Raw genomic sequence first — 576,716 nt, 5'->3', positions numbered from 1 at the left:
TTTCATCTTTTGTGGGGCAGACTTTCTTTTCTTTGGTTGCCATTCACTGCTCTGGGTCCTAGGCAAGTGTAGTAGTTATGCGGTCCCTTTTTGTGTCAATTGGTGGGAGTTACAAAAGAATAGAGATGTCTGAGAAGGCAGAGGTTAAAGGAACATTGAGAATGGTCTAGGGAGACTCAAGATCTGTACAAAGAGTTTAAGTTCCAAGGGTAAGGAGGTGAGATGGGAGGAAGGGCTCCTACAGGGATTAAGAGTAAATCTGGAGGTACTGGAATAGAAGAAAAGAAGGACAATTAACATCATCTATTAGAGTTCCAGCATAATTTGGTTGTTGTGGGTCCTTGGCAGTTTAATTATCTTCCATTGTCAAGAAATACACTACTCTGGTAAAGACACCTACAAGCTTAGAATGAAAGGATGATCACCCTTAAAGGAATAGGAGCTATAAAGGAGGATAGCTATTCTGATATATGATAAAATAGAGATCAAAAACAAAATTAATCAAAAATGATAAAATAACCACATATCAGTATAAAAAATGATTTATTGAGATGTAACAATTATAGATATTTTTCTTCTAAATGTTAGCACCCCCAACTTTACAAAACAAATACTAATAGGCTTTAAAGGATTAGATAAATATAATACAATAATAGAAATAGATGTCTAGTCTCATTTTTAGAAAGATTATACAAACCAAAGATCACAGAGAAACTTTATAATTAAACTATATAGATAATTCTATCAAACACAAATGTAAGTTTCTTCTCTACATAGACTCCATTGTAGACCATGGAACAAGTTATAACATACACAAAAGGCTTGAAATAATTTTTTGTACTTCATCAGATAACAGCAAAATAAAACTAGAAATCAATAGCAAAAGAAATCACAGAAACTACATAAAAACATGGATAATTATCTTGTATGACAAGTTTGTCATTGGAGCGCTCAGAAAAGATACTCTTCATTTTTGGAACCAAGTGGAAATGAAAGCACACATTAACAGTACCTTTGGGGTGTAGTTAATGTATGTCTAAGAAGAAAGTTTAAAGCTTTAAGCACTCACATTTTAAAAAAAAAAATCAGAGAAATTCCTAACAAAGAAACTAAGGACAAGTATTCTGGGGTGAATGTTGAGTTTCTGAACTGAAAAGATGGCCTAAGCATAAAGAGTTAAGAGCCCATACTGCTCTTGCAGGGAACCCAAGTTCTCTTCCTAACACCCACAACAGACAGCTCACAATTGCCTGCAACTCAAGTTTCAAAGGATCCGATGTTTTGGGCCTCCTTAGGCACCCATCAACATATGTATACCTACCCCCAAACATATCTTTTTTGAAGACAGTTTTTAAAACTCTTGATTGTCAGCATCACTTGATCTGTGACTACCTAAAAGGCAAACTGCTAGGAAAACACTGTTGGGGAGTGTTTTCTAAAGCCCAGTTGATATATGGACTGTGCAGACCCTATACAGAAAGCTCAGGGAGCATCAGGGAGAGGAGGGAAAAAGACTGTAAGAGCCAGAAGCCAAGGAATCATGATATACGCAATTTCTATGTACGATAGAAGGCTGTACCCATGAAATCTTACCAATATAGTCTCCTATAAGACCTGTACAAAGACACCAGTTGACACAACAACATGGATGGAGGAAATCTCACAAGGTCTCACTCCTAGATAAACAGATTTAGGTAATTAAAATAATGGCCACTAAGGGAAGGAGAGTTAGTTTTCTCCTGGGATAAGTCCCCTGGTATATAACATTAAAACAATATTATATTTGTATGAATATCTATATTTGTATATATATATATAATGTACATATAATATGTATTTAATTGTACATATGTATATAGTGTATATTATAAAGGAAGAGGTCAGGAATTTGAGAAGCTGTCTTCATAGGAAGAGAGCAGGTGTAGAGAGTAGGGTAGACATGGTATAAAAACAATACTCATGCATGACATTCTCAAAACATATGTTACAAAAGAACACATTAAGGAGACCATACAAAATGATTTACTTGATTTACTTGATGGATGAAAAGTTTTTTCAAAATCCTAAAGTCAATAAATATAACAGCATACAAATAGTCTTAAGAGCAGAAATCATATGACTGCCTTAATAAGTGCAGAAGAAGCTTTTGACCTCATTGAACATCCCTTTAGGATGAACAACCCAGAGAAACTAAGAATATGCTGAATACAACACTATTTAATAAAGGGCATATACAATAAGCCTACACCTACTATTTTTGTAGGATGGGTGATTTGAGACAGGGTTTCTCTGCATAGTTCTAGTTTTCTTGGAGCTCAAAAATCTGCCTGCCTCTATCTCCCAAGTGCTTGGATTAAAGGCATGTGCCACCACCACGCAGCATTATTTTTTCACACCTAACATTTTTCTACAGAAAAGACTGAAAGAATTGCTTCTAAACCAGAGACAAGCTCTCTCCCCCGCCCTCTCTCACTTGTTCCCACTCTTGCTCTCATTCTCTCTGTCTGTCTCTCACCCTCCTGCTTCTTCTTCACTATTGTGCTTGAAATTTTAGCTTGAGTAATAAACCAAGAGAAAGTCCTAAAAGACAGATGAATAAGAAAGGAGGAGGTTGAATTATCTCTGTCTTCAGAGAATAGCATCGCACACTGAACCCTACCTGAAAACCCTACAGAAAACTGAGATTGATAAGCACTTTCTAGAAGAAAACATAAAAAATTAACATTAAAAATCCAGTAGCTTTTCTGTGACTACAAATAATAAGCAAACAACAAATAAAGTTCTGTTTACACCACCTTTAAGTTCTTTTAAGAACATTTACACTTCTTTCTTTAAGTTCTTAAGATTCTGTTCATATCAGCTTTAGGTCCACAACCCCAGGAAGCCAGGAAACAAGGAAGACCCTAAGAGAGATATACATGGATCAGCCTGGGAAAGAGAAACAGACAGGATCTCTTGAGTGAATTGAGGAGAGCATGGAGGGATTCATCAGGAGAACATGGCATTGAGAAGGTCGAGTTTGGGGAAGGACTGAAAGAGATATCTAGATAGAGGAAGCAAAATAGAAGATATTTTGATAGGAGAAAGGAAAGAGATATCTTGATAGAGGAAGCCATTGTAGGACTAGCTAGAAACCTGGCACTTGGGAAATTCCCAGGAATCCACAGGATGACATTAAGAATCTAAGCGAGTGAGGAGTTTGGGTCCCAACTGGTCTTGTCCTGTAGCCAGATTGATGAATATCTTAAATGTCACCATAGAACCTTCATCCAGCAACTGATGGGAGCAGATTCAGAGATCCACAGTGGAGTACTGGGCTGAGGTCTCAAGATCCAGTTGAAGAGTGGGAAGAGTAAGAAAATGAACAAAGAGGCCAAGGCCATGTCGGGCACACCCACTAAAACAGTTTACCTGAGCTAATGGGAGCTCACCAACTCTAGTCGGACAGGGAAGAAACAAGCATAGGACCAAACTAGACCCTCTGATTGTGGGTGACAGTTGTATGGCTGGGGCATACTGCAGGGCTACTGGCAGTGCCACCAGGATTTATTCCTACTGCTTATACTGTTTTTTTTGGGAACCCATTCACTCTGGATGGATACCTTTCTCAGCCTAGAAACAGTAGGGAGGGCCTTAGACCTTCCCCAAAGCAATGTGTCTTACCCTTTCTGAGAAGTAGATGGGGGAGTGGGATTTGAGGAAACAGGAGGAGGGGAGTGAGTGTGAACTGGGACTAGTATGCAGAATGAGAAAAAAGTTGTTTTCTTTTTTAAAAAAGTAAAAGAAAAAAAAAGGAATCTAAGCAATAGTGGAGAGGGTGCCTTAACTGTCCTTGCCATGTAAGCAGATTGATGACTACCCTAGTTGTCATCATAAAACCTTCATCCAGTAACTGATAGAAGAAGATGCAGAGACCCCCAGCTAAGCAGGAGGCTGAGTTCCCAGAGCTCAGTCGAAAAGAGGGATGAGTGAGAATATGAGCAAAGGGGTCAAGACCGTAACGGGGACACCCACAGAAATAGTTGACCAGAGCAAGTGGGAGCTCACTGACTCCAGACTGATATCTGGAGAACTTCCATAGGACTGAACTAGACCCTTTAACTATGGGTGACAGTTGTGTGAGTGGCTTGAGAGTTTGTTGGGCCACTGGCAGTGGAACCAGTACTTACTCCTAGTGCAAGAACTGGCTCTTTGGAGTCCATTTTCTATGGAGGGATGCCTTATCCAGACTAGATAAAGGGAGGAGGGACTTGGTTTTGCCTCAAGTGACTCTCTGTGGGAGGCCTCACCCTCTCTGAAAAGGACATGGGGGGGATGGGAAGGAAGGTAGAAGGGTAGGAGGGGGACCAGGGAGGGGGAGAAAGAGGGAACTGGAATTGATGTGCAAAGCAGAAAAGGTTGTTTAAAACGGAATAAAAACAAATAACTAGAAAGGAAAGAATTAAGTAAAGAAGTCAAAGACTCTTACAATGCAAACCTTAAGATGTTGAAAGAAAGAGATTAAGAAGTCACTGGGGGATGGGAAGATTCCAAAGCTCCCCTGAGCATCAGACATGAGAAGATCACCAGAAATAATATTGTGAAAATAGTTTTATTACTAACGGTAATTTGCAGATTCAACACAATTTCAATCAATTTTCCAAGGACAATAGCCACAGAAGTTCAATTCTAAAATTCATATGGAAACACACACATACACACAAAGATAAGAATATCCAAAAATGTCTAAGAAAAAAAGGCCACTGCTGGAGGTATCACAACACTTGTTCTCCAATTATACTTTAGAACCTAGGTAATGAAAGAAAACTTCATGAACTGACACAATCACAGACAAGCAGATCAATAGAATAGAAGAAAGTGTCCAGAAATATACTATTCCAGGATCCTGAGTTCTTACAGAAATGTCAGAAACACCCAGTGGGAAAATGACAGCCTCTATAATGAGTCGAAGGGCAACTGGATGTCACAAAATAGAAGAATGAAACTAAATCCATATTTCTTGCCATGCAAAATGTTCAGTTCAGAATGTATTAGTGATTTTACTTTAAGACTTGAAACTTTGAAGCTACTGTGTAACATGAAGGGCCGGCTTATTAGGGTATTTATTTATTTATTCATTTATTAAAAATTTCTGCCTCCTCCCCACCTCCCATTTCCCTCCCCTCCTCCCTCCCCCTTCCCCTCCCTCTCCAGTCCTAAGAGCAGTCAGGGTCCCCTGCCCAGTTGGAAGTTCAAGGTATTCCCAGTCCAGTGGACCTTGGTGAGCTCCCATTAGATGAGTTCCACCATCTCAGTGGGTGGAAGCACCCCTCACAGTCCTGACTTCCTTGCCCATGTTCTCCCTCCTTCTCCTCCTCATTTGGACCTTGGGAGCTCAGTCCAGTGCTCCAATGTGGGTCTCTGTCTCCATCCATCATTGGATGAAGGTTCCGTCTGGATGGATGGAACTCTCAGTACCACTTGTTGGGGTTTCTGTCCTGACTGATACCCCACAACCTGCAAGCCCTAAAGAAAATCACACAGAGATCTCCATAAGTTATAAAACTGATTGGCCCATTAGCTCAGGCTTCTTGTTAACTCTTGTAGCTTATATTAACCCATTATTCTTATCTATTTTAGCCACAGGGCTCGGTACCTTTCACAGAAGGGAAGCTTACACCTTGCCTCTTGAGTGCTCTGAGCAGAACTGGGAGAAAGCTTCCTGCTTCCCAAAATACTCCCATTCTCTTTGCTCCACCTCTACTTTCTGTCTGGTTTTCCTACCTATACTTTTCTGCCTTGCCAATCAGCATTTATTTAAATTATGATTGACAGAATACAGACAATTCTCCCACACCACTTCTGCCTCAGTAGGGTGTGGTGGTACACACCTTTAATCCCAATGCCTGGGAGGCAGAGGTAGATTGACCTCTGTGACTTCAAGTGGCAGAGGTAGATTTACCTCTGTGAGTTCAAGGTGTGGTAGCACACACCTTTAATTCCAAAACTTGGGAGGCAGAGGCAGACAGACCTCTGTGAATTCAAGGTGTGGTAGCAGATACCTTTAATCCCAGCACTTGAGAAACAGAGACAAGTGGATCTCTGTGAGTTCAAGGACAGCCTGGTCTTCAGGGTTATTCCAGGACAAAGATATACAGAGAACCTGTCTCAAAAAGTTAAAAGTAAAAATAAAAGGAATAGAGTTTAAAATAAAGTCACATAAAGATGGAAAACACACAGAGAATCTTGATAATATATGTCATTATGTTCTCTTTGAATTGTTTGAATGCTGAGGAAGAAGCAACAGCTGCTAAAAGATATTTGCTTATAAATGCTGCTGAACTAATCCAAGATAGGTATTTTGAAAAGACCTTGACTTTAAAATTGAAGTCAAAAGGTATGTTACTTTGGAGAAGAGATTTTGCTTTTGTTTCCACAGAAAATGAGACGCTGTGGATTCATTCTGAGATAAGAAAAATCCAGTTTGATCAAGGAAGAACATCTGAGAAATCTCTGGTAGGAACAGATGGCCTGGATATCTAAGTTCTACATCCAGAACAGATTCAAGACTGTTGCCTGAGATGATTAAGACTTACAGGATACTCCAGTCAGGACTTGATTATAACTCTAAATTTTCGTTAGGTCCCCATAAGATTATCAACGTCCCCAATCAGCAGGAAGTAGCCTGGAATACTACGCCCACAATCCCAAAAAATGGACTATGGATATTTTCCTTTTTTAAAAAAAAAAAAGAGGGGGAAGTGGTGCAGGAGAATTGTCTGTATTCTGTCAATCATATTTTAAATAAATGCTGATTGGCCAGGCAGGAAGTATAGGCAGGAAAAACAGACAGGAAGTAGAGGTGGAGCAAAGAGAATGGGAGTATTCTGGGAAACAGGAAGCTTCCTCCCAGTTCTGCCCAGACCACTGAAGAGGCAAGGTGTAAGCTTCTCTGCTGTGAAAGGTACCGAGCCATGTGACTAACATAGATAAGAATAATGGGTTAACAGAAGTTATAAGAGTTAATAGGTAGCCTGAGCTAATGGGCCAATCAGTTTATAATCTTATGGAGTCCTCTGTGTGATCTTTCTTATGGCTTGCCAGCTGTGGGCTACCAGTCATGACAGATATCCCAACAAGCCAGCCCTTCATGTCACACTACTGGAGGAAAACACGGGTACAAATTTTAGAATAAAAGCAAAAGCAAGTTATTTTTTTTTTATAAAAGATCTCATTGCACAGGATATAACCCTAACAACAAGAAGTTTGAATTGCATGCAAGCAGAATTTTCCGCACGATCATACAGTGAGGAAACAGTATGTAGATTGGAGAAAAAAATTATCTATCTATTGTGAGATGTCTAAAAGATTAAATTGTTTAAATGCAGGACTACTAAGCTCAAACTATTTGATTAAATCACATTACTATACATTTGATTAAAACACTAATAAAACTACTTAATTAGAATCACATCATCCAATTAACAAATGATCTGATGATCTGAACAGATAGTTCTCAGAGAAGAAATACAAATGGCTAAGGATTCTAAAATCTTCAACTTTCTTAGCCAGCAGAAAGAATGCAGATTAAAACTGATTTAAGATTTCTCTCATCCCAGGAAAAATGTCTTGTCATAAGAAAACAAATAGTAACAACTACTGGTGAGGTGTGGGGAACAACAGAGTTATATACTGCAAGCAGTAGATCATTCAGTAAATCAATGCCACTACTCTAGAAGCTGCTATGACAATTTCTCAGAACTTAAAGCAGAACTTCCATATGACCCACCTATACCACTTCTCTGTACATTACCCAAAGGATCATAAGTCAGTATTTCACAGAAATACTGTCCACTCATGCTTATGCTGAATGACTCACGATAGTCACATTGGATAACCACCCTGATGTCTACACAGTGGTAAATGAGTAAAGAAAATGAGGGGTACATACAAAGTGGAGTTTCATTCAGCCACGAAGAAAGATAAACTGATGACATTTATAGGAGAATAAACAGAACTCGATATGATTATGCTAAAACAAATAAGCCAGACTCTGAAAGTCAATTACCGTGTGTTTTCTCCTATATGTGAAGAGTATGTGTGTGCCTGTGTTTACAGTAGGAAAACAAAAATGCAGCTGTGAGAGGGAGAGAGGAAGATATCTTAAGGAAGAGATAGGAGAGAAAATGAGAGCATACAAGACTAGGGATGACACCACCCACAATGACCTGACTCCCTCTCCCCATCAATTATCAAATTAGAAAATACTCCACTGGCTTGCCGACAGCCCATCTTATTGAGGCATTTTCTCAATTGAGGCTCCCTTTTCACAGATGAATGTAGTTTGTGTCAAATCCACATGAAATTAGCAACGATTTGGAGAATTTTGAGGAAATATAAGTAACTGTAGAACTGTGCCAAGTTTGCAGAATGGACAATTTAGGTAATATAAAGTTTCTTTGAGTCAATATAGAAACTCAGGACATTGGCAATAAACCAGAAGCATATCTGAGTGAGCAAGATAATAAGTGTGGCTCAGACACAAACCAGAAAGTAGGGGAGAAGCCTGTCCACTCTGGTACCTTCTAGAGGGATTTCAGGAATACTCCTTCACTTTATGGGAAACAGAGGCTATCAGATCTTTCATCCAGTGGATTTCCTGAAGATTAAATACATGAACTAGAATAAAATATAAATACAGATCTTATTGTACTTTAGATATGAGCACACAATATAGATGTTTAAATGGACTTTTTGGCATTGCACTATACACTATAATATCAGCTATTCAGGAGGCTAAGGAAGGGAGATTGCTTATGGTCCTCACCTTTCAGAAATGTGAGGCTACCCAGAGCAAGATACAGAGACCTTATCTCGAAAGGAGACTTTTCTCTGAAGCAGGCTGAACTTATGTGCAGAGTTGTACATTTCTGAGAGAATTAACATCAATTGGACTCTGCAACAAAAGGTAGAAATTGAAGTTGTTACTCTACAAAACACGTATCGCTGAGAAAAGTTACATTCTTCTGGAAAGCGACAGGACATAGGGGTTTTGTGAAGGAAGAATTACCACATCCAGCATAGATGAGTTCCAGAAAGAAATGGTGCCTTCAGAAGGGCAGCACTGCTCACACACTTCAAGTCAGTGACAAGAAACAAGCTTAGGACAAGCCTGCTCTGCAGTGTCTGGGATCTAAACCATTTTTAAACAGTGAGTTTCTTCCTAGAACTCCCTGGCTTGCAGAACGGCCAGTGTGTTTGCATGGTGCTTGCTTATTGCTGTCCCTGTCACTCCTCCTCATCACCATGACCTTACACCCCAGCTGACTCTGAACCTGGGCAAAAGGCTACCACTCCTGTCTACTTGTCAGCCCCAGTGGCACTGTATAACCCTTGGTGTGGCTTGAAGCAGGTTGCAGACATTGCTTTCTACACAGGCAGGGGATGCATTAAGATATGGTACAGGTATGTGTGACTTGAAGGACTGAGGGGGTTAGCTGGGTTTATTGTGGGAATTGCTACCCCGAGTTATATTTTTCCTGCTCCTGGAGTTGGATGAGGAAGTTTGAGTGCACGTGATTATTCCTTGATCCCCTGCTGGGGTCAGGTGACAGTCCCTACTGGGGACAGGTGAAGGTTGAGTGCACATGATCAGTCCTTGACCCCTACAGGGGTCAGGTGAGAGTCCCTCCTTGGGTCAGGTGACAGTCCCGTCGCAGCCCCCTCCCCATTTGGTGCCATGGTATAAAAGCTAGCCCCAGCAGAACAATAAACGAGCTGCTGTTTCACCTCAACCTCGTGCTCTGTGGATTTCATTCAACCTGGACACCCTCCGCCGAGACTCGTGGTTCCAGACCGTGCAGGCGCGGTATATTGTTTCAAGTGTTACTAAGAAGCTGAAAGCTCTTCTCGTCTATGACACTGTTCTGAAAATGAAGCCCTGTGAATAATTTCTTTTATCAGAGACAGCTCCTTTTCAAAAATGTATTTCATCTGAATTCCAAATGAGCCTCATTGGGCAACAGGATTGGTCATTGATATTACTTACAATACCATTTTATCAAAAGGAAGCAGAGACCTGAATTTTCCATGCCAGTGATCACACTCACATTATTATTAGATGGCAGAAAGGTTGTTCCTACATTCTGATTTCAAGTCCAAGATGCTATGTGTAACTAGTACCGGCCTGTAAAGACACTTCCAGGCAACTACATTCAGTTTCACACACACACACACACACACACACACACACACACACACATACACACACACACAGAGAGAGAGAGAGAGAGAGAGAGAGAGAGAGAGAGAGAGAGAGGGAGAAGGACGAGGAGGAGGGAGGGAGGGAGGGAGAGAGAGTATTTTCAGACACCCAGCACTAGTTCTGGTATATTTGTTGACACAGAGATTTTGAAAGTAGACCTTCTCTTTATAGTAATGTTGGATGCTCAAAAAACAGACCTTGGGTGTTTATCTTGCTCTTCAGTTTTATTAGTTTTCCTCACAGCGGCCTTGTCAGTAGGCTGACCACTTGTCTCTAGGCTGTGTCAATACCCTACAACATACATGCTGAATTGAGAAAAGGCCCCCAGTTAATCCAGTCCCAGACACTCTTGCAGTGGTTATTAGCATGCTTTCAGGAAGTAGTAATATGGATGCAAGTGTGTGTGCTCACAATTGGGCTATATTACCTTATACTGAAGTGACTTCAATCCTTCTGCAGGAAATTTCTAAGAGTAAACAGGTATTTTCTATATTTATAACTACTGCTGCCATCCCTAGAGTATAAACAATGCTTAATTAATATTGCCTGAATGGAGAAGTAGAAAAGTGGAAATGAAATGGAAAGAGCATCTGTCTTAGAGATGAAGACAGTGGAAATCTAGGACCTTCCTGGAACACATCCTAATGCAGCACAGGAGAGAGTCTCAGGCACAGAACTCTCATTGCTGAAGAGGAAATTGCAAAGTCATCCTATGAACTGGAGCAGGACACTGGACGTCTAAGGGAACCTCAAACACTAGCATTTTCCACATTACATTTGTTGGGTTCTCAGTTGATTTGATAAAACACTTCTAAGTAGGGAAGTGAAATCTTAGAATGCTCCTTTGTGCTTAGAAAGCACATTGAGCCTGCCCTGGTATCTGAAAATTTTCAACCATAAGTGAAGGTTTGATGGAGAAATTTGGGAGACATATATATGTGTATATATGTTTATATAGCATATATTACAACATATTTTATAATATTATATATTATATAAATACTACATATAAATGTGTGTAAACACATATGTTTGGGATATATATGTTTCAAATTTATATATGTTTGTATATATGTGCACGTGTGCCCATATGTTATATGTTTGTTTAACACATTATTCTTTTATTCTGAAAATTTAAATCTCAGTGTCATATAAGGGATTGGTTTCATCATGACACATCTATTAAATTCAAAGTGTGATTAAATGAAGACATTCTGGGTCTGGAGCAATAAGATAGCTGATTACATACTGTGTATATGAGCTCTAATGAACGTAGAACAAGATAAAACAAAATAAACAAATATCCTACCCACAGCAAATAGCAAAATTAAAAACAAGGATGTAGAATACAAGGGTACGTGTGGTTTCTTTGTAAAGAAGTCAACTGGCATCTAATTATTCAGGATGGGCTGTGTTCTGCCAAGAAAATGTGTTCAAGGGAAGGGGTGCCCTGAAGTCAAAGAGATATAGTCCAGATTTCTTGAAACCCAAACTGGGACCTCTGTTCAGCCTGCCCATGGAGGGAAATGGAGTACAGCAGCCTTTGGACACAACATTAGAGGAGGGTTTGGGAGTTTGAATCTGTGAGATTCACAGCCCCTTTCCTTCCCTTCTTCTACTCTGCCATTGTCTGAATGAGCTTCAAGTAGTCAGAATCAGCAAGTATGTGGTAGGTGTTGGAGCAGCATTCTGACAGGGGCAATCATGTCCCCAAATAATGTCATGAGCGGAAGAGCAGCAACACCGTCTTAGAGGTTTATGAAGTGGAAAGGCTTGCAACGACCCCACCTCCCCAATGAGATGTACAAAACTGAGGAAAGTGCCCTTACAAGCAGATGTGGTGTCCCAATGTCCTAAAATGGCAAACACAGGTGGACAGGCACACTTATTTAACTTGTTTAAATTACTGAACCTAGCATCTCTCATCTATAAAATAGTGAGATAAGAAGAGAAAAGGACTCCATCTTTCTAACCCAGAAGAAATACTGACTGAAGGCAGAGTATATATCATTTCAGCACTCTTGCGAACATTTCTTGAGAATTCCATGCACGTGTATAATGAAATATAATCTTTATAATCTTATCCATCTGGTTTCACCCCTTCAGCTTTCCCTAGATCTCTCCCACAACACATTCCCCTTCCCAACTTCATTTTCTCTTGAAAACAACAACAACAAAATAAAACATACTAACAAAAAACCCCACTAAGTCCAATTAGTACCAATTAGGATTGCACATAAGTAAATGGCTACAGGGCCACCTAGTGGGGCATGGGCAACCCACCAATGACCACATCCCCAAAGATGTTTATACCTATAGACTACACTCCCTCCTCCAGCATGTATCAATTGCCAATAATTCCTTAGTTAGGGATATACCTTACTGAGCTGTTCCCCATCCATGCTGGAATTTTGGCTGGCTTGATCTTGTACCAGTCTTGTGCAGGTAGCCACAACTGCTATGAGTTCATAAGGATAATGGACGTATTGTATCTTGAAGACAGCATGTCACAGCATGCCTCACCATCCTATGACTCTTTTCTGCACCCTCTTCTCTGAGCCTTGGTGGACAAGCATATCTCATTTAGAGGCAAGCACTCACCTCCACTTGTTTTTATAACTCTGACAATTTAGGAGTCTCTGTATTGACTACCACTCACTAAAAATAGAAACTTCTCTAAGGTTAAGAATAACTCAGTTCTATAGGTATTAACATAAATTCTTAGAAGATAGTTTGACAAAATAACAGTTGTTAGTTCCATTTTGGGGTCAATGATGACCTCAGCTATGGCTTTTAAATAGGTTCACAAGACCATCTATGAATTTCCTCCTGTAGATCAGGCCTCAAGTTTAATTACTTAAATCATATTATGGATCAATTGGATTTAACAATTGTACAGAATAAGCCATCCAACAAATGATGGATATACATTATTTCCAGTAGCCTATAAAACCTCTCCAAAATCAATCACATGATAGGCCATAAACCAAGCCTTAATACTCACATAAAAAAATCAAAGCAATTCTTTATATCTAGCAGAGTCTACTGGAATAAAACCAGAAGTTAGCAGCAAGAGAGCCCATGGGACCTCACAAATACTTGGAGACTGAATTTTTGCATGAAGAGTGTGTCATTGAAAATTCTAGGAAGAAATAATGAAATTGGTAGAATCAAATGAAAACGATAGAACAATCTTCTAGTACTTCTGAGATAACAGCTAAAGTGGTTCTGACAGGAAAATGCATAGCTATTACTGCGTACATTTAAAAATCAGAGAGATCTCAAATAAATAATCTAATAATATACTTCAGAGTACTAGAAAAGAAGAAGACAAGCCTATATACAATAGAAGACAAGGAATACATATAAAAGCAGAAGCTTATAAAATGGTGGCTAAAGGAGCAGTACAGACAGTAAATGCTACCAATAGCTGGCTCTCTGGAAAGATAAATAAGATTGACCACCTCTTTGCAAAGATTGAGATAATCCAAAATAATACAATTAAAAATTAACAAGCTTTTATAAGAAATGATGATGAAATATGCAGGACTGTTTGAGAAGAGTTTGTGAATTTTTGTTCTGCAAGATAGAAAATCTACTAGAAATGAAGAAATTCTGAAATATTAGCATTTACTAAATTAAGAAGGGTAAATAACCGTGTTGTAATGTTATGACTACTTAATAACATTTAGCTAAATATAATGGGGAATGTGTCTGCTAAACCTGTTGACACATTGTGCTAAGTGGGGCAGAGGAGAGAGTGTTTCCCCTACAATCTAGAATGAGACAAGGATCACAACTCTCTTTGCTCTTATCCAACACAGTACTCAGAAGCCTTAACGAAAGCAGTCAGACAAGGAAGAAAAACAGAAGAGCCACAAGTCAGCATGAAGTTGCATCATCCTTGTCTGCATATTAATAGCATCCTGTACACAAAGGATCCTGCAGACCCAGACAGAAAATTAACAAACAAAATTAAGTAGCTTTTCTGTAAACCAAACAAAATTAAGTAGTTTTTCTGTATACCAATGATGAAGTGACTGAGAAAGAAATCAGGGGGATGGAAAATATTATATCTACAGGTATTACTTTTGAAATAATGCTAGGGATATACCTTACTTCTGGGTGGGACTGTACTTGTGGACAGCCACTGTGGAAATCAGTATGGAGGTGGGTAGCAAGGAGGGGAAGTAATAGAATACATAACACAGAAGTGGAAGGGGATCTGGTGGTGAAAGGGATCAACAAAAAGACCAGGGCAATGAAAGAAGGGAACAGGAAAAATATCAACAACACAAAGTCCAAATGAAGCTCCCATATTAAAATTTTTGAGAATTATTGCTAATTACTAAATCTAAAAAAAGAAATGCTAAAAAATAACTAGAAACCAAAAGTCATATTTTACATAATAAATCATCGTCTAATATAAAACAAGTGATACTTTTAGTTCAAGGCACCAGTAAGTGAATTATAAATATATTATATTCAAGACATTTACAGGAGAAAAAAAGCACAAACTAAAATAATAAAACTTTACCTGGTATACTTTAGGCAAGGGGCTAATAGAATTTACCAAGAATGGAAAAAATTAAATATTAAAAAATAAAACTGCCAATCAACACAAAGGTTAACGATTCAAAGAGACAATTCATCAAAAGGGATACAAATTCTAGTAACTATTTTTTAAAGTGTTCAACATCCTTGTCTTCAGGACAAACAAGCTCCTTGGAGAAGCTGCCTCACCCTAATCAGGATGGCTATCATCAGGAAATGTGACAACAGTTGTTGAGAAGGATGAAAAAAAAGAGGAAACTTATTCACTGATGTTGGGGCTGAAAATTAATAGAGAAATTATGAAAATAAGCTAGAGGTTTCTGGGCATATACCCTTCCTAGTGATATTTGTACATCCATGTTGACTGTTGTTTTATTCAGCAAGACAAGCAAATGGAAACCAAGCTATATTCCCAATGACAGATGAATGAATAATAAAAATCTGGTACCTATAAAAATGTAATATTAGTTAGAATTGAGTTCTAAGAAAAATTGAATCACAAAATTGATGGACCTAAAGGTATATTATTTAGGTCACCCGATACTTGAAAGAAAAACAAAATCATGTTCTCCTTCACTCAGATCCTTGTCTATAATATATACATGCAATGTAAACAAATCCTCATCTGGACACAGTATAACACATAGAAAGGGGACCAACGAAAGGGGTTTTGATGATGAGAAAGGACTGAACATAAGTGAAAGATATGTGAGTCATGAAAGGGGGCATTTTTCTAGTTTTGACTCTATAATGTTTTTTCTTTCTTTTTGTGGTGGATAAGTGTATAAAGACACAATTGATAGTCTAAGTTTAAATTCCAACTGAAGCACCATGGCTTCGGCTGGGCATTTGAACTGGGTAGTTCACTGAGACGCATAGAGTTTGGAACATGGCAAGTATTTGTTGGAATGACTAGCTTAGTTGATTTATGCAGTATTTTCATGAGTTTGTGGATTCATGATAATAAAGTGATTTTATATTATAAGAGAAATAAAAAGTAAGAGTTTATTCCTTCAAACATGTATCATGGAATAAATATTGCATATGTTATATAACCAAGAAATAAAATAGAATATATAGGTACAGAGGGTTTTAAGAAAAAAATAATCTCAAACAGTGTTACATAAATGAACTTTGAAACCTTTACATAAACGGTATTTTAAAATATATTTACAGAACTGATCAATGGAGGGAAAAATTTTATACAACTCCTAAAAACAATTCAAAAGATTGTTTTATTTTCATTTATTTATTTGCAATTTTAAAAAGTAGTGTTCAAGAGTTGTCTACTTATTTCCGTTTTCTATGCCTTTTTTTACATTGACTAGAAATGATGAAGATTTGTAATCTCAATGTTTTAAACAAAAAGAATTTCTTAATGCATACTCCATTTAAGCACTAATAATGGACCACTCACACATACACAATCTTTACAGGTCAAACATTTTAACAAGGTGTTGCTTGGTAAATAACATACCCTCTTACCCTATTTCTACATTTGAGTTCTCAGTGCCTTTGGAGGTATTACTTACCACAGGAAAAGCCGTTTAGATATATAGGTAAATTAAGGAGTTTCAGGTAAGAAATTTGGCCTGGGCCACCTTAAATAATTCCTAGAAAATAGCAGATATCCTTTCATGGCTAAGAGGGGCCTGGGAAGGTGGAGTGATAGAAGTGTTAAGGGCAGTCTTGGGGTAGTCATACCTCAGTATACATATGCTAATGGGGAAATTGAGGCATAATTTCAGGGTTCTTAGTCTGCTTTGTAAAATAATTTAAGAGCTGACACAAGAGCATAGTCAAGGCCAATTTTTGTTAGAGTTAAAAAAAAAAAAAAGAAGAAGGGCAATGAGAGTAACACCTTCGCAGTGCCCAGTGGAGAGATGAGGACAAGGGAGAAAGAAAACCACACTGTTTTTAAGCAACGCTATGGATTGAGGAGGGCAGAGATCATTTCATGGAAAGGGAGTGAGAAATCTCAGAGGGATAGGAACACATGCCGAGCCCCTGGCAAATATCTGACAGAGGGAACACGAGAATAGAAGAAAAGGAGAAGGTGTCTTTTTCTGAGTAAATCAGAAATGCATGCGGGCTAAACCCAGCCTTATGGTTACATAGGAGACAGCCTAGAGAGATGGGCAATGTGTATTTTCACACTCTAAGGGATTAATCATTTTTCCCATCCTCTTAGCATGGCTTAAGGTAAATCAGCTTTCCTGAAAGGCGGTGCCTTGATCAGGTGACTGAACAATCTAACGTAATTACTTTTCTGTTTTGGATAGTGTGGTCTCCACACTGGCCAGAAGTTCTGTTCTCATAGGAAGGAAGAAATAGTATTCCTTTAAAGGACTTCAACAAATCTCTGGTCTTCAATGCCATTGTAACATAAAGAGAAAGGGGGCATAAACCCAGGAAGGTACCTAGAACAGTCATCAAAACCAGTTCTCACGTGGATCCTTCAGAAGAACATTTAGAACTCTGGCTTCCAGAACCGGAAGGATACACAATTATGCTCTTTAAAGCAGCTCAGTTATTGTAATTTGTTGAGGCAGCAATGAGAAGTAAAAGCAAGGGTTAATTCTGACATTTAGGGGGCTGGAGAGATGGCTCAGTGGTTAAGAGCACTGACTGCTCTTCCAGAGGTCCTGAGTTCAATTCCCAGCAACCACATGGTGGCTCACAACCATCTATAATGAGATCTGGCGCCCTCTTCTGGCGTGCTGACATACATGGAGGCAGAATGTTGTATACGTAATAAATAAATAAACCTTTTAAAAAAAATTCTGACATTTAGCACCTGCAGATTAACTTGTGTAGCATGTTGTTTTCAGCAGCTCCTACCAACACTTAGAAGACAAGGATTTCTAGATAGCAATGTCACATGGGATTTGCTCTCAGGAAATAAGGGGAAAAAAAAACCTTGAAGGACAAAGCTACACAGGAAGGTGTGAAGGATTCCCAGACTGTCATCCCAGGTAAGGAAGTAAATGACAGCTTCTGGAGGGCTGAATGACTGGCTATGGCTGCTGCTGTGAACACAGAGTTCAAGACCCTTCCAGTTCTCTGGGTCTGAGAGAAAGGGCTGCACTAGGTTCCAGTAGACCAAGTACTCTAGATAATAAGGCAGAGGTGACTCAGAACGACACATACTTAAGAAAGGGCTGAGGAGTGGAACGATGTTGGGGACAGTGAACAGAATCTGCAGGATTCACACACAATGCTGCTGTGCTTTGCGGGTGTTGTGTGTTGAGCATCAAGGCAAGCTTCAGGAAACCACCAATGTATCACACTGTGCCATTTACTCCAGTCTGATAAGGCCAAAAGAAAGAAGCTACACTGGTTCACTGTGTTGCATAGTCACACATTCACCCCTCTTGGCGTTTCTTTTTTTTTTTTTAAGAAGATTTATAATTTTATTTTATTTTTTATTAATTTTTAAAATTTATTTTACATACCAACCACAGTTTCCCCTTCCTCCTTTCTTCCTGTTCCTTTCCCCCACTTCCTTCCTACCCCCACCCCCGATCCCCATGTATTCCTCAGGAAGAGTAAGTCCTCACGTGGGAGTCAACAAAGCATGGCCTATCAAGTCAATATGCCCTCTTGAAATTGCTTAACTCAGCCCATCTGTTTCAAACTCATGTTCTGCTAATTCTGTAAACCTTTATGGATCTCCTTTTCCTTGTGGGGGTGGGGGTCATTGGCCACTGGCTCTCAAGGCTGAAGGGAACAGGTCATGTGTATGATGGAAAGAGCTTCTGGGAGTCAGCTTCAGAGAAACGGTTCATTTCATTATTCTAGGGGTAATGTATACAAGGGTTCTTAGTATTGCCTGCAGGAAGGGCTGATTGATCATAACACAGCACCTAATTATCGTATGGGCGGGAGGAAATAGAGAGACTTATGTGCTGAGTCATGCAATATTTGCAGGGAGCTCTGTGCAGGGTCATCCTCCAAATAAGGTCAGGAATCTGAGCTTAGGGACACTCTCCAATTGAGGTTAGACAAAGAGGAAGTCCCAGTGAGAAACAGCATCCTCTATTCTGCACTGAGCTCACCAAGCTGTTGGGACATGACAGACTGGGGCCTTAACAGCAGAGTTCTCCCACATACCTTTCCTAGAGTCTTCTCTGCCCAGATGAACTGTACATGTATATGTCTTTCTGTAGCTATGCACCTTTAGCAGAGGAATGAGATAGGTGCCCCAAAGGAGAGGGAAGAAAATGGTAGTAGAAATGTCTTGAATATTCAGTATGATTTTTACCATGAAATAAGTGCCAGGAAGTGTTTTAGGAAATGAAGTATTAGCCAATATGATTCATAGTACACTAACAGCATTATTACACACTATTTTTAAAAAGAAAAATAAATATCCATAGTATAACATGTGTGTTGAAAAGAATGGTGGTGTAGGAGTTCCTACTGTTTATGTGTTGCTTTCATTGGTTAATGAATAAAAAAAAACTATGTTGGCCTAGTTGATAGGGTGGAACTTAGGTAGGCTGAGAAAACAGAACTAAGTGCTTGGAGGAAGAAGGACAGAGGAAGAGAAGCCATGGATCCTCCCCTAGAGCTGGACATTGTTTAGAATCTCTGGTAAGCCACTGTCACGTGACAATACACAGAATAGTGGAGATGGGTTAAACTAATGTGTAAGAGCTAGCCAATAAGAAGCTAGAGCTAATGGCCAAGCAGTGTGTTAATTAATACAGTTTCTGTGTGGTTATTTCGGGTGTAAGCTAGCTGAGAGGCCGAGACAAACAAGGGGCCCCACTCCTTACAACAGAATGTTGCTTGCAAAGGCAGAATGTCTAAGTTCAACATTCTCTTTATATGTCACAGTTGCACAATATTATCAAAGTTAAATTTCCTGGGCCTCAGTTTTTTTTATTGGCAAAATCATGTTGTAGTTTTGTTTTGTTTTTTCTTTGTAAGATGCTATATTATTGGGTGCTTCTCCAAAACAAGACCCGAAAACAAACAAAAGGGTCCTTGAAGTTGTGACCTGTGAATGATCTTGGATATTCTTGAAGGATAGACATCAATCTTTCACAAGACAGTTATTGCTGGCCCATTTGTTATGTTTTTCCTTTTCAGTGTTGAAACTTCCAATTCTGGCTTGTGAAAGAAGTAGCCAGGACTGAGTTCAGACACTACCATTGTGCTGATGGTTGACACTGCTGGATCACAAATCAGACGACTGTGCATGCAGGTGTGTGGAGGGGTGGAGGACAATCAAAGACACAACACTGGAAAAGCTATCTTGGGAGAGATCTTGAGAGCTGTGCTATACTGTTGAACACAAATAAACAAGAGTGGAAACACACAATTTCAGTTCTCTATCATGTGAAGTAATTTAGGGCAGCAATATTTCTTCCAAAAGGGGATTGTGAAAGACTCTCCATTGTATTGGAAATATTAGAGAAACATCCTTCAAAAAAAGCAACTCGGTTTGTGTCATGCCTCAATGGAGTCTTTTATTTACTCTATAAGTACCTAGACCTGATCTGAAGGGTTATCTTTCATCAGTGTATGCAAGCTTCAGAGAGCTTGAGTGATGGGCTGGTCCCCAGGGCTTTCTCTAGGCCTCTTCTCTTGCCTGCAATATTACTAAACTTTAAAACTAGAGCCTCTCAATTGATTTAGAGGCAGCAACTCTCAGCTGAACATTCAATAGAAAATAATTTTGTGGTTGTCTTTCAAAATGATTTTACTACATAGACCTTAGAAAACAGAACAAAATCCAAACCAAACCAAACAAACAAAACAAAAAAACCTAACAAGAACACCACTTTGACCTGAAGACAGGCAAAGCTGCCTGAAAACTTGGTGGTTGGGCTTGTTTCTTAAGCAAGAGGGTTTAGGGACAGGGAAGGTGAAGTGTCCTCCTGAAGAGTTTCCATGTCCTTCACATGACTACCTGAAGGATTGAAACGTTCATTTCAGAGCAGGGAATGGAAGGTTAAGAGCTTATGCTCTCTGCATTCCCCCCTTATTCTCAGGTAACAGTTTACTGCGTATCTCAAATGTCCCTCTGAAAAATACCAGAGATTCTGAACCCTAGGTCATTAAATAACACCTCCATGATAGCTTTCAGATACATGGATCTTAAGCTTTAGATCCCCAACATTAATAATAAATTCACAATTCATAATTTAAATTCAATGAGCTGAGTCAGGGAGCATGGAAACTTAAGATACCCCTTGTAACAAACAACCCTTTGTTATCCTCTGTAAGGAACAACCTCTCAGAGGCACACTACACCCCTTTCAGACTTATACATGCATTATTCAAATGATAATCTATTGACCATGTAGAAACCGTGGCCTTCACCATACTGCTTGCAGGTCACAACTCACTGGGAACCCTTTAAACTTTAGTGGGTTCATGTGTAAGAGACAATTTTTCCACAGAAAAGCAAAGCACCTCTATACTATAAATTGTTTTGCTCTCTATGCCTAGCTTCCCGCTATTGTTTCATTCACCAATCATTGGCAAAAGGCATTTAACTGCATACCTGCACTTAACAGAAGAGCTTGGTGGTGCAATGTAAGACTTTTTGTTTGATATTTACAATCTCTTCTCCTACCAAGGAAACTTGAATAAATAAAATGTGTGTACATATGGTGCTGGGCATACTGATCCTGAGCTCTTGGATCACAGGCTTGGAGCTACCTTTAATAACAGGCCGTCATACCCACTGGTAGAGCTAAGAAAGAGTTCAATGGCCGTCCTTTGGAAAAATTGCTTATATATGTCAAAAGGTAAATAATATACAAGGAGCTCAGTGCAGCCAGGATTCAATGACTCCCCCCAAGATTCCATATGTACCCACTCTACATAAGCAATCTCCTTACTTGAAATGTATGTGTCACTTGAGCATAGATCACGTTTGCATCAAAAGCAAAGTTTTTTCAAATATAATTAAAGCCCCAAATCAGTTGTTAATGAATCTATCAAGTCAAGAACCATCCGACTTGTATCTTGTGATCATATGAAAGGCCCTTAGAATAGCTGGAAACTCCCTGAAGTGAGGGGGTTATGTTGACTACCTCTCATAGCCTATAGATCAGAATGAGAATTAGACGATGGCATATGCCAAGGAGAAAAGTACAAAGAATACGGATAAATTGTTAAAAGTCTGAAGAACCAATGTGGGCCTAACACTGGGGATGCTTATGAATGTTGACGTGGTTAACTTTATTAACATAGTTCTAAAGACTCAGGACTTAACGTACTGTGTTTTGTATGATTATTGATGTCTTATATATTGATGAAATAGAGAAGGAAGAAGTGCTCATCACCCGTTTCCCTCTTCTCCCTTCTCGCTGTGAAGTCAGTGCTGGCTTTTGTAACTCTTTACCTATGCATTACACAGTCCCTTTACCCCTGCACCACACCAACTAATTATAGTTTCTTGCTGAATGGGTCACTTGGTCCCTCATCTTTGCAGGATCTGGATAATCAGCAACCCTGCTGAGGATGTGCTGTCTTTTACTGACATAATGACTGAACACTGTAGTGGTATTTCATTTGTATTTTAATAAATAAAGCTTCCTGAAAAACAGGAAATGTGCAAAATGGCGGCACTAGTCAGGCACACAGGAAAGGCAGTGGTGACACACACCTTTAATCCCAGCACTAGAGAGGCCTATAAGGTGGATGGGACAGAAACTCATTCTCTTTCAGTCTGAACATTTCATAGAGGTAAGAGCGCTCTAGTGGATTGATTGCTTTACTTTTACTTTTCTTTTACTCTTTTACTTTAGCTTTTACTTTTTTTTATTGAGCCCCAAAAGCAGTTTCTGGGTTTTTATTATTCATGCAATGTTCGGCATTCAATGTCTGAGGTATGAATTTATGAAAAAGCCACTTACCTGTGACTTTTAAACACAGTCACAGGCTGATGATGCACATGGAGCTCCTGCTGGAGATGCATGTGTGGCTCCAACCCTACCTGGATAGGTTTTTTCTTTTCTTTTTTTCCCCCAGGCCTCTGAGAGAGTTTGGAATTTTCTGAAACAGTCTTCATCTTTCACTCAAACTCCAGAAACACCTGGACTCCAAGTTCCGCAGGACTCATCTGACTGATTCTGCCTTCAGGCAGCCCTATTGCCCTCATGCTTCCTCTCCCACCAACAACCCATTGTGTGTGTTTTCAGACAACAGGCTTTTTTCCCCCACATTAAAAAATGGGAAAAATCATTACGATGAAGGGTTATCAATCTCTGTATGATAACATGCTAAACAGTTTGAAAATGGAATGATTAAATGAGAAGATACCTGATTTAGATGGGTTTTATGTAGTGTCAACTGTAAACATTATCAGCTTTATCATGTTTGTTTTATCACTAAAAAAAGTTGGTTAATCTGAGCATTAAGATACGGGCCCTAGAAAAACTTAATAAAACAGATCACAGATCAACTCCAAACACAAGAATTTAGTGGAGAGCCAATTTCAGCATTGCATTACAAGAAATGAGAGGATGAGCCTCAGGTTTTTAAACAACCAACCTTAAAATATCCGGTAACCTTCCAGGAACTGCCAGATGACAGAGGCTCTGTTACCACTAACTGGACTCCTCTGCTGGTGTTAGATTTAAGGAGATTCAAGGGAGCAATAGTCTCCCATGACAAGCCTTTATCTTTTGTAAATCAAAAATTAAACTTTGCCAGTTTGTAATAGAATTATTGCTAATGATTAGATAGAGTTGGTTAAAAGTATTTTAGAGCCTGGTCTACAACTACAATGGAGTACGTAGTTCAGAGAGGAAGCTAAGATTATTGAACAATGGAGTAAAGCTAGAAGTAGGAAAATCTCCCAAGATCAAATTCTTGGAGAAGGAGACTCTGCTAATACAGAAAGACAAGCTATATATGATGACCACATCCTGGATTTATGCCATGCAGCAGCTTTGAATGACTGGAACAGAACTGGAGAAATAGGAAAGAAAATTGGATCATTTACTGAAGGGCCTGAAAGGCCCAAAGGAAGCCTTTACAGATTTCTTACAAAGATTGACTTCAGCAGTAAATAGAATGATACAAAATTCAGAAGCCAGACAAATAATAACAGAAGTTCTGGCTTTTGAAATTCAAATTCTCTATGCAAAAGGATAATTAGAATATTAAAGGCAAGATCAGCACCTTTGGAGAATGGATTTGAGATACAATTAACATTGAATGTCATGAGCATGGTGATGCATGGACAGAAGGAGTTATTTCAAGAGGTTTAAGGAAAAACTAAAATGTCAAAACTTATAATTGTGGCCAATAAGGTCACCTTAAAGAGACTGTAGACAGGGCATTCCTGTAAATAAAGCTTTTTCTAAGAATAACCCATTCAAAATGCCCCTTCATTCTGTATTACACAGATGACGTGGCAAAGGCAAAAATTGGACTAATGAATGTAGGTCAATGAGGAATGTTCAATAAAATCTTTTGCCATTGGGAAGCTCCATGAGAGGCCTCTGGAGGGCCCTATACCAAATTTGGTTGAGTCATTTCCTGCCAACATAGAGGAAACTCCTTCCCAGAACAACTAAAAACCTAGTGCCTACTGTAAGAAACCATACTGCCCTGGAATAAAAAGACAGAGAGGGCTATTAAAACCATGTGTGGTTAGCATAGTAATGACTTTGTGGGAATGTAATTTGTTACAGCAATAGAATACTCAAATTAACATTCCTCCAATTTCAAAATCAAGACATAAATTAATGTATGTTACTGGAAAAAATATTACAAGTTTTTGATTTAAAAGACTGTTTCTTCACTATACCTTTACAAGAAAAGTTTAGAAAAAAATTAGTCTTCACAGTGCCTACTCAATAATTCTCAGCCTGCTAAGAGCTATCAATGAAAGATTCGCCCACTGGGAATGTTAAATAACCCCATTCAGTGCCAGTGTTTTTTAAGTCAGCCATTGAAAATGATACATAAGCAATTCCTGAATCAATAGTTTACCATTACATGGACAACATTTTATTATCTGATTCAAACATAGATACTTAAGAAAGAAAAAAAATTGTTGGGATTACAAATTATCCTGAAAAAAATACAAAGAAAAGAGTCTATTAATTACTTTGGTTATAAAATATGTTTACAAAAAATTAGAACACAAAATGTGCAAATTAGGAGCGATTGATTGCAGACTCTTAATGACTTCCAAACATTTCTAGAAGACATTTCTGATCAAGGGCATACATTGGCATAGGTCCTGATGACTTGATTAATTTAAACAGAACTTTAGATGATGACAAGGACTGAAATAGTCCTAGAGAATTATCAGCTGAACTTGAGAGAAAATTGACTTTTATTGAAGAGAAATTATAGAAGGCACGTCTGGACTGTGTGGATCCAAATCTTAACTAGATTCTGGTCATATTACTCTCCAAACATTCCCCTACAGGAATTTTAATGCAAAGGGAAGATATTATTGTAGAATGGATCTTTATACCACATTAACCAAGTAAAAAATTAAAAACTTATGTGGAAATGATCTCTGAGTTAGTTTTCAAAGGAAAATTGAGACTTCATCAATAGCAGGAATAGACACAGCATAAATTATAGTACCTTTAAATAATGGTGAAATTGACCAATTATGGGAAGAAACTAAACCCTGGCAAAGAGCATATACTAATTTTTTGGAGAAATTAACAATAAATATTCCAAAAGCAAGAGAATTCAACTTATAAATGAACTAAATGGATATGTCCTTGCATTGTATGGGACACACCAATAGCTGAAGCCCCTACATTCTGTACCAATGCAAACAAATCTGGAAAGGTAGGTTACCAACCAGAAAATTTTAAGTAAAGCAGATTAAGCCCTTATGATTCTTTCCAAAAGTTAGAATTAAATGCTATTTTCATGGTACTAAGGGATTTTAAAGAACCTCTCAATATATGTACTGATTTGCAATATATAGAAAGAGTTGTTTTGCATATTGAAACCTCTGAATTTATGCAAGATGATACAGAATTGACTTTTCTTTTTATTCAGTTATAAGGTACAATCAGGAAAAAATCATCCCATATATATAACACACATCTGATCCCAAACATGTCTGCCAGGTTCTCTAGAACAAGATAATGCAGAAATAGATCAATTATTGATTGGAAATGTACTGAAGGCCTCAGAATTTCTTTAAAAAATATCATGTCAATAGTAAAGGTTTAAAAAAGACTTTTTCATCACATGGCAACAAGCCAAGGAGATTATAAGGAAATGTCCTACTTGCTCTTTACACAAACAAACACTACTCTGTACAGAAAATAAACCAAAATGTACTCAAATAAATGGTATCTGGCAAATGGAGGTGTTCTATTCTGTAGATTTTGGCAAACTAAAATATATACACCACACCATTGATACCTATTCAGGTTTTCAATGGGCAACTGCTTTGAGTTTGAAAAGACTAATTTGGTAATCACACATTTGCTAGAAGTTGTGGCCATAATGGGTATTCCTGTTACAAATAAAGACAGACAATGCTCCAACATATGTCTCTAAGAAAATGAAACAGTTTTTTACTTATTATAATATAAAACATACTACAGATATCCCACATAATTCTACAGGACAGGCAGTTACAGAAAGATCAAGTAGAATTCTAAAGCATATGTTAAGTAAATGGAAAGGGATGATAAAGACCCCCAGAAATAGATTGCATAATGTTTTATTAACTTTTCATTTTCTAAATGCTAACGAGAAAGAAATAGCAGCAGCAGAGAGAAAATGGAAAGTAGAAAATTTGCGCAATTAAATTAGCTAGTATATTTTAAACATGTATTGTTCTCAGAACAGAAATCAGGACATGTGTTACATGTTTTGCTTTTGTTTCTACAGGAGAAGAAAATTTATAGATAACATCAAAATTGATAAAGATTCAATTTGAATAAAAGACACATCTTAATTAGGGATAATAGTATATTAAGCATTATGGCCACTTAATCTAAATTAACCTATGAAACTAACCCTTGCTTTTCATTTGATCAGATTAATTTGCCAAAAGAAAATCTCTCCAAATTAGAGTTGGGGAAGGGTTTTGTTTCTGTCTTTTCAGGAGAATAAAAGTATCCAGGCAAGGAACCTGAAGAGCACCGAACAAGTGAGGCATCTGGAGAAAATGATAAATCAATCAGGAAAATATGTCTAAAGAAAAAGAGTAAATTGGCCTATTGATATATTACATTTCCAACAGGATAAAAATTAATTTTCCAAAATATTAGTTTTTGTTATTCTCTACAAACATATATTATAAATAGTCTTTATGTATTCCCAATCTAATTAAAAATTAAAGCTACGTTTGGAGTTAGAGTGTTACTCTCTCTTTCTCTAAACTCAAGCATGCTTATTAAAGTGAAAATAAAATCTCTGTCTCATGTTAGAAACACCTGGTATAGGACAGAAGAAAAACAAAATTTAAAGACTACTTTGTTGCCACTAATATAACAATCTTTTGATTTTAACAGCTTTTATTTAAATTTATAAGACATATATATATAAAATCTTATAAGTTTATATATATATATAATCTTATAAATATATATATTAAACTTTTGTCATGATATCAACAGCTATATAAAGTATTAACTAATCCTAGAAAAAGGTTTCATCTACCTTTCTGTACATGATTTTGGGTTTGATTCTCTATCATTTTTCTGCAGTGAACCAGGAACTTGCCTAACAGAAACCTGTAGAATCTCCATGAAGAGGATGGGGCATCACAACGATGATTCTTCCAGTAATATGATAACACCACTAAACTGAAAAGCATCACCTAAAGACTGGCTTTGCACTACAAACTTCTCAGAACAATTTTGAGGTGGTTAACTGAGATGATCCAGCCTAACAGACAAGTATAGCCAGGACTTGAGATAAGCCCTGTACTTTCCCATTACACAGGAAATGAACAACAAATGATACAACCACTTCTCCCAGGACAACTAGCCCAAAATTTTCTTTTCAGGATCCCCTAAAGATGCTGTAACTCCCAGACAGCAGGAAGTAAATTTAAGAAAATATTGCCCACATTCCCTAGAGTTTGGATGGTGGATTTTTGTCTTTCATTTGGTTATAGATATTTATTTATGTTTAGGAGGATTGGTTACAAGTTGTTATTGTTGATGGTCAAGACAAAAGCTAAACAAAGGAAACTGAATTCAAGGTTCTTGCTTTGAAGAGAAAAGGGGGGTTATAGATATCATTGGATAAAAGGGTAGACTATTGAATCTACTCTGAAAAAAGAAGGATGTAGATATGATAAGATAAAAATGTAGATTGTTGAATCTACTTTTCAAAATCAATTACTAGCTTCAAATGTTTTGCATTGGATGGGGCATCTGTATATTATATTCAAATTTTGTATATTGATACAAATTTGAGATTAATTTTGTTAGGACATACTGCACATATATTTCTACTTTTGTCCAGGGTATTGTACCTGTACAACTCATTTAACAATGTAATGCAAATATTGAGTCCTTGAAAGCTACTATTATCAACTCTTTAGGATAGTAAGGAAATGCAGTTTAACAATTAGTCACCTATTATAATGAAACTTTTAGTCACATTAGATATGTTTTCAAGTTCAAACAGAGTTATATTTTATATAGACAGATCATATTCAAACAGTTCAGAGATCTACAGAATATGGCATTTAAGATGTTTTAATAACTTAGGTTCTTTTTTATGATAATGAGACATGTCTACTTCTGGCAGCACCAATCTACTTCAGAGAAGATAATGGGCATTAGAGAAACTCCACATGGAGTTTACTTTCTTTGTGACAAAAGTAAACCGCTGGGCAAGAAAATGTCTTAGCCTTGGCTGTTTGTCTTTATGCTATCCTAATTGGACAAGCAGGACACAAAAGAAAATGACTTCCAAACATTGTCAAAACAAGGAGAAGAAACCCTTCAGAATATCCTGCGTCACAGAAGTCTGTTAGATATGCTAGGCTGTAGGCTTAAGATGGATGCTCCAACATTTCAGAGGAACTTTGGGTGATTGTGCAGGCAACCAGCAGTATCTGTTATCTCTCACATTTTTTGAAAGTCATTTGCTTGCACTTCCTACTTACTCAGTTCATATTATTTTCTCATTGGATCTCTGAGGAAGCTGAAGAATAGATAGTTATAGTTCTCCTTGTTTATCTGATGCAGAAAACAAGTTATGATAGAAAGCAAATTAGGTGCAAAACTTTAAACTCACTGATAAAATAGATGTGAAGCATTTTCTCTGAATTTATGAAATGCAAATGGACTAGACATTGTTGATTTATATATTGCCTGTATATACTATATATAGTTACTTATTATATACAGTTTTTTATTATATTAGTTATAGCCATCTTTTTTATTTTAGACAAAGAAATAGGAAATGTAGTATACCAGAACATAAAACAACCATATTAGTCAGCCATACAGGCCAGGTGGTACACACCTCTAATTCTAGCAGCCACATTAGTTAGCCAAAGAGTCCAGATGTTGCTGATGCATGTCTTTAACCCCAGCACTAGAAAGGAATATATGACAGGATGATATCACTCACCTTTAGTCTAAAGCTTTCATAGAGGTAATGAAAAGGTAAAGCTGCCTTGCTTTTCTGATCTTCAGGTTGAACACCAATATCTATCCCTGGGTTTTTATTATTCATGCTATAGAGCATACTATGCTAATAGCATTTCAAACACTCTCTTTCTTGCCCAAACTATATAGAAACAACCCAACAAACACCAATTAGCCCATCAGACACAGTACCTATTTCCCTGTCATCCAATCACATGTGTTAGAAGGTGCCTAAGTTTCATGGACATTGCAGGTTTCAGGTTAAGTATCTGTTTTACCTGCACACTGAATGAAATCATTGTGTCTCCTGGTGGAATCATGCCTTCCCTTGACACTTAAACTGTTTCAGTAAGTCTTTTCAGTTCAATGTTGCCAGTATCTAGGCTATGATAGGTCCCCTAGCAGGAAATACAACTGAATTATGAGGCAATGTGGAAGAGTTGATCTATTCCCCAATAGAACAGTAGGGCATATTTTCTGTCATATCCAGCTAGAAATAAAATTGCTTTTTATGGTCTTGATAAAAAAAATTACAAAGGAAAAAAATGCCACAGGATCAATAGGAAGGTGCCAAGTAGGAAGGACTGTATAAATTGTCTAAGAAAACAAAAATGCATCTGAAATAGCTGTTATTGGAGCCACCATTTCATTAATTCAATCTCCAAAAGCCATCTGCAATTTAAGTGAGAATGTGGGAGAATACCCATTGCGAGCTTTCAAGATTTTTGGTTATATACTGTTGTTAAATATTATTTTAACTAGCCCAAGATGTGTTACATTTGTTTATGCTGCAGCGTATTACTTTAACTATGTGAATGTTTGTTACTTATTTTATGCTGTGTTTGTTTAATTAGTACAGCTGTGTAGCATTTCTTTCAGCTTACCTAACTAAGTCACCTGATTAGTCTAATAAATTGCTAAATTAAGAATAGCTAGGCAGGATAAAGGATAGGGGGACTGGAGGGTAGAGACAATAAATAGTAGAAGAATTCTAGAAAGAAATAAGAAAGTATGAGAGAAGGAAGAGAGAAAAAGGGACACACCCGATGCAAGAAGCCAGGCAAAAGGCAGTCAGGCAGACATAGAGAAGCGTTGAAAATAAGATATACAGAAGTAAGCAAGGTAATGAGCCCCAAGACAAAAGGTAGATAAAGAGAACCAGGTTAATTTAAGTTAAATGTGTTAACCAGTAACATGCCTAAACTAGGTTGGGCACTCAAACTAATAATAAGTCTGTATTCTGTATTATGATTTGGGAGCTGGTTCATGGCCCAAAAGAAAAGGCATGATATAATATCTTTTGTTGTTATTAATTTAATTTGTTGACTGTTGTGGTATATTTCACTGTGTGAAAATGTATTGCTGTGATTGGTGTAATAAAAAGCTGAATAATTAATATCTAGGCAGGACTTCCAGGCAGAAAGATGACTCTGGGAAAAAAAAGGCAGAGTCATCAGTCAAATACAGAGGAAACAGAATGGGCAATACCGAGATGAGATAATGAGCCTTGTAGAAGAATGTAGATTAAAAATATGGATTAATTTAAGTTATAGAAAACTACTTTGAACCAGAGCGTTGGCCCTGACTGCACCTGGAGAGGTTAGTGTCTGGGTTCCTGGCTGCAGGGCCCTGCTCTCTAGGCCCTAGCCCCCAGAGGTCCATCCTCTGCCCCACCCACACACAAGGAAACCCCAGAGAACAGGGACCAGCCTTCCCACACCCCCAAACATCTCTCACTGCAGCTGTGACCACTGAAACCTTGGCCCCACCTAAAACTGGAGGAGTGACCACCAGGACCTTGGCCCCGCCCACCTGGAGAAGCTTCAGAGTCCCATGAGTGACCACCAGAGACACAGCCTGCCTGCACCTGGAGGAAGAACATCCATCTAAGCCAGAGCCCACACTTGTACTAATTAGAAGAAGAGGGATCCCCTGAAGCACAGACCCAAGCTGCGCCCTTTGACAGAAGAGATGTGTAGACAACAGTGTAAGGATATATTCAACAGAAACTAGAGCGATGGCTCAGGGGTTAAGAGCACTGACTACTCTTCCAGAGGACCAGGGTTCAATTCCCAGCACCCACATGGCAGCTCACAACTGTCTGTAACTCCAAGATCTGAAACTCTCACACAGATGCCTGTATATATAGGCAAAATGCCAGTGCACATAACATAAAAATAAATAAATTAAAAAAAAGAATATATTCAACAACATAAAGAGTAATATGGCAATGTCAGAAAATAGTGGTTCTACAACAGTAAGACCTAAACATCCTAAAGCAGATGAAGGAGAATAAAATGACCTTTAAAATAATTTTATGAAGATAATATAGGCCCTTAAAGAGGAAATGAAAAATTCTCTTACAGGAATGAATAAAAAGACAAACAAAAAAATTGAAGAAATCAATAAATTGCTTAAGGAAATCCATGAAAATCAAGGAAAAACAATAAAACAGGTAAAGAAAATGTTTCAAATAGTTTAAGACTTTAAAACTGAAATGGAGGCAATAAAGAAAACACAAACAAAGGGAATTCTGCAAATGTGAAATTTGGGTAAACAATCAGGAACTACAGATGCAACATAACCAACAGAATACAAGACATGAAAGAATCTCAGGCATTGAAGAAATGATCGAGGAAATAGAAGTAGTCATCAAAAGTCTCCAAACCAAAAGAAGCCCAGGGACAGATGGTTTCAGCACAGAATTCTATCAGAATTTCAAAAAAGAACTAATACCAATACTAAAATTGTCCGACACTACAATTACCCTGATACCTAAACCACACAAAGGCACAACTAAGAAAGAGTATTACATATCAATCTCCCTCATGAACACTGATGTACAAATAGTCAATAAAATACTGGCAAACTGAATCCAAGAACACATCAGAAAAATCATCCACCATGATCAAGTAGGTTTTATTCCAGAGGTGCAGGAATAGTTTAACATATAAAAATCTGTTAATGTACTCTACCATATAAACAAAGTGAAATAAAAAAACCCCACATGATCGATTATCTCTTTAGTGACTGAAAATTTCTTCAACAAAATCCACTTCATGATAAAATTCCTGTAGAGAGCAGGGATACAAAATACATATCTAAACATAATAAAGGCAATATACAGCAAGCCAACAGCCAGTATCAAACTAAATGGAGAGAAACTCAAAGTGATTCCACTAAAATCAGGAACAAAATAAGGCTGTCCACTCTTTCCATATCTAGACAATATAGTACTCAAAGTTATAGCTAGATCAATAAGACAACACAGGAGATGAGGGGGAAAATTAGAAAAGAAGTTAAACATTTGTTATTTATAGATGATATGGTGGTACACATAAGTGACTCCAAAAATTCTACCAAGGAACTACAAAGCTGATGCAACTTCATTAATGTGGCAGGATACAAAATTAACTAAAAACAAAAAATCAGTAGCCCTCCTATATATGGATGATAAATAAATCAGAAAAACATAACCCTTCAAAGTAGCCACAAACAACATTTAATGTCTTGGGGTAACTCTATCTAAACAAGTGAAAGTTCTGTATGACAAGAACTTGAAGTCTTTGAAGAAAGAAATTGAAGAAGATATCAGAAAATGTCAAGATCTCTCATATTCTTGTATAGGTAGGATAACATAATAAAAATTGGAATCTTACCAAAAGCAATCTACAGATTCAATGCAATACCCATCAAAATCCCATAAAAAGTCTTCCTAGACCTTGAAAGAACAACACTCAACTTTATAAGGAAAAACAAAAAGCTCAGGAAAGCTGTACAATAAAGTAACTTCTGGAGGTATCATCCACCCTGACTTCAAACTCTACTATACAGCTTTAGTAATGAAAACAGCTTGGTATTGGCACAAAAACAGACAGGGGGAACAATGTGGCAGAATAAATGATCCTGATATTAATCTACACACCTATGAACACCTGATTTTTGAAAAGAAGCTAAAATTGTATGATGGAATAAGAAAGTATTTTTAGCAAATGGTGCTGGCATAACTGGATATCAACATGTGGAAGGATGCAAATAGATCCATGTCTATTTCCATGCACAAAACTCAAGTCCAAATGAATCAAAGAGCTCAACATAAATCCAGTCACATTGACCCTCGTAGACAAGAAAGTAGAACGTGCTCTTGAATGCGCTAGCACACAAGATCACTTCCTAAATATTCAGCCAGTAACACAGACACTGAGATCAACAATTCATAAATGGGACCTACTGAAACTGAGAAGCTTCTCTAAAACAAAGGACACAGTCAACAAGATGAATGGAAGCCTACAGAATGGTATAAGATCACCAACCTCCCATCTGACAGTAAACTGATCTACAAAAACAAACAAACAAACAAACAAAAAACTCAAGAAACTAGGCATCAAAACACCAAATACGGAGGAATCTCAAATGGCTGAAAGGCACTTATGGAATTACTCAACATTCTTAGCCATAAAAGAAATCCAAATAAAAACAACTCTGAGATACCATCTTACACCTATCAAAATGGCTAAACAAAAACACTAATAACAGCTTGTGCTGGAAAGGACGTGGAGTAAGGGGAAAATTCTTTCATTGGGAGTGGGTGTGCAAATTTACACAGCCATTTTGAAAATTAGCATGGCAGTTTTTCAGAAAATTGGGAATCAATCCACCTCAAGACCCAGCAATAACAATCTTGGGTTTATATACCCAAAGGATGAATGATGTGGGATTCCCCTCTGTATGCTGTGAATAACATTGGTTAATAAAAAAATCTGCCTTGGCCTGTGATAGGGTAGAGTAGAACTAGGTAGGGAAAACTATACTGAATGCTGGGAGAAAGAAGGCAGAGTCAGGAGAAGCCACATAGCCTCTCAGGAGACAGACACTGGAACTTTACCAAGTAAGTCACAGCCTCGTGGCAATACATAGATTAACCGAAATGGGTTAATTTAAGATATGAGTTAGCCAGAAATATACTTAAGCTATTAGACAAACAGTATTTCAAATAACATAGTTTCTGTGTGATTATTTTGAGGTTGAGCAGCCAGGAACAAGCAAGTGGCTCTCCTATAAGAGATACATTCTCACACCACAAGGCCTTTTGCTTAACAATGTTCACGGTAGCATTATTTGTAATACATAGTACCTGGAAACAACCTAGACGTCCCTCAACTAAAGAATGGATAAAGAAAATATGGCATATTTATGCAATGGAGTACTACTCAGTGTTGAAAAACAATGACATCTTAAAATTTGTAGGCAAACGGATGGAACTAGAAAAAAGTCTTTCTAAGTGAGGTAACCCAGATCCAAAGCAAAGGACACTGCATGTACTGGCTTTGTGAGAGCCTGGTTTGTTTGGATGCTCACCTTCCTAGACCTGGATGGAGGGGGGAGGACCTTGGACTTCCCATGGGGCAGGGAACCCTGACTGCTCTTAGGACCGGAGAGGGAGGGGGAGGGAAACCGGGGGGAGTGGGAGGGAAATGGGAAGTGGGGAGGAGGTGGAAATTTTTAATAAATAAATAAAAAAGACAAAGATGATATGTACTCACTCATTAGTGAATATTAGACATAAAGCACAGGATAACCAGCCTACACTCCACAATCCAACAGAAGCCAGGAAACAAGGAGGACCCTAAGAGAAATACACATGAATTCCCCTGGGAAAGTGAAATAGACACGATCTCCTGAGTAAATCGGGAGAACTGGGGAAGGCTGGAGTGTGAAAGTGCAGTGGGGAGGGAAGAAAGGCGGTGGGGAGGAGAGCATAAGGGATCAGGAAGCTTGAGTCGGGGTAAGGACAGAGACGGGGAGCAAGGAAAGAGGTGTCTTGATAGAGGGCATCATTATGGGGTTAGTTAGAAATGTGGCACTAGGGAAATTCTCAGGAATCTATAAGGATAATACCAGTAAGAATCTAAGTAATAGTGAAGAGGGTGCCTTACTGCCCTTCCACGATAATCAGATTGATGACTACCTTAATTATCATCGTAGAATCCTAATCCAGTAACTGATGGAAGCAGATGCAAAGATCCACAGCTAAGCACTGGGCCAAGCTCCCAGAATCCAGCCAAAGAGAGGGAGGAACAATAATATGAGCAAAGGGGTAAACACCATGAAGGGGATACTCACAGAAACAGATGGCATGACCTAGAAGGAGCTCACTGACTCCACCCTGACAGCTGGGGAGCCTGGAGAGGACTGAACGAGGCCTTCTGAGTGTGGGTGACAGTTGTGTGGTTTGGGCAGTTTATAGGACTGCTAGCAGTAGAACCAATTTTGTCCCTAGTGCATGAACTGGCTTTTTGGAGCCCATTCCCTATGGAGTAATACCTTGTTCAGCCTAGATACAGGATGAGGGCCTTGGTCCTTCTCAAGTGCCCAGACTTTGATGACTCCCCAGGGGAGGCCTCACCCTTTCTGAGGAGTGATTGGGGTGGAATGGGAGGAGGACGGGGAAAGCAGGAGGAGGGGAGGGGAGGGAAAGGAAAAGGAACTGGGATTGGTATGTAAAATTTAAAAAGATTGATTTAAAGCAAAATAAACTTACAAAATAAAATAAAATTATGTTGGGGGGTAGGGAAGAACTACTTTGGAACAAGCCTAAACTAAGACTTAACTTTCATGAGTAATAATAAATATTTCTGTTATTATTTTCAGGCTGGCAGTACCAATGATAGAATACTACTATAGTTGATAATTGTACACAGGGTTATAATGGATACTAATTAGTTTCAACTTTCACCCTCTTTGGCCTGGTTAGCCAGGTTTGGGTTTGTTTCTCTGTTTGTTTGTTTTTTTTTTTTTTTTTCCTAGGGGCAACTTGATCCATGGTAGATTTATCTGGGAAGAAGAAACCTCAGTTGAAAAAATTGCTGCCAATAAATCTAATTGGTGTAAGTCTGTAGTCTTTTCTTTATTGATTGATGTGAGAGGGACCAGCTCACTGTGTGTAGTACCATACCCGGGCAGGTGGTGCTGGGTTATGAGGGAAAGAAGGCAAAGAAAACCATGGGGAGCAAACCAGTAAGCAGCTTCCTTCAAGATCTCTTTTTCAGTTCCTGCCTCAAGGACAACTGTCTTGAGTTTCTGCCCCACCGTCCCTTAATAGTGAGCTATAAGCTGTAATATAAAATAAACCTTCTCCTCTGCAAGTTGCTTTTGGCAATGATCTTTATCACACCAATATAAAGCAAACTAAGATACTTTCTATCTTCATTGCCAATCCTGTTTCCTCACCCAAACACATGCACACACACACACACACACACACACACACACACACACACACACATGTTTTCTTCTACAAATATTTTTCATTCCTGTTTATTTTGTTTTGTGATTCATTGTGTTTAGGTAGACTTGTCTGGGTGACAATGGTTTGGAGAACTCAGCAGTGAGTTCACAAAGATAGTGACACACTGTCTCCCAAAATTTACCAAGAGACAATAGTTCACAAATAATTTATGTATAAAATATGGGACTGAACAAACCCTTCCCTCATGACTAATTGTTAACAGCTTAAGCAAACCCAGTACAAGAAATGAGAGCTTGTGTGAACTCATGATTGTGAATATTGTGGTATGCCTTAAGGATGATATTTTGCAGATTTCCTCATGTTAATACTTGATAACACTTCCTTTTCCCAATGAACATTATAACTGTGACTGTATGGAATCATATCTGGGTCTGCTATTTCATTGACCCATTCTTCAGTTGGTTTAATAATGTGAGGTTTAATTACTATGAGTTGTATCATTCCTGCTGATAACTTGCTTTGTTCCTTTTTTTGTCAGATAGAACATATGTTATTTTGATTTTCCAATATTTCCATCCTAATATGTGTCCAGTTTTGAAAAAATGCTGTGTAGACTGTTGAGAATTCCTTAAAATTTGTGTGGGATGTTCTGTGGATGTCTGATAGGTACATTTGATATACAGTATTATTTAACATCAGTATTTCTTGTTTATACTTCATCCTGAGGATCTATTTATTAGGGATAGTGAGATATTTAAATTGCTGAGTATTATTGTTGTGTTGGAGTTAATTGTAGTTTTAGACATCATAGTATGCCTTTTATACGTTTGAACATGTCTGAGTTTGCTGCATATATTTAGAATTATAATATCCTCTTTGGAAACTGTTCCTTTAATAAGTATAATGTAGCCTTCCTGATCTTTTCTCATTAGTTTTGGTTTGAATCTATTTTGTCAGATATTAAAATAGCTATGCTTGTTTGGTTCTTAGTCTTATTTGCTTAGAATATCTTTCCCATCCTTTTGTTCTATTGTGATGTCTATTGGAGGCATTAATTTCTAATTTCCAGTCTGCTACTCTAAGTATTTTTACTGGGAATTGTAACGCTGACTTGGGCAAAGGGCGGGGGTTAGCTGCCAGTCAGCACCAGGATATATAAGAACATAAGAACATCGATGAATGCAGCGATAGCTTAGGACAAGTTCTTATCTGTCTAAAGGTTAGATTTTTCTATCTCAGGGGAAAATAAGGAAACACATGCGTCCTGCTGGTAACCTAAGAAACTAGGAACAAGCACACACTTTCCTGATGGTAACTTCTCTTTTACTCCAACTTAAATCATTCCTCTTTCTTGACAATCTCTCTACGTCGTTACATCTACACATCTTTCTTTTACAAACATTCCTCTTCTACATCTCTTTCTGTACCACTTCATCTTCCTTGGCTCCACACAGTTACAAGTCTCCACACAGCTGCAGTTATACCCCTCCTTTACCCAGCTCTCTCACCAGATAGCCCTTTACACAGCTCCGAGGCACAGCTCTTCTATGCAGTAGCAGCTCCTTTGCACAGCTTCCTCTCTCACACTCACACACACTTCTTCTACATCATTCATGCACTCTTTACTCAATCACTCTTTCACCCCCTCACTTCCTCACACTTCTCTCATGCTGCTACCTCATCTCTCATTCAGCTCACACATGCGCATGCACGCACGGCAACACACACACACACACACACACACACACTTCACTCCTGTTCTCCACTAACTCTCACACAGCCCTACACAGCTGCCTCTCTGCACACTGCCGCTGTTCTCTCACAGCCAAACTCCAGAAAATTAAAAGTTACAATTTCAGGGCCCTACACATTCTCATTGCACAAGATAAGTCATGCAGTTGCTGTTAGGGCAGCAATGTCACAATGACCCATGCATGGAGCTCTAAGTTGGTAAGGGTTCCCAGACAGAAAATGACATTGAATCCAAGATTTAATAATGACAATTAATTAGCTGGATCTTCGGTGGTAGGAAGTATGTGCAGACTCAAGCGACTTCAAGCTCTGACCTCGAATCAACAACAAACAACATCTGGGAAAATGACCTTGTGCATTTGTCTCTAGGAGCAACCAGATATTCACCTCCAGGGGCAACCAGCCTGCCTGAAATTTGTTCTGAAGTCTAAAGTCAGCTGTTTATGTAAAAGGCTGTCTTTGTGACTGAGAATCCCGTGTCAGTCTGAGTGCTATAAAATATAGGCAGAAATCATTGTTCTGACCATCACAGCTATATGTGTGCCCGACAAGTGTAAAATATATCACCAAAGGGCTGTGGAACCCCACAACTTGTCCTATTAGGGAGGCATAAAAGTGGCACCCAAGAAGTTATGGACAGAAAACAACAGGACATTTACAGTAATTTACCCCATGGCCTTGCCAGGTGGGGCTCTCCCATCAGGAATCACACATCTGGTGGGTTGACTTGTTAAACATCAGTTATCACTGTTGTACATTCCCACAACTCCCCTCACCGCAAAATTGAATTATTAATGGAGCTATTATTGAAAGATTTATATTGATTCCTATCATTTTTTTTGCTTTTCATGGTTCTTTTTTAGACCTCTTTTTCTTTTCTTTTTGATATTATGTATAATAATATCGTTTCTCCCATTCCCTTTCTGTTCCAAGCCCTCCTGCTCTTGTTCACATTCATGGCCTATTTTTCTCATTAATTGTTGTTACATGAATGTATGTGTATGTATAGACACATACATCCCCAAATATAACTTACTAAGTCTATATAAAGTTACTTGTAAGTATGATTTCAAGGCTGATAATTTGGTATTGCAGTTCTTTGTGTAGGCTTGAAATCTCCTGAATGTTCCCCCATCCTCTTTGGCATATTTATTGTTTTTATCTTTGCTTAGCTCATGTTTAGGCAGCCATGTTGGGAGACTTTATGGATGTAGCTTCTGACATTCCTAGGAGAGTCACTGTCAAAGCAAACAGCCTCCTCCTCGAGCTCTTGCATCTTTCTGGCCCCTCGATTTGTTGATGTTTCTGTGATTACTTGTTCTGGTCTTTTTGATTTCTTCCCTGTTACCTCTGGAGTGTGTTTATCTTTATCTTCAGATTGATGAATTCTTTCCAATATTCTCTACAGAGCTAGCTTAATAATCTTAAATTTCTCTTAAAAATAACTTTATCAGGAATACAAAGAATTTTAACCATTTTGTTGGGTATAATATTCCGGACTGAGAGTTGTTTTTTCAGTTTGGAAATATAGCCTTTCAGGCCTTTCTGTCTTTACAAGTTTCTGTAGAATAATCAGGTGTTCTTTTGGTGAGCTTGCCTTTTAAACTGACTTTACCTTTTTCTTTTCCAGCATTGCACACTTTTCTTTATTCTCTTTCTAATGTTTAGAACTGAGCTATCTCATGATGGGGTGTTCCTGTAATGAGTATGATGAGATTTTCTTTATCCCTTAGGAAGAGTCTGACTTGAAGTGCCTTTTATTTTGAGATACCAGAGAAGCTGTTTCCCTCTTTCTTGTTCCACCTGCTTAAAATATCTTTTTCCATCCTTTTAGCCTGAGTCAATGTCAAAATGTCATAGTAATACATGTATATTGGATACGGCAAAAAGATGGATCCTTCTTTGTAATCCAATCTGCCACTCAAAAAATTGGGTTATAGATTTGAGTTCATTAATATAAAGTTTATTGTGGGAACATATGTGATCATTCCTGTTACATTGATGGCTATTTGGTTTTGGTTTTGGAACTCTTATGATTAAGAGTCCTGGTATTTCTTCCCACTGTGACTCCTTTGAATGTGTTGATCCTTCTCCTTGGTCCAAAGTATTCCTTCTACTATCTTCTTGAGAGTTGACTTTTAATCCAGTTTTGTCTCTTTCTTTTGAAGTTTTATTTCTCCTTAATTTTTAATAGTTTTGCTAGGTGTTACAGTCTGAGTTGACAATTTTGATCTTTCAGAAATTGGAATATATTTTTGTCAAGCCTTCTGCCTTTGAAAATTTCCATCAAATAATCAGTTTTTTATCCTGAAGGGCCTGCACTTATATATGATTTTGCTTTTCTTCTTGTACTTTTTAATACATTTTTTAGTATTTCCCCTTCCCTTTTTAATCTGCACTTTCATATTTTAACTATGTGTTCTGGGGAGTTTAGTTTCTGTTCCTTCCTATCTGATGTTCTGCAGGCCGCTAACAAGTCTGTATTGATGGCCCGAGTGACCACATGCAGCAGCTAGTAAATGTGAGCCCTGGGGCAGGAGAGGCCGAAGCCAAACTGAGCTAGTGTTCTAAAGCAGAGACCAGGTAACTTACCAGTGTCTTAGGCAAGACTGCAACACCTACAAGAAGCAGAAGGATCTCTGACAGTATGTGAGGCAGAAAGGACCCCAAAGCACTTGGTTCTGGTATAATCTCTGCTCTCCCTCCAAGGATAAAGTATTGACCTTGATTGACTGTTTTCATAGGTAGAAGCCTGTAAAGGTCATTAGACACAACCCCCTCTAAAAAAAACGACAACGTTGTCTAGTGATAAGCATTGTTGGAAAACAAACCAATTATGTGGAGGAAGAAAACACTTTACTCATTGATTAATGGAAGCTGATGACTTAATATAAAGATTTTAAACATTATTTTAACTACAGATTTAATAGCTGCTGTTCATCTGCATGCCTTTGGAACTATATTGTCACTTTTATGCACTCAGATCATAATGACAGCTAAATATTTTCTCAATTTCTAAATTTCTCTAAAGGAAGCTTTCTGGTCTTTAGAGCTTGTCTTAGTTCCATTTGGTTAGACAGTCCGCAGTCCCATCCCAAACAAGAACAATGGCTCTTTTGTAGAGTTGTCTCTGAGATCTCACTCCTTTTCCAGGCTCTGCTATAGTGGGCAGGAATTTGCAAAATCTGTCTGTCACATATTTACATATCTGACTTCTATTGAAGATAATTGAAACCTTGTGGTGGAGTAGAGGATAGTTTCATTTTAGTTGATGCTGATCTGCAGGGAAATCCATAATAATAATAATAATAATAATAATAATAATAGTAGTAGTAGTAATAATAATATGGTCTGCCTAGCTGCACTGTCTTAACCACTTGCTGCAAGTGAAAATCTTGTATAGCTTACTTTAGGGTCTCTGGCTTAATTATGCCATGTCTAGACAAGGACAGACAGCAATAGGTAACTTAGGGAGGGTTGTTAGGAGATGGCTAAATAAACACATGAAACGTCCTTCAGATAATGTCAGTATAAATTAGTCCTAAGAGAGAATTGTTCTCATATAATTGAGAACTACTTTCTAGGGTGGAATTTAAGCACTTTAAGGTTCTATGAACTCATCTCTCCTCTCAAATGCTTCTGTGTTCTAGTCATAGCACATAGAAGCTTCTAGAGAAATCATTTCTGTTAGCATTAGAGTTTCAGCTCAGGTCCTGACTCTGAGGAAAGAGGGTGGTAAGTCTTCACGCATTTTAATGGGATTCAAATAATCTAAATATGAAGAGAACAAAGGCATTCAAGCCTCAACCCCAAACTTAAGAGCTCCACTACCAGCAATAATGGAGTATGTGCTACTTGGTAAATCTGTCCAGTCACCCTGATGAACATACAGTACCCAGATTGTCAGTATAGGTGCACAAATTATTGTTTGAAAGCATCAGAAGGGACTAAGAAAAACTGAAATAAGATCTGTAATATTTTCCTCTTTTTTGAGGGGGGATCTTATCATCCAGCCCCCAAATATATCACTCACGGAGGCTTATCCTTTGTTATGAATGCTCAGCCTGCGCGTAGCTTGTTTCTTGCCAGCATTTCTTAAATTGTCGCACATACCTTTTGCCTCTGTGCTTTTTTTCTCTTTCTTACTTCTTTATACCTTACTTTCACTCTGACTCCATGGCTGTAACACTGAGTGGCTGTGCCCTAGCATCCTCCTCTCCTTCTTCTCTCCCTCTTTTGCCCTCATTTCTTCTTCTATTTATTCTCTCTGCCTGCCAGTCCCGCCTAGCCTTTCTCCTGCCTCGCGATTGGCCATTCAGCTCTTTATGAGAGCAGCAGGGGATTTGGACAGGCACAGTAACACAGCTTCACAGAGGTAAACAAATGCAACATAAACAAAAAGTAACGCCTTAAAATAATATCCCCAACTGAAATAAAAGGCCTGCAGTGCCTGCGGCAAGGAATAGCGCTGCAGAAGCTTTCTCTGAAGCTTTCCCCCCATGCCTTTGGAGACTTCTAGACTCCAGTAGAAGCTGAGCACATAACAGTGGGCCATGGCTCTTGATAGTCTCTTTTGTCTGAAGACATCTACAGTGTGACTGAAAGAAGCCAAAATATCTAATACTTAAGTGCTTGAGATTCAAAAGAAGGGGAGTTTGAACAGAAGGAAGGTGACCATTTGTATACTGCTCCTCTCTATACCAAATCCCAATCTCTACACCCATAGGATAAGAGTCTTCAAACGCAAGCTTCAGTGGGCTTCTAGGAGATCCTAATGATAAGTAGAGACTTCCAAGTTTGTTAAGTCATGAAAGGCAAAAATGTCAATTCAGTACTTGCCAAAAGTGAAAAACTTTTTACTTGACACGTCAGAAAGGCTGCACGCAAAGATGACACATGGAATGTTGATTGACTTTGATTTAATTGAGGTACTCTGATTATATTTGATATGATTATCAAGGGGAAAAGGGGTGCTCAACTTTAATTTTCTTTATTTTCTGTGAAACAAAGATATTTCGTCTAGAATTTCCTCAAAAATGTCTTTTACTAAAACCAGCTTTCAGCAAAACACTTACCAAGCATGCCAGGAAATAGAAATTGCAGATTGACCATGCGCTTACAGTCAAAGGAAAGGTATCCTGTTGACTGGCCTGGAGTCTGCACATGTGAGTACATAAATTGCTATAATTAACATCTTTCTCTTAAACAAACAGGGATGAAATGTCTCCATATTTATACTCTGAAATAAAAATTCCTCTATTGTAGACACAATATAGACCAAAGTAAAGGTTTAACACAAAGCAGTTCAGGATAGACAAGTTAGCAAACATGAACCCAAAAAAAGACACTATCAGAGGACTAGATGAGTGAATAGAAACATCCACGCTAAGTAAAGGAACGGGAGATGGAAAAGAAGGTAAGAAACAATGGGAGTGGAGAGAGAACGTATAGATTGTATAGTGAGGAAAGAAGCAGGATGGGGAAGAACGGAGCACTTGAAGCAATTCTTGGCAAGGAATTTTCTACAAAAATACTAAAAGAATATATAATGAAAATATTGTTCTAGAAATCTCAAACAAAAAAAAACACAAAGAAATGCCATAGCAACATCCATCATAGATACTAGGCACTAGACACAAAGGCAGACCCTTCCAAGTAATCATATAGCAATATAGACAAAAGCTTCAAAAACTGACAGTAGACCAGCAACTCACATTCAACAGACACAATGGAAAAAGAAGGCAATGTTATGACTTTCCTAAAGTGATGAAATAGCTGGCCGGCTGGAAAATCTTTATGTACGGAAAATGTGCTCCAAAAATGAAGGGAAGATAAAGTCTTCTTGAGGCAATCACCGAGAGAATTCATCATGAGAAAAATAGCACTAAATACAACTACTCTTGGGAACTCCATAGAAAGGATGGCTCAGTGATGGCTCCAGAAGCAAGGAAAAAATGACGACAGTCCGTGCAGATTGGCTGCTTCAAACATTAATATTGTCTGGTATATTTTTAAAATATGTATAATTAATATATTTTGCCAAAGTGGTAAGGGAGGAAAGCTATCTTAGTGGAATAAAAGGGTTTCAAAGTCCTTGAATCGTACACGGGTTATCAAAGACCAATTTAGAATACAATATATGATAATACTTGCTATTAGAAATTACATAAATAATTTTAAAATAAACTAACTTCAATAATGTATTTTACTTCAAAATATTGTCTCAGTATATAATAAGTGTATAAGTTAACAATGAATATCTGGAACTATTTTATTAGTCCTAAAACTTTTAAATCCATGTAACAATTTAATCATTGTTAAAATATCTGAATATACATACTCATTGAAGCCTGAGATTTTCAGTTTTAAGGAACACCATTCAACTATATACTACTTAATAGAAATCTGTTTAAATTCAACCATTACTGTAAATTGAAAGTAAAGCAAAGTACAAAAATATACTTTGAAAAAGTAAAAAAAAAATGCTTTAATTGGAAATTTTAACTCTCAAACTCCATTACAGTAATTATAACTTAAACATATTCTAAGTGATCAATACAATGTAGTTTATAGTAATTGTAGTTGTTTGCTTTTAAGTCAAATACTTCTATTTTTGTCTTCCTTAAAGGGAAAGTTTGTATAGCCCTTAACTTACCTGTCTTTGATGTGTTGGAAGCCTCTCCTAAATCAGTCATTTGATCACAGAAAAGAAGTCATCCTGAAATGCAGTGGCCAGAATCAAGGGTCCTCATGGTCCCACAGTTGCAGTGATGTGTGACTCGTACAGGTGAGATACCATCTGTTTGGTACGCTTTCCTCTGCCTCAAGGGTTGTCAGGAATCCTAGGCTCCCATCTGCCCGTCTGAAAGTAGTGTGTCCACTTCATCTAGCTTCTGGAGTGTGCTAGCAGTTTAGTGAATTGCCCACAGAGTCAGAACTGAACTCATGGTAGGTGATTTGTCCAGAGTGACCACACAGAGTCCAAACAACAGCGGAAGCACAACTACACTGCGGTGCCAGCCCACTTTTTAAGACAGGACTTGAGCTTGTTAGGTTTCTCGTTTGTTTGTTTGTTGCTATTGTTTTCTCAACTTGCCATAAAACAGAAAAACCAGGGATGAGGGAACCTTGATTTCAGAACTGCTTCCATTTAATTGGACTATGTGTATGTCCTAGGTCCATTTTCTTGATTATTGATTGGGATAGGAGGGCATAGACTACTGTGGTCAGTGCCAATTGCTTCCATTCCCGTCTCAGGTTCCTCCCCTGTGCTGATTTCCCTCAGGGATCGATTGGGATCTGAAAGTACAAGATGAAATAAAGCCATCTTCTCCTAAGCTGCTTTTAGTCATGAAGTCCATTGCAGTGACAGAAAGAAAACCAGAAAATTCCTCGTCATTGTTGTCAGGAAAGTGTCATTCATATCTAAATGTGATATTATTACCTAGCCACTTTAAAGGATGACATTTATTTCAAATAACAGTAGCATGTGTAGAGAATTGAACATTCGTGTGATGCCTGTAGGACCATGTGTTTACATATTCTCCATGCAGAATTAATAACTCCGTGTCAATCTGTACCTTGCGAGATCACTGCTCTACACAAAGTAACTGTATTCATCTAATATCCAGAACTTTCTAGAAAATAGGGATGGAAGCACCATGTACAATGAATAGTAAATTTTTAGAAACTAGTTTAGAAGCAGTTGAAGAGAGGGATCAATCTGGAGTGTTTTGACACAGATTTCCATCTGGTAACAACAATAAAACAACATTGTTTTATACAACAATATGAGCAATATCATCATCACAGCAGTGAGGGAAAAAAGGTGAAGATAAGGGAAACCCAGACACAAAGCAATGTCTACTCTCATTCTGCTTATGATAAAACATCTTAACATAGAAAACAAACTTTGGGAAATGCTGCCACTGGAATGAACTTAATGTTAACATGTTGGATGCTTATCTTCAGTGCAACAGTGTGGTGGTGAGGCCTAAGGCATGGTAATAAATGTCATTATCACAGGAGTGGTAACCCATCCAGGAAGGGCTATTATAAAAGCCAGTTACTTCCCCTGTCAAAAGAGACTGTTCGTTCATTTCCCCACCATCCAGACCCAAAATAATTGCATAGAAACTATATTCATTACAACACTGTTTGGCCAAATGACTCAAGCATATTCCTAGCTAGCTCTTATATCTTCCATTAACTCACTTCTATTAATCAGTGTATTGGCACAATGCTGTGACTTACCAGGTAAAGTTCTGGGCTTCTATTTCCTTCAGCAGCTACATGGTGTCTCCATTACTCCACTCTCTATATCTCTTCCAGCCTGGCTATATTCTGCCCTGGTATAGGCTAAAATATCTTTTTTATTAACCAATGATAATAAAACATATTCATAGCATATGGAGAGGAATTCCACATTATTTTCCCCAACTATCCTTTCGTTCCTCTGCATTTCTCCCGTTAGCCCTCACCAACGAATGGTCCCTGCTCTTGGTTGCCCTGCCACCTCCATCCCAGGCTCCAGCCCACAAGTGAAGTTCATTTCTGCTTACTATGAATTGCTCAGTCTATGGTACTCTCTTGCTGGAAAACAAAGCAAGCTAACTCTCTGGTTTGTCGACATGGGTAGATATTTATATACCAAAAATATATTTAAATCATTTACGTGAGAGTCAATTTTAGTGAGTCATCTTTTACTTTTAATTGCTAAATGTAAAGAATCTTATTAAAACAATTTTTGTCAACATTGACACTAACTAGTTGACTTTGCATTGATGATGCTTTGCTGTGGGGTTTGTCTTATATACAACAGAATGATTATCAGCACATATGATCTAGACCCAATAACATCTTACGCCCACACTGTGGTGGGCATAACCACAAGTTTGCAACCAAACTTGCCTACAAATGTTGCCAAATGGACTTTTGGTATAGAGGAAAAGAAAATCTTCCAATAGAGAACTACTGGGTTAGGCTGAACTATAGTAGGATATGCTTCTCTGATGTTACCCATTAAAAAGTCACACAAGGATCAGGTGGCACCAGCAGTGAAATGTGTGCCAACAGAGAGTACTATTTAGAAATTGGCTTGTAGACTTAGGGAAGTCGTAAGGAATTTGTTTGCCAAAGACTAATCTGTGTAACTAGAGCACAATTCAAAGGCATATGATCATACTTTGGATAGCTGACTGAATGCAAGATTCCTTAATAAAGATAATGGATGATCTCAAATAACCTTCTAGATTAGATCCTAGCTCACAGTGGCATGGCAATAATATGCACTCTGAGTGCATAGAACCATAATACTCTTCCAAGCACACTAGGAAGTTAAAATTTTCTTCTGCTTGTGGTTTCACACATATGAAGAGCAAGACAGAGTCTCTCTTGTCTAGCAGCAGCCAGGCAGCCCTCTGGCTACACTTTTGGTTTCAGTTGATCTTCATCGGGCTCCCAGGAGCTTGGGAATCCATAATACCCAGTGTGTGTCGTATAAAGTAGACACTGGATACTTGCATTTACCGCAGAGTATCACTTTGATTCTGTTGTGTGATATGGCACAGATGTGGACGCTTCCTAGTGTTCTCTCCCAAAACACTATTTTCTATGTCCATGGCTCTGGGCCGTTTTCTTTACAGCACTCTGCACTTCCCTTCCTATTTTTTATAATAGAAGTTACTTCCTGCTGGATTAAGAGATTGAATTAAGAAGGTAAATAAGACTTTGTCTTGGTGCTCTACGGTGTGGTTTGGGCTTTTCCTTTTGGCCACATCTTAGTTGCAGAATTTTAACTGTAGCCTTCTGCCACACAGATTAGAGTACAATTCTCTCTATGCAGTTTTGACTGTCTTCTGGCTACACAATGGTCAGAAAAAAAATCTTTTATTGTGATGAAAAGACTCCCATATGCCAAGGTTAAAATAATAATAACATAACAATAATAATAATAGCTTGCCAGAGATCCTGGTTCTCAGTGTTAGAAGCCAGCTGTTGGGCAGCTTTCCCACTAGAGAGGACCCAATACTGGCCCAGTGAACCCACAAGACTATTTCCACATCTTCATCTAGACAGGGGGACCCTAAATAGGGAGGTTCACCAGATGCTGAAGTTCAGCCAACTGGCAGAGCAGGTTAGTTCCCTATCCACAACTGGCTTTTCCTTGATTTCCATGCCTAATTTGGCCTCAGTGAAGTAGGCACTCTTGTCACTAATGCTACTTTATTCATAGTTTAAGGCTCAGGAAGTGCCTGTCTGCCAAGAGCAGCCACCAGGGATCCTCTGTAAGCAGCTTCACTTTGCAAGTTAAGCCCTTGAGGACCTTTCGACCAAGAAGGCTGCTCAATCCTGAGCTTCTGTTGCAAACTCACTCATACACGCCAATCCATAGAAAACCTGGCTATGAGTTCATCTCTTCTCAGCTTCAGTTGGAACTCAACGCCACTCATCATCTGTCCCATTCTTTCATTGTATTCTTTTCAACATAAACAAATGCGGGATTAGAGCGCCATTTAAACCTACGGCGAAGCTTCCTGTTTTGGCTCATCCTGGGACCCTCCCCTCAACCTCTTAGGGTAATTTAGTCTTATATGATGGAAGCATCTGCTTTATACAGAAAACATGCGATTTCAACATCTGAAAGAGGCAGCTTGATTAGGCCCAGAAAACAAGCCACCGCTTGGCAGCTTGCTTCAGCAAGCTTCGAAGCTCCGCTTGCAAATGGGGAAAGAAGTGCTCCACGCAGATGTTCTCTGAATAGCACTTATGACAAGAATTGTGGCTCGAACAGAGCACATTTGCTAAGGCTAATGAAAGTCTTGGGGGAAATGAATAACTCAACTCTTAAAATTAGAAGGGGAAAGAGCTATTTATTGAATTTTTCAAAAATCTGTTTTTCATGCATTTCTTTTTAAATTATTCTGTGCATTTGTAACTTGTTTGCTATCCCAAGTTGTTCCCTTTGCCTTGAAGCCTTCTGTTATATTACACACCTTAAAAAGCCCAAATCACTGTTTTCCAAATGGGATAGGCACCCACCAAAGGGGACTGTGAGATTCTCCTCCATCCTTGGGCTCTCAAATGTGTCCACCTGCATGTGTCTCCCTGGTCACTACAGCAATGACTAGTGCTGGCCAGAAATTGGGCTTCCGAGCCTTTGCTATGCACCGGACACTCTCACATAGTCAACTGAGGCACGAAGCAATGGGATGAAACCTGTGGTAGAGCTGAGTGTTGTCTTCTTGCCTTAGCTATTCTAGGCCTGGATGGCAACAAGGGTTAGCATGCTTCTTGGTGGAACTTTATGGTTCTCCCCACCAAAAGACATCTGAGTGTGGTGCACAGATTCAATTCCCTAGTTTACTATGGTTACCTGTGTGTTTATTTTTCGCCAAGTTAGAGAATAGACTAGGTCCTGGTCCAGAATTTAATGAACAAAACTTACCTGACTTCTTACCTTAAAGAGTTTATAGTTTTTAAACAAAATGAGCTATGAACATTTTTTTAGGATACCTAAAGCATTACTTTAGGTGTTCAACACACATGGTGTTATAATCACGTTCTTTCTTATGTGAACTTACAACTGGTCATATTTATTAATGACACATACCCAATTATACTTAATTTCTTGCCAACTCCCTCTATTTGTTCTTCTAACTGTCTGTTTTCACCACTGATCCCCAAGAACCTCTTCAAAGTCAAAGATATTATCTGTGCTCAGTTGGTTCATCATCACTCTGACCTAAAACTGTATCACAACAATTTACTTACATAAGATAGATAGGTAGACAGATAACTAAATGACAGATTATTGTTAGATGATGGATTGTGATAATCAACAGAATGATGTATAGAAGATACATAGTATGACAATAGACAGACAGACAGACAGACTGATTCAAGCCTGTGTTCTCTTTTTTACCTCTCAAGTACTTTCCAGGTTCTCATTAATGGATACCTTCTGCGACCTTCATCAGGAGACCAACAATGACTTGAAAGTTTTTCACTCAGTTAATCACATTAGTGTACAATAATTAGTATATATGAAAAAATTGTGCTTCTTACATGCACATTAGAAACAATAATTTAAAAATGAGAACCTAGCACCCACATAAAAGCTAAACTATGAAAAGAAGTTCTAATTGTTAATTGGATGTCCCCTTCTTTTATCACCACCTCCTATCTTGAATTTTATAACTTCATATTTTATTATACAGAGTAGCATCTTTCTTTTGTTTTATCTCTCTCTGTCTCTCTCTGTGTGTCTCTCTCTGTGTCTCTCTATCTATCTCTATCTATATATTATGCATATCTCTCCACACACACACACATACATATATATTTTACTTTTGCTCTGTTCGAGATTTATGAGAATTATTTCACTCTGTAAAACACTATAGCACATGCAAGAACATATGAAAAAATAAACTGATTAGATTCCAGGGCCTGGCTAACAGCACAGTATCAGCCCTGGTATTCTGGACAGGAGCTGTGACAGTCGTATAAAATATTATCACTGTCTCTAAAGAGGATTTAAAGCTAAATGGACACGTTCTCTAATATTGCCTGTTCATCATTATTTTCCTTTATGCTATATCAGACCTCCTAAATATTTATTGGATCCATTAACTTTAATTTTCCTATTAATATTTAACTCTCCTAACCCTTGCTGTATTATTGTCTCTTGCTTCATTATTTTTATTATCATAATGATAATTTTATTTCCCTACTATTTTATAATATAATTGCTTAGCTCAACTGTCAGCTTCTTTTCTGATTTTTTTCTACTTGCAGCATTCTCTCTGTTAGGTGCCACTTCAAGACTTGCCCAAAACAGAAAATGATTTAGAAAAAAAATAATTTGTTTGTATTTGTTTTTAAAAATCCCCTTTTTATTTTCATTAGCATATCTTTTTGCACAGAATTATGAGTTCTTTTATGGCATTCTCTTTGGAACATCATCTATTTGCTGATATCTTTTCCCAGTGCACTGTCATGCTTTCCTTCACTTGTCCCTTTTTCTGATCCCCTTCCCCTTTCTCAGCTCCTTCCTTGTACATTCACATCTTATCTATCTACCTATCGACCTTTCTTTATTTCTTTCATTTTTTCTTTTATCTACCTACCTACCTACCTACCTACCTATCTATCTATCATCTATGAATATAAACTGCATATATCAAAGAAAATAAGATATTTGTCCATATCTTTCTCATTTCATGTGCTACGATGGTCTCCACTTGTATACATTTTCCTACAAATAACAATTTTATTCTCATATACAATTCAATGAAACTGCTTTGAACACATGCACTACACTGTCTTTATCCATTCATCTGCTGACAGACAGATAACTCAATTCCATTATTGTCATTGTGTATAGTGTTACAGGGATTATGTATGTGCAAGGATTGCTATACTGTGCTGATTTAGATTCCTCCTGGGATACTGGCAGTGGTATGGCTGAGTCCTATGGTTGTTCTGTGTTTAGATATTTCTTCTCTAACCCTCCACACTCATTTCCATAGAGATTGCAAATGTTCCATTCCACAGCAATGGATGGGGACCCTTCATTCTTTCTATTCTAACTAACATTTGTTTTCTTGATTATACCCATTCTGATTAAGGTTGGACACAATCTTTTTTTTAAATTTAGTCTTCTCTCATATATTTCATCCCTGTTATGTTTTCCCCTTCCTCCTCTACTCCTAGTCTCTCCAACTTATCCCCTCTCCCCCAGATTCACTACTCCCTTTTCCTGAAGAAAAGGGCAGGCCTCCCAGGGACATCAACCAAGCATGGCATATAAAGTTACAATAAAACTAGGTACATCCATTCACCCTATGGTTAGACGAGGCAACCCAGTAGTTGGAAAAGGGTCCCCAAAGCAGACTAGAGTCAGATACAGCCCCCACTCCCATTGTTAGAAGTGCCACAGGAACATTAAGCTACACAATCATAATAAATTTTTAGAGGACGTGGGTCAGACCCATACAGGCTTCCTGATTGCCGGGTGAGTCTCTTTGAGTCCCTATGAATTCTGGTTAGTTGATTCTGTGGATGGTTTTCTTGTGGTGTCCTGAACCCTCAAACCTCAGCTAGATCAATTCCAAATTTTCTTTAGAATCACCATATTAATTTCCATAGTGGCTATACAAGTTTTCACTCCCACCAGCAATAGAGGAGTGTTCCCTTGCTTCACATCCTGGTCAGCATGAGTGGTCATCTTTTTGAACTTAGCCATTCTGAAAGATGTAAAATGGAATCTCAAAGTCATTTTTATTTGAATTTCCCTAATAGCAAAGACACTGACCATTTCTTTAAATGTTTCTTGGACATTTTAGATTCCTTTGTTGAGAATTCTGTGTTCAAATTTGTATCCTATTTTTTTATTGGATTATTTGGTTTTTTGGTGTCTAACTTCTTGAGTTCTTTTTATATTTTGGATATTAGTTCTCTGTCAGATATGGTGTTGGTAAAAATCTTTTCCAATTCTGTAGGCTGCTGGTTTGTACTGTTGACATTTTTAACATGGTGACATGATGGTCTTTGTCTTACAGAAGCTTTTCTGTTTCATGAGGTCCCACTTATTAATTCAGAATCTTACTGTGGTTTTGATCTGAATTTCCAAAATCTTTAAAAATTTGAATGTTTTTTTCCACTGGCTATATAATGGTTATCTGTGCCTCTGCTTTTAAGAAATGAGTGTTTACCTAATTTACCCATTTATTGATTGGATAATTTTTGTGCCTATTATTTTGAGTTTTCCATATAGTCTAGATATTAATTCTCTATTAGACTGGCAAAGATTTTTATCTCATTTTAATGCTCTCTTTTTAATCATCATTTTCTTTCCTTTACCACTCAAAGGCCTTCATCTTTTATATCTTTGATAAATGTTCTTCTATGTTATTCTATAACTACATATCTTGAATTTATTTCTAGGCATAAGTTTTCCATTGCTTCTGAGCTCTATTACTTATAGCTTTCATTTTAAAAAATAAAATTTTATTTTAAATACATATTTGATGTAGTTCTCTTTGACATTTTTCTAAAAATATGTTTTGTTACATTTTTATACACAATATATTTTTATCATATTCTTTTCCCTATATCAACTCCTTTAAGAAAATCTCCTTCTCCCCATCCAAGTTCATGTTCTCTTTCTCTCTCTCTCTTTCTTTCGTTTTCTCTTTTAAAACCAAACAATAAACAAAATATCAAAGATCTCTTCAAACAGAAACCATTATTATTATAATTTAACTATATCCCTAGTTTTGAAATAGCAAAGTAAATGTATATATTGATAGGAAAGTAGTTATAGAAAATACTACTGTTATATTTTTCAAGAGATTTAACATTAGTTACATTTTTTTTTCTCTACATGCCTAAAAGTACTTTTATTATTCAGCTCTATACCCTCTAAATGTATTTCAGCATTTTGGTAAGTATTTTCTATATATAATCCTCAACCTTCAGCTGTCTTGTATATGTATATGTTATATTTAATCATAACTGGGTGTTTGAAGTAAGGATTGCATTAGTTTTTATTTTAAATGGTATTATTTATTTTAATGGCATTATTGATAGATGTACATAATTCTTTCTCCCCCATATATTCTGCTTTTACTGTTCTTGTTTTATTCACCCATGTCTTGTCTTATTTTTTAAAAGGGGTTGTATAAATGCATTTGACTTGTCTCTCTTCATGTTTCCTGATACATGTGTTGCATTTAAATTCTTTCATGACTTATTCCTGCACTATGTTCTTTGCTTATTTCAAGTCTAGAGTTAATGTCTGCCCATTTCCTGGAGACCCTGGAGTCCTACTTTTGTGTTCATACTCAGTATCCTTAGTCTCCAGTGGCCTGTCCTCCCTTGTTTTGTTCTAAAATTTTTGAGAAAAAAAAATTTCATAGCAAACTTCTATGGAGAAGGTAAGCAGAAAAGTAGACATCTGAAAAAAATCTTAAAATAAAAACTTTTTAATTAAAATCTTTAAGAACATACAGGTTATATAGGAACAAAATGCCAACAAGAAGTATATCTGGGCAGCAATGTGATACTAAAGGAGTGGCATGCCCCAAAGGGAAGGAAATTTCTGTGAAGATGGATTAGACTGTACAGCCCTCTAAATCATGTAGTAAAATTAGATAAGATGGATTCTAGATTTTGAGTTGAGTGTTCCCATTTTCAAACTGACTTAAGTCTATTTTATTTTATATGTATAAAGCATTTTTCCAGGATTTTTCCATCCAACCCACCATATATCTTGGAACTCCAGTTATGGGGATGAGAAAACAACATGGACAAGAGTAGTAGAGAATGATTTGTGGACACTGAAAACTGTGTGGAGTGGGAAGGAAGAACCGAGCGAACAGAGTTAGGGAAGCAGATTGTGCACCACACTGCAAACATCCCGATGACTGAGACAGGATTGATGGGAAAGACAAGTCACCAGGCAGAACTTGACTAGAGAAATAGCTGAGCACCAGATACAAAAAGTAGAACTCATCTGGGAGAAGATTAGCTAAATAAATAGTTTAGCTCTCTGCCAGAGGCATCAAGACACAGATAGCTGGAGACAGCTAAGGGGTCTGTATATCTGTATATAGTACTGAATTTGACAAGTCCGCAGACAAAGATATTATCAGATGCAATAAAAAGTGTTCTTTGGTACTCAAGAAATTGGACACCAAAAGATCACATAATCCAATAAAAATGGAGTACAGACCTAAACAGAGAACTCTCAATAGAGGAATCTAAAATGGCTGAAAGACACTTACGGAAATGTTCAACATCCTTAGTTATCAGAGAAATGCAAATCAAAACAACTCTGAGAGTCCATCTTACAACTGTAAGAATGGCCAAGATCAAAAACACTGATGACAACTTATGCTGGAGAGGTTGTGGGGTAAAGGGAACATTTCAGTATTGCTGATGGGAATGCAACCTGGTACAACCCCTTTGGGTTTTCTCAGAAAATTAGAAAACAACCCTCCTCAAGACCCAGTAATACCACTTTTGGTTATATATCCAAAGGTTGCTTAATCGTGCCACAAAGACATATGCTCAACTATGTTCATAGCAGCTTTGTCTGTCATAGCCAGAATCTGGAAACAACCTAAATGCCCCGTGACTGAAAAATCGATAAAGAAAATGTGGTACATTTACACAATGGAGTATACACGGCAGAAAAAAATAATGACAGCTTGAATTTTGCAGGAAAATGAATGGAACTAGAAAACATTATTTTGAGTGGGGTAACCCAGATACAGAAAGACAATTATCACATGTACTCACTCATAGGTGGTTTTTAAGCATAAAGCTATGAAAGCCAGCCTACAAACCACAATCCCAGAGAATTTAGACAACGAGGACACTAATAGAGACATACATGGATCTAATCTACATGGGAAGTAGAAAGTAGAAAAAGACAAGATCTCCTGAGTAAACTGGGAGCATGGGGACCTGGGAAAGGGTTGAAGGGGGGAACAAAGAGGCAGGGAGGGGAGCAGAGAAAAATGTAGAGCTCAATAAATAACAATTTTTTTTAAAAAGTGGTCTTTGGTAAAGTACTTTCCTAAGAAGAATCAGGAGGGTTGAGGATTTTTTTTTTAATGAAATATAAGATCTGTATGGTTTAGATAACTGTCTCTCAGAGAACCATTGTAACAGGTACTTGGGGATAGGGTGGAGTTTGTAAGATGCTGACACTGTTGGGAGGAAGTTAGTCGCAAGGGGGTGCTCTTATAAAGGATATGAAGACCTTAAACCCTCCCTGGGTTTCTCTGCGAGATCCAGATGTCAGGAGTAGAGCAGATCCTATAGCTCTTATTCCCCTGTTTGCTCTTTCTCTCCAAAGACCACCAAGAGTGACCTAGACATGAACTGCAGCCTCTAAAACAAGCCAGACAAACCTGTGTTCCCTTGTTTATTTCCACTACACAATTACCACGCAGGAAAAGAATACAGGAATCAGTGAAAAGAGAAAATGTTTTGCCTAGAAAAGTAGAAAAAAAGCTGCAGCAATTTGTCACATGAACAGCAGAGAATTTGACGGTAAAGCAAATGGCTTCACACTACTCTACCCACCATCTTCAGAGGCTCAGCTCTTTACCAGGTCTATGAAGAGACAGATGACCATTGTCATGTCTTCAGAGTTGGGAAGAACAGGACAGGGGGAAGTTAACTCTGCTCTAGCCTCAAAAGAGTGCTATGCAACCACAACCAGCCACCAGTGTAGGCCATGTCTATGAAGGGCTCATGAAGCATCCTTATAGAACTGTCTGAAACAAGTCAGATGTACATCTGCCTCCTAATGCTGCCCTTTGTGAAAACAAACAAACAACAGTGTTAGGTTGTCTTTGTTTCAACTCTGTAACTCTAAGGTAAAATCTTTGCTCAAGGCTACTGATATGTATCACAGGAAGATCACTTTATTAGCAGGTACCAGGTCTTCGGTTTGATCCTCCTCAGCAAAGAGAAGACCCTCAAGTTCTTGCATGTCACATATACTGTGACCCAAAAGCACTATTTTCCTCCTCCTCCCCCTCGTCCATCCGTGTGTGTGTGTGTGTGTGTGTGTGTGTGTGTGTTATGTGTTCATGTGAAAGCATGGTTGTATACATGCAGTAGCACAGATGTGGAGGTCAGACAACAACCTCAGGTGTCAGTTCTTATCTGCTACCTGTTGCCGCTTCCTGCTGAGTATACCAGGATAGCTGCCAAGATCATTCTGTCTTCCTGACTGAAAGAATACTATGATTACAGGTATATGCCTGTTTCAAACTCATGCTGGTCTTGCAAGCAAGTTATCCACTGAACCATCTCCCCAGCCCTTAATCAAAAGGGTTATCAAATAAAAATGATTGTATTAAAATACAAAATATTTATATGTCTAACACCCTTTCTCTGTTGAAAACAAAATTACTTTAAAATACTCAGCACATTTATCATACGGTCTACTGCACAGTTCATTTTATCTGTTTAATATTTTCATTCAAACACAATTAAAAATAATGTATATCCAACACATGTCCACAAATAATCTGAGGCATGAAATACACAATGCCAAACACAGCTAAGAAGAATAAGGCACACAAGTACACAAAGGAGATTGATAATTAATCATTAATGCTTGCCACTGTGCCATAAGACCCGTTCGGTTGCTACGCTTGGAACATTGATACAAGCTGGCTTTTTTTTTTTTTTTTTACAGCCACAAGACAAAAGGGAAAGTGTCTCCAACAGTGTTCACACTGGAGCCAGATCACCAGCATGCAGATCCCATTGTTGCCAAAGCCTAATGCCGTTTTCTCAAAACACACAGTGCAGTATCTTCTTTTTAATTTCCTGTCTTGCCTCTTCAGTACCCAAGACTGCTATTTTAGGTTCAAAGTAAATAAATTTTAAAAAAAAAGATAAATTCTTTCTTCTCTGCCTTAACAACGAGACAGTCCAGCATCTCAGGCTATGATCGAGAATACTAGGGTCAGAGCTCGTCTCTACAAGTGTCGCCTTCCTTTCCACAGCCCAACTGAACACCTCAATTACTCCAGCTTTAAATTACAATCAGTAAGAAGTTCTGGCAAAAAAAGAAAGTGCATTTTTGTGGGAACTTCTAGGCAAAGCAGAGTGGTGCCTTTTATTAAAGGGAAGTCTCTCAGGCCATCACACCCAGTTAGCTTCTGGGCATCCGTACTGTTCCATCACTACGGGGACGTGAAGCATGTTTCCTTGTTGACTGTACAGGACATGCAATGGTGCAGTGAGGAGCGTATGAATAATACAGTACCTGCAATCCTGTGTATGAACTTCCAGCAGGACAAGATACTGGAATTGGTTCACAAAGAGATAGGGGTCTCTTCCAACTGTAGACTTTCTGATCATTGTTTAACAGGATCATGCAGTATGAGCCTTTTGGAGGACACCGGACAAGAAAAGGAGGAAAAACAAAGACCCTTTCATGTCATGTAAGAAAGAAACACATCTCACAGAAATCATATTTTGGGGGTAAAAATTCCTGCAATCAATGTTTCTGCATTTTTTTCCTTTCATGAGGTTTATTAATATCCAGATCAGATCTTCATTCTAAGAGATATTTGTGAGGAAAATGACTAGTCATTGATTTTTAAAGTGTTTATTAAAATGATATATATATACATATATTTAAATTTTAAATCTTTGTACTATATTTACATTACCCCCTTCTTCTCTTCCTTCCAACTATCCCTACCAACTCCCTCTCAAATTCATGGCTGCTTTCTTCTTATTATTGTTACATATATACACACAAATTACTCTATAAATACCTCCTGTTGGATCCTTTTAGCTTAATCACGTGTATGTGTCTGATGTTGACTAGATGGCATCAGATAACCTATCAGGCTGCTCATCCTAAGGAGGACTGATTCTCCCTCTCTCAGCCCTCATTAGTCGCCTATTGGTCCTCATCTTGGCAGGTATTCCTTTCTGTAGTCACCAGAAAGCATTTTGCTATGACTGATAGTGGAATATATCTTCAGGCACTGGATTTGCCATGTTTGAAGCCCTCATATTTCATCTCCATGCTTTCAGGAGAGTGTAGGGAGAGAGTTAAAAGGCCTATATGTCTGTGGAGCTTCTCTTGGGGCTTTGCCTTATCCTGAGTTATTCTGACAAATCTGGACAAGTGAGGCAGGTGCTTAGCACAATCGTTATATCCCAGCACTCTAGTGGTTAAAGATGGCAAGTCACATTCCAAACCACACTGACATACTGAGACCTGTTTTCAAAACAAAGGAACAGACAAGCAAATACATTAGTTTGACTAACTCATTCAGTACGGCCAGTATTACCAGAGAATCTTTGTCTATAAAGTAAAAACAGTAAAATCCATCAAAATCAAATGCTTTAAATAACATTTTGTTCCCAGGAAATTTCTGTATTATTTTATTCATTCATTCATTCATTCATTCATTCATCCAGTGTGTGGTACTGAGATTAATCCTAGGGCACATAAGCTAGGCAAGCAATTTTTCAGGATGCTGCACAAATCTGGTGGGATATTGTTAGCATTTAGTTTTGCTTTGTTCTTTGACCAGAATATGTGATGAATGGTTAGGACCTCAGAGGTGGCTTAGCGGTGAAGAGCATTTAAAGCTATTGCAGAGGACCTGGACTCAGGTCCCAGCACCCATAGCGTGAGTTATAACCCTCAGTAACTCCAGTTCCAGGGGGTCCAATGACAACTCTTGACATTCATGGACATCAAACACCCACAGGGTACATAGGCATACATGCAAGTAAGACACTTAGGCATGTATTGTTTTAAATAAAAATGTTAACATAAAAACAAATTTTAAAACATTATTGTTGTACTAAATTTGTAGTGACAATTTGTAAACCTCAGCAAAATATTCTCTTTATATGGCACACTTCCACTAAATGCCATAGACATTCAAGTCAGAACAAGTATCTTTGCGTAGCTCAATGGCACTCAGAAAGCATGAAGGTGGAAGATAATGATTCACAGTGATACCTGCTTACAAGCACGTGCATCATTCCCCAAATTCAAAACAAGTGAAGAACAAAAGGAAAAGGGGTCCAGTGGCCATATTCAAGCCATAACAGCTTCTGAGAGCAATAGATAGACAGTTGTCAAAGTGCTATTCTAATTTCGGGACAAGGGAAAGTGCACTATGAAGTTTTTCAGCAAAACATGATCTACTCATCTTAACATTTTGGCAAGAGTTGCATTAATATGTGATTCTTCAAATTTTTTAGTGGGTGGAAGAAATATCAGGAAGCAGTGGGTAATAAAAAGCAGAAAGCTGTCTGTTATCCATACATCTCCCCGTTACATTTAATAGAAAGTCTAAGTCTGAAGATCAGCCTCAATTTCTTCTCCTGTCAAAACCTCAGAAAAATATTTGTCTTTCCAGACAGATGGGATTAAATCAGAAAGCTCTCACATCCCAGCCTGGCACGGGTGTCTGCTGCAGGTGGCTACAAGCATTCAGCAGAACTAAGCCGATGAAACACAGTGTTAAACAAACATCCTGCAAAGTTCTCTCCCGCTGCTCTCTCACAAAAGGATGAGCAAGACCGGCAGAAAGCGAACTTGCTAGTGATCTTATTGTGCAGCATCAAAACGCATTCTGCAGAAAGTCTGTACGTGAACACACAAGCGTACTGACCCCTGTCTCAGAATGACTCGAAACTGAGCAAGCACGGATGACCCGTTCAGAGCAATGGAGCAAAAGACAGTGCAGAAAGGCTCCAGAATCCCATATTCCCTGGCAGCTGGTTCTCAAGGCCCTCTGTGGGAAATCTGGAGAGCAGAGTGAAGCTGGTACTTTACAAGGCTTTCCCCAAACCTCTCTAGTCATGTGGGACTTGGTAGCTGCTTTGGGGTTGGGCTTGAACCTTTGTGGAATTCTAACCCACTCAGAAAGTCTGGACCCTTCTCTAGAGTCTACCATTTAACTCCTCTGTCTGAGAAAAATTTCCTATGGATTAATACACAGGTGTGTGTGTGTGTGTGTGTTCCCTTTAGCAATTTGATCCAGATGATGTACCACCAGTGAGAGTTAGGCAGTTATTTCAGTGAGGAAATGTGGCTTTGACGCTACAAGACTTTCAGGAAACAAAAGTGCCCAAACCACCATCCACCATCCACAGACCTTGCTGATGGTGACGTGACACATTCGCTAATGTTACTGATTTATTCCATTGTTTATGCCCTTCGCACACAATGTTTATCTCTTAAAATTCTTTCATTCCTTGGGGAAGATTTATAACCTCATAATCTAATTAAAGTCATGTGTTAAAATTTGACACGTATTTCCTATTAATTTTATAATTCAGTGTTTTTAAACTATAATTATATTTGAGATCATTAAAGGAAGAATCACAGGTCTGTCTTTTTTTCCCCCTCAACCAAACAAGTGCTCTTAGCTAAACAGAATTACAAGTGACTTCATGGCAGAGGTATCAACTCGCTCTTTTATTATTCAATCAATTTGGAAGTCAATTCAATACATTACAAAATTATCCAGCATAAAAAAATATAAAACTAGCAATCCTGTTGCTTTGTTTAATGTGATTAAAGAATCAGAGTATCTAAAATTTAGAAGGATCATAAACTTTAATTAGATGTCTATACTTGGACATCTTCAATATAATTGAAGATTGTCAAATCAAGAGGCTATTGGCATACAAAGATATGTTGTCGATAGTGATATGTCCACATTTCTTTGTACAGACAGAATAGACAACTACTGAAAATGTCAAGGTTTACACAGCAGGTTGAAGTATCAGTTGTAGTATGGAGAGGAGGTTCAGCGGCGATGGTTGTTCCTTCAAAGAAATGGGATTTGATTCTCAGTAACTACATGTTAGCTCACAACCATCAATAACTTCGGTTCCAAGGGACAGAATGCCCTCTTCTGGCCTCCATAGGTACGAGGCACACATATGGTGCATAGACATGCATGTAGGCAAAGCACCCATGCCCAAAAAATAAAGTTTGAAAAAAAAAGTCACGTATTTATTTTATTTAAATATTGCTACAGCTTGGTCAGTTAGTGAGGTTGAGTTAGATAGTCACTGTGTTCAGCTAAATTAACCCTTCCTGGAAAAATGGCTATTTTCTCTTTTCAGATGCTCTCAAGGAATATCCAGTAAGATGAGAAGGTCTTCACATGTCGTCACTCTCCACAGATACATAGACATGGGGAACTCATGGCTCTTAGATGAGAAAGGAATCAAAATGCAAAAGAGCTTCCAGGTGTCTGAATCAAGTTTGTCAAATTGCCTTGACCACAGCAAATTAAATGCTCATGCCCATATCCAAAAGCATACAGTGTATATGAATAAGCTGGGCCGTTTCTTCAAGGAACAGCTGAAGATAGAAGGTCCCATAGACAATGACAGATGTGTATAAGGAGCCTGAAGTGTAAGTACTGCAAGGCATCCATACATAGCTCAGCCAGCACTTACTACATACAAATGACAATGGTGTAAATAAATCAAGATTTATGTCAGCCTAGAGCTTCAAATTTTATCTTAATTGAAAATGACCATCACAGTTGTAATTAGTTAACATAAGAACATTTGCCATGCCTGTGAGACCTCAGCTGAATGACTGATAGATACACAGGAAGAATACCCAAACAGGAAATGCTGTATGACAACAGTCACAGAGGTGGGCACAATGCAGTTGCAGGCCAAGGAATACCAGGATTTCTAGGAAGGAAGAAGAGAGGTCTTTACTCAAGGGCCTTCTCAAAGAGCATGCTGCTCCCACACCTTCATTTCAGGGTCTGTCTTCCAGAACCCCGCGAGAATAAATGATCACTGGTTTCAGCTTGTGGAAAGATGCTACTAGCCAAGTTGCCCTATTTAAAAGCAGAAATTCCACCACAGAACAAAGCACTTGCAGTCATGTGATCTGTCTCCTAGTTGAGTAGGACAAAAATCAACCAAATAAAGAGACCATTTTAGATAAATAATATGTTCTAATACAATCTATAGACTCCATGGAAAATAAGACCAGAAAGGATGGTGCTGAATATTTCTGAAGTGAAATGGTCACATTTTTATGTCATGTGATTATGGAAGAGTTCTCTGTGGTGGGTTTCCTGGTCACAAAGTCTTGTGGCAGGGAAGAGTAGGAGCTGGGAGGATGTCTAGAGAAAGAATCCCAGAGCACAGAAAGAACGATGAATAGGAGATGCAGGTGTGCTGGAGTGTCCAAGGAGACCCATGTGACCTGGAGAGATGAGTCCTGGGATCCAGGTTATCAAAGAGGGCCAGGTTATGAATGGGCTGACCAATGGGTGTTTGAGGGGTATGTCCAAATGGACACATTGGAGCAAGGCCACACAGGGAATATTTTATATAGAGAGATATGGGGCAGAAACTAGGAAGAATTTACCTTTTTTATTTTTTTTGACAAGAATTTCAAAAGTAGTAATTTAGGAAATAAATCTTAAAAGGATAGAACTGTCCATTGTAATGCAGAGAAAGAATAACTGCAGAATCAAGCTGACTTTGGTTGGAACTGCAAACTCACTATTTCTTTAGTAGGTCTACTGTTTCCCCTATATAATGGGCATGCTGCCTTCTAGGCAGAGCTGTTGAGAGGAACACATGAGTTCAGTGCAAATGTCCAGCACAGAGAGTGTTTGCAAAGCACGCATCTTTATCCTGACAAGTAAAACAGGGTTAATTGTCATCTCTTCAGGTGGTCTGTGAAGGTCAGATTCACATCTGACATCTTCAGCATTATTTCCTTATAGTTCCTGGCTATTTATCTAGTACATAGTATCATATCAATAATATTAGTCAATGATTAAAGAAAGAAATGATCCAGCCTGCTATCCCTCTGTTTGCCCATCTTCTGGAGAGGCAGCTTCTGTCTCTCTCTGTTCTCTTCCCTCTGCCCACTCCTGTCTGCCTCCTTTTCCCTTCCCCCTCCAAAACCCACTAAGTAAATTCTACACCCCCTCAAAAAGAAAGGAATGAATTAATGGATACTCTGAAGACTGTCCCCTATTTCCATCTGAACGCAGTGCTTTGGCACTGTGCTTTTGTGCAGCTTTTATACAGTCCCATGACAAGCTGCCTCTCTTGTCCATCAGGTTATGAGCACTCAAGTCCCTCTTTGCTGTCCTCTGTACTTGGCAGTACTGATGGACAAGGCCAGAGACCTAGGGGTCACATTGGAGCTCTGCTGCACATCTTTAACCTGAACCACATGAAATCTTTCTACCTCAGTCCATGAGATTTTATAATATTGTTAAATATAGTACCTTTAAGTTGTTAAAAGTTGTGACTGGCAAGATGGTTCAGTGAGGAAGCACTTGCGGCTATTGAAGAGATTCAGCTTTATTCCTAGCACCCAACTGCTTTTAATTCCCGTTCCAAGGGATCTTATGCCCTCTTCTAGTCTCTTTGGGCACTGCACATACCCACATTCAGATAGACAAACAGATCATTCAAAATAAAATCTTTAAGAGTTGCTAAATATGATAAAGAAAAGGGGGCTGGAGTTATCACAGTAGAAACTGGGAGTTTCTTAAATGTAGTCGAGTAAATAATTGAAATTCAATTGGATGGTCTAATCCATATACATGTAAAACAGTTTGGATTGTTTCATTGTTTAAAATCAGTGTGCAAGGATGAGGATATGGAAAATTCCACCTGTACAAGGCTCTTCTGAGAAAGTTGCTACAAATTACAGTTTAACTCTTTTTAGCCTGCACATATGCCACAAAAATACTTACATACTGTGTATTTCAAATTGATAAGAGTGCACTATATCTGCCTTCTACCAATAAACCGTGATTCTGAACCAGAATGATTCACCTTGACTGAGGAAATATAGACATCTCAGTGTTCAAAGTAACTTGCATTGAATTTCCTAAAGTATTCAAGAAAATCATGGTGTAGCTTGCTAATCACCTTTATAACAATATGATTACCAGGTGAGGATGATTATTGATTCAGAAACACAAGTGGAATTCAAAAGAAGAAAATGAACAGAATTGCCAACAGTCCATCTCCCTCCCTAAATATTAAAAATTCCTAAGCCAAGTCAAATTGGTTTTAGTTATTTGAGTGTATCCCTTGATTCTAATTTTGGCTTGACTCAAATACTTGCCTGTTCTTTTTATATGATCACATCTGTTTCCGAGATGGCCCGTGAATATTTTGTGCTGCGTCCTAACTTATTTCAGGAAAGTCCTCATGGCTTGTCTTTTTTTTTTTCTATCAAAGATATAGGTAAGTGTGGACTTTTGTTAGAATCAGATAAAATCACAAGAGCCCGGTGTGTCTCCCTTCCTTAACAGCCAAAGGACAGAATAATGTATGAGATAGTGTTTTCAGATACTGAAAATCCCTGAGATTGGAAAAATCAAATGTTAAGTAAGAGCCCATAGCCACTCTGGTTTCCTGCCTGTAGAGAAATTTGGGGTCTCAGCATAGAGAGGACTGAAAAAAGACAGAGACTGATGCCTGCCCTGGAGCCAGGAGATAATAGAGAACAAAATAGCAACTCTAGGACCGAGCACTGCAGGAGGGGGCCACACCGGGAGTGTGCTGTGGGCATGCCGGTTCATCATGTGCTCCTTGATCACTGAACACGGTGCTCCCTGGTGCAGTGAGAAGGATGTGCACAGGGCAGTAAAGCTATGTAGCAATGGGTGGAGAGTCTTCAGTAGTAACGGGGCTGTTCCCATCACACAAATAAATGGAAACATTGGAACTTGCATAGGGTGTGGGGAATAGGAAATCTAAGGATTTGGCTTCAAAAATAGAGGGAAACTAAAACCTACACTAAGTACGAGTTTTCTCCAATCTAGCCCTCCTTTCAGCCAAACCTCAGAAGCACCAGCCTTGTTCAAAGTCATTCAACTAAATGAAAAGCAGGGATTAGTTCAAAACAAAAGGCAATCCTGTGCACAAGAAGGTAAATATCACAACACTGGGCATCAGACACAAAGAGGATGTAAGAAGAACAATTAATCTCTTGAAATTAACTCAGAAATAGTTCAGAAATTAGTATACAAGAATGATTGTATGGTTTTTATAATTTTCTTTCACATACTTAAAAGTATAGTCCAACAAAATTGTAAGAAGATATAAAAACAAAACCAAAGTCAAACTCCTAGAAATGAAGCCTGGGACGGGGAAGGTGAAAGGTAACTGGACCCAATCGAGAAGTTCAACACAGCAGAGGAGTGGACTGTAAAGGTGAATAGACAGCCTCCAGGACATCAGGAACAAAAGCCAGAAAAATCAGGTGAGCATTAGTGGGCTGTGTGGCGAATGTCAACTGGACTATATGTGTATGATCGAAAATCACTGAAAAGGAAAATGGGAAGAGAGAAATCATTTAAGGAACTAATATCTAGTTTCTCTTTTTAGAATTTTATTCTTTTCTCATCTATTACATTCCGACTGCACATACCCCTCCCTCCCCATCCCCCAGGCTCCCCACCACCTCCTTCCTTCTGCCCCAGGTACACTCCCCACTCCACTCCTGCCTCTGCTCAGACGAGAGCATGCCTCCCAAAGACATCAACCAAAGACAGCATGGAAAGCTAGTTTTCAATAAGACCAGGTCTACACCATCACATCAAGCCTTGAGGAGGCAACCCGGTAGGAGGAAAAGGGTCCCACGAGCAGGCAAAAGAGTCATAGTCTGTTAGGGATGCCACAAGAACCCCAAACTACTCAACCATAGCATATGTGCACAGGACCCAGGTCAGATCCCTACAGGTTCCCTGATCTCTGTGAGTCCCCATGAGTCCCAGTCAGTTGATCCTATAGGCTATGTTCTTGTGCTGTTTCTTTAATATCAAGAAACCAAAAATACCTAGTTTCTTTAATATAAGTTAGTGGACATTCAAAAGCACACGTGATGTTTATTAACTACTCCATCAAACAACAAAAGAAATCCTTTTTAACTTATGCAAATGTTTTTCAAAATGGAAAATATCCTGGGTTATCAAAATCTCTGGATTGATTTGAAAGGATTCAAGCCATGAATGATGTTTCCTAACCAAAGAGATACCAGTTTAAGCCACCGTTGGACAGGTGGCCTTAGGTTATACAAGAGAGCACACTGAGCAAGCCATGGGGAGTCCAGCGAATAAACTGTGTTTCCTCATGGTCTCCACTTCCATTCTTGCCACGAGGCTTCTGCCCCGACTTCCTGCACCATGTACTACAAGCTGAAAGAGGAAATGAACACTTTCATCCCCGTGTTGCTTTGGGTCATGGGGTTTTATCAAACAGCAGGAAAAACAGCTATGACAGGAACCAGTATAAAAAAATACAGTAAGAAATGCATGGAAAAACTTTATTGTGATTCCAGAATATTCTTTAAGTCTAACATTAAAAATTAAAGTGATTTTTGAACATTATACATATGAATGTAATGGCAATTAATGAAAAAAAAGAGGCCATGCACTTGAAAAAGAACAAAGATGGATTTATAGGAGCAGTATTTAGGAAGATTTGATGTAGTGGCATTTCAGTTATATTTTGATAGAGGTTATCTGGAGACCTAAGAGGAAAACAGCCACACTGGTCAGCTTTATGACCATGTTATGGTAATACACACCCAGTAGCCATGCTGGTTGCCATAGAAACTGGGCAGTTCATAACTTTCATCACAGTGCTGCACACCTTTTATCCCAGTGCTAGAGAGGATTATAAACTGGGAGGAAACAGTTCTGAACACAGTATCATTCTGAGACTCCTTGAGGCAGGACCACCATTTTGGTCTGAGGTCAAAGTAGGAGTCAGTGAGTGGTCGCTTTGTTTTTCGGGTCTTCAGGTTGAACTCCAGTTTTAGTCTCTGAATTTTCATTAATTGTGCTTCAATTTGGAGGGAGGAAAGGGAAGGGAAAACCGATATAATTATATTATAATCTCAAAAATTAAAAAAAAAGAAAAAGAAAAAAGAAAGCTATAAGCTTTACACAAGAAATAACTGTAAATGATAAAACTAGAGGCATGTAACTTGTGGGCATGTCTATAAAATATATAAAAATGATTTTGATAAAAATATGAGAGCATCAAACAATAGAAATTTCTTAAAGTAGTCACAAATTTAAGAAAGAAAATACACAACATACAAATGTGAAAGTACACAAGCACACACACACACACACACACACACACACCATCATAATTAGTCCTGTGAGAAGTAAAAATTAAACACAATAGGGTATTATTATTTTATAGGTGTTATATCCCTATAAAATTGCTAAACTGATTTTCAACAAGGTAAAAGTGCAAAGTCACAGAAACCCCACCTATTGTTGACAGAGTGTAAGATGACGTAAGCCCTTCACAAAACACGTATGCAATTCATTTTGAAGGCAACAATACTGTATGTTCCAACACACCTCATTCTCCAGCTTTAAAAAACATATTTAAAAGGAATATGTATTCACTTACAAATAATATTAATAGGTGAACAAAAGTTAACAAACACCAAAGCATTGTTATCTTATAAAATGGGTCACAGTGGCATATGGATACGGTAGGAGACAATGAGCATTGGAGGCGATCAGTCATTGACACAAGCATCAAGGATGGGGCCAAGAACATTATACCCTGTTATACCCAGAAAAAGATGCTAAATTTGGGGTATACAGCCTGGTGTTGGTGGCATACGCTTTTAATCCCAGCACTCATAGGCAGAGGCAGGAAGACCTTTGAGTTTGAGGCCAGCTTGGTCTGTAGAACAAGTTCCAGGACAACAGGTTCCAAAGCTACACAGAAAAACCCTGGCTCGAAAAACTCAAACAAACAAACAAACAGAAAATTCAAAGTATATACAACACTGATTCCATGTGTATAACATCCTACAAAAGGTGGGACTATGGGTACTGGAGATAGGCCACTAACTTCAGGGCCTGAGGCCAGGAAGATTGCGGAAAAAGCAACACATTGGCTCTTTGGTATTCTGGTGACTGGAATGACATCTTGACGGTGTTAGTTCATGAAAAATGTGTACTTTTGTTTAAAGTTGAAAAACAGTTGTGTTTTTTATTATTGTTGTTGTAAATTATTCTGCAATACACAATATCTACAGCAGCACGCAAGGTATGGATCTGTTCCCTAATCCACTGTGGGAAAAGGATGAACAAGTTGAACTTAGGTGTTAGACATCTCAAGATTTGCCCATCAGGCAGGAGAGGCCCATCAGCGCTGAGCACTGAATGTGCCCTCTGTCAGCTGCAGAACTGTTGAGACTACTCTATGCCAGGAACATAGAGTCAGAATTTATTGAACTGAAGAGAATGTATAAAGTACAGTCGTTTCGTTGGCAACCGTTGCCTGATTTCCTCGATAGTGCTGACCGAAGGGATCAGAGGTTTTTTTCATTCTGATCTTAATTAAGATATTTGTTCTCAGGTCACACATCACACAGCACATAGGAATACATAATATATAATTCTATACCTTATATATATCACATAGATATCAGTAATATATAAGTATATATTAGCAATATATGTACAAGTTTATTTCATAATCACATACATCTATAAAACCTCCAAACACACACATATATATATGGCCTCCAAACACACATGCATGCACACACACACACGTGTGTTTGAAGGTCATATATATACGTGCGTGCATGTTTGTGTGTGTGTGTTACAGATGGGTTACAAATTATTAAAACGCCACAGTAAGTCTATGCAGGCATGAAAGAGGAAACAACTGGGGTAGAGGTTACAAGGGAGGATCAGGTGAAGAGGAACAAGAGAATCTACCAAAACACACTTTTTCAAAAAAAAAAATAAGGCCACAATGACAAGTAAAACCTTGTGTGCTGATTATCAAAAGAGGTGAGTTAGTTTAAAAAGAGGTTTCAGAGGTCAGAGAGATGGGGAAGTTGATAAATATGCAAGCAGAGTCTTTCTGAGAATAAGATACAGAACCAGCTGAGGGAACCAGCTACTACTGCCGTGGAGAGGAAACAGAGGGCCAGAGTCCCTCTTAGCTGTAGCACTGAAGTATGCTGGAGGCTGTAGAAGCAAAGGAAATGGAGGGAATCGGCTTGCACAGGTCCAGTCCAGTGAAAGAGAGAATGGGCAGACAACAATTTAGTAGACTGTATTAACAATCGTGAAATAGTTGAGTTGAACCCCTGGGGCAGTCTGGACTTCTCTGCCTGTTGATCAGTCATTGGATACACACATGGGGTGGTCAGACAACAGACAGATGGGGTCATTGCCATCATGTTGTTAGATGTCATCATTTTTATTGGGGTCCAGTTGAGGGAGCCACACCCATCCCGTGGTTTCCTGTGTCCAGAAGTTCTCAGCTGTGGCTTTCCTGCTATGATTTTAATACTCCATGCATTCCTATAGTTCCAATCCACTATGAAGACTGTATAGAGTGGTCCCTTTTCTACTTCCAGGAGTAAGTCATTTATCACTGTGTGTTGCATGGGTGGCATCTATCAGCAGATTATCACTTTATTCTTTGTGTATTTATAGTTTCTTTGACCTGCATGCTGTCCCTCGAAGCTCTGGCACAAACCACTTGACCTCCAAGCCCAAACTCTTGGGTAAACCAAACCAAGGACTACTCTTTAAGGCTGTCTCCCCACAAATGTAGGTGCTCTAGTTAGCTTTAATTGTCAATTTGACACAGCCTATAGTCACCTGAGAAGAATTACGTGAACCAAATTGACATGTGGGCATTTCTACGCAGGGTTGTCTTATTATTAGTTGATGCCTACTGTGAGCAGCATCGTCCTTAGGCACGTGGTTCTGGGTTCTATAAGAGACCCAGGTGGTCATGAGCTGGCCAGCAAAAAGTGTTCCTCCAAGCTTCCTGCCTTGAGTTCCCACCCTGTCTTCCTTCAATGATGCATTGTGATCTGGAAGCCTAAGCCAAGAAATCCCATGCCTCTCCAGGCAGCTTTAGGTCAGAGTGTTTCATTACAGCCAAAGAAATCAACCTCGGCTTCCCGTCTCAAGCAATTGCACTAAGGAACCCAGGATCTACAGCCTGGCATTATTTTGGAGGGTTTTGTTTGTCCATGTTTTGTTGTTTCTTGAAGTGAATGGGCAGAGGACAACCTTTTTGATTTGAGCACATTCCTGAAGAAGTCAGAGTCAGGAATTGTAGACAACATATAAATAAGAAGAAAAATAAAAATAAAATATATGCTTCTTCTTGGGAGTGGGAACAAGACACTGACTTGGGATATGTCTTTTGGGGTTCATTTCTCTTATTTCTCACTATAGGATACTCATAATGTTGCCCACTGTGTCTTTACAATAAATCTGTTCTTTTTTTTAAGATACTCAAGGGTAAATATCTGTTCCTTCAACCAAGTAGATCGTGAGTAAAATGATCTAGAAATACATAACATGGGGATTACTTAATGAGGTAGTAAAATGAGTGTTCATCTTTATGTTTGACTTTCTAGTATTTCAGAAGATGATTACCAAGGAAAATTGTCCCTATAGCAATAAAATAAGTACATAAAAATTGGAAGGACACATCGGCCAACATCCTCACTTTATGCATGAGATCCATGAAGAGGAAATGCAATGCCCCAGGTAACTTGGGTTGTTTCCAGCCTGGAACATGTCATTTGAGCAAGTCCGTTAAGAAGTAAGTAACTGAATGAACTGGCAATGTCACCACAACATGCAAATGACTCCAATTTCAGGCAACATTAATTGTGAAAAAGTTGTTCCCAATATTAACTAGGAATCCACATACCTTCTTCCCACTGTAAGATTGCTATCTACAGTCACATAAAATAAGTCTGATGTCAACGCCACATGAATTTGTTTCTTCTATCATCCTTTCAACAACCTTCCTTGTAGTTTTTAATGAGGCAGTTACTTTGATGTCATGAATATCAAAATGCAAATAAATCCTTGTAGTAGAGAAGCCCTGCATATGTAATTATAAAATCCCATGCAAAAACAAAGAGAAATTATTTCCTTTTATAGACTGCTTTCAGCATAGGGGTGTGAATGTGAGGCAAATGCACATGTGTTCAAATGTGTGTAAGCACACATGTGTAAGAGTATTTGTGCACAAATACACACATGCATGTATGTGTAGGTCTGAATTTGACATTTGGCTTCTTCCTCAATCATTCCCCCATTATCATATGTACTAAGGCAGAGTCTCACTGAATTTAGGTCTTTCCTTATTGCCTAGTCTGGCTTGTCTACTTGCTAATCTCTGCCTCTATGCACTGGGATCAAATGAGAGTTGCTATGGGCACCCAGATTTTAAGAGGGTTCTGAGGATCGAAACTCTGCTCCTCACATTTGCAGGGAAAGAGAAATATCTGCTGAGCCATCACCAAGAACCCCAAAATCCTTTTCTAAGCAGGGGAAGAATGTCTAAAAACAGCCACATATTTACACAGTGTTACAAACTAAATTTTGTATCTCCTCAAAGCTCCAGGTAATAAAACCTTAACTCCCCAGTGTGACTGTGTTTAGACATTATTTTACAGAGCACTTAAGGCTAAAATAGAGTGTATGGCAGGTTCCTAACCTGATGTGATTAAGGTCCCTGCAAAGAGAGACAGAAGAGAGCACCTTCTGTCTCCTTGACATCCACAGAGAAGAGGCCATTGAGAATACTGCAAAATGAAGCAGGCTGCAAGTCTAAAGGGGACTTAGGCTGGAATCAACCATTTTAGACTCTTTAATCAGGGACCTAAAGAAATTTTATTGTGAAAGTCATCCAGTCTATGGTATTTTGTTACAATAGACTGACTGATGTATCTAGTAACAAAAGCTGGTGACATGCAGAGTTCACTGCAGGATGTTGTGTGCACCTCCTCATCAAATCTCACATCCCCATTGCCAACCTGGTATTCTACTCTCTAAAGCACAGACCAGCATGCAACTCTGAATACTCTGTCCAAAGTCAAATGTTCTCTGGGCTCACTTGTTCTCCCCTTAAGATTGATGAACTTTACACCAAACAAACATAATGTCAAGCACTGCTACCCCTCACATACATTTATTTGTTTGCCTGGAAATGTTGGAAATTTTACAAAAGAAAGGTTGTGAACTGCAGATAAAACTCGGGTCTGCATGTTTTCTTCCTCAGTAAGTTTCATGCGTCAAGTTGGAATTATACTGGAAATTCTTGCAAACAGAGAGAGAGGATGATGGTTTTTTCTTTGTCTTGTGTTAATTATAATTCTAATGGAGTAAACAGCGGTCTACTTTACTATCTGAACACCTCTGACTTGCTTGCACATTAATAAGTGCTAGGTAATGTGATTCCCTATTTACTCTCTCATCAGGTGCCCTCCATCCCTCCTCTGTCTTGGTATTTTTTTTTTTATGATGTTGCTGTTTGCAAACTGTCTCATCCAAATTCCATTGGCAACTGGCTTCTGCTTTGGCCATGCTAGTGCGCAGACCTGACAAGGGCCACAGGGTAGGGACTGAAAAATATCAAGGCATTTCTTTGCCTCTTATCTGTTTGGAGATGAAACACGCATCTGTGCTGTTAAACCCTACTCAGATTGTTGGCCACTGTTCTCAAAAACAACTCCATTCATGTCCAGTCCTTAGGCGCTGCAAGTCATCCTGCAATTTTGCTGCTGTTGTCACTCATCTCTGAGTGCCCATTCGCTTATACAAGGCCTTTGTCTCTTTATTAAAGCCCTTCTACTTGAACTCTATAAAATGAATGCTCTTTTCTTTAGACTCCAAAGGGTAGAATCAAAAACAGAGCATTGTTTTCACCCAGTACTACCAACCAAAATAAATCTTAACTCCATCCATTGTTTGTTTGATGGACAAGTGACTTAGATATTTATTTTGTTACTTATACTGTTTTACAAGAATTAAATATATTCATGTGTAATAAGATAAACATATATAATTACTATGTACATATATGCATTGACATGTATATACAATAATCAGATAATCTTAGATTAAAATTACAGATACATATTCTGACAGCAGTTTCATCCCAAACATTGATGGGCACTCATTCTCCTGTCACAGACCCTTGTTAGATTTAACTGCCCCCATCTAGTTCCTGCTTCCAGAAGTTAGCCCCATTACAGTAAGCTTGCAATCTTAGAAGGTACATCAGCATGGACAAATTACAGCTAGCAGGAACATCTGGACACATGCTTTTTGATATATTATCAAGACCATTTGTCTAAAGAATCATCAAAACAGTTACTCTGCTTCTTCCTGTTTGTGTCTTGAGTGCTTATGACACTGCAGCAGTTAGTATTTGCTAAATATTTAATCAAAGAATTTTCACTGAAAAATTAATTGCATGTCAAAGTTTATGCTTAGAAATAAAGGCTTCTGCAGAACAGAATGTTAAATTTATAGTCTAATCCCTGTTTCGTGCATTATGTCATATGCATGCAATTGAATCCTATAGCATCACATTTTCTAATCCTTTTCTCTTTATTTTTTATTGCCGAGTCAATCCTGTCAGTGGTGATTGGGAGTTTTTTTTTTTCTAAATGGAAGATCACTGCTGAATACTTGCAATTTAAATAGAGAACATTTAAAGCCTTCTCTAAGGCAGCTGCCGACAAGCTCAAGACTAATGAGAAAAGCAGCTGAGGAGATTCTCCCAGATGAGGCCGTGTCCCTAAGTGATGGATTTTTCAGTGGGGCAATGTTCCAGTGTGGTAATGGGCAGTGAGTTCCCAGGGGGCCCTCCCATACTCCTGGAATACATCAGCAGCAGGACATATTCTTTACAGAATGTTGAGTCACTGGTGGGCGAACCTCCAGAGAACCCTGCGATATCTTGATTTATTTGCTAGCTTTCTCCCTAAGAAACAGGGATGATAAAAACAAATATACAAGGAGTGGATTTCTATGGTCTGCTGATCACACAACTGTAATTCTGTGATGTTCCCAGGGATCTGGGCAAATAGAGAGAAGGAAAGTTGTAGATTTGAGGAAATCGCTTTGAGAACATTTCAGCATCATCCAGAGGAAATAGGAAGTAATCTGCTGGTGTGCAGATAGATTTAGAGGAGAAAATACAAAGATATTTGTTCAGAAAAAGACATGGTAGGGAGTATAAAATGAGTATGTCTTTCTGCATGCACTGGGCTCTCAAAGTAAGGACCACCATTGTCATTTGGAAAAGAGAGAAAGAAACCTTGCCAAAGTGGAAGGGAACAAGCTTTTTAACATGCATTTCGAAACATGTATCATCCAAGGATTCAGCGCTTAGAGCACATAACAACGCTTTATTCTCCTGAAGGTGAATTTTTTCCCCTTACTGTGGTGCCCACCGGTGAACTGCTAATGAACCTTTTCTTATAGCTCCAACCTCTCCGTGTTCCAAAATGTAAACCACCTCCAGGGATCCAGGCTGATAACCCCTCCTTCAATAATAGCATCTCCCCAATCTCTACTACTACTCTTACTTCCTGAATTCAGAGGCCTCATCTCAACCATTATTATCAATGAAATTTCTGCTATACCCAACTTCCCTTTCACCTAATTACATGAGGACCAGGCTACCACTAATGGAAGGAATTGGAACAAACAACTGCCGAGCACACAATCCAAATCAGTATGCAGAGAAACCCATAGTGAAAACGGAGCTAAGTGACAAGGCTGAGAAATGGGTCATTAAGCCAGAAACACAGGGAACTCAGATAAGCAAATGTCAGATTTCAAAGTAGAAGGCATGAAGGAAGAGCAGAGGGGTCTGGGGAGGAGACCTTGTTGGTCTACTCAAGGCCGCCTTCCCAGTGTGGTTTCTTGGTGCTGCAACCAAGAATCGTGGTCAGGAAGTCTGCAAGTGGGCAGACATCTGGAAACTGAATAAGAATTTTGTGTTTTACCTGTTTGAAGATAATTCTGAAATGTTTTGGAACACCCTAGAATATTAGAATATTCTTATTTCATCCGAGTCTATTTACACAGTTCCATTATTATTATTATTATTATTATTATTATTATTATTGTTGTTGTTGTTGTTGTTGTTGTTGCTACAGTGTCAACTGTAGCAATCAATATCTTGACATTTACAAGTGCCTAGTTCTGATCACCAAAATCCTGCTCAAACCACAAATGTGAACAAAGACATATTGCAGACCATCACAGAAAGCACGTCACTCGCCCTAGTTTTACAGCAAGATCACTGGGTGGTAGAGATAGTAGTGAGAAACCTGTAACTTAGGAAGACATCAGACGCAAGAAAACGTGTTTTCTTTTGAAATAAGTAATAAATGACCATAAACAAATTTAACCCTGGGGGGAGGGGCCAGTTATCTATTGTTCAATTAATAGGATCAATGGAGCTGTTCTGCTAAGAATGATCAGACAGGCACTCTCAATCTAGCGATGCTGAACCCACAGGGGCAAGAATAGTCAGTTATTTATACCCACAAGTCAAAGAAATAGCCCCACTGTTGTATATGGTTTAGGGGCTATGGATGTGTAGAATTTTCATAAAATATCTTGAAGTATGTTTATGAAAAGGCTGCAGATCTCTAATGAAGGGACTGCCGCTGCATTTGATGTGAAACTGAAGAAGGGAAGGAGCATGTTAGTCTATTTTTAAGAGCAAATGTATTGCGGATGATATACCAGTTTCACACAGCCCTGAAAGTCTCAAGCTAGAATTAACTGCTTTGTATTTCATGAGATTTCAAGCCACGTGCACAAATGCATTATGTATTTCAATTAAAAAGCAGTGTTTGACAAATGTCACACATTATTATAGAACTTAAATATTTTATTGAATTAATATCACAAAACTATACTATCCTATCTTGTTCAAAGTAGCCACTGTTTGGGGAGAAAGTGCACCAGGTCCCTGAGTATCCCCAGTTCGTTTTAGTTATTTGTCGTCAGAATCCAGTCCTCTTTCTCAAGATTGTGTTGCAGTAAGCTACAGTGAGTTCACCTCATATTCTTACCCTCTCACAGACAGAGCAGGCTTGCTCACTGATGATACCTGAAGTAGGTTCCTCAGCTTTGCATCCTCCTGCCATCCAGCTACACCCACACATGAGGTCTCCTCTAGTTGGCATGTAAAGCATGGGGAACCTCTGAAAGCAAACAAACCAATGTGAAGCTCATGCCACTCACTTTGCCCTGATGAGTAAAGTCCTCTGTCTATGATTATACTGTGCCATTCACCAGTGCCCATTAAAGAATAACCATCCGAGGGTCTTGGTTTAATTAGGATAAGAATCCAGGATCTTCCATAAGTCCACTAGTTATTTGGAAATTTTAAACACAGGTACATCCATTTTGGTTTGTTCTTCTCACTGGGATCTGAAAATCATTATGAACGAGAAGAACTTACTTCAAGTCCCAAGACTGTGTTTTTTTTTTCTCTCTCTCTGCATTCCATTTGGATGTGGCAATCCTGAGCATAAGACATGTTGGTGTTGAGTGAGGATGACACACCACCATCCTGGCAGAAACATGTTCTAGTCTTCACATCTCAAATTTTTGGAGGCAATTCCGGAGTTTAGGCAAGGTAGACATGAGGCTAACTCACCTTCTCCCACTCACTGAGGCTTTACCAATATGAAAATAACTTGCCTGTTAAACACTGGTCCTGCTCTGTGACGGACAGCTGAACCGAGTGCTGAGAACAAAGATAATCAACCGCACATTGCATCTCCTCTTCAGAGAACATTGCCGGATCAGCAGATGCAGCAGGCTTACAAAGACTGTAGAGAGGGTGAGTAATTTGGATATGGACTCCATTATCCATTCTCGGCCAGGCTTGTGAGCCCTTTATTGCTGTGCTCCACCTGTGCGAGCCCTAGTCTCTGCAAGTGTGGGGAAATTCTTCTGCCTGCCACCATCAAGACACTCCCAGCACATCCAAGAGAGGCTAGTCTAGATACTTAACAACATAAGGAACAACCCATGCAGACCCAATCACATGGCATTAAAGTTCATTTTCTGTCATATCATGAAATCTAGAAGTTTCTGGGATCTGGCTTCACTCTTCCATGGCAAGGTGTAGAGCTGGTTCCACAGGTCCCTAACAGGCTGGCCTAAGCAGTTCACTGGACAGTTAAATGGGTCACTCCATGTAGTTCTGAATTGTTTCCATTTTCCACATAATGGCTTGTACAAAACCCATTGAACAAGGAATGTGTGTTCTCATGCCTCAGGCTTTTATTTGTAGCAGATACAGATTGTCATTAAAGATGTCTATCCAACGGATCTTAGAGGGGTGCCATGGGTAAGGACATATAGGTCATGGGTAGGAACTCAGATAACAAGGCTAGGGAGCAACATACAGAAGAGGACAAGTCTGTAGTTGGAACCCAAAGTGTCAACCCAAGTTCCTGGAAATGGTGGTGGGAAGGACCCTTGGGCTTTGGAGAAACCATGCTCCCTTATTTGAACCCAGTGGCCCAAACATTCTCTATGAACTCACTCCTTCTGTTTCCTTTGGTTCTTCATTCCCTTCATTTCTCAGTTCCTTATTTTGTTCACTTGACTCTGACTTTCATCCACACATCGCCAGCTCTCTCTTTTCCCTCCACCTACTGTCTATGTCCACCTCTTCATAGTTTGGATGTCATTGTCCGTATTTTTCACAACTCATCTCCCAGTCCAGATTACTCTAATGAGAAATGTATACAAAAGTTCCCTCACTTTGCTTTGCCTTTCAAACCTTTCCCCACTTTTCACTGGAGGCTGAGGTCTGCCCTATGGTCCTGCCACTCGTTGCTTCCTTTCCAAATGAAGCCTGGTGGGGCCCAGAGCCATCACTCCAAAACACAGTTGTAATGGCTTTATTAACAGCCCTTCTCAATTGTTACTTTTGGGCAATGGAGAGTTTTAAACAGTGTAGTATCCCACATGTCCTGAGGCAGATTATATAAGGCAACACTGTATGGGAACCATTGAGAAAGACCACAACTAGGGTCTCCATATAAATCACCATTTAAATTCAAGCCTGAATGCATGGCCTTGGGGGGCTTTCATGGCTATGCCTCGCTAGTCTTTCCAGCTCCAAGTTTAGTGCTATCAAGTAATTTTTATCCCAGAAATTAATTACCGTATTCTCAGTGTTTGTCTGCCAGATGTTACAGCTACTTTATCAAACTCATCCTGATGCTACCTATAGGCCTGATAGATCTTCCTCAGGGTGGAAGAAAGGGCCCTGCTCTTCTAGGATGCTCCCCTGTATTTCCTAAAGGAAGGATGTCCCTCCTTCACCCATGGCTTCTTTCCCAGCTCTCACCTGTCAAATTAGCAGGCATTGGTTGGATTCCATTCTTAAGCCTCTACACCAGTTCAAAAATAAAATCTATGCATCGCAGAGCTCTCACGTGATTGACAGTAAATCAGTATTTGGGCATGAATAGAACAAAACAAAGAAGAGCAAAGAATAAGCTCAACTCAGTTGTTATAGAACAAAAACATAAATGAATACCAAGATGAATAGTGAATGCATTTGTACAATAGCTTCTAACTTGTACTCCACTTAGGGAACTTGCTCTATGATAGCAGCAAATGACCAGAATATTTGTAAAAGGGTGGTTGTGTTTCTCTAGGAATAATGCTTTTAGCAGCTTGAGCAGTCTAGGTCAAACCTATAATAGTTCCTTTCATCTCCACTGAAGGTTTGCCCCTACAGCAGCCCCTGTGGATGCTGAGAATGGGCCTCCCTGGCCTCATCTGTGTAATGTGGCCACATTGGTCTGAGATCAGCAGCTTAAACACCTGAGCAAGCCTCTTAAGGACAATACTGGCAATCTGCCGGGTGACAGATTTGCCGTTGTTCTCTGCGCTCTGCGCTTGACAAGCTAAAGTGGAAACACTCTGCTGCTGCCTTACCTAGTCTTCATCAATAAAGGAACAGTCAGAACTCCAGGCAACGCTACAGCGTACGAGCACCCCCATACTTCACTGTCCACATCCCACTCAATCCCAGCAATGGACAGCAAGAAGTGCAGGGGACCACAAACTTTCTACATGGCCATTTAGAGTCATGTAGAGAAAGACTGAGAATACTTATGTTTTTCCTCCTAAAATGCGCTTAAAATTGATTCCAAGGAACTAATTTAAGCTTGATATAGAGGCAAACACCTGTAATCTAAATACTCAAGAGAGAATTCCAGACCAACTTAGGCTACATAGGAAGACCTTGACACACACACACACACACACACACACACACACACACACAAGTTTACATGTGATAACAGTCACACACACACACTCTCAGGCATGAAAGCACACACAATCACACATGTGTGCACGAATGCAGTCATGTACACAAGCACACATGCACACTTAAAAAGTACAACAACAAAAAGTAATGAGGAAGGAGATCGGGACCGCAAGGGGTGTGATCACCCACTGATACAAGGGGACTGATCTAATGAGAATTCACCAAGGCCAGTTGTCTGGGACTGAGCGAGCACGTAATCCAGCCAGATTCTCTGATTGAGGTCGGATTCTCTGAATGTGGCTGGCCCAGAGTCTTTCTGGAAAGCCATTGACAATGACACTGGGACTTGTTTCCTCTGCATATACTGGATTTTTGGGATCCAGTCTGTTTGGATGCTCACCTTCCTGGACCTGGAGGAAGGGGGAAGGAGCTTGGACTGCCCACAGGGCGGGAGACCCTGACTGCTATTGGGGATGGAAAGGGAGGAGGGGAGGGAGTGGGGGGAGTGGGAGGATGTTGGGAGGAGGGGCAGAAATGGAGACTTTTGTATTTTAATAAACTTTGAGGAAAAATAAATAAATAAATAAATAAAAAATTAAAAAAAGAGAAAAAAAGTAAGATCTATCAGTAAAGTATATAGTGGGTCTATATCGGACTATTAAACAGTTTATAACATGCTGCTCACAGATCTCATTTAAATGCTCTGTAGCTGGACCTCCTGAAAAAGTCAGAGCCATTTGCGCTGGTGAACCAACTGCCATTTTGTTTGTTTGTTTTCTGGATTTTATTGAGCTATACAGGCCATTTTTGAAACCGTGTTTTCTTTGCTTTGCCTTTTGCTACTGCTGAATCAGGAAGACCTCTCTGAAAAGAGTTGTAGCACACCTCCAGCCAGCAGAGCCCATCTGGGAAAAAATTAGCTAAACTTTGACTTTTAGTGTCTAGAATTCCTTTCCAAGCCCTCTCAGGTTTTACGTGAATTTAGTTAGCACACATTGGTGTGCTAATTTGTTGTAGAATGGTTAGGTTCAAGGTCTCTGGATTTTAGTACTCTGTCAATACTGGACCTTCACAAAAAGTCCTCTTAGACATCCTGCTGTTGCTCTAAGCCATGAAGACCCTGCAGCTATGATTTCCCATAATGCTGTGGAATTCCCTCTGTATGCTGTGGATATCATTGGTTAATAAAGTCTTGAGCCCTGATAGAATAGAACAGAGCTAAGTGGGGAAAACTAAACTTAATGCTGGAAGGAAAAAGGTGGAATCAGAGAGAGATGCCATGTAGCCCTGCCGGAGATAGAAGCTTGAACGTTAGCTGGGAAGGCACGGCCATATAGCAATACACAGATTAATAGGAATGGGTTAAATTAATATGTAAGAGTTAGCCAATAAGAAGCTAGAGCTAATAAGCCAAGCAGTGATTTTATTGATACAGATTCTGTGTGATTATTTTGGGCCTAAGTGGTTGGGAACCAAAAAGTGGCCTTACTCCCTCCAACACCATAACCAGTCCCTTCACACAGTCCAGCAAAACATAGGTTCTCATGAACTACAACCATACTTATTGGTGGCAGTTGGGATTTAGTTTAGCAAGTTCGACATTACCAAACTGAATGTTTTAAATAAAAATTTGTTGAGAAGGACAAGCTACACAGAATAAGAAAACATATCATGATTCTAAACTGAGCCAAGCTGACCTCTCAGAGAATATCACCAGACTAGATTGATTGACTTGGGGTCCACTCTGTTGTATCTCTAAGACATTCAGTAAGAAACAGGAGCCCATTTGATTTTTCCAAGGCCCATTCATGGAGTGGGAGGGAAAGGTTTGCATTATACCCTGATGCTAATAAGGATTGCTACCTGTTAGTCTCCATTTCCAAGTGTTGACCCACATGCTCAGATCTCAAATCATGTTCTTCTGGTCATAGGTGATGGGGCAGCAGCCCTGCCTTGGCCTCTGCATTCGCACCATCCAAGGCACTACTCTGGCCCACCGAGTGTTACCTTCTTTCTGTGGCAGACCTATTATTTTCTGAAGAAACATGACGAGCAGGTCCTCATGCTTCAGCTGAATTCTCTCCTCAGCCCAAACACCTACAAGTTAGGTTTAGTGGGTCTTTGTGGGCCAGCCTCTCTGAATAAGGGAAATTTCACAATAGGCCCGATTGCTGGTTTTATTGTATAGAGAAACCATCTACCATATCCTTGTCACATAGAAAAGACAATGATGATTTCAGGTAAAAAAAAAAATTCAAAATAATCTTTTTGTTTTGAGAGACAATTTCTTCCTAGGCTTGCTTGAAACCCCACTCCCCCACACCAAGTACCAGTATTAAAGGTGAATGTCACTATGCTTGTCTTAAAATAACATATTTTCAAAGCAAGAATTGAGCTTTGAAACTTTCCTTTACATTTCCAGATTGTTTCTATTCTGTCTGTAAACTGAACTGGGGAAGGTGAATTAAAGATACTCATCTTAGCTCTTATTCCCAATTGTCTAAAAATTCATTTTGTTCTATTTGGGTTTTCCTGTATCAGTTTGTTTTCCCGAGACACAAAAGTCTAAAGCAAGGGGTCGTGAGTGCACAGATTCAGATTCTAAGTGAACATTTTGGGACACTGTGAGGCTGGAGAGCTGGCTTAGTGGTTGAGAGCCCTGGCTGTTTTTAAGGAAGGTCCAGGTTTCAATTTCCAGCATCCACACAGGAACTGACAATCATCTATTACCCAAGTTCCAAAGGATCTAACACCCTCTTCTAGTCTCTGCCCTGAGCACCAGGGTGTACATACGTACATTCAGGTATATATTAGCATACACACACACACACACACACACACACACACACACACGGTAAAAAATAATTAAATGGGATGCGATAAAATAAATCTTTTCTTCTTCTTTTTTTTTTAACACTAATACCCTTTTTCCGTGTACCCACTTCTCAATGCCTTCCATTCCTCTAAGTGTTCTGACACATAAGGGTTGAGAACTGGTTGAGATACATCTCCTAACTTTGGAAGTAATGATGCAAGTTACCTGATTATTATAGATTGATAGCAACACCACTGGTATAGAACAATATTTATGCAGTCAAATATGGCACAAAACTGAAAATGAACTCAACACCCAGACAGCCATGCAGACTTCTGAAGATGGCACCATGGGTTTTGTGCACAACGTCTTCCCCACAGTCATTCTCTGTGCTAGAGTTGAGTGGGGGGAAGTGGTCATGTGTAGAAAGAGGAAGAAGGAGAAAAAACATTATTGCCAAAAGTATAAAGGAAGATACTTCAGATTAGGTAGTAAAAGAGATGCAAATTAAAGAATAAGAATAAAAAAGTATTGATGATTATATGGACAAAAAGGGGAAAAGTGTGATACGGAGAAAGCAGTCTAAAGAAGCGAGGATGGCAGCAGGATGTATCCTCTGAGGACGAGATAGGATATGAGCAAATGTCTTACAGTGGGAAGAAATACTGTGACACTCGGGAGGTGGAAGATCAAGGTGCCAAGAGCAGAAGGTGGTGTGTGATGATCCCAGAAGCCCAGGGTGAATGTGTGCTGGCTGACATGGCACAACCTTATTGAAGACCTCAGTGCCCCAGATTCATGGAACTTTCAAAGCCTCTTCTGAGGCTCAGCCAGATGACAAAGCCTTCCTTTGGTCCAAGTGCAAATACTGACAGTTTATGCAAATACAAGTATTTAGGAGTAACTGACCAGTGTGTGCAAATCTAACAACTTCAGCTTGCTCCTCCTGAAAGAATAAACCTGAGCCTGCTCTCCTCCAGACATGTCCTTGGAGACCAGCTAACTCCTCCCCCTGCGCTGTAATAAGACACGCACTGAGGCTGTGGGCTATTGCTTAGTGGGTGCTGCTCCAGCATGGAACATGACCTGCCTGATCCCAGCTTTTCAGTACATGTACTCATCACTTGGTTGACGTCTGGGGTCTTGGCACAGCAAGAACAGGAGCACTGGCCTGGAGGAGAAATTGTGCCTGAGAAAGAGGGAACAGCAGCTGGCACGGGGGAGCCTGGCCTACCCTATGGTAGTGGCCAGGGCATGGTCTCAAGGATCAGGCAGGACTTACCACTTCAGCAGCAGGTAAGAGAGAAGTGTCATGGTGTAAGAGAGACTTGCACTGCTTGCTTAAGGGCCTGGCAGGGAGGATGTCCATGTCTTCACTGCAGTGTTCTGAAGGTACTACAAGGGACTGTGAGACATAACTCTGTCTAATTTGAGTCTCAGAAATGACATCAAACTGACTATTACAAACATACTGTAAGAGGGCAAATCAACGGGGCTATAGTTTCTCATCTCAGCTGTCGCAAGTTAATATACCACTGATCAGGCGGCCACTTCATAGTCTGAAATGAATGCTTTTCCTTGTCTTGAATCGAGATCTTGTTGGGACTGCACTCCTCTTTTTGATTCAAGACATGAACAGGTTCCCTTGTACTCTCCATCTACTGAAGTTACCAGTACTTCTTAGCACCTTACCTCCCCCTACCTATCAAATGTGCATACATCATCTAATCTCCGCATCCATCCTCTAACCCCCCGATCCGTCCTCTAACCTCCGCACCTGTCCGCTAACCCCTGCATTTGTCCTCTAACCCCTGCACCCGTCCTCTAACCCCTGCATCCGTTCTCTAACCTCTGCACCCGTCCTCTAACCCCTGCATCCGTTCTCTAACCTCCGCACCCGTCCTCTAACCTCCGCACCCGTCCTCTAACCTCCGCACCCGTCCTCTAACCTCTGCATCCGTCCTCTAACCCCTGCACCCGTTCTCTAACCTCCGCACCCGTCCTCTAACCTCCGCACCCGTCCTCTAACCTCCGCACCCGTCCTCTAACCTCCGCACCCGTCCTCTAACCTCCGCATCCGTCCTCTAACCTCTGCATCCGTCCTCTAACCTCTGCATCCGTCCTCTAACCTCTGCATCCGTCCTCTAACCTCTGCATCCGTCCTCTAACCCCTGCACCCGTCCTCTAACCTCTGCACTCGTCCTCTAACTTCTGTATGCATCCTTTAATCTCTGCATACATCGTCTAATCTCTGCACCCAACATCTGGTCTTCTCTCTGCATCTTTCTGCGATAAACATTCAGGTTATGGTTTCACATACCTATTCCTACTTTCTCACAAACCTGGGTATCTTTGTGAATATCTTCTTGCAAATGCATGGCTGTTCCTTTCTCCTGCAGTCACACGGAGAGCACATAATCACTACCATGCCAGCCATAATGGTGTTTTTAGTTTACTTCTGATGTGAAAATATTTCCTCTCCAGAGATGCCAAGTTTCTATTACAATCTTGTTACTGACTTGCTTGGAGGCAGTAGAAATTGAGCGGGTGTGAGGAGAACAAGTCCTAATGATCCCATTAACTACCCTTGGGCTCCTGGGACCTGGGCTATTGGCATTTTCTTATCCTTACAGAGAGTAAATATACAGCAGTTGCGGCTTTGAACAAACTGCAGCAAATATACACACTTTTCACACATCTAAAATGTTCCTCTCTGGAAGCACAAAATGAGTGGTTTCCAAGAAAAGTAGAAGGTTAATAACTCAAGTGGCCCTTCTAATGCTGAAGGATGGGGCTCCAGTCTACAGGTGTCTGTGGACTTTAAACTGAGCTCTTCACAATCAGGGGACTTCTCCAGCGCCCAGGCTGGAGGCACTCATGCTGACAGCCAATCAGCACCTGCTGCAACTGTTGTGAGTGGTACTGTTGAGACCTAATGAGAAATTAAGGAGGCTTTTTCTTTGAATAAATTATATCTTATTTTTGTCCTAAAAGATTCTGCGCTATCTGAGATTGCTGGAGTTCCTGTCACACGCCACCCACAGTGCTCTCATTTGTTCCTGAGCAACCTTTATATGAACATTCACACCAAATTCAGCTCTGTGCTCTGGGAGTAGGAGGATGCATGTGATTCTGGAATTATGTCTGTAAGTCCATCACATACAGAGAAAGAAATATGAGAACCATTGTGTCTTTAACAACAGCACCAAAAAAAAAAAAAAAACCCCAGCGTATATAAGGACTGAGTGGAAAAAATGAGGCACTCAGAAGAGGACACCTCTCTGTGCGAGGGAAGAGGTCAAAGTGAAAGAGGAAACAGCATTTTTTTCTATAAAAACAGCTTCTGGGAGGCCAAAGAAGAATATTCACAGGCATTGGAAACATACAGTGCTGCAAGAAATATGGGGTTGTAGTTTGCTGGCCTTCAAGCTCCATTGCAGGACAATGGAGCTGAGGTTGCTTTGCAAGCAGCTGGTATATATACATTGAAGTCAACGGTGATTGATACATGGGCCTTTCGTGCTAGAGTTGGATTGAAGGAAGCCAGACTGGTAAAACACGGAGGGCAAGAGAAGAGGCAATGCTGCTAACTGTAAGTCCAATCAGGGGTCCAAGTCTGTGAGAAAGCAGGAGATGCTGAGGGTGGTGGCAGGACAAGCTATCTCCTAGGTTACAGAGCTGAGCTATGCCCTGTTCTGGCCATCTCTGTCTGTTCCGGAGGGACAGAGGGCAAGCAAGATGATACCTATCCCTTATTTGACTATAACCCCCATCCACGGTAGGTCCTTACCTCCAAGCCAATATTTAGCCAAAGAAACTTATTTGCAGATACTCAAGCAATGAATTCTTTCACCCTTCTGTGTACTTTCAGGACTAAGTCCTCTGATAGAACATGGCTGTATTCTGTAATCAGCCCCCACAGCAGCTCAACTGATGCTGTGTGCTGCTGCTTCAGCCTCCCTGATAGGCATCACCATGGAGGACCAAAGAAATCTGGGTTTTTCGGAGAAGAAAATCAATAGCCAGCCACTCATCAATCACTGGTTGTTTTCAACAAAATTCTGGTAAACACTTTGTCAATGCCAGTCAGTAGAAATAAAATTCAAGAGGGAAAATATACTCAAATACAATTACCACTTACACACACACACATACACACACACACACACACACACACACACACACACAGAGAGAGAGAGAGAGAGAGAGAGAGAGAGAGAGAGAGAGAGAGCGCATTGTCACTAGCCAGAAGAAACTTGCCACCATGTGGAGGATAAACATTTTAAAAAACAATTTACAAAACATTTTATAAATTTTAAAAAGAACAGTAAAACCAAAATTTGTGTTACCATAACTATGTTCTTTACACTCATACAAAGAATGAAATAGGAGGAATTGATTGCAGAAAGGAGTGTGAAGAGTACTAAAGAGAGTGCTCCAGAAGAGCAACCCTTAGACTGCCATATGAACTTGAGAAGTGAGTCAGACAACTATCCTCTGTTAGAACAAAGGCTGAGATAGCCAGCTTATAAACAGAAAAAAATCAGACTGATTTACACCTTTAGATGTTTCGGTCATAACTGGATTCACTGTTGCTTTCGGTCCGTGGAAGCACATCATGGTGGAAGCAGTCAGTAGAGAAAATTGCTCATCTCATAGCTGGGAAGCGGGAGAGATGAAGTGAATAGAGAGGTCTGGGGTTTCTTAAGACCCTTCTGGAGTATAGCCATGATGACCTGAAGACAACCCAGTACTTCCTACTTTTTGAAGTTTCCACGGCTTCTTAATACTTAAGCCCTCATCAAGTGGAGCTTCAGGGATGTGCCAACTAAACAATAATGAGAAGTTAATTTTATCAATTAGAGGGAGAGGAGAGGGTGCACAGCACAGGGAGACGCAGGTGCATACACATTCGCATTTCAGTTTATTTAAGTACATTAGGGGAGCTCAAAGAGCTGAAGAAAAGGAATAAATCAGAGATGTCAAACCATGGTTAAAAGAAATCACTTATCTAGTCCCAAAACTTTGGTAAGGCATTGAGGTTTCACCAAGAGTGGAAATCTTGTGTTCACAGTTGAAGAAGAAAGGTGTCCCATCGCCCATTAGAACAAAAGAGGTAGAATCTGATGAAGAGAACTCTAGGGCACTAGCACTGTGGTAATGCTACAGAGCCATGTGGGGAGGCCTTGACGGCTGGTCAGAGGGTGCATTCTATCATGGTCTGGCAGCTTCTTCTAAATATTGGCAACGTGGAGACTCTATCCCTCCCCAACAAAATTTCCTGCTCTCTACCTGCCCTTATCTGGAGAATGTCCCTGGGCCTGGAGGACTGAGAATTATTCCAAAGCTGTCTCTAAGCCAGATGTCTGGTTTGTCTTTAGCTTGCCCCTTGGCACAGATTTCCTGCTAGAAGACTTGTGCTAGGGGCTGTGCTATAGCACCCTACTGCCACATAGGAATCCTTGTGACGGGAGAATGCCAATTAATAAAAATTAGTGTTTGTCCCCAGGCTCTCTACGCCTATATATTCCTATGCTCTGGAATAAAGCTGAGCTGATTCACCGAAGTCTGTCTCCCAGAGGACTATCTCCATTGTAACCACAGCCCTCTGAAGTCTATTCCCTGCTTCTGATTCCTCCACTCTCTTGGACATCTGATGATCCCAAGGAAGAAGCACAGCCATAATGCCAGAGAGAAGTAATTGAAACTTTTGCTATGATCGTGAAAGAAGAGACAAAAAGAACAACCAGCAAGACATGCCATAGAAAATTTCCAGGACTCTATACAGAAGGGATTCTGGGACAAGCAGCAAGCAGTGGATGTTAAGGGACCCTGCAAGGACAGCTCCTGTTACCAGAAGGTAGGAGGAATCACTGGTTCATACGAATGATTTTGATGAGACGTGAGTGGGGAGCCAGATGGGTGCTAAGGTTCCTCTACAGCTCAGCTGGGAGGGATGCTTTGGGGAAACGAATCATTTTTCTTAAAACAGTTTTATATGTAAAAAAGAAAGTCAGACGAGCCCACTTATAAAATAGTGGAATGCGTCTTTTAAAAATACATTCATTGCACATAGTTCAAAAAGCCTGCTTTTTCAAGTATATCATGAACAATAGCCTTTTACTTCCCATGCCTTCCCCCTTTTCTACAACTTCACCACCACCCTCTAGGCTCCTTCTTTTCTGCACTTTTCGCTTTCATTCATACATAAACATGTTTGTATATATACATGTGTGTGCATGTGTGTATGTTTGTATATATTTATGTATATTTGCATATATGTGTATGTGTATTTATATATGTTTATATATGTATATAGAATCTAGGATCACAAGTGAGTGAAAACCCGTCTTTCTGAGGTTAGCTTATTCTATTTAATATGATGATCTCAGATTTCATGAATTTTCCTACAAATACCAGATAATTTTTTTGGAAAATAAAATTCCATTTTGCAGTTATATCACATTTTCGTTTTTCCATGCAATCATCCATAGACAGCTGGGCTGATTCCACAACCCGGCTACTGCGAGTAGTGCCGCCGTAAACACGGCTGTGCTGTCTGTCTTCTGTGGAAACAAACAAGAGCGAATGATTGAGGAAAACTCCTCTGCTTTCAGCCTCTGGAAGGCCTCCCCAACAGGAGCCATTATCCAGGAGAGATCTCCATAGGAATTCTCACTGTGAGAAAATGGCAGGGCTGTGTATTCAGTCCAAATGGAAATCTCTATCCCCATAAAATATTCTCCTTATCTACTGCACTAATTTGACAATCATGCCTGCAAACAAAAGCGGCTTCTGCTCTATAGATCTGAACAGCTCAACCCTGAAAATACACATGTAACTTTGACAGTGTTACTGAACAAGTCCAAATGCAACTTATTCTGTTCCCATGCAAAATTACCATGAGGTCTCCATCTTTGTTCCTGTGGAAGACATAGCTGGCTATTTATATAATACTCATTAGTTTTTTTTAATGTAGAATTAGAACCCCATTTCACCCTGATCAGATGCCTGGCTGACAAATGTCCTACCCAAACATCCTTGCAGCTAGTTCTAGGCACATGAAGATTTCTGAATGACGTAAAGGGGTTAGACTGACAGCAGTGCCCTGTATTCAACCTCTCTCCCCACTTCCCTCTTTCACGTTTGCCTCTCCTTTCTCCCATTCCACTCCCTCCCCATAGTCCTTTTCTCCCTGCCCCTCCAACACTGAAATGACAAGAGTTCTAGCAGCCACCTTGGAATGTAATAAAGTTCTATAGATACACATTCTCACTATAGTAGAGTCTCCCAAAGCCACAGGCAAACAGCCATTGGCCATTAAATGGTTTGGGTTTGCACTCATACTCGTAACTGTAAATGCCATTTCCCCCACTCTCCATCTCAAAGGCCTAGTGAGAAGCACAGTCTGTGCTCAGATTCCCAGACTGGATCACGTATCCTGCGACCTCACCTCTTCATCTCCTTCTGCTTGCATACTCAAGGACAGAGCCATGACCTCTTCATCTCTTTTTCTGCTGGCCCCATGTTTGCTGCACAGTACCTCCATCTGTGTATGTACAGAGGATTTGGGGGGATTTTTGTTTGTTTTGTTTTGCTTTTGTCTGGTAAACATTATTTAAAGGAACTAGAAAAAATGCATATAATTGTGTGAACTTGTGAATGTATGAAGGAGCTCTGAGTTTTTCAAGTATAAAACGAAGATAAACTAAAAGAGCTATATAATCAAATCAGTTGGAAAATGTAAAGTGTCATTCTCTCTGGTATGGGTGGGCAAATAATATTTAACAAACGACTCAAACTATGACCGTAAGTCATTAAGCACTAGTACGCATTTCACTGAAGGCATACTATTTTCTGTATGTGCATTTTAATGAAGCAGGTATGAGGAAAGCTAAGGTGTGCAGGAAGGGATACATTACTAGGACTGGAACTACTGGGGTTATCTCTGCCCTATAAAGTATCTCCTTGGGATGATTTCCAGAGAAGAGAGTTTGTTTAAAAGTCTCAGTTGTGTGACCTTCAGCTCAAAAGTCTTAAGACAAGTGTTTAACTGCAAAGGCATAAAATATCGGCATGACTTCTAAAGGTAATGGCATTTTCAACATTAGCATAAGATTTGACCTTTGTGTCCAGTCTTCTGGGATGTGCCACTTTAGCATGTTGGGTTTCTTTTTCTTCCTGCTCCCTGTTAAAAGGCATACCTTGAAGCATCAACTTCAAGAATACAGCAGTTCAAAGACAGCAAAGAACCCCTAAGAGGAGGACATCGCAGAGCAAAACTCAATTAAATTTTAACCTTTCAAACTGTAAAAGATGTAAAGTTGTTCCATTTCCTCCTTACCCAAATTAAATTGGATCCCCAAAGACACAAATAAAGATGCAAGGAATACATTGGCACAAACACAATGACTTTCAAGAGCCAGGTTAAATTACGGCACATCTCATTTATTCACTTCAGTATAAATATATTCATGTTCCACAAATTGGTACTTATTGATTCAACAACAGAAAAGGCTATGTGCTTCATTTTCACAATGGAATATGTCAGAATAGGAGGAAAGGAAAATCATCAAGTACTAAATTTCAATTTCCTTATCAAAAAGCATAATTTATGAGATTGACACATACAAATCAAAACCAATGACATCGAAACTGTCCGTGATGGGATTAATCCTTACTATTAAAATATCTCAGATAAAAATTATATCCAGAAAAGACAGATTTAATGAAGTCCTGGTATAGAAAATAAATGGCAGAATGAAGTGCTTCTGTACAGCGCAGCTATTATTACCCAATGCTAACGTTGGCTAAAGCCAGATTCTACAACGAATTTAATGTGCTTCATCATTGAGGTTCAGAAAAATGTTGTTAGAAAATGTTCAACAGTGTCTGAATGGAAATCCATTCGGTAGTAGATACATTGATTTTACACATTTTATTAACTGTAAGATGTCATTTATTATTTCAATAGAACCTATGGGAGCCCTATCTTTGAGGGCAGCATTTCTGAGAGTGACATTTTTTAGAGAACTTTTGAAAAGTACTGAGAGCTACGTGTTCTGTTACTGTGTGCGGTGTATGATCCTTCTAGGGAAAAATTTTGCCTGGTGTCACTGGCTGTCAACCTGAATTGTACATGTTTAGATCAGAGTGTTTGGTCATAGCCCAGAGATTTGAGATGCTCTCTCCCACAGAGATGGGGCCTAAGAATATGAGTTTCTACCAAGCTCCAGGTGAGGCTAAGCTATCAACATGGAACCTTCCATACCTCAAAACAGCAGGCTTAGAATTTTAAGACAACAATTAGTTATCCAAATCAAGCATACAATCCACTTTTATTTCCTTCCATAAACACAAAATAAGTCTGTGAGATTCTGCTGCAAAGCATGTTATAGATGAAAAATGTCTTGAATTTTGCTGATGAATCGGCATACAGCAGGAAAGTATATGGTAATTTCTTCATGTCACACCATATCGTCATTTAGTTTTTGGAAAAGTTTGTATTTAAACTACCAGGTGCTTCTTTAAAATGTGAAAATGTAAAAGAAAAAATACTTCGTGATAATTTTTTCCTACTCAAATTAGTTAGGGACTCATTCTATTTTAAAGGAAGATGTAGCACGTGGCTTGGGTGGTCTAGGGTGGCCCTCTTGGCTCCTGAACCTCTTTGTTTGGACTCCTGTCACCGCATTGCTGTGTTTGTCACAGAGAAGATGGTACCCACCTAACTTGGCAATCAGAGGAAAAGATCTCTAGGAGTGAGGCTACATTGGAGAATGACCTTTAAGATTATTGGTTATTAATATGCAAAGGGTTTCAAATTAGAAATTTAAAGAGAGAATGCTTGATTGTCTGAGCATTTCTTCCAGATCCTCAGCTGTAGCCATGTCTGGTCTTCAGTGAACTCTCATGAAAGACAGGCTTACTCCTCTAGAGCCTAGATATGTGAGTAATACAGATGGTGACCGTCAGTGGATGGTGCATCAGCAGGAAAGTGTGGAATTTACAGTTGTTCGGTGGCAAAATTAACAAAAACCTGAAAGAATTAATAAAAATAGTTACTAACTCATAAGCATATTGGACCTTTTAGTATTGGTTGTTATAAAGGGAGTCATTGTCTCAGAAATTGTTCAACTGTCAAAAAAAAAAGCCAGAGGTTCAAGGACTCTGCGGAGGGACTATGTATTCTAGATATGGAAGGGAACTTACGTCCACGCAAACAATACAGCAGGCCTAAATAATGACAACCCTGGCTGACATGCCAACACAGACGGGGGAAATCCCACATGGCCCCACCCTAGATGAAGAACTACAGGCAATTAATGCCTGCTAAGAGAGGGAGAATCAGTCGTCCCCAGATGGGAGACCCCTAATTGGATACTGGTTATCAAGTATTCAACTCTAAAGCCATATACATGCAAATAAAGCTAAAGGGACTGAACAGAATGAACTTATATATTTACACATATGCATACATCATCATCATCATAATAATAATAATAATGCATTTGAGAGAAAGCAGGAAGAGGGACATGGGAGTGGTTGGAGAAAGAAAATGAAGGAAGGAAGAAAGATATAATTATATTTTAATTATTAATAAAATAATATTTTAAAAGAGCAGACACCATACCTTTATCCCACCCAAATCCATTGAGCTGTCAGCTCCCCAAATGAGGCCAAATAAGTCAGCTGGAAAGTATCAATATCTCTTGGTTTTAATAACTTTACATTTCTAATGCCCTTAGTACAGCAAGCACTTACTTTCCTCAGAGTAAGCTATCACCCTACTGCAGAATTGAATCCATCATTTGGGATCAAATAAGGCAGAAAAAGGAAGTTTAGTAGAGGAGGGCTGTCCAGAGCCTCCAAGAGCAAATGATCACTCTGTAACCTGGATGAAATTCATCTGAGAGACAAGCCCTCTAACTTTTGCCATCCTCCCTAGACTTTGGGGAAACTGAGTAAGGGTTAGTAAAAGAGCTGGTGTGCTGAAGAAGCCATCTAGCTAATTTTAAAGTCTGCTGGCTGAGGTCCAGTTGTTGTACTCAAAAGAGGGGATCTGTACTCTGGGAGGTTGCATACCTGTTCTAGCATGGTCTGGCTGTTGGAGGTTGCATACCTGTTCTAGTGTGGTCTGGCTGTTGGAAGTTGCATACCTCTTCTAGCGTGGTCTGGCTGATGGAAGTTGCATACCTGTTCTAGAGTGGTCTGGCTGTCGGAGGTTGTGTACCTGTTCTAGAGTGGTCTGGCTGTTGGAGGTTGTGTACCTGTTCTAGAGTGGTCTGGCTGATGGAGGTGGCATACCTGTTCTAGAGTGGTCTGGTTGATGGAGTAGTGCTTGATATTCAGGAGGCTCTTGTTGTTCTCCAGAACTTTGAACAAATCAGCCAAACACTCCCAACTTTTCTGTACATGATATTCCAATAAATTCAGATGCTGTCCCTAAAAGTCAGAAAATCAGAGTCAAGAACAGAAATCACTGAACAAACTTGATTACACTACATCTCATTGTAAATAAATTCAAATGTGTTTTTACGGTCACACATGTGAAAATCAGTGACGTGCGTAGGTTAATGTTGGGAGTCACTGATGAACACTTATGGCTGACTGTTCACCCTGAGACACACTAACAAGTGGTGTTCACTTGGATTGAGATTACGTCTTGTCCCTCTCTGCCCAGCTGTGTCATAAGCACTAGGAGAGGCTTAAATGGCCAGAGGCTACCTATAGATGCTCCAGAAAGCAGGTGAATACAACATAATAGAAACACGTGAGGGTTCCCTGAACTTCACAAGCATCATGGGATTCTTAGGTCCCAGTTTTCTTCTCCATTAGCTGAGCTTTTGGTCAGAAATTTCCTCACTCTGATTTTTAGTTTTCTGCTTTCCCACAGAGATAATGACAGTTGTATTTTACTGGGTCTTTAGGGCAGTCTTTTAGGGTAGAACACAATGATAGTGTCTCACAGGTTATTTGTCAAAATCAACAAAGAATGGCTTCTTAATGCCTATTATGTGTTAGAAGCTATGATACATAAGAATAACAGCCGTCGCTGGGTGGTGCTGGTGCATGTCTTTAATCCCAGCACTCAGGAGGCAGAGGCAGGTAGATCTCTGTGAGTTTGAGGGTAGCCTGGCCTACAGAGAAACCTTGTCTCAAAAAACCAAAAAAAAAGAATAACAGCTGTCTAAAAAATTTACAGACCAGGTTGGAGAGACAGCTCAGTGGTTAAGGGCACTGACTGCTTCTCTACAGGATCTGAGTTCAATTTCTAGCAGCCACATGGGAGCTAACAACAGCCTGTAACTCCAGTTCCAAGGGATCCAATTCCCTCTTGTGGAAATAGGAAGACTGTAGGCACCTGCTGCACAGACCTTTACACAGGCAAAACACATAAAATATAAATAAAAAACCTTGAAAAAATAATTATAAGCCACTGTAGTGGCCCACACCTGTAAGTCCATGCTTAGAAGGCTGAGGGAGGAGGTCTAGTCCACATTCAAGTCTAACCTTCGCTGGATAGTGAGCTTCTGGCTAGTTGGGCTACATAACAATATTACATAAAAAATGCAACCAATAATCAAATAAGAAAGACAGAAAAGAAAGGGAAGAACTACTAAGTGTTTTCAAAACTTCAACGTGCAGAACAACCTCATTACCTTGTCAAAATGTCAATTCAGTTTCAGTGAGTTGGAGACACTACTGGCCCATGCACCATGTTTGGTCCATCAACCTCAAAGTTTATAGTTCCAAGCATGATTTAACAAATGTGGAAATTTCCAAGGTTATATAATGTGAAAATTACCAAGCTTATAAACTCCATAGCAAATACATAGAAGAAATTGATTTCTGTAACCCTCCAACCAAATGAAAGGAGCTACATGATGGAGCTGTGTATAGTGTAGGAGAGGAGCATGCACAATTACAGTCTTCTCTGGGCTGTCCACCAAGTGACCAAGGAGCCAGCTCTGCCATCATCAGAGTGACTGAGCTATGTCCACCATCCAAGATAATTTTGGTTGAAACATAGCCAATAATGAGAGAGAGAGAGAGAGAGAGAGAGAGAGAGAGAGAGAGAGAGAGAGAGAGAGAGTGAGCAGGTAGTACAGAATAAAACAGAAAAATGACTTAGGATCTCCTCTCCATGTAACTGATTTATCCCACTTGAACCAGCCCCTCCTAGAGGGAGGATAAACTCCTAAGACAGGAAACTTAGGTAACTCACAAGGCTCAGAAAACAGAAAGTTACAAAATTCATGAAGGCCTCCCCAAAGTTATAAAATCAGAAAACAATAACAGGATGGAGGAGACTCTCTTTGAAGTGGTGCAGAAAACACCTGGGTTACAGTTTGGGTGATTCCTCACTCATCCTGGAGGTGCTGTTATTCAGTGATACCACTGCCCTCGAGTAACTCACACTCCTGTAAGTAATCCCAATAAATTCACTAGTTCACGAGGCTAGACCTAAGGGGCCATCTCTCCTTTAGCTGGCCATCAGTGGGTAAATGAGCATCCATTCTTGAATCCCATGGAAAAGCCACACTATGTACCTTAAACTGGATTCCTGGGAAATGGACCTTCAAGCAGTCGGAAACGGCACTAGGTTGGCTTCCTTCCTTGTGGAGCCAAACTTTGACTGTATAACCATCACCGAACCTGAGTCAAATAAAGATATATGTAGCATTACACATTTGGTACATACTGATTTACAGCGAAGGTATTAGAAGGCAATTTATGCAAACCTAGAGGATGTTGGTGACTACTTTAAACTGTTGGGGTATTTGAATTCTCAAATGTAGTATATGGAGAAGTCAACTTTAAGCCTGTTGTACAGTGGCTGTCACTTGTTTACACTGACAGAGACATCAGTTCAACTTTAAAAACAAATCAGTAAGTCCAGAAATCAGCACATAGTTGATCAAAGAGCTAAGGTGAAAATGCAAATGGTGAAGGCAGAGTGCCGAGCAAGAGGAAGTCAGAGGTTGCCCTGGAGACCAGCCGGGAAACACATTTCTGCTTTTGCTGCTTCAAGGCCTGCAATAATTAAAATGTGCATAGAAGAAGATGAAAAGGAATACATAAGCAACTTACGGACTTTTTTGTCTATTACGTGAAAACATTTTCCAGGTTTAAGTAAGCCTCAGTGGAGAATCTTTAAAAACCCATTAAATCCAATTAATGTTGCCAATAGACTCCTAGGTGTGAGGCCAGCAACTGGAGTTTGGCCTGAAAGAAACTGGCATCCCCTCCTCTAGAAGCCATCATCTGTCCATGAATTCTCCTTCAGGGATGGACACTCAAAGACTCATTTCCCCTCCCTAATAAAATGTTGACTGACTTGGTCTTGTCCAGGTCTTGTGAAGGCCATCGCAGCTGCTGTGAGCACTTGTATGCAGTTGTCTGGTCATGTTCAGAATGCTGTTTCACTGCAGGCTTTCCCCTTTTATGATGGCTCCTAGGCTCTGGGGAAGTGGACAGAGATGCCTCATCTGTGGTCGCGTACTCCACTGACACATATTCTTGTTACATTAGTGAGCTGTGATTTTCTTCACTAACCACTCTCCACTGTACAAAGAATTCTCTCTGGTCCACTGGCAGAGTTAGAAGGCAGTTTGATACTACACCATTTAGTAGAATACCCGTAGTTGGTTGGTTTGATACTACGCCATTTAGGAGAAAACTAATACTCAGTGGCTCCCAGAGCCTATGAACCCTCTAGTCGTGGTCTCTTAGAAGATATAGTACCAGACACCCTTTTTTTCCCCCTTGTGATGCAGACTTTAAATCCAACAAGAAAGTAATTGTTTGGCCCTCCTAATATTCATACCATTATTTGCGCCCATGGGCATACCTTGCTTTGGTGCTCATTATTATTCTTCACAGGGTGCACAGCTGGGTGAGTCTGTTGATGACCTTTGATCCTCAGAAGCCTGGACAGAACTTTAAAATCTAGTGCTATAAAATCTAGCCAGCAGGGAGGAAGCTTCCTGGTCAGTACCAACCATATTGTTCCATAACACATAACCGATGTGTATGTGTAGGTTCTTAGCATAAAATTCTGGTGCCCAAGCAAAAGCAGAGACTATAGCCTATGTTGTTGGAGGGAGGGAACTATGTGTTTTATTCTATAGCTTAATCACAGGTATTGCAAATACAACAGCATCTCAGAAGATTTCTGATCAGTAAAATTCAATAAATCTAAATGGACCATGACTAGTCAAAGTACTGCTTGATAAGATTTTTGTTATTATTTTACTGCTACTACTACTACTACTACTACTACTACTACTACTACTACTACTACTACTATTTTGGAGGTGAGTGGCATATGCAAATGGTATATAGTTCATATGTAGAGATCAGAGGTCAACTTCGTGAAGTAACGTCTGTCCTTCCACTTTTAGGCGGGTTCCAGGAACAAAATTCAAATTGGCAGATTTGCACAGCAAACACCCTTACCCAATCTTGAACGCCTGATTATTGAAATTCCTATCTGTTTGGGTACTGGTATATCAATTAAAAGTACAGAATATGGTATCCAGCACTATCTAGAATATTACCTCAAGCTGAACAAAGCTAGTTTAAGGAATGAAAAAAAATTGTAATTTTGTTTTTATTTTTGAGATTCTCTGTAGCTTTGGAGCCTGTCTTGGAACTTTCTCTGTAGAACAGGCTGGCCTCAAACTCACAGAAATTGCCTGTACCAGTTTCCTAAGTGCTGGGATTATGTGCAATTCTTATGGTCATCATCTACTTACAAAGCATCACTAGAGGAAAATAAACACAAGTACATTTCCTTAGTAAGCCTGACCACAATATTTTCATTCCTTGAGTTTATGTGATAAGGACAAGTGGCTTAAGATTACAAGGACTTGTTAGAGGGACACAGGTAAGCCTTGTGAGCATCCTCTGAGACCTGAGTCCAGGGTTCCATTGTCCTATCTGCTGCCTTGGCTTCAGATATACATTGTGAAAATGATATGGTATATTTGAGACCACTTGAGTTCTTGCCTGCCTTCCCTCCAAGAATAGAGCAGGTAGACATCAAACAATGCAAATTGGAGAGGTACTTTGCTGTCAGTTCAACATTTATAATCTTTAAGGAAAAAATAGATTATTCTGTGAGGTTAAAATGAAACCAATTTGAACACTTGGTAGCAGCAGAACTATAACCTCAAGCTATTACAACCAATGCAGTTGTGAAAATAAGTGCAGAATTTTGGTGGCTAAGACAGGAGTAATTCTCTCTGCCTGTAATCAATGAGAGGCTGACTCCAGTGAACTCCCTGACAGAGCAGAAGCCTCTGTAGCAGGGAACTAAGGAATTCTCTTTAGGTATCCAAGGAATATTATGAAAGTAGCTTCAGGGAATAGTCAAAGCTGTTGAGGACCATCTGGACCCTTAATCTCTGAATCTCTAACCACATACAGCATATAAAGTTTTATCAAAAAGTTTTCATTGGTTCTGACAGCTATAGTGGTCTTTGCAGGCTACTGTGCTTGGGGCTCTGGCTGTCAAAAGTGGGTCATTTGTACAGAGTTTTGTTTCTTTAGTGGCTGTTATTGCTGTATTGACAGCAATCTGCTCTTTTTTCTTAGGGCTTGAGCTCACCCATGAGAGAGCTCTGCAATGAGTGGGAAGCTTTGCATCTGGAACTCCTCCCACCTCTATTGACCATAGTCTCCATCCTTCCTGGCTGATGGCTTCTCACTTACACATGGCTAAGATGCCAGAGGACACTGATAAAAACACACATGGATCTATACAAAGACGAATTACCTACCACTCCTATTCAGCCAGCTCTAGAAATCAAACACTAATCCACTAGTTCCATAAGAGGATCCAGATCAGTGGCCATCCTACTCCATAGAAGGGGAGCAAGAGGCTGAGCAGCAAATTAATACTGGCCACAGGTACTGTCTTCACCAAGACTCCAGAGTGGGTGAACATTTCCATGCTTCAAGCAAGAAAGGCATAAGCCTAAATGGTTGAAGGAACTTCCCAAGGTCAAGAGATTATTCATTGGAGCCTTGAAGCATCTCCACCGAGTAGGAGAGCTCTGACAAGGCACACCACTGAGTCCTGGTGCAGGGACAGTGAATGGCAAAATGTTCCTAGTCACTCTATCATTTTGAAGAACTTGTAACAAAGATGCTGGATCCTCACAGCCTGCGTTGCTCCTATAAAATGCCTGACCCTGGAAAGCTGGGAGAAATTTCCAAGCTCAGCTGTCACATCTAGAGATGAGGCTAAGAAGAGACGTTGCCTAATAAGGTTGTTGGAGGACAGAATGAATTTATCCTTGTGAGTTATTTGGAGCAGTTTTGGCACTGTGTAAATAAGTAAATAAATAAAGAGTGTAATTTCAGCTCTGTGCAGGATTTCGCCAGAATAAAGCATCATTCTGTTTGATATTGAGAATCCCACAGTTAATTTGGGAAAGTTCCATTAATGCAGACAAGACAATGTGAGCACAGATTGTAAGCTGGTGTGTGTAGGGGACAATGAGTAGAAAGGGAACCACATGTCCACTTTCCGTGCTTATATAGATTGCAGCCTTCATGGGCATATTTTGTTAATGTATTCTGAAAACTTCAGGCTAAATTTCAAAAATCATCTGATAAATTCTCTATAAGCACATGTGCATATTAATATTTTCAATTCTTTCAAAGTTAAACTGCATTTGAAGTAGCACCCTTCTAACTTTATTAGAGAGAAACAAAACAAACATTTAGTTCTTAAAAAATGCTTTCAAGAGAATATATACATATATATATTTAGTAGGTAAGTAATATTCATGAATGTCTCTAGATTAGTCAGAAATACTTTGTAGTCATAAAATTATAAAAGCATACATATTTTACACTTAAGAAAATCTTTATAAATCAATAAATTAATTTATGACATATTTAATTTAGATTTAATAGGTATTTAATTTAGGTTTACTTTCTCAAATCTGCTCAGTATACCAATGATCTAAATTCCCAGAGTATTTATTTGATTACCAAACTTTTACAAAGACTAAAAGGTTGCAGCATACCCAGTGAGTCACGGGTTGATATATACACTTACTGACCCAACACTTCAAGACTATCCAGTGTTCACCATCATTAGGGCAGCAGAAAGCATAGAAAGATAAGTGAACAGAAATATCGGCAGGCGATGTTATGTGTAAAAATACTTTGTGATACATTTCTTATTCACTGTAATATGTGTAAAAATACTGGCCACAGATACTGTCTTCACCAAGACTCCAGGGTGAGTGGACATTTCCATGTTTCAAGAAAAAAAAAGGCATAAGCCCGAATGGTTGAAGGGACTTCCCAAGGTTAAGAGATTGGTCACTGGGGCTTTGAAGCAACTCCACCGAGTAGGCTCCCAGCTCTGACTGGGCACATCAGTGAGTCCTGGTGCAGGGACACTGAGTGGCAAATGTTCCTAGTTACTCTGCTATTATTATGTAGAACTTGTAACAAAGATGCTGGATCCTCACAGCCTGCATTCCTCCTACAGATGCCCGACCCTGGAAAGTTGAAGCATGAGTAGCGCAGAACAGAATGGAGCATCAAGTGCCTACACTAAAGAGTGAGCGAGCAGGGACTGAAGCCGATAGCACAGAACAGAATGGAGCATCAAGTGCCTACACTAAAGAGCACTGTGAGTGAGCAGGGACTGAAGCCAAAACAAGCCCTCAAGTTACAACCGAAGCCCTGCTCTTCTGCTGTTCTTAGTTCCAGACTCCATTTCTAAAAATACTTTACCCCAAATGAAAATTAAATGGTTCATGAAAATATGTTAATTTTATTCTTGGCCATTGAAATATATATCCTCAAAGAATTATGTAAAAATACCTATTATTATATGAAATGGAAAATTATAGGTTCAATAGAATATCGATTGTCTAAACATATTTATAATGAATTTCTAATAAAATACTAGAATCCCATTTGAACATTCTATGACTGTTAGTTATTTCTCTATCTACATCTGAACACTAAAATGAAGAGATAATACCACCATCATAATTATAAAGACACTTTTAAAATCATGGTTTCTAAAAATACCAAGGAAGTATTCTGTTGTGCCAAGTTCTGCAAGTGCATTGCTAGTCTGGCTTTCAAGTATGCCATCTAAGATTTACAGGCATAAAACTTCTAGGCATAGAAACCAATATTTGAGTTAAAATAATAAATATTATAAAAGTGTACTATTCTTTTAACATTCTTTTAAATGTCTCTTTATATAATTGAATTCTATCATCTGATTCATAATGAATCTAAACACACACATACACGTACACATATCCACTTATATGTTCTTCTCAATAAACAAATGGAATATGAAATATCTTTTTAAAATGATGTTTTCCTATTCATGATGGAATGAAAACACATCGAGCAGGGGTCATATGATCCTGGGTTCTTACATGAGCTCAAACAAGCCTGTACATCAAAGTATTCCCAGGAGATACATATGCACTGATGCTTCAGACCATGTCATCTGATTTCCCACTCTTTGGTCTCACTACACTACATCCTACTTGTTCGTGTCTATGCAATATGCCAACTTCCAGTCATCTCCCTTCCATAACTGATTTGCAGTTGTTTATCTTTAGGATCCATAGAGCAAGGACAGAAGAAGACAGAGAAGAGATTGAATGTAAGAAAACGTGGTAGAACGCTGGGTAGGTAACAGATATGTAGGTGGCTAAGTGAAATGAGGAAAACTTATCTGTACTGAAATTCCCTCAACGCTATATCAGCCCTGTGTGACTCTTTGTGGTAGTCTGCAGGAAAATGGCCCCATGGACTCATATATTTAAATGTTTGATCCCTGGTTGGTGGAACATTTTGGGAAGGATTATGAGATGTGGCCTTGTTGGAGGAATTGTGTCACTTGGTTTCAAAAGTCCATGGTAAGGCCAGTTTCTCTCTCTCTCTCTCCTCTCTCTCTCTCTCTCTCTCTCTCTCTCTCTCTCCCCCTTCTGCTTATGGATGACATGTTAGCTTTCAGATACCGCTTCAGCACCATGCTCGCCTGTCTTAATGAACCCTGCCATGATGGTCATTGATTCACCTTTTGAAACTGTAAGCAAGCCCACAGATTAAATATTTTCTATTTTAAGTCGCCTCGGCCATGATGTCTCTTAATGGCAATAGAATAATACCTACGACAATCTTCTTCTAGAGAGACAAGGAACCATTAGAGAAGACAGAGGATAGTTCTGTCTTCATCTATCCTGAGCGAAGTACCAAGCACACATTATTCCATTTAATACCCTGGGATTTTATATACCATTGTCTCTAGCTCTGCAATACAAACACGGAATTAGAATCACATTGGGTACTCAAGAATTGATTTATCTCACACAGCTCAAAGGGACTAGAAAGGCTCACAATTCCAACATCTATAAATTCAACTAAAAACCACAGCTTACAGTGGGATGTCTTCTAATGGCTATCACAGCTCTGTTCTTTAAATGACCACTGTGACAACAGTGTGTTCAATTCACTCCTCAGAGCCACCTGTGCACTGTGGCCCACAGATGGAATATTTTCTTCCTAAACTGAGCAGTTCTGAGGTCATTCCTTTTGTCACTCATCTTTTTTTCTGCCCTCCTGGGACAGATTAGGATGCATCCCATAAGCACAACTTAACTGGACTTAACTTCCTAGGTTCAAATGAGAAGCAGAAGGAGGGAGAATGTGAGCAAGGAAGTCAGAATCAGAGGGAAACTTCATCCGAAGATGGATGGAGATTGAGACAGAGATTCACACTGGAGCACTGGACTGCGCCCCCAAGGTCCAAATGAGGAGCAGAAGGAGGGAGAACATGAACAAGGAAGTCAGGACCATGAGGGAACCTTCATCTGGCGAAGGATGGAGATAGAGACAGAGTCCCACATTGGAGCACTGGATTGAGCTCCAAAGGTCCAAATGAAGACCAGAAGGAGGGAGAACATGAGCAAGGAAATCAGGACCACGAGGAGTGAGTCCACCCACTGAGACAGTGGGACTGATCTAATGGAAGCTCACCAAGGCCAGATGGACTGGGACTGAAGGAGCATGTGATCAAACTGGACTCTCTGAATGTGGCTGACAATGAGGCTGACTGAGAAGCCTTGGACAATGGCACTAGGTTTTGATTCTGCTGCATGTACTGGCTTTCTGGGAGCCTAGTCTGTTTGGATGCTCACCTTCTTAGACCTGGATGGAGGGGGGAGGACCTTGGACTTCCCACAGGGCAGGGAACCCTGACTTCTCTTTGGACTGGAAAGGGAGGGATGGGGAGGGGGGAGAGTGGGAGGGAAATGGGAGGAGGGGAGGAGGTGGAAATTTTTAAGAAAGAAAGAAAGAAAGAAAGAAAGAAAGGAAGGAAGGAAGGAAGGAAGGAAGGAAGGAAGGAAGGAAGAAAAATGTCAACAGAACCATAGTTGTTGTACTCAGGAGACCATGCTAGCTAGGTTCAAGATAGAAAGCTTTTGACTCAAAATTCAAGCACCATTTACAAATAAGCAACAACTTTGTTATTGGACTTAAGACATTCCACAAGATGAAACCCATACCATGGACTATTACTGGGGCAGGAATCTATGACTAGACAGGCCATAGAGCCTAGGGGAGAACCCACTACTATTAATCTACTAAATGGAGGTAGTATTAAACTGACTCCTACAGATTTATCACTGTACCCATAGATTAATGCATTTCTCTGTCTTACTTATAGAAACTTCTATTTGCCATGGTTAGTAATTAACACAGAGACCTATAGCTAGCCAAGATACAAAGAATAAGAAACTTCAGAATGTTCTACCCTAAACAGAACACATAGCCTATACTCACTCCTCCATAGACTCAGGGACCATGGCAGAAGAGAAAGCAAAGAGAGTGTAAGAGCTAGAAGCAGTGGCCATCTACAAGGACACAATGTCTTTCGGACAGACAAGAACAGCTGCACATAGGAAAACACAGTGGTTGTAACAGCATGCACAAAACTTGTGCAACGCACCAGAATAAATTCTGTGTGGAGATAGGATTTGGGTGCACAGTTTCACCACTAACCACAGAGTTATTGGCAACTGTTACCTGCTAGGGGACAGAGGGTTTTCTCTAGAGTGTAGTTATGGGTAAATCAACCATGACTCAGTGGGAGACCACACATCCAAGAATATTGAGCAGTACAAATTAGTCTTGATTGGTTATAAAACCAAAAGAAAAAAAACACAAAGTGGAGGGGGAGGAAAAGTAGAGTGGATTTGGGAGGAGCTGGGTATTGAAGGAACACACGATGAAAAACACTTTGCACAAAATTCTCAAAAAGAAAACTAACAAAAATCTTTAAATAAGAATATTTTGTAAAAAGAAGTAGAAGACAAGAAGAAAGAGGAGGAGGAGGAGGAGGAGGAGGAGGAAGAAGAAGAAGAAGAGGAGGAGGAGGAGGAGGAGGAGGAGGAGGAAGAGGAAGAGGAAGAGGAAGAGGAAGAGGAAGAAGAAGAAGAAGAAGAAGAAGAAGAAGAAGAAGAAGAAGAAGAAGAAGAAGAAGAAGAAGAAGAAGAAGAAGAAGAAGAAGAAAACAAAATTTAAAAAGGAAACTTGGGTTAGGAGTATATCTCAGTACTAGAGCATTTGCCTAGTGCATACACATCATCAGCGTGATCAGTAGTATAACAAGCCCGTGCCTCTGTTCCCCCAAGGATGGCTGCTGCCTTCTTCTGACTTCTCACCCCAGTGCCCTTCCTGCTGCTCTCAGTAGATTCTTTCCCTCCACCCTTCCAGTCTGATCTCTTAGTTCTGACTGCAACAAACCTTACCTTGGACTCAGAATGCAGATGTCATTGCCATGTGTGAGCCAGAACCATGGGCTCTCCTGCCATTGCCCCTAACATCCCTGCAGGTGCCTTCCAATCTGATAAAGCACAGAATGCAGGGGATCCATGTTTTAGAATTCAGTATAGTCTAATGGAAACAGTATTTTCTTCTTCATTAAACAGCCAAATGCAATTCCTTTTTTCTTTTTCTTTCTCTCCTTCAGAGTAATCAAAGGAGATCATTTGAAAACTTGGCATCACAGCCTGGTCAGCAGGACAGAAACAGAAGTGGCCTCATCTCCAGTATCATTCAGCTTTTGTCCACCTCATGACCTCCCTGGCCATTTGGCTTTTATAGCAGTGAGGTGACAACCTAAAAACCCTGCCTTCTTGTGACTTCTGGTGTTTTGTGTTCATGGTGGTCCTTGATCCGTTTCCTTCATTTTAGAGACACCTCAGAATCCTGATATTGAAAAGGTATCTTTAGAGTTGGCAATATTAAGAATGAGTTTTCATTTTTCTTGACAATGAAAAGAAAACAATGTCTTTTACTTTAAAACAGAACGTTGGCATGTAACCCAGCGATTATGCATGAAGCTGAAATTCTGACATCATGATGTCTCTCTTAGCAACAGTTGATGACTAGCAGAATTCATGTCACTAAAACACTATTCTAGTAACTAGGCTAGTACTGTTTAACAGAAAACTTCACAATGATATGAAAACTAGAAAGCAAACAACCAAACATGATCTTAGCATTCTTCAGAGATCTTTCATATCCCCACTGACCTTTGGAAGGACACCACAGGCCCGTGGGTCAAGAGAAACCTAGCAGCTCATTTTCTTAAAGCAAAGGAACCCAAACCCTGGCAGTCAAACCACAAACTCCTGTGCTCTGAGTCCTGAGAATGGGGTGGGGTTAAGTAAGTTATATCAAGTTGTTTCCGACAACAGAAATCAAAAGTGGTCACCAAGGAGTTCTCTCCTCTATCTCAACAGAGGCAACGGAACTCAAAGCAATCATTGCCTTTCACCCCCATATCCCATAGCCTGTGAATGTGGTTAATAATACACCCCACAGGAAAGTGATAGTGATCTCAATTCTGACTTGGTGAGTGATGTCCATCGAGACTCCCAGAGCTTTTAGTGGGTAAGACCTAAGAAGAAAATGTTATCATTGAGGGGGGGGTGCCTTATAGTCAGCATATGTACCTGCACAGCTACTGTGCAGAGATGGATGTTGGAGGTTACTTCTGCCATCTCATGCAGAAGAAAATATTCTTCAGTATTTTGGGGAGCAAGGTATTTTATTTTGCTTTTCTGTGGTCATAAGCTTGTAGTAATACATGATCTTTTTAAGATATTGGTTTGGGACACTTTTTGAGCAGTTTCAGAGATTTTATTACTAACTTTTATAACATGAGTTTCATCTAAAAATGGTACAAAGGAATAAATGAATACTTGTTGGTGCAGGAGAATTGTCTGTATTCTGTCAATCATGTTTTAAATAAACGCTGATTGGCCAGGCAGGAGGTGTAGGTGGGAAAACATGACAGGAAGTGGAAATGATGCAAGGAGAACAGGAGAATTCTGGGGAGGAGGAAGTTGATTCCTCCCACTCCTGCCCAGATCACCGAAGCAGCAGGATGTGAGCTGCCCCACTGAAAAAGGTACTGAGCCACATGGCTAACATAGATCAGAAAAATGGGTTAATCAAGATGTGAAAGTTAGCCAGTAAGAAGCCTGACCTAACGGGCCAATCAACATTGTAGCTTATAGAGATTTCTGTGTGATTTTTCTCTGGGACTAAACAGCTGTGGAGTACTGGGCGGGGCAGAAACCCTCAACAAACAAACAGGTCCCCTCATGTTACAACTCGTCTAAGCAGGCAGGCAGGAATTGCTTTTTGGTTTTGGTTTTAGTTTTGGTTTTGGTTTTCTGAGACAAGGTTACTCTGTAACTCTGGAGTCTGTCCTGGAACTAGCTCTTGTAGACCAGGCTGGTCTCATATTCACAGAGACCCACCTGCCTCTGCCTCCCAAGTACTGGGATTAAAGGCATGTGCCACTACTGCCCAGCCCATCATGAATTTCCTTAAGGAGTAACCTGTGCCTGGTGCTGAAGAAATGATCTGATAGGACAGACTCTGGCAAGCCTCTGACTCACGTATGGTGGTAATTTTCCAGGTAGGCATAAAGATAAGGATGCTCTATCATAAGTCAGTCACCAAGACAGAAAGGAATCACATTTGTTGGGGCCTGATGGATGGAAATTCCAGAGCTCTCCAATCACTTCATCCTTCCATATCACATTAAAAAAAACCAGCAGCAAAGGGGGCTGGAGAGATGGCTTAGCAGTTAAAAGCACTGGCTGCTCTTTCAAAGGACCTGGGACAGCATCTATATGACTGTTCACAATTGTCTGTAATTCCAGTTCTAGGGGATCTGGCATCCTCACACAGCCATACAGGCGAAACCCCAATGTGCATTAAAAAAATTAGCAGCAAATTACCAAGTTCACCCAGCTTCTCAGCAGGGAGCACACACAAAGCAAGCCTTGCAGGTAAAAAAAGACAGAGCAGGACATGCTGACCACCCACCTGGAATACAGACCCCTTGAGAAGAGAATCCTCACATCCAGTCACAGATTTCCAGAATCTCCCATGGGAAAGATGGGCACTAGTGGTAGCTGAAGTATGGGAATGAATTATGAAGAGAGCAAATTTTTCTAACATTACTCAGGATACCACTAAACACCAAATAAAAGATATGGGCTACATATAACAAAGAAAATCAGTTTCTGACTTTGTGGTATGGGAATTTATATTAGACATGAGCTGTTCCTTGCTGTCCACACAAACATTTGGTTTGGAGTGATTCCTAGAATAAGACTTGATGTACATTTAATAAATGTTCCTGTGCTTATGTAATGCCGCTCGGGCATGCAACTATACCTTTCTAAAGAATAAAATGCTATAAACAGGTTATTCAGGAGAAAGCAGGATCAAATGGTATCCATCAAAAACACAGTGTAGTAATTGGATGAGCATAGTCTCTTGGGGTGCGGGTATGATATCAGCATAAAACGGGTGAAGGGAAACATTTTGGCATAGAGATAAACAGATTTTTAGTAGGAAAGTGTGAATAGTCTGGGATCCAGGAAACTGGTGCAAATTTGTTTCAAAGGTAACCATTAAAAAGGTGTAGAAATGGTCTTTCTACACAAAGAAAGATAAATAAAATAGCATTTCAAAACATCTGCAACAAAACAGTGGTCAGCAGGAGTCCACCACATTTGAAACATGATCAATCATTTCCTTCACACATCCCATCTCAGGGAAAGAAATCCTACTTCACATTAGTACATCCAAGAACTTGGGTTCTTCCAAGTTCTCTCCTTCATACAATAGAGTCTGAATTAGACAAGAGATGTTGACAATAAATAGAATACCACTGTCCTTACTGCAACTCAATGTGTGGATTGAAAAATACTCTGAAAAGCAACCTGAGAAAGTATGAACTAACATAACTCCATCTCCAATCAACATAAAACTTCTAAAGTGGGATGTCACTCCAAGAGAATCATGACATCACCCCCATTCCTCCTTTAAGAGACATAGCTTAGATAGTTTGCCCTGAAGGAAAGACAGGCCACAAAAGAGATAGCTGTTAATCTTCCTCAAAGAGCAGATTTCATTTCACAGTGTATATAGAAGTTCAGAGTAGGGCGAGCTTAATAACAGTGGGAGTTATGGTGAAAGGCAAGTGGGAGATTAATAGATCCATTGGGAAAACAGGCAAACTATAGGCCACATAGTTTTCCAGATTGAATCCAAAGATGTTCTCTTGGAAAAACTAAGAAGAACCATCCTATGATCAGGATCAGACACAAAGACTTATTTCAGGAACTGGCCCACTAAAGAAGCTTCAATTTGATGGGTTTCATCTTTAAAGTAATTTATATCCACAGTATTGTTAAAATTATAGAGAAATTATGGGGCAATTGGTGACTTCTAACAGCGGTATATAAATAGAAAAAATAAGCAGATAAATTTAAAGTAGTTTGAGATGAATTTCCAGCAATGGCATTAAACTGTTCAAATCCTGCCTGTAATTCCAGCTCCAGAGATCTGCTGCCTTCTTCTCTCTCCTGCAGGTATCTGCACTCAAGTACACACACACACACACACACACACACACACACACACACACATACACACACACACACACACACACACACATTCACATATTAAAAAATAAAGTTAAAATCTTTTTCAAAGATGATATTTAAATGCCAACGTGTATGTAAAATTTCTTAGGAAAATCAGGCATGAGAGAAAGCAATTCAGATCAGATTCCACTCCACCTCCACTAGGATAGATAAAATCTTAAATAATCAGAACACAGCAAGTCACAATGAGGACAGAGAGGAGTCAACACCTCCAGTAGCAACTGGAATTCAAAATGGCGCAGCCCAAATGGAGAACACCTTGGCTTCATGAATACACATGCAGCCAAGAAATCGCCTCTAGATACATACTGAACACAACAAAAACCCGCCCCCACAAAAACTCCCAAAAGAATGCTTATAGGAAAATTATTCCTAAGGGTCATATGCCAGTGAATGTGTGTATTATTCAACCATGAAATGGAGCAAATTAATTCCACATGCTATGTCATGGATGAACCCTAATACATGCTACATGAAAAAAAAAATCCTTGTATTTATCACACATATATGATTCCAAATTTATACCCAGTTTTGTGAAGCCAATTCCTCATAACCAAAACCTTACTTCATGGAGGAAGGATGAAGGTTCGTAATATTTGGGAAGCTAAGGGAAGTCAGAGAGCTTGTTCATGGTTATACATGCAGTCAAACTTTGGGGGATGGAAGAGAGTCTTGGGCCAGCTAAGCTGCTTGCAAGCCACACGGGTGAGCTTTGGGACCACAGCTTCTGTGTGTTGTCATTGTGCACAATTAATAAACACTGAGAGAGAGAGAGAGAGAGAGAGAGAGAGAGAGAGAGAGAGAGAGAGAGAAATTGGGGTTCAATCTGAAGATCAGAAAAGCAAAACAGCCAACCGCAGGCTCTTACTTCTACCTCAGTCCAAAATGACGATCCTGCCTCCAAGAATCTCAGAATGAGGCTGAGACAGAGCTGTCTCCTCTCATTTCATAATCCTCTCTAGGGTTTGTATTAAAGGCATACACCACTAGGATTAAAGGCATGCACCACCCAGTTTCTATGGCAATTAGTGTGGTTACTAGGATTAAAGGTGTGTGTCACCACTGCCTGGTCTGTAAAGCTGACCAGTGGGACTGTTTTACTCTCTGATCTTCAGGCAAGCTTTATTTATTAAAATACAAATGAAATGTCACTACACCCATGCTCTTGTAAGTTAATGGCTCACCTATACTCCCATAAGAAGCCATAAGAAACTCATTGGTTCATCCACTTAGACTCGGGAGGGATCTCTTACTAGTTATGCCATCAGGACCCCCTAGGGCACAAATATGCATTTGTTCACTACTATCAGAAAATGTCATAGAAATATCAAGAAATGAAATATTCTGGATGCTCTGCCCACTCACCTACTGGACAAGTGATAGATCTCTGTGATTCCTAAGCCCACTATATACTTCTGCAGCACAGTTCCCAGCAAGGTCTGATAGTTAGCGGTCCTAGGACTTTCTTCCCCCCACGCACACATCTGTCTTACTTTATGCTCAGCTCAGGCGCAACAGGTTAGAGGTATTGGGGTTCTACACTCTTACCATGCACTTTCTTCCATTCGCCATGCCCAAACCAACTGCACCAATTATAATTCTCAGGACCTCCTCCATTTACTGCATACATTTGCTGTTGTATATCCACATCTCATCTAGGCAAGGTAGAGACTTTGGAGACCCCTACTCCCACAACACAGTCTTGAGGCAATCGTCCCCAACATAGTTTAATAGATGAGAGGTCTTACAAACTCTTCCCTCAGGTGCCTACTGCTCCACTCACTCCTCAGGCATAGATCAGAGGTCTTGGGAGCCCCTGTCCCTGCTATGCTTCACCACTGTCCTATATCTAACCTGTCCTGATAGGTTAGAGGTCTTAGGACCTCCCACTTCCCTTGCACAGTCCCTTGCTCCATGTTTTCATATCAATTGGACAAATTCAGGGATTTGAAGAACTGAAAACCCCACAAGCACCTTGTGTCCCCAGTCCCAAACTGTCCAGACAGTATTCAGATTATATTGTGTAAGAAAAGAATCTAAGTTTAATAAAAGGGGCAAAATTAAAAGTATTTTCTATACCTCTGGTGTGGATTTATTTTCTTTCTATGCCCTTAATTTTACAATGTCTCGCAGGTCTCGTGTTTTACACACACACACACACACACACACACACACACACACACACACACACACAATTCATCATTGACCTTAACTGAATGATCCATTTTCTTAGCTTAACTTCAAATCCTGGTATTCTATGCTTTATGTGATCAATTATACTGATTGAGAGGTTTTCATTTGACTTACTGCACATTTTGTTTCCATTATTATTCCAGTTTCTTTTACCTCCTATGTTTCTAGCTCTTCCAGAATAAGATCTGCATAACAGACATTGATTTCCTATTCGTTTCTGTTCTCTTGGATTTTGTTCAGACACTTACTCATATTATTTTCAAATTCACCCATGCCATTGTTTGTGTCCTGTCTGGATTTGATTTTAATTACTTTTGAATTATTTGTCTGGGATTTCATCTGAATCACTCTCATTGGTAGCCATGACTCTGAGATCTGATCATGCTTGGAAGACATCTTTTGTCTCAGCTTTCTACTTTACTCATAGTTAGCTGGTGATCAAGAGTCCAGTTGTTGGTTGAGTACTTCCGGTGGTCCTGGGTTGAGTTTTAGTTTGGTTCTTTGTACTCCTTCTGTTTGGTGAGTTTTGGTCCATTGGTTATTATTTATTAATGGCTAATATACAGATGTAACTTGACACATACCACATTGATTTTTCCTGGTCTGGGCTACCTATTTTTTCTAGTTCCATTTGTCTCCAACTTTCATGATGTCATTTTTTTAACATAAATTAATACTCCTCATGTAAATGTACCACATTTTCTTTATCTGAGAATAAATATGATAAGAATATATCATATTTATATATAATATAATATATATCATATAGATTTTTTTCAAATTTTTGGTTATTATGAATAGAGCAACAATGAACATGGCTAAGAAAGTGTCCCAGGTCGGATAAACTCATAGATTGGTTTCTTATTCAGGTATCTTTAGAGAGGATTCTTCCTGCAACAGATGAGATCAGATACAAAGACCCACACTTGATATTAAGAAGAGAGATAGATAGATATAGATAGACCCTGGAACACACAGCTCTAAATGAGATCTCATCATCAAATCCAGCTCCTCAGAGCTCAGGGAACCCATGCAAGAGGAGGTAGAAGGAGTCTGGGAGGCAGAAGGCACAGAAGACAACAGGAGAATAAGACCTTCCAAAACAGATGATCAAAGCAGAGACTGAGGCAGCATTCATAGAATCAACATGGGTCTGCACATGTCATCTGCATATGTATTACAGCCTTGAGTTTAGTGCTTTTATGGAATGAGTGTATGAGTGGCAGCAACGGCTACCTGTACCTGTATAGGAATGGGTCCTTCAACAGCATTACATCACAGATATGGGAGGCATTATGAGGATCCCCCCCAGTTTGAACATGAGGGTTCCCCCACCTCGTTTGAAGAGTTCTTGACTATTATTGGTTGCTGAGGTATTGGGTGTTGTTTTCTTCAGTTGTTTAGCCTCTATGGAGGATGAGTTGGGAATAAGAAGGAATTGAGAAGTAAAGGAAAGGTGATAACAGGGAAAGGGAGGTGAATAAAATCAGCATATTACATATTTGTATAAAACTATCAAAAAATTTTAAAGAGACAAATATAGGGCTTAAAGCAAATTTGTGTTGGTGTAGGCCACAAGTGAGAGCACGGAAGGGTGACATCTGAAGAAATGGAAGTTATTTCTGAAATAGTGAAAGGTTTTACAATTAACACATGGAATGTGGTACACATATTTGCCAACCTACTGCAAGCTGTTCAGTTATACATTTTATATTGGTGAATTCTATGATATGGGAAATATTCTCAAGAAATCTTGAGATGCTTCAGTGGCTAAGAAAACTGGCCGCTCCTGCAGAAGGATCAACTTTAGTCTCAGTACCTTCGTGGAGATTTTTAACCATTCACAACTCCAGTTCCAGAGTATCTGATGGCCTCGTCTGGATTCCTCAGTCACTGTAATACACATCATACATACATACATACATACATGTATGTATGCATGCATGCATGCATAATACAGGCAAAAACCCTTACATGTAAAATAATAATAATAAATAAATCTCCTAAAAAAAGAAGATGGCTGCTAAGTCCCCTTCAAAAGCATTTGTTAAAAAGTCATGAAGGATAGACACAAGTTTATGAAATTGTTGGAAAATGTTTGAAGAATAGTAGATTATAAACAGGACCCTGGTTCTTTTATGTTATTTATGATCTTAGCAAGCAACTATGTGATATTCTTCCACTGTGGGAAGGATTCCATGATTGTCAGAGACCTAACCATATGGCCACATTTGGCCTAATGGACAGTGACAGGTGTGGTGTGACCAAACCTCTGCCCTTCTTGTACATATTGGCTGCCCCATTCTTGAGCCTCAATTTCTTTGATTCCAGAAGGATAAGGAGAGAGGTGGTTGGGACCACATCCCAGCTGTACCATGCCTAGCCAGCCATGTTCAAAAAGCTGCAGCATGTCTGTAACAAGGTTTAATTGTCCATATTTTTTATGCTTTTATTAAAGTGGAACTCAAAATCAACTTTAGGGAAATGGTTTTAAATTATGAAACAAGGAAAAGTTAAGGATTCATGCAGTTCCATACAAGTAAATGTGGGGTTGTGGCGTGGTTGGACCCAGAGTAAGTTCATCTCTCCAATCCCAATTGGATTTGCACTAAACCTGTTACATAGCTCTGGCATAAAAGAAATGCATTTTCTGGGCTAAGCTTCATTTTCTTGGGCTTTGACTATATTTCTAGTCAGGAATCACAATCACACAGGGTAGAACTTTTTGTGTCCCCTTTGATGTCTGCATTGCACATTAATTCACTGCAGGCCAGAATATATCTACACTGAATCTAGTGTTCCAGCTGAGAATGTGACAGACTATTGCCAAGTCTGTGGCAGCAATTAGGACTGAATCACACACCTGATAGTTCCTACTAATGGAGACACCAACTACAGACAGGTGTGGGCCTGCTTCTAAAAGCTGCAAGCAAGAGTAGCTCCCACAGTGCTTTGGGAGAAAGTGGGAAGCATCCTGTCTAGAGATAAAGGGAATCAAAGTGGAAGCATTTACTGAAGAGATTGATTGTTGTTATTTAATCCAGTGTCACTATACTAGACCAAGCCCATTGCTTTCAGGGCTGCCTCTGATTGATTCCTTGTTTAGCATTCAGTCACTGTGATATGGAAAGAAATTTCATTAAGCAAAAGATTGCCATATGCTGGGGACCATTCACTCATTCACTCATTCAGTCATGTCTTCTACAAATACTTGGAGTCTATGTGACCTATCATGTTCTACCCAAACATTGAAGAGGTTAAAAAAAAAAAAAGCAAAAGTCTACCCCACACAGTGTTATGGACACATGCTGAAAAAAACAGGTAACCAAATGAACACTATGTAATATGTAGTCTGTCTAGGTTCTTGTATGAGTGATAGATAACCTAAAATAGAAGGGATGTTTATAGATGGAGACTTCTCATTCATTTTCCAGCCACCCAGATCCGATTAATAACACAGAAATAATATTAATTACAACACTGCTTCGTCTATTAGCTCAGGCTTCTCGTTGACTAATTCTTACATCTTAAATTAACCCATTTCTACTTATCTGTATATAGGCACGTGGCTGTGACTTACTGGGAAGGGTCCAGCAGGTGTCTTTCTCCTTCAGCGGCTACATGGCATCTCTCTGATTCCATCTACCCTCTCTCAATATCTCTTCCAGCCTGGCTATATTCTGCCCTGCTAACCCGAAGCAGCTTCTTTATTAATCAATAGTAATGAAACATATATATATATAAAACATACAGAGGAAAATCCCACATCATTTCCTCTCTCTGTCTAAATAAAAAGCAAAGTTTTAACTTTAACAGAGTAAAATTACATATAACCAAAGAGGTATCAAGCAAGAATTACAGTTATAATATTTAGTCTATTTACATATGGCAAATAAGGAAAATACTCTATTATTTGCAGGCTTAATGTTTGGAATCTGGGGCTGTTTCATGTCTAATTAGCATACCTATATTTGAACCAGAAAAAAGGAAGGAAGAGACTAAAAATGTGTGGTCCTTTCAAGTAATATCTCTCCGTTAGGCCATAGGAAGCTACAGTACACCCTGGGATATGTAGTCTTTTTCTGGTAGCTGTTCTACTCCCAGATTGTCCTACTCTGCAAATGGGTGGAATGTGTTCCAGAAATTTCCCTGGAGAGGAGAGTGAAGTACTGAAGGAGTGCAACTCACATTTTTCTTGGGGATAAACTTTAGAGTAGAGAAGAAAAACCTCATTATCCCCAAACTGGGCATGGCAAATGTATTTCCCCCCATTTATTTTCAAAATGATATATAACGTATATTATAAAGTAAAAATAATCACTTTCCATGTAGTTTAACAGATTCAAATTTAAATACTTTCGATACAAAATTAATTACCGAATAAAAGATCTTACTGTGAATCTTTACTTCACTATATCATGCTATTGCCCAAAAGGAGTTACTCGAGAACAAATAAGCTGTTTTCTTAGGAAATGCAACAGAAAGAAAATACACAGAAGAATCTCCGCCTACCATCACATTTATGTCCATGGCATGTTTGAAGCAAGGCTCTGCTCTGCACAGTCCTTATACACACACACACACACACACACACTCACACACACACACAAACATACACACATGCAAGCATACACACACACATATAAATACATTTCACTGTGGGTAAAATCACTTAAGAATATGAAAGGGACATGGAAAGAAATTCACAATCAAGAGCCTGAGATTTGCTTCGTTTAATATCTGCTGTGTTTTGAGCCAATTGCTTTGCTCTTTTGGCCCTATTTTCACTATTACAATCATAATTGCCCGTATCATAAGGATGGGTCAAGCTAATACACATGAAACATTTAGTAACTAACCAATAGCACTGTAGGGGTGTGGCTCTGGTCTCACTTAACTGTAGAGCATGTTAACACTGGCTGAAAGCTCTGATGAGGTAAATAGAGGTACTAAGCACCCAGCCTGCACTGTTTTCCCTCCTGCTGTAAGAGAAAGCATCCATAAAGGAATCTCAATCCCCTTCTTCATTATGAATCATGCCAGTAACCCGCCAAAGCCTACCAATGAGCATGTCCAGTACCCAGAATCCCCCTCTCCACATGTTAATTTCTCTAGTGACATCAGTATCTTCCCATCTCTCAAATCGCCTTGTGTCACCTTTCCTTAATCCCCACCAGTCTGCTGTAATGCTGTCCTGTCTTCAATGTCTCTTACTCATCACCGTCTAGTCCGTACTTTGACAGCAGCAGCGACAGTTTGTTGTATTTAGTGTCCAACTAGAGAACGGAAATAGCTGTGACAGCTGCTTTCTCTTGCTCAGCCCTTTTCTCACCGCCTCCATTTGTTTCCCCATTCTATCCCCAGAATTATAGCTTCCCAAGTGGAGAATTGATCTAAACATTATCCTGGAGTGAGTGTCACACTAATCCACTCCTACTCCATTTATAGTCTGGCTGCTAAGAAAATGACCCGCGCTGTATTTTCTTATGCCTGTCTCTGATGTACATGTAATCTAGGCGCCTCCCTGCCCACAGAGTCAACTCTTACCAGCCCTTCCATCAGGCAGGCTATGTGCAATCCTCTTCTTCACTCTTAGTCCACATGCATAGAACCTTTCTAATGTTCATTGCTCTGTCCACTCCACATTCAACAGAGCTCATGCCTCATCTGCCACTCAGTCTCCAGCAAACTGCACAAATGTGCAATGGTATTTCCTGCTTTAAAGAGAGGTGCATCTCACAACATAATTCTTGCTGGTCTCTTAGACTCATGTCACAGGATAGCATGTATTCAGAGTCTTATGTCTGATGACACACCACAGACTTTGTTTATTTTAGCAGGCATCATATCATCATCTCTGATAAAAGAGACTAACAAGTGTCTGTTAATTCACAGGGACCACGGTGAGACTGAGTCCCCAGACAAAATGTCCATACCCCTAAGCTGTCACTGGCCTTCATGATTTCATTTTCCATCCTCGTTGTGACTGAAATGCAGTCTGTTTACAAAAACACTGAGAAATAAAAGCAGAATATTCCCTGCTGGTAAAGTGACAGCTCTGGGTGACATTTCTCATGATCTGAATTGCAAAGAACGGAGGTGTCCCATCAGACTATCCGACATAAGAAAGACATGAGGGTGTGAAGCTCTTCCCGGGTGATTAGGTTAGAACAACTTAATTTTGTTCATGCAGCCTGACACGGTGAGAACAAATGACATAAGGCCTGAGTCCGCTGCTGTGAAAACACATTGCGGACATGAAGCCATGTGTCTCTTCTTCAATAAAACTTTTCAGCTAAAGAGACTAAATTGGGGATCCGTTGTAGCAAATGAGCTATATGATGCTTTAAACCAAAGCGAAGCACTTGAGAAAGGCATTCCAGAGCGCATGAGGGCATAGTTCTGCATCCCAGCACAAGCCATTGCATGAGCTCATGTAGCAACTTCTGTCCCCGTCTGTGAAACTGCCATACGCATACTGAATGATCTGTCTCAGTTTTAAATGAGACAGTTTATTATTTGGCGATGGAGTCTTAATCGGAGCTTTTATGTTTATAGTAAGGTTTTATAGAAGCATTAAATCAAAGTCACCACAGTGGAGCATATGGTGTCACATAAGGTGATGTATTCATGTGCAGCTTCCCAGACAGGCAGAGCTTGTGAGCTCAAAGAGCAAAGCCATTCTTCTTAGGTTTGAAAAGAAAATCCACCAACCCCTTGCAGAAGATGATATTTCATGCTCATGATAAAAGACTAACAAATATATGTCGAGTAGTAGCAGTTCTCTAAGCTTCATGTTTGGCAGCTCAAGACAATGAAAACTTTCATATTCACAAGGACTTTCCTTACATTTTAAAAACCTTTGTTACAGCTTATAACTAAACAACCCTTATTTTCTATCTACCCCAGGTCAGGAATGACTTGTCCCAGTACACTTCAGATTACAAACTCCACAGTCAGAAGCATGCTGGCTTTCCATTCCTGGGGGGACTGTTTACAACAGTCAGGCTTAAGTCTTCTTAAATTGGTTCCAAGGCTAGAAAGGGAAGCAGGTGTAGCCTGCAGCTGTTGCCGGTTCCCTCAAGGTGCTTTATGAGTGCATTCAATGAAGGCAGCTACCAGGGCTGTTGGGACTTGTCAGGTTATACTACGAAGACGATTCGAGAATGAATCCCTAACTGCCTGGGACAAAATATCAGTCCACAAAGAGGTTGGCATGCACATATGTGCACATACCACACACACACACACACACACACACACACACACACACACACACACACACACGAGAGGCGGGGGGGAGGGAGACTGAGACAGAGAAACTGCCTCTGAGGAGCTCATTCATAAAGTTGTCTCCACAATACACAAAGCTATTCAGAATAATGAGACTGATCATAAATGGAAGCTCCAGGGTTCCTAGAATTTAAAAATGCTCAACCTAATAACCCACCTTCAAATGAGGAAGGTGGGCAAGTGGACCGTATTGTTGGGAACCATTCCAAAATTTATTTAGTTTTTGTTCTTTTTTACATCCACCTTAATAATAGAAATTCAATCTTAAGAGAAATGTGTGCATCTTCAAGTCTATATTTCTTAAGACTTCATTATCACCAAGAAATTAAAAGAAGCCAAGTACAGGTTTCTACATGGGATTAGTGGGGGGAATTGTAAGAGTGGACACACTGATTGCATGTTTTCCTAGGCCTTGTCTCCTCCTCTATCATCTGCCCCCTACATGTAGATGTGATAAGCTGAGCAAGAGCAGCTGTTTAGACTCCAACCCAACTATAGAGACAAGAGTCAGTAAACCAATGCCAATATCCAGCTATTAGAATTTCATCATACACAAAAGAAATATGGCCAAGTCAATGAACCTTCATATATCAGAGTGTGTGATGCTCTTTTACTTGAAAAAATATGGCTCACAGGTTACAGCAAAATGAATATTCAATTATATAGTGGAAAGGAGAAAGCTGCTAGAGGAAGGCCCTGAGAGGAAAGAGGTGGTTTTATTCTTTTTAATACCTTTTATTATCACAAAGGTAAAAAAAAAATGGGGGCTTAAGAAATGGTTCCGAGGTTCAGAGTGAGTATTGGTCCTGTAGAAGACCCAAACAGAGTTCACAGCACCCATGTCAGGCAGCTGACATCACCTCTATCTAGCTCCAGTTCTGTCTGAAAGACACTTGCACTCACATGTACAAACCTATGGACTGATACAAAAACACACATAATTAAAATGTAATAAAATACATATTTTGAAAATATGAAAGAAAGATGTAGAACATAAAGAAAAATTATTTTTCAAAGATGGGGAATGAATAAAAGGATGATGAATGTCTATAACATACAGACATTTCAAATAAGTAGCTTATAAATGATCTCTCTCTTCAAGAAATAAGAAATGAATAGAAGGATGAAGTCTTGATACTGTGGGACAAAGATCTTGTACCTTGTAAAGTTTTGTCACTTGTATTGATTTAATAAAATACTGATTGACCAATATCCAGGCAGGAAGTAAAGGCAGAGTGACCAGAACAGGTGAACTCTGGGAAGAGGAAATATTCAGTCTGCAGTTATCACCCAGATGCAGAAGAAGTAAAATGAGAATGCCACACTGATAAAAAGGTACCAAGCCACATGGCTAACACAGTCAAGAATTATGGGTTAATGCAAGATGTAAGACTTAGTTAATACACTGAGCTAAAAGGCCAACAAGTTTATAATTAATGTAGGTCACTGTATGTTTCTTTGGGATTGAATGGCTGGAGGACTAGGCAAGACAGAAACCTCGGTCAGCAAATGGAACTCAACATGGGGCGCCATTTTGTAAACAGAGACTGCTCTTTCCTTTCCTGGCTGCCCAGACTCAGATAATCACACAGAAACTATAGTAATCCCAACACTGCTTGGCCCATAATTTGGGCATATTTCTAGCTAGCTCTTACATCTTGAATTAACCCATTTCTATTAATCTGTGTATCACCATGAGGTGATAGCCTACCAGTAAGATTCTGGCATGTTCTTTTCCTTTGGCAGCTACATGGCATCTCTCTGACTCTGCCTACTATCACAAAGATGTAGAAATCCTATCAATATGAAGATCAGCAAGGGAGAGATTATAGTGTGCATGTAACTGAAGACTCGGCAACAAGAAGAGGTGCAAATCCACATCTGTATGGCTCTAGGGTGTGCTCAAGAAGTCGGGAAGACAGTGATTCAGCTGTGAGCTCAAGAGGCTGCATCTTAGCCCCAAATAGGCATGATACACATCTAAGTAAGGATCAAAACAGGCTATACATCAAACAATGGAGACAAACTGATGCAGCTAAAATTCCAGATCTTCTACTTATTACTGGTGGTACAACTCTTCTGTGACTCATTCTCTTTCTACACCTACAAAATGATAGTCACAATAAATAGTTACGAATGAAACAAACACATGGAAACTGAACAGTCAACTACTAAATCACCCCTGGGTCAAGGAAGAAATAAAGAAAGAAATTAAACTCTTCCTTGAATTTAATGAAAACAAAGACACAACATACTCAAACCTATGGGACACTATGAAAGCAGTGCTAAGAGGAAAGTTCATAGCACTAAGTGCCCAATTAAAGAAAGCGGAGAAAGCACACATTGGAGATTTAACAGCACACTTGAAAGATCTAGAAAAAAAAGAAGCTGATTCACCCAGGAGGTCTAGAAGACTGGAAATAATCAAACTGAGGGCTGAAATCAACAAAATAGAAACAGAGAAAACAATCCAAAGAATCAATGAATCAAAAAGCTGGTTCTTGGAGAAAATCAACAAGATTGACAAACCCCTATCCAAATTAATCAAACAGCAGAGAGAGAACATGCAAATTAATAAGATCAGAAATGAAAAGGGGGACATAACCACAGACACAGAGGAAATTCAGAGAATCATTAGATCTTACTATGAAAGTTTATATGCCACAAAGTTGGAAAATGTAAAAGAAATGGACATTTTTTTTTAGATAAGTGCCATATACCAAAATTTAACCAAGAACAGGTGAACAATCTAAATAGACCTGTTAGTCACGAAGAATTAGAAGCTGTTATCAAAAATCTCCCTACCAAAAAAAGCCCAGGACCAGATGGTTTCAATGCAGAATTCTACCAGAACTTCCAGGAAGAGCTAATACCTATACTCCTTAATGTATTCCACAATATAGAAACAGAAGAGTCATTGCCTAACTCCTTTTATGAAGCTACAGTTACCCTAATACCAAAACCACATAAAGACACCACCAAGAAAGAGAATTACAGGCCAATCTCACTCATGAACATCGATGCGAAAATTCTCAATAAAATACTGGCAAAACGAATCCAAGAGCACATTAGAAAAATTATCCATTATGATCAAGTTGGCTTCATTCCAGAGATGCAGGGCTGGTTCAACATATGCAAATCTATCAATGTAATCCATCATATAAACAAACTGAAAGAAAAAAAACCATATGATCATCTCACTAGATGCTGAAAAAGCATTTGACAAAATTCAACACCCATTTATGATAAAGGTGTTGGAGAGACTGGGGATACAAGGATCACACCTAAATATAATAAAAGCAATATACAGCAAGCCGACAGCTAACATCAAACTGAATGGAGAGAAACTCAAAGCCTTTCCACTAAAATCAGGAACGCGACAAGGCTGTCCACTCTCTCCATACCTCTTCAATATAGTGCTTGAAGTTCTAGCAATAGCAATAAGACAACATAAGGAGATCAAGGGGATTCGTATTGGAAAGGATGAAGTTAAACTTTCGTTATTTGCTGACGATATGATAGTTTACATAAGTGACCCCAAAAACTCTACCAAAGAACTCCTACAGCTGATAAACACCTTTAGTAACGTGGCAAGTTACAAGATCAACTCCAAAAAATCAGTGGCCCTCCTATACACAAAGGATAAAGAAGCAGAGAGGGAAATCAGAGAAACATCACCTTTCATGATAGCCACAAATAGCATAAAATATCTTGGGGTTACTCTAACCAAGGAAGTGAAAGACCTATTTGACAAGAACTTTAAGTCTTTGAAGAAAGAAATTGAGGAGGATACCAGAAAATGGAAAGACCTCCCCTGCTCTTGGATTGGGAGAATCAACATAGTAAAAATGGCAATTCTACCAAAAGCAATCTATAGATTCAATGCAATCCCCATCAAAATCCCATCAAACTTCTTCACAGACCTTGAGAAAACAATAATCAAGTTTATATGGCAAAACAAAAAACCCAGGATAGCCAAAACAATCTTATACAATAAAAGAACTTCTGGAGGCATTACCATCCCTGACTTCAAACTCTATTATAGAGCTACAGTATTGAAAACAGCTTGGTATTGGCATAAGAACAGAGAAGTTGACCTATGGAATCAAATAGAAGACCCAGATATTAACCCACAAACTTATGAACACCTAATTTTCGACAAGGGAGCTAAAGGTATACAATGGAAGAAGGACAGCATCTTTAACAAATGGTGCTGGCATAACTGGATGTCAACCTGTAAAAAAATGAAAGTAGATCCATATCTATCACCATGCACAAAAATCAAGTCCAAATGGATTAAAGACATCAACATTAATCCGTCCACTTTGAACCTGATAGAAGAGAAAGTGGGAAGTAGTCTACAAGATATAGGCACAGGAGGGCTCTTCCTAAGTAGGACCCCAGTAGCACAGACAATAAGAGAAACAATGAAAAAATGGGATCTACTGAAACTGAGAAGCTTCTGTAAAGCAAAGGACACTGTCAGTAGGACAAAAAGGCTGCCTTCTGACTGGGAGAAGATCTTCACCAACCCCTCATCAGACAAAGGTCTGATCTCCAAAATATACAAAGAACTCAAGAAACTAGACACTAAAACTCTAATTAACCCAATTAAAAAATGGGGTACTGAACTTAACAGAGAATTCACAACAGATGAACTTCGAATGGCCAGAAGACACTTAAGGTCATGCTCAACCTCCTTAGCGATCAGGGAAATGCAAATCAAAACCACTTTGAGATACCATCTTACACCTGTCAGAATAGATAAAGTCAAAAACACCAATGATAGCCTATGCTGGAGAGGATGTGGGGTGAGGGGAACACTCATCCATTGTTGGTGGGAATGCAAACTCGTGCAGCCACTGTGGAAATCAGTGTGGCGATTTCTCAGGAAACTGGGAGTCAACCTCCCTCAGGACCCAGCAATTCCACTCTTGGGAATATACCCTAAAGATTCCCTAACATACTACAAAAGCATTTGTTCTACTATGTTCATAGCAGCACTATTTGTAATAGCCAGAACCTGGAAACAGCCTAGGTGCCCCTCAATAGAAGAATGGTTAAAAAATGTGTGGAACATATACACATTAGAGTTTTACTCAGCGGTAAAAAACAATGACATCTTGAATTTTGCATGCAAATGGATGGAAATAGAAAACGCTTTACTGAGTGAGGTAAGCCAGACCCAAAAAGAGGAACACGGTATGTATTCACTCATAAGTGGATTCTAACCATAATTAAAGGTCTTTGAGCCTATTATTCGTGATCCTAGAGAAGCTAAATAAGAAGATGAACCTGATGAAGTTTATTTAGCTATCTGCCAGGAGGTAGGAAAGAGACAAGAGTCCCAGGTAACCTCGGGTGCATGGGGGGGTGGGAGGGTTGATGGAAGGGGAGAGGGTTAGAGAGAAGGTAGTAGGGGAGGAATGGGGAAAGCTCGGTGGCCTGGGATGGGGGGGAGGGAGGAAGGATGAATATGGGAACAGGGAAGAATATATTTCAACTAAGGGAGTCATTTTAGGGTTTACAGGAGACTTGATTATATATGGGATCCCAGGTCCAAGGAGAGATCCCCCAGATTGTTCTCTGGACAGAGGAGAGGGTGCCTGAATCAGCCGTGGCCCATAACCATACTGATGAATATTTTGCTTATCACCATAGATCCTTTATCTGGCGAAGGACAGCGATACAGTCGGAGACCCACATTGGAGCACCGGACTGAGCCCCCCAAGGTCCAAATGAGGAGCAGAAGGAGGAAGAACATGAAAAACAAGATCAGTACTGCGAGGGATGCTATCATCCACTGATACAAGGGAACGGATCTAATGAGAGTTTACCAAGGCCAGTTGGACTGGGACTGAACGAGGATGTGATCTAACCAGATTCTCGGAATTTGGTCGGATTCTCTGAATGTGGCTGGCCCGAAGTCTTTCTGAAAAGCCATTGACTATGATACTGGGACCTGTTTCCTCTGCATATACTGGATTTTGGGGATCCAGTCTGTTTGGATACTCACCTTCCTGGACCTGGAGGGAGGGGGGAGGAACTTGAACTTCCCACAGGGCAGGAAACCCTGACTGCCCTAAGGGACGAAGAGGGAGGAGGAGAGGGAGTGTGGGGAGTGGGAGGGTGTTGGGAAGAGGGGCGGAAATGGAAACTTTTATAATTTAATAAAATTTACTTTCAAAAAAAATAAATAGTTAAGAATGAGAGTGAGGAATAATTTTTTTCTATATATGTGATAATTTGAATGTAATTGGCCCCCATAATCTTATAGGAAATGACACCATTAGGAGTTGTGACTTTGTTGGAGTGGGTATAGTCTTGTAAGATGAAGTATGCCACTGCAAGGGTGAGCTTTGATGTTTCCTATGCCCAGAATACTACCAAGTGCTTCAGTTGACTTCCTATTGCCTGCAAGATGTAGGACTCTCAACTCTCCAGCACTACATTTGCCTGCATGCCGCCATGCTTCCTGCCACGATGATATTGAACTGAATTCATGAAACTGTAAGTGAGCCACCCCAATTAAATGTTTTCTTCGTGAGAGTTGTCATTGTCATGATATCTCTTTGCAGCAGTAAATACTAAGGCAATATATAAAGCACTACATCTGGCACACAGCAAACCAAATACTGTTAAGAATCCATCCATTGCTAATGCTTTCCCAGCATGCACAGTGTACTTTGCACAGTGCTTTCTACTCAGATGGATGCTAATGCACATCAACAAGATATGTGATAGAGATTGGACACCAGGAGAAAGGAGAGAGTACATCAACTAGGGAATAAAAAAATGAAAATATTTAAAAATGACACAAGAGATGACATCAGACCTGTGTGTTGCTCTTGAACTTTTACAAGATGAATTTTTCCTTTGTCTGTAAGTCAAGGGGGCATCTTCCAGGATCTCCTAAATCTGAGGAAGATCTTCCCATCACATTCTAACCTTTCTTTCTCCAGAAGAAAACAGAACAACTTTGTTTCAGGTGCTAAGTGGAAGCCAGCATCCTGGGAAGGAGAAGATAGATCAATAAAGAAAATACTCTCCAAAAACAGCCAAAGTCTGTGAAAACAGTGCTTTAACAATGGCCAAGAAGAGGAAGATAAAGGACACATCTGGGGAGGTCTTTGGGAAGACCTAACAAGTATGGCCATAGTCCTACAGTCTGGATTATGCATGGAGGGACTTCTTGACCAAAGATTACAGGGGTTGGGGAGACAGAAGGAACAGAGAGATCAAGGTCTGTGGGGTAGAAAAGCGTGTAGCTTTCTTTATGATCACTCACCCCTTAAACTGCATAAAGAGACCTGTCCATATCTCTGCAAGTCGTTACCTGTTTTGATGGATCTTCCCATTTCCACCACCTTCAGGACTGGGAGCAGTCAGTGCTAAGCAAAACCAGGAAGACTCAATAAATTCTTTAAAATGATTCCCACCATCATAGAGTATATTAGTTACCGTTCTGGTGGTGTGATCAAAAGCAACTTACAGAAGGAAGAGTTTATTTGGCATATTTTTCTAGAGGGATAAGAGTTCATCATGGCAGGCAGGTACAGCAACAAAAGGATGAAGCAGGGAGATGAGATATCACATGCCAACCATATAAGACAAGTAGAAAGAGGAACAGAACCTGAAATGTGGTACAACTATAAACCCTCAAGGTACCATCATCCTGCACGGTTACATACTTATCAGCAAGTTTCCATGACCTAAACTTTCCATAACCTCTCTAAATAGCACCATCAATGGGAGATAAGGTATTTTAATATATGAGGCTATGAGTGACATTTCTCATTCAAAATACCACAGAGATTTACCATATATTTTTTTTTATTTGGTTGAATCTCAGCTCTTAAATGTAGACAATATTTTTAAGACATCTTGGTTTTCCAACTTTCAGGGTCAAGTCATTTTTTTTATCTACCTACAAGTACAACAGGAGATACTTATAAAAGTATAACATGAAGGCTCTGAGGATGAAAATAAAGTACCACAGCAATATTTAGGAAATAAGGGATAGGTGATTTTTATGACTATTTAAGCCTGCTAAGAAACCAAAATTTAAACATCTTTGGACAATGTACGTTCATTCCTCTTGGAACAGCTCTTCTGTATATTCCTACGCCAAGGCCTCTAGCACAGGCTGTCACTGTCATCAAATAACACAGATGCTGAGCACAAAGTAATGCTGGGACAGATAAAAATCAAAGCCAGTGCTCTCCAGAAACAGGTAAGGAGCAAGTTCTAATGGGGCAGATTCAAGGTAATTAAACCCGGTCAAGTGGGTAAGATGGATGGGAGATGCAATCATATACCAAAGATAGAAAAAAGACTAACAGTGCAAGGAGAAGGCAAAGGCACCATGAAAGGGATGGGCATCAGCAAAGCCAGAAAAGTGGGGCAGGAAGAATGATCCTGGGCATCTGTGATAGAGCTACTGAATTGTCACTGGTGGGAGGTGGTCCATGAGACAGTGCAAGTCAGAACAGACTGAAGATGGATTTAGAAGAGCATGAGAAGACCCTTCAAGAGATCCTGACCAAAACAGAGTCCAAATCTATCAGTCCTTTGGCTTCAGGTAGTGTCCTTAAATCACACAGAGGGACCACACTGGTGCTGAGAGGAGAAATGGGTATGTGTCTCATGTGAAGCCTAGAGACAATGTAAAGCAAGGTCAATCCAAAGCCCAAAAGAGAAGCTTAAGAAAAAACACCCCCATCCTTGCTCCTTTCCCCTGATTTGATCCCTTGTCCTCTCAGTCAAAGAGCAAACTAAGGAAGATCAGGAACCATTGTACAACCCACTTCTGGAAAGTTAAGTTCTTTACCTCCCAACTCAGTACATCTAAATCTGGATATTTTCTGAGAACATGGAATAATGTACCAGCTGACACAGCCAAGGTCAGTCTATTTTAACCCCTCCCCCGTCCCCAGGATACATCTGTCAATGCTTTTCTTTGTTACAGTTGGGTAGGGCTGCTGTTGGGGCTGGGAAACCTGTTAAGAATTTTACGTGCCCAAAAGAGCTTCCAACAAAGAGCACAAACAGGCATTAGTTGACCTACAAGGAAAATAATGCCATTTGAAAAACCCTAGTCAAGGCCTCAAAGTCCAGAGCTGTTCCAGAAATGTTCTACACAGTCCTCTTCAGTTTATTCTGCTCGAGGTCTTCCTTTCATGGTCACTTGGAAATCTAATTTTTTTGCTGCTTGCTCTCCTATTAGAATTCTCCAGTCATGTTCTTAAAAAAAATGTGATCTAGTATTTAATCTTCCTTTTGACAAATTTTTCTTTACCTCAGAGTCTAAGAGACATCCACATTCTTCAAACTTAAACAAAACCACAGTGTTTTGTAGACACTCTAGGGTACATGTCTCATGAGCCCCTATGATATCACCTGCTACACACAGGTCTGGTTCTGTCAAATTGTGAGCAAAAAAAATGGACATAGTTAGTTGGGCAACTTCCAGACACTCTGCTGAGGAAATTATTAAATGTCAAAAGCAAAACAGCCTCAATTTTACTGAGAGCCCTCATGTTGATAACATTTCCTAAATTATAACTTGGGTAAAAACCAACCTCAGAGCGAAAATAAGAGCTTGCTTTCCACACACACACACACACACCCTCGGTTAGGGGGTTACCTACTGCAGTTTCTTCTGGGCCATTTGCCACAGGCAATGGTCATAATCACACAGAGTTCTGTTTGAGTGGCTCACGGTCCAGGACCATGTGCTAAAAAATCCATGACCTCTGAATGTTACAAATGAATGGTATTCAGAATGTGACTAAGCAGATAGTCACCATTGTCAGGAAGAGTAAACTCCACCAAAGGAGCGACAGCCCAGGACCTCGGCAAAGTCTGAGCAACCTACCATCTTCTGCACATGGTCCCCTGTGGCCCTCACAGGGCAGGTAGGATATGATGGTTCTACATCAATGGCCCCATGGCTCATCTCCAATGATCCTGAAACAAGTCACTGTGTTTATGTGATGTGTTCCAATGTTATGGTGACTGAGGGCCTTACTAGTTCTTGATGGGCTTTCCTTTCTAGGAGTGGCCAGCTTCTCAAGACAGCAAAGTATCTCATACAAATTCATTCACAAAAAGAAACCAGCTGGTGCGGTTCCTGTCTTTCCATCATCTTCCAACTGGGAGGTCATAACTGGGCTATCATTCATCTGCCCTTTAAACTAGAGCCACCACATACCATACGCCATGGTCTGCCAGTCCCATGCCTGACTGATCCATGTCACCTGTTTCTAATGGAAGCACAATAAAGGTCCTCGTGCACACTTTTATTAACTGTTTGTGGGGGAAGACTCTTGTATGTTTTTCCACCTGGCCTCTCTGTGTGATCCCTCTTTGTTTTGGGACCTTTGGGTAACACAGTATCTTTTCAGCTTTTTTTCTGGCCCATAGGACTTTTAAAGCAGTGAATTAAGGGGGAGGGTGGTCTGAGCAAGCAATAGGGTGAGACATAGTGTCTAGATGGCAACAGGAGAATGGGTATGTATTGTTAGGGGACCTTCTCTGATTATTAGGGATATGTGAGCTGTGGTAAGATCCTAGGGAAAGAGGTCATATATACAATCACAATAGCAACGGGACACTGTATATGGGGAATTTGACTCAAACTGCCAACAAAGGATGGTCAGAAATGTCAGTGCCATAAAGTGAAGCAGGGGAATACCCTGTTCCTAGGATCTGCCCGACAGAATCAGGGAGGTGGGCTAGGGATGAGAAGAATGAGCTCTTTGCTCCTGGCAGAGTGTTACTAATACCTACTTCCTTTTGCTTCCAAGGATGGGGAAGAGGAAGACGGATTCCTACATCAGTTTTACATAGTGTTCCTGACTCCTAGGTAGAGAAATCCAGGAATGATCCCTTATTTTTTTTTTAATCACAACAGGATTTGTATATGTTTATTTCTAGTACATTTGTTACAGGAGAACATAAACTGCATTCTTAAAACCTGTATTAACATTAGTATCCCAGTGGCTATACCACAAACCAGTTTTAGCTGAATAAACTCTATTATCTATATTCACCAACAATTCAGCATCAACCCACAACTCACATCAGGACAAAAATTTGAAACGGGTAGAAATTGTTGAGACTGCAGATGGTTTCAGCTAGCAGATGACTCCTCCTGTGGGATTCTTCAACTGACTTCTGTGGCCAATTTTAGCTAGAAGCAAAAGGCAGGCAGCCAGACTTGACTATAAATCACTTGACAATAAGGAACGGGCTATAGAGCTATACATAAGCATTCATAAAGGTTAGAGAGTGCGTAATGTTCTTTTCTTCTGAAGAAACTCAGTACAGGTAAACAGAGCACACAGCGGCGGAAGCCTCTAACAGGTTCATCGGGCAAATGGTTGATCAGAGGCGTGAGAAACAGCAAGGCCTTTTCCTCCACAGCACTGCCTCACTTGAAGCCGCTAGAAGCATGTCACCCACCCCACACGTGCTATTTCTATCTTGAGTGTTACGGTTTCCATAAAGTAAAAGTAGTTACACATTACATATTATCTGGAAATAGCAGGTGCATATAACTGCCAAGCATACATACATAGCAGGTACATATAACTATCAAGAATGATGCGTAATTCTAACCCAAAAAATACTAAAAGAAAGTGAAAAGATTTACCAACCTAAAAGACTATGCTATTCTGTAGACAGAAAAGGAGTGGATCCAGATGTAGGCTGGGAGAGGAAGTGAGAGGAATAGAAAGAGAGAAAACTATAATCAGGATATATTGTGTTATAAAAGAATGTATTTTCAAAGAAGGGAAAAATATATTTTCCTATAAAAATTATGATTAAACAGTGTAGAGGAAATTCGAAGATCACTGATGGAGCTGGAGAGATGGCTGAAACTTCAAGGTGCTAACTACTCTATCAGAATGCCAGAGTTTATAACTCAACACCACACTGGATGGGTCACCAAAATGTGTAATTCCAAGTCCAAGAGATCCAAAGTCCCCTGGAGCCTCTATAGGCTCCTCTACATGCATGTGCACACACCCTTGCATGCACACGCATACACAACTACACACACACACACACAAAAGGAAAAGGAAAATTATTCAAGATATTCTAAAATATATGAGCTATACCCAGTTATAAAGTGTTCAAAGACTCCCACAAGAAAATAAGCTTCCAAGAACTGAATGAAAGGAAGACACAGAGTAATGGTTAATGGGGAGAGAGCTAACAGATTCAAGAACAAAATGTCTTTGGTTCTTCATCAGTCATAACAAAAGGGAACCACAGTGACCCTCCTTTACCCTCTTATGTTGTCAGACACCTTTTCAAACAACATCTTGTGGGAAAGCGGGCACTCTGATGCACTTTGACTGTAGGAGAGACATATAGTGGCACCACCTTTGGACGAAGCACTCTGTGTGTAAGGTGATCATTTTTCCTCCAGACTTTATCTGGACCCTGCAATCATCTTCTCCTCATTCCCTTTGTCAGAACAAATGAGGGCACAGTGCCTCCTGGGAAAAAGGAAGCAAAATGTTTTAAAGAAACTGCCTGGGGATTGCTGTCTTTGACTTGATAATTATAGTTATCTTTACTGGCCCTAAGTTTCCCAGAATCCCCATCCACTACTAGATGTCAGGAGAAATTAATTGGAGCAAACAGTTTGGAAAGAGCCTTTGTTACAACAGACGTCATGCTGCTGGATTGGCAGAAATCATTGAAACAGACAAAGGAACTCAATACCTGTTCTTGATGTGCTGAGGGGGGCCGAGACACCTGAAGCTGCCGTCCACCATGATGGCTAGCCTGGTACACAGGGCCTCGCATTCTTCCATGCTGAGAGGAAATAAACGGGTAGAAATAAGCCATGCCATAAAGGTATGAGCCCTGTTCAAGCTTTAGAAAGAAAAAGGAGGCAAAAATACCACTGGTCCAAATTAAGTAACTTTTAATATAGAACACTCACGAAAATGAAATAACATGATTTGAATATGCCTAAGATTTTATTTAGACAGACAACTTAGTGAAGGTCATTAACTTATCTTTGTGTCTGGAAGAACAACTGACAATAAAATATACAGGAAAGAATCATTTAGCAATCATCAAAACTACAAAAATGGATGTACAGGGGATCTTAAATAATACATGAATTCTTTACAAAGAGAATGAACAAAACTTTACTGACAAGTGAAAAGTAAATAAATCTTGAATCAATGAAACAGGGGAAAGTATTTCAAAAATAGGAAACTGTTATAATATGGAAATGAATAGAAGATGAGTTCGCTATTGGTTATCCAGTACAAAGGGGTCAGCTGGAAACCATGTACACACAAGCAACAAAATGAATTCATTAGGTTGTATTTACATATCTGTGCAGACGTGGATAGAATATGTATGAATGTATCAATATTAAAGAAAAAGAGGTTATCAATTTGAGACTCAGGAGGTGACATGAGGGGGGCTGGAGAGAGACGACCTGCATTGGGTTGGAAGAAGGGAAAAAGAGGAGCAAAGTGACATAATTTAAAAGAATAACATTTCATTAAAGCAAAGACCTCACAATTTTAAAAAATATTTTATGTTTTAATAGCATGTAAAATATGAAATAAAATACTAGAGATAAACTTTTAACATGTAACTATGATTTAAAGTACATTATTTTAATATTCATATTCATAATGATTATAACTATGTTTCACAAATTATTATGTAAATGGACTATAATGCAAATCAACATGCAATCACCCCCATGACGATGCTGGAAATCTTAAAATTTAAAATTAGAGAAAGGAAAGTATAGAAAAAGTTGTGCAAGAAGACAGCACTAGAAGAGGTTGTTACAATGCTGGATTACAAAGAGGAAACACATTAACGTTATACCAGAAAACAGCATTAGAACAAAAAAGCCCCAAACACACCATAGATAGTACAAAGACAGAAATGAGTGAGTATGGGGCACACTTTCTAAACATAACAGTAGTGGAACACACTCTGGAGGGGATTCTGGATATACTTGACAATCCAAAATTCCAGAGTTCTAACAAAAGTGTCAAAACACAGTGGTAGCATTTAAAAGAGAATGCAGAATATCCATCCTTAAAGGGGATATTTACTTTACATCCTTCCTCCCAAGGTTTAGGGATCATTATGATGAGAGCCAGAGGCTGCAAGGAAAGAGTGTCTTCCAAACACAAGAAGACCGGTGCACATGGGAACTCATGGTGATTATGGGAGCATGCAGAAAATCCAGGAAGTCAAGGCCAGACAAAACCCCAGCATGGAAGGGGAAGGTGGGCATGAGGTTCTTCTCCTAGCTACTAGGTTTCCTTTAATGGTATGGCCCTGAGAAAGTCAACTATGTTCCAGTGGGTGGCCAGACTCTCACAAAACTACATAAATAGAACAAGTTGGGCTTTATGGACTGGAAAAAAAATACAAAAACAAAACAATGGCACAAAGTTGAATGGGTAAGGAAGACAAGGGGAGTCTTGGAGGAGCTGACATTGTCTGAAATTCTCAAAGAATTAATAAAAATCAAAGTCCAATTTAGTAAACTAAATATTTGCTAAACAATTAAAAAAAACATACCAACAAAGCAGACAGAACACGAGATGTTCGATCCTTAGTTCTGTGTTGAAACACAAATGTCTCGTCCCCTCTATTCCATTTCTAATGAAAACAGTGAATTGTCCAGTCAACAAATACCCAGATAGTTATAGACATTTTTTTAGAAACTCAAAATGGGTCATCTCATATGCAGACAGTGGAGTAAAAATGCCATAAATTTTGAAAAAGTATATTTCACAAAGATTTCTTTTCTAGGAACTTGGAAATGCAGTCAGTTGTATAACCACTTACTATACCAGTAACCTCGGAAGTCCCTGCCCTGTAGAGACCTCAACTCAGGTCTACTCTCTCCTGGACTACCTCACAGGAAAGAATTTCAAGTGACTCGGAAAGAAGGAAAATAGGAAGTCCATTAAGAAGCCCGAGAGTCACATTGGGGACTGGACCCATATGCCATGTGTTGGCCTGAAAGAACACAGTTAACAGTGCAAGTGGTTTTCTACGGGCTTTCTCTGTCTAGTTCTTTGCTTGTTCATAAACTTTTGTAGGACTGGGAACTAAATCCAGAGGCTTGCGCCTGCTAGGCAAGCACTGGACCACCAGAGAAAACCCTCGCTCCCTCTTTACTTTTCTTTTTTCTTGTTTTTATTGTGCTATACATTTTTCTCTGATCCCTTCCCTTCTTCTCCTCTCCCTTTCTATCCTCTACTGTAACCCCCATGCAACGAATTGATTCAGGAGATCTTGTCTTTTTCTCTTTCGTATTTAGGTCCATGTATATTTCCCGTAGGGTCCTCTCTATGTTGTCTAGGTTCTCTACGGTTGTGGATCGTAGGCTGGTTTTTCTTTGCTTTCTGTGTAAAAGCCACTTATAAGTGAGTACATATTTTATTTGTCTTTCTGGATAGTTCTCACTAAATTTCCCATGCTGGGTTTGAACTCACTATGTAGCCCACAAAGGCAGTTTAAATTAATTTCAACCCTTCAGCCTCCAGAGTCACTCTGATGGTATGTCAATGTCACCACGTCCAGCCTCTGTTTCCTTAACTAACTTAAACTTAACATGTCTTATCATGTTAATGACGCTGTTGTTGGAAGAACACAAAGTTATTTGTACACTAATATCTTAAATGTACTTTGAACAAATGGAGGGTTACATCACTGTTTGTGTGAGCTTCAAACTCAAAGTGAATGACGTGGCAGGTCTAAGTGTACTCTACCACATGTTCAGTGTCTGTGGGCACAACAAAATCTGAGCCAGAGCTCAGGGCAGAGAACTTACTTTGACTGTCTTTTATAAAAAGAAGAAAACACAAAGCCTACGACTGGCCAACAGTGAAGCCAACCATGGGTCATTTACTTAAACACAAAGGGATCATGGACGTTCTTCCCTGGGTAGTTATTCTGCATGGTATAGATAAGTGGTGAGGGGGTAGACTGGGACTTAAAGCCTGGTACTGGAACTTTGGCACCAGTACTGAAACGTAGGAGAAAGCCAAATGTCCTTTCCAGGATTGACAATTATCAGTCCCTCCCACTCATTTCCTGCCTTATGTTTGCCCAAGAATGTTGTGTGTTAAGGCATCCGCAGAGGAAAATATTGCATCAAAATCACAGAATCACACAGGCCTCCCTCATCTTCATTCCCACCGAGTCATTCACATCTTTATATTGGATGAATAGGAAGAAATCAATCTGTGTATATGCAAATGTAGAATACTGACATGGAAGCAAATGAATAGGAGGTTTTCAAAGAGAAACCTCAGTGGTAAGTGGTCTTTTTGAGGGAATAGTTTACAATAATTACATATATTATGAGAAATAAAAAGAAATTTCACCATTATACTACTCTACACATCTAAGGATCCATGGTTGGACATCAAATATCATGCCTGTGCCAGCAACAGATGCAAGCAGAGTCAGTTTATCTGTGTGCAACCACTAAAACTCCAGAGCAATGTGAACATCTATAGCAGAAACACATATACATTATTGTAAAGTCAAATAAGTATCAAATTAACTTGTTTCAGCAAAAAAAAAATGTTCCTTTGGAAAGCAAAACAGAATAGAAACAAAAACTCAGGTGAGGTCCTCCGGGATACATCTGAGTGAGAAAATTGTCCTCCGGGCTACATCTGAGTGAGAAAATTGTCAGATTATTGTCCCCAAAACCAACTAGAAATTTGGACATGACTAAAAATGAAACCATTTCACAACTCCAAGAATGGGCCAACGGTTATGTAGCATGTGACTCTGTAAAGATGATGACAAAAACCCCTGACAAAGTAAGAATATGTTCACCTGTGGCCTCCTGTGGGCCACTATCCCCCTGCATGGATTCAGCAACAGGCCACTGAGGGCAGGTGAAGATAGGCCTGGAGATGAGCTGAAAATCTCAATAGGAACCTACACCCACTTCCAAGGTGAGAGAGGAAAAACTCAGAAGACCTAGAGATCCGCAGAAACTATTCAATCTTGGAATAAATATCCAGAAGATAAAATAAAACAAAATGGGGAAATATTAAATTAAAATATGGCAATAGCTACAAACTTCTTTTCAGTGTCCAGAGATGCACTGTCATCTAACATGTTCACCCTTCAACAAAAAGGCTTTATGGGAAATAGACCATAATTCCTTTATTGACCCCTGCTATAGGCAATTTAAAGTCTTCTAATAAATTTTAAATGATAGAAATCAACCTTTCTTCAAGCCTACCAGGGTTAAATTTAAATGGTGCAACAGGAAGAACTAGGAAAATTTCCAAAAACGTTGAAAATTAAAGAACATTTCAAAATAAACTGTGTGTCAGGAATAAACCACAGGGGAGACTAGGAAATGTGTGTGAATGAATGAAAGGTTCAGTAATAGGAAAAAAAAAAAGATGGTGAAGTCACACAGCTTGTTGGCCATGTCTCAAAAAATGCCCTGTAATGGGGATAGTCCTGTGCACTGAGGGCATGAACAGGTCCCAACATGAAGAGGAAGACTGTCCATCACAGAGAATTGATTACCTGCAACACTTCCTCCATTAAACAATGGGGAATGAGTAGTTTTCCCACAAAAACAGTTCTTGAACAAATAGACAGACACATGCATAGCAGTGAGTTGAGATTCTTTCATTATAGTATATATAAATATAAACAGCTTTAAGTAGAGCAAAGATTATTAAGAGCTAGCAGTATTACCCTATCTAAGAACAAGTGTTCTCATGAATCGAACACCAAAAGTTCGTAGCTATAATTTCTAAGTACAAACCGCAAAAACAAAGAACAGTTAAATTTAATAGAAAAACCTTAAATATTAATATTCCCAAAGACAGTCATAGACTAAGAGAAAACATTTGAAAGCATACATTCAAGAAGAGATTTTACCACAGGATCTAACAAGACTCAGTATGTGTAAGCTCTTCCACCTAAATAATAAAATGTAAATACAAAGTCACAAAAATAGAAGAAGAAAATGATGATACTAGGGGTCTTGTGATAAAGGTTTATATTCCCAGTGACTTGGGGGTCTAACTAACATAGAGAGAACATAGCTTTAAGGCTATCCTGAACTAGGGAGGAAATTGAAGGCCACCCAGGGCAACTTTGAAACTTTGCCTCCAAATAAAAGATAAATGAGAGGTGGGAATGCGGCTCAGTGGTAAATCGTGTGCCTAGTGTGTGTCGGGCTCTAGGTTTAATTTGTATTGCTACCAAAAGAAAAGAGGGATTCTTGGCAAGTCAAACACGAGCTCATTGCACAGTCCAACAAATCTAGCTGCTTGGCATTTCCTCAAAAGGTCTGAAACACATCCACATAAAAACCTGCACATGGATGTTTATAACAGCTTTGCTCGTAATTACCCAAACTTGTCAGTAATCAAAGCATCTGTCAGTACGTGAGCAGATAAGTAAACTCCGGCACTGCCAGACAATAGAACAGTGCTCGCTGTTGAAAGGCAATGGGCTTATAAACAAGGAGAAAATGAGGGAAACAGGAAAAGAAGCCAGACGTGAAAGGCTTGTGTGGGATTCCAGATGTGTGACTTCTGGATAAGGCACAACTATACAGGCAGTAGAATGTCTGATTGCCAGAGGTCGGCAGAAGGAAGGGCGAACAGGGGAACAGGATGAACTTTTCAGACAATGTAGGAAGCTAAGGCTGTATCTTAGCATTGGGTATTTTTTCCAAAGCCATGGAAAGCCCGACACTATAAGCATGGATTCAGATGAAGATGATGTATGCCTCTGAGGGTTTACTCAGGGTAGCAAATGTCCCACTACAGACAGATACATGCTTTTTGGTTATTATTTCTCACGTATGTGTATGTGTGTGACTGTGGGCACACGCATGCTTTGACATGTTTATGGAGATTAGAAGACAGCTTTTAGGAGGTGTTTCTCTTGTTCAACTGTGGGTTTGGGCAAGCGAATTTGGGCCCCAATAAGTGCACAGCAAGTGAACTTAGCCACTGAGCCACAGTGCCATCCCTATTTCTTAAAGTATTAATCACGCACTATGCAGTAAAAATAAAGAAGGAACTATCGACATGTGCTGGATAAGCATTAAATGCTCTCTACATGAAAGTGGTCAGATCCAAATGTATTATATAATTCTATTACTATGAAATGCTCACAAATGTCAAGTTTCAGATCTTAACAGTTCCTGACACCTTATTCATAGCATACTTTAGTTAAACATGGAAGGAAAGTCAAGCCTAAACTTACAACCGGTTCTTCATTTCATCTTCAGAGTTGTCATTAACGAAACGCTATCACCCTCTAAGCAATGGCTTCATGAAATCTACATTTGTACTGCTGCATGGCACATAAGGGTTTTATTAGGGACTCTGGTAGGGAATTCTAACTACAAAATTAATTCTGTAATGAGATCCAGTAGCAGTTGGGAAGGCAGGCAGTTTAGATGATTTACAGGTGGCAATAGTGGGGTTCTGGGTAGAAAGGAGTTGGGGAATCCTTAAGAAAGGCAGACAGAGTCCAGCCCTTACCTGAACATCACAGTTTGAGTGGATATATAGTCACCGTTCATGGAAAGGCTCAGTACTAACCCTATTCCTCTATAGGCCTTGACCATCTGATATAACCCCTCTCTGTTTAGTCTCCCAGAGTGTTCCTGGAATTGCAGACTAATGAAGTGCCATTCTCTGGGTGACGTCATTGCTACCAAGCCTTGCTCGGGATCTGGCAGTCAGAGGGGACAGTTCACCTGTGAGAGGTCAGCACCGCAGCACAGCCATCCCGAACCTCCTGCGTTATGGTTTGCCACAGGTACCGCTTAGAGCAGGGGTCCATCCCAGAGCTGGGTTCATCCTGAGAGGAAGAAAACGCACAGTGGTGGTCATTTGGTGAGCGCAGACCGGAATGGACATCTACTATCACATGAATACAGAACCCGGCAGGGAGGAAGCCCTCACTGTAATACTAACAGGCAAATGGCCATTGGGTTCCCTTCCCTGCTATCCATGTAGGATGGAGCAGGAAGAGAAGTGACACATGTGACCCTGACTCCACTACTACTGCAGGGAGCCACACAAGAGGCCTTTGTTATTGTTATTAAACACAAGCCTACTCATTGTACCTTACCTAAGGTCTTTGGCATTCTGAAATATTTAGTAAGGCTAGAAGAAGCAAAAAGAGGCTAAAGACCAGACTTCATGGTGTGGGGTTCTCCACTGAACCCAGTATATAGGGGTCAGACTCTCTACATGCCTCAATTGCCCTTTGCCTTGGTAGGTGCCTGAGGGCACCCCTATAGAAACAAACACAGAAGCCCTCACAAACTGCTAGCATGTCTCAGTAGGAAGAGAACACACAAGAATGAATATATAGTAAATTACCCTGAGAAAACAAATAGAAATCTCTTAGCCTGAAGAATTTGCATACACCTGCCACAAGTGACCAACATTGTATGTGCACATATAGAGGGGAGGTCTGAATGTCCCCCAAATCATTTCACCTGACTGACTGGTGAACGTGCTCCTCCAAAAATCAGTTATCTAGATGGTCCTGTAGGATGACTGTTGCAGATCTGAGACAGCAATGTAAGATTTCATGCAACCATGATACCACCAAATGCACACAGCAACATCCCAGTAACAACCTTAGCGCACTGAACAATGGTGAGTTGAGTGACAGGATTGGAGATTGTCATCTTGGGAAAGTTCAGTGGGCTACAAGTGATTACAAGTAAGAAAGTCAAGAGAATCAAGAAAACAACATATGAACAAAACAGTGGCTTCCAAGGAGAGGAAAATCAGGTGTGAGGAACTGATGGTTCTGAAGCAAACTTCAGAGAGCAAAATGATAGGTGTAACGGAGATTTTACTGTAGACTTGATGCAGCCAATGAAGAAGTCATAAACAAAGACTATTTAAAATTACCCACTCAAAGAAGAAAGGGAGAAAGACTGGAAAATGGCGAGGCAAGCATTCACAGGGGAAAAGGCTAGCCTTATGCACTGCTGGAACAAAGGTAATTTAGAGTAGTCATTGCAGACTGACAAGAAAGGCAGCAACCGCATAATCCTACAACCCAGCAGGTCCACTCCTGTGCACTATAACCCAGCAGGTCCACTCCTGTGCACCACAACCCAGTAGATCCACTCCCATGCACTCAACCAGAGTGGATGAGATGAATGGCGGCATACAGATATACACTACCACATCTGCTGCGTCACTCCTTACATCAGCCAGTGTTGGGAAGTGCCCAACATCAGATGCATGGACCAAACATGAGAAATTCTAGAGAGGGGGACAGCAGGACACAGGTGCTTTGAAGGGAGTTGTGGATACAATGCAGCAGGGGCATGTGAACTAAGGATTGCAGTGCGAGAGGAAATGAAGGAAGGAAAGATAACATTGAGGATGTTTTAAAAAGATAAAGGAAAATATTATTTTATATAAATATGTGTGTGTTTGCATACATACACTGAAATGTCCATTTCAGTGGACATTTGCCAATGGAGTGATTATGTTATGCTAAGATCTACGAACTATTGCACAAAACCAGGCAACGGGAACCTTTCTCTCTTGCCTTCTAGAACTTGAAAGAAAGACCTTACTACTAAAATAGAAATGTTGGGCAGGACTTGAAGGAGCAGAAGGAGGGAGAACATGAGCAAGGAAGTCAGGACCATGAGGGGTGCGTTCACCCACTGAGACGGTGGGACAGATCTAATGGGAGATCACCAAGGCCAGTTGGAATGGGACTGATGGAGCATATGATCAAACCAAACTCTCTGAATATGGCTGACGGTGGAGGCTGATTGAGAATCCAAGGACAATGGTGCTGGTCTTTGATTCTACTGTATGGACGGGCTTTGTGGGAGCCTTGTCTGTTTGGATGCTCACCTTCCTGGACCTGGGGGGAGCGGGGAGGACCTTGAACTTCCCATAGGGTAGGTAACCCTGACTGCTCTTTGGCCTGGAGAAGGAGGGGGAGAGGGTGAGGGGAAGGAAGGGAGGAAAGTGGGAGAAGGGGAGGAGGTAGAAATTTTTAATAAAAAAATGAAAATAAAATAAAATAAAAAAGCAAAAAAAATAAGTATAGTTCTCATTTCTCACCAAAGAAGTTTCTTGTTGCAACAAATAGAGACTATTACAATGATCTATAACTGATCAAAATGCAGAGAATATGTGACCATGAGGTGCCTGGCTAGCCCCAGCTGATACAATACAACGTGCATATAAGGCCTGGAAACATAACAGAGAAGGATAGGAAAATTATAAAATCCAGAATATCTGTTGTCATATAGTGTCTTTTAGAAATATGATAGTTTCACCCATGTAATCTCAACAATGTGATAACCTAAACAAGACTTGCATAATGACCACAGCAATCTAGATATCAATGTGGATGGAGAAAATTCTGTAAAATCCCACCTTTCGATGAAGAACTACAAGTAATCGATTGCTGATGAGAGAGGGAGAATCAGCTTTCTTCAGGAACAAACTTCCTGATATCCAACCCCAAGTGGTCATCCCGAAAAAATACACATATGAGCAACAAGCATGGACTCAGCAGGGTGTGTGCTTATGTGTATGCACATGTGTGTGTGTACATGTGTATGTGCAAGTGTGTGTGCATGTCTGTCTGTCTGTCTCTCTCTCTCTCTCTCTCTCTCTCTCTCTCTCTCTCTCTCTGTGTGTGTGTGTGTGTGTGTGTGTGTGTGCATGTCACTGACAATTATAATTAAAGATTCCGTGGGGGTCAATACAAGGGGAGTGAGAGGAGGGAAATCACACCTGCACATCAACTCTAAAACTCAGAAAAACAAAAAGCAGAAGAGAAGTTTCTGGAGGTGGAACGTGGGAAACTGGGTAGACACTGGCCAAAGGACAGAACACTTCAGTTAGTTAACCAATCAGAATCAAGTCTGGATTGGGGATCTCTGTGGATGGAATGTTTTGTGCTCTCCAAATTGAGACATAGTCCCCACTGAAACTGGACCTGGAGGTGTCGCTTTGGGAAGTGATTGCTTTATAAGGATTCTACCCTCATGGGTGCCATTGGTTTACCTATTAAGGAAGGTATTAGACATCCTTTTTTTTGTATCTGTGACTTCTGCCACATGAAGACACAACATTTCTCCCCTCTAGAAGAGGCACGATTGAAGTCATCTTGAAAATGGATTATCATCACATACCTATACCCTAATCCAGGACCTCCAACCTCTAAGACTTCCAACCTCTAGAACAGTCAACAATGAGTCTCTGTTCTCTCAGTGACCAAACCTGTAATAACCTGATTGATAGTGGGAAAACTGAACTGACAGGGTCTGTAATCAACAGAACTGTGTTGAGTGGTTAGAATTTTATCCTCAGCAACTGACGTCACTATGTGGGGTAACCAGTAGGTCATTCAGCTTGGCTATGGTCATCATTACAAATGTAAGTTTATAGTAAAATATCACATTGTATATTTCATTTATTTAATTTATATTGCTCATATGTATCAATGATGCTTCAGTAAAACTGCAAGGAGGGGAGACATTTTTCCCACCAGCTTAGTTTCTCCTGGCGAACTGGTAAGGAAAGTCAAACGTGATGTTTTTAAAATGAAACCTCTACTTCCATAAACTTTCAGAATGACCTCCACCAGAAAGATATATGGTAGTAGAAAAGGCATCATTTATTGAAAAACAGCAAATAAATTGAAGTTTCTTGGAACCTGAAGCTTTCCTCTTCAATAAACTCTCAAGTACTTGTTGTCGCAGCCACTTTTAAGGGAAGTCTAGCCCAGCTAGTGTGATGCATGTCTGTGCTTTTTGCAGCTAGGGAACACTAAACATATATCTCTTAAGAGCTTCTGGCCATCAGCTTTCCCCAAAGAGGAAAGCAGAAGGGGAATGGGGGAGAAACACTGAACAGGAAAACATACACTTGGTCTTTTCTGCAAATCAAGTGATGTATATGTACTGATGAAAACGTAAGAAAATAAAAAGTAGAAGCTGGTATTGCTCAGACAGAAGGTTGAGTGGGTTATTTTAAATCTTTCTGGATTTTGCCCACTTCTTGCCTCTGTGGAGAATGTCAAAGGCATTACTTTAATCTGATGATTTGAATGTCACCATCATTGCAGTAACTTGCCAGGCACTGGGTGACATACTTAACATAGATTAATTTATTGCTTTCAACATCTCTAAAAGACAGACACAATTAAGAGTGCTGCTTTGTGACAAGGAGACAATAGGCACACATGTTCAAGGACACGCTGAGGAACTGTAGTAGCACATCTAAACCTGGTCACTTCGCCACTGTGCCAGAGTTCTGGACACTCAGAATGAGAGGGTTGAGGGTATGGGAAAGAAGAAAACCTTGAGTGTACAATGAGCCAAGGAAATGGCTCTGGAGTAGAGATCCTATGGAATGAGGAAACATGCCATGCCTACGTAAGTGTAAGACTGTTCAGTCAAAAGTGATGAATGCCAATGATCTCTACACTCAATACAACCTGCCTCATCTTGACAGGATAGTGTCATAGCAGAACGGGACAAGAGATGATGATGATAATGATGATGATGATGATGATGATGATGATGATGATGAAGATGAAGATAGACAGCTAGCTAGCTAGCTAGCTAGCTAGCTAGATAGATAGATAGATAGATAGAGACAGATTTCATTATGATAAATAAATAGCATTTATATTGGACCTTTTAGCAGCAAAGCAAGAACAAGCAGAGTTTCTAAGACCCACCCAGTAGATGACAAAATAATTCTTCTAGCCCAGTTCTTCTGAGTCTCCATTAACTTCCCCGGGGAAATGCTGTTTTCATGTGTGAACAGTATAAAAAGATCACTTTTACTTCCTAGACTTTGAATGCCCCTGGGACTGTCTTCCAAGGTGAAACTTTGAATGGACTGTGCTATTTAAATTCTTATCAATTGCATAGGAAGAACAGTCTTTACTTGGTTAAATGACTGGGCACATTTAGAGCAAATTTTAAATACACAATACAATGGCATAGGAAGAATACTCTTTACATGTTTAAATGATTGTACACATTATCAGTAATTTTTAAATACACAATAGTTGGCTCTATTTATTCACAATAAATCCTTTCCCTTAGGTAAGGCAACCTGAATTGGCCATTCCCAGCTAGAGGACAGACTACCTTGACATAAGTCCATGCTTTTGCTCTACCCTTGCTAGAACTCCTGCCTTCCTCTGTATCCATGCTGAATGGATATGTTAGACAGCTTTCTATCACTATAACAAATAACCGAGACAATCAATTTATAAAGAAGGACTGCTTTACGTGACTTGGTTTTAGAGGTTCAAACCAGGACCAGCCCTGTTGCTTTTCTACACGAAGACATGATAATATATCACAGGAGAGAGGTGTGCCTGAGCTTTCTGCTTCATGACCAGGAATTGGTAAAGAGAAAGAGGAATGAGCTAGAACCTTCCTGCCCACTTCAAACACTTTTACAGTGACCTAAAGACCTCTGCTAAGATCTCCTAGGAGCAGTGGTTTACAACTTGTGGATCTTGGCCCCAGCAGTGGTCTCAGATCAGATATCCTGCATATCAGATTTGTACATTATGATTTATAGTGGTAGCAAAGTTACAATAATGAAGTAGCAACAAAATAATGTTATGGTTAGGAGGTCACCGCAACGTGAGGAACTGCATTAAAGGGTCACAGCATTAGGAGGGTGGAGAGCACTGTCTTAGACATTCTACTACCTCTCATATCACTAAGAGCCAAAATAGAAGCTCTCTGCACATGCTTGAGAAGATGCTAAATTAAACACAACTCGCATGCCCATCCTCATGAATTGCCATGGACATATATCACTACAGCTACAATAAATATAAACCTGGGCTTTTCTGAGTTCTTCTCATCATCAGCGGGAAAGGGAAGTTCTAGGAACTATGGAGTACCATTGAAATATTTCTAAGGTGAGAAATAGTGCAGCAGGCTTGGTCAGGCCAGACGGCCTGGAGGAGCGAGAGCAGCAGCACAGCAGGCAGAGCCAGACCACAGGAGGAGCAGCAAGAGCGACAGTGCGGCAGGCTGCTATGACAGCAGTCAGTGGCCTCCAGCATTTATCTGACCACTGGAGCCTCAGCTTCAGTCCCGCCAAAACCAGGAGGAATGGCCACTTAAGCCTTGGGTCCTTAGGTACCCGGAGAAATGATCATCATAGGCTCTCCTTTGCCTGCACCTGAGGAAGAGATCAAAGAAGTCACAACCCCAACTACACAATTGCAGGAAAGGGACCCCCTGAAACATAGGCTCCACCTGCTCAGATTGGAGGAAGAGATGGGTAGATAACAGGGTGAGAATATTCTCAAAAACATAAAGAGGAATACAGCGCCACCAGAAACCAGTGGTTCTACAACAGCAAGATCTGAACATCTCAATGCAGATAAAACAGAAGCAGACGCCATTAAAAATAACTTTATGAAGATGATTGAGGCCCTTAAAGAAGAAATGAAAAATTCTCTCAAAGAAATGGAGAAAAAGACAACCAAAAATAAAATAAAATAAAATGAAATAAATAAACAAATCCCTTAAAGAAAACCAAGAAAAAGCAATCAAACAGGTGAAATAAATGGCTCAAGACTTGAAAACAAAATTAGAGGCAATAAAAAAAGACCCAAACTGAAGGCCATCTGGAAATAGTCTGGGTAAACAATCAGGAACTACAGATGCAAGCAAACACAACATAAGAGATGGAAGAGAGAATCTCAGGCATCAAAGATACGATAGAGGAAATAGATTCATCAACCAAAGAAAATGTTAAGTCTAACAAAAGCTTAGCATAAAATATCCAGGAAATATGGGACACCATGATAACACCAAACCTAAGAATAACAGGAATTGAAGAATGAGAAGAATAAGTCTCAATTATGAACATCTGTGCACCAAGTACAAGGGCACCCTCATTTGCAAAAGGAACATTCCTAAAGCTTAAATCACATATCAGGCCACACACTCTAATAGTGGGAGACTTCAACACGCCACTCTCACCACTAAACAGGTCTGCCAGACAGAAACTTAGTAGAGAAATAAAGGATCAAAAAGATGTTATGACACAAATGGGCTTAAGAGACATCTATAGAACATTTCACCCAAACACGAAAGAATATTCTTTCTTCTCAGCACCTCATAGATTACTCTCCAGAACTGACGACATACTCAATAACAAAGTAAATCACAACAGACACCAAAAAAAAAAATTGAAATAACCCCCTGTGTCTTATTGGGCCATCATGGTTTAAAGTTAAAATTCTACAACACCAAGTACAGAAAGCCCACAAACTAATGGAAACTGAACAGTTCTCAGCTGAATCACCACTCAGTCAAGAAAGAAATAAAAAATAAGAAATTAAAGACCTCCTAAAATTCAATAAAAATGGCTATACAGTATACCCAAATTATGGGACACTATTAAAGCAGTGCTTAGAGGAAAGTTCATAGCATCAAATGCCTACATAAAGAAGCTAGGAAAATCCCACACTAAAGACTTGACAGAAGACCTGAAAGCCCTAGAACAGAAAGAAGCAAACTCATCCAGAAAAACTAGATCACAGGAAGTAATCAAACTGAGAGTTGAAATCAACAAAACAGAAACAAAGAAAAAAATACAAAGAATTAATGAGACAAAGAGTTGGCTCTTTGAGAAAAATCAAAAACATATACAAACCTGTATCCAAGCTAAGCAAAAGACAAAGAAAGAATATTCAAACTAACAAAATCAGAATTTTAAAAGGGGGTCAAAACAACAGACAAGGAGGAAATTTAGAGAATCATCAGGTCATATTTCAAAAATCTGCATTAAAAACAGGCAGGAGGACCAATGATATTGGATCAAAGACCCAGATATAAACCCCCACACCTATGAATACCTGCTTTTAGACAAAGAAGCTAAATGTATAAAATGGAAAAGTGAAAGCTTTTTGGTGCTGGCATAACTGGACATTGACATGTAGAAGAATGCATAGATCTATATTTATTGCCGTGCACAAAACTCAAGTCCAAATGGATCAATGACCTCAACATAAACCAACTACACTGAACCTGATAGAAAAGAAAGTGGGAAGTAATCTTGAACACACTAACACAGGAGACCACTTCCTAAGTGTAACTCCAGTAGCACAGACACTGAGAAAAACAATTAATTAATGGTACTTCCTAAAATTCTGAAACTTCTGTAAAGCAAAAAATGTGTCCAACAAGACAAAATGGCTGCCTTCAGAATGGGAAAAGATCTTCACCAACCCCATATTAGACAGAGGACTGATCTTCAAAATATACAAGTAACTCATGAAACTTAAAATAAAAAGATAAATAATCCAATAAAAATGGTGTACAGACTTAGACAGTGAACTCTCATCAGAGGATTCTCAAATGTCTGAAAAACACTTAAGGAAATGCTCAATATCCTTAGTCATCAAAAAATAATGCAAATCAAAACAACTTTGAGATACCACCTTACACCTGTCAGAATGGCTAAGATCAAAAACACTGATTATTACCTATACTAGTGAAAATGTGGAATAAAGGGAACACTCCCCCATTGCTGTTGGGAGTGTAAACTTGTACAGTTGTTTTGTAAATCAATATTGCAATGTCTCAGAAAATGAGAAATAAATCTACTTCAAGACAAAGCAATAACCCTCTTGGGCATTTACCCCTAGCATACTCAATCATACCACAAGGACATGTGCTCAACTATGTTCATAGCAGCATTATTCATAATAACCTGCACCTGGAAACAACCTAAATTGCCCTCAACTGAAGAATGGATTAAGAAACTGTGGCACATTTACACAATGGAATACTACTCAGTGATAAAAAAATAATGACATCTTGAAATTTGCAGACAAATGTATGGAACTAGAAAAAGCATACTAAGTGAGTTAACACAGACCCAGAAAGACAAATATAATATGTTATTACTCATAAGTGACTTTTAGACATAAATCACAGAATAACCAGCCTACAGTCCAAAATCCCTGAGAACCTAGTCAACAAAGAACACACTAAAAGAGACATGCACTTAGGAAGGAGAAAAAGACAAGATCTCCTAAGTAAACTGGGACATGGGGGTGGGATGAGGGTGAAAATGGAGAGAGAAGGGAGGAAAGGTGTGGGGAAAATATATAGTTCAATTAAAAACAAAAAATAAAATAAAATTTAAAAAATATTTCTAATAAACAGACTAAGACTATTAATATTTCTAATAGGCAGACTAAGACTTCAAGGCAATTTGTCAGAAGAAATAAATAATCTTCACCAGGAAAGTACACACCAACTAGTTACCCAATATGAAGCTACCATTCCGAAGACATACAAAAGAATAATATCACACAGATTGATAAACTTCTATTTAAAATATGTATGTATATGCACACTGTGGGGTAATGCTTTTATACACTATAAAGATTTGTCACTCATATTGGTTTTATAAAAAACTGCCAGTAACCAAGCAGCAAGTTTAGGCGGGGAACCAGACTAAGAGAATTCTGGGAAGAAGAAAAGTGGACAGTCTGTCACCAGCCAGATGCCATGCAACTGCCCAAGAAGCAAGATATGAGGTAACAAACCATGAGCCTCGTTGTAAAATATAAAATAATAGAAGTAGGCTAGTTTAAGACATGAGAGCTAGCTAGGAATGGACCTGAGTCATTGGCCCAACAGTGTTGTAATTAATATAGTTTTTGTGTGATTATTCAGGTCTGGGTGGCTGGGAAATGAAAGCACAGTCTCTGTTTTAATATGCATATACATATTTGCATTGCAATAATAATTAATGAGAAGAGGCTATGAATTTGAAAGCAGGGGTATAGGGGAGGATTTGGAGGAAGAAAGGGGAAAGCAGAAATGTTCTAATTTTATTATATTCTCAAAAATAAAGAAATAAAAACTAAGACTGACTAAAAAAATGTTAAAGAAAAACATGTATTTGTTTTCAGATAATAGGTGGATGATAAAATTTAATATTCATTTAAAGTTAACATTTTTATGTGACTATACCATAAGAATGGATGATTTTTGCAAAATGGCTCTGGAATCTTATAATAGGTTGGAAAATATTCACTCTGGGAAGAGAGTCTATTAGTCCATAGAATTGGTTCTTGGAGAAATTCTGTAAGTTGAAACAATTTCCAACACATGTTTAGGACACCAACACAACCCTGATATTTCAACCACTCACCAATAAGAGAATATCAGGCTTCCCCACCAGGGCCAGGGCAGTGGAGAGCTTCCGTCTGGTACCCCCACTGTATGTGGCCACTGGTTTGTCCACATGAGATTCGAGGTGAAGGCGTCTTACCAGGTCTGCAGCTACCTGGAAGAGAAAAGCTATCCATGAACCTTCTTCCATGATGTCCACATGACCTGGGTTGCCTTCTGCCTCTTCCCACCATGCCTGCACTCCCCTCTCACACACAGAGGACCAGAAGACTTCCTCATCCCATATCTAATTATAAAAAAAAGAGCAAAAGGGAAAGAACAGGGGGAAGAGGGGTCCCATGTCTGTGGAAGGTTAGGATGGCCAAACGCAGATCAGAGAACTCTGAGTCAATGATGAGTCTGGATGAGTATCTACATTCAGGTGAGTAGAATAAAGGTGGCCCCAAGGAAGGCTGAGAAGGAGCTGAATAGGAAAGAAACAAAGAGAAACAGGCACCAAAACCTCAAGGGAAATGACACCGAATAAGGAATATAGACCATTGATAGCATTTATACATTCAGAGTTTATTTATTCAGTATCCAAGCTGAAGAAATATGGTACCAGTTTCTTCTTCATAGCTGCCAAGAAGTATCTGATCACTTCACAAGGGTGCTACTTCATTCATCAGAACATACACCCATCCTCAGCCACCAGGGTTACCTTTGAAGCCCTTATCCTCAGACTCATAGCCTCTCCTCTATCCACCACTCCACTCTGTATCTTACCACACACCCTGAGAGCCCATTTACCCTTAAATTTTAATTCAAATCTTCATCCTCCCCAATGCACATCAACCAAGTCTCTAAGGCCACACTTACGTTGATGTTCTCCAGAATAATTTGCCCTAAACTACTTTTTACCTATGTCTAGTTCTGTCTCTTATGTGGGACTCAAGTTAGGCATTTTGTTTGTTTGTTTCCAATTGTTTGTACAATTTAAAAAATACACACTTCGTATAATTCTTGTGTAGATAAAAATCTACATTAATCAAGGTGTTAATGCAGATATAAACGCAGATTTGTCTTTCAGATATGGTCATATAATCAAACTAGTGAAAAAGCAGACTTTAGTTCAAATGTAGAAGGACAAATTATATAAGATTATGACAACTAATAATTGTATATTTTAAAGCCCTAAATAAAACAGGGTTAAGATGATGCATATACTATTTCACAAACATATAAAACTTAGGGTTTTTTATTTACTATGTTTTTTATTAATTTATACAAATTTCCACTTCCTCCCCTCCTCCCAATACCCTCCCACTCCCCTTACTCCCTCTCCTCCCTCTCCAGTCCTAAGAGCATTCAGGGTTTCCTGCCCTGTGGGAAGTTCATGTTCCTCCCCCCTCCCTCCAGGTCTAGGAAGGTGAGCATCCAAACAGACCAGGATCCCAAAAAGCCAGTACATGCAGACGAAACAAGACCCAGTGCCATTATCAATGGCTTTTCAGTCAGCCCCCATGTCAGCCACATTCAGGCTCAGTCCAGTGCTCCAATGTGGGTCTCTGTCTCAATCTCCATCCATCGTCGTATGAAGGTTCCCTCTGGTCCTGACTTCCTTGCTCACGTTCTCCCTCCTTCTGCTTCCCATTTGGACCTAGGGAGTTAAGTCCAGTGTTCCAATGTGGGTCTCTGTCTCTATCTCCACAGTCCAAATGAGGAGCAGAAGGAGGGAGAACATGAACAAGGAAGTCAGGACCGCGAGGGGTGCATTCACCCACTGATACAAGGGGACTGATCTAATGAGAGCTCACCAAGGCCAGCTGGACTGGGACTGAATGAACATGTGATCAAACTTAGGGTTTTAATAAGACAATGATCATGATATGCCACAAACTTCAAAATATTTTGGATGACAACATCTTAAACCTAAATTATTCAATCTGTATTTGTGTAGCTTCAAAATAATTCAGAAAACAAACTAAAAGACACAAGTGCTGGTCCGTGCTCAAGCAGTGCGAGTCAAAGAAAGAGAAGTCAAGGCCCAAGAGGTAGGTAGGGGCTGAATCTTGAGTCTCCCACAGTTTCCGAGAAAGTCATCTCAAGGTCAATATTTTGTTCTCAATGAAAATATTCAAACCATTTTCTCCAGACTGTCTCATGGGAAGCACCCCTTCCCCTGTATTCATTTAGTCCAATTATGTCTATTAAAATAAATTGAATAAAAGCCTCTTTACACAAATAAAAAAACTTCAAAATATTTTATACAGAATTAGCAAACAAGCACAAATAGCTAATTGGGGAGCTGCAGTGAAAAGACTGAGACAGAAAGCCTATGCTGGGATGCTTAACGACAACCCATGGTGTCAATGGAATCACAAAGCTGAACTGTAAGCTTGCCTTGCATGATGCTCATAGGGAAGGCCAAGGGAGGCAGCAGGCTCCCTAGAAGAAGTCTTTGCTTCAGTGAGAGCAGCACTGTGGCCACACAGGCAGTCGACACTTTTGGGAAATTATGAACACAAAGAGCTGTGAGACTAGCAAAAACTAACAGAAATGGGAAAACTGAAAATTTGGGTTATCTTTTAAGAGTTAGGAAAACGTTCAAAATGTACATCTTTTTACAAGCGTTTATTGTGTTATACTGCATTCTGTTCAGAAGAAAGACAAAAAGAGGCTAATAAAGGGGAGAAACAAAGCAAGATAATGATGAACAGTTCTGGTTTTATAGCAACGAGCCTCAGAGTACATACATTCTTAATAAATTTGCCAAATGTTGTTGGTTATTTTTATGAAACCAAAGAGTGTTTGTCATATTTTTCTAATTTCACAAAAGGTTAAATAGTGCAGACTACAAGTTCCAGGGCCATTAATCACAGGGAAGATTCCAGAACGTGTGGGAATAAATGTCTGATCTAATGCTCTGTGAATGTCACTTTTGGAAAATAACTGAAAATGATCTAATAAGAAGCATTTTGTTGCCATCTTTTCTGCACTCAGCACCGCTATCAAAATAATGGCAAATGCAATGACCCAGAAATCGAGGCTGGCAAAATGCTACTTAGACCCCAAAATGTCATAAGCCACAAAAATCTCGCTGCTATTGTCCCAGAGTAACAAAATGTTGCAAGTTACAAGATCTTACACATGTCACTCTTTCAGAAAGCTCTACCAAGTGTACCACCTTTAGATCACAAGACTGGAATTCCTTATCTTTATGGCCCAGGCTATAACACATTCAGCATGTTAGAACTTTGGGGAATATCCTATAGTCAGAATATATTGTTCAAGAAAGCATATACACTCATCAGATTCCTGAGTAAAACTGTCCATGTGCAAGTGTGATGGCCATATCAAACCTGTTCTGTGAAATTCAAGGTGAAAATGAGACATTGATCAGGAAAAAGAAGCCAAGGATTTCCAAAGGAAAAGTGACCACGTGACCTTCCCTCTGCCAGTGATCCTTCTTCACTCCAAACTTAGCTCTTTTCAAAATCCACCATGAGTGGGAAAAAGAAATTTAAGATGTAAGCAATGTCTACAGTAATGTTGTTGAATGCACCACTCAGAAATATCCTGAGGGGTGGAGAGATGGTTCAGCAGTTAAGAGTGCTGGTGGCTCATCCAGAAATCTTGAGTTCAATTCCCAACAAACACACGGCAGCTCACAACCATCTATAGTGGGATCTGATGTCCTCTTCTGACATAAAGTAATGTGTCCAGACAAAGCAGTTAGAGCACTCAAATTCATAAAATAAACAAGAAAAGTTTTTTTAATAAGGAAGAAAGAGAGGGAGATAGGGAGGGAGGGAGAGGGAGGGAGGGAGGGAGGGAGGGAGAGAGAGAGAGAGAGAGAGAGAGAGAGAGAGAGAGAGAGAGAGAGAGAACGCCACGGGGAAAGCTGGCTCAGGGGTTAAGAGTCCAGAGGTCCTGCGTCCAATTTTCAGCACACATATACATGGTGGCTCACAGCCATCTATGGAACTTATGGCCTCTTCTGGCATAAAGTAATACATTCAGACAAGCATCCATACACATAAAACAAATGTTAAAAATGTAAAGATGTAGTCCAAGAACAATGTGCAGGAATTTACAAAGATAGGATCAGTAAGCTTCAATTCCTATCCCAGAGAAGATCAAAATGCAGATTTCACCAGGTTTCATCCCAATTAGAAGCTTTATTTGGATATATTAGCTAAAAAAAAATATCAGAATCTCCTCTTACATACTTACCTGTCTTCACAGATTGTAAGTGCATTCTAGAGGCATGCAGCTCTGACCCAATACTTAATGATTCGCCAACCTGGACAGTCGAATACAAGCTTAAAGCACACCCTCTGTTCGCAACTGTACAGTGTGAACAAGCTTGAAGTGTACTCTCTGCTCACAACTGTATGGTGTGAACAAGCTTGAAGTGTACTCTCTGCTCACAACTGTATGGTGTGAGCAAGCTTGAAGTGCACCCTCTGCTCACAACTGTACAGTGTGAACAATTGACTGGAAACTTGCTCGATCAGCAGAACCTGAATTCAAGTCAAACGAAGGGGTAACCTTTCCTTGTCTAAGTAAACATTTGAGGACTGCACCTGTAAAAGGCATCATTATAGACAGAACAGATCAGCAAACTTACCATAGGTGAATTGAATGCCTGGAGTTCAGGCAGAATGCAGTGCAAGGCTTAAGCTGGGGGGCATCAGAGGAAGAGGGGTGAGGGACTGGGAGGGTGATGCAGAAAGGGCTTTCAGCAAGCATAGGAGGTACCCTTGAATCAGAGGACACAGTGACTGTCTATCTTTCCACAGACAAGAGGGAGGTCTGTAGAAGAAAATTGATTTGAGTGACAGATATATTAGGTGGAAAATGCCTCTTTTATACCCACGGTTCGCGGCTTGCACAGGAGCGTTTTTCCGGGCCCGATTCACTGAAGTACAATGGAGAGTAAATAAGAAAACCTGCTAGGGAAGTCCCAGGAATCCACAAGGAAGACCCCAGCGGAAACCCTAAGTAATAGAGGAGAGGGTGTCTGAACTGGCCCTTCCCTGTAATCAGATTGATGACTACCCTAATTGTCATCATAGAACCTTCGTCCAGCAACTGAAGGAAGTAGATGGAGAGACCCACAGCTAAGCACTGGGCTGAGCTCTCAGAGTCCAGCTGAAGAGAGAGAGGAGTGATAATATGAGCAAAGGCGTCAAGGTCATGATGGGGAAACCCACAGAGACAGCTGACCTGAGCTAGTGGGAGCTCACTGACTCTGGACCGACAGCTGGGGAACCTGCATAGGACTGAACTAGGCCCTCTGAAAGTGTGTGACTGTTGTGTGGCTTGGGCAGTCTGTGGGGCCACTGGCAGTGGGATCAGGATTTATCCCTAATGCATGAATTGACTTTTTGGAGCCCATTCTTCATGGCAGGATACCTTGCTCAACTTTGATACAGGGGCAGGGGCTTGGTTCTGCCTCCAATAGATATGCCAGACTTTGTTGACTCCCCGTGGGAGGCTTTACCCTCCCTGAGGAGTGGATGGGGGTTGGGGTGAAGGGTGGTGTGGGGAAGTAAGGGGGGAGGGGGAACTGGGATTGGCATGTAAAATGAAAAAATTACTACTTTTAAATAAAAACTAAATTAATTTTTAAAATGAAAATAAGGAAAGAAACGCTCCAGGCTAGAGTGCATCTATAGTCGTTAAACACAGTTTCCGTTTCCTTGATCACACAAACAGCCTGAGATGTCAGAGATGGAAGATATTTTGTTCTAGTCTGCTAGCTAGCAACTGTCAGCGTGATGTCAATCAAAAGTCTGTACTCCCGAGCTGCTACTTGATCACTCTGTGTTTCACGTTCTCCGATTTAAAAATCAGGCAAACAGTTCCTATTTTCAGGTGGGGTATGAGACATACATGCAGAAGGACAATCACACATCACTTAAGGGCAGGATGCATTCTGAGGATTGCATCTTGAGACAGTTCATCATGCTGTGAACCTCAAAGAACTCTCTCCCAGTCCAACGTAGTAGCGGTCAATCACCGAGCATGGATATGACCTCTCAATACTATCAAGAGGTATGGCAAATACAAAGTGCATGAGGCTGTTGCCAGGACATAGGTTTTTTTGTAAGTAGAAGTAAACCAATGCAGAATAAAACATATTATAATGCAGCAAATATTTAAACCAGCAATAGTCAAGCATTACGTAGAGCAGTCATTGCTACAGCTGACGGCAGAGGTTTGTTAACACCACCATATTCACACACGGGATGTGTCATGATGCAATGTTAACGTAGGTGTACAGGTCATCAAGCTATTGGCAGCTTTCATTCCAATTTTGTACCCTCACCAGTATGGGATCCATGGTGAAAGAAACATTAAGATATGGTTCCTGACTACATTAATTGGATCATCATTTTATGTTGCTTAACACTAATATCTGTAATAAGCACCTCGGAACTCTATGCTTATTCTACATTTCAATTTGCTCACACAATTTACCGTAGTGAGAAATTGGCTGGGAAAGGCACTATGTCCTTTAGGAATATGTAGAAAATGTGCTGATCTATTAGAAACCGCTGAATGAGCAAGTCGCAATATCATCTGCATAATCCATGACAGCTTCGTGAAAGAAATAAGGCTAGTTCCTAATTGGGGAGCATTAAAGGAGCTTCTCAGTGGAGGAGTTCAAAACACGGACTGAAGGACAGTGGATTATCAGAAAGCAATTGCCTGGGTGACAGAGAGCACCAAGTCTTATTAAGGGAGACGTCATAAGTGCATTCATTCAGACAGAGGGGGCCAGATTATAGCCACAGACAACAATCTACCTCTTCAATCAAAAGCTAACAAGAGGGAGCTGACAGAGAAAATGCCTATTAAAGATAGAGCCAAATATTAGTATTGGATGTTAAGTTCTACTTCAGTTGGTGGATCTCCTGTAGGGTGGTCAATTAGCTTTGTTTATTAACATGGGAGGTAGGTCAAGTGTCCTGGGTCTGAACAATGAAGGGAAGGGTTTCTATTCTGGCTTTGGAGCAGTTATAAGTTATGGAACAGAAATAAAAAAGAAAGACAACACAGAGAATGAATTGTCATGGACCAGTAAGGGCTACTAGGTTTGTCTACTGTGAATCCTAGGATGTCCCACTCATACAGACTCTGATTGATAAGCTCCACCCCTTTTATTCTACTCCTTTTGCAGAACCAGAAATCTAGTCAGCACTTCACATACTACAAAGAGGTGTGTAAAGGGCAAAATGTGCTTTAAACACCTTCCATTCTGATGCATTCCTACTTTAAATGCCCTCTGAGCTGTCTGTCAAGGCTATGAGCTCCGATCTGACCGCAGCTTGCATCAGCAGAGGAGTCAAGTCTCCCCTGCCCACTGTTACCCTGCTCTCCATCACTCTCAGGCCTGAGAATTCTTGCCCTTCTAGGTGCTCCTTCATTCTCCCGAGACCACCCAGAAAGGCACTCCTCACAAAAAGCTTTCTGCCTTCTCCCATAATCCACTTTAGTAACTCTCAAGCTCCACAAACACTTTGTGTCTAATTTTGCAGTATTTGTTCCTGACCACAAACCACAGACCAGGAAATCTACAGACATTTACAGGAAAAAGAGAAAAAGTACAGATACAAAGTAACCGAACATATTTTTTGCTTATCTCCTTGCATAGAACTCTCTCACTGACACAGTTTTCTATATACAATATCAATAAAATTTTAATGTTGGAAAATGACTTCCTTGAACTCATCTGCCGACATGACTTCTTATCCTGGGGTGAGAGAACAGCCTTAGAGCCATAGTTGATGGACCAGCAGCCCTTAATGGATCCTTTTTCTTGGAAAACTGCAAGATTGCTTACCTCTGGAATGTACTGTTTTGGAATCCCACGGAGGCTGCAGTAGTATTGGAGATGCTCCCAGCCCGTCAGGAGCTCATCCAAGGCATCCTGCTGTGGACAGTAGCCAAAGAGAATTCCCACTTTGCCAGCAGAAGTCAGATCCACCATATCTCTGCACACATAAGTAGAACAGGCTGACAAGGCTTCATGAATACAAATCAGCCTATCCCTTAAATTTAACTCATCAATTTCCACCACTCTGTGTCTCCTATAGCTAACAATTTTGCATAAATATTTTCATCTAATGACAAAATGAAGGATACCAGAAAATGCCACACTAAAATATGTATCTTGGCACCAGGACTATTCAACTAACTTAAACCAACAAACTCTGAGGAACCTGTTTAACCTCCCCAGTCCCCTAATAAAGAGTTCACCAACTTCCCGTTTGTAAAGAACATGCTAACTTGCAAAGATATTTCTGCTTTGGCTACTTACAGAGACTACTCTGACCACCTACAAATACAAGCAGAGGAGACCAATTTTCTAGACACTTCTCCTCCCCAGAATGCCAAACCCATTTCCATTTGATAATACCTGTGTATAAGCCTCTTTCTTCAAACCCATCATTTGATCCTCCCTCTCTCCTGTCCTTCTGTGGTGGTTTGAAAGAAAATGGCTCCCAAAGAGAGGGGCACTATTAGGAGGTGTGACTTTGTTGGAGTAGGTGCAGTCTTTTTTAAAGAAGTGTGCCACTGTGGGGGTGGGTTTTGAGGTCTCTTCTGCACAAGCTTTGCTCAGACCATTTCTTGCTCCCTGCAAGATGTAGGACTCTCAGCTATTTCACCAGCACCATGTCTGCTTGCATGCCACCATGCTCTCTGTCATGATGATAATGGAACAAACCTCTGAAATTGTAAGCCGCCACCCCAATTAAATGTTTTCCTTATAAGAGTTGCCATGGTTATGGTGTCTTTTCACAGTAATAGAAACACTAAGAAACCTTCCTCTGTCTCTTCTCTCTCCATTTTTGTTTTTTTCCTATATTTCCCCTCTCTATATGTAATTATATATAATACATATTTTTTCTTTGTAAAACTTTTGTCTGTATATATGAAATTAAATATGCCTTTGTTAGTTTAATTTCTAGGGCCTTAACATAGAACCAAAGATGGTAGAGAACAAAACTGTTTCTTCCCTCCCAGTAACAACCCATGAGAACAGTACAAGAGTGTGTTTGAGCAAATGTGTGTATATGTGTCTGTATGTGTGTGTCTAACACTGAGCTTCACATTTGGCATATGATATGTTCTGAATAAAAGGCTATCTGTAATATTTCTACAAAGAAATTATTATAAATAATGTATAGATCCTTAAAATTACAGTTGAAAATTTCACAATTCAATTTAATTATAACAGTTGTACATAAACTTTCAATGAATATGTGAAAAGCAGTAAGAGTTAATGGGCCCAGGTGCAAAGGTCATCACCAGCTTCCATACCTTGCTGTGGTATTAAGAGATGTCACCTTCAAAAGGAGGATTGGGTCATAAACACAGGTATCTCAAAGAATGGGAGATTGTGATGCTTAATGAAAATTAATTTGACTTAATTAAGAATAATGCAAAAGGAGGTCATGAATTTGAAAATAAGCAATAAGGAGTATTTGTGATAGTCTGGGGGACAGAAATGCTGTCATTATATTATAACTCAAAAAACAAAGTAATAATAAAAAAATAAATGAGATATAGAAACATCAGGAAAATGTTACTTCCAAGTGCGTCTGTGAGAGTGTTTCTAGAAAATCCCTGACTCATGGAGGCACACTTACAGCAGGAGGCACCACCGCACCTGCTTGAGGGCCAGATGAAATAAAAAGGCAGAAGAAGGCAAATTCAACTTTGTCTCTCTCCCTCCCTTTCTCCTTACCTCCCTCTCCCCCCTCTTCTTCTTTCCTCCTTTCCCTTCCTCTTTTCTTCCCTCTTCCCCTCTCCTTGTCTTCTCCCCTCTCTCCTCCGATCCTTTCCTTCTGGAGCTGAAGCACCCTTTCCTTTTACCCCGGGCCTGAGAGCACTATGAGAACTCTGAACTTTGGTAGGCAGAAGTAGAACTAGTGGGCTTTCAGGAGAGAACCATAACACCCATTTCTACGGCTCCGGGTTTGAGGACTTGGAGTGAACCATGCCACTGGCACCTTTATGAATGGCAAATGGCTTCTTGTAGGATTTCTCAGGCTCCCTAATAACCTGAACAAATTCTCCGAATAGAATAAATCTCCTCTCTCTCTTCCTTCCCCTTTTCCCTTCTTCACCTTCCTTTCTTACCAAACTTTCAAGTATTCTGACTGGTTCATTATCCTTACAAAGGCCCCATGGGGGAATTAATAGTCCAGCTTTTCCTTCTACCATGGAAAAACTGCAATAAACCCTCATCTCTGAAGCAGGCAGTCTTCACCTGACTTATGTCTGGTAGGATCTTCTCCTTCTTCTAGTGTGCAATAATACTATGATTGTTACACAACCATTCTTATGACATGGATGTCCTTTACTCATTCTTGCATAGGAAATGAGACTGTCAAGGAAGATGTCCTCTTGAATTTGTAGCCTGGTAAACAATGAAAGCATTTTACATCACGGCTCACCATGTTTGTCGCATGCAAAAATGCAAAGATTAGATGAAAATACAAGTTTTAAGAATCCCTGTATATTCAGTAACTAACTCTGGAAAACTTAATAGGGAAATAACTCAATAGGATTATATACATATATACACACACACATATATATATAATTTGTGTGTATATGTATATATACATTTATGATCATGTTTGTGTATATTTTATCTGCAGCTGCAAACATGTTATTTTAAATTCATTATCAGAGTGTCAATCTGGGGTTTGATTTTTTTTAAAGTCTAAAAAGTTTTATAACCAAAAAGACATAAAACATTGAATTAAATCTACTCAGAATGCCTTGGCCCAGGAAACACTGATGACTGGATCCCCTGCAGGACACACCCAGGTAAAGCTTAGCAATGATGACAGGCATGCGTCCAAAGAACAGGAGAGTTCACGGTGATAGGCAACATGTGCTCTCATCTTCCTGAAGCAAAGGTCATTGGGACAGATAACAATGAGATGCATAAAGTGGCTCCTGAGACGCTGAGGGTTGATATTACTCTTTAGAGATAAAATAAGATGTGGGGCTACAGAGTCAGACGAAGACAGGTGAGCCCATACACAGGAGAAAATGCAGAGGATCTGTAACTCAGGCTTTTCTACCCGAGGACAGTGACGGGATGAACATAAGAAGAAAAGACCTGTCTGGTGTCCAGTCTCACCAAATGCAAAATTCCTCTTTGAAGTAGAATTACTAAGTATTGATGGAAATAGTGGTAAAGGCATCAGCCACAATGAAACCTTAGCCTTGAAGCTTATACAAGAAATTAGAGCTTGTTACTGGGGAACAGGAAGACTCAAATGGAAACTCCAGGGAGTTAAAACGTGTTTACTCGATCCCAACATTTGAAAAATGCAATGCCTTATAAGTTCCTTGCAGCCTCAAATATTTTACTATAACTACAGAAAATAGTAGGGATAATTATTTTTCCTTTTACCTAAAAGTCTCAGTAAAAATATATGAACTATCTTGGTCTGAAACAAACAAAAAAAGAGAAATAGGACAAAGTAAATCTAGATCATGAGACACAACAAAGCGAAGATTTAAAAAATAGATAAAATAGAAAAGGCTATAAAAATAATGAAAATCTTCAAAGTCACAAGTTAATTCTCTGGAAAAATAAAAACCTTTAGCTACGCTGGCTAAGAAAATCAAAACCAAAACAAATAACATTAACAAAAACAAAGATTCACATGATTAAAATTGCAAGAAGCATTTCTATTAAGATATAGAAACAGAGAGGCTTATGATGCAGTAGTACTAGCATCCTTATGGGGACAGATCCATAGGGGATGAGCAGGTACACCTAAGAATAAACAAGCAACTGGACTTTTGTCTGGATGAGGAAGAACAAACTCGAACAGATGCACATGAAGTAGGTTGAACAAGTACTTTTTAAAGTGTTCACAATTTAATCCTAGAACCAGATAATTTCAGTAGTGAGTTCTAATGAATGAAGACTAACATCAACCCTGCACAGTCTGTTTCAAACAACAAAGAGACAAGTATAACTCTGAGTTAATTTCCTAAGAATTGTAATGATAATGAAACCAAAGACATGAGAAGGAAAGAAACCTCTGCAATTTATTAGAACTACAGGCAGACGAAGTCTTATAAAATACACATTCTCATTAACTAATAATGGGGCATTGCCCCAGTAAACTCAATGTGAACTGAAAATATCATACATCAAAAAATGCTTTTACTACCATCTGTGTTTGCATATTTCTGCAATTCTAGCACTTCAGACGTAAAGGCAAGACAATCGTGAGCTCATGGTCAGCCTGGACTATTTATCAAGTTCCAGGCTATTGTAAAGAGATCCTGCTGGGGAGGAGGTGCATTACTACTTTTCAATTGCTCAATGAATGAACATTATAACTCAAACTGGTCTACCATATTCATTCTTAGGACTCAATGTAACCTATACTTGAGCACTTTGGAAGTATTTTACTGCATATTATTAGCCTTGGAAGAGATGAAAATTCAAAGTACATTTTCTAATTAATGCCTATTTCTTTCCTAATGGCAATGAGTTGAAAAACTATGTTTAGAATCCAATAGGTCAGGAACCATGTATATAAGAAAATCAAATCCAGTAATACATAGGGGAAATTAGATATAAGGAAGTAAGGTAAACCCAAGGAAGACAAAGTTAGTTCAGTATGCTAAAATTAGACATGATATACTGAATTAATGGTGAACAAATATCATATGCCATCCAAATAGGCAAAACACCACACTTGATAAAATTCAAAGTAGAAATAAAATAGGTTTATTATATGACACTACTTATAGGAACTTCTCCACTTATCTGATCCATATATATAGACAGACAGATCCTCAGAGGAAGAAGTAGATTCATGATAGCTGATGACTAGGGAAGGGAGTGTCCAAGGAGGAAAAACTAATACATGCAGAGTCTGTTTTGAAGGTGATAAAAATATTCTAGAGTTACATATTAAAAATTACCATGCAATTTTATGAATATAACCATTGCAATGCATGTCCTGGCTTTTTGGGATCCTAGTCTGTTTGGATGCTCACCTTCCTAGACCTGGAGGAAGAGGGGAGGAACTTGAACTTCCCACAGGGCAGGAAACCCTGACTGCTCTTAGGACTGGAGAGGGAGGAGGAGAGGGAGTGGGGGGGGGAGGAGGGGAGGGAGTGGGGGAGAGGAGGAGAGGGAGTGGGGGGGGAGGAGGAGAGGGAGTGGGGGGAATGGGAGGATATGGGGAGGAGGGGAGGAAGTGGAAATTTTATAAACAAATGAATAAATTAATTTAAAAAGATTATAAATTCTGAAGTACATGAACTGAATCTAAATTAACCGAAACAGTGTCAGTAAAAGATCAATATACAAAAGTTCTATGGAAGCTCTCATACCCCTTCATACCTGCACTACACAGATGCTTGTACCAATGATGTTCATTCTAATGCCTGCCAATATTAATGAAGGAAAAGAATCACATCATTCAACAATATGGGTACTAACCACTTCACCAATGTAGAATTATGGAAAAGAAGCTGCAGATAAAGAGACTTATTGACTAGCCAACCAATTGAATAGCCAACCAATGACTGGTTCGATTTGAGGCCAGCACAACAAAAGGGAGCCCATGACTGACACTTCCTGGAGGGTCAGTAACCTGATACTTGATAACCCAGACACCTAGGATAGAATCAAACATGAGTAGCAAAAAGAAAAGTTAAATAAAATGATTCCTAATGATATTCTGCTATACCCATAGATCAGTGCTCAGCCCAACTACCACCAGAGAGATTTTATTCAGAAACTTATGGGAGTAGATGCAGAGACCCACAGTCAAGCATTAGGTGGAACTCAAAGGAGCCCCACAGAAGAGGGGAAGAGGGGAAGGGAAGATTGTAGGATCCACAGGGATGGAGGACACCATGAAAACATGTTCCACAGAATTAACTATGCAGGGCTCAGATGGGCTCACAGAGACTGAAGCAGCAAACTCAGAGCCTTCATGCCTCTGAGCTAGGTCCCCTGAATGTCTATTATGGTTTTGTAGCTTGGTATTCCTGGCAGAATCCTAACAGTGGGGAAGGGGTATCTCAAACTCTTTTGCTTGCTCTTTGGACCCTTTTACTCCTACTGGGTTGCCTTGATATGAGGATATGTGCCTAGTCTTGTTGTAACTTGTTGCACCATGCTCATTTGACAACCCTGGAGGCCTGCTCTTTTCTGAAGGGAAAGGGAGGAGGAGTGCATCTGGAGGAGAGGGAATAAGTGGTGAGGGAGGGGTGGGAGGGGAAACTGTGAACAGTATATAATGTCTGGGAGAAGAATACGTTTTATAAAAAATAACATTCTAGTTTGAGATGTCTCCTGTTACTACAATGAACATGTTATTTTGATCACGATAGATGTGATTTATAAAGTTAAAAAGGAATCTGTGAAGAAAATTCATAGAAAAAAATAACAGTCAAATAAAGAATTGATTTCAAGAAAAAAAACTATTAAAAAGAATAAGAGTATACAGAGGGGAATATTAAAGATACAAAAATGAGCGACAGAACTTCTAGGACTGGACAGGATGGGGTGTAGAATAAAACAACTCATGGAATGGGAGTAATTAAAGGGTGCAGGTACAGGAAAAGGATCTGGACACAGAATAAAAAATATTCAGAAGAGTATGAAAACAGAAAGAACAAGGAAAGCCAATATCTATACAGTTGCCTGTGTGTAATCAGAGCATCGTGAAGAGAAGGGAACAAGAAAGGAAATGGATTTGAACAAATAATTTACACATTTGACGGCAACTAGGGTGCTCTAGTCATACCTAATAAAGCCCAGACAGGATAAACACAAAGAACCCAGATTAGAGCATTTATGAAAATGACCAAAAACTAGAAATAAAATCTTCTTTTTAAAATGGGAAAAAATGCCAGGCGGTGGTGGCACACACCTTTAATCCCAGCACTTGGCAGGCAGATCTCTGTAAATCTGAGGTCAGCCTGGTCTATAAAGCAAGTTCCAGGACAGGCTCCAATGCTACGAATATACACATATATTCAATTACATTCAATTAAAGTGAATATATACATATATATGTATGTAAGTATGTATATACTCACTTTAATTGAAAATATAAATAAAATAATCTCTGATAGTTAGTCAAGAGAATATTTGGTTAGAAGGAGAAAATGACAGAGTTCCTGAGGACCCTTCATTAACATATTTCCTGATGATGAAATACATAACATTATAAATGTTCACCAAATTATATAATTAATACATGAGGGGATTATGTGGTTTTAATTTTAAAGTTAAAGTTTTAAAAAGTGTTGCTAAGATCTTTGAAGTTAAGAAGGTTTTAACTAAGATTCGTCTACAATTGTCAATTTCAAAGCAGTCTTAGGCAATTAAAGACAGGAGGTTTCATTTCAATTCTCTGACCAGTTGGGAGATACGGAACACGTATATTCAATATGCTCATTGTTACTCACTTCAGATACTTACTGCCTCTGTCCTGAACTTGGTCAGTATGTACTCACCATATTTGATATCTTTGAACTCTAGACCATGGAAATAGCTTAGAACAGGTGAACCAGGGGCCCAGCAACAGGATGAGTCTATTTTCCTATCAACATAGGTAACACTGCCCAGTGCACTGATGGCTGCCTTATTTTTATTAGATACTTTAAAACTAAGATCATGATTTCACAATGAACTAAAACAGAGAGGGCTTTTCCCTATTCCCAGAGCAGGGCAAATTCCTTCTGATATACAGTTAAGATTGTTACATTTCCTTTGTAGTTAGTAGAAGCCCTTTATTGGATAATACTTTCTTACAGGAAACAGTTATATATTTTTTTTTTTGCTTTATCTTTTAGAAAAACTTCAGGTAAAACGCAGGGCCTCTAAATACTAGGCAAGTGCTTTACCATTGAGCTACACCCAAAGCCCCAAAGTGTGTAGCTGTTACTCTGAAATGATATCTACATTTGAGAACAGTTTGGTAGGTTGTGTCTACAGAAGATGCACAGTCTATTCAACTACAGTAGAGCCATCACTCCAGTCACACTAATGACATGCCAAGTCAAGCATACTGCATTTTTCCTACCTGCATTTCATTAGTTTAACTTTTGTTATTTATTTTTATTTTACATGTATAAACATTTTTGCCTAAATGTATGTCTATGCATGCAATGTCAACAGAGGCTAGAAAGGGGCATTGGATGCCCTGGAACTGCAATGACAGATGGTTGTGAGCTGCCATGTGGGCACTGGAGAAAGAAACCAGGCTTCTGAGAGAGCAGCCAGTGGTCATAAATGTTGAACAACCTCTCTGGGCCATCATTAGTTTAAATATCTGAGACTCTATAAAATTTTGCTTATCTGAATTTTGGGGAAAGTAAGAATTTTAGAAGAGCAACAGATGTAGTTCAAGTCTGGGGGATCAGAAGCATTTTCAGTAGTGTGGTGCGCCGGTCCAGGTGGAGACGCTACAGGTACAGCCTTCTGCAGATCTGCATACAAAAGGATGTGGTGGGGTAACGCGGCTTGAGCCAAGCAGGAGTTAATGGCCCATCCAGAGATCATCTTAACTGAATAAGAAGATGGGCTTATTTATTTAAGTCCTTTCATCTAACTCCAAGGGATGCTAACCACACACTTCTTAAATCAGAATCACTGCCAATCATATTTATGTTATTAGAAAATGTCCCCATTCATTTCATAGTTTCCACACGTTTGCACTTGGTTATCTCGGCCTAATAGAGAAGGTCATAACATTCTGTATGCTTTATGCTTCAGCACCACTTGGAAAGACAAGACATTTTTCAGTGTTGGATCTGACATAAAAATGAACTTCAAGTGGCTTTTATCATGATGCATTCCAACTGGCTTTCTTCTCTTTAATTAATGGCACAACAGTTAAAAAAAAAACATGGAAATTAAATACAAACACAGAGCAACACTCTGAGAGGCCTTTGCCAAGAACCTTCCCACTCCGGGCATTTCATTTCCTTTATATTATCAGCAGTCTGTAAACTGTCAAAGAGTTAATGAGAGCACAAGGCTGTTCAGTGGACCGGCAGGATTTGCTTTCCAGCACTTCAGCATCTGCACCTTGCTTGCTTTTCAAACACTGGCTTAGCCCCCTCCACTGCCCACATTTACCTACAGGTTTAACTCCAAATGTGCCACACACTGTATGCTCTGGTAAGCAGGTCCAGCTTGATGAAGTGTTTATGGGCATCTTCAGGGATACCACCAAGTAGCCAGAACTATATAACCAGGCATTTAGAAAGCTGCATCATCTATAGTAGTTTGATTTTGTTTCAAAGAGAATATGGCATATCCATGATGTTTTGCCTATTAGATATAGATCAAGAACATACAACTGAGGACTGGAATGCATTCATCTCCTAGGTTTAAGTTACAGATCACACCTACCCCACCTGTGTTCTCATCCAAGACAGGTGGGATTCTCCCAAGCTTTTAGATAGGTAATTAAATATGAATATCCATGCAACAAGAAAGTGCAGTCATTTTTATAGAAGGTATTTAAGCTTTAAATGCATTTAACTTCTGGGAATATGGCTAAGAGAAAATCTACTACACTAATAAATAATCCTTCTAAAATAGGGAAATCATAAACAATAACATTTTCATATTCTGATCAAGAGAATACTATAAATCTGGGGCAACAACACATCTCATTAAAGTAGGCATATGATTTTTTAATATCAGTTGCAAGTTTTCCCATGTGCATTAATTACTGTTCTATTGCTAAAACAAAACCAAATTACATAAGGAAGAGTTTGTTTTAGCTAATGGTTTGGGGTGGATAGTCTATAAAAGCAGAGAATTCACGGTAGTAGGTGAGAGCAGGAAGCTGAGAGATCAGATTTTAACCACACACAGGATGCAGAGAGCACAAACAGGAAGTGGAGTGAGGCTATAAACCCTCAAAGCCCGCTCCAGAGCCAGACTTCCTTCAATAAGGCTGCACCTTCTAAAGGTAACACTAATTGGAAACCAAGCATTTGAAAACATGAGATATAATTTTATACTGTCTAATATCTTATTCAAAGGAAAGACTAGGTTAATATCTCATAGACTTGTCTTTAAAGAAAAAAACTAAAGGTGGATATGCTTATCACCTTTTACCAGAATGCATGGTATGTGTCTGTGAGTCAAGATGTCATCACTAGTGACACATGTATGCTGACTTTTAGGAACTATTTAGAAGACATTAACTTAGTTCCAGGATATCAACACCCCTTAACCTAAAAGTACTCCCTCTTGAGGTCAAAGTTAGGGGTTATTCTAATTTATCAAATTTATCGTCACATTTAACAGTACCTAGATAATAAACATGAATGTCACTATTGATGCAATAGTTTTCAGAAATACATCACACACACACATATATGTAGCATATATATATATATATGTAGCATATATGTGTGTGTGTGTATGCTACCTGTTATATATTAGATATTGCCAAGACAGTTTATTTATTTATTTATTCATTTCTTTAATTATGTGTGTGTGTGTGTGTGTTTGATTATGTGTGTATTTTCACATGAGTCGTGTCTGTGGAGGCCAGAAAGGGGCATTAGGTCCTTTCTAGCTAGAGTTACAGGTGAAAAGAGCTGTCTGATAAGGGATTAGGAATTAAAGCGGGTTCCTCTGCAAGAGCAGTATGAGCTCTTGCTCACAGAAGCATCTCTCCAGCCAGCCCCAAGAAAGATTCTTAAATTTTAAATGCCTGATTTTCTATAGCATCAAATTTAAAATTAAAGAAAGAGTTTTTCATATAAAGAAACAAAGCTATCATTTATTAGAAACTGGGAGATTGGGGGGGAGGGAGAGTCAGTTCAACTGCTCTACACCTACTTAACACTTCAATGTTGAAACAGAGCCAGGGAAATCAAGATTCTTGTTTTCATTAAAATGGAATATATGAAGGAGTTGGAGATATGGCTCAGTGGCTAATAGTGTGTATTGCACTTTCAGAGAGTTCAGTTCCCGGGACCCACACTGGGCAGTTCACAGCCATATATAATTCCAGCTCTAGGGAAAATCCAAGGTGTCTGGCCTTTCTGAGCACCTGCACATATGTGCATACACCCACAAAAAGATGCAAACATATACACATACTTATAAAATTAACCCTTTAAGAAATTCTACATGAGAAGTATATATCAGTCAACTTTTGTTACTATAACAATATATCTACACCATCAATATAATAAAATGGAAGGTTATTTTGGCCCACGGCTTCGGAGCCATCAATCTGTGACAATTGACTCACTTTTCCGAACTTGGTGATGCATCATGATAGGAGAATATGACAAAATACAACCATTCACCTCATAACCAGAAAACCAGAAAGTAGAGGCCAGAGTCCCCCTGTCTCCTTCAAGGATACACCTCAAATAAGAGAAGACTTCTTACTTTGCCCACTTCTTAGGAGTCCCACTTTGTCTCAGACACACAAGCTGGAGACCAAACTTTCCCACCGAGTCTTCGGAGAATGGTGAGGATCAAAACACTAGCCTACAAATCACTCTGTATCAAAATCTCAGACTGACCATTTAAAAGGCAAGGTGAACATAAAGCTAGAGAACAATAGTCTTATCTTCTGTTTATAAACTAGAGGTGACTATAAGACAGAATATTAAAGTGCCTTGACTTTAAAGCATTCTTCAGCCCCCTCCCCCGCAAAGCTTTGCAGAGATTCTAATCCTTTTATGGTTTACAAAAAATCTAACCTGATGAATTTAAACTTGAATTTGTACTTTTCTGGATAGCTTGAAGTGTATGGATACCAAACGGAAAATATCAGAATGCTACAAGATGATCTAACTTACAGGACCAGCATGGTAAATGAAGTTTGTTATTTAGCTGAATGTCACAGGAAGCGTAGCTCTACATGTAAAATAATTGCAAACTATGAGATAATTACATCACTCTGAACAACCAAAATATTTTCATGTCATTACTAATGATGATACTAAATATTTTCTTTTAAAGCTAAATAAATTTGTCAACCACCTACTAAATTTTAGGATAGTACAACTGATAAAAAAAAAATTAAGCCAGGCAGTGGTGGTACACACCTTTAATCCCAGCACTCGGGAGGCAGAGGCAGGCAGATCTCTGTGAGTTCAAGGCCAGCCTGGTCTACAAGAGCTAGTTCCAGGACAGGCTCCAAAGTTACAGAGAAATGCTGTCTCAAAGGAAAAAAAAAAAGTTTTGTCGCCCATCAAAATCCCAGCAAAATTTTTCAAAGACCTTGAAAGAACGGTACTCAACATCATATGGAAAAGCAAAAAACCCATGATAGCCAAAACAATCCTGTACAATAAAAGAACTTCTGGAGGCATCACAATCCCTGACTACTTCCAACTCTACTATAGAGCTACAGTACTGAAAACAGCCTGGGATTGGCATAGGAACAGACAGAAGGACCAATGGAACCAAATAGAAGACTCAGATATCAATCCACACATCTTCGAACACCTGATCTTTAATAAAGAAGCAAAAAATATCAAATAGAAAAAAAGAAAGCATATTTAACAAGTGGTGCTGGCATAACTGGATATCAACATGTAAAAAAAAATGAAAATAGACCCATATCTATCACCATGCACAAAACTCAAGTCCAAATGGATCAAAGACCTCAACATAAAGCCATCCAGCCACACTGAACCTTATAGAAGAGAAAGTGGGAAGTACACTTGAATGCATTGGCACAGGGAAACACTTCCTAAATATAACCCCAGCAGCACAGACACTGAGAGAGACAATTAATAAATGGGACCTCCTGAAACTGAGAAGCTTCTGTAAAGCAAAGGACATGGTCAGCAAGACAAAACAACAGCCTACAGAATGGGAAAAGATCTTCACTAATCTCATATCAGACAGAGGTCTGAACTTTAAAACATACAAAGAATTCAAGAAATTGGACACCAAAAGAATACATAATCCAATTTTAAAAAAATGGAGTACAGACCTAAACAGAGAACTCTCAATAGAGGAATCTAAAATGGCCGAAAGACACTTACAGAAATGTTCAACATCCTTAGTCATCAGAGAAATGCAAATCAAAACAACTCTGAGAGTCCATCTTACACCTATAAGAATGGCCAAAATAAAAAACACTGATGACAACTTATGCTGGAGAGGTTGTGGGGAAAGAGGAACACTTCTGCATTGCTGGTGGAAATGCAAGCTGGTACAATCCCTTTGGATGTCAGTGTGGTGATTTCTCAGAAAATTAGGAAAAAACATTCCTCAAGACCCAGTAATACCACTTTTGGGTATTTATCCAAAGGATGCTCAATCGTGCCACAAGAACATGTGCTCAACTATTTTCATAGCAGCTTTGTTTGTTATAGCCAGAACCTGGAAACAACCTAAATGCCCCTCGACCGAAGAATGGATAAGGAAAATGTGGTACATTTACACAATGGAGTATACACAGCAGAAAAAAATAATGACATCTTAAATTTTGCAGGAAAATGGATGGAGCTAGAAAACATTATTTTGAGTGAGGTAACCCAGACACAGAAAGACAATTATCACATATTCTCACTCAGAGGTGGTTTTAAAACATAAAGCGAAGAAAGCCAGCCTACAAACCACAATCCCAGAGAACTTAGACAACAATGAGGACACTAAGAGAGACTCACATAGATCTAATCTACATGGGAAGTAGAAAGTAGAAAAAGACAAGAGCCTGAGTAAATTGGGGCATGGGGATCTTGGGGAAGAATTGACGGGGGAGGGAAGAGGCAGGGAGGGGAGCAGAGAAAAATGTAGAGCTCAATAAATATAAAAAAAACATAACTTTGTGTCTGTCAGTTTCAGAATGTATACACAAAGTTTACATTTCTGCCTAAGAAAACAAAAGAGAAAAAAGCACAAACTAAGATATACTTTTCCTTTAAAAATAAAAATACCACAGGAAATCATGACTAAATATAAAATGGAGTTTAAAAGTAAAAATTATCGCCTGTTCTTCTTCTCTTTTTTCATGCTCTCAGTGGCCAATTAACACTGAGTGCTTTGCAAACCCTGCCTCTGGAGTCTAGCCTCTGTCCACACCTCATTCTACACTCTCAAAGCCTGTGCGTGAAGCTCTAGAGCCAGCAGAGATGGTGTGTTCACTTCTACTTCTCTGGCTCCTCCATTTGTGAATTGTGCTTCATGTCTTTATTGTCCTCTGTCTACATATCTTGGAAGGAAAACCAGGCCTCTGGACATGGGCTGTCGCACTTGACTTAGTCAGATTGCTCCCCTCAAACTGGATCCACACTAAGAATAATATGTCTAATGTTTCCCTAAATCACCCAGGGAATAAAACAAAAATTAACCTCAAAAAAAGAAAGTAGTGTGATAGCTTGAGCAGGTGCAATAGTGTGGTGATGTATAAGTCTAAACCCAAGAGCATACTGTTACGATGGAAGAGGACAAGGGCGAAGTTGTCAGTCTCCAGACTCAGGTTTAGGGGAATAAAAATGTTTCCTTGCTGTTTCTTGTAAGTAAAATTTTTGGAAAGTTCAAACGAATATCACATGATCAACTTGGATTACCACGGCAATGCAAGGACGGCTTTTAATTTATATCATTGGATACTGAATTAAACAAGATTAAATATAAATTTTACTTTTGTCCCCTGAGTTATATCAAAATGATAATTCACCCTCCAGAGAGGCAGGTCAATGAGTCTGGCCCTATGCCTAAAGTTTGCTTTAAGTTTAAGTATTAAGTAGAAATGAATAATCACAGAATATTAGCTATTTGAAGGAAATAAGATAAATGGTAGTTTAAAAACTAAAAATTGGCAAAATCTGCTTTAATTCTCAGATTAAAATTTTTTTAGAACTAGTGATGAGGCTGTAGCTTTTCAGCAAAGTGTCTGCCCTGTATGTACAAGACCCTTGCTCAACGACAGGACTGTCAGTTTTTTCTGCAAAAGAAAAACCTTGGTAAAACATATTTATTTCAATTATAGTTTTTAAGAACAATTCTGGATATACCTGTAAAATTAATCAACAATATAATTTAAGTATATGTAAATATTAGAAATTAGAAAGTAGTACCATCACCTGCCTCAAAGGTGGAGATATTAAATTAAGAAAAGCCAAGGTGAAATAAAAAAAATTCATAAAATAGTTGGTCAAATTAAAAATAAATATTAGTTTCCATAAATAGGTCTTTTTAAATGTAACAGGAAAAAAGCCAGTCATTGCACTATGAATCGCCTAAGTAAGAACAGGTGGCCAGAAGAAACAATAGGGAGGAAAGCAACTATTGTAAATGGGAAGTCAGGCAGCATTCCTGAATGATGAAGCTCAGCTTTATATGGGGCCTGATTAGCATAGCATTATTCATGCATTTCACAACAAGGAAATGCAGATGACCTAAACGTAAAGACTTTGCTTGATGTTAAAACTCATTTTTAAACAGTCTATAAGAAGAGGGTAGACCTATAACCACAGAAATTCAAGTAAATTCAAAACTAAGACCTTATGAACACAATGAGTGTATATAAATACTATTTATTCTGTAGTAAATAAGTCATTTCACATCAGCAAAGACTGACTATTCCATCAATGTTATTGGACTTTATTGATAACTTTCTTAGAAGACTGAAACTCAAGTATTCTTTTGCTCTTTATATAATACAGATTTAATACGGATTTAGTCCAACAAAAACCAATAGAGCATCTGAACCTTGGGTAAATTCCATTGTTGAGGTAAGAAAGATTTCCTAAGCATTAGACTACAGTTATAAATAAAGCACACAAGCTAGAGATTAAAACCATTTGAATGACTGAAAAAGAAAACCTTACTGACGTCACTGCACCTCCATCATAAAAGGAAAGCCTCAGGATTAGACCTTCAGTAGCATAATTTTTCAGTGGCATAATTTGGTGTTAAATAACACACAGTGCACAGTTTATTTGCATTTGGTGGTTCTTTGAAGGGATTTATGATGATATTTTTTGTCTTTGTTCAAAAATGCAGTGCTTCTGAAAGCAGCCTAGAAATAGAACATGGCCACATTTACCTTTCACGTTGCCAATAGGTACAAACTTCTACATGGGGCAAGCACACACATCTTGGTATTTGAATAAAATAAGACTGAAAGAGAAAAGTCTACAATGGAAAGAACACAAGAATAGGAGGATATAATAAAGGAGAAGACAAAGAAGCTTTATTAGTCTTCTCTGTGTTGACTGTAAGTGGCTTCCCAGGATGCCAGTTAGTGCACACTGAGAGTGTAGTCCAGATAATGGCTACCCTGGCACATAGGTGATAGGCGTAGCTGTTCATGCTTGGACATAAAGATGTCTGATCACCCTAGGCAAGGGGACCAATAGACAAAAAAAAAAAAGAATTCCATCCAAGTCCAGACTGGTGAACCAATATATTTACTATCTGACAAGGGTCAGATGGGAGGCCACACACAGGAGTATGTGTGACTCAAAGCCCACTGCAACACTGAAAAGTCCCACCCCAGTACCAGGGGCAGCTTGTGAAGCTCACCAACAGAATACTCCCCCCCATACCCAGGCAATATTTCATTCATCTCCTGCACACTCGAACAAACTCCAATACTGCATGCAGCTGAGAAGTACAGGGGAACAATAGCTATGATCTCAGGTGAACGAGTGATGACACCCCGGTCTTCTACAAGGGACCATTAAGCATCTCAATATAATTACCATAGACCATTCCAGCAATGTTCCTTCGTGGTGGCTGGTGGTCATATGACCCATGAGGGACACAGCCTGTCCCTAGCAGCTGCAGCTCCTCCACTTTACGTAAATTGTAGGGCTCCAGATATGGAAAGCACTCTCATAATCCCATTCCTCCATAGATTAGTGACACTCTAAACTCATGAAGCCAGGCCATTCCTTCCTATTCACATGGCCCTGTTCATCGAGGTTAGAAAGCTCATAAAGCTCAACTCATCCGTGGAAATTAATAATTTTATTTTTAAGTGAAGAAAGAGCAAGATCAGAAGTCCAAAAATGCCTTGTGAAGATGTGCCTCCGTTGATCTCCTCGTTTCCCACTAACTCCCGCAGCCTGAAGAAGGTTGTACAAAAGGACAACAGAGCCACACCGAGCATAAAGCATCTTTGAGGATGCTCTACATCCACCTCACAGCACCAGGGCATATGAACATTACATGTGAGGGGTCTAAGCTCATCAGTATAAGTACATAAAACAGGAACTCCTCGGTAGAATAGGGCTCTTTAGTCAAAGGTGTTCAGGAAAACAGGCATGTTCTTAACAGCGTCATTAAAGAGACTCATCAACTCGATCACACTACACACTTGAATGTTACTATTGCCATAAATATTTTAAAAGGGAGTAGGAAGAACAATGGACAATGAGAAAACTAGTTGCCAATAATTCCAAACTCTGTGATTAAGTTCAGACTTGATGCCCTTCTTTACCATATTGTCTTCCCTTGTGAAATGAAGAAGACAAATAACTTTCTGATAAACTGGGGAGGCCCAAAGAGGCCAAAGGTTAGAGAGTTTGGGATTTTTTTTTTCTAGTTCATTTAAGGTTATAGTGTTTCTACCTCAAACAAAGGTCCCACTAGTTGCCAGACCTTGTGCTCCTGGAATAGAGAAGAAGTTTGTTCCTACAGATCCAACTAAGTTCCAGTTCCCTTTATGGAAATAACTTGGGATTCCACCCAGGGAGTGGTTTGCCTACAGAGTATTTGGTCTAGGGTATGAATCTAGGGCATGAGTGTGATGAATGTAGCCCATGACTTTCAATTGGTATGTTAATACAGCCTTTTTTTAAAAGATTTATTTATTATGTATACAGTATTCTTAGTATTCTGCATGTATGCCTGCAGGCCAGAAGAGGGCACCAGATCTCATTACAGATGGTTGTGAGCCACCATGTGGTTGCTGGGAATTGAACTCAGGACCTTTAAAAGAGCAAGCAGCACTCTTAACTACTGAGCCATCTCTCCAGCCCCTGTTAATACAGTCTTACTCCTACCTTTTGTGGTCAGGGGTATATTAAGCAGTTGGAAATTAAACATGGGAGAATTTTCAGTACACACTTAAAAATTCCCTCCCGATACTATCCTATATGTTTCTACATTTTATTATTTTCATTCACATCTTTGTATTCTTTACTATATTTCTAAATTCCCACACCTCTACTCTGGAGAAAGGTATTTTTGCCAAGGTTGGCCCCCGACAACAAACTAATATAATAAACACTTTCACATACACATGTATATGGAGTCAATCAGTTGTAGACCACAGACCTAGGTACGTGGCATGTATCTTGGATTGGGAAGACTGACAGGAAGGAACCTGAGTGTTTACAGGTATTGGTCTCCTTCAGCAACATGGAAACTACCTTCTGGATAAAAAAGGATGATAGTTCCCTAACATACATATACACACATACACAGACATACACACTCATTGGGGGGAATTTACAGAATAACAAAGACAATTATTAAAATCAAAATAGCATCCTATTTTGACAGAGATGTGGCCAATATTCAGTGTAAGGACAAACCTGAAAATAAAGTGCCTGTGTGTTTATAGAACCGACTATGCTTACCACCAATGCCCACAAGAGAAATAAGCAAGTGGGCAATACTGAAGTGTGCCAAGCAAGAAACTCAGAAATGCCATGCTTTGTTCCTCAGGATGGGAGCATCAGAAGATAAATTCACACCAAAAGTACTTCACATGAAGTGTCAAGCTTCTATCACTTATTAATACTTACTTGCAGATCAGACATCAACACTTATATGCCACAAGATACAATATAAAAACTCCCAGATAGCTTGTGGCATCAGAAAATGCATAGACAAAAAGTAAGGTGCCTCACGCTTGTGTTTTAATTGCCTCCCATGCTCGGGTGCTCATTCTGTCCATTAAAGAAAATGTAGCTGTATATTGGAAGAATATTAGATAATAGCAGCATATAGATCTTCAATAAACCAGGACCTCAGCTTAGATTTTATATTTAAAGTCTGGGAAAGGAAGCGATTTCTTGCAATATCCCTTTTTATTGCACATTAGCCCTCAATTAGCAAAATGCTTAGGAATAGTTCTCTGTCAAAAAACTTTCAGAATTTTCCTCATACTACTTTGTAATGAAGGAGATTACCCAAGATGATTTAATTATTCTGACATACCCCTGTAGGAATAGAGGAATTTATTTATTGGTGTAATACAGTGGCCTACTGAAAAGTAATACATTAGATGAAACACTCCTCCGAGATGTCACCAGAATGTTATATACAAAAGATATTTTCCATTAAAAGTCACACATCGACAATGTTTTATTAAAATTCACATATGCAATATTTATCACTAAAAATCAAACATACACACACACACACACATACATACACACACACACACACACACACACACACACACTAGTCCTATTGGTCCTGAAAAAGTACAATTGTTTTTGGAGACAAAAAAATAAGCACCATAATATAAATTATATGGTTAGTATAATCTGCCTGCACTTGTTGAGAACAGACTCTAAGAATAAGGGACCTCCCAAACTGCCCTTCTCCTGTAGTTAGATTGATGACTACCTTCATTGTCATCATAGAACCTTCATCCAGCGACAGCTGGAAGCAGATGCAGAAGCTAAACACTGAACTGAGCTCCCAGAGTTCAGTGGAAGAGAGGGAGAATGATAATATGAGCAAAGGGGTTAAGACCATGATAGGGATGCTCACAGAAACAGCTGACCTGAGCTAGTGGGAGCTCACTGACTCTGAATAGACAGCAGGGGAACCTGCATCAGACCTAACTAGGCCCTCTGAAAGTGTGTGGGTAGTTTGTGGAGCCACGGGCAGTGGGACCAGGATTTATCCCTAGTGAATGAACTGGCTTTTTTAGAGCCCATTCCCTATGGAGAGATACCTTGCTCAATCTAAATATAGGGCGGAGGGCCTTGATCCTGTCTCAAAGTGATGTGCCAGACTTTGTTGATTCCCTATGGGAAATCTTACCCTCTCTAAGGAGTGGATGTGGGGTGGGGTGGGGGGAAGATCAGAGGAGCAAAAGAAGGGGAGGGAGTGGGAACTGGGATTAGTATATAAAATAAGGAAAGATAGCTTAAAAGAAATGAAATATAATGAAAAAACAATAAGGGGCCACTGCTAGTTTTCAGACTCCACGCACGTTATCTCCAGGGCACACATATAGCACTCTTCCTGGGGCAAGGCGCTCCCTTGACACTGTGACACAACCTGAGGGTATAAAAAGTATTGCCCCTTGGAGAACAGTAGAAGGTCAATCATTTCCAACAGAGACTCCTATGCCTATAGTGGGAACGAGGGGCCTGAAACTCATCTATGGACGGGATAGAGAAGCTGCTCTCACCAGATACTCTCAATCATGAATTTCAGCATGACTGTTGAAGCAAGGCCACTTTTATGCTGGATTTTGTCAACACCCACTTTAATAATGTTTTATGCGCTCCCTCTCCCTCTCCCTCTCCCTCTCCCTCTCCCTCTCCCTCTCCCTCTCCTCCCTCCCTCCCTCACTCCCTCCCTCCCTCCCTCTCTCTCTCTCTCTCTCTTTCCTAGTTGTCTAATTGGAAAGTCCACTGGAGAGGAAACACTGTTTCGTCTTGGACTCATAATTAGTTCTTGACAGCTGCTGCCTCTGGGCATCCCCAGTCATTTCGGAGGGGCTGTTAGAAATACCCAATTTGATGATGCTATCAACTACCCGCTATATGTTCTTTTAGATTTTTTTCTACATGCTTAATAAGCTTATTCATTCCAAAACTGAAAATAGGAATATCAAGACTCTCAAAGATTGATTATTCTCTGAACAGAATACACACCTAATGCAATGTACCATAGAAACAAAGCAAATATGGACAAGAAGTATACACACATAACTAAGCATTTCAGTCAGAAACTAAGAACACATCTAAGCATGCCTGTTCTGGGTGATCCCCTGAAAACCTGGGCAGCCCCCATAGAGGGCAGTTAATGCACATTACACATTGGTGATCTGCCTTGTGCCCACTGAGGTCAGTGCTGACTGCTGAATGTAGGAGCCTTGTGCTAGTTTGCATTTTTGATCAAATAATCGCTGTAACAGCACAGGTAACATTTTTTTTTCTTTTCAAAGAGTAAGAGGTTTTCAGCTAATGGTACTCTGTTCTAGGAAAAAATAATTTACACAAGAATTTGATAATACAACAGACACATGACCAAGGATGTTGTGGCCTAGAATCCTTGTAGAATACAAACAGGCAGTAACATAAAGACTGCTCAGAAGTGTTCAGAGCCTGGCATGGTCAGTCAAGGAGTTAGGTAAAATGAATGCAGTGACCATCACTGGGATTATGCAACCAAGTTCACATACAGAAACTTGTACTGACACACCCTAACATGTACACACAGATATATAGAGCTTTTTCTCAAAACTGCGAACTAAAATCACATAAAATCACATAGGGTTTTCCCTTCACTAATTTCATTTTGACATTGTTAATCTTGTATCTACTTTAAAGGGGAAGAAAAACAACTTGCAAGCAGCTCCAATGTGGGGAGTTTATGACCACAAGGACTCTAATCTGATCTGCAAGTCAAAAGGAGGATTGGGCTTTTGCAAGCAATATGTGAGCTCTGTGTATTTTTATTTTGGTACTATACTTGTTTATGGGAAGCAGACTCATTTGTATATAAATTCAAAAGTGCTATGCCCATAACCCTGCGCATTTTGATGATGCTATAGTAGTTAATAGTTATTGCTCACATGAATTCTGTAATAGTGGTCATTTACGAAAGGAGGAAGCCACGGTCCAAACCTAACAGCTGCCCTAGTTGCATGCATTAAAAGGCAACAAGCTTCAGAAATGCCGATCTAAAGTCCCAAGCCAAAGTCATGGGTTTCAGAAGAGTTTCCGTGCTGTTTATTATTTAATTGCCTCATAATCTAGTACATACTAGTGGTGTAAGATTTGGGAAATAAAGCCTGGATAAGAAACAAATGTAAGCTGTCATTCCCCACCTCGATATCAAGGCTGCTGGTGCCCCAGTGCACTCTCAGCCATGACATTCTGGTGCTCTTCTCTGATTAATGTCTACCAGGCAAGGAGCTGTCCTGTGTTCTGAAATGTACTCTGTCACACTAATCCCTTCCCAGGCCATAACGGGAGCCTTCTGTGTGCATATGTGCCAGCACAAACAGAAGAAGCTGATGAGCTCTGGAGTTGTATCTGATGCCTCTAAGAAAATAATCTTGCTTTTCTTCAATTTACTTAAATGGTATTTTTAATACCAGAAGCAACTAGGAACCAATAGTTAGAAGACTGGATAAGGTTCCCCCTCCTTTGCTGCAATCTGTCTTTTCGTCTGCATTTTTAAAAGTTTGTCTTCATATTGGGGGTTTTGATTTCACCATATGATGTTATGAAAAGCATCTTATTTTTACTCAAGAGAAGTGTGTTTCCTTGGACTAAGGAGTCATTTGCTTTCTTAATGCTGGAAAACTTACAACCATTAGTTCATCAAATGTTGTACCTCTCTCACTGCCTCCTCTATTTTCAGTCTGAGAGATAATTAAATGCCTGCTGGACCGTATCTTTCTTCACTACTTATTCATTTATTAATTTTTTAGATAGGCCCAGGTTGGCTTTGTGTAAGAGGAAACCACTCATTTGTTCCCTGGCTGCCCAGACCAAATAATCACACAAAACTATATTAATTGCAACAATACTTGGCCAGTGACTTAGGTGTACTCCTAGCTAGCTCTTACATCTTAAATTAACCCAATTCTATTAATCTGTGTATCACCACGAGGCTGTGGCTTATCAGTAAGGTTATAGTGTCCTTCTCCTTTGGCAGTTAGTTTGACTCCACCAACTCTCTCTACATATCTCTGTTCAGATTTCCCACCTGACTTTACTCTGCTAAGCCATTGGCCAAAACAGCTTTATCATTAACCAATAAAAGCATCACATATACAGAAGGACATTCCACATCAAGGTGACAGATTTGTCTTGGCATGGTCTAAGGGATGCTGGGATTGTAAGTGTGAAACATGATACCTGGTTTGGACCTTCCCTTTCCTTCCATTTCAAATAACCACATTTTCATATTTTCCCATAAGCTGCACATAATTTTAACCCAATCATTATGTTTTTATTTTAAATCCAATAAACATCATTTTCAGTCACAGAAATTATACTATTTTCAAATATGTTATTTGTCCTGTTGCCATAATTTCCATATCTTCTCTATGATTGATTTTCTGGTACATTGCATTCTCTGACAATTCTCATTTTTGTTCAATTCTTAATTTATATCCACAAAAGGCAGGTGCTATGTGTGAACTGTGGTGTTTTATTTCATGTTCTCATTTAATAGTATTTTTAAAAATTAAATGAAAAACATTGATATTGGGGCTGTGTTTCAAAGAAGTCACATCTTTTCTTCTTGAATATCCCCAGTGTAGACAGACTGTGAAATGAATTTTTTAAAAAAACTTAAAATAAAAAAAACAATATTCCCATGGTGTATTAAATTGAAGTCAATTTTTGTCAAATAATTTAACTTTCAGCTTACAAATAAAAAAATACATGTCTCTGTAATGTACAAAATCACTGAAATGTGTGTACATCATGGAAAGACCTAGAACCTGTCTTTGTGTGATAGGCTCCCCTAGGAAATGTTCAGGTTCTGGAATCCAAACTCCAGAGCGTAAACCTGAAGCTCCAATGTCTAGAGATTTTTTTTCTTCCTAAATATGAACCCAGAGAGAAATTGTCAAGATTTTTCACCATCTTCCTATGCCACTGTGGGAATTTCCAGTACCTGCACTTTCTGGAAGGATGCAGCCCTTCAAAGACCTGGCTCATCCATTCCCTTGTGCAGAGCAGCAGTACAGCGCCCCAGTCCTAGAGCCTCCGTTCCAGTGCACAGCCTCACATCTGTTCCAGCCACAATGACATCAGCCCTGGCAGTTCTTCTGATCAATGAACATCTTCCTCCTACTTATGACCTCAGGAGAGCACTTGGGAAATAGTTGGATTAGTTTTTATAGCGGGCACATGTTCCCATTATTTTAATCTATCTTAACTTATTAAACATCACTTCACCTAGTTGGGCAATAATATTTTCAATTAATTCAATCACCAAATATATAGCAAGAGCACAGCATCTTCCTAATTTCCATTAATATGGATAAGACGAAATTGATCTTTTCATTCCTTCTTTTATTTAAATTTCCATTCTTTTTCAGAGCATAAATTCCTACAAGAGAAATTACTATTTCAAGTTTTTTTTATACATATCACCATGTATCATGACTATTTACTCTGTTTTATCATCTTCATGAAACTGCGGATTATTTTTTAAATTATCATGATGACAGATCTGTCCTCCCAATTTTAATATTAACAGTAGAAAACACTTTTAAATATTAACTAGTCATTTTTATATTGTGCCTTTTGTTTGTTTGTTTGTTTTGGTTTTTTTCTGTTTTTGTTTTTTGCCTACTACTCTACGCGGATCTATGGTGGATGGTGGGAGACTGTGTGTGCGGGTCATTCTGCAGGTCGCCGGGCGGCGCTGACTGACGGTATAAGGAACTACATGCGGTGCCTGGCCTGGGCGCTCTGCCCCCTGAGCCGTCTCTCTCCGGCTATTTTGTGCCATTTTTTAACTTAATTATGCATGTATGTCTGAATGTGCACATATGAGCGTAGGTATCTGGGGAGTCCAGGAACAGACACTGATGACCTGGAGCTGGAGGGACACTTGGTTGTGAGCTATCTGACATGGTGCTGGGAACTAAATTTGGGTCCTCTGCAAGCGCAGTACTCGCCTAACACCTGAGTCATCTCTCCAGCTCTTGCAGTGAATTCTCTTACCTTTACCCATTATATATGATTACTGTCTTTTCTCTTTAGATATTTTATAACGCTATAATATTCTATAATATCTTACACATGTCTTATCAATTTTGTCTTAGTTAATACTTGTGGTCTTGAAAATTAATGTTCTAGTGTATAATTATTTTAAATCTCCTATTTAAACATACCAACATAACAAAATTTATGTGATAAACTTTATATTAATTGTTTAGAAAAATGCCCTCAATGAGTAAAAGATGCTCAGTCTATTGTCTCTCTGATTCCATGGATTGAGGTATCCAACTGGAAAGACACTATTTATTAGAAAACCCACACAATGCATTAAAATACCACTTAATGTCTATTTTTCAAAAAGGCCATGGTTAAACTCCTCCCTTTGTCTACCTAAATTTGCATTAAGCCTCCTCTATCTTCTGTTAAATTAATTAAATCTACCATCAGTCTATACAACTCTGTGAGGAAGAAAAATATGAAGACTATTGTGTTTCCCCTGCCTCCATGATACATAGCGATATATGACTATGTAGTCAATCCTGCTCATTATTCTTAAAATGCTAGCTTGATATTCTGATTTAAACACCCACAGAGACTATGTTCCTGATTCATGTATACTCTATGTGTGCTATTGAATTTAAATATGTTCCTGCTGTTTCTACTAACTCAAATATATTGTAAAAGATACGGCAATATAATTACTCTTATTTTACAACTATGCTTTGTAACAGTGACATAAATTCCAGAAAACTGCTAAATAGTGATGTTAAGAGCCTATGCTCTATGGCTTGTTCTAGTGGGGTAAGTTCTGCCTTAGTAGTTTCTCTGGGAGTTCACAAACCAGCAAGGGGTGTTTTATTTAGGATCTCCGCATGAAATACAGCCTTGGTGTTTGTATTCACAATGATAATTTTCTCCATATATATTATATCTCTCTACCTCTGTGTACATTTTCCTCAAATTTTATTTAAGAGACGTTAATGTATCTATGTGTTCTATTTTGTTTTATTTTATTTTATAGTCACAGCCAAACTGGGACTCCCTTCACCTGGAATGCTGCAGTGAAAGTGTGTTAAATCTGCCATGTACGATTCATACTTTTTGAAATCAAGTTTCTGAGCATTTGAATTTTAAATACAACAGAACACTTATTGCAAAAATGTTTATTGTTCTGCTGTCTCTCAATTTCTTTTAAGACTATCTCATCCTGTTCCTTTTCCATATTTTATTTCATTCTCTTTGCTTTGAGTTTTCTCTAATAATGGGCACACTAGGTTAGGAAAGGTATAAGATTTAAAGTTGAAAAATTCATAGGTTTTACAGATGGATAAAACTATTGATTGCTTTTCTCCCTTGGTAACTTGCATCGCACACTCAGATATTATAAGAGCTAGTTCTCAAAAAATCAAACTGCCAGGTCAGTTCTAGTTCAATTCCTCCAAGTCTCATATCTAAAGTTGTGGTATCTTCAGCAACAGGGTCTTATCTTCATGTACTGGGAGACAACCAAGGGGAATGGCAATAACCTATATGGCTGTAGGAATCTCTTGGATCAGCTTGGCAACATATTCTCAGCGGTGTAATAGTGGTACTTGTATCTTGGAAGTAACTAAGAGGTGCCTAATTGAACTTAAGGCCCACTAACTGGAAGAGAGTTCATGCTTGGTACGAGAAACTAACCAACAAGTCATGTCTGGTGATGTCATAGATCCTAAAGGAGTGCCTAGTGCCATTTTCCCAAACCAACGGAGTTTATAATTATATTCTAAATATTTATCCTTATACCGTTAGATAAGTGCAGCCCTCATCCCTTATCAAAAAGGGTTTTTTTTCTGATTTAGAGAGAGGCTACTACAGAGATATACAACTTTTCAAAATGCTAAGAATAAATTAAAATAGAAAATCCATATATAAATAAATATGCATGTATGTATGTATGTGCCTCTAAATGTTACAATGATAATTAAAGAAGGGGCTACGAATTTGAGAGGAAGTGGTGGGATACAAGAAGAGTTAATGGGGTATGAAAATGATGTAATTATAGTACTCATAAGTGAAATTCTCAAAAATAAAACAATTACAAAAAATAAAGTTGAAAAAATTCAAACTCTACTATGGTTTTCTAGAGTTCAAGGTCTAGCAAATGAGCTGATATATTTGAAGTCAACTTCAAATCCATAAATGACATATATCCATGTCAGTCAACTTGAGTAACATATTCTTCCTAAAGCCATTATAACTATTAGGTGAGATCCAGAATTTAAAGACCCCTCCCCTCTTAATGCTTTGGCAAGTAATAGAGTCATGAGTCTTTTTATTAGTATTTTTTAATCCATGGCTGTAACTTTCAATAATAACAGGATTGAATACCTAATCTAAACACCTTCCTGTGTCAGAAAAGGTGACCTATGGCAGAGAGGAAGTTGGGATAACTTGGAACATATATGTTCTGTCCTAAGATAATCTAAGTCCCAAATAGTAGTCTTATACTGGGAACATAAAGTTGATATGGTTAGAGGCATAAAATCTCAGAATTTCAGGAGGTGGACAGGAAGATTAGAAATTCAAGGTTATCCTGAGCTACATAGAGAGTGGGAGACCTGCCTCAGCTATAGAAGATTCTGTTCCTGCATCACCATCAAAAAGCTAGTATGCAGTTCTTGCCAGACAGGCTAGCAACTTGTGATCACTGTCATTATATCAGGAGCTCATACTTCAAACCAGATCATAATTGTAGGTTTGAGAAGAGTTCTGTTCACACACACACACACACACACACACACACACACACACACACAGAGAGAGAGAGAGAGAGAGAGAGAGAGAGAATCTCAAATGTGAGATCATTTATTCACTTGTGGAAATTAATAAATCAAACACCAAAACAGGAAAAAGATTGTTCCTGATAATGTAACCACAGAAAGAAACAAGAAAATAAGCCCCAGTGCAGTGAACATCTAGGTCCCTCTGTTTCAGTTGTGCAGCAATCAGTGCCTGACTTCATGGGCAGGAAGGGGTACTCCAGCATTCTGGGTAGTTACAAATTCTATTGTGCTACTAATTACCTGCTTAATTCTTTGAATACCAATGTGCAATTAACATTACAAATAATCAAGGTTAAAAATATAATTAATGCAAGTGTGATTTAGTTATAATTAAACTAATTACACAGATATGTAGCATAATAAGAGACTTACAGACCATTATGTGAATGCAAATTTATTCTTCCTTTCAAGAGCAGTTATTTGAATTTCATTTTCCAATTATTTCACAAATGATGGAATGAAATAATAAAGAATGGAGTCAGTGTTCCAAGGATGAAAAAGTAAACCTTATATATTTTTTTTATTCCTTTTAAATTCTGGCTCTTTTGTCCATATAGTCTTGTAAACAGGCAAATTAGAGAGAATAAATAATAGGATTCCACCACAAACAACAACAACAAAAAGCTGCTTTACTTCTTAATTCTGTGGCCATAGGTAGGGAAATCAACACCCTAATCCTCAAGAGATTTTCAGTTTCATATAGGAAGGTCCCATTTTAGAATGATAAATGATATGTACAACCAGCCTGGCATACAGGAGTCTGAATAAATTTGATTTTCTGTTCTCAGATAGGTTTTATTAGAAATGTTGTTTTCATGTATTGGATCTGACTAGCAAAGCATAAATGCATACTCTGTCTTTAGACAGGAATGTTAGATTCTATAAATCTATTAACTAAATTTCAAATGTTTTAAGTATCAACATATTTTTCAAGCAATAATACTAAATATATTGAAATACTGCCATTAAATAAAAATATAAGGTGTTTTCATTGAAGACTCTTTTGGTGTGAAATATATCTATCAATCTGTAGAAGAGAAAAATACACTATTATTTAAAAACTTTAGTTCTTGGCATGACAATCTAGTGTGAAGTCAATCAAAATTCTTCTACAGAATTACAGACACAATGCTTTGACTTTCTTCCTCTAATCTAAAACATGTGATCAGTGAATTATTTTCCATATTCATTGCATCATAATTTTTATAATAAATAATCACATTCATTTAAGTGCCCCTGTGAATCAGAAATGAAGGAAATTCTAGAGGCGGTGCTAACGACCACTCATGGCTGCCTTCTACATTTGAATCCCATGAAAATAGCCACACATCTGGTCCCTCTGAGGAAGAAAAGACCCAAGAGTCCTTTATGGCTGTGGTAGAAGGGGAGAACAAATTCAAATACAAAATGAGAAAAACCTAGATCTTGGGTTAGGGCAAAGTATTACTCCTCATCAAAAGAAGCTTGGAATATCTCTTGGGATGAATAGCAAGGTGTGCATTTCCCTCACTGGACTGGCAGAAGAAAGACCAGCACCAAGTTCTACAAGGTTGTGAGTAGGAAAGTCTCTGTATGCCATAGGATAGGGAGCCTGGCTGGCACTGAAGGCCGGATTTGATGTTATACATACAGAGAGGGTTGAAGGTACAGAAACCATGCTAGACAGGAAGATGTTAAGGAAGATAGGAGAATGGGGATGAATAAATCCATATAACTTAGTTCTAGTGTAAGCTAGAGACGTGACAGTTCATGAGAAAATCAAATGAAAATGAAATGTACAAGCACAGAAGAGAAAAAAACGCCTCCTGTCGAGGACAAGTCACTTGGATCAATCACGTAAAAGATATCGCGAGGACTCCATCAGGAAAATTTCAAGAACGGAAGAACTGAAGTTTCTAAACTGGCTTGAATGAATGTCACTATACACCATAGTCTAAGATGATGATGACAAAGTAATACAAAAAAATTATTTTGCCTCAAAGTGCAGTAAAAGTTGATACAATTATCATCAAGATGTTGAGTTTGTATTAGAATATGAAGCAAAGAAGTCCCTAAAATATTGAAAATAATTTGAAGAAGGAACTCGGAAGGGCACTCTGGTAACAGTAGACAATCTGGTGGACCGCAGGCCAAAGCATACCAAACTAACATAGGTGTGTATATCGGTCACTTTAGTGGAAAGCTCCTAAGAGAAGGTGTCTGAAGAAAAGGACATCTGGTTTGCTATGTCTACGTTCATCAGCCACAGCTAGATAAAAAGGAAAGAAGGAAGAAAAGGAGGGAAGGACAAAGGGAGGGAGGGAGGGAGGGAGGGAGGAAAGAAATGAAATACCTTATATCACCAGAGACTGGACACTGGGACAGTCATGTGCTGACTAACAAAGCCCAAGCCTGCAACCCTTATCTTCCACTAGGCTTCACAAGCCCACATATCTCTCAGTGCCAAGTGTAGAGCATACTCTACTATGACAGAGATTCCTCTGTTCTGTCCTTTATTAATTTAACAATTAATTCATTATTTAACAAACTTTACGATTTTTGTTTAAAATGTATAAAATCATTCTATGTGTCATTTCTTCAGATTTTGTATTTTTCTGAAAATGTCCATATAAAAGAGCCAAACATAACTGACCAAAAATGATCAATAAAATGATTCTTAATTATATCTGCTATAATCATAGACTGGTGCCTTGTCTAGTCATCCTTAGAGAAGCTTCCTCTGGGTGTAGAGACCCCTATATTAGAGGTCTCCATCAGGTCGTTCCTCTTGGAGCTCTGGGTACCTCACAGAGGATGGGGAAGAATACTATAGGAATCTGAGGGATAGAAGACACCAGGGGAACACAGTCCACTGAATCACATAAGCAGGGCTCATACAGCCTCACAGAGACCGAAGCAGAAAGCAATGGGCCTACAGGGTCTGCACCAGGTCCTCTGGGCATATGCTATGGCTGTTATCTTTGTGTTTTGTGAACTTTTATGTTTTTGTGGGAGCATGCATGTTTCTGACTCTTTGGCCTGTTCAACTTGTCTAAACTAGATAGACAAGGTTTTGCCTTGTCTTATTGTATCTTGTTTTCTTAAGTTTGATAGATGTTTTTTGGAAGCCAGGATTTTTTTTAATGGAAATGGAAGGGGAGTAAATCTGAGGGAGAGAGGAGGTTGGAGGGAGCTTGGAGAAGTTGAGAGAGTGGAAACTGTAGTTGGATGTATTGTAGGAGAGAAGAATCTATTGTCACTTAAAACAAAAAATAAAAACTTCTATGATATTCTCTTACTGATCTGCCTGGTACTACTTTGGTTCCTAGACTCAGTCAAAGAGTCCACATAAAAACTGAGGGAGAAAGAAGAGGAAGAGCTACATTGAGAAGTTCCTTGAAACAATGCAGTTGAGGCCAAATACCCAGCACAAACAAGGACCCAGGATGATAGGAAAGGGGCTGCTGACTAGAAAGCAAAGAAATTTTGTTGAGAAAAGATTTGAGGTACTACTCAAACAGGAAATAAATTAATTAAATTGTATCTCAGCTATACAAAAGATTCCAATATAAATTAAATACATTAAAACAATGAATCCTTGGAAAGGAAAAGACAGGTGACAGCTTTATGACCTCAGAAAAGGAAGAGCTACTTATAAGGCCCGTGAAGTGTACTAGTTAATAGTCACCCCCACACAGACTACTTTAAAGGCTAAGCCCAACCCTTAGAGGTGCATGAGGTACCAGTGCCCCCCCCCCAGACTACTCTAACAGCCCTAACAGCAGCTTCCAGCTCCTCAAGATGCAGACCGCCAAGTTCTGACCTACAGAAACAAAGCCCAAGATCAGGCCACAAAAATCTCATCAATCCCTGAGCTTGCCCCAAAATCAGGCTACAAAATCCCACCAATCCCAGGCCGTCATAGAACCTCCCCCAACTCAAAAAAAAAAAAAAACCAACATAAAGCCTGCCTCTTGCTCAGATTTTTGCTGCTTCTCTCTGGAGCAGAGGCAGCCACCCTCTTGTGTCTTTCTCAATAAATTCTTGTGTGAGGTTTGTTGTGTAGTGTAACTTTGTGGTGTATGTCTTAGTTCCCAACTGCCGGGATACCTCTCCCTCCTCTCCCTTTAGAGCTGCAACACTTGCACTGGGGAAACCTTTTTTCTCAGAATTGCAACCCTTATATTACTCAAGGTTCAAAAAGCCACAAATAAGACAGGGGAACAAAATTAACTTCACTATAACAGAATATATATATATATGATTCATTACAGGAACATAATCAAGAATTTCTATATCAATGAATATCCAATAACATTAATATCATTTTTTAAAAGAAGAAAAGGTGTATCAGGCAAATAGTGTGTAAAGTACAAATAAAAATGAAATCACATGCCAATCAACTTGTAGCATTAATTGGGCCAAAAATCTGTGGCTAGCTAGGGCACAGACAGTAAGGGAGAACCTAGTTCTATTGTTCTGCTAAATGGACATTGGCTCATCTTTCTATACATATTGATTACAGCCAAAACTAGATGCAGACACACAAGAATGTCAGCATACTTAAATTAAAAATGGCAGGCATGATGCATATATTGACAACAGATTTTGAGATCAAGAAAAACACCTTATCCCCTTGGCTACAAGGGTTGAGCTCCGATCCCTGATACTGACACTGGGAGATTCAGTCACCCCTTTGGGCAAGTGGCAAACAGAAAATGAGACTGTAGGAAAATAGTGTTTCTAAGCTTATTTCTACATACTTGAGGGGATACTGGGGGTTCTCTGGACTTGATATCATCATAAGTGGCAAGAAAAATGATAAAATCCGAACCATACCCCTGAGGAGTTCTGACGACGGCATAGCCTGAACTTGGTGGAATTTCACCAGTCAGAATTTTGAATGTTGTGCTCTTCCCAGCGCCATTCACTCCGAGGAGCCCAAAGCACTAAGAATAAAATGTGAAGTTAGACACAAGTATGAAATGTAATCAACATTATATTACAAACGGCCTTTCCTTTGATGGTATACTGATGCTTCTGATGTGTGATGTTGGTACAGTGTGGAACCATGCTACTGTAAAAAGACACTTTATGCTTTGAATACTTTTGTGACAATTGTGCATGAAAACATCGCACTAATTTTAAAAAAGATAAATTTGGGTGTATAAAACTTAACAGAATGAATAGTAAGCAACAATAATCCAAATTATCCAGAGATAATCGTGGGTAGCATCTTTGGAAGGTCTGTCACTGCAGAAGTTGCTTTCCTTTTGGCTCCATTTTTGTATATTTTCTAAAACTAGTCTATTTTCTACTCTGAGTAACTTACACACACACACACAGATAGAGATAAAGATAGAGAGAGATGGAAATGGGTGGATAAATATGGTGGATAAAAAGTTAAATAAATAAATGATAGAAAAATTGATTGACAGATGGCAGAGAGATGACAATTGATAGATAATAGATGATAATTTTATAGAGAGACTGATTGAAGATGACAATGGATAGATAGATGACAACTAGGTAGATAATAGATCTTGTTGATAGCTAGATGCCTTCATTTTTCCACCAAAGAAGTTGTAAATCCAATTCATACTCAAAGCCTGAGAGAATCCTGGTAATAAATAAGGAAACAACCTCCAATTTCATACTTTGACAGTCAACCTGTTTCTTTCTTCAATTTTATCTTACATTCTTTATGAAAACGGCTTTCTAACCCCGTTCTCTAGACTGGGTACCTGTTTTGTACTTCTGGGTATGACGTACCTGAGACTCCTCCTTGGAACGCCAATCTGCCCAAGCACATTTTCTCATGTCTGAGTGCTAATATCACTGACTCCATCTAGCTCCTCCACACGCAGATCCTGCACAGTGATTGTTTCTGTGTTTTGTCTCCACGCCCACCTATCACTTATCTCCACTATGGGCCTCAGGACAATACCAACAACCTTAATCACCATGTGCCTCAGTCATATTTCTCCCCCATCATTGGGTCTCCTCCCCATTCATTATAAGGGACCATCTCATGCCAGACCTGCCTTGTGTCACTTCTATCAGGCCTACCACACCTGAGACTTAAGATGTCCTATCAGCCGTCCAAACCACATCTCTGCTTTAGAGCCCAGGATAACCCTGCCATTGTGGTAACAGTCTCCACACTCCTGCTGTTGTGCCTGCCTGACTGCCCTGCTGTACATCTCTGAAGCCTACGACTCCAGTTCTTTCTAAGCCTGTCTAGACACAGGCTAAGATATCTGCTTAGGGTTTTCTAGTTTCCAACCAGCTTGTTGATTCTTAGAGGACAGGGATGCACATCTCAGTCATCTCTGTTTTCTTCACAGGTTCTTACAAGGTACTGCCCATCTAGGCAACCAAACTGTGCTGTGTATAAAATCCTAGAAAGGAGATCACACTACAGTTTGGATCCTGAAAGTCCCTAAAGACTCATGGACTAAAGATGAGGTCTCCAGACTTGGAATTACACAGGAGCTGTGCCTAATTGCCATTTTTGATCAATGATATTAAGCTCTTGCAGGATATTGGAACCTGGTCCTTCCCTTCCTATCTTTTTTAGCATCTGCTCATGAGATGAGCAGCTTCTCTCAGGATGCCTTCCTATCTTCATGAGGTGGACCAACATGGGCCTGAAGCAACGGAAATTTTCGCAACTGATCTGAACTGAGATTTTCCTCTTCTTCAGTTGATTGTAACACTGACAACAAACATCCCAAAAGAAACTTCAAATATGAAAAACATCATGCCTACTTCCAAGGCTGGCTTGATTACTTGCTTCCTTCATTCTTTCCTTCCTTCCTTTCTTCCTTCTTTCCTTTCTTTCCTTCATTCTCTCTCTTTCTTCTCCTTGGCTTAAAACAGCCATGGATAGATAATAAGAAAATTAATATTGATTTAAATTGATTTAACTTTAATTTAAAATTCAATAATGTTAGATCACAGAGCTGGCAAAGTATCAGTAGAAACAGTAGCTAGGAAACAATCCTTAACATTTTGTCCAGTTGTCCTAGAAATCATGGTTGCAATCTTGGTCACTCCTAAATTGCTTTTCCTGGGTCTCTAGGCTTCTGTGTACCTCCAGAGTACTCATGTCTGGATTATCTGCTCAGCAGGAGAGCATGGCTGGCAATAAGAGAACCATATAACCACTGGGTTTCTCCAAGCATGCAAGATGCCTCTTTATTTCTAACAGCTAATTACAGATAATCATTTCCAGGATTGATTTCCCTTTGTGTACTGAGTCCAAATAAGAGTCAGTTTATACAGCTTCTGCCAGTTCTGATTGAAGATTTCTCCATGGCTGCTGTGGTATGTACAATCTTTAACCCTCTAGAATAGCATGCTTCTAGATCAGTGGTTCTCAACCTGTGGGTCTTGACCCGTTCTGAGTTGTATATCCTGTATATCAGATATTTACATTACAATTCATAACAGTTTTGAAGTATCAACATATCAATTTTATAGTTGGGGTCACCACAACATGAATAACTATATTAAAGGGTCACAGAATTAGGAAGGTTGAGAACCAGTGTCCTAGATGGACTTAACTGGGCACTCAAGGAAAACTGCAGGCTAAATAAACGGAAGACGTGGGTTTCTTCAACTGGATTTAAAAAAAAAAAAATCTGTACTTAATAAAGTCATACCAAAAGTCAAATGACACTTAAAAACCCTAGATACACAAAATTTAAAGAATCATGAAACAAATTAAAATTTGAGTCAGTCAGCAAATTTCCACTACACTAAGACCCTGTCTCCAACTTTACCTCTGTAACGTTGTGGGAATCTCTGGAATTCAGAGCCTGCTTTTTGTTGTGATTTCACATATTCTAAGACTACCCCAGACAGAACTACAGCCAGAGTTCACAGGTTCCCAAGAGAAAAGGGCAAACACTGCAGCTGATACCTCGCCTCGTGGTATGGCCAGACTAAGGTCATGCACGGCAGTGGTCTTCCGCCTGAAAACACTTCTGTAGCTTTTAGTGAGGTTGCACAACACAAGAATGTCCCCTCCGGTCCTTCCTTCAAGCACCCTCGTTTGCTCCTTTTCAACATCTATGTCCTTAACAGACTTGACAGTGTCCTGCGGGGCAGAGTGGACCCTGGGAAGATAAAGACAGAGTTAATTTCCTCTTGGGACAGTCCTGTGTTTATCCCCAAGTGACCCCTGTGGAGACAGAAGACAGAGCTCTCAGAGCATCCACCGTCAGGGCATCTTAGCCCTATCATCCTGATTACCAGGGAAAGTCAACTCCGTTCCACAATCAAATGACATACTCTTGTTACCAGAAAAACCTGTGAGATGTCAATGCTAGAGGAAGTTTTTAATTTGGGGAGATAATAAATTCATGCCAGGCCTCATGATAAGTGCCAAAAATATTGATCACATTACTATAAAATACTAACTTATATAGGTATTTTGGTAGTAAACAATTCATTTATTAAATATTTAGCAAAATAGATTATGTATATACCTTATATAGAAAATACCCAATAATTAAACTTAGAATATAAACTGGATTGCATAAAAGGGTTACATAGAAAGCTTTTTGCACATCTTGCATATAGCATTCAGCAGATATTTGCCAGTTGAGTACAACTCATCATTGCATCTAACTGGTTTGCTCTGAATCTGGGCTGGTAGGTCCTCTTTAGGATTTCCATCTGGGTGTTTTTAACTTTCAAGTAAATTTTCATTTCTTCAGCAAACCATAATGTGTCTGCATTTTCATGATTAGGTGCAAAGCAGTCACAGTGTTCATATTACACTCCCGTCAATTTCCTTGTTTTCAATGTGATATATTGTTATATAACTTATAATCATCTATTCAGAAAAAGAGGATCATTTTTAAAATATTTTTATAACTCTCAAATTATTTCAAAACAATGGGGTACTAGAGTTAACAGCACTAAAGGAATACAATAGTTATAGCTAAGAGACGCCATTCTCTGTCGGTCCGGGTGAGTCATGCCAAAGACTTAATCAGGGTTACTTTTCTACGTCTAAAATCATCATTTTACAAAAATATGTATAATTCATTGCACATATAATACAGGTGAGAAAAAGATGCTTAGATCCTCAAAAGGCTCTGATGTCACTTACATAATATTGGAAGACACATAAAATAAATCAAAAAAGAAAAAAATGCCAGTGACAGCTATCCAGAGGGTGGTTACTCAGGAGCAGAAAGTATGGTGGGCACAGAAAACATGGGAAGTATTCAACATAGCAATCAAAAAGGGGATTCATGAGCTAATTCATTTTATGAAACTCTATCATCATATACTTTTCTGCTTGACTAGAATTTCTCTTTATCAGATAAGGGTTCCCATCAAATTTAACCTTGTGCTGATAACTCAGAGGTCTGCATCAAAGATTCCTACCCTCTCCTCATGAGAACTACCTGGAAATTTTTATGTATATTCATTGATCATATCCCCCAAACTAAGCAACTTGGGGCTTCAAGGAGGGACCAATTAGCACATTCTTTAGCTCTTCTCACTCTGATGAGTGGAGGACAGACAAAAACTTGTTGGTTAACAGTCAAACAAACCAACTTCTGAATTCTTCCACCTCCGCTCAGCTGTCCTCCAATCACAGTGTAACAGAAGGACCCAGGTGGGCAGTAGACGCAGCAGGCCTGTCCCAGTAATTCATCACAGTTGCTTTCTGGACCATATGGCTGTTCTAACTCTGCCTGCTTAAGGATTAAGGGAGCACAGCCAAGTTCCATACTACAGCACAAAGAGGCAAGACGTCCCACAAACACACCTATGTGCGCTGGTATCAGGTCAGGGCTGTGTGCAAATGGAGAGTTGTCACCATGAGACAGCAGAGGTGCGCAGGTGGAAAACAATGCAGCTTAGAGAACAGCAGTAGAGTGGGTTTCACACCTAGTGCCCAGGATGTGCTGGTAACACTTCTATGGTGGAAAGAGTAGACTCTATCTGGTTCCCTTGAGGGGACAGGCTCCTCCCACTCTCCTCCACTTTTAGCTAAAACTGGTATAATTCTCCCTAAGAAGAACTTGCTGAGAAACTTGACTTTTCATATTCAGCACTAATTAATGACTGAGTTCTATTTGGATTTAAACAACAAATTGGAGCTCACAATCCTTGTGATACTGAGTCATAAGGGAGCAGAAGGGTAGACAGTGCCTCTGATGCCTGCCCTTTGCATCAACACAACACAAATGAATATTTGCTGTGGATATCAAAGACCTTGTTCTAAAGTAGAGCCCAACTAATGTCCTCTATGATGTAAAGGTAACACAAGGTCTTTTCACTGAAGAAAATTCCTTTGATACTGTAGAAGGATTGAGAATCCTGGAAGCTGCCAGAGGGATTCTCCATTGTGGGTTTTAAATGGACTGAAGTATTAAGGATTATCACAGGAGCAATTACATTTAAAAAGTGTTCCAAATTCTACACAAGAGTTAGTCAGCTATGGGAAATCAGTAAATTCCAGAATAATTGTCCAAATTCAGAAGAGTTTGGGGATTTATATTCAAAATGGTTCACTCCTTTAGCAGCCTCATGCTATTATGTAAAGAAATACATCATGAAATGATTGAAAAGAAAGCAATATATACAAAGGGATTGCCCACAAATGTTAGCAATGGAGCTTTATACTCTGTAATAAATTCTTTAGTGACACGGTGGTAACAGATTCTCCATAAAGAATTCCCCCATGAAGAGACTGTCTCAGAAAATCAAAAAGATAAAATTAGAGGGATGGGGGTTGGGAAGAAACCCTGTCTGAAGTAGGAACCAGAGGGCCAAAACCAGAGAAAGGATCAGCGCATCAAGTAGTGAAGGCAGAGAAGCAGAGACTCTGCACAAGAAAATACACTTCCGTGTAGCTTTCAAATGTATTTTAGAAATATGTATGTATTTATTGTATGTGTGTGAGCGTTTTGTGTGCATGTATAATCTGTACATCATGTTTGTGTTTGGTGTCCTTGGAAGCTAGAAGAGGGCATGAGATCCCCCAGACCTAGAGCTACAGATGATTGTGATCTGCCACGTGGGTAGTGGGATCGAACTGGGGTCGACTGGAAGAAGAGCGGTGCTCTTCACCACTAAGCTTTATCTGACAAAGTTACCTTAAACCGTGTGTGTGTGTGTGTGTGTGTGTGTGTGTGTGTGTGTGTGTGTATGTGTGTGTGTGTCTGTCTGTCTGTCTGTCTGTCTGTGTTTGCAAGCATCCTGGTATATCTACATTATCTACACACACCATTCTCTTCACTTAACAAAAACAAGGACAGAAGGAACTGCATTTGGCAAAGTCATGTGGTTTCTGCGCTGAAGTCCTACACCTTCCTGACTCTAAAATTAATGACATTAGCTATAAAAATGCATTACTTTATGGTATCAATCAAATTGACTTTTGGTGTTACAAAGTAACCAAAATGTCGAGCAATTTCAAAGTGGAATATAAATTGAGACAACCAAACAACTGAAAGAATTATTTAAAGGCTGGCACCTTATCTTTGGAAATTCTTTCCATTTAGTTGGTGAGTCATACTTACCCACTAAAGAAAGGAACATAAAACTTTTAACTTATTCAATCATTTATAATAATGCCAATAAGGCACACTCCTTTACCTTGCAAGCTCCAGATAGACTTTTCCTCATTCTTTATTCAAGAGTCAGAGGCATTAAGCATGAGCCCTTCAGGACATACCTTGGCCATCGTAGAAGGTCTTCATGTACCAGAATCCTCAAGAGGAGAAGAACTGTGCCCTGCAAGGTCAACTCCACGAAGATCCAGCCCAAGAAATTCATCTCAAAGGGGCTCACATAAGAATCAATGCCAAAGTTGTGAGTCAGGTCATACTTGATCTGATTATAGCAGAGTTCTATGAGCCCTTGACCCAGGCAGAATTGAGGAAAAATAGTAAAAACCCACTTGAGCACATTGTAGATTTTCTGCAAATTCTGCACGGTAAAAGGGAGAAAAAGATGAAATTAAAGGCTATTTCCTTTTTATGGCATATAGTAATAAGTTCCTATTGCCATTGGTTGAGGCTGTTGGTCCAGTCTGGTCTATCCCCATTATGCAGAAACACTCTCAAACAATCATGGAGCCAGATAGAATTACTCCTGAGATCCTGTACTGTATGTCTCACTAGGTTTTGTTTGATAGGACCTATTGTCCCTTTCTCCCTTTTGGACTAGGGATGTGTGTCCTATAACTGCCCCATATATTTGATTTACTGCCTCACAACTGGAGAGAAGTTGGGATGAAATATATTTTTGAGTCTCAGCCATATTTGAACCTGGTGAAGTTTATAGAGTAGAGAGAAGGTTTTATGTTTTAGAATTGGGGCCATAATAAATGAGCTATTTTGAAGCTACTGTGACAGAATGAGATTGTGATCCTGACCCGAGAAAGCCACAAGTCTTGGGAACCCAAGGGCAGAATATTATGAGTGGGATACCTCTACCACTCCCAAGATATGCATGTTGAATGTTTATCCTCAGTGTGAGAGCCTAGAAAGTTGGGCCTTTCAAAGGTAGTTATGGGTAGATGAGGACAGCGAGAGGAAAGCTATACAATGAAATTAGAGTCCTTTGTGGGAGGAGAATGAGCCACCGGCCATCTCTCCCACTTTTCACTAGGTGAATACTTTAAATGGCAACTGCCTTCAGGTCCATCACAGGTCTCTCAGCAAAAAAGTACATTTAAAATCCCATTGATCTGTGCCTGAGCCAATTAGTGTACTGCCTGAAAGAATTTCTGTTATCAGTGAGAGTCTGGGGTAGGCAGCTTTGAACCTGGGAACTGACAATTAATGAAAAGGTATGAAAATATCCACGCTTTTATGACGCATTTTAGGAACACACAGTGATTTTTACACAAGTATTAACAAAGACTATGCAATGTGTGAGTGCTGAATTAATAAAAAGAAGCACAGAGATTCATGGGTTGGCAAATCAATAGATTTGGGAATAGCAGCAATTGACACATATCAATATGTAAATAAATAAAAATTGTAGCCTTTAAGCTGTTAATATTTTCTTGCTTACAGCAAGAAGAAAGACATGCCTGATCTTGTCTAAGAACCCAAGACACATCATTCGTTAACAGTATTTTGGCAACAAGGAAAAAAATTGCATTGGCACTATAGTCGTATATGCAGTGGTTAGTACTGGTTATTCTGGCTATGGCCTGAGAGCACAGAGGCTGCTTTTGATATCTTTCACTACTTTTACAAGTTCATAATGCTTTTTAACATGAAATGAACATTTGATGTCAATTAGAATGAGTATTTTAATAATGCTAAATGGCTTCAGCAGACACTATCACATTAATGAGCAAAAGAAAGAGAAGGATCAAAGTAAATCCAGTCCAATCCCCTCCATTCCTAATTGCTGAGTGACTCAGACCATTTTTTTCCCCAGGAAACACCCACTGCCTGTTGATTCTTTCAGGTGAGCAGTGCTGTCTATAATTGCAGATCACAATGCCTTTTCATCCGCCATGCTAGTAGAGTCTCGTGGATGAAAACACCCCGGCTAGCCCCCTCTTTAGTTTAGGTGAATCCTCCAAATGATTGGCCTTTCTTTTCCTTTGAGAGGTCGCTTACCCCTCTTCTGCTATCAAGTTCTCCTAGAGCTTCCCTGGCTTTGGGTTGCTCCCAGTTTGATCAGTATTGGATCTGGTTTCCTTCCCACCACAATTTACAGCATCCTCAACAACCCGTGGCACATTAGAAATTGATAGGGTGGAGTAGAGCTTCTAAGCCTCCTCTGCTGACTTAAATATTCTCCTCAAGTTAAAGTCAATTAATTGTTCAGCAAGCCATCTATTTAAAGGCTCAGAATATTAATACAGATTAGTGCCAAACTGGATCTGAAAAAAAAATCACTGAGATAGATCATTGCCCTCATTGAATGCAAAATGGATATTTGCATACCCCACTGCTTTTACACAAACATGAGGCATAATAATAAGAGATAATGTTGGCCATCATTCGAGAGTCTATCAAGTCTGGATCCCAGTCACAAGGAGTGGACCTGCCCCAGTAAGGGCACGCCTCAGCCCCTCTCTCCCTGGAAATGGGAATAGCAGCATTTCCTTTCACTAGCAGCACTGCACCATTTCCTGATGAGTTTTACAAATTGTGACTCAAACACCTGGGAGCTACTGAGCCAGCAGAGAGTATGAGAGCAGCGTAGCAACTTAGGAGCATAATATGCTCAGAGGTGAGAATAAAAAGCAGAAAAAGAAAGGGCTGAACTATGAGAGCTAAGGAGAAGCCAGCATCTGCAGCCTGTTCCTACAAGTCACACTGGGATTGATGGTATAAAGCAGAAGCCAAGGGTAAGGACAGACTCGTTAAGGAGATAGGGTAGAGGAAAAATGGAAGGAATGAATGGGATGCATCCACAGAAGGGATTTCAGCTTGCCCATAATGCCTGGTAGACATTTCCCTTTGCATGGAAAACAACTCCCCAAAGAAGAGCTCATGTTCAGGGCAGTGTCTTTCTCTAATACATGGTAAGACACTAATAAATCCCATGAATCTTTGATAGTATTCTTCAGGAACTCTATCATGTGAGTATGAACAAGGCTGTGTTTCATATTATTTAAGATTTCAAAGCAGGACACAGTGACACTTTGACATACTTTATTGTACTCATTCCTCTGCCACCAATAAGTCAATATCTGAGAATCTCTAAGAATCCCAGAGCAGTGAATACCTAAGTGGTCCTGCATTGGCTATGGAATAGCTCCCATAACACAACAGAAGTTTTTGCAATCAATTATTGCTGTGAGAGAATGCTCTTGTACACTTAAAGATTTGTCACTCATATTGGTTTAATTAAATGCTAATTGGCCAGAATCCAGCCAGGAAGTATAGGCAGGGTGAGTAGAATATGAGAATTCTGGGAAGAGGAAAGGCAGAGACACCATCACCGGTCAGACGCAGACGAAGTAAGATGAGAGAATGCCTTACTGAGAAAAGGTATCAAGCCACGTGACTACACATAGATAAGAATTATGAGTTAATTTAAGTTGTAAGAGCTAGATAGTAATAAGCCTGAGCAATAGTCCAAATAGTTTATAATTGATTTAAGCCTCTATGTAAATAAATACTTAGAACTGAATGGCTGCAGGACCGGGCAGGACACAAACCTCTGCCAACAAATTATTCTTACTTCAAAGTCAGGTCACTCATATAATTTCTTGAATTCTCCTAGGAAATGCAACTCAACTGGGCTGAAGCTCAGTTGGGTTTTACTCAACAGGGTGACATCCTGAGCATTTGGCTCTCAGATGGTGGCACTATTTTGAAAGATTTTTGTAAACTTGAGCATGAAGTCACTGAATGCAGAACTCTAAAGGGGGTACCTAGTGCCCAGGCTCATCATTGCACTCCAGGAGGTGACCAGCTTCCTCCTACACATGTTCTTGCCAGGCTCTAAATTAACAGTGAAAGGCCTCTTAAACTGTGAGTCAAAACAAACCCTCCTTTCTTTAAGTACCGGGAGTCAGTCATTTTGCCACCACGGTAACAAAGAACAGAGCGGACATCCCCATTCTCCTGGCTATGGCACTTTGGAAATGAGCCTGTGCCAGTGACTCACCTGGGATTTGGAAATGATGGCCAAGAGCCGGGGCATGGCAGTCATCAGCATGGTGCACAAACCAAAGATGAAGTTCAAGGAGATGTAGGAGATGAAGGCAACGTCGGAACTGGGAAAGATTCTGGAGATCAGATACATCCATGGAATCATTGCGTATCTAAGAAGGAGAAGAGAAATCATGGTTATTTTCCTGAAACGTTTGTTTCTTATCGCAATGGAAGTACAGTATAGATGTGATGTTAGAACGGTTAGGTTTCCCTCACCTTGTGTAATATATGCAATAGTCTCCTATAGAAAAGACCCTCTCTGGAGCCTCCAAAGACCCTGCAAGGTGAAGGGAAAGTGTCTCGGGGGTCTGGGTTTTCCACTGGATTTTACTACTATCATATCTGTCACTTGGAGCCTTTTTGCCTTCCAAGCCTTCTGCAGTAATAATGTCCATCTTTCCAATGGAAAATGGAAGATTCCAGGAATATAGCAATACTCAGAGCTTTCTGTCACAAAGAACAGTCACGCTAGAGAACACCCCTGGGTTTCAAGGAAAAATTCTTCTACTTGAGAAAATGGAAGGGATCTGATGTACAAAGCCATATAGCATCTCAGGAGCCTCACTCAATAGACTCTGCCTCATCATTTGACCCCAAAGAACATTTTTGTGAAGCATAATTTGGAAACAAGTGCCTCAAAGCAATTTTCTAAAATATTTGTTCCATAAAATAATTAAGTGAAATCAAAATAACTGCCGAAGAGCTGAGCCATCGCTGGCTAACGCTGTATATTAGGACTATTCCTGTCTGAAGGAAAGCACTAACGGGAAGGTACAAATTTCACGTCCAAACCTACAGACACTTCCTACTACCCTTTCTAGGGAAAACGCCACTGCTATCCTTTGTCACGTGATTGCTTTCAGTAACTGGGAACCAGGCACAGTGACACACACCTGTAATTCCAGAGCTCAGGCTGCAAGATGGGAAGATAGACAGTTCAAGAGCAGCTAGATCTACGCAGAGGACAAAACAGACGCAAAGAATGAGAAGAAGGAGGAGGAAATAAATTATTCCTACAACTGAAATACATATAAACGATAGTAGACACTTATATGGCAAATTTTAGGGCTGCTTTAATATCTATCAAACTCTTAGAGTAAGCAAATGTATATGTATGTGTGTGTGTGTGTGTGTGTGTGTATCATATATATACTATTGATTGAAGCACAACATTATGGAACAATATAAGACAAACTGTTTTCATTCTATATAGACAGATTATTAACAGGTTGGGATAACTAGCCTAGTGTACCAGAACAGCAAAAAAGGTCAGCCTTTTTTTGTTCCCTGAAAATGTGGGAGCTAGAAAAATGGGGTGGGGTGCAGTATCTCATGGCATATCTGATGTGGTCGGTGAGCACCGCACAGAGCACAGTGAGATGGCCATCGGCTTGGATCAGCATCTCCATGTTCACAGGGTCGTCTCACAATGCCTTCCCCTCCCGCTGTCACTCCGGATACCCCGAGCTATCCTTGAGGAAGTAATTACCACCTCATCACTATCCTCCACTCCCCTGGAGACTGCATAGAATCTGGACTTTGCCACACTTTACATAAGGTCTTCATAGTGGGTTATGTCCTTCCAATGTTTGACAAGTGGATCAAAGCATTGTCTAAGAAAAAAAGACCCAGAGACAAAGACGTAGTCTTAAACGACAACCCTGGAGGTTTCCTTCCCTGAATTGCTGAGTGTTTGAGCTCATGTTCCACCATAGATCACTCGATGATTTCTTTAAACTACATTTTTATTGCTTTCTTTTCAAACACTTGGTTGAAATTAACATATTGGCAAATTCATCTCCCCCACTCCATCTTTTCTAATTTTTAAGGGAAAATTTAAATTGCCTTATAGAGCATAATTTATGTGAAACCTACTGTGGCCTTTTAAAGAATACTCTCTACTCTTTAATTAAAATATATCATCATTTTAATGATTGTATAATCCACTGGAGGTCGGTCTGCTGTTCACAGGTATTCTGGCATTTGTAAGAAGAGATCATGGCCTCCCTCTGACAAATGCTCCCTTCCTCCTGCTGTGTGAATTCCCCCGGGGAACAAACAGGAATCTGTGCTCTCATTTTCACAGCCCTTTAGCACGAAGCAGGCACCAGATATGTTCTTTACGTTTCTTACATAAGCTCTCTGTCTTTTACTTTGGGTATTTTAGTGTGACTTTCTTGAGTTATTTTAATTTAGGGTGAATTTTTAGAGAAAGCCTTAAAAGGTAGCCTCATCCTGGTCTTTCTGCCTGTGTTTTGAAGTTCTGAGTGTTCCTTTTAGGGGTACATGTTGCTGTAACCAACAAAACTCATTCATGTTCTCTCTCTATCTATCTATCTCCCCCCCTACACACACACACACACACACACACACACACACACACACACACAACTTGCTAGTCAGATGTGAGTTCTCAGATACTATCCCAGAAGTATGCTGCCTGTCTGTTGCCAGACTCCCTGCCCCTGATGATAGTGGACTAATCATCTAAAACTGTAAGAAGCCCTCAATTAAATGCTTTATCTATTTATTTTATTTATTAGTTTGGGTTTTTTCTTAGTTCCTGTTTGTTGTTATTTATTTTTGCTGTGTTTCGTTTTGGGGGATCTCTTTCTACAGAGCCCTGGCTTTCCTGGAACTCTCTATGTAGAGAATGTTGGCTTCAGACTCCCAGATATCTCCCTACCTCTGCCTCCCAAATTCTGGGATCAAAGGTATGTGCCACCATGCCTGACCTAGCTTTATTCATAAGTTGCCTTGGTCCTGGTGTCTCCTCACAGCAACCGGACAGCAACTAAGACGAGGAAGACCATGAGAATGTATCCATAGAGCTATGCTTCTCTAAAAATCCCAAAAGATGTTTAATTATGAACATAGAATTTTTTAGCTTGATGTAATCAAGTTGAGCGTTTTCTAAAAACATATTTCATAAGATTAAGTTTCGACCCATGTAACTTCATATAAATTTGTCATCATTTTTGAAGTCTGGGCCTCTAAAATTCAAACATAGTTTTATAGCAATGTCTATTTTACATATGCCACCATGAAATGCAACAACACTTAGTTAGCCAATGTGATTAATAAACTGAAATGAGGTAACAGGAACAGGGTACATACACGCACTGCCCTTTATATGTGAGCTCAGAACTTTCAAATTGGGTGTAACATCATGTTCCACAAGGATGTTTTTAGTGAGCACATGATTTCTCTAAAGCAAAAGATAATTCTAGGAAGAACAGTAATGGCTAAAATCAATTTAATGACTCTGTCAGTTGTCCCTGATGCTTACAGAGATTATCTCATTTGACTTTCAGCATCAAAATTGGCATTTTACAGGGAAGAACCTAAGGTTTAAAGGGGAATTAATTTTAGCAAGGCCACAGGGTAAGGGACATGAATATTCTTGAAAGAACAGGCTTCCTTGTCCCACTACAGATGCTCCCACTTCTCCGTCCTTCCATGAATTCATATCCATCGACCCATTCATCTCATGATGTGCACACACTTGTTTAGAGAAAACTCTGTCCCCTAGTTAGATACTTTGAATCATTCTGGATCACAGGGTTAAAAACAAAATATGCAAAATCCACTTTAGTTATAGTCTTTGGCATAAATCTGAGTGTGCTACTTTAAAAAAATAGTATATTAATAAATGTTCTCTGTCAGATAGGTAGCATTTGGGGAGCAGTCGCAGGCACCCAGTGTGTGGAGATGAAATTTTCTGCAGTGACTTTCTACTTTTGCTATTTTTTTCCTCCGAGGGAAAAGTGATAGAAGTCAGACAAAATACTTCCAAGCTACTAATATTCTTGGAGAGGGAAAAAATATGCCAGACAGCTTTACAGTAGAATCGCCACAAATGCAATTTCAGAGCTAACTGGATTATGTATTTGAGCCCACGATTAACGTCAAAGTGAGACTAACGGAGAATCCATTTCCCGCTGCACCGGTTTGTCAAGCAGCTTGAGGGCCTTTCTGAGACAGGACCGGCGCCATCTTCATTACGACCCTGTCACCCTTCCCCTCCTTCCAGGGCATTCATCCTCTTGCTCAAGCTTGTTTGCTCAGCAGCCCTTGTAGAAGCAACGTAATTGCTTCAGCAGACAGAAAATCATGAAGCAGACAGCAGGTTCAAAGCCATCCTGAGGGGTTTCTGTCTCAGAAAACAAACCATAATTCGGCAGCCGTGTTTCTCATCACATACCCGAAAAGTGCCAGCAGGAGGGCTGTGGCCACCAAGTTCTCCCGGAAAGTGAAAGCTGTTAACTGGAAGGCGGCTATAATGGCGACACACAGGCAGACGGAAACCAAGTAAAAGAGCTGGAAAGACAAAGAGGGACATGCTGCATTAGATGGGGACATGGATCATGCTCTATTTACTCTGTAGCTTCCATTCAAATTCTACATAAACCCAGCTCCTGCTTTGCATATTAGAATATTTTTCGGGTTCATCATGCTGAGTCATTGTTACAGGCTTGGTTGAGTTCCTCTAACATTGATGTGCTGAACACCTAGACTTCAGAATGTGACTGAGTTTGAAGCCAAGGTCTATGGTACTTCAGGAGAAAACAGACTCAACAACCTACCAGAGTACCTATGCCTTTCTCCCTTGGGAAGGGTCGAAGAACTCAGATACTATCCTAGAAACAAGGCCACACATGGGGGTAGGGGCAGGGGGGAAGTGGATATTCCTGCTCTGTTTTCTTCACAGCCTTTCCCTCAAAGCCTCTGCATGGGCAACAGGATTCCAGGGCTTCCTCGGACAAAAAAAAATGTAGCTATTTTTTTCTCTGGTGTGACTGATGGTAAAATGCTTCCTCAGAACCACCCATGCAGCTGAGTCCTTTTTCTCTTCAGATCTTTGCTGAAAACTCATTGATTACTATAACATCCTGGATTAAAGTTACCTTTACCCCACTACCCTCTTTCATTGTTGCAAAAGATTTAGTCATGAATCAGGTACATCTGGTATATTTGCTGTCTTCTTCTGATGAGACTGCGAACTCCACTGGGGTGAGATAAAACTCACTCATAGATTTAGTTCCAGCATTCAGTCCACTGAGTGAGTGAAGCCAAAACAGACTGGCTGGTTGGAATACAGACAATAGTGACCTGTTGTTCACAGCTCTGAAGGCTGAGAAAGCGAAGACCAATGTAGTAGCAGATTTAGCCTAGGGAGAGGAATTTAGACGTGGTGCATTTTCGTCATCTTTCCTCGTGGCATTAAGGGTGAGAAAGTTCTCTGAGGTCACTTTTCTAAAGGTCCTGATGCCTTCATGAAGGCTATAGCCTCTTGATCTAATAATTTCCCAAGATTCCACTTCTTAATACGGTCACACTGAGGTTTGATCGGTTTGAACTAAGTTTGCTGGGGGACACTAAAGTTCGGTCTTCAGCGATCTTGCACACACCCTATCAATTAAGGACCATAACAGGTCTTCAACAATTAATGCCTCAATTGAGGCATTGCAGAGAATAAATGTAAAATCATTGAGCAAAAGCAAAAGAAGTGCCAGCCAATGATCAAATATTCTTCCTGCCCTTAAACCCAAAGTCCATACATCACAAAGTGAAGAACTCATTCAGTGTGGAGGATAGAGAAATAAAGGAAGCACAGAGAAGAGGGAAAATCCCAGGGTCTTCAAGGTTTGGTTTCTCTGTGGTGTCATGGGTGTGTGACTCTTTGGGCTCCTACTCTGGTATGGGAGAATTGTCTGTATTCTGTCAATTGTGTATTTTAATAAAACGCTGATTGGCCAGGCAGGAAGTATAGGCAGGTCAACCAGACAGGAAGTAGAGGCGGGGTGAAGAGACTGGGAGTATTCTGGAAAGCAGGAAGCTCCCTCTGCAGTTCTGCCCAGACCACCGGAGAGGAAAGATGTAAGCTGCCCTGATGAGAAAGGTACTGAGCCATGTGGCTAACATAGATAATGATAGTGGATTAATATAAGTTACAAGGACTAATAAGAAGCCTGACCTAATGGGCCAATCAGTTTATAATCTTATGGATTCCTGTGTGTGATTTTTTTCTTGGGAGTTGCCGGCTGTGGGGTACCAGGCGGGACAGAAACCCCAACGTGGCTGGCCCTCATGTTACACTACTCATTGTTGGCACACCTTCACTTTCTCTGGGATCACTAGCTGGCAAATGTTGGGGAGCAGAGAATCTTGAGATTGTGGTACTAAAGACAGAATCGGGTAGGAGGTGCTGAAGTGTGGGTCTGTCCAAATAGAAGCAACACATTGGAGGAGCCACTGCATCCCCACGAAGAGGCATGGCTTAATGAAGATAAAGCCTTTGGGGACCAGCCCTTCTCAGACTTGAAATTTATGAATCCTCTCTAGTGCCAGATGAAAGCAAACTTGCAAGAGATCCTGAAATGCTAAGGTGTCTCAGGTATGACACAGAGACAAACTGTATGTTTTCAAACATCTAGATTACAGGATCAAAGGCAAATAAAACAGATGAGCTCGAAGCCCACTCGAAGGGGTAAACATTGCTTAAGAGCAACTTGCTAACACATCAGTCCTGTGTAAACCATAACACAGATGGTCAAAAGCTGACGAGTGGGAGGCTCTCAGTGAGTTTCAGGCCTGCCCTGCCTTCTGCTCGTGTAGGATTGGCTGCATCCCAGAATAAATCATATCTATGAGGGCATGCAGGCACATTTATTTCAACTGCTATCGCCACTACAAGAAGAGGAGACAGAGTCTAGGGATTTGCACACTGCACGAAACTCTGATACCTGCTACCACACCTGGGCGGCACTCACACTGAGTGCAAAGGTTAGGGATATGGATACAAGATTATTTCTAATATTTTTTTTTTGGTCTCACCTTTCAACCCTTTGAAAGAGAATTCTGAAGGCTGTTGCTGACTCATTCCCTCCCTAAAAGAGAAAGTGTATTTCTCGGAGGGCCCTTTATTTCAGAGATCTCCAGCCCCTGATTCCTGAGTCTTCCCTTCATGAAGCAATTCTGAATACCTGATAATGCCCCATAAAGGCAACCTGATGGAACGCTCTCAGTCAACAGAATGAGAGCTTCAGCTGTGGCCAGCTTCTTGCGGCATGGGCCCTTCCACCTCCATATTTATATAAGGACCATATATCCAAATCCTACCATGTCATACAGGAAGTTAATTAGCCAATATGTCCTGTAGCCAAGGCCACTTATATGTTGCAGTCTTTTAGCTCCCGTCACCCTGTCCCTCACGACAGAGCTACCAATGGATGCGGACAGGATGGAGAATCCCAGGACAATGCAGAGGGCGACACCACACTGGCGGATGCTCTCCAGGCTGTGAACAAAGGATCATATAACAACTCATCAGATTGTCACAGAAGTCAGACCTTCCTTCTATGAATAACACTTAGGGAGGAGGAGAGCCAGGCACACTGCCAAAAGTTTATAGTTCTCTCCCTCATGCAGTCCCCTCAGGTGCTTTTGAAGATGTGGGTTATTGCTCAGAGCTAACAGAACGCAGAACAGAGATCGGAATAGAGAAACATGAAGCTGGAGAGCATTGCAGTGTCTCCCGATCTCAGTCTACTCTCCTTCCTGGAGTCTGACTCTCAGCTAAATGGTCAACACACCCAGAGCAGCATCCAGGGGTGGGGGCCCTCCCCTACATTGCAACTCAGTTGCTTTCCCTACATTGCAACTCAGTTGCTTTGCAGCAGAACCCAAACGAAGGGACAATTGTAGGGCTACTCTCTTCGCTGGCGCATGTCAAAACTTAGGTGTTGAGAATCCCAGATGCTTTCAGCATGACCACATATCACCAGGGTGGCACTATGCACTCTCTCTCAGACAGGTGTGGAGCTGGCACTCTGAGATAACCTTGTGTCAAGTCAAGCCCTGCCACTGTTCATTCTGACCATCTGGGAACAGGTGGGCACAAGCCGTCCTTTAGGTGGCTGGCACAGTGGAAAGTCTGACCACACATTCCCCCACTAGACGATGCCTTCCTTCTATCATACATTGACTTATAGCAGTCGTCAGCCACCCTGTCCCAGCCCTGAGGTCAGGGGGCAAGAGACTGCCGCAGACAGGACTCTGGAAACAGTATAGGGAAGAGGGCAAACTGCAACCCGCCTTTACTGTCTCGTTGCTTCTTTAAGGACCGAGTCCCTCATCAAGATTTATGTTCTCCACTTGACAGGCCAGAAGTATAAATAATATTTTTATCATCAATTTTTAACTAAATGATTGTGAGCTCTGTGGAAAAGAAGGGGGATGGGGGAGAGAACGAGGACAGAAGCAGTGTCCTTAGGGGCAAGGTGTCGACACCAGACACTTCATTCTGTGCCCAACCACACCTGCGACAACACCGACCTCCACCTGCACTGCTTGTAGACTGTGAATTTTTTTTAAATCACGCATGAGAAATATTCAGGAAGGTTTTACATGATTGCCAATGTGAATGGCGTGTTTCGGTTATTAATTTGGATCGCCTTCCTGGAACGTGTGCTGCCCACCGGCTACAGGAACTCTTCATGAGACATTCTTTTTATGAAAAAATGCAGCCAAATAATATTCTCACCCATTTTCCGCCCAGCCATTGCACCTCCCCCTTTAAAGCTATCTGGGCCAGTATCTCTCCTGGAAAAACCTGCTGAAGAGGGATCAAAATCACTCCACGGAAACACAGAGGTTTTTTTCTACGCCCGCCCCCCCTCAGCACCCTGTCGACTCACATTTTGTCTTCATTCAGCAGGGCTCCTCCATACGGGTGGCTGTACAGGGTTATTCCTGTGAACAACAAATTGAGATGTGAGCTCCATGCGCTGTTCTCTGGGGCGACATCTCCCTGCCATCTTGAGATGTCTTCTGCTTGCTCTGCCCACCCCCAATTCATTATTAGTAACCAAGGGTAGATGTGGTCTTGACATCAAACTGGTGTGTGCTGGGCTCTGTGTTCTGATCGCCTTTGTCACACGTAACCATCATGTATTTCGCATGTGTCACGTCGCAGGCACCCTGCTCCTTTGTCCGGTGTTCTAAGCATCCTAGTGCCCTAAGCGATGGGGATCAGGCTAGACAACTATGTGCAGAGAGAACACTGGACAGAAACCAGGCCAAGTCCAGACAGACAGAAAACTAGACCATTTTTGCCAGCTAATTTTGTTCTGGGGTTTGGTGTGTGGACTTCGTTTGGCTTACTTTGTGAGGCTCGTTTAAGAGTGCGATGCCAGGAGTCAACGTGAAGAAATCACCACCATGTTATCAAACAATCAGATCTTATTATAAAGCTCTTTAGACTATCATACAGCAGAACCCTTTCCTTAACAAATGCCAACTGATGCTACATCCAAGAACCCAACATTTTTGCTACCAAATTGTGCTTCATCCTAAAGGCATTGTGAACGGTGAGTCATTAGGCTGTCTTCTTCACACTGGTCACTTTGACTATTCAGAACCGAATCTGGGGTTTACGTTTGGATCCCTTGATGGTTTGGTGGGATTTTAGTGCAGTCTCAAAGATAAATACAGAAACAGGTGGCAAGATAAATGTAAAATGCTTTTTATGTTGTGACTGTATTTTTCTTTTCCTTTTGATTCATTCATTTTACATGTACCTTGACGGCTCTCCGCTACCTGCACCACGCCCATCTGCTCCAATCTTTTATTTTATTCCACAGTGGGATCAGCCATACAACATGGTAAGCTCTGGTTCATAAACAAAAGAGTAACAGGAGTTATTTGTTCAGAACCGCCCCTGCACAGTCACGAAACAAGTTCTGCGGTTCTGAATTAATGTCCAGACATTCTTTTCCTGGCATCAACTGTGTGGGTCTGATGCCTGCTGTGTGGTTTCTCAATCCTGGACTTACACAGCCTTTTCCAACTGAATGGCTAGAGTTAGTTAATTGACTGTCAGGATTGGTAACACCTACAACTCTCTCTCCTGTTTGTCTTTCATGGTGTGATGCCCCACCTCCCTTTGCTGGGCTGCCTGCTTGAAGTGCCGACTCACCGGCAGGCAGAATTTCACGTAGTGGCTAGCCTCCTACTGGCTAGCCTCCTACTGGCCAGCCTCATACTGATTAGCTCTATCAGGCAGCCACACAGAAGTTAAGTGACCTCAGACCTTGTTTATGAAGAAAGACATCCTGTCAAGCATGCAAGTATTCCCAGGGCGCTGTACATGGGGACAATATATTTTATTGTTAAATACAATTCTACTTTCTACCTGGTGATGAGAACATTATAAATTAAAGAAAACCCAGAAAAGTAAGGTAACCTGAGTAAAGTTCAATTATAAAACTGAAGTAACATAGAAGAATACCGAAATTTCTAATCCTAAACGCCCCCCCCCACACACACACACCTTTAGGGCAAGAGGACAGATGCAAACGTCTTCAGGTGGCTAAAATAGCATCATATATCAGGGGAAACTGACTTAGTCTACTGCTGTGGGACAATGGTCTTTTATCCTGCCATTTGTATTAATTTTAATAAAATGCTGATTGTTCAGTAGCCAGGCAGGAAGAATAGGCGGGGTGATGGCAGCCAGGCAGGAAGTAGAGGCTGGGCAAAGAGAATTCTGGGAAGAGGAAAACTCAGTCTGCAGTTGTGACCCAGCCTCAGAGGAAGCAAGATGTGACTGCCTCACCAAAAAAAGGTACCAAGTCATGAGGCTAAATAAGACAAGAATTATGGGCTAATGTAAGTTATAATAATTAGTTAATAAGAAGCCTGAGCTAATGGGCCATTCAGATTTTAACTAATGTAGACCTCTGTGTGATTCTTTGGGACTTAACGACTGCAGGAACCGGGCAGGACAGGGATCAGTCGGGACAGAAAACCCCTGTCAACAAGTAAGATATAAGAATTAGTTAATAAGAAAAGCCTGAGCTACTAGGCCAACCAGTTTATAATTAATGTGGACCTCTGTGTATTCCTTTGGGACTGAATGACTGAAGGACGGGGTGGGAGAGAAACCCCGGCAACAGTCTACAATAGCTTGTAAAGAGAAGCTGCTTCACGGATACAAGTAAACAGGGAACACGGTTAGAGGTTGAGAACACTGGCTCTAATACAGTCTTTGGGGAAAAGACAAGGTTGGACAATAAATTTGGTTGCACAAATGGTGGCTTTCTTTAACCAGCTAAACTTCGGTAAAAACTCGAGACTGAACTCGAAACTGAAGCTTAGCCACTCTTCTGGTTGCTGAGCAGCTGGATGTCCTGCAAGGGACCGGAGGTAACCTGCCTGATTCCACAAGCGTCTTCCCAATCTCCCTCCCAGAATCTCTACTGGCTGGCTCTTGTAACAATCGAATCTAATAAGGTCACGACAACCCTTAAACCTCCTAGCCAGACTGCCACAGTGCCGAGGCCCCAAGGGCAGCTGTCAGCTGCATTTAAGTGTGATGCTGTTAAGGAACAGATGCCATGGGCTTAGTGTGACGTTGTTAAGGAACGTACCCTATGGGTTTATTGGATATAGCGGAAAGCAATCATTGGTGGCATGACTTATTTCAGCATCTAACTAGATCTCCTCTTTTCCTGGATCAAACTCAAAGTCCTAGTGTTCAATCCTGTCTTATTCTCGCTTGCCCTCCAGGATCAACTTTTCCTATCAGCCATTCTAGGCTTTGATTTGAGGAACCTGTGTTAATTCCAGTTATCCAGTGCCAGAGCGGAATACCAGCACTCCCAGCAGACTGATTGGTTTTTAATGGCAGCTTACACAAAGTAGAACTACCTGGGAAGAGCAAACCTCAGTTGAGGAATTATGTAGATCAAATTGTCCTGACTAGTAATTGATGTAGGGAGGCCTAGCCAACTGAATGTTGTATATCCCTAGAAGGATGGATCTGGGCTGAGCAAGAGAGTTAGATGAGTATGAGCCAGTGAGAGAGCCAGAAAGTCAGGAAGCACATTCCTCCATGGTTTCTGTTTAAGCTCCTGCCCTGGATTCCCTCAATGATAGGTTTTTATCTACAGGTATAAGATCAACTAAATTCTTTCCTCCCCTCACATTGTTTTTGTTTACCACAGCACCTGAAGGCAAACTGGAACCTCCAAGTAAATAGATGTTTCTCCAAGTCTGAACCCTCACATAGTTGAATATGTTCTGCACACACCCAGTTCCCTACAACCTACAGGTTTCTGATCCCCAAAACAAAGCCCATTATTAGTCCATGGGTGTCTTCCGTTCAGGATTCCCATTATCCCAGTCATTCAGGCTCAAAACTGGGTCCCATCCTCTTCACTTTCCTTTGCTACGTGCGTTCAAGTTTTCCAGTTCTGTTTCTTCCACTTTGCCCCCTCACACAGACTCACAGTGCTCATGTGCACTAGCACCTTGTCTTGGTGGCTCTGAACTCACTTTATCGCTAAACCTGCCTCTCCCCAAGCTCAGCATGTATGCCAGCTCCCACACACTAGAGAATACTTTTCTAAAAGAAGAAAGAAAGAGAGAGAGAGAGAGAGAGAGAGAGAGAGAGAGGAAAACAACAGACAGGCAAACAAGGAAGAGGAAGGGAGGAAGAAAAGAAAGAGAGAGCGGGAAAGAGAAAAAGGAAAAGAAAGGAAGGGAGGGAGGGAGAGAGGGAGGGAGGGAGGGAGGAAGGAAGAAAGGAAGGAAGGAGTATGAATGAAAGGGCAGAGAGTAGAGGGAGAAAAATGGAACAGTCATATCCTTCACCTCCACACAGACTCACTTTCTGATAAAATATAAAATTCTCCCATCAATTTTATTTGGAAAATGAAATTAGTATCATTTTCCTTGACCCCGATGCATTTTATCTTTTCCTTCGACTTCCTGGTCCAGGCCCCATCGACATCTCATTCCATCTCACTCCTATTCAGAAATTAATTTCATTTTTTGAAATCATTATTACATTGTCATGCTTTAGTCAAGCAAAACCATTGAATAAAAAAATGTACAAAGACTGTTCCTGTCTTACAGGGGTTTTACTTATGAATTCTCAACTCTACAGTAAGGCAGAAGTAAAATATACTTTGTAGAAATTGTGTTTCAGAATTGAATTTTAATCTTTTCCTGGCTACGGACATTTGGCACCATTCTCTGGTCATGCTGGGCAGCTAGTACACCGAGCAGCCGGTCCTAGCCACCCACAGTATCCATCCTCTATCACTTTGAATCACAGACTTGTGATCTTTTTGCTGTTTATTGTATTATATGAATTTCTCACTTATGGCATTTTCAACTTATTGTGAGTTTCTCAGTGTGTGAGTTTAAGAACGCTATCATTAAGCCAAGTTTAAGAACGCTATCATTAAGCCAAGTTTATGCTCCAAGTTTACAGATTCACTTCTAACATAAATACACAGTGAAATGATTAGATTACTAGACAGGCTAATTAACCTAACCAACATTTCTTTTTTTAATTTTTAATTTTTTTATTTTTACTGAGCTACATATTTTTCTCCACTCCCCTCCCTTCCTCTTGCCCTCCACCCTCTCCTATGGTCCCAATGCTCCCAATTTACTCAGGGGATCTTGTCTTTTTCTACCACCCAGGTAGCTCTCTTAGGGTCCTCATTGTTATCTAGGTTCTAGAGGATGCTAGCCAGCATTTCTTAAACACTGCTGATGAGAATGTAAATTAGTGAAACCATTATGAGACACAGTATAAAGGATATACTTCAAAAATTAAAATTAGAAATACTATAAGATGTTGCACCCCAGTGAAAGACTGATGGGGTCATAACTAAGGAATGGACTCATTATATTGATAACATGTCTGCACACCATGCTCAGCAAAGCCTCAGTGACCAAGAGAAATCTACAACCCAAGTGTTCAGCCAGATGAACAGATGCAGAAAAAGTGTGTGTGTAACATAGACATAGGCATTTACAAATACCTACGTAGTTTAAGATACAAGCTTTTTTTGGTTTTGGTTTTGGTTCTTTTGGTTTGGTTTTCCAAAGGACTTGTCTGCGTAACAGCCCTGGTTGTCCTAGAACTCTCTTTGTAGACCAGACTGGCCAACAACATAGATCCACCTGCTTCTGTCTCCCAAGTGTTGGAGTTAAAGGCATGCGCCACCACTGCCAGCATGATTCAACCAATTTCTTTTTAAAGAAATAGAAATCTTTCTTTTGGTAAAAGCACTCCTGAAATGAACACATAAATAAAATTAGCCAGAAGCAGAAAAATAAATAACCGCGTGATAGTGCTTAGATGTAAATTTTTAAAAGTGAAACAATAAAAGCTAAGTGTGGAAAGAGCAGGGTGAGGGAGATGTGACTGAAGGGATACAAGAGGAATTTTTCCTAGGGACAGACATATAAGCATGGTGATCGCAGATGATGCTCTGATTATCTTGGATGGGATAGATCTTAAGCGTTATTGTCACACATACACACGGAGAAATGAATAGACAGGACTGCACAGAAGAATAGGAGGGAAAAGTGACAGTCCTCAGATCCTGAGCTCTTATATACTTGGTACAGAGATGAGCCGCTGGTACCCAAACGTATACCACAGTCACTCTTCATCGATGTGTTACATACCCACAGCTGCAACCAACCCTGCACCAAGATGTTCAGGAAAAAAAAAAAACCTGCATCTGTACCGAGCAAGCATAGACATTTCCCTTTTCATTATTCCCTTGACAGTGTAGCACAAAAACTATCTGATAGCAGTTTCACTTTATTATGTATTTTCAGTCACCTAGAGAGTATGTAAATTGTGCGACAGAATAATTTTAAGTTACAGGCCTATGCTGCACCGATGCCGTTTCAAAGAAAATATTTGAGCATCTGTGGATTCAGGCATCTATCAAGGTTCCCGATACTAATCCGGTCAGATACTTAGGGATAACATAAGCTGTGGTCGGTGTGTCGTGTGCTTTGGGTATGTGCGTATGTATCTTTGAGTGAAGCTCTGTCACACCAATATCACTATGGCCATTTGAGAAGGGATACCTGAAACACAGGTATCTCAGGTGCCTCCTAGAGTCTGACAACTAGCTGGGACATGCTGGACTTCCAGCCAATAGATGCTGATATCACAACCCACTTTCTCACCAGCACACACTGCTGATCACCCAAAGACCATAATCATTCAGCAAGAAGGAGACAGGCTAGAGACCAAGAGTCTCTGCTCTGCACATCCTGCAGAAAAGCTGTAAAGGTCCCTGGGGATGGTGCAGTAATGAAATTTTAAACTACCAATGATGGATCCATGCTTGACCAACTTTCATAAACATCTATGCTTACCCTAAACCATCAGAGTTGCCGCCGAGAGTTTAAAAATGGTGCTCTAATGGTGGCATTCTGTTCCCTCATTTCTAAGTTATGAATGTATTGTCCTTCCTTGCGGCATATTTCCTGGACTGGTGTCATTTTTAGAGCTCTAATCTAGGAGGTGAGGGCAATCTGCTCTCCCATCTCACCGGTGAAATGATGGACTGCCTCTCTGGTTAGTAATCACCAGTGTGCTTGGCTGTATTCTGGATATTTGCATAATGCATCTTTCTGTAAGGCACTGTAATAATGAAGCTTCACATAAGGAAACCGATGAAAGACAAACATTTCTTTGTAAGGCAGTTTCTGGAATGGTGGATTCTTAGAGGAAATAGGAGCTTCAAAGAATGGGGTAGCCCGAACATACCAAGTTTTGATTGCCAAAAGGGTTTCCTGAGCACAAAACCTGCTCCTGATATCAGCAGAGCCCAGGTCAGCGATAACCTCAACCTGACTCCCACCAAGGTAAAATAACACTGAGAACTGGGCATCTATACAACCATCATGTAGACAGTAGAGTTCCTAGCAACATGGATAGACCATCAAACCCTCACCAGGAAGCAAACGAGAAGCTCATCTCTTTTTGTCTCTGTGTCTGTTTCTCTCTCTCTCTCTCTCTCTCTCTCTCTCTCTCTCTCTCTTTCTCTCTCTCTCTATATATAAATATATATATATAATATTTATATATCATATATGATTAATATAAATATATAATATTTATATATCATATATGATTAATATAAATATATAATATTTATATATCATATATGATTAATATAAATATATAATATTTATATATCATATATGATAAATATAAATATATAATATTTATATATTATACATGATAAATATAAATATATAATATTTATATATTATATATAATCAAATCTTCATAAGGCAGCAAAAGAAAAGCTGATATACACAGAGAGAGCTCCAGAAGAGCCCCCAACTGTCCACCCCCAGCAGGTGCCATCCTGTCCTTCCCTCCCTCCTTTGCATGAGGACATGAACCTTACTAGGTGTTGCCTCCACCTATACCTTAGAAGTATGTCTTTGGAGAGGTCATAGGTCACTGATGGGCTTGGGACTCTCCCTTTCAAGGAATCTCACTGAAATAACTCAGAGACACCATCATTCACTTGATAATTCTTTTAGAGTGCTACAATTTAAATATTTTACAGAGTTAAGTATTTCAGAGAAATAATATTCAAAAGTTCACATGTTTCATATGGCATACATGAGATCTTAATATCCCTGGGAAGTAGGACCTAGACTGCTCAGGGCGACAAGAGCAAGGTGCATTTGTAGTGCCCCTCACTACATGAAGGGCACAAGAAAATACTTGTACACACGAAGATTTATGAGGTGACACTTGCCATACCTGCTCTAATTACTACACCATATATACATGACACATAATGAAGCATTACGTGGTGCCCTATAAAGAGTATTATACACTTTCATGTATCCATCTTTTAAAGTAATTACATTTCAGCTTAATAAACAAGTGCAGGCTGTCATTTCCTGCTATCTCACTTCATAGTCATTCCTAGGCACTCACCACAGACCTAAGATTCTCTTGAGCTATCAAGACGCAGGAAAAAGCCATACAGTTTAAAGGTTTAGAACAGAAAACCTTGCTGTCAAAATGGTAGTTAAGCCCAGTGCTTGCTGCTAGCTTTTGAAAGACCACATCCAGCTAGGGTTAGGGTCACATGTTCTGCCAGTGTTCTGATTTGGATGTGGAAATCAGAGCACTAGGTACCAGGGTGATCCATCAAGGATCAAGCAAAGATTTGATCTGCTCAGTCTCGGGCCAGATAATTCACTCAGAGGTGCTGCTTCACCAGCTAACAGAAGCAGGGTGATGGGGCAGACAGATGGGCCGTTCCTGAGGACATTACCTCCCACCACAGGGAAGCCATTGTGATACTTTAGGACATTCCCAGAAGGTACCATGGAGCAGGATTGGAGTTCTGACAGCACTGGGGATGGTGGGTTATAATGGACATAAATATATATGCTTGAAACTTGTGCGGTGTCTGAGTCTGGAAACACACTTGGCTTACCACCACATTACCGGTTTTCAGAATTCTATTTGTTTTTGCAACTCTTCTACGAGGTTAAACATACTTTAAAATCAAACTAATATTACTTTAAATTGGATGTAAGAAGATTTTATGTGTATTTTGCAAAGACTGGAAAAGGTTTGGGGTTATTTAAATAAACGACATATGCATAGATTTTCTCAAAAAAATAAGAGAGTAATGAATAGGGAATGAACAAGAAAACATGGGGAAGATGACTGTCTCTCCAAAGAAGCTTTAAGCCTGTATCAATAAGGGGACACATCCCAACTGCACAGTGCATCTCACACACTATCTCAGGAAGTGAAAATTTAGACAGCAAAACCCTTTCTACAGACCCAAGGAAGGGGTTGATTATGACTGGTGTCTAGTACCACATACCACATATAAAGCAACCACTCCTATATTGGGACTTGCTGTGGAGAAACGGGCAGCCAAGGGGCTTGGGAGTGGAAGGCGAATTCAGAAAGGGAATGGAAGCAGAAGAAGGTTCTTCTGATTGATTCTGAGATCAGGCAGAATTCGTGTCAGAGTGAGAGGTACAGCTCCAATTTTCTGAGTCTCCATTTAATCCCTTTTCTGGGAGGCCAGAAATATCATTTACTGCCTTTGATGTCCTAGTGTGGAAGCGGCATTATGCCAAGGAACAATCCCTGTAATTGGGGTATTATTTTCTTTGTATCCTGTTATTCAGTATTCTACTTAGGTTACAATGGCACTATGAGAAAATCTTGGGCTGACAAGGCTGGTAACAAGGCCAAGAGTCTTAAAGCAAAGGGCCATGACTGCAGCATCACAATGCCCGTCACAATGGGCTCACATCTCTCGCCAACAGCACTTCAAAGGTTTTCAGAGGTGATGTTCGTATGCACATTTTTAAGGACACATAAAACATTTTTCTTTGATTATTCCTATCTCTTATATTCAAGTTTTTCCTTCTAGGAATTGGCCCCCAGCGATGTATAAATGTGTAAAATTAGGTTTCTCATTTAGTATTCTCATTATGGCTGCATCTGTTATGGTTTCTAGACTGTATATCTGTCATCTATAAAAATTCACATCTGTGCTTTCGTACCATATCCATTATAGTGGAGAGACACTTAACACATTGTGATTCAACTCATCACGTCAGGGCTCATTACTTTTATAAATGTATATCTTTGGCAGTATTAATGCCCAAATGTCTGTAACATAGACATCAAAAGGCTTTTCTCAGCTTCCACCTGCGTGGAAAAGTTTGTGCTTGTTAAATCGCTGTTCTTTTAACTATGGGCCACAACCCATGTGAGGTCATATAACTGAATGCAGGGTACTAGAATGTACACCAATAGTAAATAGATTTCCAAACATGCAAACAGGAAAGCTTTAATTAATTCAGAAAAAAATAATAACTGTGAGACCGCCATGGTATATCATATGAGTTTCGCTACTTGTTTCTGTGATAAATAATCTAGCAAAAATAATTTGGGAGAAAAAGGATTTATTTTATCTCACAGTTCCAGGTTCCCACCTATCACTGGAAATAATTTAAACCAGCTACACACATAATATATAGTCAATACCAGGGAACTGTGAATTAGTAAGTACAAGCTAGGACTCCACTTTCTCCACCGGATATAGTTCAGGGTCCCCTAACTAAGAAATGGTACCACACATGGTGAGGAGATCTTCCTAACTTAATTAACCTAATGAAGATAACCCTCCACAGACATGCTCAGAAGCCAACTTGATCTAGACAATCCTTGAGGTCCTCTTCCTGGGTGGGTCTAGATTCGGTCCAGGTGACAAGTGCAACTAATAATCACAGGTTTTACACACAGCTTACACCCTTTGTACTGTGAATGCTCCCACCACAAAACTCCAAAAGGCTGTCTGAAATGCCTTGGCTCAAATTTGTAAATACCGAATTATAGTGCCTTTACTATACATAGAAAATTTTATTTCTTATAGAAATATGAATATTGATTTATGAAAAACAAAGACTGTTCATACATTCTTACCATCATTCCTCACCTTGTAAGTATCAAACCAGTGTGTCTTCGCATTGTACTCTGTTAGAACGTTTGATTTTAAAATTGGTTGTTTGAGAGTTTCTGACTTGAGTTTCATTAGAAAATGCTAAGTGAATTTTGACTTGAAATTAGAACTGAATTTCTTCTTACAATTTCGGAAATGGTCCTCAACATTCTTTTGTCATTTTGTTCTACCTATTAATATGAAGTGTCACTCTCAATATTGACCATTATAAAATCTAAATACTGATAAACTATAAAGGAACTGCCTGCCCTGTAATATCAAATGTTCAACCAAGATTTAAATCTTTATGTAAAAAGTAATGGCACACAGATCTCATTAGCCTGTAAACTTCTCTCATGCTTAATAAATTGTAAATGTAAAATAAAGAACTGTGTTAAAAATCAGTTTTGTATTTTATTTTAAGTAAATGTTTGATTTTTATATTGTTTTAATATCTACATTGTATATTTAAATAACAATGCCATGTAAAAACTTTTCAGGCAATAAAGGTCGAAGAAACGCTTCCTTGAGTCTTCAGGAGTCACTAGGAATCTTGAGGGACAGTTAAAAGCATAACATAATCAGACACTACTAAGAGTGAGTACGGAAGTGGAGGGTGCTTCTACTAAGTGTCATTATGATGGATTTCACCTTCTCTTCCCACTCCTAAGGTCTTTGAGGGAAAATAAATTCTCAATATTAAAAATTATTACCACTACTAAGCACTGAAAAGCTCTTGAATTTAAAAGTAGGGTACAAATATACCCATACACACACTCACATGCAAACATAAACAAGCAAACAAAAGAAGGGCAAAAATTACATTAGATCCCAATCCAAAACCAATCAGGCGCATGTACTTTTCTCATTTTAGGAATTTCTCTTGACACACCCACTATTACTAAATTCTGTTTTATGTGTTGTATACCTTCAGTTTCATGGATCAACTCTGATGTTCCAAAAATATTTTTTGCTACATGTAAACGTGTATAATTGGTGTGCTATGCTGGAACCAATGCTGACCCAAGTAGTTTTCTTTCTTCTATAGTAGTGACTCTCAACCTCTAAATAATGACCTCTTGGGGGTCAAATGACCCTTTACAGGGATCACCTAAGACCACTGGAAAATGTGGATATTTACACTAAGACTCATAACAGTAGCAAAATTACAGTTATGAAGGAGCAAAGAATTTTATGATTGCGGGTCACCACAACATGAGGAACTGTATTAAAGGGTCAAAGCATAGGAAAGTTGAGAACCACGGTTCTATGGATTCAGTATCTCATCACCTTCCTTTGGCTAACAGTTTGAATACCTATGCTAACAATACATCTACAATGTAATCTTTGAGCCACTTTCTATGGGAGGATAATCCCATGGCCTGTTTAAAATATTGGCAACACCATCTCTCAAATAGAATTTGAGGTGAACTCTGCTCTCTCTATAGATAGATAGATAGATAGATAGATAGATAGATAGATAGATAGATAGATAGATAGAGATAGAGATAGAGATAGATATATATTCTATAAGCAATATTCTACTATGCACTGTCTTTTGAGATTATGGACAAAAATCTCAGGACCAAACTGTAGGTCCTCTAAGATGGAGAAGTCCTGTACCTTTTGGGTCCTCCCTTTCACAGCTAAAACCCCAAAGACACAACACAACAACCCTACAATGGGAACCTCAAAGGTACTAAGCAGTTGGTGGCCTTCAGTGGACCAGAAGACTTGAACAGAAGGTACTGAATCCCCAGCACATAGTTATCACTTCTGTGTATCTAGACAGAAGCCTCCAAATGAGCTGACAAGAGACAGGTACAACAGAGAATGGAGAAAGAGTCGCCTGATTGAAGGAGATCTTTCTAACAACTCCCGTCTCATTAAGTCAACGACTAGCAAGAGGATCCTCATCCATGAAAGTTGATCCTACACACCTACTTGACAAAGACAGGTACAAAAGTCACCTCACCTGGGTTAGAAATGGGCTGTCTCTGTCCTAGCACAGTGCCATTAAGTCATAATTCTTAAAGGAGTAGAGTTGGCAGACTCTGTTCACTGTGACCCTTTACTCCCAAGAAAGAGGACAGAGAAGCTTGTGAGTCACTGTATCTACCTGGTAGCATTCAGACTGAGCATGGCACTATGGGTCCAAATAACTCACTGCCTCCAGTGTCAGCCATCCCCAGCAGGACACGGACCATCCCTTAAATTGACTGTGTCTGAAATGAAGGTCACATTCGCAGGCACCAGTTCCCAGCACCCAATAACCACATCTGCCCAGTATCTTCCCACAGACAGTCTCCTGATCTCAGGCTCCTTCTCTCTCTCTGTGAACTGGGTGAGGAAGGTTATTCCTAGAGACTGCTTTTATTCATTGTTCCCTGGTTTCTTTCATCTCTGTCTCATTGCCTAGCATGCCATGTGTGTGGACCCATCTGTTTCCTTCCACCTCTAAACACATATAAACACATAGAATCCTATTAATGTGTAAATCAAGAGAATCCAGAAAGAAAGGCACTAATAGGAAAGAAGAAAGGAAAAAAATCATATGACATCATAATAAACCATTGAACAGAAAGGTAATCTTGAACAGAAAGACTAAGGCTAAAGAGACCATATCACTTGACTTCAAAGTACTTAAAATTAAAAATGACACATCTTTTATATTATAGAGTTTTCATTAAAAACAGACACAGACAAATGGAACAAGACAGAAAGTCCAGGTATAGAGCAGCCCATCTGTGGCTAACTGAATTTGTTATTGTTTTGGTTTTATTCAAAGATGCCAAGAACAAACTGTGCAGGCTGGTGAGCTGGCACATAGGGAAATTATCTTGCCACCAAGCCCAATGACCGGAGTTTGATTCACAGGACCCACAGGTAGAGGGGGAGAACTGACTCCTGTAAGCGGTTCTCTGACCTCCGCATGGGCATCATGGCATGTGCACCCATATTTAAAAAACACCCACAATCAACAGACAAAAAATAATGAATACAATAAAAGTAATAACAGAAAAAGATCACACTCTGGGGAAAAGGCACTTTTTAGGAGATGGTGCTATAGAAACTGTGTATCCATATGTAATGGAAAGAAACAAACTACTTCTCACTGTATACAAAGATCAATTCCATATCCATTTTTAAAAAAAACCACAAGACCTAAAGTCAGGCAAGTATTACAGGATAAAGGGAAAAGAGATGCTTCACCACATTGCACTGGACAAGGATTATCTTTAGATAAGACCCAAAATACATAGAAAACAAGCAGAACTAGACAAACAGGATGGCATCAAATGAAAACACTTCTACACAGCAAAAGAAATTATCAACTGGATGAAGACACAACCTACACCATGGATAAAAAATATTTCAAACCATATAGTCAATATGTGGTGCATAGCAAGGATGCACAAATAACTCAACAGCAAAAGTTGTCAATTTTAAAATTCAATATTTTTAAAAATTCAATATTTTTAAGAAAACATGAATTACCAATAGCACATGAAATAAAAAAAAACTAAACTATGATACCAGAACTTATCAGGGAAATACAAATGAAAACCATGGGGAGACAAGGCCTGACTCCAGAAAGCAGGACTCTAAGGCTATGTCAAAAAGACAAATGATGAGCTTAGGAGAGAATAATGAGAAAGGGGAGAGTAAGTTAAAGTAGCTATTTTGAAAAACGACATATATGCTCCTTAAAATTTAAAAGTAGATGTGGGTTTAGTGGGGTCCGATTTCCAAAATATACAAAAAACTCAAGAAATTGGTCATCAAAAGAACAAATAATCCAATAAAAAAATGGAGTACAGACCTAAACAGAGAACTCTCAACAGAGAAATTTAAAATGGATGAAAAACACTTAAGGAAATGTTCAACATCCTTAGCCATCAGAAAAATGCAAATCAAATAACTCTGAGATTCTATCTTATACCTGTAAGGATGGCCAAGATCAAAAACACGATGACAACTTATGCTGGAGAGGTTGTGGGGTAAAGGGAACAGTCCTCCATTGTTGGTGGGAGTGCAAACTGTCAGTCCCTTTGGATATCAGTATGGTTACTTCTCAGAAATTATGAAACAACCTTCCTCAAGACCCAGCAATATCACTTTTGGGTATATATCCAAAGGATGCTCAATCGTGCCACAAGGACATGTGCTCAACTATGTTCACAGCAGCTTTGTTTGTCATAGCTAGAACCTGGAAATGCTCCTCAACCAAAGAATGGATAAGGAAAATGTGGTACATTTACACAATGTAGTATTACACAGCAGAAAAAAATAATGACATCTTGAATTTTGCAGGAAAATGGATGGAGCTAGAAAACATTATTTTGAGTGAGGCAACCAGACACAGAAAGAAAATTATCACATGTACTCACTCATAAGTGGTTTTTAAACATAAAGCAAAGAAAACCAGCCTACAAATCACAACCCCAAAGAATTTAGACAACAATACGGACACTAAGAGAGACTTACATAGATATAATCTACATAGGAAGTAGAAAATAGAAAAAGAGAAGATCTCCTGAGTAAATTAAGAGTGTGGGGACCTTGACAGAGGGCTGAAGGGTGGGGGAGGGAGAGGGGGTAGGGGAGCAGAAAGAAAATGTAGAGCTCAATAAAAATCAGTTTAAAAAATTGAAAAGTAGAGCTGCCTGCAACCCAGAAATCCTTCTTTTGCTGTCTGTCAAAGGGTACCTGTGCTTTCATGTCCACTGTGGCACTACTCACAATAGGAAAGACGTGAAATTAACCTGCGTGCCCATCAACTGACAGACAGAGTAAGAAAATGTGGTATTTTTACACCAAGGGCTATTATTCAGACATGAAAAGATGAAATCCTGTCATTAACAACAAGAATACTATGATACGTGAAATAAGAATAGGTCCAGAAAGAAATACTACAAAATATCAGGTCCTGGAGCTACATAAACAAAAACAGATGATGGCAATCCACAGTCCTAACTGCTTCCAGGCCTTCCAGTAGTTACCCCATTGGTAACTACTACCTATGGGGGGCAAGAGATGAGCTATTCACTCATTCTGATAGGCGAAAGGCCTTCAGTGGAGCCTCGTCACACATGAACTAGACCTTGAGCATTGAGCAGAAATGTGCAACCTTCTGTTAAGATGCTGGACAGTGCGGGAAGAAACCTAGCTGAAGGTCCTCAGGGGCAGTAATCCACTAAGCATTGATGTAGGTGGGTCTTTCTATGTGTTACTTTCATTGGTTAATAAAGAGACTGCCTTGGCCTTTGATAGGACAGCAGCTTAGATAGGCGGAGTAGACAGAACAGAATGCTGGGAAGAAGGGAAGTGAGGCAGACGCCATGGAACTATCCACCAGGTCAGACATGCTGAATCTTTCCCAGTAAGCCACAACCTCGTGGTGGCATACAGATTATTAAATATGGGTTAATCAAGATGTGAGAGTTAGCCAATAAGAGGCTAGAACTAATAGGCCAGGCAGTGTCTAAAAATAATTACAGCTTCCATGTAATTTTTTCGGGGGTAAGCTAGCCACGACTGGTCCAGAACTCAGCCTGCTGCTCCTTCTACAAAGCATAAAAGCCCCGTGATGCCAAGCCATGTGAGAAGGCATGGAAAAGGATGAGATCTCAGGCTGGCAGCAGTAAGTGCCCAGCTATTTAGATGCATGGACTTTATCCTGAACATATACAAGAGGTGCTGAAAGTTCTAAGTATTGGGCAAGAACAATTTCAACATTTTAGAAATGCTTTTCCCAACAAAATGTCAGCATCTTGATTGCACTTTGATTGTTGAATCAATACAAATGGAATTCTGGGAAAAAATGATTTCAGAAAACAAAATCCAGGAGGCAAAAGCACTTAGGCACCTGGTACATGGTGGAAGGTGGGGTGACCTGAGAGACACACACAGGTTCGGAGAATTTCCTTGGTTTTTTTTTTTTTTTTTTTCTTTTTTAGTACTTGACCTACGTGTCGGATAAATGCCTAGGCATCACAGGAAGACCCTAAAAGACAGTAAGCAGCAGCTTATGAATATTTAATAGAGATACATTTTCATGCAAATAGGATTGTTATTTGATGTACACATTTGAGACCTGCGGTGTTATTGCTGAGCCTTTACCTGGGGCAGAACTTTCAATGGCAGAGTGCTGGACCAGACCAGAGATCGCTTGCTGATCATCTCCTGGCATTGTGGTATATGTCTAAAATCTCAGTCCTTAGAAGATGTAGGCAGAAGGATTAAGAGTTTGAGGATAGGTGCAAATACATAGTAGGTTGGAAGACCAACTTGGACCATGTAAGACCTTATTTCAAAATAAAAATAAATAAGACGAAATAATTTACAAGACGTAACAAGGGCCCCACATGACGCCATCTACAATCTCAGTACTTGTGAGACTGAGGCAGGGGGATGAGGAGTTCCAGCTGTATTTTATAGAAGGGCCCTATCTCAAAAGAGGGGCTATGGATTAAGTAGAATTCTGCGTCTAGAAAGCTGCTTTCCATGGGTGACCTCAGACATGCCCAGAGAGTCACCATGGTAGGCTGCCTAAGGTGGAAATATCCAGGAAAGCGCCCATGGCACCCAGGTCTAGGTGGGTAGTAATAAAAGAAGAAAAGACATGTGCTTGTGGGGTTACAGAGACAAAAATGGAGATTTGTTGAATGACTGTGTGCTATGCAGAAAAAGGCAGATTCCAGGTTTAGTCTCAACTGACTTGTAGGTTCCCTTAGGATTCTGGCAAATGCCTCTGATCACAAATGTTATTAAACTGCCAACATGAATATAAAAGAAGTAAGAAAGGAACAGAATTACCTTTCAACTCACAGTCCTGCCATCCTTGTTGAGCCCCAAATCTCCACACAACACTCCAAGTGACACCTAAAAGGCTGTACTTCTCATCACCCCAAAATATCCAGGTACCTGTTACATCAGAGCAGTTGAATCCCTACTGTGCTAAACAGACAGAAAGAGATGATCCTCCATCTTGGAAATTCACCTTGGAAACCAGAGCTGGTTTTCCTGGGCTAGAACCCACTTTCCAGGGCTTCACAAACTGGCTCTATGGAAATGGACTAGAAAATCCAAACTGGGTGGCACTGAGTTCCATGCTTCAAATATGGACTCAGGCAAGCTATGAGAACACTAGGATGAGGAAAGAGACCGAAAAACCAGCCTCCATATGAGTAGACAGAATGAGACTCATGCAGTTCCTTTACCTCTGGGGCAAAAATGCCCACAAACACCAACACAGCTATCAGAGGACTAACCAGGAAGGAATGCCCGGTATTGTATGTGAAGTTCGGAGACATGTGCTTCACCTTCTGTTGTCTGCAGGCTCCTGAGCCCTAGGCGATGGGGCTACTGGGGTCAAAGCTGAGGATAAGCCTTGGCCTCTGCTGTCAGCCTCCTCCCATGGCTAAGCTTCGCTTTTATTATAATATTAAGCTCATAGATCCAGCTCTGTCCAATTCCCACATGAATGGACAAGCAGAAAGAGATGTGATAGAATAATTTTGCTCAGAGCTTTGCTAGTGGGAGTTCTTAATCAATATTTTAATAACAACTCACAAAGCACCCTCCTGCGTTGTTGTCTTCTATGTTCCCAATTTACTGCACAGAACTTTTCTTCCCAGCGCCGAGCACATAAACAAGTCAAAAATTGAAACTCTGACACAAAGAAAACAAATGAAATATCTTTAGAGAAATTTCCAATAGCAGAGAATAAATGTGTTTTTGAAGTCTAAGCCAGCTTCTCAACAAACAAATGAGGAGCCCACTGCTGTAAGTAGATGCTTTTGAGATGGCCATCATCAGGATGTCTGGTTATCTGACCCGCAGTGCAGACACGATCGATGGGCAACTATGGTTCAGGCAGCAATGCTCTGGTACCCTCTACCCAGTTACCCCAAGTACCAGCCAGTAAGGTACAGAGCTGGCATAAAACAACCCTCATGGCACTCACTCCTCCAGAGAAATCCTGAATCTGCTTCCCAGGCCTCAACACTGTTCTCTGCAGAAGCATACCAGAGGCTCTTACCCACATTTCCTTTCTTTCTCTCTCTCTCTCTCTCTCTCTCTCTCTCTCTCTCTCTCTCTCTCTCTCTCTCTCTCTCTCTCTGTCTACCACAGGACCTCCCACAGGGTCTAGTGGGTGGCATGCGCCTTTTCTCAGAACCTGTGGGTATCATAACCCACCTTTCAAAGTCAGTTAACTCCCAATCTCTTGGCCTCACCATAACAGAATCATAATAAGAGCAATGCTTTGAGAAACCTTGTAAAACTTTTTGCTCAAAATTAAGCATTTGCAAAAATTTGTAAGGCATGGTAGCATAGGCCTCTAATCCCTCTAACTGACAGGAGAGGACAGAAGGATTGTGAATTTGAGGCCAGGCTGTGATTCATGGAAAAATTATTTCAAAGAAAGGGTCAGGCAAGAATCACATACATGTACACACACGCGTGTGCACACACACATACACACACACTCTGCATATTAGTTCTGTGGTATACAATCGCTTGGGGTAGATTCTTGTGGTCCCTGTTTCCTGAAAACAGTCTTTGTTCAATCTCCTCCATGCAAGACTGACTAGAAATATTTCATTTTCACCAAGAATCTCAGTACTGCTTCCTCTAGTGCCTTAGCTGTGATGTGAACTCTACAGCCTGCAGTTTTCGGCCCCTGGCATCTGCAAGTCTGCAGCCTGCCCTTATGACTTTATCGGGCCACACCCTTGCTTCCTGGCTTCTTCTGGTCTGACATTTGAACATCTTTTGTTATCAGAACCTCATGTACACAATACAGAGACCAACATGACACAGAGGTCATGACCAACATGCCTCAGGAAGTTTATAGGCAGCATAGAACACACAATTTAAAATTATGGGTGCTGTCTCCAGTTCACAGGAAGACTCTTGGACTGAGCTACCAGTTTTCTTAAACTACTGTAGGATATACCAAGGGTAGGTGGAACAGAACCAAATGAATGGCGCACACAGTTCCTTACTTTTTCTCGATTAGGTATTTATTTGGTCTCTGTCGCTCTTTGATTTCCATTGCTCTTAAAAAGATGTGTTAGCTCATTGCTAGTTTTTCCTGTAACATATCCTTGGGGGAACCATGGCCTCAAACCTTTTACTCTGGCATCTTGCTGATGACTGAAACCACTTTCTTTGCTATAAAACACTTCATTACTGTAGGAGCTGCAGTGGAAGAGAAGTTCCCACAGCCTAAACTATTTGCACCTATTTGTTTCCAATTAACCTGAGGTAGTGATGGTTTCTCTGTTCCTCCACCTGCCCCCAAGGGAGAAAGACAGGGGGGGGGGCGGTCAGCAGCAGCCTTAGCACAAGAGTCTAGAGGGGCAAAGAGATGCAGAAGAGGACCATGTATGCCACGGTAGGAAGCTACTGAGGGCTAGAAAAATACTATAGACATCGGAAGAAAGGAAGGGAGAGGACATGAAGTGGGAGGGACAACAGATAGTTGCCCTTCCGGACACTAGCCATTGAGTGTAGACAGCAGTTTGATATCCTGACCTGTTCACTGGCTGAATGCAAGCCAGTCCTGGGGTTGTTTACCTGATTTCCTTCACCAGTCACTTTTAAAGTAAGGCTGAGACCAAGGTTGCTTGTGGCTGCTCTGATCTCTCCTTTCCCGTGTTCGGGATCCTACTGCAAAGATTCATGTCCTCATGCAATATCTGCTCCCATGCAAAACACCCTGTGCCTTCTTTCGGACAGCCGCTTTCTCCTAACATTTCTCAAAGGGCTGCCAGGTCTGACGTCAGTCATTCAGCCTCAGCAGCACAAGTTTCTATTTGGGTCTTAAATCCTTTCTTGTTCCCCGTGCTCCAAACTTTTCTTCATCTGTCTGAACTCTAGTATGTTCTTTGTTCCGGATTCCTCTCAACACCTAAATACCTCTACACCTGAGAATAACCTTTCTGTGTTTCTCTTATTTTTTCTTATGTTTTAGTTTTACAGTACTATTGCTATCCTCAGGAAAGAATGCTCACTGACTAACTACAACGGCCCTTCCTTCATGCAGCATCAGTCAAGGTCAGGTGAGATTTGGCTTTTAAAACAATATAAACCTTTTCAGAGAGAACAATTGCTCTCCGTACTCACACTCAAGATGAGATCAAACTAGACAACCTGAAATCTGAAGCATGCCAGGACTGACTGGTAGTGCTGACCTCTGAATACCCAGTTGAGCTCAAACTACTATTCATCGCTCAAGGGCCACTATTATAATCCTTGATGGAGAATGTCCACAAAGAAAAGGACCATTCATTCGGACATGAGAGAAAAGTGACCCTTGCTACTAGTGAGAAAAGGATGCTACTATGCCTAAGAGCCAAACTGGCTCAACACCTAAGCTCCTAGATAATTATGTAGAACATAAAGTGTCTAACCAATAAGGTAGGTAAATAATTCCTATCTTATATTTTCATTTTATTTTTTTTCCAATTATAATTTAATTATAGCATTTCTCCCTTTCCTTCCCTCCCTCCAAGTCCTCCCATATACTCTCTCCTATCTCCTTCAAATTCATGGCCTCTCTTTTCATAAACTTTTTATTCCATACATATACACATACGCACATAGCCGGCTGCCCAGACCCATATACTAACACAGAAACTGTATTAATTATAACACTGTTTGGCCAAGAGCTTAGGTGTATTCCTAACTAGCTCTTATATCATAATTTAATCCATTTCTATTAATTTATGTATCATCACAAGGCTGTGGCCTACCAAAAAAGTCCCAATGTCTGTCTCCTTTTGCAGTTACATGGCATCTCTCTGGCTCTGCCTTCTTTCTCCCAACATTCAGTTTAGTTTTCCCACCTAGTTCTATTCTGCCCTGCCACAGGCCAAAGCAACTTCTTTTTAAGCAGTGGTAACAAAACATATTCACAGCATACAGAGGGCACATATTCCTAAAAATTTTTGGTTCACTCCATATAATAATACCTGTGTAAATGTTTTGGAAGCTGATCATTTGGCACTAGACTATCAACTGATTCACTCTTCCTGGGGAAGGCTACATCTTTTGTTCTCAGCTTTTCTCAGTTGCTGATAGTTATTTGTGAAGAACGGTGGAGACCTTGGCCTCATGGGCTTTTCCTCATCTAGGTGGGCACATTCACTAGTGTCCTCCTTGTTTAGTTAACATTTGGGCAGTTATGTTGGTGAGGCTTTAATGATGTCACTTCTGATATTAGTAAGAGACACAATCTGACAGGAAATTTTCTGAATATCTGGCTCTTGCAATCCTTCCCCTGCCTCTTCTATAATGTTCTCTTAACTGGAAAGAAACCGTGTCTGGTATTGGAAGCCTAGCCAAATACACAGTGAGACTGAAGTCAGGTGGTTGGAGGAGAATCAACAAGTACTGGTTTAATAAACCAACATAATTTCTAACAAAAATCTTTAAATATCTGTTCTTATGCCCACAGATAAGTATAGTCTTCACATTTTATCAAGGAAATTTCTCTTCCAAACAGATGGAGACCACTACAGAAAACCATAATAAATTAAATGTAGACTTTTGAATTCCAGTCTCATCTGATACAGCTACAAAACATTATCTTCCAAATTTTGATGTGAAAATTTAAAAGACATGCATAATGAATCCTACTGTAGTTCCTAATATTGTTTAGACACTTAATAAATATTATTCTTTCGTCCATACTCTGTATGATTCTATAACTCTTTTGTGCTTCTCTTAGCCATACACATTTTAATATTTCATTATCTACTATTATTAGATATTATCAGGGTGTTAAAAACTAGTTTATTTTATTTTGAATGGTTTCAGCAGGCTGGAGGTATAGGGAGAGGTAGAGTACTTGCCATAGGTGTGCATTAGGCAACGACAAAACCCAACACCACAACATAAAGTCAACCTGAAAAGGTAGGGGTGCTGGAGAGGTGGCTCAGTGGTTTACACTACTTGTTTCTCTTTCAGAAGACCTGAATTTGACTCCCAGTATAGACAGGATGACTGACAACCATCTGCAGCTCCAGTTTCAGAGAAGCCAATGACCTTTCTTGACCTTCTAGGGCACAAGGCATGCATATGGCACGTACATGCAGATGAAATGCCCATACATATAAATGAAAGAAACATAAAAGAAAACAGGTAGTAAATTGTGAAGCAAATATTAAAAGTGAGCAAAGGGAACCGATTCAGAGTGACGGCTCAGCACGGACCTGCATGAGCACTGAGGCTTCTGCACGTGTCCATGAAATAAACTACAACAGCTGGGGCCTGGTGTTGTTTATGCTTCCCAACTTTTTCCTTCTTTTCGCAATGACATTAAATTGACTTGATAAATTATTGCTTCTCCACTCATCTAAAGTTAGGAGATAGTCCTAAACCAAGAAATCATCTCTGGATACAAAAAAAATGGGCCTAAGCCAAATACCAAAATGAGAAAGCAGAGGTAATCAGTGGGCAGGTGGCACGTGGGACTGATGAGATGAGGGGCCAACATGGATCAAATTACAATGTTCACTCTACCAGCGGTCACACATTAGGGAAATCTTTGATTTTCTATTGCAGTATTTCATATAGTAGAGTCCTTAAAACTGAGTTTACTTTTGCTTCTATATGATATTAAACCACAGAAACATTTTTAAAATAAATCCTCAGAATACCTTTTGTTTCGTAGACAGGGTCACAGCTTCAAGAAAGCTGGATATTTAATGTGAGAGACAGAGAGAGAGCCCAGAACTTCGTGAGATGTTATGCACACAATGTCTGATGAGAAACTGCACATCATTCTTCATTGCCCTATTCTGTGCCTTTCAGTATTAAAAAAAAAAAACTGTTCTGTTGAAAGGAGTCAATGACAATGCACAAAAGATAACATTACCATATTGTCTCCAGTCTGGAGTATCCGGGGGTAAGTACTGCCATAAGATCAAGTTGTTGAGATGGTTTAGGTAGGAGGGGAGAGAGTGGAAACCCTTCTGGCTATACCACACCTGAAAAAGAAGGAGATGATGAATCCCATGAGAGTGGTTCTCAATTCTGTTCATATGTCACTAAGCATCAACAGCACCTGAACACAGGACTCGGAGCAGCGTTCCCTCATGGCTGACAGTGACAGCCAATTTCAGGCTGCTAATTTTATATTTATCTCAAGCATATAATTTACAGCTAAAAATAGATTAATTTTCCCCAGAACAAATGCAAATGTTGCTTTATAATTATAGTCTCACAGGATTTGGGACTGAAGCCATTATTTTTTTTTCTTTCTCAGTTGGTAAGCTAATGAAATTTGACCTGCAAATTAAAGGCGTGGAGGATGATCAGAAAAAAATGATTACTTTCAATTTAATAACTGCACGTGGAACATCATTTCTCAAAATATATTGAATTGAACATTTGTTGAGCATAGAGAATAAATCAATGTATCTCTTGAGATGAGAAAGGTAAGGAGAAAACAAAAAGACTATGTTTGTAAAGACCAGATACTAAATATCATTAAAAACACACTGAACCACTGCTTCCTATTCTTTGAAATATCATATCAAGATTTTAATGAAGAATAAGATATGTATGGTAAGTTTACAATGATAGTATCTTCAAGAAATAACGGCCTGTCAACTAGTAGATTTGGGTCTTAATTCATCTGTGGTAGAGCACATGGCTCTAGGGATGTTGTTTTGCAACAGATAATTTACTTGGAAAACAAGAGCTACCCCGCCGAAAGTTGGCCCTTGAGCAGCCTTCTCAAGTTTGCACACAAGTTTACACAAGTGAGAGCTAGACTTCAAGTCACTTTTCCTCCATCCTTATGTGTGCAAGTGTATTTTACGGGGTCTGCGGGAAAAACTAAGTAATAAAATGCCATAAATATCAAATAAAAGTCTACTATACAAACTAGTGTTTTCCAACTCTTTTATGTTAGTAGACAAGAATCCCCCTCTTTCACACAATTAACAGCTGTTTCCCACTGCTTATTTATGCTATAAAGTCATCCTTTAAACTGCAAGGAAAGGAAGACTCAAACCTACTGAACACAGAAGGCAAACATATTCTGTGAGTGTTGGCACTCTGCCTAAACACAGTAGCAGTGCATGGGCAAACCACACTCCCCATTGAAGAGCATTTTAGTGCTATGATCCTGCCGATCAGATTGAGGCCTGAGTGCTGACATGGAGTAAGCACTGAGCTAAAGGATTCTAGGTTACATCTCAGGAGTACACCTACGTCTTTAGCTTAACAGACATTTCCCTCAGAGTTCTATGTTCTCTCTCTCTCTCTCTCTCTCTCTCTCTCACACACACACACACACACACATACACATTTCCAATATTGATGTAAATGTAGGGTTGTGTTCAAATCAGTCGAAGGCTAATAGAGTTGAAAGCCTATCCATTTCATCTTATTTCCCAGTACCCATCTCCACAATCTCAGCCCCAATATGACAAGCTTCCCTTTAAAAAACCCAGGATAGCCAAAACAATCTTATACAATAAAGGAACTTCTGGAGGCATTACCATCCCTGACTTCAAACTCTAAACTCTATTACACAGCTACAGTGTTGAAAACAGCTTGGTATTGGCATAAGAACAGAGAAACTGACCTATGGAATCAAACAGAAGACCCGGATATTAACCCACAAACCCATGAACACCTGATTTTCGACAAGGGAGCTGAAGGTATACAACGGAAGAAGGAAAGCATCTTTAACAAATGGTGCTGGCATAACTGGATGTCAACCTGTAGAAGAATAAAAGTAGATCTATCACCACACACAAAACTCAAGTCCAAATGGATTAAAGACCTCAACATTAATCTGACCACTTTGAACCTGATAGAAGAGAAAGTGGGAAGTAGTCTACAAGACATAGGCACAGGAGACCACTTCCTAAATAGAACCCCAGTAGCACAGACAATAAGAGAATCAATGAATAAATAGGACCTACTGAAACTGAGAAGCTTCTGTAAAGCAAAGGGCACTGTCAGTAAGACAAAAAGGCTACCTTCAGACTGGGAAAAGATCTTCTCCAACCCCTCATCAGACAAAGGTCTGATCTCCAAAATATACAAAGAACTCAAGAAACTAGACACTAAAACTCTAATTAACCCAATTAAAAAAATGGGGTACTGAACTGAACAGAGAATTCACAACATATGAACTTCGAATGGCCAAAAGACACTTAAGGTCATGCTCAGGGAAATGCAAATCAAAACAACTCTGAGATACCATCTTACACCTGTCAGAATAGCTAAACTCAAAAACATCAATGAGAGCCTATGCTGGAGAGGATGTGGAGAGAGGGGAACACTCATCCATTGTTGGTGGGAATGCAAACTTGTGCAGCCACTGTGGAAATCAGTGTGGCGGTTCCTCAGGAAACTGGGAGTCAACCTACCTCAGGACCCAGCAATTCCACTCTTGGGAATATACCCAAGAGATGTCCTATCATACTACAAAAGCATTTGTTCAACTATGTTCATAGCAGCACTATTTGTCATAGCCAGAACCTGGAAACAACCTAGGTGTCCCTAAATAGAAGAATGGTTAAAGAAGGTGTGGAACATATACACATTAGAGTTTTACTCAGCGGTAAAAAACAATGACATCTTGAATTTTGCAAGCAAATGGATGGAAATAGAAAACGCTTTACTGAGTGAGGTAACCCAGACCCAAAAAGAGGAATATGGTATGTACTCAGTCATAACTGGATTCTAGCCTTAACTAAAGGTCTTTGAGCCTATAATTCGTGATCCTAGAGAAGTTAAATAAGAAGGTGAACCTGAAGAAAACCATATAGTTATCCTCCTTGATATTGGAATTAGACAAGATTGCCAGGCAAACTTGGGTGCATGGGGCATGGGGGGTGGAAGTAAGGGGAGATGGTTGGAGAGAAGGGAGAGGGGGAGAATTGGGGATGGCTTGGAGGAATGGGATGGGGGGAGGGAGGAAGGATGGATGTGGGAGCGGGGAGGTGTGTATCTCACCTAAGGGAGCCATTTTGGGGTTTGCAAGAGACTTGATTCTGAAGGGGTTCCCAGGCCCAAGGAGAGGTTCCCAGATTGTTCCCTAGGCAGCGGAGGAGAGGGTGCCTGAACTGGCCTTAGCCCATTACCATACTGATGAATATTTTGCATATCACCATAGAACCTTAATCTGGTGATGGATGGAGATAGAGACAGAGACACACATTGGAACACTGGACTTAACTCCCTAGGTCCAAATGAGAAGCAGATGGAGGGAGAGCGAGAACAAGGAAGGCAAGACCGCGAGGGGTGCGTTCACCCACTGATACAAGGGGACTGGTCTGGTGGGAGCTCACCAGGGCCAGCTGGACTGGGACTGAACGAGCGTGTGATCGGGCCGGATTCTCTAAATGTGGCTGACATGGGGGCTGACTGGGAGGCCATTGACAATGGCGCTGGGTCTTGTTTCATCTGCATGTGCTTACTTTCTGGGATCCTGGTCTGTTTGGATGCTCACCTTCCTGGACCTGGAGGGAGAGGGGAGGAACTTGGACTTCCCACAGGGCAGGCAGCCCTGACTGCTTTGGGGACTGGAGAGGGAGGAGGAGGGGGAGTGGAGAGAATGGGAGGGTATTGGGAGGAGGGGAGGAAGTGGAAACTTTTTTATAAATAAATGAATAAATAAGTAATAAAAAAGAAATATCAAAAAAAGAAAAAAAAGTTTAACAAATGAGAAATAAAAAGAGAAAGGGAGTGATCTCCACCCTGTTCCAGAAATTTTCAAATTTTAATTTTGATTTTTGCCTATTTGTTTTAACAGACTGATACATTTTAAAAATACAATATCTCAGAACAGTGATACCAACAGCCAAGTAGAGGTGTAAAGGGATAACAGAGCTGGGGAACTAGGAGCCTCTGTTTACTCCCTATGCCTCCTACCCCTGGGTTCTGTGTTTTCTGTTCTAGAACAGTTTATAGACCTCATTTCTCAACATCCCTGTTGTGTGGTCCTTTGCAATGAGACTGTGTCTGTGCTAGGCCACTTGTACTGAACCACAAAATAAGACAACAAGAGAGGTTTGAAAGGCACAGAGATGTATGCTGCATCCTTCCTGAGTCGCTGACATCACTGAGAAGACCGGGCTGGGCTGACATCCTGGATAGAGACATAGGGTAGAGCTGAGCTCAGACTTCACACATGCACACACTGCAGTACATCCTTAGCATTCTATGGGGCCTGAGTATCCCTCAGAAAGTCAGTTGGGTCTTTTCCTTCCAGAAAAAGGGCCCTGTCTGCAGTTCCTCATTTTTTTCATTGCTCCACAGTGGTTGATCTAAACATCTGCTTTGTATTGCTTCTGGTCACTGTCACTTCCATATAGAAGGAGTTGTGCAGAACCAGTCTGCTCAGCTCACCCCACTGACCCTTACACCAGACATATAGATGGTACAGATGTACCATAGTGACCACTCCTCAGTCACATGGCCTCCTATAGCCTGTGCCAGTCTCCTGAAATGCACCAGAGAAAACTCCCTGTAGTAAACCTCTTGGATTATATCCTATACATAACAGAGACACTGACCCATATGTATGGCTCTCTTGTCTCCCTAACCTCTCTTGCCCCTTGCTTCTGAGTATGTGGATTTGGGGCATGCAATGCATTTCTCAAGACCTGTAAGTAATAAAGTCAGTATTGTCACCTCACGTCACCCCACATTAGAAGGATGTTTTCCAACTTAAATGTCCTAAATTAAATCACCCATCTCCCTTCTAGCAAAAGCCAACAGTCAGTAAACTATAAACATGTTCACTCCTGTCCAAGGTGAACTCAGTCGGGATGACGGCAGCAGAACTTTGCAGACACTGAGCTAAATAAATGGCCACTGTAGAGGCCTCTGGGGTTTGGAAACCTTGGCTTTCAGCATTTGTATTCGTGAGGGAACAGATAACTGGACACAGCGATTAACACTGCCAGGAGGTGTGATTGTCACAGGAACTAAAAACACAGGGCACCACTTTAAGATTAGCACCTGGGTGACAAGAAACACTCCCAGGGGTTTGGGAATAGGAGGGGTAATGCGCAAAAGTGCTGGAGAAGGTGGCAAGGCAGTCTCTGTGGACCACTGATAAACATGGGCCCTCATTACGCAGCGGCACACATTTGTCAAAGTGTCACCGTGGTGTGTCTACCGACAAAGTGCAGAGGCTGTGGCCAACAGATCTGGGCTGGAGGTTTCTAAGAAAGATGCTCAAAGACAGGACTTGGCATTAAAGAACAAGAGCCGTGCTAAGTGGCCCTCTCAAAGGGACAGAAAGACCTTGCACTTCAAGGTGTGTGTGATCTGACATTTCCCAAGCCCCAGTAATTAAGCTGAAGAACTCACTAAGTGCTTGTCTCAACAAGAACCACGGGCACAGCTTGTGGTCCTTAATTACATAAACAAACAGCCTAGATGCTGTGCAGAGAGCTGCACTGGGGGAGTCAACATCAAACTGAACTGAATGCCCACTGCCAGAGTAAGCCACAGCCCAGCTTTCTGCAGGCCCGTTTCTACGCATCCTCTTCACATGGAACCATGAAGGAAAATAAGGAAATGGTTGTTGGAGAATAGAGTTGCAGACCACTGCCACTGCTGGTGTGGGGATCATTCCCAGGAGGCAGAACTGGGGTCCAGCTTAGAAACATCCTCATAGCTAGTGTACCAGGTGGCATTGCGAGGCACAGCCCCCAGCTGTCCACCCAGCAATCATGGAGCAAACGCTCCTGCACTGAAGAAGAAACTAAAGACTTGTAGTTATTTTTTTTATTTTTGTTTTTGATTGTGTTTTTGCAATGAAGCATTGAGTGAGTAAGCCTCCAGGAGTAGGATTTAAAGTGTTCTTGAGCTCCTTCCTCTCTCGGTTTTCTTATTAAGTGATCTCCATTTGAGAGGGCCCTTATTAATTTTTAAGTCGAGTGAATTTTAAGATGATCTTGAAATTTGTGTTAAGAATTTTGTAGCATTCAAATAAAAAGTTTTTTTTTCTATTTCTTCAGAAAAAATCTCTTCTAAAACTATACTGTGCTGTGGGCATAGTTCTGGGATCCCTTTCCCTGTTGGCCCAAAAGTCAGAAAGTGAGAGCGTTCAGTAAGGGAAGCAGGAAGTTAATCTTGTAGGCACAGGTTGTGCTACTGCCGGATCCTTGCTATCAGGAATCACAGGTAATGATTCCTCAGAAAAGTAACTATCTGAGTACAGGAAGAACAAAGTCAGTCTGGGTACAATCATAGACAGAAGGGAATGTTACACACATACATACGCATGGGTTCACACGTGCATATGCTCACATACACACACAGGTGTGTGAGCCATGTGTTTGGGCCTTTTGTGTGAAGGGCGAACAATGGAAAGTGAATTTGGATTAAATAGGATAAGAACACTCAAGGTGTGAGTGAGGCGGTCAGGGACAGGTCCCCGAGAGGCAGGTTATAGTCTTTGAATCATGGACTAGGCATCTTCACAATCAAATTTCCATTTTTCCTTCCAAAGGAAAATGGAAAATCACCATTTCTCTCTTAGGAATGCAGCAGGAAAGCTGGAGGAAAGGGCTGCTGGAAGGATGGTACAACCATTTGACAGGACACCAGCCACCTCTGGTTGACAGGACACCAACACCAAAGCCCGTCATTCCTCTCCACAATACTAGATAACTTGGCCTCCTAGAAAGAAGCCCACTCCCCAACGGGTCAGAGAGCGCTCATTCAAATACCTACAGAGGGTTAAACGCTCCAATGCAGAAGAGCCACAAGGACCAACAGGTACGCGAATCAGAAGAAAAGGAGTCACTCCGATCCTATCACTCTTCTCTAAATGTCCGAAAGCAAAGACACAGACAGCTGATTGCAACTAGGAGTGTCTGGACCTAGATAGAAATATCAAGGCTTTGCTACAGAAGATCAACAGGACCCTTCTGCAGATTGCTCATATTAACCATACCCACATAATACTCTTCAATATAAGCCAGTAGGTCCATTTAAACCATTTCCCTTTAAGTTATGGATGTTGGGATTTATAAATCTACGTGCACACTGATATTAAAAGACGAGATATTTGAAGAACCCTCAGCCGAGAGTGGGGTTTCTGTGCAGTTTGTACTTTGACTAGGGATTTTCTTCGGGGATTAGACTATAAAGTATAGCCGTTGAGACTGTCTCTGGGGATTACATGTGAAGTGTCTGCAGGGAGCTTTATCCCCAGAGTAAACACCGCTTGCACAAGCGCTTATGTGGATTAGCCTCTCCATTTCAAGGGAGGCACAAAGACTCCCGCTTCCTAGTGGGAAGTGTGATCCCAGGGAACATTAGGGTTGTAGCGGTTCTGTGGTGAGTTTCCGAGCAGATGAGATACCTATGCGCTAAAAAAAGAAATTATTTGACCATCCCTTCACTCACTTCTTCATATTGATTTAGCGTCTTCCCCTAATCTACTTTTTCCAATTTCTCCCTCAAATGTCATGCTCCTTTCCAACTCACAGCCACTGAGAACTTTGACCCTCTCATCTTCACCCATTTTAAATGTATGTTGACTGTTTTTGGGGAAAACAATCTGTTATTAATTACCATTTCTGAATTTCCATTGTGAATAGAAAAACAGTCTTCTATCCAATCTTCACTCTCTCTCAACTGAAGAAGCTCCTACCTTCTCCCTGTAATTCTAACAGGAATACGCCTAACTCATAGGGTATACTTGTTAGGACACAGAAATCCAGAGCCCGCAAGAATCAACCCGAGTAACTGATGTTTGTTTGTGCCAGGCTTGTGTGCACACAACCTTTTGGATGACGAGAAGTTTAACTCCACACATAGGAAAATTCCTTGTCAACCATGAACAGTGGCTGTGGGTTCCATTCATGACAACCACAGACATCTCGAAAAGTAGGCCAGCCTTTCATTTACTTTAGTCTAGTAGATGAAATTTCATCAACAAAAAAGTAGTAACCAGTTTGTTGTATTCCTATACTCTCTTAAAAAAATCAACTCATTTTTCTCTCTCAAGAGGATCTTCATAGCACAATCATTCTTGATGTTCAGTAACAATCACTGGAATTTGATCTGCCTACAGGAAGTCCATGCTCAAAACTTATTTGGGCTTTTGTTTGCCTAAATTCTTTCTAAAACATGAAGAAAGGAATTCCATTACCTTTGCCAAAGTCCTTTGTTCTGATGCGTTGGTCTTCACTTCTTTATCTTCATCGGGAATTTGTACTCCAAAAGACCAACCTCCAAGCCTGTTAGGAGTAAACAAAATGCTAACCCAACCAGGGTACCAGGACTTCCACTCAAAGGTTCATTTAGCATCAACATAATAGTTCCAGTTATCTTAAGACAGGAGGCTACTGAGCCTGTCTGACCTGCGCAGACTGAGACAGCTGCTGAGAAGAGTGGGCCGGCCTCATTCTAGCACTCAGAGAGAATATTGCTGATAGAGAAGGAATGGATGTGACTCTTACCATGCTCAAAACTCTACTTACTAAAATTTAGCAGGAAAGCAACACTGTAGGTGGAATGGGTTGTGACTCTTAGCACTCTGTTTTAGTTCGTAGCCATGCACCCCCACTCAAATCCACTGTTCAAGGTGATTGGCCCAGTGTAATCTTACACCCACCTGGATTGGCTGTCCTGTCCTGCACCTTCCTTTACCACTCACAGCTTGCCTTGCTCAAAAAAGGCATCTCAGAGCTACAGTCAGATGAGATGTTCTTTCTCTTTTGAATTAGCCTAATTCCTTACATGTCCATCCATTATATCAATCACCATGCTGAGTTTTGTAATCATTAACCTGCTGGTTTGTCTGTCATGCAATTAATGAGTTTTTCCTGGTGAGAATTATGTAACTCATCTCCATGGGCTGTATGATATCTTACACTTATTAAGCTCCCCATTATGGTTGAATTTAGAAATAAAGGTACACATTACTACTGACTTCTCAGTCTCTGGATGTAAACAGACTGAAGAACAGCCTTGGACCATAGCACCCTTACTGCCAAAAATAAGAAATAGAGCTGTGTTCTCATCTGGCTCAAGTGAAGTCTTTTATCCATTCAACAAGCATGGACTGGTACTTCGGATATGGCAGGTATTATTCTAAGTTCTGGGCACACAGCTTTTACCACATGACGGTTTGGAAGCAAAAGCAGAGGTTGTAGGATATATTTAAGGATGCCAGGAGGGAAGGAAGCAATAGAGATGTAGGCAAACCAGAGGGCAACGGCAACATACTTGCCTGGAAAAGAAAGAAAACAAATGCAAGGTGGTACAGCATCCTAGCCACATGGGTAGTCTGCGGAATGTCTGCACCTATGAAGCAATGTAGTGTATTTTAGGGACGTGGGAAGTTTGACAAGAGAGTTGTGGTGGTTTGAATAAAATTGGCCCCAAAAGGAGCACCACCATTAGGAGGTGTGACCTTGTTGGAGGAAGTGTGTTACTGTGGGGGCAGGTTTTGAGTTCTCTTTTGCTCACGCTTCCATCAGTGTGACTGTCAGTCAATTTCTGTTGCTGCAAGATACAGGAATCTCAGCCGAATAGAATCTCCAGCACCATGCCTGCCTGCACGTTGCCATGCTCCACAACATGATGATAATGGACTGAACCTCTGAAACTGTAAGGGAGTCACCCCAGTTAAATGCTTTCTTTATAAGAGTTGTAGTGATCGTGGTGCTTTTTGCCAGCAATAGAAAATAAAAAATCCTAAGACAAAGGTGAATGCCGCTGATATTTAAGGCAATGAGAAGCATGCATACCTATTTATCACATTTGTAGCTGCCTCCTTTGACCCCAAAAATTTCAACACAAGAATTTTCCAAAACCACAAAGAATTGCAAGACATGGTTTGTTGCCAGATTCCATTATTAGATGCTACATAGTAGAGAAATTTTAAAGAGAGATCACTATTTTATTATGCCATTAGCTTTTCTGCTCTATTCCTTGAAGTCGCAAAATTGCCCTGGCTCCCCTGCCACTGTCCCTGATGAGATCTCAATGGATATGATATCCCCCAATGCTTCAAAGCCTGAAAGACAGCAGGAAGAATCTGATTAAGGCCTGCAGCTTTAATTCATATGAGGCTTTGGAATTCATATGAACACCAAGGCATGTCTCAGACGTTTGAGCTTTAAAGCACATGAACATCTGGAACAATGGGTTTTTCCAAAGCGCAATTGACTCTCAAAGGCAATGAGTTCCACACATCTCTGGATTCAAACAACAACAGGTGGAAAATACTTCAGAAAGTAACTGTGATCACTTTCAATATATTCAAACTTTTTATTCATCGTTAATTTCACATAGCATTTGTACTGTGTCAGGTACCATAAATCAAGATATGACTACAGAATATAAGGACATAGGTGGAGTTCTACAGTAGTAATATAGCACCATTTTGTATAAGGAACTCAAGCTTATGTGGATTGGGCACCCTCTAGGTTTCTGGAATCAGTACCTGTGCCTGTGGAGAGACAGCTCTAATTAGAAAACAAGAGGAAAGATCCAGCAACAATTCTGTACACACCTTGGTTTTGCAGATGGCACCAGCAAGTACTCTTCCACATCATAGCCCGAAAGGTTGAGTAGTGTGTGTCCCAGGCAGTTGGTCAGATACGGAGCCCCGGCACTTTTATTTGGACACTTCTGTAATTGTTTTCAAAGACATAAAATAGAGACTTGTTCAGAAGCCACGATCAGCATACTGACATTATTTTAAACTAAATGTGGGTTTTCCTAGCTTTTAATTTTTAATAAATTTTCTTCAGCCTTTTATATACTCTGGTTTCTGGAATCTCTTTAAGAGCCCCCTGCAGTTGAGAGTTGCCAGAATTCCACTGTGACCTGCACCGCCAATTATATCTGAGAACTTCAAATCCTTTTCTGCTTGTAAGTTCTGGCAGCTCTGTAGGAACTAAAAAGGGAAGATGTTTTCACTAGCATGGTCTTTCATTTGAAGAAGCTGCACAAGTCAGAGGCAACTAGGAAAAGAAAGATAGGCAGGAGAATTCAAAGACCTGTGCTTCTTTCATACATGTTAGAGGCCAGACTCAAACAGTCCGCTGGGGCTTCACTCAAGTCTACATGATGAAATGGCCATCAAATGAGGAAGGAGGGAGTGGTCGACCCAATGGTCACCTTAGGGTTGGCATCCTGCTACGGAGTTCAGACTAAATGGGCTCTGCTTCTACTTCTGTGGGAGAGCAGGTTTGGAGGATATAATATGCAAAAATAGAAAAACCATCTCTGATTTTTTTTTTAATTCCAGCTTTGGAAGCTTTCTTTTCCTTCAAAACTGGAATCAAAGCACCCTGACCTAACATGTGGGTTTGTTGCTCAGTTCCTCTGCATGTGCAAGAACTATGGCAAGTCAAAAGGGTCAAGTAAGCTTAAAGTATGACCTTCAGAAAGGCATGGGTTAGATGCAAGAGCAGTAGTTGCCAGAAGTTAGGGATTAACCAAATTCTCACCATGTAAAGTTTAAAAACTCAAATCAGGGAAACAGAGAGTAAAACATTTGCTGTTAGAAACAGTGGCAAGGGTAGGGACATTAGAGAACTATTGGTCACAATACCAAACCTTCCGTTAAACAGAAGGGATAAATTCACAGGCACAGTGTGCATGCTCATTCTAGATCAAATACTTGTAATACATTAAATACTTGAAAACTGCTGAGGACATGCTGGTCCTTCTCAACACAGAAACGTGAAGATCAAGTTTACTGTGCAATGACTCAGCAAAGATAATTAATATGCTTATTCCTTCAGGAATAGCTTGCCTTCCACAACCTCTTTAATGAGCATGCTGACCATTACAAGTGCATACGACGTCCACTTAGCATTTAAAACAGATGGATAAATAATTTAACCAAATTCAAATAGCTTACTCACAGAGTCAAATGAGAACCTTTAAAGTTTCCCTGTCTCTGGTGTTTCTCTCTAATCCTCCTTATGACCGTGAATCAACATGTATCTTTCTAAAATACAATCTGGATTTTGATGAGTCCCTGGCTAAGAAATCAAAATTTTATAAGGAATTCAAGCCCCCTAGAAAATGTATTTACCCTCTTTTTTTTTAACTCTTGTGTGTTTCATTATCTACAAATGAACCTTCTGTAGTCAAATGTTCTACCCCTGAACTATATCCCTGTAGTAAGTCTAATGATGATTCCCTAAATATCATGTTCTTGTTTCTGGAATCTGTCAGTGTCTCCATATGTGGTAATGGGTATGAAGACATCATTGTTATAGGTCTCCATTGGAGGAGTCACCCTGGATGGTCAGGGTGGGCCGCATTAACATCATCTGTGTCTCTACAGGAAGGAAATAGGTGCAGAAGAGAGGACACCACATTGTCATACACTCGAGAAGTGTAGCCACAATCCAACAAATGCCAGAAGTCAGCTGATGCTATCAGAAGTAGGACACACGGACTCTCCCCTACAGCCTGCCCTGTAGTTCAGCTTCTCATCTCATGATTTCAGACCACACCACTGATTTCAGATTCGACTCCAGGACTTGTGGGGATAAAGTTACTTCTTTCAGCTACCCAGCATATGGCAATGTGTGGCGTCGGCCTGAGGAATGTAGTCTTCCTCTAGATTTTAAACAAGGCTGCATTCATCCCTGATGGTAGTAGCATGCTGTCCTTACTGCAGCCATTATTCACCTATGCTCAGAAGGAAAACTTCCCGTCCATTCTTCAGGACCTACAAGATTCCCATCACCTTTGGAGGTTTTGTAGTGGTGTCACTTCCAGATAGCAACTGGAACTAACCTCATGTTTCTGGACTTGGAAAGAGCCAGGATACAGTAAATATGTATATGAGGACATCAATGTGACCCAGGACTTCTGGATGGCAGAACTTATAGGGGTTAAATATTTTACCTTCTGTCAAACACAGTTAAGTGGGATCAGCATTATCAACAGAAGCTGGAGAACTAACTTTGGATGTATATCTGACCTTTGCATGACTTCCCATGTCACCTCAGAGGTACCCTGAGGAGCAATTCCTTGGGACATTTATGATTCATGCTTCAACTTGCTCCCCCGATGTCCTTGAATCTCTAATGTATGGACTGGTATTTCTTAAAGTGTATTACAGAGGACACTGAGGGACACACATACACACACAATAAATAAAAGAAGGAGAAGCCAAAGCAGCAAAATCCAGCAGTAGCAGAAGGGGTGAAGCGGAGGAGTAGGAATAAGAAGGGGATTCTTTAATCAAAGAATTATTGTACATTCTTCACCTGTTGCCTGTTTAAGCTGAAGTCTTCTGTAACAATTAATTTTTTTAAAAAAAATAGCAATTCCGTTTTAGCTACCATTCCTAAAGCGTGTTTGCCTATAGATAGTGCTCTCATCTGGCATCTTTCTTTTCTTGAATACATGTTATTGAAATCTTGAATGGAACTGGAGACCATAACACCATTCCGATAGTTATTCATCCTCCCTATCCCCTTGACACCCTATCTAATCCGAGTAGGCTTTAGATTTGTGGTGAGAAAGCCATTACTGTTAAAAAAAAAAAAATGATTAAATCCAAACTCAAGAGCCAGAGCTTAGAGCACAACATTAAAGGTTTCATGATAAAATGGAAGAACTGAGATGAAGAAAATTAAAAGAAAACAAAGACTTTCTAACACTGCAAAGAAGCAAGGCATGCGAGTGAGTTCTCTGACCACAATGGAAACGTGGAAACGTGGAAATGTGTACTACCCTTAAAGCCACCAGTCCTCGGAGTCCTCAATGTGCAGCTGCATTGCCTTTCTCTCTTTCCTGAGTTTTGTCTATGAGAAGAAAACAGATGAAACCCCCTAGAAGTCAATCAGGTTGCAGGAGAGAGTGGACTCCATGGGCCGTTAAATAAAAAGGTCCATGAATGTGTTCTCCATGTGTCATTCCTTTGCGGATGACCAGTGAAGATCTCTTTGTGTTCCTCCAGAGTCCTGGAATCGCAAGCAGGACCACCTTGCCTACTGTATGCAATCCTAACACCAAACCTAAAGGCTCTGTGTGTGTCAGGCTCCCACTCTGTCAGCTGAACTACACCATTAGACTTTTAAAAGGCAAATTCAGGTTAGCCACATTTGATGGCTGGATGTAGATAATAGATTTATGCCTTTCATTAATTACCTTCTGATATTTCCTCTGAGAATGAACTTCAATCAATCTTCCAAATAAACTTTAGCTTGTTCTCCTTTGTGGACAAGGTAGTTATGGCCTTTGCTCAAAAACAGAATATTGTCTTCCACATATTTTGTATATACCCATCATATTAGAAATCCTAAGTACTGTATTAGATTTTAATATCTAGTTCTCAGAACTTTGATAAAATTATGAAGAAAGTTTTGATGTCAACTTGTCATCAGATGTGAGGAGATTTCTTCCAAAGGAGAAGTCCAGCTTCTCATTTCTAACTGAAGAGGATTCAGCTGCTCATGTATCCCATTGGGGATGGTAATGATTATGAGAACTGAGCAGGGAATGAGCAGGCAGCAGAGTCGGTGGGAGAGTTACAGGTGTGAACAGAGAATGAGCAGGCAGCAGGGTTGGTGGAAGAGTTATAGGTGTGATCAGGGAATGAGCAGGCAGCAGAGTCGGTGGGAGAGTTACAGGTGTGAGCAGGGAATAAGCAAGCGTCAGAGTCAGTGGGAGAGTTACAGGTGTGAACAGGGAATGAGCAGGCAGCAGGGTTGGTGGAAGAGTTCTGGTGTGATCAGGGAATGAGCAGGCAACAGAGTCGGTGGGAGAGTTACAGGTGTGAGCAGGGAATAAGCAAGCGTCAGAGTCAGTGGGAGAGTTACAGGTGTGAACAGGGAATGAGCAGGCAGCAGGGTTGGTGGAAGAGTTCTGGTGTGAACAGGGAATGAGCAGGCAGCAGGGTTGGTGGAAGAGTTCTGGTGTGATCAGGGAATGAGCAGGCAGCAGAGTCGGTGGGAGAGTAATAGGTGTGAACAGAGAATGAGCAGGCAGCAGGGTTGGTGGAAGAGTTACAGGTGTGAACAGGGAATGAGCAGGCAGCAGGGTTGGTGGAAGAGTTCTGGTGTGATCAGGGAATGAGCAGGCAGCAGAGTCGGTGGGAGAGTAATAGGTGTGAACAGGGAATGAGCAGGCAGCAGAGTCTGTAAAATGGAATCATGTTCACTGTAAGGGATGAAAACTCTCCTATAAATATCCTCGTATGTAAATATAGACATTAAAAGATTTAAGCAAAATAAAAATGAGGATAAGGCAGGTAGAAGCAACTCATCTTTTTTAATTTGAGCTTTATACGTCAAATAATGAAGGGTGCTTCTGAAACATACCAGGCAGCCGCATGACTTCTGGAATTCTGGGCCAGAAAAAGAGTCCCTATGCCAGCTTGAAGAATTTTTCCTAAAGAACAAAAGGGAGAATTAAAAAGACGTTTTGATGAAAGCAAGCTCCAACATGTAGAACACAGGTCACAAGACGACCCCTCCTTGCTGCCCAGGCCGGACTCTGTCATTTGTTTTCACAGTGGGAGCAGCTAAGCTGATGACAATCTTTTGTGACCATGCCAGGATCCCATGATGTGACATGGGGATTAGCTGGCTGCTCACACTGAGCGTGCTCTGGGGCTCTGGGGCTTCCCAGCGCTGCGGCTGTTGGCGGTCTGCAAAACTCTCAGATCATAGCCAGATACCAAGAATCAACTAGTAATTGCTTATTAATTGCATTAAATTGACCTGTTCATTCGTTTCTGGCATATCATAGTAACTTAATCATTTATAGGGAAACAACAATGAAATTACCACAGACAGACAGATTGTGATAGCTAGCGAATAGCAATGCGGAAACAACTCTTGGACTGTTTCCCACATTTACTTATTTAAGTGTGTGTGTGTGTGTGTGTGTGCGGGTGTGCTATAATGCATGTGTGAAAGGCAGAGAACACTGTGGGAGTTAGCGCTAGACTTCCACCATGTGGGTCTCAGGGGACCAAGCTCAAGTCCTTCAGCTTGGCCACAAGCGCTTCTATCCACTGAGCCATCTAGCTGACTGGAGAAAAGCTTTCATGTTCTTTTTCTCTGAAGATTTTTATCTTTGAGATCCCCAGACATTAAGTTTTTTTTTTTTTACAATAATTTTAAGTCAAATTCTGCTTCAGTATAGATGGTCCGAACTACTCAAATACTGGGAGAGAAGGTGAAATTACCATTTCCTCACCCACAGGTGCCAGCTAGACTTTTTACCATATTCTCTCCTCGTCCCACTTTTCAGAACCTCAAGGCCAGGGTAGCAGCTTTAAGAGCATGCACCATTAGCTGGGGGGGGCGGTCCACATAGCAGAAGGGCTGGCCTGCTGAGCTGAACCCCAAGCCCAGCCTCTCTGTACAGGTGAATTGCTCCAATGGAAGGCAGAAAGGCTGATGACGCCATGTTGGAAAAGCCAATCCAATAGAAGAACTCTTGTCAGTTCTGTTAACCAGACTGGCAAATACAATTTCTATACAATTTCCTAAGTACTAAAAGTGATTATAGACTTCTTTATTATTATTTTTGTTTTATAATTGACTTCTTTATTATTATTTTTGTTTTATAATTAGCTCACGGAGATTCCAGTTTGGGATTCCCAGGTTAACATGAAAACAATGCCTAAGGGAGTTGCATTGCATTTTTTTTTAAACCAGATGCCTGTAATCTAATTACTTGTGCAAAAAAACCTGACTCTTTGCCTCTCCTGCCCAACAGGTGGGCCTTTTGCTTTAGTTGCTTATGATGACAGGTATTGAGGGCTGTGGTGTGGATGTGGCCTTGCCTCTCCTGCAGAACCCATGTGTGACAAAGCCTCTTCTCAGAGTAGTGGTGTTGATAAGGGCAGACCATTAGGGAAGGAAGTCCTAGTATAAGGTCATCGGTCACGGAGGGCCAAGAAGCCTTGGCAGGGACTCATATTGCTCCCATGGGAATCAGCCTGGGAGGGTGCAGGCTGTAAGTCGAGAGCACCTGGCGCTGCATCCCTGACTATCTCTCTTGCCATGTGTCTCCTTCACGTGCAGCCCACCGTTGTCAAATTAACCCTCAGGCTGCTCACCAGAGCCACACAGGTGCTCATACCATGTTCTGCCGAGACAAAACTCCGAACCGAGTAAACCTATTTTTCGAAAACAGTGTCTGGCCTCAAGTATTTTGCTATAGATTGACCAATATGACTCCATCTTAAGATTATAAGCCATCTTGTCAGAATAAATTCATTCCTGTTTTCTGTAAAATTTAAGTATGACCATGTCTTAACCCATTTTTTTTTTATTTTTTTTGGAATTTGACATGCTCCACACACTATACCCTGACCTCCACCCTGATAAAGTGATAAAGAAATTCTTCCAAATGATTTTGAGATGATCTGCCAAGTTAATATATAGTCAAACACCCTTGGAAACCTTTATCCTTGCAGTTTGAGGCCTATACAAAAAAGTCATTTGGGACTATTCTCTCAAATTCCCCTTTATGGAAAAAACCCTGTCAGACAGAAGATAAAGCTTGCTTAATTGAACACACACACACACACACACAAAAAAAAATAGGTCATGGCCTTTAGTTCGTTAGGATTACACTATAGCCACGGAAAGGGGAGTAATACAGTTTGTATAGTTTAATGAATTGTTTCTAAAGTCCACATTGCCCCTTCTTAATCTTCTCTTATTTCTGAGCTTCCTTTGATAGAGAGAGAAAAAACCCTGAGATTTGAATGCTAATCCAAGACAATCTTTAACAGATTGTTGTTTTTGAGCATCTCGGCCTCCTACAATTTTTGTATCCAACGATTTTCTGAAAATCTCTGTGAACATTCATAAGGGAGTCAGGCCGACGAAATTCCCTGTTCGGCATCAGACACACATGCCTTTATAAACTTCTCTCAAGATAATAGAAATTTAGACAGACTTTGAGTTCTCAGAGAACATCCCTAATGTGTTTTGCAGAACAAAATCACAACGACACTGTTTCTGAGTCAATGGGCTTTGAACATGGTCTGGAGGTTTTTAACATTCGCGTGGACCAGGTCTCTGCACTGCAGGAATGCCTGGAGTCTTTAATAGCACAGTGTACATCTTAAATCTCAAAGAGAGGGACAGGTGCCATGAGGACCTTCCTCCTCAAAAACAGCATTCTGAGACATGCACTTGTTTAAAGAGAAAGGAAGCTCCATGGGGATCGCCTCATTATTTGGAGTAACGGTTATTTCTGTGGAAGGGCAAGGACATGGATGTCAACGGAGGCAGACAGAGCTTGAGTAAGCTGTCCACATCACATAGTCAGTTTGGCTGAGATCTGATTGAGGCAGCCTGGTGTCCAGTGTGTTCTTCACCTGCACCTAGATGCCTCAAATGCTTTCTACCCTTGATCTTCATATTCATCTTCACAGATGAGCTTGGCCAGAAGTGGTGCCAGGCCTCAGGGACTACTCTTACCACCAAACCAGCCTGCTAGCTCCCTGAGCACCAGCTCTACATTGGGGAAGGGAGGTAGAGACTGAGTGGGGGCACTGGCATCACGCTCAAAAAGATGAGCTTGTGACCATGTTCTGCCACTCGTAAGCCATTGCTTTAACCTGGGTGCTCTCTTGTTGAGAGACTAGATAAAAAATTGCTCTATTTTTCTGCTAATCATTCTTTCCTTGATACAGCATTAGGCCATAGGTGTGCTCTCATTTCTGTTCCTCACTGGTATGTGAATTTTGCATCCTGTGTGTTTTTATTACAGAAGAGAAAATGAAAACCCTGCCACCGAACTCTTTACAGAATGAATCACTTTGTGTTCCAAGAGAGAACTAAAGTAGAACAACATAATTAATTTTCTCTTCATTCTTCCACACTGAGGCCATTAATGGTTATCCAGTCTCAGCTAATTACCAACATTGACTAATTGGCAAAATACGTCATCGTAAACTAGGAGAAATATTCTTAATGTCTTTGTCTGGGTCTCTACACGTATCACTGGAAAGACAGACATTTAACATCCAAGGCACTATCATGGCTTTTAACTCTAGCCTCATTTGCTCAATCTGTAATTACAAATTTCTTCGAATTGATTTTTTGCATTAATCTTGGTCCCTCTAATAATACTTGATTCTCAGTAGATCCTCAAGGAATAACAGTTAGGGGAAATAAAGCAAGGGAACCATTTATGAAGCAAGGCATGCCTTAGTAGGGCCCAGAGGCCAGTCATCCCTGTCAGTGTGACTAGCAGAGCCCAGAAAAGCCTTCTTCAAAGCAACCAGCACATATTGACATATTGGCTTCATCTTTAAATTTCAATGGGCATATACCTATGAGGTGCAGTGAAATAGTGTGTGCGTGTTTCTGTTCTTACATATGTTTTGAATGTATGTGAGTGTGCAAGTATGCACGGACCCTTGTATAAACACACAGAGGTCAGAGGAGGACATGGGCTATATTCTTCTTTGACTCTGTAGTTCCTTGAGACATGGTCTCTCCTTGAGTTGGTAACTCAATGTTTGCTACTTCGTATTTTGACTGGCCGATGAACTTTGAATACCTATCTTCTTTACTTCTAAATACTAGAGTTGCAGGCAAACACGCTCATGCCTAGCTCTTTCTTCCCCCATGGATCCTGGGAGGTATTCAAGTTCATGTCCTCATGCTTGCACAACAAGTACTCTTACCCACTGAGCTGCCTCCCCAGCCTAACATGTGATGTTGTAAATACATATGCATAATGTGTAGAGACCAAACTGGGAGTCTTACCCATCATCAGAAACACTTATTTCTTTGAATTGGAAAGAATAAAAATGCTTTAGAAACTGTTTTGGCTTAGTTGTCAACCATATCATTAGAAATTATGTTTGTCACCTAACCACATACCTAAGCTCTCTCCATTCTTCCTCTGACTACCCTTCCCAGGATCTAACAATCACTAATAGAGCGTCTAATTCCATAACATAGACTCTACTAGCTGCTGTTTAATAAGTGATTACAAATATATATGCATGTATGCATATATGTATATTACATATACATATATATGTGTAATATGTATAAAAAGCCCTACTGCTCACAGTTGAGCTGTTTTCTATTAATAAGTTGAAGGAAGGGGACTCACTGTCTTCAGTCACATACTTACTGGCAACTCTCACCAGTTTTCTACATAAAGGTCCAATCCAGAGGTCACACTGGTGGCCCTGGCTAAGCTAAATGGGTCAAAACCAAAAGTCGCAAATCTTGGAAAGAGACAGGCATGGAGGAGGAGGTTCAGTTGAGGAGGGGGAGGGATGAGATGAGAGTAGAGAAAAGAGTAACTAGAATGTATTTTGTAAATTATGAAATTGTCAAAAAACTAACAATAGAAATTGAGAATTTAAACATGCAAAATTGGGGGCTGGAGGGATAGTTCAGTCGTTAAGAACACAGGCTGCTCTCAAAGGACCTGGATTCAATTCCTGGCACCCACATAGTATTCACAACTGTCTGTATCTCTAGTTCCAGGGGACCTGACACCCATACATAGACATACATATAAGCAAAATCCCAATGCACATTAGATAGATAGGTAGATAGATAGATAGATAGATAGATAGATAGATAGATAGATAGATAGACAAATCTTCAAAAAATTAAAAATGCAAAACCTCAGTCATAGTCCTAATTTCATGGGCTCGAAAGGCTATATGAAGAAGGTGATGTCCTTAATTAGCTACAGCTAATTGGCTTGAGATTATTGCTTACATGCAATGTGAACATTTGCAAATCTGATCCCACATTTTAAACACAGATTTATGTTTTAACCTCATTAGGACTCACCAACCATGGCTACCCAAACATGAGCTGAACAATGACAAACCAAAGCAGATGGGGGAAATTCTACAAAGCCTCAACCCTCCTCAAAAAACTAATACAGCTAAGGAATACTGAGCGTGAGAGAAAGCCTTTCCCAGGAAAGAATGCATCAGTGGGCTATTCAATGCAAATGGTCAGCCCTGAAAACATACATACAAGTAACACTGTATAGACTGATTATGTAAAAGGATTTTTCTTTGGATTGCCAGCTCACGAAAAAAAAAAAAAGCAAACAAACAAACAAAAAAAAGCACGGAGACTCATTATTAATTATAAAAGCTTGGCTTTAGCTTAGGTTTGTTCCTAACTAGTTCTTGCAATTTATATTAAGCCATATCTTCTCATCTACATTCTTTTGTGTGGCTCATTTGCCTTTACTCTGTACTATCCTGCTTCCTCTGGATCTGGCTGAAGACTCTACCTGTCCCCTCCCCCAGCTCTCTCTGTCCAGAAGTCCCCGCTATACCTTCTGCCTAGCTATTAACCATCTAGGATTTTATTAAACCAATCACAGTGATATATCTTTATACAGTATAAACAAATATTTCATAACACTGAGCACATTATATTTAGGAAATATATATATATATATATATATATATATATATATATATATATAGTCATGAAAACAGAGGCTGTGAATTTGAAAGGGAAGAAGGAGGAGCTGAGAGGAAGGTATGAAGGGAGAAAATGGAAGGAATAAATTTAGTAATTATATAATAATCTCAATAATTTTTAAGTAAATTAAGAAAAAAACAAGTGACCATTTATCCATAAACATAAAACAGCAACACTACACTCCAGAAGATGCAATAAGGAAGATGGATGCAGAGATTGTTCAAGGTGTTGAGGTAATTGCAGATGGAACTGTTCCCACTTACTGCCTTGGACAAGTATAAACTTTTTCTAAAGTTCAGTTTCCTCATGTAAGAGAAGCTGTCTCCCATATATCTCAGGGTTTGGGTGGAATTTAAATAGACCAGCAGAAGCAAAGGCACTAGGGAAGCTGTGAATTTCAATATCATTCATGGTAACACCCTTCCAAGCATGGAGGCACACATCTTTGATCTCAGCACTGAGGAGGCTCAGGAGGTCAAGGTCAGACTCAGCTACACATCAAGTTTGAGGACAGCCTGTGATATTTGTGATGCCAAATCAGAAGTGAGATAACAATAATAATAATAATAATATATTAATATTAATAATTAATATCTGAACTTGTATGCATTTCCAGGTACCTTGACACACATTCCCAGCAAGCCTGTTATCATTCAATTTGCCCAAAATAAGTAAGCTAGATGAAGATTCCTACTACAATAGGAAACCAAAACCTTCTAAGCTTAAATGGCATGTCTGCGGTGACACAGAGGTCATGGCAGAGCTGTGGGTTAAGGCAGTGACTACTTTTTTATTTGATTACTACAGAAAAGCTGTTGTATTTGCAGTTCCTGATTTGTATCCCCTACTAAATGAATCATGCAATGTGTGGCGTGGAGACACAGTAGAATATTATCCAGCCATAAGGAATCAAATCATGTAACAATGTGAGTAGAACCACTTGTGAACAGGGAAACAAGCCAGACACAGAAAGAAAACTACCACATGTTCAGAATTTCTATGTGCGCGTGTGTTACCTTTAACTTTAAAATGATACCTTAATATGTATAAGCTTTCTCTACAAAGCAAATAATAGTTAACACATAATTCATGTTTAATAGCTATGCAAGTCCTTTAAGCCTTGAGTTCTCTCATGTCACATGAACACTACTATTTTTTACAGTCTTACAGAGCAAATGTCTATGAAGGTTAGAAAGGGATAATTAGGCAGTTTATTTCTGGCCATTCCATACAATGAGACCCATTAGAAAGACCCACTGGTATACCACCTATCAAGCTGACTTTCGCTTTATGTAGCCTAATTTGGAACATGGACTAACCCATCCTGAAGGGAAGCTCTCCTGTAATTCAGGTGTTGGGAATCTCTGCTGTGCAGAGGGTAGCAGATACTTACAGCTGACCATCAGCACAGAGAGGATCTTTATCTCCAAACTTGCGCAAAAGCACGTGGGCGAGGTCTACGCCATGGCTTCCACTGCTGTTGATAGAAAGGAGACAAAGTACCATTAGGAACTCCCAAGGAAAACAGTGAACACTTACCCTAGTCAAGCAGATTGGGAGAACACTTCCCAGAGCACCAAATAAAACTAATTTCCCAGTACTTTTGCAATCAAGGCCACAAGCAAGGATAGAACCAAGAAATGTTTTCAAAAACAGCTTTTGCCACCACACATATGTATTTGGTTGTGTTTCTAGTCAAAGCAAATTAATTTTTAGATATTTCCAATTAATTTTCTAAGCATTTCCACATATTTCCACGGGCTTAAAATTAAATTCTAAAGGCTTCCTAATATAATGTCGTATTATGTTAATTTATTAAAATCAATAAAAGTATTTTCTCCACACTGGAGCTGGAGCTTGGCACAAATATTCATCCTATTACACAGCAATACAAAAATGCAATTTATATTTATATCCTTTGTTTCCCACATGTCCTTGAATCACACTTCCATAGGAAGAAGAATTGAACCTGGTTTAAAGCCCACATTGAACGATGGTGTTTAGTTTGCTGGCCATAGGCCTCAAGTCTATTTATAATTTAAGATAAGTACAAGGTCAGCGATACTGTACTGTCTTGCCAAAGATAGAATCGGCAGTAATACATTCATGTCATATTGAGGGAAGATACAGAAACAAACATTAGAAAAAAAGCTGGTAAGTTTTTCACATCATCTGTAAGAAATGGTTGGAGTTGAAGAAATATGAAAGCAAGGATAGGTCAAACTTCTTAAAATTGTAGTAATTGGTAGTGGGATGCATTTCAATTGATTAAAGTTCAGAATTGGAAATTTTATAAAATATAGAAGACATGTAAGAAGGCAGATAATATACAGATACAGTTGGGTAGAATGTCAAGGGAATACAATGGAGAAAGTTAATAGCATTTATCCAAAGATCTCTAGTTTCAGTAGCAAGGGAAAGTGGCAACTTTTACAGAGCAGAATGGGATAAAAGTTCAAAGTCTACCTTGGAGTGATTAGCTGGTTTGTGGAGTTCTTTCCTCCCAAGGACAGAGAGGACAACAGCTGATTGTGACCAAGCCAAAGCTTAAGACAGAAGATCTCAGAAAAACTGTTCTGCACTTCCAATGACACACATTTTACATCACGGAACAGAGAGAAGGAGAAAAGGCTTGCACGCAGCAAGAGTGTCAGCAGGAGAGGAGGTATAGAAAACCCTTTCTTCTCACTCAACCAGAGTAGTGGGAGGATGCCAGTTTCAAATTTAATTTAATTTATAACATTTATTGTTTTGGGACTCTTATAAACCATGAGTCGACAATTTATGGGAATTGATTTTCTCCTTTCATGATGCGACTTCTGAAGACCAAACTCAAGTCATCTAGCTTGGTGGCAAGTATCTTTACCCACTGAGTTATCTTGCTGGCCCTGTGAGATTCCAGTCTTTAAAAGACTTCTGTTGTGGTAACTCAGTTGCTTGGCCACCCTAGACCTTCCTTGTCTAGTAGCACACTGTGGGAACCAGAGCAAACACAATAGGACTCCGCACTACAACCTGGACAACAGAGCACTCCTGAAGAGCAGGGGAGAAACAGATCAAGGTAGAAATCCAACTGAAGCCAGAGTCAAAGAAGGTACCAGACACTGAGAAGGCCCAGGGCTGGAACCAACATTTACAACCTGACCTGTGTAGGATCTCTCGCTAACAGAACCATGTATAGCACCACTCAGAGCTGTGACCATCATTTCAACTAATACAATCACACACACACACACACACACACACACACACACACACACACATATGCACGCACACACTCACACATATACAACGTGTGTATGACATCTGTACTACAACCTGTAAAAGAAGACACAAGATATAGCTGACACCTATGGGAAACAGAAGAGTCAAAACCAGATCCAGCAGCCAGGAGTGTAACTATTGACTCTGAGGCCTTAGACCTGTCTCATCCTTTCCCATTTTTCCTTTGTTTAATATCTGGTATCTATTTAGAGGGTCACCTGTGTTCTTCACTGTTTCTGTTCCCTTTATTTTTTCCCTGTTTGGCTTTTTTCCTCTCTTCCTTTCTTTCTCCCTTCCTTCCCTTTCTTCCTTCCTTTTTCTTCCTTTAATTTTTTTTTCCTTTTTTGATCCTTTTTGATAGGCTTTCCCAAAAGATAAAGTTTCTCTGGTTTGAGGGAAAAGGAGTCCCTCTACCTTACCTTCTTAAGAGCTGGGATGGTTGAGGTTGTCGCAGCCCTTCCCCTCTTTCTCTTCTCATTATACCTTCATCCTGAGACGCCTCATTTCCCTCACTGTCCTTACTGTAGTTTATGCCCTGTGGTTTTGCCCATCCTAACCACTTGTTTTACTCTGCTTTTCTTCTTTCCCACATATACCCGGGAACTAATCTAGTGGACACTCTACTACAGCTGTTCCTTTCTTTCGTAAAATGGTTCAGCTGAAGGGACAATTTCTCTTTAATTGACTTTTATTGTATTTTTACACAAAGGAGTACTGGGTACGAATCCTGGTGCCACAAGCATGTGGGTGGAGGATAGAGTAATTGAGATAGATCCTCAGCCCAAGGAAGAGAAACAATACATCAGGTATACTACAAATCATTTCCACAAGAACACTAAAGACATATCCAGGGGCTGGAGAGATGGCTCAGAGGTTAAGAGCACTGACTGCTCTTCTGGAGGTCCTGAGTTCAATTCCCAGCAACCACATGGCGGCTCACAACCATCTGTAATGAGATCTGGTGCCCTCTTCTGGCCTGCAGGCATGTATGGAGGCTGAACACTGTGTATATAATAAATAAATAAATTTTAAAAAAGACATATCCACTGAAAGAATAGGTTGATTTCTTTTATCTTACCAACAGCCTTTTCTCAGATGTATAGATACAAAGAAAAAACTAAGCACATGAATATTCATAGCATTTTTAGCATTATTATTCCTCAAAACATTATTGATCCCCCACAGTAATGTTGTCCAGTGGGGGGTGGGTTTGGTAAAATCCTAGATAAGGAATCCAAAAGATGATTATAAGTATGTTCAAAGAAATCTAGTAGAATACAAACACATAAAAGCATACAACAAGAACACAGGAATGAGATAAGGAAGTCAATATGAAAGTATATGAAAGTAAACTTCATGGGGGAAAGAAAGCAAACTTATTGAAAAAAATAAGCTGAAATGGAAATGTGAAGTTCAATAAGTCCAATGAAATTCCTGTGGAAAGCCTCACAGAGTGGACTGAGGAGAAGGCATGCTGTCACACATTGAAGACAATGTAGAAAAATGGAACATGCAGACAATTACAAAGATAATTCATAAGGTAGAAACAGAACATGAGATTTGAGGGCACAATAAAAAGATCCAACAAAAGAATCACAGGTGGGCTTAACACTCTGAAAGACAAAATATACAAACTTATATTACTATATTCAGCAAAGGTATCTGTAACAATCGAAGATTTAAAAAATATATTCCATAATAAATAGAAGCTAGACGAATCCATGGTCACTAAGGAAGTCCTACAAATGATCCTTGAAGAACTCCTTCATAGCAAAGGGAAAGATGGACACATTCATGAGGTCACAAGAATTTTGTTAACCATGAGGCTCCATCTATTTGCTATCTCCAAAACATGTAACTCAGCATCAAAGACCTCAAGATAAAAATAAAATAAAAGTGGAAAAGAAATTCTAAGGCCATAGAATAAAAAAGCAAACAAGGGTCACTGTTCATATGTGACAAAATAAAAATTAGTCATAAAGTAAGTTCAAACTGACTAAAGAAACAATCCAGCAAAAAGGTTATTTCAATTCTAAATGAATATGCAATGAACACACACAATTTCATAAAAAAAACACTGGATGTAAAGACACAGATTAATAAGCAACTCTAATATTCAATTCTCACCAACATGTGGTTCCCCTTATCTATAGAGAAAAATGAGCTAAGAGGCATCATAGATCAAGCAACTGAGCAGCCATTTATATAATATCTCATGCAAATGTTGAAAACGAACACCATAAGCAATAGATAGAATTTTCCCTGAAGTAGGTCATATAACTTAACACAAAGTAAGGCAGAATAAACATAAAAATCAAGAAACAAAAACAATTAGGTAAAACAACAACAACAGATAGGAAACCCACAGAAAATATACAAACTCATAGAATTGAACAGCACACTATTTAATAAATAATTTATTAGAGAAATCAAGAGGAAAACTAGTCCAATCATTGAATGAAACTGAAAATATAACATATCAAAAACTAAAATAAACTGAAAATAAAGCTTAGACCTACAGATGCATGCTATAAAAACAACAACAAAAAAAAAACGGAGGGGGAAAATAAAGGTGACCTCAGTTGCCAGCACCCATAGTCGAGCTCCAAAGAGTCTGAGAGACAGACAAATGGAGTTTCCAAAGGGCAACATGGGGGCAGAAAAGGAGTCTAAAGTGTCCTCAGTAGCTGTGGAACAGCTAAGAAGAAAAGTCAAGTTTTATAGAACGATGCTTTTAAAGACTGGACTCAATAAATTAGAAAGAAAGATGGCAGAACAGAGTCATACAGAGCAAATCTGTACTCTTCACTGTTGTGTCTCAGTTAGCAGGTTGTGAGCACAAAGATCATGCCCAGTGAGCCATGGGGCTGCCAGTGCCAACAACAGGTATTGTGCATTGTCCTAGAGCTCCCACAGAAACAGGTCAATACTGAATAGGACTGGTCCTAGGTCTGCCAGCCAGCTTCTAGCATCAAGTCACTGTACTGTGACCCGTGCTGCTTGTCCTGCTGGGAGACAGAAAGGGCAGGAAAGCTGCCCACACCCTACAAGCACAGCAGTCATGCCAGGCGAGCTGTGGTGAGAGCAGCACTGTAGACGGGGTAGTGTGCAGGGGCCCGGGCTCCTGCGGAAACTAACTGAATAAGGCTGGTCCTAGGACTACCGGCTGGCACGCAGCATGGAGTCACTGAGGCTGCAGCCCATGCTACTCGCTTGCTGGGAGACACTAAGTGCAGAGCAGTAGCCTGCAAGCACAAAGGTCAAGACCAGCAAGCCTCAGGGCAACAGACATTGAAGGCAGAGAGGTATGTAGCAGCTAGGAGCTCAGACAGAACCTTTTCAATGACTTGTTCCAATGAATATTTGCATGTAAAGCTGATTGGGCAAATATACATACATACATACATACCATATGGCACACTGAGTTTCCCAAGGCACTGCCATGAATGAATATGAGCTGGAGAGATGGGAAAGATATAAAGGAACTGAACAGTGAGTGCATGGTGAAAAGAGGCAGAAATAGAGACGTGATGGTGTCGGCATGGGCGAGAGCATGCTGTGGTGGACGGGGAGCATGTCCTTACTGAGCGGAGCCAATAGGATGGTGTGTATCAGCCTGAACCTTATGCAGACTGACCACGCTGCCCAGTCACAGGATCATGACTGCCAAGGTGAAGACAGGTTCTTCTGAACCGGATCTCACTGAAAGACCTCCATGGTCCATGCTGTCCCCAGAAGCCACTTTGGTGCCACAGGCTATGTTGAAGCTCAAGGTTCATGTGGACATCTGTGGTCCTACAGCAGTCAGGGGCCTTCTTGAAGTCTATGGCTTATGTTACCATTGAAAGTCATGCCAATGTCCCTGGTCTGTGCAGCCTCCTGAAGCAATTTTAATATTCATGGACTGTGGTGCCATAGGGAGCTATATTGATGTGCGTAACCTGCATTGCCACCAAAACCATGCTAAAATCCATGAACCATGCTGCCACTGAGAGCCACGTCTGGGTTTGTGGGCCATTGGAGCAGGGGGTGTGTTGATGTCTGTGGCCCAAAGGCCATGCAGATGTCAGTGATCTGTGCTTTAACCTCAGGCCATGTTGCTGTCTGTGGTCCATCTGCCACCTGACGCCACTGTGATGTTCTTGGCCCATGCTACTGTCAAGAACTATGATGGAGTTCATGGTCTTTATCGCTCCTGGCGACCACACTGAGGTCAGCGGCAGTGGCTGATACTGGAGACCATGTGTAAGTCCATAACCCATGTTCTTGCTGATGGCAAAGGGCAAGGAATCTACTTTTGCCACGGTATTGGTGTCTACAGACTGCCCGTCGAGAAATAAGAACATAGAAGGCCTAAATGACAACCCTTACCCCAACCCCACCCACCAAAAAAGCAACAGCCTAGTCAGAAAGTCATGCAAGAGGACTCTCGAAAATGGTGATAAGGATGCTGAAGTGTAGCTCTCCACAGCTGTTGACTTCCGGCTGGGGTCGGGAAAGACTCTGCTATCATTAAGAAGCTGACCACTGAGAATTCAACCATACTCCAGTGAGTAGAGGCTATATGTGATGAACCTACAGTGAATATTATACTAAACCGAGAAAACCCTGAAAGAATTTCAGCTAAGATTAGAAATATGAGAGGGGTGTCCATCTTCTCTACTATTATTTAATATAGTGCTTGAAGATTTAGCTAGAGTAGTCTGGAAAGAGGAGGAAATAAAAAAATAAAATTATGAAAGGAAGAAATCAAAGTAATCTTACTATGCAGATAATATGATTTGGTATAAAAGAGACCGTGAGGACTTACCCAGGAAACTCTTAGCGCTGATAATACTTTTGACAAGTTGTAGGCAGACTCAGAACTAGTATACAAAAATCAGTAGGCATTTTATATATCAATGGCAAACATACTAAGAAATAAATCATGAAATCAATGTCATTTACATTTCTCAAAAAACCAAAATAACAAGGGGGCTGGAGAGATGGCTCAGTGGTTAAGAGCATTGCCTGCTCTTCCAAAGGTCCTGAGTTCAATTCCCAGCAACCACACAGTGGCTCACAACCATCTGTAATGAGGTCTGGTGCCCTCTTCTGGCCTGCAGACATACACACAGACAGAATATTGTATACATAATAAATAAATAAATATTTTAAAAAAATAACAAAAAACTTGGATTTAAAACTAACCAAGGAAGTAAAAGACTTCTATAATGAGAAGAGTAAAACACTGAAGAAAAATACCTAAGAAGATACTAGAAGGAAGGAACTTTCACTCTCATGAATAAGAATTAATACTATTAATACTGGGGAAATGGTCATCCTATTAAAATAAATCTACAGATTCAATACAATCACCCTTGAAATTCTAATACCATTCACAGAAATAGAAAAAAGAGTAAATATGAGAATCATATAGAACCATAAAAAAAAATCACAGATAACCAAAGGGATCTTGCGGAAAAGAAGAAATTTAGAGTTCTCACCATCCCTAATGTCAAGTTATATTCCTGAGCCATAGGAACAAATTGATACCAAGATTGCCATTTTACCACAGTCAGAACGACAGTCATCAAGAAAACAAATGCTGGCCAGGTTTAAACACTGTTGGTAGGAATGTAAACTAGTCCAGCTGCCTTGGAAATCAGCATAGAGGTTACTCAAAAAGATTAAGAATGAGGGCTCAACCTTATACAAACAACTAAAGGTAACTGAAGAAAGTTGTGAGCAGAAAGGTGGCCTTCCCCAGGGACAAGCAGTGCCTGTCAGCCCTGAAAGTCCACATACAAGTAACATTAAATGGACTGTACAGGTTGTACTTAGGAATAGAGAGGTGTATACATACACACATATGCATGCAATAAAAATTAAAGAGTTCATGAATGTGAAGGAGAGCAGGGACCGTATATGAGAGAATTTGGAGGCAGGAAAGAGAAGGGAGAAATGGGATCATGGTCTCCAAAATAAAAAAAAATTAAACTATTGCAAAATAATAAAAAGAAGACACATGGAGCCAATTTACCCTATTTCCAGAGAAACTGCAGTGACTGTTTGTAAAACACAAAGCTGACTTATGTTTAAAATAAATGAAAACTCAATGGAAAAAAATAAAAGAATGGATCAGTCAGTTCGATCTTTTGGGGGTTTATTTGAAGATCTCCAACTTAAAATATCACAGAGCTGTTTGCACATCAATATTTATTGCAAACCGTTCACTGTAGCTAAAGTATGGCCTCAACTTCAGAGCCTAAGCAATTGAGAAGTGGAGAAAATACAGCATTTATAGAGTTGAGGTGCAGAGGCTTTTAGAAGGGGGTCCCAGTGGAAGGCCATAAGTTGATGTGGGTTCCCCCATGAGAGGTGACCCCTGGGCTCTGATTAATCCTTTAGAGAATGAAGTGTGACAAGGGAGTTAAAGATGACTCTAAAGAGAAAATAGACAAGCTGAGGTAAAGATAATGCACAATTTTCTGTCCTTCTGTTTCAACTACAAACTAGGCACCCTGAGAAAATTCTGTATAGATTAACAGATTCCTCCCAAAGTTTTACCAGTAAATCTGCCTGGCAGACCTGAAAATGCTGAGCCATTTTAGGGTTTGCAAGAAACTTGACTCTAGAGGGATCCCAGGTCCAAGGAGAGGTCCCCAGATTGTTCCCTGGGCAGCAGAGAAGAGGGTGCTTGAACTGGTCTTGTCCCATAGCCACACTGATGAATACCTTGCATATCACCATATAACCTTCATTGGGCGCTGGATGGAGATAGAGATAGAGACCTACATTGGAGCACTGGACTTAGCTCCCAATGTTAATGATTCTGATCCCATTCAGCTTGGGCAATGCAGTGTCTAGCTGAGAGGGATGTGCAATTGGGAGCACTTGTCGTGAAAAGAGCTGTGGAGGGCTTTGTATAATATACAACACACATACTTTCCTAAAATGCTAGACTATTGGGAATATACCTAGCCCTCTATTTCTTTCTAAGGGCCAGGCTGCTGGTGTGTGTCAGCCCCTTTGCCTCATGTCCTCTTTCACAGAGGATACTTGGCTGTTGTAAGGAGCCAACAAGTGACTGGGTCCAGGCCTGTCCATCAGTTACTGTAAGTCAGCCCTCAAAAGAACCTCTTATATTATTCTTGTGTATTCTGACCTCAGAAATAATATAAGTATTGATATTAGAGGGAGAGGGGCTAGGGACCAAAACCAGGAACTCGGCTAGGCAGGGCAAGTCCTCAGCTTGTGAGCTATCCCCCAAACTCCTTATATGAGAATTTTTATCTGGTGTTAGAAAAGAGAAGAAATTGATATCACTGCTATATGGCCTAATCAGCTCAGGATTCTATACCCACATAGCCATTAAAAAAAAAAAAAGTTGCTTCTAAACTACAGCAAGGAGTCTCTGGAGTCTCTTACCTGAAAAAGTAAGTTTCTTCAGTCTCATAATGCCCAGGCGTCAGTTTGAGAGGTGGGTACGTGATAGCCAGAGGCTGCACCATGAACAAGCCCATGGCCAAGGCCACAAAGAGCACCGGCAGTAGCAGGTGTGAGGTGGTGCTTTTCCAGGCTCGGAGCGTGTGCCGTAGCCGCTTCCTCAGGAGTGCCACCGCCTGTCCCAGAAGCAGCTGGAAACTCCCCATGGGCTCAGACAGGGCCCATACAGGTGGAGTCCTCACCGGAGAGGCACCTGTAGGGGAGGAAAGATTGACGGGGTGAGCGGGATGCAGATGGATGGGGCTCCTTGGTCCTACCTGGTTCTGGTGAATCTCCATTTAACCTGTAGGGACTCTGGACCACCTCTCAGGTGTCCTCAAACTACAGGATAGCTTCTCTTCTTGGATGCCTGTTCTGAAGACTATACTATGACTTGAGGCACTAAACACAGCAACCAAAGACTTCTGTGCTCCCTCCGACGTCACCTCTGAATGGGGGGCAGCGGGAAAGATCTCCTCCAGTGTACTTGGAAGTTGAAATGAAACCTGAAGCACGGTGAATTCTGAGGCATCAAAGACAGAAAAGGGGCAGGAGGTTCTGGGAGTCCAATCACACCCTCTTTAGCACCCATTCGCCACCCTCCACCTCTCCTATTTTCTTCTACCCTTAATTTGGGTCTTTCCTGGGAACGCTGAAGATTGTGTGCACATGTTGGGAATCAAAAAGAACCATGGCACCTGCTCTTTCTAACGTCACCAGCCATAATTCTTCCAGTGCTTTCCACCTTCACCTGCAGAGAAGAGAGGTGTTCTCCATCCCGAGGCAGCACCTCTGCTCCAAGGACAGATGCCAAACGTTCCATGCCCTTATTAATCCTGTCCCTCCATCCTTCCTCTGTGGACAGCCTCCAGGGCCATATAATAATTTGAAAGGATGTCTGGGATGTGAACCAGTACCATGCAGGTCATCTATAAACATCCCTCAATGGTGAGTGTCTGTAGTCATTATATCTCCACTGTATACCCACCCCGGAAGAGTAGACCTATTAGTCCAGACAGATAGTCCAAACAAAGCTGTCAGAGACCAAAGGTCAGGCAAATGCAGGGCAGAGGCTTCAAGCTGGTCCTGTGGGAAGGATGGGCCTGCTCAATCACCCCCAGGAGCAACTTTTCCCAAGGTCTAAGGTTCTCCAGCAAAACAAACCGAGTACAAAGCATTTTGCAGGAAAAGTAATGACATCAGAGAACAACTGTAGGAACTGATTGTCCTGTTCACAAGCGCCAGAGGAAAAGGCGGTTTGTAAAAGAACAGCAAATTAGCTCCACGATAAAAGAGAACAGGAGCCACTTTTGAAAGCTCAATTATTTGCAATAGTGTTAACATGGGAGCTGGAGCACAGTGGTGTTACAATGCATATCTGTATTACTCCTTTGTTTATCTAAGGCACTCAGTGATGACCCTGTTTATGGGAGGTATTGGGTACGTGATTTCTGTCCAAAAACACATAACAAGGGTTGGGAAGAACACATAAAGAAATAAAGCAGTTCAATGGAGCATGGTGCCGGGATTCCGATAGGAAAACCTTACAGGGTAGAAAGTAGAGAGTTCAGAGAGTTTGTAAGCAGAGAGCCAAAGCAGGAGATGCGGATCACCATGGTTTATGACATAAATCATTCTGCTGTAGCATGACACAGGGTACTCTCATAGCATGTGGCAGGAAGTGAACAGTGGTCAGAAAGGAAGGCTAGGACAGTCCTCTGCCCAGCTCTCAAGATGCCTCCATCACTCCCCTCGTTCGACCTGCATGCACATCATACTGTTCAGGCAGGCTGTAAGGAGTAGAAGATAAACATCAGATTTATCCGGAAACTTTAAAAATGCCAGCATCCTGGCACTATTTCAGAGAGTCATGTCTCAGACAAATAAATGTGCTCGTTCTGACCTCCCTGCTGCTGAGTCCGGCTGTGGTGATATTTGATGCATTGCCAATGGTGGCTCAGATGTGGCTGTCATAAAACACTCACCTCGGCCAATACAGGGACATTACTGCTAGGAAAGGGAACTAAGCATGATGCTGTCACTTCGGTGAGGCTGCAGAATACTTGCAGTCTGCCTGCAGCTGGACTAGGACAGCTACACCCATGAGCCAACTGGAGATCAAAGTCCTGGGTGGCTTGTTCTGCTTTGCTTCAAAGGGTACTGAAGGGCCCTGGGCAGGTCCTGTGATTTTTTTCATCTCTACCATAGTCCTACCCCACAAATGGACCTTTCTGTAGCATCTTTTGATACCATATCTGACCACCCATACTTACAAAGTAAGCACCTTCTCATGCATGTGTACAGAAGGAAAAAATGGTTAAGTGTTGTTTGTATAGGAGCAAAAAGCATGTCTACTCAGGAAGTTTTCCCTGGTGATGAAATGAGTATGGAAGTCGAGATGGAGAAATATGGGGAGATAGGGTGCAGGTTGCCAGTGCCCTCTGTTCTTAAAGAATATTGGGAGCAACATAGTATGGGGAGAGAAACTCAATCTTCACTAACCTATGTGGGAACCCACTGTTACCTACCTTCGTACTGTGTGACTTTTGAAAAACTACACAACCTCTCTGAATGTCATCTCCTCAATTATACAAGAGAGATTTAATATAATTTCCCTCCACATAATGAGGGTTATTAGGATATTTATGACACTATCAAAGCAGGTACCATGTTGACTTCCAATTACAGTGAGTATCCATCAGTGTCAGGAAGTCTGTGGAAGAAAGGTGTGTCTCCTATCAGGGAGAATACTCTACCGTTCCATACAAGTTAATGGGATGTAAATGAGAAAAATAAAAGGCTAAGATACTTTATAGTTATGAATCAACCACCATTCAAATATTCATGGCTAAACTTATAAAAGCATTCATATGAATAATTTAATAGACAAAATTAAAATGCTGGATCAAATTGTTATGAATTGTCTTGTTTGACTTATGAGTGCAATTATATACAAGGACTCCAGTTACATCTACAATTATGTATTCCTCATTTACTCAGACCATCAAACTGCTTATGGAAAATAGCCAAAGTTTTTTTTTTTCTTGAACAGTGATGAGATGACTGTAACTCTTCAAATGTTAGCACCTGGTAGAGCGCTGAGCTGAAAATGGGGACTTCACGTCTGATACTCACATCACCTATAACCCTGACATTCTGGAAGACTTAGGATGGATGTGTCACCCGTATAATGCTTTCATGTTAATAAAAGTGAGTGCTCAAAACAAAATACTCATAACATGTCTGATTATGCTGTTCAAGAAAAATTAGAAAAAAATTAGCTTAGCTATACTGTAAAGGGAGGCAGGAATTTTGGCTCCTCAACTCATCTAAGTGACAAAGATTGCAAATAATGTTAGCCTCTAACATTACTGAGTGTTCAAGGAAAGGGTCTGATAGCACATTCCTGGTGAGAGGACAGATCTGGAAAACCACTGATGTGACATAAACATTGGTCGTCTTGAATTTTCTCATTTCCAGTTCTAGAGCTGTGCTGATTCAAACCCGAAAACCCATCAAGTGTGTGAAATCAGGTGACCTGTTAGACCTTACCCAAATCAGTGCCAAGAAACTGGAAACAACTTAGTGTCTAACGCATGGGGACTAATTGACCAGTCACAATGTAGGTTGAGTGTCTACATTGTAAATGTTTCAAATTGGAAAGAAGCCTTTGAGGCTTCAGACGTTGTTCAGTTTGCAGATACTGATTTATGTAAAATGAGAATGGGTCCCCAAGTCCAAATACTAAACCCATTCACACTTCACGTTATTCTCATCTGCATCACCAGAAGATAATTCCACATGATCCTTTCAGTATGTCTTGGTTCTGTCTGAGGCTCCCTTATGAGACCAAGTGGAGAAATTTCCACTTGTGACCTCTGGTTGGTACTGCTGAGGGATAACGCTCTTGTACACTGTAAATAGTTTAATAAAACATTGATTGGCCAGTAGCCAGGCAGGAACAATAGGCGGAATGACAAGACTAAGAGAATTCTGGGAAAAGGAAAGGCAGAGAGTCAGTCACCAGCCAGATGCAGAGGAATCAAAATGAGAATGCCTTACTGAAAAAAAGTACCAAGCCATATGGCTAAATATAGACAAGAATTATAAATTAATTCTGCTGTAAGGTATAGCTAATAATAAGCCTGAGCTGGTTGGCCAAACAGTTTATAATTAACATAAGCCTCTGTTGTGTTTCTTTGGGACTGAATGCCTGGGAGACCAGGTGGAACATAAACTTCCATCTACACAGTACTCAGAGAATTCAGACTCTAGAGCAGTATGGATTTGGATCAGGATACTTAACATGTACAACAGTGGAACACATTACATACTAAATACTTAGTGTACAGAAGTTATTTTGTCAGGTCTATAAATGAATAAAGCAATATAAATGGAATTACATCATATTTTGAAAGAAAATGTTTTCACAGAGACCCGGAAGAGAGTTCCATTAAAAGGGTGCAAGGGGCTACAGCAGCACACATTACCCAAGACAAGAAGCATCAAGACTTGTGCTTATGGAAAAATTCATTCAACATAAAGTGTCACAAAATACCACATGTGGAATAAATGAAATCCTTTAAGTATGCCAATACTAAACAAGAAAAACTAAAATTTCAGTGTGGTTACTTTCAGTGAAAAGTTGTCTTCTAACAAATAATTATGTATTCTATGTACTCCTTGATGAAATACAGGTTTTTAATGTCTGAGCCCTTTTTAACCTACTAGCAAGCTACGATTTATGTGTCAAGACTGTGGCTACTTGCATTTTCTTCTTCACAATTTTCTGGATTATTTCAAAACTGAATATTCGTCTTATTACCCATAATCATTTCCTAAAAATGATATACATGTTCAGGAAGTGAAGTACACTTTCATGAGACATAAACAAGATAATTCTCTGTTCATTTAATTACAGCACATCAACTTGAGATGGATATTTAGTATCTCATAGTAAAAGCTGGATGTGGGGAGCAATGCCTATAAGCCAGGACACTGGAAGCTGAGTGAGAAGGATCATTAGTTTAAGGTCATTGAGAAAGACTTTGTCTCAAACCCCACTTGTAGTTTCCAAACCTTGGTTTCTTGTGTGCTCTGGACTAATCAGAAGGTCTAGGGAAGTAGGTCAGTAGTAGAGTACTTTTCCAGAATAGGAAAATCCATCGGTTCAGTTCTCAGCACCCCCAGAAAACCTCATGCCAGTCAATGTTTCCTATATTTATAATTGAATCTAATAGAGATGATACTATGAAATAAATCAAATTGAGAAATAAAATATAGTCTTTATTTCTGTTGTATTCTGTTATAGGACTTTGCATTAAGTATGTAAATAAAGTTCTCAAGAGACCTGGAGTCGAAGACACAAACGGAACAGCACAGCAGGGCACAGACTAGCAGGCACCTTCTCCACAGATGCAGCCAGTGCCAGGGCTGTTGGCTGACAGTCTCAGAAGGGTAAGAAGACTAGGAATACTGTTCCATAAGCTGAAAGACTCTTGTGACACAGATAGAATTGAACTAAGCTACTAAGGAAGGCCTGAGTGTTCTCTACTGCAAACCGGGCATGACCCTGGATTCCCACATCATAGACATGAAAAGACATAAATGACTAGATGCTCACCAACCGACCCAGTGTGATGAATCTAGTGAGCCTCGGGGGAAGCTTGGGCAGGTGTATGTTTCTCTGAGGAATATGTATTAATAAAATAACTAGATGTCCTTAGAATGGCTTTGGATTCCGTAAATGTCCCATAGAAGCACACGACCTAGCACCAGCTGTCAGCTTGCCTGACTTCCAGTGTGGCTCATCTGAACTCTCTGCACATTGGCGGCAGGTATTGTTCCCTCAGCTTCTTAATTTATAAAACAAAAGCCTAGATTAGCTCGTCTTCAGCCTTTGTTCTGCTTTAAAAATACTTTTAATAGTGTGACAGTTGCCCAAATCAAGACTAAATTGTCTTATACTCACTACTTATGTTTTCAGAAGAACTAAAACAACCAAACCAAGGGTCTTCTTCTTTGGGAAGAATAGAGGAAAAGAGAAGAAATAGGAATCCTAAAACAGAATGGAAATAAAAATCAAAAAAGGGACAATATTTTGTGGCCCTTACATAGCTATGAATCAGCATAAGTCTCAAATAGAACTATTTCATAAATATGAATATAGTAGTATGTATAACCTCGATCTATAACTTTGGTTAATTACCTTTTCAACACCTATTGATGATCTTTAATTCTTTGAAAGAGGATCTAAGAACAGACTGCATTTATGTAAATCATTTCATGGGTGATTTCACAACATGGTCTTATCAAACTTTTATGAAACTTTATCTGCTTATCTGTGCTAATTACCATATTGCGTTTACAATGCTATTTTCTTTAAAATGTCAGAAACCAGATCACTAGATAAGTTAGCGGTTTTCTTTGTCATATGTCACTGGTCCCCAGTTGCTGCATGGTGGCCACTTCACAAAGGAACTCTTTAGAAACTAGACTTGTCATAATAGCACACATGTGGGAAGTATTGGATCAGGATTTCACCATGGAACAAAGTCATCACTTACGCAAACCACACTTTTTATTCATTTAAAAGCTTCTAAATTCCCTCTGATAAAACCTGCTTGAACAGACAACTCATCCTTCACAAGACCAAAACTGCAATTCTAAAACCTGGTGGTCACAGAAACATCGAAGGACCCAACTTCCCTGCAACACATCAAAGATGGATTCTCCACCCCACAATGGCCCCACTTGTGGTTCCCAAGCCTGAGCTCCCTGTGTGGTTTGAACTAGTTGTTAGGGAAACGGCATTGCATGCCTTTTGCAGTATGCCAGTCATGGTTCCCATGCGGCTGTGTTGCAAGCCCCGATTCTGATCACGCAGAGAAAGCAGTGTATACTACAGATAGATGCAGGCATCCTGCTTCTTGTCCGCCAGCCTTAGCTTTCTCAGATCAGTGTCTTAAGTTAAAAAAAAAATTCCCTCTAATACAAATAGGACCTTTTGAGGAAGCATCTGAGACATAATGAGAGTCAATAAACATAGCTGGAAAGGAAAAAAACTGTCTGCTACTAAATTCTCTCTTCAGTCTGAGCTCTCTGCTTATCCCCTTGCTGTTCCCATCATGGCCAAGTGTCTTTGTCTGCATGGGCACTGGACACTCCACTCCAGTAAGATAGCAAACTCTGAAGAATGAGTGAACAAATGGACAGTCATCAAAGTGGGATCCAGGATCCTTACCCATCACCTTCCTGAGACAAGGCTTCCCTTTCTCCTAGACTCATTATTCTCCTACCTAGAAAACGTAACACCACCCGGGTATCTCTTCCAGTCCTTTAACCTCTTGATTCCTTCTCTGCGCTGGCAATCCTGCTCCCTGGGTCCACTCACAACATATCACCCTGTGACTGTTTGAAACTTTCATGTAAGCAATGCGCTATAAGAAGCAGGGCGCAAGGTTATTCAAGGGCCATGGTGTCAAGATGTGTTAAGGCTGGCCTACATAAATTTCATCTCTGTGTTAAAGATAGGCATTCTGAATTCAGGTGAGAACAGTGGAGAGTCTTGGGGACTTGAGTGAGGAGGAGGATAAAGAACACATCAATAGAAGATGCCTGCAAGTCATTGACTGGCGCACCATTTCAAGTGTGATTTTTATACAGCTGTGTATTTAACAAAGCAACATCATGCTTTTGTACTATGGTCTAAAGAGATAAATACAACTGCTTACAACATCCCTTGGCACTTCTGTTTACTAGGGAAGAGGTGACATTTCAGAAACTATGGAGAAGATGGAAAAAGGCACAAACCCCCAAGACCTATATTTCTCTCACACCCCAACTTGTATGTAACTACATGTGGAGAACTCTACACTATGAAATTTAAATTCACGCACAAATATATTCAAATTATTACATAAAATTTCTGCTGGGTTGTGCACATATGCACTGAAACATCAATTAATGTCATGTTTAGACTTGGGATCTCATTTCTGTGACTCCTCTTTATGTATATTTAAATCTTCTAAGAGATCTGAAATACTTCCATTCCCAAGTACTGCTCAAGAAGCCAGATCATGGTGCCCTGCTCACTGTGGTTCCAGTGAGGAAGTGAAAGTTCAAGAAGAATTGATAAAACCCTTTGGGACAGGTTCATCATCGCTTCCTGTGGAGAGAAAGATGCCAGGAAAGGTTGCCCCAAGCTACTCTCATCCTGAATTATCCAAGATGCCCCGCCATTACTTCGAGGCAATGGCTACACTTACGATGAGCGAAGCACACGCTTGTCACATATTTCACACCAAGATGATATTCCAGCTCAGAAAATGAAGATTGGAACTATTCATCACCAGCCCTGGGAGCTTTTTATGGCAGCTCTGATCTGCATGGTGACAAGAATTACAGCTTCACACTCTTCCTACTTCCCACTGCCCCTGATAGAAGTCGTTGCTTCCTGGCACCTGCCACCACCGATTATCCTGTCCAAGTCTATTTCAATTCCATTTGATTTTGGCAGCCTCCTCACTGCAGAGCACCCTGCTGTTAGCTCTCTGCTGGTTTTAACTAACGTGGAAAACAAACCTTCTTTGGCGTGTATAATTGGCAGCAGCAATGCCCCTCACCCCACCTTGCGTGCAGTGATTGAGAGTTTTGAAGTTCAAGGAAACGCGGACAAAGAGGAAAAGACAGCCCCGTGGATTTAACACCATGGTGAAGCTTGAGAGACACACATAGAATTTGGAGCAGCTCTTTGAGGAGGCAGTAGATTACAGCAGACTTCCCTGGGACAGGCTGTGCAAACAGGATTGTCTTAAAAAGCAAAGGAGAGGTTGCAGACCCTTCAAATTAATCACTGCCAAAATTGCTTTCCGTCCGTAGAAGCGGTAGCAATTAGGAAGGAAATACGGAGGATTACATCTTGGGAGGAAAAAAAAAAGAGAGAGAGAGAGGGATTTTATGTAAAATGCTACTGACAAGCCATTGAGCTCAAAATGTAAATGCGATCTCAGATCTCAATGAGGAGACGAGGCTCTGCGAAAATGACAGTAAAAAAGAAGAAAAGAGAAAAGCCACGGCAATGAACGCCTTCTATAGAAAAGGTAGCCGTTGGCCCCAGCTTCAGTCAGCATTAGCTCTGTGAAAGTTCACATCAGCTTGAGGCTTAAAGCGCACTATAGAGCTATTCGTGACACTGACCACAAGCCACTGAAACCAGAAGCAATGGGGGTGACTGTTAACACAATGCCACAAGGTGTGGTTGTACACACATCTCTAACCTTAGCACTCAGTCAGGAGGATGGAGAGTTTAAGGTCAACCTAGATTGCATAGTGAACAGAGTTGGGGCAGGGGCGGCTAAAGGGAGAGAATAGAAGGAGAAGGAGAAGGAGAAGGAGAAGGAGAAGGAGAAGGAGAAGGAGAAGGAGAAGGAGAAGGGGGAGGTAAGCTGGAGGGAAGATAAGTACCCAGAATCAAATTCTGTGAAAGTTACAAGGAAGAATATTCTATTCTAACAAGCACCCAGGTGATTTTTCAACCTCATTTAAAACAGTGTTTTGGAAGACAGTCGCCATAGTGGTGGCACATCTGTGGGGTTGACACCATGCATTCTGAAATCCTAATGTGAACAAGATAAGGCCATGTGGTCACAGCTGCCTGCACCTACCTATTCAAATAACACATCTGGTTCTAAGTCCCTCCCCCTAATCCCCACCATCTCACTCATCTGGCAAGTTAATCAAGAAGAATGCATTCCACAGAGCATACAGTACTGGGAACACAACAGCAAATGAGAAGGTACCAGGCCTTCAGTCTCATAGTCGCAATTTCTGAATGGGCAGTAGTGACACACATACAGTCTGTCACCATGCTGTGAGAGTCAGAGAGGACCACAGATCTTCTTAAAAACTTCTCTGGCTAGTCTAGCGAGCAGGAGATGATTTACAGAATGAACAATAAACTCACACAAAGATCAGTTCAGAGCAGGCACAGAAGAGCCTGCAGGACCAGGAGGGGAACAGGTCTGAAGACACTGAGCAGCAGGGGTAGCTTGACATGCCCAAGAACTGGGAATCCGTGTGTGAGAGAAGGGACTCTAGGGTGTGGTGAGTATCTTTGTAGGAGTGCATGGGCAGAATTTGAGCCCAAGGAGATAAAAGTTACCAATGGTTCTAATCAAGAATAATGAGATCAAACAATTTAAAGGAAGCCTGGCTGTGGTTGACAGACTGCTCCAATCAGGATCCAGGGAAAACTGGACATGGAGAATGAAAGAATAGTCAGTTCATGAACAGCTCAGACATTCTTGTTTGCCCACTGGCTTCAGAGATGGTATACTCCCATACCACTAACAAGAAGGGAGAGAATAATGTATGGGCATGGGCAGATAGTGTGAGTTTGGACATTCACTGGTGCGGGTACCTTGGAGATGTGTAGACGGAACTGTGTAGTGACCAGAGAAGCCTTCTGAGTGGCAGTGGTACAGGAGTGAGTGAAGTGGCCAAAGCTGAGCCAGCAGCCTGTGGGAAAGCTGGCAAGAGGGGAAAGTGAGTATTTAGGAATGGCTGAGATAGAACTGGATAGAAAATCCCCGATGAAGAAAGCAAACTGAGGAGGAATGATGTTCAGAGAGAAATTAAAATGTAAGATCTTAGAGTCCAAAGATAATTCTCCCACAAGAGAGAAAGGTCACTATTGCCATGAGAGGACAGGTGCTGCCCTAGGAGGCTGGTGACGTGGGGCACCAGTGAATGTAGAGCAGACCTTTCCAGTACAATGATGGGAATAACAGAGACCCCAGTAGGCACACGCAGGAGATGAGTTTGCCTAGGTTCATTAGGCAGCTTGGGTTCGGATAACACAGATATTTACTGTCTGCTCTAGAGGCAGGAAAGACAAGGTAATGCCCACAAAGCTGATGTTTTATGAGACCTCTCTCCTTGTCTCATAGATAGTATTTTGTTCCAGTGTCTTTGCCCTCTGTTTTTATTAAATTCCATTTGCATCTTTTTGCACATTTTGGCTTGACCATCTCCTGCATGGTGCCAGTTATACTGGATGAGCATCTACCTGAGTGACATCATTTAATTTTAACTATAATCAACTGAGTTCAGCATCTGGTATCCAGGACTAGGACTGGACACGGACATATGAATTGTGATGCAATTTAGCTGAGTTCACAATAGCATCACACTGCTGGAAAACAACATAGACTAGAAGCAGAATTTGTTGTTTCAAAAAGAACATGGAGAGCTCTGGAGGTGCGGTGTGTGGACAGAAAGCACCTCCTGGAAGCTCGTTACAAAGACACACTATGGGCACCTCCCAGACCTACCGACCTAATGATGTAAGGTGCAGCTTAGCAACCTGAGCTAACAAACAGCAGATCATCATTTTGAAAAGAGGCTACTGCTTTTTTTCTGAAAGCCAACAACTAGAACATGCATATATACGTATATTTCTATAATGTATTAGATATTATTAATGGATGTCTTCTACGGTCATTTGGATATTGCATTATGTGTGTAATATCATAATAAACCTTAGTTTAGTAGGCCTAGAAAAAGCCATTTCAAAACCCCATGGCAGGTGCAAGGACTGGAAAGAAGATTTTGGTGTTAGAAGCACCGAGGTTTTGTGCGAGTCGGATAGCCACTCTCAACTCAAGTTTGCCTGCAAATTAGCAATGCGGATCCAAGGAGAAAGCACAAGTACCTGGAAGGGCCCCACAATCAAGCCTAATGTGCTCGTGCGGTTTAAAAAAATGATGAATCCTTTTGCCAATGAGAAGTGACTTCTACCCCGCTGTGTAGACCCAGTAACACTGTGAAGTTCCAGGCACCCAGACATCCATCTTCAAAACCCATTTCCATCGAGCTGCTGGGTCCCTGTGATTTAAGGGCATATGTTTTATATTTGATTTCGCCAGCATCAATCTTTCTGAGCAGTGAGTTACTTGGGAGCTGGCCCTTCGATGATATACAGCTTGTGCAGAAGGAAGGGGCTCACACAGACGGGGGGAGCCTGCAGCAGTGGCCAACCATGAGTCACCCATCTGAGCACACAGAGAAGAGGAGGCCCTTGCCTAACAATTTCTCTAGGAACTGAATCTCTCTAGTCTAGCTCATACCAGAGGGGATGAGATGAACTACATCAGCATATTGATGGGATTATAGCATCTCTCTAGCAACTTGACTTAACATTCTTCGAAAGTTGTACCTACTGAGGAAAATTAGTTTGAGTCCTACTGAGTTTTATGTGAGGATTTTATTGACTACAATAAAAGCTGGCAAATGTCGGGGATCTCAAACCAAATTTGATTTAATGTGTCTTGAAGTCATTTCTTAATTAGCAATGAAAGACTTAAATACAGTTTTAAATTATATTCTGTCCAAAACTTTGTAATTTAAATAATGAAACTGTGTTTCTACAACATATTAATACTAGTAATGGAAGCGTTTCTGGTTACCGGACACTGCGCCTTTAAATTCAGACACAATTTTTCACACATCATGTGGCATTAGTTCTTATCACACATTTCATTTTCAATACATTTACACAGATTTTCCCCAATATTTCCCATGTTAAGAACATATCATTATCATTTATAAAAGGATGGGTTACCACAGTGAAATATATATAGGGGATGCATTTGTATTGTGTGTTACCTTGATAACAGTGTTTATGAGGGCCTCTTATCATCTTAGTATTAATTTGAGATACGTTATAATTCTATGATATACATAATCCTATTGGTAAACAAATTAAAATGCATAAAATATATATAAATGGAAATTTAAAACGGAAAAAATATTACTGCAAAAAAATATAGATAAGTCATTAATGACCAAAAAGGTGACTACAAAGTCCTAAGATACATAAAATAAGAACCAAAATGCACCTGTATTGAAATTATATTAAATATGAATGGATTGACACATATACCTAAAGATACAGGATAACAGCATCATTAAAAGACAGACTTCAGCTATATGCTGTCTAGACATCACACAGTTTAGACTTACAGGAGCATAGAGACAGATAGGAAGAATGGAAACATATTCTTTGATGCCAATAGTAAACAAAAGAAAATAAGGATGACTATATTCATATTAGACTCCAAAGAATGAAGAGAAGACAGCTAAAAGAGAAAAGGGACATTGTATTAAAATTTTTGTACTAAGAATTTAATCACAGTGAATGTAACAGCTACAAACACAAAAGAACCAAACATCAGATCCTTTAAATATATAAAGCAAAATCACTTCGAGAAACAAAGAGAATATAGACAGCTCTGTAGTAACAGAAATGTCAATATCCCACCTTCAGCAATTGAGCAAAAAACCCTTGTCAGACCAGTAATATCAAGAAGAATGGAAGTTAAAGGCAAATGTACATAAACTATGGAAGAGACATGACTGACATAAATAGGTGACTCCAATCAATACATCAGAGTATACATGAATTATAGTCATAAAACTATGAAGAATTCTTATAAGTCATAATAGCTTGAAAACACTTGAACATTATTTGAAAAAGGAGTAGCAGATTAAACAACCTTATGATTATGAAAATGACCTATAGAAACCCACTATTTGTCAGACAATTTAAAAGGATAATTTTAAAAAGGAATGGGGCAGTTTGAATGGCATTACTACATGGATGGGGAATGCTATTCCCAACAGACCTGGACTATCTAATAATGGAAATACCAGTGCCAAAACTGGATACCCTCTTCATGTTACTGTTCAAGAAAGGCCCTAGAATCCCTGTCAAAGAGCATGGTCTGCTGCTATTGTTCTTGGTTGTCCAGAATACCTAGATGATAAAATCCTATTGCTGATGATGACTCTTAGGTTGGAGGGCATGGTGAAATCAAGCTGGAATAAACTGGAAAATCCTCCTTTCTGACTATCATAGTGCCAGAAGGTGCTGTGTAGTTATGGGTGGAGAAAGGGTAGTAACACTTTTACCCAGCACTGGGCCTTGCGCACTACAATACTGACCTCAAGGAAGATGTGTCCATTAGTGCAGTAGTGACATTGCCACTATAAGAGTAATCAATCAATATTCTAGTATGGCTGGGAAGTGAGGCCTACAGTCTCACATCTAGTTAAAGAGATTTTGGAAAGTAATGGTTGCTGGGGAAAGAGGAGTCAGTGTACTTTGGGGATGTGGCCAATATTAAGTTGCCAATATTCAGTGCATTACCTCATACCAATAAGCATAAGGTCCATACAAATCTGATTCAGTGGGGTTTTTTCTTAACTTGTAGAGGGCATGTGATCGGGATGTGCTGGGGAACATAGTGGAGTGGGAGGAAGAATGCATGGTGAATATGACCAAGATGCATTGTATACTTGCATGAAATTATCAAAAAATAAATCAAATAGTAATGCAATTAATTGCAACAGTTGTTTCTTCAAAGATTTATTAAACAGTCAATAAGCACATGAAGAAATGCCCAGCATTACCAGTCAGTGTATTAGTAAGGACTGGGGGGAATTGGAAACTTCAAGTCTTTGGCAAAACTGTGAGGTATAGACAGATAACAGTCTTTCTCAAACCCTTAAGTATGTGACCCAGCAATTCTCTCGATAAGTATCTACTTAAAAACACACACTCTCCAAACACTAGGTTTAGGCACATATTCTAGTGCAAAATAAATGGAAACAACCGAAGTAAGTTTTCATCAACTGAGGAGTGGGCAGGAGAATTTGGCATGTGCAAAGCAATGGGGTTTTAAATGGCAAGCGAAGGAAATGTGATTGTAGAATCTGATCATAAGGACTCAGTGTATCAGCCATCCACACACCATGTTCACAACAGGCTAATCCAGAGAGCTAAGCTGTCTGCATCGAGTTTCTTCAGGCTAGAGGAATGGGAAGCCTACAGAGTGATGGATAAGTGACATAATGTTCTGTTTGAAGTATTAATAATCAGCACAATCCAAGATAGAGTATAGTCATGGTTGCACTCGAATAAAAAAATAAATTGCATATTCTAAATGGGTACGGTGTAGGTAATAAAAACCATATCTCAATAATATGTTATAAACAGCGGAGATGTTTGACATAACCATTAGGAAAATGTAAATTAAGACCATAGTTAGAAGCCAACTAAACATCAATTTGACAACCAGTGTACATGTCTTATACCTGATAATAGCAAGAGGAGGAGAGGAAAAGAGGTATTTGCAACATTCACAAAATGCTGCAGAGAACGCACTGGCAGACATCACATTACATTTTATTCTAGTGATTTATCCATGGTAGGGGGCATCTGTCCCTAAAGTTTGAAGTTTCTGAATAAGAGGTGCTACCTTTCATCTCTCCAGAGACAGGCACTACATATATTAGTGAGCTGCTGCTAACATGTGACAGGAAGTGCCCTGGATTAGAACCGCAATCTCTCCAGTGGAAACTAAGCCTTGATTATGTCCAACTGCTGAAACCTGCCCAAGGAAGTCTTCATGGAAAGGTTGGGACACAGGCTTATAAACACAAGGCTCATTTTCAGTGCTCTTTTAAGCCACATAAACCCATTATTAGAAGTATATGGCTATAACTCATAAACACGCACTGGCCTGTGTGCGATGAAGGCAAACTAAGATGAACCAGGTTCATTATGCTAATTGTACATCCTGAGACATTTGTAATAAGCAAATCATTCAGGAAGGATAATCTTATCCCTTTACAAGCCAATATATAAATCTAAGCTCTCCAACTCTGATGTAAATCTTCTCAGGTACCCTGACCACCCATGTCTGCCCCTCCCCAGGCTCTTGCTAGTCTGCCTTTTTAAAACAGATGTTAAATGAGGTTGGTTTGGTAGCCTTTGGCCTGGAACAGAAATACAAAAGGCTATGCTACTTACAGTGTTGAGGAGAGGGTCCAGCAGGTATCTCATTCAGAGGGTCCAACTTGGTTTCTGGAGTGATGTAAGACTTTTTGTTGGTATCTTGCAAAAGCATCAAAAACACCTTTTGAAAATTAAGAGAGGAGATGCACATATATTATGTCTTCACAAATTCACATATTTTCATTCATTTTGCCTCAGTCACCCATTAGGTCATAACACACACATCAAACACATCCTGTTTTATTGATCATTCCCTTAATTAGTGTAACTCTAAGACGGCATGGGACTCTCTAATTGATAGGCCTACCATAGGAGACAAATCTAACTGAAACGAGACTGCGAACCCACAGCAGTTACACAGGTGAGCAAGGCTGCTCAAATCCACTGCACGACCGGATGGGGGAAGGGCAGGAAACAGCAGCTGTGCTCAAGTCAACATGATTTTGTGACCTAACACGCCAGCATCTTAGAAACCTGAAACTTAGGAGTCACACATTTAAATATTGTGGTTTATTTAGGGTGGTTGCCAATACATCTATAAAAACCACTCATTAAATGTATGTGCTCCACCAGGAGTTATGATACGCCACGTCATTAAGACAGTTAAGTTTTGACTTATTGGTGCACTATTTAGTTAGAACTGGACAAAGTCTAAGCTTGTATTTAAACCCTGAGATGAGTCTCAATTCACCAAAAATATAATGAAGGGACATGAGTATAAGTCAAGACAATGGGACTGTGGTGGGCTAGGGACAAAGAAGCCTCTGACTGTCTTTGAAGACCCGGGGGACATTTAGGAAGAGCTGAACTAAGGGTCTCCAGCAGCTCTATAGGAAAGGACACAGGCTCTGATGCTGGCAGTGCTGGGTCAACTCTGGGACCACGGGGACAGGGCTCACAGCCCAGGCTACATGGATGCCTCATCTGTGAAACCAGAGTATATCACTTCAGCTCATGTTTGGTAGACACTGGCTGCAGAGGTTTTGTGCAAACCCTAGAGTATTGTTCACACCATCACTCCACTGTGCAAAAAAGTGACCTGGAATCTAGGACAAGGAGTGTGTGTGGAGAGATTAGTCATAGAGATTTTGGAGGACTGAGGAAGTCAGAGAGGGACAGGAAGAGAGAAGGAAAGGTAGAGGAGATTTCTGGGGCTTTTGGATCAGAAAAACATGGAGAATAGCATCAGCCAATCACTTCTCCACTGCTCCTTGGACTTATCAGGTTTTATCTCAGTTTCTGACTCCCAAGTTTGTATTAACACTAGAACGATTTGGGTAAACGCTATATTGGAGGCACACAGTATCTATGCTATCAATATGTCCGTAGCCAAGATTCATGGGTAAGAGGCACGGTGCACGAGCACTGTAGCCTTGATGATGTTGGTACACACACTTCCACCCCACCCCATCTCTACCCGCATCTGTCACAGACCACGGAGCTCCAGGTCCCTGGCCTGGCCCCACTTCCAAGGTCTTACTCTCGCTGCCTGTCCAGCATCTAGTTCACATTCAGCTCGTCTACTCTCTTCCTGAACTTCTGTAAACAGCATCCTGAGTCTGGTTTCTTTAAATAAGCAAAGAGTCGTGAATTTGTTGAAGCGTTCCTGGCCTGACCCCTTCCACAGGAGACAGACGACACATGGAGAGGGCCCCAGAGACAGAAGCAATGAGTGAGTGAGCCCACAGGGAGATGCATCTACTCTCTCTTCATGTGGTTAATTAGTTGGGACAGAATCCTACTGAGTAAAAGCTGTATCCTCAACACCAGTCAAGGTCAGGAGGTTCCATCAGATCTCAGGTAGCTCCCTCATCGGAAAGGTAACGCCTTTGCCGATTCTCAGCAGATCTCCAGGAAACACTGCAGCACTCACCCCGCTACACATAAACACAGCACTGACAAGAGAATGACACAGGCATACATGCCAATCAGGAAGCCCTGGGCATATTACTTCATCCCTGTGACTTGGCTTCTTGGTGGGCTACACGGTAATAACAAGGCCCATGTTACAGGACCACTGGGAGCAGTAATACATTTTAAGAGAGACTGATATGAGCCATGCTTGGCATGTAACAAGCTCACCGTGTCTCGTCTGGACTTGCCAGAGGACACTCCCACATGATATGCTTCATCGTGTAATCCTCAAATCAATCCAATAAGATCAGTACCGCTATCCAGTGGAGATGAAGGTTTGGAGGATTAGCATAGTAATTATTCACCCAGCAAATCCACCCAGAATGAAAACAGAGACAAGAGAGAGAGATGAGAATTACTCATTGAAGAAGACCTTGTGTCGGACTTTCATTCTAAAAGAAAATGTTGCTTGATGGTCACATGCCACTATATCATAAAGCATATTTTACTACAATAGGTGCATGTTGCCATCTTCACCCCCCCTTTTCAAATTCCCCATCTTTTCCTACCCCTATAAAAAGCCTATGTGGATGGATACGTATGTGTCTAAGTCTGCAAATGCCATGATGCATGTAAGCGTGTCATACCTACATACTGGAGAAAGAAGCAGAATAAGGACATGGAACAGGAATCTCAAAGGACAGTGAGACATGGCATCAGAAGAATTAGTACACTGCCCTTGTCTGAGTTCAAGGCACAGAGTGTTTCTTCAGCTCTTGGTCTGTGAGAGGCAAAGAGCAAAGCCAAGATCATAAGGATGTGACGACTGCCATCTAGTGTTGGCTCTCCCTAGCTGCAGGCACACTGACCAGGGATTTCAGGGACTAAAATGTTAAAGGAGCCCAAGGGACAGAACAGAAGGGTCACATTTTTCAAAAACAACTTGAAACTGAATGCTGTAGGCAAAGGTCTGGGCTCCTGGTGTGGACATGCCTTTGTAGTTGGCTCTGTAAGTCCTGTGCTAAATGGAAGCAGTCAGTCTGCTGTTGCAAGCCTCCCTTTTGGAACAGTCTCAGGGAACCCAAACATCCAGAACAGGATAGAAAAGGTCAGGCTTTAATGAAACAAAATATATGAAAAGGTTTCTAACATGCCACTAGGTTCAGGAACTATAAGTCTCCATTTTCAAGTTCAAAGTATTCCTTATCATTTGACATATATTTTCTACAAAAGATAATCAATTTTGCTTCATCTGTCCCTTTATGAAAAGACACAAATTACTGTAAAAAAAAATTCTCGTTATAGGTAAGGTTATGAAAAGCCTTATGTTACAAACACCATATAAAAAGGATATAAAGAAGGGATGAGCCCCCGAATAGGATATGACCTGATAGAGCTGAGTATCTATTATCCCATGTCTATGTTCTAGTCTAAGAAGTCCTTTGCTTGGAGTGGCACCATATGCATGTACCACATCTCCTTCTTTTGATGTTTTTTTTTTCTAGCACTTGCAGATGAAAGGAGACCAGAGGGCTCAAATGGACTGAATATTTCCCACACTTCTCTATCCTTACACAAAAGCATTAGATTCTCATCTCCAACTTCATCTAATAGTTCGTATCTCACTGGGATCACACCAAGCATCTCAATTAACCAGATCTTCACAACGCCTCACACGACTCTGACTTTTATGCAAACAAAATGAATGCATGTGGAATATACAATGGTGAGGTTAAATCTCAGACACCAACTAGCAAGAAAAAAAAATGAGCAAAAAGCAATATAGCTTTAAATGCAATGCTCAGGGATTTTTCTATTCGCGTGTGCGTGTGTGTGTGTGTGTGTGTGTGTATGTGTAGATTCTTCATTTGGGAACTTACGTCACCTTAATTAAGAGAAACTTCAGGGTATGAGCCTGTTACCACGGCCCGGTGTCATCTGAGCATTGATAGTGTTATCAATCCCTTGGGCTGGAGGGCAGTGGTTCAGCCACTGCACGATCCGTTTAAAGGGTACTGGCAAATAGTGTCCGACCCCAGGCACAATCCACTCTCAAACTGTCAGTGTGATGGACTATACCGCAAACATGGTCAGCACACCCTGCCTTTGGCTTAGGTGCTGCAGAAAATGATGAGACTGATCTGGCCTCTCATAACAACAGAATCGGGCTGAGTGATCACCTTAGCAGAAATGAGATTGTCAAGCTTCAACTAAAATACAGCATGGCCTGTGTTCTGTTTTTTAGTTTATCCTAAATGATATAATTTTGTCTTTCTTTTTGTCTTTTACAAACAAAAGACAGCACTGTGTAAAGAGCGCAGATAATAAGACATAAGCATAAGACATAAGAGTAACTAAGAATTTTCCCAAAATGCAAGGCTCTGGGAAAAGCCAGCCTCTACTGTACCACATAGTAACCTGCACATGACAACATTCTGTCACCCACCACATAGGAGCACCGCTGTCTGGGATGACTGTCACATCACAGCCAACACAGAACCACAATCCAGGAAGCACATACTTCCTGGTATGTCCTGCATGCTCCTTTTTCTGGCCACTGCTACATCATGAAGTCAGTGTTTCCCAGCAGAGCACTCTGTAACCCTCTAACACCCTCTATCTTCTTACAAAGGCCCACCCAGAAAATACAGGTGCACCTTCTCATCCACACAGGGGACATTTACCAGGTCCAGAAATTGGGACATGAACATTTGGGGGCTCACTGTTCATCCTATCACATCATCAGAACATCTTTGAAAGAAGAATGTAGACTGGCTACTTCCTTAGACACCCTGGAGATAGTAAAAGACAGAGAACAGAATAGAACATGCGTTCATCATCCAGCACACTCAAATGTTAACTCCTGATCGTTGGCAATTTAAGGCCTTTCTCTGCTTGTCCGTTCAGGGCAGGGGGTTGTGATTAAGTGAGATAAGGCACAACAAAACCCTAATTCTAGGTCAGACTCAGGACTTATGGTACCCCGAAATGGCTCTTTATAAACAAACATGGGCCCCGGGGGCTCCAATACAATAGACTGAAACCACAATGTTTAAAACACAGCAACAGTGCTTGACTTTGGGGATGTTTGAAATCAAAAAGACTTAAGTACAAAACTGAACAACCTCAAAATAGTAAATATGTTGTATTTTGATGAAATAGAACCAGTGAAAGGAAGGGGAAAGGAAGGAGGGAGAAAAGAAAGGATGAAGGGAGGGAAGGAAGAAAGGGAAGACATTTTCAAGAATCTAAAAGATACTCTTTCTCTGCCTTCCTCTCTTTCTTCTGCTGATGGAGGGAACATGTTAATGTTGGGGCCAGTATAAAGTGAAGCAAATGGGGAGCAGGATCACCCAAGAGGGCACTGTGGAAGTGACCTGGAAGTCAGGGAAAACAGGAAAGCACCACAGACAAGAATGAAGTTTATCACTAACAGACAAGACAGGAACAATCACAGAAGAAATGTTAATGAATCCTTACTATCAAGTGGAACTGAGCTCCTTATTCTCAATATTTAGATAGAAAAGGAAGCTTCAAAGATAGGATGCTTTGTCCAAGACAGAACTAAGGCCACCAACTACCTTCCTACCAATAAAGAGAGAAACCAGGACTTTGGGGGAAAATCAGCTGGTTCTAGGGGTTTGCTTGGCCACCATAATATGGTAGAAGACAGTTCCTCTTGCCAGATAGTAAAATACGTTCAAAGAAGGATGATTAGGAGATGTAGAAAACAATGTGAAAGACTTTCCACTGCCAAGACTAATATGGTTTAAACATCAAATTAAAAAATTAAAGAAATGAGTGAACAGGAATGGATGAATGGAGTGGAATTCATGAGTCACAATTGGTCTAAACAAGGAAATGCATCAAAGAGACCATTTTCTTCTAAGCATGTGAAAGTTGACAGAATTATGAAGATAACCCAGGGCAAACTCTCTGATAATGGCTAATTCAGATGGGGAACTTTAGAAGGTGCAAAAAATGGTGGCGGAGGAAAATGGAAGTCAGAGGATCCTAAAGTTTGTCCTCAAAAAATAAAGAAGGAAATTCCCTTTTGAATGAAAGCCAACAAAATGCTGCCCTTCACCCAGGTGATCAAATTTCTCCTTGCTGCTATGGACCAGATCAGCTTCACCAAGGACATAGCATCAGCCCTAGAATCTTCAAAACACCCTTCCCCGAAAAAGAATAGCCTAGTCTACTCGTAAGGAGACAGGGCGAACCCACACTGAGGTCACCGTGCCACATGCCTACGCTGTGGTGTTCTGATGTCCTGAGGTTGTGAATATTGAGAAGATAGGAATTCCTGCTGGGATGACGGACGAGGCATCCAATGGACTGCAGCTCATGGTCCTGATTGCTATTGTCATTATAAACAGCATGTGTGTGTGTATTGTTTGGCTGGGATGCACATTCATGAGTGTGTGATGAGCGTACCCAAGCATGAACAAGCAGAGCCCAAAACAGGACTTTAGGCTTATCCATCTGTCACTCACTATGTTATAGCCTTGAAACCATGTCCTTATTAAACCAGAGATTTGTAATTGGTCTAAACTGGCTGGCCAGGAAACTCTGAGGACCTGCTCATCTCTGTACCCAAAGCTGGAGTCAAGAGGTACTTGCAGCCATGACCGGTTCTTTACATGGGTGCTGGGTATTCAGACCTGGATTCCCACACTTATAGAGACATCACTCTTACTCACATCATCACCAGCCTTCTGGGTTGAATCTTTTTTTCTTCCAGATAGGGAGCTATGTCTCTTTGCAGTGGCTAAACTAGACAGGAGTTATCTATTCTTAGAAACTGACCTCCAAAAAGAAAGAAAATTTAAAAACAGATCAAACCCTACTTGATTTTTATCACATGCTCAGGCTCTGCCTCTGGATGCTGCTGCTTCATGTGGGGTTGACTGAATCATGCCCCACAGGAGTCCAAACCCACATCAGCAGAGGGACAAAATGGACTCATTTTCCAGGATTTGATAGGTTGGAGGAATCATCCGCCTTACCTTCCTACAATATTATTATATACAAATGAACAAAAAGTTTACCGTGGGCTACATCGTAAGGTCTTAGCCATGCTGGGCTATCATGTGAGTCCCTGCCTTGAAAAAGCAAAAATAAAACCACACAACAACAACGAAAACCACACAAGTAAGATTCAACACATTTGCCTTACACAAGAAATTGTGACTGGGCTTCAGAGCTGCTGAAAATGAACCTCATCTATACAGCCAAGCTCTCCTGCTATCCTTGGTCTTTGGTTCTCAACCCCACACGAAGTAAATCTGTCCTTTGGCAGCATCTTCCCTATGTTCAAGCAACAGTAGAAAATGCTTCTTTTGTTTACATTTATTTTAATTATTCACTACAGTGTGTTTGTGCACATATATGTATTCATATGACCTAGAGTGTGTGTGGAGGTCAGGGGACAGTTGCTGGAGCCAGATCTTTCCACCATGTGAGTCCTGGGAAACACGCCAGATGTCAGGCTTGGAATCTAGTGCCTTTACCTATTGAGTTAACCGTTTATTAGTGAAGCTAAGGAACCATGCAATTTTAAATGTCAACATCGTGACTTAGAGATAGAGACTATAATTTATTTTTTAAAAATGTGTTGTATTTTTTTTAAAGCAAAGCCTGCTTTCTAGCTACACAGAGGCATGAGAACTACTTAGCAGGTTTCTTCAACTCTAAGAAAGTCATCAGGCAAAATGCAGATAAACAGAGAGAAAGCACGCAGAGAAGCTACCCGACTAGGGGGTCGATAGCCACAGCGGTTGGTAGTCAATGCTCTTGTAAAGCGACATTGACAGACTACACCAAACAAAAGAAAATTCTTTAAAGGCACTTAATCATTTTGTAATTTAAAATAGCTTTCTCAAACCAATCCAAAGAGAGTGCTATATTGTGTTTCATTAAGTCTCGTGTTCATTTTATGTATTTTAACCCTTGTCTGTGCTTTCCCCTAAGAAGACTGACCTTTATAAAAACACGTGTGCCTCTATGAAAGAAGCAAAAAGAAATATTCAGGAGTTAATAAATCAATATCTATTTAAGACCTACGATGTAGACAAAAAAAGTACAGACAAAATGAGGAAGGAGAAAATCACTTCAAGCAGTTGAGCAAACGCATGCAACATCTCCAGAGCAATTGAGTTATTGTAGTTATTGTTAAGATGGCTAGAGAAGAGAGATCAATCTGGAAGAAGGCAAAATAATATACAGACATGAGTCACATGGGTACATTATCCCTTTAAGAAGGTAGTTGGAATTAAACAAAAAAAAAACCAGCTATGTTTTGAAGGTGATGAATCCAATGTTCTATGCAATCAATAAATTGATAGATTGGATTTTTACTGTATGTAAATAAATAAACACATACTTTTTAAAAAAAAAGTTCAAAGGGAAAGGGAAAGAGGATTGTGAAATTTCCAAAAGCAGAGAAACATATGTTGGTAAAGAACAAATACAAATATTGAAAAAAAGAAAAGTTAGTATGAATAGAGATATTTAAAATATAAGAAGAATTCTAAGTGGAAATCTAATGTAGCATTAGAAACAGGAAGGGTATTTTGGTGCAGCCTCAGCTTAGCTCTTTCCCAGCTGAGCCTCAGAGTCTTTCCATCTAACCCGCCTGAGTTCCCTATGTCAGTCACCAGCCCACAAGAACACTTCCCACCAGAACCCCACAGAGGTCACACAGGAACACAGAGCCCTAAATGGGATGTCTCCATCAGATCCTTCCTTAAAGGCTTAGGAAACCCTGTGGAATAGGAAGAGGAAACATTGTAAAAAGCCAAAGAGGGTGGAGAACAGCATGCAAACCAAACCCTGTGAATCAACAGGATCCACTCAGGCCTGAACACAAGAGCCTGACACAGCATGGCCTGCAAGGGTCTGCACCAGACGGGGCTCTAGAGATGAAAGGGAAATTATATGCTTGCCCTCACCACAGACCCAGAAGCTACCTCTAATTGGAAACTACTTGCACATAAAAACTCAGACATCTCCAAGTGTCACTGGGAAAACAAACTACTTTTGAGTGTAGGCTGCAAGCCCAGAGTAGATGGCTAACAAAAAAATGAACTCAACCACATCCTTGGAGACTGTTTATCTTACACTGTTACCGCAGGGCTTTTCCTTTACTTTTTTAAAAATTTTATCTTATATTTTATTTTTATTTTATTTATGTATTTTTTCTCTCTCATTTTACTTTATAGGTCTTTTTACATATATATTATGGCTTCCAGTCTAGTGCTTTTATGGGACTCCTGAGAGGCAAATAGAAGGGTCTCTACATGTATATCTGCCTTTTCTTGGGCGCTTTATTTCTGTTTGTCTTGTCCTATTCTGGTGTGTGAGTTTTTGTTCGCTCTTACTATATTTTAGTTCATTACTGTCCTTTAAACATCTGTTTGTGTTCTAATAAGAGACAGAAAGGAGGTGGATCTGGAACTGCGAGGAGTAGCGGGAAGGGTAACCATAATCAGGATGCGTGGCGTGAGGGGAAAAAATCTATTTTAAATAAAAGTGGGGGAGGGAATGGCATAATCCTGAAATGATACACTACGCATGGAGTTTTCTTTCCACTGAATTTCACATTGTGATTCTTTCCACAGTTGCTAGTTTCTCACGGAGGGCTGTGCCTGGGGCTATTGCTCCCCGTGAGACCATGAGTGAGTGATGATGAAGCAGGCCTCTTGTTCAACTGCTCTAAGTCCCGGGCTGGCACCTAGAGCCTTCCCTCTCAACCCTTCCCATCATTCCTGGTCAGGACAAACAGCATCAAGGTACCTCCGCCAGGATCTACCCAGGATGCATTCCCCCATGGGCATCAGGATCACCTCAGAGGTGGGACAAGAAAACACAGAACTCAGTTCTGACTTCTGTGTAAAATCTTCCAGAAACATGAAGCCCCAGATATAACAACAATGACAATAATGATGTAGTAATATAAAACTGACCAATATTTATGTCCTCACTGGTTTCAACAGACTGTAGCATTCTGTAGCCCGACATGGTGAATTATTCTATTTATCTTATTTCTCCCTAAAATACTTATAAGATAAAATGGCTCAGAAAAATTCTGCTTACATGAGCAACAAAAGCAAAGCAAGCATGCAGCCAGCAGGGCTGGCGCTCATAGCCTCTGCAGACTCTCCACTTTAATTTCCTGTGACTGCAAACCTAGCCAGACCTGAGAGTCTTGACAGCAAAGAGGGAAGGAGGAGCATATGTACCAAGGAGAGCATAGAATTATCTTATTAATAAACATTCCTCTCAGTGTAAATTATATCTATCAACCTTTCTCGGGCCTCTTCTTGCAATAGCATTGATAGATTGCACAAACCACAGTCATTAACCAAGTGTCTCCAAGCCAGGCATCCACCCGGAAGATGAAGACCTGCCTCACTGTTTTAAAGTGCTTAAGCTCACAAAACATCAAAGGCAAGCATCCCCAAAGATTCACTCTTCTTATTGATAAATATTAACAAAGATTCTTGAAGTCTCTTTTTTTTGATCAAATAAATGAAATGCTAATTACATGAAAGGGACGTGCACTCTTTCTGACATACAGGTGTAAGTAGGTGAGTATCTAAGTAGTGAGACAAATGTGTTCTTTCAATGATATCTGTCCTTCATCCAAAACAGTGATTTGTCCCCAACATACACAATGTCTCCTGCCCTAGGGTAAACACCTACTGAGCTTATGAACAAGTTCAGTTTCTCCGAACTAGACAAGGCAGAATGCAAATCTTCCAGAAACACAGATAGAGGCCGAGAACAGCCCTTCCTTCTACCCAAAAGACACAGGATATGAAGCACCTGTTGGAGGTGGCGGCACTTGATTTCTATAGGAAAACGGACATGTGCTGGCTCAAGTTCCCAGCTATTCAAACATTAGCCTTCTTATCCGGTATTTGGACGTGTTTTCCAAGCTCCCGAAACAGTGACCGCTGGTTTCTCAGTCACATTTCAGTATGCAGTTCAATGAGCCACAGTCCCTTAAACCTGCATTCAGGGAGGACAGCTGACCAATCCCAGCTGCCACAACAGGAGGAAAAGGAGGCCCAGACACTCCCTGGGCGTCTCCTCTAGCACAGAGAAGACAGTTAATCTATCAAAAGTCCCTGAAGATCAAGCGAACTTTTGAGCATGGCTATGATTTAATTCCACTGCCACTCCAAGGAGGTGACAGCTCCCCCCAGATGATAGGAGGCATTACCATATTGATTAGTTTGTCCAAGTCATGTCCCCATCACTTTTCATACTTAGAATATCGGTGAAACTGTTCTGTTTCTTGTATATGTGTGTGCTTGTTCGTTGATTTAGTGTTTATTAGCATATAACAATACAATTACAATAATTGTAATTGTATTCATTCATACTTGAATTCATCCTGCCTGACCTTCTTCTACCCTCCCTTGCTTGGTGTCCCCTCTTTTCTCAAATAATCACCCTTCTCCTTACAGGTCGATTTCTGAAGTCTAGATTCTGAGTATGAGAGGAAACACATAGTGTTCTTGCTCGGTATTAACTTGTTTCACTTAGCAAGATGAGCTCTCGCTGCACCCATTTCCCTACAAATCACATAATTTTACTATCTGAAAAAAACTACAGAATGAACATTTGCCAGATCTTTTAAACCATTCATCAACTGATGGGCATCTGGACAACCTCCTTAATTTGGCTGTTGAGGACAGTGCTTTGGTAAACATAGATATGCAGGGATCTTTCTGGTAGGCTGACTTGGAGTCCTTCTGGCATATACTCAGGAGCTGTTCAATGAAGTACATAGTAGTTATACTGGTAAATCTCCACACTAATTTCTATAGTGGTCCCAATAATGTACTTTCTTATCAGCCATATAAAAATGTTCCCTTCTCCACATCCCCTTCATCTTTTATTGTTTGAATGATAACATTAGGGGGTGATGGAATCCCAGTGTGGTTTTCATTTTTTCCATCTTAAACAATCAAAAAACACTTATGCTTATCAACACTGAGTGATTGATCCAAGGTCCAGGAACGCAGAGGAACAACTATCTGGACTTAGAACTGTCTGCATAAGGGGTGAAGTAATGGTTCTACTGGTAGGAGCACTTACAGCTCTTGTAGAGGACCCAGGTTTAGTTCCCAGCCTCCCCATGGTAGTTTGCAATTGCTTTTAATACCTGTTCTAGAGGATATGACATACTCTTCTGAACTTTGAGGGTCCATGCATGTGTGTGTTTCACATATATGCACTTGGGTACAGTCACATATATGTAACATGAAGTATCTAGAAACAGAACTGTCTGAGGTAAAATTGATGCTTTTTCTACTATAACTCATTTTAGAAGGTAGGCATGTCTTCCGAAGCATATACAATTATAGTTTCTATTTCTGTGGGTTCAAGCAATTATGAGTTGCAAATATCCAGAAAGGGCACCATGTTTGTACTGGAAGTGTGCAGACTTTTGCTTGCCCTTGTTCTTCTGAAAATTACCATGAGTCACTGGGTTAATACCAAACAGGCAAGCACTCACAGCACAGCCTACTTTCTAGGCTGCAGGTTTATATTGTGGCGGGGAAGTATAACACTCCCAAAGCTCCAACTCCTTGGGCAAGTCACAGAAGAAGCACAGAACTTATCGCGGTGGGCATCATGAAGAAAAGTCAGGGTGCAGTGAGGGGTCCGGGGGAAAGCACTGCATGTTGATGCAGAGTCAGAACTTGAAAGCTTTCCTCCCAGGTTGAACTCATACCAAGGCTTCTGGGACAACAGCAGGAAGCAACCAGCGTGACATAGGTGATGGTGACCACTGACCCCAGAGAGCAGCTCATAGACACCGCGAATACAATAAGCCGGTATTTTTTTTAATTGTTTCTTCATGCTCTACTTACTCTATCAAAAAGGATAGGGTGGAGATAGTGGGAACTGGTATTCTCTAGTTCTGTTGGACAATACAATAAAGAGCAGTGCCCAGACCAAAGACTATAATTCATTCCCAAAAATCTTCCTTCCACATGCAGATCCACCCTTTATGAACTGTGTGCTTGGAGTAAGGGAAGTAGCCTATCAAGGCTGAGATTCCTCACTTAGAAATTGGAATAATACCATCTGAGGGGAGCACAAGGCATTCTAAATATCAAAGTAAGGGCCTTGCAAGACTGAATCCTCTTGTTTTACTCTCACCTATGAACATAGACTTTTAACAAAATATATGTTGGCTGTTATCAGTTAGGGGCTTTGATGGCCCTCCCTCTCCCATGGAGTATGCATTCCAAGACCAGTAACTGTGCCTGAATTCTACAGACAAATAGTTGTCACTAAGTATTCATGGAGGGTGAGAAAATTCAGGATTGCCCAAGTTCTTTATATAAAATGATACGGTATTTATACCCAGCCCACTGACATTCTAAGTCATACAACTCATCTCTTGACTATGTATCATATCTGAACAAGGCAAATATTATAGACAAATAATTGTTAATTTCCAGAGGAATGATGATTATAAAGTCTTCTCATGTTCAATACACACGGCACTATTTCTGAATGCTTGCAACCTGTAATTACTTAAACCCACAGATGCAGAACCTGCAATTGTACTTCTGTTCCCTAATGCATGCGAAAGTAAAGTCTGATTCAGGAATTAGGCCAGTAAGAGATTAATAGAAACAACTAGTAATAAAAGCAAAGTAGAACAATTATTTATAATCTACTATAATAAAAATCAGGCAGGTACAATTTCTCCCTCCTGTCCCTCCCTCCCCCACCCCCTCACAATGTGTTCATTTGCTGGACTGTGTCTAATAGCCATAGCTTACTATAGGTACCAGAACAAGGACAAACATGACTACTGCCAAGGAAGGGACACATATGTGCACCTAAATTTCTCAAGGGTTGCCTTGCCTTCAGGACCACAAACCCAGCTTTGTGTCTTTTAGTCCTAAATTCATTCTAAGGTTCACTCTAACTTAAAAAATTAGCCATTTTAATTCCCATAGTTATCCAAAGTTTCTATATGTGGTTCAGATTGATAATGCCTACTAATAACAACAACAAAAATGATTGGTCACTAGTATTATTTCTGAAACCAGTAAATTAAATTAGAGGCTTATTTTAACTTTAATTTTCTGTCTTTCTTTTGAGTTTTAGTCTGCAGCACTTTCGATAGCTAAGAGCAAGATAAAATTAAAATTCACATGTAGGTCACATGTAGGTGTAATATCAGGAACTCACACAAAGATTTCTTCCAATTGGGTTTTGTCGCTCAGAATTTTCCTTCAAAGGAACTATAATCAAACTCTTGTCTGGCCACTATGATGGGATGGCATTGAGGAATGGATGTTCTCAGCTCAGTTCCAAAAGCTGACAGTACCAGGTGTCAGAGTAAAGAGGGAGCTTGGGACAGGGAGAAGACCTGCGTTCAGTACCACGTAGGTGGTAGACTATCTGTCGCTTGTCTATTTACCCAGTGTATAATAACAGCTCCCAAGCAGAAGTCCACAGAGGAGGCAGGCTCCTCCACTACTAAAAACTTACTAGTCATCAACAGATTCCAGTTCAAACCCATCTCAGGACTCACGTATAGGAATGCTATTTGCTTAAATAGTAGCCAGCAGTGGAACGTGTTAAATTCGGGTTTGGGCTTTGACTATACATGACTTTAGCAATTGATCTGAGGAGTCACCAAGATGAGATCTGCAATCACTAGGAAGATAAGCCTCTAGGGATGGCTATGGGGGCCTATCTCACTAGTTTACTGAATGTGGAGACCCGTCCTGAAATGAGCTGCTCTTTTCCTTGGATGTGGATCCTGGCTGGATAAAAAGGAGTAAACTAGCTGAGGACAAACATTCACTGCCCTGTGCGTCCTGACTGTGGATGCAGTGTGACCAGCTGCCTGGCTCTCCTGCCGACATGATATCCCTCTCATGATAGACTACATATCCTGGGACTGTAAATCAAAATAAACCTTATTTTCCCTGAGTTGCTTTGGTCGTGGACATTTGATCACAGTAACAGGAAAAGTAATTGATACAGTCAGGGCTTGAAGATAAATAATAAATAAACACACGCAACAGTCTCCATCGCTTCCCCATTCATCCATATCTCTCTAAATATGAAACTAGCCATGGAAATAGAAACCACATCAGCACGTACCTCTTCCAAGGTGGTGTCTGAGATGCCATACCCCGTCAGGTGTAGGTGCTGTAAGTTCTGATCCAGGGCCTGGCAAAGCCCCTTGAAGCAGGACTTGTCTGCATCCTTGGGGATGGTGTAGGTCAGCTCACCCCCACAGCTGTCTTTGAGGAATGCTTGGGGAATATAGACCTGTATCAAGGATGTAACACGAGATACATCCTTGGGCTCCTGGGTTTCTAGGACGGAGGGCTACCAGAAAGAGAAATGCGTAAGAAGGCAGTAAGGAAGATCAATCCAAATACTGAGTTCTTGAGTAATATACTCATATATGTGTTATTTCAGACTTCTATTTCAAAACAAGGGCAGATTCCTGCATTTAAGCAGGAGGGGGCCTTTTAAGGATTACACATTTTCTCTTCTTGTTAATGTATGTGTATGTGCACACAGGGACATGTGCACCAATGTTGAAGACAGAGGACAACTTGAAGGTTGTCCTCGGGAAAACTGTCTATCTCCTTTAAGGCAGGGTCTCTCGTGAACTTGGAGCTCATTAATTAGGCTAGTCTGGCTGGTCAGTTAGTACCAGGTATTTGTCTTGGCCTCTTAGCACTGGGATGACAGGTGTATATCATCAAACACAGGACTCCATAAGGTTATAAACTGATTGGCTCATTAGGTCAGGCTACTTATTAGCTCTTATAACTTATGTTACCCCATTATTCTTATCTACGTTAGCCACATGGGCTCATTACCTTTCTCAGTGTGACAGCTTACATGTTGCTTCTTCCGTGGTCTGCACAGGAATGGCAGAGGAACCTCTCTGCTTCCCAGAATTCTCCCAGTCTCTTTGCTCCACCCCTACTTCCTGTCTGGCTTTCCCGCCTATACTGCCTGCCTGACCAATCAGCGTTTTATTAAAATATGATTGACAGAATACAGATAATTCTCCTGCACCACTCCACCTCTTAGCAGCTCTGCTTCTACGACAGGCAAGGTTTGATCCTCCAGAAGGGGGTATCACTGTCAAAAGTACTTCTAGAACTTCTTGGCCATGGAGCTTCCTGACAGCTGTTCTTGGTATCTACCAGGTCATTCTGGCCCCTCTTATGTTTCTTTCTAGAAGATTAAATCAACCCTAGGGTTCACAGAGGCTAGCCATCACTGTTCAGGCCTGAAAGGAGTTCTTTGGACTCCTGAGACATCCTGCACAAAAGATTTCCAGTTGGACATTATTGTTGTACAAGCGTCCTGCTTTGTTTTGGGTGACATGTGTGGGACAAGGCTTCCCCAGTGAAATAAAAGAGCGTCACTTCTTACTTGTTTGGTAAGCGTCAGAGTGAGTCCTTGGCCATAGGTTTCCTTCAGTGCTGCAGGAGAAGCATAGCATTTGAGCTTCCCTTGCTGGAGCACAGCCACGTGGTCACTGAGCATCTCAGCTTCATCCAGGTGATGGGTTGTGAAGATGATTGTGCGACCTGTGTCCAAGCACAGGATGGATCAGAAATAGCATAACAAGGGTCCTTCCCTAAGAATGGAGGACTGGGACAGGACTCAAAGAGAGTAACAGTGCTTTAAAGAATGGGGACCGGAATGGTGCTATGTAAACACCTAACCAGGTCCACTTTGAGAATTAGAGATCCTGAGAAGTGTTTCTTATAGTTTCCCAAAAGGTCTTGACTGCTGTTTACACAAACGCCCTCCATGCTTTCCTCTATTAGGCTTGGGAGACACTGCCAGGTAAGAAGGGGAAAACGGCTATGCAATAAAGGCCCTGAGTTCAGCAGTTTTGTTTTCTAGGCCTAAGATGGAATAGCAGCAAAACATGTGCTGCATCCTAGAAATCACTTAAAGCCCTGAACCTCAAGAATGTGGGAGACAAGTGTGGGAGCTAGGGGTGGGGAATTAAGTCATGAGCCTTCCTAGGGGGAAAGGTGCTGAGTCCAGCACTGGGGCTTCCTTCTGCATGTTATACCCACATGTGTCTACAATGAATTGAGAATTCGTTACCGTTCCTTGTGAAGAAGAAAGACTCTGATTTACCTTAGAGCAGAAATCAGAGAAACTCGGGGTATTTGAGGAAAGATATTTCAATTAATATAAATGGATGCTGTTCTTGCTTTTAGCTATTCTTTCCCAATTGGGCCAAATTGAGCCTCATTTAGCTGGTCTAATAAATAGAAGAAACATATTCATTGATTCTGGTTTCTTTTTTTGTTTGTTTCTTTTTTTTCAAGACAAGGTTTCTCTGTAGCTTTGGTGCATGTCCTGGAACTAGCTCTTGTAGAACAGGCTGACCTCAAACTCATAAAGATCCACCTGCCTCTGCCTCCCAAGGGCTGGGATTAGAGGCGTGTGCCACCACTGCCCAGCTAAATAATGCAGGATGCCCCGTGTGAGGATCGAACTCATGACCATCAGATTATGAGACTGACGCGCTACCAAACTTGAATTTAATTCTATTTAATTTCATATTTTTCATAAAGGAGAAGGATTAAAAGGCCAAGAGTCTTATTCTTTTTGTTTTCTCCTTGATTTTATTACTTTTTGGGTTGATTTTATTTGATTGTTGAGGCTGCATCTCACTCTGTAGCCCAAGCTGGTCTAGAAATCAGTTAGCCCAGGCTAACTTCAAGTCCACAGCAATATTCCTGTCTCAGCCTTAGGACTGTTGGGAGGTGAGCCACAGTGTTTGCCATCCAGTTAATCATTTAGAATCCATCCAGAAAGAGCAATGAAAGAAAGTAGTACAGAACACAGCAGGGAGTGGAGCGCCCAGTGCCAATTCTCACTACAGAATGCATTACAAAGACCATGGGCAATACCTTTGTCTTTAGTTCCCAGATGATAAGAAAACATACTCATGCCTGACCTAGGACCATCGGAGGCAAATTAGTTATTTTGATTAGAGCTATCCCACAATTCAGATGCATGTCCCGATATAATACGATACTCTAAGAACAGACATCCACTCAGTAAAGATTCTTAAGGAAAATGAAAGGAAGAAGGGTGGGGTGAGGAGCTGAGAGAGTAGAAAGAGGAACAGAGAGATGCTGTCCAAATCACACAAAACTTCAGTTATGCAAGGTGGTAGAGTCTGGAGACCTGCTACATAGCACAATAGCTAGAGTTATTCATTGTGCATGTAAAAATTACTGAGAGATTAGCCCTTCAGTACTTCACACACACACACACACACACACACACACACACACACACACACACTGTTCATTTGTAAGGTGATAGGCATGCTAATTAGCTCTGTTTAATCTTTTCTCTCTGCAATACAAATATCAAAACATGTACAATTTTTACTTGTCAACTACACTTTACTAAAGCTGGAAGAGATAAGTAAGCAAATAATTCCCAACAAATTTAGATTACAGCCCCAGATATTTGATCCATGATGGCTCCCAGTGGATGCTACAGGAACCCACGATGCTGCTCTATCCTCAAAGTATATTCTAACAAGCCATTACCCTGCTCTTTCTTTCCGATTCTGGTGGTGCAGCCCACCCAATCCAGACGTTATTTCCAAAACTTGCAGTTCCTGAATGGACTTCTTGTGTAATTTTTAAATGATGATATCCTCTCATGTATGGAGAGTCCACACACCAGATATTGTACCACAGGCACTTTCTCAAGCAGCTCACTGACTCCATAGAGCAGTGGTTCTTAACCTTCCTAATGCTGAGACCCCTTAATACAGTTCCTCATGTTGTGGAGATCTCCAGCCATAGGATTATTCTGCTGATCCTTTATAATAGCAACTTTGCTACTGTTATGAATTATGCTGTAAATACCTGATATTCAGGATATCTAACATGAGACACTGTTGAAGTGGTCCTTCAGTGCCCAAAGAGTTGCAATCAACAGGCTGGGAACTGTTTCCTTGGAGAAATGATCCTATGGGACAGTATGATAGCCTCCTTTTGCAACAGAGAAAACTGCAGCCTGGAGGAGCGTGGCCATCTCTCCGACCTCACAAAGGAAATGGACAGACAGTCTGATATCTGTTCTAGGCATTTGCTTGTGATGTGCCACCTGGCTCTGGTGCCTCTGCCTCATTATTGATCTTTCCAGAGTAGACACTGAAATGCTGGCACCAGGGCTGATCAAAAGCTCACACTGTCTACCAAAGAACAACACACACACACACACACACACACACACAAGACCCCCAATAGACTGAGCGTCCAGTGCTCAGTGTTCTGATGGGAAAATAACTTTTCTCCTCAGCAGGTAACATTTGTTTCCACGCTGTCTTAAATCTTTCTCACAAAGCCTGGTCAGTTGCCAGTTGAGGGTGTTTACAGGAATGGGCTAAACATTTTTATTTTGAAGACATGTTTTCCTTTTACTACTGTCTAGCCAATCTTCTTACAGGTTACAAATTTTGCACTCCAACAGTTCCAAAGGAGTCTCCCAAAGATGAAAATAATCGTTATTAAACAACAAGGGAAGGAACAGCAGAGTTTACTGAAGACTACTTTTTTCTCAGACCTACACTGAAGTTGTCTATTCTGACTATTTAAACTCTAAATGTTCCATCAACTAACCACCCAAGAAAGGAAGAGCTGGAGGGTGGGGAAGAGAGCTGGGAAATGCCATCCTTTGGAATGACATGACTGCTGCAGTATGAACTCACAGCAGTGTGGTCACATGCACAAAACCAAGCCAAAAGTTGCTGGGGGTGGGGGAAGAACAATTATTTCTTGGGGATTCGACCACTGTTAGTTCTCCTATGCTCTGGCTCCACCCCGATGTATTTATGGGTAATTCTAACTGAAGTTCGAAGGGGGAATGTTGGGAGTGCATGGGAGGAGTTGTAGGGGGAAAAGAGAGATACATAGGATATTTCATCATATACATGTATGGGACTCTCAAAATTGAAAGAAAACTCTAGAATAGAACGAGAAGGGGTTCCAAAAGAAGCATTTGCAGCTGAAGGTTGCTGGGATAGAGAAAGCCATTTTTCTTTAGGGAATGATTAATGTTTATGCCCCAGTAGATGACATGACACTCGTACATATATGTGCAACACTAGTAGAACTCAGTGAGCTATTTTTAGATAGCATGAAATTGGAAGTGTAGTGTGTCAACAGGGCAGGGAGAGTTTAGGGAAGCAGTGAGGGATGGCTACGTGAAAAATACATTACATATGTGTGCTAATTTTTCAAAGGATATTTTAATGAAAAGAGTATGGATCATTAAAATATAGTTAATATATTTTAAACAACTCTATCTCTGATTTTTAAACAATAATTGTGGGATTGCACTATTTAATTTGTGCAATCCACAGAGCAGGAAAATCATAATCCATTCATCTAACGCCCATCCATCTTCTTTATCAGTCCCACTCAAAGTGGCAGGATAGTCAGGGATCCAATCTCAAATTTTAATCAGTGCCCATAAGCTGCACTTAGTGTTTTCCACCAGAGTTTCCCATTTTCTCATTCCGAGCCCTTCTCCTGTTCTCGCAAAGGGCATGCAGGTAAATGGATCAAAGAGGTGGAAGGAACAGATACTAGTGGGGGTGATGTGTGTGATGGCCGAGACCCACGGCCCTGTCCTCTCAGCCCCAGCACCTGCAGCCTGGGCAGGGGCTCTCTCAGGGAGTCAGAGCAGAGTGTTGCATATTCCGTGCCTCCTGCTTATCTGGGGCATTCTGGTTGCAGACCCCGAAACCTGACCTGGCCTCCAGCAAGACAGCATCTCTCATAAGCTCTGGCTGCCTCTCAGGGTTGCAGCTGTGGATCTAGGAAGGGTGAGGATGCCAGTCCCCGATGCTTCCTGGGGGCCCAGAGCTCTCTATTCAGCCTCCTGACCTCCGAGTCAGCGCCATAGACAGGATCTAAATTCTTCCCCTGCAGCTGCACAACCCAAACCAAGAGCATATGGGACAGCAAAGCTGTATCTTCTGGCTCCATTCCCCAGCTCCTCAATATGTGTTCTCCTTCTGTAATTCCTCAGCTGTGGAACAGAAGGAACAGAATCGCTGCCCATTTGCTGAAGAAAAGGGCAGGCTCTAGATTGTTCTTTCCCCCTGTTTTCCTACAGCAAATCCTGATCTACCGACAAGGAAGATGAAGTTTTGAGTCAAGCCAAAGAAAAGTGGTATGCCAGGAAATGAAAAGTTGTGTGGGGGCGGGGAGACAACATTTTATAAGATTTGTGCAACCTGGTCACAGAAGCTTTGATCATTAGCACTGAGACGAGCTTCACCGATCCCCATGTTCAGTTCAAAGCACGTTTCTATGTAAGATGCCTATAGCATCACTTCCTGACTGTCAGGAGTATGGAAACAGGCAGAAGATGAAAAACAGCATGCAGTTGCCTACCTAATGCTTGCAGCAGTAAACGAGCAATAAAAAGAGACATATGGCCCCTCTTTGGCAGAGGTGTGCTTCCCCCTTTGTCAGTCAGCTTTCTCTAGAGATGTGAGACTATCACACATCCATCTCACCATGCCTCAGCTTCCTTGTGTAACAGAAAGTACTGCCGGTTAGATCCCGAGGACCTTCCAATGGTCTACATACTAAGGGTCTATTTGTCAGTCTGATATGTTAGCGGTAGGACCGTCAGGAGATGCAGCTTGCTAGAAGGAAGTTAGGTCCTTGGACCATGTCCCTCCTGGACCTCTGCTTCTACGCCATCATGAAGTGATCTTACCCATCTACCATAAGATACTGTACCACTGCTGGCCCAAAGAAAAAGGACTACTGTGGGTAGCAATAATTGTCAACTTGTCTTTGGAGAAGAGAAACCTCAACTCAGGCAGAGTTGTGGGTACAGTAGGGAGGAATTGTTTGAATGGTGATTGACATGGGAGGGTCCAGCCCATGGTGATCACCATGACCATCCCTGGATCTGAAGACCTGAGCTGAATAAGAACGAGATAGGAAGTGGCCCAGAGAGTTAGGCAGCAAACCACATCTGTCCATAATGCCTGCCTCCAGCTTCCTGCCGTGAGTTCCCGCTCTGACTTCCTTCAATGATAGAATATTGCCTGCAAGTATTTGGTAAAATAAACCCTTTCCTGCCCAGGTTGCCTTTGGTCAAAGGATTTTATCCAGGTCACAGCAAAGCAAGCTAGAATGAGGACTAGCCACTCATTTACTGGAAGCTTTGATATCATGAGCCCAAACAGTCTTCTTATTCACGGCAGTGGAAAGCTGGCTAACTCAGGAAAGTTTGTCTTTGATGACCTCTAATTGCATCCTTTCATCTTGCATGCTTCTAAAATGGAATGTAATTTAGACAAGGCCAGTTTCAAATGACATGACCTATAACTATAACCCACTGACTGTATCATTTCTAATATTGACTTAAGAGATCAAATACAAAGTAGGTATTCTTAGTATTATAAATATATTAGCAAACAAATATGTCATAAAATACTAGAATATCTTACTTGTTCTGAAACAATATCATGCATCCTTATTGTAATATGACTTGCTTCATATATACATTAGCTAACCTTTTCTCCAGCATAGCATTATGGAGAGAGAAAGGGGAATGGGTCTCACCACCTACCTTTCCGGTACTTGAGTAGAATACCCCAGAGGCTGCGACGGGAGCAAGGGTCTACCCCACTGCTTGGCTCATCCAGAACCACTGTCTTTGACATGCCCATGAAAGCAATACCAATGGAGAGCTTCCTCTTCATGCCTCCAGACAGAACTCGAGCTGGCTTGTGCTGATGCTGAGTTAGCTCTACTTCATCAAGAGTTCTGCAACAACAAGAAAGTCATCATTCTTCTTCCCGAATACCTGAAAGATTTGCCCTGGGTTTCATGTCTCATACAATGGCTTACTGTGCCTGAAGTCTTTATAAACTGTGCAGGGTCCTTGTAGCAAGAGTTAGGGATGCTAGGGTACACACTAGGCACAGTATCATTGTTTAGGTGGGCCAATGACACCATGTCATTGCATCAAACATGATATTAGTCATGGTATCTGAAAAGTACTATGTGTAGAAAGTACTTTGGTCAACTCTCCTGAGAACCATCTCTCTTCTCTTTATTCAGGCCTCCAGCAAAGAAGGGACCTGAATTCTTCTAATACATATGGAGAACAGTACATTAGCAGAGGCAAAGCCCCAGGGTTCACCAGAGGCCTTTAACTCGCTGATCCACTATGCATGAAAATTTAAGGACTTCATCTAACTGACCATATAATCAGGAGTTTGCAATGATGCCCTGTGTCAAGTAGAAATCATCAATAATCACTAACATTAGAGTAAATCTGCAATTGTCCTTCAGGTTTGAGACTTTGAGATTTCATAAAACTAACAAAAAGAACCTTTTAGCATTGATTGTTGTTTTAAACATATTTTTCATATATTTTGATCATATTCCTTTTCCTCTCCTAACTCCTCCCCTATCCTTCCCGCCTCCCTACCCACCCAATTTCGTTTTCCCTCTCCGTAAAAATAAAAACAAGCAAAAATAAACAAGCAAAAAATCAAAAAGACAAAGCACACAACAACATGGAGTCCATTTTATACTTGACACTGTGCAACGAGTAAGAGACTCTGGAGCACTCAGACTCGTATGGGATGTCAAATCCCTCCCCTCAGAGCTCAGGGATCTATGTGGAAGAGGAAGTTAGGGGATCTGAAGAGCCAGAAGTGATGGACAGCTCCAAAGACACAATGTCTTCCCAACACAACAGGCCTGATGAATGTTTAAACTCACAGACCCTGGCTCAGCATGCGCAGGTTCAGCAAGAAGAAGGGGAAGTGGACACAAAGCCCCACTCGTAACCAAGAAGGTTTTTACAACTGAGAGCTGCTGGAAGAGGGAAAAAATTCTATTCTCCAATGGAGTAACACTGGGTACATCAGCCATACTCCATGGCAGGTGGTGCCATGCTCAGGAGTAGTTGGCTAGCAAAAAAAAAAAGAAAAAGAAAAAAGAAAACAAAAAACAAAACAAAAAACTTTTAATGTAGTGTTTATTGCTCTTGCTAGGAGCACCCCCCTTTTCTCACATAATTCCAAAACCCTTACTCTCATTATTTACTTTCAGTCTTTCCATTCACCCTTCCCTAAGCAGTGAAAGTGGAACCCCTCCCTATGAGCCACAGGACAGGCCTGCTTAGCACTTCCTGACAGCCTACAATGAAAGGTCATTCCGCAGCAAATGAGGAAGCTTCTAGACAGGTGCATAAGAATCACAGGGCTCCGCAAAGCTGTGCTTCAAAAACACTCGGCTCCTGGAACACTTCCAGATTCCCAGCAAAGTAGCAAGGGAATGACAAGGACTTCCTCGTCTAATGAAGAAGGAGGATTTTCTTGTCAATTTCATTCTCTCTGCCTTTTCTGCCTGACGCACAGAGAGCACTCAAATCAGCTTCTTACTGTCTAGTTTTCAGCCAAGAACCAAGGCAGTTTGTGTTTAATCCAAGCCTCAGAGTCTATTTCCTGCTTGTCACATCTCAGCCTAATCTCAGGCAATGACTATGCCCTTATTCTCGAGTGGAGCCATGGTTTAAAAGACCCCTACAGGAAAGAGGAGAAAGAACGGTTCAGCAAGAGCCTGGACTCCGTAGTCTAGCAACACCTTTCTACATGGACCATTGGAACACAGTAAAAGACAGGAGCCCATTTACCTCAGTTGAAGGTGTATTAGTGATAAATGAGTCAGCAAAGAAGACAGACAAGAAAATAAGTTATCAAAAAACTGTCAAATGCTTTCAAACTTGCCTGTTCTGATTATATTTGAATCATACCAAAGTGATTCCTGTTTGTCTCTTCTATGGACAGCATTCGGGGCCTTTATCATGTCTAAGAAGCATATGTAGATGTCGTGTTGATGAGTCTTATTGATGACTGTACCACTGGCATTTAAATCGATGGATATAGCACCAGCTAATGTCAGTGGAGTCAGAGGACATGCCTCTTCTCCAGATAAAGACACATTACTAGAACTGTAGTTAGTCTCTTGGGTATTGTCTGAGGACAGTATGAAAGCCACTCTCAGGGGCTGGAGAGGAATCGATGGCAAAACCTGATCATTCCCAGCCTGCTGGTTTTAGGACACGCTCATGTGCTTAGATCAGACACAAATATCAGAGAACAATAAGCTACTTGCAAACATTAGCCAGGTGTCATCATCTGTTGTTTTCTTTCGTTTTGTTTTTTCTTTGACTTTAAAATTCTAAGATTATTCAAAGGCTAGTGTTTTCCTAATTACGGAGGTTTGGCAAATCAAAAGAAAATGGATAATTTCTGTGAAATTACATTTCTGTTTTCTCATAAAAAGGACAGGAAATCTCCCTAATAAGAATATCATTAAGCAGCACAGAAAGGAAAGAGGACTTTTTCTCATACCAAGTCTCAATTATGAACCCAAAAATGTGTTTGGAAACGTCTCTTCAATCATCCATTCATTTATAGAGCAAAAGTTTATTGACCTTTTATAGTGCATGGCACCTGTCACCTTGCAAGGGCAAAGAAATAAGTCAAATTTTGTCTGTGATTCAAGAAACTCAGAGTCAGGTGGAAAGGCCAGATAAGAAATTACAATAAATACAAAGCAGCTAAGCCCCAGGTTCTGCAGGAATGCCCTGTGATTCTAAAGGAAGTAGTGGAAGGAGTCAGCCAGATGGACCGTGAGATTTAGCAAGGGGGCAATGTTTGAGCAGTGTGTTCCAAAGAAAGTTGCAAAAAAGTTGCCAGGACACGGGGGGAGATGAATGACATGTGCAAGAAACAACAAATCCTAATCTTACAGCTAAGGGGAGGTCACACAATGAAGCCTGGGTAAGACAGGGGAAATGGGCTTGAGTCAAGACTCATATCCGTCGGAAACCCTCTCTCTCTCTCGGGCTAGATGTACGCCAGGTGATTCATAACGTTCAGACCAGCTTTCTCCCATTTCCTCTAAAACTGCTCACCTTGAATCCCAGGTCACCAGGAACTGTCACCACTACCAATATTGCTATCATATGTCAATCCAGATACGTTTTCAGTCTGCCCTGTTCCTCGGTTTACTCTCTTGGGATTCTTAGTAGCCAGCGTGTCCCCAAGCACTGGGAGTTTTAATAACTTATGGCTTCTAGAAGGATCACTGTTTACCTGTGCAGAGAACTTCTTTTCAAACCCGTGTGTGTGTGTGTGTGTGTATGTGTGTGTGTGTGTCTGTATACATGCATGTGTGTATGTGTTTGTATATGTGTTTATATGTACATGTGTGTGTATGTGTAGAGAGAGCTTCACATGGAACCCAGGCTGATCCTGAACTTACTACACAACAGAAGATAACTTTGACTCCTGATATTCTAGCCCCAACCTCCCAAATATGAGATTACATCTGTAGTAGACAATCCACAGCTTATGCACTCTTAACTCTAAAATAATGCTGAAACTGGATAAGGGTTCCAGACACTCCGCCTTGCCTCCCACTGCCTGTGTGCTGCACCACATGTACTATCTGGAGAGATGATCTTTAGCTTCTTTAAAGATTCCTTCACGGCCCTGTAACCCACAAGTTTCCATCAAGATTCTCTTCCCTAGCCCAGCCAATCATTCATCCTCTACTGGACCATCATGAGCAGTGGACAGACAGGATATTCCAGTTCCTGTCTTCACACCATCATATAACTTCCCAACATGGTATCATTCTAGTTCTCTGTTCCCATTGGGGGAAAAACTTATTTCCATATTCCTTGCCTTCCCTCCTTACATGGCTCCAGGAAGACCTCCATTCTCAGACTTCTGAGACCTTTGTTGAAGGTCATTAATGGCATCTGCTAGTAAATCAAAGGTCAGTTCATCTCACTTAACCCTGCAGAGAACTGAGGCATCGATCCCTCCATCTTCCTTAAGGAGCCAAATCCACTCTTTCATCTTCCTCTTTCCCTGCTCCATTCTCTCTTGGCTGACGCTCCATCTGACATCATCATGGGTTACTGTAGACGCAACTCAATCCGTCATTCTCTCTCTGCTCCACTTTCACACACGGACCTCACTGTACACCGAGCCCTGCCCCTAACCTGAGTTCTAGTATGTTCATTGAAATGCTACATGGCAGCAATACAACAACAGCATTTCAGTCACTCCATGTCTGAAGATGTTCCTCTTTTGTCTACTCTTGCCTTCCTTAGATCAAAGGAGAGGCAGAACAATCATTATCTGTCTCTTGACAACTGTTCACTCCGCGGATGGTACAAGATCTGCTTTCTCCTTTAAGCTCACATGGTAATGAAATCAGACCCTAAGGAAAACAAGCTGGGCTACAGAACACTAATCACAGGTATGTTGGCTCCAAATCAGATGTTTTCAGGTTTCCCTCCCTCTAATTGAGAACTACTGTCCTAAAACATGATCTCATTCTGATTGCTTTTGTATAAATTGGCTTTGTTGCTAGGTAACATGTTGTGAATTGATAACTGTTAAAGGTTGCCTAGCACCCAAATAAGAAAATGAAGCCTATGTGGCATCGTCAGGAACTGGGTTGAAGTCCCCAGTCACAATCACAGTAGAATTTTCTATGGCCCAACATAGATAGAAACTTTCAAATTCTGTAAGTCATAGACTCTAGATTTAAATATATGTGTGTATATACTTGACATAAAAGCAAAGTGATTACTATATTAAGGGGCAGAAGAGTAACAGCAGGAGAGGAAGGGAGCGATATAGAGCAATGAGTATGAGCAATGTGCAAAGACAAACATGTATGATAATGTCATAATAAAGCCCATCACTTTGTGTGATAACTAATAGTATGCAAAGGAAGCTTTCACTGAAACAAGTGACCCATGTCTTTATAGCAAAAAGGAGTAAGTTGTATGCAGTTAATTGGTTATCTAATCTATATGTAGTCCATACAATCATAGAATTTTCAAATTGTAAACTAACTCAAGTTTGAGATTTTTTCATACTGAGGACTAACTCAAGTTTGAGATGGCTGTAAGTAGTAAAATGTAAGTATGTTCTCTGTACAATTAAGAGATAATTGCTATGTACATTATTTCTGCTATCATTCATTCTACAAAGGTATTATGAGGCGAACTGAAAATAGCATTTTACAGCAGAGAACAGGCCAACGGGGTGACTTTTGAGAGAGAAGAAAACGGAGAAAGAAGCATTTAAACCAACTTTGTGGTGCCATATGCCACTTTCCACAGGGGCTCCTGTCCCTTGAGGATCTTTTCCAAGACTTTGAATTTAATTTGTATTTGACCCTCAGAGGGTGAGCATCTGTCCAGGGGGCACATTTGATTTGTTTTATATATGCCCTTGTCATAGCTGGTGTCTAAACACAGGCAGCTATCTCAAGTTGAAATGATCTAACTGCTGCTCTCTTCCCAGAGCAAGCAAAGGAAACTTGTGCAGCCCTGCATTTCTCGGAAGCACTCTGTCCCTTCCTCCTCAAACTCTGCACTGAGACACTGGCAGGGGGAGCTGCATGGGGAGTTCCCCTGATGAGCTGCTTTCACATTCTGGTCCCCTGGCTCCTGAGAAGTATGTGAAGTCCCCATTCTGGGTGTGTGGTCTTGTTCTAACAAAAGAAAGCCCATAACACTGCTTTGTCCCATCAATCTAAAATATTGTGTGTAAACCTGCATCAGAAGATGTTCTACTCAGTTAAGACTTCAGAGAACCATGCTTCTGAGGAAGCTTCCACAAGGAGCCAGGGTTCCCTCACCCCTTAAGATCTCTACTAAAGGGTCTCAGGGGACATGCTTTGACCACATTTTAAAGCTATTCATTAGACACGTTGAGCATAGTTGGTAACAAATAACTTTCACCTCTTAGGCCATCATAATGTTCACAGGGCTGGGTATACTGTGGGCCAAGGCAGTGGCACTAAAATGTCCTGGAAAGCCCTTGCTCCCCTGCCCAGTCTGTCATCCTTGAAAGAGAACATCTGATCCTGCAGGCTGCAACCCAAGGTAAAGGCAGCTAGCTAGGTACACCTGACCTGTGAGAGCCCTGGGGCAGACCTTCACGTCCCTGTTTGAGTTACTCCTCTCTCTGAGGATGAACTACCATGTCTGCAAATTGGAGACAACCTCGATATTGATCTTGGAAGATAACTGGGACCATGGCATGTTCTCCACTTCCAGAAGGTTCTCACGAACTCCCACTGGCCTACTTCTCCTTCATCGCCCCCTTCCATGTTCACTGTTACAAAACAAATCTTTCCCATCACCCCATCCCACCACCCACCTTCTCCTTAGTTTCCTATGTGTCACCTTTTCATTCACGTCCACAGTCATTCTGTGATGTAGCCCACACTCCGCTCCAGGAGACGGCGGACTGGAATAATGTGATTTCTGCCCTTGTATCTGCTATTCTGGGTTATTAGTAGTGTTTTTCTCACCTGTGCTGGGATGGGTAGGGGAGCCAATAACATGTGTGCTGTTTCTCTGTCTACTGTCTCTCCCACAGTTGTGCACCTGCTGTGGCATGGAGACCTCAGACCAATGACAGGCTTCAGTTCATTCACACCTGTGTACCTGATAAATTTGCTGTTCCTTAGCTTGCCAAATAGGAGTCCATCGGCACGTTTCCTTGTCTTCCTTTGCACTGTGTTTATTCCAGATACACAAGCCTTCTGGTTCCTGTCTAGCCACTCTTCCCATGCTGCCTTAGTTCTTCCCCCATTTCCAAGGCAAACAATCAAATCTAGTCCTTTTTCAGAAAAGCCTTCTCTAAGCTCCCCAAGGCTGTTGGCTCTGACATACTTCCATAAGTAAGATTCACCTGCTATATCTTTCCTTTCCATACACATAGATACAGATGATAGTGATTATCTCTGCGTTCTTCACCTGCATGACTGGGCAAAGATGGGTAGGGGCGATAGAAAACCATTTACTAACTTGTCGACTTGATGCTGTAGCTCCTTCTTGGTCCACCAAGGTGCTTTTATGGCAGCAAAGAACATTAGGTGTTCCCGCACAGTGAGGTTGGCCAGGAGAATATCCTGCTGTGGACACACTCCCAGCTCCTCTCTGACCTTGGACAAATCTGTCTGCAGGTTCTTGCCATTTATGATGATTGTTCCAGAAGTGGGAGGATAGAGCCCCATCAACATGGATCTGCAGGGAACAAAGATTCAGCACAAGCAACACCTGGATGCTCAGAACATCAGTGAGCCCTGCCACTCGGACACCAGGTGATGTATGCAGCTCACAGGGAACTCACACCTTCTGCTGACCAGTTTTCTACACGGTCAGTTAAAACGTATGGAATTCATGGGGATGTTGGTCTATCTAACTTAGAAATGTGGACCTATGAATGCGCCCTGTCTCCCAGAGGACAGAATGTGACTGTAGACCTCTACAGTTGTGCCACACTTGGGTGAATAGTCTGAGAGAAAGAAGGTAGACTCAATTCCATTTATATGGAATTCTAGAATAAGTAAACAAATTAGCAAACAGGTCAGTGGCTACTCAGGAGCCAGGGCCAAAAGATGATACAAGAAATCTTAAAAGGGAAAAGAAATGTTCTATGTCTTCACTGTGGTGTGTGCTCTGACGTCAGACAAATATGCCAACTCTTACTGGACTATATGCATAAACACATGACATTGACTGTACAAAAGTTGTGCCTTAAGAAATTCAATTAGCAATTCTTTTATAACAACTTCCAAACCTATTTGGGAATTCAACAAAATAATAAATGTAATGATACCTCAAGTATCTTTGGGAGTTGGTTCGACAATAGCCTTCTTACACCAAAATTTCGATATTCCAGTTTAATGTACAAAAATGGCACTATGCATGCAATCTATATAAATTTTCTATGCACATTGAAGCATTTCTATATTGTATTTTTGAATTAATGTTGACAAGAAAAACTAACATATTTAGGGCAGATGCAATATTTTTCAGATTTTTTTGATCTATGTCAGGCAAATCTAGGGAAACGGAATCTGGAGACACAGAGATTCAACTCTATCACTCTGTATGAGTCTCAAAGGCCTTTGTTTTAAATGATAAAGGCCCAGTTCAGTAATTGACTTCCAGGCTCCAAGCACTGTCAGAAAGTAAGAAGCAAGCACTTAAGATGACTTCAAGTGTACTCCAAATATCACTAAAAGCCAGGTGGTTAGTGAACCCTGAAACATCCAGAGCCTTCTTTTTTAATTCTCATCATTCTGCAAGACAGGTACACCAAGATTCCCTGGTAAGACATGCGTATTACCACACGTTTATTGAGTGACAGTTTGTATAACTCGTATGTTCTCATTTTGCAAGTTCTAAGAAAAGAGTAACCCTTCCGTTCTATTTCAGTGTGCAAGGTACAAATACAAACACCCCACGTTCTTCTTTTGATTTGTCTCCAGTGAGAGCTGCTGGGGCCCCATAGACATTACATCTCTGCCATCCTTGCTAAGGTGGGGACCACTTCCTTCTCATCATTCTTACTAACCATATGTTAGACCTGTACACATTTGCTTAGGAAAAGAATACGGAGTGATTTACTCAAAAGACACACCCCGTAATGTTGGCAGTTAGCCTTCAACATGGCTGTTCCTCAATCAGCTCAAGGCTATGGAAATTTGAACTTACTTCTCCCTCTCTGGGGCTACATGATTGAATTCTTTAATCAAATCGGAAACTCCAGGATCCAAAACCAAAACCCAGGACTTAGCAAGAAAATAGTCAAAGGAAAAGAAGATGAAAACAGAAAAGCAAAAATTCATAGTTTATAAATATTCCGCTGCTCTTTCTCTATAACTATTCAAATAAAATTATGCTTTAGCAGGTATCAAAGACCTTCAAAGGATTAAAGGAAAACATGTTGGATTATCTGTATGTATATATAAACATATATATATACACACACACACACACACACACACACACACACACATATATATGACGTTTGGTGTATTGTAAAATATCCATCCACCTCTCCCCTTGGAATCTACTCCAGGTCTAAAATATGATTGAGGACTATGGGGGCAGAGGTCGTGCTTTGGAGAGAGCTTGCTCTTCTGAATCACTAAGCTCTCTATTGAGATCAGAGCAAAACAACAACAATAGAAAACTAAAGATGGGAGGAGAAGAAGGAAAGAGGGATGGAGACGGAGAAAAGAAAAAGAGGGAGAAGGGGGGAGGGAAGAGAAAATATGTTATTGAAAACGAGACACACATGATGGTTGTTTTGCCGGCACCATTGGTTCCCAGCAGGGCTGTGATCTGGTCTCTGTGGAAGGTGAGGGTGAGCTCTTGGACAGCCATTTTGTGGCCTTCGTATTCCTTTGTCACCGATATTAGAGCCACTCCTGGGGTACCTCCTTCCAGCTCTCCCGGGCCATTTTGCTGTGAGAACCCTGTAAGGAGAATGGACATTCACCATGAAAAGATTTCAGGAGGCTGGAAAACAACGCCTGCACTATCCAATCATCTGTTCCTTTGGAACAGAATCCTGGCTCCGGGAGGCAGGCCAAGCACTTCCGCAGACTTCATTACAGAAAACCGTGAGTACAATGTGTAATGGCAAAATGCACGGAGGCCACTGACAACAGAGCTTTGATCTCTTCTGATAGGAGAACCGCTGGGTAGCAAAATAAAAATAGACGCACACAGGGTTCTGTAGACAAGGGAACTAAACAGACTATTTACACATCAGTGTTCACAGGGAATCTTCTCCTGACACAGGAGAGGATAGCGACTGGTAGGGTATATTCTGCCATTCCTAACCCATCCAAAATCTACTTGGTTAATGGGAGATTAAAATTACTTTCCAATATTCGCTCAGAATACAAATCCAGCATGGTAGGATCTAGTTGGTCCTTAGCGACCCATCTCCATTCACAGGGGCTTCGCTATGAGTGGCCCTCATGCCTGGTCCACAGTCAAAGGTCATGATGATGGAGAGTGATTGACACCAGTGGTCCTGCTCTTCTGTTTAAGAACTTTTACTGCCCTAAATAAAGTCCCTGGTCATAAGAGGAAGTGATAGTCTTGTTCATAGAATAATCATAGACGTTAAAATATGTAAAAATCATTTGGAAAAATTGAAGTGAGCTATACTTGGCAGCTGCTTGCTTTTCCTTTTAGCTTTCTTACACCTGTTCATTTTAAATTTTAACGAACTGTAATATACACACACACACACAAGTCTATGGAGATTAGCACCACAAATAGCAGGTGACTGTTCCATCCCTAGGTCCAGGGCTATGGACGCATCACCAGAGCATTGCAGATCAGCCCTGTGGTTGCTTCAGAGCCCAGAGCACCCAAATGGGAGAAACTTGGAATCTGTACAAAAATGATAAATGCCCACATAGAAGTGAAAATCAAAACTGACCAGAGAAAATGTATCCAACAGAGCTTTTGTCACCCACCTTTGTTACCAAAGTCCTCATTGAAGAAAAATAAACCGGAACTCAGAGAGCATCTCCGCTTCTCTATCAAACCACACACACTTTTCCAATAGGAGGCAGTGAAGGGGAAATACCACGGTTTCCCTAAACCAAAGGTTCCTTAGGAAGTAAGATACGGTTAAAATTAGAATAATTATTTTTCCATGTACATGAACATTCTGGAGCACCTAATCTTTGCTGTTGTTTGGTTTTTTTTTTCCTTTTTTTATTTTATTTATTTATTTTACATGCCAACCACAGTTTTCCCTCCCTCCTCTCCTCCTGCTTCCTCCCCACCTCCCTTCTTCCCATACCCATCCACTCCTCCTCTGTCTCCATTCAGAAGAGGTAAGGCCTCCTCCCCAAAGGAATCAACAAAACACGGCCTATCAAGTTGAGGCAGGACCAAGCTCCACCCCCTTGCATCAAGGCTGGGCAACCATCCCTCCACAGGGAACAGGTTCCAAAGAGACAGCTCATGTTTCAGAGACAGATCCTGGTCCCACTGCTAGGAGCCCCACAAAAGACCAAGCTACACAACTGTCACCCATATGCAGAGGGCCTAGGTTGGTCCCCTGCCAACTCTCTAGCTGTTGTTGGTCCGGAGCCTGTGAACTCCCACAAGCTCAGCCCATCTGTCTCTGAGGGTTTCCCATCACGTTCTTGATCCCCCCACCCTTGCTCATATAATCCTTCTTTCCCCTCTCCAACTAGACACCGAGAGCTCAGCCCAGTACTGTTTCCATCAGTTACTGGATGAAGGCTCTGTGATGACAATTGGGGTAGTCATCAGTCTGATTACAGGGGAAGGTCAGTTCAGGCCCCCTCTCCACTACTGCTAGGAGTCATAACTGGAGTCTTCCTTGTGTTTTCTGGGAGTTTCCCTGGCACAAAGTTTTTCCACAACCCCATAAGGGCCTCCTCTACCAGGATATCTCTTTCATTACCCTCCACCTCCATCCTGCCCCCCAGAAACAACCTAGATTCCTCTCAACGGAAGAATGGGCAAAGAAAATGTGGTACATTTACACAATGGAGTATTACTCAGTGAAGAAAAACAATAACATCATGAAATTTGCAGGGAAATGGATGAAACTAGAAAAAATCATCCCGAGTGAGGTAACCCAGACACAGAAAGACAAACACAGTATGTATTCACTCATAAGCAGATATTAGACGTAAAGCAAAGGATAACCAGGCTACAATCTTGAGCCCCGGAGAAGCTAGGTAAAAGAAAGACCCTGTAAGAGGGATACATGGCTCTCCCTGGGGAGAGAAAATAGATTAGACTCCTTGGTAAACTGGGGGTGGGGAGAGGAGAGGAGAGGAGGTGGGGGGATGGGAACATGAGGAATCAGGATGCAGTCCATAATCCAATTAATCCGAATGAAATGCTAATAAATTTCAATATGCACCAGATACATAAACCAATCATAAGATGGGGTAGCATGTCCCCTTTTGAGGGGAACCCAACATACCCCTCCTAGGTTCAAGCTAGAACTATCTGCTAGCCTCTCTCAAATCTACTTCCCCCAAGTGACCTAGACATGTAGTCAGCAAACTTGAATAAAAGCTGGACGAGTCACCAGGGAAGCCCTCGTCTACTACCGTCAGATGCCGTGATGCTATTGTTCTTCGACCTGTCTTTGATGCTTGCAAAGGTTACTAGAACACAGGAGCATGAAGTGAGGGTCTGAGAACACTATTCAGAAAGAACTTCTACACAGAAGGATAATGGATAACTTTAGCAATTCTGTATGAAACACCACCGTGTTCTTGAAACACATTCTCCAGGCTCACCTCAGCCCACTTAGCATTCACTTCATTTCAGGTAGAAAGAAATGAAAGGGTCTCTAATTATTAGCACGTTCAAATCTGCAACACACACACACACACACTCATATTCTTGCTTAAGTTTGGGAAATGTAGCTCAATTAATAAAAACCCAGAGACAGAAACTGGGGTTCGATCTGAAGGTCAGAAAAACAAAGTAGCCAGTCACTGGCTCTTACCTCTAACACAGCCTGAAATGGTTATCCTGCCTCCAGGAATTCTCAGGATAAGACTGTCTGAGAGCTGTCTCCTCCCATCTTATTTTCCTCTCTAGTGCTGGGATTAAAGCATGCACCACTACCGCCCAGTTTTTATGGCAAACTAGTGTGGATTCCAGGATTAATGGTGTGTGTCATCACTGCCTGGTCTGTAAGGCTGACCAGTGGGACCGTTTTACACTCTGATCTTCTGGCAAGCTTTATTTATTAAAATACAAATGAAATATCACAGAAGGGAAAATTACCTGAAAGTATAAACTCTATCAGTGACTCGAATAAAAAGGCCCACAGGAAGAGATTTCAGTTCTTTGATCATCCAGCAGAAGAAAGATATGCAAACGTTTATACACTCTAACCAGAATGTTCAAAAAGACAGTCACACACTCAAAGGACGGTAAAGGGCTACAACACGGTCTAGTGTTTGTTCCTACTTTTTGTGTTTACTTCTATCCCCAAATCCCTTTGTCAACACCCTACTCTCTAGCAATTTAGGACGTACGTGTTTTTGGACAGGCACTCTTTAAAGGAAGTAGTTATAGAAAAAAAAATGAACCAAAGGGTGAGTCCTTTTTCTTCTCTTTGGTAGAAGAAATTTAATAAATGTTTTTTTAAAAAAAATAAATAGAAAAACCACCATTGCATAGACTTTCTATATTTTTATTTTTAAAAATGTTTTTAGTTAAAAAAATATTAGAGTTCCCCCTCTCTCCCTCCAGCCCCTCCTAGCTATCCAGCCTCAAGCCCCTCCAAGACCCCTCTCAAGCTGATAGCCCCATTTTCTTTGAGTATTGTTACAGATAGATAAAAAGATAAAGATAAACTATAAAAATAGACATATATTATGACAAATAAATATAAATACTACCTGTTAAGTCCATTTCTATTGCTTGTGTGCATGTAGTTTAAAGGTTGACCTCTTTTTTTGAACAATAAGGAGGCTAATTAATCCCTTGGGGGGCTAATTCTCCTCCTAGCAGTCATGGGATGCTTGTAGTTCTTTATCTGTGGGATTCCTCTTCCAGGTTAGTATGTCTATTGATATTGTCATAGTTCCAGACTTGTTAATTCAATCATTTAAAGAACAGTTTCTTTACAGAAGGCTTCCTGGTATGCCGACTTTCACAGTCTTCCTGCCCCACATCTGTGATGTTCCATGATTCACAGACGCAAGGGCTGTGACATAGCTGTGCTTTGGGATTGGGCTCCCCATGACGTGTTATCTCTTCACTCTGCCTAGGGGTCTGGGCTTCCCATGATGTGTTATCTCTTCACTCTGCCCAGGTGTGGTTTTCTGTGGTGATCTTTCTTTTCTGTAAAAAGAAGCTTCCTTGGTGAGAGGAGATAGCTTCACTTACCTGTGGGTATAGTTGCTTAGTAACGTTCATTCATAGTAGTTTGAAAATGGGGCTACATAAATGTCCTTCAGACGAATGGGTAAGTAAAGTATTGTTTATATACAGAATGGAATACTGTTTGACTATAAAGAAAAACAAGATCATAAAATTTTCAGGTAAATGGACAGACCTAGAAAAGATCATGCTGAGGGAGGTACTAAGATTCGGAATGACAAACACTGCACGCTCTCATTCGTCTGCGGTTTCTAACTCCAAATCCTCAGATGTGAGTATATAACCTAGAGTAACCACATAGACCAGGAAAGTACAAAGGGCCAAGCGTGGGCGCTGCTGGAAGAACAGCAAGGGTTTGCCCAACAACAGGGTTGATGGCTTCAAAAGATATGTAGAGTCTGAGGCTTCTCCTCACACCTCACCCGACTATGTGAAGGTGTAAAACAGATGTAACAGCAAGAAGATCTTGGGGTATCCTTTCACACAAGGTTCCCTTGTCTCAAACAAAAAGAGGAAGCTCATTTCATCTTTGGGTCCCAGCATAATTACAAATTACTCAATAAGCCTCATCAGGCACAAGCATGAACAATGCATTTTTGGAAACAAAAGAGATAACAAGCAAACAAATACAATGGGAAATTATTATGCATTTGCCAGCTGCTGCCCCAATCTCCCATCTTCTCATGAAAAGGCAGAGTCCCACTGAGGGGCTTCTTAAGTACACATGTTCAACCCATCCCTGGGGACAATGGGATTGGGCCAAGTAGCATGATTCAGATGCTGCTTAAAGCACTTCGAGGTTTGGAATCAATGATCAAAGTTCTAGATGGTTAAAAACAACACAACGCTGAAAACACCCTCTGAGTGCAAATGGTCACCATTCTATTGTTTCTAATGGGAAAGAACTAAAGTTAGGCTTTCAAAGTAGGGGAAAATGGGGAACTCTTACTTTTATTTAGTGATGAGTTGAACAGTCATTCATATTTTTAAAGATGTGGCTGGATGGCATTATTTCTTTTCAAACAGAGGGATGTGTATAGATGTAATATGTACCCAGTGATGCGCAGAAAGGTATCTGAGACAGAATGAAAATGATATTGCTATTTCTAGTTGATGATGCTGCAGACAAATGGACTTTCTTTTCTGCTCCTTCAAAAAAATATATAAGAATGTTCCAAAGATGTTACAATCAAAACAGGCCTGTGTGATAAATTACAGCTCACGTTTTCAGAATCCACAGGAATGAAGAAACAGCTCCTCCACGCACACTAGAGGTGAACCCAGCTGCAACCCTCCTGTTCCCAGGAAGCAACAGAACATCTTCATACACTGGGAGTATCACAAAAAAAAGCCGAACAGCAAAGAAAATCTTGAATCCATTTCAAGTACATGTTACAAAGGCATCTTCATGCAATGGCTTTCAAAGTGATGGCCATGGTGCATACACACACGGCTCAATGCATGAGAATACACAAATGCACACAGTCATGCACACTTGCAACACTGGAATCTTTAAGTGTCTCTTCCTTGTGGGACTAGCTCACGGGAGATACCACTGAGAATGAGTAAGGCATGCTTCCTGGGGAAGAAAAAGGGGACTTGAGACTCTTCCCAGTGGCATAGTGCCAGCAGGCCAGCCCAACAACAAACAGAGGAAATGAGAATGTAGCTCCACACAAGGAACCGGAAGTCACCTGAGTTCATAGCATCCTATTCCTTGTTTAGCTCTTCCCCAGTTTCATCTTCCTGTTCCAAAGAGATGGCTGTCGTCTTGATGTAATCTCCCTCTGCCGACTCAAGACCATGCAATGGATCAGACCCAGACTAGCGTCCTTATGATTTTTGTACTAGTGAATATGACAAGCACCACAGAGAAAAACTCAGCACAAGAGAGCACTGTGATCGCAGGGTCTCCATAGATACAGAAGGGACAGATGCAGGCAGAACAAAAGGTCTAAAACAGCAAAGGCAATGAACAAGGAAGGATGCCCAGAGGTGACAAACACAAATGCCAGATGCCCAGCTGGATTTGAATTGCAGACGAACAACACATAATGTTTGATTATATCACCCAAACGTCTGTGGTTATCTGAAATTTGAATTTTGCTTGGTCTTCTTATTTTATCTGGGTTTCAGACACAGCTTCCCATACTAGTGAGGTTGAAACAGAGAGCCAGGTACTAACAAACACTGGGGGGAGTCAAGGTCATCTGAGCTATTCAGTACATGGAACCCTTTCCTCCAGCATTTTGAAGTCAGGGAAAACGCTCAGTATAGGAAGGCTATGAGTAGTATATATCATTCAACCTTGAAAAACATGCCCTGTCTTTCAGAACAGGAGGAATGGTCCTGGAGGATGACATTATATCCAGCAAGCTCCAGCACAGAACGACAACGCTACTCAACACCACCTGTATGAGAAATCCAAAACAGCCAGACACAAAGGGGCTCCCACCATGGCTGCCACCAGTTATTCTGGGAGGAGAGCAACAGATGCTGACCAACCTAACACGAAGCTCCATTTCTGTGAGACGAATAAGAGCTTCAGCTGAACTGTATGCCATGGTCCCTGCAGTTAACAACTGCAGGGCACACTCAGAACTTGCTGCTCCCTGATATCATGCTAATTCATTCCCGAAGTGTATCCTGGCCCGGGAGAGGTAGTTGTGTGCTCCACACCAGAGAAAGTTTTTCCTTTACTGAGTCAGTTTACATTTTGAAAGCCCTGTCTAGTCAATGCGTACAGTTACTACAAATTGATACTATGTGAAGAGAGTCAATTTGACATCGTCTCCATTTTTTTCCTTTCAGGTTACATATCCTTACAATGAATACACTCATTTTTATCACATTTGCCTGCCAGACAAGAAAAATGCCATATTCTATATATTCATAACCAAATGTTTTGCGTGAAACTAAACCTTTGCAAAAGTTTATTGAAGATATATTTTGAGGTTTTTTTATGTTTACTTACTTCTTTTTTGAGATTATAATTCCACATTTCTCCTTTTCCCTTCCTCCTTCCAAACCCTCCCATATGCTCCTTCTCACTCTCCTTCAAAATTATTGCCTTTTTTTCATTAGTTTTTATTTCATGTATATATGTAAATATAAAGACAAACATATTTATTACTAAATATAATCTATTCAGCATGTTTGCTGCAAGACTGTACCTCCTCGTAATATTCTTTTTGATACAGGGTCTCTGTACATAGTCCTGGCTGTCCTTGAACTCTGTCGCTCAGGCTGGCCTTGGACTCATAGAAATCTGCTTGCCTCTGTCTCCTGCATGCTGGCATTAAAGACATACAAACGTGTTTGGTTTTCTAAGAAATGATTTGTTGATATTTCTGTTGAGATATACATTTTTGATTTTTAACTTGAGAAATTTAACTTTTATAGAGAGCTATGAAACTTTTATAAGCTTACAAATTTACCTATAATTTTATTTGTATTGTTTGAAATATTTATTTAAATCCTTACAGAGTGAGATCTATTGATTTTTAATGTTTTTTGTTATTTATTTACAACTTTGACATCTTATGAAAAAAGGCCTTTCTTGTTTCTAAAATCATGTATTTCCTATCACTTCATTATTTTTAGTGTAATTTTTATTTTCATTTTTGAACTGCTGGAAATCAAATCCAGTGTTTTACACTTCCGAGATAAGTTCTCTGTCACTATCCTATATCCCAACTCTCCTATTTTTATATTATTAATTTCTAATAAATAATAAATGTAGTAATTGAACAGAGCAAACCATATACACTTGGGTGGATAGTCGGGTTTCTGGCCTGTTCCCATGTCTATCTAATTTCCATCCCTGCACTGTAGAAGAGGGACTCCAGGGTCTGGACATGTTAGGTGAGCACTCCTCCACCCCAACTGCTCCATCTTTTTTAAAGTTTATTTTATTTATAATTGTGTATGTGCATGTGTGTGTATGTGCATGCATGTATTCATGAATGCATGCAAGTAAGGGTGTGTGTGTGTAAGCAACTCTGGCTCTCTGTGTGTCTCCTTTTCTCTCCCTGTCTCTCTCTCTCTCTCTCTCTCTCTCTCTCTCTCTCTGTGTGTGTGTGTGTGTGTGTGTGTGTGTGTGTGTGTGTGTGAGTGTGTGTGTGTGTGAGAGAGAGAGAGAGAGAGAGAGGAGCATCAGCTATCCCAAGGCTGGAGTGGCAGATGGTTGTGAGCTGCTCAGCATTGGGGCTAAAACAAACTTCAATCTTCTGTAAGTGGAGGAGTTGCTCTTAACCACAGAGTCATCTCTCTGGCCCCTCGATTGCTCAACCTAATTTATATAAGTATTGCACTATTCTAATTCTTATCGATGCACAGAGACATTTTGCATAATTACCAGCCCCTACCATTCTCCATTATTATTTAATAATTTTGATTTTGTTATTAACTTATATTTCTAGATATCCTTCAGAAGCATTTGTCAATTTAAAACAAATTAGTACATTGGGAACTTTTTATTTAAGTGATTTATGCACTCTTCACTATATTACATTAACATAATGTTCATATTAAAAGCCACAGAAATTAAAACCATAAAAATATGTACATTTATTTATAGAAAATCAACACAACTTATAATAATGAATATTCCTGTGTAATAATTCAGCCCCTCTTTTCATTTACTCAAGTCTAAGTGATGCTCACCTACATTTTTTATTTTTATGTGATGTGCATTGCTACATCATATTCAAAGTGAGGTGTTTTATCTTATGGTTTGGCGATTGAAACTCCTTCATTGCTCTCAGTTTCTTCATTGCCACTGCTGATATGTAGCAATGCTCCTGAACTTTGCATATCTGTAACCATTCATTTTTTTTCAAATGATTCTCACACACAAACTAGAAATAATCATGGGCTTATACCCTCCTCTTGCTATTTTTATCTTCTGATGGTTTCACCCCTTTCCTCGTGGGTAGAGCATACACCTCAGTGTTGAGCATCTTGTCTCCTACACACACTTTGTCTCTGAGAGCTACAGAGCCGGCCATGAGCACAAAAGACATGTGACAGTGTTTGCTGTCCTTACCTCCCTCCTACACTGAAAGCACAGTGGACAGAGGGGCGGAGCCTAGAGAGTTCTGGGCCCTTCTGCATATCCTTTTGCATGGACCTTGGCCCTCTTCGTCTCACCTGCTCTTCAGTCAGCTACTCTTTCCTACCTGGCTCCATAGCACCCCAAACTCCAGGAAGAGTAGTCATCAGCACCAGCACCCAGCACTGGGGACACCACTCACCTTGTAAACTAACGTCTTATGACCTAAATTAGGATGACAGTAACAATACTGAAGTCCAGCTTCTCTGCCAGCAATAGCTACAGCCCCACTACATGAAAACATGAAAATGTTCAACACTGTTACACTACCAAGACATGTGGAGCTGAGACACAGTCAGCATGTCCCTACTCTGTGTCTCTCTGCCTCTCTTTGTCTCTTCTTTCTCTTCTTTCTCTCTCTCTCTCTCTCTCTCTCTCTCTCTCTCTCTCTCTCTCTCTCACACACACACACACACACACACACACACACACACACACACACACAGATTCTTGCTCTTTCCTGAACCTTGCTTTGCTCAGAGGTCCCACACAAGCCTAGACATCTGAGAATAGGGAACTTCAGCTGAGAAAATGCACCCATAAGACTGACCTGTGGGCATACCTGAGGTGCATTTTCTTAATTACTTGTTGATGTGGTAGGGCCTTGCCCACAGTGGATGGTGCCACCTACAGGCAGTTGGTACAGGATGCTCTAAGAAAGCGGGCTGAGCACAAATAACAAGCCAGTAAGCCATCCTCTGCGGCCTGTGCTTCAGCTCCTGCTTCCAGGCTCTTACCCTGTTTGAGTGCCCGCTCTGACTCCTTAGGTGATAGACTGAGGCACAGAACTTCAGCTGAAATAAGCCCTTCCCCCTCCGAGTAGCTTTGGATTATGGTGTTTGACCGCAGCAATAGAAACCTTCACTAACACCGAATTTGAACCGTGGTGGGAGGTTTTGCTCTGACAGATCTGGCATGGTTTTTGGAGGGTTGTGATAGCATTTGAGCAACTGAGATCTCAGAGCTCAGTGAGCTGTTCTATGGGAGCACAGAAGATAAAGCTTAGCCCCGTGCAGACGCTGGAAGCCTGGCCTGTGAAGTTCAAAGGAAGCAAAGACTATATCAGGCTCATTCATGTGATTTTTTTTTTTTGAGACTCTGTGATTCTTCTCACCTGGGGCTAAAGAACTGTGATTAGCAAGAGACCATAATGATTTGATTATGGCTAGAGGTGAGAAATTAGTGGCGACGAAGACGAGATCAGTATTACTCTCTCTGTCCTTCCGGATCCGATCCCCGAGACTCGTGCCCAGCTCTACAGCAGGACACTTTGACAGCCTTTCCTCATCCCCCTGCTCCCGTCTCCTGTGGATCCCACACATCCCTCCTGCGAACCTCCCTCCCCCAAGCTGTTGCTCTGCCCCAGACCCCAGTCCTAGCCGACATCCCCTGCTAACCCAAGGGCTGCTCCTCCCAGGGCAGCAGGTAGGCCGCAGGCTGACGCACACCGCTCCGCTCCGCTGCTCCAGAGAGCCAATCCCGCCAGTGTCATTCCAAGTTCTGCAGCAGGAAATCTACTGCAGTCTCCCTTTCCTCTACCATCCCATCCCCAAACACCACACAGACCTTTTCTTCTGACCTTCCTTCTCCCAGTTCACTCTAGTACTCCCAGCCTCCAACAGCGCTAGACATTCCCTGGGAACCCGGCAGCTGAGCAAGCCAGGAAAACAGTCAACACACAGCCATCACCTGCTCCTCAAATCCAAAGAGTGAACAGAAAGTAAAGAACAAAACACCTGCCCAACAAAAACAAATCCAGAAATCAGCACCGGGGCCTCCAATCCTCCAAACCCAGATGCATAAAAACACAACAGGGCAATGCATTTCTACTAGAAACCAGCTATCCTACCACAGCAGGCCCTAACTAGTACAACACAGCTGAAGCACAAGAAAAAGACCTTAAGACCAACTATATAAAGATGATTGAGGTCCTTGAAGAGGAAATGAATATACCCCTTAAAGAAAGCCAGGAAAACACAAATAGAAGAAACAAAGAAATCCAAGAAAATACAAACAGTTGGAAGAAATGAATAAAACCATTCAAGCCCTGAAAAATGGAGAACAGAACCAATAAAGAAAACACAAAGGGAAAGAATTCTGGAAATGAAAAATTTAGGAATTGGAACAGGGAATTCATATGAAAGCTTCGCCAACAGAATAACTGATATAAACATCCAGGAAATCTAGGACACTATGAAAAAAAACAAAACTAAAAATAACAGGAATAAAGGAAGGAGAAGAATTCCAGCTTAGAGGCCCAGAAAATTTCTTTATCAAAACCATAGAAGAAATTTTTCCTAACTTGAAGAAGGAGATGCCTATAAAAGTACAAAAGGCTTACAGAACACCAAATAGATTAGACCAGAAAAGAAAGTCTCCTTGCCACATAATAATCAAAACCCTAAATGCAAAAAAAACCCAAACAAAAAAACAAACAAAAAAAAAAACAAAACAAGAGAAAAAGAATATTAAACCAGATGTGGTGGTGCACATCTTTAATCCCAGCACTTGGAAAGTAGAGACAGGCACATCTTTGTGAGTTTGAGGACAGCCTGGTCTACAAAGTGAGTTCCAAAACAGCCAGAACAATTATACAGAGAAACTGTCGAAGAAGAAGGAGGAAGAGGAGGAGGAGGAGGAGGGGGAGGAGGAAGAAGAGGAAGAGGAGGAAGAAGATGAAAAGGAAGAGGGAGGAGGAGGAGGAGATTAAAAGCTGCAAGAGGAAAAAAACAACATATAAAGGCAGACCTATGATAATTACATATGATTTCTGAAGGACTTCACCCGACTTTCCCTATAAAAGCCAAAAGGACCTGGACAGATATCCTGCAGACTCTAACAGACAACAGATGAGAGCACAGACAACTATACCCAGCAAAATTTTCAATCAGCATAGAGGGAGAAAATAAGATATTTCATGATAACATAAAATTTAAACAGTATCTATCTACAAACCCAGTTCTAAGGTGCTAGAAGAAAAACCCCAACCTAAGGAAGTTGTTGATGCCCAAGAAAACACAAGAAATAAATAATCTCACACCAGTAAAATCAAAAGAAGGGAAACACTCATGCATGCCTACAAGTGCATGTCACCAGCAAAATAGCAGGAACCAACCCTCACTAATCATTGATAGCTCTCAATATCATTAGTCTCGATGCCATAATAAAAAGATATAAACTAACAGAATGAACATGAAACAGGATCCATCTTTCTGCTGCATCCAAAAAATGCATCTCAGCATCAAGAATACATATCGCCTCAGGAAAGAGGGTTGTAAAAAGATATCACAAGCAAATGAACCTAAGAGGCAAGCTGTGTACAGCCCATTTTAACACCCAACAAAATAGACTTAATCAAAATATATCAAACTGACGAGGAAGGACACTACAAAATCATCAAAGGTAAAACCCACCAAAATATCATTTCAGTTCTTAACATCCATTCCCCAGACACAAGGGTACCCAAGTTTGGGAAAGAAACATTACTACGGCTAAGGGACACATTGATAATGGGAGACTTCATTACATCACTCTCACCAATAGACAGATTATTCAGACAAAAAAAAACAGAGAAATATTGGTGCTAAGAAATTCTGTAAACCAAATGGACCTAGCAGATATTTATTTACAGAACATTTCACCCAAACACACACACACATAAAAATACTTTCTTTTATGTACCTCATGGAACTTTCTCCAGAACTGACCACATACTCAGACACAAATCAAGGCTCATCAGATACAAGAAAACTGAAATAATTCCCTGCATCCCATCAGACCACCACAGCTTAAAGCTGGATACCAACAATAACAACAGAAACAACAGAAAGCTGACATGTTCATAGAAACAGAACAAGTCCCTGCTGGAGGAAAAATGTAGCAATTCAGATATAAAGAAAGAAATTATACACTTTCTAGAATTCACTGAAAATGAGTTCACAAAATATATAAATGCATGGGACATGATGAAAGCAGGGCAAAGAGGTTCACAGTACCAGGTACCTACATAAAATAAAAACTGGGGAGATCCCATACTAGTAACTTACAGCCCACTTGAAAGAACAAGAAGAAATTATGACACCCAAAAAGAGTAGACATCAAGAAATAATCAAAATAGGCCTGAAATTAATAAAATAGAAACAAAAAGAACAATAGAAAGAACCAAGGAAACAAAAAGGTTCTTTGAGAAAATCAGTAAGAGAGACAAACCCTTATCCAACCTAACTAAAAGGCATAGAAAGAATATCCAATTAACGAAATCAGAAATAAAACAGGAAACATAACAGCACACACCAAGGAAGACTTTAAAATCATAATGACATACTTTGAAAAGCTGTATTTCACCAAGCTAAAACATCTAAGAGAAATGAACAATTTTCTTTATAGGTACCACTTACCAAAATTAAATCAAGATCAGATAAGAAACTGAAATAGACCTATAACCCCTAGTGAAAAAGAAGTCATTAAAAGAAAAGCCCAGGGCAAGCTGATTTCAGAGCGGAATTCTACTACAATGTAAAAGAAGAGTTAACTCCAATACTCATCCAATTATTCCACAAAATAAAAACAAAAGGAACATTACCAAAATCAATTATTTTGGGTTTTCCAGTTCATTGGAGTACAGATTTTTATTTCATTTTAATTTTTTTTATTCATTTTACATACCAACCACAGTTCCACTCCCTTCCTACTTCTTGATCCCTCACTCCCTTAACCGACTCTCTTATCCATTCCTCAGAAAGGGATTGTCTTTTTCTTCTCTTGTATCCTTTTGTTTATGCTTGCATTTGTGGTTCTTGATCATTTTTTTCATATTTTCTGTTTCCATAATTCCCTTGGTTTGTATTTTTTATTGTCTCTATTTCGGTTTTCAAGTTTTGAATCATTTATTTCACCTGTTTTTTCTTGTTTTTCTTTAAGGGATTTGTTGACTTCTTCCAATTTTTATTTGTATTTTTCCTCCATTTCTTTGATAGAATTGAAACAGCTCAAGTCTTGCTGTTTTAAAGCCACTACTTTTTGTCGGTGTTGTGTTGCTTTGTGGTGTTGTGTGTTCTTACCTTGTCTACCCATCTTTTCCTCTGATTGGTGTCCTTGGGGCCATGTCTCTGGTGATCACTCTTCCATGTTCCAATAGAGTCAAGGCTCAGATGGTTGCTCATGATGGAGTCGAGGCCATGGTTTCAGTCACCCTGGAGGTCACTAGGCATTCCCAGAAGTTGCTTGGCAGTCACTGAGGTCACTCTGCAATCCCAGAGGTTGCTTGGGCCTGCTCTCATGGAGGTCACTGGCCTGGACCTGGCCCCAGAGAGGTTGCTGGCTTTGGCCTATTTCTGCAGAGGTTGCTGGTTTGTGCCAGGCCCACAGAGGTAACACCGGCTCAGGCCTGCTCCCTTGTAGGTCAATCCCTCATACCTGCTCCTGCAGAGGTCACTGGCTTGGGTATGCTCCAGTGGAGGTCGCCAAAGCCTGGCATATTAAGTTGAAGCAGGACAGTTGTGTAGCTTAATTCATGTCATCAGGCCAAGTTACTCTGATACCCAGGCCACATAAAGACTCTACAAATAATGATAATTACAAACCAATTTTCCTTGTGAACATAAGTGCACAATAAAGTACTTACAAACTGATTCCAAGAACACAACACAAAGATGATCATCATGATCAAGTAGGCTTCATCGCAGACATGCAGGGATGGTTCAATATACAGAAATAAGCGAATGTAATCTACCCCATAAACTTAAAAAAATGCATTATCATCTGATTAGATGCAGACGAGGCCTTTAACAAAATCCAACATCTCTTCATGACAAAAGTCCTACAGAGTTTAATGATTTAAGGGACATACCAAAACATAATAAAGGCAACTTTTAGCAAGGCTATATATATAGCCAACGTCAAATTAAATTGAGAGAAACTCAAAGAAATAGCACTAAAATCAAGGACAAGACAAGGCTGTCCACTCTCTCCATATCTATTCAATATAGTATGTGAGGTTTTAGCTGGAGCAATAAAAATACTGAAGGAGATCAAGGGGATAAAAATTAGAAAAGAAGAAGTCAAAGTATCATATTTACAGATAATATAGGAGAGTATACATAAGTGATCCTAAAAATGCCACCAGGGAACTCATACAGTTGATAAACACTTTCAACGGAGCAGATGGACCCGAAGTTAACACACACACAAAGAATCAGTGGCTCTCCTATATACAAATGACAAATAGACTGAGAAAGAAATTAGAGAAACAACACACTTCACAATAGCCTCAAATAATATAATATATCTTAGGGTAACCCTAACCAAGCAGGTGAAAGAGTTGTATGATAGAAATTTCAAGTCTTTGAAGAAGTAAACTGAAGAAGATATTAGAAGATGGAATGATCTCCCATGCTCATGGATCGGTAAGATTAACGTGGTAAAATGGCTACCATACCAAAGGCAATCTACAGATTCAGTGCAATCCCCATAAAAATTCCAACACAGTCCTTTACAGATCTTAAAAGAACAACTCTAAACTTCTTATGTAAAAACAAAAACCCAGGAAAGTTAAAACAAGCCTGAAATTAACTGTTAGAGCCTCACCATTGCTGATTTGAAGATATACTACATAGCTATAGTAATAAAACTCACATGGTATGCATAAAAACAGACATGCTTTCAAAGAATTGAACTGAAGTCCCAGACATAAATGAACATGCCTCTGGACATCTAATTTTTTTTTTTTTACAAATAAGCCAGAAATACACCCTGGGGAAAAGACAGCATCTTCAACAATGTTGCTGGTAAAACCGGATGTCTGCATGTAGAAGAAAGAGACTATATCAATTCTTATCCCCTGCAGAAAAGCAGGTCTAAATGGATCAAAGAATACAACGTAAAAGCAGATACACTGAACCTGATAGAAGATAAAATGGGGAACAGCCTAGACATAAGAGTAGACTTTTGTGAACAGAGTACCAATGGAACTGACACTAAGATCCACAATTAATAAATGGGTCCTCAGGAAACTGAAAACCTTCTGAAAGGTAAAGGACACCATCATTTGAACAAAATGGCAGCCTACCTCTTTGGGAATGGGAAAAGATTTTTCCTAATCCAGTATCTGATAGAGGACTAATATCCAAAATATATAAAGAACTCAAGCAAGTAAATATTAAAAAACTAAATAACCCAATTTAAAATGAGGTACAGACCTAAACAGAGAATTCTCAATAGAGAAAACTCACGTGGCTGAGAAACACATGAAGAGATGTTCAACATCCTTAGCTATCAGTGAAATGCAAATCTAAAATATTTTGAGATCCCATCTTTACCTGTCAGAATGATCAGATCAATACTATAAGTGATAGCCCATGTTAGTGAGGATGTGGAGCAAGAGAAACACTTTTCCACTGTTAGTAGGGGTGCAAACTTGTACAGCCACTATGAAACTCAATATGGATGTTCCTCAGAAAGTTGGGAATCGATCTACCTCAAGACTCAACTGTACCACTCCTGGGCATATATCCAAAGGATGCTCCATCCTACCAAAAGGACATTCATTCAAATAAACAGACGTTTTATAAAAAAAAAAATGGCATCTTGAAATTTTCAAGCAAATGGATGTAACTAGAAAAACATCATTCTGAGTGAGGTAACCCAGATCCAGAAAGATAAATGTGGTATGTATTCAATTCTAAGTGGATATTAGCTCTTAAGTAAATGACAGCCACCCTATAATCTGGAGACCCAGAGAGGTTAGGTAAAGAAGAGAGACATCAAGAAAGGAATTCATGGATCTTCATGGGAAGAAAGAAAGAGAATAGATTACATGGGTAGTCTGGGAGGGGGTGGGGATGGAGTGGGAGATTAGATCAGGGATGAGGTGAAAGGAGAGATTATGAGCAGAGATGGATAAAATTGGCAGACTCCAGTTGGGGGTGGAGTGTGGAAACCTAGTACAGAGAAAACTTCCTGGAATTTATGAAGGTGATTCTAATGAGGATTACTAGTAATGAGACATATGGAATCTCGTCTGACCATTGCTTGTTGCTAGGCAAGGCTTCCAGTAGGAGGACTGGATCACATTCAGTTGAGTTGCTGGCCAAGACAGTCCCATGGAAATCCCCAAACAACCTAGGCTGTTGCTAAGAAAATAGGTTGCTTACATCAGGGGCCCCACACAACTCATTGAACATGGTGAAGTGGAACTGGTGTCTACATGGAACCAGCCTTCACCCCTAAGTTCTAGTGTCTTTTTGTGAAAAGGTACTCTGCAGCATATCCAAAAAAATATGTGGACACCCACCCAACCACAAAACCAATGACATTCAATCTATCCTGCCTAAAAATTATTGCAGAGCATGTGGGAACTGCCAAACAATGTCTGATTTGACCTAAGCCCCACTCCATGAGAACTAACCCATACTTGACATTTATAGGACAATCAATAATCAGAGACTAGAAAGCCCAGAGACCTAGGGTAAAAACAAATACTGGTAACAATAATCATAAAGCAGGTACCAATAAAATTACTCTTAATGCTAGTCTGCACTACTCATACATCAGTATCTTATCCAGTCATCATCAGAGAGGCTTCCCCAGCATCAGATGGCATAGATGCAGAGACCCACAATCAGACATTAAATGGAGAGAGTATAAATGGAAGATCTCCATCAAATTCCTCCCCTCGGAGTTCATAGAGTCTCATGAAGATCAACGAACCAAAGGGGATGGAGGACACCAGAAGAACAAGACCCTCTGAATCAACTAAGGTGCACATGAGCTCACAGAAACTGAAGCAGCAAGCACAGGGCCTCCATGGGTCTGTACCAGGTCCCCTGTGTATATATCACAGCTCTCAGCTTAGTATTTCTACAGGATTTCTCACTGTAAGAAAGAGTGGGCCTCTGACTCTTTGCTTGCTCTTGGGACTCTTTTTCTCCTGGGCGGTTGCTGTGTCCAATTTCAATATAAAAGTTTTTGCTTTATCCTATCATGTTTTATTTCGTCAGGTTGTTGGCTGTTATCTCTTAGAAGCCTTTTCTTTTCTAATGGGTCTGGAAGAGAGGAGAGGTGAGGAGAAACTGGTAGAAGTAAAGGAAAGGGAAAATAAAACCAGGATATATTGTATGAAAAAAAGATCTAATTTTTAATCAAAAAAAAAGAAGAAAGAAACAGTATCACTGAGAACCTTAAATCTGTGAGTTTTTCCTCAGAGTTAGCACACAGAATTGATTGTACCTCATGCTGCCAGCCCAACTTGGTGATTTGAGTCACCCAGATGGTATAGTTTTAAATGCATGAAGGGGTCATAGAGAGCAGCTAAGACTTGGCACTGTGAGAGAACAGGAGAAGCCACTAGTAAAGGTGCAGCTTTAATGACAGTGACAAGTCCGGGATTGAAGGGGTCATGGAGAGCCTCTGAGGCTTGGGGCACCATGTGACAGGGTCAGGGTCTCTGAACAGAGCCCAGTGAAGTCTACTGTGGAAGGGGCGGTGCACATACGGTGGACACCCCAGCATTTTGGATATCCCAGTACCATGAAGTGACCATCAAGAACAGCAATAGGTGTGGAGAAGAGTCAGTCGGAGCCTATGAGACAAACCGTGCATGCTATGGATGGCAGAGCCAGTGAGATGCTGCTCTCATGGCCCTTTGAAGTCCAGAGGACTGGGAATGGGTCCCGGGCATCAAAAACTTAATGCTTTACACTGTTGGAGCTGGGTTTTACTTTGATTAAACTGTGACATTGCTTTGCTTCTACCTTCCAGCAGTAAGAGAGTATGTAACTTAGTTTTGCTTTTACAGGAGCTCACAAATGAGGGACTTTAAAATTTTAGAGAGACTTTTATCTCCTAAGGAGACTTCGGACATTTTAAAGAAACTGAGCATTTAAAGTGTTTGAATTTCTAAAGACTATGGGACCTTTAAAATTTGGGATGTTTTATGTTGTGATGTTGATATTAATTGGAGACCTTGGGAATGGAAAAGAAAGGAAAGTGTATAGTTTAATTAATGACATGTCTGTGTGTCGAGTTGACAAGGGATCAATTGTTCTGGTTAGGTTTCGTCAATGTGACTCAAATGTAGACAGCTGAGGGGGCCACAATTGAGAAAATGCATCCATAAGATTGGCCTAAAGCAAGCCTCTGTGGTAATATATATATATATATATATATATATATATATATATATATATATATGTATGTATTCATTTTACATATAAACCACGATTCTCCCTCTCCTTCCATCCCCCAACCATCCCCCAGCCCACTGATGTGGGAGGGCCCTGCTCAATGCAGGCAGTGCCACCTCTTGGACAGTGGCCCTGGGTGCTTCAAGAAGGCAGGCTGTGCAGCTCATAGGGAATAGCCAGGAAGCAGCATCCCTCCCGTGGCCTCTGAATCACCCCTGCTTCCAGGTTCCGGCCCTGTTTCGGTTTTGCCTTGACTTCCCTCAGTGATGGACTGTAACGTGGAAGTGTAAACTGAAATAAACGCTTTCCTCCCCGAGTTGCTTTCAGTTGTATTCTTATCACAGCAATAAAAACCTCAATGAAGACATCAGGATCCTTGTACCTTGGGTTCTGAGAGTGGAGAAGATGTTAGAACACCCTTGGTCCTTGAACGCATTTTATCTTATCTCAGCACTGCTGAGGGTAACCTGATTTTGCTGATCTTTGTAATTGTAAGGCTCTTTTCTTTATCTTTAGAGTTCTCTATCCAGACACTTTCTTCTTAAGAATGATGTATGTTGTGTGATGATCACAACATCTGGCTTTTCTTCTGGTGACCCTTCTTGATTGCCATTAATTAGTTCTAGCTGATCTGGGCTCCTCCAAGGAGCAGTGGCCCTGTGCCAGCAGAGGCACAAGCTCCACTAGTTCTTTTTTATCTTTATTTCTGTTGATTCCTCCTCCTCTTTGGATCATCGGTTGTTGTTGTTGTTGTTGTTGTTGTTGCTGTCGTTGTTTTAAGAGGGCTTTTCTGTGCAGCTCAGGATACCATTGAGCCCATGATCCACTGCCTCTGCCTCCTAAATGTTGGCATTCCTAGACTGTAGTGTGTAACTCTGTCTAGCCTGGCTCATTTCTTTCTTTTAAAAAATAATTTGTATATTTTAGAATTTATATTTAAGCAAGTGAGTGAATAAGTGTGTGTGTGTATGTGTGTGTGTGTGTGTCTGTGTGTATCTGAATATGAGCACAAGACTACAGGAGCTGACAGAGGCCAGAAGAGGGTGTCAGGTCTCCTGGAGCTACAGTCACAGAAGTTGCAAGCTGCCCAGCACAGGCGTTAGGACCTGAGCGAGGGTCCTCTGCAAGAGCAGCAAGCTCTCAACAGCGGAGCCATGTCTCCAGCCCCTCTGCTCAGTTCCCTATGCTCATGACTGCGTTCTCACACTATAAAGGAGCATCACCCCTACCACAAGCATTCCTTTACTGCATTTGTTGGCTTCTTCACTAGCCGACTTCTCATCCACCTTCTTGCCAATTTTTGCCTTCTAGGTTCATTTTTATTACTTTCTAATTTCATGCAATCCAAACTATATTAGTGAGTTGATACCTTATGTCTATTCTCGAGGCCATATTTTCATACCACTGAAAACAGCTTTTCAGTGACCTGTGTTTATTTGGGCACTACTCATCAAGAATTCCATGAGTTCCCCAACTCTTAAACAGGTTTCACAACAACAACAAAAATGTGATTTTTTTTTCCATTCATCCCTCTGTTTTCATCTGTGTATCTGGACTCTGTATTTATAGTTTTTAATTTTGAAGGTTAAAGTCCATTCTTCTGGAAAGCATAAAGCCAGAATTATAATAAAATTCAATGAAATCTGATACTATCCATATGTCAGTCCTAAAAATGTCTTTTAACATTAAAAGCAACTTCTCTGCCTTTTAGCCTGAACCAATATGGTAAATGTATCCTTCTATCTCTCTTGACTCAGCAGAGACATGCATTACTCCTGTCTTGCCTCTCCCTCCCTGTGATAGGTCCCGTCACCCTGCCTCTAGGGCATGACTGCCACATTAAAAAAAGAAGCATGTTACATTCAGAGAAATTCATACCTAGGACACTACCTTCCTTACAGACTTGAATCTGGAAGTAGCTGCCCACTCCTCTAGCTCACTAGCCAACATCCTCAACCCTGTTTGGTTTCCTCAAGAATCTGGTTCCTGCTAGCCTGCCGCCAGAGGAGTTCTTTCCACATACCCTTTCCCTACCCTATCACTGATCCCCCTAGATGTCTAGCTATGCGCAGGTCAACACCTCCAGAGGCCCCAGACTCCTCTAAACTGACTGTCCTCATGCCCACTTCATTCACACATTTGTCCTGAGGAAGCAGCTTGGCTAAATGGTCTAAGGGAGCCCATCTGGTGAGAGCTTGCTGGTGGGGTCGAAGAACTTTCCCCTTTACTCATCCTGTGACACCTCCACTGGCCTTTGGTCTTAACTCAGAATATACATTCTCCCAAAACATATAGCTCCTTTGAAAGTAGTTCCTAAGATCTCTCCTTCAGGAAGCAACTATGAGGCATTACATTCTAACATTCGGGTGCCTAGGTGTAAGAACTGTTAAGTTTATGTTGCTGTTATATAAAAACGAAGACTTCTTACCAGAGACCAAGTTGCTGAAATACCATCCACACAGAAAATAAAGGATGGAATCAAACAGAATCATCCAGCAGACCCAGCCAAATGTCATGCCTCCTGGCTCTGGAGCTCGGTACATGTGACTCCACTGGATCCCTGGCAGGAGAAGAAGAGCGAGCTGCATGAGCCTATTCCATTACTGGAGGCTTGACGAGGGAGTTTACTAGTTTTAGAAAAGCCTCCAGTACAAGAAAAAGCAAGTCAATACAGCAAGGCTAACTCTCCAAAGGCATCGTTAGCTTGTGTAATCTCACCTCTGTTTCAAAGGGACCCATGAGCAACCAACCATGAGCCAACCTCCAACATTCTCTCTGAGAGTCACTGATATTTAGCTTTACTGACTTAACTAAAGAGCAATTTTGTATTTATGTACAAAAAGTATGATTTAATGAAACTTTATATAATACTCCGCTCTCAGAAAATACATTAAATAATATATAGACGTTCTAGGGTAGGAAAAAAATCATTATTTTGTTATGTTTGCAATTTACTCCTAGATTACAACATAAGTTGAGAACATTCTTCTCTCTGTTCACTAGGGCAATAAGTTAGAACCCAGCTTTAAAAAGTTTTAACGACCATATGCTTGCTGCCATTGGAACAAAATAATCAATTAATTTACTTTTCCTCTGTATCTTCTTGGTTCAGTTTTTGCTTTGAAGATCAATTGGAGGAAATTTGAGGAAAATACAATTTAAGATCAAAAGGACATGTTAACATATGTTACTGGAAAAGTTTATAAATCTAACAGTGCAGAGTGACTTCCCAGAGTAATAACATCAAATATTGAATTTTACCTATGGCTTAAATTTTCCTTTATTTCCAAAACACACCCAAAAAACTATGTGATTATCTAAAATACATATATTCTTACTTAAGGAGTTTATGATTTTTTTTAAAAAAAGTCACAATGTAAGTAAAATGGTAGTGCCAATACATTTTTAAATTAGTTTAAGGGGCTGGAGATAAAACTCAGTTGGTAAATTTACCAGGTCCTAAGTTCAGTCCTCAGCACTGTGTTACCCAAATGTGGTAGTATATGCCTGTGATCCCAGGAAGTGGGAGTTGCTGGCAAGAGGATCCAAAGTTCAAGGTTATCCTCACTTACATTGGGAGTTCAAATCTAACTGGAGCTAGAAAACTTTTTTCAAAAAATTATTTAAACTGGGTGTATGGGTAAATATGCACAGGAAATGGAAGTGATACCTGAGAACTTTTCTTTGCTAATTTGACATAAGACCCAGAAAACAATGAAGGTGTACGAAGAAGATGTGATGAAGTCTTGTCCTAATTCAACCACAGTCTAGCGGATAGAAGGTACATGCACACCCTGCACTTGGAAGAACCTGGAATGTCAGTAGATTTACTGTGTACCCTAAGTAAGACCTGGGCACTAGCCTGGATCTACTGCTGGACTTGGGTGGTATCTGCAGCAAGAGATGCTGTGATTACTTTCAACTGTTCTCTGAATCACAACAGCTAAGTAAGGGGACATTTTCTATCAGCAAAACTGAATACCGAGATCTCCTTCCAGATTTTTCACTTGGTAACAAGACTTTCGGCCAGTTCCATTGCTTGACAGCTATAAATTTCCAAACCCTGAATCACAGAAAGCCACGCTCTGAAAAGGCCATCCTCTTACCTTCCTCCTGCCCTTCCAGAAACGTAATGAAAAAGACTCCTTGTCCGAAGGCTGTGGTTGAGAGCAAGCACTGGGGAGGACAATGGAGGGAAAACAGCCATTAGTGTTTAATTATGACCACAGAAAACTCACCTCACCGCACCAAGTTCCAAGAAGACCCCTCCCAATTCAAAGGTTCTTAAGATTGCATGGCTTCAAGCAATGGCTTAAATGTCTAAGCTGGAAGGGATTAGCAGTGTCAGGCCACTCTGGAAATCACGCTCACCAGTCTGTTCTCAATGCTGAAAGGAATTACTTCTTTTCACTGCAACACTCGAGGTGTCATAAATCCAGAGCACTGACTACAGAAACGTGCAGCACAAAACACTGGGAAATGGAATAGAGCAATTTACTATTTCTTATTATTAAATGTATGCCTTGGAGCACTCTCTGAATAGACTGATGCGATGTCTCCACAATTCCACACTATAAAAGGAGTGTATTAAAGGAAGCTGTCACTCTATCTTCAGCGGAAGAGGGCCTATGTCAAAAACGGAAAACCACTAAAAAAGCATTTAGAAGACAACATACCAGGGTTAGAGGTCATCACTAGCTAGAAATCATTTGCATATGCAAAACAAATGCTGTGTGGACAGATGTCTTAGACTTAAGGACTGAATTATAGGCAAAAATAGGATCATTTCAATCTTAGTTTGTGTCATCTGTGATTCTATGTTTAAGGAGTTTATGGGCGGGAGATAGGAAGGGTCAGATTTGTGTTCTTGATTATAGGAACACATGGCTGATCCTATCACAAAATTCTTGCTTTTAAGTTGCTGCAGGTGTGATATAAGCTAATCAAGAAGATTAGAACACATCAGTGCAGCAGACACTAATTGAATAGAACAATTTAGCCTATGTGTGTGTATCTGTATTAAGAATATTTGGCTCCCAGGACACAACAACAAAAGCAGAACAGCTGGGCTTGCTGTTATATGCCTACAATCCCTGCTACTTGGGAGTCGAGGCAAGAAAATCACAAGTTCAAAACTTGCATAGGATATATAGAGAGTGAGTTCAAGGCCAGCTGGGGCAACTTAATTGACGTCATCCTCAGAATAAAAAGGTTTTAAACAGTGTTATAGCCTATTATGCTTCATGGACTAGATTCAATTTCCAGTGCCAGAAGAAAAGAGACAAATATAATACAGAATTGTCACATAACTGAAGTTAGAGGAATTAATTAGGCTGTTAAAGATGCATTTGCTAGGAAGCTCTAGATGAATACAGAAGATATTCTCTACCCCGGGAATGAGTGACACACACATCTTTCGTAAATTCCATGTTGGAAAGAGGATTTTTTTTAAGGTCTTTACAGTGCTTTTTGAGAATTTCATATGAGAATTTCATATTTGCATAATTTCTACCCTCTCTCTCCCCTCCAGCCTTTCCTGAGATCCTCTAAGTCCCTTTAAAATTCATGAACTCATTTTTAAATATTGTTACACACACACACGTATGCACATTCACGTGTACATATGTGTGTGTGTGTGTGTGTGTGTGTGTATACACATACACACAGCTTAGTGAGTCCATGCAGTGTCGCTCAGATATGTATCTGTTTAGGGCTGACTGGTTGGGATCAGATAACCCATGAGAGGAGATGTCCTTCCCTCTCTCAGCAGTCATTAAGTGCCTGTCACTCTTGACCTAGGGCGGAGCCTTGTGAGATGTCCTCCAGCTACCTTACCATGTCAACTGCTAGTGTCATTTTTCATGTCTTGTTTAAGTGACCATATTGTTCAGTGTAGCTTGTCTGTCGTACGCAGAGAACACTACTTCACAGCATAACTTCAGAAGCGTGATTAGTAAAAGCTCAGAGACCGATATGAGGGTTCAACCTGAAGACCAGAAAAGCAAAGCAGCCAGCCACTGGCTCTTACCTCGACCTCAGTCCAAAAATGGCCATCCTGTCTCTAGGAATGAGGGGACATGCACTTGTATCTGTGTTCATGTTGAGGCCAAAGGACAACTTCGGCTGTTATCCCTGGGAGTTCTGTTCACCTCCACTGAGACAGGGTCCCCCTAGGTAGCTCTGGCTAGCCTGGAACTCCCTATATAGACTGGCCTCTAAACTCAGAAATCCACTTGCCTCTGCTTCCCAGGTACTGGCATGTTTGTCATTTTTAATAAACTTTTTTCCCCATCAAAGTCTCACATTCATATCAAAACATGAAGAGTTAATTTGACAACAGCTAATTTATCATGAAAGATCTAGGTCTGAGGTCAGGAATTACCAGAACTTTCTGCCACACTTCAATGTCAAACTGAAGGACTGAAATATCTATTCCAACAATTACAAGCTTCCCTGTCATAAATAAAGGGTACCATCTCACAGCAGACTATTTGTGCCTCTGGTTCTTACAATATTTCCACCTCCTCTTGCCCAGTGTTTCCTGAGCCTTAGACATTGCCTTGCAGGTGTATCTACAGAGGACAGGTAACCATGAGGTCTATTGTTTTCTACACATTGACCTGCTGTATGTTTCCAAATACTCTAGAAAACCATGGGCCTTAAATGTCCCTAAGTCTTCCTCAAAGTGATTCTGGTCAGACCTCCAAACAGACTGTTATTTCAGGACACTAACTGACCGCCTAGAAGAGGGGATGGAATCTGGCATAGATACAACTCTAGCCCTCTGACTGGATAACTGATGTGTTTCCCCTCAACATACTGGCCAATTTCCTACTAGGTGTCAGACACAGTGCCCGCCAGTCAACAGTCAAGAAAGAATCTGTTGCCACCGCCTGTATATTTTATACTGCAGACTTATAAAAGCAATCACACTCTTTTTCAGGGCATACATTTCAAATAGATGAGTGATTCTGACATTGCTAACGGAGAGATCTTTCCACTTAATGTGATGTAACTCATGATGCTTCGAGAAAAAAATGCTTATTTTTAACTTCCAAAATAGCTTCAGAAATCTATTTCTTTCCATGCATGAAACAAAGAGAATCCAAAGTTATACGTTTCCTTCAGGAGGATGCTGACTTCCCAGAATCCTTGGAGAGACCCCATTACAGAAAACTGACAATTCTTAATGGCCTGCCACTACATCACTGCAAGTCAATGAACCACCACTGTGGTCCTGTATCTGTGGGCAGAATATAGAGTAGAGACCTCAGATGCTTCATGTAAGTCAGAACAAGACAGACTGGCAGGCTGATGGTATGCCATGATCAGAGGGTACCCATTGGTACCCTTTACTTTGGTATGCTTTACTTTGCATTTCTGCACAGTGTCTCACTCACCAAAAGGCTCTGAATGGTGAAGCTGAGCTGGTTGTGTAGGACTAGCAGAACCACATATGGCAGGAAGCTGATCATGTACCCCAAGCTGGTACACAGGGCCGCTGTATTAGCTTCGTTGAAAAACACACTTAAGAAGTAGCTCAGCATGACAGCTGATACCCCAAAATCCAGCAAGAAAAGGAAGACGATAAAAGCATCACTGTGCACGAAGATGCCACTCATCTTCAGAATGACAGCCAGAGCCGCACTGCTCAGAGCCAGCATGGCCATGTTCTCCAGGAACCAGGACAGGAAGTGGATGGCTGGATGCAGGCCCATCACCCGCATGTACTGTGAAAAGAAGGAGCTTGTGGTTATCACTGCAGTAGACACTTGAGTGAAGGCAGATGAGGGCACGAGTGAGAGGAACGTCAGTGGGAAGTGAACCACTGAGTTTGCCCGTGCAGCCCTGGAAAAGTCACTTCCTTCTACAGTGAATTCCCAGAGACCTGACAGACTGGCCATTCACTGTGTTCATGGCGAGAAAACTGAAGCCACACATGTAGTCACCGGTAAGAACCATGGCAGGACAGGTGGGAAGAGAGATGTCTTATATTATAGGCTTGGTTGCCACAGTTCCAGTATGCTTTCTGTTGGGGTGGATTTGTTGTGTTTCTCTTAGCTTTGGTTTTCCCGTCTGTCTTGACCAGTTTTGCTTAATAAAGACAAACAATAATGAAGCAGGAAATTGAGATGATCTCCCGGGCTGAGATGGCCTTTACATGGGCTATAGAATGCAGCGTACAACATAATCTTGCTTAAATTGATAAAAATTAATTTCTCCACTAATCTGCCATTTGTTTTATAAAAATTGCCAATGAGAAACAGTGGCTTTGTCCTTCTAATCTTCTGCACTTACTGTTGGATTTCCTTTTGTCTCATTAAAGTATCTATCATTTCCTGACAACCCTTTTCACTCCAATAGAAAACAATGTTCCTGGGAGGGAGACTCGGCTAGAGTCTAGGAAGGAGTTCAGCAAATGGAAGGAAGAGAGAGTCCGGGTAATCTACTTAGAGGATCACTCCCCCAACCCTCTCCTGTGATGCCAGAGGCAATTTCAATGCCATTTACCTCTTCTATCTGGATCTCCCGCTCATAAACCAGCTTCCGGACCATGCTGGCCACAGACACCATCCAAGTCAACATCATAATCAGGGGGAAAAAGAAGCCAACATTGTTCAGGAACCTGTCAGGGTAGAATTAATTCAATCAATAACCAAGGGCAAGTGAGGTCAGGGACAAGCAAGGTGAGTTGACTCAGTATATGAATATGACAAAGTCTACACCTCTATCCAATTTTGGCTATTTTTTTTACACGTCACAAGTCACCTTAAGAAGCAGTATCTCACAAGACCTGTAACCAAGGCATTGCAGCTACAATTGGCATCCTGATTACAAGTGTGTACAAAGGGTATCATGCCAAAGATATGGGGCTCAAGGTGCTTGAGTCAACATCATAATCAGGGGGAAAAAGAAGCCAACATTGTTCAGGAACCTGTCAGGGTAGAATTAATTCAATCAATAACCAAGGGCAAGTGAGGTCAGGGACAAGCAAGGTGAGTTGACTCAGTATATGAATATGACAAAGTCTACACCTCTATCCAATTTTGGCTATTTTTTTTACACGTCACAAGTCACCTTAAGAAGCAGTATCTCACAAGACCTGTAACCAAGGCATTGCAGCTACAATTGGCATCCTGATTACAAGTGTGTACAAAGGGTATCATGCCAAAGACATGGGGCTCAAGGTGCTTGGGGTAGCCATGGTCTGACCTCTGACACCTGATTTAGACAGAACAGGTCAGAGATATGAAACAGGCCATTGACTCATGACTATAATTCTTCCCAGCTAACTGGGACCACTACATATTTGTAATCAATGCCAACAGTTGATCATAGATAATCATTTACAAAATATGTAGAAATTGACATATGAAGGTCTCCCACCCTTCCTAGTTCCCTAACTTGTCGCTTCCCGTCTACTCTAACTGGCCCTTAGTTTTCCCACATACTCTAACTGGGTTCCATTTCTATAGCACAATGGGGACACTGATGACAGCTATATCCCAAATCCAACAAAAGTATAATTTTTCTCACGCTGTGACATCTCAGCCTTGCTTGACTATAGTGATCACATCTTCACTCTCTTTTGTCAGCTTCCAGAATAACTTCTTGTTCTCCACCACTGCTGGGTAACTTTTCAAATACCTTAATGAACAACTTCTCCCTGCCTGCCTTTTTATATGGACATTTCCATGTGAACCATGGGGTGACGTCCAGGCCCTCTGTCTTCTACCCACAAGGTAATTGCATGTGAACAAAGGCCAACTTAACACACAAGCAGTATCATCTCATCTGAGATACTTGCATGAACCAAACATAAAAGATCCTGCTTTGAAGGACACCATCTTAAGGACCAGGAGGAATAAGACAGTCACCTAGCAGGAGTCTGTCACATGCAGTCAGGCAATAGTAAATACGGGGAGGGGAAGCAGAAGTTGTGAGAAAGGATGCCAGGCAGACGGGGCTAAGAAGAGATAGCAATAGAGACACGCTTGAGCTAAAGTATAGAAAGCACAGACGTGAGTCTGAAGGGGAACTGCAAGAAGACAGGAAGGACCAGCAGCGCAAGGGCCAGCGGTGAGAGCTGGCAAGGTGCTCGAGACTGGGGAGACACAGTCAGAACCCCAGTCTGGCCAGATGATGGAGGAAGTTTTACATATCAAAGTCACCTTTGAATTTTAGTTATTGAAGAGAAGAAACATGACCAAGTATTTATGTCAGGAAAGGTAGCAGAGAAAGAACACGAGAAACAATAAAACATGTAGAGAGAGAGAGTAGAAGACCACAGCTGCTATGAAACCATCTAGTCAAGAGACAAAGGGACCACTAAAGATGTTGACCCTGGAGATAAATGTCTGTCTGAGTTCTTGCTATGGTAGCTTCCTGACCTGACTGAGGCTTCTCCTTTAAAATCCTGGCCTTCTTGTGGAGTTTACTCAATGCTAGTCATGCCAACATCTCAGGCCAAGAGAGCCTGAGTTCTTCACACAGGAGAATGTGGCCTTACAGGGTGAACCTTTGCTCTTGGCAAAGGCCTGCTACAGGGAGAAGCCACAGACTTGTTGATAAATGTATCAATGGACATGCAAGAAGGGGGCTTAATCTCTCTTTTTAGTCACTTGCTACATAAAGCAACTGCTCTGGACTCCTGAGGTCATGAGTCACATGGTGTTTTTAGATTACACCTGGTAATTTACGTTATGCAGCAAGTGTGTAATGTGAACAGTGAGGGGTATACCCAATGACAACATTTAGCTTCACAGAACAGAGGGCTCCAGATTCTTCAGTTTTGTGGTCTTTTTGGTGAAGGTAATCATTATCTCTGCAGCATTTGTAACAGGTAGATGGGCATGTGCCATGGATATTTCTACATGCCCAGTAAACAACCATTATCTGTTCTCCAAGACTAACACAATTTGGCAGACACACACACACACACACACACACACACACACACACACACACACACAAGATGCATCTGGGTCACAAAAGTAGAAAATAACCTATGCTGAATCCATTTAATGAGAGAGGGGTGAAAATGTTTGCTTGTTCATAGACCTCTTCATTTTTACCTAACAGCACTGAAGGTGGTGACATCTGAATACTAACTAAGTATACTCAACTAACTTCATAAAGTCACAATGCTCAGGATTCCATGCTCCATGTCGTGTGAGTCATGGAATTTTTATTATAGAGAATCTAAGAGAGACTCAGAATAACAGCATTCTGAGATCTTAAAGGAATTGTCTTAGTGCCTCCAGCATGTGAAATACCTCACATAGTGACTTTTAAGAGAAAGGAGATTGAGTTTTAAAAATGGAGATTGTAAGACATGACTTTTTATCTGCTCCTGGGAACTACTCCAAGAATCAATATGAGAGGGAGAAAAATGTACATTTAAATTTTGTTAAAGGCTTGAAAAAGACATTCAAGTATGAGAAAAACAGGCCAAAGACTGTCACATTTACATAAGACTCTTCCATGCTAAGTAGATAAGAAAAATTTCAAAAGCGAAGCTTGTCCTTTGAAGATTGTACGTGCATCTTCAAGAGCACTCTCTCAAGAGAAAAGATGCACAACGGTGCATGGTAAATGGGTGTCAAGCTGCACATTAAGTGGAGAGTAGTAGCCAGGCAACTTCTAGGACCTCTTTCAGGGAAACAGAATAAGAAGAGCTTCGTTAAAGGTCTGCAGAAAAGTTTGCTAAAACTGAAAGCTTCCCAGGTAGTTGCATGGCCGTTAATGTCATCGTCTCCATGTGCCAACTGGACAGCTTTCAGATGCCCACCCAGGAATTCCCAGTTTGTTCTAGAGAGGTAACAATCAAAGCAACAAAAACCTAGCACAATATCCACTTAAGAAGCAAAAAGATCATTGAGATTGCATGAGTACTAGTAAAGGAAGAACACAGAGTAAAAACCCGGTGACATGGTGCAGGATCAAAATGGTGGACGTATTTATTGTAAAGTAATCAGAAGGTAAAGCCTGCCTAAGAACCAGTGAACAGAGAGTTGTTAGAACGGAGGGATGTGAGAATGACAAGATCCCAAGACTGAAAACGATGTGAGTGCCAAGAACTTGGAAAGGAATAGATGGAAAAAAATATAACTTTCATGACGGTGAAACTGAAACCATGCAAAGAAATTTGATATTATGTGGGACACACATGGAGATAGATGACACCTAGAAAGGACAGCTAAAGAAACAGCAATGGAGAACTTTGAATGATTAGTGAGATTCTATGAATGAAGACACGGGAAGAAGAAATTCATGATAGATGTCCCGAAAGAAGAAGAAATAGTAATGGAAAGCAGTGGCTTCATAAAGCTAAGGAGTCAAAACACTGAAATCGGTACATTTAAAGGTCTTGTGTGCTTTGTAGAACATTACACTAGAATGCTCAGAGATAAAATGGATGCTAGGATTCATGGGGGAGGTAAAAGGCAGAGGACACATAAACAAGTGCTAGAAACTAGAGAAATAGACCTGGATGGTTGGAGGGCAGCCATCCTCTGAAGCTGGTGAAGGCAGAAAAGTACTTAAGGCCCAAAAGCAAGGAAGGAGAGGAAACTCAAGAGAGTAGAAGAGTAGTCTGTTCAAGAGGTTTCAGCTCTCTGTGAGGAGTTAGCACAAGGGCAAAAGTCAGTAACAAAGTGAAAGCCGGAGGGAGCCTCAGAAAGCAAGCACTGTATGAGGACCAAGGAATTCAGAGAGCAGGAGTCAACTGGGGAGAGGCCCCACAAGGAAAAAAACAAATACAAACATCAGAGAGACTGGAGACCAAAGGAAAAACAAGAGACTCAAAACCCACAGTGAACAGTTGACTCATCACTAACCAGGTTTGCAGATGAAGCAGCGAAGAATCCTGCTCTCTGCGTAGCACCTAAATGCTGGGAAAACTTTTCTACGCTTGCAGCATTTGACCAGACCATGGCAAGTCATTTAAAAGGGTTCCTGTTGAGTCACTAGTCAGGCAACTCGAATGAAAAAGATCCCGCCTAGGGATTACTGGGAAGTCAGGGCAAGCAAGCATCAAAGGACTGTAGGATGAGAGCTACTTTGCAGGAAGTATCCCTCTAGTTAGAAGGGACAAACTGAGTCACGACTACAGAGAGACCCATGCCATCTGGTCTGTGCCATAGTGGGCTATGGAATTGTCTTTCCTACGCTGGTGCTAAACAAGGAATCTAATTACCAAAGATGCCCCAAAGGAGGAATGAACAGAGACAAGTGTTTAATGATGACAAGGTCTAAGGCACACGAGTGCAATGTTTGTCAACAGCCTGCCGGACCTGAGCTGGAAGCTCTCTCCCAGCTGGCTAACCTCCATCATACCTGAATATGCTATATAAGCTGCTACTGGAGAAAATTCAACCATGGTCTCCCCCAGTGCGAACTTCCCATGCTCCAAGACTAATAAGCCAGGCAAAGTGTACCTACTGGCACAATAGTGGAGTGACTGCTTTAAGGGTTACAAGTACTTTCTGGTTGGATTTAAAGCCTTCTCAATGAAAATGCATGCTTGGTCTGTACTCTAAGGCAATACCCTGCCAATGGAGAGCTCACAGACCCTAAGGGGAACCTACTCTGGGTGTTTTACTTAATGATCCTGCCACGTTGCCTTCAACTATCTATGCTTTTACCCATAGATCATTAGCACTGCTCTCATTCTTGGGTGGAGACACTCCTGCAGTGGAGAATGGCTAATGTGGGGACTTATATTTAGTCAGTGTGTGGAGACTAAGTTATGCTGTGTACTCAGCCATAAAGAAACACCATCCAAGACCCATCTTTGAAGAGGAGACCAAAAAAAATGTAAGAGAACACAAGAGAGACTGTAAGACAAAAAGAATATAAAAGGATTGCCATTCATCTTCACACAGCCTTTCCAATCAAGAACGTGTACCAGTTGTGCATACTACAAGGGCAGTACAAAATCGGGCCTTCGACATTCATCCATGAATGACTGCAGCATCCACACAGTCCCACCTGTCCTGAGGGGCTTTTGGCAGTCAATGGTTGCCAGGAGAGAGAAGGGCTACTTTCTTTTTGAGATAGCCACTGATGAGTTGCCCATGCTTAAAGTGAGGATTCCCTTACCCATGCTTGGACAGGTAATCTTAATTAAATTCAGTGGAAAAAAGAAAAAAGTCATGAAAGTAAGGAGGTGACTAGTTGGGATGGAAGAGTACTTCAGAAGGGGACCAGGTAAGATGATTCAGCAGGTAAAAGCACTGCCACCAAGCCTGATGCCCTGAGTTAGGCCCTGGATCTTCATGTTAGAAGAGGGGAAACCAAGTTCAGTTCTTACTACCCATGTTGAGTGGTTCAAAACTACCTGTAACCCCAGGTCCAGGGGCTCGGACACCCTTTTCTGGATCCTACAAGCACATTCACCCACACACATGCCACCATACAGATACACATAGATACATCTAAGTAAAACTAAAATATACTTAAAAATATAAAATCAGTGAAATAAATGATGACATGAATAAACTCTGTAATGAATCCAAAGAAAAGGCAGATAAATAGTTGAATGAAATGAGAAAGACAATATACAATATGAATAATTCAATAGAAAAGACAAAAATTCTGAAGAAAATAAATTCAGGTTTGAGAAATGAAGACATCAATGAGTCAAATAAGGCCTCAGTAGAAAGCCTCAGCAATAGAAAAATGGACATTGGACACTAAAGACAACAATAAAGATAGTAAGAAAATATAAACACAAAAATAAGATTTATGGGATTCAACTAAAAGATGAAATTTATGAATCATTCCATAGGAAAAGTAAGCTAAATATATGAAAATATAGTCAATAATAAAATAGCAGGATATTTCACAAGCTTAGAGAAAGAGAATGTGCCCAGATAGTGGGGACATTTAGAATACCACACAGACCAGACCAGAGAAGAGCCTCGTTACTTCATTTTACAGTTAACGCACAAAGAAAGAGTATTAAAAGTTGCAAGAACAAAGCACTACGTCATGTACGAAGGCATGCTCTTTAGAATAGCAGTAAGTCTCCGAACAAAAATTACAATAACCAGGAAGACACAGAACAGCTTCCACGAAAGAAAGAACCAGAAATTACTGTATCTAGAAGGCCACCCTTTGTAATTGAATGGAAATTCATGGAAAGTTCTCCATGATGAACACAAACTAAAGAAAGTCCTAACCATCAAGCCAACACCAAAGAAAGTACGTGAAGGAATCCTCTACACTGAAAAAAGAGATAAGTGTATCCATGCGGTCACCAGAACAAATAAAGTGCACTAGAAAAGTGTGGGTGCTCTGTCACGACAGCAGGGTGCTGGTCAGAGAGGGCTGAGAAAGTAGTTGGACGTAAGAAGAGGTCATTGTCATTCAGGTGAAATCTGAGCTTCACTGGGAAAGTGTCTGCTTAGAGAAAGTACATGGAGATGGGTTACATTCAAGCTCACAGAGGAATGCAGTAAATAGCATGTGAGAGTCGCCCAGGTCATGGTGACGTGGAAGGTGTGCAGGATTCGTGGTGAGCAGCTAAGGCTTGGAGCTACGTGACAGAGCTTCAGTCCCTCTGAAAATGCCAGAAGAGGCCTTTGGTAAAGGTGCAATCTTAGTTGCCAAGGAAATTCCATGGTGTTGGAAATTCCAGGACCATGTGGCATTTTAAAGGACCAGTAATATAAGCTATATAGGCTGTGGATGGAACTTCCCAAGCTTTTTTGGAGCTCAAAGACTATAAAATGTGTGATGTTGGGCAGCTGTTGAATGTTCAGCTATAGAATCTAGACTTAAACTGGGACTTGGGTGCCGCTTCGATCTACTTGTGTTTCTGGGCCTTCCTATTTGGAATAATAGAGTTTTTGTTTTAATTACTGAAGCTCACAACTTAAGAGACCTAGGACTTTCAAAGTATTAAAGAATTTAGGGACTGTAGGAACTTTAAAAGTTGTACTGTTTTGCATTATTATATTACCATGAAATCTTGAGGACAAGGAATAAAAGGTTCTACTTTAAAGGTGGTGTGTTTGTGTGCCAAGATCTCCAGGGGTAGAGTGTACTACTTACCTTTAACTGACATTTGGACCCCTAAGAGTCATCTGAGTCACCTGAGACGGAGACTCTCTACTAGGGACTCCCAGTGGCCACACTGAACTTGATCTCAGATGGGTGAGTTTTTCATTAACCTTTCTGTCCTCCACTATCATCTCTCCAAATTGGTCCTTAGCCCTACAGCACCCTGATCGCAGGAGCCTCTCCTCCTGCCCCACCTCTATTACCTGAGGATATCAGTCCTTTGTATAGACCCTGCCCTCTGAGATATTTCCACAGTCCATCCATTTCAACCTTCCCCCAGCCTATGTCCATGCCTTTGTGACACCCAGACTCGAAGATGCACTCTCTATCAGGAACCCCCACAGCCACCATACTTACCTAATATCCAGAAAGTGACAGCACCCCAACCCAACAAAGACAAGAACATGTATCAACAGGAAGAAATACCTCAAACACAATTCCAGATGCTACATCCCAACACAACGCCACAAACATGAACGGTCAAAATAATCTGCCTTCACCATAAAATAAGCTATTAACCCTATTGTAGCAGGTCCCAAGATATGCAGCAAAGCTGAAAACTAAGACAAGGATATCAAAACAGTAATTATGAATATGTTCAAGGGCCTTAAGGAGAATACGAATAAATCCTTTAATAAAGTCTGTGAAAACACAGAGTTGAAGGAAATGATGAAAACAATCTGAGACATGAAAGTAGAATTTAACAAAGAAGAGAATCATTAAAGAAAACCCAGAGTAAAATAAAACTGGAAATAAAAGGGGGTTGTATTGGTTAGGATAGCAAAACAAAAAACAAAGAAACAAAGAAACAACAACAACAAAAAAAACCTTCAGAGATACATTTGACCAGTGGATTATAAGACATGGAAAAGAGAATCCCATGTGTTGAAGCCAAGGTAGAATGGATAACTCAGTCAAAGAGAAGGTTAACTTAAAAAAAAAAAAACAGGCGCAAACATTCAGGAAATCTGGGACATTATGAAAACACCAAGCCTACAAATAATAGGGATAGAGGAAGAAAAAAAATCAGGGCCAAAATCACAGAAAATACTTTTCATCAAAGAAGGAAATTTTCCTAATCTAAAGAAATAAGATCCTGTCAAGGTACAAGAGGTATACAGAACACCAAATAAGTAGGACAAGAAAAGAAATTCCCCATATGCATAATAATCAAAACATTACATGTACAGAACAAAGAAAGGATATTAAACGCTACAGGGAAAACAGACAAGGAAACATATGAAGGCAAGACCATTAGAATAACACCTGGCTTCTCAAGAGAGATTCTGAAATCCAGGAGGGCCTGGGAAGAAGTTCTAAAACTCTGGAAGACCACAGACACCAGCCCAAACAATAATATGACGCCCAATCAAGAGAAAAATAAAAATATTCCACAATAAAACCAATTTAAGCAATTTCTATCAACCAATCCAGCTCTGTACATGAAAGTAGAAGGAAACCTTTAAGAAGAAAAGGTTAACCACGCCCAAGAAGACAAAAGAATAAATAATCCCAGAACACTAAATCAAAAACATGGGAAGGAACCTGCAACATAACAACAATAACAGGAATAAATAAAGACTGCTCATCGTTAGCTCTCGATTCCGATGGTCTAAATTCTCTACCAAAAAAACACCTAGACTAACAGATTTGATTAAAGAACAGGATCCATCTTTCTGTTGCATGAAAAAGCATACCTCAGCAGCAAGGATGAACATCATCTGAGGGCAAAAGAATAGAAAACAGTATTCCAAGTAAACGGCCCCAAGAAGTGAGCAGGTATAGCTCACTTATAGATTTTAATATCTCACAAAATAGACCTCAAACCAAAACTAATCAGAAGAAATACGCATGGCACAATAGAAAAAGAAATCCACCAAGAGGATATTGCAGTTCTAAACACTTATGCAGCAAACACAAAGGTACCCCAAGTTCATAAAAGGAGCACCACTACAGCTAAAATCACACACTGACCCTCACACAAAACTAATCAGAAAGCTCTCAAAAGATGCAACACAAACAGCTGAGAAACACTGAAGACATGCTCAACATCCTTAGCTTAGACATGCTCCTTAAAAAGTAAAAATATGAAATTTATAGGTAAATGGATGGAGTTCTAAAGAAACCACTCTGAAAGAGTTAACTCAGACCACAAAAGACAAATATTGTATATTTTCTCTTATTAATGGGTGTTAGATTTCAAACCTCCAATATGTGTGCTGCCATCTGAACAACAGAGGTTAGGTGATGGGAAGGGATAAGAGGATTAAATAAAATATATTGTTATGAAGAGACAATGGGAACTCTATACCATGAGGATTAAATGGAGCGGTGGATGGGAGAGATGGGTGAAAGAAGGAATATAGGAAGGAGAGCTGACCCTGGAAAACCACTTGAAAAACCGTACGGAAGCCTACTATGGTAGAACCTTCCTAAATATATACACAGATGAAAGAAATCTAAATGCAGTCACCAAAACATAGAGACGACCATACTTTGACTAGATATCTTATGCCAACCTCCAATGCCAGGAATGGGTTACATGTTGAGTCATTCACCAAAATGGCACCGTGGAATCCCTCAAGTATCACAGGCTACATCCAAGGCTGTTGGCTGCTCTTCACAATAGGGATAGGTCTGATAATAAGACCCCATTGCTGAACAACACTAACAAATCTCATCAAACATGGAGAGGCTGAGCTTGTGCCTAACCAGAAGATTCACCCCTATTGGCTAACATTCAGGGTACTGGAAGGTACTCTGCATGCTACCAGAGAGGAAAGATAATCATCAGTATTTCCCAGCTATAAACCTGTAACCTCCAAAAGAAACTTGTCTGTAAGATACACTGGTGCAATATTGCCACAACCGTTATAGGAGTAATCAACCACTTTCTGATTGGATTTGAGACCCACTCCATGAGATGGAAACCATATCTGACACTGCTAAAGTGGCCAAAATCTGAGTCTGGATAGGTCATAGGCTTCGGGGGAAAACCTACATCACAAGCTATAGCCAAGCTGTTAATATAGCTACTGCCATGATTCTGCTAAAGGCTATTCTGCTAACATAGTGATTAAATATTATTTAATGAAATACTGCTATCAACATTGATCATTGCCTCACTCAATACACGTCAGAGAAGCTTCTTTTCACAGGAGATGGGAATTAGCACAGAGATCCACAAAGTGGACAATGTGCAGAAAATGTGCACTCCAGGATCAGGGGTATGTGCAGAAGAGGAAGCAGAAAGATTGTTAAGAGTCAGAGGAGATGGAGAAACAGACACAAGCCTCTGGCCCTAATTAAGAAGCTATCTGAAGTCCATACTCACTGGCAAAGGAAAAACCAGATTTCTCTAGTGGACTCTCACAGGGTGTATCAACCACGCTTCAGGGCAGGCTACCGTGGCCAGAAGCACTTGACCAACACAAAAAGAATTAAATAGTATTTTTGTAGACTTTTTGCCTCATTTTGCTGTGTTTAGGATTTTTGGATTTTGTTTTTGTTTTATTTTGTCTTATTGTCCTTTTGTTTATTTTGATTTCCATTTTGTGTTTTGTGGAAATTATTTGAGTGTGTGTGTGTGTGTTTCTTAGCTTCACTTTAGTCTTTCTTTGTTTTAAAGAGAGACAGAACATGAAGCTTGGTGGGTAGGAAGGTAAGGAATATCTGGGAGAAATTAGGGAAGGGGGAAACGTAATGAAAGTATTTTACAAGAAAATTTTTTCAAGAAATATTTTTTAAAAAAATAGCACAAAAGATTGCATTTATGGTGAAGGAAAACAGTTGTTGAAAGTTGTTTGAAATAGCAGAGCCCAGTAGCCAGGTGTGGGTAGGTAAATAAAGACCTTTATAATCTAAAAGGTCTGCTGCATCAATGTGCCTATTTTAGGACAAAGGCTATTGGGCCACTTCTAACATCCATCACATTCTCCATCTCCCGTGAGATTCAACATGTGTTGAATTTGTGTTTTGATTTAGCTCACAGCCTCTTCAGTGATGGTTATTTGATTCATGTACAAAACCAGAATCTCATATTGTGTTGTTTATCCTAGTATCATTTCCTATGAATGTAGTCAGGTCAAGTTATTTTTTGTTATTGTCATTAGGTTTGTTGGATTTTTTTTTTAAAAAAATCTTTCTTGGTGGGTGCAAGAAAAAGCCATAAGAAGAAGGAAAAATTGTGATGTGTGTATCCAGAGTGTTGTATTTTGATTTGGTTTTGCAAGAAGAGCTAAATGTTTTGCTTTTGTTTTCTTTGTTTTGTTTTAATGAGCAAAGTAGGGGGGGATTTTTTAAAAAAATAAATCCTGAAAGAAAAGGTTGCATTGAAATAATAACAGCAACCAAGAGTATATGATGATAAAAAGTGCATATATAATGTAATAGGAGGAAATACTGAAGAAGCACCAAGGCGGAAGTAAGTTACAAAAATCAAGGAAGATTACGAAAGTGGAAATGAAGACTGCAGAAGTAGAACAGGGAACAAAGAAACAACTTCGGTATTTCAGATCCTTACCTCTCTAGAATTTTAATGATGCACAGCTGAAATTCACACACTGTAAGCTTCTACCAATCCATGCACGGAGAAGAAGTCTTTAAGATTACTTTCTGATTCTTAGCCTATGCTAGTTAGGACATAGTCTTGGAAATCACACCAAGGAGCCAACTGATAAGGCCACCCAAACGTGGATTTCCAACCTTCAAAACTATGAGGCAGGTAAACTCATATTTATTTATATTTCAGCAACAGAGAGCAGACTAATACAGTTTGGAGCATTTTTCTCCATTTTTTCTGCTCTTGATAATCATTTATTGGCAAAATTATCAACAAAAAAAGAATATAATAAAGTCGGGGTGTCTAAACCACCTTAGAAAGAGGTTTGGTCTATTATCAGAAGAGCATGTATCAAACTAATATGTTTTGCAGAATCTTCTTTGTATTTATCCTGCCTGGAACACCCATAAAAGCACTATAAATAGACTCCACAATTTAAAGTAAAACTCTCTTATGCATTTAGGCCTGTTTTAAAAGATCCTCCAGTCTTAACAAGCATCAAATTGTCCGCATTGCTTTCTGCAAGCGGCACCTCATTGATTTACTTTTTAATAACCCTCCTTAGCGGTGCTGTTTGTGTTGCGTGGCTGCGTTATCACTATTCAGAGTTCAAAGGAGAACCGTTGAGGGAATGAGCATCCTGAGTACAGCCTCAGCATTAGAAGGAGCGACACAGAGAACCCTGCTGCTGTTTTGTCACGCAGGATACAGGAGTTGGATTTAAATGTGGGTCGGAGGTAGCAGTCCAGGCCTCATTTCCCACACCACCCTGGACTCTGCCTGTTCCTCTCCACTCTGCAACCATGTCCCCGCTCCATCAGTATGACTACCTAGGACCAGCCCTCACCCACCCTAGGAGAGCCTAGCTCACAATGGGGCTAATCACCAAGACATAACAGTACCCTGGCCTCTTGCTTCTCACTCTCCTCCTTTCTCCTTCTCATTCCCTTCTAGAATTCATAGTGAATAAACTTATATTCAGCTATTTAAAAGTTCTCTAGCTTCTATGGCCCTCCTCAATATGAGCAACTAGAGTGGTCTATGGCTTGTGACCTAGACAGAGAAGAGGATAAGAAGAGGTTACCTCGGTCCCATGGCGCATATGGGGACCATGAGGACTGGCAAACTTCACCAAACACAAACGAAGACATTTATTGACATTCTTACTTCACTTTTTCCTTTCATACCTTCCACAGCTCACTCAGGAAGTTCTGGCAGACAGGCTGAGAGCTACTGTAGGCGCTGTTCTCTGAATCTAACACCAGGTAAAAACATTATACCTGCCCTGGTTTTTAGCATCAGTAGGAAAAAGAACAGTTCTTCACCAATCAGAGCAGTCCTCCAACAAAACAAGCTGCCACATGAGCGCCTGCTCTATTTTGCACCAAGTGCCTTCATGGAGCCATCCCTTCCTCACACACGATGATCTATACTGCACAAGCTAATGAGGTCACCAGAGCAGCAATTAGCATGCAATTCAGCAGGAGATGATAGTCGAAATTCAAATCACTGGTTTAACTCTCAAGGTCTTAGGATCAGCAAGCCGCACAGCCAGGGCATCAGTGTGGGGTTTTGGTCCAATTATTTCAGCACTTCAGTGTGGGAATTTCAGTGGATCTCAGGAGCTTAAAAGCGATCACAAAACCTTAGGAAGCAAGTCTTGCTCCCCCCCCCCCCATGTTCCAGGATCTGCGAAGAGGTGGGTTTTAAGATGCCCCGGGGTCATCCCTGTTCCCATTATGGTAACGTCCTCTGGGATTTACCAGTGTGAACTAACCATTCCCTTGCCACTCACAGAGCTCTGGGTCTTACTATCTTTCTTCTCCTAATTAATTATGGATGTACATTACCTGCTGTGCAAATCAGTAAGTGAAACCCCTGTGATAGTTACATCCCTCTTAGGGCCAAGAAAAAAAATGTGTCATACAGTAGACTCAAGAAAAGTCTTTTTTTTTAACAAATGAATGGAAGAATAAGTATATGAGGGAATGAGGTGTTCAGAGGCAGAGTGTGTGACGCTGTTTGGAACGTTAGTTGGGACCCAGGCTTCATTGAATAGAACTAAGTCATTTAGTTCAAGACAGCAACTCCGACCTCAAGGCACTACATGGTGGACAGTTCCTGCTATGATTACCAAATCACCTGACGTGTGCCCAAACTTTCCTACATACCATGTTAAGAACTGACAGAAATTACAACCCATTGGCGCAAAATGCACCCCAAAGACAAGGCTCTCACAGTAAATGCCTAAGGAAGAAACAACTAACAGTCCATTGAGGAAACAGAGCATGAAGATGCCATGCGACTTCTGAGAGGTGAGCTAAATGGGTGTCAGGTGCTTTAGCTCTGTCCATAAGGGTCTTAGAAAATAAATAACATTGTGTAAAGGGAACTAACGAGACTAAGGTAAGCATTGCTATCGTTGCTTTTGGGCGAACAGTATGGAGAAACTGCAGATCCCTGAGAGCTCAAGAAGACACAGCCTACTCTTCAATCTTCTCCAAGATGTTTGGGGCATAAGACATTGAGGGCTACACAGCAGAGTTTATTTATGCTACCTGCCATGACAGCTGTTGTCATCGACCTGCGTGCAGGGCCTCTCCGTGGGACAGGACAGGACCAGGGCAGGGCGGGGGCTTCCAACAGCTTTGCCTCCTGCATGTCAGGCATGTAGATTTTGTTGAGAACAGGACAATGGGGAAGTAGAGGACAGTGATGTCTATGAGAGTGACTTGCAGTAAACACAAGAGGAAACCATCAAGATATACCAAATAAAGGGCCTGCTTGGGCACCTCTGGGGACCGACAAGTTTGAAACTGACACTTTAAACTCCTCTGTAGCGCCTCTTCATTCTCCACTCTTCCTAAGACACTACAAAGACCACATGCATCACTCCTAGCAGCTGCCACCCTGCCAGACCCAGCAAGTGCCAAGTCCCACAATCTCCTTTTATTGGGCCCCACCCTGTGACGCTATGAGTTGAAGGGATCAAGTCACTGAATTAACAAACATTCTCTCTACGCAGAAAGGAATTCTATGGTGTTACTGTGGTTCTCATTTTCTGAAAGTGAGTGCCCTGCCTCACCCTTCAAAGCCATGTGTCAACACTTGAGATCCTGTGTGTTTATGAAATACACTATAGTTTCAATCAGGAAACATCCCTTAACAAGTATCTCATGTGTATATTTTTAAATTATCCTTAGGATAATTGCAAATGTGTGACTTTCACACGGCCCCACCCCTGCCCATCTCTACAGTCTCAAATCACACCTTCTAGCCCACCCCTCTCGAAAACGTAGACTTCATGGGCTGACGGCTGATATGTCACGGAGAGAGGAACAAGGACAGAGAGAGGAGGCGTTCAGTGAAGACTGGCGATTCTCAGCTGAGGAAACTCAAACAGGCTGTCTTGTCAGGGATGGATTGCCACCTTCCTGCCTGTGGCTGCGTCCTCTCATCCTGTCGAGGCCTCTTCTCCCTCAATTATTCAGGGTCACAAGGACCAGCGTCCTGTGTACACATCATTAGTGTTTCCTTCCTATTAGATTATTCTTCTCACCACATGACTTTTAAAGGAAGAGGAAAACAACAAAACAAAATAAAATAGACCATCTTCTGCTCTAATTCTCCTGCTTTTATTGACCACTATGTCTTATCATTTATAACAAAACTCCAGAGAGCTGTCAGCAGAGGCTCCAGTTCTTTCACAGGCACCATTTGCATAAACAAACAACCAAAAGACAAGCAAGCAAACAAACACTGACTCCTAATTTCATCCACAGAAAAGCAGAAGCATCTCAGCCTTTGTTGCACATCTTTCTCCCTAACTTTGGGGTCTTTGCATGTAGGAAGATTTAGCACTCAGAATATTTGTCTAAAACCTTGTGATACCCAAACTCTCTCAACCCACTTCAGAGCTGAAGGCACAAAGACAAGATTAACTGCAGCATCTGACAACCAGCCTGCAACCATCTTACAAGCATTCCAGACCCTCTAAAAGGCACCCAGGAGTCTCCAGTCTCTGTCCTGAAGCAACAGTTCACGTAAAATGCAAAACCAGCAGAGCCTCACAGACAGCGAGCACAGCTTTATGGATGCCAGGGTGAGATCACCATCTAGCTAGGGCAATCATCTCCTGGGAACTGTTTGTCCCTTAATAACAAGGACTTTTGTGGAGCAGCTTGCTCAACCAGGACTTAAATAATGATCAACCAGACCATACACATTCTAATCACTCCTGCCTCTCACCCATGGCTCCAGCTCGCCCTCTATTTAATCCTAAAACTTAAAGCACTAATATTCTACGTTCCCTGAATACTCATGTTGATTAAATCCTTCCCTGATTTTCAACATTAATATTGCTGACTTGCCTTGAGGTAAGCACCTGGACTAAACCCAGGAAGCCCTGGCCTGGGGCCCTGGTTATAATGCTGTTCCTCCTAGCCAGGCGGTAATGATGCACACCTTTAACCCCAGCAACTTGGGAGGCAGAGGCAGGCAGATCTCCAGGTTCAAGACCAGCCTGGTCTACCGAGTGAGTTCCAGGACAGCCAGAGATACACAGAGAAACCCTAGAGGAAATTCTGCTCCTCCAGCTGTCAGGAAAAGTCATCACTTCTCAAGGCCTTCCCCATCCTCTGCAGTTAGACAAGCTCTCTGATCTCACCTCCTTCCATTATGCCTTGGTGTGTTCTTCTGACTCCACACACACCAGGCCATGCCTGTCAAAGGGATGTATTACCGGTGGGTCTCTGGCCAGGAATATACCTTCTGCTACATTTCTTCTTTTTATTATTTATTTATTTATTAAAAATTTCCACCTCCTCCCCATCTCCCATTTCCCTCCCACTCCCCTCTCCCCCTCCCCTTCCCTCTCCAGTTCTAAGAGAAGTCAGGGTTCCCTGCCCCATGGGAAGTCCAAGCTCCTCCCCGCTCCATCCAGGTCTAGGAAGGTGAGCATCCAAACAGACCAGGCTCCCACAAAGCCAGTCCATGCTGTAGAATCAAAACCCAGTGCCATTGTCCTTGGCTTCTCAGTCAGCCCTCATTGTCAGCCACATTCAGAGAGTCTGGTCTGATCACATGCTCCATCAGTCCCAGTCCAGCTGGCCTTGGTGAGCTCCCATTAGATTAGTCCCACCATCTCAGTGGGTGGATGCACCCCTCGCAGTCCTGACTTCCTTGCTCATGTTCTCCCTCCTTCTGCTCCTCATTTGGACCTTGGGGGCTCAGTCCAGTGCTCCAGTGTGGGTCTCTGTCTATATCTCCATCCATCGCCAGATGAAGGTTGTATGGTCATATGTAAGATATACCCCTCCAAGTCTATGTTAACATTATCTTCATGGTGTGACCCACTCCCACCTCGCTGACTAACTCCGCTCACACTCCTGCCCTCCCACCCCACTTCTGAACACCATGGCAGTTGCTGCCATTAAAATTCAATTCACTGTTCTCCTTTATTGCACTGTAGAGTTCCCTGAACTGTTGGTGCCCCCAGAGCAGTGAATTTTTTTACCTGTTCATTTCACTGATTCACCCCAAAGTTGGAGACTGACAAATAGCACATAAATGTCATTGAATACATTAATAAATTAATGAATATGCAGGTTGTTCCATGAGCAGTAGGGAACTACTGAAAATTATTGAACAAATGTGCTTTAGGAGTTTGACTTTTGTGACTGAGTTCTTGAAAGATCTCAGTCTGCCCTTGGTCACTGCAGGCACACTGAGTCTCTGACAACAGGCATCTTGGAACTAAATGTTAAGAAAGGATGTGTCCCAAAGAGAGGTCTCCAGGATTTCAGTCTTTCAGAGAGGGAAAATAACTTCTTGACAGTCAAGTAAGTAAAACAAATAGGCCTTAGGAACACATAGTGGCATCCCAGACAGCAGGTAGAGAGAAGTGACATCATGACATCAGAGTCACACCCTGTTGCAAAAGGAGCTGTGGGTTGCATCCTGCCACCCAGCTAGCTTTATACCTGAAATGATTTACACGGAAACTGTATTCATTTAAACACTGCTTGGCCCATTAGTTCTAGCCTCTTATTGGCTAACTCTCATATCTCGACTAACCCATATCTAATAATCTGTATGCCACCACGAGATCGTGGCTTACCGGGAAAGATTCAGCATGTCTGACCTGGCGGCTGGCTCCGTAGCATCTGCCTGACTCTGCTTCTTTTTCCCAGCATTCTGTTTGGTCTACTCCACCTACCTATGTTCTGACCTATCAGGCCAAGCAGTTTCTTTATTAATTAACCAATGAAAGCAACAGATAGAAAGAAGATCAACCTACATCAACACCCAAGCATGTGCTCACTCCAGCTTTCTGGCAGCCATGTTTCTCATACACAAGAACCGATCCCCAGTGGGCAGAGAGGACATGCCTTCCGCTAGCTCACACAATGATTCCTCCACAGGGCTCTCACAGTGCTAAGAAGCAGGAACTGAGGCTACCTCCAGCTCTCCATGGGAAGATTTGCTAGTATGTCCATTATTCTTGCCAGGGAATACTCTGGTCAAGGTGGAGAGTGTCACCCTGTGCCTTATCTATGAACCAGACTGGAGGAAACAAATGTGTTACCACCCATATACACACAGCCCCCGGTTGTATACACGGTGTTCATACCACATTCTGCAAACTGAAGGAGACTGTTGTATGGGAGTTTTTGAAATTCACCTTTTGCCTTATGTTTTTAGCGTTTGAATTTAAATGGAACATTCGTGCGTGACATGTAGCCAACGACAGCTGTATTCTTGGGTTCAGCTCTTTCAACAAAACAAATACTTTAGAAGTGTTTTGTAATGTTGAAAATGTCCAAGGAAAAACTACCATTGCTTTGAAAAGATAGAAAAGCTTTTATTTAAAAAAAAAAAAGGACTTTTTTTTGTTTTATCAACCATTCGCCTAGTATGGCAATCCCTCAGTGGAAATGGGAACTTGGTCTCTCTGTGTGTCCCTGACCTTTGCTCTCTCTAGCATACTAAGATGCCCCAAAACACACTTAATTGAGTTGCTTTCTGGCCCTACCCAGACTTCATGCTACCACCAAAGGCAAGCATCTCATAATGCCACTGTTATCAACAATGTACTGATGAGTTATAATAGCTGAGGCATATCGCAATGCAGAAAGGAGAGACAAAAACAATCAAGTGACTTGTTCTCAAAGGGCCCACCAATCAGCTGGAGACAACGCCTGACCTCAGAGGTCAGGTGTACAGCAGCCATTATGGGCAGCAACACTGAAAGACAAGTATCTGGTCTGTTCTCCGAACTAGACTCACATGTAATTATCCCGCTAATGACCTTAGGTTCACCCCTCAATTCCTCCGGTGCTTTCAAAGGAGCTTCTAAGAGTCCCAGCAGATGCAGTGGACAGGGAGAACAAACAATCCACAAGTTTTGTGACCCAGGAGCAGGTGCTGATGAGAACAGCCTCCATCCCAGGGAAGGAAGGAAACAAGGCTGTTCCCGCAGCCTTCCGCGGTGTCATTCATCCGCTTTGGCTCACGCTGTGGTCTGACGACACTCAGGTATGCTGGCAAACGCCTGAGTTCACCGAACCTCTGCAAACTGGAATCTGCACTCTATCTGCTAAGCGCGCTCTGCCTGTATCAGCTAATACCGCCCAGCTTCTTCTCCAAGTCGTCTCGCCAGCTGACTCAGCATTAAACAGTACTTCCTGTTATTACAGCTTATTTGCCAAATGACACAATTTAACTTCCACACATTCCCAGTCTGCGAAAGGTACACCCAAGACAGAGGCCTCGTGTGACTCTTAACCACCCGAAAATGTCCAAAGCACCCAGCCTATTTTTCAAGGATTTATGCCAAAGAAAAAATAGCCTTCCTCTGCCTTCTCAGGAATGAGAAAATAGAGCTGGGAGGCAGACATGCACAGTCCTCCTGGCTGAGGTTCATCAACTTTACTATGACTTCGTTGAAAGCTAGAGATGTCTGATAATCAGGTTTAAAACTACACTTAATTACATTAAGGATCCTCTGAGTTTCTAGAGGGCTCTATTTCCAGGGATCATCTCCAGATACAAGCATCAGCAAATATATAAAATAGGAGACATATGTGTGTGCGCGCGCACACATACACATACACATACACACACACATACACACATACACACATTTACTTCATCCCTTCATTACCTGCTTTACCTGTACAGGGCACAAAACTAATTTGTGTTTTGCTTGGGAAATTTCCTGTTCAAAGACTTTCATTCTGTGGATAGGATCAGTTAAAGCCGAGGATACCTATATAGCTCGATCATTGCATTCTGTCTAAATAATTCAAATATATTTTTTTAAAAAGAGAATCTTAAGAAATTAAAAGCAGATGGACATCTTAAGGTAGTAGTTTCAAACAGCAGTAGAGAAACTCAAAGACTTTTTTATTTATTCTGTTCTCTAAGTGCAGAATTCCTCTCCGGATAGGTAGACACTAGAGAAAAAGGGGGCTGACCACCGCTACTCACAAGTCCCTGGTGTGGCATGGGTAGGGAGCTGCCTGCGCTTGGGTCGTTGGCTCCACAGCTTCCTGCCCAGTCTGTACCGCAATGATGGCTCTCTCGATTATGTCTTGCAGTGGAACAAAAATGTAGTTATACTTGAACCCATCAGCTGGTAGATTCTGAGGATGAAACTTCCAGGAAGGATATTTTATTAAGTCTGTCCTCATACTGTATAAGATGTTGGTCCGGATTGTATATGTGACATGAGGTGGCAATTTATGACGTGCTGATCTGATGTGTCTGTGTCCCAAGGAACTGTTGAATATGACACCTGGTAGCAGGGAAGGAAAAAAAAGTGTCATACAACTCATAGATGCGACACACAAATGGGCAGGATAACGGGTATAACCTTGGCACAGCCTCCCATGCCTGCAGTAGGTGAATGCAACCCCAGGAGGGCAATCAAACAAGATACTCTATTCTATCAGCAATTGAAGCAAGACTCTGTAATTCACAGTCCAAGGTACCTATCCAATTTTCAAAAAAAAAAACAATAGATATTGCGGTATCACCAATACGAAGACTTTATTCATTTCATATTTTGAATAGACCTGCAAAATTACTCAAAGCTGATCAGATAACCAAGCATTATCTCCCTGGGGCCACAAGTCCAGCCGGCTGCACAGAACCTCTCTCATCAGATACTTATGTCTGGAAGCTGAAATGTAAGATGTTCTCTAACTGCCTAGATTTTCTGTAAGAGATTACAGAAAATCCTAGATTACTGTAAGAGGAACTGTATTCCCTCAAAATACAAAATCCTTGAGCTCAGAATATGATCATCTTAGGATAGAACATTGTGTGTGTGGGGGGGGGTAATGCACATGCACTTGTGTGAGTAGGTGTGCTTAATACACACACACACGTGTGTGAATGCATGTGCATGCACGCGGTGAATGAAAAGGAGTACGTCGGGTGTCCTTCCCACCACCACTCTCCTAGTCCCTTGAGACAGGGTCTCTCACTGAACCTGAAGTTCTGCTGGCAGCCACAAAGACCCCAGAAATTCTGTCCCTGAGGCCTTAACACTGGGGTTCAGTCTTATGTATATAGCTACAGCTGTTTTGTTTATGTTCTTGTTTTCAGCATGGGTGCTGTGGATTTGAACTGAGGTCCTCAAGTTGCACAACAAAAGCATCCCTTATCCACTGAACCGGCCATCTACCCACCCACGAGGATGGTACTTTGAAAGGGGTTGTCATGGTAAAATGATGCTCTCAGAATAGGCCTTAATTCAACATGATCATATCCTTATGAAAAGGACAAATTTGGCAGATAAGGGAAGATATTATATAAAGAGGCTTCAAAAGGAGACATGCATCCATTAGCCAATACATATGCACAGGAGACCTTTCCCTAACAGCCATCAAAGAAAACCAATGGGCACCTTGATTTTCTCCTTCTAGTCTACAAAACTTTAATGCAACAAGTTTTGGCTGGGTCCCCCAGGCTGAACTTAATAGCATTTTGTTACAGCATCGCTGTGTCTCCAGCAAATTCATCTTAAATCTCAATGAACTCAGTGGAGTTGGAGACATGCTCTAGCAGAAACATATGTACTGAGCTTGCACGAGGTCCTGGCTTGAATCCATAGCACCAATCAACAAAGTAATAATCCAATATTTGCTCAAAAAGAACATCACACTTGTGCTGAATAAATGTACAAGTGATAATAGACTCCAACTAGCCATTGTCATTTTTCTTTCCTACTTCAGAGCATCAGGATACTGTGATAAAAATAAAAGTGATAGAGGGAGTCTGAGTACATTGCTCCTCGTGTGAGATTTTTACCATGAAATAAAATCAGAACAGTAAAAATAGACAGGGCAGGTAGTGGTGTCCTAGGGACTGTGAACAGCTGCCTGTCATTACAGCATGAGGCACATCTTTTCACTAGCTCGGTGCTTACACCTCTGCTCCATTTTATGGTTTGTAACATTGAGGGGCCAGGCTTGTAGGGGTTTTCTGTCCCGCCCAGTTCCCATAGCTGTTTAGCCCATAAAGAAAATCACAGAGATCTCTATAAGTTATAAAGCTGATTAGCCCAATAGGTCAGGCTACTTATTAGTTCTTATGACTTATATTAACCCATTATTCTGATCTATTTTAGCCACCTGGCTCAGTAGTTTTTTCAGTGGGGCAAATCACATCCTGCTGCTTCAGTGGTCTGGGCAGGAGTGAGAAGAATCAGCTTCCTCTTTCCCAGAATTCTCCTGTCCTCATTGCATCTTTTCTACTTCCTGTCTTGTTTTCCCGCCTATACTTCCTGCCTGGCCAATCAGCATTTATTTAAAACATGATTGACAGAATACAGACAATTCTCCCACACCAATGGTTCATCTAGAAAATACTTCTTCCTGAATCCACTTGAGGTGTGCTTAGAGAGAGAAGACAAAATGACCACCTCTTGGAGCTGGTGCTCTGGTGAGCACATATTTCTGCCAAGTACTTACTGGCCAAGAAACTATTCTGCTGCATGAGTTCACGTGCCGTGGTCTCCAGGGCACCAACAGTCTCCACTGCCTGGAATCGGTCCAACACCACACAGGAAGAGAGATTGGTCAAGATACCACCCAAAAACTGGAAGTGTCCAGCCTCCGCATGGTTAAACATCTTGTCCAGCATCTGTCCTGGGGACAGCAAACAAATCAGACATATCAACTTCTCTCTATAACTTGCTGTTTATGCAGTGGGTCCCCCATACTTGAACATAAATACGAACGTTTAATTAAAAAATAGCTCAAAAGAGTCCAGTTTTGTTCATACACAAAATTAACTAAGTATTTGCCAATAGCAAACTCAGCTTTATATATAAATATATGTGTGTGTGTTTATAAATACATATAAATACTTTATAAATATATATATAAAAACTATATAACACAAAAATATATTCTCTGTATTACTGATACATCAAATGGGGAAAAAAATCAAGTAAATTGTGATTTTCATGAGGGCTCTTACCTAATCAATAGATGAATTTTTGATGGATTCATAATATGATGCCTCTATTGGGTAAAGGTGAAAAGTAGAAGGAGGGGTCTTTGTAGGAAGTATGTCACCAGGGCATGTCCTTTGCCCTGACTGCTTCCTTCATGACTTTTCTTCTACTTCCTGCTGCCATGATTTAAGATGTTGTGCTACACCCCTCCCATCATGATGGAGTGCCACCTCTGAAACCCTGAGCCAAATAAAGTGTTCCTCTGCTAGGCTGTTTACATCATGTAGTTTTTTCACAAGCAAACATTGATACTTTTTGATAACTCTAAAGATAAAATGACATTATTTTAAATGATATTAAAAAGCATTGCAGCAATGATGGCAATAAGCTTCCCTTAATTATAGAATAATAATCCTCAGGCCTAAAGGTCCACAGAGGGGATTCCTGCTTAGAATAAGGGTTACCAAAAAAAAAACAGGAACATTCCTAGTAAGAGGAATTGGACAGCATTCTTTTTAGAATAGACTTTTTGGAAATAAGGGCCGGGAAGATGGCTCAAGTACATTGCAAACATGAGAACCTACCTGAGTTTAGATCTCCAACACCTATTTCAAAAAGCTGGACATGTCCATACAAACCTGTCACCTCATTGTTGGGGGAGGGCAGATATAACATGAAGGCAAGCAGGGCTAGGTCAGCCTAGCCAAAGAGCAACCAGCCCCAAGCTCTGTGAGAGACCCTGTCTCCAGGGAATAAGGCAGAGAGCAACGGTGAAGGATATGAAATGGCTTTCTCCAGGCTATGGATGTAAGCATGGGACCGTTATTCTAAGCAGGAATTCTCTCTGGGGTCCTTTAGGCCTGAGGATTACCATTCTATAATTAAGAGAAGTTTATTGTCTTCTTTCTTGCAACACTTTTACCTCTGTTTTAAAAAATATTTCATTTTATCTTTAGAGTTAAAAATTATCGAACATTGCTTGTCATGACAAAATTCTTGATATAACAGCCTAGCCGAGGAACACTTTACATGGCTCTACACACACAGCGTGCACACACATTAAATAAACAACCAGAATAAAAATCTTCACTATGGCTTCAAACAACAAGCAGGGCAGGAAAGACTTGACTGTCTGAGATCTGAGATCAGATAGGTACTCAAGACTCCTGCTGGTAAGAATCACTAAGACCTAAGAAACCTAAAGCAAGAGAGGACCTGGGCTCAGTCCCAGCACTGGCATGGTGGCTCACCACCGTCAGGAAACTCCAGTTCCGGCAGCTACTATGTCCTCTTCTGAATTCAAGCAATAGGTACATGTGTGGTGAACATAGATATATACAGACAAAACTTTCACACACACAATTAAAAAATAATAATTTTTAAAGGGACTAAGAGGTTGTTTATCCAGAGATCCCATGGGGTTTAGACGTTACTGGCTTCCAAAGACATGGACTCTAATAAAAACCCATTTTTAAATTCAGACCCCTCCCTACCCTAGTGGAGTTTCTCCTCCAGAAGAAGAAACTGGAGAGCAGGCCCTAATGGGATTAAGAGAATGTCGCCCCACCACAGCTTTCTGCCAAAATCAGGGAGATGAATGATCTGCTGAAGGTAAGTCCATCTGGGGATATCAATTCATCTCTACCACCTTTCACTATTAAATACCTAGTCATCAATGGGAAATACTTAATAGTCGTAGAGATAAGGCAGAGAAACAAAATTAAAGAGAAAAAAAAGGCCAACGAAAGATGAAGTGTATAGTTAATAGCAGGGAATTAAAATATAATTAGGCACAATTATGTTAAAAATAGACTGACAATAAAAAGATAGAAACTGTGCAGAAATATATAAGTGAAAATACAACAACTGAAATAAATTCATGGAAGATGACAGCTAGCTGATCATCATTTAAAAAATCACAAAGTAAAGCCGACTGGTCCAATAAAACCACAAGTAGGAAATCTGACATCATGAAATTTAGTTTTCATCCTGAAAACCACTGTATAAAATCATGGGACCAAGCTAGGCAAGCTACGCATGGGTGACAACTGTGCAGCTTGATCTACTTGTGGGACCCCTAGCATTGGGAGCAAGGCCTGTCCCAAATGCTTTGGCTGCCTTTGGGGAACCTATTCTTCACTCTGGTTTGCCATGCTCAGCCTTAATACAAGGGGAGAAGCTTGGTCCTACCTCAATTTGCCATGCCATGCTGTGTTGGTACCCACACAGGAGGCCTGCCTTTTCTGAACAGAAACAGAGGAGGAGTGGATTGGAAGGTAGGTGGCAGAGTGGAGGTGGGGAGAAGGAAGAAGAGGAGAAGAGGAAGAGGAAATTGCTGTCAGGATATAAAATAAATAATTTTATTTAATAAAAAAATTTAGCTTCAGGCTGGTATGTAGTAGCTACAAGAATTTTGTAAGTGGACTTGGGTCCCACCCTACTCCTTTGAGGATGTACAAAATTCCCCAAACATGAAATTCTTGTGTCCTGAGCATTTTAAGTAAGAGATATTCAACCTACCTTAGCACTTTTGCAAACAGTATGTCCACCAATTATTTTCCAATAACCCTAAGTGTTCTGCCGAATGAAATGCTTTCCTTTCTCTAGCCTTCCTGCTGCAACCAGAGAACTTCAGGCGTGAACAAATCTGGGGCATATCTACTTCAAGCCCTTCATGTTACAGATAGTGAAACAGAATTGGGGAGTGGAAAGGTCAGTTTGGTAATGTCACCAGCAAGAGCATGGCCAACGGGGTAGGAGACAGTCTTGGACAGATGTATCCCACCCAAACCATCAGCGCCCTTACCATATGTGTGCAGATCTTCTGTGAGCTTGTCCACGTCAATATCCAAGTGGCTCTCTACAAAGCTTCTTATGAATTTGTTTCTCAGGGCATCCTAAAGGAAAGGAGGGAAACTTAGTAGAAATGATGGCATCAAACCTTCTTAGTCAATTAATACTTATTAAACTTACACAAAATTTAATGACACGGGAGAAAGAAACATAAAATGGATCCACTTAAAAGAAGTTTTCAGACACGTTCTGGTGAGGTTTTTGTCAACTTCACACAAGCTAGAGCAATAATCTGAGAAGAGGGAGCCTCAGCTGAGAAAATGCCCTCAGAAGATTGGCCTGTGGGCAAGTCTTTGTGGCATTTTCTTGATGAATGACTGGTGTGAGAGGGGCCCAGCTCACTGCAGTGCCATCCCTGGGCTGAGTCCTGGGTTGTATAAAAATGCAGGCTGAGCAAGTCATGGGGAGCAAGTTAGGAAACAGCATTCCTCTAAGACTTCTGCTTCGGTTCCTGTTTCCAGGTCCTTGCCTTAAGTCCCTGCCTTGACGTCCTTCTATGGTGAACCACGATTTGAAAGTGTAAGTGAATAACCCTTTCTTCCCCCAAGCTGCTTTTCTTCATGATATTTTACCACAACAATAGAAACTCTAACTAAGGCAAGACATTCTAATAAATAACAAGTCAGCATTTGGTACAGTCTTGAGCCTTGAAAAATAAAGACAATGATTGAAAATTATAATTGCAATGGTGCTTTAATATCAAAAATGATGGGCAAGTTTTCCTAACGAAGCCATGGGGTTATCTTTTCTTTCCCATGATTCCTCCTCTACAACAGCTTTCTGCGGACCAGTTTTGTGCAGAGAGGTAGTGGTTACACAGAAGAACTTATCTCCTCCCAGACCCTTTCTGGGGGCCAATATGCAAAGCCATGCCTTCAACAGCAGCTTGGGCCTTGCTCTTCTCTCATTGTTTCAATGTTGCCTCACCTGTCAATGGTTTTGCTGTGGAGAGCTCTCCAGAATCAATCTGCCCTAGTAAAATTCTGCATTTTGATTTTTGTGATAAGCATGTGTGTACTCCATGCCCAACAACCAACAAGAAACTACAGATGCAGTGGGTCCTCACGCCAGAATTAAGACATGGGAGTTATTAAACATTCACTAGTTCTAGGAGAGGGAGAGGACTCAGCAGTTAAAGGGTCTTGCTGCCAAGCCTAATGACCTGAGTTCAATTCCCTGGACCTACCTGGTGGCGAGAGTATACACACACACACACGTACATGCTAATAAGTAAAATGCCTAAGTAAGTAAAAGAGGATGGTCTATTTCATTCGTGGATAATGGTAGTTAACTGTGCTTTATTCTCAAACCACAAAAGTTAGGCCTTCTCGTGTTACCTGTACCTGTACCTTCTGCACTTAGCTCGTTCCCGGCTCACTCCTGCCTCATCCTTCTGTGCTTTCATCTCCTCAGGTCTATGGAGACAAGACTGTGCTATGAAGTCTGGTGCCTTGCTCTTTCTGAAATCTTGCCTGTCTTCCTTCACCGGGCAATAGCTATTTGCCCGACAGAGTACAGGCTACTTTGTTACACATTAGTTCATTTAATCTCACTGAATTCCCTGGGGGAAATTACCACTGCCTTTTACTGGAAGGAAAATAAGCTATAGAACAGTGGGGGCACCACCCAAAAGCAGTAAGGACTCCACCTAGGGGCAGAACCAGGCTTGGCCTTCACAGCAAACGGTGGCAGCTTTCTGTAAGCAAAATCCCAAACCTTAGACTAGGAACCAATGACCACACAGCCTGAGTGAGGTAAAATGCTCAGGAAGACTGAGTGTGTGACTTTAATTTCTGACATTTCTTCTTGGTGAATAGTACTCAACCAACTGCAGCCTTCTTGAGGCATCATGCTGGGTATTTGTAGCTACAACAGAGGCCTTATAAAGCCTACAGTATCTTCTATCAGGTCCACTGCAAAAACACTTGATAGGATCTGTGTTAACAAAGGAAGCCATGGACAAACAAATTAAAATGAGATAGCATTACAGCACTAGGTTCCGTGTTCGGGGAGCTGGGGGGCTGACTGGAGTCTGGCTGGAGCCTTGACGGCTCACATCCTCCCTCCTTTACATCAGGCGCACACCATCACCCCCTCGCTGCCTCTTCTCCATCGCAACTTCCCCTTCTTTGCTTTCGCAGATGTTTCTTGTAGTGAAATTCTTTCTTTACAAACTAATATTTGTTATGCTGTGAGAGTTTCATACATTTATATAATATCGGCTGGGGAGTGGTGGCACATGCCTTTAATCCCAGCACTTGGGAGGCAGAGGCAGGCGGATCTCTGTGAGTTCGAGGCCAGCCTGGTCTACAAGAGCTAGTTCCAGGATAGGCTCCAAGCTACAGAGAAAACCTATCTCATAAAATCAAAAACAAAAAAAATTATACAATGTCCACTAATCATATCCATCCACCACCACCTCATCCAACAACTTCCCCTAACATCCCCTGGCAGATCTCACTTCCAGTTTCATATGCTTTTATATTATGTTTGTTATAGTTAATTCCCTGAGTCCCATGTGCCCATGGGTGTATGGCCATCCACTTGGGTATGAGCAACCTACCAACAGTCACATCCCAAGGAATAGATGCTCTTTGTTCTTGGAGAAGCTAGAACTACCCAGAAACTTTCATTGCTGGCCAACGCCACAGCTCAGCTCACATACACGCATCATTACACTATCCTCTCCTTGTTCACAGGAAGAAGTCCAAGGGACAGACCTGTTCAATGATCAGGACACAATCACATGGCCATTGTGACCATGGGAGAAGGGAAGAGGGGGATCATAACTATCCATGTGGCTCCTAAACCCACGATGTGGATTGTTTGTCCAGTGGATAACATGTAGGTCAACCATGAACAAAAATGGGCAAATACCGAATTTACAAATTATGATTTCACAGATGTCCAAAGGTTACCAGGCGATCTGCCTGAGCTATCATTTTACAAGGAAAGGTTCCTGGACTCTGAGAAAATGGCTCTAGTTTAAACCATAATCTGTCAATATTAGAGCCTTTTTATTTTTATTCACATATATTAATTATAAATAATAATGGGTTTCATCGAGACATCACCATATACATACACAATACATTTTATTGTATTTATGTCCTATGACCTTATCTCATTACCCTCCACTCCTGCTGAATCCCTCCTTCCCAGCTAAGCCCTTCTGTTTTTATCAAGTGTTTTAGTTTCATTTTGTTTTTTCTATTTTGAGTGACCCGTACAGTATTGAAAAATGATAAAATAATAAACTTCTAAATGGAAAGAATGTAAACTATTTAAAAAGCACTAAATGTAATAAAAATTTTAAAATATCAGTATTTAGTAAATTATTAATTTTCCATAGAGTTAATTTGCATGGGAGAAATACTAAAAATTCACAATTTTTTTTAGACATATAGAATCTGTTGACAGTCAACTGGGGAACCTATTTACACTTCAAACTAGTTAAATTTTTATAGAGCTACCCCAATATCTCAGTCATATGACAGCAGGAGGTTCCCAGACCTTGGTCAAACATACCTGCAACTGGTTGAACATTTGGCCATTTCCACTTCCCTGGAAAAGGCTGGATAGCTTCACAAGTGTTTCCGATAAATTTTTTATCTTATCCACAAAGTAAAAGGTATAATTAGCCTGCAATGCAGAACACAAGAGGATGTGTCTTTAATTGTTATGTCAAGAAAGTCCTCTATCAGCTGGAACAAGGGAGCAAACATCATACATGACATTCATCATAGGAGCAGAGCTTGCAGCAAAGTGCCCAGGGCCCTCAAAGAGCCCTGCCTGGCTCTCAGACCTGTCTTCTAGATGTTCCTGGCGCATCATGTCCAACACTCACTACTGTATCCCCAGGATTAGGCCCACTGGCATGCAGAGCAAATGTCTTTGTACTTACTATGCAAAATACGTTTGCACATATCTCCTCCTACTCCAAAATATGTCCCCAACTAATAGCCATAAGTTTATTTTCCAACACCAGTAGAGATTAAATGCTATTCCTTCATTGCTGCTGGCAGAGTGCATTCATACACTACTTTTCAAACAAAATTTGATTTTGTAAAATCATGCACAGTTACAAACCCATAAAAATGTGCATACCTTTTCCTCTAAGCATAAAGAGAATCTTTGTAAAGAAAACTTAAATAAATGAAATATTATATCCGAAAATGATGACAGTGGCAACAATTATATCTAATACTGAAAATGATCTTTCATAATATCAAAAGAGCAACAAGGAAGGAGAGCTTGGGAGTCTTGTCATTTCTCCAAAGGGTCATTGGGAGCCTCTCTTGGCAGCATGGGAAATAAAGAACATTCGCTGCAGATAACCGAGGAAGCCTCAAACGCTTAATTTCAGTATTCAGGAAAAATACGGGCAGAGAGTGTTGTAAGCACTAAGCTAAATTAATACATTGCTGCCTTGGCAGCAGAGGGAATGCATACCAAATGCTCAGCATGCTGCTAAAAAAAATCACACAGGCATGAAGAGGAAGAATACATTATAAATGGAAATAATTTAGTAGATTATAAAAATTCTAAACTCTGATATAGGGAATACCAAAAGAAACATATAAATCCATATAAGTATGTGAATATGCATAGATATAGATAACAAATTGAATGGATCAAGATATGTTAACTTATATATGCACACCCTGACCTTCCAAACCTCAAAAATTTACTACAAATTCACCTCAAATAACGAATTATTTAGATATGCATTATAAATTTTATCAAAATTTCTTGCAGATAATCTTAAAACTTAAAACACTGTCATTAATCATATTTCCTTATGTTTTAAGAATGTATTACAGCCAAGTAGTAGTGGCTCATGCCTTTGTTTCCAGCACTTGGGAGGCAGAGGCAGGCGGATCTCTATGAGTTCGAGGCCAACCTGGTCTAAGAGCTAGTCCCAGGGCAGGCACCAAAGCTACACAGAGAAACCATGTCTTGAAAAACAAACAAAAAAGTCTTGCATAAATTACTTCATAGAAAATTAGAATAGTGTTAGCTATGTATTGGATCTAGTCGAAGTCCAGATCTAAATACTCTTACTATCAAACTGAAAGGCAGAAGTTAATCATGCACCTAACATATTAATGAAATGATAAGAAAGTCAGAAAGTCGGGTAATATTCTTGCTTCTCCCCAGCTCACTGGCCTTTTCAGTGTGCTAAAATATTTTCTAATCTGAGAGAAAACAAAGTGGGGCAAGGCAGTAGATGAGAGGGGCTGGAGGGCAGAACAGAGGGAGAAAATCATAAATTATAATTTCAATAAACAAAAAATTTTAAAATATATAAGTAAAGAACATAAAACAGAATTTCTAAAGAAAAAAGAAAGAAGTAGTTGGTCAAGACAAAAGGAAAACCTAAATGATTTACAGAAGAAACAATGAGAACTTCCTTGACATAAATAACAAGCTGTGTAAATCTCTGAGAAACACAGTTCTTGGTTATTTAATATTTGCTGAATTATTGGGATTCATCTAAGTCATTTAATGAGCCAATAAATACTGAATTCCAGTTTGCTTTCTGTTGCTGTGATTAACACCATGACCAAAAGCTACTTGGGAAGGAAAAGTTTTATTGGGTTCCAGGTTCCAGCTCATCTTTGAGGGACGCCTGGGAAGGAACTAAAGTAGAGACCACAGAAGAACACTGACTGACTTGCTTGCTCTGGCTTGTTCAGTTATCTTTCTCATAGAGTTCTGGCCCACCTGTGCAGGGAATGACACCATCCAAAGTGGGCAGGGCAGTGGATGGATCAATCAGCAATTAAGAAAATGCTCCACAGACAAGGCCTCAGGCCAATCTGATCTAGGCAATTCCTCAATGAAGGTTCCCTCTTCCTGGGTGACTCTGGGTTGTGTCAAATTGACAATTGAAACTAACGATGGCATCTTGATAAATATAAAATAATCTTAAAATTCAGGCTAATTTGTATATAATAACATCAGCAAAGCTATCCAATGAAAAAGTTCCTTATAACATGTACTGATATATGATGCTTGCTTTTATGTTCTCGTAAAATATATGTCAGAAACAAAATGAAAAACTTCCAAGAAGCTGTAAGTAAATTCTCCCACAAACCACATGTTAGTTGCATTGATGGGAAAGACCTAAAACCAGTGACCAATTTGATGAGGCTACCTGTCTCCAAGAGCATGACCTTCAAATGTTATGAGCTAAAAATAGATACATATAATAATAAAAAAGGGACCAGAAAAATGCTCAGTTATAAAAATTCTTGCCTCACAAACATAAGGACCTGAGTTTTGACCAAAACTGTTGACATGGGTTTGCCCCAGAACCCATGTCAACAGCTGGGCATGGGGACATGCACTTGAAATCCCAGCACTTGTGGGGCAGAGCCACAAGGATCCCTGAAACATGCTGGTCAGCCAGATTTAGCCAAACCAATGAGCTCAAGGTGCGGTGAGACCCTGGCTCAAATATGAGTTTAGTTGCAGGACGTAGAGAAATCAGTCTCTAACAGGACGCACCATCCCTGCTCTTGGGTTTCTGTGTCAGAAGCTGCTGTACAGGCTGCTAGGGAATGAAATGCATCAATGCACCCGTTGCTGGTAGGTGCGTGTCGTGATCCCAACTGTCAGGAAAATGTGCCCACTGCTGTAACACTGACAATACTATTATGCAGTTAACCAAATGCTTTCTGATCAACTTTGAGCCCCACTCCACAGGAAGGCGTTCATGTCTGGTACAGAAAATCTGACCCAAAGCCCATGAACATGAAGGAGACAGGCACTAGTGGGGAACCCGCTATTGTTATTTTGCTAAACGTCCATGCTAGGAAATTGACTTCTAAATGTTTATGTCTATACACATAAGTGGAAAGATATCAACATCCTGCCCTCCCCCAAGGCATCGTGGTAGAGGGAGTGGGAAGCACAGGAGAGCGGGAGGATGGGGAAGAACGCTGTGAAGGGCTGTCTGATGGGCATGACAGCGCTGCTGCACACAGGAACTCAGAGCAACAGCAGAGACCTCAGCAAAGAGGTTGTCTGTGTAAGATCTGTGCAAGGTCAAGTCACCCAAAACTCTAGCAAGTCTGAGTAAGGGACTCAGAGGGCCCCACCCCTGGCTTGGAAAGCATGGGTGATGGCTCTCTAGAGGAAAAATAGTCTTCTTTGGCATCTCAGACACTGGTAGGCAGCCCATGCTCCAGTCTAGACCCATACCTGTGATGGCTGGACATGATTTTCTAACTTAACAGTGACAAAAACGTCCGCATGTTCCATAGCAACTGTACTTGAAACTAAACTTCAACCTTTCCTCAGGATGCCAACACATAGTCTGACCCTCTCTTGTGAGACAGAGTGGCAGGAAGCCACGGCTACTAGGAAGTATGTGACCACAAGGATAAACAGGCAGTGTGCTAGGGATAAAGAACACATGCTAAGCTGTGGTCCCCATTAAGCCAAGTGAAATGACCACATGCTCCAATTCTATACACACTCCTACAGGCATTATACAGAAAATAAATAGCGGAGGGTAAGATGCCCTAAACAAAAACGAGCTTCTGGCAGGACTCAGAGTGGTACAGTGTCAACGCTAGTGTGCCTGGCCTGAATGTGAGTCATAACTCTCATAACTGCCATGGAGAACACTGTACAAAGAGGTACGCCCAAAAAACATAATAAATGAACTCTTTTCCAAGAACAGAACTCTAAAATCAATGTTTCTAAATTAGAAAATTCTATGAAACGTTAAATCATCTACAAGAATGCAAGAAAAAAGAGACAAAAAAAATACGATGGCCAAACACAAGGAATAACGTAGATGTCACTCAATCTGATGAACAATGTTTAAAAGAAACAAACAACCGCACCAACAGAAGGCTGTGGCCCATTTGTTACCAAGGAATATTAGTCAGCAATAAGGATTTTACACAAAAAATTTTAGGGAATTGTGCTACATAAAAAAATAAGTCAACACCCAACACTTACACATTACATTATCCCATCTCTTTAACAACTTAGAAGTAACAAAGTGCAGTACAAATCAGGATCTTCAGGCTAAGGACCTGGAGACAAGTGGGAAGGACATGGTATGAATAGGTATAAAAGGATATACCAGGAACCCTGCAGTTGTGGCCTCACTATGACTCTGGCCTGAGGTAGTTATATGAACTTTGAGGAGTAATGACTCCCCAAAACTAAATACTCATAGGTAGAAATACACACAGGTAGAAGGAAAACTAGGAGAACTTGGTAAAACAGTGAATCTCAGTAACATCAGGACCTGAGGAATTCAGCACCAGGGCATGGAACCCTATGGGACCCTATGGGACCCTCCTGTTACTCCAGACACTGCATGCAAACAGTGAGCTCAAAGACAAAGGCTGATCTGTAAAGATTCAGAAGACCAACTCAAATTGCTTACTGAACAAGGAAGTACTATACAGAAGGAGAGGGGAAGAGGAGAGGAGAGGTGAGGAGAGAAAGAGAGAGAGAGAGAGAGAGAGAGAGAGAGAGAGAGAGAACAGAGCTGAACTAATTTGAGAAGTATGAAAGGAAGGAAATAAAGAAAGGGTTGCAGAGAAGAGAAGAGAAGAAAAGAGAAGAGAAGAGAAGAGAAGAGAAGAGAAGAGAAGAGAAGAGAAGAGAAGAGAAGAGAAGAGAGGAGGGGAAGGGAGGTGAGGGGAGGGGAGAAAAACAGAAAAGAAAGGGGAAGAGCTGCTTTTAAGGAATGAAATTCAGCAAATAAGTCTACTGCTTCAGCTGAGTTGACATGGCAACCTATTTTTCTTCTAGTTATTCTTTTAATATAGATGGAAAATTACAAGGTGACTGGGTCATCCCATAAGATATCAGCTCTGAGCTTACATTTTTATTTGTTATATCTAGTATTCTCCTACTTATGTATCCTTCTTCTCAGTCAGCTTCTCTCACCATTCCAAGGAGAGTGAGGGATTCTAATAATATAAATCTGGAGATATTCAGATATCTTTCTCCCTTCCCTGCCAAGAAAGAGCATCCCTCAGTTTCCACTCAGCCCACTTCATGGTAGAAAAAGCCAATATCTTGTCCACATTGAACAGATGGCTGCATGCCTGGAGCAGATAGACAGGTGGATACATAAACGAATGATGGAATGGATCTGGAAGGGTGGGTGGTAGGAGATATAGAAAGCTCGGCTTAAAGAAACCATTGGAGTAACCAGGACCGTCAATTAAGCGAGCCTTTTTTTTTCAATAGAAGGAAATTAATGATGTCTGGTCACCCAGAAGGCTGGAGTAAATGTTGCCTGAGAACCTGGTGACCTTCTGGATATTCTATAGAGCCAATCCTCCTGAATCCCCAATATCCTGGGCATTTTTAGGCTCTTATCCTTCACTTAGTCTCTGAGCGAGTAGAACGCATCTTTATGAAAGAGGTTCCATGACTTGGCATCCTCTGCCAATAGAGTCTACCCTTATGCCTATTACAAATCCTTCCTCCTGAGGCCTTGCCCTGAGCTCTGGTTATTAGCCAACAGGGCTCATTCTTATTGTAAAGGTCACATGTGCTTTGCTACTTTGCCAGGCAGTTTCTAGGTAGCTAAGCCTCAAGCTTTGTTGTGCTAACTGTCACACGGAAACCCTTTCCCAAAGTTCTACTGTCCTTTAATGTGCACGGAGAATAAACCAGGAGATCAAACTCTGGAAGTTTGGACCCAGTGCCTGCAAAAATGGTGCTGAACCAAGTTTCATTCTTCCCCTTTTGTGGATCGTCTCCCTGCAGGCTGTGAGGCTTGTGGGGCCCCTGACACAGTGATGGGAAAGTCAGTAGTCCCATCAACAAAGCAGGCCTGGACACTGACCTTCCCTGAAAGAGGGCATGGCTTTCCTTCAGTGGGGACAGAATGAGCAGGTAACTCCAAGCAATTTATTGATTCCAAAGTCATTAGTTTGAGTCCTGGTTCAGTCACTAACTTATTAAAAACCATGAGTCAATCTTCTATCTAATGGAGGTAACTTATTTATATAGTGGAGAGAACAGTAAAGTCATCTCTCACAATGGGTGACATGACGGTTAGATGGTTGATTTCATCCTCCCATTTCATAGCCATGAACATTAACTGGTAGAATCGGACCTCAACACAAAATGATGGGCATCCACATACATCCTTTCTAGTTGCAAAGAACAAGCACATCCTTAGGCCTTCTGGTACTGCTCCCTTAGAGACCTGGTGTTTTACAGGAATTTGTATCCATCAAGTCTATTCATAAAATGTAATTACTTTTACCCTGGGCAACACTGCTTGCTGAGTTTCAATAAATGACTTCATGTTGGACATTTTCACCCACCTGAAACCCAGCTCCAAGCTGAGCCACTGAAGATTTGCTCTTAATCACTGATGAGATAGATGCCCATAGGCAGAAAGCAGATTCCAATGAATTCCATTCCTTCCACAGGACTCCTGGGGGACAACCTCAACCTGCCTAGGGGTCTCATGAGTTTTCTTCAAACACCGTTCTGACATGTGAACAGTCCCTGCAGTCCCTGCTGGATCTTCCAAGTGTCTACTCTCTGATATAGTTCAACTTCCAGAAGGATCCAAGCCAAGCATTTCATATCTACTCAACATTTCCCGAGCTTTAGTAGTTACTAAACGATAAGAGCAGCAATGGCTTCCCTTCACCTTTAACCTATGTAATTCATCCTCTTCTTCCAAGGGATGAGTCTCTGAAGACAGCAAGGGTTCTAAGGGTAGGTGGAAGGTTGTACCTGATATTACACAAACCTATATGAAGTGCAGTCTGTGTCCTTAAATAATTAACCAGTACTCCAGCTGGTGAAGCACAGATTGCAGGCACAGGATTCTTCCTGATTGATGCCTAGCATCAAAGATATGAGCAATAGAAAAAACCCTAGCAGTGCAGACCCCAAACTTCACGTTGAGTCACGGATTTTCATTTAATAGCCAATACACTCGGAAATTTGAACTTCCCCTATTAGCTTGAATTAATAAAGTGGGTTAAATTGTGCTTGGTTTTTGTAAGACGTAGGCAAGAAAGCATTTGGGAGTGGCCATCTTCCCCCGTCACAGTCTGATATCCCAACTCCAAAGCTCGAAGCTAGTCTATGCACATGAAGCCATCAACCTCTCGTCCGCTCTGTTTCTCTGACCATTCTCCATCCATCACCAGTTACACTGAGAGCAGAAACTGAATGCCATTCACATGTGAATTCGTGAAGAGAAAACACTGAAACGTAGCAGACAAGTATTAGATAAAATGCTGACTGTGACCATGATGGGTTCACCCACTGAAACAGTCTACCTGAGCTAATGGGAGCTCACCAACTCCAGTTGGACTGGGAAGAAACAAGCATAGGACTGAACTAGTCCCTCTGAATGTGGTTGACAGTTGCATGACTGGGGCAGACTGAGGGGCCACTGGCAGTGGCACCAGGATTTATCCCTACTGCATGTACTGGCTTTTTTTGGAACCTATTCTCTTTGGACAGATAACTTGCTCAGTCTAGTTACAGTAGAAAGGGCCTTGGACCTTTCCCCAAAGCAATGTGCCCTACCCTCTCTGAGGAAAGGGGAGGAATAGGGAAAGTAAGTGGAGGAAATAAGAGGGGGGGAAGGAGTGGGAACTGAGGTTGGTATGTATAATTTTTAAGATAGTTTGTTTTCTTTTATGAAAGCCAATAGAGCTGGGTTGGAGTGCCACCTCCACCGCCTGATGAGAGACTTTGGCAAAGTTAACCCTCACTCTCAGCTTCCTCATCGGAAAACTGAAAATCACAACTGCTGATCCAGGTAGTAGGTCTAAGGCACAGACAAGGGTCCCAGCCAATGTGAGATCTTGGCTGGAGTGGATAGTTTTTCTTTCATCTCTTCTTCCATCTCTATTCAGATCTGTACTTGATCAGAAATTACACTGGAGAGCTGATGACCATTATCGGAATTCAAGAGTCTCATTTCTCTAAGGAAACAACTTACAACAGACTGTGCCGATCACCGAGTCAGCATCTTGCAACTCTCAAGTTACTCTACTGCTCCTGTTCTCAGTAATGAGGATGGACCCTGGTATCTTCCTCCTTCGGCGATTGGCACAATGAAGGTTGCATACGTCTGATATTCCAGAATGAAGATGCTCAGGTACCTCAGTGGCTTTTTCCTCCACCCAGCTGTGAGCCCTCCAATGCAGTTTGGAACTCAAGTCAGACAAGAGGCACTACTTTCACAAGAGCATGTTCTGTTCCAGTCCTAAGTACAGGTGCTTCTCCCAGTGTCTGCCATCCCTGCCTTCTCCAGTGTTTTCTTTCTCTCGCCGATCAAACCCCTCTTATTCCTACGATTTTACAGCAATAATCGTCCATATTAAACTTGACCTGCTTTATTAAATTCTTGGTCTCTTCCTATTATCTTCGATAATAACAAAGCTGACATTATGCTTGCAAAGTGGTAATAACCGAGAAAAGGTAACTAAAATTTGCTATGTCAAGACCACTAAAGCATACCAAGAAGATAAAGTTTTAAACTCCCTTTAATCATTTTAGAAGGAGACAGGGGTGTCATTTTAGAAAGTGACAGGAATCAGATGAGGGGAGGTTGAAGCAGGATGCTGGTCCTTTGAGGTCTTTTACAAGGTAGGGCTCTGCCCTATAGTCATAAAGTGGCCGCAGTCACCAGGTGGACTCAGCAGTCAGGGGTCCGTGTGGTTTTCACTCTTTGGTTCATGCTCCCTGCACAGATCCTAATATAGAAAGTTTCCGGGCTGCAAGGGGAGCTGGAAATGGGCCATCACCCATCAGCCCCCTTTGTTCTCCCCAACAAGCTGTCCTTGGTCTGCAGAAATCTGCTCAGTCACAGACCGGTAGACCCACAGAAATAGGCAGGTCTAGTATCTGCTTCTGTGACCTCAGAGTAAATGACTGTCAGAATGAAAAAGACATTTTTGGTTCTCTAGCCCAGGAGGGCACTCGTGACCAAAGAGAACAGAATACTGAGCTCAATTCTAGGGAAACATTTTAATTAAGAAAGCAGTCTGAACAGCACCGCCTCCTGCACTGCCTCCTCCTCCAGCTGCCCTTGAAACAAAGACCTTCATATTTCAGTGCAATTTACCAATTCTACACAGGTCCCACTCTCTCCCATTGCATCCGACCAGCTCTTCAGAAGGCACAGGGAAGTGTGACTGTGCCCTGTCCTGACTTGATCAAAGGGTTCAAATAATACATGTGTTGGGCATCTATGCCTCATTTTTCAGATGGAGGGCAAGAGTCCTTTGAAAAGTGTGCCCAAGGTCACATGTAATTTGGCAAGGGAGTGCTCAAACACTGCCTTCCCGCATTTCCTGACTAAGACATTATGATCCTTGGTGCCAATCTCAGTTCTGCAGATTGAACCGTAGCAAAGTACCTGTCTGCATTAATAATTTTTCCCTTCAAATGGTACTTTCCTATGTTTCTACCTAATAAGAAATAATAAAGAACTCAAACTAAGCAGCACCCACAGGTGTTCATCAGCAGCCAGGATCCACTCTGAGCGTGATCCTCATCAGGCCGCTTCGTGCTGCGCACACAGCCTTGAGTACACTGATAGGAACTTCGATGACACGGGTCAATCAAGAGACGTGGTTAGTACAAGATGTGTGGGGCTGCTGCAGCCAGAACATGGCCTACCGTTTCACAGTAAAGCATTTTCACAAGTAAAAGACACTCCAAAATAATAAACAGCATACAGTAGGCCAAATGCATAATTGTTTGTCAGTATCGAGTACAGCGCACTGCACACAGCTCTCTGTGCTCTATTTTATGCAATGCATCAGCATCCTCACAAGCACATGAGTAATGCATTGTGCGATGACTTGATGACAGCTATGTTGCCAAAGGGCAGAAGGACTTTTTTCAGCTCCATTATGACCTTGGAAGACCACCACCAATTGCGTGATCCATCACTGGCTAAAATACTGTGATGGGGAGAATTTACAGCCCCGTTCACTCCAGAAACCTAGATGGCATCGCAGTGAGTATCTCTCTTCTGTGGGACATGCATCTCTGTGTTTAAAGAACCAGGACCAATTTTCATAAAAACTAAATGCCCATGGTTGACTGCAAGAACAATTCATCCAAGGGACAATGGCATTAAGTCAGCTTTACGAGTGCAAACGTAAGACAGGACATGGTCTCCAGTGACATTAACTAGGCTGAACAAGAGAGAATATAGTCTGCGGTCATGTAAACAAGCAGAGCAGACATTCACTTTTATTACCACCTCTAAAACGCGAGCAGTGGCCAAGCAAGAACCGTTGAGATCTTGCCTGGTTCTTTTAAAACCCTTATTCTCAGAACATTGATGTAAGGTGTGTCCTCTCCCCAACCCTGTGTCCAGGGGTCTGGGCCTCTGCATCATGGTCTTGATTTCCCATTAGTTTCCTCAGCTGTTTGCCTTCTCTTCCACACTTCTGAAGAGAATATCATCATTGAAAATCACGACACAATATGTAATATGATATAAATAGATATTAATAATACCATTAACATATATCTCTGTAAAAATCCATAGCCTTTTAATAATGCTGAGATAGAGACATTTTTATGAAATTCCTGAACTATGGGAGACCTCAGTAAGTTTCGTCCACAGAGGACATCACCTGGCATCAGCTTTTGGCTCTAGAGTTGGTGTGAGCATCCCTTCCAAGTGTGATGCCCGAATGACAGCCGAGAACAGACCTTCAGACAGACAAAATAGCTACTGGAGGACATAATCAAATATCTACATAGCTAGCATTCCTTCATAGAAACTTAGGTTCTTGGCAAACATTCCTCCCAAAGGACATTTAAAAGTTAAAAAAAAAAAGTTTATAACTATGACAGGGGGCATATTAAGGGCTATGCAGTCACAAGGCTAAGTGGCAGGTGGCAGGTGTCCAAGGGACTTGCTGTGACGTCCCATAGCAGTCACAAGGGGATGAAACCTAGTTCTCTTGAAAGTGCACAAAATCCAAAAATAATCCACTGATCCTATGACCACATTGCACTTCTAAGTTACTACTAGTATTTGAAGCCTGGAGCTTGTCATTCATGGAGCAGGGTCTTCTGTATTTGAGAAGAAGATCAAACGGTTCCTGTGTCCTTGGAAAAGTGACCCTTCAAGGTACCTGGAAGCTTATAACTCACCTGCCACGAGACAAGACCCCCATAACCTCCATGAAAATTCAGGACAGTTGTTTAAAGAGAAACAAGTTAAAGTCTCCAGGAGAACACAATTAAATTTAACACAATTTAATGTAAATATTAATAAGAGGTCTTCTAGTAACTAGATACTAGAGAAGCTAAACAATATATCAAAAGGTAAGTAAGAAAAAAATACACAATATGAGAACTCCACAGAGATTCTTGTGGCCTGTTCATCTCACCTTATTCTCCACGGGGTCACATAAAACCTCATGGTCCATTCAAAAGACATCACCACCGAAATGATTTAGGAGGTCGGTTTGCTTGTGCACCTCTGAACTCTCCCTTCCGTGTCAGAGGCATCAAGCAAAATGAATTAAATCTGTCCCCAACGCTTTGTTCTGGAACTGTGTTCCCTTACCTGACCTGAAACCGTCCTATGTGTAATTGCCCTCAGATTTTTCTGTTTAAGTGAATACACTGCATTTGTGATTCTATATAACCCTCCCAGCCTCCAGGGCATCCTCTAAGCAAAGAGCTCGGCAAATCCACACTAAGGACCGAGAGTGAAAGGGTAATGTTGGGACAAAATGCACTGGAATCAATGTAAGAAAATGCTCTGTACCCCAATGCACATAATAATTTCATTATACATGTAAAGATTTCTTCCTGATACAGTGTGTTGTATGGCCTATAAGAATATTATTAGTTTCAACTTACCTTTTGAATGACCTCATTGATTGCTGGAGAATTTGGTGTATACAGTATTTTTCCATGTAATATAGGTTTTAGGAAAGACCATACCAGTGCACCATTTGGAGACTGTAGAATTTCCTGGTAAAGCTTCACACAAAATGGTGCTGCCACAATTGGAAGAGGGAAGAAAGTATTAGGTGATTTAGGTTGATACAAAATATCCAGTTAAATCTGGAACTGGCATACACATCCACTATGCTTTCATTTTCAAAGAAAAGACTCAGATGCTTTCATGACATAACTCTGAACTGGAGTAAGCTGGTAACACTCTCGTGTCCCTGACTTAGCAGTCCTTGTCCCCTAAGAACATCAAGACCCCACCTTCTAGACTCCTGTCTGTCATACAGATGGCACAGACACTTACCAATGAGATTGGGAATTATTTTCAACAAAATTTTAATCAAGGAAAGTCTTACTTCAATAATCACAATATTGAGAATAGAAAGACCTTTTTAAAATGTAGGCCCCTTGACACGCTGCTCCTGGATTCTCTCTGATCATCCATACAAAACTATAACAACCAATCCTTTTAGTACCTTAAGTCATGCTATATTAACTCAAACAATTCCTTATGGTGGCTCTTAACTATAAAACTAATTGATTTCAATGACAAGTCTCCTCAAGTTGTCTAAATCCATAGGCAATTCATAATTGTAATGATTGGTAATTTGTTATTCCAATTGTAAACAATTATAATTATATCCGTATAATTCTTTGACCCCAAAAGTGAGCTGTGACAGGGAAATGTTATGTTGTCCTTATGATTCACATGGGTATGATGAATATTGTTTGGATCATTGTGTTAATTTCATCGTTGCAAAATCTTGTAAACAGGGGAAAAAGATCCTTTCATTGCAAATACAATAAAATTGATAAAAATTATCCCCTAAAATATAAGTTAACCATATGCCTGCATACTAATCCACGAAGCACTGACTAGAGAGGTTCTTCTGTGTTTAACAGCTTCTTTTTAAATTGTAAGATAATTGAGATGGGAATAGTTCTTATCTTAGGAGTAATCATTTTACATACAGTGCAAGAAACTTGATTCCAAGAATCATCAGTGATTTGAGAGCTGAGCAAACTCAGAGAAGTAATTTAATGTTCTCTGAGCTTCTGACATGCCCTCTGGAAAGTGAAGCTTATGGTGTTGTCTAACGGTTTCTGTGACGACAATTTGGGGGGGAAATGCAGAAAAAGAAGCAACAAAGATTGGCCTTCAATGTAAACAAACTGACTGCAGAGATAAATGGATGAGATGATGATGGATGGATGGATGGATGGATGGATGGATGGATGGATGGATGGATGGATGGGATGATGGATGGATGCATGGATGGATAGATGGATGGATGGATGGATGGATGGATGGATGGATGGATGGATGGATGGATGGGATGATGGATGGATGGATGGATGGATGGATGGATGGATGAATGGATGGATGGGATGATGGATGGATGGATGGATGGGTGGATGATGAATAGATGATGGATGGATGGATGGATGGATGTGTATATGAATGAAAGAGGAATAATCAGTTAAGATTTCCAAATGAAAAACAAAGAGAAAAGGATTATTAGAGAAAGAAGAAACAAAACATATTAAGGTTAGCCATAGTGTATGTCTTTACTACCAAATCACCCAAACATTTGACAGCTATACAAATTACTCACCAGCTATGGAACACACTGGCTAACTGCCAAATGATCCCTAATGCTATCATCAGCATCGCCTACCCCAGGGTACCAAAGAGGCTGGGGTTTCAGGTGGATCAAATGTTTTAGACTCCATTTCTTAGAGATCCAGGAGAAAGGATCTCTAAGGACCTGTCAACCCAGCACTCAGTGACTGGTGAAAATGAAGGAGAAAGTTTAATGCCAGCCAGCATGAGCCCCCAGCGGTCAATCGAGGAAGAAAGCTATTACCACACAGGCAGGCCCAGCTGCTACTGAATAAACCAACCAACATTAGCACAGGTTCTTGTCTTACTTGAGTTGTGAGGAATGTTGAACTTCTCTCTGTCATCCTCCAAGAGTTCATTAACTCTGGGTAAACTAACGAACATGTTAGAGTTGCTGAGGAAAGTTTCCTGGTCCTTACAAAGGAGCTTCATCACAGACTGGAAAGAAGCCAAAGATGAACTTTGGACTTGGTCTCTCCTTGAAACCTGAGCGAAAGAAAAGCCACCTCTAATCACAAGTGATTTCAAACTGTTTTCCCAGACTTCCGGAAGCATAGTTCCATCTTTGATGGAATATACAAGTGAAAAAATAGACTCTGCTTGAGTCTGTTCTGTTTGGAAGAAACCACTGAAATCATTATAATAATTTTATTTCTGGCAAATACATGTAGTAGAGGAGGAAAATCATACACACACACACACACACACACACACACACACAACATAACTCACACACACTTTCAGACAGTTGCATTCAGACACACTCAAACACACTCACACTCACATTTGTGTATTCACACTTAAATTCACACACACACATTCACATACATTTAAACACACTATAACACTAGTCTTCACACACATTCATTCATGCATGTCTTCCTTCACACTCAGATTCACACACATTCACATGCATTTACATATATATTCAGACCTTCACATTCAAACATACACTCAGATCCACACGCACATTTACACACCTTCTCGTTTGACCAGCAATAAATTAATCCATCAAATAATATCACCATTTCAGATAAATGGATAGTCTTGACATGTGTTCACACTGCTAAGTTAATACTGATTCTTGACAGCTGCCCAAATTAGCCATTAACTGATGAGTTAACATGGACATACTGTTAGCAAGGTTTCTGGGTACATCATTACTTGACCCCTCCTACACCACCAACTCTCCTTATTGTGGTTGATTCCATCCCAGGCAGAAGGAATTCAAGCAAAAACTAATATCAAACCACTAACCTAATTCAAGTCTGTGTTTGCATTAGAAGAAAATGATCTGTAATTTGTAAGCCAATTATTTATATGTAAATAAATGTTCCAAGGTTCTTGAAAGCAATTTACTCTCAGAATTAAGTTAAACAGGCCCTTGAAATCTCATCTGTGCTAATAATTGACTTAGAAGATTTTTTACTTCATAGACAAAGCCTGAACTATCTTAGCCTCCTCCTTAGTGGGATGAGGATCAATAGCAGTTCTCAATTTTTAGGCAATGTCAGGCCCTAGTATGATGATGCTAGTTAGCTCCAGAGTCATTAAAACATGCTCTTGTCCATATACACTGTGGTCTTATAAAAATTATCGAGGTTGGAAGAGAAACCAAGGAAAAAAGGAACAAACACACGGAGAACAAACTAGAACATTTCCCATCATGTGAGGATCAAACACACCTGTTGGAAGTCTGGCATGTCTAGCAAGGCGGTGATTTTAAGTTTGTGAAGAAACTCAGTGAGGTGTTCGAGGGCATGCTGGGCTCTGGTAAGGATGGAGCTGAGGCTGGAAATGACATCCAACAGGGAGTTGAGCAAGCCATTTGCTTCAGAGGGTATCAGAGTCTTACAGGACAGCAAAAAGAAAAAAAAATGGAATAATCAATACTATTTCCACTCTCACAAGCATCTCTTGAGCAGCGACAACTTTATGTCTTGATCTTATCCTCTCTTGAACATCAAAGGCTTATTTTTTTTATACTCCATAAAAATTCTGTGTTGGAGTAGAAACAACTGTGGTTTTGCAGAGCACATTAAATTATAGCAGTATTGTTAAAATATAAACCGGCAACAAATGGTTAGAATTTGATTCACTTTCAAAATATTTCTTCTTATCTTTGAAATGACGAAGGTGGAAATTTGAGAAGAGGCTCAGAATAAAACAGTGGTTTTGTGTGACTCAGGCTCCATCGCTCCCAGCACCCTGGGGCAGTGCATGAGCAAAGAGAAACCTGGAGAGATGAAAGGATTCCTGGAGTCCACCCGTGAGAGAAGTTCAGAGCTGCAAATTAGACCAGCGAAAGTACCCTTTGAAACCGACTTCTGCTCAGGTCACCTGACACACTGCCCATCTCGCTCCTTGCTTGCATATCCCCCTACCATGCAGATTCTGAGAACTGTGATCCTTTTCTGTCTTGATCATTTCTGTAGGAAATGCAGATAAACTACATCTGCAATATTAGCGATACAATTAAGTACTTTATGGCTGACCGCAATAACTTCGCAGGCAGCCCCTCTGCCCACAGGTGAGAAACATCGGAGGGATTCCCCCTCCCTCTGAAGGTCATCTGCATCCTGAATTCTCAACTTCTGGGCTGAGCCAAGAAGCCCAATGGTCACTGCTTCTTAGTTCTGTTCTCTGGAGGCCTGACGCTCTGCAGCTGCTTTGAGACCAGGAGTCACAACTGCACACTTCCCGCTGTGCCCTGCTCAGTGTGGACCTACTCAGCACACTACCAAAGAAGAGACTGCGGAACAGAAGACAACGTGAGGCTTTTGGAGGTTCCCCAACCCCATTTTCTTCTTAGGGCTGTCATGCAGAGGAGACCCCTTGAACCCACTGACTTGGTTGACGTAGCTGAGCCTGCTTCACCAAAGGTTTCTGGGGTGCACTGCCAGCAAGTGAGACGGAAGGCACATGAGAAGTGAACTGGCTTGACTCTCAGCAGCAGTGCAGGTGCCTGTGTGTTCTGGAACACCCTCCCATCTCCAAACAATGACACATATCGGTGACCACTCGTTAAGTTGTGCATATGGAAGGGCCTGATAAAGGGAGCTATGGTTAATAATGGTAGTGTCACCTTTGCTGCATCCCTGAGGATCAAATCCAATCTAATAAATCTTTCTGCAAAGAAATCCTGGCAGGTATGATGGCCCTTATCCACGCGCTTAGTTGTCCCTGAGAAGCATTGAGAGGTCTATGTGGGCATGCTGGAGCAGGCACTACCTTGGGCTAATTGATAGAGCGGTAGGTAACATTGGATGAGGGGACTATGATGAGCAAATGCAGAGCTAAGCTCCTTGGCATGTCAGCTAGAAGTTTCAGTTACACGAGGACTCAGAATCTAAAGCATGGGGACAAATCTTGAGACTTTAAAGTACACTTATCATACAAATTAGTATTTGTTCTTGGAGACTGGGTATATATGGTTATGAGAGTATGGATGTGGGGAGGTAGATAAACATTTCCAGAGGTTTCCTGGAGTTCCAGAAGGGAAGAAGACCACAAGTGGCTGGAAAAGGAAATCTACTCTTTTCTGACCCAAGATGGTTGGCCCGAACATGGACCACCAGCAGCCATGTTGGCCTGCTGCAGATCTGAACCTTTCTGATGGCATATGTGACACACCATCAGGAGTAAACAGTAGAACTCCAAGAAAGACACGGGGAAGGGCAGGGAGAGAGGGTTCTGGAAATTTGAATGAAAGTTCACTTGTGAAGATGAGGAAAACTTTCCAGAAAGGGTGGCTAAGAATAGGAAGCAAGACTGGGAACTGGCGCTGGGCAGATGGGAATTAAGACTGGCACCAACTTCCGACAAGTATGTCTTCTCTGGGAATGTTACACACATGTTCTGTCAGTCTCTCCCTGCTTTGGGGAGGACTGTTGTGGAACAGGTGAAGAGCTGGTATATGGAGGGGCACAGGGATGCTGAATTGCCCACATCCCTCTCCAGCTTTCCACAGTTGCCTTGGTAGAACTGGATGCATCTAACAGACAGAACAGACACCACAGATCCAGGCTATAAGGAAGGTGAGTCTCACAGCATGGGAGGCACATCTGCCTTGGCAGCTTAGGAATGAACCAGGCTCAACCCTGCTTCCTCAGATACTCAGGATGCTGCCTCTTAGCAAGGAGCGAGATTTGACTATAGGGCCTCATGACATTTCTTTCTTGTGTCCCCTCCTCACTACCATGTTGGGCCCAATGTTTCATGGACCCTGACCCCATGGAGACCTGACATGATCTTCTAGACGTCCATTTATGTGACAAAATCTCACTGATATGCCACTCCTAGAGTGACCTCCAACCCCATGTGACTGAGGCTGCTACAGAAGCCCTCACTGTTGATCCCATACTGCAGCTAGTAGAGGGACGATGGGTCATCCATAGATTTAAACAACCTGAAGACCAAAAAAATGTATATATCATATATATGTATAGATATTCTTCTTATCATTACTCCAAAGGGAATGTAGTACAACAAGTATTTCTACAGCATTTATTAGCACCCATTAGTATGGGTGTTATACATGATGTAGAGAAGTTATAGCATATAGAAAACATGCTAGTTGGTTTTTTGTCAACTTGGCACAAACCTAGACGTAGCTGGGAGGAGGAACCAAAATTGAAAAACAGTGCCTCCATTAGATTGTCAAGTAGGCAAGCCTTCAGAGCACTTATTAAGTAGTGATTGACGTGGGAGGGTCCAGTTCACTGTGGACAGTGTTAGTGGTCCTAGATACTCTAAGTAAACCAGGCTAAGCAAGCCACAGGGAGCAAGTCAATAAGCAACACTCGTCCATGGCTTCTACGTTGGTTCCTGTCTTGAGTTCCTTCAAAGATGAATTATGGCATGAAAGTGTAAAGTGAAATAAACCTTTTTCTCCCTAAGTTGCTTCTGGTCATGGCAATGACCACAGCAACAAAAATCTAAGATTGAAGATTATTCATAAGTCCTGTACATCACACCCTTTCCTAGAAAGAAGGCACCAAACACCCTTGGGTTTGAGGTCTGAAGGTGCAGACAAAGCACAGACAGTGTGTGCTAAGCACAGCCACTGGGTGCCCCTCCCCCAAGGGCTCCATTCTTACTTTGTAAACGAAGTTCCTCAGGTTCAGGTTCTGACCCATCATCAGGAGCAGAGAGAACACTTGAGACCCAGGCAGGCTGCAGAGCTCTCTTGTGGCGAACCAGGATTTCTCATTGTCGGGAAGTGTCAACAGGAGATGAAGACTTTCCTCATCACACTTGCCAGACAAAGCCACAGTGAAGACACTGGAGAGAAGCTGGGGAGGAGTGTGTGGATCAGAGGGAAGCAAGGCCAGCACAGATTGAGTTTCAAACCCCCACCCCACCCCCACTTTCCCAAGAAAAACAAACCCCTGGAAACTACATGCTGAAGACTCACAGACACAGTCCCTCTGTTAGCTTTCCGTGACTGGGACAAAACAGCCCAGCAAACACCCAGAAGGAAGCAAGGCTTGTTTGCTTCATGGTTAGAGGGTTCTACTAACCTGGTGAAAGCACCCCTTGATGGGATACACACAGGTGAACCAAGCTGATCACTTCATGGTGACCAGGAAACAAAGAGAAAGCAAGCTAAGCTGAGGCTCCCAATGTCCCCATTAAGGGTATTAAGGTCTCAGTCCCTACACACTAACTTCCTCCAACTAGGAAGCCACCTCCTGAAGGGACCAAGCATTGACAGCATGAGCCTTCCAGAGTGGGCGGGGGGAATAACCTGGATCCAGAGCACTGCAGAGGCCGGCTCTCTGTTTCAGTTTCAGCATTCTGAATGGAACCGTGTTGGAAATTGCGAGTCACTGTCTGTGCGTGCAGCTTGCCTTTGCTGGCACGCTGATGGCACTGGTGTGGAACCTTCCATCCCTCTCTTTCTCTACAGGGCTCTGGAGCACCCACCGGCTATGCCGCGACCCTGAGGCCTTCTGTCCAAGTACTTGGGCCTTCTTCAAGAAAGCTGTTTCACTCCTCTCTGCTTTCAGTTTGCTAGGTCTCTCCCTCTTTGCTGTTATTGTGTAGGAAACTGGCATTTTTTAAGCCAATTTTTGCCTCTCTTACTTCTAGATTGAAAAAGGGATTTCCAAGCTTTTCACGGGTTCCTTAGCAAATAAAAGCATCCAAGCGCTGAAGGAGGCCCTGAAGACAGACTCTGTCTGTTCATATGCCGTTGGTATTCCATGACACAAGGACTCGGGGGCCTCCTCACTGAGGCTCCTCTTTCAGTCACTGAGCTAACAAATTTACAAAGAAAACAAAACACAAGCAACTAGACACCCTATTGCACGTTTATACGACCCTGGGTACGGCTGCTGAAACATCCCCGAGCTGACACTCATTGTGTGACCCCCTAATCATGTGACATTCATTGTGTGACCCCCAATCATGTGACGATAAGAAGCCTTGAAGTCAGGCAAACGGATGGAGCTAGAAAACATCATTTTGAGTGAGGTAACCCAGACCCAGAAAGACAATGATCACATGTACTCACTCATAAGTGGTTTTTAAACATAAAGCAAAGAAAACCAGCCCACAAATCACAATCCCAGAGAACCTAGACAACAATGAGGACCCTAAGAGAGACATACACAGATCTAATCTATATGGGAAGTAGAAAAAGACAAGATCTCCTGAGTAAATTGGGAGCATGGGGACCATAGGAGATGGTTGAAAGGGAGGGGAGAGGTAGGGAGGGGAGCAGAGAAAAATGTAGAGCTCAATAAAAATCAATTAAAACTTTAAAAAAGAAGAAGCCTTGCAGTCAAAGAAAGCTCGCTTGGTGCTTCCATGCGCTACAAACTCATTAAGAGACAGTACAGTATATCAGTCAGGGACCCCCAGAGATACTAAAAATAAGAGCCAGAGACACAGAGAGGGGACTTCATCTGGAAACTTGGATTGGGGATCTGAAGAGACAGCTAGCCAGATAAAACATGCTCCGAACAAACATGAAGAAGGAATTTGGTTCTTCAAACCCCAGTATCTAAACAGAACATAGCCATAATAGCCTACCTATATAAGCCGAGAACCAAGAGGATGGGTGCAGGGGGTGGGGATGACTAGAGACAAGAGATCCCAAAACTAAACTAGCTAGTCAGAGTAGCTGAATCAGCAAGCTATGGTTTCCAAGAAAGATGTTGCCTCAATGTAGACAGTAGAGAATGATGCTAATATTTCCATTCACACACAATCTCACATACCTGTGTGTGCATACACACACACACACACACATAGACACACACACACATAGACACACACACAAATTTACATACACACATGCAAACACACATGCAGTAAAAAAAAGAGGAATAAACAGAAAGGAAGGGAAGGCAGGAAGGCAAGAAGGCAGGAAGGCAAGAAGGCAGGAAGGCAGGAAGGCAGGAAGGCAGGAAGGCAGGAAGGCAGGAAGGCAGGAAGGAAGGAAGGAAGGAAGGAAGGAAGGAAGGAAGGAAGGAAAGAAGGGAAAGAAGGCAGGAAGGCAAGAAGGAAGGAAGGAAGGAAGGAAGGAAGGAAGGAAGGAAGGAAGGAAGGAAGGAAAGAAGGAAGGAAGGAAGACAGTCAAGATTTATTTTAGAGAAGTTGGCTCAGGCATTCTGGGGACTTGCTAGAACAATTTATGTAGTGGGCCAGATGCTGCGCTCCCAAAGAGAAGCTCAAGTTTAAAAAGCACCAAAGGCTGCACCCCCTTCTGTTCAGGGGACCTCAGTAGCTTTTCTCTTAAGGTCCTGAATGATTTGGATGAGGCTTGTCATGTCAAGGAGAGGAATCCACCTTAAATGAAATCTGATTGTTTAATATTATTTTCATTTAAAAAAAAAAAAACCCTACCCTGACAGGGACATTAGAATAATGTAGCTAAGCAGAAGGCTCTTCTGTACAAGACAGCTTCACAGCTGTTTCCAGATGTGCTCGGAAGCTGCCGGGGATCCCAGAGGGTGTGGTGTGGGCACTAACCAGGCTTTCTTTGCCACATTTGCCCGGTTCTGTAAATTATCGGCTCCAGGCTAGAACTTTGCAGGGAGGTGGAGCTCATCCAGACGCACACCCTCAACTCCAAAGGAGCTGCTCCCAGCTCTGGGTGGGCTGGAACCCAAGCTGGTCCCATGAGAGTCATCCCATACTTGCTGAGAGCCTCTGTCCCCACAACTCGGCAGTGTATCATTCAACAGTGCCAGCTCTTAGAACGGAGCATTATGTCTTAGGATTTTCTCGAGGGTAAAACTATTGGTCTTGAAATTTTTGACACCTCACTTACCAAATAAAGAAGATCCCACCAAGACCCCAGGACACCACCCAAGGGCAGGAGCTTGGGGTAGGTTGATTGACACGCCTTTGTGTGGTTTTCCATTTTTGCTATTTATCCTTGGTATGTATTATTATGCCTGCTTTTCCCGTTGGAAAGCTGCTTGGATCAAGTAGCGCAGGCAAGGAATATAAAGCTAAGGAAACGCTGCTGCTCGGTGAGGAACACCCGCTGTTTCCAGACAGTGTGCAGCAGGCTTTGCTCAGGCCCCTTATCACTCCACCCTCTCAGGGACAAAGACACTGCGTTTCTGACATGTTTCGCGCACGTCCATGTTTTATGTGGAAATCTGCAGGAAGACCAGGGACCACTCAGGGCAGATGGGTTCAGTCATACGGATATTTGTTTGATGCAAACCTAACCTAGTGAAGATCCCCACGAGAAGCACTCGCCATCGTCAGCAAGAGCTTGCACCCTAGGGGCGTGGGTCAAGAGCAGGGCCGAGAACATGGTTCTGCTGTGGCCCCGCTAATAACTGTATGCACTGGGGTACGGATACAGTGTGAGCAGGAGGGAGGAGCCCTGCTCAGTCTTTTGGTGAGCAGCAAGGACACACACATAGCAATGCAGTCACAGGAGGACTAGACCCGTGACTCTGCTGATGTGTGGTTTGAATGCTGCCCTGGCTGGTTTCCGGTGTCAACCCGACACAAGCCAGAGTCACCAGAGAGGAAAGAAGGAGCCACAGCTAAGGAAAGACTTCCATGAGATTCAGCTAGAAGGCGTTTTCTCAATTAGTGATGGAATGCTGGGTTTTGATGGCAGGTGCCAATGTTCAAGAAAGGAGGGAACTGCCCACATGAACCCGGGCAAGGAAGGGAAGGCAGCCAGGCATCAACTCGCCAGCCTGCCCTTGCCTCCTTCGGCACTTTGATACTTCCAGTACTATGGCACACAGTGTTCTAGCTCCATCTCCAATGTCCCCGCCCAGTCAGGTTGCCTGTGGTTACCTGTCCCCATCACTGTGTGACGCGTATGTCACAGGGCTTTCCATTGCCTTCATTTACACTGTCAGCATGGCGTATTCAATGAGCTCTCTAACAGAAGGTTGGCTCCTCAGAGCAATGCCTCCGAGGTACATTGTCTAACAGCCATGTTTGATGCATGGAGTCATCTTGAGTGAACAAAAGGAAAAGCAAGTATTGAAGCATCCCAAGAGGCCCAGCACTGAAAAAAATGTACCTTGTAGGTCACCCGCAGCTTGGAATGAGATCAAAGTGATGAATTTGTAAACTGACTAATGAGGCTATGGGGAAGGAAGCCAGGGACAAACAAAGTGAGACGGGACAACAGACAAAAAGTGGCCATCAACCTGAGGCTCTAGAAGAAAACGGAGCCCAACGTGTTACCTGCTAAGCAGCTGTGGACACGTGTGATGTCTTGGACATGTGTGCATGTGTGTTTGAACAATGAGAATGCGTTTGTTTAGTCCCTGTCCAATCACCCGTGGATCCATCTATTTAGGTGGCCACAGTGGTTTATGGAGATGCAGGGAAATGTGCATAGATCCGAGGGGGAAAAAACCCTCTGTACTGCAATCGGCACTGCATAATTCACTAACTCGCTGCACAGTCCCTCCCACCATAGAACATCAGCGACACCTGGTGGCTGCTTGATTTTAAGCAGGCAGCAAGGCCGGAACTTCAGAAGATGTGAACCTTGAAAGACTTCCGAACTGAGGTTATCGTGACACTTCACACAGCTGCAAACATATTCCAGCCTCTGCCTCAGTTTCCTGTTAGATGCTCCACACTGCCGTGTTCAATCCACAGCAGCCACGATTCCCACTGAGCTCTGCCTAGTTGAAGAAACGTCAGCGCTGCTCCGCTCCCTGTTGAGTGCCCCTCCTCCTTCATCCCCACATCTCCAGGGCATGTTGTATCCGATGAGATGCAATTGATACTTTTTTTATCGAAAATAGATACCGCCTTTCTTGTGATAAGTAACTTTGTGATACTGGAGTTGGCATTTTGGATTTCTAGCTTTTCATCTACTTCTTTCTTAATTTAGATTAACTGTTAATGAGTCTACTAACTACGCTTGTGTTTAGCCCCAATTAGTTGGAATTGACATGAAATTAAATTTATATAGGAGCCTGAACAATGTCAATTGAATCATTCATGTGTTTTAAAACAAAATCAGCTCAAGATTCAGGTAGTATTGGGGCCAACATGGTTGCCATCTGCCCCCATCTCCACTAATAAGCAATACCCCTCCACCAATTTGGCAAGTTAAGAGATAAATAACACATGGTGTAAGGGTTTTAACTACTCCTCGTTCCACGTCCTTACCCAACCCTTCTCAGCCACGCTAGGGAAGCCTGAGCCCATAGTGCGCATCCGCTATGACCACACCACATGACCAGAGTACACAGGGACTCGCCGCCATGGTAGATTATATATTTATAACTAGCCTTCTTTGGGGATTTGAGAATTATGACATGTATGGAACCATATACAAACTTAATGGACTTCATAAATTAGGGTTAGAAATCACTAAAATGAATGTTGCCAGAAACCTCATCCTTTCTGTCCAAAAGAAAGGAGATGTGACCAAGTTATACCACGAGATGCTGACATCCTACAGGTCCCTGCTTGCTCTCATAAGCTCCTCTGCTTTTAACTACATCGTCTGTGCATTCTCCCAGCCATGGAACAAGGAGGGGGGAGACAGAGAAAGGCGTCAGGGTGCCCACAGTTGGGAGGGTTCCTTCTCGATGGAAAGCAGTCCTGTACCTTTGAATGGGAAATGGTGGCTTCCAAGATGCTCTGGATGGTCTCGTCTGAGATGTGGAAGGAGGAACGAAGGTCCTCAGTTAATTTGCTGAGGTTCTTCATCAAGTCCTTTACTTTTACATCTGAAGAATACACAAAAGGAAAAGAAATTTTATAGTAAATCTTCAGAAGTTTTATTGATTTAAAACAAAATTTGATGCCGTGACCTAAATAAGAAGTTTCCCTCCCGGTGCCCAGCTTCTAGTAGACACTAATTAAATACTCCCTCTTCTAAGGGGATCTGTCATCACTTCTTGTTTAAGTCAATAAGAACTTCTGGTTATGTGATATCATCTAGCCGATGGTTGCCTTTGGGTCCTGTGTGTTTTGATACTTACTTTAGAAAGAACTCTTTCTGAATGGATAGTGATCACATGCTCCAAGGACCTAGTCTTCACTTCCTTAAATAAGAAAACTATCACCTAAGGATGTGTGAGAATTCGTCACACGTCATATTGATGTTGCCATATGGATGCTGCGTGAGTTTTAGGAGCTGTGTGGATGGGACAGAGACTCATGGGATCAAGTCTTCAAGAAAAAAGGTCAATGAAAAATCCAGACAACACAGGATTCCTTTCCTGTGCCTGACTTTTGGGACCTCAGGACCTTAGAAATGTCTTTCTGAAGCCTGAATACCAGTGACTAGCCATGTTCTAAACTGTTCGGTTGGTATCTTGTTTTGTTTTGATTTAGGTAACATATAGCACAAGTCTTGTTTTTTGTGTTTTAATTTATTAGAATTAAACATCAAATTTTATTTTACTTTGTTTTTTAAATTAACATATCACCATTTCTCCTCCCTCTCCTCCCTCCTAACCCTCTTCTGTCTCCAAACCCCTCTCGATTCAATGCTTCCTCTTCTTTAACCTTTGACAACTTTCCTTTCTATGTTTTATTTTATCAATATGCTGGGCTGAAATGCTAAATTTGATTTTCAATCGAGCAAGTTTGGAAACCACATACCCTCTGTAACTGTGAAATTGCTAAGAAACATCAGAACCGGAATCTTTGCCATCCAAGTCTCCTTAAGACTTTTGATCAACCTAAAGTGACAGAAAATTAAAATTAGACTAGATAAAACAGCAGAAGCAAGGCTGAAGTGAAAAACCCTGCCTCGGTCCCAAGAGCCAGGCTGGATAACACAGGTTCCCTCCGATAAATGGACAAACTCTGTCCTCTGATACCATCTGTGTGTGAGTTTTATCAGCACCAGGGCTCCAATATATCGTCAGTCAGTCCAACCCAGCAAATGAATCAGGGCGATGGCAATAAGATGAATGATAAATGGCTTCTCGCAGATGTAGGAAATAGATAAAATAGACTACAGTGTCTCTGAGGAATTAGTGCAGCCACCGAAAGATAGCCACTTCCCTGTGCCTGCGTCATCTGCAGAATGTAGAGCCTTCTCCTTGGGTCTCACACTTCTAGAACACACTGAAAAGTTTTAATCAAATATAAAGATATTTGAAACCATTTGACTGCTCGCATATTTCTATTTAATACCGTACTGACATCCTGGATCATAACACCTGTTCCAGGGTCTTGCTCATTATAAAGTTCACCTGATACAGAAGTTGCTCTTGTGTTTTAACACTTAAACGTGTATTTGTGAAAAGCCATGTGGCACCAATGTTATCTAAAATCGGTAACGTAAGCACACATCTTGCTGAAGATTGAGAATACCAGGGAGGGCACAAGCTCCTGCTACACAGACCTGTGCACGTGTTGTTGAACTGTTCCCACCAGGGGCTGCTGGCACGTGCAGCCGCGGCTAGAAGCATCTTCCAAGCTGCTTTTGAAGCCTTCCAAGGCGCTGGAAAGACTTCTGCTAAGACGTTCACAGTCCAGCTGATCCGATGAGAACCACATCTTTTCCATTTCCTAGAAAACACGAGGTGACTGAGATCACAGTATTGAGGTTGGTTCTCAGGTAAATGCAGACCTCCGGTTATGTCCCGAAGCATCAGGAACAGGCCTATTTCCTCTGCACATGCGTAGTAATAGAACAGAGACCAACAGCTTACTCTGCAGAGATGGACAGAAAGAAAGACACACCCTGTTGTTATCTGACACCAGGTTCCCAGAGCCCAGTTTCCAACTCCTCTGGGTCACTCACAATTCAATAGGAAAGAAAAAAGTGTCAACATGAAAAAATGGCCGCAGACAGACCTGGAAACATAGAAACGGTTAGCACGGAGAGCCGGTGTATGAGGTCTACACCGCCAGTCACGGAAGTGCAAGTAAAATCTGCAGCGAGATTTTATCCTCAAATCTTCTAAGCTGTCTATTATTTAAAAGGCAAGGAAGGATTATGTTGAAGACATGGAGTAAACCCTGTGCAGGTAACGTAGTCCTGCCATTAGAGAAGATGATATACGAGTTCCTCAAAACTACTGTACGATCCCAAACGCCGCTCCCGGGTCCGGGTCTGTATCGAATGGAAGGGAAAGCAGATGTGAGAGATGGTCCACCTTCTTCTGCTCACTGCAGCATCATACACAGCGAGCAAGACAGGGAATTGACCTGAAGGTCCGCTGGGAAATGAACTGATAAAACCAAAAAGCCTTACATGTACTATAAAATATTATCCAGTTATGTGAAAGAAAGAATCGTGCCATCTGCATAACATACATGAACCTAGTAGAAATGCTAACTCAAATAACTCAATCAGCAAAATGGAAAGAAAACTGCACTAAGACCAGCGAGATGAAGGTTGAGATTTCAGCACTGTGGACCACACAGAACCTTCGCCGGAGAAACGGCAGAGCACATTTGGGCTGGGTACAAAAGGACACTCAGCTTCATCCTGTTCTTCACTAAGACGTCCTCTATTGACATCCCACAGATGCAGCCTCCTTCCCCATCCCCCTCATTGCTCTGCCATGGGTACTGCGGCCCAGCTATTTCCAGAATGTCCCCATGAGAGCAGAAAGGAGAGAAATGGCAGCAATGGCAGGCACGCTCCTGCAAGACTGAGAGGGCGAGGCCGTATAGCTGTCCATTTCTAGCATGTTCCTTTCAAGTGATGTGCTTTCTCCTGCCCCTGAGAGTGAGGCTCTTGTCAAACATGTCAGAGACCTGATGCCCCCTCCCTCCATAGAGGTCTCTCCTGGCACCATGTTGTGCTACGGCAAGAATATTAGGTACACTGTGCATCGGCTGACACGCCGACCCACTTCTGAGAACACTGGTGGAGCTCGCCTCATCTCCTGGAGCCTCTCCACACTGTATGCGCCCGCCTAGACCTCCCAGCTCATCATGAGTCTGATGCACAGATAAGACTTCTACTGCTAGTGCTATTCTTACATTTAACAAAATACTAACTTTGACGTAGAAAGAATTGCAAAGAAATAAAGTGGACAGCCCTCTTCAGTAGCAGGGAGTGATAAAAGACACATTCCAATATCTTTAAGTATAGATGGACCAGGCTGCCGGTAAAAAGTATCGAACATAAAAACTGACACTTGACCTTGTTAATCTACAGCTTTGAGCGTGTGAAGAGCCACCATGGGTCAAAGGTGGCACACAAGCCCTCCTTCTCTGGATGAATAGGCCTGTATCACCCAGGCACTAAGCAGAGGAGGAGGCACTGCTGAGTCCAAAGAATTAGACTTGAGGAAGTGTTCAGCCCCCAAGCCAACCTGACATTCCAGCCACATTCCCTGATTCTGGCCAACCCACCAGTGTAAATCTGTGGGCATTAATGTCTTTTAAAACCTAATTTTTGGGTTTCTACTTAGCCCAAGGCAGTTACTTTCTGCTGCTGGGAACACAATGAGGGAGTGGATACAGAGCTGATGATATTCAGAGTTCTCTGCTTGTGGATCATGTGCATTGGTGAGTGGAGCCCCCTGCTGGTACTAAACAAACCGCACAGTAGCATACTTAGACCTCAAACAGTTAAGCATAGCATCAAACCCTTTGCCTACCTCAGCCTAGCACAGAGGAACCCCAAGATATCACCTGGAGAGGATTTACATTTCCGAAGATTTACACACTGACTACCCTTGGCCCTCTGCGGTAGCTAATCTCGAGGCTGCCAACTTGATATTCCTACCATGAGGAAATCACAACTGAGGAACTATTTCCATCAGATTGGCCTGTGGGCCTGTCTCTAAAGCATTTTCTTCACTGATAATTGACAGAGAAGGCCCAGTCCTACCATCCAAGGCCAAGAGTGCATAAGAAAGCTAGCTGAATGCAACCCGGAGCCGGGCAAGAAGCAGCTTTACCACATGATTTCTGGTTCAGGGTCCTGCCTTGGTTTCCCCTGAGAATGAACCCTATAAAGCCAAGTAAATTGTTTCTTCCTCTAAGTTGTTTTTGGTCATGATGCTTATCACAGCAATAGAAAACAAACTAAGGCATGTTTGCATCCTGACATAAGCAACTGTGTGCTTTCACCATCGAAGCAGGGGCATCTGCTCTTTATCCAGTCAGAGTTCCTGCCTAACACACCCACACTGATTTGAACTATGAATGATGTCTTGGGGTCAGTTGCTTCAAAATCTGGGCTGTACTGCCCATTTTATTATCATAAATTTCTTTCAGTATTCAAAAAAATGAGATTTGGGTTTTTTTTCCATATGTAATGCAGCTGAATTTGCCTTATCTAAATAATGCTTAAGTCCAGAAGTTTTTTCAATTCAGGTCTTTCTGAGTAGTGGAATGTCTGTAGTAGGAGACTGCCCGTTCATTTCCTGGCCGCCCAGGTCCAAATAATCACACAGAAACTATATTAATTACAACACTGGCCAATAGCTTAGGCGTATTCCTAGACAGCTCTTACATCTCCATCTGTGTATCACCACGAGGCTGTAGCCTACCAGTAAGGTTCAGCGTCTTTCTCCTTCGGCAGCTACAAGGCATCTCACTACACTGCAGCTACATATCATGAGATACAGTCAGGCTAGAAACCTACTCTAACTGTACTCTATGCACACAGTCTCAAGGTATCCTATTTAGCGCTTCAGCGCACCTGTACTTTGACTGTGGTATGTCGTGTATGTATTTTTAAGTACGGTGTCATGCTGGTACCCCAAGTTTTAGATTTTGAAACATATTGAGAATTTTTAGATTATAGAGGGTCTGCCTTTTCCAAACAAAGGTGTGCACAGCCTGAAACTAAAGGAACTGTTTAAATAAATTAACCCAAAAAAGAAAACTCTAGGGCTGTGAGGGCAGTTATCTGGTGGGCTCCTCGGGGCTTCTCTTTCACACACATTTTTCTCTAGAAGGTGAAGACTCACACCCTGGGACCACAGCTCTCGCCACTTTCTCACAGGAGAGCAGCCTGTTAGGCCCTCGCTACATCACTGAGGTATTATCTAGCAATCACGGTCCTGTCAGTTATGTCTCTCTGATTCCCAGGAGAACCCAACACTGAATTCTGACGAAAGGGTCACTTTACCGCAAAAACAGTAAACCCTCAGAACTGTCCCTAGATAAAACCCGTGTCTTTACCTTATTTCTAGAAAAACATTGCCATTATTCCAGTTTCTCAGGGACTCTGGCCTTTAATTTATATGAATAGGCCCCATATAAAAATCACTCTAATTCGCTATACGTTGGAGCACCTGGGTGGGATTCCTGAGTATTTGTTCAAGTTAATGAGGAAGGAAACTGTCATGCAGGCTCTCCTCAGCTGTCAATCTTTGGCATTTGTCAATGGTCTCAGCTACTTAAGGCCACATGGAACAGCAAGTATTTAAAAACTACCTTGCCAAGGTAATGGCTTCGTCAGGGGAAGGCATGCTGGTGTTTGGGACCCTTTTGGCCAATGATTTAACAGGATGTCATGCACTCCAAGGAAACAACATTTTTCAGACATAAGAAGACTGATTCATATAGGGAACTTACAGATATAAGTGTAATAACATGTGATAACATACATGAGACCCGAGCAAGGTCAAAACAGAGAAAATTCCAGCACTGAGAAGGAGAGTACACACATAAAGCCCCATAAAGCCTCATCCCTAACCCATACACCATTTGCAATTTATACCCGCTGGGAAAAGGAAAATCAGTTTTCCCAAACAGAATGCCACTCCAGAGCAGGGCTTATGCCCAGGAGCAGCTGGCCAACACAAAAGGGACTCCATGTTTTTGGTTTTGTGACTTTTATTTTCCATTGTTTGGTTTGGGTATTTTTTCATTATTGGACTTTTTGTTCATTTAGATTTTCATTTTGAGAGGGTTGGCAGGGGTGTAAAGGAGAAAAAGAACATGGAGTTGGTTGGGTAAGGAAGGGGGAAGGATCTGGGAGGAATCAGGGAATGAAAAAGAGTTTAATAAAAAACACTGCATAAATAAAATAATTTGCAATGGGAATAGAAAGGAGCCAGGAGTGGGTAATGGGGGTGAATATGATAAAGTATATTATATACATGTATAAATGTCATAATTAAACTCATTGTTATGAACAATTAATATGTGCTAATAAAAAATAAAGAAATAAAAAAACTATCTTTCCATAACATAGATGATAAATAAGTGATAGCCATAAACTGGTAGATGGGTCAGTGGGTGGGTAGGTGGGTGGGTAGAAGAACAGATGGACAAATGAGCAGATGGATGGATGAATGGATGGGTGAATGGATGGACAGGCAGATGAGATAGATGAATGGATCAAAAGAAATGAAGGAAGGAAGAAAGGAAGAAAGGGAGGAAGAGAGGGAGGGAGAGAGAGAGAGAGAGAAAGAGAGAGAGAGAAAGAGACAGAGAGAGAGAGAGAAGAAAGATGACAGACAGTTAGGCAGATAGATAGATGAACCAACAATCTGTTTGAGAGCATTTGCCAGTTCCCTGGTGTAAACACTCCACTTCCTACAAGCATGATGTTACTGAACACAGAGCTAAGAAGCCCTGCTCAGTAGCAAGCATACAGCAGCAAAATACCACCATCATACAGATGACACAAATGCATAAGATCTCGGGACAAAGGCAGTAAAACATATCAAAACTAGAAAGTTATGTGTTCCAAGTATTTGTTACTTGTTGCTTTTGCTCCTAAAATATTTATTCAATCATATGTGTCTATAGTTTGAGATTTAATGATGCAAATGATTAGTCACCACTTGTAAAATCCCTAAGACTTTAACAGGCAGCTCTTGTAGCTGACTGCCAGCCAAGCTCTGCATGCTGCCAGTTCTGCAGGGCTCATTCCCATTGTGACCACACAGCAGAGACCCATTGGCTCTCAGGACCAAGCTGCAACCACTGAGTAACCCCACTGCCTTGCCTGGACCATAATGAACGCAAAATGCTACAACACATAAAAGAAGACGAACCTGGTAGTTGTGATGTACCAGAGTGACTCCTTGCATAACAGGTAAGATCAGGTTCCTCATCCCAGCTCCCCTGCAACTCAGCATAGCACACAGAATGTCTTTGGTCAGGGAAGGATTTTCTGCCAGAAGAAAGAGGAGATGTTAATAGACGGTCCTCTCTTGACCAATCCAATATCGGAAATAGTTCTTCAAAGATTCAAAACAATCCAAATTCCTAAATATTTCTTAAATCATCAAAATCCATGAGCAGATAAAGGTGCAACATCACCTTTTAAAGCATTTTAGTTTTTAACGTATATGTAGTAAGTATGCCTCTTGAAAGAGTACCCTGCCTTTCTCTACACCCATCCAGACAATGTAAAATCACTGTATTAAGGTATTCGGCTGTGGTGGTTTGCATGAGAATGGCCCCATAGACCCAAATGTTGGAGTGTTTAGCCCCAAGCGGTGGAACTATTTGGGAGGGTTAGGGGATGTACCCTCATTGGAGGAGGTGTGTAACCGGGAGGGGGGGGGTTGACTTTAAGCCTTCAAAGGATCATAGCATTCCCAGTTAGTTTCCTCGGCTTTGTGGTTGTGTCTTGTGGTGTGAGCACTTAGCTACGCTCCAGCGTCATTACTGCCTGCTGCCATCCTCTCTGCCATGGTCTTGGACTTAAACCCTCTGAAACTGTAAGCCCCAAATAACCTTTCTTCTATAAGTCACCTTGGTCATGGTGTCTTATCACAGCAATAGAAAAGTAACTAAGACATTACTAGCTATTACCTCAGTATTTCTTGGTGCTGAGAATGTTCAGAGACCTCCAAGTAGCTGTTCTGAAACACCCAACTGGCTGTGGTGGCCTCCCGGAATAAACCAGTAGTAGAAACGTAGTTACTTCACTGGATTGTAAAATGTCCTAAGTTGTTCCTTATATCCAACTGCATCTCTGTCCCTGACAGACACCCTAGCTCTGGAGGCTCTGGACCCCACCATTCTACTGCCCATTTCACTAAATCAATGTTTCAGCTTTTACATATATGACTTTGCAATATTTAGCTTTCAGTGTCTGGCTTCTTCACTTAACACAATGTCTAGCAGGTCCATCCATGTTGGGGCAAATGACAAAAACCCACTCTTTAAAAGGCTAAATTGCATGCCATTATGTACAAATATTATATCCTCTTTATGTATTAATGCTATGCTGCTTAAGTCTGAAATGTAAATAAAAGTCTGTCTGGGCTAAATTAATTGAATAGAAATCATTTGCAGCTTCTGCCTCCCCAGCACAGTCTCGTTTCCTGTGCCCCTATTAGAGGAATTCCCATTTACCGGTCCTTCTCACACGCTCTCTGGGAAGGATACCCATTGATTCTGGTTTGTACAGATTTCTTACCCATTGTCCAAGCATGGTTATAATCATTCCACTCTTTCATTCCCAGAATGCTCTTGTGGCAGCATGAATTGCATGTGTCGGCTTCCCCATCCTCCACCCCTCTCCAGTCATATCTGGAAACATCCTTGGCATTCCCTTGCCTTGGTCTCCACACCTCCACTCTACTTCCTAACAGCTCTAGATTCTGGGTCTCTGTGCAGACCCAACCTGGTCACACCCTGGAGATTAGCAGACTCCCAGGAGGTATTAACCATATGCCAACTACCCCTGCAATCTATCATCTACCTGGAGATCAAAAAGAGCCGGTCAATTACAGAAATCTGGAAAGTCCCCTGCTGTGCCCCACATTCTTCTCCAGCTACTGGCCACCTCTACCTCCTGACCACTCATAATCCAAGTTCCTCATGCCCCCACCCCCACCCCATGTCTTCTGTAGGGGACTTCTGCCTCCTCTCTAACTAGCTACCTCTCCAAACTCAGCCTCACCTTTCCTTTTCCTTCCCCACCCTGCCTTCCTCTTCCCACCCAGCCCTGCCCCGCCCAACCCTGCCCTTCTCTTCTCTGGCTGTCCAGGGCCCTGTGAGTTCAGCTTACTGCATGCTCTCCCAGTGTCAGAGTCTCACCTCTGCTTTCAGATACGTCTGGCATTGAGCACATGACTAAGTACCTTCTAGATGCTGACTCACTATAGAAAACAAAGTATGTTTTTTATGAATAACTAAACTTGTTAACTTTTCAAATAGTAAAAGTTCTTAAAATAAAAAAATACATAATGATAAATAAATTCTTTTAAAACGTTGTATTTTGGGCAGTACACTAAGAGAATACATCCAAAACAAATAGGCTCCACCTTATCCCAGCATGAAGGTACTCTACCTTAATCCTAGCATCTAGGAGGCTGAGGCAGGAGGATCATGAATTTTCTGCCATCTCCCCGACAAAGAAAGAAAATAAAAAGAGGGAGGGGAAGGAAAGGGTGGCCTTGCCCTGCATTTCTTCCTAGTCATATCACAATGATGTGCTTATGAGGAGGGGTACCAGGCTTCTGGTCACCTGGCCTCTCTCTGTCCCCATTGCGCAGCAGACCCTCCAGGCATCACCACAAGACAATCTAGCAGTCTTGACGCTAGCAACAGCTCAGCTCTTACCTGTATCCTCTGCCCTCTAGGATGCCCTCTTCCTCCACCTCCCTTGGCTTCTTCAAAGCCTCACTCCAATCCCTTCTACCTGAGCTTGTACCTCTTCTGACCTTAAAGACACATTAGAGATCTGCCCTGACTTTCCAGGTCTGCCAGCCCTCGCTAGATCTCCACATTGTTCCCCAAGCCCAATTGTCTCCACCCATCTCTTCAGCTAGAAAGGCGCATGTCCATGTGTGTATGTGTGAGCATGCGTGTGTGTGTGTGTTCCTGTGTATGCTGGTGCACATGGAGGCCAGGTGGATATTGGGTATCTTTTTCTATCTGTTTTCCATCTTTTTGTTCTCAGATAATAGCTTTCACTGAATGTAGGGCTAACTGACTAGAGTTAGTCCTGGCAAGTTCTGAAGATCCACCCACTGCTGCCTGCTCCCCAGCACTAGGATTACAAGCATCCACAGCCCCAGTCAACCTTCACATAAGCGCTAGAGATCTGAACGCAGACCCTCATGCTTTCGCAGCAAGTACTCTGCCCACTCAGCTCTCTCCACCCCTGACCCTGAACCCCTCTTTCAAGCATGACCCATGTGCTCTGTTCCTAAGTTCACTAGTTTGTGGTATGAGCACAAATAATGTGGATGCCCAGTGACAGTGTTTTTCCTCTTCCATGAACTTAGCAGGCTCTAACATGGTCACTGCTGATATATTTAACACCAGAAGGAACAGAAGAAATGATGCTGAACTTAAACCTGTGACAACAACGACATTAACAACTCCAACAGCTGAACTCCTGGTGTGACAGGAGATCTAGCTTCCTGTCCAGGTCCATTGCACCTCCTTCTCTCCCTGATGAGAGCCTCCCGGTTCCGCCCAATCTCCTACTCTAGAAAAAGCTCTGCCCTAATGAGGAAAGTGAGGCAGCTCTTTAAATAACAGGCACACCCGACTGAAACATAAAAACTAAAAATTAATTTCTAACATCACTTCGTGTGTTATATTAATTTAGCATCTCTGAAGCACAATGGCAAAATACATCGAAATCCAGGTACCGGTAAGTGTTCCCATTCGTTGCAAATTCATTACTTTACCCAACTGTGAAATGTCAAAATAATTGCGTCTTCAAACATGGCTGAATTTTATGCGCCAGAAAAAGAAGCAGAGAGAGATTTGATTTAATAGCCCCAAGCATGTCTCTGCATGGTGAGATTTTATTGAGCATCACGCTGTGTGATTCCACATGTAATACTTGGTGTTTGGCAATGCCGTCTATGTTTATAGACATCTCCAGCTGGAAATGAAAATGTAGATCTCCCCTGAAAAACACTCTTCAGGCTTCGGTTGCATCATCTGTGTTCACTTTGGCCCCCTGTTCCTCACTTTTTTATGTTTCAATCCAAAGGGTTAGCCAATTCCTGGGTTCAAAGAAACATTCCTACTACGAGGAGGGCAGTGAGTAGACCAGAACTAGTTCAACTCTCCCAAGAGCTGTTCTCAGTAGCCTGGGGGCTGCCTTTCCCAGTGGCAGGCAGGGAGCCCCAGCCTCAGCCTGTGCTAGAACCAGGGAAAGAGAGCCAGAATGTGGCGCCACATGCATGTCCCCAGAAAGGCCCCAGGGAGATCACGTGTTTACATTCTCCTCCTATTTAGTCTTCTCAACTGTTCTTTGAAACAGAAATTAGTTCACCCTCTTTGAGGCTCAAATAAATCCTGCTGTATGCCCAGTGTTCGTCAACTAGGATGAAACCCTGAACTCCGTCTATCTGATATCAAGTTCTCTCCCCTTCCAGTAGACCAGTGGCCATAATGGCACTGAGCAAAGTCAAGTTTAATTCTGTGCCCGATGACACTCTGGTCGGATGTGGGATGCCCTTCTGTATGCTGTGAATGTATTTTATTACCATTGGTTGATAAAGAAGCTGATTTGAGGCAGAATAGAGGCAGGTGAGGAATCTAAGCAAAGATACACGGGGGGGGGGGGGGGGAGGCAGAGTCAGGAAGGCTCCAGCAGCCTCCAGGGAAGCAAGATGTGAGGTAATACCATGGCCACGTGTCAATACATAGCATAGCAGAAATGGGTTAGTTGAAGTTGTAAGAGCCAGTTAATAATAATCCTGAGTAATTCATATTAAGCCGCTGAGTGCCTATTCAGGAACTGGCAATCGGGAGAGAAACTTCCAGCTACATTGGCGAGTAATGCCTTCTGGCACATAGAGCTGTATTATCTTTTCTTACAAGTGAAGAAGGCTGGCCCCAGTGTGCCCATTCCACAGCCAGAACTCACTCAACAATCCACTCAGTCCTTTTAGAAACATCAGTTGCATGTCTACCATGCCTATGTCAAGATTCCTCCAGACACTGGGCACATGTCAGTTCACACACAGACACATCCATTCAGCTGGCATGCCTCCACTAGGATTTATTCCCCAAGGTCTTCTCTCATCTATCCTCCATCCTCACCCACAGTACCCTCCTGAAGCCAACACCACTGATCAGTATCAACAATCACATTGCTTTATGAGTTTGCATTTTTTTAAAAAAAAAAGTACTAGAAGGCTAGTTCCTGCCTGAGTCTCACTTCTTCCTCCTTACACTTGCAGACAGATGCTCTTCCACACATCTGGATCCCAGCCATGGCCACTTACACAGGCCAGTGAATCCACTCTGAGGCTAGTGACCCTTCCTCCCTGATGATAAACTTCTGTGTGTATTCTTATTCCCCTTCTATGGCAAACTAGCCTCCTCTTTGGGATGTCCTCCCCAACCCCACAGCCTGTTCACTTGCACCAAATAAGAGCCCAGAGTATGCAGAAGTCCTTTCCGGTGTTGTTTAAGCTAAATATCACTTCACAGACTGGATGCTTAGGAAGACTCGGGGACAGCAACACCCCACACAAACAGCTTGCACACTGAGGAGCTCTATGACAGGCAACACGAGTGTCTGGGGGCTCCTGGCTTCTCTTCAGGCACTCACTCATTCAATAAAAGAACACCTGACCAGCATTTCAGGTTCTGTTTACCCAGCCTTTACAACCAGGGAGAGCATGTTCACAACAGTACACACGGGCTGAATATCATATTATAAAAGTGTGATCCCAGAATTTGGGAAGCTGAGGACCATAAAGGCGAGTATAGGTTTGGAAGGGCTATGCAACTTGGCTAGAGCAGGGGCCACTGAGCTTGGGAAGGGATAGCCAGACCTCTGTGGGCATACTTGCTAGGCTAAAAAACCTATGCTTTGTTTTAAAAGGAACTCAGAGTGGATCTATGCATCTCTCTGACAGTCAAGCTGTGCTAACTGGGACGGGGCAATTATAAGGGCTTTTTACATAAGCATCCCACCTGCAAAGATGATGAACGCACGCAGAACCATCCTCTCCGCTCTACGCAGCATCTCTACAGCTTCCGAGGGCTTCTCCAGCTGCCAGAAAACTTGACACATCTCAAAAGCACTTAGGGAAAACAGATCGTGGCGTTAACGGGTAGATGTGTCACCTCTGAGCATGGCTGCTGCATAGAAGGTTAAGTCATGTGCAAAAACTGTCTCCTCACTCTACTGTGTTTATTTTGCACAAACAAACGAGACGGGCAGGCCACTAGGCTGGACCTCTAGAAACCTTTCTGCATTCTGCAGACGTTTGATTATTGCTCCTTATAAACTTGATGTCTGCTTTCTTTTCTTGCTCCCTTCTCTCGAGATACAAGAGTTGGCCATTGAAGGGGTGAGAATACGATGGCAACCATTGAAAGGGCAAAGCCTGCCCTCCTGCTCTTTGTAACAGCGCAGCAGATTGACATGCTAGTGTTAAGTGAAATGAGTTAGGGGCAAAACAACACAGATCATATGTTATCATTCATGTGGGACCTAATGAAGTTGATATCATAGAAGTTGAGAGCAGAACAGTAACTTTTAAAGGCTACGGTGATGATTAGGGAGACAAGAGAGTCCCAATTAGGAGCAAACAGTGTCAGGTTCTACAGCACAGTGAGATGGATACAGTTAATGGTAACACCTTTTAAATCCCAAAATAGCTAGAGAAACTATGTTCCGATGTTTAAAGGCTAGATCGTGATTGTTTATATGTAATACATGGATCAAAGCATTACTTTGTTCTCTGTAAATATAGCTCAACCAAAATTAAAATAGTAATTTTTAAACGTGTTGGGTCATAGGTATGTTGAGGTGCATGCCTACAATCTCAGCACTCAGAAGACTGGCTCTCAAGATCAAGGCTAGCCCACACTGTGTAGCAAAAGCCTGTGCAAAAATGAGGGGGAGGAAGAAAGAAAAAGGAAGGTATACAGATGTGTAGTGGAAGTTTTAACTGTGGAGAACTGAAAATCTCGGGTGAAAGCTGAGATTAAAAATGGAGTGGCCAGGATTACCTCCAGTTTGGAAGCAAATCCAAAGCAGAACACTACACTCAAGCACCATACTTTAAGGATCAAAGACAATGAGGAGATAAAACAGGAGGCTTTGGAAGTCAGCATTTAAAATTTGAAATAATGAGACATCTGCTCCACCAAGTAAGGTTAGCTTTCCAAGCCATAAAACAATAATCATGTTCAGAGTACAGTTCTGCAGCAACAGAACTGACAGGAAGTAAGTCAGCCTGTCCAGTGGTAAATGAGAAAGTATTTATTTACATGACATCTCTCAGTTGCCTCATGGGGCTAAGAAAAAAGGGAACAGGCAAGAATCACAGGACAGTCAGCCTTGCCACATCCAGGAGTCGCAGCTGACGCAGCGGCAGCACCCTGGGGTTCTGTGCATCTAAAGGCACAAACCCTCCAGCCCAAAGCAATAGGCTAATGTCAGAACTGTATTTGGTGACTCTGGAGCGCTGAAGAACAAGTCTCCAGCAGGGATTGGTGGCACACACCTGTGATCCTAGCACTTTGGAGGCTGGGGCAGGATTATGAGTTCAATACCAGTCTGCTGACCTAGCATTTGGGAATGGGAGGGTTAGAGGTAAATCATGATTTAGAGCTGAGTTTCAGGAGGGTGGGAGTCCTTAGCTGTCTATTTTTATCCTATGGTTAGTTACAAATGCAAGCACCATCTTGGGACTGAACTGGATGGTCCACCTTCATGACTACATGCCCAATAGTGGTACCCAGGGCTGCTGTGATTATAGGTGTGTGCCGCCACACTTGACTCGTCACTGTTTTACAATTCATTATGTTATTTTTATAGGCATGTGATGACTATACATATTAGTGAGGCACACAGCAGAAACTGTGATACGTGTATAAATCACTGGTCAATCTAGCCTTCCAAATACTATGCATATATCCAGTCAAAAACAAGTGGATCTAGGACAAAGCTTTTGAAATTTTTTTTTAAAAAAATGAATCCAAATTATACTTGGATGCCAAATAATGAGGTAAATGGGGAAAGCAATGGTTGACTTGGACCATTCTGTGTGGATGGATGCTAGCTTCAGAGGATGATGGAAGTTGAAGTTGAGAAAATCTGCTTACTCTGGTTTGATGTGAATCCTTCTTGATTTCTACAATAAGGAAAAAATTAAGTAAAACAGGAAATTAGAATACCTTTGATCAGCTTGTGGGACTCTCTGCCAGTGTTCAATCAATGCAAATAATGCCTTCAGGAATTTCTGGAAGTCTGACATTGGTTCGTAGCCATGGAGAATTGCCATCAATTCTTCCTTGGTCCCTTCACCCGTTGCTGATGTAACATTCTGACCAGTAGCTGACTTAGGAAACCTGTTGTCATCTGAGTAAAACAAAGTGCGTGTGAAATGTGCCCACTGAGCGTTATTTGGGGGTGGCCCTTCTCTTGAGGAGACTAGTCTGCTGAGACCAATCAGGACTTCTTTTGCAAGCTGATAGCGAGTGGTGTTCTGAATCAACGACAAATTGGAAAATAAATCTTGGCTTAACTCATCTCCAGAGTCACTTTGAATTCCACTGGAGGTCTCTACAACTGATTCTATGGTTTTTAAAAGGTCACCTGGGTGCTGGGCAAATGTCAACAGGAGATTAAAAATATCCCAGTTGTCTTCCTTTAAGCCACTCGAAAGAGCTTGTAAGGTGAGATCAATCACCATTTTCAAGAAAGTCTCTCTTTGTGTGCTGTTCTCTGTTAACACTCCATCTAAAAAAAGGATTACTTCCTGACTTCTCTCCTGTCTCAGGGCCTGAGGATGACCGGTAGAAGGAAGTTCATAAGACTTCAGGAAGTCCATTTGGTCCGTAATGTTACTTAAAGGAACTAAGCAATCTAGAATCTCTTCCCACAAGTTAGCAGCATCGGTAGAAACATTTTGGGTCCTGTTTTTAATCACCACCACAAGATGCTCCAAATCTCTCAAACTGAGTTTTGTAGAAATTAAATTTTCAGCAATTTCTTCCCAAATCTCAGAAAAGTCTTTGGATTGGTTGACATATGAAAGGATGCCGCTAGATGACATGCTGAAAACATCAGAGTCCTGGGACATATTAAGGGTGACTCCAATCATCCTGAAGCTCAAGTCAAGAAATGGCATCAACAAAGTCTTTGTCTTTTCAAATATGAAAGGAGCTACTTTCTCCGAAGTCATTATTTGCTTCACATGATCTTGAGAACCTTGTAGCACAATGGAATACAAAGTATCAAGGATTTTCCAGGAGTCCTCTGTACTAGACTTGGACAGAGCTCCCAGTATTGTAGCCATCTTTCTGGAAACCTTTTTGGCTAGATTGAGAAGTCTCACCATGGAGTCCACTGATGAGGCAAGACCACCCAGTTCAGCAGTGCTATTCACCAGCATGGCCAGAGTTCTAGATATTTCCAAAGCCGGCTCCAGGACATGATTTTCTGCACCCACTCGGGAAATGGCACCAAATAACCTCAGAGCTGATTCCAGCATTTCTCTGTTTCTTAGAGCGAATGAACTATTTACAACAGAGGACAACTCAGTTAGCTTAGCAAGCGCAGTGTGCTGGCGCACAGGAGAGGAGGAATGGCAGGTCAGAGCAGGGGAATGGAAGAGAATGTCCATCATATTAGCCATCTCTACATAACTTTCTCTCACGAGGCGGAGAACAGACCTGAGATTTTGGTTGAGTTTGGAGAGGCCCACAGAATTATTAACCTGGGAGAGAAACTGAGTCACTATGGTAAAGAAGTCCAAGTGATCTTCAGTATCAGAGTTCACCACAGACTCCTTTGGATGGGTGTGAGATGAATCTTTCAGGACTCCAGAGAGCTCTCTGTTGTCAAATGAAAATGAGTTCTTAATCAGACGATACATAGTCCTGAAACTTGAGACAATGTTCATCAATGTGTCCTCATGCAACCAAGTAAGGAATGGATCCAGTTTCACACTTTCAAGAATTTTATCTCTGGGGACAAAACTGAAAATATATGTATTTTTAATTTCATATTTTGTAAATCAGTAATGGAAAGATTAAAACATGATGATATCATTATTTTATTTGTTTTACAATAGTACCATAGACTGCTGATATTGAGTGAAGAGTTAAGATTCTAAAATAGCTCCAGAAGAAGCCTGACACCTTGCTATCAAATAGTGAAAGCAGGGAAAGAATTCCATAAGCAGTGTTGTGACTATTTTTTGAACTCAACAATCTGACAAGTCTCACTTTTTGCTTTTAGAAAAGAGATCTAGAAAGACTATACAATGGTTCTGCTTTTTACTTCTAAAATAAGATTATTAAGCCTTACAAATAAGGAAAATATTGATAAATTGGCTACATTAAATTTTATAATGCTCTTCTAACAATAAAAGCCATAAAAGAGGAACCAATTAGATAATTAAAAGACATATATATGTATATATATATAATCATTTAACTAATAAATAACTAGTATCAAGAATATAAAAAAATTGTCAACAATTATCAGAGACAAATTGTGGAAACCCACAAAACCTAAAGAGAACTTAAAGAAGAAAAAAAAGGCCATTCGCAAAGGACAAAAGTCTCAGTGGACCAAAGAATCCATTCTGAGTTTCTCAGCTTTAAGAAAACGACATTTGAAACTCTAATGAGATTCTGCCATCACAGATCTAAGTCATATGAACAGTGCCAGGCATGACACGGGGGCTACACGAAGTCTCACACTCCGGTCAGAGTGAAAACCAAGTCCAGACCTCCTGAAATTTTTAAGGCTGAGGTTGTGTGTTTACTATATGCCACAGCAGAACTCTCCTCATATGTATCTAGGCTACAAAACCACTTCCCTTTGTCAGCAATCCCCATCTATGCTCCAGTCATCAACTCCAGATAAATGCATCAGGTCACAAACACATGGAAAGGATAAAAATAGGAAGCAGACTTGTTAGGAGAAAGAAGGGGTACGGGGTTAATAGGACAATGAGAAACAGTCTCCCTAGATAGTGATTCTTGATGTAATCAGTTATCATCTGAAAAGGAAGGCCTGTTTATCTTGTTCTGAATTTTAAATGTACTGGTAGATTGCTTGGTCGATCGATGATGCCTATGATACGTCCCCTTGGCGAGGCCGACTGACCACTAGCCCCAACACGCCCTTCCTCCCAGTGTCTGAGCTGGGTGGACTATAGGAGAAATTCCCTTGAAAGCATTAGATGGGAAATCGGGATCATTTTGGAACACAAACATGACTCCTGCCAGCTACAAAATCGAAACTAAACTAAGATTTTGCTAAGAGGGGATCTTGTACAAGTGATTGGTTTTGGTTTTGTTTGTTTGTTTGTTCGTTTAGTTGCTTGGAAGTTTTCTTTGGTGGGGGAGGGTTGAGCATTTTTTGAAGTTTTATCTATTTATTTATTTACTTGGTTTTTTGCTTGTTTGTTTTTCAAGACAGGGTTTTTCTGTAGCTTTGGAGCCTATACTAGAACCAGCTCTGTAGACCAGGCTGGCCTCCAACTCACAGAGATCCTCCTGCCTCTGCTTCCTGAGTGCTGGGATTAAAGGTGTGTTGCTACTGTTTTAAACAAGACAGCCCCAGTCAGGTAGAAGGCTGTATAAGAGTCTCGGAGACCCCCTGCCCCAGAGACCCCAGTAGCAGCTAGTTAGTCAGGTTGCCCCTTGTTGGCCACCTCTTTGGATGGCAAACTTTAGCTCATAACACATGGGGCATTCCTGCTGCTCTGTTTGTCCTTTCCTGTGCCCTGCCCCTGGGAGGTTTGGATGTCTCCAAAGCCACAGAATCAACCTTCAGTGCTGCATGTTGGCTGCACTGCTTGCTCCCTGGGTGTCTCCCAACTAATATGACGTAGAGTAAATGGGGATTTCTCTCTAGAACTTTCACTGGTCACATTAAGAGATTTTAGAAGATTGGGAATGGAGATAATATGGCTATCTTAGTGGTTTCAGACACAAACATTAAGTTAATTGGAAAGAAATATTTAATCTTGTATTTGTGATGAGCTAGGTAATGCCATAATTGAAACAGCAACCATCCAACATGTGCATGTAGATCCATTCAAAATAAAAATTTCAATCTATGCAGAAAAGAATTTCTTGTCTTTATAATCTGAATTGAAAGAAACAATATACAACTGATGAACAGAGACTAGATTTGAATGTTCACTGGTTAAAATGGAAATTGAAATTGTTACCTTAATGCAGTCATAAAACACTTATTGTAACAAAAATCACTTCAAGAGCCATTCCTTTGGATCCAAACTTAGGTACAGGAGCTATGACCGGCATTTCTCTACTCCAGGAAGTGAGTCGGCTGGGAGGCACTCCCAGGATGGCTGTGTGGAGCGAAAATGCACTCACCTCATCTCAGCCATGAAATCTCTGTGCAGGTCTTTTAGTAGAAGTGATATTTTGTTCTCAGGCATTCCATTTAGCAAAGAGGAGAAGAATGTCTCCAGAAGCTGCTTCAGAAACCCCTCTGCCTGTCCTGAGGTTTCCCCACCATTTTCGGACTGTGTGTGGTTCAGGATGAGACTAATGAAATCCATTATGTGAAGGTCAGTGCCGCTGAAATTCAGAGCTGATTTCCTAGAATGCTCAGCAAAGTTGCTAACTAAATTCATCACAATGCTTTCCAGAAGCAACTGAGCAGTTGAGAAATCAGCTAGCTGCTCTTGATTTAGCATATGGGTGAGAATGCCCAAATGTGTAGTAAGAACCCTGGCCAACACAGTCACATCAGTTGAATTCCCACTGGCCATGGCATTGAGTAGTCTTTGCATCAACCGAAAGTCATCTTCATTTCCATATTCATGGAGCCAATGTTTTATGAGAAATAGAAAACCTTCAGTGATTTCCAATATCGTCAGTGGTGATGAATCCAGGATCTCCAGAAGCTGAGGAAGTTGCACAGTTGTGTTTTGAGGAGCTATGCCTTGGATCTTTCTGTTAATATCGGAAAGTAGTTGTCCAAGACTCGAGTTATTGCTTGGGTCCATGGTGCTTTGTTTGAAGTGAAACCACAGTTCGTCAAAGCTGTGAGTTGCTTCATCATTTTTTATTAAGCCTGATGAGTCTGGGCTCCTATCTGTATGATTTGCATTCAGAAAGTTTGTGATTGGTGAGAGCAGACGGTGAGTGCTATTTCTTAAACTCCAAAGAGCAGAAATCAATTTGAAGATCCTCCCCAAATTTAAAGAAACATTATTTTGAGCAGATGTCTCTGTGCCTTCAGTAATGTTAAGAATCTTGTCTAAGCTGCCTAGCTTGTCGAGCATGTTTTCAAGCAGTTTAAATTTTGTAAAATTTGCATGTTTTAGTTTTTTTATGATCTGCAAAGCACCTTGCTTTATGGTCCCGCTAGGGCAGCGTTCTGAGATGCTGTCATTACCTTGGTTTCCAGAAGGTGACATGAAGGGTAACACCTTATGCCAAAGTCCCTCCAGGGTTTTCCCAAGTACGTTTTTAACATGGAAAATCTCCAACAGCTCTGAGAAAATCGAATTCCAGTCTGCGAACTCATGCATCGTACAGACGACTTTCCTGGTTATTTCCACTCCAAGGTTTTCATTTATGCATTCTGAATCACTTGGCCGTGGCAGATGAAGAAGGTCCAGCATACTGGTCACCATGTGGTATAAGGAGGGAGACAGGTGCCCCTGAACATTACAGCCTTCTACCTCAGGGCTTTCCTCAAGCCTGGAAGTTGTGTGGTTCGCACACCAAACCCTGGGAAGGCACGTTAAAGCCTTGGAAATCACCGCGGGCTCATCCGACACTAACTCAACCGTGTCCAGAAGAGTTTTGATCGCATGGGCAAAGTCTTCCTTGGTGGTGTTTAACATGGTTATCCCATGAAGCAGTGTGAAGTTATAGATGTCCCTGAGGCTTTCTGTGATGTTTTTGTCTGTGACCCTCTGCAGGAGCCCCGCCACATGGGGAAGAGCATAATACACATCCAACACTGCTGTCACTACTTCCTGGGGAAGCAGACGCGAGAGACGCAGCAGGTGGTTAACACTCCAGGAACCCGAGCTGGCGACAAGCTTGTCCACTAAGCCCACAAGCATATTGACCCCTAAATGGTCGACACCCGTCCTGCTGAGGTTCTTAAAGAAACTCATCAGGTTTTCACTGATTTCACCCAGCTGGCCTACAAAGAGTTCTATGTCTGCCTTCTTGAGAGAATGCATGAGAGACGCCACTTTCTTTAAAACCTGAGCTGGGTCTGAATTTTGTGGAATGTTGAAACGGACAGCAGGCATTAAGGAGTTGAACACATCCCGTGTCAGCTGAATGCCAAGATCCACAGCTTTCATTATTTCATGGGGGGCTACTTCTGATGAATTCTGCAGGTAATGAGTTAAGTTGAGAGCAACGTAATTAGCTAAGCGGTAAAGTGAATTGTGTAAATGGCTTATATCCCTTTCCTTTGGACTGACAGAGAATACACTAAACACTCTCTCAGTGTCAGGAGAGGAATTATTCCCGAGGACACTATGGAAGACACCTTCGAAAAGTTTCTGCATTTCCTTCCCCAATGCTATGCTGTGCTGCCAGATATTCTGAAACCGATCAGGAATGCCATCTGACATTTCTGTGAGTCCGAGAAGTAAGTCCTTGAAGTGCTTCCAGTCAAACTGGGCGGCAAATTCCAAGTCTTCTGTTAAGTTGGAGATGATCATGTTTACCGGCTTGGTGGAATGATTGAAGAGCGCTAATAAAATCTCAAATTTGGCAACCTTCTCTTTTTCTAAGCCTGGAGTGACTATAATATTTAGAAATTCAGTTATGTCTTTCAGGTAGATAGTCACACAATTTATATTTGACTCATTCAGTGGACAAATGGGTATCTTCTTATTTAGCACCCAAGTTAAAATTTTCAGTGCAGAGTTCATTTTGTTCTCCACATCCTTAAAGCTTCCCAAAGCGCTATGAAGATGGCCAGGTAGAGAACTTGAGTTGTACCTCACACACAGACGGTTTATGACGTCTATCCATGCGATGCACCCATCCAGGCTGCTACTTGCATTCTTGGATGAAAATATGGAACTTAGCATGGCCAGAATATGTGCTGGCTTCTTAGAAGCGTTCACAGGTAATACGTTACTTTCAGAAATCAATTCAGTGACACTCTGGAAAATATCAGCACATGACAATAATCTTCTATCCTGTGATACATTCCTAAGAAATAATATTGTTTCTCTCAGCTCAGTGACGCCACTTGCAAATTTGCCTCTATGATCTGTGAGATCATTGGAAAGAAAGTTATTGATCAGGTCTACATTTCTAGCCGCGTAGTCTGAGGCTTTGCTCAACTCAATGAAAACATCCAAAAGGGAAGATAGAAACTCCCTGCTTGTGTTTGTTTTCATTGGAAATGTCTTCAACTGGCGCAGGGAGGTTTCCATGGTAACAAAAGAGCCCTCTGCTTGGGCCAGGTTAAGTGATTGTACCACAGCTAATTCATTATCTAATGCTACCCAAAGATTTCTGAGGTCCAGAAGGCCTTCCCAGTCATGAAAGCCATTCTCCTGAGTTACGTTTTTAAATACATTTAATAGGAGTCTAGCAGTGTGATAAGTGGGAACTATCCCTTGGCAGTTTTGAGAAATGTTCCCACCATTTTCCAGTTCATCCAAAAGCTGAATGATACCAACACGAAGAGAAGTAAAAATATTCAGGTCAAGTTTCAGTAACTGAGAAAGGTTTCCCCAGATCTCAGTCCATGTCCGAATCCATGAAAGGGTACAGTGAATGGCCGTGAACTCGCTGATCACACTGCCATTTAATGTGAGGTTGGAAAACAACTGTGTCCATGGGAAGGGGGGTGAAGCTCCCTCGTTTCCTGAGTAATTCACAGAAGAAAAGGCTGCATTTTCCAGGATGAAGCATTCACTCGGCAGCAGAGTCCCTGCTGAATCATTAAAGAACTGATTGACATACTGAAGTAGAGAAACACGGAAGCCTTCATCCACCACAAACAGCTGCTTGAGGCCTGTCAAACTCGCGTGAATCACTCCCCGTGCTGGGCCCTCAGTAGACAGCAGGGACTGGGCCTGAAGCTCTAACGAGTTTAAAACTGAAAGCAATTGCTGACAGTAAGATGCTTCAGGTATGGTCTCGAGAGCCTCTGTTGTCTCTGATAAAAGCAAAAGTGCTTTACTGATGCTTTGGATGTTAAACTGCTTGATGAGATCCAAAATGTGTCTAAAGATTTGAGTAAGATAAATTATCAGGGGCTCTCTTTTCTGAATGTTCAAGAATTTATAAAAATATTGATAAAAGGAAGCGTAGGTCTGGAAAAGGAGAGCTGCATCTCTGTCTTTGAAGACATTTATATGAGTCAAAATGTTGCCCAGTTCTTGCTTTTGATGTTCAGAGAGGGCGGAGAAAAGCTGAGACGCATTCCGCAGCACAGAGATGGTGTCCAGAGCTCTTGAGACTTGTTCCTGGGTCAGAAAGCTAAATTCATAGAGACCATGTATTATAATCCGGCTTAACTGCATAAAGTCTGCATCCACAGCTGGTGATTGGGGCCAATCAGAATGGAACAATTGGGAGAAATTAAAGCTTTTGCTAAAAATTTTCTCATATTCTGGAAGAGAAAAATTTCCAAGTGTGGACGAGATTTCAAATTTAGCTCTTTCTTCTTGTGAAATGCCATTGAGCCAGAATTCTCGCAACTCTGGTTTAATTTCAAAAAGTATTAATTTTATGAATCTCAAGATATTTTTGGATTCCCTCCTCATCCAATGACTTTTAAGTGTTTGAATTTTTTCAGTGACCAGTTTATCAAATTCCAGAAGTTTCTGAGCATCACCATCGTGTGGATCTTTCTGTAAACTTTCTAAATGATTTCTCCACAGAACACTTCTATTCAGAGCAAGCTCGGTGAGCAAAGGGAGATCATGAAATTCAGGAGCTGTGAATGAGCCAGAAGGATCAGATAATAGCAATTCCTCCAAAAACTCCACAAATGACAAAAGAACGTTCATCGGTCCATTTTCAAGGGTCTGCAGCTTCTTGTCCACCACTAAAAGGTGCTTTGTGAAATTTAAGGCCCTATAATACAGATAGAATTGTTTTATTATCAGAAAAAAAATTAGCTCAACATCTCAAATTTCTAAGACAGTGATCATTTATAGCGATCAAAACTGAGACATTTTTCTAGAGAACACATTTGCCCTTCACTTCAACCTAATATGAGCATCCATTATTATATTAGAAATCCCAACATGGCTGCATCTATTTAACTTAAACTGTGTTTCCTCCTACGAAAAAGAATGCACTCACATTGTCCTGTGAATCAACATGTATGACCGTTAGGCACAAATCTGCCACTTATGCCTGATGAATTTGTTATCATATTTTCTTTCGAAAGGTCATGGGCTATGGAGACAGATCGAGTCGTGGGAGGCAGTGGAAACCCTGCCTGCTGCAGTGTGACCTGCTGCCCCACACTCTTGCCAATACAAACAGCTACTTTCACCATCACGCCCTCCCCGCCCTGACTGACAGAAATCCCGTGACGCCATGAGCTGAAATAAATCTGTCCTCCATCATCAGGTATTTTACAATAAAGCGGGTGAGGACTGCTGATGGGGTGGAGAGCACATTTAACACGCTGAGGAGGAGTCACATGGCAGGGGTAGTGCTGCCACAAATCTCCATCACGTTAGGATCTGTGGCGCGCTTCTGCGCTACGGTTTGATGTCATCCCTTTAACAGCATGTTGAAGTCCATGTCAATACTCTGATCTTAGGAAAAAAAGATTTTGATCTTATTTAATTAACAAAGCCACACCACTAACATACGATAGCAGCAAAGCCCATATGTTCTTATGCTGAACTCGGCTTCCTTGGCAACACTTGTCCCTACTCTCTATTGTCCTCCATTACATCACCACTGAATTCACTAACTAGGCTCTTCCTTTAACAATTCCACAGCAGCTTCAGTGAGTTCATAGATGGACAATGAAAACTAGTGCTTAGAGCACATGCACACTGCTTTCCTTGCTCTTGTTAGAACTGTTAAATAACTGATTTTTCAGGATACAGAATGAACAGGGGCTGACTCTGCAGAGATCATCCTGTTGTCTTTCCTCCTGTGCCCACAAGGAAAGCAGCCCCAGTTTGAGGAAATCCAGGTCTAGGTCTGAGATGTAGCTGAATGGCTTTCAGACTTTGATATCTGAAAGAACCTCAAGTGAAATTTGTAAACGCACAGCAACCGGAGCCCTAGACATAGGACTTAGCATGATGAAGCGAGGTTCAACACTCCCAGCTTTAGCAACCTTCCCAGGTAAGTTTGGTCCCCTCCTCACTCTGAGTTCCTCTGTTGTATGTAAGGTTCTCTCCAACCTCAGCACAGTTCACAAACATCAGTGCTTCAAACATGGCACAGCATCTGAAACCTTAGGCTAAAATGCCATCTCGGAACAAGTGGTGAGATAGCAAAGTGGGAAATATTCAGGCATATTTCCTTCCAAAGAATGCCGCTCCCCAAAGTTTCTGCAACTACTGGAATCATGGACCCTGAGTTGAAGTGCCAAGCAATGTCAAGCTGTTCTTAAGTAAATGCTTTGTTCTTAGGTCCTCTATTATATAACTCATGCTGCTGTTTAGGAAAATCCTATGCCTATGGCCACACAGTTGAAAGATAAATGGTCACTAGATGCCTGATATGAAACACTCTGTTACTGTTTAAGTTGAGCTCACAGCCGTCAAGTAATGCCTAGCCTATGATTGACATTTGTTTATGATAGTCAATACCTGGAAGTTGGATTCAAAAACTTACCTGGCTGTGGAAGTTATTGGGGACTTCACAACGTTATTGAAAAATATGAAATAATTATCCATGATGGCTTTCCAATCCATGTTTTGTGTATGACAAGGAGAGTTCTCAGAGAAAGCTAAAAAGAAACATCAACAATCTGAGTACATGATCAAGAAAATATAGAGCAGATTACATAATCTGGTCAAAAAATTAACAAAGGAGGTTGAAAAACTTGTGGTTTGGTATCTGCTTCCAGTCATGATGAAGCAACGAGGCACTGGGCAAAGCAAAGGATCACTGTCTTCCATGCAAGAAGAAACCTGTGATTATCCACACTAAAGAGACACTAAGGTCATGAGCAAGGAGGGGGTGGTCTGGAGCACAGTGGACACGCTCTGTTGAGACAAAACTTAGAGTCCGAAAAAAGGAAAAAAAGGTAGGGAGGGTTCTCCTAAGAGAATCTGTCTTCTAACGTCAAGGTAAGAACTAATTATGCATGTAAGGATACTGCTTGAGATTAGGAAGCTTCACCCCAAAACATGAAAGACATTCATTTAGTTGAAACACAATAAGAAGAATATACTCTTGCTCATAGCTCTATTGGAACACCTTACAATTCATAAATTATCAAGTACAGCAAGCAGAAAGGATTGCTAAAGCAGGAGTGTCCATCCTCTGGACATCACAATATAGCGTTATCATCTACACACATATTCGGTCATAGTCACAGCTATCCCAGGATGCAAGCTGCTCGTGTAGGTTCAACATACCTACTTTTAAGTGACCCTATGGGATGGAGTGTAGCTCAGTGGCATGAACAAAGCCAAGTGTTTTTATCCCCACATTGAGAGAGTGGTAAGGGCTGGGCAGCTGGGACCTTAAAGAACTAAGCTATATTAATTTCTTTCAAGAATAACTATAAGAATGAAAAGTGACTAGGGCAGAATAAGGATGAGATATGTGTTTGGTACCCAACCAAAACCTGCAGACATACAAAGAAGGAAATATGATGAGAAAATAATTGGTCAAAATGACTGGATGTGACGGAGTGAGGGGACCACATAAAACAGGACAGGAACAGGAACCACATAAGATGGTTTGTGTTGCTCGCTTTTCTCTCTATTGATTGCACAGTGCAGTTAAAAGGCAAAGCTTGTCCGAATAGATAAAATAAGAGCTAACCGTGTGGTATATGTAAGAAACTTAAAATACAAGGACAAAAGGAAAAAGAAAAGATATGGGACCCTCAATACCAATTAACAAAAAAGAAAGCTATCAAACAATATGAAATTCAGGTGACAATATTAAAGGAACCAAGCCATCAAAAAGCTTGATTCCAAACGAGCACACATTTGGCAACAGAATTCCAAAACACAGGAAATAAAAACAAAACACAAAGAGAAACAGGCTAATTTGTGCTGTATTCTGAGATAAATTAGACACAGAGACAAATACCAGCAACAATGGAGGATTTGCATAATTCTAACAATGGAAACTACCTGATTTTCAAAAGTCATTCCACCCATTGCCAAAGCAGTGCTGATTCCCTTCTTGAACACATGGAGCAATTACCACAAATGCAATTCTCTGAACCCTAAAACAAACCCTACATGCACACACACGCACGCACGCACACGCACACACACACACACACACACACACACACACACACACACACACAAAGTTAATGAGACTCATGGTATAAAGAGTGCTCACAGACTAAAGAATTAATTGGAAATCGTAACAAAAAATATAACTGAAAGTCCCACATTTTGAAAACAAAATTACACACCTGTAAATTGCTCAAGGGTCAGAAAAGAACTTGAGAGGAGATTAGGGCACGATGGGGATGCTTCACGGCATATACAAATCTGTATACTTCAGATGTGTTTTATTTTGTTATGGGTTTTTCCAAACAAAAATATTTCTAACTTTGAGCAAGCAATTTAACCTCTTTAGCATCTATCTCACAAGTAAAACTGCTTAAGACTCACACTCCTTATGCCCCATCAAGTTCCCACCAAAATGAGCACGTGTCTATGGGGGAAGATGGAACTGCTCCAGCAAACTAAGTCGGGGGTGTGTGATAGCGCACAAGAGGGTTGATGCTCTCAGAAGACCAAGGGGTAAAGCAAATTGTTAAGCAAAAGAAGGAAATACAATCCTCCACAGTCAACTCCTCTGCTGTCCTTTGTGAAGAAGTTCTATCCAGTTGCTCTTACCACTGGGGCGGGGAAAGAAGTGGTGTCTATTATGGACACCTTCAATTCTTGCTGGGCACCTTACATCCAGTATCTTAGGTCATCATGATAAGACAAGAGTAAAGTAAGCATTATTTTTTTTTCAAGAGTAAAAGTAATATCCTTGACGCTGCTGGCTGGATCAATTAAATCTGTCAGATGCAATATTTGTTCTCAAGTCCATATGCTTCATTGCCAGGCAAAAGTTGGGTGCACAGGGGTGGGGGGATGGATGTAACAGAAGATGGGTAGAGAGAAGGGAGAAGGGGAGGATTCGGGAGAGCTTGGGGGAATGGGATGGGTGGGATGGAGGAAGGGTGGATATGGGAGCAGGGAAGTAAATATCTTAATTAAGGGAGCCATTTTAGGGTTTGCAAGAGACTTGACTCTAGAAGGGTCCCCAGGTCCAAGAAGAGGTCCCCAGATTGTTCCTTGGGCAGCAGAGGAGAGGGTGCCTGAACTGGCCTTGTCCCATAGCCACACTGATGAATATCTTGCATTTCACATAGAACCTTCATCTGGCGATGGATGGAGATAGAGACAGAGACCCACATTGGAACACAGGACTGAGCTCCAAAGGTCCAAGTGAGGAGCAGGAGGAGGGAGAACATGAGCAAGGAAGTCAGGACCACGATGGGTACGTCCACCCACTGAGATGGTGGGACTGATCTAATGGGAGCTCACCAAGGCCAGCTAGACTGGGACTGATGGAGCATGTGATCAAATTGGACACTCTGAATGTGACTGGCAATGAAGGCTGAGAAACCAAGGACAAAGCACTGGGTTTTTATTCTACTGCATGGACTGACTTTGTGGGAGCCTGGTTTGTTTAGATGTTTACCTTTATAGACCTGGATGGGGGGGGCGGGGCTTGGACTTCCCACGGGGCAGGGAACCCTGACTACTCTTAGGACTAGAGAGGGAGGGGGAAGTTGGGAGGGAGAGGGAAAAGGGAGGTAGGGAGGAGGTGGAAATTTTTAATAAATAATAAATAGGAAAAAAAGTCCATCTGCTTCTAAAACCCATACTATCAAGTCACATTCCCTCCCTCCCGCGTGGTCTACGAGGGGAAACTGCACTGTAAAACGTACAGCAGCCAACTCTATACTGTATTCACTAAACTATGTCATGTCTTCCTCATACCACGTTCTTAGGATCTGCATTTGTTTCGTTTTGTTGCCCGCTTAAAGGAGGAAGAGTCTAAAGATGGACGCACAGCTGCAGGGGGTTTTGCTATGGTTTGTGTTTTCTCCTGTTGCTGTTTGGTGATTTCCAAATGTTTGCAGGCTTACGTGTCCCTTGGACATCTTAAAATGTGCGTTTTGACTGCAGGTCTGAGGTGGGGCTGGGAATCTGCATTGCTAATGAGATGCCAGCTGCTGCTGCTGCTGCTCTTCCAGGGACCAGACAGTTAGTAACAAGGATGCAGGCAATTATCTGTGTGCAGCACACGTAACAGAAGCAATAAAGAAAAGAAAAAAGGAAGGAAGGAAGGAAGGAAGGAAGGAAGGAAGGAAGGAAGGAAGGAAAAAAGTCAAATGGCATAGTCTATTAAATATACAGAATATACTGACTATCTCAGTATGTTTATTATTTATCAGTCCCTTTGTTAGCTCACCAACTTTTCACCTGACAGTTGAAATTGCTGAATGGTCAAAGGCTTCCTAATCTGAAGTCCACTGTGGAAAGATTTGCTAGTCTGATTATGACTGAAGAACTGTAAGAAATGTCTGATCACATATCTCTCTCTTTCTGCCTCTCGGTTGAATTCATCCTTCAGGTCCTGATCCACATGACGAGTTGTCTGTGGACACAAGCCTTTCCTGGACCTTTTCTCCACTTTTTTCTATTTGCCCCACTAACTTGGGCTCCTTTTAGGCTTCTCCATTGAACCATAGGGTCTCCAATTAAATGTGATGCCCTTGATTTAAAAGGTAAACAGTTCTTTCCAAAAGTCAGGTAAGCACAGCTGAGACAAATATACATCATTCTCCCTTGACTGTGTCAATGGCAAGAAACTGAGATGGTAGGCCCTTCCGATTCTCGGTTCCTTAACTGCTAAGACGTTGGCCCTGGAGGACTTCTAATTGCCTTCTTTTCCGATCATCCCCCAAAGGTCTGTAAAATGACGAGGGAAAGCAGAAGGCTGTCGAGCCTGCAGATAAAGGGGATGGAAAAGGGAAGGAGCAGCAGATGGCAGGGACTAACATCTACCCGCGGGAATGTAAGTGGACAAAGGGGATCAATTGGACAGAACAGAAACACGAGCGTCAGCGTTCGTACTTGCAGGGATATCTCAACAGGTTCTCCCTGTAACTCTGAACAAGACCCAGGAGTTAAAGCACAAATGTCTAACTGCATATGTAAGAGGTAGCACTGAAATGTATATGGAGATACATTTTTGAATGAGGAAAATTCTGACATGGGCTCTCCATCACTCCAGACAGACAACACCTCCTCCATGTTAGCAGACGATTAGAAATTCGCTGACCTAGGGAGATGGAATTGACTGGAACTAAACTTGGAGTATCAGTGCCTCTGATGGTGTGAATGGCACACCCCTACTGGAAATATGGAGGATTACTTAATCTCCTGATTCTCAACACTGAAGTTCTCATCACCTCCCTTGTTTCCAAGAACTCTGAAAATCAGGTCCACCCATTTCCTCCTGGCTGCTGTCTGTCAACAGGCTTCTTCCGGAGAGCTCTCTTTTGAAGGCTGTAGAGAAACCAACTTATCCCAGAGGGGAAAAAAAAGATACACATTTGTAGCAAGATGTGGCAGTCAGCTGTTTCGGCTGTGCGGAGAAATGGCGTACAGCATGATCACCTAGCAGGACAGAGTCCATCAGATGACAAGAACCCCTCCCACGTAACATTTCCAGGGAGCAAGCAGTAGGTGCTTTGTCCTTACACAGAGAAAACAACCGTAGCATCTGATCCTAAAGAAAATTTCCATATAAAAGAGTTGTACCAAACAGAGAAAAGAAATCAACCAAAATAAATATTAAAAAAAATCATTCAGGTTAGGTGTGGTGGTGCACACTTTTAATCCCAGCACTTGGGATGCAGAGATAGGCATTTCTCTGTGGATTTGAGGTCAGTCTGGTCTACAAAGTGAGTTCTGGGACAGCCAAGGCTATTACACAGCAAAACCCTCCCTCAAAAAACAAAACAAAACAATGACAAAAAAAATCATCTTTCAAATTTTTATTTGTTTAAAGGTCTGTTTTGTGGTGAGAAATTAGATGGAACAAGAGCAATAAGATATTGTCAATGAAAATCTAAAGGAAGGTCCTCAGAGGTTGAACAGATGAAAAAAATCTCAAAAAGGCTTTAAGTAAAATGAAGAAAATGTCCAAGCAAAGCATCCTAAAAGATTATAAATTAGAGAATCATAGAGAAGGAACATCTTATGGCTAACAGAAGTTCTAGAATAAAAAACATAGGGTTTAAGTTACAAAAGAAATAGTGCAAGAATATTCCCCCAAAGTATGAATTATCAAGTGGAAAGGACCTACTGAGTACACACCACAATGCGGTTTTCAAAGTTCATGTTTACTGAAGTCTCCATGGAATCTCAGAATACTGAAACTAAGAAAGAAAGCTTGGAATACTCCATGAGAATGGAAAAATACATTTGAAAGATACTTTCTATTAATCCAAGGGGTTTACTGGCAGGAGAAGAAAAATGAAGACTACAGAGACTAATAGGGGCTGAGAAGGAAGATGGTAAAGGAGAATGGCTCACAAGTGAGATGGTCACCCAGTCCAGCAACCTAGCACCCTGAAGTTCAGAGATTTCAGAGTATAACCCCAAAGAACGGCAATATCTATCTGTCTTGGTCAGGGGGGTTAGATTTACAGCTGAGAGCTAGAGAGGAAGACTCCCGGGCAGACTGTAAGAGCAGCAATTTGGAGAAGGGAAGAAGGAAAACTAGAGAAGGAAGGAATACGAAATTCCCATCGCCAGCTGAGAATCCTGTGAGCTCCAACAATGACTGGCCTGGCAGGACGTGCCAGTGGTGCAACAGAGACACGGGCATCAATGGGAGGAACCAACCATCTCATTTTCTGATTGGATTGAAGTTATGTTCCACAAAACGAAACTCATACCTGGCACCATTGTTGGGCCAAGAACCTAGAGCTAGACACATCATAGACTCTAGAGAAGAACCTTATGCTAGTATTTTGATAACCAAACAAAGTATTAGACTTGCTCATAATGACTTATATTATACTCATAGATCAATTCATCTCTCAATCCTTGCCTAAGAAAATCTTATTGGTTGTAGCTGCTGATTAACACAGAGACTCACAAATGGACCAAGTGCAGAGACCAAGACACTGCAAAATGCTCAGTCTTAAAAGGAACATATATACCACACCCCTGTCCCAAGGCTCAGCGATTATTTCAGAAGAGGGAGCAGAAAGAGTATAAGAGCCAAAGGTGGTGGATGACCACAAGGAAACAATGTCTTCTGCGCACAGCATGGCAGCTGCACATATAAAGTCACAGCAGTTGTGATAGTGGGTGCAAGACCTGAGCAAGCCCAAGCCAGACCAAATCCCTGCATGGAGAGGGGAGCGGGGCACACAATCACACCCCTTGCCAGCGAGCTACTGGCAATTGCCAACTGCTGGGAGAGGTAGAGACAGTTTTCTCTAAGAGTCTAGTCCCTGGTGAAGCAGGCACACTCAAGTGAAAGATCACACACTCAAGAGTATTTTATTTATGCAGCACAAATTGGTCTTGACAGGTTTTAAAAAATTACAAAAGGCCATAAAGTTGGATGAAGAGGGGAGGGAGTGGATCTGAGAAGAGTTGAAGGAGGGATAAATTGATCAAAGCATGCAAAATTCTCAGTAAAGTAACAAAATTTGAAAAATGATCTTTTCATCTAAACAAGGACAATTTTGAGGGTGAAAAATATCTCTATGAAAAGTACTGGGAGAGCCTAGCCAGACAAAAACGGAAGGTGTGGGGTGGGGTCTGATCACAACCATAATGAAACCCTGAACACGGTAATCATAAGAGTTAGCAGGGTTTGGAGGCTGCTCCACTTTAGCCTTCCCTCCAGGATGCACAACGACACTTCATAATGCAACTCTATCTCACTAAGTGGGGCAAACACCACACATTCCTGTCACTAAGACCTCCCAACTTACCCGGTGGCCTGCTCTGGAAACTTCCATGCATGTTCACGTAGCGAGCCAATTTACACGTCTTTCCAATGATTTTTGAGAAGACTTTCCAGTACAACATTTCCTGCAGGGATATCTGTCCTTCTTCAAGTATGTGAGATATCCTGGAGCCAAAACAATACAGACAGCTAGAGCTCACTAACCGTTTCACCAGGACATACACTTACAAGCCCACCTAAAGAGGAGGTGTGCAAATGTCTGAGAGTCAAAGAAAAGAGCGATAAGACTTCTTACAAAGCTCTCTTAATATTTACTCACTTATTAATTCCTCTGCCCTGGCTTGAGAATTGATGGGAAACTATTTATGACAATACATAAAACACACAAAAAGGAGTAAATCAAGGAAAATAAACACAACAATATAAACTTTGAGGCGGTGACAAAAATGCACTCCTATTTGGTAAACTTGAGTGCAGGCACACAGAATGTGGCTGTTGATGTAAGTGGTCATGAAATAAAAGTAAGGCACCGCTCATTTGGACGGCCTCCCACATGGGAATTCTAACTGTGTGACCAACATCAGCCTTGGTTACACACAGACTCTGGGTTTCTCATGAAAAGTTGTCCGTGGTTAAACATGGAAACAGTTTAATGTGCTATAGTTTTTAGAAACTCTCTTACAATAGCAACAGGTTACTCCCCTCAACGCATCTTTGTATTCTGTCCTTTAGGGCTGGAATGTATGAGGGTGAGCCATCAGGACATAGCACCTGAAACCCCACCCTGAAATGTTTCCCATCCAACACATACTTACACTGTGGAGATGAGCTGGTACTCACAGCCCCCAGGGGAGATGCCGTTCTCAGGTGAGGCAGCAGCTCCTGGCAGCTTGAAGACCCGAGAACAGGTCAAGCTCACTTCTGACAGCTGTGTCCCAAGAGCCTTCCAGTCTAAATGCCTGTCTGGTTCTGAAATGGGCCCGTCTGTGTGTCCTGCGATGACGTCTTGCAAACGACGACCCTCAAACGAAAGAGAAGGACAATGCCTGTCAAAAGCTAAGCCATTTCATGTGGGCACTTGAGATGTGGCCCTCCAAGGCTCGGTTGTCAAGGATTCCATAAGAGCTCTAGGAGGATGATGGCGAGGCACAGTCCTAAGCACGGACTTTTACTCATGTTCAAAGTTACAGCCCCCAAGTAAAGCCTTACCCAATGACAAAGTAAGATTCTTTATCTCCCACTTTATTAGGAATCTGATAGACACTCTAGTGTCATAGCCACGTGTGTTGGACTGCGTCCCCAAAAGTGGCGGAGGACACTTAACAACATCCTCAAAGAATCAGACCTGATAAATGTCCTCCTGGTGACACCCTCCCACGGTCCCTGTGGCTGGGCTTTGACCCTCACCAGACCACTTGAGCTGCAGTCTGCCTTGTACTACTGTCAGTCAGAGTCGTTGTCACAAACTTTGAAAACCTCCCTTCTTGCCCATTTTTGGAATCCTTGAATACCAAAGAAGCCCACACGGAGTTATTATAGAGATAAAGCCCATGACTTGGGTGTCGACCCAAGCGTCCCAACTCCAGCCCTTATGACCTGGACCATGCATGATGTATAAACGTCTGTAAGACTATGAGAATTCCACCTGGTTGAGCCCCCTTCAGGCCCCAGAGTCGTGAGAGATCAGAGTGTGTTTTGGGTTCAGTCACTGTGCTTTGGAATGGTTTGTTAGGACAGATCACCTAACTTCCAGCCAACAGACTTTCTCATACAGCTGAAGAAACATACTGCCACCTGCCGATCCGTCTGAGTCAGCTCCAGCTGCACACAGGCTTTTCCGGTGCCTGCACAACTTCAGACAGACCTTTCTGTCGAACTAGCGTCCTCTCAGACTTTTCTTAGCTTCCAGGCTTTACTCCACATTTAAAACTCATAACCTCCTTTGGGGAGCTCCCAGACACTGGGCTGCTTTGCACTTCTTCTATCTGCACTGCTCTAGCCAGGTCAGAACTTGAGGCTTGTGTTGTACACCCCTTGGCATGTGTTATGGATGCCGAGAAGACAATGAAGGGCTTGGCTAGGCACACACTCTGACATTTCTATCTTACTGGTTTTATTATTTCACTAATTTCCTCTTCTAATGCAGAGAAGGAAGGATTTCTTTTAAGAGGCTGAGATTTGTGAGAGGAGCAAAAGGATAAACATAAGAATATACATTTTGGTTCGCAGTAAGAAAATAAGCGCCGAAGTTGACCTAATCAATTTTCTGAGCATTCCATTGTCTGTGTGAATGTTCACCGTGGCTGCCCGGATCCTAGACAGTGACAGGTGGCTTTCAAAACCTCTCGTCTCTAAAAAGTCATGGCTACAAGTTGCTGTGCCATCACAGATCGCTGGCATTCGTTCTGTACTTTCCTTACCAGATGCAACTAGAAACAGAGTGAGCCAGGGACCGGAAAACCTGCCAGGTTTTCAAGACTTGCGGTTTTGAAAGTCTGCAGCATTCTCAGCGACTGCCAGGTAGGTTGTGGCACGAACCTAGATGGTGTATGCACCACCACACCCAAGTAGTGCCGAGGGATAGAGCTGATGAGCAGCCATCATTTGGGCAGTCGAATGTTTTCAGTGAGGCCATTACTCAGACAGTTCAGGTTCCAGGTTCAATAAGAGCATGTCGGGCGAGGTACCCTGAACCAGGAGCCCAGGTAGTGCTCTGATGGAGATATCTAACGGTGGATACTTACAGCATGCTTGATGGCGAGAAACTGCTCATTTAAAACACTGGTCTCGTTGAAGGAGGGGATGCGGCACAGCACTCCCCAGAGACTCCTCCAGATGCTGGAGTTCCCAGTGGGGAGGGCCGCCTCCTGGGACAGGCGTCCATTCAGGCAAGTGGCAGAAGCATCCTTTGTCAACAGCTGAGAAATTAATGAGGATGGAAAGAGAGAATGTTTAGAAACGCTCTGTGGTGCTCCCCATGGAAACAAGAACTACAGATAGAAACAGTGACCACGTTAAATGGAAGCCCAGAGTTCTTCAAAAAAGAAAAAAAAAATCCCCGTCTATTCTCCTTATTTTGACAGCAAAACTCACCACAGTCAAAGATGAATACTGCTTGAGTTTCTTATTGTTTTGTGAAAATGGTTTGTGTGTAATCTTTACCTGCTTCAGCCCCCAGAAGAACAAATCCTTTTCTAATCTCCAGCTGTCAGGACCACCAGGTATAAAATCCCTCGCTGATGTCTCCAGGTAGCTGAGGACGCCTGCAAGACAGAAACACGCCTCGCTGTCCTCTTGGCTTGGGCTTCTTTAATCTTAGCTTTTATCCATAGCCACGAGACAGTAAAGTGAATCCCAAAAATGTGAATTTTGGTAAACCCGACCTCTTATCAAATGCTTCATAATCTTACTAGAAAGGAAAACAGGGACGTCACGGACTGTTATTTTATCTTTTCTGAGAACTCAATAGTGTGGGTGTTTAGGCATGAGGACACTTTGCTTTTAAAGCAATGCCCCTTCTCGCTTTTTTCTCTCTTCTCCCTAGGAAGGTGAAAATCATTTGGTCCCTAAAGGTAAAAGGATAAAGATGTCTTCTTTGCTCTAGGGCAGAAGGGACACCTGCCAGTCAATGGAAGTTCACAAAAGGACCCTTCTGCACTCTCAGAAAGATCCTGATCCCATGCAGGCTCTGAACAGTAGAGAAGGCAGCCGAGCAGAGGTACCAATGCCCTTATACAGTGACCCGAGTGCATTTCCACCCTAAGAACCGTGGTATTGGTTTCAGTGAGGAAGTTAAACCATCCCACATAATGGCTTGTCCTAGACCACACGGCAGGCTCTGCTAAACAGCCTTGTGTGGCCTTCATTGTGACAGCAGCTTGGCATGTTGTATGTGAGCCACCCTTGGGGTAACTGAGGCATTAAATAACTCAGTTCGAAATTTTACAAATGCATCAGCAGGCGCAAGTCTGCCCACTCCCCAGTAGCTGTTTCACTTGCCCATGGATAGTGGGGGACAAATAAAAGCAAAGCTAGTTCACCTTGAACAAAACGCAAGTCCTGGGCCACCACGTTCCTGAGAACAGGATCTAGCAGGGGCAATCTTTTTAGAGCTGGCCATGGGGACAAGTCAGACACTGAATGCTGCAACTGGTCCAGGTGCTGGAATCTGGGGGCAAAAAATAAGCAAATGTACCAACTCAGAAGACAAATCTAAGGAAGGGGCCCACTGCTTAGGGAAGCGTCCTCAAAGCCTGGAAGGCCCTGCAGGACTTAACAGGGCTCTTGACACACTGCACGTCGGTTATTGACTCCTCCACTGGGAAGCAGGCCCAGATTAGACATTCATTCTCTTTACCTCCAGCAATGTGTGAAGCGGGTAGAAATTGGGATGAGGCATCAGCTGACTTTTACAAATATTTGCATTGCTGAGAATGGCAGTTGATGCCTATCAGCCCAGAACCTGGCAGGCGAGTGCAGAAGGCTTGTGAGTTCAAGGCCAGTTCAGGGAGACTTACTTGTTAATGCCTTAAAGCTTACAGTTATGAGGCATGGAAAATTAATCTGACTTTAAAAATATTAACCCATCAAAGAAATAAAAGTGGCATAAAAGATCCATCAAAGAAATCCTACATAGGCCAAGCTAAGAGTCTCTGAGATCAAAGGAAGAAAAGAAACCTGTAAGACCGCTTGACACCTACAGTGCAGTGGGATGAGGCTAACTAGGCAGAAAGAGCATTCAACCTGGGAACTGCTGTAAGGAATATTCTTTTTCAGATGTTCACCTTGAAAGCCTGGCAGGAAACCCACTGAGGGCTGAACCTCCAGCAATACCCATCTGCCTCTGCCTTCCTGCTCAGGAGTGGGGAAGAGGCAGAGGCCCAATGGATGCTCTGTCAAAAAGTCTGTAAAGAAGATGATGTGTGGCTCAAAGGCATGCAGGAAACAATGCAGCTGAGAAAGTAGAAAGGAAACGATCTGCAAACTGGGACTGAGAAGAAGCAGAAATGGAAACCAATGTGGGAGAGGGATGAGCCATCTGGAGGTCACAGTGAGGAGCAGGGCTGCCCAGAGCAGCCATTGCCGGGCTTTCTGCATCTTCAACCAGGAAAAGATGGCCAGATGAGGGACAAAAGCTAAGCAAGGTGGCTTCTCGGAGCCCAAGCAAAACACTCTCCGGGGTGAAACCTGGATGCAGCTGCACTGCCGGTCTGCATCTGGGCTTTCTCAGACATGCTCCTCCTGGCCTTCTCAGAGCATCTCACCAGCGCTGGGGTACCAGCACCTCACCAGCGCTGGGGTACCAGTTTGATGAATAATGGCTTCAGCTCTACAGCCACTGCTGGATCACATCCCTGCAGAAACTACAGCGGGGCAATGGGGGTCCTGGTGGTGTTTCTCCTAGAAGAATAGGATTCCATTTCAGCTTCTTCTCGGTGCCAGTTCGCACACTGTTTCCTTTCTACATTGTTACCTGCATCTTTTTGAGAAACACATCATCTTCTTTACAGATTTTTTGACAGAGCATCCACTGGGTCTCTGCCTCTTCCTATAGCCCCAGCTCCCCAAGCAGGAAGGCAGAGCAAGAAGGGGGAAGCATCCCTAGTCCATCACCCTGGATGTACCATCTCTCTATCCAGCCTGAAGGGCAGCTTCTTAAACTGAGCCTTCCACGGGATGAAGCGAGATCAGATGGCTCACTTTCTAAGACACTCTAGGTACTGAGGAACAAGCAGATTGGCTCATGCAAAGAATGAGAAATGGGGGGACAAGTGTGCCTTATTTCCAAGTGGAAAAGACCACCCACCACATGGTACGGAATCTGAATCTGGGCTGCTTCAAGCTCTGCCAAACAAGGGAATTCTAGGACCACACCTGTAAGCAAAGAGCTCTATGTGTGTTTGACAAGTCAGGCTTGCTGGAATGCACAGGGTTACCCTATGAGTCCATGCTACCCAGAATCTTTGTTACTCCTAAGAACCCAGATGAAGAGCTCCCAGGGTCCAGCCACCCAGCTGGCAGGAACAAAGTCTCAGGCTTTCTCAGTGACTTCAGAAGAAGATGTGAAAGACTGACTATGAAGGCAATGGATTAAAAACATGTGTGATTTCCTGGACCAACACTTGGGATAAGAAACAGTTTCCTGCCAAGGCCGAGAGAAAAATCTTACAGAAGCCTGGCAACTCTATTAAACACAGGGAAATATACCAAAACACAGACAGAGTTTAGACAGAAACAAAGAGGGACAGCAGACACAGTGGCAAAAGTCCTGACAGTGAAGGAGACACTCAAGAGTGCTACGGGGACCGAACAGAAGAGTGGAAAGTCAGAATTACTACAGGTAAGAAAGAAAATCAGAGAGAAAGTGGTCAGAGTTTCAGCCACACATATTGCTCCTGAGATGGGACTCCACAAGAAGGAGGAGGGAAAGAGGAGAAGAAGAAAGGAGAGGAGGATGAGGGGAGGGGTGAGAGAAGAGAAGGAGGAGGGGAAGAGGAAAAGGAAGAGGAAGAGAACAGAAAAAGGAGCAGGGGCAGGAGAGAAAACTCCAGAAACAATAGAATTATTGAACTGGATTGCAAGTTTGAAGATTATATGAGGGACATCTGACATCCATGTTAAAAAAAAAATCAGTGAGTCTATGAAGAGCAGGAAGAGGGAGGAGGATTTAGAAGGAGACAGAAGCAGAGATGGAAGCGGATGTTAGTGGAAGAAGGGGGACTATCATCCACTGAGCATGGTCATTGTCTTTATAAGGGGTCTCTCTGTCAATCAGAGCAGCTTAGCAATGGTGGCAGACTCACCCTCTCTGTGAAGTGAAGGGATGAGGTCACTGGGCAGTGCGACATCTCCAGAAGACCAATGGTTTGGTAACCAGATAAAGCCTTAGAGATTACCTGGTGGCCATTACCAGGTAGGATGGCTGAGGCCCCAGAGAAGGCCAGAAGGGCCAGAACTTGACAAGTGATGAATCTGCTTGCTGCCAAGACAGCCATGGTGGGGGCAATTTTGTATTAGGTGTATCACTGGTGGTGTCTGAATGGAAAAGAAGGTTCCTCGGGCTTTGCCTTGTGTGCTCAGCAGTAGACATTAAAGGCAGTGTCGGGGCCCAAACCTGACTACACAGAAAGGATAGCTGTGGCTTGGTGGACAGCATAGACTGAAACCTCGAGCTTCCCTAATCTGAAAGAACTAAGGACGAAGTGGATCTTCCTGGATTTCACTCTTGTGTGCCAGAGAATGGTCAAGACCCTGGGCTGGAATGACGGGGCCTTTAGATCTGTAAGATAATCGGGGTAACTTACTGTGTTGTGTTTATTAATGTTCATTATGTAACTCTGGCCCCTTAGATTTCCCAAACAAACCAACCAGAGAGTTTTTAAGAGCACAATAGTGTCCTGAGCCTGAAGCTTGACCTTCTCCGTTTCAAGGCACCCCTGCTGTTTGCAACATCCATTTTTTTCTAGTGACACTGCTACCCACAGTCCGATACCCCATGGCCCAGGGCATCTCCTCAGTCAGGAGACAAGACCCTCAAAAGAAAAAGTTACATCCTAAGTGGACTCTAGAAACTGTGAGAGACCTGAAATCATTTAGAGATACACTTCACTATGCAACGTCAACAACAATATAGCCTCATAGACTCAAGATTCTGCGGTACCATTTGCATCCCACAGAGTCAGGATGTCTGTATTTGAACAAAATCTTGAGATTTAAACAAACTTTTTGGAGACCACAAGAAATCAGTTTTCTTCTGAGGAGAGCATTAATTCCAGAGGCTAAACAGAGTCGACATTAGCAGAAACTGCTACACACACCACATACAACGAGATAAATACACATACACAAAGACACATATGCACACACCATGCATATACAACACACAAACGCATATATCACATACATAAGCTCACAACCCACACATATATCAACACATATATACATAAACACACACACAGAGTGGAGCACATTGGCCCTGGAACTGAAACGCGGGTTGTGAAGACATCACTAAATACACAAATATATCTGTTGTCGAATCAGCAAACAGGGTTGCAGCTAAGGCCTGGCCCCACACACACACATGCAAGCTGATCTTTAAAACAATGTTAACATCTGCTGACCTTTTGCACACTAAAGCCCTTCTCCAAGATTACCCAGAAATAGACAATTTTTTTCCCAGCACAGATCAGGATTCCTACTTAGCAAATACACTTCTCAGCCCCCTTCTGTAAAACTCTGAAGACACTGCCTCCATATAATTCCAGAAGGCTTGAACTTGTTTCAGTCTTGTGTACACATTAGCCACCCCCAACAACAACAACAACAAAGTCATCTTCTCTGCTCCTGATCAGGTTTTATCCTGTAGACCTACAGTACCTAAAAAAAACACTCTAAGACAAAATATTCAGTCTCATAAGAGAAGCAACAATTTGATTGAATAAATCTTAGTTATGTTAAAAATGAAAAACCCAAGTTCCACCTTTTCCCACTACCAAGGTATGACTGAGCCTGTGTGAACATTTCAGCTCTATACAGTCTTTAAACATGAATACAGGACGCACCTCACAGGAAAGCCCTTCTAATGTGCATGCATCCATTTCAGGCAAAGACAGTAACCTGAAATCGAGGAGGCTAACACCTTCTGCAATGTAATCACATGCCTGGAAGATTACTTTGTTAGTTTGACTTTTGTATTGTTCAGTTGGTTCTTTTATGGGAAAGGGTTATTGTCACTAAGGCTGGGATGAACCACTGAGCTCAAGAAACCTCATGCCCAGAGTGCTGGGATGAGTGGTGTATGCCACCATAAGACAGCCCTTTAGACAGCTTTAAATATTCACATCCTTGTCCAGAAGACAGCATAGGTCTACTCTGGCAATATCACAAGAAAAATCCTCAGGTTTCCCTTGTACTAACTTGGAATCCACGTCTAGCTGTAGTTTTCCAGGATCGGTTTCAGACAGCATCATTGCACAGCCCTACAATGTCAGCGTGATCAAGCCTACTCAGCGATAAAAGACATACATATGCCTTACATCTGTGGAAGCAGATGGCTGTCTTTGGAGCCGGCCACTGCCAAGCTGTCACTCAGGATGAGGAGGGCAGTGTGCGACACTTCCAGCACCTTCCGTGCTTCACTGCTCTCTTTAAACTGGTCCCGAAGGGCTGCCAGACCATGGCTGGCACCTGCAAGCAGGTTCTGCAGCAGGTCACCCCGCTGCCACTGGTCAAACACCTGCAAATGTAGAAACAAAGGGAGATTGTCCGACATATTAGAAGTGCTGCACTTAAGAAATAGTAACAGGCCATTCCAAGGACAAGTTTTTCTGGTTTCCAATCAATTAAAATATCTACCACAATTGCATTTTATGTCTACTCAAAAACTAAAGAGTGTAAGTGTCAACAAAGGACACACAGCTTATTTTATTACTCTCCCATTCTTTTTCTCATTCCACCAAGAGAAATAAGCCAAGAAAAGAAGGTGAAACTACCCATTTCATTTAAAAAAGATCTAACTCGAAAACCGAACTAGCACATTGAGAATAGTTTGAATGAAATTCTAAGCTTGTTCCAGGACAGGCTCCAAAGCTACAGAGAAACCCTGTCTTGAAAAACCTATATATCCTGTCATTAATGAGCAGTCTCTGAGTACACCAGTTTCCCAAGTGCCTCATGCCCAGATCAGACAGAGAGCATATTCAAAAGCAGATAGACTAATGGAGGTTTGACTAGCCACCCCTTTAACACTTTAATGTTATTCAACATTATCACTTCAGCACTATCTCTTGGGTCACTTGGGTGATGGATTGGTTACACTCTTAACAAGTGAAGAGTCATATGTTGCAAAATATTATGCTAACTATGGAAAGATGTGGTACATTTGTTTATGCTATAGAATATTACTTTAACTATGTAACGGTGTGGTGCATTTGTTTAATACGAAAGAATGTGTCACATTTGTCTATGCTGCATTTGTTTAATTATGAAAAGATGCGTTGCTGTTTCACCTTGCCTGCCTATGGCATCTGATTGGTCTAATAAAAGGCTGAACGGCCAATAGCTAGGCAGAAGAGAGATAGGAGGGGCTGGCAGGTAGAGAAAATAAACAAGTGAAGAAATCTAGATTCAAACAGGAAGAGGAGAAAAGGAAGAGGAGAAAAGAGAATGAGAGAGAGACTCCACCCTACAGGGAGCAAGAAGCCAGGCGGTGGCCAACCAGCAAACACAAGAAGCAATGAAAGTAAAATATACAAAAGGAAAGAAAAGTAAAAAGTCCTGAAGTAAACGGTAGATAAAGAGAAACGGGTTAATTTAAATTAAAAGAGCTAGCTAGAAGAGAACTGAGCTGGGCTGAGCATTCAAAACTAATAATAAGTCTCCATGTCATGACGTGGGAGCTGGTTGGTGACCCAAAAGAGAAAGCCTGGCACAGTCATGCATGAATTTCTCTGGAGATTTTTTTCTTTCTTTTTTCTTTTTTTTTTTTTTTTTGCCTACTACTTGAGATTTTCCCCCTTCATCAGTCATGCATGTTTAGAAAGGAAGAAGATTGGGGATGCAAGTGGATATAATACTTGACAAGGAGTGGGTGGTACTGTGGGGGTGTGGCCTGCCAGTGTCCACGTATCTCAAGGAAGAGAGCTGAGAGCCAGCAGGGCCATTGTGAGCTGATAGGTCTTTAAATCACAGTCATTAGTTTTGCACAGTGTGTCAAGGAATGAACAGAGGCAGCATGAGGCAAAACTAATGCTTCCATGACATTCAAAGTGGCACAAGGGATTGTGCATGCCAGGGAGACAGCACCGATCTAGGAACCTCTTAGCTAACAGCTGTGTTTGTGTACCTAAGTCAAATTCTTTTTGTGGCTGAGAGTTTGACAAGTTGAGGCCAATAGATGCTTGTGAAAGAGGGTCACAATAACCAAAATAGAAGGTCCAAGGATCGTTCCCAGGAAAAGTCAAAGAATCACATAGTGAATGACAAGAGGTGGGGGGAGATCTGCCACACTCGGAGCATCCAGACACACAATAGCACCTGTCCATAGAGCTTCAGCCAACTGACTGCATGGATGATGTAATTCTTCACCGCTGACCACTTGGGATGGCAGTCTGCCCGGTAGCCCTTGCTCTCAGCTTCATCCTCCGAAGTGTTGGACAAGATGGAACATATCATCCTCTCCAGGAAGCTATGTGTAGGAATCTGGAAAGAACATGAAAAAAACACCTAGAAGTAAAGCAGATTTCCCTGGAATGTCTTCCTTTCAAAATAAGAGTCCAGTCTTGCTGGAGGCAAAGCTCACGTATTCGCCTGAACAGTGTTGCAGTGCTGTGTCACCCATGATGTCCGTGTTATCTGTCCTGAGGGGAGGCCTCGATAGTTAAGGACAGAAATGGATCCTGTTCTTTTAGAAACAGTAGGAGTCACTATGTCTCCAGGAGGAAGACACATGGTTAAGTCAAACATTGCTCACCCTCATTCTCCCACCAAAAGCCATCATGAGCCAAGCCAGTTCAGCTGGTACTCTGAACTAACAACGGTGCTTTGCCAAGAACACCATCTTTTCTAGTTATCAAAAACAGGCAAAGCAAGAAAGATTGAATCCTGGTTAGACATTGCTTTACCATTCTGAACCAATTCTCTTTTGTGTACTTAGTTCTCTAAAACGACTCTACAGATGTGTTTCACAAAAGGAGTTACATCCACCTCCTCTATGTTCTTCTGAAAACTATAGTGACGTCAGGAGGTCTGTTGATGGTTGCTGTGGTAAGAATGTTTTCAACACCTTAAAATGCCTACCTGGAAGCCATCACCCACAGGGTGACAATGTGAGGAACAAGAGTCTCTCAAAAGCTCTCCAGATTGCAACTTGTATTCTCCAAAGGCCCATAGGGTATTATCAGGAGGTTCCCATGAGGCATAGGAGGAAAACATCTGATTATCTGCGGTGTTCTCTTCCAGAAGATATTGGGACCTTGTCTTTGCTTCTAAGTCACCAGGGAGTAAACAGCTTTTTTTTCACTGTGCTTCTTGCTCACCTCACTGAAAACCCCAAGAGCGCTGGGGCCAAGAGACGCACGGCATGCCTGAAACTGAGCCAAATAAACCTTTCTTCTACTGAAGTGATCAAAATCTCAGGTAGTTGCTACAGTAACGGAGAGGCAATCAGCACAGGGGCCGATGAGCTCAAGAGGAAGGAGTTGACATCATTGGACTAATGCTTCTAGTGTGAAGAAGGAGCGTGCCGAGCTTATCATTCATCCCTTGGACCATGTGAGGACACAGTGAGAAGACGCTGCCTTACACCTAGGAGTGGACTTATCCAGACAACCAGTCTGCTGGTACCCTGCCCTAACACTTTCAGCCTCCAGAATGATGGGAAAGGAGTCCCTGAGGCATACATGCCTCAAGCTGTGGCATGTCAGCATCAAACAGGACTAAGACAACGGCTGTGATCAAGGAAACATAAAGTGCCTTTGCTCATCCCACTCTTTCTTTAGGACTCAGATGAAAATTATTCACTTGTGACTATCAAAGCCACAGAGCCCCCTTGTGGTTTTCTTTCCTCTCTCTCTCTTTCTAACTGAAAGTCCCGTGTCCTGCTGGAAAGATAAGGCCTTGTCCCTGCCTAGATGCCACGGACTGCAAGTTCCCTTTGGCGGGCCCTGTCACAGAGGCTGCAGATGTCATGGGAACACTGAGGCGAGAGTGAGGTCCTGGGGACTCCTAGCACATGGAACTCAGTCAGTCATTTTGTGGAGGCAGAAAAAGGTAGTGATGGGGCACGCTTTAGTCCAGGGGTAGTGTATGGTGAGGCTCCCCAAAGGCATGGGAAATGGAGGGATGTAAGTCAGGCCGGACATGGAGAGGACCTGAAGACATGAACAGGTATCAGACATTCACAGGCTTTTTATAGAAGTGGGAAGCAGATTCACCAACCCTGAGGTTTCCTACCCTAACCCCCAGGGCCTATGGATACAATTTTTCCAGGTAATAGACAAAAAGCCTACACCTGCTGGGCTTCTTGGGCTCACATAGTCCAAGAGTCTAGAGGCTGACAAGTCCGAGAATCTTCTTGGCATTGATGAGGGCCTTATTCTTCATCAAAACATAGCAGGGAGCCGGACAGTGGTGGCACACGCCTTTAATCCAAGCACTCGGGAGGCAGAGGCAGGCGGATCTCCATGAGTTTGAGGCTAGCCTGGTCTACAAGAGCTAGTTCCAGGACAGGCACCAAAAACTACAGAGAAACCCTATCTTGAAAATCAAAAAAAAAACCAAACAAACAAACAAAAACATGGCGGGGAATATGACAAGGCCATACAGGGTGAGTGTAGCACTCAGGTCTCCTCCTCCGCTAATAAAGCCACCAGTGTCATCATGAGCTAACCACCCCGTGACTTCATCTGGCCCTAGTTACTTCACAAAGGGTCCACCTCCCAAAACTATTAACAAATTCATGAATTAGGTTTGCAAACCCTCGGGATGGGGGGGGAGTGTGTTCAAAGCATGGCTAATGTATCAGGGAAGGATACTCACAGGGACATGGAAAATCAGAGGAAAGTAAGTTAAATCCCACCCCCAAGTACATGGGTACCTTCTAAGACTCAGAAGGGAGATACTGGGTCTTCACTTAGCCTACAAGAAAAGTCCTATAGACATAGGTGGGGGTCTGAGAAGGAGTTCATAGACCAAGGATACAGGTGTGTATTATTGTACCTACTGCAAAGCAGAAGGGCTTCCCAGCTGTCTGGGGTCATAGAAGAAAGCTCTGCAGACAAAAGACACCCATAGTGTCTTGGCAATATCCATGTAAACTATGTTCTAAGGGTGGGCTAAGACGACACCTTTATTTTACCTTGTTTAGGAACTGGGGCTCAGTTTTTGGCTATCCTATCTACTCTCTTATCCATTTTTTCTTTGTCTGGAGAACCTCCCATATATCTGCTCCCACTGAGACTCACTTTCCTGCCTGGAGCCATGTTCACAGGTCTACTTAGTAGACATCACATCTTCACCGGGCCTGGCCTGGCTCCTCCTACTGAGGGTTCCCAGGGTCATCAAGTTCATATCACGTTAAACTGCCTGAGTGCTGTGGTAGAATGATAAGGAAAGAATAGGACGTGCATGGTGGCGTAGGTCTTGAATCCCAGCACTAGGGAATCAGAGGCAGGTAGATCTCTGTGAGTTAGAGGCTAGCCTGGTCTACAAAGCAAGTTCCAGGACAGCAAAGATGGTTACACAGAAAAATCCTGTCCACAAAAAAAGAAATAAAAGAGAAAAGAAGGAAGGAAGGAGGGAGGGAGGGAGGGAGGGAGAGAGAGAGAGAGAGAGAGAAAGAGAGAGAGAGAGAGAGATCTCCATGAGCTGCTCTACCTAGGACGAGGAGCTCGGAGTTTAGGAGCAGACCTCACTCTCCTTCCTTCATCTCCCACTGTTACCACCCAACTGGCCCCTGTGGTATGCAGCTGTCCCACCATTTGTGTGGAGTACTGATTCCTGGACCCTCCAAAGATTTCAAAAGCCATGGATGCCAACTTCTCTTATTCAAAATGCTGTGGTATTTGTGTAAGACCTGCAAACATCTGCCTATATATTTTAACTCCTTTCCGGGCGGCTTAAAATAGCTAACATGTGTAAGTGTTCTGTAAATAGTTACTACGCAGTGCTATTTAGGGTGGGAATGACAAGGAAGTAGGTTGCGTGTTTTATCTAAAACACCGGGTCTGCAGTTGTATGTGAGATGCAGATTCCGAGGGTGACCATATTGTAGGGTCACTCTAAGGACGGCTAATGTCAGGAGGATAAAAGTATGCATACCTCCTTCAGCTCAGCTGAATAATTCAGGAGACGTTCCACCTGAAGGTCATTCAAACCAAACAGAGACTTGAGATCAGACTGGACTTTCTGTAGATCCCACACCATATTCTGCAGGGACAGGTGGTAAACGGACTCTGTGAACACAGATGATTTATGCACTGGTTATTTTGATAGTCAGATATGCCTATAGTAATAAAAAAATAATATCCTATCTCTAAGTGGATAGGAACTTAAGTTTAATACCACTAAATGCCAGTTGTGAATAAATAAGACCAATGTGTGGAGAGGTGGCTCAGAAGTTGAGGGTGTTTACTGCTCATGCAGAGGACACAGTCTCAGTCCCCAGCACCCACATGTTGGCTCACAACCTCCTGTAACTCCAGGTCCGTGGGTTCTGATGACGTCTTACTCCATGCCACCATCTAAGTGCAGATGATACACATAAACTCACTTAAGCTTATGCGTATATGTGCATTAACTTCTTTATGCACAGACACACAAACAATAAATAATAAATTTAAAGAAAAATAACCAAAAGTTGGTAGAGTCATCATGCCTCATGTACACGGTGTATACACTGCAAGGACCCTAGTAGATGCCAGAAACCGTGCCTAACAAAACCCTGGATATAGCAAAATCTTTTGCCCATATATACCCATGAGAAGAAATTTTAACTTATAAAGTAGGCATAGTAGGCATTTAAGTAACTAGTAATACAACAAGAATAGGCATCAGTAAAATTGCCAGGGTCACTGTTCTTTGCATTTGGAGGCGACTATTAAGTAAAATAAAAGTTACTTGAACAAAAGCACTACCATACCATGGCAGCTGGTCTGATATCCAAGAGTACCGTTGGCTGCCAAATGACTAGCGTGCAGGCAGTGTATACAGGGTGGATATGGGACAAAAGAGTAATTCCTGTCCAGAGCAAGTGGAACAAGAAAGAGTAAGCTTTCATCTCTTGCAAAGAACAGGAGTTCAGCTCCCAGAGCCCACATCAGATGGCTCGCACTGGTCTGTAACTCCAGCTCTGAGGAATGCAATGTCCTCCTCCAGCTTTTGTGGGTACCTGCATACCTATGCTCATACACACACACACACACACACACACACACACACACACACACACAAGTTAAAGGAATTAAGTAATCTTTAAAGGTTTTAAATCTCTTATTTTGTTATTTTCTTGAATTATCTACTTACTATTCATGGGCTGCAGTTGGCTGTGGAAAGCTAAAACCATCCATAAGAGAGAATTAGTGTTCTAGATACTAAGAGAAATGTGGCTGAGTGTCTCAAGACCAACCACACGGATGACGACACAGTTCCAAGGGAGAACTGAAAAGCACATTCCAGGAGCTTTGTAAAATTCAGACCAATGAACCCAGTAAGTTCACATCTAGTCAAAAATGCTATCTCAGTGAAATTAATCAGATAGCCAAATGAAAACTAATGTACAGCAATAATTTTACACTGGCTTCATACTAGCTACATATAAAAACCAGCTATGCCTAGCATCAAGGCAAAGGACTCCATAGAAAATACTATGGAGAGACCTTCAAGTCCTATTCTCAAAGTTCAAGCCACAGTATAAGGTTATTCCAACTGGGATAATCGAGACATAAAGCCTGTAAGCTACGCAAACACTCAGGTGGCATTGTCTGGGAGTGCCAGCCCAAAGTATAAGTTCAAACTCCCGAAGTCTGATGAAATCTCCAGGGAGGAAAGCCTGGCAACTGCAAACATGACAGCACATGAGCCATTAGGGAACTTTTGCCGGTAACACCGCAGCTAGATGGAACACTACAAATCATGATTCTATAGACCCCTGCCATGTACCTTATATGTGCCGCCACCTGCAAGATTTTGCCACGCGTGTGATTTCATATCGTCTTTAAGTTAATGTGGTTATAGGAATGCTACAGATAAGACCCGTGACACTTTTTTAAGGGATTTTTTTTATTATTTTTAATTATGAGTGGGGGAGTATGTTCACATGTATGCAAGTAGCCATGGAGGTCAACAGAGAGCACTGGATCGCCTGGAGCTGGAGTCACAGGCAGTTGGGAGCTGCCTGACGTGGGTGCTGGGAACCAAACTTAGCCTTTTGTAAGAGCAATACATGCTCTTAACCCGCCACATACTCCCCAGCTCTCGTCATAACATTTGAGGGGAGAAAGAGAAGAGGAGGAAAATCCTGGCAATCCAAGATTTTGGGTTTCCAATAATATTGTCCTTGCATGATGCCATGGGTCAAAATGAGATGGCTTGCTAAGATTAAAATTAGCCCTCGTGGGATGTTGATGAGATGCCAGACTGAGAATTTCCCGCATGAGATCTATGTTGTCAAAAAACAGTGCAATAAATGTTCCCTTTAGAGAGAAGAAGAAGCAGACACAATCACTCAAAATCTCATTCCTAGAGTGAGGCAGGGTTTACACGCAAAGGATGCTGTTCTCAGGCCTGAGCAATAAATACCTATCCCCACTGATATATCTTATTAGAACTAGATACAGACTTCCAGAAAGAAAAAAATGGTGTCATCAGTCTACCAAAATGCTTTGGGAAAGAAAGACAACATTCTTTGAAACTAAAGGACAACATGGATTCTGGAATTCGTGGCTGAACAGTGGCTTGTTGAGATCACGTGACTTAATAATGTCAGTGACTGATATGCCTGGGACAGACAGCAGCGCCGTCCCGTTCCTCCACGGACTGTAATCTGTTCAACCAGGAAGAGCATTTTTTTCTTGGAGACAAGAGAAATGAAGGCAATTTTCAGCGGTCTCTAGAAGTCTATTTTTTAATCGTATTTCTTAGTTCTGACTCAAATGGATAGAAAATTGCTTTTAATTACGTTCTTTAAAGTAATTATATCTTCAATTGTAAGTTAAATTGAATGTTATAATTTGGATGATTTGCACAAATTTCTGCTTCCAGATGAGTTTGTTACAATTGAGGTCACAGAGAACCTTTCAATGGGGTGTTTTAATATATCTCTACCCCACCTCCAGGCTTTTATTCTGGAGTTAAGAAATAGCCTCTGGTAGAACTTAATTGACATAAAAATTGAGTTAATCTTTAACAGCCTTCATAGAGAAAAATCAAAGAAACTTCCCAAGATCTACTATGTTGAATCCCAAGCAGCAAGTGGAATTTATAAATGGAGTGAGGGAGGGTATCATGAAGGACCATATTGCATTAGGCTTTTCCATACAACCGGAGAAATACGGCTGGGTTTACAGGAATCTCTGTGAAACCAATACGTGGTATAGCTCAGGACACAGAACCAAAAGTAAAAGGACAAAGGGAGGTGTGACCCAGGACTCGCCTGCCTCCAGCCCTTGCTCACACATGCCTCAGGAGCATCTCTCTACAGTGCATCCTGAATCTACTGCTCCATTAGCCATTTTGACTTATCCTGGCTCCCTTTCTAAGCCAACCCCTAGCCCTGCCTGATATAACTCAAATACATTGACAACTGAGCACTTTCCACTCCAGGCAAGATCCTGCATGTCAAGCACTGTTCCCTTTTGCTAGAAATGCTCACTGGTCCTGTCAATGAATCCTAACATTCTTCAAAACCCTTCTTTGAAGCTGTCCCTGAAGAAGATGCCAAATCTCCACTCTGTGGTCTCTGTTTTCTGTATTGGCATCTTTGCTTTTTTACAAACATGACATTTTTGGGTGCAACAATCATTTCTTACTGATAACTATGATCCCAGCTACTTCAGAAACCAAGTCTAGATGATTATAAGTTCAAGACTAGCCTGGGAAACTTAATGAAATACTTTCCCTGGACAAAAATAATTTTAATGTAAAAATCACTTTATTGCAATGAACTCACAAATAAAATATCATGCATCTAGATTAGCCTAGCCACTCAAACAAACACTTGTTTAATATACAAACCTCAATGAGTTTGTGTATAAAATAATAATGATGATAGGTGGGAGGGGGATGCTAAAGAGATGTTCTGTGGCTAAGAGCGATTAATGCTGTGGCATAAGACCTGAGCTAGTGAAACTCCCAGTACCCATGTCCGGTGAATCACAGCTGCCTCCAACTCCGCTTCAACCTGGTGCCCTCTTCTGACCTGTAGGCACTGTACTCATGTGTGCAAGTCTATGCACATACACATATAATTAAAAATGAAGTATGTTTTAAAGCATGTCAAAAGGTGTAGAGTACTTGAATGATGTGTAAGACTCTAGATTCAAACTTTAGTCAGAGAGAGAGAGAACTATTTCCTCTTTAGATCATAGATGAAATAGGTAGATGCATGCTGAAGATGGTGGATTAGCAATGACAGTGTGTGGGTGGGGAATGGACTAACTGATATGTAGATGAGTAAAGAGGTGGGTGGGCAGATGAACGGCCAAATGGCTATGTGGGTGGGGGTGGTTAGAAGACTGATGAGATGGACAGGTAGACAAGAGATGATAGCATATGAATTCTAACTTCACCGCTCTCTCGCTCGACTTTCCATGGAGAGTTAAACAAAGAAAAAAAACAACAGTGATAAACTTATAAGTAAAATATTAACTCCAATGACAACTTAATAATGTCTGAGTCAAGAAAATAGGGGATTCCATTCTCCTCCCTGAAGAGAGCTATGCATTACCTACACAATAGTGTGCCGTCTCTGAGTAACCTCACTGTTTAGCCACTGCCTCCAACTCCAGCTTCTTCCCAGTAGGAACTTAAATAGATAAAAGGTAAAAATTACAGAACACATGGTTCATTTTAACCTAAAAGAACTTACAACTTAAGGAATTCAGAAGTCAGTTCTTTGGAATATGAATGCAATTTTTATTCGCAATGATTATGGAATTTGCAGCAGCAGCAGTAGGAAACCAGTCACTTTAATTTTTTGAATTAAAATTGCTGCAAATTTTAATTCTATGTCTGTCTTTTCCTAGCAGAAACAGTGGGTTTGGGGTCGAGCTATTCATTAATCACTTCTTTGAAGAGCCCTGTGGCTCTGTGCCTGTTAAAGCACTGCAAGAATGGAATGCTCCAACACAGCCCCAGCCCTCCAGGTCCCTCACCATTGGCAGCTGCTCCATGCTGCAACAGAAACCGCAGGGTGGAAATGGTCACGTTCAGAACATGTCTAGAAACCTGGGGGATCGTCTGCTGCAACGGTAGCCAGTCCAAAGCTCCCAGAGATGCTAACGAACTAGAACAGAAACAGAACCAATCAGAGTGAGTTGGTAGCTAACCAAAGAGTATCAATTCCGGACTTACTTATTTCCTGTTGGCTGGACCCCAACCTGTTTCAATATGTTGCCAGACCATTGATATGTCAGCATTCTGCTTGGTTTAATGTAACGTTAACTCCCTGGGCAAGAGAACAATCAGAAGTGAGTTCCTCTCTTGAAACACCCCAGAGTGGCTTTTACATGACCCTGTTTTGGGGTGCTCTATCACGGAGGCTGTTTGATGCTCAGCCTTGGGTCTTCCGGCCCACTCTTGGCAGCTGACAAGGCCAGACAGAATACACAATATGAAAAAGGGATGAGCAGCCAGCTGGGCTGCCTCAGGCTCCCATAGTCAGTCTAATACTTAGAGAACATGTTGCACTATGTCCTATCCAGGCACTGAAAAAGTCCTGGGCCAACCGGAGGTTCTCAAACTGTTTTACAAATAAGAGGTTTTAGACAAGAAAGTCCATAGGTCTATGATATGAATTCTGATTTTTAAGTGACAGTATTTTATAAATGCAGTTTATAGGTCAGAAAACATCTTCAGCTGAGTTGCAACTGCATGTGTTTTAGCAGCATGAAGCTGACTCTATCATGTATCATGGTCCCAAACGGGTGATCTTCACGTGATTTCCCAGTAAGAAAAATCTCTGCCTGCAGTTTTGTGCAGTTAGGAGAACCCCAAGTTTGTAAAAATCATCCCAGAACCCCAACATCACTTGCAAGCAATGCCTACAATGAGTAGATTTCCTTGCTATCATAGAAACAATACAAAAAAAAATGAAAGCCACAGAAGGTAACACTGTCAGCCACTGATATCAGTACCTTCCAGTTTCAATTCATACCTCCCTCTAAACAATCTGACCATTCCCACTGTTCACTGTTCATACGTCCAGTGCTTAGAGCAAGGGGACCTAGGGAGGCTCCCTCCGACATGTCAAGTATTTAAGATAATGAAGTGTTAGGATGTGTTTCATTCTCCGCCATTCAGTGTATCTTCATGGCAACTAAAAAGTCATTAGAGTTCTGATCCTCAGATGAGCTGTGCGGCAGAACATGAGGGCTAAGAGTCACCCACCCATGACAACCCTCAGCCATGTCGGCATCGCAAGGGGCTGTGTATTCTGTGGTGCCGTTTATAATTCAACGTCAAAGTCACTGGTGGAAAAGTAGGAAGCCCACTACGGAAAGCTCTACTCCAGAATGCACCCCCACAGACACGCAGTCAGAGCTACCATACCAATCGGGTCCCAACTTGTCAGGAAGGCAGAGAGCTTCTCAGACTATATGTTGTCTTGGACATTATTAGCTCAGATTACTGCATTTATGTCACCTCTTTTCTAGTAGTAAAAACCTTAGAAACAGCACAGCTTATGGTAAGATCATGAAGTATGTTATGATACATACGGTTTCATCAGCATGGAATATTGTGCAGTCATTCGAAATGATGATTCAAAGACAATACAAGCCAATGAAATGTGACTCAGATAATGTTATCTTTCTGGTGGTTGACTATGAGCTAACCAACACCTCTGCCCCCAGGGAAGATATGTGCACACAGACAGAGACAAAGACAGAGGTGTAATGTCTCCAGATGTTTCCGCAGAACACTCGGAGAGTTTCTTTTAGGAAAACAATACTCATTGGAACCTTCCCCTGTTACAATGGTGGAGCATAAGACATATAACCACTTGTTGCTATTTTTCACTTACTTCAAACCTGCCTGGAGAAAGTGTGTCACGGCATCCACGCTGTCTTCCAAGTGAGCGTGGGGTGTGCGAAGTCTGGGAAGTGAGTGTAGAAAGTGCCACACATGAGGCTGCTGGTGGAGGCTTTCCAATCTGGATAGCACATCCTCGGTTTTATTGAGATCCACCTGATAGATAAAAAAAAAATGCCAAAAGTTTTCCTAGTTAATGTTTAACCAGGCAAAGAAGACACAGAAAGGCAGATGGACAAGATACTTCAGATGGGTACGAAGCTCATGGCTAGCACCTGCCTATGTTCGACAGACAAGATTTTTAAACTACTAGGTTGCTTCTACTTTTAAAATGGATAAATTTGTATGTCTAAAATAGAGTATCAACACCAAAAAAAAAACCACTAAAATAACTGTAAATGATCATAAAGAAAAATAAGGTAAGAAGAAAAGCAGCCAAAAAAGTAGAAGGAGGAAGGAAAGAAGGATTCAGGGAAGAGAAGAAGGGAGGGAATGGAAGCAGGTCTTTGCTGTCACAGGCCCCACCAATGGGTGGTAGCCTGGCAGAGCTGCTCAGGGTACCAGCCCCCATCCCCTCAGGCTGAGTTTGCTTCTGAAGTCCCCATCAGATAGAGAAAGTAAATCTTCTCGGCATGTGCTTGGTGTGGGGAGCTCTGACCAGGAGGCTGGGCTCTCAGGGAACCATCAGCCTTAGCTGAGGCTAGACCAGACAGCCAGCAAGAGGTGTGGAACCTGGGCTCAGGAACAGCTTCTAGGCCTGGCCTTTCAGCTCCCTTCATATCTTCCTGGAATTGTAAAACCTGTGTCTTGCCCATTCCTTCACTCTCCCAGGAGACAGGCGCTCCACTCCCACTCTCTTCCCTCTATGGGAAGCGGCAGCTCCCACCGCCTGGAGTCTGTTGCCTGAAGTGTGTGCTGCTCTCGCCTGATCCCTCCACGGTACGGAGACAGTGGATCCGCTATCTTCTTGAAAATACTTTTTCTGGACGTCCCAATCGCTCTGCCTCATTCCCTTCCTCCTTCCAGCCTCGCACACCTTCTCAGATGCATTTTCTGCCTCCTCTTCATCCACACTCTCCATCCTCCGAGCATCGCTTCTTCCCCAGCCCCACACATCAACCTCAGACTGTGTACCTCAGCTCCCAGTTTGTGTCCTCACGCCCTCCTTGACAACACCGCCATGCCCCAGCCCAGCTCCTCATTTTTCCTCTCCCCTTCCTTCCCCTCACCACACAGTCAAGGAAAGCTTGGAAAGATCGAATTCATGTCTCACTCCTCGGCTCTTCTCATCCCACAGAGCATTCCACTCTATAAGAAAATCAAGCAGAAAACCAAACACGTGGTGGCGCATGCCCGGAGATGGAGGAGCTTGAGGGACAGAGGTATTGGGAGTTCAAAGTTATTCATGACATGGACAGATGGGGTCCACCCTGAGCTCCTTGAGACCCAGGGAAGGAAGGAGGGAGGGAGGAAAAAACGGAAGGAGGGAGGGAAAGGAGGAGGGGAAAAGAGAGGAAAGGAAGACGTTAAGTGATATGATGTCATCACCAAACTTCTACAACAAAAACATGGGCCTAGAATCCTTTCTCTGTGACAAACAGGCCTGCTTTGCTGTGGCCCCACTTCAGCTCACCATATGCACTACCCGAATGCCTGTGCATAGTAATCAGACCGTGGACATGACAGCAGCTTCCACTTTCCACAGTCGCCATATCTTTTTCCATGTCAGTTACTGGTTGGATATACGGTAAGGCATCAACATTTACTTAACCTAGTTTTGAATATTAAAATAATCCATCCTTCTAAATAACCTACTTACGTGTGGAAGTGTTTAGTGTAAGTAAGATAAATTGTCAGAGAGGACACAAAGGGCATCAAGCTGTTTCTCAGAATCGATTGTATCAGCCTTTCATTGCCACAAGCCATCTGACATTTAGGTGAGCTACTCATCACAAGTCCCTTAAAATGCTAATTGATCGTTAAAGTAGTGCTTCACCCGATTAAGCTAACAGCCCTCCGTTATTTGTAAACTGAGCTTTCACAAACCTTGATGAGCCCCTTTGCCCTGGTACTGCAGTTAGGGTAGGCGTCTGATCCCAGTAAGGAGTCATTTAATGGATGCATAGGCACTCCTGCTCCACCCAGAGCAATGGCTGGCCTTTAGTGTTGGACGCTTCCAGTGGTTTACTACGTACATGTTTGCTTAAGCTGCCTTGCCGTCTTCTGAGAAGTGTTCAGACACAATGTCAGAGCACAGCGCTGCCAGAAATACCTGGGCTTTGAGTGTCTGGAGGAGCAGTGTGAGCAGGCAAGAACCTCGGTGTTGACAGGTTCACCCTTTGCTTGAGCCTCCACAGCGCTGGCTCTGCTGATGGCTGGGTGTGTCTCTGCTGTGAGGTTGTCTGTCCTTGAAAGAGGCTTAGCAGCATTTACCTCCTCTGCTCACCAGAAACAAAGAATGGCCTCTCCACCCACCCTCGCTGTGACAACCTCAAATGTGTACAGACGATGACAAGTCGTCCTATTGAAGACTATGACCTTAACTGAAAGTCCTACATTTAAAGCAAGTCAACAGTAATACGCCAAACACAAATCTCACCATCTTTGAGGTCTTGTTGGCTTGAATCCCTCCCACAAAGCAACCTGAGTTCTACCTACCTGACTCACTACCTCCCCTCCCGAACCTTCTCCTTCTCATGGACCCAGAGTTCTGATTTAGAAATCAAAATCCATCTTTCAACCTATATCTGATGTAAATTTATTTCAGTCAAATCCCACCCTGCTTAACTGCTGTAAAAATAATCAGATGATTAACAGTCTTGAAAATATAAACTCAGCCACAAAGAGAACACTGAATCATTGTGTCTGTGTTTCCAGCCTTGCTGGGGATACTCACTGTTAGAAAACTTGAGCCATAAGAGGAACCTACAATAAAACACATTTAACAGATCAGATGGTCAGACCCCCAGAGTGCCTGCTTCAGTCTGCAAGTGAAATGACATGTCCGGGCTCAAACTACAAAGGAGAGCAAATAGAATGATAAATATGAAGACCGCTGTTGTTGCTATATCTCAAACCTCATTGATATAATTTCCAGTAATGCAATCTCAATACTTGGTTCAGTATTGTTGCCGATCTCTCACTACACCTGGCATTGGGAGCACTCACCACAAAAGGAAAATGGAAACACAGAAACGCAAGCTGGATATGTTGGCACACCATATAGTTGGCTGCTTTTACTCTTTGTTCTTTGGGGGGTCCGCCACCCCACTCCCAAGTAAATACACAGAGGCTTATTCTTACCTATGAATGCCCAGCTTTAGCTTGGCTTATTTCTAGCCAGCTGTTCTTAACTTAAATTATTCCATCTATTTTTTGCCTCTGGGCTTTTACCTTTCTTTATTCTATATCTCTTCCTTTCCTTCTTACTCTGGGGCTGCCTGTGTTGATGGGTGGCTAGCCCCTGGCATCCTCCTTTCCTTCTCCTTTTCTTGTTCTTCCCTGTTCTCCTGTGTATTCTCTCTGCCTGGCAACCCCACCTATTTCTCTCTCCTACCTAGTTATTGGCCGTTCAGCTCTTTATTAGACCAATCAGGTGTGTTAGACAGGCAAAGTAACACAACATTACAGAGTTAAACAAATGCAATACATCTTTGCATCATTAAACAAATATTCCATAGCACAAACTAATATAACACATCTTAGACTCATATTCCACAACACCTGCAATCCCAACACCCAGGAAGCAGAGGCAGGAGGATTGCTGAATTCAGAACCTGCCTAATCTACATAGTAAGCTCCAGGTTATCCAGTGCTACAAAGCAAGACCATTTCTCAGAGAATAAACAGTAAAAACCTTCAGATGTGAGGAGAAAGAAAAGTAAAATTATTGTTTTTCAAAATTTTAAATAATATATGCTATGGGGAAAAGCTCAGACAATAACAAACTGAAAATGGATATACCCATCTGGAGAAAATTGGTTTTTTTTCAATTATCAGAAAAAAAAGAAAGAAAAGAAATGCACTTAACTTAGCACTTAACCCCCCTCCAAAACAAATGTTATTACTTATTGAGACAAGATCTTCATCATGTAGCCTAAGTTGGCCTTGACAATATCATCTTGCTCTAGTCCTCAAATGCTGAGGTTACATGCATGAACCTGGACCCCATGACAGAGTCCAGCAGATTTCCCTCATCTGTTGTGGAAGGTGTCTTTTGTTAACACCCTTTCTCAAAAACCAAAAGGAGAGACCAAGTCACATATCCAGAGAAAAAAAGGAATAGAGAAGGTGTGGGCAGTTCTTAAATATGGGCAGACAGCATGGGATGGAGAGATGGCATTAGAAGGGGTGGTTAAACTGGGTAGGTCTCAGCCTATGGGCTTACTCCTCCTTTGTACCCTTTATGCCTCCCAGAGAGGAAGGATCCAACTCCACCCTCCCCAACAGCAAGCAGTGTTGGCCTTGTCCAGCAGGGGGCGCACCTTCTCCTAAATGTGCGAGAAGCTGGTAGCATAAGGGATTCTCAAGCCCCCCAAAACAAGGATGCCTTTTCAGAATCTTACCCGAGGCTTCGGATCTTTTCAGCCAGAGTTTTTGTAAGCTCTTTGCCTTGTGCATTGTTTCAAAAATGTCCTCAGCCAGGTCCTGTATCTCTTTCAAAAAGGCCAAGTTACTGACTTGGCTGTCATCTGTTGCCGTTTGGAACCTAGAAGAACTTCAGACACAAAGAGTAAATATCACTGATGAAAATACTCTTACAGGAATCAGTTCCCCTGGAGTTTGAAGGGGTGTGACACTCCACACCAAACTGTCTTCAGAGAGATACGCACAAGACTCCAAGCCTACCACCAGAAAAACCCTTGACTGACCATCATCCAAACTGGAAATTATCTCTAAAATATGCAAATTTAAGATTAGAAAAAGTATCCTCATTCTCCTCATTATCTATAAAGCTCAAAATTTTATATAGCCATTAGCCACTTTTTTCATATGTTCAACGTGTATTATACCGCACACTTCATGTAAGCTGCAGAGCGTAAGCATCAGTGAGCACGAACAGGAGACGAGGGGATTGTGGGTAGAGATCGATGCTATGAGAAAAGGAGTACTTGGCACTGGGTGGTGGCAAGGGCTCCTAGCTGATAGCTGAGAAATGGCCCAAGAACGGGAAGAACCGGGCATGAGGGCACATGTGAAAAGGCCCAGGGGTGGCGAGAATCAGAAGTATCTGGATAACAGAGAGTGGAAGTTGGTGAGCCAGAAGATTCCAAGCAGTTGGTTGCAGAAAGACAACAATTCAACAGTATATCCACCAGATTCTGAATGCGAACAACCATGAACAACTATTCAACAGATCTTTTGGCGTGACCTGTCTAAGCAGGAGAAACTATTCAAGCGTGCCATTAACTGTAGAAACAGCCTTTGCTAAGCCCAGCATCTGTTCCTGGGGGAAAAAAAAAGTTCCTGAAAATGACATTGACTTCCTCCTCTTCTAAGGACCACTTACAAAATACCTGCTGCTAACTTCCCTTGGGCAGTGGGAACCTCAAGGTTTTCCCACAAAGATCAGGAACCAGTAACAGCAGTGTTTCCTCCCAGCGCCTTTTCAGTATCTTCTGCAGCCACCCACTACATGAGAGCAGAACTGAAATAAAGACACATGGATTTCAAAAGAAATAATGCGGGGCTGCAGAGATGCCTCGGTGGTTAAAAGCAATCTTTGCTTTCGCGGAGGACCGAGGTTTGATGGCTTGAAGCCATCTGTAGCTCCACTCCCAGGGCTTCCAAAGCCCTGTTCTTCCCTCCTCACCAGGCACACATGTGCTGCACAGGCATGCATGCAGACAAAATACACATGCACAAAAAATATTAAAATCGATAGATGTTTTTGAAAAAAGGATGATATAAGGAAAGGCCTTTCTTCAAAGATGCATGGTTGCTACAAATTCAAAAACTGTAAAGAAAGTTCAAGAGAAGTTTTTAAAACTAAAATAAAAATCGGTCTCTTTCTTGAGTTTCCCCCAATGAACAAGCACACTTGACATTTAAGGGTGAGCCTGCGACGTCAGAGTGAGGAAAGATGGAGGACGTGGCTTTGGAGAAAGGCAAAAGCAGACAGATTCAGGGTCCACTGTGGACCCGGCAAAGGTGTAGAGCATTAACTCTACTATGCTTTTCCGCATTTCTGGAGCTTTGACATGCTGAGCGCTTGCTGGCCTAAATCGTGAACCCTGCCAGGGTAGTCAGTCCTTAGACACGACAAACATCAGCCCTACGTGGCTGAATTCACGCACACCCATGTATTTACTTGATTAAAATGGGGGCTTATGGGGAGGCATATGGGCTGGACTTCTGAGATGCTGAGAGATGCAGGCACCGGTGGCTTCTACTAGAGCGGGGTGGAAATACAGCTTCAAACCTGCAACACCACCTACCACATGGGAAGAGAAACCAGAGGACTCCTCTGAGAATAATGATGAGGGACTCACATACCGAATATTCAAGGATTGTAACTACTTTTCCACGGAGACTTTTAGTTCCTCCTTCCTTTACATATATTTGCTCTAAGTGGATTATCTTATTCAGATTTATTTGCTTTTAATTTTAATTAAAACATTTTCTTTCATTTTTTCTTTTAATTTTATTTTAGTATTGAGCAATGTTTCTCCTACAAGGTAATAAATACATATATATGACATTTGATATTTTATAAGCATAGAAAATGCTAAAAAAAAAAACCCTACATGTTAATAGTAGTAGATGTTTATGAAAGTATTTTCTTTCTCCTTAAAAACAGGGTCCTGGACTTAGTGGTGTCAAGGGCACCACAGGAAAACCCACAGAACCAACTACCCTGGGCTCATAGGGGCTCACAGAGACTGAACCGACAACCAGGGAGCCTGCATGGGACTGTCCTAGGCCCTCTGTACACATATTACAGTTGTGTAGCTTGGCCCTCTTGTAGGACTCCGTCTCTGACTCTGTTGCCTGTTTTTGGGACCCATTCCTCTACTTGATTACCTCACCCAGGCTTAACAGAAGAGGAAGAACCTACTTTCACTGCAGCTTCATAAATCATGGCTGACTGATATCCGTGGGAGGTCTGCCTGTAGCTGACGAGGAGAAGTGGGGGAGGAATGGACAGGGTGGGGATGGGAGGGAAGCCTGGGGGAGGAACTGGAAACAGGGGAGGGAGGGGAAACTTTGTTTGGGATGTAATAATAATAATAATAATAATAATAATAAATTTTAAAATTTTTGGGAAAAAAAAACAGAAGAACAGGTTTCTAGAAACATAACCCTACTGAGAACCCAGAGTAAACACCAGGCCATCTAGGAAACTTAGTCACTATTGGCTCTCGAGCCTTCTTCAGGAAACTTCTATGGGGTGCTAGAGGCTGCTGGGAACCCGCCTTGTCATCTGCACCTCCTACCAGCGAGCCACAGGCTAACCCAATGTTGTAGGACAACACGGACTGGAATTTTAAGTAGGAAACGATAAGCCTGATGTAGTTTTCTAACACTTTTAACAACCATGTATGGATTTTGCGTGTGCGGTCTCCCTATGTAGCCCAGGCTGACCTTGAACTCACAATTTTCTTTCTACTGGGTACTGGGACCACAGATATGTGCCCATGCCCAGACTGGTGGGAAAAGGTGTGTGTGTGTGTGTGTGTGTCTCTGTGTGTGTATGTGTGTGTGTTCATATGTGTTTGTGTGTACATGTATACATGTATTTGTGTTTGTGTGTATGTGTGTGTGTATAATGTGTTTGTGTGTATGTGACCTCGGAATCTCTGTGTCCTGTGTACTCTCTATTTCTCCTGCTCACCTCTCACTAGGGATTCCTAACTCAGCTACCAAGAGGCAAGAACTACTATATGTGTGGCCAAGTCAGTCACAGGGCATAGGATCTGGAGAGTCGCAATCACAGCTCACACATTATCTTAGTAGATGAGACAGACCTCAAACACTACATTGAGGACATCTATCTAGTAAGCATAGTTAGAAAATTTCCAAGTACTTCAAATGCTGATGTAAGTAGCTAGGCAGGCACTGGTAAACGTGGAGGCCATTGGTGTTGGACCTGTCCTTTCTAATAAGCTTCAAATCCTACCCCGCATTTCCCTAGTACCTCGCCAATTCTAAGAAAAGGAAGTTGCACAATTGCCCCTCCCTAAAATTTCAAACACGATAAGAAAAGATGACAGCATCAGGGCTTTGCCGAGACCTGACACAGCATTCTACACTGGCCAAATGATTGTAAGATCACAAGGACATACTACTGGTCCTTCTTAAAGGGCTAATCCAACCGTGCCTGTCAATCACCTTGTCAAAAGACTACCTCCGGAGAGCTGACCCTAAGGACAAGCTAAGGAAATAGGAAGAATGCTTATTACTTTAATGAAATATGCACTTACAAGTTCCAGTAGGCCCTCCTAAGATGTAGCTGATTACAGACCTCCACTAGATACCAGTGAAAATCTGAAGCATGCTGTCCAGATGCTGTGAGCTGTCTCCCTTCCTCTAAAGGCAGACACGCCGGCACGCAGGCACACAGGCATGCACGCATGCACGCACGCACGCCCGCCCGCACACACGCACTCACGCATGCGTGCATTCAATCAGCTACTTACAGACTATTTCTAAGTCATTGAGCGTGATTTTCCTCTCTTCCCTTTTACAACTCTTTTCTCAGGCAGTTGCTTTTGTGTTCAGCTTGTCTGCCCTGTTGATTTTCCCTCAAACTCTTCTGAAAGGTCCTTGTGCTTCCTCCTGAGTCCACTTTTGTTTATCCTTTACGTTTTGTTTTGTTTTGTTTTGTTTGTTTGTTTGTTTGTTTGTTTCGCTTTTTGGAAACAGGGTTTCTCTGTGTAGCGTGTCTGTCCATGTACATAAGGCTGACCTCAAACTCTGAAATCCACCTCCTTTGCTGGGATTAAAGATGTGTGCAACCGCTGCCGGGCCTTTCAGTCCACTTTCAAATCCTTTAATTACAAGACAAAGAATCTGTGAGAATCAGTCACGTTTTTCCTGATAACGCCAACATTTCATACATCTCTTAAAACACCCCCAGAGAGCGGGTGACTCACTAGCATGCACTTTGGGACTTTCTTGTGCACGAAGACCGTGTGTTTACACTCCAGAGCAGGAGAGAAGGCGCTGAGAGCCTCACAGCACCAAGAAGAAAACCAGGATAAGGAGGGCAGTAGGGAGCCTCACTTGGAGGCAGCCTTGGTGCTGCTGCGAGAAATTTCTGATTATTGTCCTCCGTTTTCCACTAGCACATACGTGACAGGCAGGTCTTTCGAGTGTGGCTTTGACTGAAAACCACAAACGAATTCCGTAAGGTTAATTCCCTTCTTTATTCCACTGACTTTCTCAAAATGACAAAACTAGAGAAACAGAGAACAGATCAATGATCGGTGGGGACAGCAGGCAGACAGGGAGGGACTTCGGGAAAGGCACGAGGGAGTCTCGCGCTGCCTGAAGAGTTCTGTGTCTGGACTGTAGTGTCACAGGAGCGTGTTCCAGTGTCACATGGCAGAGAAGTACAGACGTATACACACATACATACACACAATGTGCACGCACACAAACGTACACCTCCACACATGCATACACAGAGATGTATTTCTGGACTCTACCTAAGAGCCTTAGATCATGTCTGTCCCTGGTGCAGCTGTTGTGTTACCCTTGCTTGGACAGTGCATCGCTATGTGAGGGACCTGACTGAAGGGGCTGTAGGAGGAAAACACAGATCAAACCCACGGCGAAGATGGGCAAGGTGTTGCCTGCCTGAATCTCAGCTCCTGGAGAGGAACAGACAGGATGATGATGAGCAGGAGGAAGCCTGTGCTATGACGTGAGACGGTCTAAAAAGAAGAAGGGCTAGAGACTGGGATCCGTGGAAGAGCATTTGCCTAGCATGAATGACGTGAGGCCCTGAGTCCCACGCCAGTACAAGGGTGGAAGGGAAAGGGCGGGACAGAAGGAAGCAGAGAAGTAGAGAGGAAGAGAGAGGGGGAAGAGGAAAAGAGAGAGGAGCAGGAGAGGGGGGGAGGGAGGGAGGAAGGAAATTTTAAGTACTGATTACAAATTAAAAAAAAAAAGAAAGAAAGAAAGAAACTAAATCCCCGGAGCACACAGACAAGAAGATAAAGTGGAGTGATAACTCTGAGCAGAGACAGCTGCAAGGTAAACAATCGAATGTTCTTAGCTAACGTAGCCTCCCAGTCCGTGAAAAATGATGGTGGCAGCCACTGTCACCATAACCACCAGCAGAGGGCCACTGTCACCACAACCACCAGCAGAGGGACACTGTCACCACAACCACCAGCAGAGGGACACTGTCACCACAACCACCAGCAGAGGGACACTGTCACCACAACCACCAGCAGAAGGCCACTGTCACCACAACCACCAGCAGAGGGCCACTGTCACCACAACCACCAGCAGAGGGACACTGTCACCACAACCACCAGCAGAGGGACACTGTCACCACAACCACCAGCAGAGGGACACTGTCACCATAACCACCAGCAGAGGGACACTGTCACCACAACCACCAGCAGAGGGACACTGTCACCATAACCACCAGCAGAGGGACACTGTCACCACAACCACCAGCAAGGAGGCACTGTCACAATAACCACCAGCAGAGGGACACTGTCACCACAACCACCAGCAGAGGGACACTGTCACCATAACCACCAGCAGAGGGACACTGTCACCATAACCACCAGCAGAGGGACACTGTCACCACAACCACCAGCAGAGGGACACTGTCACCACAACCACCAGCAGAAGGCCACTGTCACCATAACCACCAGCAGAGGGCCACTGTCACCATAACCACCAGCAGAGGGCCACTGTCACCACAACCACCAGCAGAGGGACACTGTCACCACAACCACCAGCAGAGGGACACTGTCACCACAACCACCAGCAGAGGGACACTGTCACCACAACCACCAGCAGAAGGCCACTGTCACCATAACCACCAGCAGAGGGCCACTGTCACCACAACCACCAGCAGAGGGACACTGTCACCACAACCACCAGCAGAGGGACACTGTCACCATAACCACCAGCACAGGGACACAGTCACCATAACCACCAGCAGAGGGACACTGTCACCACAACCACCAGCAGAGGGACACTGTCACCACAACCACCAGCAGAGGGACACTGTCACCACAACCACCAGCAGAGGGACACTGTCACCACAACCACCAGCAGAGGGCCACTGTCACCACAACCACCAGCAGGGGGACACTGTCACCACAACCACCAGCAGAGGGACACTGTCACCATAACCACCAGCAGAGGGGCACTGTCACCATAACCACCAGCAGAGGGCCACAGCTGAAAAGGTAGTAAGAGACTAATAATGTGGCTAGTCTGTGAGACCTCCAAAGTTGGGATTTGTAATACAAGTAAGAGCAAGTGAAAATAGAAGATGTCTGCAGGTTTTTTTCCCCTAACATAGCCACTTTGGGAATACATCCAACCATTGACAATTTTTCAAAATGCTAAATAAAATTGCCATACAACCTAAGAAAAGTCTATGAAAAAAATACACACCTAAAAAAAAAACTTGCACACAAATACAGCAGCAGCATTTATAATAGTTGAAAGACAGTAATAATTTAAATATCCATTAATGTATGAATAGATAAGTCAAGTACTAATTTAAAATATGTATATACTGAATATTAAATAAAATATGAATATATTGAATATATATATATGAAATATTGTTGGGCATCACATAAAAAAATCTCCAAGACATTACTAAGTAAACAAACACACACACATACACGCACACAGGTACACAAGCACACAGGCACACACACACACACACATAGGTGCAGTTACACATATATGAACTAAGACACACATACACATGCACAGAGGTACACAAACATACAGGCACACACATATAGATGCTAGTACATATATATAGACAAATATATATAGGCAGACATGCACATGTACATATAAGTACACATATACACACAAACACATAATACACATAAACATACATACCTACATACACACAAACACATACTCATTCATACAAGCATAGACACTAACACACACAACTGTAAGTTTCACAGATCCTACAAAAAAGGAATTGTCAGCAGTATTGCAAATTAAAGAAAATGAAAGAGACTGCTAAGTCCAGCATGAGGGTAGAGGGAAATCAATGCTATGGACACAAACTTTTCTTTTTGAGGTGATGAGAAAAATGGAATTGATTATGATGATCAATGTTAAGTGTAATTTACAACATGGAGATGTCAAAACTATTCTTAAAATGAGTCACTCATACGGCGTTGTAAATTAGATCTCAGTTCACCTTTTTTTAAAAAAATCATACTAATCAAAATCTTCACATGCAGTTTGTAGAAATAAACAAGCCAACTTTGAGAACTGGTGTGAAATCCATGCTCCCTAGAAAATCAAAATGACTTCAGAAGAACAAAGCTGAGAACTTGCACTAACTCCAAGAGTTTCCCTGACACACTGCCATTAAGGTCAGAAAGGACAGTGGAGCAGAAAAAAAGCCAGACCTGCACGCCTCAACTGGTGCTTTTCACAGTCAGATAAATAAGGAAGATGGTTCCACACACAAGAAGAGAAATGGTTAAGAAAAAATGGCTTCCGTGAAAGCTCAAACATTAAAGGTTTCTGGTGAGACCCTTAACTCCGATGTGAAATAACATCCAGGAATCAAAGGGAACCATGTCTGAAAACACAGCATATTAATTGGGCTGCAGTAATGAAGCACCAGGAACTGGATGTGTGAAAGCACACAAATGTCTTTTCTCACTGATCTGAGGCTGGAGTCCTGGATCGGCTAGGCTCAGAGGAAGAAAAAGGGCATCTTCCTGGTATGCAGATGGCCATTCTCAGATATGTCCTAGCCCAAAAGAGGAAGCACTCCCTTTCCTTGCAAGAGGTCTATTACACCAAAGATCCTCTTTGAACTTTAATTTGGTAAAGACTGTGTCATTGGTACAGTAATATGGGTAGTGAAGGCTTCAATACCTGAATTACAGGACAGCACAGCTCAGCCCATAGCTTGCCATGCTCAGGACCTAAATCTCAAACACCTTCTCTTATATAAACAGCATACGCTAAATCTCAATACATAGTTTTGCAGAGTCCACCCATAGGCTCTGTGTGAAAGTGCCATCTTTGACACTTTCAGAGACTCCAATTAGAAAGGAACATGCAAGGGTGGTTCCCACCTAAGAGCTACTGGGTAAGGCATCTTGTGCCAAGGAAAATAAAGAAATAACTATACCCTCTGAAACCTTGAAGTAGTCAGCCTTGCTTTCTGGGTCTATTGGGATCAATAGATTTCTTTTTAATAAAGGTATCAATGCAGTCTTATGCGGGTAAGATAAAATTAGCATAACAACAAATGAGGAAAAATATAGCCAATGATACAGGTCTCATTGATACAGGTCTCATTCAGGCTTTTATTGTTATGATAAAACACCATAACCAGTTTGGAAGAATAGTTTGGAAGGAAAGGGTTTATTTCATCTTATACCTCCAATAAGAGTCCATCCCTGAGGAGGGAAGTCAGAGCAGGAACTCAAGCAGGGCAGGAAATTGGAGGTAGAAACTGAAGTAGAAACTGAAGGAAACTGCTTAAGGACTTGCTCCTCATGCCTTGCTCAGCTTTTATTCTTATAGCTCCCAGAATCACCACCAACAGTGAGCTGGGCCTTCCACTTCAACCACTAAATAAGAAAATGCACTACAGACTCACCTACAGGACAATCTTAATGGAGACATTTTCTCAATTACAGTGTCTTCTTCTCAGTTAACTCTACCTTGTGTCAAGTTGACATAAAACTAGATAGAGCAACTGACCCTTTGCCGTAATACACAAACACATCACTATTATACTAGAACCCTTCCTTCCTCCTTTGGCTCCCAATTGGCATAATAATATAAAAATCAAATAGTAGAACATTACAGCTTTTAAAAGACCCACAATCTTTAAAAATCCAAACGCTTTAAAATGTTTGTCTCTTTAAAACATCCAAAGTCTCTCTCTAAGTTCAAAGCCTCCAAAATCTCCCTAAAATATCAAAGACCCTTCAAAATTCCAGTCTTTCAATTTTGAGCTCCAGTAAAATCATAATAAGCTAAATACAACCATATTTCAAGAGGGAAGAAACGGGGCACAGTCACAATCTGAATAAACTAAAACCAAAGTCCAACAGTGTCAAGTCAGTATCAGACATCTGGAACTCATTCACAATCTTCTGGGCTCCTTCAAAGAGCTTGGAAAACCATTCATAGCACATACAGCTTGTCCTATAGGCTCAGGTTGGCTGCATTCCATGTTTGCTGGGGTCATAGGTAGTTGTCCAATGCTACTGGCATCTACAAAAGGTTGGGGTCTCCACTACAGCTAGGCTTCACCTTCACCAGTAGCCTCACCTGGCCTCTCATGGTGTCAAGCCCCAGTTGCTCTTCAAGACTCCTATCAAGTTTGGCTGCCAACAAGAGAGACAACCTTAGCTGCCTGTGGAACACAGATTTTGTGGGCTAACTCTGAGGAAACACTTCCCAAAAGATGTCAAAGGCCCCAGAAAGTCAACTGTTTCATTTTAGTAGTTCTTGTCTCTTTTAATTCTTCAGCTCCAGCAAATGAGACAGAAAATGTAAACAACCCTGGCAGAGGCTTTCTTCCTTCTGAAACTTCACAAGCCTGGCCTCCATGATCTGCACTGCTCTCCGCAGTATTTTCTGTTTCCAGAGTATCTCATTAAACTCTGAACACTCAGTGTCCTTCCACGGTTCTCCCCAAAATATGGTCAAGTCTACTGCAGAGATACCCCACATGTATTTTACCAATTTCTGTCTTAGCTCAGGTTTCTATTGCTGTGATGAAATGCAACGCATGCAACCTGGGAGGAAAAGGATGGCATTTATTTCATGTTGCAATTCCACTGCCACCTATGAAGGCTGCTTTGGATGAAGCAGGAGGATTTAGTTACACTGAAAAACAAACAAACAAACAAACAAAAACCTGGGTCCTTGCTCAGGCAGAGCATCTTAGAACTTAGATGGGACAAATTTTGAAAGACAAGTGAAAAGTCACCTACGAAGCTGGAAGTTAAGGCAGCACAGTGATGAAGACAGAACAGGCAGCAGCAGAGAAAGCAGTAGAGGGGTTACTGGTCATTAAGAGCTTAGAAATAGGTTAGACGGTAAAAAAGCAAACATAGAGGTAGTCGTGGCATGTTGATAATTAAAATAACGGAAACTTTTCAAGATTTCTTTTCTAATTACATGTCTGTTCAGAGGTGGGATGTCTATATGAGTGCAGGTGCCTGCAGAAGCCAGAAGAGGGAATCAGGTCTCATGGGGCTGAAGTTATGGAGCCGAGTCCCTCCCAGCTAATGTGAGGGCTGGGAACTGAACTCGGGACCTCTGCAAGAGCAGTACATGCTCTCATCCACTGAGCCGTCCCTCCAGCCCAAGACTTTTCTTATTAGTAGAAGTAGTACTTTAAGCAGAGATTGAGAGGGAAAGTCTAAAGTGGCAACCTAGGTGGAGGGCAGGGCAAGTTATGCAGGTAAGAGCAAAGAATATGATTCCAGGGCTGACTCACCCTGCCCCTTCGAGTGATTGGCAGCAGGAGGGGTCAGATGCACAGAGTGTATGAGAAGCACAGAACATTTCAAATTTCCTTCCAGTTATTCACTTTGTCTTGAACAAGGAGTGACTCCCTAACAAAGCACTCTGGGAATAGCTCCTTAATCTGCGACTGATAATAACTGTGGTTTTGCTCTGAAATCCTCTTATTGGAGCAGAGGGGAATTTCCCTACAAAGCCAGGAATGAGGAAGCTGATTTTCATAATCATACTCCATATCGGAATGTACCTGAAGGTTCTGCCCAAAATAAGCTTCCCCTGAGTGATCAGGAAGATCATAGTCATTCATGAAGCAAATTAACCATGGTGATAGCTAACTTGTTTTTTAAATGAAAACATATTTTCAGGATTTGTAAACCAAGACAGTCAGAAGGGAGTTGCTGAGGGTTTTACTGCTATTGTTTGGTCTTTTGTGTGTTCTGTGTTTTGTTTTCACTTTGAACTTGAGCAGAATTTATACTTGAAGAACCATGAAAACAAATGAGCAATGCTGGCAGGGCAGGTCTGAGAGCCAGGCTCTCCCTCTTAGCTTGTTTTTTCCTCACGGTTCGCTCTTTTCTCCTTGCTTATGCTATTCTTTCTGCTTCCATCTTCCGTTCCCCACACCTCTACGCTGGCCCTCCTCAATACCAAGAGGCATTTTAGAATTTAAAGCTCTTAAAATCATAGCAATGCTGGAGAATTTGGCTACTGACTATGGTTTTGAGAATGTGAGATAAATGCTTTCAAGGTTGGCTTTGTAATTCTTGAGTTTTTGCACACTGAAATGTGAGTGTTAAAATGGAGGGGCACACAAACAAAAAAAAATAGTTATTTATTGGAGTAAAAAAAAAAGTCTACCAAACCAACACCAAAACTTCTCTAACTAGTCCATAAAATACAAAAAGGAAAGAACACTGCTAATCTTATAGTAAGGCAATATTACCCTGATAATAATAAAAACTAGATAAAAACATAACAAAAATGAATATTATTGATCAATTTCTTGAACAAACACAGGTCAAAAATTTTCAACAAAAGAGTTGCAAACCAATTTAAGACTATATCAAAAAATAAGCTTCCCATTATTATTATTATTATTCCCCTTTTATTATTACTAAATAATAAATTTTGAGAAGATAATATATTCACCATGATCAAGTTGGCTTTATTTTAGAGATACAGGTTTAATAGATGTAAATCGATAACTGTAACCCAGCACATATGTTCAGAAATCACATGATCTTAATATAGAAAGAGCCTTTGATAACATTCACTATCTCTTCATGACAAAAGACCTGAAGAAACTGGAAAAAGAAGGAACAAACTTTAATAAAAAGAAAATAAGGAAATATATACACACACACACACACACACACACAAAATCTCTTGTGCTTAATGGGGGAAATGAAAACACTTTCTCTACCACAAGGACATGTGCTCAACTATGTTTACAGCAGCATTGTTTGTCATAGCCAGAACCTGGAAACAACCTAAATGCTCCTAGACCAAAGAATGGATAAGGAAAACGTAGTACATTTACACAATGGAGTACTACACAGCAGAAAAAGATAACAAAATCTTGAATTTTGCAGGAAAATGGATGGAGTTAGAAAACATCATTTTGATTAAGGTAACCCAGACCCAGAAAGACAATTATCAATGTACTCACTCATAGGTGGTTTTTAAACATAAAGCAAAGAAAACCAGCCTACAAATCACAATCCCAGAGAACCTAGACAACAAAGAGGACCCTAAGAGAGACACACCTGGATCTAATCTACATGGGAAATAGAAAAGGACAAGATCTCCTGAGTAAATTGGGAGCATGGGGACCATGGGAGAGGGTTGAAGGGGGGGGGGAGTGAGGAAAACAGAGAAAAACGTAGAACTCAATAAAAACAATTTTAAAAAAACTTACTACAACTCCCACTGGTCTAGAGCTCGATTCTGTGTCATGATCTTTTGTATTTGTCCCTAAATCTTCACCATAACTAAGGTGGGGGATGAGAAGCCCTAGTCATGGAGAACATACGTTTGCCCTGAACTACCAAACCGGAAGGAGCTGGAAGCTGACTCTATAACGTGTTTTGCTACAGAAACCTATTCTTTCCACTTCTACATTTTCTTGACTTTCTATTCTGAGTAGGCGCCACTGGAGGCATGAAATGAGGATGACAGTAACTCCCAGTCTCCAAAGCGCCCTTAAGAGCATGGCTCTTGCAGAAGTCTTGAGTTTGGATCCCAGAGCTCACATGGTAGCTCACAACCATCCGTAACTTCAGTTCCAGGGGATCCAGTTCCCTCTTCCAACCTCTGTCAGCATCAGGCACACACATAGTACATATAAGTATATTCAGGCAAAAACATACACATATAGTCTAAAATTCTAAAGCTGAAAGATAAATACCTTCTGTTTTAACCTTTGCTTCATGTTTTAAAATCTTCAACTGTTTAATTGCAACAAGCATGGCCTCAGCTCCACATCATCCAATCTGATAAACTCAAAACATGGCGAACAGCTCATCACTTTCTTCCCTTCCTTATTCCACGTGTGAGAAGTTCCCAAAACATTGTGGATTCTCCAAGATAAACCTCTTCATTTTGAGTCTGGTCATTAAAACCAACTCCTGCTGTGTCTCTTGGTTAACAATGCCAAATCAGGCCATGGTCTATCTCAGCACAGCTCAGCATTGTGAGAATCTGAGAAGGCAGTGAAAAGCCATCATGACCCGAGGAGGGTTAGTGCAGAGAGGAAAGCAGTGCCTGCTGCTCTTTCGCCTGACGACAACTTGGCACAAGACCTTGATCACTTGACCATCTTACAGTAAGAACATCTAGCAGTCGGCCCCAAACCACTCATTTTTTCCAACTATGCCCAAATGAAAGACTGACTAAGCGGATAATTTGGAAGCCAGAGTTTAACTACAGAAAATAATGAAAAGCGGACAGAATTTTCCTCACATCAGCATTTAGCATGCTGTGAGTCTCGAAATACAGTGGACATGAGTAGAAGCAATTGTTATGTGACTCCGAGCACTAAAACTGGTTTGTTGTTAACTCTGAATTCTAGCCTTCCATTGTCCCGGACACGTCCCAGATTATAAGCATGCATAAAAATCTCATGATGTTGTAGAAGTTGGGGGATCTGAGGAGGGGGAGGGGGACAGCATATAAAACCATCCTAAGAATTCTAAAAAGAACGTTTGTGTTTCTCATACCGGAAGTGGTGATCCATGGAACTCTCAAAGCTGATGTTCCTACAGCTTGAGCCAGTGTTACAAAGAAGTCCTTGAACAAAAGGGAGAACACCCCGGCTGGGAAGATCCCGGGCTTGCAAGAAACCTGGACATAAACACAGGAAGAAGTTAGTTCTGACACCTATTATCTGAAGGAGGGTGCCATATGCAATGACCCTGCCTCCTGGTCTAATTGTACATAATGTGGGGGGCAAGTGGCTTCTCCATCTAAGAGTCCAGCCAACCAGAACCCAGTTTTCTGTTTCCATTTGCCCATCACTCTTTATTCTCTTGCTGTTCCAGTTAGTTCCGTCCTTGAAACAATGCAGGTTATGGCAGATGGTGCCCAAACAGGGTCATAAACAGCAGACACTGACTATGGGGAACTCACATTGGCTAGAAAATGGAAAGCTTTCATGAGATGCACACTAGTAAAATAAAGAAATAAAGGAATGGTTGGGAGAGCATTTCAAGATAGACAGTCAGGTATTAATAAGAAGAATCTAGAAGCAGGCAGTTACATGCTAATTAGTGGAATCTATAGTTAGGTAGTTATATGTTAACAGGTAGAACTAGAGACAGACAGTTACATGTTAGTACTTTCAAAGAGATGTTGGGACAAGCGAAATTGAGAGAAAGGTAGCTTTCTGTTGGTGCTTTGATTTCTGGGGAAACCACGAGATGGGGTGGAGATGTTGCTGCTTCCTTGGTTCTTGGGCTGTGTTGGGGAAGTGTGCCCTTGGTTTTCAGGGATGGAGGAAAATAATTTGGCAAGTTGGAAAAAATAATGAAAAGATTGATAGGCAAATACAAGCTTGAATGACCAAAAAAAAAAAAAAAAACATCAAGCATCAAGCAGATGAAGGACACCCAATGGTGGAGCTCTGGCCTGACTGGCTACAGGGGCCACTAGGAAAAGCTAGGTGAGCAGGAACCTTCCAGCAGCCTGCACAGGTAGCACAACTTTCCAGAGGCCCAGGACGAGCTTTGATTAAATGTTATTCAGTTTATTAACAACCTAACCCTATTTCTAACATTTCTGTAGAAATGTTTTCATGAAGGTAAAAGCAGTCAAGGGAGAAGTCTTCTGAGCCTATGTGTTTTCATCTCGTGGCTTGGTCAATAATTTAGCCCTTCCATAACTGTTTATACTGAGGAGTTCCTCCATTTTGGAGGGCACTTCTCTAACTACCTGCAGTACCCATGAGCTTCGTCCATACAGCTAGTCGGGGCAGGTTCCAGTTCTGTGATTTAGACAGGATTTAATATGTCTCATATATTATGAATATATGAGCAGATATAATTGGAAATAATTGAAACCCACCTCCTGGGTGTTTGGACCCACAATAATGGTGCCATGGATGTGGGCCCAATTACATTGGCATATCCTGGAAAAGCAAAGGGTTTCTGATCAGATTTCTCTCCTGCTAATACTGCACTTGACTCACTGAAGGTGTCAGTCCCTTTAGCCTGCTAAGGCATTCCTTTTCCTTTGGTTGGGCACAGCAGCAGGTAAGGTTCCTCTTGTCAGCCTCGCGGCCTGGTGTCAAGCACTGCAGTGAGCCACCCCTGCACTAGGAATGAAGAGTCCTCCTGAACATCTAAGAAAGTATAGGGAGCAAGTAAGGTGCTGAGCAAATGTGGATTGCTTGACATGGGCACAGCCATGTCAAGGACCCCACTGACTCAGCTCCATGGAAGTGGTAACACCTTCCCCAGGTGATGCTCGGAGGATGGCAAAGCCTTCCTCTGATCCATGTACGGATGTTGAAAATGTCCACCACAGTTTTCCCCCTGGATGTTGATGTCCTGAAGACTACTCCCCTGCAAACGCTGCTCCTACGGACATTAGTTAAACCTGCCTCCTTGTTCAGGTGTATAAAATAACCCCATTTCTTATGTATCTGGATGTAATGACCTTGTCTCCTTGTTCAACTGTGATTAATAACCCTGTCTCCTTGTTCAGCTGTATATAATGACCCTTTCTCCTCGTTCAGCTGTGTAGAAATAGACCTACCTCCCATTCACTTGTGTACAGTCTCCATTCAACAATATATAATAAGCATGTTGCACTTTGAGGTTGGTGCAGTTTCTCCATCACAGAGCCCAGACTACCTAATACCAGCCTTTCTGCGCCTTTATGTATCATTTCTTCATCCCTTGCTGCCCCTATTCACAGTTCCAGGACCCAAGCTATGCAAGAACACAACAGGATATCTGTTCTACATATTTAGACTCTGTAGCATTATATCATTAACCCTGTTGTTAACTTGAAAGGTATCCAAGGAACCATCCAAGAAATACAAAGTCCTTTTCTACTTTGTGCTTCCTCTCAGAGTCTGCACTCCTACTTCCAAATGGCCTAACTCTCGCGGTACTTCACTAGCTTCCCTCACCATGGAGCAGGCATTCTTCTGTTAGACAGCTAAGCCTCTTCCGGCACAGCCCTCTTGCAAATCAACCATGAGTGGGAAGTGTAAAAATGAATGTTTTAAGTTTGGGCAAAAGCTTTTAGCTAAATGCTAACTTGGATTCTTAAACATTTACATGAGATTTCTAAATATAATAAAGTACAAAAATGCTTTACTACATCAAATAATAGCAAAACCCTTCAGGAACCTGGCGTCATGGTGCACACCTTTAATCCCTCCAGAGGGGAAGCAGAGGTAGGCAGATCTCCATGAGTTTGGAGCCAGTTTTGTCTATGTAGTAAGTTCTGGGAAAGGCAGGGCTACATAGCCAGGCCTAGTTTCAAAAGAAGGATGAAGAGGAAAAAAAGGAAGGAAAAAAGGAAGGGAGGAAAGAAGAAGGGAGGAAAGAAGGAAGGAAGGAAGGAAGGAAGGAAGGAAGGAAGGAAGGAAGGAAGGAAGGAATAGAGAAGGGAGGGAACAAAGGAAGGAAGGAGGGAGGGAGGGAGGGAAAGAGAGAGAGACTTTCAAGTAAAATACTTCTATAATGTATAATGAGTCAACACTTTAATCAATAAAGTTGGTGACACATGTCCCCACCCCACCTGCCTGCCATTTGTTTGCAGAGATGGACAGGGCATGCAGACAATGACAATGGCAGGCAACTGGGAAGCCATTGATCTATGTTCTGTGGCTTATAAAACCCAGGGAGCAGCTTTCCCCATGATGTCTACTTTGGTTCTAGGAAGTGATCTCCTTCATACGAACGTGAAGACCCACTATGCCCAGAATTGAGCACAATGGTTCTCACACAGAATGTACTCACTATTTGATGACTGAATGAATAAGCAAACAAGAATGAGTGAACGGATGGATAAAAGAAAATGAATGTGTGTGATGCTTAATGGGAAGACTGAAATTCTTAGCAAACACAGGACATAGTGTTTTAGAAGATCACAGAGAAGTTAGGAGTGATATAGCCAGTAATAATGATGCATTTCTCTAGCTGGTTCTGTATCCCTTCTCAGGATCACATCCAGAATGGAGGCCACCTCTGAGGTCTCTAACCCTGAGTACACTTATTCTTATGACACTTATAACACTTATGAGTTATAGTAGAGTCCCTTATGACACTTTTCTCGCTGTATTCTAATAGGCCAACCTTCTAGAAAGGTTTTTGAGGGAATAAAAGGTTCTAGATACATATTTGTTGAACAAATAAATAAATGCTAAAAAAAAAAACATTTTCAGCTCTTCATAACTGTAATTGTGATAACCCGCTTCACCATTTTCTATAACACACAACACCATCCTCCAAAGCACAAAGGAGTCGTTATACTCATTCCCTTTGCAATGTATGGAACCTACATATGACTGATGACCTATCTCAGATAAATTCTAACATTTAATAATCATTTTTCCACAGGAAGCTTGCAAAGCCAGACAAACTACACATTCCAAGTGGCATCGTCAAAGCAAAGCAGGTCACCATTTCTCAAGAGGTATGGCTACTGAGCTTTCAGATCAGACAGACAAAGCGACCTGTCTGGCCGTGTTTCTGGAGAACATGAAGTTCTTGCAAGTTTATCAGTGAACCTCTCCCATCAATCATAGGCTCCACCTCCAAGCCACTGTCTTCACCACTATCACTTCCTGTTAAAATGAAAGGCACCTACCACCCTTGCCTCTACTTCTAACTCTTCCTAAATGAATAAAAGGGTTATAGACCCAAGCCCACATCGCTTCGGCTAAGATGAAAGGAGAAACCTATTTACTGGATTGAGCTATGATCTATTAACATCCATCTTAAGCAGTGAAGAAACCCGAATTGCATCTTCCTGGCACATTCCTCGAGTATATTCCTGTTGTCATAACAGAGTCCCGGTCACTCACCCCACTGAGAATTCAATGTCAATAAAGAAAAGAGAAAAGAGGTGATGCTTTTTCTTTGAACACTTGGCATCTAAAGATTGTATTCAAAGGGAAACTCACAGTTATCTCTGTGTCTGGGAGGCTCTTGAAAACGAAGCACTGTCAGAATCATGAACAGGATACACGGCCAGAAGAATTCAGCGAGCGAGAGGACCTGGGAAAACATAGAAGACAAAGGGCTGACCGTGTTTCCGGGCACTGTAGCAGTCCCTCTGCGTGAGGGACGTAGGCAGCCGGATCAGGCTACTTTTACAGGGAGTCACAGTTGCCCCTATCTGTGAGCATGCTGTGTCAGAAACATAGAGGACCCAATGTCGGAACACATTGAATAACAACAGAGTCACAGGGTGCAGGGGTCTCCTTGGCAACAATTTGCCCAGAAGTCTCCTTGACGGTTGGGCAAGGCAGGCACGGGTTCTTTTATTCCAATCTAAATTACCCAAATTGATATCAGATCACAAATTACACATCATATAGTCAATTTTTCTCTATATTTATTACAAAAGGGCTACAAAGGAGGCTTGGGACAGAATCTGAGAGGGAGGTGGAGAGACCCCTGACGCCTAGCATAAGGAACAAGGCATGCGTGGTGGAGGGGGACTGTGGCTGAGACCATCACTGCAGCTGCCCGCTCAGAGGCAGGCTTTGGGGTCAGAGCTGATCCCCAGGAGTGTGAGGTACAGGACACTGGAGGTGCAGAAATGAGAGGCAAAACTGGGTACAGAGCGATGAACCAGGGGTCAGATGGACACTATCTCAAGCAGACCACATGACCAGGAGGGACTGAGATAGGCCGAAGGCCCTAGGACAGTTGAGCACTCTCTGATATTGGTCCAGTGACACACACACTGGGTGGTCAGGTTTTACAGACTGGTAGGGCTGTCACCGCTTCCGTGTGTCCTCCTCTCTACAGGGGCTTACACCTGAGGGACTGACACCTTTTCCTCAGTCCAGTGTATCCAGGAAATTCTCAGGCCTGGTTTTCCTGACACAGCTTTATTGTGTTCTATGTATATTCTTATACCCGTGCTTTACTTTGATAAATTCATAGTGTGGCACCTCTCTGTGTTTAGAAGCAATTGTTTGTCAGAGTGTGCCGTGGGTAGCAATGGACACAAGTTCTCTGTGCCCATGGCAAGGTGCAGAGTCATCGCACCTCTGCCCTGTACTGAGTCTCCCAGGGCAGAGCAACAGCCAGTCAGCCACTTTCACATAACACAGAGTTACTGAGGGTCTGGCACAGCCTGGTCGACAAACTTTCTCTAGAATCTGCCGGGGTGGAGACTGAGAGAAGCCCTGGCTCATTTGCCTTGAGGCCCAAACTCAACTAATGTCACCTGCTCATCTTTCTCACCTGTCCTGAATTCTGATTCTTTCCATTTTCAAGACTTCTTTTTTTAATTTCAGAAATGTCATGAAGGAATAAAAGATATAAATAACTTCACCATCATTTGCAACAAATCAACTCCTTTTGAATTTTTCCCATCTCTCGGGCATTCCTGCAGTGGGTAGTGCCGCATTCTCCGGCTCCATCTGAGAATCCCGCTTTCACTTTGCATAGCACTCAATCAAGTGGCTACACGCAGGCTGGAGAACGCTGCTTCTAAAGAGCAACACTCTCTGTGTTAAAAGATCTTGTCCTTTGAATTGCTTTGGGGAAATTGGAATAAACTCCTCAACCTAAGTGAGTCAAATCTTTTGACGTGCTGAAGAACTTCCCGGAAAATCACAAGGATATGGAGACCCTGAACTATCATCTCAGGGTCAGAACTTGAACCCAGGGCCTCATGCATGTGAGGCAAATGTGTTGCCACTGAGCCACATACAGCCCTAACCTTAAATTCTCAAAACTGAGCAGGCAGTGGTGGTGCACACCTTTAATCCCAGTACTCGGGAGGCAGAGGCAGGCAGATCTCTGTGAGTTTGAGGTCAGCCTGGTCTACAGAGCGAGTTCCCGGACAGGCTCCAAAACTACAGAGAAACCCTGTCACAAAACAAAACAAAACAAAACAAGAATCTCAAAACTGAAAGAAATGAACTGACAATGGAATTAGGAATAGGCATGAGAAAGAGAGACAATCATTAAGCCAGCATTAGTATGAATAATCTTTATTGATTTCAGTCCTTCTCACCTTTCTAATACACATGGGTAAGGGACTGGAGAAATTCACACCAAAAACTACCTAAAAATCAGCAACTGAAGCCCTCAATCAGACCCTGATGACAGTGTCTAGCTACTTCAGATTCCAAGTTGTAATGCTTTGAACTGAAAGGGACTTCTGGTCTCTTTGGCTCTGTTATTCTTCAGCCTGCCATTACCATCTCCTTCCCACCCTAAGCTTGTCAGTGACGTGCAGGGAGCAAATGTCAGCGTGCCCAGGTGAGCGCACTAGCTGAGACCAGCAAGGACAGCACAGGTGGGAGATTGAGTCCCTGGTGTAATTACAGAAATAGAATAACACTTTGAAGTCGATTCCAGGGAAGCGTTTCTTGAGCCAGGAACCAGAGGACAAAAGCTCCTGACAGCATGAGATAACTCAATAGCTCCCCTCATAGAGAGAAAAGGGCTGCAGAGGCTAGTGTGGGGCTGAGGCGCTTACTGCTGAGAGAGCAAGATCCAGTGCACTGGCAGGAGCTTATTGGACTGCTACATGATCAAAGCAGGAGAGACACGCATATAAGAAAGTCACCATGAAGCCATTAGTATATACTAGTTATTAATAGTATGCACCAATAGATACTAGCTCTGGCTGATACCTGTAATTAAAAATGACAACCCAAAGAACACGTACGAGGCTCCAACTCATTGCATTGTTCTGATCATTACTGTATCAATAGAACAATTTTACCGCATGCGAGACAGAGTTTCTCTGTAATTTTGGAACTTTGGAGCCTGTCCTGGAACTAGCGCTTATAGACCAGGCTGGTCTCGAACTCACAGAGCTCTGCCTCCCAAGTGCTGGGATTAAAGGCATGTGACATGGGCCACCATTACCTAGCCAGAGACCATTTTTCTCATCAGCATTTAGAGATCTGCCTTTTTCAAAGACTAGCTAATCCTCTGATGTCAGATTATTTATCCATTCACCTGCTGTGGATGAAGGGAGAGGTATCCTGGCAGTCAGGAGCCACGAATACCACAGTCACACCACACAACAAAGTTCACACAAGACATTTATTGAGAGGGAAAAACCCAGGAAGGTGGCTGACTCTGTGTCCATGGAAAGAGGCAGAGAGCCGAGCAGAGGCAGGGTTTATTATATAGCATTGGGCAAAGGGGAGTTTTCCAAGGTGGAGATTTCCAGGGTGAGGATTGGTGGAATTTCAAGTCCAGAGCTGGGGTTTTTTTACTCTGTAGGGCAGGGGTTGGATCTCACCCTTAGGGCAGTTAGGGTGTTCTGTGGGTGGAATCTGACAGTTGGAGGTCCTCGGGGGAGGAGCCTGACCACTCAGGTACCCTCAGGGACTTACACCTACTCACAGAAAAGTGACTGACAGGAGCTTTCTTTACCTGTCTGGCTGACTTAGGAGAGAATATGCCTAAACCCAATCCCTAAGCCAAGGTGAACTTGGATTTGATTCTGGATTTGAGTCTGGGTAGATAAAACTGTAAGTCTCTCACCGAGAGAGAAATACGACCATCACTCTTTCCCATCACACCCCTAAAGTGTAACTTCTGCTGCTTCCTGGTAATGTTTGGGATCACATCCAGGGCCTCTGGCATGCTACATAAGCACTTCACCCATGACTTACAGCTCTAGGCCAAGCTTTTAACTTCTGTCATAATTTTATCAAAATGATATCAAAGATAGTTCCTTTCATTACTAAGATGAAATCATGTTTTTAAGCGCATAACAATTCCTTACCTGCTAATTCTCTGTTCTTCCAGGTGCCCATTTCTCTATTAAATAATTCTTTTTATTTAATTAATTTAATAATTTTTTAACTCCCTTGTAAATCATCAATTTTTTGGTTTTCAATTAAAGAATCCAACCCTCTCTTGGCCTCGTGTGATGTTGACATTTTCTCTCTATTTCATTTGCCATTTTTGCTTCTCTTTTAATTAATTAAATTATTTATTTTAAATCCCAGCCACATTTTCAATCCCTCCTCTCCTCTCAGTCCCTCCTCCATGCCCTCTGTTTCCACCCTCCTCTCCTCCTCAGTTTCTGTTTAGGAAAGAGTAGGTCTCCCATGGATATCAACAAAACATATCAAGTTGCAGTAAGACTAAGCACCTCCCCAGGTATTAAGGTTGAGCAAGCCAACCCAGTATGAGGTGTATGTAGGGTCCCAAAAGTCAGCAAAAGAGTTAAAGACAGCTCCTATTCCCACTGTTAAGAGTCCCATTAAGAGAACCAAGCTACACAACACAACTGTCACATATATGCAGAGGACCTGGCTCAGTCCCGTGCAGGCTCCCTGGTTGTCAGTTCAGTCTCTGTGAGCCCCTGTGAGCCCTTGTGAGCCCAGGTTAGTTGATTCTGTGGGTTTTCTTGTGGTGTCCTTGACCCCTCTGGCTACTACAATCCTTTCTTCCCCTGTTCTGAAGGATTCCCGGAGTTCTGCCTAATGTTTGGCATCTGCATCTGTTTCCTTCAGCTGCAGGATGGAGCCTCTCTAAGGACAACTGGGCTAGGCACCAGTCTGTGAGTCCAGCAGAATATCTATCGGCAGGCATTATTACATGGACATTTTCTCCTCCAGTTGTGTTTGCTTCGATCCTAGGTCTCTGGGTCTTCCAGCCTGTAGGTCCTGGCACTCCAAGCAGTGTAAGGGGTGGGCTTACTCTCCCAGCATGGGTTTTAGGCTAGCCTAGTCATTACTTAGCCACTCTCTCAATCTCTGCAACCCCCTTACCCCAGCACATCCCATATGCCGGACAGACTGTAGGTCAAAGGTTATATGGCTGGGTTGATTTCTCACTCCCTCCATTTGAAGACTTGCCTGGTCACAGGAGATGACCAGTTCAGGCTATGTATCCACTATTGCTAGGAGCCTTAGCTGGGGTCATTTCTGTAGATTCCTGGGAGATTCCCTTGCACCAGGTTTTTATCTGACCCCAAAGCGTGCCCTGCTCCCCTTTCCAGTAGTTTCTTTCAGTACTTTCCTTTCCCTTCCATCCTCCCCACCTGATCTCTCATGTTCCCATCCCCACCTGCCCACAGTCCACTCAGAAAGTCTATTTCCCCTTCCCAGGAAGATCCCAGCATCCCCCACTAGAACCTTCTGTTACCTAGTCTCTCCAGGTCTGTGGATTGTAGCACAGTTATCCTTTACTTTACAGCTAATATCCATTGATGAGCGAGTACACGCTGCCAAGTTGGTCTTTCTTAGTCTAGGACACCTCACTAAGGATTACTTTTTTTCTAGTTTCATTTACTTGCCTTCAAATTTCATGATCTCATTGTACCACATTTTCATGTTTACTTTCTTTCTCTTTTCTTTCTTTCGGATTGGTGGGATTTATTATTTTTAACTTTTTAAATTTATTCTTTGTGTCTTTCACATCATGCCTCCTGGTCCTACCCATCCCCCAACCCCCACAATAAAAAGTAAAGTAAAATTTAAGAGAAAAAAGAGGGGGAGAAGAGAGAGGAAAATCTCATCCTGGAAGCTGCAGTGTGACACAGTGCACAGTGAGCCACGCAGTAAACCCCATTACCCATACATTTTACACGCAGGTGTTCATCACACAGAACCATTGACCTGGTGCTAGGCCCCTGGTCTCTGCTACACCATTGACACTGGGCCTTCACTGCAACTCTTACTGGACATCCTGTTGCTGCCCTGTGTCATGAAGATCCTGCAGCCCTGGGTCCTCAGGACTGACCCTACCGCAACTCCTATCCCCCACTCCATGCTCTAGCAGACCACAGATGGGGTGGATGTTGGGATGAGTCAACACATAACTCTGGTTCTGGGCCTGTAATTGCAGGATTGGTCAGCCCATCAGCTTTCCCCTGTCTTAAACATCACCAGGGTGAGCTCTTCAGCATTGCCTTAGCTAGTTAACCCCTTGCCCCTGGTGATCAAGGGGCAGGATCAATTCTCTGCTTCCACGTCCTCAGGGCCACTTCTCCTATACCTACACCCGAAGGGCCAGCCAGCTCTATTGTGCTATCCCGGCAAGGTATAGCAGCCACTCTACTGAGTGTGGTAGCTGATGAGGGGCAGGGACAGCGCTCCTGCTCTTATGACCTCAGGGCCAGCTCTTCCACCTGCCTCAGGTGCCGATGGGCAGGCAGGGAGAGCATCTGTCCCCCAACCCATGCTGGCACATGGTTTGTTGATATCTACTTTCTAGAGCTCTTCATATAGTTTGGAAATCAGCCCTCTGTCAGATGTGGGATTAGTAAAGATTTTTTTCCCCCATTTTTGTAGGCTGCTGGGGTTTTTTGTTTTGTTTTGTTGTTTGTTTGTAGTTTTGAGTTAGGATCCGATACAGCCCAGCCTTGCTCACTATGTATTTGAGGCCAGGCTTGAACTGCTGGCTCTACCTGCTTCTACCCAGGTGCTGATGTAACAGGCATACCCATCTTACTTGCCCTTTTATTATTTAAATATTTTGTGTAGACAACATAACAGTTTTAAAAAATTAGTATCTTTATTCTCTGTCCTAGATGCAAAGAGAATGCAATTTAAGGAGTTTTGCCAAATAAACTCTGTCAGCCACAACTACAAATATTATCATTGTAGTCTTAAAGCAATGACAAATTTCTAGCTACACATGAAAACTACTGCAGCTACTATAACCCTGCATCCCACGGAGAAGTTCCTTCGGGGCTCTTGAAATTCAAAGGAAACCCAGTTAAACCTAAAGGAATACTATGTCAGGGATTTTTTTTTTTTTTAGTTTACAAGTTGGTAAACTTCCCTTTGGAAGAGAACAAAGAGGAAGGAACGTCTATGGTTCTGAATCTAAAATTACCACAGGAGAAAAGGACCTGGGGAGACACTGTGTTCCGCTGAGTCACCGTCCACTGTGCACCTGTGAATCGGCTCCTCCTGTTTCTCTGCGGGGGGGGGGGGGGGCGCAAAGTCCCCTCTTCTTCTCAGGTGTCTTTAGCCCAGAGTCTCACTTGGCACTTTTAATCACACTCCTGCTCATGGGCACGCCTCCTGTCATCTGCAGGACTGGTCTCTCCCTCCCAGGCTTCAGGCTCTCCCTTCTAAACACCGCCATCAGCCCTACGTGAAAGAAACCATCAGTGTCAGAAAGCACCCAGGAATGGGTCCTGCCACAGACTCTGCTCTCAAGAAAAACCATCAGTCATCCGTTGAACCTATTAATGCTTGAAAAAGTCTGGGTCACCTTTCCAATCAACCACAAAGCCCTCTGCTCTTTTAACAGAGCCCCAGGAAGCTGTTCCCACCAGGAGAGAGTGTAGAGCCCACTTAACACCTGACTTTCACAACCCTTGTCTGTGACCTTCATGGGTCAGGGGATCCCTGGCTTATTCCCGATTCCTGTCACATCCCATCCCAAGCACCAACAGAGCCTTTCCTTATGGCCTCAGGGAGCCAAGATAGGAAAGAATACGGGAGCCCCTCGCAGTCTGAAAATGGATAGAACATCTAGCTAGGAAATACAGTGAGAGTTCCTTCCTCCAGACAAAATAAAGAGCAGGGAGGGGGGTGGGAAGGAAAAGTTAGAGGAAGTGAGTGGGGGACTTGTCTTTGTCTGATCCTCAAGAGAAAAACACATACACGAAAATCTACAACATGATCAGTACCAACCCAGCCCACGCTCGCTAAAGCCATCATGAGGGGTCTTCCGTGTTTTCCCAGCATCCACACTGACAAAGAGAAACACACCAAAGGAGTCTCCTGACTCCCCTCTTCTGGCAGAGCACTTGGGGAAACTGCTCTGGGGACTAATCTAATGAAACAAGCGATGGGCATGAGCGTCAAGGACCTGCTGCCACAGAAGCCTCCAAGGCTGTCCATTGAAGATGAAAGGATAGGCTGTGCGGGAAGGGAGGGGTATTCAGGAGCGAGAGCTCTTGGCACTAGGCTCCAGGTTTGATCCCCAGCAGCACACACACAACAAAAGGAGTATACGGGTGAAGTGAGTCCAAAGTTGAACAGAAATTTCCCCAACTGAATGGAGTAGAAATATTATAAAATATGTAACGAAAACTCACAGGAGAACACGGAGCCCAGTAAAGGATATTAAGATTGTCTTTCATCTCAGATGAACTCTCTCTTAAACTCCACCTCACCTCCTGTTACAAAAACAAAACAAACAAAACAAAACAGGAGATACAGGCTGTGATCGGAGCCAATATAAAAGAAAACCACAGCAAAAAAAAAAAATCATTTAGAAAAGAAAATCATTGAAAAGAGCCAGGAACAGAAAACCTTAGTTAGGCTGTCAAAGCGCAAGTCACATTCCTCAAAGCACATCTACTGTCTAGACACAATGCAGAGAGACGGGCAAGCCAAACACAAGCTAAAGAGAGCCAGGACGCATGATAAGAAATGAAATAAATAGAATGATGTGTAAGCCCTTCATAAGGAAGAACGACTTCATTAAAAATAAGAACTCAAAAAGGTGACAGATGATCAAAGTGAAAGCTCACTGAGCTACAGAGAAGGAACTGAAGAAATCACACACACAAAATAGACACTAGTTACACACGAATTCTTGAACACTGAGAGCTGGAAGTAATAACAGTGATCTTTTAAAGTATTTCGAAGGCAAAAATATTAAAACAGAAGAAAGCAAAGACGAAGCAATATAACATATTAGCATCCCTGAGAGAAAGAATTCAAAACACAAAACCCAAAAATACTCAAAGCTGTAGAAGACTTCACCTAAAGATTAAAAGCGTGAGTTTATATTGTATTTCAGAAAATTATTTATTCTTAAACTGTGGATAGTGAACTTCAGGCTATTGATCAAAGATAAGGAGTGTACGTTGTGTGTACTGATCCACTGGCATGTACACGGAATCTTTTGAGGATATGTTCAAGGTTGGCTTGTGCCCAGCCTTTAAGCTGCTCTTTCATCATCTAAAACTTGAAGTTATATAAAAATGTATACAATACCTAGCTAATATTGTCCTGGAACAAAAACAAACACACGCACATGTTTGTATGTGTGTCTGTCTGTGTGTGTTCTCAGTTGTTATAGAACATAAATAATATAGAGACCATGAGCAATCAAGGGGTAAAAGCTTAACAGTGAAATCTAGCCAACATGAAAATGGCTCATAACTTAAAATCCAGTAATATCATTTCTGTTTTCAGTGTGGCTGGTTGGGAACAGCTGTGCATTGCTGGTGAGGTACCAGCTCCAAAGAGATGCAAACTTGCCTCAATAGCAAAAACAAAAAAATGTGATAATTTTTAAAATATGCCTAAAGATTTTGATGAAAGATATAAATCTACAGATAATAGAAATGTAATAGCATAAAGAAAATAGACAACCCGTGAGACTGTGTGGGAATTCTTCCATACAGACCACACACATGTGTGTACACACTAACACATAGACACACATACCACAAACACATATGTGCATACATATACACCACATACACATATATACCTATACATATTGTTCTGGTTAGGATTTTTTGTCAACTTGACATAAGCTACAGTCACTTGGGAAGAGGATCTCTCAATTGAGAGAAGCTTCTATAACACTGGCCTATAATAGGCAAGTCTATCAAACATTTTCTTGATTAATGTTTGATATGAAGGAGTTCTTCCTACTCTGGGCAGTGTCACACTAGTCATATGTTTCTTGGTTGTATAAGGAAGAAGGCAGGGAAAACCAGGAGGAGCAAATCAATAAGCAGTATCCCTCCATGGTCTCTGCTTCAGTTCCTGGCTCCAGGTTCCTGTCTTGAGTTCCTTCTGTGACTTCCCTCAGTGAAGTTACCTGGAAGTGTAAACCAAATTAAATTATTTCCCCCTCAAGTTGCTTTTGGTCATGGTGTTTTATCAGAGCAATGGAAACCCTAACCAAGAAACATACGTACGTACAGCACACCCACACACCCACACACCCACATTCACCAACACGCCCCCTACAGACACACATGTACCACATGCACTCATGCACACCCACACAGACTCAAACACCCAGAAGATCTCAAGAACAATTCAGAGAAGACACTTCCTAACAGTATAACTAGAATCACCAACAACTCTGCTCACTGAGAGCAAGAAGTCAACATGCAGCCAAGTCTCTGCAGACGATTCCGAGAAGCTTGGTCAATTTCGAATAGTGTCATTGAAAAATTACATGGCAAGAACACACAAAAAAAGAACTGTAAAATAAACAGAAACCAGGTTTCCCATTGCCCAACACACTAATGCAGCTTTCAAAAGATGTGATCAGATTCCAAACAGTGCGTGGATTAGACTATTTGAAAGACAAGGACTTCAGGCTTTACTTTCAAAGGATATTGACAGGTACTACTTAGGATGTGTGAAGTTAAACTATAAAGAGGCAAGGTGGTCGAAAGTGAGGAGATGAAAAGTACATAGCAGGTAAATAATAAACGAGTTACTTAGCACCACACAAGCAAGACAAGACAAGGCACTGAGAGGAACACTACAAAAAAGAACTTCAATGTGAAGAACTTCAGCAGCATATAATAAGGACTGAAATTACATGTGCATACCTCATACCTCATATTCCAGAACACCTGACAAAAATAGGGGTTGGAAGTTCCAAATTTACCTTGATAGATGATTTCACTAACCTGTCTTGCAATAATTATGCATACCACCAGCAAAATTCAATAAGAAAACGCATTTTAAATGACATTTAATCATTCATCAAAAGTATAATACAGCTAAGGAGAAAAAACTAAAATATGTGCAATATTATAGGATACTTAATTGTATTAAAGGTGCCAGAGTATTTAAATAAGGGACAGATGAGCATTGCTAATCCATAAAAGTGTCATTGTCATGAAGATACCATTTCTGCCCTGACCTCTGGGTTTGATGTAAATCTGTAGCTCTGCACAATAGAACAGTCAGCAAGTTGAGCTGACCCCAATATGTATGTCGGTTTAGCATTGCCTACTGGCATAGTTCATGAGCTGTTTCTCAGATATATTTAGTAGACTAAAGACCAAAAGTATCCAAGATCATTTACATTGAAAGGTCAGAAGAACTCATCTTCTAACATGCCAAAGCCTTGCATAAAGTGATAGTAATTAAAACAATGTACTGTTCATTTAACCACAGGAGAACTGCTCAGTGGGGGGAATATATAGCCCGAAAACAGAGCTCTACAGATCTAACATATAGAAGAAGAAGAAGAAGAAGAAGAAGAAGAAGAAGAAGAAGAAGAAGAAGAAGAAGAAGAAGAAGAAGAAGAAGAAGAAGAAGAAGAAAAGCTGACAGATCAATGGGAGAGCTTGTTATTCAACAAATGGGTCATTTGATTTGTTTTCCTGAGAGCTAGGCTGGAGACAGGTAAGACAAAGGCCCGTGCCATGTAGAAGATGGAACTACATGGGAAAAAATTTAAAAAAAAAAACACATAGACGGAAACAAAGAGAATCATATTGGTGTCTTAAGACACAAATTCCACAAACTATGAAAAAGATGAAACCCTATTACAATGCCATCATTTTCCTTTTTATTTCTTTAATAAAACCTATTGTGTCTAGGAACTAAAGAAATAGAATTGTTTTGCTTTATTTGGGATTTTATTTTTGTTTGTTTGACATCCCAGCTGTAGTTTCCCCTCCCTCCTTTCCTCTAGCCCCTTCCTCCACTCTCTCAGTACCTCCCACCCCCACCATCTGTGTTCTTGAAAAAATCTACAAAAAATATGTAATAGACTTGCTTGATCATGAGAACACATGGATCATGTCACAGGAGCTGGGAAACGGTGAACAACATGGATGGAGTCCCAGCTTCCTAGAGGATGAAATGAACGGACAAGTGGAACATCTCTAATTCGAAACCTTTAAAAAATTCAAAATGCCCCCTAAATCCAGAAGATTTAAAACAATGACATGATGTCGTCAGTGAAAAAATGCACACCATGAAACTTGGTTTCGTGGGCAAAATTATTGTATGATGGATGGTATAAGGTTCCCCTCAGCCTGTGTGTACAAAGACGTCCATGAAAGACGAATAAATTTTTATGTTTAGATAGGATGTTAAGTTCTTTCCCTGAGGATCTCATTATAGATACATGAAAATCTTCCAAATCCTGGGAAATATCCGATATCTAAAGCATTTCTGGGTCCCCCGGTGTTTTGGACACAACATTACACCCGTACCAGAGAAATGATCGAAACCCGAATCAGATCTTCGATCTAAAACTAAACCCATCTTTGGCTTCCTCCCAGGATCCTGGGGCACTTCCAAGTAGTGCAGAAGCCTCAAAGTGTCCAGTGGGATGGGCTTCATGGTGCTGGCTAACACCTTGGAAACCACGGAATCCTTATTTTACCTGGTGCCCTTGAACTGACTCATGACAGAACAGGAGACAAGCTTAGGACTGCAGCATAAACAGACCAACCTCCACCTCACTCGCACAAACCACACTCGCGACAGAGCCTAAAGCAGTTTTAAATTCTCCAAGTGGCTAAGGCATTGTGCAGTTTGAGTTACAGTGGAAAACGTGAAGGTTAAAATGCTTCAGCGTAAAAAGTAAAACTGCCAATGAATTAAGACAGAAAAGGGCCCCTTTGAGGGAGAAGCTTATTCCCAAGGATAAGGGATTGGCTGAAGGGAGGGGAAACATCTAAGTTTAGAATATCAAGGAAGCTGAAGCAAAGCACATAATTAGCTTGTTACCCTGGGCTTTGAAAACAAAGACTTTGCAGCACACAAGCAGTTCTACTGTGTCTGCCTGGGGCGGTTTGGGGCCTCCCAATGCCAACCACTCAGAAGTAGGGACTTTTCCAGAAGTGTTCTGCAGCCTTTGTAGCTGTTGCTTCAGAAAAGACAATCCAGGGCTCACACAGTGCAAGCAGTTATGAGAACGCCAACAACAGACGCCACCTTTAATTACAGGTAATGTCACTGCCCACCAAGGAGCTGAGACATCCCAAGAGCTCAGAGCTCCCACTCAAACCCAAACCACTTCCTCAAAGGAAAATTTGCAAACTTTGATAATAATTGAACACTGAAAAAAAGGGGAAGTTGATAAAAGGAAGTCTTTCTCCTTCCTACATTCTATTAAAAAAATAATCGTCTATCTTCTGACATTCATTCATTAAACATTGACTTAGCATCGAACTCTGTCCAACATTGAGCTATAGCTTCTGACATTAAAGAAGGGAACAAGAAACAAACTCTTCCATCATGTTTCAAAAAGAACAGAAAAACGCAGTAATGTGCACCCTGGGTGGAGAGGTCTACTGGTGAGAACATTCTAGAGAGGAAGCCATCTCTCTCCAGATCATAGCCATGTTTACTCTGACCAATGGCTCACACTCATTATGAAACATGAGAACAAGTTCTAGAATATTCTCAAAAGTATTTCAGTACTGTTCTAGTGGCAAAAAAACAAAATATAGAAACTGAGTATGGGTCACTGAAAAATTGCTAGGTCACATCAATTTGAGGGAAGCACTTTTAATCCTCCATTACTGTGGCCAGAGTTGGGGTGTGTGAGATACTAGGTGTAGGAGGTCACGCCTGTTCTGCCATAACCAACTCCAGTGAGCAGATGGGAGGCCCATAGAAAGGAAAGATGACGGCATGCGACATATAAAATAAATCTCAAAAACAAAACTAAAGAGCACACAACAAAGCAGAGAACTGTCAGGCTGGAAAGGAAGTTGGGAGACCTTTCGTGTAAATTCAAGAAGATCTGGAGCAAAATTCAACCTTGTACAAAACCCCTCAAAACGGAAAACTAAAGAAACAGTATTATACCACTGTAGATAGAATAAATCACAAATACAAACCACACAGAGCAGCAAAGAATTCAACACTGGACAGGTAAACCGGCATCGTGTGACCTGTGCATTCCTCCTAGAAAGAAGTGGGTGAGCAGACACTGCAAATCAGAACAGAAAATTAATCCAAGTTCCTTTCTGATTCCTTGTGTCTCTATTGAATAAGGTTACTGAAAGCATACCTAACATAAAGATTGTATTTGATACAACATACAGCAAAGGGTTAGAGAGATAGCTCCGTGACTGAAAGCACTTACTGCTCTTATAGTGAGTCTGGTTCCTAGCACCCACGTCTGGTGGCTCACAATCTCCTGTAACTCCAGTTTCAGGAATTTGATGCCCTCTTCTGGTTTCTCATATGCACACACAGATACACATACATACATGGAATTAAAATAGCAAAAGTAAATCTTAAAATATATATATGATATACGTGCATACTTGATATGTGTGTAAAATATGTATATATGTGTGTGTGCATATACATATATACACATGTATATGAGGAACATGCTAGGAGATCAAGAAGCCCTTGGGAACAAGACTGACTCCTCACAAAACAGCTCATAAGATGGTGCCCCAGCTCCACCTCTGATAGCGCAGGCCAACGCGTGCTGTGGATACAGAATTCGAGGCTCTGGTAGAGACACATGCAGGGCTGTGCTATGGTAATGCTACTAGTGGCTCCTGACAGCTCATCATGTGGAGAGCGCCAGCTCCAGCCCTGGTGGATGTAAGCTCTGGTTGCCTGGGGTCATTCTGTACTACTTCATCATTTAGTGGCACTCAGATAAACTCCCTAAGATTGCATTCAGTGCCGTTCACCAGAAGAGCCAGGAAGGGTCTGCCTGAATTCCGTTTCAGATAGATCCAGGTCTCTCAATGTAGGCCCTGCAACTTCCCCTGGTCTGTGCCAATAGTGGTGTGTCCCCTCCCTGGCCTCAGCTTCCTGACCTGCGAAATGGGAAGAAGAGTTGTGAGGATATCCAGGGCTAAGGTTCGCAATCAGCTTGGGGAGAGAAGACATGTGGGTGCCACATGCATCTGGGGAGGCTGTCAAAAGAGCAAGCAACAGCTGCCGGAGCAGACAGAACCGCTTTCATCCAAGGACAGCACTAGCCACCACCTGCTTCTACCTCAGGCCTTTGCGGCAGCTCCTGTGAGTCACACTCAGCCACGACTTCCTAACTCAATGACTACACTCAGAGACTTCTATCCGTTTCCTCTTGTCCCTGAGGAGACAGGAGAGCACCGGCACACACAGGTACACCTGTCCCCAGGCTCCAGACCCTAGTCTAAAGGACAACACATGTTAGTGAGGCATTCAAACCAGACAGTATGACTACACGCCTTGGGACAGGCCTCAGAGCCTGCATAGGACCTCCACAGCCAGACCCACACAAAAACTCCAGGGCTTCCCGGGGATATAGCATGCACTTATGATCCTAGCGTTAGAAGAGTTAGTTGAGCTTGGAGAATCATGAATTCGAGGCCAGTCGGGGCTAGAGTGAGGCCTCTTCTCAATGCAACAACAAAAATGGGCCTGTCTATGCCAAAGTCCACAACTGCAGCAAGGAAATCCCAATCCCAGGGGCCTTTGTTCCGTTCGACAGAAGCCGCCATCCTACATAAGAGACCTAGCCTTTTGATCTTAGCGTTCGTTTTCTCTCCCAAGTGCTGGACAACTTCAACAAGAATATCACAGAGAGAAGTCTCGGTTCGTTTTCACTTCTTTTTCTCCCCTGGCAAACAATCAAATGGGGAAGAAATGAATCCGAAAGCCTAGTATCTGAAAAGCAGTGAAGGCATTTCCTCACTGCCCGTCAAAGCCTTTTGTTTGGTTGGCTGGTTTTTCCCCAGCCAGTAGTCTGTGTACTTACTTGTGCTTTGAGAAAGGGGATGGGAGGAAAAGAAAGCCAAATCAAAGGATTAGATGCAAATTAAGATCAATCAGAATGGAAAGGGCCCTGTGATCCCTTGATTATGAATAGAAGAAAAACAAACAAGCTTAGTACATGCCAGCTCTGAGCTCTGATACCACAAAACATGCTTGCTTCTCTGTAATTGTACTTCTGCATTGCTTTTCCCAGGTCACTGAGGCATACCCGGATGACCTGTAGTAACCTCACAATGACCCAACAGTTTCCTCCCCCAGGGTCTAGAACGGGTGTATCATGGCAGCCAAGATAGACTCAGGCCACACCAGAGTCGCACGAGCCCTTTTTAATAGTCTTCTTATCTATCCTGGGGGCACCAGATTATTCCCCAAATATATAAAGAGAATTCAGTCAGAGCTTCAGACTATACAAGGCATCCAAATATGAACACAACTGGCTAAAATGTTGTCTGGAGGGCTTCATTATAGAAAATGAACAACTTCTCCATGGCTGCTGGGAACCGTGAGAAAAACACAAGGGCAAAAGCACTGCTCTAGGGACCCCTTATCCCTCACGCAGTCTTATTCATCAGCGCCTGCTTCTTCTAGGGTAGCAGGCTGCTGGGAGGCCAGGCAGAAAGATTTGAGGGCTGTAGGCAGGTAACCATCTGGCAGTGCCCTTCAGGCGCTTGTGACTGACTGACTGAGCCACAGAAGTGCATCGAGCCTAGAGAACATCTGTCCTCCTTTGTGGGTCCTGGTAACTACAAGTCTGTTCCAAAGAGTAGGGCTGGCCACTGGCACGATTGCTATCGTGGCCTAAGCAAAAATGATCTAACCAACATCTACACCAACTCTGAGACTGTGCTAGACAAAAGCTATCAGAGGGATCTAAGCAGGGTTAGACCACTGGTCATGGACCCAAGCCACATGGCTCAGGCCTTTCCATGAGAGGATTCTGAGAGCTGGACAAACCCAACTGATACCTGGGACTTTTGATGAAAGGCTGAGAACAGCCCCCATGCAAGTTCTCGGAGCTTACAAGGCACAGGAAATTCTGCAGAGTTTGCCCACTCTGTCCTTTCAAACACAACACAGGAATTCTGCTAGAAGCCAGACCGTTAAGTCACAGTTGTTCACCTTTAAACGGTATGACACTGTCAGCCAGAAGTTAGCAAGAATCAGAACCATGGGACTTTGCTCTGTCGCTCCAGGCCCACTGGGACACTCCGGAACCTGGGAGGGAAAGGGTGTTGTCGTCCACTTCATGATAACTGAAGATTTAAGCTTTAAGCGGACTCTTAAGGAAGCAATGGTCTTTGTTTTTCTTTGACTTTTGAGACAGACTCTCCCATACAGCACAGGCTGATCGTGGACGCACTGTGTAGCCGGTATGCCACCGTTCCTGGAGAGGAGGTGAGCTCTAAAAAGCGGACATCTTTCCTTCGGCCCAAATGAGTTAAGTGGAGCATTTCTCGGTGTGGAATGGTGGTGCCTGAGAATTCCATTGTGCTGTTTACAAGTCCGAGACCACCCAAGGTGCGACTTTATCTCCTGAGGCCACAGCTGTACTAGCAAGGGTGAAACCCCAGCCACAGACAGGCTATCACTGGCGCTGTGCTGGGTCCCTGCGGCTCTTAGGTTGAAGTCCTTAACCCCCAGCTTTAACCCCCAGCACTTCATCGTCTGATTTAACTTGGTCATGGGACCACTGGACACACAGTTTGTACAAGCAAAGCCATACTGGAATAGAATGAGCTCTGATCCCATGTGGCCTTCCCTTTCCTTCTGAGAGGGAACTTTAGACACAGAGATGCACAGGGGTGATGATGAAAAGAGACGCGGAAAAGGCCACACGAACACCACTTCTCAGAGAAGCTAGCCTGCCCATACCTCAGCCTTGGGTTCCCAGCCTCCAACTGTGAAGAAACACATTCTTTTTACTCCTCTTTGTGCACAATATTTTGTTAGAGTGACCTAGGCAAACTCATATATGCCCCATGAGCAAACATAGATTTAGCCTAAATCCTGCCCTTCAGGATGACGACCAGGTCATTTCTGGAAAAATCTCTCTTAATGGGAAAGATCTTAGCAAGTATCAGGGTCCAGCAAGACTCCTAATCCAGAGAATATTAGTTTCAGCGCTAAGATCGCAGCGGTGACCCTTAAATGCTGTTATTCGTTTAAGCCACTTATAGGTCAGCTCATTGAAAGCATACCCAATGTCTGCTGATACTACGTTTGAACATTTGAACTTTTGAGGTTCTTCCCAATAAAAAGGTATTCTGAGGTTTTACACAGAAGTTGTGACAAGATACACAACTATAGCATCTCGTCAGGAGCAGTCTTTCAGATCAAGATTTTTTTTTTGTCAGTCTGACTAAGAGTTCAGACACTTGATCAATGACCTTCTCGTTTCTGTTAACAGAACTTTAAGTCAAATACATTTGGCACAAAACCATTGAACTATAACTTCTAACTGCACAAAAATAGTCACAAGCATAGAATCAGCCTCTAAGATAATGTCCAAAAGAAAGACGGTCTGCTCCACTTCTGGACTTTCTTTCTATGATTCTTTCTAGTGTTACAAAAATGCAGAAATTGAGGCCAACACGTCTTTTTCAAAAGAAAGATATGCTTCGAACCAAGTCAGATTTGAGCACTGGAACTCAGGGGTGGATGAAAATCTCAAGTAAATGTGAGGTTCGTTTTTTTTTTTCATAAAACAAAAACACAGATACACACACATATACAACACCAGAGGTTTAAGCCAGAGAAGCCTGAAAATGTGTTTCCCTCCCTGCTAAAGGGAAACAGTTTTTCAAAGGATGTTTTAAGGATTAGACCCTGAAGCGGAGGACTATGAGAGATACAGGCTGAGGTTCAGCCTGCTTGAGCTGGGCTGGTTGAGGGCTCTCTAACGGATGCAGAGCTGAACTTGGCCATGAGATGATCGTGGAGGCTGCTATGCTGGCACTCTGACAGTCTCGTGGACTTCTTCTAAGCCATGCCTGAAGGAGGAACATGGAACACGTACCGTAACTCTTGTCTGTACCTAACAGGAAGTATCACTGTGGCCTTTTGAACCAACGACACTGAGAACTGATGTGTGAGAAGGGTCTGGAGTCCAGAGTGTGTGTCTCTGGGTTCTGTATTGAAGAGTACAGAGCAGAAGAACATTTCCAATACAGTTTTATCCTTTACTATCCATGGCTGAGAATTACCTGCCATTTCTTTAGAACCCCAATGCCAATATTAGCCAGCTCTCTGCTACTATAGCAAAGTAACTACAGTGATCAAACTATAAAAAGAAAAGTTAAGGGGGCTGGAGAGATGGCTCAGCGGTTAAGAGCATTACCTGCTCTTCCAAAGGTCCTGAGTTCAATTCCCAGCAACCACATGGTGGCTCACAACCATCTGTAATGAGGCCTGGCGCCCTCTTCAGGCATGCATGTAGACAGAATATTGTATACATAATAAATAAATAAATAAATATGAGAAAAAAAGAAAAGTTAATTTGACCCGTAGTCATAGACTTCTGTTTCAGGCCTATGGTGACATCATATGTCACGGGAGGGATTCAGCGTGGAGAAAAGCCACTCTAACCATGCGACAAGGGGGAAGGAAGGAGGAGAAAAAACTAAGGTTCCACTATCCCCTCAACAGCATGCCTGCAACGACCTAATAACCTTCACTAGGCTTCAGCGCTTAGAGTTGCCCTAATTCCCCATAGCATCGTCCTGCAGACCAAGCTTCTTCCTCAGGAGACTTTCCAGATCAATCTATCCAGGTACGCCACACGACACTTTGGTCCCCATCACCACTCGTCAAAGTCTTCAGCAAGGCTGTGCAAACGCAAGCAGCTGTGTTAGCTCTCACTACCCAGTAAATCCTCAGGATCCCTCCAGTGGTAGAGAAGTGAGCATTCACCATTGAGAACAGGAATCAAGACGCATGAGATTTGACAAGAGGATTCCCAAGAAAGTTCAAGGGTCAGATTGGGCAATGGTGCCATACATAGTAAACAGGGTAGGCTCAGCCACTCTAGACCACATGAAAACAGAGGAGATTTAAAAATAAATTTTAAAAAGATAGAATTATGATACTACCAAAAAAGCAACACTTGGTGAATTAGTTACTATCTTACTGCCGTGACAAAATAGCTTTAATTTAAGAAAGCATTTATTTTGGCTTACAGTCAGGGAAAATAGTGCACAGTGGCCAGTAAGGTAGAGTAGGAGCGGGAGGCAGCTGGCCACATTGCAGCCACATCAGGAAGTAGAGAGTGACGGATGCCTGTACCCATTTCTCACTTTCTCCTTCTTCTTCAGTCCACGACCCCAGTCTATGGAACCACACATTTAGGATGAGACTTCCCACTTCAGTGATCTTAATCTAGATAACCTCTCATGAATATGTCAAGAAATTTGTTCCCATGGTAACTCTAAATCCCACTAAGTTGACAGTCATGATTAACTATCACACATGGCCCTGGTATTCTTATTTCCTTTATAAAGTCACAAGTAATGATTTTGGTTGCTGTATAGCTAGGACAAATCAAAGACAAATACATAAATTCATGCATAAGCGCCTAGCTCATAGTTCCTAGTAATAATAATGTTGATGAGCTTGGTCAGAATCTCTCTGTGGACACTCCTGAGAACAGTAACCACTTCCAGCAACCTGCCAGGTCCAGGAAACCTGACCGAACAGATGAACAGATCACTCGGTCAGTAAATCGCTTTCTGTGAAAACATCAAAACCTGAGTCTGGATCCACATAGCAAAGGGGGAAAGGTTAGCATGGTGGCTTACACCTAGAACTCTAACACAGGAAGATAGGGACAGGAGGATTCCTAGAACTCAATAGCCAGATAGTCATACTGCATCAGTGAGCTCCAGGTGTGAGACCCTGTGTCAAAAACTAAGGTAGGGAGCATTGACAGACACTAACGTCAGTCTCTAACACACACACACACACACACAGAGAGAGAGAGAGAGATCATGTGAACACAAACACATACATACACCACACATGCAAAAATGTGCCTTCATGGCCCAGAGGCATGGTCAAATAAGTTATGTGCATCTGATGATGAACTATCATGCAATAAAGCCACTGGATAGGAAGACCATGCATCAATTTGTAAAATGTTAGGCTTCAATGGTTAATGAGAAAAGGGAAGTCTATGACATTAACAATCAAAATGTGTGTATTATATATGCCAAGAAAGCGAGTGCATGAATCATCATAATGGAATTTCATGGGATTTAAAATTACTTCCTTCTTCTTATAATAATGCCTAAGCAATAAATAAAAATGCAAGAGTAATAAAATGAGTGGTGTTAATGCTAATATAAAATTAGACTTCTCATAAATGGTTACCAAAAGCAGAATCTCAGCCATCTATAAGGATAAGTATTATCTATCCATTATCTTGTTCTTAATTTGTCTCTGAAATATCTATAACAAAATGCTCTTTAAAGGAACAATAGAGGCTGGATAGATGACTCCGTCATTAAAAGTGTTTATTGCTCTTCCACAAAATCCAGATTCAGTTCCAGCACCCACAAAAGTTGCCTCACAGCTGCCTATAATGTCAACGTCAGGGGACTGATCCCTCCCTCAGACCTACATTCATGTGTACATAGCCACAGACTGACACACAGAATTTAAAAGTAAAATGGTCGAGCGTGGTGGTGCACACCTTTAATACCAGCACTGAGGGGCAGAGGCAGGTGGATCTCTGTGAATTCGATGCCAGCCTGGTCTACATAGTGAATTCCAAGACAGTCAGGGCTATGTAGAAAGACCAAAAATCGAAACAAAGAAAAACAAAAAGAAAACAACCTTATACTTTAAACAAAGGATTTATAATCATAAAATAACCACATGAAGAGGTTTTTAAGTTCACATAAAACAGATGAGCTTTTCTTCTCATATAAATAATGCCAAGTTTTATTCACCGAATAAACATTTGGGACTGTTTCTTCACTCAGCCAGATTGTTTGTCCCCATCTGTGACAACACTCTATTTCCATAATGTAAAAAAAAAAACAGAATTTACAGATCATCATTGGAGAACAGAAAACTGGGTCAGTTAGAAGACACTCACCCAGAGGGGCCTGCCCTCAATATTTCCACTGTAATTGATTAAGAGATGTGAAACACACTGCCATCCTATTGCCTCCAAGGTTCTGTTCTGACCAGTTTCTGGTCCAGCAAGCTGGAAGCTCTACTCCCCTCTCTTCCTCACAGAGCCCAAGGCTCCTGTCCTAGATGACTAAAGCTCTCGCTTCTCTCATACCATGCTATGGTAAGAATCACCCCCACTCACGTGAGGGCCCCTGCCACGAGCATATCACATACACTAACTATTCTGGCCATCTCCCAAGGAGAAAATCAACTAAGACACTGTGTCAGTCAACTAGTAACTGTCAGAGCCCACTCAGGAAGCACTAAGGAGCGAGGGAGTCTGAGTACCGCCCATCCCTCCATCACTGGGCTATTGAAGTTAATGAAATCAGCCACACAAATGAAAAAGAAAATGTGTTCATGGAAAGCCAGCTTCCTCTGGAACACCATTTTGTGGGAAGACAGGTGTAGATCCCGCACTTTACACATTCATAAAATTCACTGTTTGTCAAAGGAACACCGCAGTGGCAGAGAAGAACACATTCACAGTTCATCGGGAGCCTGTGTCTCACCTGCTCGTCTCTGGCGTGCATCTTTGGTGCACAAACCTTTTGCGCAATCAAATTCTCATATAGATTGTCCTGATCCTCCTGTCTCAGGGCAGAGAACCCTTCCTTTAAACATTTGCTTTAGCGTGAGCAGAGCTGAGAGGATGCTCTTCTGGAGGAGTCGGCCGAATGAAATTCAGTCATCCTGACAGGCAGGTTCACTGCTGAATGGGACATCTCTATTGCTGAGGCTTCCCCAGCAGCAGGGATAAAAGACTGTTCATTGTAACCGTGCTTCATTAAAATACACACTTAAGGGATTTTTTAAAAACTGAGATGTTAGCACAAGCTTGGTTTGCCCAACTCCAATCTGCTCAGGAAAGCCTAGCAGCTGTAAACTGAACACAGCTCTGAGAAAAAGATGTGAATTAACACTAAGATAGGACATCATAGGCTGTGACTGAGGACTGTATGACGTGGAGCCCTTTTATATTCTTGGTCCTCGTCCTTTAGACTCAGCATCAGCACCCATAATATTATGTTTATGCATTAAACATTTCTGAGGCCTTGTTCCTTAAGCCACTCAGGTTTTACAACACACGTCCCAAATGCCAGTCCTTCAAGCTCCACTTGTCGCTTTACTTCTAAATTAGCCTTCTTCGTGGGAGTTCAGCAATGTTGGGCCACAGATAGGAAAAGTAACCCTGCCGTCTGAGTCCCCCGTGGCTGTTGGCACCTTCCAAGAAGACGGTTAGACCAGAGTAGAGCCTGAACTCTAACTAGCCCTCCCTCCCAAAGCCCTCCCTCCCAAAGCCCTCCGGAAAGCCGGGACACTTACTGGGTGCCGCAGTCTGCAAAGCCAGTTCTTCCAGAACAGGGCTTGGAACTGGCGCCCAGCGTGCCCCATGCCCGCAGCTCCCTGCTCGGTTCGGGAAGTCAGTATGCAGGGTCACGGCTTATATCCGCCGGCCTTCAGCAGAGGCTTGTGGCCTATTAGCCAATTCTAACGAAGTGAGTGATGCAAGAGAGATTATTGGTGACTTGAATAAGGCAGGCATCAAATGTCTCCTGGAGTTCTGCCTCTGCGGAGAAATCTTATCTTTTCACTAGTTCTGTGATGTAGGGGAGGGTTGGGCACCAAGAGACTGCCCTAGGGGCCCTTCCTGGACATAAACAAGGAGCATGCCCCACACAAAGGCACGCGCCGGGGAGACGAAGGCCACGTTTTCCACCGACCTCCCTTTCTCCTGATGTAAGTGGTTGAACTCTGCTATGCTCCTCTTTCCTAAACTGGCAGATACCACGTTAATTTGCCAAGATATCTACCTTCAGGGAGTCCCACAGCGGACACTCGGGAAAGAGAAAGGTCTGGGGTCCAGCTGTTGCCCGTTTTGTCACCACACCACTACTGCACACTCTGCCCTCAGTCCCCATCCACCTGGAGAGCAAGGATGCCATTTTCAGAGCTTAAACGAAGAATGAACTGCTTGCAAGAGGCATACAAGCATAGCAGAACACTGTAAGCCTAGGGTTACTCCTGAGCCGCCTATGATCCCTGCCCTTCTGGTGCCTCTCCCCCATCTCCCTCTCCCCCAGTCCTGTTCCCCCATCTCCCTCATCTGTGTCCCCTTCCCCCACTCTGTGTATGTGTGCCTTTAGAGGTCAGAAGTCCACCATGAATGACATTTCTCAGGAGTGCCATCCACCTTAGACCTTCCATTAGCCTAGAGTCCGTGCACGATTGCTAGGAATCCTCGAGGTTCCGCCAGTCACTGCCTCACCAGTGCTGGGGTTGCCAGTTTGTGCTACAATCCCCAGCTTTGTACATGGGTTCCTGAACTTGAACTCAGCTCCTCGTGCTTGTATGACAAAAGCTTTGCTGACCCACCTGTGCGTCTTTAACCAGTTGGCTGGGAGCCAACTGATTGCGCCAATTGTCGCAAAGGCCAGGTCCTCCTGGGTTCCTGTGGCCCCATCTGGGGCTGGGACATCAGGCAACACACTATTGTGGTCTTCCATTTCATAAAGCAATTTTCACAAGCTCTGCCTAGTCTACAGCTTTCTCAACAGGAAACAAGGACACAGGTGTCCGCAAAGGAACTATCCTAGCATTTAAAAATATTAATCTCATATCGTTATCTGTCCCATAAGTCGCAGAAGGTGATCTAAAGCCTTTTACGTGGCACGGTGGAGCCTGGCGCATGCTAAGTGGGTTCCCCTGACCCCTTGATCTTTCCTTGACCTTTTCTCTCCAGTGGTCTGCAGAGTCATTCAAGCATTGTGCTTGTGATTCTCTTTGTAGACAACACTTAGACGTGTGCACATCACAGGTGGCTGCCATGTTTGCTTCTCTTTCTTTCTTTCTTTCTTTCTTTCTTTCTTTCTTTCTTTCTTCCTTCCTTCCTTCCTTCCTTCCTTCCTTTCTTTCTTTTCCATTTAATATAAGGGAAATCCCAAGCCATGAAACTTATTAATTTTGCTTTCAAAGAAGCTGGTTTTTACTTTCCTGTACCAGTGTTATGCCAGAGTACACACCATGTTTCACTGAGAGTTCATGAAAGATACTTCTAGACTTCTCAGAGAAACACAGAAAGTAAGTGACTGGTTGGCAAAATTGCTTAATATATTGCTTACAGGGTGAGAAAACCCTCAGAGTCCAAGTGAGGCTGCAAGTAAGAGACACCAGAGAGCCAATGGTGCAGCTCTGGGGTCCAGAGCCAACAAGCTCAAGACCCAGGGAGATGCTGAGTATGCCGGGTTGCACTTTAATCTTAGTAGGTGAGTGAATGGAACAGAAAAACGGTTGTGATGTCCAGAACAGTCTGCGCTACAAAGTAAGTCCTAGTCTCAAAAAATAAACAAACAAAAAAAGAAAAGGTGGAGGAGGAGCAGAAATAGGAGGAGCATGGTTGGAAGCGGAAGGAGGAGCAGCAGGAGAAACAGAGAGGAGGGGGAGCAGAGGGAGAAGGAGGAGCAGTGTGAGGAGCAGAGGAGGGAGGAGGAACAGAGCAGAGAAGAAACAGAAGGAGGAGGAGGAGGAGGATAAAGGAGTAGGAGCAGAGGAAGAAAGAGAGGAAGGAGGAGCAGAGGGAGGAGGCATAGAGGGAAGAAGAACAGAGGGGAGCAGGAGGGACAGTGGAAAGAGCAGAAGGAAGAGGAACAGAGGGAGGAGAAGGAGAGGAAGGAGGAGGAGCAGTGTGAGGAGCAGAGGAGGGAGGAGGAACAGAGCGGAGAAAAAAACAGAAGGAGGAGGAGCATAAGGAGTAGGAGCAGAGGAAGAAGGAGAGGAAGGAGGAATAGAGGGAAGAGGAGCTGAGGGGAGTGGGAGGAACAGTGGGAAGAGTAGAGGGCGGATCAGAAGGAGGAGAAGGAGAGGAAGGAGGAGGAGCAGAGGGAAGAGGACAAGTGGAGGGAGGAGGAGCAGGGAGAGGAGGAGAAAACCCAGAAGAGCTGCTGTTTCTACCCACATCTAATGTCCATAAAAAGCTGGTGTCTCAGCTTAAAGATCATCAGACAAGCAGAATTCTTTTAGACAAGAAGCAATTCTTTTTTTCTCTAGTTAGCTTTTGATTGATGGGTTAAGACTCACCCCCTTGAGGGTCCATCTACAGCCCTCAGTCAATCTGCTGAAATTGTCCAGTGGTCTTCATAGACACTCCCAGAATAATATCTGATCAAGTGACTGGGCACCTTGCTGTCCAGTCAGTTTGACCCACAGAAATTAGCCACTGAAAGTGAGCTCTGTCAACCTGGCACTTCAACACATCTTAAACCCAACATCATTTCCAAATAAAGGCAAGATTCTGTCTGATGTGACAGGACTGTTATGCCTACTGCCATAGAGATTCTAGTTGCTTCCCCAGACAGAGTTTTCTGTGGGATGGTTCATCTTGTTGCAACATCCCATAACTTGAATACTGTGATGTAACTAATCTCATGGTGCATGGTGAGCTGATAAGAATGGAAAACACAGGGATATGTGGCATACAGACTGTAACAAATGTGTAATCATCTTAGTGATATCCTATAACTTAAACCCTACAGTGTAATTACATCCCATGTTACATGATAAAGTGGTGAGACAGACAAGGGAAAGGATGTTTTTTTCTTATGCACACAGCAGCTTTCTAACAACACAGAGCAATAACAGCAGGCCTGCCTGGATTGGACTAGCTTTCTACACACTTTAATCACAGAGAATGGTAACAGTGAGAGATGCCTGAGGACTCGTTCTATTCCAGACAATGTATTTGTTACCTCCAGTGGGGTATACTCTATTCTTCCCCTTGCCTCTGCTGAGTGGCTGCTGCCACTTGGCCTATGCCCTTCTGGAATCCAGTTACTCCCACTGCATTTATGGTCATGTTTCTGAATGGCTATGGTTCCCACAGGCAAAAAAAAAAAATCAAAAACCAATAGCAGTTACAGAGTTCTCAAAGATGCCGCAGCTCCTTTCTCACAATGACAGTAGGAGGTATTTCCATTGGGCCTTCACGGGTAAGTGGGGCTTAAATAACAAACCATTCAACATTCCAATTTCCTCAAACCTTTGAATATCTTATTATGTTATACCAAGGCAGATCTAGTATTTATAATATATTCAAAGTGGATCATGTTTGGTTCATGGATTAGCCAAACCGCCAACTGGTGAGAGCCCATGCCCCCCTGTGGCAGTTTGAATGCAATTAGCCCCCATAATCTCACAGGGAGTGGAACTACTAGAGGCTGTGGCCTTGTTGAAGTAGGTGTGGCCTTAACAGAGGAAGTGTGCCACTGTAGGAGTAGGTTTTGGGTCTCCTATGCTCAAGATACACCCAACGCTCAGACCACTTCTTGTTGCCTGCTGGTCAAGACATAGCAATCTCAGCTCCTTCTCCAGCACCTTGTCTGCCGCACGCCAGCCACCATGTTGCACCACGATGATAGTGGGCTGAACCTCTGCACCGTAGAAGAACCATCCCAATTAAATGCTTTTCTTTATAAGAGTTACCGTGGTCAAGTGTCTCCTAACAGCAATAGAAACTCCAACTAAGACCCAGACTCTGAACCACAACTCTACCTAAATGCAAGAGTCTGTTCAGGGAGAGCTCATACTGGTGAATTTGGTGTTGTACCTAACAGTATTTGTCTACAGACATGTTGCCAGGATTTCTGCCTAAATAGCTTCAAAATCTAAGTAGTTGTTGGCCTAGAGGAAAAGAGGGGTGGTAAGGGGTGTCTTCAAAGGAAAAACGACATAGACTTCAGTGGTACTAGCTCAAGGAAAGCCTTTAAGTGTCTTTAAGCAACCCAGGGTTAATCCGTTTAGAAGCTGGGTAAGATGCCACTTCCAAGAGTGAGAGAGACTTCATCCACCAACAAAATATATCGCAGGTGAGAAGCCCAATATCCCTGTCAATCAGTGCTCCCATGACCACTCTCTGAGTCCTACTGCCTTTGGTCCATTGCTCACACTTCCCTGTACTTCAGCCAGCATCAGGATGATACTGTGGATCTGATTTTCAGCAATCCCCATGTAAACAGTAGAGGGAATCTCTTTAAAGAAAGAAAAAAAACTTTCAAGACATGCAGTGCTTGAACTGAGAGTCTAATCCACAGATTCATCCATTTCTTTTTCTATTTTGTATAGTGACATTTGGGACAGTCAGGTAATGTTCTTATAATGGAAAGTACAAAATATAGCCACTGAGATCCTCTGGCCAAGTCATTTGGTGAGGAGTACGTAATGGTGAGCTCTGTTGTGTACCTAGATCATACCATGAACTATGGGTACTCTCTTTACTACTGCATAGAGTTATTAACATTTTTTTAAAAATATTAAGATCAGAGAACTGTTTCTAGAAACCCAAATGTATATCCAGAAATTTCATCCCTAAAAGTCTGTCTCTCTAGAACTCTACTCAGTAAGAAAATTAAATTAGCCAGAGCTTTCAGCAGAAGCAGAAACTTTATACAGTGTATCTGTATATACATCTACATCAAAGCTTGTACATAGTGTATCTTTGTCTATGTCTACAAAGAAACTTGTGTACAATGTATCTGTGTATATATCAACACCAAAGCTTGTATACGGTGCATCTATGTCTAGATTGAAGCTTTACACAGTGTATCTGTGTCTATGTCTACACCAAAGCCTGTTCACAGTATATCTGTGTCTATATCTACATAAAAGCTTGTACACAGTGTATCTACATCTATGTCTACATCTGCATAAGTTATAGAAGATATATAGATGATAGATAGATAGATAGATAGATAGATAGATAGATAGATAGATAGATAGATAGATAGATAGAGTGACAGTAACTTTTAAAACTTGACACTGCCTAGAATCACCTGGGAAGAAAGTCTGAATGAGGGATCATCCGGACTGGGAGAACATGTGGAGTATGTCTGTAGGGGATTATTTAATTACATTAATTGAAGTTGGAAGACCCACTCACAATTGGTGGTTCTATTCTCTGCAAAGGGGGTACAGGCTTGAACAAGAGTGGAGAAAGCAAGCTAAGCACTAGTGTGAATACATTAGTTTTTCATTGCTTTCTGCTCTTGACTATGGATGTAATGTGCCTAGCTACCAATGTCTGCATGGGGCACTTTCCCAAATCATTTGTCCCTAAGCCTGACAGCCCTTTGACTTTTATAAACAAAAATCACATCCTGGTTGCCGTACTTAAGTTAACAAGATGCAGAAGTACAGAAGATAAAAAAACAAGGTTAGTACATTTAGGGACTTTCCTGGAACCATGGACTAGGTCTTTGATAGACTAGCTCTTTGTTCACATTTGGTAGGTATTGGGGCCTATATGCCTGTTTCTGAGGTCAGGTTGGTGCTTCTACCATGGCATCAGTTGTGCTAAGGTCTGAGGGCTTGTTACCATGGACTATGGCCTGAAACTGTGAATCAAATAAGTCCTTCCTCCCTTCAGTTGCTTTTTCCAGATTGTTTTATCTCAGAAAAGGGAAATGAAACTCAACCAGGCAGGAAAGCAGGAAAATGATACTGGTGGCTGAGATAAAAATTACCCTAAGGAATTTCTCAAACAATTAGAAGTCAAACATGTCACAAGAGCTGCAGGAAGATTCAATGAGGTAGAAGCAGATCTAATAACATAGGTCCCCTCCAAATCCAGAACACTTTAAGCCAGAAAGAAGCAACATTTTAGTAAGACTGAAACGAAGAGGAACGCTCAAACACCAATTCAGGAACCATAGGGCAGGCAGAACTCTGTGATGTTGATGGTAGACCTTTCTTCTGTTTGGACCTTCATCTGATTGGATGGCACTCATCCAATCAGGCAGGGCAATCTGCTGTATCCAGCCTACCGACTCAACTATTAGTCTCATTCAAGCATCCTCGCAGGCACAGCAGTGTGGTGGTGAAGGAATGTCCATACCAGCTAAAAATAACATCAGCCATCAGAAATCCCCAGACTCTGGAGCTTACTTTACAACTGTCCTAACCAAGATGTCTTACTACCTGCTGCAAGTTTTTAAGATTCAGAAAAGGAATTTTAGTTAACATTGGATTTCTATAAGACCCAACAATGCATTTCCTAAATACAGATAAGAATGAAAAAGAAAACTACAGTTATTCATGCAACACTATTGACAACAGCCATAAAACACAAACAAATGAATGGCGTAGTCTTCCGTGCAATAAAGCAATATTCAGCCATGTAAACAAAGAACTCACTCAAACCACAATATAGATGAATCTGGAATACCTTATGTTAAGAAAAAAGACAAACTCCAAAGATTAATACGATATGATTTCATTCACATGAAGTGTCCAGAATAGGTAAATCTGTAGAGAGAAAATTAATTGGTCATTGCCAGGGCTATGGGAAACAGAAATAGGGGAAGCTAGTCACAGGTATGAGATTCCCTTAGGAAAGATGGACAAGATTTTGAAACTAAGTGGACGTGTTAGTTATACAATGTACTGGAGGCACCCAACACTGTAGAGTGGCTCATTTTAAAACAGTTGATTCTTTTTTTCCAATTCTCTCACCTAAGTCATCCAGACAAGTTTAACAGAACCGAAACAAAGGCTGCCACTGGACAAATCTGCATTTTGGGACCTAACATTTGAACCTTGTTTGTTGTTTGCCTTATGCTTGGCAACTCTGTAAAGTGCTGAGCGCCACCACTCCTTCGAATACTAGACAGTCCCTAAGCATTCTATTCAGAAAGACTATAAGAAATCATCTCACCAGGAATTCATAAATTATAATTTGACAGTCTTTCCCGCTATAGCTCACACACTACCTCATGTGTCACTGATAAATGTTTCTGTAGACATTTCAGAGTCCTTTTCTATAGTGTTCTGACGACAATAGTGGATGCTGCTCTACAGCCAGGCAGTCAGGAAATGGACTTTGTGTTGTGCGATATTCGCCAGAGAAGACTACTCAGACGCAGGTTTAAACTAATAGAAAGTTTTCATTAGCTTGTTGGTAACTGTACTGGGTGTTCCGGATATTAGTGTAGCCCCCAGTCTTTGTTAGGGTGAGCTCTTAAACACAAAAATCGTAACCTGGGTTGACATATTTCAGTTAACAAGAACAATTAGCCAGAAGCAGAGCTGCAGACGCCAAAAGGCAAGGCTAGTACATTTAGAGACGTTCTGAGAACTACGGACTCTGATGATTAAGTCTTTGTCTCAGTTTTGGCAAATGAACCTGTCTGCATGCTGAGTTTTATGACCTGAATGCTGCTTCCATCCTGACATCAGTTGGGCTAAGGTCTGAGGCCTACGAAGGGTCAAGGCGCCTGCTAAACTTTTCCCACCACTATTTCTTTCTTCAGGATCCCTAAGAAAGCTGCAAGTGGTTGATGTAAAACAAACAAGCAAACCAAAGTGCTGTCAGGCCATTAGTCATAGATGACTGTTAGAGTCTGCACTTTTCAGTGGACATCCACACCCGACCCAGGCGCGCGCTTTCCCGAACTCGGGCCCACGAGAATGGGCGACTGTCCTGAGGGTTAAAAGAGACACACACAAAAAGAAACCTTTGCTCATTTACCAGAGTAAATGGCAACTTTATTAAACTCAAGTCAGGTATTTATACCAGTGGGCAACCAGGATCAAAAAGGGCAAGGCCTCTTCCCAACAAAAGCAGGAAGGAGAATAAAGGCCCCAGTAAAGGAAAACTCCTCCCACCCAGAGGGGGCTGGGGAAACTGGCCTCTGTGGGAGTTTTTTCCCAGGCAGGTGGTCGAGGGTACAAGGCAATGTCAGACAGGTTAGATGGGCCTTGGCGCCTGAGCTTCTTTGAGGCAGGTTGAGAAATTACCATTTTAAAGTAAAATAGATCCCTCAGGCTAATGTACCAGGCTGTAGCAGAACCAAGGAGGAACTAGCAGGAAGCTTAGCTGGTTAGCGTAAACATTATTTGCATCCAGTATTTTGGTCTCAAGGATCAGGGAGGACAGGGTCCCACAGATGGCCACTGTCTCCACAAAGATGCTCCCTTTGTCCGACTGCAGAGAAGCAGATGGTCAGTAAGGGACATTCCAGTGCCCGCTCCCACCCCAGACCAGGAGGGGCCAGGTGGCTCACTCTTACATCGGGAAGGCAAGAAGTGATGACGGACTCCATCCCTTCCGAGTCCATGTGCTCAAAGTGAACAGAGACTGGAGGGAACAATGGCACAGAAGATGGAAGAAGCCCAGCCAGAACATGCAGTAGGGGTCCTGTGCCTTTGGTGAGCTGAGACGAGCATCCCTATGCTGAACCGAAGGTAGTGAGCATCACCAGCGCCACAGTCAGCAGGAGAGGGCTTGGGCCTTTGTCTCCATCTTTCTCAGTGACGTCCTCCCTCCCTCCTTGACAAGAGGCTGTAAGAGAAGGAAATTTGTCTACGTCCACATGGGAATTTCCACTTTCTCAGCAAATGCTAATCCCCACAACCTACAACACAATCTAAAACCAGCAGAAAGGAGCCTCTGTGTTGTACGAGAAGAAAATAAAAGCTCTCACAGAGGCGTGGGCTGTGGGGTGATTGACACAGTACTGTGCGTGGCGTTCACAGCAGGATAAAATGAGAAGCCACTGGAAAAGATAGTAGTGAGGCACAGGCATGGGGAAGCCAGGCAGGGCTTGGATTTCCAAGCAAAAGAAAGATGTTGGTACTCGACTGAGCCCTGAAGGACGTCCAAGGTCAGCGTGTGGTCACCCAGGTGCATGAGCTAACCCGGGCCTCGTGCTAATCAGCACACCTGTGCAGGTAGCCGCTCTGGTGAAATAAGCAGCAACTAAAGCAGCCACTTTCTCACAGTGCTCCCCGCCCCCAGGTTCTCCCACCCCAAAACCAGTTTGCCAGGAAACTGATCTCTCTGTAATAAATGGCTGCATCTCATTGGCTCAAGATTACCTCTGGCCGCCAACATAATTATTTGTTCTGCATTTTTTATGCTCATTAGAAATCAGGGCATTATTTAAAAGAGTAAATATAGTTAGGGAAATCCGAGGAGGGACCCATGAGGATGAGTTCATCAGCAAAGGCATGCTAGTTCAGCGGGGTCTAGGGAATGGGAAATTTCCTATAAAAATTGTTTCACAGCGGATGATAAGGAAAGTGTTATGGGCTGAGCAATGTGCTTCCAAGTGTTATAGCCAGCCCCTCTCCCCACGCCACCCTGAAATGTATTTGCTGGTGGGGCCTTTGGGGAAGTGATTAAAGTTAAATGGAATTGTGAGCGTAGGACCCTGATTTAGTAATGCCAGTGTGCTGGCTAGTTATATGTCGCTTGGCACAGTCATCTGAGATGAGGGAACCTCAAGTGAGAAAATGCTTTTCTTAATTAGTGATTGACAGGGGAGGTGCTACCCCTGGGTACATGGTCCTGGGTTCTATGAGCAAGCAGGCTGAGCAAGGCATGATGAATGAGCTCGTAAAAAGCCCCTCTCCGTGGCTCCTGCATCAGCTCCTGCCTCCCTGTCTCTTTGATGATCTGCAGCTTTGGATCTTCAGGTCAGGTCCCTTCACGTGCTCCTGCAGATCACAGATGGGGTGGATGCTGGGGCAGCCAAGTCATAGCCCTGTGGGGTTGGTCTGCCCAGCAGTAGTCCCCTCTTCTCATCACCAGGGCAAGCTCTCCAGCTTTGCCCCAGCTAATTCACTTCCTTCAGCAATGAGTGAGGGGTAGGACTCTTTCTCCTGCTTTCATGCCGTCTGGGTCAGCTCTTCCTTACCTATACCACCAGAGCTGGCTCTATTTTGTTGCCCCAATGAGGTCCAGGGCCACTCTCCAAATGCTGCAGTTGATGAGAGGCAGGAACAATACCCCTGCTCTGATGACCTCATGGCCAGCTCCTCCACCTGTGTGAAGCCTTGAGGGGTAGGAGGTGAAAAGGAGGGTGTCTCTCCTCCACCCATGCTGCTAGATGTCAGATGAGTAACGGGGACAGTGCTCCCTTGCTCTCAGTATGGGGACTGGGGCATCCTCACCTCCTACCACCAGACCAGCTCTGCTGTTCTGCCTAGGTGGGAGGCAGGGCCCACTTTCCTGAGTGCTGCAGCTGGTAGGAGGGAGGGTCAGCTCTCTTGTCTGTTGCAGGTGGTGAGGGGGGCATCTGTCCTCCATTAACACCAACACATGGCAGACAAGTAGTGGAGACAGCTCTCCCAGGCTTACAACATTGGGACTGACTCACCCGCATCTCCACCAACAGGGTTGGCACTATTGTGTTGCCCAGGGGAGGTATAGGGCCTGTTCTCCCAACAACTAGTGTTCTTACAAGAAAGAAGAGACAATGGGAGTGTGTGTGGACAGATGAAAAGCCACAGGGCAGCAAAAACATAGTTGTCAACAAGCTGTTCTAGAAAGAGATACCTTGCTAGAAACAACTCTGATGCAAAAAACACTGGGCTTTGTAACATGGGGGCCTGCTTGTTGGGGTTTTTGTTCTGCCCAGTTCCCACAGCCATTTAGCCTCCCCAAAAAATCACACAGAGGTCTACATTAGTTATAAACTGATTGGCCCATTAGCTCAGGCTTCATATTAACTCTTGTAACTTATATTAACCCATTGTTCTTATCAATGTTAGCCATATGGCTCAGTACCTTTTTCAGTGGAGCAGGTCACATCCTGCTGGACAGGACTGCGGAGGAAAAGGCTTTCTCCTTCTCAGAATTCTCTTGTTCTCATTGACCCGCCTCTACTTCCTGTCTGATTGTCCAGCCTATGCTTCCTGCCTGGCTACTGGCCAATCAACGTTTATTTAATACGTAATTGACAGAATACAGAATTGTCCCACACCAAGACTGTGTGCCATTTGAAGAGACAACTCCTGGTTGTACAAGCTTTGCACCTGTGACTTGGCCCTAAGTCTAGTGTCACCTAACAGGTTACATGCAGCTCTTGGGTTCTTTAAGTTTTGCCCCACAAGGTATCAGGCACATGTTGGCCCTGTCTGCAGGATGCTCCTACTTCCTAACTATTCTAACCATTTCTCAACAGGAACTGGCTCTTCACATCTCCCTTCCCTATCCCATCTCATTAAACAACCAAGAGGCCAAGGATTCAAGGTTGCAGCAAGCACCTATAATATAGAAAGCAGTTGCCAAGGGAATGAATCCTTGATCAAGAGAGGCTTGAAGTCATTCCTGGTGGGGTTAGGGTTATAGCAATCTCCTCTGATCTCCGGAGATATCCTGGAGCAAGCAGATCAGGGGCAGGCTAAGATGGTGGTGTCTAAGGTTGAAAGACAGCATCAGAAGAAGTGAAGTTAGATGCTACATAACCCCTCGGATCCATGGGAAGTCATTGCCCCAGGTGCTCATAGCATGGTAGTCAACTTCAGAGCCTTGGAGCTTAACTCCTTTTTGTTCTTCTGACTCTACAGAATTGGGTGGTTTCTGCTACATTGATGCTTCTGGGAGCTTCCCTGGGGGCATTTCCTTTATTGTCAGAATTTGACAGAAATTGTGGCCTTTTTACAAAACACAGGAAGCCACAATGGCCGTTTAAGCATCACCTACCAAGAAACTGATCCATCTAGTTCTCAGCCCACTCTGGAATCCGCTTACAACTGTGGAGACTTTCCACCCAATTGGTTTACTCACTGTTTCCCACGAGTGGCCACTTTCCTCATAGAAAAGTATCCAATGTTCCTTTTAGGCCCATAGATTGAAGCAATCCCAACAGGTCAGGATGCAGTCGAGGGGAGCCTTTGCTGGTGACAAGTCATCTGTAAGACAGAAGATGATTCAGAGCATCTCTTCCAAATCTTCTCTGTCTCCATCTCCAGAGAGTCCTCTGGGACTCTTACCATGAACATGGGTATCTGAGCCCTGTTATTCCTCATTAGCGAGCATGACAGAGTGATTATTAGCTCCCACTGATACGACTCTTTATGTCTAATCTTACAAGATCTACCATTCACAAATACTTCTGGAGTAAATGTTCCCTTTAACCCCTTCCTCTCAAATCTGTCATCTATAACTAAGCCTGCTCTATACCCAGGATGACTATTTTACCACGTGTATCTATAAGTTAGAGAATATGGAATTCTCTTCTTCCTTAGTCTATGTCACAGCAACTGGAGAGTGACACCGGAAGTGGGAGTGTCCATGGCTCCATGGGGCAGAAACAAGAGCAGTCCAAAGTGAGGACAGAATAGAGAAAAACAAACCTGGAAATGCTGAGTGGAAAGAGTTGGTATTAAGACCCCATGGAGCACTCTGATCCTTCCAGCTGTTAGTAGCACCTGGAAAACCATGATGTTGAAGCAAAGTGTGCTTGCAATTTTCTCTGTAGACCAACTGTTGCCGTCCTGGGGAGGGAATGAGGACTGTGTGGATGGTAAAGCAAACCAACTGCTCCACCCCTTCCACAGCCTCAGATCCAGGGCTACCACCATTTTCTTCCTGGATCCCCCAGCAGCCCAAAGAGCTGCAGAAACCAGTGTCTCCTCCAAGACCAGAAGAGAGCTCTGCACATAGCAGAGACACAGGGGACCTTGGGCCATAAAAGTGACAAATGTAAGGAGGTACCACCTGAAAGGCCAGAGCTGTCACTCATCCCACAGTCAAGCTACAGGAGACCCTGTTCCTGTCACTCTAGCATTCCCCAGATGGTGGCACCTCTGAGGCAGAACCTGTCTACTTCTCCTCTTGAGAGCACCAAGCATAAGCACGACAAGCCTCGGGAAGTACTATAGATTCCACAGAAGCAACGAAAGCAAACCAGGGGTGCCAGCACAAAACAGACACAAGATTTCCCCCAACTCGCTTTTAGCCAGCTCCATTTGAATCTCAGGTACTCAACGTAAGCATAGCATCAAGATTTCTCTGGGGTTTTGTCTTGGTGCAAGAATGGCTCAAGAAGCAGAGAAAGTTGATCAAACACCTCTCTCCCAACACATAACAGCATTTATCTATTCAGTCGTCAAGGGCCAAGAGCTGGGTGCTGGGTAAAGACACCATCAGACAGAGCACTGGCCTTCCCATGGACATTTTCTGGGTGTATCCAGTCAGGGATCTGCATGCTCTGCCTTCCCTCCCTAGAAGACAACCAGTTCCTTGGTGTCCTCTTTGTCCTGTCTCTTGATTTGGGGGCTGCAGCAGAAGCCTCCAAGGGAGCAGAAATCTCGTTCCAGTCATAACATTATCAGAGCCTGACTCCACACTCTCCCTACTCCTAGTGGAGGTGGAAGCTGACTGGGTTAGCAGTGGAACCAGTGGCCTTGTTTGGAAAGGGTCTCAGAGTACTGGGCAAGTCATGGATGCTTCTGAGCAGTTTTCTGTGATTTTTTTTTAAATCAGGCATATGACCTTCTCAAATTCTTTATCAAAGACCCTCAAGAAATATAATGGGGATGCTGATGGTTGTCTAGTGGTTTAATGAGTTCTTTGGCTTGCACAGAGAATTAAACGACCAAGAAAGACAGAAGAAGAAGCCTCAGAGAAAGGAGAATAACCACTTTATCCCTTAAGGAAGGAAGAGGCCTGCAGTTTAAATCTTCTAAAAATAACTGGCTCTGGATTTGGGTGATAGCTGAGTTGGTGATGGTTCCCTGTATCCTCACCACTGGGGTGAACTCTCCAGCACTACCCAATGCCACAGGCAGCAAGACCCTTTCTCCTGCTCTCACACCCTCAGAAGGCTCAACCACACTCACACCACCAGCACCAGCTCTATTGTGTTGCCCAGGTAAGACGCAGGGCCTACTCTCCCAAGTGCTGCAGCTGGTGAGGGGCAGGACCAGTGTTCCTGCTCTCAAGTCCCTGAGGTCAGTTCTCCTTCCTGCCTCAGGTGGCAAGGAGGTAGGGGGCGAGCATCTTTTCCTTGCCTATACCACAGCATGGCAGATGAGGGTAGAGATTGAGCCAGCTCTCCTACTCCTATGTCCTCACCCTCGGGTGGGCTCACCTGCACCCCCACTAATAGGGTCAGCTCTACTGTGCTGCCCAGGCAAGACAAAGGACCCACTTTCTCAAGTGTTACAGCAAGTGAATGGTGTGGGATGTCTTTCTGTATATCTGTTGCTTTTATTGGTCCATGAATAAAACTGCTTTGGCCTATGGCAGGGCAGAATATAACCAGGTTGGAAGAGATAGAGAGAGAGTAGGCAGAATCAGGGAGACACCATGTAGCTGCCAAAGGAGATAGATGCTGGAACCTTACCTGGTAGGCCACAGCCTCATGGCAATAAACAGAATAATAGAAATGGGTTAATTTAAGATGTAAGAGCTATCTAGAAATATACATGAACCATTGGCCAAACAGTGTTATAATTAATATAGCTTCTGTGTGATTATTCAGGTCTGTGTGTCCAGGAAACCAAAGCACAGTCTCCACTTACAAATGCCATCAACGTGGGCCAACTACATCCACATAAAACCTGGTAGAGCTTGGAAGGGAATTCTAGACACAAAAGAACAGAGTTAAACTGGCTTCTTGGTAGCAAGCAGCATTTTCTCAAATGGGCTCTGTTTTCTAGAGGCAAGCTGAGGCACAATTCCTTTAAGAGAACACTGCCTGATTCAGCATTAGCAGAAAAAACTACATGCCTTCTTTGAGGAACAGTTTATTGCTTTGAACTAGAGACACAAACAGCTCTGGTTCTTTCAGGAGGCCAAGCACTTAAATTGTGTGTGTAGGTAGCATGCTGCAAGTTACTTGGTGGCGCCATGGGCCAACTGCTCTGAGAGTTTGGATGGTAAATACAGATAGTGGTAAAGGGACTTCTACCATGTTGGAAAGCTGAACACAGTGGGACCAACAGCCAAAGCAGCCAGTCTAGTCCTAGCCATGCCTGCTTATCAGTTTACAACAGTGATCTAAAAAGGATTACAGATACACAATATAGACAGATTCAGACAGAAACAAACCTCTGAATGGGACACAGTGTGTTTAAAAAAACGTTCATAGACTTGAGAGAAAGAGAAAATGGGTATAAGCAATTATAGAAAAAAATAGTTTTAAAAAATAAAACAAAGTCTTTAAAGAGTCAGTAAAAGTAGTATAAAAGAGTACAGACAAACATAGACTAAAGAAGTAAAGATGATAAATTCTTAAAAGGAATAGAAAAAAGCCACATAAAGATGGAATATACATAGAGAATCTGGATTATGTATATTACTGTGTTTTATTTGAACTTTTTGACTGCAGAGAGACATTTGATTCTGGGGGCTGCTAAGCTAAACCAACATATATATTTTAAAGGTATCTTGATTTCAAAATTTGAGTCTAAGGATATGTCACTTTGGAAATAGATTTTGCCTTTGTTTTCACAGAAGATGAGAACCTGTGGACTCCTTCCAGACTAATGTGGTTTGACGGAACAAGACCCCCAACACACACAAGGCCCCTAAAAATACTTTGCCCAACAAACATCAGGAAACAGTTTGGAGAAAACAATGCCTAAATTCCCAAGATGATTGCTTATAAATGTTTATTTCCATTTAAAGAGGGTATGATATAGAGATGAATACTTTGCATTGATATAGATCTTGGTCTATTGATACAGATTTCAGATCAATTTTTGCTACATTGTTTATGTGCATTTCTGCTCTTATTTAAGGTATTGTGTTTGTGCATCTCATTTATGTATAATTAAAATATAATGATTAATAGATAGTTATTTATAATTACCAAACTTGTAGTCATGTTATTTAGGTTTTCTAGAGTTACAGAGATATATTTCAGATGGATAAGTATCCTTCAAACCTTTCAAAGACCTAAAGAATATGGGATTTAAATTGTTTTAAGAATTTAGACTTTTATTGACAGTGAGACATGTCGCTTCTGGCAGCACCAATTACTTTAGAGAGGTGGATGGGCATTGATAAAACTCATTATAAAATTTACCTTCAATGTGAAGAGGTTAGCCATTTGGGCAAGAAACTGCTCTTGCCTGGACTGCTTGATGGTATGCTGTAAGAACTAGAGATGCAGGACCCACAGAAAAGTGACAGCTGAATTTTCCAAAAGATGAGATGGTCCTTCAGAGTCCCTGCTTCACCAGAAGAAACTGCCAAATATTCTGCAGGACACGGAAGAAAAATCAACTGATGAATTTTGCCATTACAAGGCAGAACAAATCTTCAAATTTCCTGCTTCACTGAAAAGTATACCAGATATTCTGGGCCTATAGGCTGAAGATGGATGTCCCAACGATACAAAAGAACTTTGGGTGATTGTCCAGAAAGCGAGATGTCTCTGCCATTTCTAGAACTTTGGAAGTTGCTTACAGTGCACTTCATGTTTACTTAGGTAATATTATGAACTTCTGGGGCCTTTGAAGAGTTGAAGACAGATAGTTATAGCTTTCCTTAGTTATTATAAAAGATAAATTAGATATTAAACTTTATACTCACAAAGAAATGTTGCAACTATAATTCTTGCTTGATAACTGTTTTTTATATGTAATTTTACAATGTTAAAGTTAAAACCTTCCTTTTTAATTAGGCAGAAAGGGGGAGATGATATGGGATACTCTTCCGTATATGTGTTGCTTTTATTGGCTAATGAATAAATCTGCTTTGGCCTATGGCAGGACAGAATATAGCCAAGCTGGAAGAGAGAGAGAGACAGAGAGAGAGAGAGAAAAAGAGAGAGAGAATAGGCTAAATCAAAGAGATGCCATGTAGATGCCAAAGGAGAGAGACACCAGAATCTTACCAGTAAGGCCACAGCTTCATGGTGATACACAGATTAATAGAAATGAGTTAATTTAAGATGTAAGAACTAGCTAGAAATATATATGAATCATTGGCCAAACAATGTTGTAATTAATATAGTTTCTGTGTGATTATTTGGGTCTGGAGAGCCAGGAAATAAACAAGCAATCTCCATTTACAGGTGAGTCCACAAAAAATCTGGGCCTTCCTACATTAATTAGCAATTAAGAAAATATCCCCACAGACATGCCCACAGGCCAGTTCAGTGGAGACAATTAATCAATCAATATTCCCTTTTCCCAGGTTTGTTAAGCTGACAATTGAAGCTAACTATAATGGAACTTAAGTTTCTATTTGGGTTACTAAAAGAGATGCTAGACAGGAACCTAATGTTTATGCTGACATGCTACCTAGGTCAGGAAAATTCTTTGACCTTAGATGAAACCCTCTGGAGTTGGTAGAATCTTGAATACCTTGAATGTCAATACTTGGGAGGTAGAAGCAGGCAGATCTCTATGAGTTCAAGGCCAGCCTGGTCTACATATCAAATTCAAACCACCCAGAGCTACATAATGAAACCCTGTCTCAAAAAGAAATAAAGGTATTTGGGTAAAAGAATCTGAGAGATAATTTTACTAGATCTTAACTCTGAAGTGATTTTCTACCATGGGTAACTGATACCTCAAGTTCATCAGAGTTAAGGATCATCTGTACATACAGAACTATGGGCCTCACACACCCATTGGTGCATATCAGAACTCCATGTCTTAAGGTCCCATCAGAGACTTCATACAGCTTTATAAAAGTTGCAGTTGGCTTTGTAATTAATCACAGAACTTGCTCCCAACAGCTTTTGGTCACTCCTCCCTCAAACACCAACCTTTCACCACACAGAATCTTCCAGATTCTTCAAATTAATGTTTGATTCCTTAGAGAAGTGGATGGAATAAAAAGATATGAAGTTAGGAATGGGTAGGAAAGAAAGGAAGGCTGATGCAGACAGAAAGGAATGAAGAAAGGCTCCAGAAGACTGGAAAGCAGCTCCGTTTCTTTCCTAGTTACACTCACCTTGTGTTTTCTAGACAGAATAAGTTTCAAACAGAAATTACTTTAGTCAGAGCTCAATGATTCCCAAAGAGCCAAGCAAACCATCAAACGAGCATGCAACGAACTTGAATGCAGGCGGTTATCACACACACTCACTTGACTGCTTCCTTTGAAAGGTTATGGTAATGTAGTTTAAAAGTCATAATGTAAATGATTCACAATTTTCAGGGAAAATTGCCTCTTTGTCTCTGTTTAAAAGCTTTATTAAAGTCAGGGGCAATAAGCAATTAGAAGTTTCATTGCTTAAAGAACTTTCCTGACCCAAATGTTTCTTATTTAATTGAAACTTATAAATATTGAAAATTAACAGCCTCCGAGGTAATTTAAATAACTCACTTCTCTCTGATACTGAAATTCTAACTTGCTAATTCCTATCATTTCTCATGAATCTGAATTAGCTTCTCTTCTTGCTGTAATAGAAAAACATAACTCCAAATTGTGTTTGCAGATTATCTGTCCAAGAGACATTGAATAGAGAGAAACAAATGATTTTTGCCTCTCAATGCAATTTTGTGTCCACTGAGGCAAGAAAATTGAGAATAAATCCTAAAAATCTGTCAACAATATGGAGAGGAAAATGATCCACCTATGGCCTAGATTTAAAGACATTGCAGAGAGTTTCTAAAATTCCCCTTTAGACCTAAGGTCTAAAGAATCCTTCTTGCATCTTCTGTTGGAGCTGAATTGGTCTTCATCACATGCTACTACAGGTGCATGTCTGTTCACAGCAGTGTCTGAGCATCTGGGTCTAATTTGGAAGTATAGAATGGAACTCAGTTTAGCAATGGTAACAAATGTTCCTGTCTGTGTTAGCTCCCCTAATTGTTGCTGTTTCAACTGCTTTACAAAGGAATTTAAAGAGGAGGGGTTATTTGAGCTTAAGGCTTGTGAAAGCCTTCATAGCAAGTCTCTCATAGCAAGCATCAGGAGAGCAAGACATAGCTGGTCATGTGTGTTTAGATGTCCGAGATGGCAAGCTTTTGTGTTCAGCGCATTTTCTTCTTCCTCCTCTTCCTTCTCTTCTTCTTCTGCAGACCCAGCCGGTGGATGCTGCTGCTACATTCAGGGTCTATCTTCCTACTCAGTTAGACTTTTCAGGAGAGGCGCCCATAGGCACACCCAGTGGCATGCTGCTGTAATGATTCTAAATCCAGTCACATTAACAATGAAAATTGAGCATCACAAGACCTGTCCAGGGTCAGAGTCATGGAACAAAGTTTTCCCAGCAGCAGGTGCTGTCAGGCTAGCGCAGTAAGGGAACAGTAACTCCCAAATTGGTGTGGGAGAATTGTCTGTATTCTGTCAATCATATTTTAATAAAATGCTGATTGGCCAGGCAGGCAGTATAGGCGGGAAAGCCAGACAGGAAGTAGGGGTGGAGCAAAGAGACTGGGAGTATTCTGGAAGTAGAAACTCTCTCACCACTCCTGCGCAGAACACCGAAGAGGCAACATGTAAGCTGTCACACTGAGAAAGGTACTGAGCCCATGTGGCTAACATAGATCAGAATAATGGGTTAAGATAAGTTATAAGAACTAATAAGTAGCCTGACCTAATGGGCCAATCAGTTTATAACCTGATGTAGACTCTGTGTGATTTTCTTTGTTGCTTGCTGGCTGTTGGGGTACTGGGAGGGACAGTAACCCCAACAAGCCTGCCCCTTCATGTTACATATGGCGCCCACGTGGATAACTGCATCCACAGAAAGCCTGAGAAAGTTTGGGAAAGAATAGAGTAAAGCATGTTTTCTTGCTTTTCTTGGTGGCAGCAATTTCTCGGGTCTGCTCTGCTTGCTAGAGGCAAGCAAGGCTTTCATCTAAGAGAGGCTTCCTGACTCAGCTTTAGCTGCAAAACTTTGTGGCTCTTTTAAGAGGTCCTGCCACGAAACACTTAAACGTTGATGAAAAGCTGAACACACGCTTTTCGGTTTTCAGCCATAGCAGGAAAAAAGCTGTGCTGTTTTAAAATGCCGGCTTTCTGGGCTGTCCTGCCAGGGCAATCTCTGACTCTTTCAGGCAGGCAGTCTGACTGAGTGTGGTCTGTGAGCAGAATGCTGTAGCTTGCTTGCTAGCAGGGACCTTGAAATGCCACAGAGTTGTGGCAATAAAAATGGCTTCAGCAGTACCTCTACCATGAGGCTGAAAAGCTAAGAAATGGCCTAGATCCAGCCGTCAAAGCCACGGTTTTAGGCTCATGTGGTCAGAAAAAAGGAGAGATATACAGTAAAGAGAGATTCAAAGACAAAAAAAACCTCTAAATGGTTTATAGTGTGTTACAAATAAATGCAGGATAAAAGTTAAAGTTCTTAAAGTAAAAAGAGAGTAGTTAGGTGTGGTGGTACACACCTTTAATCCCAATGCCTGGGAGGTAGAGGCATATTGACCTCTGTGACTTCAAGGGGTAGAGATAGATTGACCTCTGTGACTTCAAGGTGTGGTAGCACACACCTTTAATCCCAATGCCTGGGAGGCAGAGACAGAAGCATCTCTGAGTTCAAGGTGTGATAGCATACACCTTTAATCCTAGCACTGGGGAGGCAGAGACAGTGGATCTCTGTGAGTTCAAGGACAGCCTGATCTACAGAGTTATTCCAGGACAAAGATATACAGAGAACCTGTCTCAAAAAGTAAAAGTAAAAATAAAAGAAATAGAGGTTAAAATAAAGCCACATAGAGATGGAAAATACACAGAGAATCTTGATACTGTGTGTTATTCTGCTCTCTTTGAATTGTTTGAATGATGAGGAAGGAGCAACAGCTGCTAAAAGATATTTGTTTATGAATGCTGCTGAACTAACCCAAGATAGGTATTTTGAAAATACCTTGGCTTCAAAACTGAAGTCAAAAGGTATGTTACTTTGGAGAAGAGATTTTGCTTTTGTTTCCACAGAAAATGAGAGGCTATGGATTTATTCAGAGTTAAGAAAAATCATCTTTGACCAAGGGAGGCCACCTGAGAAATCTGACAGGAACAGATGGCCCAGATGACAGAGTTCTACATCCAGAACTGATTCAAGACTGCTGCCTGAGATGATCAAGACTCCCAGGATACTTCAGTCAGGACTTGATTATAACTCTAAATTTTCTTTAGGTCCCCATAAGATTATCAGCGCCCCCAACCAGCAGGAAGTAGCCTGAAATACTACGCCCACATTCCCAACAAATGGACTTTGTATTTTCCTATATTTAAAAAAAAAAAGAGGGAAATGGTGTGGGAGAATTGTCTGTATTCTGTCAATCATATTTTAATAAAATGCTGATTGGCCAGGCAGGCAGTATAGGCGGGAAAGCCAGACAGGAAGTAGGGGTGGAGCAAAGAGACTGGGAGTATTCTGGAAGTAGAAACTCTCTCACCACTCCTGCGCAGAACACCGAAGAGGCAACATGTAAGCTGTCACACTGAGAAAGGTACTGAGCCCATATGGCTAACATAGATCAGAATAATGGGTTAAGATAAGTTATAAGAACTAATAAGTAGCCTGACCTAATGGGCCAATCAGTTTATAACCTGATGTAGACTCTGTGTGATTTTCTTTGTTGCTTGCTGGCTGTTGGGGTACTGGGAGGGACAGTAACCCCAACAAGCCTGCCCCTTCATGTTACACCAAATCAACATTTCAGAATCTGAGGACCTCAGGAAAGAAAGGAGTTTCACTAAGGTCTCACAAAATGATCCTTCATGGTAGGTCCTCCAATTTTCAAGCTATGTTTCAACACATCCTCATCAAACAGTTAAATAGGCAGGCGGGTAGATAGGTGGAGAACACTTCACTTTCTTGATGTTTAAAGTATGGCTTAGGGATACGATAGGAAACTACAGTTAGTCAGAATAAAGCTGACACAATTCTGCCACCAAATGGGCCAGACTCTTCTGGATCTATTCTGTCTCTTTCCTTCTCCTCTTTTTTATTCAGGTACTTCTTCCTTGCATACAAGCGATGTGCCCACCTTACTCCTGGATGCTGACAGCTTCCGGCCTGTGTGCCAGCAGCAGCTCCTACCTTTGCCAGCATCTCTGCTCATCCACTCTCTAATGGATCACTTTCACAAACACCCAGATGCTAGTTTGGCCGCTGTCAAGTACAGGCTGGCTTCACCAGCTACTTTGGCACTTTGTCAAGTACTGATATCAGAATTATTTAATGGAGGTGCCTGATTCTCTCTGTCTACAACTTTGACCCCACCTCTCTTAGACCCTTCACAAACCTTTGTCTCCATTGCCTCACTGACATTTCTAAACCACGTCCATGGTTCTAAACGTAGAGTCCAAGCCAAACAAGACCCTTCATGAACGCCTTCAGCATGATGCTTGTCTTTAATAACTAATTCCTCTTGATTCTATTCCTACTTTACCATTCTTTCCACCTCACCTCCTGTTACTGTCAGTTACTCCTTGTTTTTCCATCGTCTGAACTTTGCAAGGCTCAGTCTTGACTGGCCTCTCATCCATTTTTGTACCCACATCTCATCCAGTTTCTGGATATAAGCAGTATCTCTATACTAATAGCTCCAAGATCTGTTCCCTCCCTGCTGGACAATGGTGGACTGTCATAAGCAATCCTTGACACTATATCTCACTACCGGACCTCTCCGAAATGCCTGTATTTGGGTTTGGTATCCCCAGACACATAAGATCCTTTGTTGCTTTACCCTTTCATCTGGATCTTAAGATCCTTCTCTTCTTTCACTTCACAGTTACAGAGATGCAGAAAACAAACAGCTGCTCTCTTTTCTCTCTTTTGGGCCTTGACTAACTCAACAGAGCTCTGTCTCTCTGTGTGTCCTCTCTCTCTCTCTCTCTCTCTCTCTCTCTCTCTCTCTCTCTCTCTCTCTCTCTCTTTTTGTCTTAGTTCCCTACTGTCACCTCTCCCATACCAAAACCATGATGTCCTGGACTCTTTGGGTTCTCCAAGAGCTTAGGTGAAAATGAAATACCATCTTTCTATGTGTTCAGATCCCCGTTGCCACTTGAGGGCTACATAGTTCAAGTACTACCTTGGAAAAGTAGGTACAGGGTTTGTTCTTAGATAATCTTTTCAACCACGTTTTCTAAGTCCTGTCTTGTGTAGGGAGGCCGCTAGTTAGTTCCCGGCTGCTCAGCATGAAAATAACCGCACAGAAACTATATTAATTAAATCACTGTCTTGCCCATTAGCTCTAGCTTCTTATTGACTAACTCTTATATATTAATTTAACCCATTTCTATTCTTTTATATTTTACCACGAGGCTCATGGCAAGGTTCCAGCTAGCAGCTTGCATCTTTCTCCTCTGGCGGCTCCATGGAGTCTCACTGACTCCACCTTCTTTCTCCCAGCATTCAGTTTTGTTCCCCTCTCCCCCAGCACTAATCTGCTAAGCCACAGGCCAAAACAGTTTCTTTATTCATTAACCAATAAAAGCAGCACATATACAGAAGGACTTTCTACATCACTGTCTTACATCTGTACATGAGACAAGTTTTTCTAGACTCCCACATGATATATTTTTAATTAATTAAGTAATACTTTAATTATTCTACTTTGCATTTAGAACATAGTAATTTTTCTTAAAAACCAAGGTTTAAGGCTCTTGATACATCGGCTAAGCTTTTCATCACTATCTTCCCGTTATGATAAAAAAAATAATGTCTGAAAAGAATATAGAAAGAAACTATTTAGGAACTCTGAAATCTGAGCAGACAGAATGGAGGAGAAGACCAAACCCATCGAAGAGACCCTACAGTCAAGGGTTCTGCTCTGTCTCCCAGGCCTAAGTCTGGATGGGAATGGCTTGAGTCATGACAGTTGTGGTAGAAAACCTATGGATTCAGTGTCTTGCCCCTGTGGCCTGAAGCAGATACCAGTGTAAGAAGTGGAGTCCAGAGAGGCAGAGTCCCAGTCCTAGCTAGGAAACCAGAAACAGTGGCCATGGGAACCACTGCATGTGAGAAATGTCCTAGTGGAGACCCCAAGAAAAAAAACAGTTGCGTCCATGTGTAGAAAGACTCCTTGGCAACCCTTGGGCTAGAAGGAAAGACCCTTTGGGTCTAGGTATAGAAAGACTCCTTGGTCAGTCTTGGGCTAGAAGAAAAGACCCGTTGGTCCTAGGTATAGAAAGAATCCTTGGCCAGGCTTGGGCTATGGATCCACAGAAAGAACATGAATTCACACAACAAATGCTTTGGGAGTGAACTATCAGGTAGAACACTGCCCAGGACCTGGCTGGACCACAAGTGGCATCCAGCACTGGTCTGCAACAGCTCTGAAATGTTATCAAGGGATGCACAGCCCAGAGATGGGCCAGGGCTTACAGAGTAAACATGTTTGGGTTGACTTTTAATCCAAAACAGTTTAGTACAGTCCACAGACTTATGCTGTTTTTAGAGGCTCAAAATAGAATCCATAATTATGCAGCACCCATATTTAAGAAAAGTGTTTTCTGAAGCTCCCATGGGGTAGGGTGAACAGTGCTAGCAGTCTCCAAATAATCCAGATGCTGGTGTTGTTTAGGGAAGTTCTATCACGAAAATACAACCATGTTCTTTTAAGAAATGAGGGGAAATGGTCAGCTATTCCTGACATAGAAATAGTAGCCATTAAAAAGACATGAATTAAAAGTTGAGAATTGAAATATAAAAAAAATAAATAAAAATTTGAATTTTCACCAGAGAAACAATTGCAGGGTGGATAAACAAAACTTCCAAAGTTGGAAGATCAATGAAAATACTGGAGAGGAAGCCAACATGGTGGTGAATCTTGCAATCCTAGCACTGAGGGGGCAGAGAGAGGGAGATATCTGCCAGTTCAAGTCCAGGCTGCTCTGCATAGTGTCAACCAGAGTTTCCACAGTGAGACCTTGTGTAGTGGTTTGAATGAGGATGGTCACCAAAGGTTCATTTACTTAAACACTTGGTCTCCAAGTGCTGGAACTATTTAAGGAAGTATTAAGCAATTCACCTTATTGGAAGGAGTGTGTCGCTAGGGTTGGGTTTTGAGGTTTCAAAGGCCCAGCCTCTCTCCCTCTCTACTTCCTGTTTGTGGATGAGACACAGGCCCTCAGTGCCATTCCTGCTGCCTGCCCCATGCCCCTGCCATGATGCTCATGGACTAAACCTCTGAAACTGTAAACAATCCCCCAATTAAATGCTTTCTTTTGTAATTTGCCTTGGTCATGGTGTCTCCTTCCAGAAATAGAACAGTGACAAAAACACTGTGTTTAGGAGAACAACAATAAAATAATAAAATAAGGATAGAGAAAGAGAGAGATCCGATGAGAACAAAAGAAGCAAAAAGACTGAAGACAGAAAAGGGCCTTCAGAAACCCATGATGGGCCACAAGGGGAGAAAATAAAATGTTAGTATAGAAAAAAACTGACTACCAGAAGGAGGTAACATGGAAGGGAAACCCGTAATTTATCAAAATCAAAAACATTTCCTCTAAAAAAGACACTAAGGGAATAAAACAAGATGAAGCCTGGGAAAGTGGTCTGCAGAGCAGAGTCAGAACCCCCACTCAGAATGTGTAGACAGTCTTCAAAACTCAACAGGAGAAACACTGCAACTGAGAAACAGACAAACACATGAACAGAGACAAAAGAAGTAAATTTCTCCCGGAACAAATGAGAAAGCACCATGCACCCGTGTTAAAGGACATGACATAGATTCACTGAAATTGTGAGGATTTATTTGGGCAAAGCAAAACCAAAATGATGCCCCTGCCAGGCAACTCCCAGGCCCAGTACAGGTGCTGAGAGCACCCATCACATGATCAGAGGCACCTACAGGCAAATAAAAATGAGTTCCAGAAAAACGAACAAATGATAGCCCAACCGGTTACCTACCTCCAGGACTCTCTGCACCAGCCACACCCACTTGCTGTGAATTCACTCCACTCTGGTTTGGGGTGTTGGCCTCAGCAACTGCCGGAGCCCTGTCCAACCATATCGTCCCCTACAACGTGTAACAACGTTATCCTTCAGGGAAATATAAATTAAGATCAAAATAGAATAGCGTTACACCAGTCTTAGGGTAACTATTAAAACCACCATTAAAGAAAAGACCGAATTCTGTCAAAGAGTCAAAGAAATTGGATGTTTCAAACTTGATGAGTGAGGTGGCAAGATGGCTTTCTTGAAAGTTTTCTTTGAAAATCAACCACATACTTTCCATATAATCCCGATGTCATAAACCTGCGCCGTTGGTACAGAAATGAAAACTTTTTCATGGGAAACCCTGTAAAATAATTTTCACAGTGGCTTTATTAGTAATAATTCCCAAGTGGAAGTAGCCAAAATGCCCTTCAGTAAGAAAATGACCAAACACCCTTTCTTATGTTCATAGCACAGAATGGTACACAGCAATGAAAGGTATGGTCCGTGATTCCACTTACCATCCTTGAAATGACAAAAATACAGAGATGAGGGCCATCTTCGTGGTTGTGTAGAGCTAGGGAGAGAGGAGGAGCGTGCACAACTAGAAAGGGGTAGCACGCTGGAGGTGTTCGCGGTGGGATGTCCCCACATCTTGACGATAGGACAAACATCCACACACATGGGAAGGACACAGGCTGCACATTGGGCTGGTGGAGATGTTTGCATTGGGCCTAGCCCTCTAGCAACCACACGTGGCGGTTGCGTGGACTTTCTCTATATCATATTTGTGGTTTTTCATAGAAAACTTACTTCAGAACAAGAAGTTTTAAGAAAGTTCATAGACCTGTACATCAGAACTCTGAACTGTGTCACGTACCACTAACAAATACAAGACTTGTTGGCTGAGTATCAGGAATGCACTGCTCTGACATCGGAACACGATATGTGGGAAAAGAGGAACCCAGTTCTCGGCTTTAAAAAACCAAACTCAGTTGTTCTGTATATGTTGCCTGTGGCCTCCCATTTGGCTTGTATTTACCAACGGACCCTTAAGATGGAGTGTCCCATTGTGGCTTCATGGAAACTTTCTCTGGCTCTTAAATAGGACATCTGATAAGTGTTTGATGTAACTCTGAAACAGCCATAGTAACTTACCAACACAAAGCTGAGGCCAACCGGCAAAGAGAGGCAAAGGGAAAGAAGTGCGTAGAAGTGAAATGGAATCCTTATCCAATTTAACGCTGATACTAGACACACCCTCCCCCTGAATGCCTAGTAATGAGAGATTAAAAAAAAAAAAGCTTGTCTATTATGAAGTCAAATGTCTTGATCCCTTTTATTATAACAGATTCCCCAAGGCTGGGAAAGTTATAAAGAACAGGGTTTTTTTTGTTTGTTTTATTGGTCGGTTTTTTACTACTGTTTTTGAGACTGAGATCTTCTCGGCTTCTGGTGAGGGCTTTGTACTGTCATATGACTGGGTCAAAGGAACAAGCAAAGTGGGAACATATGCAGGAGCATTGGGCATCTCGGGGGAGGAGAGTCCAGCTCACAATATAACAATCCATTCTCCCAGTAACCAGTCATTTCTATGAGAACAAAGTCGTTCTGTCAGGCATCCATTGGTCTCTCTCAGTGATATGAGTGCTTCCTCAAAAAACACCATTTCCAAACCCCTTTTCACTTAGAACTGGACCTCAGCATGAACTTGGCAAGAGCAAGCAATCCTTGCAAGACAGCATCCATCAACACTGAGGGGCAGCAATCCTGAGACGGGGTGGGAATCCCTTCATGAGCCAAGAACTGGTAGGACCATACGAATCCTCTCATTGCTGTGACTGAATGCCTGGTAAACTGTGTAAGAGAGGAAGGGATCTACTTGGCTTACAGTTCGAGAGGGTTCAGTCCACCATGGCAAGGAAGGCATGGCTGCTGCAGGAGACTGGAGCTAGAAGTGCCTGCTCGCACTGCATCTGCCCGGGCAGGAAGTGGGGAGATGAGATGGATGTGGACATTCACGCTTTCTTTTTCTTTTCTGTTTAGGTGAGGACCCCCCCAAACATGGGGGGGAGGGGCGTTCACGTTCAGGGTATGTCCTGCCTCCTCAAGCTTCCTAGAGAATGTTTGCAGACGTACCCAGAGGGTTCTGCCACCCATACAGACTTTCTACTTCTACTGAAACACCAGGGCCTGAGGCTGTGACTTCTTAGTAAGTTCTCAAGTGATGTTCATGCTTCTATTGCAGGAACCTCTGCTTTAAGTTAACTAATCAGCCCTTTCCTGATCCTCAAATGAAGCTGTGATCCTGCAGCGTAGCTGTGGTGCTGGGGAGAAACACACATGAATGATGCGTGAGTCAAGACAACTCAACTCCAAAGGCAAAAATCATTATAGAGTCAACGTCCTCGTTAGAAATTCCTTTCTCTCAGGGACAGTGTCCTACCACCACAGGACAAAGGATTCCAAAGGAGGGAAATTATCACCAAACAAGTCATCCAGATTCCGATCACTTAGGGATTAGAAACAACAGGAATCATCTGGAGGGACAGGAAATTGAAGTGTGTGTCTCTAGGTGCTGGGTAATGGAGTTAGGGGGTCATGGATGAACCTGGAGAGCACATCCTCTATGTAACATGGCTGCTTCCTGGTCCCAGAAGACACTGTAAGGAGAAATGGTGTAGAGACATGGTCAGTGTCTAAACAGGATCCACAGGGGAAGGAAAGACCCAAGAGGGCAATAAATTTCCAACCCTGAGTTCACTCCCTCGACTCAAAGCCTGGGGTCCCTTCCCAAAGGAGTAAAGCTGTTACTTTTGTTTTATTCTGTGGCTCATTCTTTATGTCCTTCGCAGATGTTCAATTCTTTGTCTGTCCCATCTTGGCCAGTGGTCCCCTAGATGACCACTGCTTCATCCTTCTGCCAAATGCACATCCCATGTTGGGAGCACTGTGTGGGAAGACGCTCTCCGCTGACACTCCACACTAACAGCCAGGAGGACACTTGAGCATCTGTGGTGTGAGGCACTCTAGAGATGAGCCGCGCAGCTCCAGGAGATGAGAGACACACCGGTGAAGCTGGCATGGGCATCTCTCATCAAGCTACTTCCCACAAACTTCCTCTGGCTTCTTCGGTTCCCACAGTGACCACAAAAGGCAGGTAGCGCCTTAGGATTTTTCCTACTTCACCAAACCTTAGATCAACTAAGGCTGAGAGAACTCACCGGCAGGGGCCAGAGAGCAAACGTTAGGCTCCTGGTGTACCCTCCCTCACTCCTAGTCTGTTGACAGGGTGTTCCTGTCAACTTGGTGGTTCACAGCCCGATCTGCTAAGGAATCTGGGTCACAGCCTTGGTGGTTTCTGCAAAGAGCTAAGAAAGAGGCAGGTCTCAATCATTACATACGAAAGAGGCAGGTCTCAATCATTACATACGTCACCTTGGAGAAAACATGGAAGGCCTAGGACATGGCACCACATCCTGGGGGTCAACAGATTAAGTCTCCAGTGTAAGTCTCCAGTATGAATCTCCAGTATAAGTCTCCGGGGTGGCTTTCGGATCTTATGACACAGAAAGCAGATAGCCATCTTTTGAGGTAAAACAATAGAATTAGTTCTAGATGAACAAACATCTTCATTTCCTGCTTTTTTTTATTTGTGTTTCGTTCTGTTTGCTTTTGTTTTGTTTTGCTTGCTTTGTTTTTTCTTAAACTGGTATGATTATTTTCCCATTTTTTTGTTTGTTTGTTTTTACATCCCAACCACAGTTTCCCCTCCCTTCTTTTCTCCCTGTTCCTCCCCCCACCCACTTTTTCTTCTGTTTCTCTTCAGACACAGGCAGTCCTCCCATGGATATCAGCCAGCCATGGCATATCAAGTTGCGGTGAGACCAGGCACCTCCTCCGATATTAAGGCTGGAGGAGACAATCTGGTAGGAGGAATGGGTCCCAAAAGCAGGCGGCAGAGTCATAGACCGCCCCTGCACCCACCGTTTAGGAGTCTTACAAGAAAAAAGAAGACCTCTCTATCTTAAAGAAAGGGAAACCTCTTTAAGGAGATCCATTAGGAAGCTACATCCATCAAACTCCACCCAATTTGTTTAGTGACCCTCTTTTCCTCAACCTGAAGGTACCCAGTCTGTCCTGTTAAATGTGTTGTCTGGGGATGGTTGTTTTTGATTGTTTCTGTATGTGCATGTGTGTTTGTTTTGACAGTCTCACTGTGTAGCTCAGACTGACCTATGATTCCTCACATAGGCCAGGCTGGTCTTTGAACTCATGATCACTCTGCCTCAGACTGCTGAATGCTGGGATTACAATATGAGCCCCCATGCCTGGCTTACATTTTTAAGGGGCATATTTATTATTAAATCAGATATTTTCTATTCTAATGATTACATTTTTAACTTAATTTTTAGCGGTGTGCTTTCATTGAACATAGCGATGGGTTCCATCAAGACGATCGGTTTCAAATGTACTAAGTACTTTGATGGTGTCGATCCCCACAAGCTCCCCATTCATACTCCCTTCAGCCTCTCTTCTGCTCTCATTCTCCCACCCGCGTTAAAGCCTTGCATATAAATGTGTTTCTGTAGCTACATAAAATCTAGGGTCCACAAATGAAAGGAACATCTGATATCTACCTTTCTGAGTCTGGTTTATTTCCCTTGATGTGATCCACTCTCCTGCAAATTACATAATTTTGCTTTCCTTTATGAACAAATAAGACTCCATTGTATATACAAAGCACATTTTTTTTCATTCATCCGTCTGTAGGCAGACTTCTAGGATGATGCATTGACTGGAGTGTTGTACAATACTTTGGTTTATTGTATTATAAGAATGGATGGACTATTTGCTCATTTAATTTTCCATTTATCCATTGGGTGTTTTGCTTTTATTTATTTTTCTGAGTTCTAAATATATTCTAGTTGTTAATCCTCTGGCCAGTGTACACATAGCAAAACCTTTTCTCCCATTCTGTAGGCTGCCTCTTCATATGACATGTTTTAAATTGCTTCCATTAAGCAATGCAACGTGAATTCTTTGTATTAGAAACCCCTTCTAGTGTTATCAAATGTTTGCCAGACTAAAATCTACTCAAGTTCTTCCAGTTTTGAAAACCTTAGAGGTGGATCACAGTTTATTCATCTGTAAATTTCTGAAAAGTTATAGTCTTAAATATTACAGAATACATCATAGTGCAACACCAAGTGGGGGAACACTCTGAGAACTTGGGAAGGCAATGTCTACCAGTTCTTTGGTGCTGTGTAGCATTTAATGAATTCCAAATATATTATTCCTTCTAATTCTAAAGGCTGTAGTGTGAGGTTGGCCATGTGTTTATGATGTAGAGGTAACCTCTGAGGCTGGGTGTGGTTGTTGTAAAGCAAAGATCTACAGAGACGCCAAAACTACATTGTTCACCTCCGTTAAACGTGTGATAAGAGTAAGATGGAAGCTCAACATGACTGCCAGGAATTCAAATTATTTTGGGGAATACATTATTTTTTAAAAACCTAAGGTCCACTGACTGACTCTGCCTGGGTTACTTCGATTTATAAACATCATAAAACTACTAAGTGTTGCATAAGAAAACATTGTTGGGGAACACTTATTCTCTGTTCTTTATCAAAGAACTTAATATTTCCTGGATGTATGGGAGTCTCTCATTGGTCACAGTAGAGCCTTTTCTAAGGTGACAGATGATGGAGCCCCTGGATGCCTTTGGGATAAAGTTACCGGTGGCTAGCATGCTCATTCTGACATCTAGAGAGAAGAGCACAGGTGGGGTTTAAATATATGGCCACTGAATTGATCCCCCCATGTGTAAGCGTACAACTCGAAGCAGAGTCTCCATGGCGCAGACTGGATGGTGAACCTATCAATGTCCTGACTGGATGGTGCATCTTCCCTGCCCAGACAGATGCTTCTGCACTCACGATCTTCCAGGTTTTGCCCTAGTTCCCTGATCATTTGGATATTTGTTTATTTCCTTCATAAGAGAATAATAATCCTGAGGGGAGTGACTTCTTACATTCTGTGAGTTGCTCTGGTGAATCTGAACCTGAGTGAGTTCTGGAAAGTCTGAGATATGTAGTGAAGCAAATAGAACTATGATTGACTTGCTGACCCAATCTGAGCTGGCACCTCCCACAGGGCCTTGTGCCAGGTTAAATACCCTCTATTTAGCTTGTAGGGCCTGTATCAGTTACTTTTCTGGGAGCTGTGACCAAATACCTCCCAAAGGCAACAGAAAGGGAGAAGGATTAGTCTGGGCTCACAGCTTAAGACAGTGTGACCATGGTGACAGAGATGTCCTGGCCAACTTCATGGCAGCAGGAGTCTCATACCTGGACAGAAGAAGGAAGAAAAGTATGCTGGCACCCCCTCTTCCCTTTGTCATGCCGTCCAGGCCCATCCTAGGGAATGATGCCATCCTCACACAGGGTAGGTCTCGCCTTCTTATTTAAACCTCTCTGGCAATAATCTCCCAGTCACACCCTGAGGTATATCTTCTGGGTGATTCTAAGTCCATGCAAGTTGACAGTGAAGATTAACACTAACCATCAAAGGACCCAACACTAGCTCTAAGTAGAGGTCTTCAGAATCAAATCTAGCTATCCAGACTTGAGGAACCCACCATGCCAAGTCTGTTAGCAGCTCCTTATAGATGTAGACCCACAACTCTTTCCTAAAATTTAGAAGTTCAACCAATTTTAGCAAGAGTTTTGTGGCAATCTCTTGTTCAAGCAATGATAAGACACTATATAGAATTCTTGCGTTTCTGGGGGAGGGGGCAAAATTCCTTGTCTTGTATTTATGCCCATAACCCATAATTGATGTATATGAACCATATTGGCATCATAAAATATGTCAAAATGCAATTTTCAATCCAAAAGTTTAAACCAAAACAGCAGAAAGTGTTTGTGAATATGGAGGTAGAGGTTCAAATGATGTGACCACAAGCTAAGAAATGACCAGAGGTACCAGATGCTGAGAGACTCAAAGGGCTCCCTTCTACAACCTTCTGAGAAGAAAGCCCTGTTGATCATTGATTTGGGGTTCTGGTCTCCAAAATTCTGAGGGAACAAATGTCTATAGTTTTACGGCACAACAATAAACAAGTAAAATCATGACTATCCTGTGTGTAGAACAAATACATATCAAACAGTGTGTTTTATTGTCAGTTCTAACAGTAAGGTGGCCATAGCCAGCCCAAAAGGAACTTATAAAGGTGGAATGCCTTTAGAAGGGCAAAATTCCTGCACTTAGGCATAAACTTGGCTATAAAACAGAGGCCATAAGTAGTACCCTTTCGTGTCAGCTTTTCCCCTGGGCGGAAAATATTCGAGACACAACTGGAGCATATCCTCCAGTTAACATGTAACTACACTTTATCCGGAGTCTTAACCAAGAACAACAGACTCGGACCACATAGGTCAGTCCCCTCAGTAGGAATTCGTGTTGTCTCCTCCACATGACATCGAAAGGTTATGTCACCCACCTTTCTTCCTCATTTCCAAGAAATAGATCATGTTTGTCCAAGAATATTTCAACTGAAGAATTTTAGATAGAACACTGTAGTCTTATTTGATTCTCATTTCCTTTGTCTCTGCAATGCCTTTTATTGTTCTTTTAGAAAACAAAATGGTTATGGTTTCCCTCCTTCTTAGCTTATTGTCAATTTGTGGGTAGAATTGAGCCAACTCGTTGACTGAGGTTTCTGTCCTGCCTGATTCCCACAGTCATTAGGTCCCAAAGAAAATCACACAGAAGTCTACATAAGTTATAAACTGATTGGCCCATTAGTTCAAGCTTCTTAACTCTTATAACTTATATGAGCCCATTATTCTATTATATGTTAACCACATGGTTCGGTACCTTTTCCAGTGGGGCAGGTCATATCTTCCTTCTTCTATGTCTGGGCAGTACTGGGGAGGAATGGGCTTCCTCCTTTCCAGAATTCTCCTGTTCTCTTCAACGCACCTCTACTTCCTGTCTGGTTGTCTCGCCTATACTTCCTGCCTGGCTACTGACCAATCAGCATTTATTTAAAACCACAATTGACAGAATATAGACAATTGTCCCACACCACCAACTAAGAGTTCAGCAAAACCCCATGGAAACCTAAGATTAGTTCCTTGGCTAGATGAAATTTATGTAGGAGGGTCAGTGAGTTCACTCAGCAGATAAAGGCTTGCCTGCAAACCTGAGGATCTGAATTCAAACTGTGGGACCCACCTGATGGTAGGAGAACAAACTTACACAAATTGTGCTCTAACCTCCTCATGTCCTATGATATGAGTGCCCCACACATAAACAAATAAATATGATTTTAAAAGAGAAAACCCATACCGTGCATGACGGAACAACACTGCTCTCAGAAGACATAAGTTATTAAATGAAAATCGCATGGAAAGGCACAGGAAACTTGCCTAAGTGCCACCAGAGGCACCCAAAACAACACAAACTATTGCTGTTAGTTCCATACCAAAACTAGATTGCAAGATCCTGTTACAGAAGACATCACTCACTGAATACAGAATATAGAGAAATCAAGCCAAACTCACCAGGAAACTCTATCCTTGCTGGCTACCTTACACAGTACCAGAAGGGGCTATACAGTCTGCTGGAAAAGAAAGAATACTGATGATCTCACCCAGAACTGGCCCCTGAATGCTATAACGCAGAACTGCTGCCAAGATATATCCACTGGTACAATAGTGCCATGATGGGTATGGGGGCAACTAACCACTTTCTGATTGAATCTGATGCTTGTTCCATAGGAGTGATTTCATACCTGACACCGTAAAACTGATCAAAAGCTAATGACTGAGGAGATAATGTGTCCTGGGTGTTTGCTGCTCCAGAGGTGGTGGGTCCTGGGAGAATGGGGCCAATAAATGAGGCAGGCTAAAATCTCATGCACTTTCCAACTTTATTCAGAGCATTGGTCAATTTATACACTGAGGGTTAAAAAAAACACATGAGAAGAGTGTCCAATCACAAGGATAAGTTGTACATCCATACGTTTTTCCATAGAAGCATATATGCAAATAATAATAGCCATTTATAATGAATCATCAGAAGTAAGCTTAACTCCTATCTGCTACACATTCCAAGAACAATTCCATGTTTTTGAAGAAACGATTGTTTCTACAATACTCTTGCCTTCTTGAAGTTCTCTCACAAGCACTCAGAATTCTGACAAGTCTCCATTCTTGGACCATATTCAGACACCTAGGGCATACCTACTCTTCTTTGTTTGTTTGTTTATTTGTTGCTAAATGTTCATGATATCAAATTGCATTCTAAATATTTTTGTTTATACCCATAGATTAATTAAAGCTGTCTTCAGCTTTGGTCCCAGAAGTGTCTAATTAGAATGGGGAGTGTTTAAGAAGAGAAGCATATAACATGTCAAAAGACTTAGGATGAATAACACTGAGTGTTCTGTTGTGGGTGAGTCCTCTGCATCAATCTTCCACCATCCAGAGCTTGGGGAAAATCATGGGAGAGGGGCAGAAGGGATGTAAGAGGCAGCAGAAGGAGAAAAGTTATGAAATGCAGGCTTTCAGACATCGTGCGCTTGTTGCACAACCAGCTGTGGTTGCTTGCACAAGACCTGCACAAAATGAAGCCAATTAAACTTCCAGTATGGATGGAGAAGAGGGCCTTAAGGCTCCACCTCTAGCTGAAGGATAGTGAGAGAGGGAAAGTCTCTCTCCTTTGGGGATGTGGCAGCAGGGAGATTGCTCAGTAGATGCTTACACACTGCTGTGCATGTAAGCAGCACTAACTAGATTTGAGGAATCATTAGTAGCAATAAAAAAGGAAATATGAAGTTGGGAGGTAGATAACGGGATGAGAGGCACTAGGGTAAGGTGGAGGTAGGTAATGATAGATAGATATTACCAATATACATTGTATACATGTATAAAACTTTCCAAGACTTAAATTTTTAATTGGCACAAAAATCACTTCTAGAGAAATGCAAAGAAATAAGAGTTTGTGCAAACTGGAGGGAAGGATGGCATCATCCCTAAAAGAAACGGTGGCACATGCTTTGCAGACATTCCTACATGTTTTTGAAAAGCAGCCAAGTCTGATGACTTGTAGTAAACCCCCAGAGCCCACGTGGTAGAAGGAGAGAACCAATTCCTACAGTTGGCTCTTAACTTCCAGCCGCACATCAGGGCACTTGTGCCGCACACACAATTGAATTAAGAATATTAAACATTTTTAAGGCACTTCTCCAACACAAACATGACTTTATAAAACGCTCCAGGGCCCTCTCAGGACTTCTTGGTTAAATATCAACAGGAATGCCAGCCATTGCTTTCTTTTCCACCAACTTGCATTTTTACTGGTAAGTTAAATTCTCGGTAAAACCCAGGACTTTACATACTTCAAAGAAATGCTCTGGGTGACTAATTGCCTTACAAGTCACACTGGTCTGCTTGGAAGGTGACAGAAACACACGGCAAGGTGTTCTAGTGTATGGTGTGGGTTCTCACTTGTAATGAAAAGAACACTATGCACACATAAGCACATCTCTGGACTGACATCCAAAGAACCTTAAGTCCCACCTCTGATGAGCCAACCAAGAACCAAGAGGGAAGCCATGAAGTTTGATTCTATATCTATATATTATGGTTCTATATTTATACGACATTGAAACTTTACCCCATTATAAAATTGACAAAGGAAAACTATTCTTTCCTTCCACTCCGCATAGGTCTTTTGATGGAATGAATTCCTATTTTGAATCCTAATCTTTAAGGATTAACAAGAGAAAAATAAAAAAAGTTATTAGCTTTTCTTATACAGCAGAGAGACTCCCAGAAAACTAGTTATTATGAAAAGAGGGGTCTTGACTTCCAGCTTAGTATTTCTCTAAGAAGGGACAGCACAATTTTAGGGCAATGAAAAATTAGGAAAAGAACTTAGGGTCACTATTGATATGGGATGCCCTTCTGTATGCTGTAAATATGTGTTGCTTTTATTGGTTGATGAGTAAAGCTGCTTTGTCCTATGGCAGGACAGAATATAACTAGGTAAAAAAGTCAAACTGAATATAGGGAGAAAGAAGGTAGAGTTGAAAGAGACACCAGCAGCTGCTTGAGAAGCAAGATGTGAGGTAACAAGCCACAAGCCCTGGGGTAAAATTAAAATAATAATAATGGGTTAATTTAAAAGTAAGAGCTAGTTGATAATAAGCCTGAGACATGGCCACACTTTTAAAATTAATACAAACCTCTGTGTGTTTATTCCAGAACTGGTGAGCAGGAGAGAAACCTCTATTTACACACTATGGTCTCAGCTTAAAGAAGGCTGTTAAAAGTTCTTGGCGTGAACTAATTCAGACCCAGAAAGACAAATATAATGTGTACTCACTCACAAGTGAATTTTAGACATAAAGCAAGATTTTAAAAAAAACCAGCCTACAATTCATAATCCCAGAGAACCTAGACAACAAAGAGGACTCTAAGACTTACATGGATCCAATCTACATGGGAAGTAGAAAAAGACAAGATATCCTGAGTCAATTTGGAGCATGGGGACCAAAGGAGAGGGTAGGAGGGGAGAGGAGAGGAAGGAAGGGGAGCAGAGAAAAATGTATCGCTCAATAAAAGCAATTTTTAAAAAAGACGGGAGAAAAAAGCTCTTGGCAGAGCCTCTTGTAAAAGGGTCCTCTAGTATGAACTTCAGACCTGTAACTGTTTAAAATTACCTTGATGTTAACCTTTTTCTCCCTTCCATGCAGCGAGAGGAAAAGATATCTTTTGTCTCTGTAAACTGCCTTGATTTTAGGCCAGCAGAGGGAGGATGAGGGGCTTTCCTGTATCCACTTACTGTCTTTAGCTCAATTGTCCATCATATTGTGGGGACACATATTCTGGTTACCCATAGATACATAACATTTTAATATTTTAATTAAAAGATAAGCCTATATTTTACAAATAAGAGTAAGCAAAGCAAGAACGAAAGATCTCTCTCATTTCTAGGATATTTGAGATATACTTTCCAATTGGGGTCATGAGAAAACCCTCAAGAATGATGAGGTGGGCAGGGATGCTTTCTATGGCATCATGGTCACAAAACCATCATAGCACTGCTGAACACTTTCAGAGATGGCAGCTCGCTTCCTTCTGGGAAAGGCTGCTCTGTTCTTATCATAGGTCGTGGTTCATAAGTTTTCTTTCTTTTCTTTTGGTGCTATAGATTAAGCCCAGAGCGGGTTCATGCTAAGTACAAGGTATACTACTGAGCTGTATCATAAACTTATCATAAACCTCCTCAAAGATCATAAATGTAATCTCTTCATGAAAACCATAACCTCTAGGAGAATGTGCAAGAACAATCTATTACATAGAATGCCATTCACACTTCATAGCCCTGTACACATACCTAGAGCACAGACACAGACCATGGTCACATAGGGACTTCCCATCCAATTGCTTGGTTTTCACATGGAGTTTATCTTGGAGGGCACACAGGAGTTTCTCCCCATCCCTCAGTCATTCTCTTTTGCCTTGCTCTACCTGCACCCAGTTGCGAGAGTCCTGGATCCAAACTTTTCTGACTTGTAGAATAACCATCCATTCTTCAAGCTGTCATCATAAAGGAGACCTGTGGCCGTATTTAACACTTCAATGCTCCGGTAACCGAGGTCAGAAGAGCCCAGCAAAGGTCCTACATCACAGGTCACTGTGAAATTCAAATCTGGAGGGAACTCTGTGTTCCTTTTTCCAGCTGGGGTCAGAGATGTCCTTCACAGGTGGAGACCCTCTCTGAGGTAGCACTCCAGATCTTCTGACGACCTCTCTGGGAAGGAATTTACTTCCTTCTGAGTCTTCTAAGGGAAATAAACCTTCAAGCCAACATCTTCCTCCTTGCTATTATGACTGACCTGTGGCAAATGCCCTTTAATGCATTAATAAGGCTGTGGCTACATTTTTTTAACCAAAATCTCCCTAGTAAAAGAAGGGAGAAGAGTGGATAACAGTGCTTCTTTATTCTTCCTAGTTATTTAAGGTTCTGCCTGGTGCCAAAAAATTTATTAAGCCTACCTCTCATATCTGAAATACCCCTTCAGACAGAGGTGGTCACAGCCTCTTAAGTTTTCAATGTGTGTACTCTTTTTTTAAAAAAAGATTTATTTATTAATTATGTATACAGTGTTTTGTTTTGCCTGCATGTATGCTGCAGGCCAGAAGAGGACACCAAATCTCATTACAGATGGTTATAGTCACCGCCATGTGGTTGCTGGGAATTGAACTCAGAACCTCTAGAAGAGCAGTCAGTGCTCTTAACCTCTGAGCCATATCTCTTAGAGTGTATCTTCCTTGTCTTAAATACTGATAATGGGCTCTAGAATCCAGAACTGTCTGCCTTCACTCTTCCCGGGTTTTACATTAGACTCACTTGATTCTAAAACATTTGGGTTTTTGTTTGGTTGGTTTGGTCTGGGGTTTGTGGGAATTGTTTGTTTGTTTGTTTTTTAGCTCTTAAATTAATGACCGGAAGTCCTTGATACAAGTCCTCACCAAGCTATTTGGTTATGACCATTAATGAGCTTGTTAATTCCAGTTCCACAGATAAGGAGTTCTGAAAAGTTCTAACCTGTTTGTGAGCAGTTTCACAAGCAACAGCGTTGGTCCAAGTTGCTTAGAAAGCAGTGACCAGCAGAGACTCCATGATCTGCTCTGCTTTACCTTTTTATGGTCTGGTTCTAGTGTGGGGACAGCTGCCAAATGGTCTGGAAGAAAGAATGCGGGAGAGCCATGTATTCGCCACTGAAGCTAATCATCTTGCATGTACTTTTTTATGTGAGTGTGGATGCCTGCCACCATGTGGACATAGCAGGCAGCGGGCAACTTGTGGGAGCTGGTTCTTTCTTTTGATCATGTGGGTCTAAGGAATCAAATTCGGGTCTTCAGGATTGGCAGGAAGGGCTGTTACCCAGTGAGCCATCATACTGGCCCTACACATGAGCTAAGTTTCTTTTTTAATTTTAGAAATATTTTCATTCATTCTTTGAGATTTTTATGCAATGTATTCTGATCATATTCACGCCCCTTTCTCTTCTACTCCCTCTGATTCCTCCCGGGTCCACCCCCATCTCCTTATCCCCCCACTTCATGTCCACTTTTGGGTTCTTAATAACCATCAAGTCTAATCTGTGCCTCCCACATATTCCTGGGTGTGAAGTCATTCACTGCAGCATGCACATATTCCTGGGTGTGAAGTCATTCACTGCAACATGGCTGACCTACCAGCAGCCACACTCTTAAGGAAGACTGACTGCCTCCCCCAGAAGCCATCTATACCTGTCTATAACTGTTCAGTTAGGAGAGGGACTCATGAGCCCCTTCCCCCTCCATACCAGGCTGTTGACTGCCTTGGTCCTGTGCAGAACAATCACGGCTGATGTGAGCTCATTGTAGACCTATATTTTTATATGATATGACAGCCAGGCTCTAAAGCCATAGACCACAACTTAAAGTGGACACGTAACCTACCAGACAGGCTGCTGCTACCTAACCTAAAGGGTCAGGATGTTGCTCTGCTTCTTCTCTGTAATTTGGAGGATGCCTGAATAGAGATGCTAATTCAAGCCTATGTGACTGAGCTAGCATACTGACCAGGAAGACATGACAGCAAGCACAGGGAGATGTGGATGTGACTAAAAGCCATTCACCTGGTTTCCTAGGAAATAGAATGCTCATGTATTTTCCCCCTCAGTTTATGTTTTGATATATAAGACTGCTTGGAGATTAAACGAGAGGAAATTCTCCAGGATGTGAACTCAAGATTTCATGAGGGATCACGGAAGTCTCCCTCCCGATAAAGCCATGTGAGTTGTGTCTGTATTCCTGTGCCTCCATGCCAGTCAAGAGAGAGAGAGAGTTTATGTTGGGGTCTGGTCAAGAGAAATAATTTATGGTCTGGACTACCACCTTACCCGACAACTCATGAACACAGTGGTCCCTGCTTGACAAGAGGACACTGTTTCACTCCCTGACTCTCAGAGTTCTTGGCCCCTCTTTTGTGGTGGTTCCTGGACCTTGGAAGTAGGGTGTGATATAGATGTCCCATTTGACATTGACAATACTCTCTGCTCTTTGATCAGTTTAAGAGTTTGGTGTTATTCACAAGGGTACATAGAAACTTCTCTGATGGGGTCCGATAGCTGCACTGATCTACCGGTACAGAGACATGAGTTTAGAGGGTAGTTGACACTATGTCCTTTCAGCAGAATAATGGGAGTAGGTTCACCCCTGGGGCCTGTGAGATTTTTCCAACCAGGAGTTCCTGGCTGGATCTACAGTACCAGGAATGTCTTTCCACCATTGAAGCAGGCCTTGGATATAAGTTAATCTAATTTCTTTTAGGAGTAGATAGTTTAATTCACAGTTAATATTAGCTACAAAATTAAAAACTTGGTAATATTGGCAGTGTATTTTGGAATAAATTGTATATTGGATTTTTTCTTTTTAAATTTATTCTTCTCTCATATATTACATCCCAACCTCAGTTTCCCCTCCCTCCTCTTCTCCAAGTTCCTTCCCCCCACCTCTCCTCTCCTCCAGATCCACTCCTCCTCTCTTCCTCTTCAGAAAAGACCAGGCCTCTCAGGGGTATCAACTGAGCACAGCATAACAAGTTACAATAAATCTAGGCACAAACCCTTATATCAAGGCTGGACAAGTAAACCCAGTAGGAAGAAAAGGATTCCAAAAGCACGTGAAAGAGTCAAAGGCACTCATGCTCCCACTATTAGGAATCCCACAAGAACATCAACCTATTTAACCATAACGTATGTAAAGGACCTAGCTCAGACCCATACAGGCTTCCTGACTGTCACTTCAGTTTCTTTCTGTGAGTTCCAATGACCCCTGCTTAGTTGATTTTGTGGGCCGTGTTCTTGTGGTGTCACCAACTGCTCTGACTCCTACAGACCTTCTCCCCTCTTCCATGGGATTCCTTCTGCATCTGATCCTATCAGATGCTGGACAAAACCTCTCTGATGACAATTACCCTAGGCTCTGGTCTATGAGTATAACAGAATATCATTAGGAATCATTGAATCATTTCATTGACTTTTTTCTGCCAGTCATGATTGGTTCTACCCTAAATTTCTGTGCCATCAAGTTTCTGTTTCCTAGCCATCTAGACAGTGTCAGGCATGCACCTCAAGTTGGATCAGAAATTGAGACCACTCCCATCAGTTCTGCGACACCATTACCCTAGCACATCTTGCAGACAGGACAAATTGTAGATCAAAGGTTTTGTGGCTGGATCCTGTCACACCACTGGAAACACTACCTGGTTACAGAAGGTGATTGGTTCAAGTTCTGTATCCCTCTCATTACAAGCAGTCTTCACTAGGGTCAATCTCCTAGATTCCAGAGTTTCCATTACACTAGGTTTCCACATGCTCCCAAAATGCTCCCCAATTTCAAATGTTTCCCCCAGTACTCTCTTCCTCCATTCCTCTCCTCAAACCTGATCCCTTCTGTTCCTATCCCCACCTGCCCCCAGTCCACCGACGAAATCTATTCTATTTTCCTTTCCTAGGGAGATTCATACAACCTCCATTGAGCCTTCCTTGATACTTAGCCTCTCCGGGTCTGTGGATTGTAATATGACTGTCCTTCACAGCTAATGTCCATTTTCTACTATGTTAATCCTACTGATCCATGAGCATGAGATATCTTTCCATCTTTTGGTATCTTCTTCAATTTTTTCCAAAGACTTGAAGGCATTGTCATGCAAGTCTTTCACTTTCTTGGTTAGAGCTACCCCAAGATATTTTATATTATTTGTGGCTATTGTGAAGGGTATTGCTTCCCTGATTTCTTTCTCAGCTTGTTTGTCATTTGTATATAAATGGGATACTGTTAGGTTTGGTCTTTTCATAGTGTCTCAGATTTCCTGGATATTTTATGTCAGGAATTTTTTTAGATTTGGCATTTCCTTTCACTGCTGTATCCATTTCTTCTATTGTATCTTCAATGCGTAAGATCCTCTCTTCCATCTCTTGAATTCTATTAGTGGTGTTTATGTCTGTAGTTCCTGTTCACTTACCTAGATTTTTCATTTCCAAAATTTCCTCAATTTGTGTTTTCTTTATCGCTTCTATTTCCATTTTCTGTTCTTATACAGTTTTGTTCATTTCCTTCAACTGTTTGTTTTGTTTCTTGGCTTTCTTTAAGAGATTTATTGATTTCTTACAATTTTTAATTGTCCTTTCCTTGATTTCCTTAAGGAATTTATTCATTTTTCCTTTAAGGACCGCTGACATCTTCATAAAATTGGTTTTAACGTCTTTACCTTGCGCTTCAACTACTTTAGAATTTTCAGGGCTTGTTGTATTAGCATAGCTGGGCTCCAGTGGGAGCATATTGCCCTGGTTGTTGTTGACTGTGTTCTTACACTAGCATCTAGGAATCTGGATTTGGGGTGATTATAGGTCTAAGTACCAATTTATGAGTTTATCTTTGTTGGGTGGGTGGTTTGTTTCCTGGTTTTTGTTTCTTCTTTGGTCTTCTAGTCTTTGAGGCCTGGAGTATGACAGCCAGTGTGACCTCTGATTCAGAAGGGCATTTCCATCTGAATTGGGGTCTGAACTTCTGGTGGCTAGCATAGTCCTTTGTCCAGCATGGGGTCTCACCCTGTTCTGAATAGTGTGCCCTGTGCCTGTTCTTTTCACTGGCATGGCCTGCACCTGAGCATGGCTATCACCTGAGCTGGGGGCAGGCAGTGAAGCAGGAAGGGGTCCCAGCAGGTTGGATCTTTGGGGTCTGAACAGAAGGTGTGGGAGAGTCCTGTGGGCATATGTGTCTCTTCCATCTTCTTCTGGCTGGCATGACCTACACCTAAGCAACGGATATAAGCTAATTTTTAAAGGAAAATACTTTTAGTTTTCCACAAGTTATAATCATAAAAAAGATGTGAAGAAGTTAGGCATTGATGTTTTGCTCTTCATTAAAGTTACAAGAGTCAGCAAAGATTCTACACACAGGTCACTGTAAATCTCAAACCCTGGGAGAGCTCCATGTCCCTTCCTCAGTTCCCTCCAGCTTGGCATGTCTTACAGATGAAAGCTTTGGGTAGTTCTGGAAGTCATCAGTGGTCATTATGCCAAGCATGTCTTCATCAGACAGGACCTTGACAGACGCCCATGAACTTCACACATTTCTGAAATAGTTATGCTAATAGCACATGCATGCAGGTATTATGAGAAGTGTAATATCCGTCTCAAGGGTCTCAAGAAATTCAAAATATCACAAAGACCTAAGCAGTTAACAGCTCTCCTTTGTAATAAGAAAAAATATATATTCGAGGTTTTCCCAGAGCCTCTGGGAAACATTGTAATTTATTCAAAGTTAGGGGGAAAAAGGTCATTCTGATAGACAGAGTGAGTTCCAGGACAGATAGCGAGGACTACACACAGAAATCTTGTCTGGAAAAAGAAAAGAAGAAAGAAAGGAAGAAAGAAAGGAAGAAAGAAAGGAAGAAAGGAAGAAAGAAAGAAAGAAAGAAAGGAGAGGAAAGAAAGAAAGAAGAGGAAAGAAAGAAAGAAGAAAAGGGGAAAAAAGAAGAAAAAGGGGGAGAAAGAAAGATAAAGAAAAGAAATCTATACAGACCTTGACCAGATTTGCTTAGTTACGCATACCTCTTGCCTTCCAATTAGACATTAGCCTCACATTAGGACCCTGAAGAAAATGAAGGGATAAGATTACTGGACAACTTTGCTGCTTCTCCCACTAATGTGGGATTCCCCTCTATGTGTTGTGAATACCATTGGTTAATAAAGAAATTGCTTTGGACCTATAGCAAAGCAGAGCTTAGGTAGGCAAGGAAAACTAAACTGAATGCTGGGAGAAAGGAGGGTTAGAGAGAAGCCATGTATCCCTGCCAGAGATAGACATTGGAACTTTTCCCAGTAAGCCACAGCCTCGTGACAATACGCAGATTAATAAAAAATGGGTTAAATTAAGATGTAAGAGTTAGCCAATAAGAAGTTAGAGCTAATGGGTCAAGCAGTGATTTAATTAATATAGTTTCTGTGTATTTATTTCGGGAGTCTGGGCAGATGGAAAATGAACAAGTGGAGGGTGGCCAGGAACCAACCAGCGGCCTCCTTACAACACCCCCATGAGGCCACTATCAATAACATTTTCTCTGCTTCATTCTAATGCTTTCTCGTTCAGTCGGCAAATTAAGGACAAGTAACTGAGCCTGGCTTGTTAAAGTTGGCAGGCCACAGGCTGTGACCTTAATAACGCCAATAACAATGAGAATTAGCCTGGTTCCATGCGGGAAAAAATGCTAAATCCCTCTTAGCAACCTAATCAGCCCCCCACCTCTCAACCCTGACACAAAGGCCAGGCAAGAGTAGCCATGGCAGTGCTTCTCCTGCTGATTCCCACACATAAACAAATCCTTGACCACACATACAACCCCTGCCCTGCACACCGTCTAACCTTTGAAACACTTTTTATACTAAAGGGATTTGGGGGTTATTTTGTTTTGCTTTCCTCCCCTTTTCTTGTTTCTCATTCTGGAACAACCAGTCATTCTACTTTAGAACAAAATTGCTTTCTTTTCCTCTCAACAACAGCTCCCCCATCAAAACACATTTTCTTTGCACACAACAAAGTTTTCGCCTATTACAACCACACATGTTTATTGGAGCACCCATAAATTTGCCATCTCTATGCCATACTAAAATAGAGTACACAAAGGCTCAGAGACGTGTTCTCAACTTGCACTTGGTAACTAATGCAAAGTAGTTTATGTAGTTTATGTCGCTTAGCAGTGACCCAGACACCAGACAGCCCCATCCTTCAGTTTACATTACTGGGAATTCCAAATTACAGAAGAATGGAGGGAGGAGGGGCAGCTGGGAACTGTTTTCCAGTAGTCGCAAAATATAATTATTTTTAAAGTTTATTTGTGAATATTTATGGCATTCCTCTTCATTTAATTTACACAGTCCAAACAATCATGACTGAATTGTCCCTTAATCTCTTCTCTCTCTCTCTCTCTCTCTCTTTCTCTCTCTGTCTCTCTCCCTCTTCTGTTTTCGTTTTTGTTTTTGTTTGGTTTTTTGGTTTCTTTTGGTTTTTTGAGAGACAGGGTTTCCCTGTGTAACAACCCTAGATGTCCTGGAACTACCTCTGTAGACCAGTATGGCCTCGAACTCACAAAGATCTGCTTGCCTCTGCCTCCGAAGTGCTAGAATTAAAACATGTGCCTTTACCCCCCCAGCATCCTTAACATTTCATGAGATTGTTAAGAAAGCTATTCTTCATCTTAGTTAGAGTCTGCCATTAACATTTCAGGCAAGGATCTTAAAACTTACAAAAGCAAGGCAACAAAAAAAGATAAACATGGTCTGCTGAGATGTGTTGTGATCGGCTCCGAGTTGCTCTGAGTTGTTCCACACGTTGTGAAACTGAGCCTTTCAGGCTGTGCCTTGCCCTGAGGGACTCCATTTTACAACAGAGGTTCTGACTCCATTTTGAGGGAAGAGGACTAGTTTGCTCTTGGGTATATTATATCCTAGCAACTAGGTCCAACAAGTTATTGAGCATACAGGCCAAGAAAGGGTAGAGATCCCTTACCTGAGCCCCATGAAGTGATGGACACCTAGCATCAGGATGAAAATGGTACTGTATAGACCGATTATCTAATAACCGGTGTGCTTGTCAAGGACCCCCAGAACTCCCAACTGTCCCTAGTGCTTAACTCAACTCAGTCCCTTGCTGTTGCTATGGTCTACTATTCTGTCCATCCGCTTGTTCACCTGTTCAGACCTGAACCCACCATCCCTGCCCTGACTTGGTTCTGCACTCTTACCTCACTGAACTCAACCCCACAGCTTTGCCCTCACCCCTGACTCTCTTGGGGCACCAGCCTCAGCTTCCTCCCTGGAGCTGGTCTTGGAGTCATTATCTTAGCAACAAAGCCTGTGCTTAACACATCCATCATCCTACTGCTAAAATTTTTTGAACTCTGATTTTTACCTCTTTAACTTGTAATTATTTTGTAAACCATATATATACGAATATGTAGACAGCCAGACAGACATAACTTACCGTGTAATGTAAGAGTTGATATTGGTAGTTAAGATTAGAATAAAAGAACCAACCTTTGCCTCAGCCAGGTTATCGAAAGAGACAGGATTATCGGACAAATTACCACCATTTAGACTGCTGCAGCTGAAGACTCAAAAGTTAAGAGCACTTGCTGCTCAGGCAAAAGACTGGGGTTAGGTTCTTGACACCCACCTGGAGGCTCGCAATGCCTCTAACTCCTGTTCCATGGAATTTGATGCTCTCCTCTGGTCTCCATGGGTACAAGGCATGCATGCGGTTCACATACATACATGTATGCAAACATTAAAACACATAAAATAAAAACGATAAAAATCTTTTTAAAACATCTGCATTTACAAATTTATTGCTATTCCATAAATTCTGCCTGCAGAAAGACACAAATGTGTCTGTTTCTGGCACAGCACATTCACCACATGGTTCTGTAATTGCTCAGCCACAAATAAGGCTGCACTTCTGGGTTCTGGAGCCAGCCATGCATGTGCAGACAAGTCCTCAGGCAGAAGTGCCTGAATATTAAAGGGCCCTGCGTGACCCACATGCAATGCATGCGTGGTTACATCCACTATGACTCAGCTAAGCCCTTGCACACATGCGTGAGTCCGTCATGTGTTTCCTGTGTATGATGTAGTCACGTCAACCCCCTGTGCACATGCAGAAGGCAGCTTTTAAAAAGCTGGACGTGCCATTTTTTTTTTCTCTCTCTCTCTGCGCTCTGATTCCCTGTACACGACCCCTCTAATAAACTCCTAAGCATGTTTATTGTGCATTCCGTGTTTCCTTCTCTCTTGCACCAAGTAATTTCAGGTTCTTCCTTGTTTTGTCTTTTGTGTGTATCCCAGACTGGCATGGAACTCACTGTATATCTGAGTGAATTTCTGATCCTCCTGCCTCCAATGCCCAGACTATAGGTATGCATCGCTATGTCATTCTTGTGGGGCAAAGGACCAAACCCAGAGCTTTAAGCAAGTTAGGCAAGCACAATACCAAATGAGTTTATACCCGCCTCCCAGATCTTGTTTTCTTGTAACTATGTTTGATGTGGATCAAAAAGTTTATTTTCATTGACATGTTATTCTTGGGCTGGATTTATGATTTGATAAGTTTAAGCATCTAGATGAGATGACACACCCTGTTTGACCAGCAGGCTTGGGAAGAAGCATCCACAGTCTTATGTCATCAGTGAAGGCACAGATACACAAACACTGGAAAGTCTCTGTCTATGAGGACACAGGTATACCTCGGGAAAAGAGGCTATCTACAAGGTCAGGGGAGAAACCCTAGGAGGACCCAACACTGCCTGGACCTTGATCTTGACCTTCTAGCACTAGCACCATGAGACATCACATGGCTATGTCACCCAGTGTGGTGTTTTGTTAAGTGTCCTAAGATACTTGCCCTCCACTAAAGACAGTATTTGCAGGAAATGTTCACAGATTCATGGGGTAGGGCTTGAGAAGCACAGGAAGGAAAGAGCTGGGCTGCAAAATAGCCACTGTGGGTTCTCAGGAGCTCCTTTCCCCTGCACCCAGTGCGGTCCTGTTCGTACCCAAGATTGCGACACAAGTGTACCCTAACCACCCCAACTCTCTCTAGATCCAGCTTCTTCTCATCTGTCATTAGGATGACCAACCTTTTGGGATGTCCTTTTGGGATGTCCAGCAAGAGACCCCAGGAGGAACAGGTATCCCTTTCATGCCATGCTACCTCCCTGGACCTTCTCACCTACCATCCTACAACCTAGTCTCACAAAGTGACAACCAGTGTCACGGGCACCCTTATGTCTTCTGTCACTGCCTCTTCTGATTGCCTCTTTCCCCGCTGACTCTCTGGGCGACACACTGCCTCTTTCCCAGCTGACTCTCTGGGTGACACACTGCCTCTTTCCCAGCTGACTCTCGGGCCCCCTCTGAACACTTCCACCTCTCTCAAGCACCAGATGTCTCTCCTGGGCGATGCTGCTCTGGATCCTGTCCCTGTGGGAACCTCACTTGGCACAGAGTATACTCAGTGGTGTGACAAGCAAACCACAACCCAGGGTACACACCTAATAAGATGGCACCAGTCTGTTTCTAGCAAGCTGAATGCCGGAAGCATGGGGATCTGTCCCTTACAAGCCACTGACAGATGTCTGGGGAGCACAGACCCAGGAGGACAACAGGAGCCAAGACAGGGCCCACAGGAAACTATGTATAGCTCAGTTCTCTGAGAAAGAACTGGACCCTTACCACAAGCCCCTCATAAGTTCAAGTCCCTTACCTGAGCCCTCCATGGACTTTCACTAGGTCCATCTGTAGGATATCCTAAGGAAGAGATGCAGTGAAGTAAAGAACGTGTTCCTGGGACCCTCCACCTGTTTGGTTCTCCCATAGCTATCACAGGACGCCACAAAGAACCAGGGTACTTCTGAAGGAGTCCTGGGTTGGATTTGGAAGCACCCCTCCCAGGCTCCAACTCTGACCTCATCAAAGCCCTTTACAGTTCTAAAATTTGTCAACAACTTCATCCACATACACAACCACTCTCTACGTCTCTGCCCACTCTGACTTTCATGTAAGGATTCAGCCAACTTCCTGATGCCCACATCCTGACACCACAAACAAGGCAATGTCTTGAGATGAACCCCTGTGAGTGCCCACAACTCTGACAGCTCCTTTCATTCAACCAGCACCAGCGGGGACACCCCTGATGAGTAAAGGCCAGTCTCCAGCACCTGTGCGGAAAGCGAGGCACTTCCTTCCAGGCAGCCAGTGACTTATCTGCACAGTAGCTTTCCGGAAACAGCAGTGCCTAGGGTTACTACTTGTGGAGACCCGAAAATGTGAGCCTATTTCTTCATTGATCTAAGGTCAGAGAGTTGGAACTCACCTCTAGTTCCTTCAAGGTCATTGTGCTTCTATCTCAAACAAAGGTCCCACCCAACTGTAGAACAGAGAGTTCTGGTCTCTCAAGGTTATTTCCAACAGGTGTGGCTAATAGCCAGATCTTGTATTTCAAGTATAAAGAAGTAGATGTGCTTCTACCTCAAACAAAAGTCTAAGGATCCAACTGAGGCTTCAACTCTCTTATGGAAATAACAATGGATTCCACCCAGGGAGTGGTTTGCCTACAGAATGTTTGGTCTAGGGTGTGAGCATGACTTGTTTTGTTCTAACAACAGAATGTTTAACTATGGTTGTAGCCCGTGGCATGCAATTGGTATGTACATTTTCCTGTGTCGGGTTAATGCATGTTTTTGTCTTACTCCTACCTTTTGGGGTCAGGGATATTTTAAGTAATAGGAAATTAAATGCAGGCAAATTTCAGTACTCACTGGAATGCCCTCCCAATACTATCCTATATGTTTCTCCGTTTTATTATTTTCATTTGCATCTTCATAGTCTTTACTATATTTCTAAATCCCCACACAGCTACCCTGGAGAGAGGTAATTTTGTCAAGGCTGATCCCTGACAACTACTGCTGCAATGAAACACCGTGACCAAAGCAACTTGGGGAGGGAGGGCAGCCAGGGCAGGAACTGGACAGAGGCCATGGAGGGGTGCTGCTTACTGGCTTGCTTCCCATGGCTTACTCAGCCTCCTTTCTTAGAGAACCCAGGGCCACCAGCCCAGGGATGGCACCATGCACAAATGGTCCCTCCCCATCAATCACTAAGAAAATGCCCTACAGGTTTGCCTACAGACCCATTTTACGAAAGCATTTTCTTAATTGAAGCTCCCTTCTCTCGATGGCTTTAAGCTTGTGTCAACTTGCCATAAAAGTATTCAGTGCAAACAGTAAGAGTCCGGTCTTTTTACTTCATAAGGGAAAGTCACATGCCCCCACCTAACTAGGTGGTTACTGACAGCTCCCAGCATTGCAATGGAGGGCTTCACCACCATGAACATTCTTTTAGCCAAGTAAGCTTTTTCCAAGTCGTTGAAGGCAGCAGGCTTAGGACAAGAGGTAAAGTCCCAAATCGTACAGCTTTGCACAGGTTAAATTTGGTTAATGCTAGGATTTATGACAAAGATAGACAGTATCTATCCCTTCACTTCCGGTGGATGACATTGTTACCGTTACAGGATTGGGCTGTGCAGAAAAAAAGGATATAGGAAGTAGTGAGTTTCTTCATCATGGAGACATGGGAACAAATGTCATGTTTTTGAGGTAAATCCCAGGGTGCCGCTGGTAACATTTTCACACTTTTGTTTGCAAAAGGATTAGCAGTTGTGACTTAGTGTCAGGGGATACCATTCTGAGCCCATCTCCAAAGGATGCCCTGAGCAGAGCAGGACCCTGAGGTTCTAAATGGGTGGAACTGGTCCATCAGAACAAGCCCAGCCACGCTCCTAATTCTGTATAATTTGCTGAGGGAAGGAAGACGTCCACTTGGTGTCATTTCTCCTGCAGGAAGGGTTCCTTATTGTCAGCACTGGGAAAGGAGTAAGGGGGTGCAGGAGGTCAGGTGGTAGGAAGGGAGCCCCAGTGGACAAAGTCAATGTCCAGAGTGCAACAGAGCTGAAAATTAGGAGCCAGTGTAGGTGGGAGGGGCTTAGTCTTTGGTGGCACGTGGAGAAATTCAGGTAACAGTGTTTACCCCAATAACCCAAGTAGATCCACAAACTCAGCTGTGACAGCCGAAGCACATGAGTGTGCTTGCCAGATGCAAATGAGATGCTCTGTTGAGCTGCCTTTCTCGCAAGCCAGGCCCTGAACTGGTCCCTCCAGCTGCAGGACACCACAGCCAGGGTGTGGGCAAGCCTTTTAATGTCTGGTCAGAGAGCCTGCACTACCTAGATTGGACAGCAGAGGGTGGTACAACACCACCTAGGTCCACCTTGAGCTTGGCCATCAACACTTATGGGAAGGGGTAGGGGGGCAGTCACAAAAGTGTTGCCAAGTTTCACAGGAAAGTGCGCTTCAGGTTCTGGGGTGGCTCTCCTGAGCTCCACTCCCTGATGACAGGCTCCTGTCAGTCTTGAAGTCTATCTGCAGCTGTCGAGGGATGACGGCATAGCATTTTTGAAACCCACAATTGGCCAAGTTTCTTACTTTAGTGACATGAAATCTGACCACCTTTGAAATAAAAATCTGAAAGTTTTCATTCATTTAGAACAGTCCTGAAGAAACACCCTCCCCCACATTTGAATTGTTTTTAAATGTTCCTTAAGAGTAACGCATCTGTGTCTAACGCACAGATTTCTTAGTGTCAAATGTAGCCCAATTCCAAACGTTCCTATGTAAAATGAATGCCAAGCCACACACTGGGATATGAAAAATAGATTTATTGGCCAGGAGTTGCAAAGTCTAGTCCTGGGTGACAAGGACAAAAGCCTCAGGCCCTCCCGAGGCTCTTCTTGATGAAGTGGCCCACCAGTCGCTGAGGTCTCTGCTGGTATTCCACCAGCACATCATGGGGAGTGTTGATCTGGTCCCCTTGCAGTCGGTCCAGGAGGGTAACACACACCACAGCCGCTGCAAAGGGCAAAGGTCTCATCAAGGCAGGGTCAGACACCTTCCTTAGCTCACTGAGGACGCAGGCCACAGCCAGAACAGGAACGGCAGGGCTGCACGGATGGAGTGGGACACCACAGAGGAAGACACACCCTCCAGCAACCCTGGCAGTTCCCTACTCTACCACGTCACCTATGGCCTTTGCGCAGACCCAGCTCCTGGCTGCCCTGTGCAGCCCTGTGGGGCATAGGTTGTCCCAGAATGTCTATCTGGAAGGATGCTCAGGTCTCGACAAGAGGGTGGATTAGCCCTTCAGTACTGAAAGCCAAGCTCTTGGCAAGGCTGGGAAAGCTTTCTATCTGAGCTGGAGTAGGTCACCACCATCTTTGTCACCCTTCTCAGGGGTGTGGGAAATCACTGTAAGAACACTGAGGACCCTCTGTTTTGCGGTGTGACAATCAAGACATTGTATGTGTACCAGGGCTCCAGGGTTGACACCTGGTTAAGGCAGACGCAAATGAGAAATCAACAATGGGGCACTGTCAGGAGGGGCCCGCTGTGATGGGGCAGCAAAAACGACAGAGAAAGGACACCAAGGTGATCACGGGTCTTCCTACCTCTCAGGCCACAGGCACTGCACATGGTGGCAAACAATGAAGCTTCCATCTCAATATTTCGGACGCCTGCGGCATGGGCTGCTCGTAGATAGGCCTGCTTGTCCTTCTCCGTGTAGGAGCAGAGGGCACCATCCAGACGGCCTTGCCCTGAGTCACACAAAGATAGGAGAACCACACGCTCATAGTCAGAGGTTACTACACTTGGGCACCCTGCTGTATGTGCCATCAAGACACAGGGACGAGGGGGCCCCCGCCTGCCTGTCTTCAGGGAATGGATAGCCGTTTGGGTCAATATTACAGCCGTGGCAGAAATACTGGAACTGAGTTAGCAGCCCACATGCAGGTGTCCCAGCAGGGACAGCACCACCCCATCATAGAGCATGCTTGGGGAGGGCAAGGGATCCGTAGACCAGCATGCTCTCTCTTTCTCTCACCCTCATAGAAGTCCAAGGTGCACATGGTGTTGCCCACCACGGTGGGGAATTCATCCAGGTCTGAGGCGCACTGCATCAACTCCTGCACCAGCTGCGTATCCAGGCTGGTGCTGCGAACCACCCGCTTTCCCAGGACAATCTGCTCAAACTCTGGCTTGAAGCACTCATCCACTGCCTGCTGGGTGATGACCACAGAGCCAGGCTCCAGACCTGAAGAAGACGCCGTAGCGCGGTTACCAGGGTGACAAAGTAGCGCTACCGAGAACAGGCACAAGGAACAAGATCTCACACGGTGGAGGATGGAAGCGCCCAGCGTACACTCAAAGCCATCTGTCCCACTTCCGAGTTAGGCCTTTTCCTGACAGGGAGTTGGCACAGAACCACGGCTGGAAGCAAGGGAAAGCAGAGAACAGCAATCTTGCCGGGCGGGAGTCTCTGCATTCTTTACCGAATGCCTCTATCTTTTGGGCAGTAGCACTGACTAGTACTCCACCAACAAATTGGCCAAGTTAACTTAATCATTCCAGATTATATCTTTATTCTGTAAACTTTCAGCCAGATCCAAAAGTATAGAAAAACCACATGCCTCAAAACCAGCCTCAATCCTTTCCAACTCCTGACTAGCCTACTCTTCCTCTGTAATCAACAACAACCATCTCTGCACTTTTGGCATTGGAGGTGTGTCCTTCTTGAGTAGCTATGGGCTTCTAAGGACAACACCCTGCTTTTCCCTTTCTGCTGGGTTCATATTTTTTCTTGTACAATGTGATCACTACCAGGGAATAAGAAATCCTGCCTTCCAAGAAATGTCCATCAACCCAGGCACCTAAATCTAAGGCCCCTAGAGTCGATACAGCTTCCTATCAATGGCCTTGTGTTCCTGGTGGGAAGAAGAATTGCTAGAGACCAGTGCCCACAGTGACTTTTGTTCCCTAGTGAAAATAAGGAATTGCTTTAGAGCTGAGCAGTGGTGGTGCACGCCTTTAACCCCAAGACTTGGGAGGCAGAGGGGCAGGTGGATCTCAGTTCAAGGCCAGTCTGATCTACAAAGCAAGTTCCAGGACAGCCAGGGCTGTCCTTTTATAGCTTCAGACTTTTACTTAGGCCATAGTATGTCACTGCCCAACACACACATACACACACACACACAGAGCCCTGACTGCCAAAACCAACACTGAAATAAAATCCCCACTGTGAAATAGGAAGACTAAGGACTGGGTGGGATGTGTGAGAAGAGGCTGTCGCTCTGCCCTAAAGGATGGATCAACTCATTCACTGAGATTAATGGTGGATGAATGACCAAGGCTGGGGCAGAACTCCCCATCTCGAATACATGATGAACCCCTGTGCCATCCCTAGACTCTACCATTTAACAGTCTTCTTCAAGATCACTTCTTTGCTTCTTAGGTTGTTTCTGGGTTTGTGTATGTTGGGGGGGGGTGTTTGTTTGGGGGATTTGGGGACTTGGAGGGGGTTAGGTTTTTGTTTGTTTTGTCAACGATTAAGAATTTCTGAGCTAATTCCAGGCCCCTTGTTAATTTTGTATCCCACCGCCCCAGTACACACTTTGATGGAAGGAGGAGACGGGCAGAGAGGGAGGCCCCTGAGCAGTCCTGGGTGGGCTCACACCAAGCTGGAGCAGCTGCAGGCTCTAGCCCCTCCTCCACCCACGGGGCCAGAATCAATCCTCAGTCCTCACCTATCCCTCCGGAAGTGCCGATGCGGATGATGGTGATGTTGGAGCACCTGGCATGGTATAGCATCTTGATGAGCTCATGCAGCATGATCCCAATGGAAGGAATGCCCATGCCATGCTGAAACCAGAGAGGAAGGCAGAGGCTAAGCCCAGCACTGTGCAACCGTCCGTTCAAACAGAAGTCCCTCTGAAGGACGCACTCCACATTTTAAGGCGCCCAGTGACATGCAAGGTTTTGCAGAGAACGAGACTGTGACGGAGAGAACATTATCCTAACTTCCACGGTTATAATCTTCTACTCTGAGTCATTATTGCCATCCTTTCGCTATACCTAGGTGACAAGTGACATGCATTTATCAGCTTTGGTACTCTCCTGCTTCAACACATCCGCCGGGCTCTTGGAACAAAGCCCACGTGGGGAAGGAGATTACTATGTTTTATGTGGCTTATTTCAACTAATAAAATCATGTGTTAATGATGGACAGACTTCAAAATGTTAACAGAGCTGTCCTCTACATGACCTGCCTAACTTGACTCACGTAAGGGGCAGAGCGGGAGGAAGGAAGCAGCTGGGAGGAAGGAAGCAGCTGCCTTCCCTAGGTAACGAGCAAGCTGTCTGATAGCTGAAGCCATGCCCAAAGGCCCTTATCCATACCAGATAAGGTTTTATCACTGCACTTTTCTCTTGCCCTCTCCAATTTAGCAAAACAAGATAACAGGCTGGTTGCTCAATCCCTGACATCAGCTATCTACTGCCTGCACTTTTGCCTCTGCCATAGTCTCCTGGCCTCTGCAACAACGCAACCCCACTCCACACACCTTTCAAGGACCCTCCCACCCTCACATCTAAAACACCTTCTCTTCCCTCCCCGGGCAAATGCTATCCCTATGGCAAAGCCCTAATGCAGAGGGACCCCTTTCAGAATGTCAAACACAGGAATCGCTTCCACCAGGTGCCTTTGCTATCAGGTGATTTTACGTGACTGATACGCTTGGAGGTCTAGCTGACTCTGACTTGTGCCCAGACAGACATCTCAACAGGACAGGGATTCACTGTGAGCTGCAGCTCTTCATTATATTCATGCCATCAAAGGAAATCAGTCGCTAGAAAACGATCCCTTTGGTAGGATATGGGAGATTTCTGTAATCACTTTTATTGGTCACAAACCTGCATTATAAAGCAGGTCAGTCACTTTGAGATAGAAGAGGCATGGAGACCTGGCATGTAGCTCTTCTTCCAGCCCTGGGCCAGGCAAGGAAGCCCTCCCCCACCCCTGCCACCCCCACACAGAGTGGACAGCTGTGTATATTGACATGCGTATCGCTTTTGTATACCGAGGCTCTCCAGGAAGCTAAGCCTCAAGGGCTGGAGCCTAGGACTTACTCATGCCCAGATGCCAGCTGCTAAGAGCTCACCATGCTCCCAGCCATTAACAGTAAACAAATGTTAGGGTGCCAGCTGTTCAGTCTGGGGCACAGGGCCTGGCAGAACATGGAGACCAAATCCAAGGGAAAGGTAAGTACTCACGCTCACAGACAGCACAGGTCCGACTTTATACATGGCGTAGCGGTCAGTGCCTGCACAGATGTTGGGATACTCTTTCCCTGGATGGTCAAGGCCCAGCTCAGCAGCCACATATCTGATGAAGGTGCTCATCCGGGAAGGGCTTCCACCAACACACACGAACTGAAAGCAGAGGACACTGTGTCCTTAGAGCTCTACCAGTTGACTGGCAACCCTGGGGTCATCTGGGAACTTCCTAGCAGGTTTTCAGCCCGACCTTTACCAAGAGTGTCTAAGGAAGTGTGCAATCAACTTCCGGGGAAGATTTTAGTAATCACTGCTCAGCACAGGCACCCAGAGTACAGTGCAGTCCGCTCTATACAGGCCCTGGCTGTCTTTGCAAAGGCAAGAGCGGGCACCACGCTTGGTCTCACACACCAGGTGGGAGGCAGTCTAGGGTGCTGGAAGGGAGTTTGGGTTTAGAGTCAGATGGTTGGAATACCTCACCTCATGTGATCAGAGTGACCCAGTGTTAAGTGACAAAGAATAGCCACCTAGTAGGGGGTTGGGAATTTGCAGGAGAAGTAAAACCTTCGCTTTGCAAAGTGTCATCTAAGACTTTATTTTGCCAAAGACTAAATAGTGAAAGTGATATAATGGAACCTGAGGATAAAAGAAATAAATGCATATCTCTAAATATGAAAGAACATTTCCAGAACTGCAATAAAAAATAAGATTAGTAATATTGGGATAGATGAAAATTCAATGAATTTTAAAAAAAAACAATTTAATCTGCCCACCATTTGCTACCAAAGATGAGTTCTAGCCATGGCAGATGGGGTCCAGCTTCAGTGTTCAAAGCCCATCTTGGTTTTCAGTTCAGTGTGTTAATTCATCTTTATTAGGATTAAACACCGAAGAGTCCTGTTGTAGTAGTATGGTAACTATAGTTACCAAAGAGCCCTGTTTTAATAGTATGGTAACTATAGTTACCACAATTAACTGTAAATTGCCAGAGAATCAGCAGACAGGAGTCTTTGAGTGTTGGCCTGAGTTGTGAACGCGGGGCTGACCACTCTGCTTGCCACTTCATATCACACACGGAACTAAATGTCACGCTGCTCCTCGCAAAGATGCAAAGAGATGTCTGTTAGAAACAAATTTTAACCAAGAACTTTACAAAAATTTAGGACACATTGGCACTGAGAACTGAAGACTCTATACTGGAGGTGTCTCCATTAAAATATTCCTCCAATAATTACAACAATAGCTCCAATATACACCTCCAACTACAAGCAGGGATCATACAGACTCCATATTGACACTGCACCTCTTGGAAATCCTTCCCAGCTCTCGACATTGCCTAGACTGCCCCAAACTCCTGAGATCCGGAGTCACTAGAGCCATAGGCATAGGCCACGTTGAGTGGCTCAGGAGAGTCTCATGCTGTTGTTCAACCTATGAAAGTTCTCAGAGATGAAGCAGAGGCCTACACAGCCGGCCTACTTAACATCTGTTCTCTCTTCTACTTGCTAATCCCTGTAAATGAAAGATAACCATTCGCAAAAGTCTGAGAGAGATAGAATGTAGTCGGGTCCCCTGTCACTCATCCGCGCATAGGTGCAGCTGGACGGAAGAGGAAGTCGACCGTAAGGCAATCCACAGCAGCAAAGCTGGGGCTTCTTACCTTCACATCCCCAAACATAGCTGGGAAATCGTGGGTGCTGGTGCTGAGGTTGAAGTGGTAGAGAACATCTTCCTTCATGGTCGCTATGTGTGGATTTGAAAGCTGAACGAAGCAGTCACTGTTAGGAACAAAAAGTGGAAGGTTTAGAGAACACGGGTGTGTATGACCAGTATTACCATGATATGTTCTACATCCAAGAGGTGTGTGAGGGACATGGTGGGGAAGAGACACAAGCAAATCATGGGAGAAGATAACTACACTGCCAAGGTTCCTACCCCCCTTCTCCTTTCTTTTAATTTCTTTTTGCTCTGAGGGCCCTGTTTGAAGGCAATTAGCAAAACCTCAAAAGAGCCAACAAAATTTAAAGATCAAATCGATAAATCATCCAACATAAAGAGTGCTACTTGATATACAAGTCCCTTACGTTCAATACATAAACTTGACGGTTAATATGATCACTATTGGAAATATGGACAGAAATAGAAAAAACAGTCTCCTCTGCTGCCAGAGATAACCTTTCCGATCTAAGTGTCTAGAAATTCCTTTTTGTATCCTGTTACATTAGCTACTACTGCTCAGAACTGGGACACTTAGCGTGTCCTGAAAGGATGAAGAGATGGCTCCCTCGTTTAGAGCACTCGTTCTTGCAGGAGGACCAGAGTTTGAATCCCAGCACTCACATGTGGCTCACAACCATCTCAAACTCCACTTCCAGGGAATCCACCACCCTCTTCTGGACTCTACAGTCACATACACGCAGGCAGGCAAAACACATAAAGCAAGCCTTCACTTTCTTTCTTTAAAAGATTGTTATGATATGACTTCCCACCATTTTGCTTTTTTGTAACATTTTGTAGGAAGGTAGAAAGCCAGGTGGTAAATATGGCTCTAGGCCATTATGCTTCTATCATAACTCTGCCCCGTCTCCTGAAAGAGACAGGGACAAGGAGCGCAAACACATGGTGGTATACTTCAATGAAGTTTGATTTGCAAACAGCCCAGGACCAGATCACTCCATCCTGACCCTGCCAACCTTTATCAAAGAAGCCTTCAGCACAGATGCCTTATAGTACATCCACCCTGATTTCCTAAAGTGTCTCCTTGGCAGGATGAGACAGGTGTAGGTCCTTGAATACGGAGCAATCACGCTACTGTTCTTTCCTTCTGAGTCTGGCTTTCTGCCCAAAGCCAACTAGTGACTTTCTCTTCAATATAACTCAAGAAAAAAAAATGAGACAGCGGTGATCCAGAGATCACTGCAATATCACAACGACTTGAAAATGGTGTGTGTTGAGTACGGACTTTGTTCCTCAGAACCGTGCTGCCATGATGGGTTTGTGGGGATGGAACCTGATGTAAGCCAAGGGGATCCGTGCCACTTCACAAAGGACCTTTCCCCTTCGCCCCGATCAAGCTCACATGTTTTGGTCACTTTCACTTTCTTTTTTGGAGATAGGACCTCGATGTTTCCCAGATTGGCCTCCACTTGCTATGGAGCCTTGTACTGGGGATCTTCCTGCCTCTCCCTCCTCAGTGCTGGATTATAGGGCATGGAGCTAGTGAAAGAACCTTAGCAGGGGAGGCAAGCACGCCACTCCCTTGGCTCCTATTTCTTAGTCTTTAAACCAGTTTCATTCTGTAGGCCAGAATGACCTTGAATTCAATACTCCGGAGTGCTGGAATTACAGGCATATTCAAAGAATCTGGCTGTCTACCTTTTGTCTTTAGAAAAATTTATACAATTAAGCTGGGTGGTAGTGGCAAAGGCCTTTAATCCCAGCACTCAGGGAGCAGAGGCAGGCGGATCTCCGAGTTCGAGGCCAGCCTGGTCTACAAAGTGAGTTCCAAGATAGCCAGGACCGTTACACAGAATAAACCCTGTCTCGAAAAACCAAAAAAGAAAAAAAAATATACAACTAAATACAATTAATCTAATTTTAATTATCAAAATCTCCTGGAGACTGTCATGTCTTGTTTCTCTCTCTCTCTCTCTCTCTCTCTCTCTCTGTGTGTGTGTGTGTGTGTGTGTGTGTGTGTGTGTATGAGAGAGAGGGTTGCACAAAGTTGAAGGTTAAGTAGGCCTATGCTGATTATTTCATCTAGTTTCCATTGTTTCTCCTCTGCTAGTCAACCTTAAGGACAGGCATCGACAAATCCCTCTTCTCTTCTCCGTTGGCCCTATCAGCCCCCTTCCAGGTTTCTCAAGCTCCCCCCCCAGCCTATTACCCTACAGTGATGTTCAGATTAAGTCAACACATAAAACTTTAAGACTATTATATAAAAGATAAGCCTAGCATAAGTATCGGGAAAAAGTCAAGAGCTCTCTCATAAATGGAGTAAGGGGTGGGTGGGTGGACGACTTCATCAACAATGTCGGAGATCCACGGCACACACACCAGTAATACATGCAGGGTCACTGCTGACCAAGCTCTGAGCTGTAAACCTTGCTGAGAAAGACCAAGCAACCTGACCAAGGCACAGAGCACGCCCACCAACTGACCCCATTCTCCTGGCAGATTTCCTGGCTTTTTATTAGCAGGAGGAAGCCCTGTCTTGTGGGACCAAAAGCAGGGAATGGGCAGCTAGGCCTTCCCGGAAATCATGTTTGATCTCTAGGACAATCTGAAATCCCAACCATCGTAACACACCCTTCAGGCACTTAATTATATCCTCCTTCAGGATGTGGCAAATAGGGAACACAGAACAGAAAGGACCAGTTTCTGCTTCAAAATGACACAACAGGATGTGATTAAGACAATGTGGTCACACAGAGAAAACCTTTCACACACAGAAAACCTTTTTTCACTTGTCAGTTCCAGGAAAAGCAGAATGGAGAAACATAACCATGAGAGCCATGATTTTAAAATTCATTAATGCTGACATGTATGTGATCTGGAACCGTCTCCAATATACTAGCTAAAGGTTTCACAATAACAAGACGGAGACAAAAATATTTCGTCGACTTCAATTTCCACTAATTTTATTCTGCCTTATTGTCGCTGAATTCATTTACCAAATATCCACAGAGGGCCAACTACTAAGGCTACACTGAAGCAGGATGGTCGCTACCTCACAGAGCCCCAGCAGATGCTGGACAACCCTGAAGTAGGGAAATCAGACAGACTCAGTGGACTTCAAACCCATGCAGGAGGTCTCAGGGTAGAACATGTACTCACTACAGCATGCTCAAAACCCTGGGCTGAAGGTGCGCGAACATACACATACACACTGGAGTCAAAGACACAATTTAGCTCTTTAAACAAAGCCTAAACCTAAGAGAAATCATGAAAAACTACAAAGCAGGGAGAAAAAGAAAACATTCAAGATGCAGAAACGAGACTGATCTCGGAGATACAATACAGTGGATTTTGTGTCAGAAAAAAAAAATGGCAGATTTACAAGAAAGCCTGTAATAACGCTTAATAAAACCAACATAGCCCAGCGTGGGTCAGTCTTACTTGTGATGGTTTGTGAGGTCCTTTGCTTCAGTTCCTGTTGCTGCCATCCTCCCACTGCAGCGGCCCTAAGGGGGAAACATCACATGAAACAGAATCAACCCAAAGGTCCCTAGGGTGCTGTGAGGCAGCGCCTATGTGGGGAGTCTGTGCCAAGCAGAGTTCTTCACATTTTCATCATAGCCATTATGGAAACGTACACTGTATATACTGTGTATGTGTGTGCGAGCGTGCATTTGTGCGTGTGTGTGTGTGTGTGTGTGTGTGTGTGTGTAAAGTCCACATGGGTAGATCTCATAATCGTGTATTTTAGGAATAAAGTTCGAGTTTTCTAGCATCCCATCCCTGCAGCACTCAAGGTATCTTTGACCCTACTGCCCACATCCTTCTGCCTTGCCCTTCTGGAAGTCTTGAAGGTCCTCTTCCTGTTTAAGGACAGCAGCAGCTGCAGGGATTTGAACAGAAATGGAGCAGCTACCAGCTCCAGAGGACGTTGCTGAGAGGGCAAGGACTTGAAGATGCTGCCATCCTGGCTGCAGAGCCTGCAGGAGGAAAGCAGCATGCACAGGCAGCAGCATGCACAACCACGGCTGTTTCCCCAGTGCTCACATGGGAGGTAAGGAAAGCGGAGCACCCAGAAGAGCCGTGGGCCACACGCCACTAAGAAAAACTGCAGTCTGTATGCAGGCATTTCCTAAACCTGGGCTGAAAGACCCCTCTGCTGGGAAATGCATTTCTAACTGTCAGCATAACATACTGACCATTTTCAGAAAAGTTTGCAAACCAGAGACAATTGCAGTAGATAGTTCCAGAGAAAATTCCCATGCAATTGGTGCTTGTAACCTCTTCATCTGGCCTTTGTTCTCATGTGGCATGAGTGACACACTCGTCTGGAAATGCCAGCTTGTTGCTGTCCCACCAACGGATGGCGTGAATTCTATTGCTTTTGTTGTAGTGGTATGGAGGGTGGAACCCAGGGAGGCATATGTACCAGGCAGGTGCCCCATTGAGAAGCCGCTCTAAGCTGGGAAGGAGGTACCATCCCTCACCCTGTGATTCCAACATTCCCAAGCCAAGCACGCTGCAGAGAAGGAGCACTTATGTCAGGCAGAGAACAAGGAGGGCGGCTTTACCTGGAAGTGCCGCCGGAAGCACAGGGCTGCTGGGGGGAGAGATGTGGTCCTGACGCTGTCCTTCAGGACTGGATGCTGGGCCACGAGGCTTTCAAAACCATTTTGACATTTACACTATTTTATTTTATTGGGGATGGGCATGCCACATCAGACATGTGGGTGTCGGAGTGATGGGGAATCTCAGCCAAGCACATTCTGCTTAAGGTGTGGCCATTCAGTCTATAAAGGATCGAAGTGCCTGGCCCCTCCTCCCTTCGGTTTTCCGGCTCCATTGGTGTTCATGGGATTCCGGGTCTTGGAAGTTTTCCCCTTTTGATTAAAAGCTAAAATCTTTTATATAGTATTGGTCTGGTTATTCTAACGATCGACCATACCCGCTACATCGGAGGACAACCTGTGGGAGTCAGGAGTCAGAGATCCTCCTCCCACCGTGTGTTTTGAAGGTCAATCCCAGGCTCAGGCTTGACAACAACAGTGCTTACCCACTGAGCCATCCCGCCGGCACCAGTTATTATTTTAATGGCACAGTAGATTCTAAGTTGGCCTGGATGACATGACTAGAAGCTCGGAAGATTGCGTGAGGGAAAGACCACAGAAAGCCCTACAGCATTGCCTCAGCTAAGGAATGTGGAGGTCAGCAGTCAGCGCCTGGACCCTTGCTCTGTGTTGGCGGGATCCAGCACATGTCAAGTTGGTGTAAAAACACCTCTGGTGTGATCATTTGCATGAAAAATGTCCCCTACCGTCTCAAGCGTTTGAATACTTGGTCCCTAACTTGTGGAGCTGTTTGGGGTGGCTTAGGTACTAAAGCCCTCACAAAAGAAGTTTATCACCAGCAACAGGCTTAGAGACCAAAAGCCTCACAGCCCTGTTTCCTCTGATTCATGTTTGCAGTTAGAGATGTAAACTCAGTTTTCTAGCCGTGCTTCTACAAAGGCTGCCTGCTGTCCTGTGTTCCCGCCATGGTGGTCTTTACCTCTCGGGGCTGTAAGACACAGATAAACTCTGCCATAAGTTACCCGGGGTCCACGAGCTTTTATCAAACAAAAGAGAAGTCACTAATATGGACAGGTAAGAAACACTGCGGGGATTCAGAGAACAAGGTGGTTTGAGGGTGTACAGTCTGAGCTGGCGGAAATGGGGAAGTCTCTCTGGATTCCACCACCGCAGAGTGGAGCTGGTTCCTTCCCCAGCCCTAGCCTGACTGACTTCTATCCAACCTCAGGAAAAAAAAATAAATTGGGTGGAGCTACAAGAGAACGTCTGTCCCTAGGCTCCCCCAGTCTCAGTTCACCCCCTGACAATCAGGCAAACGTCCACGACTGCCTTGGGCTCCTGTTCTTGTGAAATGCTAAGCCGTTGGGCAGACACAGTCTGTGGGGATATCTGCGCTACAGCCTTCCCTTTCGGTGTATTGATAACATGCAGGCCCTTTCTCCCGCCCACTCTTTGCTGACTTTGTGAGTGAACCTTGAGGAGGCATACGGATAAGTTCCCTTCCCCTCTAGAGCATGTACAGCTGAGAAGGGACGAAGACCCTGGACACAGTGAACCTGTGTGGCACACCACGCAGGCGAGGAGATGAACGCAGGGCAGAGAAGGAAGGGAGCCAAGAAACTGAGAACACAACCAGAAGCCAATTTCTTTGGGGCAGAAAGTATAAATAAATACAAGTATTGGAGAGTAAAACCAGCATGCTCTTAGGAGGGTGTGATTGATGGGTTCCTAGTGCTTCCAGACTAGCAATCAACCTAGAAAAGAGGTACTGCAAAAGAAACAGGCAGGGACCACACGGGGACCCAGAGACCAATCTGCTTGAGGCCCTTAACCTGTTCCTAGCTGCTTTCACATCACTGTGGCCAAAATGCCCGGCTTAGGAGGAAACATTTATTTTGGCTCATGGCTTTGGAGGGTCAGTCATTCTGGTAGCAAAGGGTGGTGGCAGAATACAGATCTTCTCATCAAGGACTGCCAAGAAGCTGAGAAAGCAGATATTGCAGCTTTTTCCCTTTTGTGACACCTGGGCTTCAAGTCAGGGGTTTGGCGCCACCCATGGTCAAGGCGCCAGTAAATCTCAGGCAACACCCTGGCAAGCACATGCAAACACGTGCGGTGCCTCACCAACCTGCTAGATGATTTGAAAAACAGTCTGCTTGAAAGACTAACCATCAATCACCCCTATAGAAATCGTGCCAATAACAGCTTTGCTCAAAAGCACCAGTTGGCTAGGCGGTGGTGGCGCACACCTTTAATCCCATCACTCGGGAGGCAGAGGCAGGCGGATCTTTGTGAGTTCGTTAGAGGCCAGCCTGGTCTACAAGAGCTAGTTCCAGGACAGGCTCCAAAGCCACAGAGAAACCCTGTCTCGGAAAAAAAAAAAAAAAAAAAAAAAAAAAAAAAAACACCAAATCAAAAGCACCAGTTGGGTCACGTGGTCAGAAGATGTTTTACAGGAAAGGGGACACTTACAATCAAACCAAACCAAGAGGGTGGGGTCCAAGATAATTCTACTAATGACAGAGGGTCAGGAGTTGTCACGGGGGCGGGTAGAGTGGGGGACACATAAAAACGCCCTCAGGAAGTCTCTAGACTCACTCAGGTGCCAGCCAACCTATGAACACAAAATCACAGTGCTTCTTCTGTTAAATTGAAATTCGCTAGTCCTCCCGCCCTAGAGGGTGGGTGGGGCCACAAAGACAAGTAAAACGTCATTAGCTTCCCTCTAGCTAGCCCAGAGATCAGTGTCATGTGGTCTGTGACAACAGCTGCCCAGTTTACTTTGGAATCACACACAGCCCACTTCCACTCTAAACACATTTCAGAATAAGCGCCTCGGCATCTGCCTTTGTATTGTGTCTGCCTTTGTATTGTGTCTGCCTTTGTATTGTGTCTGCCTTCTCACCCCCCCACCCCCGCCTCCCCTCCCGGGTTGTCTTAACCCTTGGATAAAATTCTTCTCAGCTTGGCATGTGAACACATTTGGGAAGCGTTTTCATCCTGGGACTTGACACAGAGTTAACTAGACCTGAGATTGTGCAGCAGCTGGGTACCCACAGTCCCTCAGCCTTAGAGGCTCAGACAGAATGGCACGGGCAGGACATGTGCAAGACAAAAACTCAGCATTTCCTTGATTCATTCACCACTCATTAGCCTCAAACCTCAAAGCAAGAGGCTTAAGCGGAGGGAAAACATCTTTCGAAACCACACCCATGACCAGGAGACAATTACCAAACTCTAGCCCAGCCCAGAAGAACCACGGAGAACTCCTGTACCCAGAAAGAAGCAGGCTTATCTCTGTCTACCCTTGGGCTGAGGCTGAAGCCAGTCCACTAGGGCTCATTCGGACCTTTCTTGTTCCTAGTATGTGATTTGGTCTCATTCCCCTTTCCATCCTAGAAGATCCAGCTGCCTGGGGCAGAGAAAGGACTATTGAACCATTGACCAAGAAACACAGAACCCATGAGACCATAGAGAAGGGAGCCCTCTGCTACAGAAGGCCAACAGTTGAACATTGCAAGAAGCAACCAAGACACAGACAAGAGGTGATCTCCAGACAGTGTGTCCCCTCACGTGCCAGGAGGTGACAGGGAGAAGCATCCACAGCGTGTTATAAATAGGAATGACGGAGACCTGCATGTTAGAACTGTATGAAGAGGTTCCCAGGAAACCCTGGTAGTTCCTTCGATTCGGAAATCCTGAAGACTGGCCTGTTAAGACTTGGTCACCAGCTGTGGTACTATGGAAAGGTGGTAGAAATTTGAGGAGGGAGAGTCTTGTGGGAAGAAGTTAGGCCGTCAGGGATACTGGAACCCCCAGCCTCCCCCACACCATGTTTCTGGGCCACCATGGCTCAGAACAGGCTTCTCTCACTATGTATTCTCGCCAAGATGGACTGTACTCGCCCAGGCCCAAAGCAACACAGAACCCAACAACCTGGGACACAAACCTCTACAACAGCAAGCCAAAACAAATCCTTTGTCCCTTGAGCACAATTCCTTGGGAGTTTATCATAGGGACAGAAAAGTCACTTACACAGTGACATAAAAACTTTGAGAAGACATTTGAGTTTCTAGAACCCCATCTGCCTATAAGCAAAAGTTCCCCCGAAAAACTCAGCTATCCCAAGAGACAGTAATCTGCTCTTCTCTTCTCGTAAACCCGTGCTGCCTCCCAACAATCACGCTTCCCGTCTGTTTTCCGGAAGTCCCAGTTAGCTTTTAAGATCATCTGGAATCCTGTCTGTCATCCTAGCACTGGGAAGCTGAGGCTGGGGGCAGCCTAGAGCCCAGGCGGTCAAGGTCAACCTGAGCTAAAAAGCAAAACAAAAACAGAACAGCCACAACAGCAAACGCACCAATACCAGGCCCAAAATGTAACAGCTGAAATACATTGTTTCTGCAAAAGCACCTTTCCCACCTCTGTGGCTGGGCCCCTTCCATTTCTGTTAAGATTCAGGAATCCCCAAATTCTAACCGCTTTCTGAGTCACCCTCTTTGAACAAACACCTCCATTATCTGCATAGACAGTGATCTGCTCTCTTGCCAATTTGTTTTTTGTTGTTGTTTTGTTTGTTTGTTTTTGTTGTCTAATTTGCAGGCCAAGAAGTTGTCTCTGACACTGCGTTGCAACCCGGGTCTGAGCAACAGGAGCAACAGCAAGTGTGACAAAATGGCAGTCAAAAGTGCACAGCCAAGGAGAGCTGGATGCTGGCTTTGGCACGGCAGGGATGACATTCCAAGGGCTGACTTCTAGCTAAGATGACAGGATGTACAGTGTTGTTTGCCACGTATGGAGCTCATGACAGCTCATTTGTTGAAGTAGCATGACTCAGGAACACAGAACCTGTAAGTGTGACCCTATGGGCTCACCAGCAAAGGTGACGTGAACCAGAAAAGCAGCAATGAGAGAGAAGTCCAGAGACCTGAACACACCCACGATAGCTTTCTCAGCTCAGGTTTTCTGCCACAAAAAAAGCCTCTGGAAGTTTTCACTAATGATTCTCTGGACTTAGAACCAGCTTTTCAAGAATGGGCACAACTGGAGGAAATCCAGTGATCTCATGAGCTCAAAATCCAAAACATAGGGCATAATTCCTCTAAAAAAAAACCCCACATGTTTTAGGGTGACAGATTTAAGTTAACAAAAACAAAGGAAAACACTTGTCTCTTAGTGAAAAAATTTCTGCACCCCAATAAGCCTCTCAACCAACACAACAATCCAAATCAGACCAAATCAAACCGATTGGAAAAAGCCCACGTTTAATGGCTATAAAGGCTCCCAGATGGCATTCTGCCCTCCACGCTGACAGGACCTGCCCTCAGCCCAGCGCTGCCCTCCGTGCTGACAGGACCTGACAGGTGCCCTGTGGGACCTGCACAGAACACTAGAAAGTAGCCCTTACCCTCCGTGTACATCCTGCCTCCTCTACCTGCTGCCAAACTGACTCTTTAAGGAGATTTTAAATTTCAACTTTACTCTTGATCTTTAAGATACCAAAGTCAGAGCAATAGACTATTTACTTCAGTGCATAGAGATTTACAATTTTGTGGACTGAAATGTATATTAAAAGTAAATCTGTGTGTGCATTAGTGTGAGTTGAGAGAGATGGAAAGAAGCTACTCAGTGCTTATCTGTGAGGAGAAAGAAAACCCGGAAGTTTCTCTCTCGGTTATGCATATGATTTTTATTTTGCTTTCTTAAGATAATTTCGTAAAATTTTTGTAGTCAGTAAATACAGCAAAAAAGGAGGGGTGGGATTTTGACAAAATCCAAGGTGAAGAAAAACTAACGTACCTATTAATGTTTAACAGCGCTGAAAGTATAACAGTATCAACACTATAGCATGTGCCCAAGCAGCGCACGCTGAATTAAAGACATGCTCGGTAATGAGGGTTATGCTGGGACTAGAAGGTCCACTTGGCCTCTGAAGAAGGGAAAAAAAACAATAGCCAATTGGCTGGAAAGCAGGGGGGTGGTTTAGCCGAAAATGCAGATGGGGCACAAACTTCACAAGTTGAAAGAGAAGGCAACAATGGCAGGCCCTGGGAAAGGCTCTTTCACCAGCAAAGACAGCTTAAGACTCCATTCAAGGAAGTCACTATGTTTTTTTAAAGGACTAGGTTACAGCGTATGAATGAAACTAATGTGCTTTTGTATTTTAAGCCCAGATAGCACCCGCCAGAGAAAACCGAGGCAAAGATAACTTAAGGAACTTAAAGTAATGAGAAGAAGATAGATGGGGATTGAGAGACAAAAAAGGAGGAGGGGGATAAGAATACACTGTGAACAGACATCTATAGCCTTCCTCTATTGCCTTCATGGGAAACGCCCCTTTCTACCCCAGATTCAGGGTTCCTGGGTAAACTCACTGTCAAGAGACTGGAGGTCCACGTCCAGGGAAGGCTGCCTGAGTGCCAGAGACCACCCCAATCACCGGCGAGTCACTCCACCAAGCCCTGGAGGGAGAGAGAGGTGACAGTGAGCCAGGTCTGCAAGCAGCTTATTACAGAAAAGAGCAGTAACGACAGTGAGGTGGGTTTCTTGCCGACAGTGAGGTGGGTTTCTTGCAAATCAGTTAGTGACATTTAATACGCCCGACGAGCATTTCCCGGTTGAACTGCAGCCAAACAACTCGGAGCCAATATTTTATGAGATAACATTTGGTCAATCAATTACGAGGAAGTCCATATGAGTGATCAAAATGAAACTTTGCTCCGTCCTTCGTGAAAAGGCAGACGTAACGCTTCCAGCTCTAATTTTCTGGGTGGCCTGAGCTGTGAGAGGTTTCTGGTTCTCTCTTCCAGATGCGGGAGTGGACCCTCTGGAAACAGCTGGAGGCGTCTGCTGGCCCTTTCGCTACTGCTACTAGTCCCTCACCTATTTACTCAGCTGCACTCTCCTCACCTGTGCGCCCCTCACCTACTCGTGCCTCACGTGCTCTCCTCACCCTCACCCCACTCCCCTCGCAGGCTCCGTGTCCCCCAGTAGGGCGCCTGCACCTTCATTTGCTTAGAGGTCACGGGCGGGCACCAAGCAGAGCATCCCGAGCGCGATGCTCGCCGAGCGCTGTTGCAGTCCTCCCACTTTCACCGCGCTCACCCTCCCGCTCCCTGTGGGGTCTCATCTTGGTAGCGGTCGCCCGGAGTCCTTCCTCCCCCCCCCCGGAGCTTCAGTCCTCCCTTACAAGCTGGGAAAACCCGCAAGTGTCACGCAAAGCAGACCGCTCACCGCCCAGTCCCGGCCGACTGTGCGAACGGCTCCGAAGGCTGGAGAACAGTGAGAAGGAAGCAGCACGCCAGAGTTTTTAAAGGAGGGAACCGACCAGAAAGGAGAACCTGGATGACCACAAACACGCCTCCTCCGATCTGTCACCCGCAGCCCCGCCCAGGGGTCACAGCCCGGCGTCGACCCCGCCCGAGGGCTCAGCTGACAGCACCCAGGGCTTGCTCGCCCAGACACACCCCGTCCGCGCCTACTCTGGCTCCCTTACCCTTCACCCCCAATCCGGAAAAGTTGCCCGGAAGCCTTCACCTTCTAGTTTGCTTTCCTCTGGGAAAAGCTGACAATTTTTTTGTTATCCAAAGCCATCCCTGTGGCCCCATAGCCTCCCTTACTGTGGATGAAATCATATCCAAGCTATCTCACCTGTTCCACAGGCAAAGAAACGGTCTGGAAGCGGCTGTACGGCTACCCAAGGTCACCTCTAGTGCCAGGGCCCAGGTCCATCTATCTGGTAATGGGAAGGGAATGTGCCAGAAATGAATGACAGCGTGAATGCGGTCAAGAATGCGGCGCTAGGCTGCTGTAAACTGTGTCCTTTCAGTACCGCGAGCCAGCTTCTGTTTTGTTTTGACTTTTTTTTTCTTCCCCTCTGGGTCCTTCCTGATCCAGGGATATCCTCTGTAGTTGAGGGAAGGCCAGTGGAGCGCTTGCCCAGTAGGGGAAATGACTCATTCATTCAGTCACAGCTATCTGGCAGAAGGCACCCCTACCCTGTCCCGCACTGTGACTCCCCACCCCCAGCTGCCAGCCGGGCCTGCCAGTCCTCTGCTCACACAGTTCCTAGCTTGGCTTCCCCAGCTGGCGGCACTCTGGCGAGAGGACAGAAAGGCTTGGGAATGAGGAGGGAGGAGAGGAATACAGCCCAGCACAACCCTGTGTGCTCTCACCAGGACCTAGGTTCCTAAGAACGGGCAGTAGCAGCATTGCCTATCATCCTGCGCCTGGAAAGACGGAGGTCTCTCCCTTTCATGTCTAAAAATCTACAATCTCGATTCAAAGTACCAAAGACTAACTTCTCAGTCCCAAAACTCTGAAGATGACTGAGCCTGGACACGGTATTGTATCTGCTATTTTCTAGGCTGCTCTGAAAACAACATCATCAAAGCCTGTGGCAGAGAACAGAACCAGTGCCTTGAGAGCTGTAAGAGCCACCACCTCAGCGGATCGGAGTGGGGTAGAACGACCTGAGGCTCAAGGGCCCGCGTATCCCCAGGGCCTTGGCGCATCTTCCTAAAGCATTGACTTAAGCGAGGGGCCTATCCAAGGCCAGCCAGCACCAGAGAATGACGCCCCATTCTTGTCAAGTAACAAAATCTGAGAGCAACTTCCAACTACTTAACCGTCTCCCAAAGCTAACACTATTGTAGAGAATAATGAGGGTGTGGCCCCACCCTCACCCTCAGCTTTGCTATTTTCCCATTCCTGGTCCAGGTGTTGGTGCCTGTTGCCCACCCCCAGACCCCCACCCCTACCCCAGTGAATATAAAAATGGGTGCGTGAGAACAGACTGAACCTCTGAGCCCGAAGAGGAGCTGTCTCCCAGGAAGTAATTCGGGTACCCTGTCCCACCACTACATCTACATATGCACATTTATTGGCTTTTGTGTCCACTTTCCTGTTAATTGTAATTCTAATATGGGCAAGATAGGAAGAACCCCTCCCCCCCATCTAGGTCAGGCTCAAATATAAATAAAGCCATTTCCTTTTTTTTTTTCCTTTTAAACAAAATTCTGCTTATCGCTAAAGTGACTCACAGCAAACCAGAGATTCTGGTTACACTGTTTGCATTCGTTGACTGCCCTAAGCTTTCTAGATCACTATTCCCGGACAGAATCTCCTCTCCTAGTTTCTGGAATCGTTGAGGGCAGACACTGAGGAAAGGTGATTTTCAAACTGCCAGCTGGCCATATTAGGTGGGGCCACAGTGGGTAACAGCCGGCTTTTTATTGTTAGTGGGAATGAAAGGAAAAGCTCCCTCTGCTTTATGTGCAGAAGGGCACGTACTTCTGTGTTACACAAAGTCACAGGCTGCCCAAGGCTGAAAGTAAGACTACCTTCTTACTCACAAGTCACACCCTGCCCCTTCCCATAGCTCAGGGACTCTCAGGGTTCAAGTCCTGAGGACTTTTTGCCAACTTCATGAGGCTTGACATTCCATGGTCTCCTGCCCTCTCAATGACTGGCCCTTCGATGGAATCCAAATGACCAAAGATGCCGCTAGTAAGGGCTACACATTTGAAGGTGGAGGCTGCTCAGGCAGCGTTATCTTCAAAGAAACAGGGATGATGGAATCTCTGGAGAATTGTTTGAATTGTGCTCAGATATGAAACAGATGCTGATAACTGACTTGCACCTCAGATTATTGATTAACTTTTGGGAAACTTGACTGTCAAGATGTGTGGCATCTCCGAGATAGGATGTCTGGGTGATTCCCCTGGCCTTGGAGCACTTGGTGAACCGGCATTCCAAGAACTCAGTGAGTTGTTGGAACCCTGCTGAGCTCTGCTTGAGCTCTGCTTGCGAACTGCTCCAAGGAAGCAAAGCTGTACTACAAGGTAGTGAGCTGAGATGCATTTTTCTGTGTATGGGATCAGGAGTGGGTCCTTATTAGATTACATTAGATAACTCAATTGTAGTTGAGAATTCAGTGCCAATAAAGACTTCTTTAGGCCAGGTAGTGGTGGCGCACTCCTTTAATCCCAGCACAAGAGCCAAAAGCAGTTAGATCTCTGTGAGTTTGAGGCCAGCCTGGTCTACAGAGTGAGTTCCAGGACAGCCTGAACTACTCAGAGAAACCCTGCCTCAAAAAGCAAAACAAAAGCAACAAAATAAAAATGCAGGTTAAGTATCGCCACGTTAAGTATCATAGATAGTCTTCGAAGGTACCTTCTATAAACGAAGGGATTGGTGATCGTGTCCTATTAAGGTCAGAAATCAGTTAAGGAAAAGAATTTGGTGTGTAAACCCGGGCAACCTATGGCAGGGGCGAGCTCCCTTGCATGCCTTCTTCTGTACATCCTCTTTACCTACACTCTCCGAGACCTGCTTGTGTACCTCTTGGAGCTCATTTGGCAGAAGCACTGTTTTTTTCATTTAGGTCTAATTTAAAGGTCCCCTCTAAGAGCCTTCCGTGCCTGGGTTTAGCCTACTGCCCCACCCTTGGAATTGAAACTCTTAGCCTCCCTTTGATTTGCTGATGAAGGTAATTGTGAAGTTGTAACACATAATAGATAAAGAAGTATCTATTGGCACTGAATTCTCAGCTATGACTGAGTTATAGAGGATGGAACCTGATAAGGACCCACTCCTGACACCACAAACCGAAAACTGCAAATCTCAGCTTACCACTTGGCAATACAGCTTTGTTTCCTTGTAGCAGAGGGATCCTTTGCTGCCCTCCCCACCCCATTTCTCCCAAGAAAAACGTCTCATAAACCACAGGAGGATGTCACAGAACAGTAACTTCTTGCAACTGGAGTGAGTCTTCTCTCCACTTCGTTTTGGATTTCATACTATACGGTTCTGTCACAACTGGGACGCCACCAGTCAAGACACTAAAGAGTTAACATCTACAAAGGGTCATTCTTTTATACCCTTATCCATTTCCCTCCCATTCCCCCTCCACCCACCACAGACCTGAGCCCTGCGTCCACTCTCTTGTTATCCGTACAAACTTTGTCGTTACAATAAAGAAAACGTTGTATTCTCAGGAACTGCGCCTAGCTTGTTAGAATGGATTTTTTGCTCCTGACTTAATTCACTAGCGCTCGTCTGCCCAAATGAGCTCAGGGAGTCCTTTCCTTTTCGTTTCTGAGCGGTGTTCCACTGTATAAGGAAACATAACTGCCGGGCCACTTCCTTCCTGCTAAGGGAAGCTGAGTTGTTTTTGGTTTTAGAACATTTAATAGTACAGCTGGCAAGCAGGACTTGATGGCGCACACCTTTGATTCCAGCACTCCCAAAGTGAGCAAGGGATTTCAATGAGTTCACCCACCCACCTCCCACCCCGCCCTCATCTCAAAAAACAAAAACCCAACAAACAAGAAAGAATGACGCTGGCATAACACTGCCTCGCATCTGTTTTGTGTGGAAAATGGGCTCTGCTTGCTCTATGATAAATGGGAATGTGGTTGCTGCCTTGTACAGCGAGAACACACAGTCTGGCAGTGGACTTTCACACCCAGAACACCTGAACCATTCAGTTTCAGCATGTCTCAGCAGCATTCCACGTCATCATCACCATTTTATGCAGTCTGCTAGGTGTGCCACAATGTCTTATCCTGGTTTCAACCTGCACTTCCACAACGGCAGAGGACAGGTATTAGGCGTCTCCTGATATGCATGGTGACATCTTGGTTTTTTATCTCTCAAGTGAAATATTTGTTCATATCTTTTCCCACTTTCGAATGATGTGTTTTAGGGTTTTTTTTTTCTTTATTTTTGTTGAGATTTGAGAGTTCATTCTACACTCTTGTGAATTCTGTATTTGATCTACCGCTTGCCTATTCTTCCCCCCAGGGGGTGGCTTATTGTTTTATCCTCATTTTAACAAACTTTCACAAGACAAACATGTGGTCAGTATTTGAGCTCATTTTATATTGTCCTGTGATGAATGATACTTTCGTTATCAAATCTAAGAATGCCTTTCCTATCTCTGAGAAATTTGTCCCATATATTTTTCTGAAGCTTTAATAGCTGTATAATTTACATTGAAGTTTTCATAATCCGTTTTCTTAGGTGTGATGACTATGTGAAAATTGCAGTCTGTCTGTCTGTTTTGCTGGTGGTGATCTAGTACCATTTTTTGCAGAGGCTGTCCTTTCTTTATTGGATTGTTTGGCATCTCACTCGGAATTTCCTTGAGCAACTTTCTTGCAGCTATGGGGGAGGCATTCCCTCCAGTAGTGAAAGTATCTGTCCTCACATTGCAATACTGTATCCTTTCCTCTACTCTCTCTGCTAGACCTTAATATTGGGGAGTGATTTTCCTAGCTGGCTCTTCCTTAAGGTTTTTTGGTTTTATTTCTTTTAAAATTTACATGACTCATGTAAATTTTACAATGACACTTTCTATTTGTCAAAACCTATACTAGGGTTTTGATGGGGACTGTGTCAACCTTAGGTCAGTTTGCATGGTGCCCAACACCTTTGGTTTATCGAGTTCTCTTTATGAGCAGATCCAGAACTGTCCACATCATCTGGATGAACAAGAATCCTGCTGAGCTGATACTATGCTTAAATATGATTTGAGTGTGTCCGTGTTCTGTAAGCCTGGCCCCTAGTGTTATGATGTTGGGGTGGCAAAACCTCTGAGAGGTAGTGTCTGCCCTCAGAAGGGGTGATACTGTTCTACAGAATAGATTCCTTCTCCTAAGAATAAGCAGTTCCAAAGCTCAGTGGCCCACTATGTCACCTCTCTTACCTCGTTTTTCACCATGCATGTTCTTCTTCAAGCTCCTCTGCCACTGTGATGGTATCCACTATGAGAACTTCACTGAAGCCAAGCAAATGCAGGTACCATGCCTTTATGTGAAACTTAAACTACATAACCCCCCCTTTTTCTTTTTCTTTTCTTTTTTTTTTTTTTTTGCAAACTACTCAGCTCCAAGTATTGCTACGGTGAGAGCCAAAGTCATGTTTTTAGTTTTAATTATTGTGCCTAAGAGATCCATGAAACAAAAGCTTCTTCAACCTGTAAGCCCCTTGCCCAAGGCCAGCTATTCCCTGAAATGTCGGTGCTATTGTTTATAGGAGGTAACAAGCAACATGTTTTCAATCCCCTGAACAAGTTTGTTTGCCTTGACTGCATGGGATGTGCTTGATCACATGCTGGTTGGAGGTTCAGAGCAGGAAATAAATCGGGATGTACATTTATCCTTGATTAAACACAGGCAGGCAGGAAGTGCATTAGGATATATGCTTGCCCCTGATTGAACCTGATGGGTATGGTGGCCTTATGGGGTGGCCTTTTGAAGCCTCTGCAAAATGTGAATCCTCTCCATTTTCTGGGAACTAAGAAATAGACCTGGCCAGAGTCCATCATCCTGTCCACTAATTAAAGTTTGCTTCAATTTTGGCTCAAATATTGTGGTAGTGGTATTATTCTTGACTGGCAGAATTAACACTATATTAGAAAAAAATGTACAAATGCAGTTAGTTCAACCAAAACCTCCATCCTTGATACCTGATCAGATTCCTCATCTTTCACTTGATGTCCTATCCCCTTGCTCTGTCTTTAATTCAAATCCTGTTGATCCAATTTACTCAGAATTCTCCTAGTCTTGCCATTTTTCTCTTATTTTCTACTTATACCTTGGTTATAAATTTCCACTGTCCTCATCACTCTCTGTCACTGCAAAATCTCGTGGGGTGGGTTTCTATGTCTATTATGATAATCCTGGTAAAGTCTCCTTATGATTTGTAACAAGAATCATGAATAATTTGTTTCGTTAACAAATGACATCTTTGCTATACTTGAGTCTTCTAAGCAACAAATGTAGCTTGTCTGTCCACTCATAAAAATGGTTTCTGTGGCTTCTTTCACCTGTCTCCTGTAACTTTCAGCAGGCACATCTAGTGTTTTGTTGTGTATGTGCCTAACTAGACCATTATCTTGATGCAATTATGAGTGGTACTATGTTTTAAATTTGCTTCCCTGTATTCCAAATGTTAGTGATTAATCTACAGTTTTATTATTGTACTCACTTGTAACATCTGTTTTTCTTTCCTCTCCTTGGGCTACAGGCTGTCTCTCTTTCCAGTCACTGGAAAGAAAGCTCTTAGTCCAAACAGAAAGGAGCCTGTGTCTGATGTGGGATCTCCCTCTATGTACTATAAATATGTTGTATTACCATTGGTTATTAAAGAAGCTGTTTCGGCCAATGGCTTAGTAGATAGAGTAAAGCCAGGTGGGAAATCCGAACAGAGATACAGAGAGAAAGTAGTCAGAGTCAGGGAGACACCATGTAGCTGTTGAAGGAGGCAGATGCCAGCCATCAGCCAGAAATTTACCGGTAAGCCACAGCCTTTGAGGTGATGCACAAATTAATAGAAATACGTTAATTTAAGATGTAAGAGTTAGATAGAAGATGCATAAGCTATTGGATAAACAGTGTTGAAATTAATATAGCTTCTGTGGGTCCGAGCAGCTGGGAAGCGAACAAGAGGTCTCTGTCTATACGTGTGCACTGGTTATCTGCTCATCAACCCTCTTGCCCTGTTCTACTGATGCTACAGTTAAGCAGTGACTTGGGCATGTCTATGAAGGTCTTTGGAGATGTGATTTATCTAGAATCAGTTAACTTTTAGTCTTGGAGGTCATCATAAGTCATTTTGTTGGGCACTTAGTTCTGTTTTTAGTTTTTTTCCAGAAACTTCCCTAGTTTCATGATCATACTCAGATTCAGGTCATACTCCCCCAGCAATGAGTAGAGTTTCTCTTTCCCCACATCTGCATTAGCAGCTGCTATCTTGTTTTCTTGATGTTAGCACTTCTGACTGAGGT

At 41.8% G+C, this 576,716-nt stretch overlaps 2 protein-coding genes and 1 long non-coding RNA gene across 5 annotated transcripts; all 3 read right to left on the bottom strand.

Annotated features, from left to right (window-relative positions):
• Nucleotides 1-91,283: 91,283 nt before the first annotated feature.
• On the bottom strand, nt 91,284-421,199 carry Abca13 (ATP binding cassette subfamily A member 13). The gene is made up of 46 exons (XM_087909185.1): nt 416,505-421,199; nt 412,323-414,128; nt 410,109-410,218; nt 404,255-404,373; nt 398,680-398,846; nt 397,929-398,008; nt 396,927-397,048; nt 390,962-391,156; nt 387,548-387,712; nt 386,171-386,348; nt 384,143-384,282; nt 371,807-371,920; nt 368,232-368,322; nt 364,938-365,114; nt 362,449-362,755; nt 341,841-341,955; nt 340,730-341,059; nt 337,436-337,505; nt 335,758-335,889; nt 314,618-314,755; nt 313,420-313,600; nt 311,139-311,357; nt 303,843-304,039; nt 297,627-297,784; nt 296,328-296,558; nt 281,337-281,442; nt 265,406-265,676; nt 256,125-256,208; nt 248,603-248,672; nt 243,820-243,938; nt 241,450-241,537; nt 233,188-233,299; nt 209,667-209,721; nt 208,090-208,267; nt 205,172-205,287; nt 200,921-201,077; nt 197,010-197,263; nt 193,230-193,425; nt 190,142-190,251; nt 157,438-157,588; nt 149,623-149,757; nt 139,158-139,261; nt 132,122-132,214; nt 96,410-96,515; nt 94,164-94,301; nt 91,284-92,895 (listed from the first exon to the last, which is right to left on the bottom strand). The coding sequence occupies exons 1-46, from the start codon at nt 421,139-421,141 to the stop codon at nt 92,863-92,865; spliced, it is 12,855 nt and encodes a 4,284-aa protein (XP_087765311.1). The 5' UTR covers nt 421,142-421,199; the 3' UTR covers nt 91,284-92,862.
• A 30,847-nt stretch (nt 421,200-452,046) lies between these two features.
• LOC148121200 (uncharacterized) lies at nt 452,047-456,756 on the bottom strand. The gene is made up of 3 exons (XR_015738604.1): nt 456,614-456,756; nt 454,945-454,973; nt 452,047-452,204 (listed from the first exon to the last, which is right to left on the bottom strand). It is a non-coding gene; the product is annotated as an uncharacterized LOC148121200 (long non-coding RNA).
• A 94,465-nt stretch (nt 456,757-551,221) lies between these two features.
• Nucleotides 551,222-569,772, bottom strand: Upp1 (uridine phosphorylase 1). Of its 3 annotated transcripts, none has more exons than XM_087909184.1 (9): nt 569,576-569,772; nt 568,300-568,386; nt 560,802-560,866; nt 557,344-557,461; nt 555,681-555,839; nt 554,156-554,270; nt 552,457-552,666; nt 552,023-552,169; nt 551,222-551,426 (listed from the first exon to the last, which is right to left on the bottom strand). In XM_087909184.1, the coding sequence occupies exons 3-9, from the start codon at nt 560,846-560,848 to the stop codon at nt 551,287-551,289; spliced, it is 936 nt and encodes a 311-aa protein (XP_087765310.1). In that variant the 5' UTR covers nt 560,849-560,866; nt 568,300-568,386; nt 569,576-569,772; the 3' UTR covers nt 551,222-551,286. The 3 variants fall into 3 exon arrangements, with proteins under 3 accessions (XP_087765310.1, XP_087765309.1, XP_087765308.1); XM_087909183.1 differs by lacking the exon at nt 569,576-569,772 and adding an exon at nt 569,159-569,310; XM_087909182.1 differs by lacking the exon at nt 569,576-569,772 and adding an exon at nt 569,115-569,265.
• Nucleotides 569,773-576,716: the final 6,944 nt, after the last annotated feature.

Source organism: Myodes glareolus, chromosome 8, assembly GCF_982192425.1.
Source record: "Myodes glareolus chromosome 8, mMyoGla1.1, whole genome shotgun sequence".
In the NCBI taxonomy this organism is placed as follows: Eukaryota; Metazoa; Chordata; class Mammalia; order Rodentia; family Cricetidae; genus Myodes; species Myodes glareolus.
This window is presented reverse-complemented; position numbering and strand designations above follow the sequence as displayed.

Bases quoted from the DNA above. Each gene is read 5' to 3' on its own strand.
- Abca13 (XM_087909185.1), bottom strand. From the start codon at position 421,141: ATGAACGTTCTTTTGTCATTTGTGGAGTTTTTGGAGGAATTGCTATTA. The intron at 304,040-311,138 runs GTTAGTAAATGG...TTGTTGTTGCAG, and splicing joins CTACAGCATCAAGTCGACAA to AACTCTTGATGAAGTAGAGC. The intron at 209,722-233,187 runs GTAATGTTATCT...TGTTGTTCACAG, and splicing joins TCCAGACTGGAGACAATATG to GAATAACCCTGTACAGCCAC.
- Upp1 (XM_087909184.1), bottom strand. From the start codon at position 560,848: ATGGCAGCAACAGGAACTGAAGCAAAGGACCTCACAAACCATCACAA. The intron at 557,462-560,801 runs GTAAGACTGACC...TGTTCCTAACAG, and splicing joins GACCTCACAAACCATCACAA to TGACTGCTTCGTTCAGCTTT. The intron at 552,170-552,456 runs GTGAGAGAAAGA...TGTGTGACTCAG, and splicing joins CACCTTGGACTTCTATGAGG to GGCAAGGCCGTCTGGATGGT.